The 576,716-nt window shown below is 43.0% G+C and overlaps 2 protein-coding genes, 3 long non-coding RNA genes and 1 pseudogene across 23 annotated transcripts in view; 3 read left to right on the top strand and 3 right to left on the bottom strand.

Annotated features, from left to right (window-relative positions):
- The window catches only part of LOC123600575, a 15,930-nt gene extending 5,733 nt beyond the window's left edge, over nucleotides 1-10,197 (top strand). Inside the window, exon 3 of one of the 2 annotated variants that reach the window (XR_006713656.1) lies at nucleotides 10,145-10,197. This is a non-coding gene — a long non-coding RNA (uncharacterized LOC123600575). Of the gene's footprint in view, nucleotides 1-8,014; nucleotides 9,126-10,144 lie in introns of those variants that run through there. The other variant, XR_006713657.1, reaches the window with a different exon arrangement.
- A 143,962-nt stretch (nucleotides 10,198-154,159) lies between these two features.
- Nucleotides 154,160-501,538, bottom strand: DYNC2H1 (dynein cytoplasmic 2 heavy chain 1). 15 transcript variants are annotated; one of them, XM_045486606.1, is made up of 91 exons: nucleotides 499,419-501,538; nucleotides 491,849-491,910; nucleotides 491,282-491,417; nucleotides 489,342-489,460; nucleotides 488,227-488,377; nucleotides 487,007-487,239; nucleotides 485,330-485,464; nucleotides 485,117-485,230; nucleotides 484,901-485,012; nucleotides 484,235-484,359; nucleotides 482,929-483,104; nucleotides 479,743-479,938; nucleotides 474,796-474,891; nucleotides 470,974-471,126; nucleotides 470,017-470,115; nucleotides 467,431-467,570; nucleotides 467,120-467,348; nucleotides 466,151-466,278; nucleotides 460,741-460,856; nucleotides 459,969-460,096; nucleotides 457,710-457,859; nucleotides 456,358-456,563; nucleotides 455,315-455,470; nucleotides 455,111-455,225; nucleotides 454,404-454,574; nucleotides 452,540-452,922; nucleotides 450,698-450,830; nucleotides 450,490-450,607; nucleotides 447,686-447,798; nucleotides 445,613-445,732; nucleotides 441,406-441,556; nucleotides 439,194-439,399; nucleotides 437,947-438,129; nucleotides 437,174-437,356; nucleotides 435,136-435,359; nucleotides 434,326-434,441; nucleotides 431,460-431,659; nucleotides 429,659-429,923; nucleotides 428,127-428,334; nucleotides 426,270-426,399; nucleotides 420,557-420,712; nucleotides 419,294-419,553; nucleotides 418,214-418,460; nucleotides 417,060-417,211; nucleotides 415,942-416,086; nucleotides 414,177-414,279; nucleotides 413,449-413,616; nucleotides 407,871-408,001; nucleotides 407,231-407,479; nucleotides 406,393-406,501; nucleotides 403,752-403,865; nucleotides 402,427-402,569; nucleotides 399,074-399,158; nucleotides 397,221-397,375; nucleotides 395,349-395,486; nucleotides 385,943-386,056; nucleotides 384,164-384,324; nucleotides 382,721-382,844; nucleotides 381,786-381,907; nucleotides 378,614-378,700; nucleotides 374,838-374,964; nucleotides 366,214-366,355; nucleotides 365,546-365,655; nucleotides 357,677-357,697; nucleotides 355,968-356,066; nucleotides 353,655-353,778; nucleotides 345,544-345,707; nucleotides 344,463-344,540; nucleotides 343,937-344,056; nucleotides 343,273-343,407; nucleotides 341,538-341,681; nucleotides 338,839-338,949; nucleotides 331,114-331,179; nucleotides 329,401-329,451; nucleotides 328,594-328,671; nucleotides 321,859-321,990; nucleotides 320,848-320,920; nucleotides 311,521-311,681; nucleotides 308,863-308,988; nucleotides 304,530-304,640; nucleotides 299,636-299,791; nucleotides 288,416-288,491; nucleotides 283,272-283,480; nucleotides 280,557-280,661; nucleotides 258,109-258,225; nucleotides 237,000-237,209; nucleotides 215,213-215,302; nucleotides 200,030-200,139; nucleotides 198,747-198,828; nucleotides 183,538-183,654; nucleotides 154,160-156,201 (listed from the first exon to the last, which is right to left on the bottom strand). In XM_045486606.1, exons 1-91 carry the CDS (start codon nucleotides 500,107-500,109, stop codon nucleotides 156,043-156,045), a joined length of 13,437 nt encoding a protein of 4,478 aa, XP_045342562.1. In that variant the 5' UTR covers nucleotides 500,110-501,538; the 3' UTR covers nucleotides 154,160-156,042. The 15 variants fall into 15 exon arrangements, with proteins under 15 accessions (XP_045342562.1, XP_045342564.1, XP_045342566.1 ...); XM_045486608.1 differs by having other exon boundaries at nucleotides 338,839-338,928; XM_045486610.1 differs by having other exon boundaries at nucleotides 413,449-413,595.
- LOC123602858 lies at nucleotides 253,811-253,965 on the bottom strand (annotated as a pseudogene).
- A 63-nt stretch (nucleotides 501,539-501,601) lies between the features above and the next one.
- LOC123602253 lies at nucleotides 501,602-507,940 on the top strand. The gene is made up of 2 exons (XR_006714426.1): nucleotides 501,602-501,758; nucleotides 506,952-507,940. It is a non-coding gene; the product is annotated as an uncharacterized LOC123602253 (long non-coding RNA).
- On the bottom strand, nucleotides 507,862-510,579 carry LOC123602252. Its single transcript, XR_006714425.1, has 2 exons — nucleotides 510,071-510,579; nucleotides 507,862-509,802 (listed from the first exon to the last, which is right to left on the bottom strand). It is a non-coding gene; the product is annotated as an uncharacterized LOC123602252 (long non-coding RNA).
- Nucleotides 510,580-516,643: 6,064 nt separating this feature from the next.
- Nucleotides 516,644-543,977, top strand: DCUN1D5 (defective in cullin neddylation 1 domain containing 5). 4 transcript variants are annotated; one of them, XM_045486622.1, is made up of 8 exons: nucleotides 516,644-517,035; nucleotides 518,913-519,004; nucleotides 524,483-524,553; nucleotides 524,961-525,052; nucleotides 539,533-539,641; nucleotides 539,727-539,831; nucleotides 541,418-541,520; nucleotides 543,643-543,977. In XM_045486622.1, exons 1-8 carry the CDS (start codon nucleotides 516,950-516,952, stop codon nucleotides 543,696-543,698), a joined length of 714 nt encoding a protein of 237 aa, XP_045342578.1. In that variant the 5' UTR covers nucleotides 516,644-516,949; the 3' UTR covers nucleotides 543,699-543,977. The 4 variants fall into 4 exon arrangements, with proteins under 4 accessions (XP_045342578.1, XP_045342580.1, XP_045342579.1 ...); XM_045486623.1 differs by lacking the exon at nucleotides 518,913-519,004 and having other exon boundaries at nucleotides 516,669-517,035; XM_045486624.1 differs by lacking the exons at nucleotides 518,913-519,004; nucleotides 524,483-524,553; nucleotides 524,961-525,052 and having other exon boundaries at nucleotides 516,667-517,035.
- Nucleotides 543,978-576,716: the final 32,739 nt, after the last annotated feature.

The raw sequence follows: 576,716 nt of genomic DNA, 5'->3' as shown, positions 1-576,716 counted from the left end.
AGAACACTTGAGAATGAAAACCCCACAATGTGGGAAAAGCTTAGAGAAAGACACGGTCAGCAAATAATTGTAGTGTGTTAGCCATTCTGCTGTGGCTCAGCATTCCTCCCTGCGTGCCTCAGCTACTGGGTAAAACCCATTATGTAAGGCTATTTTTATCGGCGACCTTGAACAAAATAAACTTGCCCTCAACTCCCACATAGTTGAGTTATATAACTATAACATAGTTATAGTTCCCACATATGGGTTATCGAAGGCCGTCAAGAAGGCGTTCCTGAAGACTGTGTCTTTACGAATGCTCCTTTCAGGAAAGCCAATCATTTTTATGTTAGCTTTGGGTCTATCTTTTCAGAGAGGCATAGAAATACGGAGGTCTTAGAGGGTCCCGTCCAGATCAGTCTTCATCTCAGTCCCCCAGGGGCCATCCAGAAGGCAGTTTCTTCAGAAATATCTAGGCTAAGGAGCAGGTGGGAATGTGCTATGTAGAGTAAGGTAAACAAAAGATTTAAGATTAAGGCCTCACATAGGAAGAGGCTGTTGAAGGCCCTATATCTTCTATCACTCACCAAATGGCCGAGTTTTGAAGGAGGCCCTCAGGAAATGGTGGTTTCCAGCAGCCGTGGCTGGCCTGTCCATCTGCGTGTGCGTCCATAGGTAGGTTTACCTGCTCTGGAACGCATTGAAGTGCTTTCCAATTAACCGTAGTGGTCGCCATATTTTATTTTTCTCTTCTATTTCCTGCTGCTACATATGTTTGTAACACTGGGGTGGCCCCGAAGTCACTGGATGGTTGGAAGCTTCAATGAATGAGTCTGTGAAACCCAGATGGTTTCACCAGCAAATTTCACAAACATTTAAGGAAACAATAATACCGATGTACACAAAATTTCCCATAGAATAAGAAAAGAAAGAATATTAACCACTTTGCTTTATGAATTGCCATAAACTCACAAGGGTAATGCAAGAAACAAGATCTATGGGCCAATCTCACCCATGAATACAGATGCAAAAATGCTAATTAAAATATTAGCAAATTGGTTTCAGCAACGTGTAAGTATATATTGTCATGGTCAAGTTGGATTTATTCTAGAAATGCGAACTTGTTGTCAATGTGGTAAGTCACATAAATAAGGGAAGACTATATGATCATCTCAATGGGCACCAAAAAACAGGTGTTTGATAAAATTCAACATCTCTTTATTATGAAACTTTCAGCACATTAGTAGCAGAAAGTAAATTCTTTAACCTGATAAATGTCATCTTCCCAAAACTACAACAAGCATCCTACTCACTCGTGAAATATTGACACATTTTCTTTTGGAATCAGAAAGGAAGCAGCTCTCACCACTGGTGTTCAGCCTTGTATCCGAGGCTCCAGCCTGTGAAATAAGATGAGACCAATAAATGAAAAATATAAGGATTGAAGAAAAAAAGGAAGAAAGAAGGCTTTCATTACAGCCAATTATATGGCCAGGTAGTAGAAAATCTAACATAAGCTCCAGATGATTAGAATGAATAGATTCATAAGAAACTTATAAAACTTAATACCTTTTTAAGTTTTTATTATAAAGTCGATATAAATTTAATACCTGGATCTCTCCATACCAACCATGAGCAGTTAGAAATGATATTTCAAACAAATACATCATTTAAAATAACAGCAATGTGGGGCGCCCGGGGGGCTCAGTCATTGAAGCGTCCAACGTCAGCTCAGGCCATGACCTCACAGTCTGTGAGTTCGAGCCCCACGTCGGGCTCTGTGCTGACAGCTCGGAGCCTGGAGCCTGCTTCGGATTCTGCGTCTCCCTCTCTCTCTGCCCCTCCCCTGCTCATGCTCTGTCTCTCTCTGACTCAAAAATAAATAAAAACATTAAAAAATTAAAAAATAAAATAAAATAACAGCAGTATCATCAACGAGGTAGAAGGCATATCTAACAAAGATACCTGGCAGGAAAAATGGTAATAGTGGGCTTATATATAGCAGGCTTTCCCAGAAAGGAGAATAATGGAGATCAGTCCCCTGGTAAACACACCAGTAACCCACCTCCTGGTCAGCGTGCTCCTGGTATTTCGCAGCAGAAAGATGAATGAGAGTCTTTTTCTAATAAATTGCTTGTAGTGCTATTTACCTCTTGTAAAAACAAACGAACAAACACCCTGGAACATATTGTGTCTTGAGGGCATGATAGACCGGAGAATGTCACATGAGCTACACAATTTGTTGAGTGTACGATGGGGACGATCTCTAACCAGCGTGGTCTCCTTTACATAAGCAATATTCCACAGGCATCGCCGACACACCAGGTGGTGAATCTGAGCCCCCACACACCCGAGCCCAGAGGAAGAAGAATCTCTCTGGAGCTCTGTGGATGGCTTTGGACATTTCCAAAGGAAGAACACGTTGCCCGCGTCTTGTATTCTTATCCTGCATCCTTTGAATTATGAGTAATGTTTTCTGTTGAATCCAAGCTATAATTCACATATGCCTGAGTTGACAATTCTACCCTTTGTGTTCTATTAGACCTGTACAGAACACCATCAAACATTAATGAGGTATTTTAAAGAAGGCCTTCCTATGTGGACAGGTGTATTGTGTTATGGATTGCAAAACTTGACACTGAAAAGGTATAGATTCCTTGCAGTGACATTAACATTTCTGAAATGTGTGTGTATAAGAAAACTTGAAAGGCTGACTGTAAGATTCATTTGAAAATGAAAAGGCTGAAGGCAGCCCAGACATTATTGACAACGAAGGAGAAGCAGGGCTTGCTGTACAGATATTAAGATTGCTGTAAGCCTGTACTCATTAAGATAATGTGGCATAGACTCAAAAATCAACTCATGACTGAAATGGCATAAAAACCCAAAGGACGGGGCCCCTGGGTGGCGCAGTCGGTTAAGCGTCCGACTTCAGCCAGGTCACGATCTCGCGGTCCGTGAGTTCGAGCCCCGCGTCGGGCTCTGGGCTGATGGCTCAGAGCCTGGAGCCTGTTTCCGAGATTCTGTGTCTCCCTCTCTCTCTGCCCCTCCCCCGTTCATGCTCTGTCTCTCTCTGTCCCAAAAATGAATAAACGTTGGAAAAAAAAAAAAAAAAACCCAAAGGCCAGGACTGCATATTTAGGGACATTTGGTTTACGACAAACGTGTCACCACAAAGCAGTGGGGAAAAAACAGTTATTTCAATAACTATCCCGGGGAGTATGCACTAAAATAAATATACATATAACACATAAAACCTCTTTCTCACCCATATATCCAAACGTTCCAAGTGGATTACAGTCCTAAAACGAAGGACAAAACAATAAAATCTGTGTGAAATAACATAAACGATTGTCTTCATGATTGCAAGGTAGAAAAATTTCTTCAACAGGACGTAGAAAATGTATACATTTCATCAACTACATTACAATTAAAAACTTATGTTCAGGGGCACCTGAGTTGCTTAGTCTGTTGAGCATCTGACTCTTGATTTCCACCTGGGACATGATCTCACAGTTCGTGGATTTGTGAGATCGATCCCCAAATTGGGCTCTGTGCTGACAGTGCATAGCCTGCTTGAGATTCTCTCTCTCCCTCTCCCTCTCCCTCTCCCTCTCCCTCTCCTTCTTTCTTTGCCCCTCCCCTGCTCATGCGCTCTCTCTCTCAAAGTAAATAAAGAAATCTAAAAAAAAACATTCATTAAAGACACAATCATGAAGGTGAAAAGCAAGCCACAGATAGGGAGAAAATACGTGTACTTGAATAAGCTACAAAGGGCTCATGTCAAAAATATATACAGAACTACACTACAAGAAAAAGACATCCCTGTGGAAAAGTGGATAGGGGCCCACCTGACGAGGCACATCACAAAGAGAGGATATTTCAGTGGCCGATAAACACGTGAGAAGCTACTGAACCCTCTTGGTCGTCGGAGGAACGCAGATCAAAGCCACAGTATGGTCCGTCCACCGGTCACCAGAATGGCTACGATTAAAAAGACTGACGATACCAACTAATGAAGAAAACGTGCAGTAATTGTTGCTCAAGTACAGCGTGTGGCCGCGGAAGTTTCTACCAAGCACTTCTGAAAAGAATTTGATGTTCTCTACTGATGTTGAGGACGCTTACACTCTGTGGCCCAGGGGCTGCATTCCTTTTTTTGTATATAAAATTTTTAAGGTTTATTTCTTTATTTTGAGAGAGAGAGAGTGGGAGAGAGAGCATCCCAAGTGGGCTCTGCACCGCACCGGCAGCGCAGAGCCTAATGTGGGGCTCGAACTCAAGAATCCTGAGAGCACGACCTGAGCTGAAACTGAGTCAGACAGGTGAGCAACTGAGCCACCCAGGTGCCCCCGTTTTTGTTTTTTTTTAATTGTTTTAAAGTTTATTTAACAGGAGCTGCATCCCTAAGTATGAACCCAATAGACCAGCGTGCATGTGCGCGTCAGAGCAGACCTACAAAAATGTCCGCAGCAACAAGCGCGATAGCCCCAAACTCGAAACAACCCAAACACCCGTCAACCCTACGAAGGATGCGGTGTGAGCGTACAACACACTACCACACGGCAGTGAATGGCACCTACTACTGCCACATGCAGCGGCGTAGACAGAATGCACCAAAATGACGAGGGAAGAAAGATAAGAACACACTCTTCATGTACATCAAGGTCAAAAACAGATAAAACCAAAAAAGGAAAAAAAACCCTTTATCTAGGGGTAAATAATTGCCTGGTAATTTACAAAGAAAACCTAGGATCCAAGAAAGGAGAATGCGGAGGAAGGAAGCATCTGCGCCAGATTTCAGCAGCCATAATTCAACCCGTCATTCCAATTATACTTCTCAGGGAGCCACATCAAGAACCAAAAGTATAGGGTGAAACACCAGAGTCTGCTGTGGCATTTTGTGTTGTTTTTTTTTTTATTTTTTACTGCTCTATTTTAAGTCATCACCAGTAACTGGAATCTGTATACCTCACTGAACTTTTGAAAGCAAGCTCATTTACAGCACATTCAGTGTGCAGTTTTGGGAACATGAGTAACCGGTTTTGCTAACTTTGTGTATTTTAATTGGCTGACAATTTGCAAACCCATCTGTGGGACAAACAATGATAAGCCACCCCCGGTGTTTTCAAAAAAACAAGCAGAATCACGATTGGACTGAACGTATTGCCTGTTTTTTGAGATGAAGTCAAGACCAGTCCTCCAGTCCCTGAGGATGGATTCTCTCTCAGGTTTACGCCCTCTTTCTGGCACCTTCCGCCCCAGCCTCTCCTTCCGCAAGTGCAGCTGGCTGGGGTCAGTGCAAGGATGCTGGGCCCACAGTCTGGGGTGGATGGTTCCAGGAGCCTGGGCTTCCCAAGCCTGATGCCTCCCAGTGGCCTGTTCCCTGGCTTTGCACCTGCAGGCCAGCCTGCTAGTGGTGTCTGTACAATCTTTGGGACACTTGGCCATCATGCCTCCCTATCTGAGCTGCCAGAACCCAGTTCTAGAGCGACACTCTCTCTCGGGCCGTTCAGTCCCTGAGTTCCTCCCACGCCTCCTTCTCTGATGCACGTAGTCAGGATGAAACGTGACTTATAAATGTGTGCCTCCTCGTTTCCCAGGGCACATTCGCAGCCCCTTTGTCTGTTTCTTGGATCTCAACTTCTTCCCCGATGTGTTCCGAAAGACTAATTTCACGCATCAGAATGACTGAGACTCCTAAAACATACGTGCACCGGAACGTTCTGAGCACTTGAATCTTGGTGACAACCCTGTGACGTAGATTCTCCTGTGATCGCCACTTTACAGATAAGGAAACTGAGGCACAAATGAGTTAAGTCAGTTGGCAAAGGACACAGAATCGAGACATGGTTTGAGCTCCGGATATGTAGCTGTGGGAGCAGTTTCCTAGGACCAGGATGCTGGTGGGGGGCCCCCACAATCACATGTCCAAACAGGCCTCCCCTAAACCACTGTGGCTCGCCCGGTCTGTGTCTCCATGCTGTTAGTGCTATCTCTACCTTTGTCTTGTCTGCCCGAACATCTTATGTTCCCCTGGACAGGTCAGACAGAGTCATCTGAATCTCGCTGTCCCTCTCTCAGGGCCTCACAAGGCCGAGAGCTGTTTTTGCTACTTACCAAAACCCTTTTTTAATTGCTTCGAAATATCAGCATGTTATAAACTCAGTTTATATCAACATGCCGTTGAATCTGTGAATGATTTTCCAAATGAATGTTTTTGGCCAGAATGCTCTGCTCCCTTCTCTTCCTGTGTTCAGGTCGTTTAGGATGTACCCTTGTCTTTGTCTTTTCTTTCTTTTCTCTTTTTCTTCTTCCTCCTCCTCTTTTTTTCCCTTCATTATTCCACCTTTACCCATCTCCCCAACCACGCTCTCTTCTTTGTTTCTTTTTTGTCCTGGAATATTTTCTGAATTGATTTCAAGGGCTGACCGCATCCACACCGGGACCTGAATGACTCCGTGCAGATTGCTCATAGTTGTTCTGGAAAAAACGGCAAGGAGGAGCGGGGGTCCAAAAAAAAAAAATAAATTTAAGAAATACAGCATTAAGGAAATATAAATAGATTTATATACAGAAGCCACTAGTATAGCCACTGCCAGAATAATGTATGCTATAGATCTTTTTTTTTTTTTAATTTTTGTTAATGTTTATTTATTTTTGAGACAGAGAGAGACAGAGCATGAATGGGGGAGGGGCAGAGAGAGAGGGAGACACAGAATCGGAAGCAGGCTCCAGGCTCTGAGCCATCAGCCCAGAGCCCGATGCGGGGCTTGAACTCATGGACCGCGGGATCGTGACCTGAGCCGAAGTCGGACGCTCAACCGACTGAGCCACCCAGGCGCCCCTGCTATAGATCTTTAAGAGGAGGACACAGCCTGGAGAATTCCCCACGTCTGCGTGACACCAGACTCCAGAGAACGTTTGTGAGAGTTGCTCTGTGAGGAGTAAACATAGATTCAAATGAAAGCTTTCATTTGTGGAGCCACAGGGCCTGGGGTTGAATTTACCTTCCTTCATGACATAACCGGAGGCCTTTGGGCAAGTCGCTACACTGTTTTGGGGAATAACCACACTTATTTCTTGGGATTATTACAACAGACGTGTGCTCGAATGACCTAATGAAAGATGTTTTAAGTTTTTATTTCTTTGTTTTTACTTTATTTATCTTTACTTGATTATTTCTATTGACCATGCAAGTACCCAAAACAAAAGAGCAGATGTGCCCATGACAACAAGGGCCTCGAGAAAAGCAAGGGTCACTCCATCTTTCTTGACGCATTAGCTTTCACAACGACTGACCTAGAAGAGAGCTACCGTTTTGTGGCTAGCTTGGGTCGCGTGTCTGGACTTGGGATGATTGTGAGGAGCGAAAAATAACGGAGAACGTACCTTTTAGGCCCGGCAGCCGTCAGTTCCAGACGATCCCCAAACCAGAGAGACCATTATGTTGACAAGTTTTGAGCTGGAGCCATTAAGAAGAATAAGTGAAACAGATTTATTTGCTTGGATGTGACTCAAGATTGTTCATAAGTTGCTTTTGTTTTTTTAAGTGTGCCCATTTATTTTGAGAGAAAGGGTATTAGCGGGAGAGGGGCAGAGAGAGGAGAGAGAGAATCGCAAGCGGGATCCGTGCCGTCGGCACAGAGTCTGATGCAGGACTCGATCTCACAAGGTCATGCCCTGAGCAGAGGTCAGGAGTCGGACAAACATACTGAAGACACCCAGGCGCCCCCTCAAGTTACCTTTTAAGGTAGTTTCAAGGTCACCACTGTGTGAGAAGTGGCTGTGGCTATCGCTCTGAATAGTGAAGAGCCACGGTATCGGTGTGTCCATAGCCACTTCTCTGTGAACTCACAGAGCTTGCTTGGCGGTAATTTTTCTCTCTTCCGCTTCCCAGATTCTTTTCACTCACTTATTAACTGCAGTTTCTTCTTGAGTAATCCAAGCGTGCGATCTTCTGCAAACATATTAGATATTAAGATACTGGTGAGAGAGGTGGGTAGAAACCTTACAGCATTTTCTCTTGTGGCAGGTGTCAGGCCAACCGCAGTGATGAAGAATGGTATTGCAGGTCCTGTCTGAAGATAGCAAGCCCTCACAGTGATGAAAAATCTCCGTAGACATTCTATCATTTTATTTCAAAGCAGGGGAGACGAATCTGTGTGTAGCAGAGAAACGTCGATTTTAATGTCCAGTTTCAAGAGATTGTCAATTAACAAATAGAAACGTTTGTTTTGAAAGCTGTAAGTCAGTTTTCCTCTGCACGTTGGACAAGTCCCACGCGTGTGACAACACCCTGATGCTGTGATAGTAGGTCTCAGTCCATTTATGCGGCCATAAGCAAATGCCACGGACTGGGCGGCACCTACACCACAGAAGTTCATTGCTCACAGCTCTGGAGGCTGGAAGGTCTGCTCTCAGGGCATCAGCACGGCTGGGGTCTGGCAAAGACCCTCCTCTGGGCTGCAGGCTGCAGACTCCTTGCTGTGTCCTCCCGCGGTGGAAGGGACACGGTAGCTCGCTGTGTTGCCGCAAAAGGCAGAACCTTCGTGATCTAACCACACCCCCCAGAGCCCCATCACCTTTGGGGTTAGAATTCCCACAGAAGAGTTTTGGGGAGATGCGAATATTCGGACCCTAGCAAGGTGTGAGGGTGAACAAGAGCCGGAGGGGGTGACTCGGCCCATCATTCCATAAGAGGAACCATTGCACAAGCCCTAGGTTCTCAGCCTTGAAGGCCTGCAGGGCGCCACACAGGACCTTGGTGAGAGAGAAGGTCCGTGTCATTGAGTCTGCTCCCAATGAGAAGGCTGATCCTGTGAGGTCCTAATAGCAATGAAAAAAAAAAAAATTCTAGAGGCTAATTGACTCTATGTGAGTTCGAGTTTCCTTCTACCCCAGAAGTTGGCAGACTTTTTCTCTAAAGGGTCAGATGGAAAATGTTTTAGTCTTTGTGGGTCATTTAGTACCTTTTGCGACAACTCGACTCTCCCATTAGAGCGCAAAAGCCAAAAAGTGAATGAACGTGACTCTGTTTCAACGGAACAGAGATCATACCCTAAACGTATTTTTTCTAGCCTTTCTTATGCCTGTACTTCTGGGCACTGGGATTTGAGCTGCATGGAATTTGCCTACATCAAGAAATACTGTTCTTCATGGGGCCCCTGGGTGGCGCAGTCGGTTAAGCGTCCGACTTCAGCCAGGTCACGATCTCGCGGTCCGTGAGTTCGAGCCCCGCGTCAGGCTCTGGGCTGATGGCTCAGAGCCTGGAGCCTGTTTCCGATTCTGTGTGTCTCCCTCTCTCTCTGACCCTCCCCTGTTCACGCTCTGTCTCTCTCTGTCCCAAAAATAAATAAACGTTGAAAAAAAAAATTTTTTTTTAAATAAAATAAAAAAAAAGAAATACTGTTTTTCTTGTGATTTCTTAAAATCGCTAACCACTCTTAGCTCATGAGGCATACCAAAGGTGTGTCAACCTTGGCTGAAACCGTGCTCCTCACTGTGTGGTCCACAGACCTGTGGCTTCACCCGGAGGCTCATGAGGAGTGCTGATTCTCAGGCTCTGTTGCAAACACGCTCTGTCAGAGGTAGAAGACTAAACATCAGGAAGGCAGGGACCTCGTCTGCTCTAGATGTAGACCCAACACAGTGCCTTACACACAGTAGCTTTTCAGACAAATATTTATTAAAAGAATGCCTCCAGGAGTTTGTTCAGGCTCCCCCCTTATAAACAAGTAAATCTGGGAATACGTGCTCGAAGGGTTAAAACGAACTTCTGTCATCAGTCAGAAGTTTTTGCTTGTTGAAGGGCTAGAAATACGTGCCCCCCCTTAGCCTCACGGTATATCGTTCTCCAGGAGGACTTAACCATGATGGGTTTGTGCCACATACACAACAGAAGAGTAAACTTACACGAACTAAGAGGCTGGACGTTCAGCAAAATTAATACACTGGATACAAATCAAGATGCAAATAGATTTTGTGGGTTATGTTGAAACCGTGGTAAACATGCGGCAGAAGACAGGCGAGAAAAAAATATGTGTAGAGTATGATCTCTTGAACCAAGCACGGAGAGAGAACAGATCTCCCCAAGGAAGTCTAAAAAATCTCGAAGCCTCCTCACCCAGCCTCCCGGGTACTGACTGTTCTTGTTCTGACACAGCTCTTGGGGAGAATACCCTTCCTCGGGGAAAAGAAGGCTTTTGAGGAACAACACAGAAGAGTGACGGAGTGTCAGCAAGGCTGGCTTTGTCGGCTGGGATCTGAGTCAGAAAGGAAAGGCAAGTGGGCGTGTACGAGGGACCCCCGGGTGAGGAGGCTCACATGTCACGCACACAGTGACACTAAAGATTCCAAGGAGGAAAGATGGCCAATTGTGTCTTGTTCTGCTACGAAACTGCATTTCCCTGTCAAGAATATTAGATCTCCTGCAAGTTAATAAAAATCACAATACCATTAATTTTAGAGCTGCAGTGTAATTCCAAATCATTTAGTTCATCTGCGTCGTATATTCTAAGGCCCGGAAAGGTTCAAGAATTTATTTAAGCAGCCAGCGCTACAGGTGACGGCCTCCTAGCCTCGTTCCTTGCATGGAAAGAATGCTTTCTAATCAATATTCACAGACCAACTTTCAGTATTTATGCTATTATTAATTCAGGTTATAATGAATTGCTGCAGATTTCTTAGATAAAAAGACATAATATTGGGATTCAGTTTGGAGGCAGTAGACATTAAGAGGTCAAAGGTTGTTCATAGGAGTCATCGTCGTTTTCTTTTAATTTTTTTTTTAACATTTATTTATTTTTGAGAGACAGAGAGAGACAGAGCATGAGCAGGGGAGCGGGAGAGAGAGAGAGGGAGACACAGAATCTGAAGCAGGCTCCAGGCTCTGAGCTGTTTGTTACCACAGAGCCCGATGCGGGGCTCGAACTCACGAACTGCGAGATCCTGACCTGAGCCGAAGTCGGATGCTCCACCGACTGAGCCACGCAGGCGCCCCAAGATGGTCAAACAAGTGGAATTTACCCTGGGTACTAGCCTTTCATGTCAGTAAATGTCATAAAATCTGGGTGTGTGTTGTGTTTTACATACTGAGAATACGATTATGATCGTCAACGATTTCTTTGTCGTTTCACAAAGACGCGTTCTAATGCGCTTTCCACGACCTCTTCAGACGTGTCCAGTCTCTGCGTTCCCCCGTCAGACTCTAAGGTCTGTGCAAGGAAGGGCCGTGTGGCCCCAGGCAAGCACAGCGCCTGGGACGTGGTGGGGACGCAGCGGTATTGTTAAATGAGTGACCCGTGGATGTTGCCAAAACTTACTTCTGTCCCACCTTGGTCCTTGTACTTCCCACTCTGAGGGCTGTGTGGCTGAACTTGTAATTTATGAAATCCCAAAGGAAGAAACCAGTTTAGTACTCCTCACACACCCGTTCCTTTCCAGAAAGTAACCACAGGGACACGGGCAGCAGTAGGAGATAGGAGCCGTTGTTTGCAGTTCGTGGGTTCGTGGCACCCACACACGTGTCGGTAAAGGAGGAAAAAGCCCTGAATCACCAGATCCTTCTTTTCTTAAAACACAAAGGTGAATTATGACCATTTCAGTGTCTACTCAGTGAAGTGTCTAATATTACCGTGCAATACTATGCGAGGATCGGTACCTAAATGAAAAGAAAAAAAGGGAGAGCTTAATTTCCCAGGAGCGATGTGAGAGCTGGAGAAGCAGCAAGGAGGAGGCCGGCCGCGAACACTAAGAAATGCCGAGAATCCAGCAGGGCCGTGGGCCCCTGCAGAACCATGAGTCCCCACCGGGACCCTGCTCCCGTGGGGCGATGGGCTGACAGGCTGGCAGCACGTGGCCACAGGCTCCTCCCCACACACCGTGTGGTGGCCACAGTGCCACAGGCCTCACGTATCAGGAATTGATGAACGAGACACCCCCACAAACCGGAGCCCCCAGCTCCTCAGATAAAAGAATTTTCAGGAAGCTTTTACTTGGACTTCCAATAAATTGTCTTGTTTTCTGGAAGGCCTGCGGTCTTGCTTACTTCTTGGCCAGTGTGCACGTTGCCCAGCGGGAGAAACGCAGGGGAGGGAAATGATCTCGGGCCCAGGGGGGCACAGCTTACAGGGATGGCCCCAGACCTCTCCCTTCAAGGCGTGGCACCATTTTTGTTTGGCGTCACTTCTGGGTTTGGGTGTTGGGCACTTTCTTCCTTCAAACCTCACGTACCAGTGGCTGATTTGCAAGTCTGCAGCATAAATTCAAGACACTCTCCAGTCGCTTTCCTAGTAAACCGTATTGTATGATAGCAAATATGCAAGAATCCATCCTGCTAAATGGCTTCTCATTACTATAGTAGTAGTCCGAAAGGGATTATAATAGCACCAGAGCTCAGGTCCTTAAAGTCCTGGGTAACTTCTGTCGTAAGATCGGATGAACACATCCATGTGGCTTTAACCTTATTATTTCTCATTTTAGCCAATTTTCCAAAATAACCTGATGTGAATAACAAACTCTGACACTAAGATAGTTTAAGGGATTTATGCGGCAACACGAACTGGACTCACATTCACATCGTCCGGGGAGGGTTTCGGAAGGAGAAGACAGCGAAGAGGGGGCAGAAAAGTCACTCGAAGAAATCAAAGCTAAAAATCTCCCTAACCTGGGGAAGAGAACAGACGTCTAGGACCCGGAAGCCCAGAGGGTTCCCGATAGAATGAACCTAAAGAGGTCCACGTGAGCCAATGGTAACTCAGACTGGATTAAAGGCACAAAGTCCAGTTATAACATAAGCCGTGGGACTGCAGGTCCAGTAGGGCCACTTGGCAACTGCGGTGGGAAACACTGCAGTCGCCTATTTGAAAGGTGTCAGAGCAGATCTGTTCTTCCGTATTCATTGATTTTTGAGAGACAGGGCCCGCGACGGAGTGGGGGAGGGGCAGAGAGAGAGGGAGACGCAGAATCCGAAGCAGGCTCCAGGCTCCGAGCTGCCAGCACAGAGCCCGATGCTGTTGCCCTTTGCGGAGTTAGTTTCTTTTCTGTCAAATTTAGGACTCTAGCCCATTTCGACAGGTGCCACCTTTTTGCCTTGTGAATGCCAATGACCACGTTGGAGTGTGAAGCAGCACAGCGTCCTTACAGGTGGAAACACGCGTCTCTCAATTAACACGTCAGCCCAGCGCTCAGCTGCTACCTGACTTCTTTTGATGTGTCCAGAAGGCTCTTTGGCTCTGGCCAATCAGGGCCTCACCTCTGACCAATCATCCTCGCCCACCTTCTATTTAAGGGACATCCCCAGGGCGCGGCTGTTTCTTAAACTGCAGCCTGAGAAGGCATGGGGCTGGAGTGGGTCGGGACTGGGGTCTGGGTGTTTTTAGTTTCTGCTTTTCTGTTTCTGCTTTCTTTGAGGGACAGGGAGTTTCCTGCTGCCTGGCTGGGGGAGAGGGAGGCAAGATAAGTAGGGAACTTTCCTTTCCTTTCTCAGAATCACAAATTCTCAAGAAGACACGATTTGGGCACCAACATCCCCTGTTTGTGCTCTAGAGAAAGCCCTGTTTAGTACCGAAGAACTTCCTTGGGCCAAGAAAACGCTAGAAGTGCTATGTCGGGCTCTGCTCCTTTCTTCTGGGTCTTTGCTTGTTGGTTGAGGGCTGTTGGAAAATCTGGGCCTGGGATTAACCAGCTTTGAGTGTGGGATGGAAGCATTAATCTTGCACAGGAAGGGCCCTCATTTTTCTGGCACTTTCTACGGAGGCCACCTGCAGGAGGGAGCCTCTTAGACTTGCTGGAGCTTCATTTCTAACTTTGGCGTAATCTGTTAAAAAGGAGCCGTGCTAGCTTCCATAGGAAGGGTTTCAAGCTACTCTGTGCGTCCTTATCTGCCTGGAAATCTCTACCTACTTTGTTTCAAAAGGCCCAAACACTTTTTTCAAGAGCGGGGTGACTAGTTAAAGCTAACGTTCCTGACTGTTGAGTTTTTTAGATTCTACTTCTGTGTGGTTTCAACCACCCGGGAGCCCCTTGGGTCCGTCTTGTTGGGACTGGGGACACAGGCCCGGCGTTAGGGAAGGGCTTTTCTTGGGACCTAGAACCTAGTCCTTGCTGTTGCCTTTCTCCTGTTGGGCTCTGCCTTTGGCCTTTCAAGCTCCCCTCGTCTGTTCGGCTCTGGGAAGAGTATGTGTGATCCCCTCCCCTAGTCTCTAGGTGTTCGAGTCCCTGGCGCTTTTGAGCGGTTTAAAGACCGCTCTGGGAAGGCCGAAGAGTCACTGGGCTCTCAAGTTAAACGGCAGCTCAGTTTCCCAGAAGAGCCCGTGTGAAGCCTTGCCTTCATTCGCAATCAGAAGGCCCTGGGGCTGGTTGAAGGCTGTTGTGTGCTTTCAAACCTTAATTCCTTCAGTGAAGCGTCACTTCTTTAGAGTGCAAGTGGGGGAGGGGCAGAACGGCATAGGCAGGCTCTGAGCTGCCAGCGTAAAACCCAGTGTGGGGCTCAAACTCCTGAACCAGGAGATCATGACCTGAGCTGAAACTGATCAAGCCACTGAGCCCCCGCCCCCTCCAAGCGCCCCTATAAAACCTTAATTTTTGGAAAGCGGTTCATGTGTCCACCTGACCCTAATCATGCTTTCAGGCCTAAATTTAGGCCTTTCTTTACCTGAGTTCCTGACTTTGTCCTACTTCTCCCAGATGAAAGGCCAGAAACAAGATGTTGAAAATTCCGTGTGTCCTAGGCTTTTTTTTATACCCCTGTCCTGTTTGTGTCATCAGTGATCCACTAACGAGCGATTTGGCCTACCTCCTGGGGTTACTGTGAGCCTGATCTAGACATGGGCTCCAAGCTATCCCTTCTAGAATTCAGGTGTACTTGGCTAAGCATTTTGCATCTATCCCGCCACTTAAATGTCGAAACGGAAAGGCCCGGTCACCCCTCGGTGTTGGGCTAAAAGTGCAGTTCAGAGAGGTCCGGTCATACGTGAACGTAAGAGTTCCAGCGCGAGCTAAGTGTAACTCCAAACCCAAGTCCTGAAGCGCAGTACCACGCCATGATGTGACTAAAGTAGAAGTCCTAGGGTGCATAGGATTTAATCTAAGAGGAGACCAATTCTGAGCTCCTGCGCGGATCACCGTGTGGGGAGGAGTTAAGAGATCCAGGCAGAAAGGGGTCATTAAGCAACCTAAGGATGTAGGTGGATTCCCCGAGGACAAATACGAATGAGTAGCCGTGGGGGCAGCTGAGAAAGGGGCCAAAAGTGCATCCAATTAACTGCTAATTTACTGTTGCAACGTCTGTGTGTTCAACGATCTCTAAAGTTTGCCCAGGGATCAGGGTGTATTCCTTAAACCTAAACACTGTATAGTAACCATACTAGAGTTGAAATTTCATGAAAAGTGTTGATAAACACTAAAACAGTTGTAAACAGGAATGTGGGGAGGAACTAACGTTAATTAAATGCCTACTGTATGCTAAAAAACCCTCAGGGTACTAATCACCCTTTTCCATAAGGGCACATACAAGGTGTTCTTGTCTTAAAGGGCAGGGGTGGTGGCCGGGCAAAGTTGCTGTGCCTTTTTTTAATTTAAAGAACTTAATTGTGGAGCAGTTTCAGGCTAATTCCCCACACGTAGTCAAGTTGACCCTGGACTTTTCCGTCCCCCTGGGTAGCCTCTTGGCTCACCTAGACAAGCTCTTTTGTATCCAGACTCCTGCCTCTGGGCTGAAAATGGGGGAAGTGCTGAAGAGTGGCCTTAAAAAGCTGTTAAACCTCTAAGAAGCTTCTTGGAAGACTTTAAGTGATGACCCGCCCTTCAGCTTCGGAACTACCTCGAGGGTAGGGCATGATTCTGCCCGGATGAACCGAATTGAGCAAATGGATGATGGGGGGTGAGGGGGGAGACCTGGGATCCCAATCCAGAGTTTTCTTCCCTCCTTACTGGAAAAACGTAGTATCATGACTACACTCTGTCTATTGGTCTCTTGGCAATCATCCATATTTAAGTTCTTAGACAACTCCACCTGAACTCTGTCCTTGACTGTGCTAAAGAGCCGTCTTTGAATTTCTTAAATTGTACTTGGTTCAGATTCCTCCATTCCTGACTTAATCCTGACCTGGCGTCACCAGCCTACCTTTCACCTGTGAATGGGATAAGTGGAGTTGATGTGGTTTCAGGTTCTGCCTGTTAGGAGACAGACCTGAGGGGGTAAAGGCCTTCTCCCTGAGGCTAAGCACAAGGATGCTGTCTCCTAGACTTCATGTACAGGAGGAGCATTGGAGGAAGGAGGCCGCACACCTGCCTGGCATGAACCAAGATGGACGGGCATCTTGGCTTGGCTAAACTTTACACTGGTTTCCTCCCAAGTATAAGTCCTGACCTCCAATTTTTTTTTTCCCCCCGGACCATTTACTTCAGAAAATTGGCAATCAAACCTTAAAATTTTCTTAAGGCTAAGATGTAAGTTTCCGGTGTCTTGATACTTTTACAAAGACCCAGAGCCGACTGTTTGGACCTGACCTCTTGAAGGGAGACAGGGTGTCTATCTCCTGGTCTCCATCGGAGCCTAGCTTAAGCACTAATTACAGAACCGAATCACCCTGACCAGCCTCCCCGAAACTGTCTCCAGTAACTTGCCTGTAGCTCAGCCCCATGCTTGAAAAACTCGCCCAACCTTTTCTGTAAATGGCATTGAGTGCATTGTTCAACCCTGTTGGGATAGTAGTGAGCTCTGTTACAACGATCTGTAATTCCATCTGGCCCATATGTTTTCTTAAGCAAAATTACAGTAACTCTCCCCCACCCCCCCCCACTCCCCCCCTGCTTGTACCCTGGATCTCCCCCTGTTGGAGTGATGGAGGGCTGGGTGCCTCTCTAGCCTCCAGCAGTCCAGAAGGGTGTTCTGTCTGGGCCCGGGGTTTGCTACTACGGCTGTTGAAGGTCCCCACAAGTCCTCTTATTTGTGTCTAGGTGGCTTGCTCCCCTCTAGTATCCAGCCCTGTCTTGGGCACATACCAGTCTCCCTCCTTCCTGCCCTGAAAGCCTATTTTAGGTTTAGGAATTCTGGAAAGGTTCCTCTACATTAGCTTGTTTTTGAGACATTTGGTGGCACTCATCTGTTGAGTAAGTAGATCTAGCCATGTGGCAATCCTAGCAAGCCCATGTATTTTCAGAGCTTGCAGGAAAGCAGGGGAGGGACAGAGAATCCCAGGCAGGCTCTCAGCTGTCACCGTAGAGCCCAGTGTGGGGCTCAAACTCCCAACCCATAACAGGATAACCTGAGCCAAAATGAAGAGCGGAATGGATGCTTAACCGTTTGAGCTACCCAGGTACCCCAAGCCTAGGTCTTTAAAACACGTTAGGCTCTTCAAATGAGCAGCAGGCTGGCCTATGATAACCTTAAAATCGTCTCCTATGCTGGGTTAGCACTATACATGGCACCTGAGAATGTGTTACTCAGTAGAAATGGAAACGTGTTCCAGAAATGGAGGGGGGATGGCTTGTTCTTCCCTCATGGAAGAGAGAGCATTAAATCCTGGAAGACTTTATTCCTTACAAGAAACGCAAATAGAAAGGGACAGTACGAGTAGGCATGACCTTTGCTGAATTACATTCGAATGAATTTGAAAAACTATCACTCAGGAGTAATGACATCAAAGCAGCATTGGAACCTCTGGATAAACAAGAGGGATTGAATGCAGCAGCCTGTACTATGCCCTCTCCAGCCTTGCTAAGAGGACTAGGGGGGAGAAAATGTGATCAGGCAAAGAAATCAGAAAATACAGAAACATCTTTACGTAAAATGGAAAACTTCACCAAACTTAAGAGTTCCTGGTTCGAGGTCACTCTCTTGGCCCCACTCCAATGATGAACATGACACCTCATCCGTGTTGCCATGAAATGCTCAAACAGCAGACAGGGTCCTCAAGCTATCAAAGAAGTAAAAGGAGATAGCCTACCAAAGACGAGGAATGAGGACTTGACACACTGCAGTCCCAGGTACCAGAAGGCAGCAGGAAAATGCCTTCAAAATTCTGAAGACTAATGCCCAACCTAGAATTCTTGAGCCAGCCTAATCAAAATCAAACTGGAGGGTAAGATTACTATGGAATTAGGAAGGCCAAGGCTCACGAGAATGCCTGGGTTCCCACATCTCTCAAAGTTGATAGAGAATATGCTCCGCCCCCAAGATACGCAAAAGGCAGACCTGAATCTAGGAAATTCAGCTTGGGAGAAACCTGGAATTCTCTTGGTTTATTACACAGGGAAAACATGGGATGACAGCTGAACCCCAGGCCCAGAGAGAAGTCAGGGGAGGGGACTGATGGAAGGTAATCTTGAACTGAACACATGACCTCTCTGAACATCTTGAAGGAGCAGATCTAGACCCTGGGCCAAGAATTCTGTGTTGGATGACTGAGCATTGTAAGGGGAAATTAAGGCAAAGTCATGAATCCCAGGGAAATGTGCTAGAAAATGAAATGGCAACATAAACCTGAGTTGCCCCAGGGTTGAGGGGAAAGGGGTGAGAGTTGTACAATAGTGTCTTTAAAAACCTTGGACAGCTTGATATTTGATACACATGGACAATAAAAACTAAAATCAAAAACAGATTTTCTATGTGTATCAGCAAGCCAGTGAATCTCACAGCATTTTAGAGGATTAAGTGCAGGTGGAGGGTCAAACATACAGGGGAAAGGAAAAAAAACTGGTGGAGAAGTGTGGAGCAACAGAGCCAACCCTGGTTAATGTTGAAATGGCTATAAACAAAAACTCCACTATTGTCAGGCCCCCCGGGGTTTCCGTACCAAGGCTGCCAAATGTGAACAACCATCCATGACATTTAAGAGTGAAATTCTCTTTTGCTTTAACAATTTCATCTCAAAAGAACAGACTGTTAGGTAAACGGTTCCAGAATTTGGTGGGAGAACTCAGCCGTTGGGCAGCGTCTGGGTGGTGATGTGTTTGCTCACAGGATCCTCTTGGAAGATGAATCCTCAGGGCAGTTTGAAGGTGGCTAGGTAAGGGTGGCTACTGGGAACCTGAAAAACCTACGTAGCTGTGACACAGGAGCTGGAGGTAGGAGAGGCCAGAATCCTCCCGGTGGCCTACACACCCCAAATCTGGCCCTGGTCAACGTCCTCTTGGTCCCTCCTCTGTGCCAAATCCTCCTCCAGTCCTAAGACCATCCTTGATGGGCTTGTTCTACCTGGAATACTTCTGCCCATCTCTTAACTTCAGGTCTCAGCTCCAATGTACCTCAGATGCTGTCTGTGCTTGGACAGGTGCTTAGACTCCTAGGACCAGCATCCTGCCTCTACCCCCTTAGTGTGTTTGCTTTTCTTTAACTACTGGATACATAATTGTTGGCTTATTTCTTGCCTCCCCTTCTGAAGCTTAATTGCAGGAAGGCAAGGACCTTGATGTTTCTTTTTTCTCACTACGTCTATGACCTGGATGAACCGTGCCTGGGGCAGAGGAGGTTTTCAATAAACCCTCACTGAAGGCAGGAAGAGGAAGTGAATGAATCAAAGGTCCACCACATTTGGGTTCGAAAAACTTGGAACTTCCCACATCGCAAAACGAACAGTAATTGGAACGAGGCTTTCAGGAAAGATCATGGACTTTCTCCAGTTTCCATTTAGTTGAGAGAATTAACTGAAGTCGCTGTTTGGTTACACTGACACTATAGAATGCCTCTGATAAGATGACCTTTGATCAGAAAACAATCTCAAATGAGAGTCTATAGGGGCGCTGGGGTGGCACAGTCGGTTAAGCGTCCGACTTCAGGTCACGATCTCGCGGTCCGGGAGTTCGAGCCCCGCGTCCGGCTCTGGGCTGATGGCTCGGAGCCTGGAGCCTGTTTCCGATTCTGTGTCTCCCTATCTCTCTGCCCCTCCCCCGTTCATGCTCTGTCTCTCTCTGTCCCAAAAATAAATAAACGTTGAGAGCGTATCACAGCAGAGGAAGTTTTCCGTCCCCACAGCTCTAAGGTGAGAGTGTGCTGGGGGGTCTTAGAAGAACTCAACCTGCTAATCTGTTCCCTTCATTACTTGATCTCCAATGGCTTTCATGGTTTTAAGTGGCTTGCCCAGCTAGTTAGGAACCTTAGAGAACTATATCTTGCATATTGACGTGTGATAAAATGCTGGACGGGTGTTATGTATCCTTGAGAGTATTGAGGACGATATCGGGGAATGCCAAAGATAGTTGGTCTACCTGTACTTTGTTTTGTGAGCTGACATCTGAGCCAGAACTGTAGCTGTGATTTCCAAGTTCATCTGAGAGCTGTGAACATAATATACCTCAAGTCAAGACCGGTCTTAGCAATTCTTTTAAAAAGAATGCTTTAGTTTTCTTGATCCGTGTTATTGAAAGCCTGCCATTTCTCCCCAACCTCCACCCCCCAACCCTCCCTGCAGTTCAACAGTAAAGTGTTTCTGCCTTCCTTTGTGTGCTGGGTAAGCAACTGCAGTAAATTAGAAATGAGGTAGGGAATCCTCAGGGTATGGGCTACAGTTGGAAACAGACTGGCACTTAATTAAAAGTCAACTATGAGTTCTAAGAGCATGCAAAACCAACTAATAATTGCCATCTGAAGTGGTCGAGAAAGGCATGATAATCATGTGAGATAGAGCTTTTAAGATAGGTTATTTTCCATTGGTTCTGGAGTTCTATGCGTGAGGTCAGCCCCAATTCCCTTGATAGGGTCCTGGAAAACGAACGACCTCCACACAATTTCATAAGGGATGACTTGCCCAAGTCAAGTCCCAGGCTGGGGTCTCTGAGGCTGGACTCTGGGGGTTGTAACAAGGTGTTTGTGAAGCTAAGGCTGTGCCTCTGTACACAGGACTTGTCCAGTAGGGGTGCTTGTAAAAGTTGTACCACCAGTGACCCTCCCGTTACCTCACCGAACGCCCCTGTGGCCCCTCACAGGGCATTTTGTGTCTCCTGAGGTCCTCTGTGTCCTGACACCTGTCAGCTCACCTGCTCTCAAGCCCAGTTCTGGGGGACTTGGAAGGTAACCATCAGAAATGACCACGTGCCGCTTGTTTGGGAATTTGTGCGGTCTTTATCTCCTCTCAGGCAAGATGCGTCCTTCTAAAGGTGACCTTGGAGGAAATACGTGGCACACCTGTCTCCCTTTGCATCAGGGAAAGGACTGTCGAAGCTCCGTTCGTTTCTTCCTTTGGCTGATGGGTCTGGCTGCAGACAAGGGTGAGCTTAAGCTGCTCAGCCCGTAAGGCTGTTCAAGTTCCACCCACAGGTGGGTGTCTGGTAAGCATAATGGTGTTCAGTTGTGAATCTCAACACCTTTGTGTGGGGCGCGGACCTCTCTGCTCAGCGATTAGGTTATGGGTCTATCGTTGGGGTCTTTGCTGTGGTCTCTCCTCACCTCTGTAAACTGTGTTCCAGGTGAACGGAGAAGTCCTTGTTCTCAGACGCTGTCCTGTTAGATACCTGCGTGCCCGATGCCCAATTATCCCAGACCTGGTACCATTGCCATCATGTCACTGAAGCCTGCTCGGATGCTTCTAGAGTGGGGTTCTTGGTCTGCCAGCCCCAGAATGGTTGGAGACCATCTGAGGGCATCTAGCCCGTATTAAGGTCCCGTGGCGGCTGGGGCACATGACCACAAACTGGGGGGCTTAAAACAAATACATTCTCCCAGTTTGGGAGCCTTAAGTCCAAAACCTGTATCGGGCAGAAGTGTAGGTGCCCTCGGGCCGTGCTTGTGGCAGGCCCTCCAGGGGAGGGGGTTCCATGCTGCCAGCACCCTTGGCTTGCCTCCATGTCCTGCAGTCCCTGCCTTGGGTCACATTGTCACCTGTGTCCCCTCTGCCTCAGACACAGGACATTGAGGCCCACCTGGGTGACCTGTCCATCTTCAGTCTGTGTCCTAGCTCCGTCTTAGCCACTTAATGTTCCCAGGCCCAGGGATTAGGTCACGGGTGTATCTTTAGGGGCCACGACTCCCCTATCACACCTTGCATCGTAAAGGCCAATCTGTAACTTAGTCCAAGGGTCGTGCCACTTTCTCTTGCCCCTGGTGGTAGGTAGGTGAGTCAGGGGTGTTGGTCCCAGTGCTAAACAAGAGGGTCAACCCCAGCCATGTGGCATGGATGTGCTGAGGGATTCTGGGGACCTGTGTGTGTATGTGAAAATGAGGGGTCCTTGAGGAGCCAGGCCTTCCAGGGCTGTATGAAGCACGAAGGCACCCCAAAGAATCTGGACAGTGGCCCCTGACAAGCCAGTCAGGTGTTTGTCAAAACCCCTGGGGTTGGGGGATGGTGTATATATCGGAACAGTATCTGCAAAAGGTAATTTGGGGTGGAAAGCATAAAGGAGTTCTCGTAAGTTATCGGGCAAAGAAAGTATGGTGCAATATAAAGCCCAGGGATGGCCCCTCAGTACCATGAAGGTGCTGACTACCTCACCTGCTGTGCCTTGGTGGTCCCCGGCCTCCACAGACAATCTGGCCAGGAGACTCTTCACTCTGGACCAGTGGGGCAGACGGACGCAGGATCTGGGAGAATAGCACGAGCACCATTGTTGTTTTCACGCCGGACGACAAACGAGGCTGCTGGCTCACGGGCAAGGGTGCTGCAAGTTTGAGCTGCAGAGCCGTGGACACACAAGGTCTCTGCAGGTGTGCAAGGAACAGAAAGAAAGGTCTAAGGCTACACACACACAACCCAGAGGCTTTCAGAATTCAAGCAGTGAATAAATCCAAGTCGTGTCATCTCTCAAGGGTTGAAAGAAGGATTTGCACGGTTGTCCCGAAAATGCCCTAAGAGTGAAAGCTTAATTAGGAAGGGTTGACTTTTGTGAGAGGCTACAGAGCTCCTTGTGGGTTGAGGGAGGGCTTTTCTCTCAGACACTATGTTGCAGCTCCATGTGGGACCCCTGCATCTGTTCCCATGTTCACAGGGTTGGAACCGGTGATGTCCCATAACTAGAGTGTGGTCTCTTCACTTGGTCCCTAGCCACCACCTCCTGACTTTGTCTCAATCTCCCGGCATAACCTGTGGCCCCCAGGCTCTTCTGGTTCCAGCCCCTCCCACCCATGACTGGAAAGTCTCCTGGACAGTGGTGCAGGGTGATCTGTGATGAATCTGCTCCCAGCTCTCCAGGGGCTCCTCAGAGTAGATCTCCTGGGCGTTTAAAGTCCTCTCTGCTAAACAGACTCTGTTTCTCTTCATGCTTCTTCCTGGGTCTGGAAGTCATCTGGTCAGCCAGAAGTCCTTCCAATCCTCTTTCGACCTGCAGGTGAGTTAGCCCTGCCCGCAAGAAGCCTTCCCTGGCCTTGCCTCTCCTCTCCCAGCCTCTGGTTAGGCCCTCTGTTGGCTGAGTGGCTAGAGCCTCTTGTAAGGTCAATCACTGAGTTGGCTGATTTTTCAGTCTACTAGCTCTCTTAAACGGAACTTCCTTGAACCATGATCCTATGGGGAAATACACCTGAAACCTGGGGTTCCTGCAGCCCCCCCAGACTGACCACAGCCCCACTTAGCGGTGCTGGTGCTCTGCCACAACCACGGCTCGTGCCGGGCAATCTGTTACCACTAATTGAAGATGGGCTCCAAGAAAACATCAACAGCAAGCTCCTTAAACTCCTGGGGGGCAGCATGTCTAACATGGCCACCTTCATGTGCAGTCCTCCATCTGGGTGCCTGGCACACCGTGGGCTCCCATAGTGTCACTTAAAGGAATACATGTTGTGAATGAAAGATGAATAGATCTACAAGGAGAACGGTGGGAGGGATACCAGAAAAGGCTCAAATAAAAGGGGTGGGGGCTTGAGGCTGTGGTAGGACAGGGAAGTCCCCAAAATGTCCACTGCCCCAATTGCCGTTGCGTCCCTTGCTCTTGAACGGAGGTCGTGGGGGAAATCTGAGCGCTAGAAGCATGAGCCCACTGGTTGAGGTTGACCAAAAAAAAAAAAAAAAAAAAAACCCGGATGGAATTATTTCCAAGTGCCTAGCCTGCTGTGTCTGCAGCAAGCCCTGGCCTCGAGGGTTCGGGATCCCGCAGATGCTGCAAATAGTATTTCTGGCCCCCGCTGAAGCCCTTATTCAGCTTCACACCATTCTTGCTCTGCTGGAGGTTCAGATCCAAGAGCCACAGGAAGTGTGGCAGAGACCAAAAAACCCAAACTCGGGGCCCCGGGGCAGTGGGTGGCACCCCATGTTGTCCAGCCCGATTTTTAAAGATGATCTGGAGTGACATCCAGTGGAAAGGAACGGGATGAAAGCAGGGAAGGTTAATTTGTTATCGGAGGGATCATTCAGCTGACACGTGGTTAGACTTGAAAGCAGCTTCTGATGATGTGCTTTAAGTCCAAGTGACAGCTGGTGTACCAAGTAGAACTTCCGGGTGGCAATTTGTGCGCTCCTACTGCATTTGGACACCAGGGGTCATGATACCCACACAAGATAGGGAGCTGGTACACTGTCCATTTGGCTCAGGTGAGTATACATGAGCCGTGTGCCCCTTGACCCACTGGGGAGGTCCTAGGGGCAAGTGCCAGCCCCAGAGATGATCACTGCTCATGCCCTGTAACAGGTAAGCTGCCTCAGCCTTTCTTGGGAAGAGAGCAGTGAATAAAAAATACTTTCCAGGTGCTTAAATACTATGGGTGGTGGGGGACCCCTGGCTGGTTCTGTGGATATATAGCATGTGACTCTTGATCTCGGGGTCATGAATTCAAGCCCTATGTTAGGTGCACAGTTGGCTTAAGTAACAATACAGGCAAAATGGTAACCATTCATGCTAAACGTCTGTGTGCTTATTTTGGTTTTTTATAGTAGGGAACAAATCTAGTAAACGGATTATAGAGCAGAGGATTTCAGGTATTAATACCTATCAATAAATGTGGGACATCAAGGTATGAATGGTGTTTTGAAGGTAAGAGGGCAGAATAGCCTGCAGGTTAAAATACTCAAGGGACAGTTCTGTTAAGAAGTCGATCTTGAACCCTCCTTTTGAAGTAAGGTGTGCCCAGGCACTTGGAGGCCGGAGAGCCTATAGTATGGGAGGACAAAGTGGTAAAACTTGGACAGCACGAGCATCCGGAGGTAAATCCTTAGAAGTTGATCTTGAAAACATGGAGATGTACTTGAAGGCGTGTGCACACATACAACACCACTACATGATACTTAACTAATGGCTGACCTATGAAAGATCTGAATAAATGAAGGAATAAATGGTTTGTGTTCATAATTGAAGCAAATTCAGTAGCCATCACTAGAACAGTGTCTCCGGTTAGAATGGTCACATGAACTTGCTTAAACACCTGTTCCATCCCAGAGCTTCAGAGCATACAATGGATCTGATAAAAGCTCTTTCTCTAGGGTCTGGGGGCATGGATGCAGGCTCCGAGGGACCCTGGGAATATAGGAGCTCAAGCTTGCTTGTCTTTCTTGAAGAAAACGTTTAGGTCATTGGTAACTCTTCTTGTGTACCAGAAGACACTTGAGGTCCAGCATTTCTAGAATATGTCTCTGGATGACTCCTAAGTCTCAAATCTGGGTCTCCAGTATGAACAACAAATTAAAATCCAAGAAAAGTTATTTTAAGTGGAACGAACTAAGCTTGGGAAATGCTATGCCAACTGATGGACTTTACTTTGAGCAGTGCATTGGGACAGCTTCCCAATGAGCCATACATCCTGATCTAGATGCTCTAGTGTGGTCCCCTCTCGCTGACTGTGGGCTGGCCCAGCCCTGAAGAACCAGGAGGAGATGGGAAAAGTGACAGAGAAGATGGAAAAAGACCTCAAATTTCTATTAACTCACTCTGGTGGGAGCCCCCTGACCCCACGTAAGAGGCTGTCCATGAAGAGATTGTCCAGAAGACGGTAGGCTCCCACCAGCCACATAAAGAAGCCTGCCCCACAACACCCCCCCCCCCCACAAAGCTACTGCAGCTGTCCTAGCCTGGGGCCAGACGTGCCAGGGGGGCCATCTTGACTGTCGTGCCCAGTTACAATATTTAGGTGTCTGAAACCACAGCCAGTGTGTAACTGCACCCGCTTGAGGGAACCAAGATCAGAAGCTCTTTAATAAACCTCTACCAACAGAACTAGAGTATTACAGTAAGTTCATAAACAGATAAAGCCTTGGGTTAATTGAAACAATGTGCAAAACACTAAAATTCTAAGTGATAAAAATGTAAAGCAATCTTTGAAACCAACTTACAGTCATTACTGGGTTCTCTCTAAAGTATAGAAACATTTCCTCTGTAGTAACAGTCCTTACAACCTTATGACCTATCCTTCCTGTTTTGGACTCTTTCCCCAGAATCCCTATGTTCTAATCCCCACGGTGATGGGATTTGGATGTGGGACCTTCAGGAGATGATCCTGTCACGAGGCAGAGCCTTGGTGACTGGGGCTGGTGCCCTTACAAGAAGACCCAGGGAACCGATGATCTCTCTGCAGAGACTATGGCAAGAAGGCTATTGGCAGGCCAGGAAGGGTCCTCACTAGGAACTGATCCAGCCAGCACATGGTCTTAGATGTCCCAGTCTCCAGAACCATGAGAAAAACTTTTGTGTTCCAGCCACCAAAGCTGTGGTATTTTCGTTAGAGCGGCACAAACCGAGTGCGTTTGTCGTGAGGGACAGACTGGTCCTAAACTAACCGACCAGGTGCACTCAGTAAAAAAAAGTCTTCAAGCCTTGTTTCTGACTTTAATACATATATCCTTAAGTTTGAGTGAAAACACAAGTAGGGGAGGGGTAGAGTGGGTGAGAGGGAATCCCAACCAGGCTCTGTGTCCTCGGTGAAGAGCCTTGAGGTGAGGCTCAAACTCCTGAAACTGATAGGACCTGAGCCTGGGAGTGAGACACTTACTGAGCCACCCAGGTGCCCCTCTCAAAACAGGAAGCATTTTTTCTTGTACCTCTTTAGGCCACCTAAATTCATAAACGTGCCACACAACTAAGTACTGAGGGTCCTTCGTTGTTTAATACTTACTGAACTTCATATGCTTTGGTTCTACCCAAGTGCTTGGAGTGTTGGCCGCAGTACTAAACTTTGAAGGAACCCTGTGAGGGAGATGACCTCCTGTCTTTCGATGGTCTTTTTCCTCATGGTGATGAGGTTTTGGGGTAATGGTTGGGGGTTCGTGGTGTCCAGAGCTGGCAGCCAAGTACGAATTCTTAAAGACACTTTTGTTGGAAAAAGGTGATCCTGTCAAGCGTGGGAACAGGACCCAAGGGCAGAACGAGCTGCCCTGGGGTTGTGAAGAGTGATACTAAACTTGGGAGTTGGGGAAGGTCAAGTGGCACGGAGATTCCTAAAGGGACCTCGATAGGCTAAAGACGACTCCTAAGATACCTGAGGCCTTGCTATTGTCAAGCTGAGGTGGTTTTTCCTCTTGGGAGGCATCAACGTCAGGATGGTGCGGGTTCTGGGAGAAACCTACTCTGTCCTGGTCTCAAGGACTTGTCTACGGGCTCCAGGTTAGGAGGAAACTTGACTTTACCTGCCGTTTTCTACTTGACTTGGTTCCCCCACATGACTGTGGAGAGGGGGGTTAATGTTGGGGCTCTAGGAAACTGAGTTGATGATAGGTTTCTGGAGATGAGGCTGTTGACAAGATTGCCTTATGTCTTTTAACTTAGGAAGGTTATTTTTGGATTATGGTCAACTTGGCTAAAATACAAGGTGTACGGTGGGCTCATTAGGAAGATCTCGAACTGATGAAGATTCCTGTCCTGCGTGGCTGTGATCTGTACCACTTAACGATCTGTTTACTTTGTTCTTGGGTAGCTAGGAGAGCCCGAGGTGGGTCCTCTATATCCCACTAGATGTGTGGGGGGGGGGGTGGGGCATGCTGTTAGCCTGTAGTTGACACTCAGCTGGCCCCAGGCTGCCTCATCAATAGCACAGAGGAAAGAACTAAGGTACGTTTGACCTGACACCCCCTGATAGTCCCTATGCTACCCTTCCTTTTTTTTGGAGAGGTGTCCTCATTTCAGCCATTGCAACCGTCTCCTCTTAGACTTGGTACACAGGCTGTAGCTCTGGCCTGGGAGGGTGTGTCACACAGCCTGTTCGGGGATCCTGTCACCCAGAATCCTGTGGGGTAATTCCAACCCTGCGTTCACCCCTTCAGCGAATGCAGTACACCTCATTCAGCAAATACTTGCAGATCCCAACTTGCCGAGTAGTTGACTAGCCTACGAACCTTGTAGAAACAACCCTAACATTCTGGAAAAAACCTTATCATGCTTTTCTGTCCGCTTCTAGGGGAAGCGTTAAAATGCTACAGCTTGTAGGTGCGAAGGTGTTTCTCACACAGAATTCTGTGCCACAGCCCAGGGGAGGCCACGGTCAGGAACCACTCTAGAACCACATCCTACTTGGCTAGTCCAGGATCAACCTTGTTACCACTCTGACAGCCTGTCCTCCTTGGCTACCTCCAGAGTCAGCCCAGAGACCCAATCCTAGCAAGTGGGGCCAGGGTGAGTCTGCTGGAATGTTTTGCCCCAGCGCCCCCCGAAATGCTGCTTGTACCACCAGCCTTGACGGCCGGGGCCTGCCTGTCCTTTCCCAGTTTGCATTGCTAACCTTCACTGAAGGCTTGTCCTGTCTCCTTTTTCACCATTCCAAAGCAAATGTCACTGGAAAGAAAAAAAGACTGGCCTATCGCTTGTCAAAAATGCCTTGTAACCATCTCTAGGCATTAGCGAGGGAGGAAACACGGTCATTTTCATGCAAAAAGACCTAAGTTAAAGGTGTGTTGTCAAACGTGTGAGCCCTGAAGGGGTTGAGGTAAAACCGGGAGAGAAAATCGAGGATTTTTCAGGGACCTCGGCTCATTTGCATTCTCCTATTTCACTGAAACAAAGTATTTGTTTAAAGGAAAACCTGCCAGGCTGGGTTTTTAAGGAAAAGTAGGCTTCTGAAGACAGAACTACTTAATATTACAGACGTTTAAATTCGTACGCTTAAAAGGGTAAAAGCAGGTATAAAACATCTTAATTAAACCCGTTTTTCTGCAAAGGACTGAGCGTTGGCGCTTGGCTCCTTGGAAGCCTGGCGTCCGATTCCCTGCGATTTCCTGCCTCCTGCAGCCCTGAAGGCGTCATGACCCCAGGCTGCACGGTCTGCGGGTTGGGTTGCGAATGGGAATTGTTTGTGCGGAAAGCTGAGGGAATGCAGCCGTAACTTGTCAACAGTTTCAGATCTGCAAAGAGCAGGGAACCAGGACAGATAAGAGTCCCCCGAGTCAGAGGCTGTGGCTTGGAACTCACACTGGGGCGAGGAGGGGAGAAGGGGGAGGCGGCCGTTTTCTCTTCCATTGTTTTTCCAACCAAGTGCAAGGTCTAAACAGGATTCTGAGCCAATGGGCGTGTTTATGCAGACGCAGGAAACCAGGGGAACAAAGGAAAGGAGATGGGAGTTTTATCCCCACCCAAGTACAAAGCAAGAATGGCTGATGTTAAAAAGCCTCCATAGCTTGCCTGTAAACTTAAGCAAGAGACTTAGCCTGGTAGAAAGCCGTGGGTTTGGCAAGTGCTGGCTGACCACACATCCTTCTATGCTCTGGCCCGTGGCCCTGCCAGCTGGTAGTTGATGTGTCCACATCTGCCTCCCAGGACCTATAGCGAGCGCCTCATGCCTGCTAAGGCACATGGCCAAAACCGGAGACCTCAGCAACCCTGATGGAGAATGTTCTAGCCCTGCAACCATGTAAAACAGGCAGAGGGAGGACATGGGTGCAATGGTCTATCCCAATGGTACCTGTGCTTCTGCTAGGTAATTGGCGTGGAAGTGGGAGGGTTGAGCCCAGCCGGTGGGGTTTCTGGCCTTGACCGCAGGCTTGGGGCATGCTTCATAACGGTTTTATCCTCGTCACCAGCTCAGGGCACAGGAAATCTGATGGCAAGAAGTCAGGGCTGCTTGTGCTGGGGGCACGTAAAAATAGTTCTCCAGTGCCAGCTGCGGGGTCAGGCACTCGACTCAGTGCTTTGCATACATAATCTTCAGTCCTTAATTCAACCCCTCTGAGCTGTGTTAAAAGCAACATTCCCCAAGAGGAAACCAACTTACAAAAGTTCAAAAACTTCTGTGCTGTGGCAGGGCAGATAAACAGTGGAGACAGGATTTGAGCCTGGAAGCTTCGTGGCAGCGCACAGAAGCTCTCCCAGGCCTCTGCACATCCAGGTAGAGAGAAGGGAAATTGCATCCGGAGGTGATGGTTCACCCTGCAGGTCCCAGATGGAGATGCATCCAGGCCTAGGTCCCAAAAGCCAGCTTGCAAAACCTCCTAAGTGTTTTTGATGGGTTAGCATCTTCCCTTGATGGTGCTGTTGACGGTTGGCTAATCTGGGGTAAAAGCCCAGGACTCACATGAAGATGAGTGTCTTTGAAGAGAGAAAAGTATATGGCTATTTCATAGGCTTTTGGAGACGCCGGGGAGGGGGGATTCTGCACCCCCACCAGCCCCTCTTCTTTTCTGGAATGCAAATGGTCCAGATACTGAGAGGTGAGAAGACACCCGCCTGGATGTCAAGTGCACAGGCCACACAAAAGATAGAGTCCGGCCACGATCTCGGATCCCTCAGGATGCTTAAGGAAATAAACTGGAATCTAGATGAGGGGACTGAACACCCTCCTCCCTTGCATGTGAACTCTTAAATCTTGAGAGCCCTGCCAGGTGTCATGACTAAGACAGGACTTAGTTGTCATAATCTTCCTATCCCCTGTCCTGTTGGGTCCCCAAACTATCACCCTCTACCGACATAGTTGTTAGTGGATTCTACGCTTTGTATTCTGTGCATCTTGTTAATCTCCTTATTTGGCTTTAGAGACGATGATCGAGCACTTTCCCTATCTGGTAACGTCACTAGAGGGTGAATTCCTTTGATGGGCCCACTCAGCTCTTCACTAGAGGGTGAATTCCTTTGATGGGCCCACTCAGCTCTTCGGTGGGTTAGCTTCCTATCGCATGAAAAAGCAGTTCACAACCTAACTTCTGCCTAACCTCCCTCAAACCCCACTAAATAGGGAAATTGCAAAGCTTACGGTCTTGGGGCAGCAGTGAATGTGCCAAGAGAGAGTCCTAGGCTTGTAGAGTGGTCTTCTGCCCTGCTCTCCGATAAGTGTGCCTTCTATTAGTCCTAGAGTAAGCACAGTGGGGGCATATAATGAAGTGAAAAATGATTAGACTCCAAAATAGCCTGTTTATTGGTCATTCAAAGAGTGTTTCACTACCAAGTCTCTTGAGTTGAACTCCTCTGGCTGCCCCGAAAGGCTGTTTGACAGATCTTCATAGTAAGTATGGAAAAGATAGGTTTAGTTACTGAACTTGGCTTTCTTTAGCATTTCTGGGGGGTCCCCATAGCTGAGAAGCTGTCAAGGTCTCCTCACATATAATTGAACGTGGCGCTTGTAGGTAATCCTGTACACACAGCTCAGTAGACCACGAACACCTCAAGGGCAGGAATTGTATTTCTTGTACGTTCATGGAAATGTTAACTGGTTAAATAGAGAAAAGGTTTGCATAGCAACTTCTAATCTCATGTCATTCTTTGCCCCTTCCTGTTAAGTGCAAAATGTGGATTCAAGGCAATTAATAAGTTTCTATGCACAGAAAACCTGACCCCACTTCTTGTAAAGGAGGAAGCAGGATTGCAAGTCATGAGGCTTGGACCCCATCCCACCTAATGGATGCAGCTCTGCAGTGACTGCAGACCAAACTGACCTTTCTCCGGGTCCCTATTGTGCTTGGAGATCGTATCACCCAGTGGAGCACACAATTGGGCAATAAGTTACTGTATGTGCTATGTTGCATTTTTTTTTTGATGAGGCTGTAAATGCCCAGAGCAGATAGCACTACCTGCTCGATAATGAGTAAAGGGACCAGTTCTTCCTGGTTTTCACACTGGAAGTCCCCTGTTCCAGGAAACCCTTCCGTTCTCTGAATCTGAAACCAGGACAAAGGACAGCTGGTCACTCCCATAGTGGTTTGTTCCATCGGCTACGTGGCTAATTCTGAGCTCTCATCAACTTGGAGGCTTTTAGGTAACCTGCCATTCGTGGTGGAAACACAGACAAACATGTAAGCAACGACTTTAACAATATTTTGAGTGGGCTTTTGGTTGAATATAAACCTATCTCTAGACCTGATCTGCAGATTTGGGTTGGCCCATTCCTAGGCATTCTTACTTTCAGTGGAACCCAAGAAATCATGTGACCAAAGTTGAATCAAACGGAGCCTGGCAAGATGAGGGGAATTGAACAAAATCTCAAAAGTGTAGACAGAGGATGATGATGATCGCTGGAGCCTTACTTGTCCCAGGCCTGTGCTCAGCCACCCCTACTTCCTGGACCACAGTATGGGCTTTGTGGCCACACCCAAGTATCCTACCACAACTTCCTTTTTTTATTGGGTTTTCTTTTGCAATCAAAAGAGCCACATTTTGAGGTGGAGGGAAATACAGTAACCTATATTTATGTGCCGTTAATGTGTAGTGGGTCCAACTTAACCCCAAAATGGTTCGTAGAAACTGCACCTTCTATTCTAAAAGGAAAGGAATTCTTGGCAGCTGCCATTCCCCTCCAGTGAGCAAACGTCATCCTCCCAAGAGGCCATCTCTGTATCTGAGTGTAGGGTGAGTGTATACAGCTAGGTAAGACCTGAAGAGCCCTCCTACCCATAGAGCTGCCTGTAGGCCAGGAGAAAGGAGATCTCGGTCCTAGAATTCTTCAAAGTGATGGGCGGCCTGCTTCGATGACCAGGATGCTTGTTAACCTTCCAGCACTAAGGCTGGGATCCCAAATCTGCAAGTGTAGAGTCCAGATACCTACGTTTCAGCAAGTACCCCAGTGGACCTCTCTGCACGGTGAATTTTGGAGAATCCCTGTGTGAGACTCCAGAAAATCCTAGGCAGCAGGCCAGAGATGGTAATGACGTGGCGTCTCTCCCTACCTGAATATCTATTCAATGAGATAAGAACTTGGCCTTGTTCAATAGTGTCTCCAGTGCCTAGAATAGAAGCTGGTAACAAGTCAATGAAAGAAATAACCTCCTGAATAACTGAATCCTAGAAGTCCCTAAACAGTGCCACAAATCTGAAGCACTTCCAGAAATGTCCATGTAATCACTAATGGTCTTATAATTTAACAGCAATACTATAGAATTGGGTTTTATTTTCCTGCTCTTGTGTCTTTGGGCAGTTTATTGAAGCAGGAATTGGAATTTCCAGTGGCCTTACTCTAGCCATTACTTGAGTAGACTTGATATTGTCAACACACTTTGACCTTTTTTGTCTTAGGATGGGTTTTTAAGAGAAAAACTTGCTGGAGGAATTGTTCAGGTTCTGGACTATGTATCCACCATTTCTCATATCTACAGAAACCGCTGTCCATAAGACAGACTGTTGTGAAAGCAGCGTTCAGTGACAAAGTCCCCTGGGTGGTATTTCTCAGCTTGGTGCACGGGAATCCTCCCCCCCCGGCTACCTAAATCCCAGCCCCAGAGACTCAGATTAAGTCTCTGGGATGTGATGTGGGAATCCAGATCCTTCACTGGGTGATGCTAACATGCTACCCAACTAGGGAGCCCTCCTGCTGCTGGACTTGGCATGGCTAATGGTCTGATATAGCCTGCCTTCTATCTTCATCTGTGTTTGGGCTGCTTGAACAAAACCGATTGCATGGCCTAGAAACAAGAACTCCTTTCTCAATTCTGAAGGCTGAGAAGTCAAACGTGGAGGTGCTGGCAGATGAAGGATCTGATGAGGGTCTCTTGGCTCGAAAATGGGGATTTTTGTCCCTGTGTCCTCCCATAGTTGGAAGGGTATGGGAGGAAATGCTCTTAAAAACGCAATGGTCCTGTTTCGGAGGGCTCACCCTTCTCCCCTAATCACCTCCCAAACACTCCACCTTCCAAACCATGACCTTGGATGACCTTTCGGCGTAAGGATTTAGGGCTGAAACAGACATGGAATTCATTGCTACTTAGCTCATCCCGCACGTAACTTGTGCTACATCATTTCACATCCATCTGGTTTCCAACAGCGTTGGATGTTTTCACCCTCCAAATACTCAACATCCACATACTGTTAAATTGAAATCGTGACTTTAACTTGTAAACACAGGCAGGGTGTCTACTGAGGTGTATGTGCTGGGAACATGAAGTTTAACAATCTCTCCAGCCTCGGCTCTGATGAACATTGAAGATGGGAGAAAAACATACTTAAGTCCGAGGTTCTTTCAGGAAAAACGAGTCTGTTTGCTTTGCCAGGACAGGATACCTCTCCTTGAACTTACCTGCTTCAGGCTTTGATCAGCTCACTAGAGCTACACAGTGATTTTTTTTTTTTCCTCCATCGATAAGATGTGAGCTTTTGAGCCCATCTTTGGCTAGAATCAATGCCGTTGTTCATCTCATGTAGGAGAATCTGCAAACTATTTTAACAACAGTTTCATGAAGCAGCTTTAGTAAAAATGAAAACTAACTCAAAATGATGAATTTCAGGGAGCCATTGTAGGGGGCGGCATTGGTAGAATGAAGCCTGTTGCTACACAGAATACAAATGACCCCCTGATGAGCTGCGGGATAAAGGAGACAAAGGAATTCGTTCTGGGACTGACAGCAGATCTTGACTTCTTCTTGACAATTCGCTTTGTAGTTGTCCTTATTCCCCTTCTTTCCTGACCTTGGTGAGGATCTAGCAACTGCCTTGTGACCAGGACTAAAGGCCACAAGGGTCAGTGGGCTCCCGGAAACACATCTCTGAGCTGGATCCCAGGGGGGGCAGTGAGCAACCCTCTTAGTTTGCAGAGCAAGAAGCATTGCTCATGCTGCCATCAGGAAAGCCCTCCTCTCTACTCCGGGGAAGGAAACCTTTCTTCAGTTACTTCCCAGGATTCAGCAACTCCTGGGAATCATCTGGTGAGGTCTGGAAAACCCATGCAAATCTGTAACTCTCCAAGATTTTACAGGGCCACCAATAAAATGCTTTCTGGAAGTGGGATCTAGGGAGGTAATTAGGGTTAAGTCCTGAGGGTGGGGACCTGATGTTGGAATAACCATCATAGAAGAAAAGAGGTCCAGCCTCTGCTCTGTCCCAAGAAAGGCAATATGTGTCTTCCCAGATCTCCAGAATGACCTACGGATTTGTTTTTTAAACCACCTAGTCTACAGTGTTGTGTTGGTGTGTTAATCAGCTAGGGATACAAGTCTTCAGCAAAACTGGGGTTCTCTGCCCTGAAGGCTCACATGATCAGTAACACAAGCTTCTTCATAGCTGATTCTTATCAGGCTTCACCTAGAAGCATCAAGGCTGAGTTGAGGGGCTCCAAGTACAATGCAATCCATAAATTTGTCTCCAGAGGAAACGGGAGAAAAACAAAGGATACTGCGTTGTATTGGTCCCACAACTTGCTCCTTCGCTGTGGAGTTCTGAACCAGAGCAAAACTGCTTAGCACTCCATGAAACAAGATGGAATTACATACAGTGTTCAAATTTTGACCTGGCATTGACCTTAATCTGTTGAGTTAGCTTAGTTTTGTATCCTTGGGAGGAAGAGTTATATTTCCTTCTTTGGTAGTTAAGAACTAAGCCAGAAGTAGTAGTCATGATGGACTTCCTGCAGACCGCTGATCACTTGGGTCTGTGAACATTTAAGTAGTGACCAGAACTCTGTCAAGGAATTTGTTCAGAAGTAGTGACTTAAACACTGGCTCTGAGATAATACTATGCTTAAAATTAACTTTAATAAAGTAAGCATTAAAGAGAAAGTAACATGAGTCATCAATTCAACCCTCTGGAGTTTTCAGATTAGAAAAAGTTGTGATCCCTACTTGGGGTTTTCAGCCCTAGAGCTCACACCCCAGCGTCTGAGATTCTGACTGAGACCCGGGTTGGCCCCTGACAACCAGGACGCTGTTTCTGTGTGTGGGTACGTGGGCAGTCTGAGTTGGAAAACGTTATTTCGGGGGACACCATAGGGGGGTACAGGGAAGCCTGGGAAGCTGGTTCTCCCTGGGTTTGAACATTTCTTTAGCAACAGAAGGGGGGACACAAGTGAGGAGTCTTCCTAGAGATGATAGGAGGTGATGAGTTGGCCATTCACAGGTTCTTGAAAGAGGGCCTTGATGGTCACGAAGGAACAAGAAAAAGCCCACCAGAATTCAAATCCTGAATCTCGCTGTGTGGGCTCCACCAGATTGTTATTGATCTCTGGGCTTCTTTTCCTACCTTGAAAGGGAAAGAACCACTCTATAGACCACACTATGGGATTAAAGAGAACATAAGTGAAAAGGCTGGAAAAACTTAAAATTGTATCAAGAACCTCAAGGAAACCACTGGAAAAATCACAACAAAATAGGTTTCTTACTATTGTATCTAAATCACTGAAAACCAAAAAGAAATTAACTCGGATGCCCATTCAGGATACGCTTTCTTTGTGTACACTTTAAAAATACTGGACTGATGTCATCACTGTATGCTGCTTTTGTTCATGAACATTGTCCTGGGCTAGTTCCTGTCATCAAATATTCTTTGTGTATAATATTTGATCCTATAACTGCATCATGACATAGCCAGTTGCCCTTGCTGACGTGCCTCCCTGTCTCCTCCACCCTTTAGTATAAAACCCCTGTGAATATTCTTTGGCTAGGTCTCTGGTTTCCTTAGTGATGGAAATGCCATGACAGTCCCAAAGAATTTGAGATCTTGATGTTTCCGGTCATCTTTAGGGGTAAAAAACAGGCAGAATAGGCATCTAAATTCAAATGTCTCACTTTGTACTGATTGTGGGCATTGGAGGTGAACTCAATGGTAGGTGAATCACATGAACCCGTGTAGTGAAGGCTCAGGGAGCGTGTCTTCCCTTTTTCCTCTGCCCACATAAGGCTCTAACTAGAGAGGTAACACTTTCCTGAAAGCCCAAACACTAGTCCGTTTTTCATTATCTTACCTGGATGTTTTTCTGGAGAAGGGGAACACTTTAGGCTCAATCTTAAGGTGGATGTCTTCATTTTACTACGGTTTCCGAGGGCTCAAAGCACCGGATCTCAGGGCAGCCCAAGCCCTGTAGTTCTCCTGTGGCAGTCGAATATTGAGAAAGAGCTCCCAGACTCTAAGAGCATTAGAAACTAACATGCCCACCTACCTATGTGTGAAAAAAGACCAAGGAAACCAGAACGTTCTGGTCACTTGCTGACTGTTTCCACCAGAAATTGAGGTGCCAAACGTGAGCAGATGACTTAGGAAGACTAGGGGATGGACCACTGAGTGCATAGTGGTAGTTTGTCTTCTCTGCCTGATACTGGGAGAGCTGGGACATACATCTGTGTCCCTGCAGCAAGTGGCTGAGTGCCGGGAGTAGTCATGGCTAAATTAAGCCTGTCGCCTAAAAGGTCAAAAGGAAGGGTTGAGGGGTAGAGAATAGTCTTCAGCTACTTGGAAGAAGAGTGTAAAAGGAGTTGAAATCCAAGGTCGCCTGGAATTTCTATATGCTGACGTCTTTGCCAGTCACTCAGGTTGTTTATTTTACCCTGGAGAGAGGAATGCTTGGGCGTCGAATCAGTGCCCATGCATTTGTGACCATGCCTTTCAGCAAGCCGTATTGAAACAATAACATACACTCATCTGTTAAATTTTAGAAAAATTTCCCCAACTGAAATTCTACAGGTGAATCCCAGAACAATCAGATCTTTAAAGGCTCCTCCCCTTTCACCCTGGAACAATTTGGTGGGTTTGTTACAATAGAAGGGAATCATGCTTCATGGCGTTTGAAATGTGGAGGTGAATTAGGACGGTTTAAGAAGTCTGACTTAAGTGGAACACAATTCTGAAAACAGGCTTTTAAAAACACCTGTGTTCTTTGGGGGCCCTGTCTCATGACAGGACTTACATCTGTGAGCCTGAACCAGGAAACTGTGCTTACTGGGAGATAATCCCTCACAGGGACGGCTGCCTGGCCGGGCGCAGGAGACTGGAGACGATGCAGACGACCCCTACATCCTGGGTTCGTTTTAGGTGGGGACCACCATCTCCAGGGTTAAGATCCAGGTCTGTCCAGCCAGTGGCTGGATAACTTCTGGAAGAAAAGCTGGGCCTAAATGTTCCCCAGGAAAAGGAGAGGGAAAGGCATGTGTGTAGATGTGAGCGATCACAGGTGAGCAAACCGGACTCTGCTCCCCACCTCGGTGTAGCAGGATGGGGATGCTCGCCTGTCGGGACTGATGGTCAGCTGTCCTACATTCCACCTGATTCCACAGCCCGTGCTCGGGAAGAAGCAGCAATTCTGCTTCCTTCTAGCATTATCCCTATCTGTTTGGCCTCGGTGAATTAACCTTGTGGCCGTCTAGTTTGTTCTTCAATGAAAGACCAAGGGACTGATGGCTAATGTTTCTTCTCTTCAGTTGGTCTCTGAGGAGTGTTTGTGTGTTGACGAACAATACATCTACATAAATGAAAGCTAGAGGATGAAAAAGATGGGCAAAACGAATGACCTAGATTTCACATGCACATCATAAATGGGTATCCCATGCATGTCAATAGATGAGGATTAAGAACTCGAGCCCTGATTCCAGCACTCATACGTAAGGCGGCTGTAACCAGCCGTGTCTCTTGCTTGCTTGCTTGCTTGCTTGCTTGCTTGCTTGCTTTGGGGGATTGCTGGATGGCAAAACTGGGTCCAGCCCATCTGTGCAGTGGATTTGCTTGCTGTCCTTGTGGGATGAGCAATGCTGGTCCGGACTTCTCCTCGCGAGTGTATGGAACTCAGTTTCCATTTTCCCGACTTCCGACTTTGCTATGCCCAGCCAGTGGCCTTGTCCTGGCCCTACTGGGATCACTCAAGCTTCACCTTGTGATACTTCCCTTGGAAGTCCAGTGATCTCGGACTTGTGGGAAGAGAAGTTCTCCATGCTGCCGGAAGACACACAGCCAGGATTCTTACAAGCTCCAGCTTGGGGCTGGTGACAGGAACCTTAGGAACACTTGTTCAGGTGTCCAGAGTCTAACGCTAACCTCCAGTTTTACTCAGTTTTCATAAGGGGAAAGTGAGACGACCCTGGGAAGGCAAGTAGCAGACCCAAATGCCACTTGTGGCTCTGGCTGGTATAATGGCATGTGACAAATGATCGGGAATGGTGTTTAGGAGGAAGTATGTGGGAGCCCACCTTCCCGGCATGTTTCTCTTCGACACCTGGCACTTCGGAGCCCTTGGTCTTAGATTTAGGGAGAGGGTAACTCCCCTACCTTCAGATACAAGGTAGTGACCCCTACCTTACAAAGTTGCTGTCATAATCCTGTATAATAATTTAAACGACAGTACCATAGGGAGCTCTCCCTGATGCATAAAATTATACAAGATCAAGCTAATTCTTGAGTCATGAGTACTTCAAAGGGGTTTGTTGGGGCACCTGGATGGCTCAGTTGGTTAAGCACCAACTTTGGCTCAAGTCATGAACTCCTGGTTGGTGAGTTCAAACCCCGTGTCAGGCTCTGCACTGACAGCTTAGAGCCTGGACCCTGCTTCGGATTCTGTGTCTCCTCTCTGACCCTCCCCTTCTTGGGCTGTCTCTCAGAAGTTAAAGGAAGAAACCCTTACAAACAAGTGAAAAAGTTTTTGTTTCACTTGACTACCACATGATTGCTACTTACAAGACATGCTATAAAGTCTATCATAATCTTCTATCAGACATTATACTTTACTAAAATTGTTCCTATATGTATGTATATGGAATTAAAAAAAAAGTTTCTCTGCACACAGTTGGTTTGATGTAATCATCAAAAAATAGGAAAAGGAACTGAGTGAAAAGTGTAAAGGTTGTCACAGAGCATAGTGTGCTTACAAATACCCATCAAGATGGTGGTGGTCTCCACTTTTCTGGGCGGCCTACCATTTCCATGACCATTCTGATTGCTGTCCCAGGTGTGCAGGCATCACCCAGCTCTTGTTCAGACGATGCCCGAGGCTTCGGAGTGTTAAATTTGGTGACGAATACAGTGTTTTGTAAGAGGCCATAACTTGTCTTCCCATCCTGCCTGACAGAGCTTTTTCCTGCTGTGATACGGTTTTCAGAGAAAAATAACTTTATATGCATTGTGGTTTCAGATGAGCGATCTACCTTATGTGGTGACCATATGGTAATCAATAGAGGCTGCCCTTGATGTGGCTTCAAGGACAAAGTACAGCCAACAGCAGTGATGGCACCGAGATAGGCTTCCTAACCAAGGCAGAAATTCATATATTAGGTTCCATCACATGATGTGACTTCATCCAAGTACTCTGGTCCAGATGTTTGAGCCTCGTGACACTCAAAGGTTGAAACCTAGTTATGAAAGTGAGGATAGCCAGAGAAGCAAACTTCACAGATTAGGTACTCAGGTTCTGGCTAATTGATTATGGTCACAAAGGTGGTTTTGAGCCGTGGACGGGTTGTGGACAGCTACCATGATGGCGTCTGCTGGGATGCCTCCTTGGTCATCTTCTGACAGAACTGTGTGAAACTTGGAGCCAATCCTAGCAGAGCTCTGAGCCTAGAAAAATCCCTGGAGATCTTGAAGTTTATCGTTAATACTAAAGACAATTTTTTTTTCATGTCTGAGACCAAGTATGAGCAGAGGAAAGGCAGAGAGAATCCCCAGCAGGCTCTGCAATGAAATCCTGACCTGAGCTAAAACCAAGAGTCATGTAGGCAACTGATTGAGGCTCCCAGGAGCCCCTGATAAAAATTCTGAAAAGGAAGATGTTGGAGTTAGGGGCAGGTAGGTCCTCACTGGCCATAAGGAGTGTCTTACTGTTAACATATCCCAGTGCTCATGCCCACAAGTCCCCTCCTCAGCGCCCGTCAGCCATCCACCCCCAACCCCCATCAATGCTCAGTTTGTTCTCTGTATTGAATGGTCTCTCATGGCTTGCCTCCCTCCCTCTCTTTGTAACTATTTTCCCTGCATCCCTTCCCCCACAGTCTACATATGAGTGAAAGGGCTAACTTTGTCACATTCTACATGTGAGTGAAAACACCTCTTAATCTGACTTCTTTCACGAAGCATAATACCCTTCAGTTCCATCCACGTTGTTACAAATGGCAGCATTTCATTCTTTCTCATTGCCAAGTAGTGGAATACTGGTATTTCTCGTTATGGCCCAGGTTTGAAGTGATTTCCAGTGTTTTATGTCCTGTTTCTTTGTCACGTGATGTTCATTCCTTGTACATAATCCTAATTACTATCTGCACATGCATACTTTTCAAAAGCTCTGGAGCAGCGGTAGTGTGATCACCCAAGGGTCACAGAGGCTAAGATCCTTGCCTACCAGAGCCCCCACTAGAAGATGATGGAGTTAGAGCTCTCCTCCAGGTTGGCCTTCAAGCATGCTCGATGTCCTTATCTTCCTTCGTCCCCATTCATTGTGAGCTTCCAGAGACTGGATGGAAATGTGGCTAGCCCCCTAAGGTATTCTCACTCCGTGAGTATACGGAGAAAATTACTGAGGAAAAAGAGGGCGTGTACAGTCCAGCCCTTTCAAAATGGGTCTTCTAAAACTTGGCTAGGGACTCGACCTTTACTGATGATGGAGGTTGCTTCCCTAACCAGAAATCCAAAAACCCAGGTAGTCACTGTCAACACAGCCTCCTTGGGTTGCCATCACTAAGGTGGGCTCTGCAGGGCTGCGGCTGAGCTGAATCCCACAGAGGGAGCCCTTCCTCTGCGCAGAGGCTGCTTTCTCTGCTCTGTGCAGGGACAGGGTGCTGTTTGTTGCTGAACATCAGGGTTGGATGGATGGTCCTGGACAACTTACAGCAAACGGACTCCCGTGGAAATCACGTACAGGGACATTCGGTACTCTTCTAGAAACCAAGATCCAAAAATAATGGTTTCTGTAGTAAACGGATACACGGAGAAAGCAACAGAAAGGTATATTTGAGGTGAGGTTTTCCTGAGGGGTTCAGGTTGAAAATACACCAGCAATGTGGGCTGACTTTAGTCGTCCAGCCGATGCAGAGCTAGGACGTTATCCCAAGTCTAATCTGAGTGAACTTTAGACTTTATAAAACCGGAAGTTTTTTCCTCTCTGCCTGCTGCTTTAGGATGAAGCTGTTTTGTACCCTAACTACCCCATGATAAAAGGATATATAATACAAAGTTAGAATAATTCCAGAGAGACTTTGGAAAAAAAGTTGACTCATTAACAAAAGATAGTTTCCAGTCTCTGTTCAATCACCAAACTCTCTATTTCTTGGAAAGAATTGAATATCTGCTTCTATTCCTTAATTTCATGACTCACTTTGAAAACCTTTTTTATGAAGGTCAACAAATGGTTCCAGATTTTATTTACCACCAGAAGGACTCTGGTTTCATTTCCCTTAAAAGCTGAAGTTCTGTTCTTGAAATTTCAAGCTCCACGTGTGACAGAATTCCTACCTCCTGACCCTGAGGTTGAAATTAGGACTTCTGTCCGTGACAGCAACTTGGCACATCAGGCCTAACATCTAAAAGAGGGGCCTGGAAGCATACGCGGGCTCATTAGTATCTCTTAGTTGAGAGGAGAGACGTCAGACCACATGCTATGTGTGTGTGCCCTGTATTCTTCAGTTCTCCCCAAAAGCAGATTTCTGTAAAATGAGGCAAAATCAACATTGCTTACCTAAACTGCACGTGGTAGATGGTAGGCATTGAATAAATAGTTAACGGAGTAAATGAATTTGGTCTATTATAAACCATTTGCTAAGCATTCCTGTGTATGTATCTCCACAAACCAGGGGTACAATGCGCTCCTTTACCCAATGTTGAAGAATTGAAAAGATTGAAGACCTAATATTCTAAGTGCTATTTCCAGACACTGGGGACGAGGCAGAATTAAACAGTAGTTTACAACATTACTGCCACTGATCGTGGTACAGCTTGGTAAATAGGCTGAAAGTCATGGAATTGTATGCCTGAAATGAAGTTCATGGCATTAACATCTTATCACACAGCTGCTTAAAAATGATGGCCAGTGTGAAACCCCCTCACTAGTAAAACTGCTTTCTCAATTTTTCCTTTGGGTAGTTAGCACAGGATAGGTCTAAGGTTAGAGCTCAACCAACATCAGTTAACGGCCTTACCAATTCATTGGAGAGTGAACTGCTATTCATTGGATAGTGGTAAACTGCTATGTAATGGGGCAGGCACGCCTGGTACTTGTGAGAAGCCACGTAGGCTCTGACCCTGATGTTGTCCCGATGTTGGCTCAAGTTCTGGGGCTGCCGGGTGTTACCCACGTGACTAGGATACTCTTCCATGGTAGGACCTCGTTCTCCACTCGAAACCGGGCTATGATTGAACCTGTCTCCCTGAGACTATTAAACAAGAGGATGTAGTGGGGAGAGACGGGAAAACCAATGAAGCAAAACGGACCATATTCTGCTAATCGTGGAGGCTGATTGATGGTATATAGAGGCTGGCTGTAAGACTCGGTGCTTCTATTGAGTAACCTATAGAAAGTTACACCGTCACCTCTGGTTTCTTTTACCTTAAACTGTAGCACATCCAAGGCATTGGACAGAAGGTAAGAACTGCTGGCCTTAAATGAACGTATGATAGAACCACTTGGGTTTTCCTGCTGAAAATAACACCCTGGTTACCGCTTATCGACATAAGTCTCCAAGCTTTGCAGGGATTATAAATATTTTCACAGGGCTTTCCTCTAAGATAGGTACAGAAATGGAAACCACTGGATGTTGGCATTCTCGATGCCGTTCTGATAGCTGTTAGGACAGTTGCACAGCGCATTCGGTCAAAACCAAACAGTTTTCCACACCGTTCGTGTCACCAGATCGTCTGGCACCGTGTGTCTGTGCAGATACCTTTTCCTTTCCACGTGTGATGAGGAATGAACGTAACTTCTGGGGTTATTTGATCTTCTGTATTTTCTCAAAGACGTTTAACTTTTGTTCATCCAAGCTACATGAAGAAAAGTGCCACTAACAAATTGTTCACAGAACAGGGCCTCGTTGACCCTGTCGGTCTATTTGCCCCTTCATTAGACTGAACGGGAGAGTGAACATGCAGAAGGGTTTTGTTGACTATTTGGCAGCTACCTCAGAAACAGGAAATGGGACAATGACTGTGACCCTGCAGAGGGGAGCTGGGGAAGTACCCAGGTGAAAGCTGAGGCTGGCCCAAGATGCTTGGAGAGTGGACACGGCACAAGGGTCAGAGCTGACCACAGGGCACAGGGAAAAGCAGAAGGTGGGGGAAGTATGTATCTGAGAAACCTAGAAGGATGAGCTGGATAGAGGGAGGAAGGGGAAGAAGGTGCTAGAAACCTGAATGGGTAGACTGGGGGGCAAGAGGGGGGAGATTCCAGAGGGTCCAATCTCCAGGACCAAGTTGTCCATCATCGTAGATGATCCAACAGGAAAAGCCTGTTCTTAGGAAAGCTTTCTTTCACTGAGAATTTCCACCTGGAGCCTTCAAGACAGTGTCCCCATCCTTGTGCTCTGAACTTTGGCTCTAACGGTAGCAGTTGCACCATGAGCTGGTAGCACAACCTGCTGATGATGAAATTGCCTGCATGAGAGGGGTGCGGTTGTGTGATGAGCTCTGTAGGATCTCTGGGGGTGAGAGGAACTATTTGAGGCTCTTGCTGATAAACAATACAAAGTATCCAAGAGTAGGCTTGTAAGACGGTTGTTCGGGAACCCAAATGAGTATTTACAAAGGAGTTCAAAAGTTAAGTGGGAGTGACATCGGTAAGAAAGGCAGAGGAGAGCCCTTTGAAGTCCTCCTCTCCATAAAAGCAATCAGGATTGGCAAACACAGTAAAAACCTTGTTCCTGACACTGGAAATTTAAAAAAGGCTTTCTAGAATCCGGGTGGAGTTTGCGGAGGAACTGGAATCAAATATTAGAAGAGCAAACTTTGTGACTTTTAACTTGGCATTTTGGGTCTTTCCCTGTCTAGCTCCAAGGTACGGGTCCCCTGGCCCCCAAGAGGGTGGCTGTGATAAAACCGTGCTTGTGAGGATGTAAAGAAACTGGAATCGTTGTGCCTTCAAGGTGGAAATGTCACACAGTACACCCGCCTTGGGTGACCATTTGGCTTTTCCTCAAACGTAGAACCAAGAGTTAACGTGTGGCCCAGCGAATTCCACTCGTCGGCAAATGCCCAAGGGAACTGAACACCAGCTTGCCACACAAACTGGGGTGTTAACGTTCCTAACAGTATTGGTTCACAAGGTCAGAAAGTAGAAACCACTCAAACGTCCACCAACTGCTGAATAAACCAATCACCCTACGTCCCTCCTCCACGGTGGAGAAGAGGGAGTGACTCATGCTATAACACCGGTGACCCGTGACCACATTGTGCTGAGTGAGAGAAGGGGACACATAAGCTTACATATTAGGGGGCAATGTACAGGAAATGTCAGAATGAGCAAACCCATAGCGGCGGAACGTGAGGGCGGGCCAAGGGCTGGGTGACGGCTAATGAGTGCGGTTTGTGGGGTGACAAGTGTGACGATGGTTGCACGACAATGTGAATATACTGAAAACCACTACATTGTACTCCTCAAATGGGTGGATTTTATGGTATATGAATAATACCTCAAAAAAGGAGATTCAATATTGTATCCCTCAGACGAAGGGGGACAAAAATGTTTATGTCCACTATTCAAAAGTTGACGGCCAAATGACCACCTGCATTACGGTTTTGCTAGCAAGGTAAATGGAGTCAACTTTGACAGACGTTGTCTAATTGTCCTTCAAATGTTTTGATTGCTTAAACTCCTTGGTGTAGCATTTCTGAAAAATTATAAACTAGCAAACAAAGCTAAAACTACATGCAAGAAAATTCACTGCAACATGACTTGTGATGACAAACCTGGAAACCACTGAAACCTCAGGAACGTGAGATCCGTTGAATACATCCATATAAGGGGAAACTAGACATAAAAACATGACCTAGAAACGCATAGAGTGATTCTAAAAATGGGTAAGCAGTACTTTTTCGTTTGTGCTAACACTTAAATGTTTCTGCTTGAATCTACAGCCTATTAGAGGAACAGTCAGCTTGTGCAACACAGACGTAGGGTTCGAAGTTCCATTCTACAACTGGGTGAATCTGGGCAAGTTGGTTCAGCTCTGTGGAAAATGAATCTGTTCACCCAAAAGAAAAAGGGGGAGCAGGACTTCACCATAGAGTCAGAATGAAGATAATCTGAGCTAGGTACATAAAACAAAAAAAAACTTGACAACTCTTCAGTAGTCGTATATAACATTTTAATGTGAATCGAATAGTCCTTACCCCAAATCTGAATCCAGACATCACTCTAAATGTTTGATTTTTTAAATCAATCAAAGATGGGCTTCTCAGGGTGACCAAAAGGCTTGGTGGTCAGTCCTCAACCCCCTAGGATGCCTTTTTGGAATTCCCAGCACCCAAAGATTTCGGGACCCATCTGTGAGTGGTTAGCCAAATGGTGAGCCCCTTGCCAGCTGTGGGCACTGAGCTTGGGAAGACATGTCAACAAGATGGTTCCTGCAACGTGGCAGAGGCGGCCGAGGGGTGCCGACAGGCAGCTGCGGGATGATTGACCCGCACCCCTGGCAGGGGGCTTGGGTTGCCCAGTAGTAGATGGCCTGTTGGCAGCTTTTGACCAAGCGAGTCTCTGCACGTCCTACCCCATCTAGACAATGAGGGGGAATAGGCGTGGTGTCTTGAACTTGGTTTTACGTGTTTGTTTCTGGGAAAATGCTCTAGCCTTGTGCAAAAGACAGGGAGTCGGGAGCCCAAGGGAGCAGGTTGAATTGTAGTTCCTGCACTTAAAGTCTCAGATGGGTGAAGAGGCTTTAACTGAGTTGTTAGTATGCTTTTTCTCCCTTCTCCCCTTAATTCTCCCCCTTCCTTCCCTTAGGTGCTAAAACTTAATTTTGATTTTGGTTAACGATGTCCTTTGTCCCTCACACCTAAACCCTGGCATGTAGGCTGTAGGTGTGGTTACGAAGGACGCTGGCCCAGCGTGGTGGTTGCACGTTTGTAAGGGTCCAGCTCAACGGTTCTCCAGCCAAGAGCTTGAATGCCAGGAAACATGCAAGATGCTGTAGAGAACGCCAATGCCGTAAGGTGGTACTGGGAGGTTATGGGGAAGGGACTTCGAGAGACAGTCCCCAGGTGAACAGAGACACGCCCTGGGTGGATCCGCCCTCCCACTGCCCTCCTGCCTCAAAGTGGGCCACGCCTGGGTGTCACCACGGGGATGTGTGCTCAGGGCACAATGTTGCGATGTTGGGATGCTCGCTGGGGAGGGACAAAAGTACTTTCCTGGGAGGGGGGGCATTCTACACTGGGCCTCAAAATGTACAGGAGGACAATGGGAGACTTCCTTACAGGGAAGACCTTGCAGGAATTCGGGTGCCTTAGGGCACACGTAAAACACCTGAAAAACCAGAAGGGTGGAGTTGTCTTTCCTTTGGAAAAGTGCTGTCTTTGTTTTTAACGTGGAAGTCAATTACCACCCACCTTCCCTGCAGCGATTTTGAAGGTTACCTTCCAATCAGTGTTTGTTACTAGCTTATCACTTGGCAATTTCCATCGTGTTTTGATTCTCCTTTTGGTTTTCTAAACCTCTAAACCTGTTATGTCTGAGCTGCGAATAAGGACCAGGAGAGCTCCCTGAATGAGAGAGGAAAAAAACTGGTTTCTACTCCTGATCTTGGGTAGTAACATGGTGATGGCCTCAACCCTCACCAGAGGGCCTGCCAAGAGCCTCTGAGTCAATTCCCTATGTTCTCTCCTCTCGGAGTAGGGGGTCCGTGTCATCAGAGGGGTCGCCTCTTACCCCCGGGGATTTTTCTCTACTCATTCAACTCTTCAAAGTGGGGAATGGGAAAATTCTTACGGTCTTATTTATTTTTGACCTCTGGCATAATTCTCTCTGAAATACTCTCTTCAGGAGTCAAATTACCAAACACCAAGTTGCTTGGTTCTGAATACAGGGCTCGTTTCATTTTTAAAGAGTCTGTTGGTGTTTTCAGAACCGTGAAAGCTCCCTTTCTGTGCTAACCGTTGGTGACCTGACCATCAAGCAAAGGGAATTTCTCTCAATCCAGGTCTGTAGCGATTGCTACCATCAGAGAAGGGGAAAAACTGCTTTCAAATAAAAACTACTTTGAGCCCCAAACTTGGCTGCCCCCACGGAACCGCCTCTGGAATTGTTAAGCCTACTAATGCCTCTGTCTTACTCCCCGATGTTCTGATTCGGTTCGGTTGGGGACAAACCTGGCCATCTGCTTTGTAACCATCCCCTGGTGATGTTAACTGGGCCAGGATGGAGCCCCAGGTAGGCAGGACCTGGCCATGACAGCGGAGCAGCTCTGTAGGTGCATGCCTTCGGCATTAGCTTCTTGGATTTTTTTTTGAGACCTTACTGTTCTAATGCAGGAGGCTAACCTCTTCCTCTTCGGGTTGACTTCATGTCTATGACTGAAAAGAGTTGTGGTTTTACTTTTAATAAACCTCAAATAGAGGTACCAGCTAAGTGATGGTTCTATCTTCCTCTGGGGGGTCTTGGAGAAAGTACGCTGCTTCTGTCCTATGCTCCAGCCCTGGGGGGTGATCTGTAAGCAAGTTTTTGGAGAAAATGAAGTATAGAACATGCTCTGAGCTTCTGAAAAAGTTGGGTGGCTCCAGATGTAAAAGAAAGCAAATGGGTGGAGGCTCCATAAGAAAATAAAATGTACTGCGGCGCCTGGTGGCTCAGTCCCTTAAGGGTCTGACGTCGGCTCAGGTCATGATCTCCTGGTTTGTACGCTGGAACCTCGCATCGGGCTCTGTGCTGACAGCTCCTAGCCTGAAGCTTGCTTTGGATTCGGGGTCTCCTGAATCCTGTCTCTTTGCCCCTCTCCTGCTTGCACTCACTAGCTCTCTCAAATATAAACATTAAAAAAAAGTTTCCTTAAGTTTACTAAGGCTCCTCAAGAACCAGGCAGTTCATGGACATTCCCTGCTGAAGGCCAGTTGCCGTCAAAATGAGAAGATGCAAAAGTCTAGCATAAAATCCACTAGAAGCTCCGTGGATGGTACTTTCCTTTTTTAAAAGAGCATTTGAAAGGCACACAGTGGATGATGAATCTCCTTGGTGAAAGTTATTTAACTTCTATCTTTTATTTTACCAACAAGGAGTTAGGTAGTAAACCACAGAGCTAGTCCCATGGGCCTTGAGTTCACAAAAGGGAGCTTTGTAAAGTAGTGTTGCTTCAATGTTAAAGAAGGTTTTGTCATTATAAAGACAGTTTTTTTGTGTTGGCGTTGTTTTACCTTGAGATGATGGCAAGCCTTTTGCCTCTGTGATCTTTGTGAGCTCACATTAACTTCCAGCCACCAAAGAAGCTATAAAGCTTACAGAAAGCAAACCTCAACATAGCAGACATAAGTCTTTGTATCCATAAGCACTTGAAACATAAATGGCTTAAACTCTGATAAAAATGCAGAGATTGAAAAATGGATTTGAAAATATCCAACTATATGCTGTCTTCAAGAGCTCTACTTTCAAGCCAAAGACAAAAACAGCTTGGAAGTTGGAAAAAACAGAAATGTATTTCACATGACTGGTAACCAAGAGATGGCTGAGGGGGCCACTGAAATACCAGGCAAAATACATTGGAACCGAACACTCTTAGGAGAGACCGTAGATATTCTCAAGAGTTTCAAACTATGGGGCAAATGTTGACAGAATTGAAAGGAGAAATAATTCCACAGGAATGGTTGGAGAGTTCCATACCATTTACGATAGTGGATAAAACATTTGGAAATGGAACCACTAATAAATAGAGCTGAACAACATAATCCAATTAGACCTGAGTACAGCTACTCGAAGAGAATCAACTCTATCTATAAACGCACCATGAACACTGAATAGGCAAATATCGAGGCGTTAGTTTTAGGAGAAAAACAGGGTTTGGATTATACATGAGTCCAGTAACAGCGTTTTTATTCAAAGATGAGAATTTAAACTTGTTTTGTGTATGTGTTTGTTTAAAGATACAATTACACTGTGTATTAAATACGGTAACACTTGAATTCACAGCCAACAGCACTATCCCTCCTATCGGAATAAAGGTTACCCCACATGTATTTTCTCTGTAAGACCTATGACCGCTGTCTTGCCCTCAGGAACAATGGACAGCATTTCTGCACTGTGCTTGGGAGCCATTTTAAACTTCAAAGTCACCGATAAGATGCACAAAACAAACACCCTGCACTACTGACATTACAAAGCACGCTGGCTTATGGTATGAGAGCTGTAATAGAAAGCAAGACCATATTGCTGTATGTGGGCTGGGAATATACTCTTGAGGCAACACTCGTACCAGCACGTGCATGCCTGCAGCTGACTGCGAAAGCATCAAGAGTATTGATTTCAGACTAATGAACGTTAGTAGGCCAACAGGGAAATATGAACTAGGAATAAAGATCATCCATATATGGGACACTCCACTGAACAAGAGAACACAAATGAATCACAAGTGCATGTGACGGGGTGCCTGGCTGGCTCACTTGGTAGAGCAGGTGACTCTTCATCCTGAGGTCATGAGTTCAAGCCTCACAATTGGGCTTAGAGATTACTTACAATAGGGAGAAAGCCGATAGGAGAATCGTGGCAACCCAGTAATGGTGGTCTGCTTTCAAGTGCATGTGGAATATTTACCGTATTAGACCACATGTGACATCTCAGAACAAGTCTCAGTAAATTCCAGAATGTTGAAACGATGCCAAGTACCTTCTCTGGGGCATGGGGACGAGGTTAGAAGTGACTCACAGAAGGAAAACTGGAAAACACACAATCTGTGGGCATTAAATACCATCCTTTTAACGATTGGGTCAAAGAAGAAATGAAAAAGGAAATTTTAAAAGACTTGAAAATGAAAACAAGATAAAATTGGTGAGATAGGGGAAGAAAAGTACTCAAGGATGGCTATAGATTCCTACAATAGAAGAAAGATTTCAAATTAATAATCCAAAACCTCGACAGAGAGACTGGTGAATTCTAACAAACACTTAATCTCCAGTCTTGCCAAAACTCTTCCAAAAATTAGGGAGGGTTCCCTTATTCTATAAAGCCTGCATTACCTCGATACCAAAGCCAGAAAATGTAAAAAATCTATAGACGCTTGTCAATATGGATGCAAAAATTCTCCATAAAAAACTAGCAAACTGAATCTATTGGCATGTAAACCCATACTGACCAGGACCAAGTGGGATTTATAATGAACCAAGGTGGTTCAATGTAAGAAAGTCAATGATGATACATGACACTAATAAAACCAAGGAAGGAACCTACATGATCTCCATGCAGAAAAGACCTTTGACAAAATTCACCTTTTCTTGATATCAAAACACTGAGGAATAGAAGGTAACTTCTGGAACAGAACAAAGGACCACCTATGTTTAAAAAAAAAAACAAAAAACCCACAGCTAATAGGATACTAAATGGTGAAAGGCTGGAAACTTGATTGCTAAAACCAGGAATAAGGACAGGACATAAACTGTCACTGATACTCAACGTTGTAGTGCAAGTTCTACCACAGAAATACCACACGATGAAATCAAGAAAACTATATTCACAGATGACCTGATCTTATACATACAAAAATCCAAAGCATGTACATAAAAGTTGTTATAAATGAATGCAGTACAGCTATAAAGTTGACAAACACAAATAGCCATTTCTTTCTATACCAATGAGCAGTTTGTTAAAGGTATTTAAGATTACATGTATAATATCTAAAAGAATAAAACACTTAAAAGTGTAAACTTAACCAAGGAGATTAGAGATTGATATACCAAAAACTACAAGACGTTGCTGAAAGGAGTGACAAGAGACATAAATAAATGGAAAGATCTCCCATGTTCATGGTTAGGATGATTTAATATTAAGGTATCATTGGAACCCAAAGTAATCTCCAGATTCCAAGTAACATCTACCAAAACTTCTAAGGGCCTTTTTTTTCCCCCCCACGAATGGAAAAGCTTACCTTCAAATCGACAAGGAGTTACAAAGAGCTCGGAAAAGCCCAAAAAGTCTTAAGAACAAAGTTGGAGGACAAACTTTTGACTTGAAAACGTCTTACAAAGTTACGATAAACAAGATCATGTGGTATTTACACAAGAATAGATGTGTAGACCAATGGTATGGAATTGAGAGTCCAAACAAACTTCTGACTTGAAAACTTCTTACAAAGTTATGGTAATCAGGATCATGTGGTATTTACACAAGAATAGATGTGTAGGCCAATGGTATGGAATTGAGAGTCCAAAAAGAAAGCCGTGGATCTATGACCTGTTGGTTGTTGACCAGAATATTCTCTAGAAGTGACAGTTCTAGGCCAACTGGGTTTCTGGTACAAAAGAATGCAACTTGATCCTGTGGGAGATGCAGGAGAAAAGCATCAAAGGAAAAGACTTCAAAAGGGAAGAGCTGCAGAAGGTGCCAGGCCTCAGGACATGTTTACACAGCTGAACGCGGCCGTGGCCGGTAAGGAACGCCAAGAGCCATTAACCTTGTCCGGGGCCAAATCCTCCTCCACATCTGACCCTTCCTAGTGTTAGACCCAGCAATTAACTTGAAATTCAACGTTGAAAAGCTAAATGGTTACATTAACACACTTGCTTAGGTGACTTAATGCGCTTAGTCTTTAGCAATTATCCTAATAAAAAGAAGCTTCATTCTGGAGTTGGGGTGTCATTCTGACTCGAGTATGAGGACCTCCACTTACCTGCAATTTGCTTGGGGGCCTAGCACTCGGGCTTCTAGGTATATGCCCAGAGGAACTGACAACAGGGACACAGTGATACTTATAGGCCAGTATTCACTGCAGCATTATTCAGAGCCTCTGGAAGGTGGAAACAAGCCGAGCGTCCGTCAGCGGATGAATGGAGACACCGTGTGATCTACACATACTGTGTGCTACTGGGGAGCTACAAATAGAATCGAGTTCTGGTACGTGCCCCAACACGGATGAACCTTGAAAAGTACGCTCGGCGAAAGAAGTCTGAGTCCAGAAGGACCAAGAGCATCATGTCCAGTTAGATAAAAGACCTAGAAGACACAACTACATAGAGGAGGTCTATTGGTGGCTAACCAGGAACTGAGTGAGGAGGGCTAAGACCTTGCCTGTTGGGACAGACTTTGTCTTTGGGGTGACGGAAAAGGTTGGGACGTGGACAGCGGGTGGTGGTTGGGTAACTTTGTGAACGGCACCCACGCCGTGGAGCGCCCTTATAAAAAAGGTTAGGATGGCAAATAATAGTTGAGCTGTTTCACCACAATAAAAACCAGATGTCACCCTTAAAAGACAGAAACAGCTTTTCTTTTGTAACTCTTAGTTATTCGATAACCATTCCCAAAATACTGTATGAAAAAGCAACACACTGAAATAAGGGGTATTCGAGTGCAGATGTTGGGTCCCGAGAGACATATTTTGAAAACCACCACGGTCGTCCTGAAAAAATGATCCTGTCTCCCTGCCTCCCCTGCCTATTCATGGGAATCCAATGTGGAGGGCCCAGCTGCCAGACTGACATGCCAGCCACCTTCCTAGAATGACAAGCGTTCTTTCAAGACAGGCTCCGCAGCGGGTCCCACCGCAGACCCGTTGTCAAGTGGATGCTGAGTGAGCCACTCAGCTGAATTTTCAAGTAGTAATAGGAAAGCAGACACTAAATATCAAGTTCGTAAAAAGACAAAAAGAAGAAAAACAAAAAAACAACAGCTTGTAAGTTGGGATTCCTTGACGTTTTCCTCACTTTACACCTTGGAGGGCCCCAGGACGGTCCCCAGTGATGCGGCCAAGTCCCAGGGTGATCTCTTGCATAGCACGGCTTGAAGGAGCCTCCGTGATCTGCTTGCAGAGGGCTACCTCTGTAATGGCCCAGACAGCCATTCTGAACTCCAGCCTCCTGAATATAGTCCATATTGTATGTGACCTTTTATTACACAATGTTGACTTTGTGCGAGGCACTCGCCTAAGCACTTGACGTGTATTTGTTGAATGCTCAACCATCTACTGAACCCGTTTTACAGACGAGGAAACTGAGGACAGATAAGTAAAGGAAGTATCCTGAGGTCCCACAGCTAGTAAGTGACCAAGCTGGGATCTGAACCAGGAAGTCGAGTTCTAGAATCCATGCTTTTAACCAATACACTATGCTCTGCTGGGATGAGTAATGGATATCATGTAACACGTACAACAAGCAACACTTATCCCATCTCCAAAACCCTGTTCCTCCCCAAACTTCCCCAGGTCGGTAAATGGACTCGTCGGTCTTTTAGTTGCCAAGTCCAAAAACCGTGGATGATCCTGGAGTCCTGTCTCAAGTATCCCACCTCCGGTCCATGGGCAAATCCTTGTGGAAGAATCCAACTCTTGTCACCACATCCACTGGTACTTGGGCCACACCAGTCACTTCTCCCCTGGTCTCCTATCCAGCCCACAAGCTTTCGTTCTCGCCTTTTTCCCACAGAACAGTCAGAACGACCTTTTCAAAAAAAAAAAAAAAGCTTATTTTTGAGAGCAGGAGCACAACAGAGCTGGGGAAGAGCAGAGGGGAGGAGAGGAGGGGAGGGACAGAGAATTGGAAGCAGGTTTTGCACTGACAGAAGCGAGCCCACCGTGGAGCTAGACCACGTGCACAGCTGACTGAGCCCCTCAGGTGCCCCTGGGATGACCTTGGAACACACAATTCCCTTGGACGACCCCTGAAATACAATAAAATCTTGAAGCCCGTGTACGAGCTGCAAAGCCTAAGGCAGCCTTGTGGCTGCCATCTGGGTGATGGGAAGAGCCATCTAGTCCCTTTTTGCTTGTTGGTTTCTCCTTTCTTGACTCCCTGGCCCCCATTTGATTTCGTGATGGCATAGAGTTTGTGCCTTTGTTCATCTCGTTTGGCCCTTCCTGGGGAAACCCTTACTCCTTTAGAGAATTTTTGAGCAAAGACTGAAATCAAGATAACAAGTGCTGGGACGGTGTCCACAGGAAGGAACTCTGTGCACTCGGGGTGGGAATGACCAGTGGTGCTGCCACTGTGGAAAACTGAACAGAGGTTCCTCAAATGAAAAATCAGCCGATTCTATCATCCAGCAATTCCATGCTAGGATGTGTATGGGAGGGAGGTGAAAATCACTATCTGGGAGACCTAGCCATACCCCCGTGTTCATAGCAACATTATTGGCAACAGCCAAGACCTGGAAACAAGCCAAGTGTCCATGGGTGGATGAACAGACACAAAAACTGGTGTGAGTGTGTGTATGCATGTGCACATGTACATGCACACATACATGCACACACTCCTCAAAGAGGAGGGAGCCCCCGCCATTTGCAACACGGATGGACCTTGAAGGCATTATGCCAAGGGAAAGAAGCCAGACAGAGACCTAGGGTAGGAGCTCACATGTGGCACCTAGAATATCCAAACTCATAGAAACAGGTAGTTGCTGGTGGGTGGGGTGGGGTGATGGGGGGCAAGGAGATGTTGCTCAAATGACACAGGTTTCAAGGCAAAAAAGTTCTAGAATCCAGTAGTATGCTGTGGTTAACAATAGGGTGTTATGTATTCAAAAATGGCTACGAGCAAATCTTAAGTTCTTGCCGCAAAAGTAATTATGGGAGATGATAGTTTTGCTAATTAACCTTATGGCAGTAATCATTTTGCAGTATGTGTACCTTCTATCATGTGGCCCACCTGCGCTTTACATAATAGGATAGGTCGATTATATCTCAAAGCTAGGAAAACATCCTACCAGGGAGAACTTGCTGGTCTCTTACATAGACTACCAGTGGGCCCCATCCTTGTTCCTCTCTATTCTTGTTATCCTGCATTTCCTTGTTTTCTTTAAAGTCTGTTCCCCTTACGTAGTGACTTGTTAATGATCCAAATCCTTCCCCTGAAACGTAAGCTCCTTAAAAGCAGGGACTTTGATTTATTCAGTTTCGCTACCGCCTACAAGAGTGGTCCCCATACTGGTCACTGAGATCTTGAGTTATGGAATTCTTGGGGATCCTACGCGGGTGGAGGTGTGCAAAGCCCCTTCTGTCTTTTGGGGAATTGTAAACTTTCTGACAAAGCTGTCAGATCCCTCAGGGTCCAGAGAGCCCTGGGGAAGGTGGTGAATAAACTAATACCTAGAAATAGCTATTTACCAAGCTCCTGCAATTGGACGAGCACCCAAGATTTTCCTACAGTAATCGTTAAGTATGGTTATCCATATTTTATCAAGGAGTAAATAGACCCTGATAGAGGTGCAAATAAATTACCTGAGCCCACAGAGTGACAAACGTGCGAATTTATGAATCGGCCTTAGTTATACAAATTTATGAATTAGTTTCCTCAAAGACAGACACTGGGAGACAAATAGTCTCTTAAGAAGAAATGGAGTAGGAGGAGGGACTGGGAGGGAAGAAAAGCCTCTTAAGGAAAGGCTACTTGAAACCATGGGTCCCTGCTCTGGGGACCACAGTTCCAGTCACTGGGAATGGTAGAGAAAGTGTGGAGGTCATCTGGGAACTTGACCCTTGATGCATACTTGTTCCCTAAGTAGGGGCTCGTATGAAAGGCCACACGAGGGTCTGTCTCTTCCTTCTAATTGGTGGAATTGACCTTCCTGTGAAGAGGAGGGAATCAAACAAAGGAAGAAGATCCTATGACACTTTAACTGGTCTAAAGAGACTAACCCAACACGATCAACAGGGATGACAAAGAGCCCCATGGGCCAACAATTAGATTGGGGTGACCTCGGGGAACAAAACAACTTCCGAGTGATTAAGACTTACCAGTCAAAAGTATTACATCACTTACTGATCCGAAAACTCGATCAACAGAGTAAGTTACCCTGGGGATAACCGTGCAATCTTATTCTAGAGTCCATAGCAACAGTGGGGCTTAGGACCTCCATGTTGGATTAGGACATCTCGCTGGTGCAGCAGATACCACAGTTCCTTGGTTCGATGATTGACGTCCTGTGTGGTCGGAGTCCAGACATGAGCAATCCGGATGGGTTTCTCTTGAGGAAACAATGTCTGCCAGTACGAAATGACCAGAGGAACAAGGCCCACTTCACTAAAATGCCTTGTACCCAAGAGAGATACCATCTCAATCAAAATGGTTTGGCAATTGATAGTGCCAGAGAACACGGGCTGGTTAGGAGGGCAGAGCCCAGTACTTGCAGAAAACTTAAACTTGGATAATCAGAGGTTCAAGTCCTCTCCCCAACAATATGTTCATAGTTAATAGTCTCTTGTTGATGGTCGCAATCATTCTTGCTGTGGCTTTCCCCGACACGAGTTGACCACAAAGTACTAGGTTATATAGAACGTTGGAAGCTTGTCCACTGGCATCATCCCTCACTACTTACAGGTTGTTCCTGGGGGTTCGTCTCGCCTGTGCCCCCATCCTGCTGCACATGGGGAGTGAGACAACTGGTGTCCAGGAAGCGCCCTGAAGCAGAGATGCATGGGAAGCTGCCACCATGATGGGGAAATGACTGTGGATTCTCTCCGGACAAGGCTGAGGGGGTCCTGACGGGACAGGAGCAGGTCCTCTGGAGCAGGTGCACAACTGACGGGAGCTGGGCCTGCCCCAGGGACACAGGTGTACCTGAGCACAAACCCGGCACTGTAGCACGTTCTGCCACAAGTCTAATTCGAGTCACCATGGACCTCCCGTTTATGTGGCATTCTGGGACCCACCCACACCCCATGTCCTGCAACCCAGTTCCTCTGCTCCCTGGGTTTGTTTTTATTTATTCACCTTGACTCATTTCTTGAGCAGATATTGGGGAAGCCTCTTATTTGTGTCTGGTCGAGGAACAGGAAACACAAGAGCGGGGCACAGTTTGGTCCTCCAGGATTCTGCTCACAGGTCATACTTGAGCTGACCAACAGTGCTGATCCAGTTGGGGAAGACTGTGCCCCGGAAACGGGTGGGAAAGGGAGCAACTTTAGGGATCAAAACACATGGTACGCTAAAAAAAAAAATTGTCCCATGCAAATCGACCTCTATAAAGCCAACAACAGATTTGTCACCAAAAAGTGAGAAAGGAGGTGCAGGTGAGACCTCCTCTCCCCGATCCCAAGTACACATCAAACACCCCTACGACATAGTTTTCCAGCTACGAAGTGAACCCTGCTCTAGAAAACGTCTCTACAGCTTAGGCACACGATGAAATCACGTGGAGAGCTGGCGAACACCAAGATGGCCCAGAATTTCAGATTCTCTAGGTCGGGTGGGGGTGGGCAGGACCATGCTGAAAGATTGTTCTCGACCGATGGTGGTGCCACCGTTCACGGGACCACGCTTTGAGTACAGCCGGTTAGGAAACTCATTCTAGCCTGAGAGAGGCTGTGAAATGCACCCTTTGTACAAGAATAAGTAAATGCTTGTTTTTATTGTGGAAACTAGCCTGCGATGCAGGAGGGCTCCCGGGGTGCTGGTCTGTTTCTCCCCGGGGGTGAGGTCTCTCTAGGCATGTTGACCGCCAGATATGCCAACATTTCAGTATGTGTCACAGTTGAATACAAGAAGGTACCTACAAGGAGAAAGAAGGTGTGGTTCACCCCCCCCCCAAAACAGCTGTTTTGCTCAAGGGTTTATGGACACACACCTCTATATGCTTTGTTTAGGGGCTCTGCTAACCTCGTAGAAGAATAAACCCACTTTTGTGAGTTCTGAGTAAAGATGTCCAACTTAGGGCTCCTGGGCGGCTCAGGTCATGATCTCACGGTCTGTGAGTTGGGGCCCCGGGCCGTGCCCTATGCTGACAGCTCAGAGCCAGGAGCCTGTCTCGGATTTTGTCTCTCCCTGCTTCTCCCCAGCTAGTGCAGGCTCTCACGCGCTCTCCCAAATAAAAACGTTAAAAAAAACAAAGTTGACCTGTACGTCTTACACCTCTTCTTGGATCCATGAGTAGTGATGTTCTCGATGCTTTGCGGACCAAGGAGAAACGGAAAACGAACCAAGTGTTTGCTTCAGACTCTCAGAGTCGGGGGGAGGTGGGTGTTTGCTGATGGCAAACCACAGCCCCGAAGGAGCGGCCGCTTGGACCTGGAACACGGGGAGGCAGGCGATCACAGTGATGTGCAAAGCCCCCAGGGATTTCTGGAGTATTGCACACACTTTCCTCCTGGCGCCTTCCCGTTAAGAGATGCTTTGCCACGGGGACGTGTGCAAACGCTGGGAAGCCACCACAGTCACAAATAGCGTGGGGCTCAACAACTGTTGCCGCTGGAGGAGTGGTGGGGGCGCAGATCCCGGAAGGACACGCGAGTCCGTGCGCGAGGAGGGCGGGGACGTCAGGCCCCAAGGGCACCTGTGACCGAGCCCTGCGCGGCACGGACACAGAGTGCGTGCGTCTGTCTTCAATTTCTTGCGATCAGGAGATGCCTCCAGGACAAAACACTGGGTGAACCCCAGCTCCTCTGAGGTTCTGACCCCGCCGAGCCCGGGGGCGGGGCAGCGCGGTTGCCGAGGCCCAAAGATGCACAGACTGGGCGAGGCCGGCCCCTCCTCTGCCTCGGGATCAGGGGGGCACCGGCAGGGGAGGGCGCCGCTGGGAGAGGCCGCCGTGTGACGGGCTTAGATCGCCCCCTGGCGTTGGGCCTGTGGAATAGCAGCACCATCTGACCTCGCCGGCCGGTGACGGCCAGTCGGTGAGAGCTTACAGGTGGGTTGACGCGCCCGGGTCGTTGTGCGGAAGAAATCCAAAAGCCACGTAACGAGCCTGGGAGGGATGGAAGCAGAGAGGCAGGTCGGATGGAGGCGAGCCTTCTCAGGGGCCGCCTCCGCAGTCCTCTGCTGGGACCTAAAGCATGACGCCGGTCGCGGGGCTCCTTGCTCAAGCTGCGAGGACGCCCCCTGAGTGCCCCGGGGGGACTCCACCAGTGGGGATGCTGTCCACGCTGCTTGTCGGGAGGGTCCGGTGACAGGACTGAATCCCGGGTGGAAAACAGACCATAGGACGTGTGCAGGGACTCACTGGGTCCTGCTTCTGTGTGTCACATGACAGGTGTAGGTAGATAATCCCCACCCAGGGGCACGTCTGACTTTAGCTACAGATATCCCAGGACTCAGGGTAGCTATACCCATGTGACGCCGCCAGCCAGGATTATTCCAGAATGTCATCATCAAGTTTTATCTCGACTCCAGTTCTGTTTCTAGAGCTACAAAGGTAACTGGCGTTTTCTGTGGCTGTTTGTTTGCAACTCCAGTTGCACTGAGTCCCACAGCACATGAGGTTCAAGATGTTGGCCTCCTCAACTGGGAGTCACGTGCCCTGGGAGGGCTGGGCCCCTCCTACATCCCTAGTTCACCATCCTCCGCTTCTGTCTTGACCAGCTCACCTGTCACTTGCTCATGGAGGCCCCTCAGATCCTGATGGAGGTGACTTTCTTTGGTTAGGGGCTCCCCAAAGATGGGGGGGTCACAGTGAGATTTTTTTTATTTGTGGAAGCAGAGCCATTGCCACGTAGCTGAGACAAGGAGTGGGTCTGGCTGAGGCAGCATCGCTAACAGCACGGGGCACCGTCTGGGCCCCACAGAACAAGGAGGCACAGGGCCTTCCCGGCTCCCCCGGGACTGTTCTTGGGGAAACAGGATATCACCGACAGCCTGGATTCGTGTTTTCACGTGCGTCCTCCCTCTGGAACGTCTGTTCCACGGGAGCCGAGTCCCCGTCTTTCCTGGTTATGGCACCTTCAGGGCCCACACGTGGGAGGTGGGCCCTAAACACTGGTCAGTTAGCACAGCCGGGGGCCAAGTCCCTCTGAAAGCCCTGGACGAAGCAGTGAATGGAAGGAGGGGAGCCACACCCCTCTAAGTACAGTCGGGAAAGAGACACCGGTCTGTACTCCCGCCTCCTTGTGGTTATTTCGTGGCCTAGTCGGTGGCCACCAGGCTCAAGAGCTGCCATTTCCAAACGAAACTGGGCCTTGCGTGGGGCTCCGAAGGTAGGACTTCCGGAGGCCCTCCCACAGCCTGGGGTCTGCGGGGTAGGGTTGAAACTGCTCAGGGTATAGATTTGGCCCTTCCGTCCTTCTTCAAAATCACTTGATCCCCTTAAACCCAAGTGAGCATGGTCTTCTCCCCCAAAATGAGGTCACCTGGTTCTACCACCCCCAGCCACGTACCCAAAACCATCCACAAGTAGTGGCTTGAAAAAGTCATCACACTTAAACTGGTTCCACAGATCCTGTAGGCGCATTTTGGACATATGAATATATTCCGTAGACCCACACACACACACAAACACACTGGGCCAGCTGGGATGTGAACATTGCTTCCAGAATGTGGTCAGTACTGATGAAATTTCATTTCCGAATAAGTATGTCGCCGACGAGGGGAATGAGGCACCAGGGTAGTAAGTCCAGGCTAAAGTTGGAGGCTCCGGCTTCCTTTGGGCCATCAGTGCTCTGCCCTGACGCTCCCCCCTGCAGGGAATCTGGCCTTAAGAGGAACAAGGACAAATGGCCTCGTGTGGCCTCTGTGTGTAACCCTGGAATGTAAGCATCTAAGGACGTCCCTCTAATCTGCCCAGGGCTAGAAAAGGACCTGGGACACAGGAGGTTCCAAGAAATACTAAAGGAATTAACGAAAGACCTTTGGCCTAGGATCTTCCAAATATTAGCCAATGGGGAGATGCTGTCCCAGTGAGAGGGTGGTCTGTGTCGTTGGGACAGCGTGAATTCATTACTGCCTGTACTTGCCGAAGCGTGCAAAGCAATCCCCTGAACTAGGAGCCAACAGGGTCCCCATCTTACAGACCAGGACGCTGAGGGCCACAGAGTGGCTTTCCCAGGGTTCTTCCGGTAAAACCCAGATCTGTGATGCTCCAAGGCCTAGCTTCCTAACCACTGTGCCGGCAGTAGCCTATGCATGAAGCCTATCCTAAAAACAGGGATGTCTAACTTCAGAAAAATGATCTGATTGCCGAGTCACTTTCACTAAGTTAGTTAAATGGGCATAGTTAAATGGGCATTAAAAAAAAGTAAGGCTTTTCAGACGGAGTTAAGATTTCATGATCAACAGGTTGCTTTTAGGAACTATGGTCAACCTATCGTGTGCTTCTGATGCACCTCTGTGCAGAGAGTAGAGCGTGTGCCCTGATGCTAAGGGTGCCTTCAGTAAATCCTCACTAGGCCTCCCCTCAATATCCGTTAAATATCCTCTAAGAGAAGACACCTGCATAGCCACTATTAGATTCCTGCTTAATCCTAAAAAGGAGGACAAAGGTCCTTGTCAGGCACAATGGGGCACAGAGAGCTTTCTGGGGTAACAGAGAATGAAGGGTTAATGTCCAAAGGTAGCAAATCCTCTGCCGGAAATCTGTGTGGCTTCCGTGTGTTAACCATACCTCCCGTAAAAATGGATATTTCCATTTTTCTTCTTGTTTCGCATATTTTCTGTGTAAACACAGGCTGAGGCCCATGGTCTCAATACCCTAGCACCATCATAATTTGGAAATAGAACCAATTCCTTCAAAGAAAACAATAAAACCAAGCACCGACGTCCTTTCCTTGGTATTTCCTCCTTGTTGGAAGGACACAATTGCCAATAAATTTCTGTAAAGAAACTGGCTTTTTTCAGATAACGTGTAGAGTTTGTTTCAGACAAGTCGAAAAGCAGGAGGCTGACACCGGGGCACCATATTCAGCCACAAGGCTCAGGACCTAAGTCAATGCCAATAGGCTTTCTTTTTAGGCAAATAAAGGGGAAAATGAAAGTACCCAGAAGCGTGCAGTGTAAGATTCTGTCCGACTGTTCACGTGATGGTAAAGTGCTCTCTTCAACAGAAAACCTAAATACATCCCATCGATAGTGGTTTTTCTTGAATGTCTACAGTTGTGGTAAAGAGTGTCTTTATCCCTCTCTATTCTACTGACCACTCTCTATCCTGGAGTTGTCTTTGATTTTAGATGGTTCCTAGGTTTGCACGGAGGGGGACCACGGACAAACAGATGCAGAAAGACGGGTAGGGAGGTGGAGGGCTCTGATCGTGCTGGGGGACCCTTGCCCTGAGCTCACGAATTCTCCTTCTGGAAAGTTAGTGCCAGAAGGCCTTTGGAAACCTGCTGTCTGTGGACCCCCTTCAAACTTATTAATGGCAGCAATTATCTTCCTCATACCTGTCGCCAAAAGCTCTATTCCAAGTGATTTCAAACCAATGAGGGTTCATAAAATTACTTTAATAGAATTATGACTGTCTTAGCAGGAAAACCCAGATTTCTTGTATCCTGTGGGATTCACTTAACATAAAGCACACAGATAAGCCTATGGTTGCCCCATTGGCAGAGGAGGAGGAAAATAGGGCTGTTGAGAAAAGAGGACCGCTTTAAGCCCGTCTATCCAGAATTGCAAATTGCCCCATGGAGTGACATGTATAAATACCGAATAGCTAAAAGCATTGACAGAATTCATAATGGCAAGTTTTAGAAATGGAATCCATTTCTCTTTCTGCAAAAAGCTTCCAAATTAATAAGACCGGCTATGAACTAGCAGATAATAAAATCTGCAGCACGGATAACAAAGCCTGTTGGTTGCAAATTTAACACCCGGCTATTTTATAGTCTCTCTAATGAATACATAGTTACGACTTTCTTTCAACTGTTTGCACAGAGACCAATTCAGGGATTCAAGTCACTGAGACCACAAAGCTGTTTTCTATTCATACTTGCTCAAAATTACGCCAGAGAATAATCGGTGCATTTCTTTCCTCTTGTGGTTAAACATAACCCTGCTATAAGGTAGTAAAACTGCAGATACCGTGTTCATATTCAAAAGGCAGGCTCCTACCAAATCAAAATAGGTTAATCTAACATCAAATCTGTATCACTGGGGTTGCCTACAATGAACATCTGGTCCGAAACTTTAAATTGTAATCCAGGAGCAGACCTAGAAAAAGGAAGTTCCCTTCCTGCCTAGAAGTTACATTTAACTTGGAGAAATGACCAAAGAAAGCACGAAAGAAACCCGGTGCCTTATTTTCATAAGTCTTTTGGAGATTTTATCAACCCAGTCCTAGGTTGTGGGAACTGCGGAAGCACCCAGAGCGAGTCTGGATCCAGCAGGAGGAACAGTTGAGATACGATGTGGACCAGGAGAGGATCACCACCTAAAACGTAGGAAAGCGTTCAATGGGGGAATGATCAGTGGGCCCACATAGGTCAGAGACCTGACGAAAAGGCATAATTCATGTTGGATCAGTTCGTGGGGGGCATTCAGGGAAAAGTGAAGAAAACATCTTTGAAAACTTGGGGTTAAGATGACAGACACTGTGTGCATGCCCAAGGGAATGATCCACTGGGGGAAACAAAAGCAGAAGACTGGGTAAATAGGGGAGCATTTATAATATGGTGAGGTCTCTAACTTTTGATGGAAGACGGTGAATGAAACCCATAAATTGCTCTTTTCTGTTAAAAAAAAAAAAAAAAAAGGCTCAAGTTTTATAAGTCCTCCTCCTTGCCCTGCTGTCCTACCACGGAACATCTCCACTCCATCCTGAGGGCTGGTATATCCCTAAGGTACAGCTGAGCGTTGGTGCTCTTAGACTGACCTAATTAGACACTTGGCTCCCACTCTGTTCCCCATAGCTAATTTGCCCATCCTAAATCACCTTCTCATGCTAATTTATCTGCAGAAGATGACACTGTTGTCACAGTAAGCTAGAATTTTCTGTCATTGGCACTGTACATTAACATGTTTTTATTTATATGTTCATTCCCCTTGAGCTAGATGACTGTAATATCTGTGTTGAGGGATGGATTCCCCACCCCCCACCCCCCCACCCCCCCACCCCCCACCCCCCACCAGAGCTGTAACATAATCGATTGGTTACACCTTCAAGGTCAAGGGCAGATAGTAGGACCTGGTGAAGTCCTATTTATGTCTTAAATATATACATAGGCGCGCGCACACACATATATGGATGCAATTGCTGATACCTCTAGGCAGTGTGAGATAGTTTTATCCCTGGTGAACCAGTCCGTGCCTTTCTTGACCACCTATGCTTTGCACAGTAGCCTACTTAATCCTCACATGCTTATAGAAAGTGCATGTCGTCACCTGAGACGCTATACAGATAGCACAGTGATTAAGCAATTTGCATAACAAGGCTTGTAAATGCTGTACGTTGGATTTCTACCCATGTTCTCAGACTACCGTTTCCTTTATTTGTAGACTAAATAAATCATTTAGCCCAATATTGAAGGGAATCGAATTTTCGCCCATGGAGACACTACTAAAATGAAAGTCTCTCCTGTTCTTGCAGGTTTCCTTCCCTACCAGTTTGCCCCCCAACTTTTGCTCGTCCAGAAACTCTGTGCTCGCAGGCTTTGCTTTTTCCATGCTCCCCGGTGAAAGCGGCCCCTTGGGACTCTGGTCTCACCAGCCATGTGGGGCGGGGTCTCTGATGCTCCAAACCCTGGTGCCGGTTCTTGCCCCACAGACCACAGTGTTCAAAGAAGCCGCGACAGCCTAGTTCTCAAGCTCTGAGGACTTTTCCAAAAGACATCCTCGCGGAGAATTTCTGACCGACAAGAATCTCAACACTGGGGATGGATCTTCAAAGATCCACAAGTGCTTCAAGTGGGAGAGAACCAGTTCAGAGTCAAAGCGACACGAGGCGGCGCCACTGGGTTGGGACCAGGACTTGGACGGCGAGGTCCTAGAGAGGTCACTGCCCGGCCTCATGTTGGGGTGCTCTCACACGGTCATGCGAAGACCGGGATGTGACTCCTGGCTTCCATCACTTGTGCCAGATGGGGACCCGCAGACACGTGATCTCCACTCACACTCCCAGAGTTCCCTCGTTGCTAAAATAGGACAACAGAGCCTACACACAGTGCTGGGAAGAATAACTAAGGCAATCGTGAAAGATGGTTAGCACTGGACCCAGCCCGTGGTGAGGGCTCAGTAAGTGTCCATTCCCGTTACTCAAAACAGATTCACGAGGAGAACATTCTCAAGGTTCTTCCTTTTGATGTCTTGCCTGTCACCCTGCACGCATCGCTGCAAATTCCACCTACACCAGTTACCTGACAAGGATAAGTTCCAGTCAGTTTGCACATTTAGAGAGGATGGCTGAGTGAGGAGGGTGGTGGCAGGCTGACCTTGAGACTCCAACGGAAGCTTTCGTAGCCGAGGATATAAGTGACTTAGGAAAGAAAGGAGATTCTCTCCTCTTGGAGAAGGAAGTGGGCCTAACAGCTCTGAGGGATGAGATGTGAGGTTGCTCAGGGACACAGGATGCTTACGGTCTCTGTCCCTGGACGTGACCTTTCCCCGAGGTCACTAGAGCCAGAGTGCCCTGGGGCTTCGACGAACAAATAAATACAAAAATCAGCATGTCCACCCTATCCCCCTTCTAGCCACTGTGGGGCTCCAGAAAATGGCCTGGGGACCTACCCTCCCCCACCCTTGCATGTGATGTAAAACCAAGGGTTGGCGAAGACAACAAGACCAAGTCTGGAAGGGCACTAGACGAGAAAGGAGGGAAGAAGTTCAATCTTCCTTTGTTAAGGCCAAGGAGAAGAACGTTTCCATCGGTCTGAGGTCAAGTCCTCTGGAAGACAAAGGGTTAAGGCGCTAACACTTGACCTGGGAGGTCTCTGAGCCCCACGCAGTGCCAGGGAAGACAGATAAGAAGCAAAGCCACGTCAGCACGGGAGCTACCATATTGGCTAGAGCTTTCCAGAAACTTCAGAGACCAAGCAGGCCCCTGGGCCAGGCGTGTTTTCTTACCATGCAGGATATACATGGTAGAACCACATGGTGGAATCTGCCATGGGAGACCGCGAGGAAGAGAATGTGTCCATCCAGACCTGCCTCCTCTCCTATTTCCCCTTAATCATGATGCCCTGCGTGCGGAGCAAAGCCCCGAGCTTCTGGGTTGTGCATGACCCATGCCGTGGAAACCAGAGCCTGAGTGTGGTCAGCCTACTGTGGCATTTTGTTCAGGACCAAAAGTAATGAGTGCCTGTATGCAACCTGACAATCTTTCCACGGGCTTGCAAACTAGCCACAAGTCCCTTTCCAAAATGCTTACAGAATTACTCTGCCTAACAAAAACTTACATAATCTAAACCACCTTCTTGCCCTAGCACACCCTCTCCATAGCACACTCTGTGTACACAACCCCCCCCCACACACACATTCCTGTGAAGTTGGCCCCTGACGAACTTCTCCCTCATGTGTGCTCTATAAGTAAAGACTCGAGCAGCCATTTTTACTTTCCTTGGTGACCTCAGGGTAGCCGTGACCATGAAAGTCATTCCTCTTGATCCTAAGATCTTAGGAGATTGTTACTGCCAGATTTTCCCGGCACCCTCCTATCCTAGATAAGTTACCTGACGTCCTGGGAGGCTGCCTGACTGTCTCCTTCGAGCCACACAGGTAGTTACTGGCCACACCTGGCCTTGATCCTACCCCCGATGACCAGTCCAGGGCTCCTGTTATCGGATCACACTAGGAAGAAATCTGGCTTCGTGTTGTGAGTACAGAGGACCCATGCTTCCTGGAAGCTGCACACACCGACAGCTACATTACTTTTCTAATAGCTAATGCAGTTTCTTGTGACAGCATATTCCTCTCTCTCAAAGTAAATTAAATGCCATAATCTTCCCATAAACTGGATTCAGGAACATATTCTCTATGATAAACAACATTCAAGTGGAATCACACCCTCTCTGCAATGTGAAATGGAAGTTTACTTTTGATGTGTTATCTGTTGGTGACGATTGACTCTAAATGTAGGACCATTTAGTAAGCAAATAAACCTCTCAGTGAGGAGGTAACATAATGCACGGCAATTTTTATAAATCTCTTTTCATCTTGGCTTTTCACTAGTTTGGAAGAATTAAAAGGACATTGAAAACGCGTTAGGTAAATGGTGATATTAACAGGGCCATTTAAATGGTTGCCAAAATTTGGGAAAACATGCAAAATGAACACTTACCTTGGGACTGCAAGTGAAGGTTGAAGGTGGTTTTTATAACGGGGCTCCCTGGGCGTCAAGAACCATCCCCAGGGTCAGCAGGGGAGCCTCAGCCAGCCGCCTGCCCAGCCAGACCAGCTCTATTTGTATCGTCTGCCTGTGTGTGAATGTTGTTGAAAATTTATTTTGTAGAAAGGGTGCCAAGGCAGGAAAAGGGAGGGAAAGATTGAAAGCCCATGTCTGGGCCTATTTCGGGTGGAAAAAATATTCTTTTCGTCAAACCTCTGCCCACCCCCCACCTTTATTTCACTGTAGTGGCATAACATATTTTTAACTGATCAGGAGTAAAACAGATAACTGGCAAACACTGATTGAGGGACCATGATAAGTGTGTTACGAAGGTAGGACTAGACATAAATTAATGACACAGAATATAAATCTGTAAATCAAGTCAAAAGAGGATTTCCATCATGTGAAGACAATGGAGTAAATGATGTGGGTTGGGAGCACAGTTAGATCCTTATTAATGGTTGGATTAGTCAGGTTCTCCAGGAAAAAAGCCTACGCACACATACACACACACATACACACACGCATAAAAAATAGGTTTATGTTAACATGTTGACAGGTCTCTATGAGGGAGTGGGGGGGGATGGGCTATAAAGAATGAACTGCAATCATTTAAGCTGACAAGTCTAAATAGTTGCGGTTGGCAAGCTGGAGTCTTAGGCATAACCAGTGGTGTCCTTCTAGTTTGCAGGCCAGCAACTCACACCCAAAAGAGGCAATGTTTTAGTTGGAGTCTGGACACTGAAGAAAATGGGTGTTTGAACTCAAAGCAGTCAGGCAGAAGAAATTCCCTGTTAGTGGAGGGGAGAGTCAGCATTTCTGTCCTATTCAGGCGTTCCACTGATGAGATGAGGCCCACCCACATTGGGAGGACAATATGCTTTATTCCGGCTCCAGATACAAATGTGAAACTCATCCCAAAACACCTTCACATAAACACAAAGAATAATGCTGGGTGACATAGCTGGATGTTCTGTGGCCTCGCTGACACATAAGGTTAACCATCACAATTGTCAAAACTAATTCCAAGCCGATTAAAGGTGAAAGTAAACACACAAACACATGCAAAACAATAACAAAGATGAATATTTCTCTTTTTTGGTACAGGAAAGGCCTTTGAGTTTACAGATAAATACAAAATGCCATAAAATTGTATAAGTGTTCAGTTAAAACAGTAATTTCCACGGTTTAATTTGCTTGATGAGTATTCAGACATTTTTATGTTTTTAAATGTTTGTTTTGAGAGAATACAAACGGGGGAGGAGCAGAGAAGAAAGGAGAGGGAGAGAGAGAGAGAGAGAGAGAGAGAATCCCAAGCAGGATCCGCACTGTCAGCACAGAGCCCAATGTGGGGCTCAATATCACAAGCAGTTTGTGACCTGAGCCAATATCAAGTGCTGGCCACTCAACAGACTGAGCCACCCAGGTGGCCCTCAAATTTGTTAAAACCAGGGAATCGTGGAGAATAGGGATTAGATTTCATTTTCAGTAATTACCTCCTCAACTTTTCTGTCAGGCATGACCCAACAAGCTCCAATCTCTTTTTCTGTTCTGAAAAGATGGGATGGGGAAGAACATAGCAAGCGTGTCAAAGGAATCCTCCCTGCCTTTACAGTAAGTAATCAACTTCTTAGCTAAGATAGGGGAACACAGAACAATACTCATTTTCCTAGAACTTGCCCTAACCTAACAGTATTTGGATTGTTTCATTTTTATTGCCCATTGTAACATATGGTATGCAATGGCTTTCTCTCCGGCGTGTAAATTATAAGGTCATCCTAAAGGCTACAAATTCTTTTCAGGATGTTAATCTAGGAACAGGATATTGGCTGGGATGCAAACAGAGTCATAAAACCGTCAACAGGCTAGAAGACAAACCTTCTTTGCTTACTCCTAATCCTGGAACAGACATGTATTCTCAAGTTGGGGAGCCAATTTTTAAAAAGACTTTAATGTTTACTTATTATTGAGAGACAGAAACAGAGCATGAACATGGGAGGGGCAGAAAGCGGGGGGAGACACAGAACCCGAACCAGGCTCCAAGCTCGGAGCTGTTAGCACAGAGCCAGCCATGAGGCTCTAACTCACAAACTGGGAGATCATGACCTGAGTCAAAGTCAGGCTGTTAACAGACTGAGCCACCCACGTGCCCCATGGGGGAACCATTGCTGCCAGCCAATGACTGAAATTTTGAACCCTGTCCACAGAAATACATCTTTATTGAGCATTTACTATGTACTCACATTGTACTTTGGTCAATTTAGTAGCCATGTAAATTACACGGCCATCAAGGTTTGCAACAGTGAAACCTAAACTTGAGTGACTATTCGTTTTAGATGCTATTGCCTTAAGAACAAAGAAAATGATTTCTCTTTGCCCTTCTGGTATTTGATCACATATCACTGTTGCACGTGAGACAGGTGTATGGACTGGGGCATAAGTCCGATCAGTGTGACATGAATAGCATCAGCCTAGATGGCTACCTTCGTAACCGATTGTGGCAACCTTCTTCACAGACAGTAATTTAAAATGTCGTTTGAATCCACATCCCCCTTCGGTGCCCACTTGCAAGAGGGAGGGACTCTTCGGTGGTGGCCCTATTCTCACGTGGGACCCAAATGTGTACACGTCTTCCCAGCTCCATGTTCTATAACATGTTGGCAGCAGGGAACAGGCCGTGGAAGAAATCTTTACACCGTGGAAATTTGAGAAAATGACAGATCAAGGGAGCTGCTTGTGAAAGATGTAACAGCCAACCACTAGACTCCATGCAGGAAAGGCCTAGAGAGACTTGATGCATTATTCTGGGAAATTTAAGAATCTAGACTCCTACTCTATGCCTGGAAAGATAAGGTTTGAATGTGGTTCCTAGATACCTACTTAACCGACAGATTGGTTTACCAGAACAAAGACCTGAGGGGCGCCTACGTGGCTCCATTGGGTTGAGCGTACAACCCTTGATCTTGGCCCAAGTCATGATCTTGAGGTTCGTGCGTTAGAGCCTCGTGTAAGGCTCTGTGCTGATGTTGAGGAAGCTGCTTGGATTCTCTCTCTCTCTCTCTCTCTCTCTCTCTCTCTGCTCCTTCCCCACTCATGTTCTCGCTCTCAAAAATATTGCAAAAATCTTTTTTTTAATAGGAAATTTATGTCAGATTGGTTTCCATACAACACCCAGTGCTCATCCCAACAGGTGCCCTCCTCAATGCCTATCACCCACTTTCCCCTCCCTCCCACCCCCCCATCAATCCTCAGTTTATTCCCAGCTTTTAAGAGTCTCTTACAGTTTGGCTTCCTCACTCTCCAACTTTTTTTTTTTTCCCCGCTTCCCCTCCCTGATGGTCTTCCATAAGGAAAACTACGTGGCAATGAGAAAGAATGAAATATGGCTTTTTGTAGCAACGTGGATGGAACTGGAGAGTGTTATGCTAAGTCAAAAAATCTGTAAACAGAAGACTTTAAAAATTCACATACCAGCCCTACATCACAGTAGGTGAAAATGAACACCAATTGTTGTAAGTTAGAACTCACAGGTGTATTTTGCAGGGATAACCTGTCATTATTGCTTGTTGAATGTTCGTTTTCTCTTGACTTTGAAAAATACCAATGAATGATTTGATCCATTTTGGTAAAAAAAAAAAAAAAAAAAAAAAAAAAAAACTGGCATCATTAATGTAATGACTCAATAAAATGCTTCTGTTGGATAAAACCAAATATGCAATCGTCTTTATAATCCGTGGGTGCAAGAGCAACTGAAGCTCCAGGGACTGCTCCCCTAGACCTCAAAACATCAGGAGGAGAGCAATTCACGTATATTCAATCGTTAACTTCCTGGAAATTGCACTTTCCACATTTGTATTTGGTATATTTCTCTTTGGTTTGTACACTTACGTGTCTTTAATTTTTTAATTTCAGAAAAGTTAGACATTTATTAAAAAGTTAGAAACTTAGTACAAAGATTTCTACATAACCTTTACTCAGTTTCCCCTATTGTGATTGTCCTGGGTCCCCTTGGTCCGTTTGTTACAACTAAGAAATGAACGTTGGTTCATTACTGTTAACGGTGTAGGCAGAACTCACCAGTTTTTCTTCCATATTTTTTTTCTGCTCCAGGATCTTATCCAGGGTACCATATTGCTTTGAGTCTTCATGTCTACAAAGCACTCTCTGTTTGTCAAAATTTCCTGGTCACCGATGACCTGATAATTTTTAGGAGCACTGATGGATGTTTTTCTAGAATGTCCTTGAAATTGGGTTTATCTGATATCTTTGTCACATTTATGCTGAAATCCTGGGTTTTGGGTAGGAAGACTGAAGAGCTAAACTGTCATTCTCCTCATAGGTCAGGGGAATGGCTGATTCCTAAGGTGAACATCCATCACCTGGATGAGGCAATGTCTGCTGTCTCTATTATGAGACTATGCCACTGCCCAACCATTTCCATACTCTGCTTTTTGGGAGCAAGTTCCCAAGTGCAGTTTCACCCTCCACAGGGCTGGAGTCAGGAGGGGGGAGGGTAGGGGAGGGAAGGGAAGAGGAGGGAAGTCCATCTTCTGGAGGTAGCAAGTACCTACACAATTTTTCCAGGATCTTCTGTATGGGACAGTAGTCTCTTCGATTTTTATTTTCAACCATTTAGATTTATCAGTATGGATCCGTGGGTATTCATTTTATTGATGGACTTTATTTCTACAATGATTTCACCTTTGGCCACTGTGAATACTCCTTTTGTAAATGTATGTTCCTCTAAGTAAATAGTTGCAGAGGCTGAAGAATTCCAAAGTTTCCTTTTTAGAACTGACAAAAATTGAGAAGTGTATTTCATAGGAAATTCAGGTCTCTGGAATCAGGATGAACAACTGATCACACGAGTGATTAAAAAGAAAAAATTAGGGGCGCCTGGGTGGCTCAGTCGGTTAACTGTGACTTTGGTTCAGGTCAAGATCTCACAGTTCCTGGGTTCAAGCCCCAGGTTGGGCTCTGTGCTGACAGCCCAGACCCTGGAAACTGCTTCAGATTTTCTCTCTTTCTCTCTGCGCCTCCCCCACTCATGCTCTCTCAAACATAAAACATTAAAAAAAAATCAGGGTTATCCATGTTTATTAAGAAGGAAAAATCTTTGAGGTACCTGGGTAGCTGTCAGTTAAGCATCCGAACTTGGCTCAGGTCATGATCTCAAGGTTCATGAGTTTGAGCCCCACATTAGGCTCTGTGCTAACAGCTCAGAGCCTGGAGTCTGCTTCAGATTCTGTGTCTCCCTCTCTCTCTGCTCCTCCCCCTCTGGTGTGCACTCGCTCTCTCTCTTTCTCTCTCTGTCAAAAATATTATAAAAAAAGTTTTAAGGAATAATCTTTGAATATTTTATCTCTGGTTGTTCTAATTGGAAAAAAGTATTAACACTTCTGAGGGTAGGTTACATGTTGCAAAAAAAATATTTTTCTGGAGTGATTTTTGTCAGAAGGTAGTGGATGAGACTTGTATTTTGATGTCATTAAGAGAATATAACAGAATTGGGGGAAGGGAGGATTTGGTACAATATTTGAATGCAAAAGCATCCTTTTCCCAAGTACTTGTCACTCCGGTCTGAACTTAGTGTGTAATGGGAGCCTCGACAGCCACTGGTGTGCAAGCGTGTTCACATCTTGCCATATCTGTGTCCACACGGAGATCTATGGGAAGGAATACTGGAAGCTGCTGTTGTAGTATCTGCAGGGTGGGCCACAAGCCACGCCCACACCAGTGCAAGTTGTCCTTGGAGCCAGAAAGCCCTCTGTTGGCAGACAGATCTCTTCCTCAGCAGAGGTCCATCTGTCTTCATCAAGGCCTCCAGCTTATGAGAAGGGACCTGCCACTTGGAATAGTATATGATTTGAATAGTAATCTCATCGAAAAAAATAGCTTCACAGAAACATCCAGAAAAATATTTGGCCAAATATCTGGGTACTGTGGCCCGGCCAAGTGGACACATGAAATCATGATGCGGTAAGATGAAGTGGTGTTCGTGCACATCCTTCTTTCCAAGGCCACGGATGGGGGTTGATAACAGATCTTCGTGTTACTAGCTTCAGAGTCTAGCCCAGTGCCCTTGCAGGAAGAACACCCAGTGAATATTGGTGAAACTAAATTGCTCTTAGAGACAGCAATAATGACGGCTGCTATTTTTGGGTGAATCCTGTGGGGTGACATTCTAGGTCCGTTTTTTCCTGTTCTCACAATGACCCAGCAAAAACTAGGTGTTACCATTTTATAAATCAAACTGTGACTCCAAGAAGACCAATAACTACTCGTTCTACGGTTGGTAAACTATAGAGATGCAGATTCAAGATGGCCTATCTTCAAGGCACATTTTCTTGGCTCTGTTTGCAGAATAGCAAATGAGTCCAACCCCTGTGCCTAGTCTGGCCCATTTGGCTGTGAACTGAGTGTCTGTGTGGGCTCGGCAAGGAGGGGAGCCCTGCTGTAGGAGCAGGAGGAGGGCCACGTGCCACATGTCTTGCTGCCATGTTTTACTGTGTCAACCAGGTCTAGGCAGGATAGAGCAAGCCTTGGCCCCAGGGCCAGTATGACAAGTAAGGGATTGAAAATAGACCAGTCATCAGTACTGACCATCTAAGAGTTCACTGCTGATTTCCTTCAGGGTCTCAGCCATACTTCACAGAAGGGGGTTAGCTAGGTGTGGGCAGATGAGATTGAGGACCATAACCTTGTCTGCCAAAATAGGAAGGTAGAGCAATATTTCTCTCTTCCTTAAAGCCATGGTGGTGTCTCTTGTGCAGTTTTCCTTTGTACCCCTTTAACTGGGATGCTGGGTGTGGCCTTGATGCTTGTAGACCCACTTTATGAAAAGTTGAATTCAGTAGTTGAGACGAAACTCGCCGTGCATGGGATCTAGGACCTAACCACCTTATCTCCAACGCCATTCCTTCCTGTTCGGATATTACTTTGAAGCCTGAGATTTCTTCCCTTCCTTTTGTTACAGCATGAGAATTGCTGCCTTTCATCCTGCATATCTTTTCCTAAGAAATGGCTTCAAAATGGGAGAGAACCACTGAAGGTTCCCTGGAGAAAGAGGGACCTGCAGGCACACTGTTGAATTGGGTGTATTTCTATCCTGTGCCGTGACACAGCTTGGGATTTTGTCAACACAATGGGAGGTGGACGTTCAATATGTACGTGACAGCACTGTGCATTCTCTTCAAGAACCACGGAACTTTGTGGGCACATTCCCTACCCATCCCCACTCCCCAAAATCTAAGAAGGCCAAATTACTCAAAATATTAAAATCCACGTGATGCGTTATTACTCATAAAGTGATACCCAAGCAAGGAATCTTGAATTCTCCAAGGATCCCTGAAATTTTCAAATGCAGGTCAGGTGATTGATTTGCTTGGTGCTTTTATATGGAAACAACCTAGAATTTTATTTTTCCATCAATACTTACAAAATGTGAAAGCATTGCTGAAATTGTCACTTAGGAATCTCACCTTCTAGCTTTCCATAGAATTCACTTTAAGGAATCTTGGGGAAAAAAAGATCTAGTGATGACCACAAAAGGTTAGATGCCAACTAAGCCAGGAACAGGGCTGTTCGATGGCAGGGGACAGGCCATGTCCCCAGGTACGTCTGCTTGCGCAGGTCTGGGAATCAACAATCTCCAAAGGCCAAGAAGTGATGATTCATTCTGGTCCCCCATGGCTCCAAAATGTCCCATCTCCCGCATACTCTTTTTCACAAACACGTACAAGGAAAAGGGGGTGACGATGTTGTCACCGTCACTGTGTCTGTTAATACACCAAAAACAGAAGTGGAAATGGTGTTTCTCACACAGTGAGGACATTCTGAGATGAGGCACACGAGCGATGGGGACATTCTCATGTGAGTTGCTGGAAACAAGATCGCACTGAGCCCTTGTGAAATAATGTATAATGAGACCAAACGCACAGAAGAATGTAGAGAGTGTTGTGTTTGTTCTTTTCCTTATTTGAAGTTAATACCTACTTTGAAATTCTGATGCAACCCTCTTAAATCAAGATCTGAAAATAATACTCTTGGTAAGAGGCAGCAACCCTCTAAAATTAAACCGATAAGTAAGCAAGTGACATATTGTCTCATCTGAAAAATCCACAGCTGATTTTGTGAAACAGCTGAAGGTCAGGTTACCATGGGTGGACCCATCTCTCAAAATTGAGAGAAGCTGAGTGGTTTGTTCAAGATTGCAAAGCTGGTTCTAGCAATATAGCTGGGATTAGCATCCATCTGCTAGGAAGGAGGAGTCCCGAGAAGACCACCTCTGACCTGAGTGAGTGTGCAAATACACAGGGAGCTAATGAAGGGAAGAAGTGGGACAAGGGGGTGGCAAGGGAGGGACTAGACAGGGTCTAAGCAGAGGCAGTGACACAAAGAAAGGCACATGCAGAGAAGACATCACAGTTTGGGGGGAGGATTTAACAGGTTAAATGGGCAGAGGAAAGGAATAAGGCTAAAGCAAAATGGTGCTGTTGATGACCTCCATCTGTCCTATAGGGCTTGTGCCGTTCTCTGTGTGGACTTTGCCTCCTCCGTCAGACTACACAGCTCCCAGAGCACACCTCTCCAGCCTTGGTCACCTTCCTACCACACAGAGCACAGATTCGGGCCCTCAGTAATACAAAGAATAGGCATAGGAGGGCTGTGATTTAAGAAAGTCATGAATTTCACTAAGCCGGTTTCCTCACCCATTTTATGAAGGTAATAACAGTGCCCCCTGGTTCATCAAGTACAAGGGTGAAGTAAGGAAATGCCCTTAGAGGTACCAGTACATTGCACAAAACACAGCAAGAAAGTTGTTACAGGCGCCAAGTACTAGTGTGAAAGTCCAAGGTAGGGTTCAATGTGACCCAATGAAGTCATCACTCAAAATGGAAACCTTTGTATGAAACGTGGACGGGGTTTGCTCCAATCCTCCTGCCCATCTCGGTGGCCTGGGCAGATGTACCTCCTCTCTTTGTACATCTTCGAGGAAGAGATCACACACAAGCTGTCTTCTGACCTTTGGGTGCACTGAGCCCAGGTTGGTAACAAAGAGCAGTGGTGGTTTGGTGGGAATCGTCAGCAGTGAGGGCAAATCGGGGGGATCCATTCTCTTCTGAGGAAAAAGGCAGATTACTCAGTGCTCAGTGCAGAACAGGAAAATACTTCATTAGTGGTAAAAGACTGTGTGTGTGTACTCATATTTTTTTTTGATAAATTTCAAATGGCAAATTGTTAAGAAATAAGCCTTGATGGAAAGGAAATAGATTCATTTTTGAACTTCTGCATCCCTGTGCTGGTTTCTGTGGGACATAGAAAGGTATTAATGCCTTAACCTACTGACGTTTTCCTGTATCATTTCTTTGGATTCTAGTGATGACTGTTTAAGATCGCTGGTATTAATCCAATGTACGGATAAGGAGACCTAGACTTGAGATATGACTCAAGGTTGTGAGAAGGTTGAAGGTTGGGGTGTGGGTCCAGCTCACGTTCTAAACCTCATACTTTTAATCAGAACCCGGTAGTAGAACTAGCAATGAGTGAACAAGTGAGTACACAACGAATAATTCTGACACAATCCATCTTTTTTTTCTTTTCTGATGGACACGATTCTTCTGAAAGCCTGATTATGTAAATCCTAATTGTTTTCTCCTGTTGGGAAGATAACTGCCTAAGGTTGTTTCTTCAACGGGATTGTGATGTAACCACAATAACAGCACAACCCTATGAAAATGAACCCCAATTAAACAGCTAGACAAAGGGCATTGATGTCTCGGGGCATCAAAGATTGTAAGTAGAAGGATCTTCTTGTTTTTGTAGGGAAGCAAATCATAAACAGTCCTGCCCAGAAGAGTTGTATTCTCAATACCAGACATGCTGTTATTAATCAACTCTTCTTCAACTTGAATGACCTTTGCCTGTGAATTCAGCGTTTGTATGATCTATGCCCGTGACAAACTCTACATGATAGGAGGGAGGATGGGGGGTCTTCCTAGCACTCACCTTGCATGTGAGAACGGCTGGTGCTCAGAGAAGCTACACACAGCTCAGAAGGTGTACACGTCTTCAAGATGTCCTGTGTGTAGAAAAGAAGAAAGGGTCAGGGATGGTTTCTGCCAGTAGATCTAAAACAATTGGGAGTGTGTGTGTGTGTGTGTGTGTTGGTATTAACATGAAAATCTTGAACAAATGTAAACTGTATGCTTTCTCTTCTGTATTAAGCTTACTAAACAGCTCTCAAGGTGATGGCTAATTTCTCCCTCCCACCACCTACCTCCATCTCAAATTCAGGTGGAGTCACATACCAGTAATGAGGGAAGAGTCCGATTGGGGGAAGGGCTGGGGCTTCCATGTTGGACAGCTGTCTCAGGTGCCATGTACAAGGCACTCGGTGTGGATCGTGCCCCCTGGAGGTGTGCTGGGCAACTGTGGGCCACAGCATGCCATACACCCAACTGTCTTACTCTGACAACGTTCCTCTTTGACTTGGCAATGGTGTCTCTCGCTCTCCATCCTTCTTGCCTCCCCAGCAGAGCAGTCTGTGTGGTGGGGTGGCCCCTGGCTCCACTCCTGATGAGCCCTGTGATCTCCGGCAAGACACCCAACTTGCTTTGGCTTCAGGGCCCTGCCAGGAAGAGGACAAGGAGGGCATGTACCTTGCAGGGTGGATGTGGGAACTGGCGACGGGAGGACTGTGAAGTCTGGTCTTCAGAGGGCCTGCCAGTTTTGGCTGGTTGACTCCTGTGGTCGCAACTGCCCATCACCAGCGTCCACAGCACAGAGGGGCCCTGCCACCCTTCAGAGGGGATAAATACATATGTTCCTTAGCTCGGAGGGGTCTCATGATGCAGCTCATTCCTCTGTCCTCACATGAGTAAACTGAGGAATAGAAACGACAGGATTCACCCTCCATGGTGTAGCAGGTAACATTAGCCCCGGAGATGAGAACAAACCTTGCATCAAACACTGGATGAAATTTCTGCGAGGTATTGCAGCCCTCAATCATGAACAATTTCAATCACACATATGTATCTGGATGATTACAATCAGCTGCTAGGAAACAAAGTCCTGATGGATCAACTCATTTCAATCCTCTTCTTCCTAACATGGAATGAATGACCGACAGTTGTGACTCCCAAATTTATGGCCCTGAAAGGCAAAAAAGGCCCTCATTCCTGAAGAAGGGAGTTTGGTGCTGGCGGGCTCTCCTGGGTCCCTGATGCTCAGGGCTCTCTCAGAGCTGTGCCTCCAATTGTCCTGAAGCCAGAGAAAGGGAAATAAACCTTATGGTCTGGGGACTGTCTCCTTCAGTTGTGGTAGTGGTTTTTCTTCACCTGGATGGATCCACTCACCCTTGATTGCTCACTTTAAATCCGATTTCTCCAGAAAGACCTTTTTCCCAAACTCTAGGAAGGTTAGTCTCTGCCCTTGAAGATTCCCACCACCTCCTGAGTACATGAATGGTGTGCTACCTAAACCACTGTGACCTGGGAGAATTTTTTTTGGAGAGGGTCATATTATCACATCATTCTCAGGTTCTTTCCCCTTATGACACTTCAATTGATTACACTGATTGTCTCATCACTGTCAGTACTGGGACTGGGCAAGGAGGGGGGAGTCTAAATTTTTTATTCCACTCTTTGTCTAATCCCTTAAAATAGGTTTTAGCACACTAACATTCATCCTCTGTTTCTAATAGAAATGTTTCTAACTATAAATTTGTGTCAAACCTGGGTATGATACTCTATACAGACATTGTTTTCAAGCTTACATAGGATAATTATGAAAATCGACTTTATACTAAGCACAGAGAGCTCTTTGAATTTCAAGGGATTCATTGTTTTTTTTAACTATAAAGCAATTAAGTTAGAAATCAGTAACCAGTAACTAGAACAAGCTAAATATTTCAAAATTTCTAAAAGACTCATGGGTTATTCTCTGATTGCTGAACACCGTGTCCTACAGAAAGCATGTCGTTACATCAACGTTGGTATGGAATTGACTCAGTAGTTGATATTCCAGCTCTACTCTGTTTGATCCATCAGTTATGGAGAACTGTCAAAACTTGGCACTAGTATGGCAGATGTATTATTTTCTCCTTAGACTTCTGCCAATGTGTTTTTAGATTTTAAGGCTATGTTATTACATGCTTAGGGGTTTAAATTATTTATTTGAGAATTGATTATTTATATGGAGTAACTTTCTAGTAATGATTTTTGCTTTAAAGTCTACTTTGGTGTTATAATAGCAACACCGTATTTCTAGAATTTACTTGGCATATAATTTTTTATTCTCCTTCAGCTATTCTGAGTCTTTTTAGTTGTGTCTCTCATAAACAGAGCTGGAATTTTTTGTAAAAAGCCATTAGGGCTCTTTTTACCCTCTAAATTTTAAAAATAATCTTATTTCTTAAATTAAGTGTATTTTGAGAGAGAGCATGCGAGTGAGGGGGGACAGAGAATCCCGAGCAGGGATTCTACACTGACAGTGCAGAGTCTGATGTAAGGTTCAAACCCATGAAATCAAGAGATCACAACCTGAGCCAAAACCAAGAGTCAGATGCTTAACTAACAGAACCACCCAAGCACCCAAAAAATAATTTGACATTTACAGCAAACTTGGAAATAGAGTTCTACATACCATTTACCTAGCTTGATATTAATAGTACATTGTCAACTCAATTTTCTGAAATGAGTCACATGTCACCAGTTTATGTACTAATCTTTTTTTCTCTTTCAGAGTACCACATTGCATGTAGTATTTTTTGTCTTTTAATTAGTTGAGCACTTGTCATTTTTTTGCAACTTGGGGTCATCTTAACTATATTTCTATCTCCTTCTGCTGCTTGCACTGTTTTTGCTACTTAGGTTTTTATTGAATTTTTGAGTCCTTCCCTTCTGTCCCCAGCTAGTGTTATGGAAATTATTTAAATGGTTTTCTATTTTTTAAAGTTGTTATTGCAGATATTTGAATAGAGAATGACTAATAAAGTCTAAAGATAATCAGTGTTAAATCCAATCAACTTTCTTCCAAGATATTAATTTTTCTAGGGCTGTAATTCTATCTTAAGCTGACAAGACACAATTGTTTTCATACAGTGTTAGTGCAGATGTAGCAACATATTAAACTCCTTCTGTAAACCTGTCTTTCATTTCAGACCTTCCATCTGGCATGTTTTGCTTGTACTTGAAATAATTTGGTAAGAAACCATTGATGATAAAAATGCCTGGTTTTCTTAGAAATTGCTGAATGGTACACTTGTTGGGCAAATACAGGTTTACTGGGTATAAAATTCTAAATTTGCAGTCATTTCTTGGTTCTTTTAAGGAAATACTCCCTTGGCTTCTCCCTTCCTGTTAAGCAGTATGCTCCCTGGGTGCCCATTTCTGGTCAGGAAGCCTGATTTCTCACTGTGTTTATGACCATCTCTTTCCCTTGGGTGTCCGCAGCTGTATACATGTCTTCTGATTTAACCCATTTGGGATATTTTAGGCATCCTGAATTGAAAGATGGATTAAATCATTTTAAAATGTCTTTATATTTTCAACTACCTGGCATTATTGGAAGTGATTCAAAATCTTGTGAATTGACCTCTCACCCATTCGGTTAATTTCGGAATCGAAATAAACATGTTGAAACTTCTACTCTATCCTCCACACCTGTCTCCTCTTACACATATCCCCTCCGATTGCTTTGTGCACTTTTGGGGGATAACTCTTTCATACTTTATAATTCAGTAATTTCATTTGTGTGTATCATTCGATCTTTATTCCTTGAAGTCTCAAATTTGTTATTTTTAAAGTCTTAGAATTTCTTTAAAAAAATTTATTGTTGCGAGAGCACAAGCGGAAGAGAGACAGAAAGGAGGACAGAGGATGTAGAGTGGGCTCTGTGCTGACAGCAGTGAGCCTGACATGGGGCTCAAACTCCCCAACGGTGAGATCATGACCTGAGCCGAAGTCGGAGGCTCAGTCGTCTGAGACACCCAGTGCCCCTAATCAGGCATTTTTTTGCTTATTCGTCAAAATAAGTTAAACACTCAAATGTTAGGTTCCCCAACTGGTAATTCCATTATCTAGAGTGTGTGCAGATCTCGTACTGACTGGTTTGGTGTGTGTGTGTGTTTGAGTTTGTTTTGCTCTTAGCTCATATTCCTATAAACTTGAGCAGTTCCAATTCAAGACTGGCTGGAAAGTGCATTCATCTAGACAGGATCTGCCTTTGCCTCAACCTGGAGTCACCTTAAAATTAAACCTTGTCCTGAAATTTTTGAACAGACCCAAATAACATGAGAGAACAGTCCCATAGCTTAGGAATTTCAGGGAAGATTTTTTTTCTTCCCTTCAAAACCAAGATGGTGACAGACTCAGTTTTCTTGATATTTTCTTGGAATAACTTGTATTCACACTTACACTGTCGTTGGAGTCAGAATATTACAGGGAAGTGGAGGGCAGGGAGGCTGTCTGGCTTTAGACTCATCTTGGATGGGCTCTGCATTTTCTTTGCTGTCCCCGTGCCCTGCATAGCCACCAAGTGAGGAAGTCAAGGTCCCCAAGTCTGGCAAGTATCACCAGGATAAAAGCTGGCTTCAGACCTGGCTTAATTTTCAGGAGCTCCTGTTTCACTTGACTGGAATCTAAGGACTCCTTAGCATTTTGCTGACTCGTCAGTGCGTATTTTAAACAATCTATTCATCATTTTTGTGGTCAGTGGAACCGTTTAGGGTATCCAACTGATAGACTAAAAAGAGACTTCGAGGAAACCTAAATGTTAGAAACTCCTGCTGGAAGCCATTTTCCGAGTTTCATCACACCCCAGGATCCGCATCTGGAAATGGAATAATAGTTACCGATAAAACCCCATGCATAGCTAATGAAACTACCTCACATTTTAAGCTTCATTATTAAGCTTCTCAATTTATTAAAATACATCACTGTCCTAGTTTCTTAGTCCTTCCGCAACAAATCACCACAAACCGGGTGGCTTACAACAATAGAAATTTACTTGCTCCTAGCTAAGGAGGCTAGAAGTCCAAAATCAGTGTGTGGGTGGGGCCAGTTCCTTCTAGAAGCACTGAAAGAGGCATTGGTCCCTAGCTTCTGGCGGCTCTGAGCCATCCTGGGCCTTCCCTGGTCTGTAGCTCCTTCACTCCAGTCTCTGCTTCTGTCCTCCCATGGCTGTTTCTGTCCCTCTGTCTGTTGCTTTTTCTTGGAGGTATGCCATTTATTGCACGGAGAGGCCCAAACTAATGCCATGTGACCTCCTTAACCTTCCAAATAAGGTCACAGTCTGAGGTTCCAGATGGGCATGAATTTGGGGGCACACTGTATAACCCTTCAAAATGGCCTTGAGCTTTCTCCTAAAGGTCAAGTTCCCAACTAACATAGGGAAACAAATTTACATCGCATCTATCAGAACATCCTCGCTGGCCTGACATGACTTCCCTCTGCCAACCAGTCTGTCAGTCCTGGTTGACCATCATCTTTTTCACCCGGGGAGGAGCCCAGTATGTATTGCTTAGATCATCGTCCAGAGTTCTGGAGTCCAGGGTCCATCGTGTGTTTTGTCTGACCGTCTGAATTCGGTTTTCTCGGAAACTTGTCCGGTCCAAATTCTTAAAAGGACCCATCAGGACACGACAAGCCACACAAAGTGCACGGAGACGTTTATGGGGCAGCGAGACGAGCTTGTCAGTGAAACTCCGGCAACAAATGTCATCTACCAAGGCAACTCCTGCATCTGGCTTCAGCAGGGCCTTCCAGCCCTATCCTGTGCCAAAATGAGTCACTTTCCTGCCCTCACGTTCTCTCAGGAAGCGTAGAATTACTGATGATGCTCTGGACGTGGGCTATTATGTGACACTACCGTGCCTTTGCACAGACTTGTTACTATTCTTGTATGTTTGTTTTGGTGGTGGTGGTGGTGGTTTTGCCCGGCACGACCTGACCTCTCGCACTCACCTTGTGATCTCCCTAGAAGCCTTCCCGAAGCTGAATCATTCGCTCCTCCTTAATGGCTTCTCTGATCTAACTGCTCAGATCCTGTTTTTTGCTAATACCCTTCCTGGGGCCCCAGCCACTGTCCGCCGGTATTGTGCGTCTCGCTGTATTTCATGTCCTGTGTTCATCCTCAATCTCCTGACGGGGATGTAGACGCTTTTTTTATCCTCAGCCCAACACCGAGTCTGGCACATAGTCGGCCCTCAGTCGCTATTAATGGACTCAGCAAGGTGCTTATTAGGTTAGATTCCAGGCACAGTTTATGGGAATAAAAGGACAAATGAGGCCTGGTTCTGACTTTACGGGCATTCGTATTTCATCTCTACCGACCTCCAGCTGGTCGCATAAACCTTGAAACTCGGGATTTGCCACTTGCTGGCTCTAAACCGTTCTGATTTCTGGAGATGAGGTTTAGGGCCCTGCTGTCACTTCAAACTTGCAAGCAAAACCTTGGAAGCCATCGTCTGCTGTTGATTCTAGACCAGCAAATGCTGGCTCCTCTTGGCAAAATCAGTTACCTTCTTAGTATGCGAAAGCCTCGCTTCTGTGCGGCCACACGTTCCCCTGCCACTTCGTGCTCGTGGGGTCGGACCCTTCTATTCCAACCAGGATTTCATGACACAAACCCTTAGAAAAGAGCCCTCTTCTCCATACTTAGATCAAGTGAATTAATAGGCACACTCTGGCTCTCTGAAGTTCTAACTCTTCAAAAGTGAAGAAAATGCGTCTGCTTCTCTCGCCCAACTTGCAATTTTGCAAGCCTTATCAGAGCGTTCTTCCCCATATTTTTGCCTGCACAGATCTGATCAAGGTTCCATCACATTTCTTAAAATGCCAGTTGTTCAAGTAGATGAGAATCTATGTGAAAAGCATCTCACGCTCCTGTCCACACACTTTTTCTCAAGAATCTGGTAGTTCTGTTTTTCCAAAGCTGGAAAGAGCTTCCCTCCCAGTGTAGGACAGTCTCCCCCTTTGTTCTTGCAAATGCCACCATTTTAACTGAAAAGTTACTACATTCTCTGTGGAGCTGACCACAAAAGAAAACTCTAGAATAGTTGACGGTCTCCCTGAAAGACTCTAGGATGGGAAAGTCCCTGAAGGAGAGAGAAATGGTGAGTTCCCCCAGAAAATGGAAGGTATAAATCTGTGTCTTACTCAACACAAAGGCCATTTTACCCTTGTCCCCCTTAAAGACTCATCTGTGGACAGGTGTGAATAATCTAGGCTACTGTGAATTCCATTCCATTGTGTCAGACCCTGGCATCCTAATACTTTAAATGGTTCATGGACACTAATTTGCCCTGCCGAAATTGCAACTGTAGTCAAACTTGCTGCTTTATTTCTTTCTAATTGGAGTATTGCACTCAGTCACTGAACACAGGAGTATGACCAGGTGTATCCATGGTTGTGGGTGTGGGTGGTCATTTATACGACATGTGGGTAGGATATGGATCTGGGTGGTTGCCCTCTATGACTTGGGGGTGGTCCATTAAGCTTTGCTATTTGTAAGTGAGTTAAATGATCACTACTACCTTCCAGGTTCTAACATTCTGAAAGATCCTTCATTCAGAAGTTGAGGCCTGAATTTCTGTCCACAAAGGATATTGACCCAAGGTTTTCTGGACAGTTTCAGGAATGTGTAGGAGAGTCCAGGAATGTTACCTTTCCCCTAGAAGGCCTCCATTCTGTTCCTCCGTCCATCCAACAAATCATTTTAAATATTTATTTCTTGTGGAAACCGAGCCTACCCCCACCCCCCTTCCATAGAGCTTAGGCATCACCTAGCGGGGCCCTCACTGAATCTAACTCCCTGATTAAAGCCTCTCGGCTCACTTGGCATGTGAACACCTGTGACTTTCTCCCATCCCCCCCCCTTCCCTGAGTGTCATCGGACTGAGTACATGCTACATGCTGACTTTTTCCTAAATGCTCACAAAGCTGAGGAAAGAAACTTGACTTCAGAATTACAATGCACTTTGCTGAAAGCAGAGTTTGCAGTATTATATTCTGGGTGGCCTTTCTCTCTTGCCAGATAGCTTAGTCCCTGCATAAAAGTAGCAATGCTCTAAACAAAACGTCTTCATTGACACTTTCCGAGTCAGTGCTATTTGAACACCTCCCCCCACATAAGCCAATTCTCGTAGGACCCTTTTTTGACAACTACCCAGAGGAAGAAAAATGTTTTTTTTCCTCTAAGAGGGGAGCTATGTCCCACTTGGATTTCTCCAGGAAGCAGATGGGCAAAGATGTGAGAGCAAGGGGCTTGTTTGGGAGGTGAACTCATAACACCGGTGGGGGGATGGGGTGAGAAATCACAAAGAAGTGATCCTTAGTAGACTTGACACCTGCTGGGGGACTGTAAGCCCACGCCCAGTCCTCGCTCCCAGGAGGAGCAGAGACCTGAGGTCCCTGTATGTGGACAATCCCCATCAGTTGCTGGTTGAGAATGACCCGGGCGGGGGCTATCTCTAAGCTCTATGTGACAGAGCACAGCAGGAAGAGTGGCCTCTGCCGAACTGGAGGAAATCCTCGGGCACAAAGATCCTACATGTGTGCACGAGGGAAGAATGGTGGTTCCTGAATCAGAGTAGACAAAGGTGTCAAGTTGGAATGGAGAACACTCCAAACGGGAACCATGTTGTCTGAGTCAGGACATGAGCCGCCCCAGCAGCAAAGTGGCGGATGGCATTTTAGGAACAAGGACATCCAAAGTTCGATTTATTCTTGGTCTTGTTGCCGAAGCATGAAACTTTACTCAGCCCGATGGCAAACTTTCTGTGTCGTCTGCTTCACGTAAAGCCCTGGTGAAATGGGTCTCTTAAAAAATAAAAAATAAAAAAATGAGGGGTGCTTGGTGGCTCAGTTGGTTAAGCATCCAACTTCTGCTCAGGTCACGGTCTCATGGTTCGTGAGTTCGAACCCTGCGTTGGGTTCTGTGCTGACAGCTCAGAGCCTGGAGCCTCCTTCGGATTCTGTGTCCCCTCTGTCTTTGCCCCTCCCCTGATTGTGTGCACTCTTGTGTGTGTGTGTGTGTGCTCTCTCTTGCTCAAATATAAACATTAAACATTTTAGAAAATATATATAAATAAAAATAAAAAATTGAGGAAAGTCTTGAATTTTGTATATTGGTCCAATGTGATGCCAAGAAAGCCAGGAAACACTAGACACTGGGTTGACACAGTCCCCCAATCACAGGAAGCAGAATCTCAGAGCACAGGTGACTGTGCAGTGATCCATACCTTAAGAATTCCGAGATTTTGTGTGTTGGGGGGGGCGGTGGGGGAAGAATGCTTGGAATTACCTCCTTAAATGCTGCTTTGGGGAAAACTTATCCAAATCTCAAAGGTCAGGAGGCGAGGGATCCACATAAGACACGCCTAGAATCCATCTTTTAAATTTTCCAGCTCCCATCCACCCACGGCAAGGATTCCCTAATTGACATACAATGGTTGAAGTGAATCAGCTGCCCCTTTATCAGAATGGTGACAGACATGAAAGGCCACTGGACCAGGTCCTGGACCAGACCTGTGCCTGGTCCCTGTGGGTTCACTGTGAAGCCTTAAGCACCTGTAGAACTTGTCCTTTGTTTCCGCCCTGTTGGAAGAAGACTTTGACAGATCTTTGGTCTCTCAATACTCGACTTACTCTTCCAGATTCCGGGTTTGATTGCAAGAATCATAAACACAAAGCATTACCCTGCAGGGACTGGAAAGGTCAAGGGCAAATTTTGTTTGGTATTCTGATAAGTGTTCTTTGTCCTCTTATGTGGCCTTCTACCCATGTCATCACAAGCTTTCTGAACTCCAGTCGGCGTCCATTCCCCTTGGCTGTCGTGTCCTTGCATCCTGTCCATCTGTTTACAGCTCTGTCAAGCCCTCACGACAAAGAGGGCTCTCACATGCCTGCAGACAATGCACCCCTTAAAACCCAGCACTAAACTTCTATCTCTGCAACCCCAGCACTTAACATGAAAACTGAATGTAATATGTGCTTGCTTTAAAAATCCGTGAGTAAGTGGATGTGTGCCTTCTATCCCCTTTAACTCCTCACACATTGTGGAGATAAGGCCAGTTAATTAAGTTAGTAATGGATTATTTTGTTCAAGACCTTCCAGAATCATCGAAAGACATGAGAGACGTAATCAGAGTAGGCAAGGCCCTGCTTTGGTGTGGACAAGTGAGTCTTTGCATTTCTAGATCAAGACCCTATAGAGCTCCTATATGGCTGTGCTTAGGGCTTCAATTTCATATAGTCTTTGAATTCCTAAATTACAGACAGCTCAGAGAAGATGGGTTATTCTGAAGTTCTCTCCCTGAACATAAGCTAGAGGAAAGCAGTGATGGGATTTGATTCCTGAGATTACTGCTGTTATCAAACATTTACTGAGAACCTAGTATAAGTCAGCCCTTGGCTAGGGCTTGCAGAAAAGACACAGAAAATATCCTGCCAGCAAAGGGATTTCTGTTAAAGTGAAAAAGGAGGTGGATGGGCACATCTACGATCCCCCTACCAAGGCAGTATGTGGTATGTGCCCGGGGGAAAAAATGGATCGGTAGTCAAAGATGGGTTAACAAGAGAAAAACGAACGAGTATTACTTCACAAGATAAAAGAGAATTCGTTGTTACCATTTTACTTTGAAGCACTCACTGGACAACATGACCTTCCAGTTAACATTGGAAAGTAATTGTAAGCCTGTTCGTTACTCCCATATGGGGGAGTGCTGTCGGGAAGAAGAACCCTGGGCACAGCCTGACTCTGACACTTGGATGCAGGAAAGGATACTGAAGATCCCTCAGGGTAAAAGTGGGCAGGTCCTCATGGTCAGGAACTCGACAAGGGGTGGGCCACATGTCAGGAAGGATTAGAAACTCTAAAATAGATTGATTCGGGGTCCATTTTCCAGAGTAACCCAGTAGAGATAGAAAGAGTTGGATGTTTAATTAGAGGATATTTATGCACAAATCACCTAGTTCTTTTTGTTAAATATTTTAATTATTGATCTGGGGGAAGTCATCAGAGCCCAACCTATCAGGTTCATAGATGACACACAGTTGACAGCTGTGAGCATCTTGTAAGACCAAGTCAGGATGCAAACTGACAGGTATTAGGAGCCGTAATTAGATGACATTTAAACCCAATGTCCAAAGGACCAGAAAACAACAGCAACAAAAACAACCCAAAAATGAACAAACGGGGGGGCTACGACAAACTAAAGTTTTGCACAGCAAAGGAAACCATCAACAAAACAAGGGGCAAAAAATCCAACTTAAACGTGGGCAGAGGACCTGAATAGACGTGTCTCCAGAGATGACCTACCAATGGCCAACAGACACGAGACAAGATGTTCAACATCATTCCTCGTCAGGGAAGTGTTAAAACCACAGAGAGATACCACCTCACACCCATCAGAATGGCAATCATCAAAAACCAAGGAATAGCGCATCTTGGTGAGGGTGGGGATAAAAGCGAACTGTCAGCTCTTGCGGTGGGAGCGTAAACTGGGGCAGCCCCTGTGCAAAACAGTATACAGGTTCCGCAAAAAAAAACTGAAAATAGAACTAACGTGTGGTCTAGCAATGATAATACTAGGTATGGATCTGAAGAAAATTAAAACACTGTTTTGAAAAGATAAACGCACCCCTGTGTTTCTGGCAATGTGATCTACAATAGATAAGATAGAGAAGCAACCCAAGTGTGAAAGGATAGATGATGGATAATAGAGGAAATTATATATAAAATACACAATAGAAAGCTGCTCAATCATAAGAAAAAAAAATGAAATCTTGCCATTTTCAATCACTTGATGCACCCAGGAGGTATGATGCTAAGTTAAACAAGACAAAGACCAACATCCTGTAACTTGTGTGTGGACTCTATAAACCAAAATAAATGGACAAACACAACAGAAACCGACTTGGAGTTAGAGAACTTTCCGGTGGTGGGCCCAAGGGGAGGCATCTGGAAGGATGGCTGCAATAGGGGAAGGGGATTCAAGGTCCAATCTTCTAATTATACAACAAGACCCAGAGATGTAGCATGGAGGACAGGGAATGTAGTTCATAACATTGTGACAATTTTGTATACTGACCAGTGGTAGCGACAGTTATCGTGCAGATCACTTGGTAACGTAAAGAAAGGTCGAATCACGGTGATGGACGTCTGCAGCTACTAAAATACTGTAACTTGGCTGCCCTTCAAAGAATGGACAGCAAGTGAAAAGGTATCTGCAGAATGTCCTGCACATCTCGGAGACAACACTGCTGAAGAGGCGTGTGGTTAACTCATGGATGTGGATGTTTATTATTAAAGGTTTGGGTCACTTTTCAGTTTCTTCAAAAGAAAGCATGCATCGTCTGCTCGCTGCCCTAAATCAGCCCCCCACCATCTCTCCTTCAGATGCCTGCAACAGCCTCTCTTCTTTCTCCGCAGTTGACATCTTCGCATCATACTCTTGGGCACGTCCAGAAAGTTCTTGACAAAATACATCTCTGAGGGGGCCCCTCTTGGGCGTTAACCGTTCCCATGGTGCCACGTTCCCTGCGGGATGAAATCTGACCCTCAGGATGGTGCCTGAGGCAGCAGAGTCCAGTCTGTCCTGCCATCGCTGTCCTGTGCAACATCCCCTGGTTGTCTCCCTTGTGTCCGTTCTCACCGCTCTCCTGGGACTCGTCCCACCGTGCCTGGTGCAACTGCCCCTGCCGGCCTGGGCACTCCTGGCCTCTGCAGCCCGGGGCCCTGTTTTTCTGCCCTGTTTTCTTGCCTGTTTTCCTGGGATTGAGTCTCTATTCTCCCTGTTGGCCTTGAGTGTCCCTACCTGTTGCATTTTCACCATTTCTTCGCTGGTGAATTGGCCATGATTGTGGCACCTAATTCTGAGGGCTGTAGTGTGGATTAAATGAGTCTGTATGGGTCCCGCCTCTCCCCCTGCCTCCGAATTGGTCTCATCTCTCGGCGAGGACTTCTTATGAGTGTCCTTTGCTTTTGATGGCAGCTGGGGAGGTGCTGGTGACAAGTGGCCCTTGGTGCACGTGGGGGAGTGGACAACCTAAAACAGGTAATTGAGAAGGAAGACTGATCGTAGCCTTTTCATGAATAAGAAAATTAAAAAAAATGAATGACCTTGAGCAGCCCACCTGCTAAGTGCATTCCAGGAGGAAAAGACAAGATGAACAGGCCAGAAGATGTGAATGCCTTGTTTGAGCCCAAGTGACTACATCATACGCGGGCATCCCTTCAAAGCCAGGATGCTCAGAGTATAGAGGCGAGTCTGTTATTTTGCCTCAGAGGGGAACTATAGGCTCCTGTTTATTGAGCACTTACTACGAGGAGTGTGGTTTGAAATGATGTACCAGTTGTATTCAACCTTCACAACAGCTCTGCCAACAACAACCAAAGAGCCCAAACGTCCATCAGGTGATGAAGGGATAAGGAAGATGGGGTGTGTATAATACACACACACACTTGGAATATTCCTTGGTAATGGAAAAGAATGAAATCTTGACGTTGGCAGGGACATGGTTGGAGGGAGAGTGGATAATGCCAAGTGAGTTAACTCAGAGAATGACAAATACCACAGGATTTCACTCACAGGTAGAATTTTCAAGATACAAACCAGATGAACCTAGGGGAAAGGAAGGAAAAATAAAAGACTGAAACAAACCACAAGGGACTTTTAACAAAACAAACAGGGTTGGTGGAGGGAGGTGGGTGGGGGATGGGCATTAAGGAGGGTACTTGTTGGGATGAGCACTGGGTGTTCTATGTAAGTGATGAATCACTGGGTTCTACTCCTGAAACCAACACGGCAGTGTATGTTCACTAACTAGAATTTAAATAAAATCTTGGAGGGGAAAAAAAAACCTTCACTGCAGTCGTTACAGACGAGGGAGCCACCAGAAGTTGCACTGTTTGGGGTCACACGAGGTGAAGAGGCAACACCGTCAGCTGAACCAGAGAGGACCAGCCTCTTAGCCGGGAGTTACGATTCAGGTGCGTGGGAACCTTGTCTTCGTGCAGAAATTTCAAGTGCTTCAGGGGCGCCGGGAGGCTCAGTTGGCTGAGCATTCGTCTTCGGCTCAGGTCATGATCTAACCATTTGAGGGTTTGAGCTCCGCGTCGGGCTTGCTGTTGACAGCCCAGAGTCTGGAGCCTGCTTCGGATTCTGTCTCTCTCTCTCTCTCTCTCTCTCTCTCTCTCTCTGCCCGCCCCCCTACTTCTGTTCTGCCTCTGTCTCGAAAATAAACCGAAAAAAAAAATTTCAAGGGCTTCAAAAAATGGAGAGACCGGTTCCCAAACACGCAGCCAAAAATTCTCAGGTTTTAACATTTAGCATAACCCCCCCAATCAATTGACTTCCTAAATTCTAAGGACAAATTACCTGAAATACCAGTATTCAGACATGCTCAAAATTTTCTGTTGGTCACTGTGTGTAATAGAGGAGGGGAGGGGAGTGAAGAAAGGGATTAGTGGCCACAGGGTGGAAATTGAGTGAAGGGCTGCTTCCTTAAAGCACCAGTCACTAAAATTGTTACAATTCACGGGTTCCCTTCAAACACTTTTGAGCACCGACTAGGCAAACAGGTGCCAAGAGCTGCCAACTCAGCAGGAAGGACAGCTCAGCCTCTAGAGGGAGAAGGGATCTCTACGTGGACCACAGGACCCTGGTACATGCTGTGATGGAGTGACAAGAAGAAGGGAGGGGCCTTTGAAGTGCCCTGGGCCTCTGGGAAGTCTGCCCCAAGGCTGTGATTCCTAAGCCACATCCTGAAGGATGTGTTGCTAGAAGGAGTGACGAGTGAGGGGCAGTAGTTGAGGGATTTTTTTCAGGGAAAGTGAAAGGTCTGAGCAAATGTTCAGATACTTGATACGGGCAGCGGTCCTCCAGGCTCTGAGATGCAGATGGCTCTGGTCGCTGTCCACTGGGCCCCACGTTGACCCGGCCCGACGTCCTCCAATACCAAGCCCTGCAGAAGGGGATGAGCTCTGTCTCGGGGTTCCTCTCATTTGACGTGGCTTTCTCCTAACCAAGTCCTCCTGCACTGTGTGTATAACGTGTGTCTCAACCTACCTACAGACGAAAACCAAGGCCACCTGGGGCAAACGTCTTAATTACGAAGTTGTGCGCTTTGTGTCGGTGGTGGGCGTTTATGGTTGGCCTTTCTGCCACATCTGTCCACCCCCTTCCATAAGCGCACTCAGATGTTGATTGAGTTACCTCTACGTGTACCAGGTACTTGGCACACCGTTAACCTCTTGTCCAGCTTCGGGAGTGGCCTTGATTTTTTGACCCGGGGAAAGCGACCTAATTCTCGAGGCCACCAGAATCCCAGAACATTCCACTGAAAAGAGGAATTAGTTCACCAGTGGGCATATGGCCCAATCTGTTCCAGTAGAACTTAAGGGAGGTTTCCCTGGGGCTTCTTAGACAATTCCTTGCTTTTCTAGGAGATCTAGGAGAGGAGACCCTCTCCTGATCCAGATGATGCTGATGTGAATCCTACAACTGAGCAACCACTCTGCAGTCATGAGAGCCAGCGGGAGAATGAAGCCAATAGACAGAGGCTGGCGGAGTTGGGAGAACAGAGCTGGTACCAGCCATGCCTGATGGCCACACCAAATGTGACTTTTCACTTTGATGAGCCCATATATCTTCTTTTCACAAAGTGGTTAGCCTTAAAAATAGACTGTCTTTACTTGGAACCAAAGGAACACCTTAGTCATGAGAAAAATGGCTCCACTAATTATAGCCATTAGAAAATGGCAGGTTCCATTGAACTGAACGGGAATGCTCTGGTTACAGGAGTTGATCACTGTTACTATTCCATTGAACAGTAACAACTTTCTGTGATTGAGAAAGATTTTTGTTTTACGCTTTAGAGCCAAGGAAATTAGATTCCTGATTGTTGCCAAACTAAGAGTAATAGTAAAGTGTACGTTTCCACGAATTGGCCTTTTAGCAGGAGAACTATGAGCCGAAGTATGTGTGCATAAAGACGGAGGTCTTGGGAGATGAGCACAACACCTGAGAATCTGAGCCTCCTTTCAACTATAAAAAACCCACTCCACTCCACTCCATTCTTGCATGGTTTCAGGCCAAAAGACTACGGTAATTCTTCATTCTTCTACACGTCCCCCCCCCCCCCAACACCCCACCCCCAATTCACTTAGGGCTTTTTTCTTCGGTTTTCTGCAGTTTGGATATGATGCACTTGTGTGTGGTTTTGGTTGGCTGGTTGGTTACTTTTGTGGGTGTTTTGGGTATTTATTCTGGATGGTGTTTTCAGAGGTTCCTGGACCTATATGCTGTTGCCTGGTAGGAATTTTGGAAACTCCTGGCCATGATGATTCCAGGCATCTGTCCTTCCTGTCATTGTTCTTTGAGGATTGAAATCACACGTGTGCTCCCTCTGTGACACCAGCCCACTGTCCTCCACTGTGTCGTTGTGCTTTTTCATTTCTGCTGTTTGGGTTTTCGTTGGAGGCCCTCGTGCTGGCCTACCTCCAAGTTCCCAGATTCTCTCCTCAGCAACGTTGAATCAACCACTGAGCCCATCACAGACCTTCTGTGTTTCTACTGCCGTGTTCTTGGTTCCTTTTGGTTCTTTGTTCAAGTTTCCATCTCTCTGCCATTGTCATGCGCCTGTTTTTGCAGGCTGTCTACTTTTTTTTTTGACATAGCCATCAGTTATTTGAAATGCATGATCTCCATCGTTTTATCTGTCGTATCTGATAACTCTAATATCTGCTAGATCTGATCATTAGGGTCCTACCCGAGTCTCGTTCTAGTACTTGCCTTCTCCCTTCACACTGTGTTTTTCTAGCCTTTTGGCAACGCTTGCCACTTGTTACTGCAAGCCGGACATGCTGTTTCTGGAATAAGAACAGAGGGAAACCGGCCTGGAGTTTGGGAATGTGTTTCTCTGATGAAGTGTCAAGCTGTGTTTGAAGTCGATGGGTATTAGACATTTTAAATCGCTCTGCGGTCCTTGTTTTTGCTGCCTCTCTCTGCAGTGTCCCTTCCCGCTCTACTCAGGGAGGCTGTGTCTGAGCGCTCGTGGACCTGGATTCCAGCCGTCTTCCCCTGGAACCAGTGTGGTGTGATGGCAGGCTGCAGAGGAGAGCAGGTATCCTATAATCTCAGTAAGTCCCAGCCATGCAGTGGGGATGCCTACCTGTCTGGGCTGTGGCCTCCACGAGGGTTTCTCATCTTCTCCCAGAGGACAGCTGTCCCCCCATCTATGTGTCCCCCACTTCCCCATCTGCAGACTTCTGGAACAATTCCCACTCTTTCTGTGAGGCCCTGCCTCTCTTGTCTGTGGCTCCACACCCCTCAGCCAGCCACCAGCAATGAGGTGAGAAGGCTAGAGGAGGCAGAAATGTCCCTGGGGTAAATGGGCGAGGGGGTAACGGGGGGCTTGTGACCCAGCTCCCTGACGTGACCCATCCAGCTGCCTCTTTTCCAGGCTACTGAGGTTTCTCTAGGCCATGCTCCCGGGGGAACGGGTATAGGAGAGGTGATGTCAGAGGGACAAGGACATCGGTGATGATTCTGGTTCAGGCTGTGCCCACCCCGAGAGTGTCTTTTCAGGAGATGGTGATGGTAAGCACTGGAGGTTCAGCGGCTGCTAAGGGGTGCTGTGTGCCAGACTGGAGAACACACACCTGACACGCTCTTCATGGAAGCCTCTGGGACACAGGGGAGAGGCCAGAGGATGAAAACTGGTCCTGTCTCTTAGATCCATGGAGGCAGAATCATGGATGCCTGAGGCTCTGTCAGCACTACTGGCCATTGTTTGCTGAGCACTTGGTGAAAACTTGGTGTATTTAGTTGTGTAGCGATTGCGTGTAAATCCCCAAAGTTTAAAATCTGGATTAGGACGTAGCAGGGCCGAAATAAGTCAACTGGGGAAAAATCTGTAAACTATCTTCATAAGTAGACGCAAATTTTCGGCATGTAAATGTCCTGCATGGAAAGCATATGGTTTCTGGTAAATCAGAGCTGTTTGGTCTCTAGTGATTGAATCAAGATACTCACCTGGAGTAGAACAGGTCTCTGGGGTTATGTTTTTACAAAGCATGAAGTGCTGCTCTGGCCACAAGATGACTGGGGTAGACTGGGCTTCAGACAGTTCTAGGATGAAATGAAATAATGGTTAATACAAAGGTGTTCTCAATTGACCTGCTTTTCATAGGCCTGGGATTTCTGGCACTTCCCTGTGCCTGGAGTGCCAGCACAGGCCACGGCTGTCCTCACCCCTGGCAGTGATGCAGGGTCACATACGTGACCATCAGGTCAAGACGTGGAGAGCAGATAGGGGGTCTGCACCTCGTGGGGCTACAAAACATTTTTCTTAATTTTCATGTCCTTGGATATGTCTCCCTTGTCTGAATCTGACTAAGGGGAGTGCTCTAATCTGTGTTCACCTCTGAGGTGGTGGCTTTGACCCTTAAGGTGCACTGGTCTCATGCACAGAGTCACGGTCACAGAAAATGGTTTGGAGAGCACGAATGCATGAGATAGCTAGCTGAAGGAGGGTTGGTGGTCTTTGGGCAACTTCGAGTGTATCAGAAATCCCAGCATTCCCACTACACTGGGGGAGGTAGGGTCAAGCCTGCAAATGAGGACAGTGCTGTGTTCACAGTGCAAAGGGCATAGAAGCTCCTAGAACATAGAAGCATACTATCCACACAACGTAGCATGTAGGAGTTACTATAAGCCTTGGTCAAGCCAAAGAGTGAAATCAGGGCTCCAGTTCATATCAACCTAAGAAAAAGGTCCTCCACCAAGGGTGGGCACTTCGGCAGGGCCCCACGGTGACCGAAGAAATGGGTCCCGAATCCTGGCCCTGGGCAGGACAGAGACCCCCAGGCAGGAGGTGCGGGTGGGAGAAAGCCAGGCAGGACTGTGAAAGGGGGAGAAAGAACAGGCTTCCATTTTCTCTGTTCAAAACAGCAGGCAACATGTGGTGGGCGTGGTTGGGGAGCATGAAACGCTGAGAAGGCACTTCATTACCTTCTTGGTGACAGACGAGTCAAGCTCCCTCCCTCCCTCCCTCCTCAACCCCGCCTCCTCCCTGGGCCTCACTGGCTGACCCAACCCGGCTCTTCACTTTGGCCCTCGGATATGTTTTCAGTCAGCTCTTGTCCGAGGCAATTTAAATTACTTGTGCAAATAAGGTTTCACAAGACCTTATAATATGCTTCAATAGGATCAAAACCTATTACGTTGACTGTATATCAAATTAGCTTCTGCACAGATTATAAGTTATTGTTTTAGTTATGCATTTCATTACTTTTCTTTTTAAGCCTTCAAAACCGTCTGAATTATAGCGAGTGGCTGTTGAATAATACAACATCTTGCCATGTTGCAACTCCATAGAAATTTCTCAGACACCTGCCACAGGGGTAATAGCGGACGATGTGGTTGTGCCAGAGTTCATTAAAGCCAAACTTTCAGAAGCAAGTCAGGAAGGAAAATCATGTTTTATGAAATAAGCATGTGGAGTTCTGGGCTCAAAATCCAGGAGGAAGAAAAATGAATCATCAGCTAATAACAATGTTCCAGGGATCTTGAACTCATTTTGACGTTTATGACAGCCTCATGCCTACAAAAAAAAAAAAATTGGTGTCTTACTCTGATTGAAATGCTGGGATTTTAGTATCTTAAATGAGAAGGTAGGCTACAAAGGCAGCCAGTGGCCCGCAGAGGACATGGTGATGGCCAGCGTGCCTAATTATCCTCGCTGCAGTCGATGGAAAATACGGGCCTCAAAGAGGCGGCGGCCACCTCTGTTCTGTGTGGGCATCGCCAGTGAGGGCAGCATGTGGCCCTCTGTCCGGTCTGTCTCTGATTTTGTACGGTCCTACTTCACGGTTGCTCTAACTTGGCCATCGGTGTGACCAGTGGCCTCTGGGGATGGGCGGAAGGCCTTGTTATGGAGCACTGACCTTGCACAGCTCCCTTGTAAACTGGAGGAGGCAGGTGGGTTAGGACAGGCAGTCGGAGGGAGATGTAAACACGCTTCTCGGAGTCCGTGTGTTTTACAGGGGTCTGTTAACTTGCCAAACACCAGTGATCCCTGCTTCTGGTGGCGCTCCCTAGGGCTCTGCGCTGGGTGTTCGTGGTGAACAGGATGGCGTCTGGCATCTCTTCAGCTCTTACGAGGTGCTTGATCCTCAGTTGACTGATGCGAGAGGTCTCCAAGGAACATAACAGCAGAACAAGGAGGCCTGGCCCCCAGGGAGGTTGTGTGGCGTGGAGACGAGAGGCCGCCTCCACTTTTCGTAACAAATGGTGAATTCATTTCCTAGCTGCGAGACGTCGGATGTTGTTTAAATGTGTGTGCCCCCATTTCCAATCTGTAAGATTGGGAGTAAGATTATATACATGCCTTTCCAGATGGTTGTGACATTAGGTAGATGATCAAGAAGTAATTACTACCTTTGTCTTGTATGAAGCATCACCAATACCAGGGTGCCTGGGTGGCTCCATCGGGTGAACGTCCGACTCTTGGTTTCAGCTCAGGTTATGATCTCAGGGTCTGAGCCCCACGTCAGGCTCCGCGCTGACAGTGTGGAGCCTGCTTGGGATTCTCTCCCTCTCTGCCCCTCCCCCGACTTGTGCGGTCTGTGTCTCTCTCAACATAATCAAAGACTTTAAAACATCCTTGGTACCAACTCTTCAGCTCTGGAGACCCATCTGCGGTGTGTGCCGGGACAGGTTCTGTAGCAGGATGAGTTGACTGTGTCCCAAGTGGCCTGGACATACAGCAGTGATTATTGTCTATAACAACAAAATTAGCCAGTGTTTGACCTCAGTGGGTGTTACATGTAAATGATGTCCTAAATCCCGGGCAATCTTGGCACCTGGCTTTCGGTGCCCTTCCTGGAAGTCGTACCACCTTCAGACAAGAAGATGCTGGGCAGACTCACTGAGGTCATCGTTCCCTGGGTCCTGGTCACTCAGAGCTACTTGGGGATGAGCCTTCTGTTGATGGACAGCCCCCGGAGCTCTCCAGGCGAAATCTGAAACTGACCTGATCCTCGAAGGCCAGGGAGAGGCCGAGGAGAAAGGCCCAGGGCTCCAGATTGGCAGATGGCAAGCTTAATAAGCAGGGGCGTTTTCCGACGAGGCTCCTCTTGGAGCCAGAATCTTGAGGGGTTGTGTAGAGGCCTTAATGGGGTTCAGTCATGTATACGGGCCAGATGGTCTCAATAACACATTGCTTCCTGTATGAGAACAGTGGACGGAAAGTGCATTCGAAGGACAGGGCGGGGTGGGGAGGGGTGGGGAGGAACCTCTGGGTGGGTCCGCTTCATGGTTCAACCAGGGGTCACGTCCTCTCCGTGACCTCCGCCAACACCTTCCCATCCCATGGAGCCGAGCTACAATTAGTGACGACAGTAAATGCGTCATTGCAGAATTGGTTTCTCTTCTAAGTGGAGCAGAAGGGATGGAAAATGACTACCTTTCCTTCCTATCTTCTGTGGCGTAATGTTCATACGCCTCTGTTACGAAACTCCTAGAAATAATTAGACCCCCTCGGCAATGAGCCCCGATGCCCGACACCCTTCGCTGCAGGTTCAGCCTCGGTGAGTGGTGGATCCTGGCCTCGTGCAGCTGGTATCTGCTGTGCCAGACAGCCCAGGTCTGGGCTGTAGAGTAACGTTGCCTCTGATGCAAAACCTGAAGTGAAGAAAGGCTACTGAGACTGGAGGGAAAGACAGACTGCTTCTGTCTTTGTTACATTTCTCCAGCCCTCAAGGTTTTCCCAACAAACAATGGTGATCCTTCAGGATGGTTGCTACGTTCATAAGCCGTAATATCCCAAACAGGATCACATGACTGTACTGTGTGTGAAGCTTAGCCATCAGTGCTTCAAAACCAGACTTGGTAGAATTAAGTCTCATGATACTCCATTCCCTATGAGGGTGTGTGACAACAGGAGTAACGTATGTTTAAATCACTGGGCCTCAGGGACTGAATCGGAAAGATGTGTGTTCTTTTATCCTTCCTCCCTGCCCTAGCACACTCCAACTGCCATGGTCCTTTCCTGAGCCAGAACTCACTTGATTTTTTAAAGCCAGCGCATACTACTTACCAGGTCAGGTGTATCTTTAGGACAAATGTCTCTCTGGCCTGGGCATCTTCATATTGTAGAAGAGAACACATCGGAAGACCCAGAAATAGTGATTGAGGAGATTTATTTTTGCTGCGCCTGAGGAAGTAGGCTGTTACGGGGACACCCATGAGTTGGAGCATTGGGTTGAGGGTCTTGTGTAAGCGGGTAGAGGGAAGTGAACCTGACGTGAAGAGCGTATTAGGGGTGTGCCCCGTGTAGAGGCAACACAGGACGTTGCTGAAGGCGCCAGGCCACGTAAGGGTGCATATGCTCAGAGGGACAAAGGCCTTCACTCAAATGTTTATCTGGGGACGCAGGGTCCAGGAGGGCCTGGTGGGTTTACTATATATTGCTGTTTAAGACAGGACTATCCCGTTGCGGACAAGTGATTAATGACGCTACTTGTGTTTTAAGATTTTGATTTCTTGTGCACACCTCCCAAACTTCTAGTATTTAAAAATGTGTGTACAAGAATGCATGCAGATCACTACGCTACGGTGTCTGTGTTCTTCCCCAAAAGTCCTTCTGTGTCATTCTGAGCCCAAAGCATTCTTTTCATCATGCCTTCAAAGAAAACCCACACAGCTATCCTCAACTATCCCCATTCCCTTCCCAGAACTGTGCCCCTTTTCTCTCCCCCTAAACAAGGCAACCAACGGCTGGAACCATAACCAATTTCCCAGTCAGTCCTGAGCAAAAACAAATCCTGGTGGCTCTCTCTGTAGAAACAAAGGAGCTCTGTTTCCCCATCCATTGTTACTGAGGTCTTGGCCAAAGAGAATGACCTGTGAGTCTGGAAGCATCTCTGAATACACAGCACTTGGCCGTGAAGCTCTATGGGCTGGGAAGACACATGGGGGAATGGGGAGTATCCTAAATATCTCTGGGGTACTGAGTAACTGTAGTATCCTGTATAAGGAGAGGGAGGAACAGAGGCTGCATCATAAACATGCCCAGAAAGACTCCCACCCAGAGGGGACCCAGTCCTCCCAGAACTACACAGAGGTTCGGGGAGCACTCGCCAGGCCTTAGAACAGGGGCTCTGAGGACCACGCGATATGGGGACACGGTTGGTATCTCACCTGTTCTAGGGATTACATCGGTACCTCTTCTTCTGACTCCTCCCTGAGTGCTCTGGCCTAAGATGTGGGACCTGGGACTCCGTAAGCCTCCCTGAGGCTCCACTGGTGGTCAGTGCCAGGATCTGCCGCTGGGGGCGCTGGCGGGAGCCTGCATTCCGGGCAGAGAGACACCTGCCACTGTCTGTGGGTTTCCCCGTGCACCGACCCTCCTGCTCCCGCCCCCAGAGAGTGGCTCCAGTTCCCACTAGCAGGTGAATCCCTTTTTGGTTTTTCTGACACTTAGAGGAACTGCTTCATCATGCTCCCTCTGCAACCCACCGCCCCCCACGCGCCCCCAGCCACAAGCCAGAGCAAAGAGCACCACCCGAGCTCTGCCCCTCCTTGGACATCTAGGGGGCCTTCCAGGTTTCTAGGTTTATGTTTTTCCACACTTTGACCTCAGTCCCTTCAGCCTTAGGGAGTGGTAGCTGCTTCCCACACTGGCCATGTCTGTGACACCTGGGTCCTGTACTTGGCCCTTGAGTGAGCTGTCAACAACTTTAATAAGGCATTCTTTCATACTGAATCCTCTTGCTTTCTATTCAGATAGCAGGTGTGGTTTTTGTCTCTTGGCTGATACACTTACATATGGTCATTTCAGTGAAGGAACACTGGATGTACCAAAAGCTAATGACATGTTTCTTGAGGCTGTCCATGGAGCCCTTGACTAGGTGTGTGGTGAGTCACCAGCAGTAGCAATGGCTGAAGACGCCCTGATAAAATACACTCACAGGGAAACGTCCCACAAGGGCATCCCACGTCCCACTATTTGGATTCTGTGTTTCCTTCCCCATCCTTTGGATTGCAAGCTCTGGGACGGGAGTGACTGTGTCATTCATGGCTCTATCCCCAGGGCTTGTGTTTATTGGATGGACAGATGGATGGATGGAGGAATGATAAGAATAAAAATGTGGACACTTAGTGCAATTTTACTGACAGCGAAGTCAACAATACCAAGGTTTTCCTTATAAAATGAAAATTTAAAAATCAGACTAAGGTGGAAAATAATCCCTTTAAAAATTTAAAGTTGGACACTCCATATCCCCCTTGCCCCCCACTTTTTTCTGTCTCCAAAATTTATGCCTTTTGTGTTTCCAGGTGTCACTGTAAGCTCTTGAGGGGACTGCTTCTTGTAACATTATTAATTACCTTAAAACCTCATTCAACTGTAACAGTCTTGGCAATCTTATTATCTCAGAAGGACAAGGAGCAAAGATTCGTTGTTTTATCATTTAAGTAATGAGATTTTTACACTTCTCTAAAGAGATTTATGAGAGTAATTAGTCTAAGCAGGAGTTGCCAGCATGAGTGTTATTAGGTGTAATGATTAACCCTAGTGGGGTGAGTTACTGCCAACTTAACAGTCATTGAGGATGGCATGAAATTTGAGTTGTAGGCATTTGTAAATACAGATAAATGTGTATTACTAATTGTTCCCTAAAACACTAAATCTTAAAATTCTCCGTATAAAGCATCAACAAGTTCTATGGACCTAGTCATTAGCGGGGGGCTTTTTTCTCTTTCTTAAAAGACAATTGCTCGTCAAAGAGATCAGGGACACATCGACACACGAGCAGAGTATTAGCCTTGGAGTTTGCCCCCAGCTCTGTCACTCCGGGTAAGTCACTGAAGCACGGAAACCTCGGGTCTCTTGAGCTTCAAAAGAAGGGCTAGGAGTCGACACCGAAGGCTCCTCCCAGCCCTGGTCACCAAGAAATCTAGAAGATAAAGACATTGCTTCAGTTACATGGTATTAGTGCATAGGTGACCCTGGATATGAGCTGAGTTCTTGATCCCTGAAGACAAAGTAAAGTTTAGGCTTTACTAAGTACGCACCATGTGCTGTAATTTTTCACATATGTGATGGTACTTAGATTCCCTCCAGTAGGGGTGATGCCCCTGTTCTATGGATCAGGGTACTCGGGAAATTTGAGGAACTTGTATAGCAGGTAAGAGTTGCAGCCAAACTGAGTATGTTCACACGTCAGTTCCGTTACTTAGTGTGTGCCACCTGTGAGCGAGGATAATCACGGTTTCTCCCTTAGGATGGCTGAAAAAAAGAGATCATAAAGAAAAGCTCTTAGCAAAATAGCTTAGAAAGCCAGTGTGTTAGTGTTAAGTATTAGGACTACCATTATCGTGATTATTCTCTTAATATCATAACTACAAAATTCCGGTCAGGTTTTGAACCTATGCCATTTTAATTATAAATCCCATGTAGATTTAATTATACCATCCTGATAAACTAAGAACTTGAAAAAGTTTGTTTTTATTATCGCTCTCCTCCCCCCTTTTATCAAATAGAACGTTTTGTGCTTTAATATCTTAACAGGCATTGCAATTATTAGAAAACACAAGCAAATCTCTCTACTTCATATTCCATTAAAACAGAGGGTATAGTTGATACTCTATCATTGATACAATTCCCCAGACATAATACGGTTAGCACTTGAAAAAGTATTTTTAAATCTAAATCTAGAAAGAACTAGAATTTAGTTCTGTGGTTTAACAAAGCTGTTGATGACCCCATAGAAATGACAGGCCCTAGTCAACCGGTGGGGGGTGGAATCTGTCGAGTGTCGGCATTGGCACCACTTTCAGCCAGTGTTCAAGACATTCGCATTAGTCTTTGCTATTTTAGATTTCTCATCTTAGCAACAAAAAACAGAACTTGATGGGAATGCTTATTTTCTCCACCTGCACAGAGGTGGTACTAAATCGGATTGTATTTATTTTTTCCCAGGATGGAAGGCAGAGCCCGTTCCATGAGGTTTTTTCTTACAATGTGACACTGACCTTTCTCTATGGAGAGATGGGATTGATAGATCCCCTTTAGAATCTGAGTAAGTCTGTGTCTATAGCAGAAGTGAGGCTGTGTGACTTCCAAGGCTAAGTCATACATTCTTCCACCTATTCTAACTTGCTTCCTGGTCTTCACGGAAGCTTGCCCTCGGAACCCAACGGCCGTGGGTGGAGAAGCAGCCAAGCCTTTCTGGAGAGATCTGATGCAGGTGTGTTGGTTCTGACCCAGCCAGCAACCAACATTAAGTGCCAAGACACATGAGGCCTGAGGATGATTCAGGCATCCAACCTCTGGGCCACTCCAGCTGACTGAGTGCAGCAGGGACAAGCCGTTTCCTCTGAGCACTGTCCAAATGAAGATCTGTAACTGAAATACATGTCCTTGTTTTAAGCCCTTAAGTTTTCAAGTGGTTTACCATGTAACAATGACAACCAGAATAAGTGTCGTTCAAGATGAGATTATTGCACACAATTGGTAACTTAAGGCAGTGGAGCTCGTTTTTCATTCAAAATCACTTGAGCGATCCTTTCACGATAATTCTCATTGAACACAGTATTTTCTTCAGCGATCTTACTCTTCATATATGTATCTGTATAGCTATGGATACTAAGGGTGTAAACTAATACTTGCAAAGGAAAATAAATTCTCAGATTGATTCTAAGTTCAAAAACACTTTAGAAGAACCTGGATTTGTTCTCCGATTAGAGACGTTCAGCATTTTGTTACCTCCTAACACAAAGATGGAACCATATGATACAGGCAAGCCCTTGGTAACTTAGCAAATAACCCACAAGATTTAGATGATCCCTGATGCAGACAGAGTCTAGTGAGAAAGGTGCTCTGCTTCTATTGATAGGATTGCCTTTTGTGTCACAGACTGAGTCTGAAGTGCTCTCTTGTCCAGCAAGAAAGCGGATGCAGAAATGAATACAAGAGAGGCTAATGTCTGAGAGGAGACAAGAGCCCCCAACAGGGGTTTCGACTCCATATTTACTGAGCTCACAAGATATTACCCACGTGGTGCACGTTAAGAAAACATCTTAGGGGTGCCTGGGTGGCCCAGTCGGTTGGGTGTCCGACTTCAGCTCAGGTCATGATCTCGCGGTTCGTGAGTTCGAGCCCCGCGTCGGGCTCTGGGCTGATGGCTCAGAGCCTGGAGCCTGCTTCCGATTCTGTGTCTCCCTCTCTCTCTGCCCCTCCCCCATTCATGCTCTGTGTCTCTCTGTCTCAAAAATAAATAAACGTTAAAAAAAATTAAAAAAAAAAAAAGAAAACATCTTACACGATGTGGAGAAAACAATCATACAGTAATCATTAACTTGTGTAAGAAGCAATGGGTCTAGGGGGGCAAGTGGAGTTGATCAAAGTACAATAGTATATTAGTGTAACATGGAAAGTAATTTTCTGCAGGTGCTATAACAAGTTACTAGTGATCCCATTACAATATCTTCCTAGCTAACCTCAATCACTTTCACCCCTTAGTGTTGGCTTTATGTCCTAAGCTTTTTTTCTAACCCATTTATGCAAGTAAAACGAATTCTTCAACCTGTTTCCCCACCAATTCTAACGTTATTTCCTGCGAAACCCTCACCTCCCCTAAGCATTCTCCTTAATACTGTACTCGAGCAGCTATGGACAACTGTCCTGAAAGAGGAGAGGGGGAGACCTCTTTCAACCAAAACACGAGTACTAGGACGTTAGTCCTTTCTCCTGGGATAAGGCCATTGTTAATGGGTTTTGCGTTTTTGGTCCCAAGTCTTTTCTTGCTGGTACCTGGTTTTCTAGTGCTGATGGTTTTGCCAAAGTCCCCATCACTTGTTCCCAACTGAATATTGTTCTCTCACATTTTTTTTTTTTTTTGGCAAGTGAAATGGATGTAATTTCTACCATATGTATCAGTGGACTGGGCTCTGACACGTTAATGCTAAGGAGGGAGCCAGTCACATAACAGTTAGAATTTCGTTGCTATCCTTGACTGTTAGGTTATGATACGGTAGCATAGAGTACTGCCAGAACTGGGAACAGAGGAAGAAAGTGAATTACAATATTAAAACAAAAAAGAATTTCCTAACTGACCATTTGTGAGAGCATTGGGTTGCCTCTTCCAGAGTTGGGTGAAAAAGTTTTAGAATGGCCATATACTACTGCTCCATGAAGAACAATTTCAATTTTGGAATGACCTAGTCACTGCAATAAAAATAGCAAAATACTTGATGCTTCCTTTCGCTACCCTTGCTTTCTTTGTTTTTTTTTTTTTTTTTGCCTCTCACATACTCAGGATCCTCCCGTTAGCATCTATTAGGCCTCACGACAGAGTCTGTCAAAGACCTAGGGAGGCCAGGAAAACAGAGGAAAAAGAGCTTTTTATCTCTTGTTTTAAAAAAATGATTACCACATTGTTTTCCATAAAACACCCAGTGCTAATCCAATAAGAGGATGTTTTCATGCACATTTTAAAAGTTAAGAAACGATGGTTAGAATCCTCTGATACCTTATTCAAACCCTGTATGATCATAGGGTACAGTGATGGTTAGGAGTGATGATTGGCCTGTAAGGGAAAACACACTCGCTGAACTCTGATTCTGATGGTTTCTGAGGAAAGGTTATCACTTACACATGACTGAAGGGAAAATGTTACCATGGAGTTTTTATCCCCCCCGATGACTTTATTTCTGCATGCTGTTGTTTTTAATACATTTCATTAAACATATTATAAGGACTGTTGTCAAAAATGTATGTGACAGTCCCTGTTGAGAGGGCTTGTCCTTAGTGACCTTCTGTAGACAAGTTTGCAATCTCGCTCCAGTAGACGTGAATGCTGCTGCTTTCAGTGGGGATGTTTGACACCAGCAAGAAATGCCTGGCATCCCCCATCTCTGGTCTCTGAAGTTACTCCGTGAAGGAGAAAGAAAGTACATGATGCGAACAGCATCTTCAGGATGTGATGTCTCATCACCTAGGAACGATGGGCTCTGGAATAATGGATGACTCCTGAACCTGAAAAGTCAAGTCATAATGTTGAGTTGGATGGGCCGTTCTGGAGCAAATGACAAACCTTCAGGAAGAAGCCTCCTGCACAGACACGGGCGCTGTCCGTTGGGAGGGAAGCAGTTTCATCTGCCCTAATTAATTTGGGAACAGAGGTCGATGGCACATCCCAAATGGTGACATTCTGAACAAATGCAGCAGCTGCTTTTGTTTACAGGCTGTGTACACAGTCAGATGGAAAGATTTTTAAAAGAGCAGTAAATGGCAATCCACATAGATAATGAACTGGATTAATGTAGCAATTAAAGTTTATTAAAATGAAGTATTACCCTCACACGGGACCTGACAATGATGTAAAAGCTGAGGCTCTGCTTCCAAAAGTTGTGGTTGAACAGAGGAAATGGAAATACCCAAGAGGTTACAAGGGCCTATGTGGATATGAATGGCCATGCTGAGACCACCGAGGTTTAAGGAGTAATCCTAGAAGAGGGGGGGATAATCAAGTATTTCCCACCTGGAGGAGGCGTCTCTCTTAGGGCCAAGTTTCCTGATAAGAGTCTTCAGGGGGCTAATGATTTCTTCTTCTCCTGTGAAAGAAATCTGTGAATTAGAAATGATTCTCCTGAGGGGCAAATAGGAAGGAAGAGGGGAGTGTAACAAAGAAGGGAGACGATGTGTGCATTATTTTGCAAATGTCAGTGAGGCGTGGAGACCTGAAGGGAGGTTTACAACACTGAATGAACTCCATTTTGGGGAGCTGTAGCTGTGGTTATCAGATTTTATTAAATCCCATGATACAGATGATATCAACACAAAGTGCAGTGTGGTCCCTGAGGTTTTTTCTATGATTCATTGGCTCCAAGTTGAAGGGTCAGGGGAAAGGGGGAGGGGGGACATTATTAGAGAAACAGAAAATTCCCCAGGTTAGACTATGAAAGTTTATCAGGATTTCATCATGGAATCCGTAACTGGTTTGTCCTCAGTGGTGTACAAACATGAAATAGTTTTGTTTCTCTGAATAGTGTCCCCATGAAATACTGTTTTTCGGCCCCTTTTACAGGATTGTGGAAAGTCTCACTATAGCTGCTTTAGCATCACCGGGAACCTTGTAAAACATATCAGTGCAGGGTTCCTTGTTGGTCTGTTTGGTCTTCTTGGACTAACTATCGGTAATCCTCTGGGTGGGAGGCATCCAAGTGGTGTGGCTGGGAAAGGGGTGTGTGTGGAAAGAGTCCTTCAGCTGACCTGTGCGTCATAGAAAGAAAAGTAGATTTGGCTCCAGACTGACCCCTTCCAAACCTCCTTAATCCCCTCTCCCGATACCTCTTGAGCACTTGGCTCCGAGGCAAATGCTTCTGGATGGCAAGATGGCCGTTCATCAGTTCCATCGGATGGTGTCTAAATGAGCCATAAGAAACCCAAGCATCTTAGATACGCACAAATGTTGAGTAGATAAGCAGATGGCCGCGTGGCTGTCCTTCCCCCTTACTCTGCCAGCTCGCTCCAAATGTCTTTTTCCTCTGTTCACGTAGGAACAGGGCACATACCATCGTAGCCTCTGTATAAGCACACGGACCAGTGATGACATAGCATGCTCTACTGTCTGAGTACCCCAGTGTGGTAGCGCCCCTCCCTAAGGAACGTGATGAAAACAAGGGAAGGCAACCTGGCTATGTGTGCATGCACGACATTCCTCATGACTCTATAACACAGACCATCCATTCAGACCGTCCGTTACCATATATGGGAGACAAAGGAGCAAAAATTGTACAAAAGACACCGCCCCCTCCCCCCCCCCGCCTCCACCGTGCTCATGGCTCACCCGTTTGGGTCTCAGCCTGCTGAGCCCGTGAATGCAGCTGATTCCTGGAAAGAAAAGTTTCAGTGACCCAACTCTCTGTGTGTGGCTCACAGCTACACCCATCTTGACAACTCACTTGGTCAATGACGTCTTCAGCTTGCTGGGGAGAGAGTTGGGAAGGGGTCTAGGAACAGCCAACAAAAGCCCATACAGTGGGTTCTCCCTTCCATTTCTAACTAGAGCCAGATGGGAAGGCACTTTAATGCAACTCCTAGTTGTTTCTTGGGATGCAAACGTTTTGGGCCTTGAGAACTGGTGCCTCCAACTTCCCATACCATGGTGATGCCATTGTCACTACCCTGCATTCTGTTCACTTCATTTGGCGAGTTCTATGATTTGTGGTCTGTTCCTTAGAGCATTCTGGGAAAAAAATGCGTATCCTCTGAGCTCTAACCTTTGAGTAACAGCATCTAATTAAAAGTAACTTAAATTACATGAGGCCCATTCTGTTTCTTAGACATAGTTCAAAGGTTTAACTGTCACTAATGACACTGAGAACCCCTATATCTTCCGTCTTCCTTCTCTGTCGTGCTCAGTGTCATGTCCGTCCCGCCGAGGCTGAGTACGGCTTCAGCTCGATGTATTCTTGCCCCCAAAATCTTCATGTAGAGGCAAAGGACCATTTCTACCCCCAAAGTGAAAAAGTTTCCCAAAAGAGTTACCATTTTATCCTGTTGACCACATGAACCTGTCATGTGTGTGCCTGTCAAGTGAACAGGGTAAGAGTCACTGATTTGATCAAATCAATGTTCACCTCCTTGAACTGAGGAAGGGCCCCTGATACTGAAGAATCTTGTAGTTTAGATGGTAGAGGGGGGCAGTTAGTAGGTAGGAAACCACATTCTGTAATTCCCTAAGCTCTTATTCCCAAATGTTGTTTCTCAAGGTGGAGGCTGTGGATGTACCGTCGATCTAGTACTCCGATTATCATATGCACCCCTGGGCCCCTCCCAGACATAAACTAGGGGACTCTCCAGTGGGAGGTCCAGGAACTTGCATCCTAACTGGCTCACGCGTGACACTTAGCACATGTAAGACTGAGAGTGGCTGAAGAAATCTTTGGGGGCCTCCTGGGATTCAAACTCATATCCCCAGATCACCTATACTGAGCCCTGCTCTTGGTAGATGCTTAAAGGAGTTTAATTGCTGTTGTATTTTGAAATGTAATCTCTTTCTATCTTTAATTGCCAGAAAAAGCCATGAAACTCCTTTACTACTTCATCTAGAATGAAACCTTTCTTCCCACGGATTGAAGGAAGTGATAAATGACATTTGAAAGGTTTCTGTTACTCCCTCTTCTCCTAATTTCATTCTAAGGAAAGGACGACAAGGAAATGTGATAGAGGGGGGAAGAAACAAGAGAAGGAAAAATAGAAGTGATAAATCAGTTTTTATTTTGCTTTTATGAGGAAATCATTTTCTCTGGGCTCTCTTTGATGAAAACTGAATCTGGGTGGATTGGTAGGATTTAAAGTGGGAATGAAGGAAGACAGTGACAGGAAACTCGGTAATTTTTGTAACCTTAGTCATTTGATGGCTGCATAGAACATTGTTCTCCAAGGAACGCTAGCTGACCTGCTCCTTCACTCACCACCCAGAGCGGTGCGAGCTCCTCACTTCCGGGGATGACAGATGGCATGTCGTGGGGCAGGATGACAACAAGAGTTGATAATCAATGCTAACCCCAAGCTTCTGTGAGCTGGGCACAATTCAAACAGATGCTTTCCGTGTACTGACTTGATCCTTCCATAATGCGAGGCCTGTATCCTCCTTTATGTCAAGAGCCCCATTTTACAGACAAGGGAACTGAGGCAAGAAAAATGGAGTACTCCCTCCTAAGTATCGGGTCTGACGTTTGACTGCCAAGTCTGGAGGCAGACACTGTCCTTGTAACTGGGATGCTGTCAATGCCTCTCAACCGACATCATGGACTGTTGTCCTTTGCACTCATGGCTTGTGATGAGTTCTTAAAATTGTGTGATTTGTTTGGAACCTCTTAAATTCAATGGAACACATTTTAAAATGTTCAGTTCTGCCCTTAACTGAAAACTCAAAAGATCAGTGCTGCAAATAAGAACAGTCCATGGCAACCATGAAATGTATCGTCTAGAAGCTCTTTTCTTTGTCAGTTTCTCCCACCCCTATTGCTTCCTCACATGGACGGAGAGCCTGAAATTACATGCTCTTGATCTAACAGTAGAGGAGAGAACCCAAGTTTCTGAGAAGCAAAGTAGTATAGTGGTTATGCATGTTGATTCTGGATCCAGATGGCTTGAATTTCAACTCCAAATCGGACATCTATTAGAATTAAGACCAGGAGAAGTTACTTAAACTCTGTGCCGAGTTTCTCCTCACTTGGTGGGGGGGGGGGGCATGGGGACTGAAGACGCTTCCCATGGGTGATGTCCAGTGTGCAATCAAGGCTCACAACCTGATGTAGGTAGGCTAAGTCTCAGGACATGGTGTGATCCCATCTGAATTGCTATGAGCAGGGAACCTCCTCCAACTACAAGTGTTCCCTACTGAAGAAGCATCGTTTCAATCCTGTTACGTGTCTGGGGCCTGAGGCTCAGAGTGCCCGTGACTTCACGAGATGCCGAAGGTCATAGTGCAGTTGGAGGGCAGAATCTGGACTCACTGGGAGCCACCTGCTCCCGGAGCCGGGCTTCCTACCACATGCCTCCCAATCTCGAGTCGTACCATGATCTCGACACTTAACATAGAGCAGAGTCGCTATGTGGAAACCCATGTATGGTACATGCTGTGTAAGCAACACTTGAGCTCACTCCTAAGTGAAAGAACCAGGATGCTTGGACTATTGGATTCCTGGGTCCGTTTTTTCATTGGTAATGATGGGTGAATTGGTTTGCTTCACTTCCCTCTGTTCTCAAATGCTATGCCTGTTTTCGACTTGACCCACAAATTTGAAATCTGCCTGGTGATGCCAGCTTTCATGGGAAGATGCTGAAGGTACTGATGTAGGAGATCAAAGCCCTTCCTTCTCAGTCCCGGAGTCCACACAACATGGGTAAAATGACACGTGTTTCAGTGGGTTAGACACGACCATGCCTCATTGGCATACTTCTGCTTGTTGTCTTATCACCACATGTCTTAAGTAAAACATGATCATTCTCTGTTTGTTTGATAGACCGAGTAGCTAATCCTGGGAGGAAAGTGTCAGGCTGTCTAACGTGTCCTCACAGCACATACAATGTTCAAGAAAAGTGTGTGGGCGAATGAAGGCAGAGTAAATAGCCAAGGCCCAACTTCGTGGCTTGATTTTTAAGACCCTACACAATCCAGGACCAATACCTGCCACACTAACCTCCCGTACACCTGCCAGCCCTGGGCGTGGGAATCTGCAGCACACAGTTCCTGGTGGCCTTGTCCTGTGATGCCCTCCATCCCTGTGCTAGTGACTGCCACCATTGTTAGAGCTCCTCCTTGACCACATCTCAGACCTCCCGGATGCCAGGAAAGAATTCTGGGTGTTTCCTTCCCACTCTGGGTTTGTCAGTCCCTCCATCATGCCAGCTTTGACTAATGACACTTGGAGTGCGTACCCACAATGACATGTCCCCACCGGCCGGTGAGGTCCCCGAGGGTGAAGACTGGATGGTTGGTTTCTACTTCAAACTGTTTTTATTTAATTTCCTTTTTTATGTTATAATCGACACCTACCACGCATTCTTTGTTTCAAGATAAACTGGAGGACAGATCCCTTAAAATCCTCTTACGTTGATTAACCAACTATGGATTGATTTTTTTTTTTCCATTGGCCGTTCTAGTCACGCCCCATGTTTAAGTCACTTCACAATGTCCTGGCACAGGACAGATAGTGTGCTAGTGAAAGCTCACAGATGCTGACCTTCTAGGGGCCAGATGTTCTCTGGAGCACTTTGTTTTCATGATCGCACTGGCGAGGAGGTGAGAGCTGTGTATCCTCACTAGAGCTGGACACCAGGTCGCAACATGTGCCAAGGCAAGTGTCAGGGGGTCGAACTTCAGATGCCACAGCTCTGTTTCCTCACCCCCTGCTCTCTACACCTTCTCCAAGCAGCCTCGTAATCTGCCCTTCTTACACTTGACATTGTGTCCCCAGCATCTGCCGTATCCTTGAGCTGTTGGGGAGTTTGTATTTCTATGCAAATCATTTAAAAATCCCAAGGACTCTACCCCAACAAACAAAGACATGTAACGTCTTACTCCTTTCCTCCTTCCCAGCAAGTAAGGCAATGATTTTTTACTTGAATTACTCAAACTGTTGATCAATGTCCTTAAAGGTCTCTAGGAAAAGTGCGAGATGCGAGAGGTTTTCCCAAGTAGAAATGGTTCTTGGAAGTGCAGGAAGCGTGATTAGCATGGCCTCGGTTTCCCCTTCGTGTGGCCGTGGCAGGGCATGGCACAGATGGTTGCATTTAGTTCACGTTCTTCCTCTGATTGCCTCACCTTTCTGGCTGGAGACCCTGAAATTTTAGACTGACGAAGCCAAAACACTTTGTGTGCAGTAAACTAGTATCGTGTACCAATCTGAGAAATTCTTTGAAATCCCGCATCTCTGTGACCTTGCAGAAATTGTACAAACCAGCCTCTCGCTATGTCTCACCACAATCTTTCCTCTTCCTTAATGCCATTTAAGGTGACGAGGTGACACACGGAGAGCTCCTGATTTGCTGACGGTGCATTCAGGCAGGCACATGTCACTCAAATCCAGCTTTATCGGGTTATAAGTGATTACCATGCTGCACAGCACCTGGAGTACCATTATGCAAATTTGCACATGGCTCAGCTGCACAGTTTGGACAAATATTTATCATCTTAAAGCCTGCCTTGTGGAGAGAAAGCAGGCCAAGTGGTGGTCTGTCATCACACATTCCTGACTTTTGAAACCAGAAGTGAACTAGACTCTGTTGATGGAGGACGTGAAAACTTTCCAGAAGAAATCTCCTTTTCCTAGTCTTTCAGGGAGGAAGCATATTTAAAGGAACATTTAATGAACCTTAAGACAAGTCAGGAAAAAAAACCAGGAGAGTTGTTTGAAATAAGTGAAGGGCCTTCAAGTAGAAAACAAACACGCTTTCTCTGTTCCGAAAGGCCACGTTGGAATACGTGGGTCAGAATTTGTGAAATACAGAGAGACAGCTCTCAGCTCAATCTGAGGGGGACTTAAACCCAAAGGGGATATTCTTGGGAAGGTCAGCTTTTCTCACCACTTCTGTATAAAAGATTTATGTAGATTAAATTTTGAATGTTTATTTTCTTAACCAAATAAAATCAGCCACCTGACTGTGTTCCTTTGAAAACTGTCACTCTGGAAGGTTTAAGTTACTTGGACAGATGGCCCTTGACCCGGACAGGGTGAGAACACATCTGGGCACCCTCTGCCCTTCAATCCACATAGTGATAGCAGATGGTCAGGGGTGGATTCCTGAACTGGCCAAGATACACAGACCCATCTCTCTCACACGAATGAAGCGATTCATGGAGTTGGATGCCATTTCTCATGAATAAGGATGTCCAAGTCTAAATGAAAATGGTACCTGAAATTTTGAGTTGGAGCCATTTACATTTTGCAAAGCAATTCCTGCTGAGTGGTCCCCCCAGCCCTTCTGAATGTTCCTAAGTGACTTGGGGAATAGAGGGTCTGCCATTCATCTAAACGGGAAAACGTTTCGGTATGTTCTTCTCTCATGACTCGATCCAAAAATAGAACCAAAATGGCGTCATACACACACACAACCAATAATTCCAAGGGACATAAGCACCCCAAAGTTTACAGCAGCGTTACCCACAATGGCCAAGCTATGGAAGCAGCCTGAGGGTCCACTGACTGATGAATGGGTAAAGAATATATGGTATCTGTATATGATGGAATATTACTCAGCCATAAAAAAGATTAAGATCTTGCTATTTGCAACAACATGAATGCAGCTAGACGCTATTATGCTATGTAAATAAGTCAGATGTGGAATTTAAGAAACAAAGACGCAAAGGATGACAGGTAAACCAAGAAACCCACTCAAGTATAGAGAACACACTGATGGTAACCAGAGGGAAGGTGGGCAGGGGGATGGGGGAACTAAGAGATGCAGATTAAGGAGGGCACGTGTTATAACAAGCACCAGGTGAGGCATGGACGTGTTGAATCGCTACATTGTACAAATGAAACTAATATTACACTGTATGCTTACACTAGAATCAAAAATTCAAAACCTACTTAAAAAAGAAGAAAGGAACATGGTGCCCCATGCCAGAGATGCCCTAGGAGGTCCCAGGAATAGAAAATGGTAGAATGTGACCACTCAATCTGAGTTCTAACCATGGCTCTGCTACCCCGGGCCAGACCACAGGGACACATCTTAACTTCTCCGACTCTGTTTCCTCACCTGTAAAATTACAATAATGACAAAAAATTACAAAATTACAAAGGATGGTTATTGGAGTTTAAATATGTAAGTATTTGTGACACTAAGAGGCATACCCTAACACCCCACCAGGTTGCAGCCATGCTAATGATTACCACTGTGATGTTCAACTGAGCTCGCACTTCCTCACTTCACCCGGCCTGCTTTGCTGAATTTTGAAATCAGTTTGTGTAAAATACATTTTAACCACCCTTGCAATTTTTCATCCTCCTGTAATCCGCTTTAAGGGACGATGCTTGCCTACGTTTTTATGCGCAACACGAAGGTTGGAAAACAAAGCTGTTCTTAAAACAAGTTTTATAATCCACTGGTACACAGACTACACTGAGATTTTCGATATGACAAAGAATATAAGCTAATAAAAATCTAGAGAAATCTTTTAAAGATTTGGGACAACGTTATTGGGTTAGCCATCAACACAAGACCAACAGTGCGGACCCTCATCTCTGGGACAAAACCTTCTAATTTGCTCTCAGATGATGGACTAGAGGCACCCCCTCTGTGTGCCTCCGTGTTCTCCCCTCTCAATGGGGTAGAAGTAGGACCTACCTCACAGAGGTGGAGTGAGGCCTGGAGGAGGAAAAACCTTGTACTCAAGAGTAAAAAGCACTCAGCACAGTGCTGGGCATATAGTGAGAGCTGGATGAGGGGTAGCTGTGGTTCACGTGGTAGTAAGCCCCCTGGAACAGAGCCATGGGGGTTAAAATTAGGGAAGGAAAAGATAGGAATCATCAGAATAGTGGATGACAGATGGAATTTCACAGAAAATAGCTCTGATTGTGGTATCCACATTAGTTGACTAAAGTTCTCTGTCCTTCACTGAGGACACTGCTCAGTGTAGCAGTGAGGACCTGCTACAGACGCAAAGGGCTGCCAGTGGCTGTAGGCTTCAAAGCCAAGTCCAACATGAACTACCTTTAACCTCACTTCCAACTGCATTAGGTGTTTTCCACCAATTATATTTTTGTATCTGCTACAGAGAAATGAGACGCACGAATTACCAATACAAAAAACCAATGGTGGATCTGTGGGTCAAGAAACCAGAGTCCCACCCATCAGTGCCTATAAAAGGGCAAGATGGCGGCCTGGCTGTGGGCCTCACAGCCTCACTGCACACGTGCTAGACGCACGGAGTGGAGCCGCAGGAAAGGCTGAGCAAGAAGTGATGTGAGGACACGGGCAAAACAAAATGTTTGTTCCTCTGCGTTCTCCCACTTTTTCTCCATTGTCATCTTTGTCACATAAAATTTACCATCTCAAGTGAATCAGAACGTCGTAGTAGGTTGTTAATGACCTTCATCAATCAGGTAAATTGGATATTTTTTTTCTCCTTCCCATTTTTCTTCTTCAATGATTTCATGATCAATTGATGTGGTCTCTGCTTCAAGGGAGAAAGTGGGGGCCCTGCCCTCCCTGGCAAGGAAAAGGGTGATGGAAATCAAAGACATGGCCACACTGGCAGCTGCTTCTCTCCTTCCAAGCCTCAGGGTGCTCTCTGTCCCAGTGAGAAGTGTCTGTGCAGTGGTGGGGGCTGGAGGAGGAGTTGAATATTCCCCCTGAGAGAGGAGTGTGTGTGTGTGTGGGGGGGGGGGGGGGGTCTTCTCGTGGGATACGCAAAGCTCAGCACTTGGGGATGTAGAAATGGGCAGGAAGGAAGGGCTCTTTGCCACGTTCCCGAAGGGGCCTCAGGTCCTTTGCCTCCTCAGGCCTGTGTCTGGAGCAGGCCCCTGTTGCCCCCATGACTTACTTGGTTAGAGCTTCTAGAATGCTCTCATTAGTCCTGGCTAGGGAAGCATGGTGAGCACCATCAACCATACTCCTGGGTCAGAAAACCCCGGGAAGAGCCCACCCCACAACCGCTGACACTGTTTCGCTCGTCACACGCGGATGCTGTCTCCTCCACAGTGGACCTGCTTATTCTTCCCCCTGAGGGAACTGTGCTCACTCCAACTTGTACTTGACCCACTTTAACGATGTGGTGAAGACGTGGATGTTTTTCCCGACGGCCTTCTTACCCCAAACCAGTCCCCCCAAATCCTCTGACAAGACGCACAGTGGGGAACTCACATAACCTCGGTTTCCAAGGGGTTCCAGGCACTCAAACGCCAGGTTCCTGGCGTTTGCCAGCACCTCTGCAGTAGGTACTTTTCTTTCCCCAAACCTTGAGGGGTCCACATGAGGGTCCACTGCCAAGTGCACGCGGCTTAGAGGGTGGCCCCGGGGATAACTCCCCGTCACCTCTCTCTACCTCCCCCCCCCCCGAAACCTTCATGAGCCCCCAGGGGGAAAATTAGCATACTGACTGAGGACCCTGGTCCTGTGTCTCTCCTTGATGACCTCAAGACAAGGGCAGTTGATGACTCTGTTTTATTAACGTGGGGAAAATGAGTCACGGTGCGGGGAGAGAAATCTTCCCCAAACTCAGACCTCACGCATAAGTCGCTTCTTGTTCTTTCCTGGCCTCATGGCACTGTCTGTTCTGGTCCCCACCCTCCACAAACACACAGAGTCATTGTCGGGGTGTAAGTGACACATATTGTCAGGGTGTGAGAGACCCGTGCAATTCCAAGGGACGCACAGAATGGAAGACTCCAGGTAGAGAGAGAACAACAGGTGAGCACAGTGGACTTCTCATCTTCTTTCACATGGGCTTGCAGCTCCCGAATCTTCCGTATGCCTTCATGCTGAAGACTCTGTGTCGTCCTCTCAGCCTACCTGCTCATTCCTTATTTGGACCCAACTCAAGGTTCAAGTCTGTCAGTGAAGCTTCCGTTGGCTTCCCCCTGGCTTCCGTTGCCCTCGGGTGGCTTGTCTACTGTAGCACCGTAATGGTGCGGAATGGTCGCCTGTCCCCAGCTGTGAGCACCCTGTAATGCCGAGAAAGCCAAAGTGTTGTCCTACCTATGCATAGACCACACCACTTGTCCATGGCTGCAGCAGCCCCAGGCCCTTAGAAAACTCTTCCACTCTGGAGACCCTTTCAGGTGATGGAGGAACAGGAGGCAGATTTTGCAAACCACACTATTGCAAAACCAAATTCTCCCTCGCTTGGGATTCGTAAAGGGAACGGTTGTCCGTCACTGCCCTCCTTCTCAAACGAGATGATGACAAGTACCCTGCAGCCCAGCGGTGCCGGGGGAGCAACCGTAGAAGGTATGTGATAGTAATTAGGGAAGGAGGTAGGGCACAGGGACTGGCTACCTGAAAATGACTTGGGAGGCCACTTCCCTTGTTCCAGGAAGACTTGTCCGCTGCTTCCAAAAAGCACACAATAGGTACTGTTTTCTGCCCGTGAATGCTAACGAATCCTGTCACTCTGTTACTTGGAAACCACTGCGCACGATGATTTGTGGACCCAATTTTTGTTTTCTAGCCTATGGATTGGCAGGCGTGAGTTGACAGCCTTGGAAAAGAGCAGGCTACCTTTACCAGGGTGTTGGCGTGTGTGGAATCGCCAAGTAGGCAAACGGCGTCCCAGAAAAAGAGATAAAGGTTTTATGTGCCTTCAGAGGAGCAATGCAATGTAACAGATCTAAGTTAGGATCAGACAGGATCAATGTCACCGCCAAGGAATGGCTGCTCCGAAAGACGTTGGAGGAGCCAGCAGCACGATGAGAGAGGCAGAAGGCAGGGGCACCAGGGTGAGAGATGGAGTTCTCCGCTGCGGGCATCGGGCCCTGCTGTGTTAATGCCGAGGCCATAAAACCCAGCCTCTGGCCTCGGCGGGGAGGGTGCTTTTCTGCAGCCATCACTCATACGTAGGTAATTACCTTTCCTCTCCCTTCCTCGCCCTGCGGCTGTAGAGGCTCAGGGTGAAGGCAGGTCATGGGTGGCCCGTTGTGATGCGCTATATTGTCCGCTCTCCTCTCCCTGCACCCCCAAAGGCCACCGTCCCTGTTCGAGATGAAAGATCTTCCTATAATCACGGTAACTACCGAAGCAACGGGATCACAAACCAGCACAGGACGCTGGACACACGAGCTTGGTGACATGTGTAGTCACACACACCGAGAGCTCTTTTGTTTCACGACGTGAGCCATCCTTTTGGAGCCGTGTCTTCAAAAGGCCTCTCACGTAATTTTCAGACGGCACTGCAGACAATTTGCAAAAACAAGTAGGTGGCCAGCCTCCTGTTTGGGACCACTGTGCACGCAGCCCGCTCGGGGCAAATGGAGGGTCCGCGAGCCCGGCTTAGCCCTTAGGACACCTCTGACTTCTGATGAGGTGGTTTAGGACTCAAGCCCTGGTTTGCTCGTGTGTAAAAGAGGTAATAACTACTTCCTGCTGCTGTCGGGAGGGTGGTGTACGTGGGTCTTGGCCCAAGGTCAGCACACGATAAATACTTGTTTTTAACATGACCCCTTCTATCAGGATTGTTCTCTCCCTCTTCTTTCCCCAAGTGTGCACCTACATCACATACACCATGTCCTCTTACGTGTCAGGCACGAGGACTATGTTGGTAGAAGCCGTTCTGGGAACTGTCCTAGACTTATACAAATCTGTGAAATAATGCCGGACTTCATACACCTTGGAATTTGCAATCCGCCGGCATCGTCCTGCTTTCCCTGGGACTTAGATGGTGGTAAAAAGTCAACCCACTGACTGTGAGGTGAGGGGAGAGGAAAGCAGACTCCTGAGACAGGGTTCTGCAAGACGTCAGACCTGAGACCCAGGAAAGGGGGGAAGAGCAAAATCAAAATGGGAAGAGTTCATACACTTGTCTTACTCCAAGACGTACGCAACGTTGTATTGTGTTGTAAGAGACCTCGTATCGCCCCAAAGTACCTGTGTACTCGTGTGCTGGGGGCCATTCGAGGCACTGGGAACAACAGAACCAGCTGGGAAATAGAGCAGGAATTCCTGCTCTCAGACCTTGTACCTTCTAGTTGAGGAGGAAAAACAGCAAATCAGCTCATGGATCCTTGCAGATTGTCACTACAAAGAGAGGGAAAGCGGTTCGATGGGGCAAAGCATTTCAGTTGTTGGCAGGAGGGAAGAGTGGCCCTTGTAAGATGAATGTGAAAAATATTACAAAGCCACAAAAAAGAGGGAAATCTTGCCACGTATGACCACATGGCTGGACCTTGAGGGCATTATGCCAAGTGGAGGAAGTCAGACCCGGACACATACTGGAGAGTCTCCCCGTATGATTTCACTTACACGGGGAACGTAAAACCAAGAACTCCTAGAGAAAGAAATCAGACTAGTTACCAGAAGCAGGAGGTGGGGCTGGGAAATTGGACAAAGGTGTGAAAAGGTACAAACCTCCAGAAATGAGTTAATAAGGACTAAGGATGACAGGGGCAACGTGGTGACTCTATGTAACACTATGTGTAGCGTTTATGAAGTCGAGATCCCAAGAGTTACCGTAGCAAGGGAGAAAGAAACTGTCTTTGGCTATCTGTGTGAGATAGCAGCTAAACCCCAGTGACCATTTCACATTACACGTAGGTCAAATCATTATACTGTCCCCCTTAAACTTCTAGAGTGCTGTATGTGAACTTGATCTCGATAAAAATAGGAAAAAAAATTTAAATGATCCAGGAAAGCTTAACCAAAGGTGATGTTTGAGTAGATACTTAAAGGAAATGAAGGGAAAAAAAACCACAGATATCTGGAGGAACAGGCTGTCAGGCACAGGAAATAACAAATACTTTTGGAAGTGTTTTAATGTAACCATAACATTATAGGACTTAATTTTTTAAAAAAACCTTTTTGGGGTCACCTGGCTGGCTCATTTTGTAGAGTAGGTGACTCTTGATCTTGGGGTCATGTTGGGTGTGGAGATTACTCAAAAAAATAAAATTTTAAAATACCCCTTTGGATGCTATGTTGAAGGCAGATTTTTGTCAAAGTAAGAAACCAGGAAACCAGTTAGGAAGCTGACCCAGGAGAAAGGGGACAGTGTCATGGCCCGTGGTCCTGGTGGGAAGGCAGTTAAGAAATAGAGAGTCTGGGGGCGCCTGGGTGGCTCAGTCAGTTAGGCATCCAACTTCGACTCAGGTCATGATCTCATGGTCTGTGAGTTTGAGCCCCGCATCGGGCTCTGTGCTGACAGCTCAGAGCCTGGAGCCTATTTCAGATTCTGTGTCTCCCTCTCTCTCTGACCCTCCCCTGTTCATGCTCTCTCTGTCTCAAAAATAAGTAAACATTAAAAAAAATTTAAAAAATAGAGAGTCTGGATGTATTTTGAAAGCAGAGCCCACAGGATGTTTCAGTGGGTGGGATGTGAGTGAGTCACGGATCATGCTCACATAAGCTTGAGAATCTGACAGTGTGAAGGTGCCATTTACTGGGGTGAAGAACACTGAGAAGGAAGCAGGTTTTGGAGGAAGACCGCTGCAGTGTAGACAGGTGAGTTTGAGAGGTCTTTTAGATGCCCCAGGTGGAGGTGCTGAGTGGGCAACTATGCGTTGACCTCTGCAGTCTAGAGGGAAAATCTGGGGTGTCGATACAGATTTAAGAGTCATTAGTTTATAGGGATTATTAAAAGCCATTAGAGGAGATCACCTAGGGAGGGAAGAGAGACTGGGGAGAGCAGAAATTTGAGGACTCCAGACAGGTGAGCAATGAAACCAGAAGAAAACAAAAGTGTGATATGGCTGAATCTTCTTCAACCAGATGTGGTGTAGAAGGGTTCCAGAATTCCTGCCTGCTCTGGGGCACACGTGGAACGTGGTGGTTGATGCTTGGCTGCTGACCCTGCACGAAGAGGTGGCTCCTGGGCCCTGGTGGCCCCTAGGAGAGAGCTACACCCAGCCAGGAGGAGACACTCCAGCCCAGCAAGGCCCCAGGTGTGATGCACTGTAGGCTGAGACTCCACCAGGGTCTCATGATGCCCAGAGAGAAATCCTGCTGAGTTCTTGAGCTACGGATGTGGCCGGCAGGTGCCAGGACGATGCCACAGGAACCCGGCACTATGTGGGGATAGCAGGGCCAAGAAAGTGCTAGGTGCTCAGCTCTGGGAATGCCTGGCAACCTCAACTGGAGCTTCTAAACTCAACCACGAGTTTCTTAGGACGTTAATTTCAGACATCTCAGAAGTAAAGGATTTGGGAGACTTACATACACTTCACAGGAGATTTCCAAGTTGTATATCAATTTGCCTATTCCCTACCCAAGAATTCAGAAGTGTATTAGAATAGAGCTTATTTTTCTCACATTTGCATAAGTAACAAGCCCCCCCCCCCACCACCACCGAGACTCCAGAAATAGCCACCAAAAGGTGAGGCAGCTGGCAACTTGTAAATGGAAGCTTCTAGATCTAAAAACCATTGCAAAACTTCATGAAAAGAAGCAGCCCCTTACATGAGTAAGTACTGAATTCTGGCTAATAACCAAAGCTTTTAATGGTACATACTAAATCCTTTAATCCACTGTTTAATTTTGATTTTTAACTGAAGTCCTGCTCAAGTTTTCTGAGATTCCAGTAAAAAATGAAAGCAAGGACTTTTTTTTTTTCTCTACGGAAAAATTAAAGACTTCAGAACACAAACACAATTTAACAGTGATAGACACTCACAGCCCAAAATAGACTCTTAATCTCCTATGCTAACAATGACCTTGTTGGTTTGACTTGTAAACGAGAGTCCAGGCATGAGTCTTTCGTCACTCCCTGCAGTGGATATGAACCTGTCCTTGGCCTCCGTGTGAATCTGCCACCTGAAATCACTCAACAGGGAGGGAGGCAGGGAAAACACACGATAGGTCTTGGTGCTGCCCTTGCTCATGTGAGATGCGACCCTGGATCCCACACCCTGCCCCGGCCCCAGATACCTGACCTACTCCTGCCTTCTTCATCTCGGTAAACAGCACCACTTATGGCAAGTAAGGCACCCAGTGTTCTAGTCACCTCCCTGCAACATCACCTCTTGCAACGAGCTCGGAATACGCTGCATCCCACGGGTGCCCAGACCTTGCCCTTGGCTCCACTCCTACCTCTGTGTCCTTCCCTCAAGGCCCCTAGTCCAACATCTCTTGGATTCTTGCCATTATTTCCAACCTGGGGTCCCTGTCACTAACCCACCTCAAATCTTCCCCTCCGTTGCCATTACACTGGCCCTTCTAACAGGCAGATTTGATTGGGGTGCTGGGGAGGCTCAATCAGGTAAGCCTCCCACTCTTGAGTTAACCTCAGGTCATGATCTCACGGTTCATGCGTTCGAGTCCCGCCTTGCGCTGTGCACTGACAGCACAGAGGCTGCTTCGATTGTCCTCTCGGTTGTGCTCTCTGCCCTTTCCCCGCTGGCTCATTTGTTCTCTCTCTTGAAATAAACATTAAAAAAATTTTTTTTAATGCAAATTTGATGAAACCACTTCTTCTCTTCAGTCTGTGTGGTCTCCCGATGGCTTCACGTTGGCCAGAACAAGACCCAAAGTCCTCACCCTTAAATGTCCTCGCTGATACTGAACCCCCCCTCTCTGGTCTCCTGTCTTGAAAATTCCTGTTCTGGCCCCAGTGAACTGGCAGCTTTCTGGGTACCCCATCCTTTGACTTCACTGTGTCCTTGGCGGCTGTCACTTCAGGTGGGAGGCGTAAGTGCTCTCTCCTTTATAATCTCTTCATGCAGCCTGAAACCCTTTGGTGCAAGCAGTTTCCCTGTGTGTGTGACCAAGTCCACTGGTCCCAGTGGTTTGCTTTTAAGTCCTTTCATCTTTAAGGATGGGGCCAAGTTTGGGGTTTTGATCTCTAGTGATGAAATACTGCACTGAGCAAACGTATGAATAATTTCTCCGTAAAAACTTGCAGAATTAATTGAATGAATGCAGCAAGAATACAATAAGCTAGCCTATTACTCATTGCCATCTGATACATTGCCATTTGATTCAACTGAGAATTTGGCCCAAAGGTGAAGGTGGTGTTACTATAAAGACGCCCACCACAAAGGTCTACGGATGTCTATACGCGCATCTACAAATAGAGTCTCAACTGAGAAAAAGTTTAGACTATCAACATACAACAGAAGCATATCCATTAGAAAATTTCTCTGCTAGTTTTAAGTCCTCCGGGGCCATAAGCAAGTAAGAGTGTATTCTTGGAAAAAAAAAAAAAAAAAAAAAACTTTGAAGGAACACAGTACAGGGCTAGTAGTCTGGCCGTAGCAGACCAGTAGCTCCACAGAATCTTCAGGGACCCCAGACTTTCGGGTTTCCTGCCCCACCGTACATGGCCTCCAATGTCTGCTGGACCTCAGGGAGCAAGACAGAGGTCAAGGCTCCCTCCATTACATCCACATCCTGGCAATGGAAAGAATGTTTGTTCTCTCCCCTGAAGACATCTTCCCAAATATCCTACTCAATGTTTCAACTTCTATTAACTTACCTACACCTTATGAGAGTAACTACATCTTGCTACACGGAAAGAGAAAATAGTTTGTCATGCAGGCACATTGCTCTGGTTGTCTTTTCAGTATTACTTCATATGATTCATTGTCTTACTTGTATTACCCATTTAATAGGACAGTCTTCCGAGACAGTTACATGCTTATCTCCAGTTTCATAAATGAATTTAAGCATTAAGTGCAAAAGGTAAAGGAAGTTCGCCAGGGTAACACAGCTGGAAAGTGTTAGAAATGTAGGTATGTACCTAGGAAAGGCATTTAAGAACTATTCCTTGGGTGAAAAGATCCTTCTTATTTTTTTTTTCAACGTTTTATTTATTTTTGGGACAGAGAGAGACAGAGCATGAACGGGGGAGGGGCAGAGAGAGAGGGAGACACAGAATCGGAAACAGACTCCGGGCTCTGAGCCATCAGCCCAGAGCCCGACGCGGGGCTCGAACTCACGGAGGGCGAGATCGTGACCTGGCTGAAGTCGGATGCTTAACCGACTGCGCCACCCAGGCGCCCCAAGATCCTTCTTATTTAAAGACAGTTGTTTATTTTTTACTTAAAGACTGTGTTTATTTTTTTTTAATTTATTTAATTTTGGAAGACCGCATGAGTGAAGGAGGGATGGAGAGGGAGAGGGAGAGAATCCCAAGCAGGGTACGCACTGTCAGCACAGAGCCTGACAGAGGGCTCCAACCCACAGACGGTGAGATCATGACCTGAGCGGAAACCAAGAATTGGATGCTTAACCGACTGAGCCATCCAGGAGCCCCTAAAGCCTGTGTTCATTAACTGAACAACCGTTGACCGAATACATACTATTTGCCAGATACTATGCTAGGTTCTGAGTAATGTATTAGTTAACAAGAGAAAACGAGGTCCCTGCCCACGTAGACCTTATGTTTCAAGAGCAGACAGCAAAGAATCCACAGAGAGATTACGGACTGTCAAGAGTACTTTGAGCCGTTTAAGTGACTTGCTATCAAGTGTATGAGTCACGATAGGCCAGGAGGCTGTGCTCAGGTAGCCATCAAACCCCCACTCCTGGTCGCTGGGGGTGAGCAGAGGCGCTGTGCTCACGGACCCCCCCAGGGACCAGCTGACAGAGACAGCATCTCCGCCCGCAGTGGCCTCGGCAAGACAAGGAAGGGTACAGGTTCCCCCTGGTGATGAAATACATGCTCTCAGAAGTCCTGCATCCACACCCGTCACTGCTGCCCGCCCTCTGAGTTGGCCACGTGTGGAAGGGATGGGGAGCAGGACAGGAGAACGGCTTGACCTTCGGGGGACCCCTCTGATCTTGCCAAGGGCGGTCTTCATCCGCAGGTGGGATCCACTGATGAGGGTTTTGTCTGAAACCTTCCTATAAACACGGAAGGAAGCAATCATGCCTGCGAAGTCCACTGATGGGCAATCCTTCCTTTGCCACAGGAGTTTCTGATTACACCCTGTGAATTGTCCAATCATGTCTCTCTAACATTAGCACCCCTGGTCATTTTCTCCCCTAAACGCCCCCCCCCCCCCCCCCCCCCCCCGCCCCGTGAGAACCTGGAAGAAGCAATCCATCACTGGATCAACTGCTTTTACTGAAATGGAGCACAGACAATGTCTCAGTCACCGTGACTGCAACGTTTTCTAAAGCCACACTGTTGATAAAGTTTGCTTGCATTGTGTGTTAATCTTAGGCTCATGGCTCCATTCTGGAGAACACTTCCTAATCACCATTCAGTTTCCCCCGGAAGGATGTGCCTATATCCCTACAGCTTTCTTTGGATGCGATAAGAGGGAAATGATCATCTCATTTCTCGTGAGGCATAATTGGTCTATATCAATAATTTCACTAAATGGTTTCACTACCTGGTGGATTGTTGTAATTTCTTAGGAAACTGTCATAAAATTTGTGGGGCCATTTGTCTTCTCTTGGCACCTTTCCGCTCTTTGAGTCTCTAATGGATTCCATTATTTCTTCCCTTGTGATATACTTCTCTAATTTTTCTTTATTGCTCTGTGATTACTGGTGCATTGCTGTTTCTGTAAAGAAAATTTCAAACCTGCTATACCCTACAGGGCTTCTTCTGGTTTATATTCTTCTTTTTTTTTTTTTTGAAATGTTACTAAAGCAGAATTAATTTAAAACTGGCCAATTTGCAACATTCCAAGATGCACCTTCTACCCCTGGAAATGAGCCAACTATTTTGTGTAAACAGAAAAGAACAGTAATTTCCATGTTCTGTTAATGCAATGCCAACGGATTAATTTTGCCCTAAAAGGAATTCTTTTGGCTTTCTGTACTTGAGGTAGGACCCACTGTAGCTGATGGTCCTGGCTCAATGATACAGTTCAGCCTAATAGATACCTGTTGTACCAAACATGATATCGGCCCACCTCCTAGTGACTCTGGCCGTGTTTAAATAACGCAGTGCAGTGACACTCAGGTTGGCCATGTGCCTATCTGGGAACCATAGCCCCTGCCTCCTTGGCCACTCAAACAGCCATGCCACACAATTTTGGCCAATGGAAAGCAAGTGGTGGTCACTGAACGGGGTCGTGGGAAAGCTCCTTGAAGAGCAGGCTACCTCAGAGGGCTGACACAGGAGCCCTCGATTTTGCCCTCCTTCCTTTGTAGACTACAAGTGTGACTATAAAGCAACTGCACTGTGTTCATGAAATCCTATCAGATGCCAAACTTCTTTTTTAAAAAACAGGGACGAAGCGGCTGGTTCCTTATGATCTCACGGGGCGGCCATGTCCATGATGAACTACTCGCTTCTGGAGTTACTGTTCTGGGAGATCAACAAAAGAGCTAATTTAGTTCAGCTCCTATGTCTCAAATTTATGTCACTCAGAATCTAAATACAGATCTATTTAAAAAGAACGGTCATGTTAACAATACCGAATTTTCCGATACATAAATCCATTGTAGTCAGAAATATACTTTGTGTGTTTGTAACCCTTTTGAATACCTTGGGATTTATTTTAGGGCCCAGTATGTGATCTCTCTGGAAAACGTGTATCACAAATGTATGTGCAGCTACTTGTGTTGATAAGAGTGTTCTGTGACTGTCATTCGTGTCATGGTGGCTGAAAACGTTGTTGGTTTTTCTATGTCTTTGTGTTTATCCTATTTGGATGTCACTGTGCCTTACGGATGTGGCAGTCAATGGTTTTCATCAGATTTCACAAGTTTTAAGCTACCATGTTACTGAATTATTTTAGTGACAAAATTTTTTCTTCTCTTAATCTTCTAGGATTGTTTCTATGTATGTGCTGGCGTGCTTAATGGTGGCCCATGTTTCTGTTCATTTTTCCCCGTCATTGTTCCCTGTAATTTTCAGTTATGTGATCTTGATTGATATATCTTCAAATTCACAGGTTCATTCTCCTGTCTGCTCAGATCTATAAAACCCCTGTAGTGAATTTTTGCATTTTGGTTATTTCTCTTTTGAACTCCAGAATTTGTATTTGGACCTCTTTAAAATAACATTTGCTTTTATCCATATTCCCTATTTGAGGGCTCATTGTAATAATACTTTGCTTAATTCTTAAATATATTCAAAGAACTAAAAATATTATATCTGCTTTGAAATCTTTGCCTGCTAAGTTTAACATGGGGGGAATTCAGAGATGGCTTTTATTTTCTGCTCTTTTCCTGGGCCGTTCTTATTTCTTTGTGTGTCTCATAATCTTTTGTTTAAAACTGGATCGTTGGGTGCCTGGGTGGGTCAGTTAAGCATCCAACTTTGGCTCAGGTCATGATCTCACAGTTCAGGAGTGTGAGCTCCACGTCCTGATCTGTGCTGACAGCTCAGAGCCTGGAACCTGCTTTGGATCCTCTGTCCCCCACCCTCTCTCTTGTCCTTTGCTCACTCTCTCTCAAAGATAAGTAAACATTAAAAAAAAATCTTTAAAACTGGATATTGGATAATATTGTAGCAACTCTGGAGTCTTACCACCTACTGGATAGTGGGTTATTGTTGCTGGTATTTTGTTTGGTGACCTGCCTGGACTGTCTCTAGATTCTGTGTTCCCACAGTACATGGCCACAGAGACCCCTCTCCAGTTTGTCTGTCTCTTTGTTTCTTTGTTTCTTTTTCTTTTTCTTTCTTTCTTTCTTTCTTTCTTTCTTTCTTTCTTTCTTTCTTTCTTTCTTTTCCTCTCTCTCTCTCTTCCTCTCTCTCTCTTTTTCTCTCTTTTTTCTTCTTTTCTTTCTTTCTCTCCTGGGTTTTTTTAATTGTAAAGCCTGATACCCAGTGGTCACCCTTGGCGCACCATAGTTTAGTGGCCAACAGTCAGTGTTTGTGCTTAAGCAGCCTAAGCTAGTAAATCTCCCACCCTTCACTGGTGGGTCTGTACTTGGATTGAAGAATACTCCGTAAAATTCATGTAGTTTTCGGGTCTTCTCTGGCTTAGATTTTCCTGTGCTGGAGGCATCACATGTAACCAGGGATCCGTGCAGCCGTGTGCATGATCTCCGCTTTCCAGACCACCAGTGACAGGTGGGAACTTTCAAAGCCACACTGCCTATTGACTTGTGGACAGGTCTGTCGTCTAGCTGCTTGCTCCCAGATTGTCACAGCCTCAGCCTGGCTGTAATGTTAGATGGCCCTGAATGCCACCTAACATTGGTATTATTTTTAGCAATGCCCCTGGACATGGCTTTTCTCCAAGTAAAGTTACCCCTGTCCAGCCATTCCCCATGGCCGCCGCCTCCTGGGTACAATGACCACACCGTAGGGCTGAGGCGTGGAGAGGGAGGAAGGTACAGACTCCACTGTTCTCACCAAGACGGAGTTTTTCTTGAATCAAGCCTTCTTCATTTGTTGTCATTCTCAGTGACCCACACTGAGAATTCTGAAATGGGGGTTTGTGCCGGTTCTGTTTGATCACTGCTGTTTGGTGAGAGGCTTGACAGAGCTCCCCCGTGCACCAATCACAAAGTTGACTTTTAACTTTTTCCTCAGATTTTTAAAAGTTATTTGTCTATTTGTGCTGTTTGGAGGGAGAATCCCTCGGCCTTAGTTTTGAATCTTGAACCAAGTCCATTTTTCTTCCATCTTTGGTGTCCCTTGTTTTTTATGTGTGAGTCTGGGGGTAGCGTGTGTGTGTGTGTGTGTGTGTGTGTGTGTGTGTGTGTGTGTGAAATTTCCAATATTTCTCTAGTATTTTCCTTTCTGTCACGTCCTATGCTACTTTTATATGATGAAATACCCTGTTGAAACTCTCCGGGTAGAATTTTAAATTCTATTTCCCACGCTTGGTTTCACCGGAGCTGGTCTTTTGGAAAACTCCATTTGCTGCCTCTTGATTCTTACCGAGCATGGCTGTCTTGTCCAGTGGCAATAAAGCCAGCACCAACAGACACTGCCACACTTCTCAAAAGCAAGCGCCCCGTTTTACATTCCGACAGCAACGTGTCAGGGCTGATTTCCGCACATCGTCCACAACACTGGTTCCTGTAGATTTCCCCATGGAAAGATGCACGAGTACCACTGTTCTCTACTAATATTTTTGTGGGAATTAGGCAGTGTTGAATTGGTGATTTCACTGCCAGTGCCAACATAAAACAGCAGTAACTCGTGTCCTTTCACCCATGGGGAACTACCTCATCAGAGGCTTTGCCCCATCCGAGAGGCATCCCATGGCCATAATCTGGCTCGTCGGGAGATAGGCTTTGTCCACTTGCCTTAATGGGGACACGTCTGTTGTCACCCCAGAAATGGTGCTCCCTATAGGATTTACAGCAGCCTCGGTAGTAATAGCATTGAAGATGAGCTTTTCTCTCAACCCAGTGGTCCTCTCCTTCCATCACAGATGTGTCTCTGGAGAGCACTGTCTAACAAAACCTTTGTGCACAGCTTTCTTCCATCTTGGTGTTTGTGTGCAAGAACCCAATCTAGCCCCTGTGGATCTTGGTCCTATGATCTGTGAAAATGAGGATAACAGAACATACCTGGTAAAATTCCTATGAGTGGAAATTTGCCGTTCCTCCGAATTCTTTCTAGGTTTCAGAAATTGGTACGGAATGAAAGCGGTCTCCCCGGGTAGGAGCTGAAAATGCCAGTTCTTTTCATAAACGTCTTTGCCGGGAAGGTGGAGTCACATGATGTCGGGTCCCCAGGGTGTCTCCATTTTCTCGAGAACAGGTGAGGAACAACGGTGGCTGTGGCTGAAGTGTCAAGGGGCAAAAATGCCACTGACGCGAGTGGTACAAGGACCCCCGGCTATAAAGGTGATTTTTGAGCACAGACATTGACAGCAGCACACCAAGGTCTAGGTTTTGGTCGTAGAGGCTGCGGTTTTTCTCATCAGACCAGATCACGCGGTGGTGGGTATTTGCCTAGTTAGCCCAGTCTCGAGCCTGGTTCTGCAGCTTTCCAAGTCTCTGTGGTACCTCCGAAAAGGGAGACCTCTTTTTAAGGGCATCCTTCTCTGCTGAGTCCATCCGCTGGTTGAGGACTAAACGGTGTACGGTGGATAGAGTATGTGACAAAATGTGTGACATGGGCACGTGCTAGGCACTCTATGCGCTGTAGGTGTTAGGGTTTTATCTTTCTGTTGGCGGGTGTGCTTTTCGATCCATGGCTTTGGTCAGTGTGAGGAAGAATGGAGTTAATAACGGAAAGTATCTAGAACAGTGGCTTACGCATAATAATCTCGCAGTCCGTATCAAGTACTAATATTATCGCTCCTAGATCTGAGGATAATCCCTTGATCCCGAACTGCTAACTCAGGCTGGGAATGGGATCTTGGGGCTTGGACTGAAGCAAGATGGCTTTGCTTCCACAAGGTGTCACAGTGGGATTGAACCCAGTGATTGGGAGGGGACACTGACATTGTGTAGCTGAAGCAGAAGGCTTTATAAAAAAAGAAAACCAATCTCTGTGGTTGCTCTGGAGCCACTGCTGTGATGTCACCAGATTCCGTGGAAGAGAGGCGAACGTTCACATCAGCATTTGTCAGGAATACGTGCCTTGTATGCCCTGGATTTCCAGAGAGGGCTGGGAACATTCAACATTCTTGATTTGCCACAAGAAAACTTGTTAAAAATCTATTGGGGAAAATTTTGTAGACAAAAGATTTGTAAGTCACTTCTTTGATGGTTGATTTCCTTAATTTTACTAAGCGAAACCTTTGTTTTCTCTAAGATAGGTTTACTCTTGCTTTCTTGAGACTCGAATTGACACACAAACTTGCCCAAGGTCAGGGCAACAGTCTATGGTAGGTCTTGATGAGAAGACATGATTCATCACCCTTCATTCTCAATGATATCAACAGGAAAAGAAAATCCTCAATTAAAATGGAAAAAGAGCCTCTCCAAAGGCAGTGCTTGTCTCCAGCACTCAGGTAGAGGAAATGCAGACAGAAGTGATTTTGAGTGTTTCCTCTGCTTACAAGTGGAGATTATAATAATCGACTGTGTTTTCAGAAACAGTAATAAACTGAAATATAAGCTAAATGTTTCTGTGATACTCTAAGTGTAAGATGTTGCATATGCTTTAAATAGGTCTTGTGATTTTCTCCAACCAAATTAACCCTGGAAACGATGGAGGAACGGGACCTTCCTCTCTTCCTCAAGGCACTGCTGCCCGGGGGTGCTCTGGGCCACCCCATGAACGGGGGGAGGCTGTTGTCAGAAACCCGTCCTGGTCACTCACTCAGGCACGTTCATCCTCGCTGTCCGTAGGAGACCTGGGTGGTCTCCGTTGGTCCTGCCCCCAAGTGCCCCCCAGGTGTAGCTCTTCTAAGAAAAACTCAAAAAGAAAAAAAAGGAGTAAGGAGTATGATTTCACTTTTGTCCACAAACCCCAGCAGCAAGGTCGCTGGTGATGACCCTGAACTGCGGTGGTCAGCGTGAGTCACTCCCATCCCCAGACTCGTGGGCACGTGGAAATAGGAAGTTCTGCCCTGGGAACAAAAAGCAAGTGAACTTACACACTCAGTGCTTTCTCCACCGCTGTCCAAACCCTCCACACGTCTGGTGCCACACCAACAGATTTCCACGCCCCCTACTTCTTCTGTCCGGATACTTGCCGAGCACCCTGCTTCTGGAACAAGGCCGCCAGTGGAAGTGGCCTGGTCAGGAGTCCCCTGTTTCTGTCAGCAGCCTCTCCCTCAACTTCTCTCCATCTCCAAGCCTTCAAACTTTCTTCTCTATCAACACCCTGCTCACCGGCCAAACATGTAATCTGAGGGTGTGTTATATGGTAGCTAATAACTGTCTCTCCATTTTTCTTTAAAGTCAGGCTCTGTCCACATTTTCTCACTCTACAGGCCTCCCGCCTTTCATTTCTTTTTTTAATTTTAAATATTTTTTGAATTTGTTTATTTACTTAGTACAAGCAGGGGAGGGGCAGACAGGGAGGGAGACGGAGAATCCCAAGCAGGTTCCAGGTTGTCGGCACAGAGCCTGAGGTGGGGCTTGAATTCTAGAACGGTGAGATCAAGAGTCAGATGCTTAACCGACTGAGCCCCCCAGGCGCCCCTGCAATCTTGTTCTGTTCACGGGAACCGTGTTAAACTTCCTTTGCTGCCTCCAGAGAAAGGAGGGAAGCACGTCCTACGGCCAAGGACACCCAGGGAAAGACGCCCCTGAGAGGTGAATGCTGGGAGGAAACCCCCAAAACGGGCAGAGCCCTCTCTCCCACCAGGTTGTGTCTGTAAGGAAGCGGCAACTCCCAGCAGGTGTCTGCACTCCCCCCTCCCCCACCTCCCAGGGCGACACTCCCCTGCAGGCCCCCAGCTCCCCCGCAGCCCTGATGGCTTGTTAGCCCCTGTGATGACCTCCTGTTGCCCCCCACTTGATCTATTTCACCTCCTTGGTCCGTATCTGATCTGTGTCACCGCCTTGATCCATATCTGTGCTGTCTCACTGACACTTCCTTCATCCTCACATTCACTTTCTTGTTTCAGTAAGCAATTGTGATGCACCACGCTGGACTGCAAGGTTCCCGAAGGCTGGACTCTCAAGTCTTGCTTCCGTAGCTCCCCAGGGGTCAGGCTGGGGTCAGGCTGGCAGAGATGCGGGTCCCTGGTCAGCCCCCTCCGGGAAAGGGCAAGAATGGGGGCAGGAAGCCGGTATCCGTGGGGTGTGCTGACCTCTGTGCTATACGTACCCCCACCAGAGCCAGGCTGCAGCTTCCTGTAGGGCGTCCCCGAATTCAGAAGTGGGGAAACCGGCACAAGCAGCTCTCACAAACTGGTGCAGGCTGCCTAGAGCCTGCCATGTGTCACGGATACCCCGCTCCCAGTGGCCTTCTGGGCTTACATGGTTCTGTCAGGATGGAAGGGACTCTGATTCTAGTGTTTTCCCATACTTGATTCAACAATTTTTCCCTCTGTCCTCATCTCCACCTTGTTTGTGGGTGGAGGACAAGGACGGAAGTCGAAGGGAGGGGATTAATCAATTGCAAGACAGGAGGTAATAGGATATTAAATGCACTATATATTGTTGTTGTTTTTTTTTGGTTAGGAATATACTTTTTTGGTGGGAGAGCTGGAGCTTTGGAGGATTAGAAATCCGTCCCGAAACCGCCCCACCCTCACTGTTCCCATTTCTCCTTCCTGTTGGGCTGACGGTGCTAAATAAAGGGAGCCATCAACTTGTCAATATTCCTCCCACTGAGGGGTGGAGTCTGTGCCCCTGCCCCGAACCACAGAATGACGTGGAAGTGATGCCGGGCCAGCCTCCGAGCCTTCGGAGAACGGGAGCTCCCACCTGCTGCTCTGGGAACCACTTGTTCTCAGGCCCACCTGCCTTGGTCCGGGGAAGCCCAAGCAGCCCCCTGGATGGACTGGGGAGAGAAGAACCAAGGTCTCAGCCCAACTCCCCTCTGGAGACCGACACCTCCTCGGCCCCTGCCAGTGAGTCCTCTCGTGGGCGAACCACTGCAGCCGATGCCACCTGGGGAGAAATGGGTGACCCCAACCCACCTTGACCAACGTGCACGTTCGCCAGCAAAGTCAAGGATGGCTGTCGTTGGACACTACTACACGTTGGGATGTTGTGTCACACAGCAGGGAATAATCAGAGTATTGACCGACGTCTCTCTGTCACTTCCCCACCGTTAGACATGAAGGGGTATCTGTATGGACTATGCCTTCTCCTCCCGCTCATCCTCTGCTCTGACTCCTAGTGGTCCAAGTTGGTTGCCTCTCACGTACCCTCTGCTCCTCCCCCCAGATCTCCCCCCACATCTGGGTGAAGCATACCCGTTCCCTCTTCCGTCACACGGTGTGAATCACTGCGTGGTTCACAATGGTACGTCTTTTCGGAAAAGTTTACAGCCACAGGTGTTGTGGAACTTAACGCTGTTCATATACTAGGAAGGTAATATGGTGTACAAAATACTGTATAAAATCTGCAGTGAGGCTTGCACCATTTTATAATCACATACAGTAACATTTAGCCTGTGAAATACACGACTATTGACATTAAGTGGGATAAATAAAAACTACGAATAGTAAAAATAAACAGACTTCAGGAAACACAGATGACACATTGTGGACCATGTGCTACGTTCTAGGTTGATCATCTGTCTCTTCCACCAGGCACCGAACTCTTTGTGGGCAGGACGCGCTGCCCATCATGGATACGTGATGAGTGCCTAGCTCCCTGCATCCTGCCCAAGGAAGCATGCTGAATTCATCTCACAAACACAACACCACCAGCACCACCACTGGGGTATTGCCACAGCTTCTAGTTCGGGAACCATCTTTGTTCCTGAAAAGGCTCCTAAACCAGAAAACACCTTGTCCCTCCTGCCTTGGATTTATGGACCAACGATCTGAGCTAATAGGTTTTTGGTTAGTTTACGTAAGATTTGGTGAAGGAATTGGAATTAGGAAGGGAAAGGAGATTGTCACGGAGAAGAGGCAAATCTAAACCACTAGAAAGTATAATCCTCAGTAGCTCTATAGGATAGAGTACTTCTGTTTCAGATTCTGTGCACTACATTTGGTAATCACGGCTTACTCAGTGATTTCAAATCCATAACTGTGTTCCATTTAACGGTGCATTTGTAAGTAGGCAAAAAATATCACTGGCAAGGCGTTAGATAATTCTTTCAAAGTATTTAGATGAGAAAAGAGATGATTTCATTACCCATCCCTAGCTCTTCTCACTTTAATGCACATTAGCTTATTTAATTGAAGATAATGGATTTTTTGCCACTTGACAATGAATCACTGCAACACTCAAGTCCTGGAATTTGCAAGGTCATAAAATGTTTAAATACTATTCTTACTTCCTCATCAAAGAGGATTCCATTTCCATATAATTGATATTTGAATTGTTGAGTGAAGACCATCAAACTTTTTAAATTAAATTCATTTTTTTGAATGATCTCAAGTACAAACAAGAGGTGAAAGAACACGAATAATTTATAGATCCTGAACATTTGCAAATTCCATTTATGCCTGAGTAAATTTGAAGAATTAAACGGGAGGGCGGACACTGAACACTACTGTAATTAAAACGGGCTCCATTCGAGCTGCTTCTGACATGGGGCAGATAGAGAAACTAGGGTTCTTTTTGCAATCTTTATGCAAATCGTCAAGGAAAATCACTCCTAGTGCATGCCTGGCTTGCAAAATCAGGGTAATTAATCAGCATCCCTGACACATGGTCAGATTCAGAAACTAATAAATTGAGTCTGGGTGTGGGATAGAGCTTTGGACTTCATTACAGTCTGACAAAGCTCAGGTGACTTTTTTATGATTTAGGAATAACTTTTTCATTTATACCAAATAGCTGTTGGTGAGCAGTCTGATTGTTCTGTACTGTTGAATTTTTACGTTTCTAGTTGAATGGAAAAAACCCCAATGAATCATGGAAATGGTTTCTAGAAAATCATGAGCACCAAAGCTCATGGTCTACGTCACTCTGAAGTGAGCTAACAGCTCCGAGGAAGAGAGTCTCTGATGAGTCTCAAGTGCGTCCGTTGACGCTGCTCTAGTCGCTCAACCACACGTCACACGGGATCTCTACCCCCAGGAGTCCTTGTGGTGGGTCTTCCTTTCTCTGTCCCATTTCATATTACAGATTTCTGATGGTAGGATTTCAGATAACCCTTCAGGACAGAGAATTTGGGGGACAAAAGAATCAGGGTTGGCAATTTTTCTGGAAGCTGTAATCTAAAGCCGTTGCTTCTCCTGTTGACGTTAGTCTATGACAAGGCACTGCCTCCCATTGACATTTTTCTGGAACAAGGCACTGCCTCCCATTGACATAAGTCTGGAACAAGGTACTGCCTCCTGTTGACATAAGTCTAGAACACGGCACTGCCTGTGTGGGGTAGAGGCCCACACAGCCATTTGCTAGCTAGCCCCTTGCTCACTTCCCGGTTCACAAACCCGTCTTCATTTGAGACCAGAATCAAAACACGGATGGGTCCTGTGCCCCGTGCTGCCCCAGTCACTGCCTGCTGTACTCCTGCCCTGCATCTGCCCTGATGTTGAGGGTCCCGGGTGGGTCCTCCCTCCATTTGCTGTGACCAGAAGGGACCCCACCAGGCTTGTCTGCCATTCTGCACTATATACACACATACACGGCCTCAAACACACATGTGAGCACACCACACCCTGCCTGCAGGGCTCCAGGGGCACAGACTCTTTGATTCAGGTCTTGCATTTAGTGTGACCTCACTTAGGAAGGTGTGCTAAGTTCACACATGGGTAGGAGGGACTTTCGGCTCCACTGGGCCTTTGCACGGATTAGAGAGGATGATAGGTTTAAGTACTCAGTACTGTGCATAGTACATGGTAAATGCATGATACTCGTAGCTGTTAGGACAGCCTCTCTAATCATACCGGAGCCTTGGACGAGTCTGCCTCGGGCCCCCAAACAACAGGCTGTGGTTCGATAACCACATTTCTTACTCTTCTTCGAGCATACTCTGCAATGAAGCCTAGAGCCTTTCCCTTCCTGGCGTGGGCTCTCCCTTTGTGCATATGCTTCTCAAGTTAACAGCCTGGTTGAAATGAAAAGGGTCACCTTGCCACCCTTGCTGGCCACCTGTGGCACTGGCCACCTTGCCCACAGCCTGTCACCTTCACACACAGGGTGGAGCAGTGGGTCCCAGGCTCTCCCTGACTCTCCTCTCTGTCCCCCAAGTCCTACTCTTAGAGGCGTGGTCAAAAGAAAGAAACATGGTGTTTCTGATCTGGATTTTTATGAATTAGATGATAAATTAGATAATAAATTCAATCTACAGGATTTAGGCGAGCACAGAAACCGACAGAGGAAACTCCATTTATCTGGAGAGATTTAACAATGGTACGCTCAGGAACATTATTTTTTAGACAGATGCCTTCCAAGCTAACTCCAGTTCCTAATTTTCTAAGATTTGTAATCCATAAAAAATGAAATTAAAACCTGTGAAATACAGTTGTATCGGTTGTTAATTTAAGAGGTGCTCTGTGGCCTTGAAGTCACCATTGCTTGTTACCATTCACTTCTAGATGAAATAGTTCCATGAGTCCTAATCCGTATGAATTAGCGGATATGCAGTCTCTCAGTGTGGTTTTTAGGCCACTTACCTCAGAATCAGGAGGGTCTTTCTCAGATTCGTCAGATCTGTGCTTAGTGCTTAGGTAGAGCATTAAGACGACAGTGACTTCAGTGGCCGATAAATCTCTGAGATAAAACATCGTGTCGATTGCACAATAGCCCATATCCATCAGTGTCGTATGCCGAAAGTGTCTTGATGACACATTGCCAGTGTGTGTGTGTCGGGGGAGGGCTCCCCCCACCACCAAGCAAGTCTCTGGCACCAGCGGGGTGTCCGAGAATCCGCTCCATTCTGGTACTGTACCCGGATATCACACCAGATGACACAGGGTAGGAACTCCAACCCAAAGACTTCCAGATTCAAAGATGAGAACAACTGAATTCGGCTCCCCTTCGGTGGTTCTAACAATGCACCACCCTCTGTGATGTCGTGATAAAAGCACAGAATTTCTCGACACGTCGAACTCACGTGGGTTACTTTTTGTGGCTCACAAAAAGTTGGTAGCAGTGCTCAGAGCCGTGGGTGCAGTAGCAGGGGGGAAGGGACCACAGGCTTTAGGGAGGATTTCTGACGGACATAAAGGGACTGCTGTCGTTTTCAAGATGTGGATTTGTAGACCACTTCTGAGCAAACAAGTTTCTATTTGGCAGTGTTAGTGTATTGGGCTCTCCAGAAAGACCGAGGTTTATGGTAAGGAATCAGTTCATGCAATTTTGGATGCTAATACTCTCAAAAGCTGCGGTCAAGCTGGAGACCCAGGAGACCACATAGCGTGGTTCCAGTGGGGAGGCCACAGGCTTGAGATTGGGAAAGAGTTAATGTGTGAGGACCAGTGTGAAGGCAGGAAAAACCTGATGTCCCACAGCAAGGAAGGCAGAGGGAAATTCTCTCCTGTTTGGGGGAGAGTCAGCCTCTATTCCAGTGTGCCTTCCACTGATTGGATGGGGCCCATCCCATTAGGGAGGCCACTTTTTTCTACTTACCCTATCGATTTACTTTTAGGGGCGCCTGGGTGGCTCAGTCTGTTAAGCATCCGACTCTTGATTTCAGCTCAGATCACGATCTCACAGTTGTGAAATGTAGCCTTGTGTCGAGCTCTGTGCCGACAGCATGGAAACTGCTTGGGATTCTCTCCTTCTCCCTCTGCCCCTCCCTTGCTTGTGCGTGAGTGCTCTCGCTAAAAAAAATGTTAAAACATTGATAGTGACGCTCTCTACCAAGCCTAGAGGTTACATTGACAGTGATGCTCTCTACCAAGCCTAGAGGTTACGCTGTGACTCCTTAGACTCCCTTTTTAAAGAGCAAGACCTGGAGCAACTCCTATTTTTGTTAGGAGCCATGTCCTTAAAATTGACTTAAAAACTTACTTTTTGAGAGCCAAAGAACTCTGTGTAGGTTATTCTCACGAACCTAAAACGTTACAAAAGTCTCCATAGTAACTTGCCTTTTAGAAACCATCTAAAACCCCTACTCCCATCATTTCACTTATTTCTAGATTTTAACTTTGTTCCCTTTTCTTCATAATATAGTCAGCCAGCTTAATTCATTAAGCATCTAATTGGGCCTAAAAAGTCACTGCTTCAGCTCCTCGAATGATTATCTCAATTAGGCTGAGTTTTTAAGCACTGTGCTGTTTAAGACTGGTGTTAGCACTCACGCTTCCCCCACCGTAGAGTTATTTTTATAAAATAAGGGTAAGAGGCACTGAAATACCAAGATAATGGCACAGATAACTGTTAAAAAAAAAAAAAGAAAAAAAAAAAAAAAAAAAAAGAAACCCAGCCAAGTGATAAGCAGTTTGAGCTATCCGCTAAGGGCCAATGTTTGAATTTCAACAAAAGGCAGGGTGGGGGTCACTGTGTAATGTATGAAGGACAGGTGTTCCGAAGTCCCGGGGAACCAGTCCATCATTACACCATGAATTCAGGCCAGCAGTCCCTGAGCACGGATGTCTGTGACCTGTGGGGGGTGTTGAGGGGACTCGGTATTCTGACTTCACTGTGGTTAATTCCCCCAGCCGTGACTGTTGTGAAAGACAAACACACGTGTTAAGGAAAAGATTAAAGCTGTACCTATTCAGAATACAATTTTCTAAGGAAATGGTATGTTTACTTAAATAGCAAAGAATAAAGATTTAAACTACCTCCCTACATCAATGGATAGATCATGTAAACAGAAAATAAACAAGGAAACAGGGGCTGTGAATGACACACTGGACCAGATGGACTTAACAGATACATTCAGAACATTCCATCCCGAAGCAGCAGAATCCACCTTCTTCTTGAGTGCACGTGGAGCATTCTCCAGAATCGATCACATACCAGGTCACAAATCAGCCCTCAACAAGTGCCATGAGACTGAGATCGTGTCGTGCAAATTTTCCAAACACCATACTACAAAACTAAGAGTCAACGGCAAGAAGAAACATTTGGAAAGACCACGAACACGTGAAAAAAACTTGACCTAGTTTGCGATCCGAAAAAATAACCTATAAAAAGCATACCCGTGAGGGGATGGCTTAGTTAGAAACCCACCAAGTGCATCAGTTGGGGCGTCTGCTTAAAATGAGGCCCCAAACCGTGAGAACGTGGTTGAAAGTGCATACTCTGAACTTGACTTTGCCTGGCTTTGTTTTTAGCCACAATATTGAATTGCTTTATGAACTTCAAACAACAGCAAAGGGCAAGTATCTTCTGTTTGTTAGAAGAAGTTAAGTATTAAGAAGTGCTGACAAGTCCTGCTCTTTGATCAACCAGAGACGGTTTCGGGGTGTTTTTAGGGTGCGTAAATGTTGACAGAGGCACATTGGAGGTAACGCCCAAAGGCAAGAGTCATGGGCAATCTGTCCAATAACCTGCTGCTACAACAGCCAAGCTTCAGTGAGAGATTCTACATGTACGGAATCCTGTCCAGACTCTGGCATGAAGACAGGATGTCGGGTTCAAGGATAAGGGAGAATCCCCACAAAATCCATACGCATTTTGCTAATATTTAGATGAGCACGCAGTATTTCTGTGTGCCGTACACACAGCTCCTCTCCCTGAGCATGGGAGGGGCTCCAGAGCGTCAGTGTAGAAACACTGCCCCTTGAGTCATGAACACAGATGTCCCCGTCTTCTACCCTCCCCCGACCATCTGGGGTTTTCTCCTAGAAAAACCCATAAATGGGTTGTCTCTGTCTTCCCTGAGTCTTCCCTATGTCTCTCTGTCTTCCCTCTGCCATTAACTCCCAAAGCCCGCACGGCCTGCGGCCCGGTCTCTGTCCACAGACGGATTCTGTTCCATTGCCTCCACACTTAAAGATTCCCCTGGGGACCCACAAATGGAACCCATTAGCCCCTTTTCCCTGATGTGTGTCTGCGGAGAAGTCTCCCTGCCCTCGTGGCCCCGGTGGGCCCCCCCCAACCGTTCACCTCGAGGGAGCTGGCCCACTTACCTGCACCCTGGAACAGAACAGTTCTGACCCAACCTGGTTACACACTGCCCTGGAGGCCCCACCAGTGAAAACAGATGCAGGTGGTCTGGCTGTCAGGCCCCCATGGACGGCATCTGCCTCTGTCTCCCTGGAGGTCCCCGTGAGGGCTCAGACCTTCTGTAGGGTTCTCACCGCAAGTGGGCTCTAACCCTGGGCTCCCAGAATATGGTTCCCGGTCCCAGACTGAGGCAGGTGGCAGGACATGACCCCAAGTCCTGTGAAGGGCACGGATGGCCCACGGGTGTTCAGGGGGAGGAGTAAAACAGAAAGGGGCAGCGACGGAGGCTGGCTTGGGGACAAGGACGCAGCACGGCGAGACCAGGAGACCACGTAAGAGGATCTGTCCACTCGTATGTTTGAGACCAGGAAACGTAACCTACAATTGTGGAAATGAGAGCAGGCCTCACTTGGGTGGGAGGCAGCCTCAGAACTTTGTAGAATGACGGAAATGTCCTCCATCTTGACTGTTTTGTGCTCGAATGCAGGTATGCATCTGTCAAAGTGCATGCAATTTCTGGTCTATTTCTCTGTTTGCCTCAGTGGATTGTCTGCTCCGTGGGAGCCGGACCACATCATGTGTGTTGACACCTAGGGTGGGGTCCGAACCAGAGCACATGTGATGACTGCTGAAAGGGAGGCAGGAGGGGAAAGAGGAGAAAAGCAGAAAGGAAGGAAAAGATGGGGAAGCCTTCTGTTGACCTTTGTCCCCTTTCAGGAAAGAGGGCATCGGGCTATTTGTCAGACCCCAGCCTGTTGCCGCCTCTGAGACGTCGAGGAAGCACGGAGATTTTCAGCCTGTTTAGGACAAGCACTAGTGGGTATAAAGCATGGTATTATATGACCACAACTCAAGTAATGTGTCGCCGATGAAAGCATAGACAGCATGCTTTAAATCTTCTTCAAAGAACGTGTCACCCTCGTCTATTTCATCGATGAGCGCCAGCTCATGGCCAAGTCCGCTATCAGCCCAACACGCTGACTGATAGGACCACAGTATGATTCTGTGACTGTCTATCAAGAATAGGAGACGAGAGTGGTGTGGTCTTAGAGTGTTGAAGAAAAAAGAAAACACAATGGTGCAAACACAAAATCATTTTTTTTTAAAGGCACAGAAAATCCACCTTTGTTAAAACGATAATGATTTTTTTATTTTAAAGTTTTAATTAGGAATAATTGTGCTTCATATACCTTTGCATGTTTAAAGTATGATGGTTGGTACGTTTAATACTTGTGTACAACTGTGAAGCATCGACTTCCCCCAGTGAACACGGATTACACCCAAAATTTCCTCTTAGCCCTTAAAATCTCCTGCCTCACCCGTCACCATTGAAAGGCAACCACAATGATCTGCGTCACATCACTATGGATTAGTTGGCACTTTCCATGATTTTATGTAAATAGAATCATACAGGCAAAACATCTTTTCTCTCATTTATTTTAACCGGCATAATTATCTTGAGATTCATCTCTGTGGCTGTGTTTACCAATAGTTCACTCCTATTTGTTGCTGAGCATTATTGCGCCACGTGGATTACCATAATTCCTTCATCCATGCACTTATCTGTCATTTTATTTCTGGGTTGTGCTTCTTAGAAATGAAGCTTCCATTCTCATTCGTGTGGCGGTTTCTTCGTGGACAGGTATGTCCCTTTTTCGTGGCTGAAGACCTGTCCTCCGAAGTGGGGGTACCATTTTACACCCTCACGAGCAGTTCACAAGAATCTTGGAACTTCTCACTTTCAGGAACCATTGTTGGAGACAATGGTTTGACACTGAGACATTCTAGAGGGTGTGTGGTGGTAATTCATGGTCTTCATTACAGCTTCTTAATAACCAAGATGCTGAAGATCTTTCTACGTGTTTATCTGCCAAGTGTACCTTATGTAGTGCGCTGTTCAAGGTTTTGACCTGCTTTTATATTAGGTCACTTGTTTTCTTACTGAGATAGGATTTCTTTATGTATTTTTTTAAAATCCTCTGTCAGATTTATGTCTTCCAAGTGTTTTATCATAGGTCAAGATTTATTTATTTTCATACCACTGTCTTATGAAGAACAAAAAATTAAATTTTTTATGAAGTTCACTTTAATCATTTTTTTTTCTTTTATAGTTCAAACTTTTTGCATTCTTTTAGAAAATCTTTGCCACAGTCAGGAATACTGAGAACCTCTCTGATGCTTTAAGTGGTTTTATGGTTTAGCACTTGCATTTACGCCTAGGACCATTTTCTTGGGAATTTCTTCGAGAGAGAGCCAAGGATCGATGCTCATTTTTTTTTTTTTTTTTTTTTTTTTTTTGTGCATGGCTGTCCACTGGCCCCACATCATTCACTGAAAGTAGTTTTTGTTCCTCATTGGGTTGCTTTGATGACTTGGTCAAAAATCTATTCACCGTAGAATTAGGTGTCTATTTTTGGAGGTGTAGTCTGTTCCAGTGTATCTATTTTATGTCATTACAATATTTTTATTAGAGTTTCATAATGTCTTAAAATTGAGTAATATAAGAGTTCCAACATTGGGCTTTTTTGTTCATTTTTTAAAATTTGTTGGGACTGTTCTAAGTCCTCTGATTTTCTACACAAGTTTTATGATAAGTTAAAATTTCTGCCCTCCCCCCCCCTCCCCCCCACCAAAAAAGCCTGCTGGTATTTTGCTTAGGATTGCATTGTTTCTGTAGGTCAGTTTGGGGAGAATGGACATAAAGACAATAGGGAGTCCAATTCAGAAACATGGTAGTTGCTCCTTTATTTGGATCTTCTGTTTCTCTCAAGAATATTCTATGGTAGTCCTGATTGTGTCCTGCACATAATTTGACATCCAAACTGTTAAATGAGGATCATAAAAGCCCACACCCCATAAGTTTAGGGTAAGGAAGGGTATCCATACGGGGTGCAGCACTGTCACCCAACCACCAGCACTACCTGTCAGAGGACCAGAGGCCATCTTGCAATGAAGAAGGAAAACACGGCGAAGATAGGGCATTTATTTTAAGGACTATTGAACCAAAAACGCATTGTCAGACGCTGATGTGCGTCTAAACGTGCTCGCTTAAGCACTATGCTCTCCTTTCCTCATCAGTTACAGTGATGCTCAACCTTATAATGGGCTTGTAGGCTTTGCTTGCTTGGTTGTCACTGACTTCTATTCAGCAATCAACTTCAAGATATTTTGGAATATAAGCATAGTAACTTTATTGGCTTTTCCTCTTTCCCTTCAAAACCCTGTCATCACTGACACCCTGCAGTCACTTCTATTAAGTCTGTGATCCTTTATATGCAATTACTCTTTCCTCCAAAATGATTCTTTCTAGATGGAATTGCTGGGTCACCTGGCTTGCTCAGTTGGTTAAGCTTCTGACTCTTGATTTCAGCTCAGGTCATGATCTCTTGGTTTGTGTGTTTGGGCCCCACATCGGGCTCTGCACTGACAGCTTGAAGCCTGGTTGGGATTCTCTCTCAATCTCTCTCTCTCTCTCTCTTGCTTTGTTGCTGTCTCTCTCTCAAAAATAAACATTAAAAAATTTAAAAATAAATGGAATTGCTAACATATATGACAATTTGTAGGACCTTCTTTAAGAAATGAGAATAGAATGCCTTAATTCCTTAAACGTGAAGAGTTTAAAGGAAGATCTATAGTACATTTTGGGTGATGAATTTCTAACAATACCCCAAAAGTTAGATAAATTACTTATATTATAAAATGGGGCTGAGTTAGAATAATCTATTTAACGCTCTTGCTATCATTCCCTGAAAAAGGCACATTTCATTCTCTCCTGTGGTACAAATGTCCTCTCCTTGGTGGACTCTCCAGAGTCAAGTCCAACAATGGTTTGTAGACACACTGGAAAGGTCTCAAATGCATATTGTTCCACTTGGAACTTTGTGAAAATTTTTTGTCCCTTTCATGTTATTGATCTTGAATATTTCTTATCAAACAGAAGGTGATCCATCCATTCCTGGCAGCTGATCAAGTTTTATAATATTAACATTAAACCAGTTTCTGTTCTAGCTGTTCTACAAAGAACAGCTCTCTCTTAGGATGGGAAGCCGGGCCAGTGCCCAGACAAGGGACACGTCTAGAGTCCTCTGGGCCTGTGGACGGCAAGCCCGAGAGGCAAGCTGGAGGGTGCGTGGAGACAAGAGAGATCGGCACACAGGTGCATCAGAAATTACCTTCCTCCAAGGATGCAGACCTGGGCTTTCTGACCACATGATGCGGGGTTAAGGGGCATGCGAGGTGTCTCCTATAAGTTTCCCCCGGGATTCTCACTCACACCACACAGATGCTGCCAAAGCCAAGAACGAGCTCCACCTTCTCTTGACCCTTCGTCCCACGTCTCCTGAGGTTTTCCACAACGCTGAGCTCCCCCAAACTTGACCCGACTCCATTTGCTCTCCTTCACTGCATCACTTCGCTTTGCCATGTACTAGGAATTCCGAAACCAGGCGGTCTGCGCCTCAACTCTGAATTCGGAGCCTAGAGTGTCACAATGTGACCAAACGATTCAGGCTTTGAAAGCAGACACCTGGGGGTCAGATTCTGGCTCCGTTATTCTTAGCTGTATGACCTGGGACGAGCTCCCGTCCCAGAGCCAAGGTTGAGAATCCCGCCTGAAGACACTGTTTGGCGATGGATCTCTGTATCATCCTGCACCACCAGTGTGTCTCAAGCCTCAGTTTCCCAGCGTCAGAAAATGTGTTTTGCTGGCAGTTACTCTGGGTGGGTTGGGAAGTCTCTGGGGTGGTTTGAGGAGATTCGCCTCTTTTGTAAACGAATCCATCACTGTGACAGCCATGTGGCAAGTAGCCTGATGGGAATAGAGTAGAAATGCAAGAGCCCAGGTGGGGGTCTGTTCCAACGTTCTGGGAGGAAAAGAGACATTGGAGGTGGATCATGGCTGGAGCCATGAAATTGCTGGATTCTCAGCGTATTTCCAAGGCAGAGCCAACCAACTTGATTCTAGATTGGATGTGGGATTTGAGAGGAGGAATGGAATCAGGATCGATTTCCCAGGGTTTTGGCCGAACCACTGGGTGACTGGGGGTGTATTTCGGGAAGATGGACAACAGAAGGGAGGAGAGGGGGCTGGGGAGGGCAGTCACAATCAACAGCTCACTTTCGAATGGAGAGGACTCCTAAATGTTTGAGGCAGATGTGGAGTAAACATTAAATATGCATCTGGAATTGAGAAGAAGGGTATAAATTCGATGTTCATCAGCTACAGAGGCCAATGCAGAGCTAAGCTTGGTACTTTGAGAGTCTGATAGGAGAAGGTACGTTGACAGAGAATCGAAGGGCCAGGAAGTGGGACAAAAGCCAGGAGTCTCTCGCTACCCCTGAGGCCAAGAGGATAACAAGAGACGGGAATGCTGAGTGAGTCAAATGCAGCCAGAAGACTGACCAAGGTGGAGACTGGGGCTCGATGCTTGCATTTTGCAACGCTGAGTGTCTTCTCCTCCAGCAACCACAACAAAACCTGTTAACATGCCAAAGCTGAATTTATTGCTTACTGGCTTAAGGAGAACGCCATCTGGAAAAATTAAGAATTAGACATAATTTCTGTGTCATAGACAGAAACTACCTTCTCTCTCTACCTCAACCCCCAAGGTTGTATTAATAGAAAGATTATACTATGTTTTAGTTTCATTTTTCATAATTAGATATTTAATCCAAATTTTTAAGATAGATGGAAAACCCAGAAGTTACAAAAGAAAACATTGATAGTTTATCTCCTAAAAATTGAAATTTTCCATCTGGCATAGACTCCTAAGCAAAATCAAAACCAGATTTTTTCGGGGCGCCTGGGTGGCGCAGTCGGTTGAGCGTCCGACTTCAGCCAGGTCACGATCTCGCGGTCCGTGAGTTCGAGCCCCGCGTCAGGCTCTGGGCTGATGGCTCAGAGCCTGGAGCCGGTTTCCGATTCTGTGTCTCCCTCTCTCTCTGCCCCTCCCCCCGTTCATGCTCTGTCTCTCTCTGTCCCAAAAATAAATAAACGTTGAAAAAAAAAAAAAAAAAAAAAAACCAGATTTTTTCCCCTTGATTTTTAAAAAGTTTTTATCTTAATTCCGGTTAAAATACAGTGTTATTCGTTTTTCTATTATCTAATATTTTCAAAAGCGTGGTAGGAAATAAAGTGGAAAAAGAAGAAATTTTCACTTTTTATTTGAAATTTCAACCCAAGTTGTCATAACAACAAGGGTACAGTCTACAGGTAAGCTGGTTAGGTTATTGCATTTGTTTATTTTAAATCTCCAACAATAAGCATTTATTGTGCTGAAAGATAAAGACAGAATGAGAAAAAAGAGTTGGAAAAATATGGCAGGTAAAGGATTAATAGCACAAAATCAGGAGGCTCTTCAAGTTATTAAAAAGATGCAAAGGAAAATCTAGTGAAACCTGGTAAAATGTTAGAGAGGAAATGTACACAAATAGAAAATGGAAAGGTCTAATAAACAGAAGAAAATGTGTTTAATCTCACTGTCTTTTAATGGAAATTAAAGCATAATGAGTCATTGCTGTTCCCTCCATATTTGCCACAGTTAAAAAGATTGATTCCATCCCGGGCAAGAAATGAATGGTCTCATTTACTATTGCTATAAGGGTGAATTGCTCTTTTCTTTTCATAAATTAACCCGGCAGCATCTCTTAAAATTAAATAGGTACAGGTAATTTGGTCCAACAATTTTAGGCGTTATCTAGCACGGAGAAGTACAAGCATACACCCACAATAATATTACTGAAGCAGTGTCGTTAGTAGCAGAAAAACACTCGGAAAAAACCTGCGTTCCATTCACCTAAGAATGCTACAATAAATTTCAGCAGATGCAGACTCCAGAATGTTATTTTGCACCTACAATGCACGACTTGGTCAGTAACGACCTGTGAAACGTCCGTGACGCATTTTGAACTGTTGGAGTCCTATGTAATTTGCAAACCACGAGATTCACCCACTTAAACAGTTCAATGGGTCTTCCTACAACCACAAACTGGTGCAACCATCACCACTAATGCCAACCACAACGTTTTTATCACCGGAAAACAAGCCTTATGCCAGAGGTCACTGTCCATTTTCCTGCTCTTCGGGCACCACCGATCCCCAAACCACTACTGACTTCGGAGCTCCGGTCTGAATGCCTGGGTTGCCCAGAGTCACAGGGTGACTGGCAATGCCCAGTGTCGTGATGCTAACAGGTGCAGCCTAAAGCTGGTGCTGAGGTCGTGAGGCTGGAGCCTCCCGCCCTCCCTCACCCCTGTGCCCTCATCCCAGCGCCCCTGAGAAGTAGAAGCAAAGATTGGTCTCAGGCTCTGCTTCCTGGGACCATCGAGGCTAAATCCTTCATCAGTTTCTCAGCCCTGAGCTTGGCGCTTCAAACAACAGAGATCACGGGCTCTCCGAATTCTGTGGGTCGCCCTGTTGCCCAGACCTGAGTTCACTCGTGAGGTTTCACTGTGTGGGCAGCGGGGCTGGGCTGGATTCCATCAGTTCCCCTAAGGAGCTGACACTCACTCTCCACGGGGTCTTTCTGTCTCTGACCTCTCCTGTTCTACATGAGAAAGGAAGGCAGCCAGGCCACTCACAAGACAGCAAAGACCTGGAGGAGGAGAAAAGAAAGCTGCACGTTCTCCAAAGGCTTCCTTTCAGAAGATGCATGACCTCACCTGTGGCATTCTTTCCTCAAAGCAAGTCACGAGGCCAGGGGGCTCCATGGGGGGAGCTGCGGCAAAGCCCCATTGCAGAGATGCAGGGACGCGGAGCCTGTGCCCCTCGTCCCTGTGACCTACTCATTCCATCACTGGAAGCTTGTTTCGCCCCCTCTTCCCCCCACCCCCACCTCAGCCCCATCCCTCTGGCCACCAGCAGTCTGTATTTAGGGGTCTGTGTCTTTCTGTGGCTTCTCTTACACCGGCTTCCTGAAGAGTCACCTACACCCTGGGACCTGTTGGTCCTCCTCTCTGCTCTGTCTCAGACAGAAATGGTACCCGCCACCCAGGCTAGAAACATGAGCTTCCTGCAGTCGTCAGGTGTTGTTACTTTTTCCTTAAAATACCTTCCAAGTCTGTTTATTCCCCATCCTTGTTCCTAACACCGCTGCCACACATCAGGGCTCCTTCTTCCTTCTTGGACCTTTTGTCCTTCTGGAACATGTCATTCTTTCATTCATGCATTCATTCACTCACGTGTGAGCCATCCCACAAATATATATTATACCCTACCTTGCTCCAGCCATGGGGGCAGAAGGGCACTGATGACAGCAAATACCAGTTCTCGTGGGGTTTCGAGTCGGGGGGAGAAGCCCATCGTCAGCCAACAGACACACAAATCATTAGTTACCACAGTGATGACTACAATAAATTACACACGTAGGACAAGGTACAAGGGGTCTCATGCAGACTGAGGGACTCTCAGAAAGTATCTCACAAGGGGACACGCAGCGTGACTCTCACGCCTCCCACTTCGTAGGTGCTGGAATGCCGTGTGCCCGTCCCCACTGCCCCAGCACTCCCCATCCCAACACACACCCCACTTTATCCACACAGCAGACTTCCACGGACTCAGATGGCACCTCATCATCGGTGTCCTTCATCCCTGCCGTGGACAGATGCTTCCTCTCCGTTTCCTCTTCCTTCTTGCAGTCTGCCCGGCACATCACTAACTCTGGTGTCTGACTACGTCCAGCATGGTTCTTGCTCCAGTACGGTCTGGATCCCTTTATGTTATACTGACTTTCTCCAAGTCCCTCCCGTCTCCTCGCGTAGCATCCTAGGATCCTCATCAATGCTCACTGCTTTCCAACCGAACATTAAGGAATAAGGGCTATTCTAAGTTCTATTTGCAATAAAAACATCTAGTGGTGTCATTCTGCCTAAGGTCTTACCAGACTGTCCCTGGAGGATAACCCAGGAAAGACAACGTTCCAGCCGCGACACCTGTATTAGGTACTAAGATACTAGGGATTTTAACTTGATCTTACAGACATTGTTTCCACTGCAGCTAATGCTAAGATAAATTTCTTACCATTTTTTTTTCTTCTGGACAGAAACAGTTGAAACTTTCAGAGTATTTTTTAAATTGGTGCTTCAATTGTGTAGTATTTCCAAACTTTGTATGTTATGATTGAAATGCCCTTGTTGAGTTGGACTGCTCAGGTGGTCGTGACTGAAGAAAATCATGTCAATGCTTTGGGTCTGAGACCTAGGTTTTCTAAGCATGTTTCTTTTCTTTCTTTCTTTCTTTCTTTCTTTTTTTTTTTTTTTTAAAGATTGTATGTATTTATTTCATTTTCTTTTTGGCTTTTCTTCCCCCCCCCCCCCACCCCGTATTTTGTAAAGCCCTTGTCCAAAATGTAAGGAGCTCGTTTGCAGTAAGATCTTGTGGTTCTGTCTGGAATAAACCGGATAAGGTTGTCTTAAAGTTGGAATCACACCCTCCCAGGAGCTGCGGAGCTGGTGACATAGTGGAAATCAGCCAGAGACAAAGAGGAGGTTGCGTTCCGTGGGATGGAGTCGAAGAGCTATGTTCTTACATTTTTTCTTTGGAAATAATTCTAAGCTTACAGAAAGGTTGCAGAAATAGTAAACACCACTCTATACCTGTGACCCAGAATAGCCCTGTGCACGCAGAGGGCGCTCTGTGTGGCAGAAAGGGGAGCTCAGGCTCGCAGCTGGGTTCACCAAGGAAAGTACCCCCCCCCCATAGCCTCCCCCTGAGTTTTATCTCAGAGGTGACTTTTCAATGAAAACATGTCCCGTAATGAGTATTTTGACTGACTCTGTCGATTCATTTTATCTTCTTGCCAGAAACTCTGCTGTAGCAAACATCTGTCAAGATGAGGAACTGATCGGCCCAGGTTCCCTCCTTTCAGCGCCCTCCCTCCGGGACGATACACGCAGGAGGATCCAGCTTTGCTGTTCCTTCCTCACGGAGGGGAAACTGAGGGTTTCCTCTCTGCTGCGTTAGGGTTTACTAGCTGAGTGACTCACCTGAACTGTGTCATTGTTGTTGCTAGTGGAACAGGCATCACCATGAATATAGCATCTGGCTGTCTGTCTGGAGCAGAGCCTGACATGTGGTCAGTACTAACTGAGACTTAGGTGTCACTGCTGTTATGTGGTGACCACACACAGTCTGGGTTTTGAACAAAATCCTATGAAAGACAGGCATCTGTGGTTCATCTTGTGCAAACAACGTGGGCCTTTAACACTAGATGTGTAATCACACATAAATCAGATCATGTAAAGGTGGGAGATATTACAATCGCATCACTCCCAGCTTAACTTTTCTCAACAGTGAGTTCGCGTTTTGTATAAAATTGTGATTCATGTTTTATCTTAGCGTTTTTAAATTCACATCCAGTCCCAAGAAGACAGATGGTACCTTGCATTTAAGTTCTAGTCCCTCCTGTGTTCTCACAGGACAGTTCACTGGCTATTTAAGTCAGACTTCCTGAGGTGCACAACAACCCACATGTCACAGACAAAATCTAAGCTCTGAGGCATCAGGGTTTTGGTAGAAGTGACAGGGCAAGTAAAGACTGGGAGCCTGGCCCTATAGGTTGGGATTCTAGCCACTCTGCAGTTAAACACATGGCTGGACACTGGCTTCGGTGAAAGTTCCATTGACCAACCACTTCCCTCCTGTGTAGCAATCTTAAACGTGGGTATTGCATGTCTGTTGTAGCTGTTTTTGCTTTTCTCTAAAATAACCTAATCAAGTGCAAATTACAGTCAAATCCCAACCAACTCTTAGTTGAGGTTATAAAAAGTTGAGTAAATTCTTCCGTAATAACCTATGTTACAAACAGACTACAAAGTTTGCAGATAAAGGAAATCGGAACGGAATTAGTTCAGAATGTGAAAGGCTAACTTTACACGTTGTAATTTTTAGGTTTACATTTGATCTCTAAATGGTTTTAACTTTTAAAAACTAGTGTTTTGTTTGAACTATGAGAGCACAACGTTCTCCTCTAGGGGTGCTGGATCTCTCTTGCATGAACGAAGTCCACAGCTAAATGCTCCAGGGCATCTATGCCCCCCCGGTCCCAGTTTCTTGCAGTGTCTCCGTCCTCTGTGGCTGCACACACGTGGCCCGAGGTCACAATGTCTGTGTCCGGGCCGCGGAGGAGAGGAAATGGCGTATCGGCCAGGCCCGGGGAGGAAGCTACCATATCACATCTGCATTCAGCATTTTGGCCAAAAGTGAGTCACCAGGTTCCACTCGAGTAGAAGGCAGAGGAGGGTTATAGCTTTGTTCTGAGTGTCCACCAGCCCAGGTAAACACTATGGTGTTCTGGCAACAGGGAGAGTGAAAACCGGGAGATGCACAGTAGTGTCTAACTCACAGACAGTCATGCCTTCTATGCAGGGAAGCAACCTTAGAAGTACAGACCAGTGGGACACCTGGTGGCTCTGTTGGTTGGGTGTCCGGCTTCGGCTCAGGTCATGATCTCAAGGTTCGTGAGTCTGAGCCCCATGTCAGGCTCTGTGCTGACAACTCAGAGTCTGGAGCCTGCTTCGGATTCTGTGTCTCCCTCTCTCTCTGCCCCTCTCCTGCTCATGCTCTGTCTGTCTCTCTCTCTCTCTGAAATAATCATTAAAGAGTCTATTTGTAAAAAAAATAAATAGGAACTAAAAGTACAGACCAGTTAGCAGCATTGCCCAGAATGTTACCACCATAGCAGAGTCCGCTCTTGTTCAAACAAATCCCGTTTTCATAACTATGGGTTATTTCAAGTAGAAATAAAGGCAACCTCCAAACTCACACTGGTGTCATTGGCTTTTTTAAATAAGCCAGAGAAAGATAATGGGATCAGACAACAGCCTAAATATAATATTTGATTAAGTTGGGGTCTTCATTACCTTTTGGCTTTCCTGTCAACACTTTCTTCTTTACCCCACCGTGCTAACCAGTACCTAAGTCACCTCTAAAAATGAGGAGAAAGGAAAGATCATCCACCCACGGTGCTGAATTCCTTATCTCTGCTTTTACCTTTGGACCTTCTTCTATTGACTTGATCCCTTTAGCGGTAGTTCTCAGGAACTGGAAAACAGGAGAAGACAAATCGGGCACAGAATAATCAGAATGGGTAATGGTTGCAGCCTAATACTCTGGTTGATACTCATTCTTCCATTTTGTAAACACCAAACATTGACCGGCGTGTCTCCATGTAGGGAATAGCTATGAGGCCTTGACTCTCCTCCCCACAGGCTCTCCTCCCCAACCCCCTCTGCTTGGGTTTTTCTGGTCTTTCCAGCAACCACTTAAGTATTTGAGTATGTTCATTTATCCACTGGGAAGTTTTCAGTCTTGCCATCTGGAAAGGCTCCAGATACACTAAGGCAGGGAACTGGCTGGAGCTTCTGGACCCTCGCAGGAATATGCTCTGCTCCTTATAATGTAGATTCGTGATTGTCCAGCACAAAATTCATCTCTTTCATGAAACTTTGAGAATTAATTTCCCTCCTACTGTGCAAGGGTCAGTGAAGCATTTAGGAAGGTATGACGATAAAGTAAGAATAAGATAAAAATTCAACCAGACCATCTCCAACATCCTTTTAATTTCCAAAGTTTTTTTATTTGAGGGCTACAGGGAAAGGAGTTGTGTTTTCACAGCAATCACACGGGGACAATGATGCTGCCCTAAGTGACTCAGATGTTTTGGAAGGAATCTCTGTGATGTCCTTGGGAATTCTGGAGAGTGTTCAGCTGTCTCTAGCGATGGACAACAGTCTCTGAGGATGGTTTTGATTTGGGGGCACGATCTAAAACAATCCGGAGACAGATCTGACGGTTAAGGTGTCTGGAAGCAGCTATAACCATTGACTGAATAAACGTGTTTTGAGTTCGGACGTAAGCAAGTGGCAGAAACCAGGGCATGGGCCGTGCACTTCCTGCTCCCCGATGCCGACATGACGAGGAGCCCAAGGGCTGATCTTCTGGGTTTCAGGTGCTTCGGACTGTGGCTCTGCGTCCCCAGGGCCGTGTCCCCAGGGCCTCGCGCAGCCTTCCTCCCAGGACTCGTCTGTGGGCACACTTTCCCGAGGAGGAGGATGGGAAACACAGAGCCCACACGTCATGCCGACCACACTGAATGAGGCTCATGCAGGTCAAATGGGAGAAGCCATCGGGGGTGACTGCAGGGGTCTGTCTGTTGCATTTTCTCATTTCCATCCCCACACCTGTTTCTGGAAGGACAGTAGAAAGCCTCAGAAAAATCAAACCTCTGAACGACATTTGGTTGGAAACACGTTAAGGCAGGTTCAGTTTCTGCTCTTGAAACTGATTTCTGTGTGCATGTGTTTGCAGGGCTGGTGGCAGGAGGTGCTTGCGGCCCACCGTCTTCTCGCCAAACGCACTTTCCTCCGGGTGCCTTTGCCCCTTCACCTCTGTGTTGTGCTGGCTGGGATCTCCAACGCCATGGAGGAGTGGGAAGGCTCGTCCTGCTTCTCTGTTAGAGAGGGTGCTTCTAGGGGCGCCAGGGGGGCTCGCCCAAAGGGTCCCTGCTGCAGCAGTCACAGGAAACCGGAACCCCTGGATGACACCCCCCCCACCAGGCGGGCAGACCTCCTCCAGCAGGTGGGAGCCAGGCTCTGGGAGGCCCCGCCGCTGCGTGGGCTTGGCTCTGCCCGGTGGCTCCCTGCAGCCCAGCCACAGCCGTGGCGCTTCCACCTTCACAGTCCTCGTCTCCCTTCGTCCTTTAGAGTGAGCTCACTGTTGACATCCTGGGGCTGTTCTCCTGATCTGACCATACACATGGTGATAGAATTAAAAGTAGTTAACATTTCTGAATTCAATTCAAATCACTCAGAAACTCAAAGATTACACCATAAAATATATTTATTTAAGCTTCCAGACATTGTAGAATTTTCCTGTTTCATAGAAACAGCTGGTAAACGGCCACATACGTGAGAAATTGTAACTTCTCATTGTTTAGTCCATTTATAAAATTTTCCTCCTGCCCTCTGTGCCGTCGTGCCCCATTTCTTCTGGATTACTCCGAGATGCTGTGTATTTTAACTACAATAGGATGTATTTTTAAGTGTTTAAATGAAAAACTGGTCTTCTATTTTATTAACACAAATTAGGATACAAAAAACAGCCAAAGAATTAATTACTGATTCCTTAACTACACCATTTTCAACCTCTTATGTACATAAATTTTTGAGCCCCTGGAAACCTGAACTGCTTCACAAACATATTTAATGTTATGAAGGGAATACTCCATTTAACATTAACTCCATTAAACTACTGCTTGAAAGTTGCGTGGTCTGTCATGACCCACTACACAACCCAAGGAGATCAGTAACATAAGGTACTTAGCTATGTGATAATTTTTTGAACATTTTAAATGCAGACTGGCCACATATTTATTCAAAGTTTAAAGTAGCAAATGTTTCTTTTTTTGCTAATACAGCTTTTACTGTCGTTTGACTCTACTGATTTTTTAGAAACAAAGCAGCTCCACACTGAATCCACCGGTCCGGGCTGCCCCCACACGGAACGTCAATGTTGGTCACCACACGATCCCTCTCAGCACTCGTGTAAACAGGCAAAGATATGCACTCATCAGGGGAATAGGGACCGTATGCACCCTGCAAAAAAGAATGACTTTGTTTTAAAATATGGCAATATACTGTTTTGAAGCAGAGCAGTAGAGAAGCAAAGAAAACTCTCCCAAATAATAAGATTTAATATATTAGGAAATGTTTTAACACTAGCATCATAAACCCCATGATCCAGCTGTAACAATCATTTACAAATGTGCTTTTATTTTTAAATTGGTTGACTTATTTAGAGAGCAGCATGAGCAGGGCAAGGGTAGTAAGTGAGGGAGGGGCAGAGAGAGAGCCAGAGCAGGGGAGGGGCAGAGGTGAAGGCGGGGGTGGGCTGGGGGGAGAATCCCGAGCAGGGGCCAGGTTGTTGGCACCGAGCCCGATGTAGGGCTTGAACGCATGAACTGTGATGTGAGATCATGACCTGAGATGCGACCAGGAACTGGACGTTCAATCAAATCAGCCACCCAGGGGCCCAGATTACTGCCATTTTGTTAACTGTGTGCTGGTTGTTTTTGTCATTCTCTGTTGCCCCCAGGGCTGTCCTCTTGCAGGACTGACGGCATTCTTTAGTGTTAGGCTGGAGTTCTTCCTTGGTGTGTGTTTCGTCTTTTTACTATAGATTTTGGTCTCCAGTGACTGTGAGATGGAGAACTCCCTAAACATACTGCCATCTGGGCTCTCTGGTCTCGGCCATGGAAACGAGATGATGAAGGGACGTCATCACTTGGAAAGCGTCATGGTGAGCCCCTCACACTGTGGGGCTGCTGTGGCCCTGAGGCCCACCATCTCCAGAAGTCCACCTGTGGCAAACGTGCCCTCCTGCCGGGCATGGGGGAAAGTCACCAGAGAGCCAAGGCTGAGAGGGGGACCCCCACGGGCCCAGACGAAAAAGGTACCTGAACGTGGCACCGTGGGCCGGACCTGGATTCTGTGCAGGGACAGGCGCTGAAGCTGAGAGGGGGGCTGCGGTGGCATCGCGTTCATCTTCCGGGTCTCATCGGTGAGTCACACGATCCACGTTCTGGGTTGAAACAACACATGCAGAGAGCATTCTGTATCAGCTTGATGGTCGCTCCAGTTCACGCACACTCCCAAAGGACACGCGCTGTTTCATCTATTTTGTGAGTCCCTTAACTAATTTTCTATATGTGATTGAGTTTACTAGCTCTTTGAACCTTCACACCAGCTTTGTGATTATTTGTTTAGTTCTTCTTGCAGATATGTCTTCTTTCATTTGAAATGTATTCCTCTGTCGCCTCATTTTGTCTGACTTCCTATGGGTTACATGGAAAGCTTTTAGAAGTCTTCAAAGAAAGGCCCCTGTGGGCATGGTCTGTGGGTAGACTGCGTGTACCTGGTGGCTCTGGTGGACTACGTGGAGGTGGACTGTAGCCTGGGGTCCTGGGGCATCTCTCACCAGTATCCCCCCGATGGGACGGCGGGAGCTGAAGGTAACCTGGCTGGGGGCTCCTGGCAGGGCAGGTGCTGCTGAAGCAGGGAAGGGCTGGAAGACCCCAGGGTGTCTCACACAAGGGTTGCCTGCTGAGTCATGCGGAGCCGAAGTGGGTACCTGCGTCACCTTGGCAAGACATCTGGAGCCATGATGGGTGTTGTCAGAGCATGTCCTGCTGTGTGCCATGGTAGGGCCATCTTGGGACGGCTGGGGCTGGTGGAGGCTGGGGATCTGGGACTCGCTACGGCAGCTGGCTAGCCAGGGCCCCCATAGCCTGTGCCCATCTGCGCTGTCAATGTGGAAGGGGAACGTTACAGTGGCTCCAGCCAGCTCCCCTGCCCCCAATCCACAAGGGAGGTCCACGCATCTCCTGCTATTAGGCAGACACCGCAGGCCTGGATCCTTTCAACCATAGCTGCCCTGTCAAATGACGGCTCTCGTTCCTGTGCCCCAGGGCAGACCAATCTGCTCAGCATCTCTCAGGGCCGGCCCTCCAGGTGTGGATGGCGGTTGGGACGGAGCTTGGTCCCCCCCTGCTCTTCTCTCCATGGTCCTTCTATCCTCTGTCCTGCAGAGACGTTGCTCGGTTGGCCCGGCGCATCGGTGTTGACTCCATGTGTGTCTGTGAAGGAGGGGAGTCAGGGTCTTTTCCCATGTCACCATCTCAGATCCTCTCCCAACAGTACTTCCTTAAGGTCCTCTTCTCTCCATTATCCACCTAGTTCTAAGTTTTTGTTGTTGCTGGAACCATAATTCAAATAAAGCCCACATGCTGCAGTTTGTTGATCGGTCTCTTAGTTCTCCTAAATTTATAGGTTTTTCCTCCTGTTTTCCTTGAAGTTTATTTGCTGAAGAAACCACACCCTGGTTGGTTCCATTCCCATGGCATCACATTCTTCCATTCCCTGGATTCCTGGGAACTGGATCCGGAGGTGAGTTTGGTTTCAGATTGAATTTTTGGCACAAACCCTGCAAAGGTGGCACTGTATGCTTTCACAAGTAGGCACGCAGTATTTGGGTCTCTCTTTAGATATGAGGAGCCACGAGATTCTATCACACCAGAATCACACAACAGGAATCTAATTCCACTAACCCTTCTTCACGTCTAGGCAGACAGGGATGTACAAGGAGAAACTCCCATTACCAATCTTTGGATCATCATGAGGCATCATTCACTTAGAAAAGGCCGAAGAAATGCCCCTAAGTTCCCTCTATTTATGTGCTTTCCAAGTAAATTTGTTCCCTAGTATGCTGTAAAGGTGATTAAAGGCCATAATACCTTCCTTGAAAGTATTATGGCGAATTGGTGGATTTCAGCATCCCTGGTGGGTTTCCATCGGTGCCGTTATTATCGCGTTGCTACTAAAACTGTCAATCTCTGCACAGGGGGAGTTCTTTAAATTGGCTCTTGAGTATTTATTGTTTGTTTGTTGCTATGTGTCAGGTCATCTTCAGCTTTCTTGCTTTCTGGTATGTCAGTGGGTGATAGCCCATCTTGTACATCTGCTGTCTCAGAAATTCGATGAGTCGTGATTGTGAGGATCCTTGAGATTCCTTTAATGGGAAGTGGCGGCAGGGATTGTGACATGGGAACGACTTCTCACCCCCCTCTAGGATTATTCTGTGATGGGGGCTTAGAAGCACATATCTTCTAAAGAGAAATATCATGAGTTCATGGAATTTCCAACTCCAATTTTGGATTAATGTGCTTTTTGAGTTGATATACAATTTTATTCCACTAATGATTACTTCTTAGACTTGAAATGAGGCTTAAGGGGAAAAGCTGGACTCATTCTAGAATTTGACACATGGAGAATGGGAAACCCAGGGAGGCTGCACCGTGGTAAGGAGCCGCAGACAGCCAGCCAGAGAAAGGTCTGCCACACGAACACTGGCACCAGGGCACTGTGTTGTTTCGTCGCTTTCAGAAGAGAAGACACAGGATGACGGAAAAGGAATCGGCTTTGGGCTCTGGAGTACCTGGCCTCTCTGAGCACCAGTTTCTCTATTTCTCAATGTTACTTGTCCACCTAATAGGACGTTGAAAGGACTCAACGGTACATGAAATAATTCAAATATAAAGCATTTATCCACATATCTCTAATTCTTTGGGCTACATATACAAATCATTTTTTTTTTTACTCCCTACCAATTCTCAGATGAACCAGACAAAAAAAAAAATACACAGTTAGCTTCTACTACATGTCGTGGACGGTGTTAGGAGAGAAACAAAAATACTTTTTCCTACCTGGAAAAATTTACCACACACACTCTATTTTTAAGGATAAGAGGGCATTATATGAAATTTTGATTATCTTTTCCAATATGCCCCCTCCCCCCTCTCCCGCTTACACAGATGCTGCCTCAACCTCTGCCTCTTCTGGTACTTGATCTATATCAGTTAAGTCCCTTTGAAAGCTCATTCACTCGTAACTTGCCTAAATCTTAACCTGATTTGCACAGAACAAAACCCATTCTCTATGGAGAATCATTGCCCAGATACATAAAGAGACCATTTGCCCTGCATCTCATTTTTCTCTTTTTGTATTGGTGATTCTGTCGGTTTTTATCCATTTCACTTAACAGCATTTTATATGCTAATGTCATGCTTAGAATTATAGAGCCTAAGCATTTGAGTATATAGCCAAATAAAGAGAAAAATAATCTTTGAAGCTTAAAATTCAGCTTAGGAAACACTATATTCATCAAACATACAGACTGTAACTTTTGGGAAAATGAGTATTTTGGAAAGTCAAAATAATATATTACTCTGGGATATGTTAAACTTACAAAGATTAAGGAAGAAAATGAATCCTCACTTGCACCTCAGAGAAAATACAGGATTTGGAGCTGAGAGAATTTTCTCCATTATCAGCTGGTGCCTAAGCTCTTCCCTCTTCTCCAATTCTGCTTCCATGGCAGAGCTTCAGGTTCCAGAAGTTTCTGTAATTTTCACGACTCCGTAGCCACTCCTGAATCTAGTAACCTAGTGCAGGCCTGTACTGTCACATCCCTCAGCAGAGAGCACACACACACTGTATATTCTTGGGATGAAATGATCTACATCTATGAATACCTGTTTACAGACCTCAGAAGGATCTTAAATTATCTCTCTCTGTCACCTGACACTTGCTTTGCTGGCCATCACTTTGATGGGAGACATGAAAATAGAAACGGCATACTGGAACGTCACCATGCTAGTCCTTCCTCTTAGCTGTGATGGCAAGTGATTTTGTCTTTAAATTAGGACTTAACAGTAATGCAGTTGATATTTTGCATGTTCACTATCGATTTTCTAGTTTTTGCATATATTTCCAAATCCTTCCACTCTTGCTTGGTTTTTGTTGTAACGTGGGGGTACAAATCTTGCTACCAAAACCTGCAGTGTTTTTTGTTTTGTTTTTTCTTTTTAATTGTTTGAGAGAGAAAGAGCAAGCGCGCACACACACGGGAAGGAGCAGAGAGAAGGAGAGAGAGAGAGTTCCCAGCCGCCTCGGCACTCTCAGCACAGAGCGCAACGTAGGACTCAAACTTAGGAACCATGACATCAGGACTCCCGAGGGGAACTCAAGAGTCGGACACGTAACCGACAGAGCCACCGGGCGCCCTTGTACCGTGTTTTCAAAGCAAAGCAGCACTGTTGTCTCCTAAGTTCTTTGTCGTACTTGTTTGCTGGCATTTTTTATTCAAGTGTATGTGGCACACAGCGTTCTCCTTCCCGTGCACGATAGGAGTCGACGACTGTGAGCAGCTCTCAGGGCTCATCAGGGCAAGCGTTTCCTGAGCCCCGTCACCTGTCTCACCCAGGCCCACTGTTGCTTCCTACAACTTTGCCGGTCATTTCTCAACCTCTCTTTCCTGGTAATCATTAGAACCTGTGAAGAAGTGAAATGGACTTGCTCTCAGGTCACAGGAGCACAGCTAAGTCCTTGGGCATTTCTGCTGTTAGCACAGTACCTTGTGCAGACAGAAGCCCCGTCGATATCGTTTAGCTGAGTCAAATTCTTATGACCCAAATCCCACTTTAGTATGTTTCTAGTAACAGACAAGCTTAGGTAAGAAACATTTGCACGGAACTAAAATTGTACTAAATACTATTAATAAACTCACTGAGTGCTATTAACAAACACACAAACGAATGCAAACAAGAAGACTCATTAGGAAGCCTTACAATGTTACAGGCCATGAACACAAAGCAGTTTGATATGACTAAAATTTAGTAATTAAAAACCTGTATGTTGTTCTTAAAGTGGTTAATATCCTCATATATCCTACTTTATTAAACTAGAGTCTGGTCCACTTTTTCAGTTAAATAATGAGGCTAAAATTTGGATTTCATACTCCTTTCTGAGCTCCGGAGAGTAAGTCAGAAGTGTGCATGTGTTACGAAAAGGCAAATGAATATATGAGCAAACAACTTCGCCAACAAGCCAAAGAAAACAACAAAATGAGAAAACACCAGAAAACAAAATGATCTAGGTTGATTACGTTTTAAGTATTTGGCTAATATGTTTTATTATATTTTCTTTTTTTTTGTAAATATTTTGTTTTTAAGTAATCTCCATGACCAATGTGGGGCTCAAACCCCCAACCCTGAGGTCAAGAGTTGCATCCTTTACCCACTGAGCCAGGGTTTTATAACATTTGTCATCAGTTGATGCATAAACCCAACTAACTTATTCTAAAACATACTTTTTTTTTTTTTTTTAGAAAAGAAGATACTAGAAAATCAGCGTTAATGTACATGAAAGTGGCACGATTTAGCGATCTAACTTCAGAACAATATTTCAAAACAGGAAACGGACAACTTGCCAGCAGTGAGTACCATGAAAGATGCTGTTTGGTCAAGACTAAAATGTACTTTGACAGAGAAATACTTTCTTCATATATTTCAATAATATAATGCTAATAATACAGTTTTCACAGCAAGTCCCTAACAGAGAAAAACATCACATAGAAAATATATTAATATTTATTATTTTAAACCAGGGTGCATACAAGACAGAGCTTTGAGCATACATCTACTGACACACAACGTGATAATATTTTTATATAAAACTAATACAAAGACCGTTTTTGTGAGCAGTGCACCGAATCCCGTTTTAGTCCCTAGGAAGGCTGTTTCTGAAGTTGAACTGTCTGTGGTGGTATCTGCTGATATTCTCAAATATGTAATGAATCTTCAAGGGTAAGCAGACAACACTGTGTTTATTAAATTTGCACTGAATAGGGTTTCTTGAGAACCATGGAATAACGTCGTATACAACAGTTTTGGGAAATGCTTTAGAGAAAGCAAGTATTTTTTCGGGTAAAACCCCCTCAGATAATCCCACTTTGCATGTAGATTATTTCAACCCGAACTCCTGAGCTAGAACTGCAGCAATGTTAAGAATCTGTATTGTGAATGAGTGTGTAAATGAAATTGTGCATGAGTGAGTGTGTAAATGAACAGCGTCACCTTAGTGCACACAGATCATGTGCATAGGAAAACAAGGAAAAGAGCTTCATGTGTATTTTATTTATTTATAATTCCTCTTGAGAATTCCTAATTCTATCATTAATTGGCAAAGTGCATTGCCTTTATTAACAGAAGAATGGTAGAGCCCCTCCCCCAGTAAAATCGGGAGAATCTCTTGCTCTTACCCTTCAGCTGGTACTGCATGCTGGAACATAACAAACTCTGGCAATCTAAAATGTTCTAGAGACAGCAGAGGGGCCGTGTGCTTCATAGCAGGGCTGGCCACACTCCTGCAGGAATGGAGCTACCCAGGGCCATCAGGGGGCAGATAAGGTGGAAACAACTGGGAAGGAACCTTCTTCTGGTCCAAAGAGGAAGAGTCACCAAAGATTTGAACTGCTTATCTCCTCTGAGTTTATCAGAGGACTGTAGACCTCTGCCATAAACTAGCTTCTAAAAAAATTTTTTTTAATGTTTATTTTTGAGAGACAGAGAAAGAGTGTGAGTGGAGGAGGGGCAGACAGAGAGGGAGACACAGAATCCGAAGCAGGCTCCAGGCTCCGAGTTATTAGCACAGAGCCCAATGTGGGGCTCGAACTCACGAACCGCGAAATCATGAACTGAGCTGAAGTCGGACACTTAACTGACTGAGCCACCCAGGCACCCCTGCCATAGAGTAACTTTAAGAGTAAATGAAAAAGTAAATTTTTTTACTGGCTTATGTAAATTGATGTGACCCTTCCTTTCATTTTATGCTGGCCCCTTCTCTCCTAGTAAAAATGCACTAAATGTTAATGTTCTTTCCCCCCTAAATTCTGTAAAACATTTTAAAACCATATCTATAGCTGCCCTAAATTTTTTTTTTCTTCGACAAAGTATTGCTTCTGTCAAACAGAAGTTGGAGAGTTTGAGTCCTGTGGTTTCTGATGCAGCTCCTCAAGTCTGCTCTTGTCTGAAAGCAGATGAGATCCACGTCAGCAGGCAGGGATGTCTCCCTCTAGATTTTATTCGTGGATACTGAGATCTGAACTTGATATAATTTTCTCACATCATGACTACTGTTCTCAGTTGTCGGCCATAGAACCACGGAAAAATTACGCACAGGTCCAATGGCCATGAGCTGCACAGTGGGGCCGTGCGGGCTCACGCCGCTCAGCAGTCTGGGCCTGGGCCCGAGAAGTAGACAGCGCCCCGGGTTGAACGTTAACTGCCTGATGGCCTAGCACGCTGTCCAGGTCACAATGCACAATCTTTGAAGCTTCCATTTGGCTTACAATGGAGATGAAAATCCTATCTCAGACTTTCTTGGAAGGCCTACATATTCTGTATTTCACACATACATGCCTGGCATGTAATCAGTACAAATAAATGCTAATTGTCATAGTTGACACTAGCACTCCCATTGTGGGGCTCACGAACAATCACTTAATTCACCGGATGGCCAGTTACTTCACCAGCCAACCAGGAAAACTGCTAACTGACCAGACCCGCAGGCCTGTGATGAAAGGGGTAGTGTGTTCCATGCTGTGACCACATCCATCCTCTTAGAGCCAGACTGACTTGCGTCACACCTTACCACAGTCCTGTTCTAAACCCTGCTGGCCATATGTGCTGTGAACCCCGGGTGTGGTGATATGCCTTGTCATATGTGGTCTTGGCCTTCCTTCATTTTTTAGTGAAGTGTAGCTGATAGGCCGTGTTTCATCAATGTCAGGGGTACAGCATGTGGTTGGACAAGTCTATACGTTCCAGTGGGTCACCACAGTGTGGCTGCCCCTGTCCCCATGCAAACTCCGCTGACTACATTCCCTGTGCTGTGCCTGTCATTCCCGTGATGTGATGTATTCATCCAATAACTGCAAGCCTGCACCTCCCCCTCCCTCCACCCACCCCCCCGGCCCTGCCCTCTGACAGCCCTGTTTGTTCTCTGTAGTTTTGGGTCTGTTTCTGTTTTGTATTTATGTGTGTCTTTTATTTTTTAGATTCCTCATAGATATGAAATCATATGGCCTTTGTCTTTCTCTTCTTGAAATTAGCATTATACCCTATAGGCCCATCCATGTTGTCACAAATGGCAAGATGTCACTCTTTTTTATGACTAATACTCCGTTGTATACCATACATATCTTCTCTATTTATTTGTCGGTGGATGAACACTTGGTTGCATCCATTATCTTGGCTGTTGTACATAATGCTGCAATGAACATAGGGGTGCAGGTACCTTTTTTGAATTGGTGTTTTCATACCCAGTAGATGAATTACTGGATCGTAGGGTAGTTTCATTCTTACTATTTTCAGGAAGCCCCACACTGTCTTCCACAGTGACTGCATCAACTTATATTCCTAACAGCAGTGCTTGAGACTAACAACCTCTCCACATCCTTGCCAGCACGTGTTGTTTTGTGTGTTGTTGGCTTTAGCCATCCTGACAGGTATGAGGTGATACCTCTTCATAGTGTCAATTTGCATTTCCCTGAGGGTGGGTGATGTTGAGCATCTTTTCACGTGTCTGTTGGCCATCTGGATGTCTGGAGAAATGTCTGTTCATGTCTTCTGCCCATCTTCAATGGGATTATTTGTTTCTTTTGCTCTGGAACTGAATAAATTCTTCATATATTCTTCATATACTTATTGAATGTATCATTTAGTAGACCACCTTTTCATTTGGTAGAGGTTTCTTTCACCGTGCAAAAGCTTTTTATTTCTGGCATAATTTGCTTTTGTTTCCCTAGCCTCATAAGACACATCTAGAAAAATGTTTCAACAGCTGATGGCAAAGAAATTACTGCCTGTATTTGCTGCTAGGAGTTTTACGGTTTGTCTCACATTTAGGTCTTTGATCCGTTTTGAGTTTCTTTTTGTGTGCGGTGTAAGAAGGTGGTCCAGGTTCATTCTTCTGCATGTCGCTGTCCCGTTTTCCCAGCACCATTTGTTGAAGAGATGTGTTTGCCACATTGTGCATTACTGCTTCTCTTGTTGTCTATTCTCTGACCGTTTATTTCTGGTTCTCTAATCTGTTCCATTGATCTATGTGTCTATTTTGGGGCCGGTACCATATTGTTGTGATTACTAAAGATTCATATTATACTTTGAAATCTGGGATTGTGATGCCTCCAGACTTGTTCTTTCTCGACAGAGCTTCAGCCGTTCGGAGTCTGCTGTGGTTCCACACAAATTTTAGTATTATTTATTCTAGATAGGTGAAAAATGTTGGTATTTTAATAAGGTCTGCATTGAATCCTTTCAGTAAGATGCACATTTAACAATACTTTTACACATTTCACACATTAGGAATGGAATATGTTTCAAATTGTGTCATCTTCGATTTACTTAATGTTATATAGTTTGTAGACTATAGGTCTTTCACCTCCTGTTTTAAGTTTATTCCTATGTATTTTATTATTTTTGGTGCAATTGTAAATGGGATTTTCTTTTTAAATTTATTTATTTTTATTTTAATTGCAGCATAGTTAACCTAGAGTGTTACATAAGTTTCAAATAAACAGTATAGTGATTCCACAGTTCTATATATTACTTGTTACTCAGTGCTCATCAAGATAAGTGTAATCTAACTCCCTGTGACCTGTCTCACCCATTCCTGCACTGACCTTCCTTCTATTAAGTGCCAGTTTGTTCTCTATATTTAAGAATGTTTTTTGGTTTTTCTCTTTTTTTTCTTTGTTCATTTGTTTCTTAAATTCTACATATGAATGAGGTCATATGGTTTGTCCTTCTCTGACTTGCTTATTTCACTTTAAGTACTGTATTCTCATGTTCCATCCATGTCCTTGCAAATGGCAGGATTTTGTTCATTTTTACTGGTGAGTAATATTCCAGTGTGTGTGTGTACTCCACGTCTTTATCCAGTCACCTATCGATGGACATTTGTGTTGCTTCCATATCTTGGCTACTGTAGACAACACTGGGGTGCATGTATCTTTTTGTATTAGAGTTTTCTTTTTTTTTTTTTTTTCCTTCCCTGCCCCCATGGTCTTCTGTTAAGTTTCTCAGGATCCACACAGGAGTGAAAACATATGGTATCTGTCTTTCTCTGTATGACTTATTTCACTTAGAGAGTTTTCATATTCTTTGGGTAAATACCCAGTAGTGCAATTACTAGATTCCAAAGTAGTTCTATTTTTAAATTTTTAAGGAACTTCCTTACTGTTTTCCACAGTAGCTGGATCAACTTCCATTCCTGCCAGCAGGGCATAAGACTTTTTCTCCATATCCTTAACACCACTTGCTGTTTCTTGTGGTTTTTATTTTTGCCATTCTGACAGATGTGAAGGGATATTGGATGGTGGTTTTGATGTGTATTTCCCTGATGATGAGAGATGGTGAGCATCTTTTCAAATGTCTGTTGGTCATCTGTATGTCTCCTTTGGAGAAATGTCTGTTATGTTTTCGGCCCGTTTTTTAATTGGATTTTGTGTGTGTGTGTGTGTGTGTGTGTGTGTGTGTTGAGTGGTACAAGTTCTTTATATATTTTGGATACTAACCCTTTATTGGATATGCCATTTGCAAATATCTTCTCCCATTCAGTAGGCTGTCTTTCAGTTGTGCTGGTGGTTTCCTTTGTTGTGCAGAAAGAAGCTTTTTATTTTGATGTAGTCCCAATACTTTATTTTTGCTTTTGTTTCCCTTGGCTCAAGAGACAAACCTAGTAAGTAGCTGTAGTGACCGATGTCAGGAAAATTGCTGCCTGTGTTCTCTTCCATGATTTTCATGGTTTCCCGTCTCACATTTATGTCTTTAACCCATTTTGAGTTTATTTTTGTGTATGGTGTAAGACAATGGTCCACTTTCATTCTTTTGCATCTTGCTGTCCAGTTTTCCCAACACCATTTGTTGAAGAGATTTCTTCCCGTTGCATATTCTTGGCTCCTTTGTCATAAATTAACTGACCACGTAAATGTGGTTTTACTTTGGGGCCTGCTATTCTGTGCCATTGATCAATATGTCTATCGTTGTGACAGGACCATATGGTTTTGATTACTATAGTTTTGCAACATACCATTAGGTCTGGAATTGTGATACCTCCAGTTTTGTTTTTCTTTTTCAGATTGTTTGGCTTTTTTGTTTTCTGGTTTTATACGTATTTTAGGATTGTTTATTCTAGTTCCATGAAAAATGTTGTTGATATGTTGTTAGGGATTGCATTAAATGTGTAAATTGCTTTGGACAGTACACACATTTTAACATTTGCTCTTTCCACCCATACGCATGGACTGTGTTGGTTGCTTTGTGTCGTCTTCAATTTCTTTCATCAATGTTTGATGTTTTCAGAGTGTAAGTCTTCTACCTCTTGGGTTACGTTTATTCTTAGTTATCTTATTATGGGCTGCAATTGTAAACGGGATCGGTTTCTTATTTTTGCTTTCGGCTGCTTCATTATCAGCGTACAGAAATGCAATGGAATTCTTTTTAAAATTTTAATTCCAATATAGTAAACATACAGTGTTATATTAGTTTCAGGTGTACAATGTAATGATTGAACAATTCCATACATCACTCAGTGCTCCTCACAGCAGGTGCACTCCTTAATCCCTGTTACCTGTTTCCCCATCCCCCCCCCACCAATACCCTTTCCTGACCGGCAGGAACCTTCAGTGTGCTCCTGAGAGTTAATATAGAGCCTGTTTCCTGGCTTGTCTCTTCCTCTCTTTTTTAAATACCTTCGCTTGTTTGTTTTGTTTCTTAATTCCACATGAGTGAAATCATATCCCATTTGTCTTTCTCTGGCTTATTTCACTTAGCATAATGCTCTCTAGCTCCATCCATGTTGTTGAAAATGGCAAGAATTCTTTTTTGTGGCTGAGTAATATTCAATGGCACCCCCCGCCCCACACACACACAAACACCCTGCATCTTCTTTATTCATTCATCTATCCATGGACACTTGGGCTGCTTCCATAATTTGCCTGTTATAAATAATGATGCTATAAACAGAGGGATGTATGTATCCCTTTGAATTAGTTTTTGCATTTTTTGGTAAATACTCCTGAGTGTGATTACAGGATTGTACAGTAGTTCTTTCTAACTTTTTGAGGAACCTCATACTGTTTTCCACAGTGGCTGCACCAGTTTGCATTCCCACCGACACTGAACAAAGGTTCCTTTTTCTCCACACCCTTGCAAATCTTGTTTGTGTTGTTGATTTTAGCCATTCTGACAAGGTAGGAAGTCATATCTCATTGTGGTTTTGATTTGCATTTCTCTGATGCAATGCGATGGATTTCTGTATATTGATTTGTATTCTGTGACTTTACTGAATTCATTTATCAGTTCTAAGTAGTTTTTGGGTGGACTGTTTACAGTTATCCCTATGACATCATGTCACGACCTGCAAATGATGAAAGTTTGACTTCTTCCTCACCGATTAGGATGACTTTGATTTTTGTTGTCTCACTGCTGCATCTAGGACTTCCAGTACTATGTTGTATAAAAGTGGTGAGAGTGGACAACCTTGTCTTGGGAAAAGCTCTCAGGTTTTCACCATTTAGTATGATGTTCACTGTCAGTTTTTCATACATGGCCTTTATTACAGGGAGCTAGGTTCCCTCTAAATCTACTTGGTTGAGGCCTTTTATCATGAATCGAAGTTGTCAAATGCTTTTTCTGCAACTACTGAAAGCCTGTTTTTCTTTATCATTTCTCTTACTGATGTGACATATCACGTTGACTGATTTGCAAATGATAAACCACCCATGCCTTCATTATGGAAATGTATCTGACTTCATTGTGGTGAATGATTTTTTTTAGTGTACTGCTGAATTTGGTTTGCTAGTATTTTATTAAAAATATTTGCAACCATATTCATCAGAGACATTAGCCTGTAGTTCTCTTTTCTAGGGAAGTCTTTATCTGGTTTTGCTATCAGGGTAATGCTGGCCTTGTAGAATGAATTTGGAAATTTTCCATCCTTTTCTATTTTTTTTGAATAGTTTGACCAAAATAGGTATTAACTTTTCTTTAAACGTTTGGTAGAATTGCCTTGGGAAGCCATCTGGCCCTCGACTTTTGTTTGTTGTGAGTTTGATTACTGATTCCATTTCATTGCTGGTAATTAGTCTGTTCAAATTTCCTGTTTCTTCCTGGTTCAGTTTTGTAAGTTCCTACGTTTCTAGGGATTTATCTATTTCTTCTCAGTTCCAATTTGTTGGTGTATAATTTTTCACAGTATTTTCTGGCAACTGCTTGTATTTCTTGGTCATTTGCTGAGTCGGGCTAGGGGTTTATCAATTTTGTTGAACTTTTTAAATTTTTTTAGTTTCTATATCACTTATTTCTGCTCTAATCTTTTTATTTCCTTCCTCATGCTGCTTTTGGGTTTTGTTTGTTCTTCTTTTCTAGCTCTTTTAGGTTCAAGGTTAGGTTGTTTATTTGAAATTTTTCTTGTTTCTTGACGTAGGCCTGAATACATAGGTATTTGCATCTTACACCTGCTTTTCCTGTGTTCTAAAGAATTTGGACAATTGTGTTTTATTTTTAAAAATTTTATCATTATTCTTTATTTCAATTCCAGTACAGTTAACAAACTGTGTTATACTAATTTCAGGTGTACAATATTGTGATTCAACAATTCCATACATGACTCAGTGCTCATCATGCACCTGATTTTCTGCAAGTATGACCTCTCCAGTGACGTAAGTGGGTGTTAAAGTCCCCTACTATTACTGTATTACTATCAATGTCTCTCTATTAATATTTGTTTTATGTATTTAGGTGCTCCAATGTTGGATGCATAAATACAATTGTTACATAATCTTGATGGACTGACCCCTTTACCATTACGTGATGCCCTTCTTTGTCTCTTGTTACAGTCGGGTTTTATATTTCAATGTTTTTAAATGTTTATTTTGAAAGAGAGCACGAGCAGGGGGGGCAGAGAGGGAGACACAGAATCCAAAGCGGACGCCAGGCTCTCAGCTGTCAGCACTGACCCCGAAAGTGGGGCTCGAACTTATAACCCCACCTGAGTCACCCAGGTGCCCCTCTTGTTACAGTCTGTTTTAAAGTCTATTTTGTGTAAGTATTGTTACCCTGGCTTTTTTCCCCCTCCACTCTATTTGCACGCTATATCTTTCACTTTTAGTCTGTGTCTCTAGGTCTGCAAGTGAGTCTCTTGTAGGCAGCATATAGGTGGGTCCTGTATTTTTATCCGTTAGGTCACCTTGTGTTTACTGATTGGAGCATTTGGACCATTTACACTTAAAGTAATTATTGATAGGAATTCAACTGTCATTTTGTTCACTAGTTTGTTTGTAGTTCTCTATTATCTGCTTTTCCTTTTGCCCTATTTCTTAATGATTGATGGGTTTCTTCTGTAGTATTATGCTTCACTTCTTTAAATTTGTGTGTATCTATCATAGGTTTTGGGTTTGTGGTTGCCATGAGTATTTAGCAACTCTGCATTTAGTTTATGGTCATTTAAGTTTGAACATATTTTTTTTTTTTTAATTTTTTTTTTTTCAACGTTTATTTATTTTTGGGACAGAGAGAGACAGAGTATGAACGGGGGAGGGGCAGAGAGAGAGGGAGACACAGAATCGGAAACAGGCTCCAGGCTCTGAGCCATCAGCCCAGAGCCCGACGCAGGGCTCGAACTCACGGACCGCGAGATCGTGACCTGGCTGAAGTCGGACGCTTAACCGACTGCGCCACCCAGGCGCCCCAAAGTTTGAACATATTTTTAAAGAACTTCTATTTGACTCCATCCTCCATGTCTTATTTATAAGTTATCATATTTTACATCTTTGTAGTCATAATTTTCTTATTTCTAATTCTAGCCTTTCCTCATCCACTTGAAGTCCCTTTAACATTTTTTGTAACGCCAGCTGTATAGTGATGAACTTGTTTAACTTCTGTCTGGGAAATCCTTACCCAATTTTGAATTATACACTTGCTGGGTATTCCTTGTTACAGGTTTTTCTTTTCATCACTTTGAATATATCATGCCACTGTCATCTGGCCCTCAAAGTTTTTGCTGAAAAGTCAGCTGATAACCTCAAGGAGTTTCCCTGAGATGTAACACTTTGCTTCTCTGTTGCTGTTTTTAAAATTTTCTCTTTAACACTACTTTCTGCCATTTTAATAATTGAGTATTGGTGTGGACCAACTGGTGTGGTTTCATCTTGTCTGGAACTCTCTATGCTTCTTGAACCTGGATGTCTGTTTCCTCCCCCAGGTTAGGTCAGTTTTCAGCTACAATTTCTTCAAATAAGTTTTCTGCTTCTTTCTCTCTTCTGCTTCTGGGATTCCTATAATGTTAATGTTTGTTTGTGTGTTTGACGTTGTCCAAGATACCCCTTAACCTATCCTCATTTTTTATAAATTTTTTTTTTTTCAAAGTTTTTATTTATTTTTGGGACAGAGAGAGACAGAGCATGAACGGGGGAGGGGCAGAGAGAGAGGGAGACACAGAATCGGAAACAGGCTCCAGGCTCTGAGCCATCAGCCCAGAGCCTGACGCGGGGCTCGAACTCCCGGACCGCGAGATCGTGACCTGGCTGAAGTCGGACGCTTAACCGACTGCGCCACCCAGGCGCCCCTATCCTCATTTTTTAAATGTTTATTTTTGAGAGACAGAACACAAGGGGAGGGGCAGAGAGAGAGAGGGAGACACAGAATCCGAAGCAGGCTCCAGACTCTGAGCTGTCAGCACAGAGCCCAACACCGGGCTCAAACCCACAAACTGTGAGACCATGACCTGAGCCAAAGTCAGACACTTAACCAACTGAGCTAATCAGGGATTCCCCGCTGTCCTCATTTTTAAATATTGTTTTTACTTTTTACTGTCCAGCTTGGGTGCTTTCCATGGCCCTGTCTTCCAGATCAGCAATCTATTCTTCTGCATCCTGTGTTGCTTCACTCTAGTGTATTTATCCTTCCGATATCACAGTCTTCAGTTCTGACTGCTTTTAAATACCTTTTCTAGGTTGGTTGATGTTGTCCCTGCGATCTTCCATTATGTATCAGGTGTGTTGCTTGCCTCAATGTCATTCGGCTCTCGCTGGGGTCACGTCTTGTTCTTTGGGTTGGAGCAACACTCTGCACGCTGTGCTGGACTTTGTGTGTTTCTGTAAACTGGGTGCACCAGCTACTTGAACCTCAGTGTTCTTCGGTGGTCGTCCCGTGTAGACTGTGTGCCTGCTGACTTGAGCCGTGGGCTGGGGCCCTGGGGCACTCTGAGCGTGGCTGCAGGGGCCTCCTGACGAGGCCGTGGACGGCGAAGTGGAGGGTGGGCCAGGGGGCCCCAGGGTGCTCTGGATAAGGGGCACCCCACCAGGTCAGAAAAACTGTGCTGGTAGTGAGCTGGGATGGCAGGGCGTTCTGCTCAGGGCTACTCTGACGTGGCAAGTGGATCTGAAGCTGGCACAGGCCAGGCTGTCCCAGGGGCTCCCCGCAGGGGACACCCTGACAGGTGACTGCCATCACCTGGGGTGTGGGCTGGCTGTTTTATGGTGCTTCGTACTGGGGGTGTCCTGGAGGGCAGTTGGAACCAAAAGGCAGGGGCAGGGGCACCTGGATGGGGCCTCTGGAGCTTCGGCAGACATGACCCATGAGGTCTCAGAGGGCCGTGTGGGGCAGGAGTCCCCGCGAGCCCTGGGAAGTGTTCTGGGGTACGTACTATGCACCTGTGTCACCTTGGGACAGTGGCGGGAGCTGCAGCGAGTGCTGGACGGGGCCATCTCCGGAGCCGCCACCGGGGCGTGACTCCTTAGAAAGGCGTGGGCTAGGACCCGCGGCATGCTGAAGCAGGCTGGCCACAGCGCTCGGACCCGTCCCCAAATGTGCTATGAAGGCGGACCGGCAAGGTGTGCCGTGGCGCTGCCCGGGCCTCCCGCCCCGAGCGCACGGGCAGGGATCTCAGGCTGGATCTTTGCTATCCTTGTTGCTGTCGTCCTGTGCCCCGGGACGGATGGCTGTGCCCGCAGTCCCTTGGCGCCGTCCCTCACTGCTGCGGTTCCCTGATCCCGTCTCTCTTGCTGTTCTCCACGCAGTCTGTGCGCCGTTGTCTGTGCGATCCCTGTACAACGTGGCTGTGCAGAGATGTCCAGTCGGCCCGCGGGCTCCGTCAGTAGGAACTGCTTCATAAGAGGAATACACGCGGTGGGTCTTGGAGGACATGAGTTCAGGGTCTTCCTCTGCCGCCAACTTAGACCCCATCTTGGCCGACCTTTCTAACTACATCTGCTCCCGTCTCTGATAGGACCCATGCATCCCAGACGATGCACCTGCAGTTCCCAGGAGGCCGTACCTTCCTTCAGACCCTACCGGGTCGCATTCGCGTGTGCTGCCCCTTCTATCTGAAACGCATCGCCTCCACCTTCTTGTATTTCCTGGAACTCTCGTTACTCCCACTGTGCCTATGGCCGTGAGAGAAGCTGCCTCCTCCTTTCGTGACTTTGCTTCATCTGCGTACCTGTTACACGTGTGAGGCCTCTCTCAGCTACCAGTTTGCGTAAACCTCCATAACTGTACTTAAGACTCTGGACGGGAGCTGTTTGCCCGCCAACTCGACCCAAGTTGGTTTCCGACTTGACAGAAAAACCCGGCTTGTCTGTGGAAGCCCAGTGTTCGGGATGATACACGGTACGCAGGAATGTAATTGTTATCACGCTATCGTAAAAACCTTCCAACACAGTAGCATCACGATAAATGAGACTTATGACGTGTGAGGCACAGGGCTAGGTATGCTTCAGACACACAGGAACTTATTTAGCCTTCAACATGGTGCTGTAGGAGCATCATGGTCTGCAATCTCAAATGAGAAAACTGGGGTCAGTGAGATCAGGTAAGTTGGCCCAAATGGCCCGGCTCATCAGCTGGGGAGGTGGGGCTGCCAACACTGTGCGGTGAAGCCCGCGGCAGGGTGCCTCACCTTCTACAAGACCATGGTTACGTTTATACAGAAGGAAGGAGGTCAGCATAAAGGAAGGGAAAGGGGGGTTAGCCTTCCATTGAGAAGGAAATCCCTTTCAGAAAAGTAAAAAATCCATATTATCTTTGAGCCATTTCTTTTACTGGCTAAATATCTGAATTCGTTTTACCTCTCTGTACATGGGCTATTTTTCTCATTAAATTATTTTTAGCTCTCTATTTCAATCCTGATTTTTAAAATCTGGTAAATAGAATTGGAGAGAAATATGTTCAGTACTGTAATGTCACGTTGCTTTTCATACAGCCCAACAACAGACCCTCACTGTCCCTGTCCAGCCCAGAGACAGACGGGCACTGTCCCCAACAACACTATGTTCTTGATTTGCATTCAGTTTGTGCCCAATTATGTGACTGTTGTTCGAGGTCATTTTCTTCTGCATTTACAACTACCCAGTGTTTCTCCATGCTCTGCTTGGCTGTGTGGCTGTGTGGCTGCTTGGCTATCACTATGGCTTATACATGTTCTACTTTCTCGATCTAGGTGATTAGATGGCATTTAATTTTGTCTTCCAGAGAATTCACACTTAATCTGGATCCATTTGAATTAATCTCTGTGATTATGTACAACTTTACATGTTATGGATAAAAACCCTTAGCAACTTCCAATCTTTTGTATATAACTTTCAGTTTTGTTCACATACCTTTGTAATCTGTAACTTACCACTTTTTGAAATAAATTTCTTACCAGAATTAATAGACTGAAATAAATATTAACCACTCCCTTTCTATATGATAAATCACTCAAATCCTAGGGGAAATGAAGCTGATGTGGGAGAAAAAGTAAGTATTTTACAAAAACATATGCTCTTTTAGGCCAGAGGGTGCTCTGTTAGCTCTCTCAGCAATGACTAATAATTATTACTACGGGTTCATTTCTTAAATATTCTGATGCTTTTTTTTTTTAAATAAAGAGAATTCTAATTACTGGAAACTTCAATGCACTACAACCCAACGAGAAAACACATTTTCCTGAGGTAAGCAGTATATGAAATAGTTTTTAGTCATTACATGCAGCATTAAAACTTTAAAGTGTACTTACATATACTCGTATTTTAAAATTTTATTAAGTAAAAGTTGCATGCTTCATCTACAACTATGTAGTGTTTTAAGTGCAAATATCTCCCAAGTTCCACTGTCAAAAGTTCTTTTAATAATTGAGGGTTTTAAAGTGGGGATTGCTAAGTCTTTGTCAAGACCATTTTCTTCCTTCTTTGGAAGGGTCCTGAATAAACTCCACTCCACCCTGGACCGGACCCTCAGCTGTCTGCAGAGGGGCTCATCTTGAAGAAGCAGCTGGCTGCGCAGGACAGGGACACAGAGAAAAGGGAGGGGGAACCAGGTAACAGAGGACATGTCCTCCTACATGATGAACTGCAGGGGAGGGACAGTCCTGAGAGATGGCAAACAAACGCCCCTGCACAGAAAAACCATGATTAATAGACAACTGAACTGTAAGGAAATCAGGCCTAGAACCCCGCTGATCCGGAGACAGCTGCTGGAACTCTCTGCCGGTCGAGGGGCTGGGAAATCCCATGGTTTACGTTCCCCTCCACCATGACGGCACAGCGAGGCCAAGGTCTGGTGCCATGGACGGGCGCTGCCCAGTGAGCCCCGGGCCCCTAGCCCCTCCCAGCTCATAGAAAAAAAGCTACAGTTTAAAAGAGCAACTAGAATATAAAAGATCCAGCCCTTACGACGACGTCTGCTGAATTGGGGGGGTGGGGGGAGCTTCTGGAACTCTCTCTGGGAGGGAGAGGCTGCTGATCATGACTGCTTTCGTTTCCCTCCACCCTGCTCGAGGAGACGGGAACAGGGTGCCTCAGTGAGCCCTGGGATGCCAGCCCACACCAGCCCCTGTCTGACACACACTGGGACACCCCTTGTCAGCACTCACTACAGCCCCAGCTGTGGCCCCAAGGTGACACACCCCAGGCCTGCACCACTTCAGCTCCAGATGATGTGTCAGGGCATGCACTGGTATAGACTGCCCGGTGACACTCCAGCTGTCCTGCCAGGGCGCCCTCCGTGTGAACAGTGCTGGGACGGGCCCAGCCTTTGGCCACATTAGCTGTGGCCGTTCCACGAGGGAAGCCCCAGCCCCAGTGACACAGAGTCTACCCAGGGGATGAGCACACACAGACCGTTCACACGGAGTAGAAATAGCTGTCTGCCTAATTGCTGGAACACACGAAGTCAAGTAAAATGAGGAAACAGAAGAATATGCTCTGAATGAAAAAACAAGAGAAAACCTCAGAGAAGGACTACATGGAGTGAAGGTAAGCACGGTGACCAATAGAGGTGAAAGCAATGGTCAAAGAGAGAGGAAATGGACTCCAGGAGAACTTCAACAAAGAGAAAATATGAAAAAGAACCAGTCAGAAAGGGAGAACACAATAACTGAAATGAAACTACAGAGGGAATCAAAAGATTAGAGGATGTAGAATAATGGATCAGCTGTTTGGAAGACAGGGTGATGGAAACACCCAAGCTGCACAGCAAAATGAGGATGAAGTAAGGGATCTCTTGGACAACACATGTATTACAGGAGTCCCAGAGGAGAAGAGAGGGAAAGGAACAGACATCCATGTTCAGGAAGCCCAGAAAGTTCCAAACAAGATGAACCCATGGAGGTCCACATCATGAAACACAACAATTAAAATATTGACTATTAGATATAGAGAGAGAATTTTTAAAGGAGCACAAGAGCAGCAACTCGTTACAGACAGGGAAACCCCATAAGGCTATCAGCTGGCTTTTCAACAGAAATCCGCAGGCCACATGGGAGGTGCACGATACAGTCTAAGTGACAAAAGGTAAAAACACTAGAGGAATACCTCCCCTTCAAGTTTACCATTCAGATTGAAGGAGAGATAAAGAGTTTACCAGAAAAACCTAAAAGGAGTTGATCACTACTGAACAGGCCTTAAATGTTAAAATGAACTTCTTTAAGGGGAAAACGAAGGGCCATAATCAGACAAAAATGATGAATGGAAAAAGTTTTTATCCGTACCAGCAAACATACAGTAATGGTAGGAGAGCAAGCACTTAAAAAGCCAGTATAAAGGTTAAAAATAGGAAAATCAATTATTTTAAAGATTAGTGTTAAGGGACTTACAAAATCAAAGAGATAGTAAAAATGAAGTTCTTTAAGAAAGTATTCAAACTTTGTGACCAGCAACACACAACAGACTGCTATATTCTTAGCATCCTATATGTAAACCTCATGATAACTACAAAACAAAAATGTACAACAGATACATTAAAAATAAAGGGAAAGGCAAGTGGAACACTATGGACAGTCATCTATCACTAGGAAATAGGGCAAGAGATGATGAAAGAAACAAGGAAGAACTACAAAAACAACCAGAAAATGATGAACAAAATGCCAATAATTCTCATCAACAATTACTTTATATGGAAATAGTCTAAATGCTCCATCAACAGACATGGGGTGAATGAATGCATAACAAAACAAGACCCATCCATCTGCTGCCTGTGGGGGACTCACTTTAGACCCTAAGACATACAGAGACTGAAAATGAAGACATGGAAAAAAGATAATTCATGAGAATGGAATAAAAAAAAAACCTTGAGGTAGCAATATGTATGTTAGACAAAACGAATTAAAACAAAGATTGTAACCAGGCAAGGAAGGGCACTGTAGAATGATAACAGGATCAATCTAACAAAAGCATATAACAAGTGTGAATATCTAGGCACTCAACATTTGTACATCTAAATACAAAGCAAATATTAACAGATATAATACAATAATAGTAGGGAAATTTAACACACTGTCTTCCTCAACAAAGAAATCATCCAGGCAAAAAACAAATAAGAAAACCATTTCCTTGTATTACACATTAGACCAGATATATTCAGAACATTCCACACAAAAACCACAGAATGCACATTCTTGTCAAGTGGACATGGAGTTTTCCCTATAAGAGATCACCTGTTAGTCAACCAAACAAGTCTAAATAGAGTAAAGAAGAGTGAAATCATATCAAGCTTCTTTTCTGACCACAAAGATATGAAACTAGAAATTGTAAGAAAAAATTTGAAAAAAATATGGAAAAAAAAAAAACGGAAGCTAAACCACATGCTACTAACCAACCAACAGGTCAATGCAGAAATCTGACAGGAATGGGGGTGCCTGGGAGCTCAGTTGGTTAAATGTCCAACTTTAGCTCATGAGTTCATGGTTCATGGGTTCGAGCCCCACGTCTGGCTCTGTGCTGACAACTCAGAGCCTAAAGCCTGCTTCGGATTCTGTGTGCTTCCCCCCACCCCTCCCGCTGCTCATGCTCTCAAAAATACATAAATAAATAAATAAATAAATAAATAAATAAATAAATAAATAAAATATAAAAGGAATATTACACATATGTAATATATAATATACATGCAATATAATATATAATGATTATATATATATATAAAATCTAAAAGGAATAAAAAACTCATGGTGACAAAGGAAAATGAAAAAACAATAGTCCAAAAACACTGGCACACAACCAAAGCAGCTGTAAAAGAGGGAAATGTATATTGATGCAAGCCTGCCTCAAGAAACCAGAAAAACCTCAAATAATCTAACCTTACATCTGAAGAACTGTTAAAAACAACACAACAAAACCCTAAATTAGTAGAAGGAAAAAAAGATGAGAGCAGAAATATATGAAATAAATAGTAAAAAACATGGAAAAGAGCAGTGAAAGCAAGAGTTGGTTCTTTGAAAACATAAACAAGACTGCCATGCCCTTCACCAAATTCACCCAGAGAAGACAGAGAAGACCCAAATACACAAAGTCCAAAGTGAGACCCAAGTAACACGTGGCACCTCAGAAACACACAGGATGATATGGCACTACTATGAAAGATTTCATGCCACCAAACTGGACAATCTAGAAGAAATGGAGACACTCCTAGAAACATAAAATCTTCCAAGAATGAATCGACAAAAAAGGGAAAATCTGAACAGACTGAATACTAATAATCAAATTTAATCAGTAATCCCAAACTCCCAACAAACAAAAGTGTAGGGTCAGATGGCTTCACAAATAAATTCAACCAAGCATTTAAATTTTTTTTATGCTTACTTTTAAGAGAGAGAGCGCACAAGCAGGGGAGGTTCAAAGAGAGGGAGACACAGAATCCGAAGCAGGCTCCAGGCTCTGAGCTGTCAGCCCAGAGCTCGACCTCATGGACTGTGAGATCATGACCTGAGCTGAAGTCGGACGCTCAACCGACTGAGCCACCCAGGCGCCCCATCTACCCAACATTTAGGTAAGACTTAATATCTACACTCCCTAAACTATCCCAAACAATCAAAGAGGAAGGAAAACTTCCAAATTCATTGTACAAAACCCTTATTCTGACATCAAAATCAGACAAAAACACTACCAAAAAAAAAAGGAAATACAGACCAATAAGCCCTAAGAATATAGAGCAACAATCCTCAATAAAATATCAGCAAAGGACATTCAATAATAAATTATGAGGATCATTCACCATAATCGAGTGGAATTTATTCTAGGGACATAAGGATGGTTCGATGACCTGCAGATCATTCAGTGTCATAGACCACATTAACACAGTTAAGGATAAAAATCACATTATCATCTCAATTGTGCCGAAAAAGCAAAAAAATTTCAAATCCACTCATGATAAAAACTCTTGGCAAAAAGGGTTTAGAGGGAACATATCTCAACATAATAAAGGCCGTGAAGGACAAGCGCAGAGCTAACCATACTCGGTAGTGAAAAACAGGACTTTTCCTTGACCATCGAGGACCAGACAAGAAGTCCACTCCCACCACAAGTATTCAAAGTCACACTGGAAGTCCGAGACATAACAGACAACAGAAAGAAAGAAATGGCATCCAAAGGGGTAAAGAACTAAAACTGTCAGTGTTGGCAGATGACATGATGCTGCATGTAGAAAACCCTAAAGACTCCACCGAATACCATTAAAATAAATGAATTCAGTGAAGCTGCAAGATACAAAATCAATATACACAAGCCTGTTGCGTTTCTATGCACTCTTAACAAAAGAGCAGAGAAACTAAGGAAACCATTCCATTTATAGTTGCACCAACACGAAAAAAGCACCAAGAAACCACTTAACCCAGGAGGTGAAATACCAGTAACCTAAAAGTACAGAACTCTGATGAAATAAATGCAAGACAACACAAACCAGTGTTAACATATCCAGATCGAGAAGTGGAAAAATTAATGTTGCTAAAATGTCCACACCATTTAAAGCAATCTGTAGATTCAATGCAATCCCTATCAAAGTACCCACAGCATTTCTCAGAGAACTAGAACAAAGAATCCTTAAATCTGTATGGACCCATACAAGACCCTAAATAGCCCAAGCCATCTTGAGAAAGAAGAACCAAGTTGGGGGTGTCACATTCCCAGATTCCAAGATAACCTACGAAGCTGTGGTGATCAGAACAGTATGGAACTTGCATAAAAGGAGACACACAGATAATAGAAAAGAAAGCCCGGAAACAAACCCAAGCTCATATGGTCAACCCATTAAAAAGAATACACAATTGGGGCGCCTGGGTGGCGCAGTCGGCTAAGCGTCCGACTTCAGCCAGGTCACGATCTCGCGGTCCGTGAGTTCGAGCCCCGCGTCAGGCTCTGGGCTGATGGCTCAGAGCCTGGAGCCTGCTTCCGATTCTGTGTCTCCCTGTCTCTCTGCCCCTCCCCCGTTCATGCTCTGTCTCTCTCTGTCCCAAAAATAGATAAACGTTGAAAAAAAAAAAAAAGAATACACAATTAAAAAACAATAATTGAGGCAATAAAGGGTGCTCGGAAAACTGACCATTACCTGCAGAAGAATGAAACTGGACCGCTTCCTTACACCACACACAAAAATAAACTTAAAATGGATCAATGACTTAAATGTGAAACCTGATACCGTATAACTCCTAGAAGCAAACACAGGTAGTAAGCTCGGTGTTATGGGCCATAACCTTTTTCTAGGTATGTCTCCTCAGGCGAGGGAACCAAAAGCAAAAATGAAGTATTGGAACTGCACCAAAATTAAATGCTTTAATACGGCAAGGAAACCATCAACAAAACGAAAAGGCAACCTACTGAACGAAAGAAGGTATTTGCAGTTACACATCTGATAAAGGATTAATACCCAAAATATGTAAAGAACTTACACAAGTCAACTCCCCTGCCAAAAACAAATGCTCTGATGACAAACTAGGCCGAGGACTTGAGTAGACATTTTTCCAAGGAAACATACAGATGAAACGATGCTCAACATCACTGACATCAAGGAAGCACAGGGACCTACCAGCTTACACCTGCCCTGATGGCTAGTGTCAAAAGACCAGGGACAGCAAGGGTTGCTGCGAATGTGCACAGAAAGGATCCTTTGTGCTCAGCTGGTGGGAATTCAGATGGCAGCCACCGCGGAGAATGTATGGAGGTTACTTAAAAACCTCAAAGTACAAATACCATACCTATTCAGTAATTCCACTACTGCATGTTTACCCAAGAAAAACAAAAATACTCATTTGAAAAGATAAATATACCCCTCTATTTATTGTGGCATAATTTACAATAGCCAAGATGAGGATACAACCTCGGTGTCTCCTGAGAGATGAAACGAGTGGACGCAGCAGAGTGTATGAATGGAGAGTGTGTATGTGCAGACACACACGGAGCACAGACAACTCAGTCCTGAAAAAGAATGAGATCTGGCTATTTGTGACAGTATGGATAAACCGAGAGCGTGTTACTCTAAGTGAAGTAAGTCAGAGAAAGACAAATACCATAGGACTCCATCTCTATGTGGAATCTAAGAAACAAATCAAACACACCAATAAACAACACGGAAGCAGACCGGTAAACACAGAAGACAATCCAGTGGTGGCCAGAGGGTATGGGGGACGGACAGAATGGGTGGAGCCTTGTGGGAGGTACAGGCTTCCAGCTCTGGGATGAATCAGTCATGGGGACAAAGGGTACAACACAGGGAGTACCGTCGATGGTGTTCTATGCCGTGTGGGGACAGATGGCAGCTACACTCGTGGGGGACACAGCACAGACCTGTTGAACCCCTGTGCTGCACCCCTGACACTAATGTGACATGGTGTGTCAACTGTACTTCAGTTTACAAAAAAGGACTGCTTTCTTCACGTGCCTACGCCCAGCATGGTGACCCCGTGTGACTGAAACCAGATGTGTACGAACCTGCCGACACTGTTAGCCACCGCATGGCTAACTCTGACCACACACGAACAACACGTGGCAATCCACATGATCACTAAAGGCTTTTTCTTACCAGGATATATGTAATTTAGAAATTAAAAACTATATTGCCATTCTTTCTATAACAAAATAAAGATTTTAAAATGTCCTGTACATTGTAAAAATGATAAATGGCACAATATCTTGACTAGAAATCCGTTGCAGTGCAGGTGAGGTCAGAAAGTAAAGAGACAATATACAGACAAGACTACGCCATCACGAAGGCAGAGGCGCCTTACCTGGGGGATCCAGCCCACACAGCAAGGGAGGACGGGCGACACGCTGGGAGAGTCGTGCTGGTTCTCAGCGAGCCGGCTCCCGTCAAAGCTGCAGCCTTCCAGCAGCAAGCCGCCCATCTGCGGGGAAACAACAAGCTGTGAGATCACAGCCGGAAACGTCAGGTCACCGCATTCTAACGACCACGGATGCCAAGTATTATGCAAACAGAGATGAGGGTATCAAATCTGAAAACAAAAAGGGGAAGACCCAGACCGGCGTTCACAGTGATCTCGCTGTAGACTGAATTCTCGATTTTAGTGGATACTTTATTATTTATTTATTGAGCAGATCGTTTAGAAAAAAATACAAATGTCATTAGTTACAACTGCAGGTATGTGGGCATTAGATTAATAGAAATATAACGGAAAATGCCAAAAAGTTACTCTTTCTCCAAGAGGGTGAAATAAAAGCATAATTAAAGGAGATTATGTGCTCCCTGCTTGGAATTCTGATGTCATTTAAAAAAAATTTTTTTTAACGTTTTATTTATTTTTGAGACAGAGACAGAGCATGAACGGGGGAGGGGCAGAGGGAGACACAGAATCGGAAGCAGGCTCCAGGCTCTGAGCCATCAGCCCAGAGCCCAACGCGGGGCTCGAACTCACGGACCGCGAGATCGTGACCTGAGCCGAAGTCGGACATTTAACCGACTGAGCCACCCAGGCGCCCCTCTGACGTCATTTTTAAAAGAACAGAACGAAAGTCAGAAAGTTGAATGAAAAACACTTTAGACATGCCATGCAGAGCTGAGAGAATAAAAAAGAGTTAGGGACACCTGGGTGGCTCAGCCAGTTAATAAGCATCTGACTCTCGATTTTGGCTCCAGTCATGATCTCCCAGTTCGTGGGACCAAGCCCTGTGTCAGGATCTGTGCTGATGGTGTGGAGCCTGCTTAGGATTCTCTGCTTATCCCCAACTTGTGTGCAAGCACTCTCTCTCTCTCTCTCTCTCTCTCTGTTTCTCTCTCAAAGTAAGTAAACTTAAAAAAAAGGTAATCTTTTTCTCTAAATTAACCTTTGTGTACATTTAGGAAATTATGAAACTAGAAATATACTTATTTTGGTAATCTTCATTCCATATTTCTTCCTCAAAAGTATTCATTCTTTTAGTTTCTGCACTGTGAATCTACCCTGAGTTTTTTAAAGGCATCAAATCTAAAGTCAGTATTTTGTATTCAGAGCCACACCTACAGTCTCAGAAAATACAAAACAATCTTACGAGTGTGACAGAGTTTCAACATGTTAAATGAGTGCTCAACCTGCCCTAATGGCTAGTGTCAAATACCATTAAACATGTTTCAACATGTTAAATGAAAGTGCTCTAGAATTTAGACTCATGACAACACTTTGCGCTGGTGGAGTGTGTATTTTAGGGAGTGGTGGAGGTGTGGGGAGACACTAGCAGACGCCTTGACCAACAGTTTTGAACAGCTAATTTTACAGCACGGTTGCCATTCCACAGAAAGATGAACGACGTGTTTGCTTGCGCGAGAGCTGGAGTAACGACAGAATTACGGAACGCCTAACTTTAATATTCTCCAACAGCATTGACGTGATGATGTACAGGCTACTTTAAGAGCTGGTAAAGCATGTTGGCCTTGAAAAAATGTTAATTAAAATTGAGAGTACCCGCTAATTTCAGTGCTAGAACCTCTCCAGGTAAGACCTCCACCTAGGTAAGAGGTAAGGCCTCTTCTAAAAATTCCATCAAGTTTCAAGCTCCATTAGTCTGCCTAGAAATTTGTCAACACACTTCCCACTGACGGTGCCACAAGCTGGCTACGTAAGATGAGTATACGGGGATAGAAACTCTTGCTGTTTCTCTCCTCACCAGGAAGGGCTGCTGAGAAACAGGCCTCTCCGGAGCCTACCCCTCCCTAGCCTGCGGCTCCTCATGGGCCTCCGACAGACGTCCTTAACTCCCCCAACCCTCCAACATGCCATCAAACTGCCCACGCCCGCCACTTGCAATCAGCACCTTCGAAATCTTTCCTTTTCTCTCCACACCTGCTCAGATTACCCTGTCCATCTGTGAAATTCAAAGACCTCCCCATTCCCTAGAATGAAATAATGTAAACATATTAGGGATTGGAATGATATCAACAAATGCTACCCTTGCTCCAAATGCAGTTATTCTTTAAAGAAAGGAGTGAAAGAAGACAGGCCCCAAATATTTCCCTTATTACTGAAAAAGACAGCAAGGAGGATCTAATAAGTCTCTGGGCAAGTGGATTCCTAATATTAAAATCAAGAATTCATCAAGCTTAACAAGAACAGACACAGAGGCCAGTGGAACAGAATAGAGAATCCAGAAATGGACCCACAACTATATGTCAACTAATCTTCAACAAAGCAGGAAAGAATATCCAATGGAAAAAAGACAGTCTCTCCAGCAAATGGGGTTGAGAAAACTGGACAGCAACATGTAGAATATTGAACCTGGACCACTTTCTTACACCACACACAAAAATAAACTCAAAATGGATGAAAGACCTCAATGTGAGAGAGTAAACGATCAAAACCCTATAGGAGAACACAGGCAGCAAACTCTTTGACCTCAGCCACAGCAACTTCTTACTCTACACGTCTCAGAGGCAAGGCAAATAAAAGCAAAAATGAACTACTGGAACCTCATCAAAATAAAAGACTTCTGCCTTGCCAAGGAAACAATCAGCAAAACTAAAAGGCAACCGACAGAATGGGAGAAGATATTTGCAAATGACATACTGGATACAGGTTAGTATCGAAAATCTATAAAGAACTTATCAAAATCAACACCTGAAAAACAATCCAGTGAAGAAATGGGCATGAGACATGAATAGACACTTCTCCAAAGGAGACATCCAGACGGCCAACAAACACATGAAAAGATGCTCAATGTCACTCATCATCAGGGAAATACAAATGAAACCCACAATGAGATACCACCTCACATCCGTCAGAGTGGTTAACATTAACAACTCAGGAAGCAACAGATGTTGGCAAGGATATGGAGAAAGAGGATCTCTTCTGCATTGCTGAAGAGATAGGGATTTACTTGCCAGAATGCTCCTCTTTTAAAAATAAAAGTATTCAGGGTGTCTGGGTGGCCCAGTCAGTTACGTGGCCGACTCTTGATTTTGGCTCAGGTCATGATCTCAACGTTTGTGAGTCTGAGCCCCACATCAGGCTCTGTGCTCACAGCATGGAGTCTGCTTGGGATTCTCTCTCTCTCTCTCTCTCTCTCTCTCTCTCTCTCTCTCCTTTTCTCAAAAATAAACGTTAAAAAAATCTTTAATAAAATATTTCAAACACACAGAAAAACATTTTTAAATGTGCATGTTCCTATGACTCGGTGTTACTGGACATTAACATACTGCCATGGTTGTCCCATATTTCTAAGCACGTAAACTGTAATAGACATGGTTGAAATCCTGTCTACATACTTTGCCTTTCCTGTTCTTCTTTGCCCTTACATGACCTCATCATTATCTGGAATTTAGCTCTACATCATTGTTAAATATACATGTAGCCATAAGAAATCAATGGTAGTTCCTCAGGTTTGCAACCTGTATGTTATATAGAATTTGCAACCTGCTCTTTTTGTTCATCCCTGGTCTAGGTGCATTCATTTTGTTCTTTCACTTTTAACAGCTGCAGAATATCTGCTGTGTCAACATTCAACAAATGATTCATTCCTTTGCTGATGAACATCTAAGTCGCTGCTAATTGTTTACTAGTAAACACTCCAATAAACATGATGGTACATATCTCCTTAACCACATCTGCATAAATCTGACCGCACGCAATAAAGTTGCTAAGGTGAAGTGTATGGTCATTCTCAATTTTTCGTAATATTGTCAAACTGTTTCCCCAAAATCATGCTAATCACCTATGGTTAACTTATCCTGCTTAAGATTTATACTGTGCCACACCCTTGCCAATACTTGGTCTGTTGACATTTATGAATTTTGCCAATATATCAGATTTAATTTCATCTCCTGATTACCAGTGGAAACGAGTACTTTACGTTTATTTGCCACATCTTCTTGATCTTCATGTAAGCTGCCTACTGAAATCCTTTGCCTACTTTCTCTCTTCCCCACCAAGAGTTGTATTTTTTTTTTTTTTAACTCATTTGGGGAGAGAAGTCACCTCTCTCCCATGGAGACACCAAAGCCATAACTACATAAAACACTACTCTGAAAGTAGAGACCAGCAGACGTGCTCGTCCGAGGCTCAAGATACATAGAAAAAGCCACGTGGAGAAGAGCAGGAAGCAAACCCTGGTGTTGTGGCCACAGGCAGGTGGGAGGCCGTGGGCATAGAGCTCCTCTTGGACAGCAAGGGGATCAAGCCCGTATCAGGCACCACCCCCCAGGTGTCTATACTGGAAAGATGAGACCCCAAAACGTCTGGCTTTGAAAATCAGTGGGGCTTAATTCTGGGAGAGCCAGAGGTGGTGGGAAAGAAAGACTCCATTCTTAAAGGGCCAGCATACACTGTGAGCCGAGACCCAGCGCAGAAGTGGAGGCTGGAGAAGTGTGTGGCGTGTATGTCCAGGAGATTTACTGAGTAGTTGTAGGGCATGTGTTGGAGGGTCATGAATCAGTGGGAACTTTCTCCGGGAATGGAAGCACTCACGGGGGCCATTTTACCTGCTCCCCATCAGCCAGGCTGGCCCAATGCTAGCAGAAAGCAGCTGGGACACTTCCGTATACCTTGGTGGCTCTGCTTGCCTCAGCCCGGCTCTCCCCGACAGACCAGCCCTCGCAGGGACGCCTCTCAAGTTGCTGCCACCTGCTAGACCCAGGTGGGTGGTCTCAGCATCCCCCCAAGACCCTGCTGCCCTGCCACACCTGGTGCCAACCCGGGCCAGGACCAGAGCCCTCTGAAGGTGACTTCCTCCAGACGTGGCGGGGAGAGGGACCCAGCCCCACCCAACATCGCTCCTCCCGCAGTGCATATGGACCCCTCAACAGCTATGCTAGAGGTGACCCTGCCACCAGGGTGCCTGGAGTAGTCAGAGCCACACACTGCGGCCAGAGGGCGGGAGGCCGGCCCTCCTCTTTGGCACAACTGCCAAGTCCTAGCAGGTGGGCACATGCAACCCACACGACAGATACTCCCAGAGTATCCGATCTGGTGACAAAGGGATGGTGCTTCCGAGCCACACAGGATGCTTCTACGTAAGGCCACTACCATCGAGACTGGGACACATAAGTGACCGACATAATACAAAGAAACAAAAACAGAGAGACAAAATGAGGAGACAAAGAAATATGTTCCAAAAGAAAGAGTGACAAAACCACAGAAGAAGAACAAAATGAAACAGAGATGAGAAATCCACCTGATGAAGAGTTCAAAGTAAGGGTGATAAAGATACCTACTGTACTTGAGAGAAGAGTGGAGGAATTCAGTGAAAACTTCAAAGAGATAGAAAATATAAAAAAAGAACCAGTGAGAACTAAAGAATACAATCATGAAATAAAAAATACACTAATGTAAATCAACAGCAGAACAGAGGATGTAGAATGGGTGAACAACCTGGAAGACAGGTTGGTGGAAGTCAAGCTGAACAGAAACAAGAAACAAAGTACCAAAAATATGGAGAATAGGTTAGGACCTCTGAGACAACATCAAGCATACTAACATTCACAATATAGTGTTCCAGAAGAAGAGAGAGAGAGGAGACAGAAAATTTCTTTGAAGAAATAATAGTTGAAAAGTTCCCTAACCTGGGGAAAAAGACATCCAGGCTCACAGAGCTCAGGAGGCCCAAATCAGACGAACCCAAGAAGGTCCACGCCAAGACATGCTAGAATTCACACGTCAAAAATTAAACGTGAGACAACCTGAAAAGCAGGAGAGAAAGGCAACTAGTTCCATACCAGGGAAACCCCATAAGGCTATCAGCGGATTTTTCAGCAGAAACTTTGTAGGCCAGTAAGCAGTAACATGATATATTCAAAATGCTGGGAAAAAGAAAAAGAAAATCTACAACCAAGAATGAATAAGAATAAATGGCAAAGGAATCATTCAGAATGGAAGGATACATAAAGAGTTTTGCAGACAAAGTTAAAAGAGTTTGTCACCACTAAACAGCCGTATAAGAATTGTTAAAGGGACTTCTTTCAAAGAAGAAGGCCAAAAACTAGAAGAAAATGATAGAAGGAGAATTCCACTGGCAAATTCAAACATATAGTAAAGGAAGTAGATCACTCACTTATAAAGCTAGTGTGAAGGTTAAAAAACAAAAGTAGTAAAATAAATCATATCTACAAAAATTAGTGCCAGGACACACAAAATAAGAAGATAAGACATTATATCATTATATCATTATATATATATCATTATCATTATATCATATATATATAAGGGGAGGAGTAAACATGTAGTGCTTTGAGAATGTGTTTGAACTTAACTGATAATCAACTTAATATAGACTACCATAAACATAGAATGTTATAGAAGAACCTCACATGGCAACCACAAATGAAGCACTTTTAATAGATACACAAGAAAAGAAAGAAAGAGAAGCATAACACTACAGGAAAGTCATCAACCAAAAGAAAGCAAGAAGGAACTAACTAATCAGAAAACAACAAAATGATAATAGTATGTACCTATAAATAATTCCATGTAAGTGGACTAAATGGTCCAATCAAAAGACACTGGAGGGATAAACCCCTTACTCCCGAACCCAGAGCCATCTATAATCTGTATGGTACCTACAAGAAACTAACTTCAGATCTAAAGACATATACAGACTAAAAGTCAAGGTATGGGAAAAGATATTCCATGCAAATGAAATGAAAAAAAAAAAAAAAACCTAGCAAAATTTATGTCAGACAAAATAGGCTTTATGTAAGAAGAGAAAAAGAGGGGCACTAAATAATGAAGAAAGGATCAATCCAACATAACAATTGTAAATATCTATGCACCCATCACAGTAGCACATATATATAAAACAAATATTAACAGACAAAAAGAGAAACTGACAGTAATAATAGTAGGGAATTTTAGCAGCCATCCCATTTACATCCATGGGTAGATCATTAAGACAGAAAATCAGTAAGAAAACAGTGGCTTCAAACCACACATTGGATCAAACGGATTTAACACATATATAGGAACATTACGTCCCAAAACAGAATACACATTCTTTCCAAGTGCCCATGGATCATTCTCCAGGACAAATCACATGTTAGACCATAAAACGAGCCACAGTGAATATAATAAGATTGAATCATATCAAGTATCTTCTGTAACCAAAATAGTTTGAAACTAGAAATCAACCACAAGAATAAAACTAAAAAAAAAAAAAAAGAAAAGAAACACACACACACAAAACCAAAATACAACAACAACAACAACAACAAAACAACCCACATACACATGGAGGCTACAAAGAACAAATTAAAAAACGATGTACAGACAAATGAAAATGGGAACACAATGCTTCAAAATCTTTGGGATTAGCAAAAATAGTTCTAAGAGTTAAATTTATAGTAATACAGGTGTATATCAAGAAATGAGAAAATGCACATAAATTATTTAAACCTACGATTAAAAAAATTAAAAAGAACGGGGCATCTGGGTGGCTCAGTCAGTTAAGTGTCTGACTCTTGAATGCAGCTCAGGTTATAATCTCATGGTTTAAGATTTGACACCCTAATCAGGCTCCATGCTCACAGTGCAGAGCCTGCTTGTGAATCTCTCTCTTTCCCCCTTTCACTGCCTCTCCCCCAATAGTGCTGTCTCTCTCTCTCTCTCTCTCTCTCTCTCTGTCTCTCTTTCTCCAAATAAATAAAATAAACTTTAAAAAAGCTTAAAAAGGAACAAAGCCCAGAGTTAGAAGTAATGACATAATGAATAAAGGTGAGAGAGAAAACTGAAATAGAAAGCAAACAAACAAACAAAAAACCCACAAAAACAAAACAAAACCCAAAAAACCAAACCACAATAGAAAAGACTAAACTAAGAGCTGGTTCTTTGAAAAAGATCAACAAAACCCATTAACCTATAGCCGGACTCCTTAAGAAAAAAAGAGAAGGCCCAAGCAAAATTAGAAATTAAAGAAAAATTGGGGTGGCTCAGTAGGTTTAGCATCCAACTTCAATTCTAATAATGGTCTCACAGTTCATGAGTTCTAGCCTTGCGTCGGGCTCTGTACTGACAGGTCAGAGCCTGGAGCCTGCTTCAGATTCTGTGTCTCCCTTTCTTTCTGTTCCTCCTACACTCATGCTCTGTGTCTCTCTTTCTCTCAAAAATGAATAAATGTTAAGAAGAAAAAAAAATTAAACAGAAATAAAAAGAAAAAAGAAATTAAGGAAAAATTAAAACAAAAATGAGGGAAATACAAAGAATTATGATTTTACTATGAAAAATTATACACCAATAAACTGAAAAATCTAGAAAAAAATGGTAATTATTACAAACGTAAAATCTTCCAAGACAGAAAAAAGAGGAAATCTGAGCAGATGAATTGCTAGTAACAAAACCGAATTGGTAACCAAAAAATCTCCCAATTAACAGAAGTCCAGGACCAGACGTCTTCACAGGTGAATTCTACCAAATATATAAAGAAGAGTTAATATCTATCCTCTCAAATTACTCCAAAAGATAGGAAAGGGAGGAAAACTAAATTCATTCTATGAGGCTAGTATTACTATGATACCAAAACCAGATACAGACATTACAAAGACACAAGAAAAAGAATAAAGAATATTACAGACCAACATTCCTGATGAACACAGACGCACAACTCCTCAACAAAATATTAGCAAACTGAATTGAAAAGACCATTCACCATGATCAAGTGGTATTCAAATCAGGGACCATGAAACCATAGAACCATGAAATCATCTCAACAGACGCAGAAAAAACATTTGACGAAGTAAAACATCCATTCCTGATAAAAACCCTCAACAAAGGGTTTAGGGGGAATATATCTCAACGTAATACAGTCCAAATATGACAAAACCACATCATACTAACATCATACTCAATCATGGAAAATGGAGAGCTTTTCCTCTAAGATCAGGAATAAGACAACAAAGTCCGCTCTTGCTACTTTTATTCAACATAGCATTGTAAGTGCTTGCCACAGCAATCAGCCAAGAAAAACAAACAAAAGGCATCCAAATTGGTTTAAAAAAAAAAAAGTTAAACTGTCACTATTTGGAAACAACATGACACTATACACAGAAAGCCCTAAAGTCGGCACTAAAAAAAAAATTAATAAAAGTTTACAATAAATAAATGAATTTGGGGAGCTTGTAGAATATAAAATTATTCAGAAATTTGTTGCACTTCTACCCAATAATAATGAACTACCAGGAAAAAGAAAATAAGAAAACAATCCCATTTACAACTGTATCAAGAATAAAATTCCTAGGAAAAAAATGTAGCCAAGAGGGTGAAAGACTTGTATTCTGAAAATTATGATGATAATGAAAAAAACCGAATATGCCACAAACAACTGGAAAGATATTCCATGTTCATGGATTCCAGGAATATTTTAAAATGTCCATATTACCTAAAAAAAATCTACAGAATGCACATGATCCCTATCAAATTACCAATCGTATTTTTCACAAAATTAGAACAAAGAATCTTAAAATCTGTATGGATCCACAAAAGACACTAAATGGGTTGAGAAAGAAGAACGAAGTTGGAGGCATCACAATCCCAGATTCCAAGATACACTACAAAGCTGTAGTTATCAGAACAGTATGGTACTGGCCCAAAAACAGACACACAAAACAATGGAACAGAATACAGAGTCCGGAAGGAAGCTCATTCTCTGGTAGTCAATTAATCCGTGACAAAGGAGGTAATAATATACAAAGGGGGGTGGGGAGAGAGTCCCTTTAGTAATGGTGGTAGGAAAACTAGACAGCTACATGCAAAAGAATAAAACCGGACCACTTTCTTATAAGCCATACAGAAAAATAAACTCAGAATGAATTAAAGACCTAAAAGTAAGACCTGAAACCATAAATCTCCTGAAAGAAAACATAGGCAGCAAATTTTTGGACATTGCCCTTAGCAACATTTTTCTGGATCTGTCTACTCAAACTAGGGAAACAAAAGCAAAAGTATACTATTGAGACATCAAGCTAAAATACTTTTCCACAGTGAAGGAAACTATCAACAAAATGAAAAGGCAATGTACTAAATGGGAAAAAATATTTGCAAATGATATTTCCAATAAGGGGATAATATTCAGAGTACATAAAGAACTTATAGAACTCAACACCAACACACACACACATACACACACACACACACACAAACACACACACACATACACACACCAAAGAATCTGCCTAAAAAATGCCTAGAGGACCTGAAGAGACATTTCTTTAAAGAAGACATACAGATGGCCAATAAACAAATGAAGGAGGCTCTACATCACCAATTATCAAGAAAATGCCAGTCAAAACCACAATGAGATATCACCTCATCCAAATCAGAATGGATAATGATAATAAAAAGTCATGAAATCATACATGTCAGTGAGCATGTGGAGGAAAGGGATCCCTTGTACACTGTTGGTGGGAATGCAAATGTTCCATCCACGATCAAAAACAGTATCAAGATTCCTCAAAATATGAGAACTAGAAATACCATACAATCCAATTACTCCTCTACTGTGTATTTACTCCCCCAAAACAAAAATGCTAATCCAAAAAGGTATAGGCACCTCTACATGTATTGCAGCATTATTTCCATGAGACAAGATATGGAAGCAACATAAATGTCCATCGATAGAAGAATGGAGAAAGATGTGGTGTATACACACACTGGAGTATTACTGAGCCATTAAATGTAACGAAATCTTGCCATTTGCGACAACATGGGTGGACCTAGAGAGTATTATGTATGTTAAGTGAGATAAGGCAGACAGAGAAAGGGAAATACCGTATGAGTATACTTACAGGTGGACCCTAAAACACAAAACACACGAACAAACAAACAATAACAGAAACAGACACATAAATACAGATTACAAACTGGTGGTTGTCAGAGGGTAGGGGTGGGAGGATGGGTGAAACAGGTGAAGGGACTAAGAGTACAAACTTCCAGTTATAAAATAAGTCATGGGGATGAAAAGGACAGCAGAGAGTATATAGTCAGTGAAGACTGCACTTAGTGTGGTGACAGATGGCAACGAGACTTACTGTGGCAAGCATTTAGTGTTGTATATAATTGTCAAAACACTATGACATATACCAGCAACTAATATACTGTATGTCAACTATCTTCAAATGAAAAAAAAAATTTAAAAAGGAAAGTCCTAAATCTTAAAAACTTTCAATAATCAGATTAATTGTACTATTCTCCTTCTTTGTTTGATTTATTTCATTTGTTTGAAATGTTTACTAAAAGAAAATATTAAAAATAATTAGGAAAACATTGAAGACCAGAAGGATTTTTAAATTTTCTCTAGGAAATTACCTTCCCTGTCTAGAGCTAATATCCAATTGTTAGCCACACCACATGGGGCTACTGAGCACTTGAAACGTACCTAGTCTGAAATGAGAGGTGCTATAAAAATACAGAATATTTACTGGATTTCAAGGACTTTGTACAAAGAAAGGACCAACTGCTCAAAAGGGTAATTTGCACCATTCACAATTTAAATATATTTATTATATGTTAAGGAAACAATATCACATACCTACATTAGGTTTAATAAAATGTATTAAAATTAATTTCATCTTGTTTTAATATAACTATTAGAAAATATAAAGTTAAAAAAAGGAAAGAGAAAATCGTACACACACACACACACACACACACACACACACACATACATACATGGCTGGGGGGATATAGCTGAGGGAAGGAAAACACAGCTGTAGTGCAGAAAGAAGCAAGAACAGGTTCCTTACAAGGTTGAAAGCTGGGGTTGGATAGACCAGGAGATGGAACTTAGTGCAGAATATCCCAGCACACAGATTTTGTCGGCATGGTATCAGTTAAAGCTCTCAAGTTTCATAGAACAGAGCCTTACGAACAGGGTATTTGGGCCAGTCCTAACCCACTATATTCAGCCAGCATGAGAAAACAGCATTAAGTTGGCAAAGCAAGTTAAGCAGTACAGTCAACTAAGAATGACAAATCCTTTAAACTGGTGGAAATATTTAAGACATTCAAAGCCATTAATACTATGAGAATATCAAACCGATTTAAAACTTCTGGCTGCTTCCATCACTTAAGGAAAACCATTTTTGTGGAGCTAGCTTCATTTATTTATTTATTTTTAATGTTTATTTCTGAAAGAGAGAGACAAAGCACGAGCAGGGAAGGGCAAAGAGACAGGGAGACACAGAATCTGAAGCAGGCCCCAGGCTCGGAACTGTAGCACAGAGCCCGATGTGGGGCTCAAACTCACAAACTGCAAGATCATGACCTGAGCCAAAGTTGGGACACCCAACTGGCTGAGCCCCTCAGACGCCCCTGTGGAGCTGGTTTAGACGACCTTATTAGTTTGCACACACAAAATCGTGCAGACACCCACACTCAGCACTGTGTTACCTTACACTCCCCTGTGTTTGGAAGAACAGTGTCCACTTGATAATAAGATGACCATCTAGGCATGGTTACATTAAGTGCTATTTGAAAAATGAAAACTATCTTAAATACATGTTTTAATCTGAATAGTTTAAGCGCTCTTTTGGTTGTTTTTGTTTTTGTTTTTGTGGTAGATTTTCCACTGCTGGGCCAATCGAGTACAACCGCCGCTCACACTCACTTGGGGAGGATGTGTCTAAGCTCCTAACCCCAATTCTGGCGAACAGGTCTCCTCGGGACACCTTAGCACCCAAACGTCTCATTCCTTCCTTCTTTTCACTTCTATTTCTCCATAAGCTCCACGAAGGAGGGGATCGGTACCTGGGCGGCCCCCGCCCAGCAGGAAGCAGCTGAAGTCAAGTGGCAGCCCTGCGTGGCTCCCTGCCTCCACCGGGTCCCAAAGCAACAGGAGCTCTCAAACACAATTCAGATCCAAAGTTCTCCAAGTGAACTAATCCCCTTAAAAATACGATTTAAAAACGCTCTTGTTTTCAGAGGTCCTCACAATAAATGTTTCAAGGAAGTTATTATTTAAATCCATCGATAAACGAGACAACAAGGACTCAGATTACTCCATTAAAATTACTTAAAGGCACACGACTCTTTTTGGAAAACTAAGATTACAATCTTGTTTCACTAACTATCAGCCTTTTCCCCCCAACCTACAAGGCATAATGTAGAAGCCTGGTGCTTTCTGGTTATAGAACATTTTATTCCCATTTTGTAAGAACAGAGGCAACACAGTTATGGAAATATTAACATGCTCTGACTCAGAATATAACTCATTTCCTTGCTTTTATACCGCTGTATATCTGAACAGTGATGTCACATACTGTATGTGTGGCTCACAGCTGCCAGAGACCACGCAACCTGGTCAAGTGAGTGGCTCCTGGATTCTACGTGTTCCCCCCCCTCCCCCCCCCCGCCCCACACACCACTTTCCTTAACAGCCGGGCAAAGGTGTATGACCACCAGCAACACAGGCTAGGGGCGAAGGTTCAAATAAAATGCAATGGTAGGAAAGAAAACCCTTCTAATTTCCTCAGCTTAAAGGGAGAATTTTATAGCAATCTGTGGAGAGTCAGAGGAGAAGGGTCTAGCTTATTGTGAGCGATCAGAGTTCTGGCACGGGTACAACAGCCTTTCAGCTGTGGCTACACCTCCCGCAGCCCAGCCACTCGCCCCTGCGCCCCCAACCACCGGTTCCATGGGGCTTAACTGTGGACCCTTTAGGCCACGGCAACAGCTTCATGTATTTGGGCTACAACAAAACCAGAAAACATCACTACTCTCGTGGGACTATGGTCCAGTGGAGTCAGACAGACAGCAGATAACAAACAGAACAAATAAATTCTATAGTATGTTATCAAGTAGTAGTGAGATGAAAAGAAAACTGCTAAATTGGAACCACAACAGTGAAAACAGGACCTACAAAAAGTCAGTGGCCTAAGGTTGACTAAGTCCAAGAACTATAGTCTTGGGTTTAATTTATTTAAAAACTCAATCGGGGGCACCTGGGTGGTGCAGTTGGTTAAGCGTCTGACTCCTGGTTTCAGCTCAGGTCATGATCTCATGGTTTGTGAGTACAAGCCCTGCATCGGGCTCTGTGATGACAGCATGGAGCCTGCCTGGGACTGACTGACTCTCTCTCTCTGCCTTTCACTGCACTCTCTCTCTCAAAATAAATAAATAAACTTTTTAAAAATGAAGAGGAAAAAAAAGAAAAACTGAATTACACATGCTGCACTAGGACAGATCCTGGGGACTTACAGTGGGAAGCGCTGGTGTGTCCTAAGGCGGGACCAGGGGGGATGCACATCCTAAGGGTGGATGGAGCGGGGGAAACACGTGTCCTAAGGTGGGACCGGGGGTGGGGGTGGGGAACACGTGTCCTAAGACAGGACCAGGGGGCACATGTGGAGAGCAATCAGAGGCCACACGTGACCGTCAGCAGCAGCAGCGTGTAGACGGGGTGCAGGGCTGGGCTGGGAGAGGTCGGCTAGGACACATGGCTGGTGTGGAGGGAGGTGGGCGGAGCTTGGAGAGGGCCCCCTGCAGACTTTTAACCAGTTTTGTTATGAACATTCAAATGATTGCCTACTGTTGCACCCTCATTATAATAAAAGTAATGGAGTTTTCACAGGAGAGCTACCAGGGAACATTTATGCTGCAAAAGACGGCTTAACTTTCCTTTAACACGGACGGCCTGGACTGACACTGCACTAACTATCAGACTGTAAAGTCCCCGAGGATAGGACTCAGTCTGTTTGTTATTACAATATTTTACATGTGCTTTATTGTAGAGTTAATCCTTACTGGATTGAATTCTAGAGCGGGAAGCCCAACAGGAGTTGAAGACTTTTATCATTCTGTACCAAAAGTTACATTTGCAAATACGTTGTGTCCCTAAGATTCCTATTTTTGCACTAGAAAAGACTGTTTTGTACAAGGTGTTTCATCCTGAATCTTAACTTGGATTTTTCACACAGGAAATACAATCTACTTCTGCTGACCTTGTACTAAAGAGAGCAATGAGTTTGAGACTGGAGTCACACTCGGTAACATTAGTTTTAGACTCAGATAAACATCAAAAATTAATAAAATACCTTAATCTGCAGCTTTGCTTCTTGCAGTCGGCCTTTCCACGAAGCTACAAATTTCAGGCTATCTACAGAACAGCCCATCGCCCTGGAAAAGTAAAGCGTCAAATGTCAGCAAAAATAATCCTCAACAATTAAACTACCAAGAGTAACGGAAAACAGATAATTCCCTATTTATCTGTAATTGAAATATTCACAATGTGCAAGTAATCAGAGCTCTTAAACGATGCACAGTATCTTAGGCTTCCTACTAAGTTTGTCAAGTTAACCGGTAACGTCAGTCTCCTCTTCAAGGCAGCACAAGTCCCTTAAGCATTCGGCCTTTCGTTTTTATTTTACCGTCTCCGTTTGACCGTGACCCTGAAATGCAGGCCCGTGGTAAGTGTCTCATAAATGCTTATCAGTTGAGCTGAAATGTTGGTATTTATACCACGATCCTAAGGCACTACAAATTGAAATCCCCCAAGTCTGTAAACAACAACTAAATTTGGTTCAGTTTATTTTTCCACCGTGCAGCTCTTTTATTACATTCTAATTTATTGAAAAAAAAAATCAGTGTATACAGGACACAATCATCCAAGTGTGTTTTAAAAAAGAGCTCGATCTTAACTACCAAATCCTGCCCCCCACCAAGAAGCCTGGTCAGCAACGTCCAACAGAATTTTCTGCAGAAATAAAAACATCTTCATGCAGCGCAAAGTGGTAGCCACTGCGCAACCGGATGTGGCTGGTGTGAGTGAGAAATTACATTTTTACTTTTACTTCGTGTTGACCCCTTTAACTATCCACGGCTCCATAGCACCTTCACCGGTCCTATCAGACAAGGCATGTCCGGATCAATCAGCAACATTTAAAAACCAAATTTCACCTGTTTCAATTCTAATAAAAAACATCGTCGGGGCGCCTGGGTGGCGCAGTCGGTTAAGCGTCCGACTTCAGCCAGGTCACGATCTCGCGGTCCGTGGGTTCGAGCCCCGCGTCAGGCTCTGGGCTGATGGCTCAGAGCCTGGAGCCTGTTTCCGATTCTGTGTCTCCCTCTCTCTCTGCCCCTCCCCCGTTCATGCTCTGTCTCTCTGTGTCCCAAAAATAAATAAATGTTGAAAAAAATTAAAAAAAAAAAAAAAAAATTAAAAAAAAAAAAAAACATCGTCATTAAAAGCACTGCTTTTTAAACTCAAAGTTAACTGTGTTAAGAAATGTCAAGTATTAGGAAATAACACGACTCCCTTAATTCAATAGTCGGTTTACTTCTTGACAAGGAAGGACAGTAAGCAGAGACCTTCACTTACCGTGCAGTTTCCTGGCGAAGAGCGTTGAGAAACGTGTCTGGGTGGAACAGTTCTGACAGGTCAAGTGTATCAGAGAGAAGAGCCTGTTTCTCGGCTCTCTCTACCCAGCTCTAGAGGGGAAAAAAGAAGACAGAAACCCATTTAAAAACTCTGTAAACTTGAAAGACAAACTATTAAAGAACTCTTATGCAAAAGTAACATTTAATAAGACAATTACGCTGTTTCAAATTGCTTTGAAATAGAGTCTGGAAAAAAAAGAGATTTCTACTTTACACTGTGAAGTCTATTGTACTCTTTTTGACATATTTGTCCATCATAAAAAAAGCTTCCTTGCACAACCTTCTGCTGGTAAAAATCCACTCAAAATAAAATGTCTAAAAGATGAAAAATAACGTAACACACAGCGTGTGAGCGTGGGCTGGCGCCTCGCCTGGTTGGTCCTGGGCGGTCACCCCCAGTACGCTCAGCTGACCAACGGAGCACTGGGTGTGCGGCTGGAATCCTCAGGGCCTCCAAGTCCTGGAAATGCGACTTAGCTGGGGTCCAGTTCCAGATCTCAGTGTAAATTTGCCCCCTCACTGAATCAAGCGTTAGAGAGGAGGGTAACGTCCAAGAAGAAATGATTCTGTTAAAAGGTGTTTTTGAACAGACTTTTCTTCTTATCTGGCATTAACAGATAACAAAAACAACAAAGTCCTGTGCAACACTTACTATGTGCTTTCCTTGTATTAACCCATTTTATGCTCACGACAGCACTGGAAGTTAGTGTGGTACTCGTTTTATAGTCAAGTGAGGAAACGGAGGCAGAGGAAATAAATTCGGGAGCCTTAAGTGATCGGTTTCTCTGCAATACCCCTGGCAGGTGCTCAGGTGACTTTAGAGGAGGATACCTTCCTGGTAACGTCTCCGTCGGTCTGTCACCTCAGCTTGTGCACAGAAATGGTACCAGGGTAACGTTGTGGGTACAAACTCGCAGAAACGTCATTTACTCAGTAATCCATTTTGTATGATGTATAAACAGTCTAGGGAAAATTGTATTTATTTAATTTATAACTGTACAGAAAAGCTGTGTTTCATGCACTGTAATACCCTGCGTTTACACCTGTCAGCCAGGTGTAGAACAGGAGAAACTAAACTCTCCAAACCTACTGTTTGCATTAACATCTTAACGCACTTGACTAGTCCTTCTACCCCACAGCAAAAATGTTCCTATGTCCCTACTGTCAGTTGAAAATATGCTTATTTAAAAAGCAGAAACAACTTAAGAGAGAGCCCTTTAACAGACTACAATGATTTCCTCTTGGATATTATCCTTTAAAACAGTAACACTTCATATAGTACCTATTTTCAATCAAGTACATTTAAATTATTCATTGTTTATTTTGTTTACTCCATATGAAATGTTTTTATTATCTCTGCCTTCTATTTTCATTAGCTGAACACAGCTAACAAATTATGCTTGTGTGATCTTTTGTTATAAGTAATATTTAAAGCATACATATTTCAAATTAATACTATCATTCAATTAATTTCTTAAAATTAAATTTTAATTCAAAAATTTCAGAAGAGTTCTTGCCAGTAACAGATGCACATATGTTCAAATTAATTAAAAATTAAAGTGTGGCTGATAATCAGATTTTTACTTCAAGTCTGAATTAATAAAATAGCAAAAACAGGAAAAGCCTCTCTAGTACAAATGTTTTTATTCGCCCGCACGTGGCAGTGGGGGATCTTTTTGGTCTGTTAATCTTAAAGGTAGACTAAAGGAAAGGCATATTTGGGAAGATAAAGTTTAAATAACAAAGATTCTTTTAATATGTATACTGTCTTTGAATAACAAACTTCACAGTAAAGGACACAGTGAAAGACATTTGAAAGATTACACTTAAACCTGCACACGGTTGTTTACAGCAGCTTTATTCCTAACTGTCCACACTGGGAAGCATCCAAGGTGTAATCAGCAGGCGGATGGAGGAATAAAGCGTGGAGCCGTAGACAACAGAATATGACTCAGCACTAAACAGCAAGGAGCTATCAAGCCATGGAAAGACATGGGGAATCTTAAATGCAAAGGACTCAGTTAAAGAAGCCAGTCAGAAAAGGTGACATTAGTATATGATTCCAACAACATGACCACCTTCTGGAAAAAGTCAAACTATGGAGACAATAAAAAGGGCAGTGGTTAGCCGGGGTAGGGGAGGAGAGGATGAACAGGCGAGGATGGGGAATTTGCAGGACAGTGAAAACAGTCTGCAAGGTGCAGTAATGAGGAGTATGTATCATTATGTATCTGTCCAATCCCATAGACTGAAAATACCAACAGCAAATCTGAAAGGAAACTGTGGACACTGGGTGATTATAATGCGTTGATGTAGGTTCATCCTCTGTTAAAAAAAAAAAACAACCCCAAAAGTTCCCCTCTGGTGAGTGATGTTGATAATGGGAGGCTATTCATGTGTGGTAGCATGGGGTATATGGGAAATGTCTGCACCGTTCCCTCAATTTTCTCATAAACCTAAAACATCTAAAACAGTAAAGGCTGCTTTATGTATTTATGTATGCATGTAATTTTGAGAGAGAGTGTACATGCTCACCTACCTGAGTGGGGGAGGAGCAAAGGGAGAGGGAGAGAGAGAATCCCAAGCAGGCTCCATGCCCAGTGTGGAGCCCAACGTGGGGCTCATTCTCACCACCATGAGCTCATGACCTGAGCCAAAATCAAGAGTCAGACACTTAACCACTTGAGCCTCCCAGGTGCCCCAGTAAAGGCTATTTTAAAAACATTTAAACTCGGGGTGCCTAGGTGGCTCAGTCGGTTGAGCATCTGACTTTAGCTCAGGTCATGATCTCAGAGCTCTGAGTTCGAGCCCTGCGTCGGGCTCTGTGCCGACAGCTCGGAGCCTGGAGCCTGCTTCGGATTCTGTGTCTCCCTGTCTCTCTGCCCCTAAGCCACTCGCATTCTATCTCTGTCTCTCTCAAAAAAAAACAAACATTAAAAAAAATTGAAAGAAAGCATTTAAACTCATTTTTAAGAATAGAAATAAAGACACAAGTATAATCATCTTTAATGAGCAGCAATATGCACATATGGATTGGGCTTTCAACAAAGTTGTAGGTGTATTAGTTGAAAAATATTTCTCAGTAAGTGTTTTTCTTTCCCCTTGGCTATTAGCCACTTTCTTTTTAAAGGATTAAATCTGAGAATGAACGAAACATCTGGGTCTCTATGATTATGAAACTGTTTACCTCTAATTCTTCAAATGATGTGTAATAAATGTAATTACGGAGATACGCAAATAAAGGGTTGGGTGAGTTTTTGAACACTGTGTGTGTACACACACACACACACACACACACACACACACACACACTTAGAATTACAGGCAGTATAACTTCGAAACTGGAATGATCCACAGAGATCATCTAGTACAGTTCCCTTATTAGCACACAAATATAATGATGTTTTCCTAAGCAATACAGGACAGTTTTAAAATAATGCAATATTTGGGATGCCTGCGTGGCTCAGTGAGTTGAGTGGCTGACTGCAGCTCAGGTCATGATCTTATGGTTCATGGGTTCAAGCCCCGCATCGGGCTCTGTGTTGACAGCTCAGAGCCTAGAGCCTGCTTCACATTCTGTGTCTCCTTCTCTCTCCACCCCTCGCCCTCTTGCACCCTGTGTCTGTCTCTCAAAAGTAAAATAAATAAACGTTAAAATAAAATAAATAAAATAAAATAAAATACTGCAATATTTTATCAAAAAATATGCTAGTGATGGAAGCAGAACTTATGAATTCAAATGACATTCACTCATTCAGAAGCATTTACTGAAAGCAAGGAGCCTATTATCTTGTTAGAGGAGATAAAACATGCACAAATGACTGATAAAAAGTATTAAGTGGAGACAGTCCAAGAAGATGCTGAATTTACCTCCTCCCACAGACTCATAAAATCTGCATGCACCTATAGAGTAATTCCTCCTGGAGAAGAGCTGAGGACCAAATGAAAAGCTTCTGTACAATAAACAAAAAAGAGACTTATAAAGAAGGGCAGAAGACATGCGAAACAAGATAATGATGGAACCTCATTCCCAATGTGAAGACTGGCAGTGTGGGGAGATATCACTGAGGGGCCTGCCCTCACAAGTGCCAACCCTGGGACAGAGCAACAAAACAGCGGTTTAAAGGGCACATAGACTAATACGGAAAGAAGACATCCTCAACATAATAAAGGCCATAGATGGCAGACCCACAGCTCACATCATACTCAATGGTGAAAAGCTGAAAGCAGGGGCGCCTGGGTGGCGCAGTCGGTTAAGCGTCCGACTTCAGCCAGGTCACGATCTCGCGGTCCGGGAGTTCGAGCCCCGCGTCGGGCTCTGGGCTGATGGCTCGGAGCCTGGAGCCTGTTTCCGATTCTGTGTCTCCCTCTCTCTCTGCCCCTCCCCCGTTCATGCTCTGTCTCTCTCTGTCCCAAAAATAAACATTGAAAAAAAAAAAAAAAAAGCTGAAAGCATGTCCTCTAAGATCACAAATAAAACAAGATTGTCCACTCTCCCCACGTTAATGTGACACAGTACTAGAAGTCCCAGTCACAGCAATTAGGCAAGAAAATGAAATAAAAGGTATCTGAATTGGAATGGAAGACTTAAAACTGTCACTATTTGCAGATGACATGATGCTATATATAAAAAACCCTAAAGATGCCACCAAAAAACTATCAGAACTATAAATGAATTAAGAAAAGTCACAGGATGCAAAACTAAGAAACTCAGAAATTTGTTGCATTTTTATCCTTAATAATTAATTCCAAGAGAAGTTAAGAAAATAATCCCATTTATATCTAAAAGAAAGAAATACCTAAGAATAAATTTAACCAAGGAGGTAATACACCTGTACTCTGAAAATTGAGATATTTGATGACAGAAACTACTGAAAACACAAATAAATGGAAAGATATGCCATGTTCATGGATTAGAAGAATACTGTTAAAAATGTCTGTGCCACCCAGGGGCGCCTGGGCGGCTCAGTCAGTTAAGCGTCCGACTTCGGCTCAGGTCATGATCTCACAGCTTGTGAGTTCGAGACTCACATCTGACTCTGTGTTGACAGCACAAAGCCTGGAGTTTGCTTCAGATTCTGTGTCTGTCTGTCTGTCTCTCTCTCTCTCTCTGCCCCTCCCCCACTTGTGCTCTCTTTCTCTCTCTCTCTCAAAAATAAAAACATTAAAAAATTTTTTTAATTAAAAATAACGTCTGTGCTACCCAAAGCTGTCTACAGATTCAATCCCTATCAAATACCAATAGTATTTTTCACAGAACTATAACAAAGAATCCTAAAATTTGTATAGAACCATCAAAGACACCAAACAGCTAAAGCAATCTTGAGAAACAAGAAAAAAGCTGGAGTTATCACAATCCCACAATTCAAGATATACTCCAGAGCTGTACTAATCAAAGCAGTATGGTACTGGTACAAAAATAAACACACGGATCAATGGAACAGAATAGAGAGCCCAGTAATAAACACATGTTCCTATAGTCAATTAATGGACAAGGAGGCAAGAATATACAATGTGGCAAAGACAGTCTCCTCAAGAAATGGTGCTGGGGAAACTGGACGGGTACATCCAAAGAATAAAACTGCACCACTTTCTTATACCATATATGAAAATAAATTAGTAATGGATTAAAGATTTCAATTTAAGACCTGAAACCATAAAACTCCTAGAAGAAAACAGGTAGAAAGCTCTTAGCAATGTTTTTTTTGCAACAGTCACCTCAGGCAAAGTCAACAAAAGCTAAAATAAAGAAGTAAAATTCCATCAAATTAAAAAGTCTTAGCAGAGTGAAGGAAACCATGAACAAAACAAAACATCAACCTACCTAATGGGAGATTTATACAAATCACACATTTCATAAAGGGTTAATCTTCAAAATACATAAAAAATTACATAAATTAATACAAAAAACAAGCAGAGGACTTAGACATTTTTTTTTTTCTAAAGAAGACATACAAACGGCCAATAGACATGTGAAAAGACGCTCAGCATCCCTTATCATCAGGGAAAAACACCATAAGCTATCACCTCATACCAGTCAGACTGACTAATATCAAAAGGACAAAAAGTAACAAGTCCTGGCAAGAATGTGGAGAAAATGAAACACTCACGCACCATTTCTGGGAACGTAAACTGCTACCATCATTATGGAAAACAGTATGGAGGTTCTTCAAAAAATTAAAAATAGAAATACCATACAATGCAGCAATTCCATCTCTAGACATATGCTCCAAGAAACTGAAAACACCAATTTGAAGAGATATATTCACCACTGCTGCCCTATTTGTAACAGCCAAGATGTTGAAGCAGTCTGAGTGTCCTTCAACAGATAAGTGGATCAAGAAGACTGGATATATATACAACGGCCTATGACTCAGCCAATAAAAAAGAATGAAATCTCACCACGTGCAAAAACAATGGTGGACCTAGAAGGTATGGTAAACAAATCAGACAGAGAAAGAGAAAGACAAATACAGTACAATCTCACTTATATGTGGAATCTAAAAAACAAAACAAACGAGAAAACAGGAACAGACTTACAGATATAGGAAAGAAACCTCTGGTTGCGATAGCAGGAAGGTTATGGTGGACCAGGCAAAATAGAGAAAGACATTTAAGAGGTACATGCTTAAAGTCACGAAATAAACAACTCATGGGTATGTATTGTACAGCACAGGGAATACAGTCAATAATATTGTAATAACTTTGTAATATGACACATTGTTAACTACACTTATGGGGATCATTATTAAATGAATAGTCATGTTTGAATATTTTGTGTAATGTCTAAAATGTACATAGTCATGTAATGTTCTGTACATCTCTGTGACGTACATCACTATGACATACATGTAGAACCAGCAGGATGTTCTATGTCAATTATAAGTCAATTAAATAAAAAGGGTATTATGTGGAAAGCCACAAAAGAAACGAATAATGTCTCATGAGAGTTCTACTCCTCTATGAACCAATATATATAGAATTTTGAAGGAAAAATTTTTTCCCTTAAAAATTTTGTATCTAGGGGTGCCTGGGTGGCTCAGTCGGTTAAGCGGCCGACTTTGGCTCAGGTCATGATCTCACGGTCCGTGAGTTCGAGCCCCGCGTCAGGCTCTGTGCTGACAGCTCAGAGCCTGGAGCCTGTTTCCGATTCTGTGTCTCCCTCTCTCTGACCCTCCCCCGTCCATGCTCTGTCTCTCTCTGTCTCAAAAATAAATGTTAAAAAAAAACATTAAAAAAAAATTTTGTATCTAGTTAACTTACATTTCATTTGTTAATACAACTAAGTATCACAACTAAGCCTATATATATACAGGCTAGAGTTCAGAAAATAAATACACCACAATTGTATCTGTTCTTTTAAACATTACTCAAAAATATTCTTTAATTGTTTTAAATATTTAGTCAAAACTAAGATTTTTAAGGATGTATAAATCAGAGGCTAAAGCTATTGGTTATCAGTAATGAAATCAGTTACATATAGAATTAAATCTATATGATTTCTATAACAAATTAAATCCCCATAATATAAACCTTTTGAGATGACTTCAAAGGGCGAAAGAAAAACCCCAAAAAACATCAGTTACATAAACCAAAAAAACAAAAATACCACTTCAAGTGTTCATACACACTTATGAAATATATCATGTATCCATACAAAAAAAATTGAACTTCCATCTCTGATCAAAATGAGATGAAAATGTATGAATTTAGTATTTTATAAGGGTAGCATCAGAGATCATTGGGGAATGGAAAAAATATTCAATTGATATTGTTGGCGAGAAATGGTTTAGTGCTTGAGAAAAGTTAAGTCTTTAATTCATTTTCTAACCTAAAATTACACCCCTTAGCATTCAGAGTAGAATATTATTCCACAGATTAATGGGAAAAAAAAGAAAACCAACTTAAGATGAGGAAGTAAAGATGATGTATCTATTATGGGGGACTTTTTTTTTTTCTTTTTAAAAAGAGAGGTGCCTGGTGGCTCAGTTGGTTAAGGGTCTGACTTCAGCTCAGGTCACGATCTCACAGTTGGTGAATTTGAGTCCTGCATCAGGCTCTGTGCTGACAGCTCAGAGCCTGGACCCTGCTTCAGATTCTGTGTCTCCCTCACTCTCTCTCTCTCTTTGCCCCTCCCTCAGTCATGTTCTGTCTCTTTCTCTCTCAAAAATAAATAAAAACATTTAAAAAATTAAAAAATATAAATAAGAAAAAACTTAAGTTACAGTACATACTATTTTGAATATATAAAAATATCATAAAGTAAAAAGCACTGAAAGTAAATTTGGAAATATGTTTTCACATATATGAAAATAAATTAATAACAATCATAGACTGTTTACACTTATTGAAACATGAAAGGTAAGATTATCTTTAATCTTACATAAATTCTAAAACTAAGATAATATTTTAGTCCAAAAGAATAGCAGAATAAGAAATGATAATGCTCAAAGTTTGGTAGTATGAAATGTGGACAGAATTTTAGTAGGAGTGTATACTGATACAGTATTTCTATAAAGAAACGATGAAATGTGCCAGACCTTCAAAAATATGCAAGGTGGTTTACTTGGTGATTCCTTTTCTCAGAATGCTAATTAAAGAAACAATGAAGAGGGGCACCTGCGTGGCTAGTCAGTTAAGCATCTGACTCTTGATTTCAGCTCAGGTCATGATCACATGGTCAGTGGGTTCAAACCGTGTGTCGGGCTCTGTGCTGGCAGCGTGGAGCCAGTGTGGGATTCTCTCTCGCTCTCTGTCACTCACCCACTTTCTCTCTCTCTTTCTCAAAGTAAATAAATAAACTTAAAAAAAAAAACCAAAGAAGAGACTATTATACATAGCTTGCTAATTTAAAATTATTTGTAATATTAAGAAATTATAAGGGTAATAAATGTAATAAAAATTAAAATTTCAAATGTGGTAAATCAATACCATAAAAATTACAATACAACAAAGAATTAGAAATTCAAATGTGGTAAATCAATACAATAAAAATTACACAGCAATAAAAACTGGTATTTGAAAAATATTTAATGACACTACAAATATTCATGACCTAATGTATTCATCAGAATGTAAAAACAGACACATAGTATGAACCTAATTATGTGAAAACATTTAAATATGTAAAAAATACTGAAAAAAGTATATGAAAATATATCATTTTAGCTAGGCCTGGCCAATAGCCTATTAACAAATATATTTTTTTATAAATAAAAGCAATTAGTATAAAAAGAAATGCATTAATAAACTGATGTCACTTTATTTTGTTTTAAGGTACCATTTTCTTGGAAAAAGTGTTTAAGGTAAATAAATATTTTAGGCAATCACAAGAATGCACAATGGGGAAAGACACCTATTCAATATAAGGCACTGGGAAACCGGACAGCTACATGTAAAAGAATGAAACTGGACCACTTTCTTATACCAAACACAAAAATAAACTAAAAATGGATTAAAGCCCTATATGTGACACAGAAAACCACCAAATATCCTATAGAGAGCATAGACAGTCATTTCTCTGACATTGCCATAGCAACTTTTTTTCTAGGTATGTCTCATAAGGCAAGGAAAACAAAAGCAAAAACAAACTACTGGAACTACATCAAACTAAAAAGCTTCTGCAGAGAAAAGGAAACCATCAACAAAAGAAAAAGGCAACCTACTGAATGGGAAACAATTATTTGCAAATGATATATCTGATAAGAGGTTGATATCCAGCATACATAAAGAAATAAATAAACAATCCAATTAAAAAATGCTCAGAGGATCTCAACAGACATTTCTTCAAAGACGACATGCAGATGGCCAACAGACACATGAAAAAATGCTCAACATCAGTCATCATCAGGGAAATACAAATCAAAACCACATTGAGATACCACCTCACACCTGTCTGAATGGCTAAAATCAAAATGAAAATAACAAGTGTTGGTGAGGATGTGGAGAAAAATGAACCCTCATGCCCTGTTGCTGGAAATGTAAACTGGTGCAGCCACTCTGGATAACACTGTGGAATTTCCTCAAAAAATTAAAAATAGAGACACACTGTTAGGTATTTACCAAAAGAAAATGAAAATACTAATTCAGAGGGATACATTGACCCCTATGTTTATTGCAGCATCATCTACAATAGCCAAGACATGGTTGTAACCTAAGTGTCCATCAATAGGTAAATGGATAAAGAAGATGTATGCGTGTGCATGCATGAACATGCACACACACACACACACAGAGGGGAATATTACTCAGCCATAAAAAGGATGAGATTTTGCCATTTGCAACAACATGGATGGACCTAGAGGGTATCATGCTAAGTGAAATAAGTCAGACCGAAAAACACAAATACCATATGATTCTGCCTTTAAGTTAAACATAAAGAAAACAAACACATGAATAAACCAACAAAAGCAGAATCAGACCTACAAATACGTAGAACTGACAGCTTCCAGGGATGTTAGGGATGGGCAAGTTGGGAGAGGGGGACAGGGAGGTACAGGATTCCACTTATGGAATGAGTAAGTCACAGGAGTAAAGGCAAAGCCTAGAGAATACGGTTCAGGATACTGTAACAAGAACGTAGGACAGATGGCAGCCACACTGTGCATAATGTATAAATTTGTCAAATCACCAGGTGAGCAGAAAGCGTATCTGTGTGGCTTAAATCCATTTAGATTACTGGACACTTGATCTATGATCTACCTTTTTAAATGTTCTGCATTAGAAAAGACTGTATATTCTGTTGATGTTGGATGTAATGTTCCATTTTTATTAAGTTAATTAAATGCTGTTCAACTCTTAGACAACTTTACTGATTTTCTGCCTCTTATTCAATTACTGAGAGCAATGTTCTGCCATCTCCAACTTTAATGATGGATTTACCTATTTCTCCTTGCATTTCTATCAGTTCTTGCTGCATGTATTTTGAAACTATTAGAAATGGAATGTTTAGCATTGTTATTTTCATAATTTGATGACCTTATCATTATAAAATAATCTTCATTATCTCCTGTTATGTTCCTTTCTGTGAAACCTGTTTTGCCTGATATTAAGACAGCTAAATGTTTTTGTTGCTGTTTTGGGGATTTTGACTAATGTGACCATGGCATAGTTTTTCTATCATTTTACTTTTAATCTATTTGTGTCTTTATATTTAAAGGGCAATGCCTTGATGCCTTATAGCAGTCATATTTCAATTTTATTTTCTCCAATCTGATAATTTTTGTCTTTTAGTTGGTGGCTTTGAATATATGTATGTTTATAAAAATGACACTCGATAGCTTATTTTCTTATTTAGGAAAAAACTGAGCTTATAAATTGCCATGTCTTATATATAAGAAAATCTTAGAGTTCAAGACAAAAATAGAATTCAGTGAGTAAAATTATGGCTTCAATTTGTTTTTAGATGAAACTTAAAAATACTGTTTTTAAATGAAAGTTCAAAAATCAGAAAATTTATTTTTTTACCATAATCATGCCTGTTAAGATTATTTTTAATTACAAATATTCTAGTCATATGTGATAACGACTATAATTTCTAATCATAATTTATGTATGTGAGGAGTATTTGATAAACATAAAATTCAGTGTGACTTGGTTTATCAATAGTGCTCGACTCACGGATTATGTGGTTGAAATTAAGGCAATTGTATTCTTCAAATGGATTACTTTAGGGAAAAACTGGATAAAACAGTTCTCTTTTGATAACTAAGTGGCGTCTGGGGGACTCCATGAACAACGAAAACAAGCACGTCTGATGCATGCACTACAAATAACGAAACTTAAAGAAGATATGTCGAAGACCGTGTGCAGCTGCTGGCGGAACCCAGCAGCCCTCCGTGCAGGCGCCCCTCAGGCCTACTCTCAACACCTCATTGACACGCTCCAGCCACGTGGACTGGGCCTTTTATTCCTTAGGTAAGCAAAGCCCATTACTGTCCCAGATTCTGCACGTGCTGGCTCGTCCGCCTAGACTTTTCTCTCTGGCACACCCACGGTTTGCCTTCTCACTCAGCTCAAGCCTCTGTTCACACGTCCCCTCCTAAGAAAGGCCTCACCTGAGCACACTGGCTCCACCCTCTCCGACCCACTCACCTTCCAGCTCCCTTAACTGACACCAATCGTCTTCAGAGCATCCTAATATTAATTGGAAATACGGATCAGTTCCACTTTAATATTTGGCTAAGATCTATTACTTGCCTTCACTCTCTGGTAATCCGAGTAAGTAGATGCCGACTGTAAACAATTCCTGACATCCCAGAAATGAACACTCGTGTTTGTAAAGCACAGATGTTACTAATCTAGTAAGTGTGATGTTATTAATGCCAACCAGCCATGACATTTAGATCTACTTTACTTTATTTACCATTGTATATGGATCAGGCATTTTATATGACACTTGGAGTGAAAATAACCTCTTATCTGCTCTCTAGGTTGAAATTCTTGGTCTCAAGTATAAATATGTACTTGTTGCAAGAATAAAATTTTAAAAATAACGACTGTGAAACTGTTCATGTTATGGGAAGAGATTAAGAACTCTGTATTTCAGTAAGGGGAGAAACAGGATGATAATAGAAATCTTAAGAGAGAATGCAACAGCTAGATAAGCATAGGAATAATGTTGGAAGCATTTTAGGAAAAAATATTAATAAAAATGTAATAACAAAGTATGGTATACCTGTTTGGCTATGGTGAAATCCAAATCTTTGTAAAATTGTTTGACATATTTGCACCTGCAACATTAAATAAAACACTCAAGAAAAAAAGTGAATTCTAGGTGAGCGAGTTGTCTTTAAGCACGAGTCCTTCGAGAGGAGGTCCTAGCTGGGGCTATTTCCCTTCTGAGAGGAGACAGAACAATGGCCCTCAGCTGTGCTGCCTTAAAGTTTCCCGAGGAGGAAAACGTCTCCTATTGTTTACCAGAATATCTAACAGAAGTCATCTTTAATTGAAACACAAAAACAAAAAAGAAAAAGAAGAAATGAGACCCACCAAATATTTTCTCACTTAGTAAGATTTCACAGAACGGACATTAAAAGAATACTTATCTAGGAAAATTTTCTACTGAGGTTTTAAAAATCCAGGAAGGTTAAAAAAAAAAAGCTTCACACATCATTCCAGTAGCGTTTCCAGGACAGGAGTACAAAAGGAGTTTGCAGATTTACTTAAGGAGTGGATGTTACGTCCAGGTTCTTCCTAGACACTGTGTTACTGAGAACGCTTTCCTGAACTGTGTGCACTGTGCACACAGGAGTAGTGTTAGTGGTAGTACCGCTGCACAGTCCACGCCCCCAGTGTCCAACCACAATTAGATGGGCGTGTGGCGTGTGCAACAATTAAGTGGGAGTGCGTCATGTGCCACCCCAATATGACAGGCTCACGTGCGAAACCACATCAGGGGTGTGTGTGTCATGCACAATCCCACTCAGGCGGGCGCTTGTCATGGGCAGCCCCAATCTGGTAGGCGGGTGTCGTGTGCAACCCCGACCTGGCGGGCGGGTGTCGTGTGCAACCCCGACCTGGTGGGCGGGTGTCGTGTGCAACCCCAATCTGGTGGGCGTGCACAACCCAGCGTCCTTCAAGGGGGGGCAGGTGCACTCACACCAGCGCGGATGCCCACTTCCCTCGCCTGCCCCGGAGTCTGCAGCTGTGAAGAACTGAGCACAGCAGAGCACAGTGACCCAGGCAAGAGGCACAGCCAGGATCCTGTCGTCGGGCCACCACCACTGACAAATACAGGGACAGCTGTCATGGGGTCAGGAGCCAACGTCTGGAGTTTTGCTCCCAGCCCCCTGGGGTGTTGTCCTGCATTGTCAGATGGGACAGCCTCCAACTGCAGCAGCACCCCCCCCCACCCCCCCGGGCACCTGCCAGCCATGCCCCCTCTGGCCGCACAGCCCCGGCTGACCCAGAAGACTGGGCCACAAGGACAGACGGCAGTGTGAGCAGGGCACTCAAGGAAACCCACCTGCAGGTGGCTCCATCATTTGCATTGTGGCGTCCCGCCCCCTTCCACGGGGGCCCTCCCGGGAAGATAGCCAACTGGAGCATGTGCACAAAGTCGGGAGGGGTTGTGACAATGACCAGGTGGGAGGGAAGAAACCACCAAGACCCCAACACGTCGGGTCAGCATACCGCCATTCCATGGCAGGTCACAGAGCTACAGGACGCGGACCACACTCTGGAGTTGTCTTGCTATGCAACTAATAACCTGGGCTCTGGCAGATATGACCCAAGACTTGAGACGCCCAGAGAAGTCCTGACTGGTACGGGTGCCCAGGTTGCTGACCTTACCAGCACTCACTGGGTACTTGCAGGGGGACAGTTTGCCACGACCACGCTTGCCGTTTAAACATCCTCTGCCTGTTTGCTGCTGTCAACATCTGCTCATTATGCCAGTCCAGCGAGCTGCTGAGATTGGTATGCATGTGGTAAGAGCGAGATGCAGACAAAAATTCAGGGAAGACTTTGTTGTCCTGAAAGCCAATTAGGCTGCTGTATTGTCACATTTCTAGAACCAAGGCTTATCTTGTGCACAAATAGCACAGTGGATAGGACTGCTTCCCTAAAACTGCAGATCATCACAGACCACAGACTGCCACTTACTACTCCAGATGCGCAAGCCAGCTGAGCGCAGGCAGAAGTTATGAGCTGAAAGTGTTGAGACACTACTGTCCCTGTACAAAATTTAACTCCTAAAATCCCGTGATGCTATCGCTATAGTAATAGCTCTATTTTACTGGGTAGTATTTCAGTTATGTACCCTACGTTCATTCTAGGATCATGACAACAGTTTAAGGTTTAGCTGTATATTCATCTTAAATCTCAGGGTTTGGGCCAAGATTTTTTTTTTCATGAATTCTAATAGTAATCTATTTATTTATTTTTTTTTTAATCTATCTCCTTCCCCCCAAATTAGAGATCGCTGTTGATAAGAACTCATGGTTCCCTCATTACTCGTTACTTTTAAAGAATGCTACATAAACCCTGACGATGGAGTGAGAAACGAATGTGCGGTGCTTCGCGTACAAAATCATTCTCACCAGCTGCCGCACACATGTGATCTCCATACCCATGTCTGTAACACCGCGTCAGACACCGGGGTCACTGACCAACGGACCCTTACCTGTATCGCAAGGGCACGAGCCACGAGGCCTCTCAGGTACTGTAAGGGGTCTTCTGGGCCTTCCCACCTGCTCTGCCATGCCACAGGACACTGCAACAGAAAAAGGCTCCAGTGTTACATATAAAAGACCTTTCAACAGCGGTGTGATGGGGAAAATGTTTTGGCATAATCCACATTATGTGTGTCATGAATTTATTTTCTTGCAATATGTCTTTTTTTCTCTTATCACAGTAAAAATGAATGACACAGAATGGATTCATTTGTTTCTCTCAAAAGAGATTCTTTAAAGTAAAAACTCTTGAAAGAATAAAAGCATCAATAGGCAGATACAGAGCAGCAAGCCAGTTGTCCCACGACAATACTTAGTCAGAAAGAAGTCACATCAAATCTGACAAGTTCATTTTATCAGTGGTCAAGAATGTTTAACAAGTCTTGGCTCCTACAGACATTCCTTAAGCTATAAGCAGAACAAAATATAATAGAACTTCCATCCCAAAACCACACTCAGAAGAGAAGACATTTAAAAAGTGCTCTAAATTAAAGTTAAATAAGTAAATAAAACCATTCTACATCAGTTTGCCGTTTAAATCTGACCTCATTCTCCACTGTGTACACTTCTTTCCTGCACAATATTCGTTAGTTCATGTTCGTCCTATCACACCTCTTCTGTGAGGGTTTGCTGGACTTTGCAAACATGATAAAAACATCACTCAAACTTCTGAACTTGAGCGATAAGGAGAGAACATCGATGTCACACCCCAGAACACTGATTGTGTAGCTGAGAAAAAACACTGTAGAATGTATCAACAATGCATGGAACGCAAACATGACGATGGGAATTCAGGGTGCAGGACGACCTTCGGAAACATGTGGTTCCGTTACCTTCCATGTGTAAAGTGAGCCTTCTCAGGAATGTGCCAGAGAAGTGCCGGAACTGTGCTTTGAAGGTGTGGGGAGTTTAACATGACTCCAAATCCTTCGACACGTCTCCCACTGAGGCCTGACCTGGGCGCTCCTCTCCTCAAACGGGGGTCCTGTGACCACAGCAGCAGTTTCATGTACAGTTTCGGGACCAGGCCTCAAGAATTCGATTGCTTGTATTTTCTGTCTTTTCAGACTTTTCAGCTTGGAAGCCATCCACCATTGGTGAAGCCCAAGTTTTGGAGAGGCCCATGTGGCGACAGGCTGAGGTTTCCTGCTTCCAGCCGGCACAGACTTGCCAGACCTGTGACGGAGCTGTGTGGAACAGACAAGCTTTCTTCACCAAGCCCCACCCAAATTTCAGGTTTTTAAGCTGAAAATAAATGAATTTTTAAAATAATGTTTAACCCAGTAGATTTTGGTGGAATTTGTCATATGGCAAGACAACTGATGCAGATTTCGGTACCTTCCCGTCGACAGTGAGGTCAGTGTCCCCCAACGTGAGGACGAGCTCAGCGGCAAGCTGGCAGGCAGGACGAGGCACAAGTGATGCTGTGTCGTGGTTTCCAGGTCCAGGCCTCACGATGAGCACCTTTCATCGTCTGTGTCGTGGGGCATACCATCTCAGAACCAAGATACGACGCTGTAAGGGAGTGAAGCGGCCCGAACGGAGAGGCCCACGGAGACATGCCCCCACGAGGAGTAACCAGTGTCTCCAGCCATCGTCCTGCGGAGTTCCCAGCCACTCATCAGCAACGACATGCCAGCCTGTGAATGGACATCTTGCAAGAAGATCCTCTGGGTCCAGGCTGAGCAGACGCAGCTGGTGTCACACGGACCAGAGATAAGCCTGCCCCACCAGATCCTGCCAAAACTCTACATTCATGAGCTAAATACGTCGATTCTTCTTGTTTTCAGCCATTAAGTTTTGGGGTCATTTACTAGGTAGCAATAAGTAACTGATACACCAGGCTTTCACACTCTTCAGTATTCTGATTTCTTACTGTAGAAAGATAGCCTCTTTTCCTGGCTTATTACATAAATGGTATGTTCCTGCAGACACCCCCAACGATCCCCGCCAGCTGGCACTCATGCCTTGGTGAAACCCCCTCAGCGGGAGGATGAACGGGTTCCAGTGACTGGATTCTGATGGAAGAATACAGCGAAAGAGATGGGATGCCACTTTTGAGATTACATTACAACATACTGTAGCTTCTGTGCTCTCTCTCTCTCTCTCCCGTGCTCGCTCTAGGTGAAAAAGTTGCTAGGCTGTGAGCCTGCTTATGGAGACATCCATGGACATATGATCAGTCCCCCATCAGTAGGGCCCAGAGGCCCGCCAACAGCCAGGCTGCTGATGCCCTTGGCAGCTGTGAGGACCACGGCCCTAGACAGCACCTGGTTGTGGAGGTGCAGGAGACCCGAGTACTCACTAAGTCACACAAAGACTCCTGAGCTGCAGAGACTGAGACGCTATACATTCTGGTCATTTATACCACTCAGTTTTATGGCAATTTGCTATGTAGCAACACGTAACAGAGAGAGTTAGCAATATTAGTGTCAGGGTAGTTAGCTACCCTGTGTGTCAGTCAGGTTACTACACTCCACTGATGTGGAAGTCTTGATTGTTCAACTCAGCACTTCCGTAAGGAGTGTGGACAGTGCTAATCTGTGAACATGTGCAGGACGGGCAGGAGTGTTCAGGAAACTTTTCCAAGAATGAAAGATCTGGTGGGCACCCCTTCTCTCCTCCGCATGCACACAGACGCTCCCACCAGTGGGGATGAGTGAGGACACCCCCACCTAGCTGGCTAACGGCGTACCTCCTGTGCCGAGCTCTCTGGCGGCCGTGCTCCAGCCAACCGGCCCTCAGCCTGAGTCCGTCTGCCGCACCGTCACAAGCAGGACACCGCAACGGCAGAGCTGACAAGGGCCAGCGACACTTCCAAGTGACTGCTGCCCTGGGGAGAAGAAAAGATAACCGAACACACCTTCAGCTTCGACTGCAGCCCTGGCAGTGGGCTGGGGGCAGACACCTGGGCTGACTGCAGGCCCACCTCCGATGAAACCTGGGGGGACAAGGCTGGCCCAGTGCCCTGTACTTCGGCACTACTGCAGCTCTGGGAAACAACCGGTCCGACCAAACTCTAGCCAAAGGTGCCCCAGACTGGCTCACTAACAACACAGGGACCACACCCGGCCCACAACAGGCAAAGACAGCCCCTGCAGACGACTGGCCTGAAGGCAAAGGGATCTTGGCCACAAAAGGACACACACAACACACGTGGGAGACACCTTGGAAGGACACGCCAGGGCCTCTTCCTCATAAGGACACTAGTTTCAAGAGCGGGAGACATAGCCAACTTTCCTAATACACAGAGACAGACACAGAGAGTTAGACAAAATGAGGACATAGAGGAATCCATCCCAAATGAAAGAACAGGATGAAATCATAGAAAGACACCTAAAGGAAAGGGAGGTAATATGCTTGATAGAGAACTTAAAGTAATGTCATACATGAATTGACACTTCTCCAAAGAAGACATCCAGATGGCCAACCAACATGAAAAAATGCCCAACGTCACTCATCATCAGGGAAAGACAAATGAAAATCACACTGAGATACAACCTTCCACCTGTCAGAATGGCTCACATTAACAACTCAGGCAACAACAGATGTTGGCGAGGATGCGGAGAGATAGGATCTCTTTGGCACTGCTGGTGGGAATGCAAACTGGTGCAACCACTCTGGAAAACAGTATGGAGGTTTTAAAATAGAAAATTAAAAATAATTAAAAATAGAACTACCTACGACCCAGCAATTGCACTACTAGGTATTTATCCAAGAGATACAGGTATGCTGTTTTGAAGGGACACAGGCACCCCCATGTTTATAGCAGCACTATCGACAATAGCCAAAGTACGGAAAGAGCCCAAATGTCCATCGATGGATGAATGGATAAAGAAGATGTGGTAGAGTATTACTCGGCAATCAAAAAGAATGAAATCTTGCCATTTGCAACTACGTGGATGGAACCAGAGGGTGTTATGCTAAGCAAAATTAGTTAGAGAAAGACAAATATCATACGATTTCACTCATATGAGCACTTTAAGACACAAAACAGATGAACACAAGGGAAGGAAAGCAAAAATAATATAAAAACAGTGAGGGGGACAAAACAGAAGAGACTCTTAGAGAACAAATAGAGGGTTGCTGGAGGTGTAGTGGGAGGGGGGATGGGCTAAATGGGTAAGGAGCATTAAGGAATCTACTCCTGAAATCACTATATGCTAACTAACTTGGATGTATTAAAAAAAATAAATAATAAAAAAGAACATACCTATGAATAATTAATTTATTGTGAATGGAATCACACTCTAATAAAAAGACAAAGGGTGACAGAAGGGATGAAAAACCAAGACCCATCTATATGTAGCCAGAGGAGATTCCTTTTAGACCCCAAAACACATGCAGATTAGAAGTGTGGGGATGGAAAAACATTTCTCATACAAATGGAAGAGAAAAGAAAGCTGGGGTAGCAACAGTTAAATTGGACAAAATACACTTTAAAACAAAGACTGTAGGGGCCACTGGGTGGCTCAGTTGGTTAAGTGTCTGACTTGATTTCGGCTCAGGTCATGACCCCGTGGTTTGTGGGTTCGAGCCCTATGTCAGGCACTGCAACGACAGTGTGGAACCTGCTTGGGATTCTCTCTCTCCCTCTTTGTCTGCCCCTACCCCACTCGTGCTTGATCGTGTTCTCTTTCTCTCTCTCTCAAAATAAACTTAAAAAAAATGACACTATCCAACAAGAAGACACAAGAATTGCAAATATTTATGCACCCAAAATGAAAGAACCCAAATACATAAAGCAACTATAAACAAACATAAACAAAATAATCAATACTAACACAATCCAAATTCATTCTATGAGGCCAGCGTAAAACACACAAAGACATTACAAAAGAAAAGAAAAAGGCCAGTATCACTGATGAATACAGATGCAAAAATTATCAATAAAATATTAGCAAACCAAATTCAGCAATACATTAAAATAATCACTCACCAAGATCCAAGTGGAATTACTACCAGAATGCAAGAATGGTTCAACATCCACAAATCAATCGACTTACCTACTTTCTAATTCTAGAACACGTTCATTACACTCTAAAAATAATCTGTATCTATGTAGTCACTTCTCCATTTCCCTATTAACAGAGGATGATTTTTAATTGATTTTAGCCTTCTGTAATTGCTTTCAATGATATTTTGCAGTTTTTATTGTACAAGTCTTGCTCTTTTTTCTTAATTTATTTCCCTGTATCTACTCTTCAATACTATCATAAGTGGAATGGCTTTCCTAATTTCCTTTTGGATACTCTAAATACTAAAATCTAGCATTCACTGCTACTGTATAGAAATGCAACTGACTTCAGTATATTTATATTCTTATTGTAACTTTCATATTCATTTTCCTAATGATTAATGATACTAAGAATTTTTCACGTTTCCTTGTCATCTGTGTACTTTTTTATTTTTTAATTAAGTGTAGTTCACACAGTTTTATCTTAGTTTCATGTGTACAATATGATTCAACAATTCTATACATTACTCAGTTCTCATCTAGATTAGGTGTACTCTTAATTCCCTTTATCCATTTCACTCATACTCCCATCACCTCTCTGCTGGCAACCACCATTTTGTTCTCTGTATTTAGAGACTTTCTGATTGTCTCATTTTTCCATTGCTGATTTTGTTTCTTGAATTGCACACATGAGTGAAATCATACAGTATTTCTCTCTCTTATTTCACTTAGCACTGTACCCTAGGGATTCATCCGTGTTGCTGCAAAAGGCAGGATTTCATCCTTTTTTACTACTGAACAATATGCCATCGTATACATACACACACATGCACACACCATATCTTCTGTATCTACTGATCTGGATGTGTGTGGATGAACCATCCACATCCTTACACCATACACATAAATAAACTGAATAATGATTAAATACGTAAATGTACCTGAAACCATAACAATCCTAGAAGAAAACAAATAGCAATTTCTTTAACATCATAGAAAACACTTTTCTAGATATGATGCTCCTCAGGCAAGGGAAACAGAAGCAAAATTAAAGTATTTGGACTACACCAAAATAAAAAGCTTTTGCACAGAAAGGAAATAATCAACAAAAGGAAAAGACAACACACTGAATGGGAGAAGCTATTTGTAAATAATCTATCTGATAAGGGGTAAATATCTAAAATATATAAAGAACTTGTACAACTCTACACACACACACACACACACACACACACACAAAAACCAAATAATCTAATTTAAAAATGGGCAGAGAACCTGGATAGACATTTTTCCAAAGAAGGCATACAGATGGCCAAAAGATACTTAGAAAGATGCTCAACATCACTCATCATCAGGAAAATGCAAATCAAAACCACAATGAGATTCCACCTCACATCTGTCAGAATGGCAACAATCAAAAACACAAGAAACAACAAGAAATAAAAATCAAGTGTCACCATGGATGTAGAGAAAAAGGAATCCTTGTGCACTGTTGGTGGAAATGTAAATTGGTGCAGCCACTGTGGAAAACAGTATGGAGATTACTCAAACAATGAAAAACAGAATTAACATATGATCCAGTAATCCCACTATTGGGTATTTACTCAACAAAAATGAACACAAGAATTTGAAAAGATACATGCAGACATGCAGACACCCCTATGTTTACTGCAGCATTATTTACAAAAGCCAACATAGGGAAGCAACCCAAGTGTCCTCCCATACATAAATGGATAAATAAAATGTGGTATATGTATACCTTCTTGTTAAAGTGTCTAATCAAGTATTTTTTAAAAATTTGGAATGCTTGTCTTCTCATTATTAGTTATACTTCAAAAAATTTCTACATACATGTTCCTTTGTTGAGTATGTCTAGTTAATCTTTCTCCTGTCTGTGGCTTACAATTTATATTCAAAACAGTATAATCAATTTGGGGGTAATTTTTATATGTTTGGAGATACAGGTGTAGGTTTTTAATTAATTTTTTTTGGCTTTGGCTCTTCAATTGCTCTATACTATTAAGGAGATTTTCCTTTCTCCCTTTTAACTGACATAGTATATTTGGTGAAAATCAATTGATCATACATCTGTGGGTCTTTTCCTGGACTTTATTACATTCCATTGAGCTATATATCTATTTTTATACCAATACCATAGTGCTTCGATTGTATCTTCCTAACAGTTCCTGAAATCATGCTGAGTAAGATCTTTCATTTCATTCTTTTCCAATACTATTTAGCATACGCTAGGTCTTTTGTATTTTTGCAAAAAAAAAAAAATTAGAAGCAAATGTTAGTCACTACAAAAGATTATGTAGTGGTTCCGATTGGGGTTGTTTTGAACTTCTCAATTAATTTGGGAAGAATTAACATCTTAACAATACTGGGTCTCTGGATACATGAACACAGTACACCTTTCAGCGCATCTTTCCATTTATTTGACTCTTGTTTACTGTCACTCTTCAAAGCTTTGTGGTTTTCAATGTGTACAAAAGTGTTACACATTTTTGGTCAATTTCATCCTGAAATTGCAAGTAGTACTTTTAATTTCAACTTTCAATAGTTTGTTTCCAGAATATGTATCATTTTGACATACTTACTCTGTATCCCACAACCTTGCTAAATTTAAATGTTCTTACTAGTTCTGGAACTTTTTTGTACATTCTGTAAGACGTTGAAAATAGATAACCATAAGTTCTGCAAATAAATACAGATTTCCCTCTTCTTTTCCAGCCTTATCTTTTTTTTTTTTTTTTTTTTTTTTAACTTGTCATGCTAGCTAGACCCTTCAGCCCAATGCTGAATAGAAGCAGTGAGAAAGGACCTTGATGCCTTATTCCTGGTCTTAAGAGGAAAGCATTCAGTCCTTTACTATTATGTTAGCACAGCTTTTTCATGGATGCCCTTTATCTGGTTGAGAAGGTCCATTAATCCTGATTTGCTGAAAATTTTAATCATGACTGGTCGCTGACTTTTGTCTAATGCCTTTTCTGTGTCTATTGAGATAAACATGTAATTTCTTATTAGTCTACTAAAATGATAATTAACATTGTTTGTTTTTAATTCAACCTAACTTGTGTTCTTAGAGTAAATCCCACTTAGAATCCATTTTTACATTTTGTTGAATTTTGTATTTTTGCAAAAACAATTAGAAACAAATGTTCAATTTGCTAATATCTTGTTGAGTCTATGTTCAGGAAGGAAGTTAATCTACAGATTTCTTCCATTACAATACCTGTTAGCTTTTGCAATCAGGCCATGCTGGTCTCAGAAAGTGTAGTGAAATATTCCTGCCTCTTTTATTTTCTGAAAGTGTTTACACAGAGGTGGTATTATTTCTTAAGTATTTATTACATTTCAGCAGTAAACTCTAAGAGTTATGGGAACTTTAATAAAATTCAACTTCTTTAATAGGGAGTAGAGGCTATCTGTCTCTCCTTGAGTGAGATTTGGTAGTGTGTATCTTTCAAGAAATTCATAAAATTCATCTCAGTTGTTGAATTTATCAGCATAAAGTTGTTTAAGATATTCTATTATCCTTTGAATGTCTGTAGAAACGTAGTGATGTCCCTATCTTATTCCTGATACTGGTAACTTCTGACTTCCTTATTTCCTCGTCTTTCTTTTGGACTAATTAAGTAAAGCATATGTTTCCATCTTATGTCCTATATAGACTCATCACGCATACCTCTGTGATATTTGTATTTGTTGCATTGGGATTTATAGTATACATCTTTTTTTTTTTTTAATTTGCATCCAAGTTAGTTAGCATATAATGCAATAATGATTTTGGGAGTAGAATCCAGTGATTCATCCCCTACGTATAACACCCAGTGCTCATCCCAACAAGTGTCCTCCTTAATGCCCCTTGCCCATTTAGCCCATCCCCCCCCCACCGTCAACACCTCCAGCAACCCTCAGTTTGTTCTCTATATTTAGTAGTCTCTTATGTTTTGTCCCCCTCCTTGTTTTTATATTATTTTTGCTTCCCTTCCCTTATGTTCATCTGTTTTGTTTTTTACATTCCACATATGAGTGAAGTCCTTTGATACTTGTCTTTCTCTGACTAATTGCACTTAGAATACCCTCTAGTTCCATCCACATTGTTGCACATGGCAAGATTTAATTCTTTTTGATTGCCGAGTAATACTCCATTGTATATATATACCACATCTTCTTTATCCATTCATCTGTTGATGGACATTTGGGCTCTTTCCATATTTTGGCTATTGTCAATAGTGCTGCTATAAACGCTGGGGTGCATGTGTCCCTTTGAAACAACATACCTGTATTCCTTGGATAAATACCTAGTAGTACAATTGCTGGGTCATAGGGTAGTTCTATTTTCAATTTTTTAAGGAACTTCCATACTGTTCTCCAGAGTGGTTGCACCAGTTTGCATTCACGCCAGCAGGGCAAAAGGGTTCCTCTTTCTCCACATCTTCACCAACATCTGTCATTGCCTAAGTTGTTAATGTTAGCCATCGTGACAGGTATGAGGGGGCTATCTCATTGTGATTTTAATTTGTATTTCCCTGATGATGAGTGATGTTGAGCATTTTTTTCATACGTCTATGGGAGACCGGACCACGGTGCCAGGCTGAGACCGGGTCGAGCAACGGCTCCCTGTTGACTCAGCCAACCTGGTGGTTCCCCCTCCCATTCCCCCACTTGCAAGGGCATACGAAAGCCTTGTCAAGGCTGAGAAAGTTAATTCCTGAAGCCTGTGGTCTGTGGGTGTTGGCAGTAATGTTCCCCTCCCTTTTCTACCCCGGGTCAAATAGAAACAAACATGGGAACTGTGTTTTGCTAGCAATCTATCAACAAGGTCTTGCTGTGACCCGTTTAGAAAGTTCACAAGGTACACAGAACTAAATGTTTTGGCTGGCAGTGATCATGTGAAACCTGTTTATTCTTAGAATGACCTGATCCATAAGAGTCTTATAAAAGATTGTGTACAGCAACAATAAAGCCGTCACTTGGGCCATCAGCCCAGGGGACCCTCCTGTTCCCAAACTGGCTTCTCTTCTCTTTTTCTTACATTCCCCTACCCTAAGGACCCTGATCTTGGTGTTTGTTGCACCGGTCGCAACATATGTCGGTTGGCCATCTGGATGTCTTCTTTGGAGAAGTGTCTTCATGCCTTTTGCCCATTGCTTTTGGGGAGTGTCGAGTTTGATAAGTTCTTTATAGATTTTGGATACTAACCCTTTATCTGATAAGTCATTTGCAAATATCTTCTCCCATTCCGTAGGTTGCTTTTAGTTTTGCTGATTGTTTTCTTTGCCGTGCAGAAATTTTTATCTTTATGAAGTCCCAGTAGTTCATTTTTGCTTTCGTTTCCCTTGCCTCCAGAGATGTGTTGAGTAAGAAGGTGCTGCATCCAGTGTCAAAGAGGTTTTTGCCTGCTTTCTCCACTAGGATTTTGATGGCTTCCTTACATTTAGGTCATTCACCCATTTTGAGTTTATTTTTGTGTATGGTGTAAGAAAGTGGTCCAGGTTCAATATTCTGCATGTTGCTGTCCAGTTTTCTCAACCCCATTTGCTGGAGAGATTGTCTTTTTTCCATTGGATACTCCTTCCTGCTTTGTCAAAGATAAGTTAGCCATATGTTTGTGGGTGCACTTCTGGGTTGTGTATTCTGTTCCATTGATCTAAGTGTCTGTTTTTGTGCCAGTACCATACTGTCTTGATGATTACAGCTTTGTAATACAGCTTGAAGTCCTGGATTGTGATGCCTCCTGCTTTGGTGTTCTTTTTCAGGATTGCTTTGGCTATTTGGGGTCTTTTCTGGTTCCAGAAAAATTTTAGCATTGTTTGTTCTAGCTGTGTGAAGAATGCTGGTGTCATTTTGATAGGGGTTGCATTGAATATGTATATTGCTTTGGGTAGTATCAACATTTTAACAGTAATTTGTTCTACCAATTCATGACCTTGGAATGTCTTCCAATTTTTTGCGTGTCTTCTTCAATTTCTTTCATAAGCTTTCTACAGTTTTCAGTGTATAGATTTTTAACCTCTTTGGTTAGGTTTATTCCTAGGTATTTTATGGGTTTTGGTGCCATTGTAAATGGGATCGATTCCTTGATTTCTCTTTCTGCTGCTTCACTGTTGGTGTATAGAAATACAACCGATTTCTGTGCACTGATTTCACAACCTGCAATTGTGCTGAATTCATGGATCAGTTCTAGCAGTGTTTTGGTAGAATCTTTTGGGTTTTCCACATAGAGTTATCATGTCATCTGCAAAGGATGAAAGTTTGACTTCCTCCTTGACCATTTGGATGCCTTTTATTTCTTTGTGTTGTCTGACTGTTGAGGCTAGGACTTCCAATACTATGTTGAATAACAGTGGCAAGTGTAACATCCCTGTTGTGTTCCTGACCTTAAGGGAAAAGCTCTTAGTTCTTCCCCACCGAGGATGATATTAGCTGTGGGTCTTTTGTATATGACTTTTATAATCTTGAGGTGTGATCCTCTATCCCCACTTTCTTAAGGGTTTTTAATCAAGAAGGGATGCTATATTTTGTCATGTGCTTTCTCTGTATCTACTGAGAGGATCTCTTTTCTTTTACTGATGTGATGAATCACATTGATTTGTGAATATTGAACCAGCCCTTCATTGCAGGTATAAGTCCCACTTGATCGTGGTGAATAATTCTTTTAATGTATTGTTGGATCTGGTTGGCTAGTGTCTTGTTGAGAATTTTTGTGTCCATGTTCTTCAGGGAAATTGGTCTATAGTTCTCGTTTTTAGTGGGGTCTATGTCTGGTTTTGGAATCAATGTAATACTGGCCTCATAGAATGTCTTTGGCAGTTTCCCTTCCATTTCTAGGTTTTGGAACAGCTTCAAAAAGTAGGTGTTAACACTTCTTTAAATGTTTGGTAGAATTCCCCCTGGAAAGCTGTCAGGCCCTGGACTCTTGTTTTTTGAGAGAATTTTGACTACTAATTCAATTTCTTTACTGGTTATGGCTCTATTCAAATTTTCTATTTCTTCTTGTTTCACTTTTGGTGATTTATGTTTCTATTAATTTGTCCACTTCTTCCAGGTTGCCTAATTTATTGGCATATAATTGGTCATAATATCTCTTATTATTGTTTGTATTTCTGAAGTTTGGTTGTGATCTCTCCTCTTTCATTCCTGATTTTATTTCTTTTCCTTTTTCTTTTTATCAAACTGGCTAGAAGTTTATCAATTTTGTTAATTCTTTCAAAGAACCAGCTCTGGGTTACATTGATCTGTTCTGTTTTATATTTTATTTTATTTTATTTTATTTTATTTTATTTTGGGGGCAGCAGTATTGATTTCTGTTCTAATCTTTATTATTTCCTATTTCTTCTGCCAGTTTGGGGTTTTATTTGCTGCTCTTTTCTAGCTGTAGGGGTAAGGTTAGGTTGTGTATCTGGGACCTTTCTTCCTTCTTTAGGAAGGCCTGAATTGCTATATACTTTCCTCTTCTGATCACCTTTGCTGCACATCAGAGGTTTTGGGCTGTGGTGTTATCATTTTCATTGGCTTCCATGTACTTGTTAATTTTCTCTTTAACTTCTTGGTTAACTCATTCATTCTTTAATACAATGTTCCTTAATCTTCAAGTATTTGTTGTTTTTCCATTTTTTTTCTTGTAGTTGATTTCAAGTTTCACGGTGTTGTGGTCTGAAAATATGCACGGTATGATCTCAATTTGTACTTTTGTACTTGTTGGCGGCTGATTTGTATCCCAGTATGCAATCTCCTCTGGAGAATGTTCCACATGCACTTGAGAAGAATGTATTCCACTGCTTCAGGATGAAATGTTCTGAATATATCTTTTAAGTCCATCTGGTTCAATGCGTCATTCAAAGACACTGTTTCATTGTTGATTTTCTGCTTAGATGATCTGTCCACTGCTGTAAGTGGGGAGTCGAAGTCCCCTACTATTATTGTCAGTGAGTTTATGTTTGTAATTGTTTTATATATTTGGGTACTTCCACGTTGGGGGCATAAATGTTTACAATGGTTAGACTCTCTTGGTGTATAGACACCTTAATTATGATATAATGCCCTTCTTCATCTCTTGTTACAGTCTTTATTTTAAAAAGATTGTCTGATAGGAGTATGGCAACTCCAGCTTTCCTTTGGCAACCATTAATATGATAGATGGTTCTCCATCCCTTTATTTTCAATCTTAAGGTGTCTTTAGGTCTAAAGTGGGTCTCTTGTAAACAGCATATAGATGGATCTTTTTTTCTTATCCATCTATCACCCTATGTCTTTTGATTGGAGCGTTTAGTCCATTGACATTTAGAGTGAATACTGAAAGATACGAATTTATTGCCATTGTGTTGCCTGTAGAGTTGGAGTTTCTGGTGGTGTTCTCTGGTGCTTTCTAGTCTTTGTTGCTTTTGGTCTTTTTTGTTTTGTTACATCTTTTCCCCCTCAGAGACTCCCCTTTGAAATTTCTTGCAGGGCTGGTTGAGTGGTCACAAACTCCTTTAGTTTTTTTTGTCTGGGAAACTCTTTATCTCTCCTTCTATTTTGAAGACAGCCTTGCTGAATAAAGAATTCTTGGCCACATATTTTTTCCAATTCAGCATGTTGAATATATCCTGCCACTCTTTCTGGTCTGCCATGTTTCTGTGGATAGGTCTGCCGTGAATCTGATCTGTCTTCCCTTACAGGTTAAGGACTTTTTTTCTTTGCTGCTTTCATGATTCTTTGTCTGTATATTTTGTAAATGTGACTACGATATGCCTTGTTGATGGCCCGTTTTTGTTGAATCTAATGGAAGTCTGTGCTTCCTGGATTTTGATGTCTGTGTCTTTCCCCAGGTTAGGAAAGCTTTCCACTATGAGTTGCTCACATAACCCTTCTACCCCCTTTTCTCTCTCTTCATCTTCTGGGACTCCTATGACTCAGATGTTATTCCTTTTTAATTAGTCACTTTGTTCTCTGATTCTTCTATCATGCTCCTTTGCCTTAGTTTCCCTCTTTTTTCCTGCTTCATTATTCTCCGTCCTCTACACTGCTGATTCGCTACTCTGCTTCATCCATACTTGCCACTGTGGCATACATTTGAGATTGCACCTCAGTTACAACATTTTTTATTTCGCCCTGACTAGACTACTTATTTTATCTCCACAGAAAGGGATTCTATGCTTTTTTCAACCCCAGTTAGTATTCTAGTATTTTTATGATTCTAAATGCGGGTTCAGACATCTTGTTGATATCTGTGTTAAGTCCCTGGCTATTTCTTCCTGTTCTTTCTTTTGTGGTGAATTCCTTCTTTTTGTCATTTTGGAGGAAAAAAAAGAATTAATAAAAAATAAAATTAAAAAAATTCAAAACAATTCAAAAAAAACAAATAAAGGAAGCTAGATCTTACATGTATTTTTGTCTGGTTGTTGAAATAAGCTTGAAAGAATAGAGAAAAAAGGGATAGAAAATAAAAAAGACAAACCATTAAAAATTAATAGAAAGGTATACAATAAAATAGAATAAAATGAAATAAAGTAAAATAGAATAAACAATTCACAAAAAAATAAAAATATGGAGTATATAGTAAAAGAAATTTTAAAACTTTTTCATAAAAACAGAAAATGTAAATAATTTTTTTCTCTTTTTGCACCCAAGAAAAAGAAAAAAAAAGGACTCGATGGACCAGCGCATAGAATGAAATTACATTCAGTTTCCCCTAGAAATCTAACTATGAAGCACTTTATAGTCTGTGCACTAAGCAGGCAGAGGGACTTGTAGTGGTCTTGTAGAGCATGTTCTTGGAGGGCACAGTTGGGTAAGTGCTTGGTGTGATAGCTCCATTCTCCACTAAGTGGTACTGCTTAGGTTACTGGGGTGGATCAGTGTGGTGCGCATGTGCGTGTGCAGGAGAGGTGAAAATGGCATCACCCAGCTTCCCAGTCTCTAACACCAGAATTCTGTGCTCTCACCAAGCAGTCATCAGTCATGCCTCCTTTGTCTCTGGTTTCCATCCACTCCCCGCTTCTACACTGTCCATGTCCATGCTGTCAGCCTGCCAGGCAGTACCTCTCTCCCAAATTTTATGTCAGATGGGGCTGTGCTTCCAAACCCCTCACTTCTGAGAGCCCTGCAGTTTGGACCTGCTCTAACCTTCTGGGGGAGGGTCTCCCCGAGCAATGGCTGGCTGCAGGCTGCCTCCAGGAATGCTCATGCAACCGTGCCACTGCAGAGGTCCAGAGACTGCCACCAGGTGCCAGCCTGCCCTAGAAAAAGTACGCACAACTGTGTAGCAGTAGTGGTTCAGGGACTATGACAAATCACAACACACAAATGGCACCAGGCTTCACTGTACCCTAATGTCCTTGTTCCAACACCACCAAATGTGGCTATTCTCCAGGGTCCTTTGGGACCTATGCCCATGGAGAGACCACATAGCCTCTACCAAATGCCCTTCAAGCAGGTGAACCGTTTGTCCCTATGTGCCCTGAGGACCTTGGTGCCTGTTAATGGGGATTCACCTTTCCTCGCCACCAAAGCTCCACCAGCTATCGAGCTTTGGAGTTTCCAACTCTGTGCTCCCCCGTTTCTAGAGTCCTAATAGTGCCGAAACCCTCTCCTTTCTCCCTTTCTTTTTCAATTCCTTGTGGATGTTTCCACTCTTTCTCTTTCTCTCCAGCTGCTCTTAGGGGACATGCTTTTCCTGCACTCCCCCCATCTCTGTCCTTTCTCTGCAATAGCTCCCTACCCTCCATGGCTTCTCTCTCCCCCAGTTCACCTCTTCGGGCCTCATATCTGCTGAGTTCTGTGGCTCAAGTTATGCAGATTGTTCTGTTAATCCTCAGATCAATTTTCTAGGTGTGCAGGATGGTTTGGTGCTCATCTAGCTGCATTTCAAGGAGAGAAGCAGAGAACTTCCATCTGCTCCACCATCTTGGCCCCTCCCTAGTACACACTTTTAACTTACTATGGTCTATCTTCAAATAACAATAAATATTAAGGGATGCTAATAAAACTTCAAATAATATTAATGAAACTTCACATATAGCATGAAAGTCTTATAACACTGTACTTCCATTTCCACTGCTAAATTAAGAAAAAACGACAAAGAGAAGAATAAACTCTAAAGTTAAAATCTCTTCTAAAAAGAAAAAGTATATGTTCTCTTATCATGCACAAAAATGGTATTAAGTTAGGTATACTGAAAGAGAATTCCAAGATACTGGAGATTCTGGGTCTTCACAGGCCCCTGTGCTCTTATGTACATCAGTAGGAACTGATTTCCATTTGTACGTGTATTTAACAGAATTCTAGTTATAAGTGAAGCGAGAGATGAGGAGATGGGGCAATTCCATGCCAGCATTTGATAAGCCTTTGGAGAGGAGTACGTGGAGTTCAATGCTCACAAAGCAGGTGAGTGTCTCTTAGAACAAAGACCACCGTGTAGCTGTGTGATATAAGTAATGAGTAAGTGGCGGACAGGGTGGGAAGAACACAGATGTAGGAAACAGCATGGGGATTGCAGTGTGGGCTCTGACACTTTATAGGATAGCATCCCCTTTCTGCTTTAGTTTTCTAAGTAGAAGGGGGATGATGAGAGCAGAAGATGAGCAAAGGGCTACAAAAGTGCTCTGAACTGGTAAAGTTTATGTAAAACGTGTGCTACTACTTTAATAGAAAAATGCCAATCATTCACTATTAATGATTATCATTCGGTTAAACATTTGATGACTTTTTAAAGCACTATTTGCATGAAGGTAGGTAAACTTTAGAAGAGGGAGCAATGATGGGGGTGGTCATCGACACTGGTGGGTGGGGCAGGGAAGCCTGAAGGTGACCATGGCTCCCACCTGTCTTCACAGAGTTCTGACCACAGACGGCGTGGGCATGCAGCAGAACCACGTCAATGTCTGACAACACGCAGAGTCAGGGTAACACAGAGTGTGATCACCACAGTCAAGGTTGGGGCCCAGGTGCTGTGGGTGCACCTGGTCTGGAGGACCCACTGTGAGACCCCTGCTGTCAAGGAGACCAGGGCAGGGACAGGAGTAAAGGACACACTGTCCAGCAGAGGAAATCTTAACTCTTAGACGCCCTGAGCCTCGGCAGTGCAGCTCCGTATGTAGAGATGCCCATCTGAACAGAGTGCACTGTTCAGCCAGAAGGACGAAATGATTTTGTATTGTATCTTTTCAATTCTTAGCTTTTAAATTGTAATTTAAAGCCTATGTCCTAATATGAAAAGAAGAGTAACAATATTTTACAGTATTGTTGTCTTTAACAAACATTCTAAGTATTGTGACTTTTTACAAAAGAAGTTTTAGTAGATTATCAGAATCTATCAAACAAATAAAAGTCATAATTCTCTTAAGTCTTACTCCAATCATGTCAGACACAGTAAAGAAAATGTCAAGTACTAAACTATTTCCTAAATTACATTAAATCATATCACTTAATACAGAACTTGTCACATTCAAATGTAATAAAACATTTAATTTTTATCTTGAAAGAAATGGGATAGTAGTGGACCCACAATTTTTGGTAAAACTCATTGGGAAGTAAATGTCAGAAACTATTTTACGGATCTTGTCTTGGTGAAGGTCAGCCTGGTCTCAGCGGAGTCTCATCAGACACCCAGACACATCTGAGACACTCTCTGGGGTATAATATAAATGTGCTTTGCAAAACATACTTTCAACTCAGAAAGAAGTTTAATCACTTTGTTTTCAATATCACTGTTTTTGAAATACTTTTTGGCAAATTACAAAAAGTATTTCAAAAACAGTGATATTTTAGAGGCTGTATATCTCAATTCCAAGTGTAACACACAAACTTTCATTTAATACATTAATGAAGAATGTCTACACCCTAAACTCACCGTAATGAAGAAGTCATCCGGCCCTGGTGCTGTGCCAAGCGTGCAAACACTGAGTAGAGTTCAGTGAGCCAAAGAAGAGAAAGACTTGCTATCAAGAATGAAAAATCCATGACCTCGCAAAAAACACCATCCCTTGGTCCTACTCATGGGAAATGTTCACATAATAAAGCCCACTGAATTTTTTATCTTTCAATATGGTCTTAGTGTAAGCCACATTATTATACAATTATAAAAAATATTTCTTCATTTTTTCAAGTGTTTATGCCCAAATTCACCCAGATGGTTTACAGGCCAGGTATGCCGATTAACACCACATACGACCTGCTCGATTACCCCACTCCAGGCCCTAACCACCTCTTGGTAGGGTGACTACACAATAATGTATGTGGCATCCCTACTTCTGTTAACTCGTTTTGCAGTGTTACCAGTCAGCTACTCCAAAAGCAGCTTTTTACATTAAAAAGTTCTCTTAAAGTAACAGTAACAAAAACAACTAAAATTTAGAGGGTGCTTGCTCTAAGGTGGCAAGCACTTTACCTATGAGTCAATTTAATTTCCATACCAATCCCTTAGAGTAGGTACCATTATTATCCTTATTTGACAAGTAAGAAAACTAAATTTAGGGGCACCTGGGAGGCTCAGTGGGTTAAGCACCCGACTCTTGATTTCGGCTCAGGTCATGGTCTCATGGTTTGAGGGATGGAGCCCCCCATGATGCGGAGCCTGCTTGGGATTCTGTCTCCTTCTCTCTCTGCTTCTGCCCTGCTGGCATGCGCGCACACGCCGTCTCTCCCTCTCTCTCAAAAGAATGAAATCATGCCATTTACAACAACGTGGATGGAACTGGAAAGTATTATGCTAAGTGAAAGAAGTCAGTCAGAGAAAGACAGATAACATGTTTTCACTCATATGTGGAATTTGAGAAACTTAACAGAAGACAACGGGGGAAGGGAAGGGGAAAAAATGGTGTCAAATAGAGGGCGAGGCAAACCATAAGAGACTTTTAAAGACAGAGAACAAACAGGGTTGCAGCGGGGTGGGGTGGGTTGGGGGATGGGCTAGATGGGGGATGGGCACTGAGGAGGGGACTTGTTGGGATGAGCACTGGGTGTTGTATGTAAGTGATGAACCATGGGAAATCTACTCTCAAAACAAAGAGCTCACTATGAACTCTGTAGGTTAGCTAACTAGACAATAAATTATATTAGAAAATCATAATAAACTTAAAAAAAAAAGTTTAGAGAGGTTTACGTGACTTGCCCACAGTCACACAGCTCCTAAGTGGCAGACAGACCTATTCCACAGGCCACATTCTTAGCCATTCTGTGTCATTATTTCTACATAAAAATACTCTTATTGCCTACAGATTTTAATCCCAACGCATTTTCTCCGGCTTTTTAAAAGCCTGAAGATCTGACCTAAGCTTAATTTTCTACACTCCATTGTACACGAGTCCCCCTGAACTCTGTTCTCTACTGTACAAGCGGTGTTCTGCCGTCAGTGTTACTCTCCTCCTACACCTAATTCCACTGTAATTAAATGTAATACCATACATCTTGCCCTTAGGCAGCATGTAGTTGGATTTTAAAGAAATACACTCTCATGAAGATTAAAGTGTTGATAAATTTACATCTTTTACATTTATATGGAAGGGAGACCTGCCTGGGTTCATCTTGACTGTACAACAACTGGTATAATAGTTAAGCCATTTAATACCTCTGTGTCTCTGGTTAGGTCACTTAACACATTCTGCCTCAGGATCCTCACACTACAATAATGTTAACAGTAGCACCACCTTGTATTGTTAATGTGGTGATTAATGACCTAATTAACGGAAAGTTCTTCAAAGCTCTTAGAATCCTGTGTTTCCTTGAAATGGTAAGAAGCTTTCATGATAGGTGATGTATCTACTTTAAATTAAAAATCAATTAGATACAACTTCTAGTATAACATACTACAGTATTTTGATTATGATTGATTCAAGTAGTTGTAGCAACGCCATCTTCTATGTTCAAATAGACCAGACTTTAAGTTGAGCATCAGGGTTTTCCCTATGTTAAGGGTAAACAGTGTCAGGGCGTGGGGGGAGAATCAGACTCTTTTCTAAGTTCCTATAGAACCCAGGGACATCTTCTCCAGATGCCAAGTTCTGCAGGGTTTATGTTCTCCAAGTCACTAAAATAAACCTATGGCAGATACTCCAATCATTTTGTTTCTCCCCATGGATCTGTAATACATGGATTTTACTGACATGTGTACATGTCTGTACGTACACACATACATACATGTCACACACATGCTAATTATTCAGCAAGAGACATGATTTCCCTTTCTTCTGCTAAAAGTACCTTGATTTTTCCACCAGATAACCATCCCTCCCTTACTTGCAGTATACACATTAACAGATGAAGCTGAATCTATCTCCAGCTGCTGGGACGGGCATTCAGGCGAAGCCCTAGCCAATGAGAGCTTTGCAAATCCTGCCCAGAGAACAACCAAGGGACTACACAAGCCAATCATTTTGGATTACAGCTAATCCCAAGATTTTTGCTTGAGTTACCGGGAAAAAGGTTTCTTTTCTGTTGGACTTGGAGCTCAGAGGATAATAAGGCTCAGACTGCCAGGATACCACCATGTACAGAGAACCTGACCCAAAGTGAAATCAACACACATACATACATATATATACATACACACACACACACATACATAGACACACGCATACATATATACACATCCACTCATACGTACACACATACATATATACACACATACATATAAATGTACACATGCATACATACATACATATATACACATCTATCCATACACACATACATATATACACATATACATACACATGCATACACACATACATATATACACACACATACATACACATGTATACATAATACACACATGCATACACATATACACACATACATATATACACATATACATACACACGCATGCATACACACATATATACACATCCATCCATACATGCACACACACGTATACATACACGTGCATACATGCACACATACATATGTACGCATGCATACATATACACACATCATATATACACACACATACATATATACACATCCATCTATATGTACACACATACATATATGCATACACATACATACATATATACACATCCACCCATATGTAGACACGTACATATATACATACACATACATATATACACACATACACACCCATCCATACTTACACACATACATATATACACACACATGCACACATACATATATACACATGCATATATACACATCCATCCATACGTATACACATACATATATACACACATATGCATACACACCTACATGTATACACACATATGCATACATACACATACGTATATACACACACATATACGTATATACACACATACATACACATCTATCCATATGTACACGCACATGTACATATATACACACCCACCCATCCATACACACATACATATATATATACACACACATACATATAAACATACACACATATATACACATACATACATATATATACACACATACACATTCATATATACACATCCATACACACACACACATATACAAACATACACACCTATATGCATATATACACATACATACATATATACACAAACACATGCACACATATACATGTGTGTATGTCTATGCACTCACATACAACGTGCCTAGATAGGTAGATAAACAACACAAGCTAAGATCCTAGTGACAATTTGAAGCCCCTGCCTCAAGGTGACTTCATGTTGGCCCCCCTGGGATCCTCCACTTATATCAGCCAATGAATTCCTACCTGGCTTAAGCTAGTTTGACTTGGATTTTCTATTACTATTAACTGTAAGACTTGACAAATGTATACATAATGGAACACTTTTTATAAGGAAATAAAAACACGTGTCCTTAATTGGGCTTACCTTTTGGTTTAGTAAAGCGCTGGCCAGTTTCTGTACTTCTGAACTCAGTAAGGTGGTCCCTCTGATGACTTTGCTGAGAGCAGCAAGAGACTGGTGGACGGTCTGCACTAAGCGAATGGCATTGAACTGTTCCAGGACGATGAAGGACAGTACTGGAGACGCTTGTCGATCGTTAGGAGGACACACCTTCTGATGAATCAGGTTGGAGTTCTAAAAGAACAGTATGCTATGTCATCCTTCTGGAAACGTGGCATAAACTACTGACACCACAACACTTCACAAGGTACTAAGATCCTCTGTGGTCCCACTCGGTTTTGAAACCCTGGTGTCTTAAGGTGGCCGCATGTGTTACATGTGGAACCACAGAGGAAAGGGGTAGGCAGGGGTCTGGGGGAGCCACACTGAGCAGCACTGGTCCGCACAGGAGCAAGAATGGGGATCGATGGCCCCTCTGAGCCAATGCAGAGAGCACAGTACAGCTACACTATGAATACACAGAGAAGACATCACGCTTTCAAACAAATGTGAATGGATATTTAATTCAAATACGTATGAGCTAAAATCACCATGAATAAATTACAACATCCAAACAGCATAATTTGTGGTGAAACTACTGAGGGATTACAGTTGTATCTTTAGTCAGCTGATTATTTTAGGGAAAGCCTTTTTCTAATGACTAAATACATTTGAGTAAATTGTGTTCCTTTGAAGAATGGCTTTGACATTTTAAAGTTCATCTTGTCATTAAAAACCTAAGTGTATTCAGAGAAAATCATTATGTGATTATGGAGCTGCTGGGGGAAATGGTTATGGATACTTTAAATCTTAACTATGAAGCAAGGATTATCTTTTAGACAAGGAAACCTACCCTAACTGGGCACAAAGTAGGTTCAAATCCAGGATTTTGTATTTTAACTGAAATAATTTTCTAACTAGGATACTATATTAGACTTAAGAAAAATGACACACAAAGTAGTATTTTGTTTTTAACGGAGATTTTAGAAGATGGTTCTCTGAATATTTTTGTCACCCATGGAAATTCTAGCATTGACTAGGCCAAAGGTTAGCAATTTTTCCCACAAAGGTCCAGAGAGCAAACACACCAGGCTTTGTGGGTCCTAAGTTCTCTGTCATAATTACTCAACTATGCTGTTGTGGTGTTGAAGTGGCCACAGACAGCACAGAAATGAAAAGACAAGGCAGGGTTTCAATAAAACTATTTCCAGAAAATGAGGGCAGGTGTGTCCCTTGGGCGGTACTTTGCCAGGCTCTAGGGGACATTATCACTGACTCATGCATTGGTCTATGTGACATCAAGGTCCTGTGAGATATGTGACTCGATGAGACTGGTAAGACTGCGGTCTCTTGTACGTTTACCCGCGGTGTATACAACAATGACCAACAAGTGCACAGAGGCGGTGGTTTTTCCTGGTCACATGGCCATGTTTTTGTCTAACATACTTTTTCTAGGATAAGGAAGATATTAAAAGACTCAACATACAATCATTTTAAAGAGCCAAAAAACAAACTAGAAACAGACACAACAGATAGGTAGTTCTACAAAGGTTACAGAAAAGGGGGTAATATCTTCATTTCCATGCAGTAGTAAGTTCAGTTTCACCCTCTGGTAATTCTTCATTCTTCTCCAGATAATTATTTCCTAAAATCTTTCTGGGGCAGAAACCACCTTTCGTGAGTCTTAGTCCCTATGATTAAGCCCAAACCAAGAGTTTACTCAACTCCAAGACAGAAATGAGTGTGTGACTTAGGGTTTCAGTTAACGGAGCGCTTCATTCTCGCGATCACGGAGAGGCTCGGGGAGAGCACACGGCTAACGAGAGACACTCCAGGGCCACGCAGATCCCACTGGGCCTCCGGATAAAACACAATGGTTTCTTTCCAGCAGCCGGAAACTAAGAGACCCCAAGGTAGAGAACAGGTGCAGTGGTTCTGGGACAAGAGGGGGACGGCTCTTTCTGTCTCTCTCTCTCTCACACACGCGCACACACGCGCGTAACACATATATAAACGCGTTCCTAATCAGACACACGTAGGTAACACGTACATGTAATCTATATACAAACCCATTCCTAATCAGACACACGTATGTACTGCATACATGTAATGCATATAAGTATAAATGCATTCTTAATGAGAAAGGTCAAAAGTTTGAAATTCCTGGAAGAAACTATGTCTCTCCAGAAGTGGATTTCTGACAAGATTGTGGAAGGGAAAGGGGAGGAAGGGAACAAAAAAGGAAATAAAACAGGACTAAGTTCTAAGAGGAAGTTCAAGGGCAGAAAGATCCAACAGCCCATTACCAGGTCAGATGGCTGCTCTGTCATTTCATTTCACTGGTCAAACACAGCTTTACTAAACGTGGTAACGACTGACTATTCCTAGGATCTATGCCAAGGTCCTGAATGAACCAAAGTAATCCAAACCAGCCACGTTTATTTATTTAGTGAGTTAGTTTTAATTTTTTTTTAAAGTTTATTTATTTCTGAAAGAGAGAGACAGACCATGAATGGGGGAGGGGCAGAGAGAGAGACACAGAATCCAAAGCAGGCTCCAGGCTCTGAGATGTCAGCACAGAGACCGACGCGAGGCTCGAACTCACAGACCATGAGATCACGACCTGAGCTAAAGTCGGACGCTCAACTGAATGAACCACCCCCAGGCGACCCAAACCAGCCACGGTCTTTTTTTTTCAATATAAGAAATTTTTTGTCAAATTTGTTTCCATACAACACCCAGTACTCATCCCAAAAAGTGCCCTCCTCAATACCCATCACCTACCCTCTCCTCCCTCCCACCCCCCATCAACCCTCAGTATGTTCTCAGGTTTTAAGAGTCTCTTATGATTTGGCTCTGTCCCACTCTAACCTCTTTTTTCTTTTTCCTTCCCCTCCCCCATAGGTTTCTGTTAAGTTTCTCAGGATCCACATAAGAGTGAAAATATATGGTATCTGTCTTTCTCTGTATGGCTTGTTTCACTTAGCATCACACTCTCCAGTTCCATCCACATTGCTACAAAGGGCCCTATTTCGCTCTTTCTCATTGCCACGTAGTACTCCATTGTGTATATAAACCACAATTTCTTTATCCATTCATCAGTTGATGGACATTTAGGCTCTTTCCATAATTTGGCTATTGTCGAGAGTGCTGCTATAAACATTGGGATACAAGTGCCCCTATGCATCAGGACTCCTGTATCCCTTGGGTAAATTCCTAGCAGTGCTACTGCTGGGTCATAGGGTAGGTCTATTTTTAATTTTCTGAGGAACCTCCACACTGTTTTCCAGAGTGGCTGCACCAATTTGCATTCCCAGCAACAGTGCAAGAGGGTTCCCGTTTCTCCACATCCTCTCCAGCATCTATAGTCTCCTGGTTTGTTCATTTTGGCCACTCTGACTGGCGTGAGGTGATATCTGAGTGTGGTTTTGATTTGTATTTCCCTGATGAGGAGCAACGTTGAGCATCTTTTCATGTGCCTGTTGGCCATCCGGATGTCTTCTTTAGAGAAGTGTCTATTCATGTTTTCTGCCCATTTCTTCACTGGGTTATTTGTTTTTTGGGTGTGGAGTTTGGTGAGCTCTTTATAGGTTTTGGATACTAGCCCTTTGTCTGATATGTCATTTGCAAATATCTTTTCCCATTCCGTTGGTTGCCTTTTAGTTTTGTTGGTTGTTTCCTTTGCTGTGCAGAAGCTTTTTATCTTCATAAGGTCCCAGTAGTTCATTTTTGCTTTTAATTCCCTTGCCTTTGGGGATGTGTCAAGTAAGAGATTGCTACGGCTGAGGTCAGAGAGGTCTTTTCGTGCTTTCTCCTCTAGGGTTTGGATGGTTTCCTGTCTCACATTCAGGTCCTTTATCCATTTTGAGTTTATTTTTGTGAATGGTGTGAGAAAGTGGTCTAGTTTCAATCTTCTGCATGTTGCTGTCCAGTTCTCCCAACACCATTTGTTAAAGAAACTGTTTTTTCCCCATTGGATGTTCTTTCCTGCTTTGTCAAAGATAAGTTGGCCATATGTTTGTGGGTCTAGTTCTGGGGTTTCTATTCTATTCCATTGGTCTATGTGTCTGTTTTTGTGCCAATACCATGCTGTCTTGATGATGACAGCTTTGTAGTAGAGGCTAAAGTCTGGGATTGTGATGCCTCCTGCTTTGGTCTTCTTCTTCAAAATTACTTTGGATATTCGGGGCCTTTTGTGGTTCCATATGAATTTTAGGACTGCTTGTTCTAGTTTGGAGAACAATGCTGGTGCAATTTTGATTGGGATTGCATTGAATGTGTAGATAGCTTTGGTTAGTATTGACATTTTAACAATATTTATTCTTCCAATCCATGAGCAGGGAATGTCTTTCCATTTCTTTATATCTTCCTCAATTACCTTCATAAGCTTTCTATAGTTTTCAGCATACAGATCTTTTACATCTTTGGTTAGATTTATTCCTAGGTATTTTATGCTTCTTGGTGCAACTGTGAATGGGATCAGTTTCTTTGTCTTTCTGTTGCTTCATTATTAGTGTATAAGAATGCAACTGATTTCTGTACATTGATTTTGTATCCTGCAACTTTGCTGAATTCATGTATCAGTTCTAGCAGACTTTTGGTGGAGTCTGTCGGATTTCCCATGTATAGTATCATGTCATCTGCCAAAAGTGAAAGCTTGACTTCATCTTTGCCAATTGTGATGCCTGTGATTTCCTTTTGTTGTCTGATTGCTGATGCTAGAACTTCCAACACTATGTTAAACGACAGCAGTAAGAGTGGACATCCCTGTCGTGTTCCTGATCTCAGGGAAAAATCTCTCAGTTTTTCCCCATTGAGGATGATGTTAGCTGTGGGCTTTTCATAAATGGCTTTTATGATCTTTAAGTATGTTCCTTCTATCCCGACTTTCTCCAGGGTTTTTATTAAGAAAGCGTGCTGAATTTTGTCAAATGCCTTTTCTGCATCGATTGACAGGATCATATGGTTCTTATCTTTTCTTTTATTAATGTGATGTATCAGGTTGATTGATTTGCGAATGTGGAACCAGCCCTGCATCCCAGGAATGAATCCCACTTGATCATGGTGAATAATTCTTTTTATATGCTGTTGAATTCGATTTGCTAGTATCTTATTGAGAATTTTTTCATCCATATTCATCAGGGATATTGGCCTGTAGTTCTTTTTTACTAGGTCTCTGTCTGGTTTAGGAATCAAAGTAATACTGGCTTCACAGAATGAGTCTGGAAGTTTTCTATTTCTATTTCCCTTTCTATTTCTTGGAATAGCTTGAGAAAGATAGGTATTATCTCTGCTTTAAACGTCTGGTAGAACTCCCCTGGGAAGCCATCTGGTCCTGGACTCTTATTTGTTGGGAGATTTTTGATAACCGATTCCATTTCTTCACTGGTTATGCGTCTGTTCAAGCTTTCTATTTCCTCCAGATTGAGTTTTGGAAGAGTGTGGGTGTTTAGGAATTTGTCCATTTCTTCCAGGTTGTCCAATTTGTTGGCATATAATTTTTCATAGTATTCCCTGATAATTGTTTGCATCTCTGAGGGATTGGTTGTAATCATTCCATTTTCATTCATGATTTTATCTATTTGGGTCATCTCCCTTTTCTTTTTGAGAAGCCTGGCTAGAGGTTTGTCAATTTTGTTTATTTTTTCAAAAAACCAACTCTTGGTTTCGTTGATCTGCTCTCCACTTTTTTTAGATTCTATATTGTTTATTTCTGCTCTGATCTTTATTATTTCTCTTCTTCTGCTGGGTTTAGGCTGCCTTTGCTGTTCTGCTTCTATTTCCTTTAGGTGTGCTGTTAGATTTTGTATTGGGGATTTTTCTTGTTTCTTGAGATAGGCCTGGATTGCAATGTATTTTCCTCTGAGGACTGCCTTCGCTGCATCCCAAAGCGTTTGGATTGTTGTATTTTCATTTTCATTTGTTTCCATATATTTTTTAATTTCTTCTCTAATTGCCTGGTTGACCCACTCATTCTTTAGTAGGGTGTTCTTTAACCTCCATGCTTTTGGAGGTTTTCCAGACTTTTTCCTGTGGTTGATTTCAAGCTTCATAGCATTGTGGTCTGAAAGTATGCATGGTATGATTTCAATTCTTGTATACTTATGAAGGGCTGTTTTGTGACCCAGTATGTGATCCATCTTGGAGAATGTTCCATGTGAACTCAAGAAGAAAGTATATTCTGTTGCTTTGGGATGCAGGTTCTAAATATATCTGTCAAGTCCATCTGGTCCAATGTATCATTCAGGGCCCTTGTTTCTTTATTGACCGTGCGTCTAGATGATCTATCCATTGCTGTAAGTGGAGTGTTAAAGTCCCCTGCAATTTCCACATTCTTATCAATAAGGTTGCTTATGTTTATGAGTAATTGTTTTATATATTTTGGGGCTCCCGTATTCGGTGCATAGACATTTATAATTGTTAGCTCTTCCTGATGGTTAGACCCTGTAATTATTATATAACGCCCTTCTTCATCTCTTGTTACAGCCTTTAATTTAATGTCTAGTTTGTCTGATATAAGTATGGCTACTCCAGCTTTCTTTTGGCTTCCAGTAGCATCATAAATAGTTCTCCATCCCCTCACTCTCAATGTAAAGATGTCCTCAGGTCTAAAATGAGTCTCTTGTAGACAGCAAATAGATGGGTCTTGTTTTCTTATCCATTCTGATACCCTGTGTCTTTTGGTTGGCGCATTTAATCCATTTACATTCAGTGTGATTATAGAAAGATACGGGTTTAGAGTCATTGTGATGTCTGTATGTTTTATGCTTGTAGCGATGTCTCTGGTACTTTGTCTCACAGGATCCCCCTTAGGATCTCTTGTAGGGCTGGTTTAGTGGTGATGAATTCCTTCAGTTTTTGTTTGGGAAGACCTTTATCTCTCCTTCTATTCTAAATGACAGACTTGCTAAAGTATTCTCGGCTGCATATTTTTTCTGTTCAACACATTGAAGATCTCCTGCCAATCCTTTCTGGCCTGCCAAGTTTCAAAAGAGAGATCAGTCACGAGTCTTATAGGTCTCCCTTTATATGTGAGGACACGTTTATCCCTTGCTGCTTTCAGAATTTTCTCTTTATCCTTGTATTTTGCCAGTTTCACTATGATATGTCGTGCAGAAGATCGATTCAAGTTACGTCTGAAGGAAGTTCTCTGTGCCTCTTGGATTTCAATGCCTTTTTCCTTCCCCAGTTCAGGGAAGTTCTCAGCTATTATTTCTTCAAGTACACCTTCAGCACCTTTCCCTCTCTTTTCCTCCTCTGGGATACCAATTATGCATATATTATTTCTTTTTAGTGTATCACTTAGTTCTGTAATTTTCCCCTCATACTCCTGGATTTTTTTATCTTTTTCTCAGCTTCCTTTTTTTCCATAATTTTATCTTCTAGTTCACCTATTCTCTCCTCTGCCTCTTCAATCCGAGCCGTGGTTGTTTCCATTTTATTTTGCATCTCGTTTAAAGCGTTTTTCGGCTCCTCCCTTGATGTCTGTAGCAATAGATTCTCTGCTGTCCTCTATACTGTTTTCAAGCCCAGCGATTAATTTTATGACCATTATTCTAAATTCACTTTCTGTTATATTATTCAAATCCTTTTTGATCAGTTCATTAGCTGTTGTTATTTCCTGGAGATTCTTTTGAGGGGAATTCTTCCGTTTGGTCATTTTGGATAGTCCCTGGAGTGGTGCGGGACTGTGGGGCACTTCCCCTGTGCTGTGGTGTATAACTGGAGTTGGTGGGCGGGGCCGCAGTCCGACCTGATGTCTGCCCCCAGCCCACCGCTGGGGCCACAGTCAGACTGGTGTGTGCCTTCTCTTCCCCTCTCCTAGGGGCGGGATTCACTGTGGGGTGGCGTGGCCCGTCTGGGCTACTTGCACACTGCCAGGCTTGTGGTGCTGGGGATCTGGCGTATTAGCTGGGGTGGATAGGCAAGGTGCACGGGGGCGGGAGGGGAAGGCTTAGCTCGATTCTCCTTAGGTGATCCACTTCAGGAGGGGCCCTGTGGCAGCGGGAGGGAGTCAGACCCGCTGCCGGAAGGGTGGCTCTGCAGAAGCACAGCGTTGGGTGTTTTCGTGGAGCAAGCAAGTTGCCTGGCAGGAACTGGTTCCCTTTGGGATTTTGGCTGGGGGATGGGCGAGGGAGATGGCGCTGGCGAGCACCTTTGTTCCTGGCCAAACTGAGCTCTGTCGTCCCGGGGCTCAGCAACTCTCCCTCCCTTTGTCCTCCAGCCTTCCCACTCTCTGAGCAGAGCTGTTAACTTATAACCTCCCACATGTTAAGTCCCGCTTGCTGTCAGAACACACTCCATCGGGCCCCTCCACTTTTGCCAGCCAGACTCGGGGGCTCTGCTTCAGCCACGTCTTAATGCTCATTTTATTTAGTTTAGATCCATTTAGTTTCATTTAGTTCAGTTACGATTAGTTACAATTATTATTAATGGAGCAAGCAGAGCTCAACCAGGACAGGTGGGTGTCATCACCCAATAAACTGCTGAAGAACTAAAGTACAGAGGCAGCCCCGCTAGTGACAGTGACAGCAAGCAAGGCGAAGGCTGAACAACAAGGGAGGGGAGCAGCTGTTACATCTTCTGAGAAGAAAACAACAGGAAGCTAGGGAGAGCTAACATAAAAAAAAAAAAAAAAAGAAAGGAGTTTTTGTTTCAGGTATAAATTATTTGCTAATTTCCTAATGCCTTGAAAATGTCATAGTTTTTTTTTTTTTTTTTTTTTTAACGTTTATCTATTTTTGAGACAGAGAGAGACAGAGCATGAATGGGGGAGGGTCAGAGAGAGGGAGACACAGAATCTGAAACAGGCTCCAGGCTCTAAGCTGCCAGCACAGAGCCCGACGCGGGGCCTGAACTCACGAACCGCGAGATCATGACCTGAGCCGAAGTCGGACGCTTAACCGACTCAGCCACCCAGGCGCCTCGAAAATGTCATAGCTTTTATGTACCAACCAAAGATGTCCACAAAAGCAAACCCAGCAGCGGTCCCTGGGAGGAAGGCACAGCACTGGCGGATGTCGCTGTGAATGGCCCTTTCCCCGCTGTCCTTACCCCTAGGTTCCCTGACAGCCATTTTCACATCAAACGTGGGTATGCACAATAACATGGTACGTGTTTTTTGAAAAACCATTTGTCCCTTGTACAAAACAGAACATTAACAAGACCGTATTGACTCCTAGGTAAGAATCCTTCACAGGCGATCTGCCCCGTGACTGTGCCAGGGGAACGCAGCAGAGAAGGCAAGGATGACAGAGCCACAAGTCGCACACTGAGAGACTGAACGCAGACCACGGTATCGAAGGACAGGAATGACTAACATTCTACCATGTGCCAGGCGCACCATGACTTTCCATGTGAAGTTATCTTGTTACATGCTAACAGTTTCAGCAATTCAAAAAGCAGAGAGAGGAGAGTGGATTCCGAACGAGGAAAAAACGTCACTGGATCTGAAAATCTCGAACTGGCTGAGCAGTCTTTTCTTCCACGCCCTCCTCAAAATGAGGTATTTCTTCACGACAATAAAACGCTTTGGTTTGCTGATGTGTACGACAGACTCTCAGAAACACAAGACAGCACAAGATGCTGGTGTGAGTGCGCGTGGCTTCCAAGTCTGAGAAAAGCCAACATCCTAACGCAGCAAGCGAACTGGTTCATGACTTTCAGAGTAAATGGAGCACTCAGGTTTCAACGGTCAGGGCACAGAGCCAGTGAGAAACCATTCCAACGCCGAATGCATTACTTAACAGAGAAGGACAGTCCACAAAGTGCAGTCACTTACAGGACACATACACATGGTTTTTGCAACCGCTCAAAGTAAGAAATAGAGAATTTCAGCTTCTATTTTCTGCCGTAAACAACTATGTTGAATAAAATATTAAAGCATGTTCTTCCACACACCCAAAAGCAACCTTGAGAGAAGGAAGAATTATTCAAACAACGAAGTGCTGAGTATTCAATTTTCATCTTTATTAATTTCATCCCGAATGCAAACACAAGGTATTCTGGATTAGAGATATCACTTACTAATTACCTCACAATAAGAAATAAGTGTGCTGTTACTGTCCTTGTGCCTTGACCAAGGCCTCCTTCCTTTCGGGGTGGCCAGGTGAGCCAGACGCCCCTGGGTGAGGTACACAGGGGACGGGAGACCGGTCATGCTCTGCTTCTACAGACTTCCTCTTCCCCTCCAAAGACGGAGTTCTAGGAGATGCAATGGGCTTGAATTCTAACCAGCACTGTGGTGTGCAAATAAAATCTCTCCAGGAGCCAAGTGATCTAAGAGATGACTCAGTTTTGGGCTTTATCCCTTTTGACCTTTAGAAACCCAGAGAGATAATGCTCTGGTCTCTCCAGCATCTTGGGGCTTAGGAACTGAGTCAAGGTCTAACCTGTGGTCCTCTCAGAGAAATAAGAGAGGTTTTATTATCCCTTCTGTTCAGAGCAATTTTGTAGACAAATGTCTACAAAGCTAATTCTCACGGTACGTGAAATAAGAATCGGGCTCTTTTTGGGGTGACACGGAGAAATCTAGAAAGGGTTTTTTATGTGCCAGCACCGCAAGTGAGACAATGACAAGCACGGCCCTGAGGTCACTGGGGCTGGTGACCCTGAGCTTTCACATTCATAATCACGGGTTGTGAGACCAGACATGAGGTCCACTATCTGGTCAATGGAGAGGATAAAAGACGCCCCCTCCCCCCCCCCCAATTAAAATTCTGAATGCGGGGCGCCTGGGTGGCGCAGTCGGTTAAGCGTCCGACTTCAGCCAGGTCACGATCTCGCGGTCCGTGAGTTCGAGCCCCGCGTCGGGCTCTGGGCTGATGGCTCAGAGCCTGGAGCCTGTTTCCGATTCTGTGTCTCCCTCTCTCTCTGCCCCTCCCCCGTTCATGCTCTGTCTCTCTCTGTCCCAAAAATAAATAAACGCTGAAAAAAAAAAATTAAAAAAAAAAAAAAATTCTGAATGATTACACTTTCAGCAGAAGAGTCAAAGAGAAATAAACTGCCTTCACCTGTGCCCCAAGGACTATGAGGGAAAGTGCGTATCAAAATTTGGTAGTAACTGTGGAGTGGTGAGTGTATATGTAGGACTCTCTCCTCAAAAAATAATTGTCACAGTTGGAACTTTAACATTAGTTTGTATGCACGACTTTGGAGGTTCTAATGAACTTCAAGAGGATAATTGAATTTGTATAGTTCCAGACTAGAGGTATCTCAAAGTATTTGAAGGGTGCATGATGCTGACCCAACCTAAACCAAACCCTATGCCTACATTCTAAACTGAATGGTTCAATACGTTTTAATTCCAGGCTACAAATAGCTCCTTTGTAAGTCATGTTACCAAAATAATTACATGTCACGGCTTAACAAAAACCCAAATACTATATAAGTAAATAAGGCACTGCCAACAAATTATCATATACAATGTAGAGAAGAATCAAATCCACAAAGACTTCAGATATAGGAATAATCACAACAAACCATAAAGCGATTATGGTAAATGTTTCCAGAACTGACAGAGATTCTTAAAATAAACAAGAACATCTGGAAAAGAAACAAACTTTTAAAAATTAAAAATTATTGGGGTGCCTGGGTGGCTCAGTCAGTTAAGCCTCCAACTTCAGCTCAGGTCATGATCTCATGGTTCATGGGTTCGAGCCCTGCATCAGGCTCTGTTTTGAGAGCCTGGAGCCTGCTTCAGATTCTGTGTCTCCTTCTCTCTCTGTCCCTCCCCTGCTCATGCTCTGTCTCTTTCTCAATAATAAATAAGCATTAAAAAATGTTATTAAATAAAAATAGTAAGGGTTAAAATGTAAAACTTCCACACTAGATTACATCTGGCTGAGTAGAGGGGGAGTGGACCGGAAGACACATGTGTAGAGTTTATTAAGAATGTGTCACAAGGACATCAGGAAGTGGGAAGCAAGAGAACTAAGACACACGGTGAGTAAAGAGAAGAGGGTGGGCCGACTCCTGACTCAGGTTCCAGAAGAGGAGGAGTAGAGCAGAGTGAAGAGTCCAAATGACCTTGTCCATAGATGAACAGGAGCAATCTAAATTCAAAAGCCCATTAAATCTTAAGCAAGATTTCAAAATGAATGAATTAAAGAGAGAAAGAAAACAAATCCATGCTGAGTCTCAGTAAAACTGCAGAAAACCAAGGCAAAGAGATCTTAAAAGCAGTATGAAAATAAACATAAATCAAAGGAGCAAAAATGGGCTTCTTAGCAGCAAAAGCAGAGAGCAGAAAAGAGCAGAATCATCTCACTGTACCTTCAATATAATGAGACAGTAACTGTTAATATGGAAAAATAAACATTTGAAAACAGAGGACGGGGCGCCTGGTGGCTCAGTTGGTTGAATGTCCAACTTCGGCTCAGGTCACGATCTCGCAGTTCGTGAGTTCGAGCCCCGCGTCGGGCTCTGTGCTGACAGCTCGGAGCCCGGAGCCTGCTTCGGATTCTGTGTCTCCCTCTCTCTGCCCCTCCCCTGCTCATGCTCGGTCTCTCTCTCAGAAGTAAACAAACATTTAAAAAATATATAAAAACAGAGGATACATTAAAGGCATTTTCAGAGAAATAAGGATGCAAAGAGTTTCCCACCAAAGGACTCCTGTGACTTCAGGAAGAAGGGGAGGACACTCACCCGAAATGTCCTGGAGGCAGGAAGGAGTACAGGACAGTGAAGGCATGGGACCCGGTCAGAACAAGCATGAAGTGGAAACAACAGCCAAGACTGAAACACGTAACAGTAGCTCCATATGAGGCTGGGGTTGTGTATAATGTCCTCAGCTTCTTCAATTCTCTTCCATATAAGTAAATATATTTACATTAACTTTGATAAGCTAACTTGGTACGATAAACTATCTAGGATGCCACTAAAAAGGTAGAAAGCATGTACAATTTGTAAACTGTGAGAGAAAGATATCAGAGAAAACAATCAGTCCAAAGGAAGATTAACAAAGGAATGAAAAGAAGAAAAATACGAGACATAATAATACAAAGTAATCCAAAGTAATATTAAATAGATGAAATGACCCACTTAAAGATCACAAAAAGACCACCTATGGGCTCTTTGTAAGATGCACACATATAAAAAGGTCCAAAAGCTGAGAATAGAAGCATGAAATAAGATAGAGCTAACCAAGAATAATTAAAAGAAGGTTCAGGCAGATTTACTAATATCAGAAGAAAAACACTTTAAGAGTTACAGAAAATTACTTTACAATGATTAAGTTTAACCTATCAAGAGATAGTGTTCTGATTTTACATAACTCAAAAAGTGACAGTAAAAAAACATTTTATAAATGTATGAGTCGTGAACAAAACACTTAAACTTAATTTTGGGGTGCCTGGGTGGCTCAGTCGGTTAAGCGATTAACTTCGGTGCGGTCAGTTCGAGCCCCATATGGGGTTTTGTGCTGATGGCTCAGAGCCTGGAGCCTGCTTCAGATTCTGTGACTCCCTCTCTCTCTGCCCCTTCCCTGCTCATGCTCTTTCTCTCTCAAAAATAAACATTAAAAAAAAAAGTTAAAAAACTTAACATAATTTCAACATGGCAGTCAACCACAGCAGAACACGTATTCTTTTCAAAGATAACACAAAAAAAATGTTTCATAATGATATAATGGGCCATAAAGCAAGTCTCAACAAGTTTCAAAGATGCGTGTCATAGGACAGCATTCTCTGATCACAGAGTAGAAATCTGCGACCAAAAGTATCCAGGAGAGCCACTTATGAATCAAAACGCATGAAAGAAGTAGAAGTCATAAGACAACTTAGAAACTGTTTAAAAGTGAGTAGCAATGAAAACATAAAAGTAAAAATTTGAGGGGTACAGTTGCAAGAGTGTTTAAATTAGGAACAGGAGGAGGGGGATCACTGAAGCAAACACCCAGTCAAGAAGCAAACACAACAGAAGGAAGAACGAACGAAGAGCACGCCTGGCTTGTGGAAGGGAGGTTGTTTCTCAGCTCCCATCCGCCCACTTTGCTTTTCTTCCTGTAGCTCTGTGATGCCCAGGCTGAGACTCCCACAAATTGAGGGTTTCTTGCCAGCTGAGGCCCCATGAGGTTCAGCCACGTGGAATTTGCAGAGGAGAAGGGAAAACCCAGGGGCTTCTCCTGGGGGTGCTCCCGGCACCAGTCCTACAGCACCCCCAGCAACAGAGGTTCCAGCACTTCTGAGGGGGCAGCGCCCTCCTGCACCTGAGTCCCCGCCGCTCCATGGGCCCCTCCATGGGGCTCTGTCTGCCATTCACCCCAGACTCCTCCCTGCCATCCCCCAGCCCAAACAAAAGGTGGTTGCTTCTTGCAAACATGTGCTTCCAACTCTTCCTTTTTGTCTTTTCTGGCCATGCAACGTATGTATAACCAATTCCCTTGTATTAAATCATCTGTTGAAATACCTAGTGTGTTTTCTACTGTGCTGTCTGCAATGGGACAGAGAGAATCTAAGTTAATGTAAGCTACACATTCCTTGTTGTCAAAAGGAGTGAAACCTGTCAGGGTCTGGGGGAAGGAGAGTGGGAGTGGTGGTGGGTAAAGCTTTACTAAGAATTAAATTCCAAAGGACATCTTTCACCTGGAGAATCAATGAGACAGGAGATCATACTTGCTGAATTTTAGATGTTTTAGGAAGAAAAAAAAAAGCCACAAAACAAAATAGCTCTAAGTACAACTGAGAAATGTTTTTATCCAACAAAGGTATATATTATAGATATATTCCCTACCTTAAATTTTCTAAAACTAGGACATAGTCATCATATTTTATAGGATTTCACCTTAATTAAAAGGGAAGAAAGTCGAAAAGCAGTCTGAGAAGAAATAATATATTTAAAAGATAATTTTAGTTTAAGAATATAAGAAAGTACTAGTCTTATTGTTTATTCTAGAATTCTCTATTTTACTTTAATTGCAACGCACTATTTTAAAATTAAGCTAGTGGGCCTAAAAGATTAATTTGACAAACATACAATCTACCATCTGAAAAAAGAAATAGTAAAATAGTTACCAGATCAACAGGTTCAATTATTGTTCAGAAAAAATTCCATCACCTATTTTTTTCCCAACAATTCTCCCAGCCTAAAAGAGGCAGTTTTCTGTGTACCTCTTATCATGTGGGTAATCTCAGTGAGAGGTCGTGGGAGTTCTCAAGCCATGTAAAGGAGATGTAAATTGGTCAGAATGTCAGTAATTCTCATCAGTTGTCACCATCAACCAGGTATTAAAAATTGATGAGAGGTAGCTCACGCATAAAATTTCAAAGCATGAACTGATCTTTCAAATACAAACATGCATAACATTGAATGAAACTGGCTTCTCTATCTGTTATACTTTTCAGTATTTTGCTCATTAAATTGTTTTTCAAGTTACTATTTTTAGCAGAAATCCTAAGAAAAATGTCACAAAATAAGAGATGTTACTAAATTATGCATCTGAACTATTTAAAAAATGATGTGACATAAATTAATGATTAACAAACTGCTGCTGAAAGTTACAGTTACATATTTATATGCATTTTCTCCTGAAATAGATATAATCACTAATACAGTCACTAAAAATCTAGAGATTCCACCTCAAGCATGAAAGACTAAATTAAGAAAAGATCTTGAATACGGCCATGGTATCAGGACCATTAGGGCTTGTTATACTAAGTTTTACAAAGCTACAAATCTTTAAAGAACTGAGAACAAAAAAGTTTAATGTCTGAAGAGTTCATGCTTTCCAAACTGTTCACATCCATTTTTTATTAGATCGGCACCAGAGTTCTACAGGGATGGGTTCTACTTGGGAGATGTCTTGGACGCGTTTCTCTTGCTCCGCGCTCGCGTTGCCACAGCACTGGCGAATGACGTGTACCCACTGCAACCCGGTCCTGCAGAAGAGACCTGACTGTCCATCCAGTCACTCTGCTCCAAGCATTCCTGTCCCTCACGGGTCAGACTAACAGACATGGCACACTCTTCCATCTCTCTGCGACACCACACCTTGTCTTTAACCGAGAGGATTTCTCGCTCATTGTGTAACATTCCCTGGCTTCCTTTCAGCAGAATTAAGCATTCCTTCACCTGGGCTCCCCCAAGACATTGTAATACCTCTATTTTTGAATATTATTATCAAATCTTAATAAACCATAGCACATAGCATCTAAGAGAAGCATCAACAGATACTTGATGAATGAAAAATGAGTTAATGCATGAATGCAGAGAAGAGGTTGACGTCCCTTTTTAAGAAAAAGCTAACATAGAGTCCAGAAGTGATTCAATTAATGTCTCCTAGCTATTTAATGGGAAAAGATTAGGACCTGGGTGACTCCCTTATAATCACTTTTCAAGAAATTATTATTATTGCTTAGATATAGTTAACCTTTAAGTTTAGCTAGTAATTAGCCATAACCTCATAGAAATAATGATGAAAAACTAAAAAAGGAATGTAGTACTAAGTTGTTGCATTTAAAACATTTATATGCATAAATTTCAAAACTCTTACAAAACAGAATTCCTATTCCTAAGGGCGACATCTTAATTTGCCTGGTTGAAAATACGACCTTCATGAGAATTGTTGTGCGAGTTATAAATTAGTATTGGGAAACATGGAGAGGGAAAGGAGTAAAATGCAGGGATCTTATCTGGCCGTCACTGGTGGCTGGCATGGCGAGCCTATTCACGGACATGGAAACAGCCCTCGGAAACTCCTCATACACAAATCTGAGGTGGTTTGTGCACACAGCACTCAGGTCTGCTAGACTGTGAAAGAAGCTTAGAAGTAAGCTTGGATATGGAGCCATGTGGTGAAAAATTCTTTTTCCCTTGTAAAATTAATGTGATAATAATAAGAAATATGATTTGAGAAAGTATCTATTAGAAGGAGAGTCAAATCTGGAGTTTTCTGTTATCCATATGAGAGAACAGAAGTCTACACTTGATCTTAGCCAAAAGGCCGAGAAGCGATGAGAGAACAGAAGTCTAAATTATGACAATAAATTCAGGAAAGAAACGGAAGAGATAAAAAACAAATTGTAGCAGAATGAAGTGTAAGATACTTGCTACATTAATATGGCCAGTATGAGTTTAACATAATGGTAATTTTGAAATAATCTATATTTATCTTACAAACAAAAATTAGAATGACATTTTAAAAGTTACGCTTGTTTTCAGACAGGAGAGCAAACTATGTCCCACCTGCGAATCCTGTCTTGGACACGACAAGAGAACACTACACCAGAAGATGGGACCCTGAGAATGGGAACATCTGGGAGACACTTGTAAACAGTAGGGTACGGTGACCCACCGCCGAAGAGGGCTGGGCCCCAGGCTGGGGCGAGGCAAGCGACAATTCAGGGTTGCTGACTTTACCACCGCCCTGAATGGATCACTGTCCAACACGTCACCACTTCAGGGCTAAAAACAGCAATATGAAGCCACAGTCATGGGTAGCAAGGTAGTTGATATGACACAGCATGTAGTCCAGCTGGTGTTGGAAACGGAGCTAAACAGGTTCCAGTACAAAGGCTGGCACTTGGAATTACAAGGGCTCAGATTATTAAACAAACAGATACAAACAAATCCACACCTGTTTATACTATGGTAAAACGTAAGGATATAAGAGACAGAACATTCTTAGAGGAAAAATATTAATCAGTTACAAAGAAATAAGAATTGGATTAACAGTGAACTTCCTCAATAAAAAGACCTAATAACCTTATACGTAAAGGAGCTAGAAAAAGAGGAACAAACAATCCCAAAATCAATAGAGGGAAGAAAATATAAGATGAGAACAGACATAAATGATATAGAAACTAACAAAACAATAGATCAATGAAACCAGGAGGTGGTTCTTTGAAAACTCTTAGCCAGACTCATCAAAAAAGAGAGAGAGAGAGACGCACACAAAGGACTCAAAACCAGAAATGAAACAGGAGTAGTAACAACTGACAGCACAGAAATACAAAGGATTATAAAAGAATATTATGAAAAATTGTATGCCAACAAATTGGACAACTTAGAAGAAATGGATAAAGTTCTAGAAACACATAACCTCCTAAAATTGAAGCAGGAAGAAATAGAAAATTTGAACAGACCGATTACCAGCAGTGAAACTGAATCAGTAATCAAAAAACTCCCAACAAACAAAAGTCCAGGACGAGATGGCTTCACACATCAATTCTACCAAACATTTAAAGAAGAGTTAATACCTCTTCTTCTCCAACTACTGCAAAAAATAGAAAAGGAAGAAAAATTTCCATATTCATTCTATGAGCCCAGCATGACCCTGATACCAAATCCAGATAAAGACAAGAAAAATAAGAACTATAGGCCCATAACTCTGATGAGCATCAATATAAAAATCCTCAACAAAGTATTAGCAAACTGAATCCAATTCCACATTAAAAAAATCATTCACCACAACCAAGGAGGATTTATTCCTGGGATGCAAGACTGGTTCAGTATTTACAAACCAATCAACATGATACACCACATCAACAAGACAAAGGGTAAAAACCACATGATCCTTTCAATAGATGCAGAAAAAGCATCTGACAAAGTACAACATCCGTCCATGATAAAAACCCTCAAGGAAGCAGGTTTAGAGGGAAAATACCTCCACATGATAAAGGCCTTACATAAGAACATGCACAGGTAACACCGTACTCAAGGGTGAACAACTGAGAGCTTTTAGCCTACGTTCAGGAAGAAGACAAGGATGCCCACTCTCACCACTTCTATTCAATACACTACTGGAAGTCAGTCACAGCATTCAGACAAGAAAAATAAATAAAAGGCATCTGACTTCATAAGGAAGAAATAAACTTCCGCTATGTGCAGATGATACGATACCATATGTAGAAAACCCAAAAGATGCCACCAAAAAAACTACTCAATAAATGAATTCAATAAGGTTGCAGGATAAGAAATCATAGAGAAATCAGGTGCAATTCTCTACGCTAACAATGAAGTAACAGAAAGAGAAATGAAGAAAACAGTGCCATTTACAAGCGTACCAAAAATAACCAAATACCTAGGAATAAACTTAGCCAAGAAGGTCAATGACCTGTACTGTGAAAACCGGAAAGCAATGATGAAAGACACTGAGGATGGCACGGGAAGGAAAAAGGAAAAACATCCCGCGCTCATGGATTCGAAGAACAAATACTGTTAACGTGTGCAAACTACCCAAGGCAACAGACTGTGAGGTCTGTTTCTAGCCTTGGTAGCATGCTTGTGCTCTCTCTCGCTTGCTCTCTCTCTTTCTGTGGCGCACACACACACACCCCTAAGAACTTGAAATTGCCATCCAGCATGGCTGAGATACCCCACTGATCCTGTCTTCGTAATGGAAAGTGGTCCTTATGCTCGATCCAGACAGACCTTGAGCAATGTCGAACATGCCTGTCTCTTCCACACCCACCCATGTGATGCCACCTGAAAGGACGCTGACTCTCCCGCAGCTCCCAGTGCCAGGACTACATTTCACACAAAAGAAAGTTCACACACGCTTAGTGCCTATGCACTTATAGATGTGAGTGCTGGCCAACCATTCTCAGTGATGTCTCACATTCAAGTTCACTTCACAAAGCAGAAGTCATTTGTTCTTCCCTGCTTCTGTTGCAGTTTAGGATAAAACCAGTTCATGATTCATAAAGGCTGCAAATTAACCCAAGATGCATGGTCATTTTCTACTTCCTTCTTTCTTTAGTTTCAAACAATGTAAACACCACTCAGAAAGCTAAATCCAAACATAATACAAACATAATCCCAAAATTATAAAATACAATTTCTTTGTAAAATCAAGCCTCCTGAGGGAAAAAGGCAGTCAAATTTCCCTGTATAATAAAGGACTGTGGCACTAAATGCATTTAACTTCGCACACTTCCCCTCCCGGTTATTATTATTTTTTATTTATTTATTTTTTTTTCAACGTTTATTTATTTTTGGGACAGAGAGAGACAGAGCATGAACGGGGGAGGGGCAGAGAGAGAGGGAGACACAGAACCAGAAACAGGCTCCAGGCTCTGAGCCATCAGCCCAGAGCCTGACGCGGGGCTCGAACTCACAGACCGCGAGATCGTGACCTGGCTGAAGTCGGACGCTTAACCGACTGCGCCACCCAGGCGCCCCTCCCGGTTATTAATTTAAAGGAAAGCAAAGGCTGGTTTAAGAATAGTAACTCTCCTGTGAACCAGTACAAAGAACGGATCAGGACCATGACTCCGTATCAGGAATACGAGCAAGGTGATTCCTTGTACGGCCAGGGCAGAGGGGAGCACGGCGCAGGACACCAGGGCATGAAGCGCTGTCCCTGCTAGACGCCCCTCACACTGACTGTGTCAAGCTTTACCAGTGGGGCGATCCGAATGGAAGCAGTGATCCCGGTGAGCTGGGGTCAGTGCTTCCTGGGATTCCTGAGGATCCCCATGTGTTGAGAATGTCATAACAACTCAAAATCACAATACTGTAAAATTTGAGGATTTTGAATTTTTAGAAGCTTTTAACCTTTTTCATAGGTTCTGAAATTAGCTCTATTTGACATCCCTCATTTTAAAAGGTTAGACCTGAGATAGAGGCATTTTTACACTAACGCTAAACTGATGGACTGTATAGTTTTGTTTTTGAATTCGAAAGAATAAATCCCTATTCAATAAGAACAGGAACCACAATATGCTAACGACTGCCTCGTGAGCAACTACTCTATCATCTACCGTAACTACCCTACAATACAAAACTAAGTGGGTTCCAGCCGATGAACTGTTTCTCCTCAGCACTGTCAGTCCTGTGAAACATACCACCTTCACCAGCAGGCGCTGACTTTACAGAAAGAGGAAAGACAAGGCAAGCAGCGAATACAGTGACGTACAGCAGGTACAGGGGATGACCTGGCACGTCACCAGGATATGACAATCACACGGGTCACCCCACTTCTTGGGCTGATCTGCTTCTGTTACTACTATGTCCCGACCTCCTTCCAGGACACTGGTGTACATAAGAAGCAGATCAACACAGAATTTTACCATCAGGGAAAATTTGGGGATAAAACTGGAAAAAAAGGACAGGGAGAAAAAAGGGGGCCCGATCCAAATACTGTTCCAGTACTAACCTGGTTTAGTTTCTTCCAGAGATTGAGGACAGGGGACAGTTCGTTAGACCAGAGTTCTCTATCAAATTTGCAACCAGCTGTTACCGATCTGCCCAAGATCCTCAACTGTGAAATAACCTAAAATAAAAACATAATAAGCAGAAAAAACTGAAAAGAGAGAAATAGTATGGGTCCAAAAATAGCTATATTTGTTTTATAAAAATAGAGACTAAATATAAACAAGTTTTAATCCCATTATCTCTATTCAATTGCCTTAACATGTAACTGATTTACTTAAGCAGTTAAAAAATAAAGAAAAATATATTTCAGTTTGATTGACTCAACTTTATAATTTCAACACGCTGATTGATTAAAGATCGTTTTTCTGAAAAGAGGCAATGGTAGGAAAGATAGTAAATAGCATACCACACTACATCAAAGAATGAAACAATTTTAAGTAATTATTTGTTGGTACAAATCATTACAAACCCAAGTTTTCGTGCTCTGTATTAACGTTAAGTTGCCACGTAAACGTTTCCTCTGCACGAAGACTCTAATGAAAGATGCACAGATGGGGGCAGGGTGCAAACCAGGCGAGGTACACAGTGCTTCCCACTGGGGGCGCCCCTTCCGCGACTTTCTGCTGAGCCCCATCGAAATCCACTCACACACATTTCCTAACACCGTGCTCTGTGGCGTGGGCTTCGGCAACGATAACTGACTTGCTACTTCTCCAGCAACGAGGCAGAGGTAATGAGGGTACTGATACGGGGATGGAGGTATCGGGGTGGGTACAAAATCAGCGCGGTATCTGCGGGCTGCTCTTTACAAGCACTTCAACTCAATGTCAAAATTGTGCTCTCAGTGCTTCTCTGACATAAAATAAACCCAAAACGAGAGGCATGTGTTTTCCAAAGCTACTATTTTTAACACCAACCTTTGCAGCATGCTGACTACATTTCTGTTTTATTTTTTGAAAAATAAAAGATGTAGACTGCAAGATTTGAAAGATGTAGATTGTTTTTCCTTTTTTAACAGATTGGGCTATATTTCATATTTGTTGGATGCTTGTATTAGTAAAGTTCTTAACAAAATAAGGGCCATAAATCTTTCAAAATCAACACACTACTCAATTGTTAAACATCCACCATCATGCTGTAAAACTCAAGTTACTTCTAGAGCTTTGGATTGATTCTCCAATCTTGAAAAAATCATGGTGATTCAGGGTTTCATTTTCTTTGTTTTTCTGATAAATTATTTTCATTTGCTCTAGCTGAACCCTACAACGGCAGCTAATTCATCAACTTTGCCACACCACAAAACACCGCTAGCTGGTAGTCAGAAGTGCTATTTTAACTCTGGTAACATTCGCTATCACTTATTTGTATTTTAAATTTGTCAAACAAGCCAGAAAACAAATAAGGATGCAAAGGGATGTCTAAAGGAAAAGAGATGCAAACTTTTTTACAAGATGCTAAAAACTATTTTAAGAATAAAATACTTGCCAGCTCAAAAGGCCATGCTTTCTGTCCTAGAAAAACAATATGTGAGGTTTGCTTTTCCTAATAACACTATGATAATATACTATAATCTTTAACAAACAGATTAATAAAAAGAGAGTTCAAATACATAATGATATATTTTTACCATGAGAATAGACCTATAACTTAGAATTGTGGACCATCTTTTGTTTTTATAAAATCTCACATATTTGTCTTTTTAAAAAGCACAGGTAATAAAATCTTCCCATTATTTACATTTTAAACCAATTAAAATCTACTTTAGGGATGCCTGGGTGGCTCAGTTGGTTGAGTGTCGGACTTTGCCTCAGGTGATGACCTCACGGTTTGTGAGTTCAAACCCTGCGTCAGGCTCTGTGCTGACAGCTCGGAGCCTGGAGCCTGCTTCAGATTCTGTGTCTCCCTCTCTCTCTGCCCCTCCCCTGCTTGCACTCTGTCCCTCTGTCTCCCAAAAATAAATAAATATTTTTAAAAAAGTACTTTATTTGCTAACACTCCATTAAAATGGTGTCAAACAGGGTGGGATTCTCCACAAACAACACATTTACTTTGTTGTTCGTTTTGCCTTCTCTTGGCATAAAATGCTTCCCTGGCTTTCCTTTCCTTCCTTTGTCTTCTCTGTGGCTGACTTTGTCCAGTACTAATGTTACACTGACAGACTGCTTACATTTTCTAAGTCGCCTCTGGTGTCATCCTTCTTGGAATGAGAGGGAATACAATATTTGAAAACAAACACTCTCAATTTACAGATGAGAAAACGGACTTTCAGAGAAACTGAACAGATTACATATTTGTTTCCAGGGATGCGTCAGACGAAATACCTGGAGAAATCCTGTAACACAGCGTGTGTAAAACCACAATTACACAACAGAATCAACAAAAAACCTTTTAAGATTTATGACTGAAGTACCTGGAACATTAAGGGAAGCCTGTATTTTTACCATTAAGTATTTTATTTTAATCCAGTGTGGCTAGTGCAGCGTTCTCACAGTCTCATGCATACAATACTGTGATTCCACGCCCCCGAGTGAACCATGGTGGTGCAGCTCATCTAGACCTATGCATCCAGAAGGCAGCATCTGCCCCGTGACATCGGCCCTCCGAAAGGGCCTGGAGCTTGCGTTGCTGATTTACTTGCTATTATGCGTGACTTTCAGATTGACAGAAAAGTTGCACAAATAGTACAGAGAACTCCCTTCAGAGACTTCACCGTGCCCCACTACGTCAGCATCTTACAATCAGCGCACAATGATCAAAACCAGGAATCTAACAAAGGCACAGTACTACCAACTAAGCTATTACAAGCCCTATTTCAACCTCACCAATTTTTCCACGAATGTCCTTTTTCTGTTTGAGGAGAATCTGGGATCGTATTGAGTTGTAATTTATCCGTAGTCCCACCCAAAACAATGACAGTCAAGGAAAGGCTTTCATACCCTTGACACTTGTAAGCCATACTGGTCAATCACTCTGTAAAATGTCCCCTACGTGAGTCCAGTTCCTAAGGGTCAGAGTTCCAAAGTTAAGACCCAGAAACCCAGATTGGAAAGACTGGGACACACGGTTTGCTCCACCATGGCTTTGGGCTGACAGTGTGGGCTGCTGGAAACACCATCATCACGAACATTCCACACATCAACACCATCAAACTTCAGTGAATGAGACGCTGGAAGAAAATTACAGCAGCAAAGGCTTATGTTTAAAAAGACACAAAGTTTAAAACTGAGCCAAACTTAAATAACAAAGTTGAAAATGGAGATGGAAGTAAAAGGAGAAAAAAATATTTAATGAAAAGACAACTGATAGAAAAGAGAGCAGATAAAAAACCAAAAGTCACGGGCACCTGGATGTCTCAGTCAGTTACGTGTCTGACTCTTGATTTCGGCTCAGGTCATGATCTCATAGTTTTGAGTTCTAGCTCTGTATCGCGCTCTGCACTGACAGCAGGGAACCTGTTTGGGATTCCCCCTCTCTCTCTCCCTGCCCCTCCCCTGCTCATGCTCTCTCTCTTGAAAAAAAAAAAAAAAAAAGTCAGTTTACTGAAAGGACTAATAAAATCATGAGATTTCTGAGTATACTGGGTGATATAAGATAAAGATAAAATGAGTTAAAAGTTTATTTTAAAAATACAATTTAAAAAAAAAATTAATGTTTATTTTTTGAGAGAGAGAGAGAGAGAGAGAGCAAGTGAGTGGGGGAGGGGCAGAGAGAGAGGGAGACACAGAATCTGAAACAGACTCCAGGCTCTGAGCTGTCAGCTCAGAGCCTGATGTGGGACTTGAACTCATTGACCATGAGATCATGACCTGAGCCGAAGTTGGACGCTTAACTGACTGAGCCACCCAGGTGCCCCTTAAAATCCAATTTTAAAAGGAATATAATTACAGATACAGGAGTGACTAAAAGACATTAATGAGATTATTTTGAATAGTTTTATGCCATAAAAAGTTACAAATTTGGCCAAGAGAAATTCCTAGGAATATATAAACTAATAAAAGAGCCTCAAGAAATAACAGCAAAACTAAATCAGGGGCATAGTTTAAAAAATTAAATGAAAAGTTAAAAACCACCGTCTTAACCGCAGACACCAGCAGTTCACTTGAGGGATCTGACGTCACAGGAGCTCAGATCCCACACGAACCCCTCAGGGACTAGAAACGAGGCAGCGATCCTCGAGTCAAGTAACAGAGACTAGGAAAAACACTACCAGAAATAAAAGATGTTCAAAGATCAATTTTTTTTTTTTAATTTTTTTTTTCAACATTTATTTATTTTTGGGACAGAGAGAGACAGAGCATGAACGGGGGAGGGGCAGAGAGAGAGGGAGACACAGAATCGGAAACAGGCTCCAGGCTCTGAGCCATCAGCCCAGAGCCTGACGCAGGGCTCGAACTCACGGACCGCGAGATCGTGACCTGGCTGAAGTCGGACGCTCAACCGACTGCGCCACCCAGGCGCCCCCCAAAGATCAATTTTAATCCTGAACACAGACACAAATAAATATCAATCAACCTCTAAAAAAGACACACATGACAATTTTGAACGGATGGTTTAATCACAGGAAATATAATTCACCACATAAACGGAGGAGAGGAAAAACTGGAATCCGCAATGGAAATCCTCTGCTCTGCCTGCTCCTAGAGGGTCTGCCCCACCACCTGTAAGCCGGCTCATCTGCCGACACGCTTTGCCTGACAGACCGCAGCAGAAGCGACACGTGACTTCCAAAGCCTTCACTTGAAGAAAACTAGCAGTTCCCGCTCCAGCCTTGGGGCCCCGAAACAGCACACCAGCCTCTGGGAGAGGAAACCAAATGTCCCCAGCCGGAAGCCAGGATCATCTGCACACATGACTAGGCTGCCTCGGGCCTCCCAGCCCCATCAGCCCCGCAGAGGCGGGCAGCCTCATGTGCAATGCCAAAGATGGACGCGGAGAAATTACACAGGCTCCCCGCAGAATCCTAAAAAAAGTCACGCAATAAATATGACTGTTTCAAGTCACAAAGTTTTTGGATGGCTGACTGTGCAGCAAAGACTAACGGAATCATCAAGAAAAGCAGAAAACTCCTTGAACCCACGTTGTGGGTTGAGTGTCTGCACTCCCAGCGAAATTCAGAGTTAAGTTCGCGTCCCCAGCATTTGGAGATGGGCCTCTGAGGAAGCAGTTAAGGCTAAATGAAGTCCTATGCGTGGGGTTCTGAGCTGACAGTGCCAGTCTCCGCAGAAGAAGGGACAGCAGAGAGCTCTCAATCGACCTCGGTCTGTCTGCAAACATGCAAAGAGGAAAAGCCATGCGAGGCCACAGTGAGAAGACTGCCATCTACAAGCACCAGAAACTGAACATACCGGCCCCTTCATCTCAGACTCCCAGCCTCCAGGACTGTGAAAAAATACATTCTGTAGTTTCAGCTGCCCTGTCTGTGGTAGATGGCCGCAGCTTGGGACAGCTCCACTGAACACTTTCAACCTGACGATGATGCCAACGTGATACATCCTACCTCGGTAGGAACCACGTATCGAATTCTGATCTTCTCCTGGGCTCTGGACAGGCGCCACGATGCTCTCTCACAAGGCTGGCGGCAGTGTGGTAAACAAGGGTATCACAAGAGTGAACAACAGACACACTCACAACCGTTGTGTTCTTCAGTGTCAGAACGGGACTCAGTGATTACACGGCACATTCAACACCTTATTCTACAATAGGTTTCGCATTAGAAGACTGCCTGACGGTAGGCTCATGTAAGTGTTCTGAGCACGCTTAACGGAGGCGAGGGAAGCTATGATGTTACTAGATCAGGTGTATCAAACGCATCCCACTTACAATACTGTCAGCTCATGAGGGGTTGACCAAGATGTTACATCATACCGTAAGCCAAGAAAGATCTGTGTTTTGTTAAAATAGCCCAAGCAGATTAATGCAGCCTTAAAAATGGTATCCACAAAACACAGCAAATATTAAAATCTATAATCAAATGTTAGAAACCCTTTAAAATGAGAGCAAGACAGGAATGTTGGCTATCATGACTTTTATTCAATAATGCACACAGGGATCTAGCTACCCCAAGAAACAAGAAAAGGCAGTTAAATGTGGAGAGACTGGAAAAGAAAAAAAAGCTTGAATCATTTTCCCAGACAATACAATTTAGCAAAAAATGAAGTAACTTATAATGTTTTCACATATATTATATTCATGCTATATACACTATATATTTTTCTATTTGTAGTTGAAATAAATAGAAATTTATTACATAACAATACTTTTTAACTTCAGCTCAAGTATTATGTCTTTTATCAACAGTAACTGGGGAACCCTTAAAATGTTCCTCAGTCAGTACTCTCACCCCCGCCCCTAAGATCTTCACACTCCCGCGGGGTGCGTCCCCAGTGCAACAAGGTGTAACAAGCCTTGCTCAACTCCCACATGCCGCAGAAAGGAAGCAGTCACTCACACGTGAGAATGGGCTCTGGAAGAATATCGGAAGTTTCTCTTTATGTTAATAAGAAGGAAAAAACCGTCCTCTACGTCTCTCACGTCTTTCAATAAAAATATTTATGCTGCTCACACACAAGACCAAACTGTGATTTGTGAGATGAGATTTCACTCAAGATCAAAAAGGAAATGTACATTCACTCCACCATGTTAAGAACTCATATCACCATTTTTTCAAGGCAATATATTGAAAGCCTGAAATTAAAATTTCAGAAGATCTCCTAGCTTATACAATCTAATTAACCAAATTAGATATGAACTTCCCTTTCAACGAAGATGTTTCAATTTTACTGGGACTAGAAAAATATACCAGTTTTTTTTTTTTTTTTTTTTCAAATTTTTTTTTCAACGTTTATTTATTTTTGGGACAGAGTGAGACAGAGCATGAACGGGGGAGGGGCAGAGAGAGAGGGAGACACAGAATCGGAAACAGGCTCCAGGCTCTGAGCCATCAGCCCAGAGCCCGACGCGGGGCTCGAACTCACGGACCGCGAGATCGTGACCTGGCTGAAGTCGGACGCTTAACCGACTGCGCCACCCAGGCGCCCCAAAAAATATACCAGTTTTAAATACCAAGGTAGGAGGCTGAACACTCAGTTATGAATAATACATAATAATGTTTTATATACAACTTCGGACAAACATATTATGTTATATATACACATCCAAACACACAAATAAAAAAAATGTATTTGCAGCCTCTCAAATGAGTGGCAGCATCACTTTAGTAAAGCCTCAAGCTGAACATAGGAACGTCCTTCAGGGAGCAAACGAATAAGCAAACTGTGGTACATCCATTCAGCAAGAAAATGGAACAGACTCCTGATACACACAACCAACATAATTACGCTGAACAACAAGCCAGACAGAGGGGCGTACTTAATTGTATAATACTTTTAAGTAAAACTCTAGAAAATGCACATGAATCTGCAAATGACAAAAGAGCAATCAGTAGTGGAAGGGGACAGGGGAGGGGGGACAGGAGGAAGAGACTCCAGCGTTACAGAAAACTTCAGAAGATGGGAATATTCATTATCTTGATGTTGTGAGGTTCTAACAGGTATATATATACATGTATGTGTGTATATATATATATATATATATATATATATATATATATATGTATATGTATGTACGTAAAGCCTCATCAAATCATACCCTCTAAATGTGTTGATACTAAATATCAACTAACTTCAATAAAGCTGTAAAAACTGAAAAAAGGTAATTATTAAAACAACGTTAGCAGGACGTATTTCAAGATGGCAGGGTAGGAAAATCCTGAACTCAACTTGTCTCACAGACACAACAAATCTATGGCTACATATGGAATCATGTCCTTGGAAAAAGTTCTGAAAACTTGATGAACGGTGCCTCCTCAAACACAGGTTACAAGAGCTGCCTCAAGATGGGTAGAAGAGGTAGACAGCCCTTGCTAAAAACCCCACAATCAGGAGGGACCTCCCCAGAGAAGTACTTCCTCCCCATGAGGCACCCCAAACCTTGGGCCCTATACCAAAGACACAGCCCTGCAAATGTTGGGCTTTGGAAAGCAATGAATAGTTAAGGAGGAGACACAGAAACATCTGGAAAGAAGACAGCTCCTGAAGAAGACACCCACCCCAGACCAAGTGCAAAAGCAGCAGTCTGAACAGCACCTAGATCACTGGTGAAGGAGACCTACTTGCTAATCTTAAATTGGCAGCTGGAAAGACAGGGACAAGTTGGGACTCTTACTGGGGACAAAGCACCGTGGGCATCATTTCTGCAATCTCATTCCACCTTGCTAGTGCCGACACTAGCAGGTGCAATTCTGGCAATCATTCTCTATCCTTCTAGCACTGCCAAGTATGGTCCCAGCCGACTGTGCTACAGCTGCATAACAGTGACAGGGTAAGTGTCTTGCCCCCGGTAACACAGCCACATATCTAACAGCCAGGCAAGCACCTCACCCCCTCTCAATGTGGCCCTATCACAGCCATCTGGGGGCACGTGATTCCCCTCTCATTCTCCCCCATAGCCGTGGCCGATCGATAGCTCGGTGGGGGTCCCACCCACCTAACACTGCAGCCAGGGTTCTACCACAGACTCCTCACCCCCAGAGTACGGGCCTTGGTGCCCATGGCAGAATGTGCACCTGGGATCCACGAATGATCTACATATGACCACTCCTTCAAGGATGGGACTTGAAGCTGTTTCACCTAGTACAGAGAAATACACACAGGCAAAATGAGGACACAGAGGAATACATTCCAAATGAAAAAGACAGAATTCCATAAAAAGAACTTAATGAAACAAAGCCAAATATATACCTGATACAGAAGTCAAATGGTCATAAGGATGATAAAGAACTCAAAGAACGGATGAAGACATGAGACTTTCAACAAAGAGATAAAAAATCGAGGCTCCTGGGTGGCTCAGTCGGTTAAGCGTCCGACTTCAGCTCAGGTCACGATCTCGCGGTCCGTGAGTTCGAGCCCCGCGTCGGGCTCTGGGCTAATGGCTCAGAGCCTGGAGCCTGTTTCGGATTCTGTGTCTCCCTCTCTCTGCCCCTCCCCCGTTCATGCTCTCTCTGTGTCTCAAAAATAAATAAACGTTAAAAAAAAATTAAAAAGAAAAGAGATAAAAAATATAAGAACGCACCAAACACAAGTCACAGAGCTAAAGAATACAATAATTGCACTAGAAATACACTAGAGATGTTTAATGGCAGACTAGATAAAGCAAAAGAACACATCAGTGAACTGGAAGACAAAGCAATGGAATTCTCCCAGATAGAGCAACAAAGAGAAAAAGGAATTAAAAGAAGTGAACACATCTTAAAAGTTGTGGAGGCCAACATCAAGCAGAATAATATCCACATTATAGGGATCTTAGAAGAAGAGAGTGATAAAGGGACAAAAAAACTTATCAGAAAAAATAAGGGGTGAAAACTTCCTAATCTGGGCAAGGGAATGGACAGAAAAGCCAGCAAAGTTCCAAATAAGACGAAACCAAAGAGATCTAGACCAAGACATATTATAATTAAAATGGTAAAAGTTAAGGATAAAGAGAGAGCCCTAAAGGAGCAAGGAAAAAAAAAAACTTGTCACATACAAGAGAAACCCCATGAGGCTACCATCAATTTCTTCACATTAGCAGATGAGAGGGGCATGACACATTCAACGGTGCTAAAAGGAAAAAAACTTCCAACCAAGAATGCTCCACCTGGCAAGGTTATCATTGAGAATTGAATGAAAGAAAAAGAATTTTCTAGATAAGCAAAAGCTAAGAACTTCACTGCTAAACTGGATGTACAATAAACATTAAAGAAATTTCTTTAAACTGAAAAGATGGCAGTAATTAGTAACAAAAAATATGAGAGTAATAATCTCAATGGAAAAATATATAGGTAGTGGATTAATCCACCCAACATTCAAACAAGATTTAATAACTATCCTTTTCAAACTCTTCCAAAACACTGAAGGGGAGTGAAAGTTTTTAAACACCCTTTGCAAGGCCAGTGTCAGCCTGGTAAGAAAGGCAGACAAGAACGCTACAAAAAAATTACAGGTCATGGCCATATAGCTCAGTGGTGGAGCGATGGACTACAAAAAAATTACAGGCTAATATCACTAATAAACATAGATGCAAAAACCCTCAATAAAATATTAACAAACAAAAAAAAGTTAACCAAACACAATAATACATTAAAAGGATGATAACTCATGATAAAGTGTGATTTATTCCAGGAATGTAACGATGATTCAACGCCTGCAAATCCATGTGGTACATCACTTAACTAAAAGTTAAAAATCCTATTATCATCTCAATAGACGGAGAAAAAGCATTTAACAAAATTCAACATCTATATCTGGTTTAAAGAACTCTCAAGAGAGTGGGTAAAAAGGAAACATATGTCAATATAATAAAGCCCATATAGCACACTCCTACAGCTAACAACACACTCGATGAAAAAAAGATCAAAGCTTCTCCCCTAAGAACAGCAACAAGACAAGGACGCCCCCTATTGCCACTTTTATTTAACACAGCATTGGAAGACCTAGCCACAGCAATTAGGCAAGGAAAAAAAAAAGTATTTAAATTGTAAAGTAGTAAAAGTGTCACTATTTGAACATAACAATACTATATACAGGAAGCTAAATAATTAATGGAAAAACTGTTAGATCTGATACATGAATTCAATAAAGTTGCAGGATACAAAACCAACATCCATAAATCTGTTGTGTTTCTAATACACAAATTACATAACATCAGCAAGAGACATTATAATTTGATCAAAAAGAATAAAGTACCTAGGAATAAATATAATCAAGGAGCTGAAAATACACCATACACTGACAATGGGACAGATGAAAGAAACAGAAGACACAAATAAATGGAAAGACCTTCCATGCTCATGGATGGGAAGAACAAATGTTAAAAGGTCCACACCACCCAAAGCAATCTAAGGAATCAATACATCTCTATATAAATTCCAATGGCATTTTTCACATAACCAGAACAAACAGTCCTAAAACTTGTATGGAACCACAAATGACCCTGAACAGCCAAAGCAGTCTTGAAAAGAAGAATAACGCTGTAGGCAACATGCTCCCTTGTGGGGAATAACCTTAGAAATTCCCTGGGCTTGCACCAATGGGTTAACAAGGCATAAAGAATTACAAAGCCATGGGGTGCCCTCATCCAAGCCTGGGTAAACAAAATAAGATGCCCAGAATAAAGGAGGGACAAGCCAGGGACCCCAGAATAGAGAGGGAGGGGCAAAGGCCCCAGAATAGACAGGGGAGCAAAGGCACCCAATACAAAGGTATATGAGGTAAGCAAGATTAGGAATCAGGATGAAAATGCCCCCCAATTTAGTACTAGAGCAGAAAGGAGGAAAGGACCAAGTTAGATAAACAGGTAAATAGGGCTATAGACCACTGCGCTACGGGTGAAGCAGCCCAGAGCAGAGATGGTTAACAAAAGAAAAGGCGGCCTGTCAACCCTGAGGTTATCCCCCCTATCTGTCTCATCCCCTGGGCCAGCTAAGATACACAGACATGGCACCTCCTGCCTGCCGTTAATAACCATCTGCCCATCTGCCAGGTGCCAGGATTTTAGATTGACCAAAACCCTAAACACCGTGTATCTTCAAAACCCTCCTTTTCTCTTGCATCCCCAAGTTAATGTTCCCAGTTTGTCTCTTTGTAACCCTTTGTTTGTAAGCCTTCGTTTGTAAGCCTTCTGATCTTAATAAATACGGGACAAGGACCTTTATTAGGGGCTCTTGTTTTTTCCTGGATATTAGCCGTCTCTTTTAATCCTGTGTCCTGCTCTCTTGCTGGACAAGAGAGTACTTGAGACTTAAAGTCTATGACACTCCCTGATTTGAAACTATACCACCAAGTTGTAGTGATCAAAACAGTTTGGTACTGGCAAAAGTAGACTTACAGATCCATGGAAGAGAATGGAGAGACAAGAAGAGACCCACATGTATGTGGTTAATTAATTTACAACAAAGGAGGCAAGAATACCAAACGGAGAAAGGACAGTCTCTTCAGTAAATGGTGTTGGAAAATTAGACATCAAAATGGAAAATAATGAAATGACTTCTCTTATCCTCCACCCAACAAGTAACTAAAAATGGATTACAGACTTGAATTTAAAACGTGAAACCATCAAAGTCCTACAAGAAAACATAGTTGGTAGGTTCCTCAACATTGGTCTTAGTGGTATTTTTTGAATCTGACAACCACAAAAGCAAACAAAAGCAAAAATAAACAGACGGGACCACATCAAACTAAAAAGCTTTTTTTTCACAGTGAAGGAACCCATCAACAAACTGAAAAGGAAGATACTGAATGGGAAGATATCTGCAAACCATATTATCTGATAAGGGGTCAGTATCCAAAATTTAGAAAGAACTCATAAAACTCAACACCGAAAACCAATGTGATTTAAAATTGGGCAGATGACCTGAATAGACCTTTTCCAAAGATGAACTACAGATGGCCAACAGACACATGAAAAGATGTTCAACATCACTCATCAGCAGGGAAATGCAAATCAAAACCACAATGAGATAGCACCTCACACCTACAAGACTTGCTATTACCAAAAAAAAAAAAAAAAAAAAAAAAAATACATTGGTGAGGATGTGGAAAGAAGGGAATCCTCATGCACTACTGGGGGAATGTACACGGGGGTGACCACTTGGGAAAACAGTATGGAGCTTCCTCAAAAAATGAGAAATAGAAGTACCATACGATCCAGTAATGCCATGTCTGGGTATCTCCTCAAAGAAACTAAAAACAGTGATTTGAAAATGCACCTTTTCAAATGCACCTCTACATTCACTGCAGCATTATTTACAACAGCCAAGATACAGTAACAATGTGAGTGTCCACTGATAGATGGATGGCTAAATAAAGATATGGTGAATAAGTGTGTGCCTACTTTATATATGTATATATCATGATACATATGGAACATAGTACATACATATAATGCAATACAAAGCCATGAAGAACGAGAGCTTGCCATGGAGACAACATGGATGCACCTTGAGGGTACTGTGCTAAAAGAAAGACAAATACTGTAGGATTTCATATGTATGTAGAATCTGAAAAAGAGAACAAAACCCAGACTCCTAGATGCAGAGAACAGAATGGTGGTTTCCAGAGAAGGTGAGGGTGGACAAAACTGGGTGACAGCGATGAAGAGGCACAAACCTCCAGTGACAGTTACGTGCTAGGGGTATAATATACAGCGTGGGATCTAAAGTCGGTAATAGTGTATTCATTTTGTGTGGCAGCAGATGGTAGCTAGACTTACAGTGATCAGCTCGCAATTACACAAAAGTCAAATCATTACACTGTACAAATGAAACAGGATATTGTATGCAAGTACAATTTTTAAAAAATGTTAAGAAGTTCAGAGAATAACCAGGAAGGTGGAAAAGTGGTGTTTAGGGTCAGTACAAACAAACATTTGTTAAAAAAATTCCCTTGGGTCCCGTAACACCTAGTCCATACTGAATTTCCCTGATGGCCTCAACATTTGTTTCAGATTGCTTGAATCAGTATCCACAAAAGGTCATGCAGTTTTATGTATTTAAGTCCCTTTAACATAGACCAGTTTCTCTGAACTTGCTTTTTTTTTTTTTTTTTTTTTTTTTGAATGTCATTAACAGGTTGATAAAACCGAGTCAGTTGTCCTGCAGAATGTCTCACATTCTGGATCCAGTGTTTTTAGTTTGTTCCCTTAACCCCTGGTGTTTCCTGATAACCAAAAATTAGTTCTAAAATCTCGATCAGATTCAAGTTCACTTTTTTAGAAGACATTTTCGGGAAGCGTACTTCATCCTGTGACACATCAGGAGGCACAGGGAGCATCTTCGACTGCTGTTGGCATGCAGGCCAGTCCCTGAGTTCAAGTAGCACCAAATAATCTCTCTTATAAATTTCCCCATCAATCTTCCAAGTAGTGGTTTCAAACTGGGAATCGTGATTTTATGAATCAGTGATTTTATTAAGATTTGTAAAAATGATTTTTCAAATTCTGCCATTCCTTCCCTATTATTGAGAATTATTCAATAAAGAAAAACATTCTTTCTCAACTTTTCTCTCATGATCGTGAAATACCATTCACAAAGCAAAGATAAAGGTTTGTTTCCTTTCTAAGAACTATTTTTCAAATGAAGAAGCATTTTTACTTCTTACTAAACGATAACACATGTAAGCAAAACATCAAATTTATAATATTGGTGAACTTAGCGTTTCTTTATAAACTTTCAAAAATAACAAATATGACATCATTGTGCAAGTCACAAAACTAAAGAGACTGAGAATGTCTTTTGATCCTTTTGTTTTTGTCTCGAGTGGTCTCAGAACTTGAAAAGTAGCAGGTACTCTAACAAGGACCAGCCTACACTTAACAGTCAGAAGTCGATACATGGTGCAGGAAAGTACACACCACCTCTCTTTGCTGATGGCGCTGTTGGCGAAGCTGTGACTTACAAACAATCTCCTGAAATATGAGTAAATACATTCAACAGAGAAGAGCATCTGGGCTCCCTGATTCCAAAAAATAAATTTACCAGGAACTTGAGACTTCCCTAATAACTGATGAAAAAAGTTTTGAGTCAGGATAAGTGCAGCTGCCGAGTTCATAAAAGCCATTCAATCCAACATTGCTAAAATTATTATACTAGTGATTAATCCGCAATCTGAAGCAACAGAAAAACCATCATTAAGAATGAACATAATCTGTATTTCCCTGATGAGGAGTGATGCTGAGCATCTTTTCATGTGCCTGTTAGCCATCTGGATGTCTTCTTTAGAGAAGTGTCTATTCATGACTTCTGCCCATTTCTTCACTGGATTGTTTATTTTTCGGGTGTGGAGTTTGGTGAGTTCTTTATAGATTTTAGATACTAGCCCTTTATCCGATATGTCATTTGCAAATATCTTTTCCCATTCTGTCAGTTGCCTTTTAGTGTTGTTGACTCTTTCCTTTGAAGTGCAGAAACTTTTTATCTTCATGAGGTCCCAATAGTTCATTTTTTGCTTTTAATTCCCTTCCCTTTGGAGATGTGCCAAGTAAGAAATTGCTGTGACTGAGGTCAGAGAGGTTTTTTTCCTGGTTTCTCCTCTAGGGTTTTGATGGTTTCCTCACATTCAGGTCCTTCATCCATTTTGAGTTTATTCTGATGAATGGTGTAAGAAAGTGGTCTAGTTTCATTCTTCTGCATGTTGCTGTCCAGTTCTCCCAGTACCATTTGATAAAGAGACTGTCTTTTTTCCACTGGATATTCTTTCCTGCTTTGTCAAAGATTAGTTGGCCATCCATTTGTGGGTCCAATTCTGGAGTCTCTATTCTATTCCATTGGTCTATGTGTCTGTTTTTGTGCCAATACCATGTTGTCTTGATGATGACAGCTTTGTAGAAGAGGCTAAAGTCTGGGATTGTGATGCCTCCCGCTTTGGCCTTCTTCTTCAATATTACTTTGGCTATTCAGGGTCTTTTGTGGTTCTATACAAATTTTAGGATTGCTTGTTCTAGCTTTGAGGAGAATGCTGGTGCAATTTTGATTGGGATTGCATTGAACGTGTAGATAGCTTTGGGTAGTGTTGACATTTTAACAATTTATTCTTCCAACCCATGAGCACGGAATGTTTTTCCATTTCTTTGTATCTTCTTCAATTTCCTTCATAAGCTTTCTATAGTTTTCAGCATACAGATCTTTTACGTCTTTGGTTACGTTCATTCCTAGGTATTTTATGATTCTTGGTGCAACTGTGAATGGAATCAGTTTCTTTGTCTTTCTGCTGCTCCATCATTAGTGTATAAGAATGCAACTGATTTCTGTACATTTTGTATCCTGCGACTTTGCTGAATTCATGTACCAGTTCTAGCACACTTTTGGTGGAGTCTATCGGGTTTTCCATGTATAATATCATGTCATCTGCAAAAAGTGAAAGCTTGACTTCATCTTTGCCAATTTTGAAGCCTTTGATTTCCTTTTGTTGTCTGATTGCTGATGCGAGAACTTCCAACACTATGTTAAACAACAGCGGTGAGAGTGGACATCCCTGTCGTGCTCCTGATCTCAGGGGGAAAGCTCTCAGTTTTTCCCCCTTGAGGATGATATTAGCTGTGGGCTTTTCATAAATGGCTTTTATGATGTTTAAGTATGTTCCTTCTATCTCGACTTTCTCGAGGGTCGTGCTAATTAACAAATCAGGAGACTATAGATGCTGGAGAGGATGTGGAGAAACAGGAACCCTCTTGCACTGTTGGTGGGAATGCAAACTTGTGCAGACGCTCTGGAAAACAGTGTGGAGGTTCCTCAAAAAACAAAAATAGATCTACCCTATGGCCCAGAAATACCACTGCTAGGAATTTACCCAAGGGATACAGGAGCGCTGATGCATAAGGGCACTTGTACCCCAATATTTATAGCAGCAGTTTCAACAATAGCCAAATTATGGAAAGAGCCTAAATGTTCATCAACTGATGAATGGATAAAGAAATTGTGGTTTATATAGACAATGGAATGCTACTTGGCAATGAGAAAGAATGAAATATGGCCTTTTGTAGCATGTGGATGGAACTGGGGAGTGTTACGCTAAGTGAAATAAGTCATACAGAGAAAGACAAATACCATATGTTTTCACTCTTATGTGGATCCTGAGAAACTTAACAGAAGACCAAGGGGAAGGAAAAAAAAAAGGTTAGAGATGGAGGGAGCCAAACCGCAAGAAACTCTTAAAAACTGAAAATAAACTGAGGGCTGATGGGGGTTGGGAGGGAAGGGAAGGTGGGTGATGGGCACTGAGGAGGGCACCTGTTGGGATGAGCACTGGGTGTTGTATGGAAATCAATTTGACAATAAAATTTCATAATAAAAAAAAGAAAAAAAAGAATGAACACAAATCCTTTTAAGAACTTTGCTATGAAGCTGCTATTGAGTCTTAAAGAATCATAAAGTTCTGGAACTTCACACCATGTTAGGGGGGAAAAAAAACTGAATACGTAGCTCGCACTTAAAAATATATAGCTCTTGTAGGAAAATAAGTAAGCTACCTTAATTGAACTTCTTTTTCTAAACGAATTATAGCTAGTAAGGGATTTCATCAGTAAAAGCTGCCTCCCCAAACTTGCTGGCAGTTTCGAGCAGCAGCACAGGCGTCCCTCCCACACCAGCTCTCTGGCAGGTCTTATCCCCCAAGGTCAGCGCCACACAGCAGGCCAGTTCCTAAGGTGGCTCAGTCACGAGGCTCATCATTGTGTGGCCCCCCGCTGCCCCTGCTGCCTCCTGGCCTCACATCCCACCATGTTGCTCCCTCCAAATGGGCTGCAGACACATCTGTCTCACTGCTGTCCCTGCACTTAAAAATCAGGGATGGCCCATAAATACACAGAAGGATATTCAATCTCAAAAATAAGAAATACAAGCTAAGACCACACCGAGATAGCAGTGTAACCCATCAGTTTAACAAATATGAAGGCATCCAAAAATACCACCTGGTGGGAATTAAAGAGTGTGGACACAAGACCTGCTGGGGACAGTGTACAGTAGCACAGACCTGAAACCACGCTCACACGGTCCATTTGGGGATGCACATCGTGAGAAACTCCTGCACTCGACAGACCATGAGACGTACACACAGGTACACAGCAACATCGTGTGTAGCAGTGCGTCATTTACATAATTATATGTACATTATGTAATATACATGATGTTATGTATGATTACACTGCAGTAATAATGAATGAAACTACAGCTAAGCCAGTGACCTACACACCTTAGAAAAATAATGTAAAATGAGATATGCTAGTCCTAGAACACCACATGAAAGACACTGTTTTATAATTTAAAAATTAGCGGGGCACCTGGGTGGCTCAGTCGCTTAAGCATTCAACTTCGGCTCAGGTCATGATCTTATGGTTCATGAGTTCGAGCCCCGCGTCGGGCTCTGTGCTGACAGCTCAGAGCCTAGAGCCTGCTTCACATTCTGTGTCTCCCTCTCTCCACCCCCGGCTTCCCCTGCTGATCTCTCTCTCTCTCTCTCTCTCTCTCTCTCTCTCTCTCAAAAATAAACCAATTTGTTTATTTTTGAGAGAGAGAGACAGAGACAGGGACAGAGCATGAACGGGGGGAGGGTCAGAGAGAGAGGGAGACACAGAATCTAAAGCAGGCTCCAGGCTCCAAGCTGTCAGCAAGGAGCCCGACACGGGGCTCCAACTCACAGACTGTGAGATCATGACCTGAGCTGAAGTCGGAAGCTCAACTGACTGAGCCACCCAGGTGCCTCTAAAAAAAATTTTTTTAATTATCTAAAGGAAGCAATATACTTGTAAGAACAAGTGTGTGTGTGTAAATGCATGCATGTAATACAAGTGTTTAAGAAGTACAAAGGTATTAAAGAAGTTTAAAACAAAAGTGAATGGTAGCTCCTTTAGCAGAAAGGGAGATGAACAGAAGAATCACGTAAGTTGATTTAAGCTATTGGTAATATCCTTGTTCTTGCTTGTTGGTTCATGAGTCTCATTACATCATCATGCTTTTTAATATGAATTACATATATATATATATAAATGTTACATATGTAATCTTTTATATAGATCAAAGACAGTGTTTTGAAAAGATAGTAAAAATTTCAGAACTAAAGAAACACACACAGGTCCTGCAGAAACATGCATCTTAAGAGAAAAATGAAGCCCATTCAAAGGAGAAGTAATACCAAGGTTTGCGGGAAGTTGCTATTTAAAGTAAGTCTGAAAGGCCTTTGTGATGATGTCACCTAAAGGGAATAAAAGAGCAAGCCATGCAGATATCCAGGGATGAACGAATATGAGGATTTTGTGCGACTCAGAATAGCAACGTGAGAAATTCTGTTTCTCACAACTGTAGTACAGATGCTTTCAAAGTTGAGGGTGCCTACGAATTCATGCCAAAACAGATTCCAAAGCCCCACTCAACAGTCCAATTTTACACATCTTAGATGCTGCTTAGCAATCCACCTATTGAAGATAAACTTGCCAAATAATTCTCATGTAAGTGGCCAGCACCACCACCCTCAGACATTTTCCAGGCTTTGACTTAGAAAAACAATTATGTCAGTTTGAGGATTAATCTACATCCGCAATCGTGGGTGAACAGTTAAATATAAAAAGAGGGAAAGAAAAGAAAAAAGAAACGGTAAAGACATGGGTCTGTTGCTTTTACAGTGACAAGGAGACAAATCTGGGAAAAAGAAAGAGAAAACAACAGATTTGGATCTCTGAGATCTTACAGACCTATGGCCCGTTGTTGTGAAGGGAACAGTAATGTAAAGAGGTGGAGTCACAGACCAGGGCTGGGTGTTACTGGAGCAGACAAGTGTGCGTGGTTACGGAACACAGCTCCCACAAGAACCAAGTAGATACCCTTGTTACTTCTCCGAGTACTTCATTCTGGCTTTGAGGTTTCACCAATATGGTTAAAGCCTCACATTCCTTATCGATTTTACATACCTTAATATCCAATTTCTGGTGGGAATTTTTAATCCCCAAGCCTTAGAAATACTATGAGGTTCCTTCATCCATCACGTGGTCTTATTCACTTGTTTGTAGCTGTAATTTTTTATGCCGCTACTTTCTCAATTCTTTGCAAAGTGAATGAACATTTGTAGCGAATACCTGATCTCCACCAGCCTCAGTGCCAGATGCTGTCCCACTGCACACACTACGTGGGCAGGAGTCACGATGGCCCCTCTTCTATACAGCCTCATCCTCTACGAGTTTAAGGTATCACCATGAGTTTAAGATACGCAGGTACCATGGTATTTAGATCAACAATGGACACAAATTCTACTTAGTCTTGTAATGAATATTCACTATAAAATCACGATGGCACTTTTGAATCACAATGAGGAAGTGGTACATCTTTCATGAAGCAGTGAATTAGGGAATTATTTCTGTAAAAATTGTTGCTTGCGCTAAAGACTCTTAAGTCTAGCTATAAAGCAATTTCTAAGCTCTGAAGGATTCCTGAGAATACAGATGCCAGATAATACTCCACAGGCAGTTAATTTAAACTGCATTACATTTTAATGTCAAGATACTTGAGATTTTCTTAACTTTCCAAATATTTCATTAATTTATTCACTTATCTTCCAGACTTCCCATTCATAAAGTTTATTAAAACACATGTTTGTGATTAAGATATGACCTGAGTTCCTAGGTCAACAGGTGACAAAATGCAAAAAAGACTATTTTACCAAAGACGTTTACCTAGCAAAAGGGTTTTTCTCCTCCAAAAAAGGAGGCGGTGCGAAACAGGAAACCTCTATGGAGAGAAGTATGGACTCTCATGATGGAAGAGGGCTGGAACCGCCGTGGGGGCAGGCTGGGCCGTGTACACGTGAACTCATGCTCACTGACCCGGTTTGTTCACCTACTAAGAGTGTGATCTTGGGAAAAATAATCTCCTGTGGCCTCGATCTTCTCAACTGTAAAGTGAGTTCAATAATGACCCTCATATCACAGTATTGTTTTCAGAGTTAAATGAGGTAATGCATGTAAAGTGCTTAGCAAAGCCAAATTCGGAAGGCAGGTAAGTACGAAACTATCACCACCACTACCATCGTCATGATAAACGTGTATTAACAAGGACCTAAAAGACACTACGTGGGAGAATACAAAAATCACGATTTAAAAAAGACCTAAGAGGGGCGCCTGGGTGGCGCAGTCGGTTGAGCGTCCGACTTCAGCCAGGTCACGATCTCGTGGTCTGTGAGCTCGAGCCCCGCGTCAGGCTCTGTGCTGACGGCTCAGAGCCTGGAGCCTGCTTCCGATTCTGTGTCTCCCTCTCTCTCTGCCCCTCCCCTGTTCATGCTCTGTCTCTCTCTGTCCCAAAAATAAATAAACGTTGAAAAAAAAAATTAAAAAAAAAAAAAAAAAGAAAAGAAAAAAGACCTAAGTAAAGCTATTGACTGACACTGCTTAGTAATATGATGTCAGGAGTGCACACAGTACAGAACATCATTTTAGGAAAACTAACTGCCCTGAGACAAAAGGGATTCTACAAGCCAGTTTTCCAATCTATTTTTCTCCTTGCTCCTAATGTCTTATGACCAGAACTAGCCTTCATTTCCTCAAAACATCCTAATTTTCTCCTTTATTCCTAGATCATGATTCTTATACAATGCCTACGTGATTCATGCTTCCACTATTAAATCTGGGAGGAGCCTCTGACTGAAACACCCCGTGTAAAGCACACTAGGCGATCCTGTGATGCACGGCCTCAAGCAATCACACCTGGCTAGCATTGAGAAGACCAGGAAAACATGTCATTAGCATCCTGTTAACTTGCAAGCTGCTTATTCATTCCATTTCCTCATTTTTTCTTTCTTAAAAAGGAAACGCCAACACTGACCTAAACAAAAAAATCGTAAAATGCCAAAAGATGGCTTAAAAATGCAATGTTGGATGTTAAATGAAAGGCATGCCAGGTAAAATAACAGACACTGAAAAATACTCTTTAGTCATTTTCCAAAGAAATTATTTCAATCTTTTGAATTCTTGACACACACAGTAAGGATGGCCAATACATTTTCTAATAATTAAGGAAGTTTTGACTCTTCTGCAGTATCCTGTTCTGTTTAAAAAGGTTTATCTTACATAGAAAGGTGCAAAGAAGATGTTTACAGCAGCACTATCGACAACAGCCAAAATACGGAGAGAGCCCAACTGTTCCTCGACTGATGAATGGATAAAGGAGATGTGGTGTGTACACACACACACACACACACACACACACACACACACACACAGAGGAATATTACTCAGCCATCAAAAAGAATGAAATCTTGCCATTTGCAACGACGTGGATGGAACCAGAGTGTGTTACGCTAAGTGAAATAAGTCAGTCAGAGAAAGACAAATCTTTCTCACTCATGTGTGGAATCTAATAAATAAAACAAGTGAACAAAAGGAAAAGAGAGAGGGCAACAAGAAGCAGACTCCTCACTCTAGAGATCACACTGCTGGTCACCAGCGGGGAAGTGGGTGGGGGATGGGGGTGAAGGAGGGCACTTGTGGTGACGCACACCAGGTGATGTGTGCAAGTGTTCAGTCACAACATTGTACATCTGAAACTAATACTACACTGTATGGTTAAAAATAAGGGAATTGACATTTAAAAACTTCAAAAAAAGTAGCCTGAAAATAATCACAAGAGGTAAAATACATGTATTTTGGATGAGGCAATAGTGTTCAGTGTGTTATTTTACTGATTTTAACAAATCTCTTAATAGAGAGCCATTTGGCTCCTTTAAAACTTATTTAGGGTGGGACTGGAATGTACTGTGCTAAATAAAATAAAAATTTTCAGTATGAGCTTGTGGGGTCTGTAGATTAAAGCAAGTCTCATGCTGTGGCTCTCAGGCTCCCGAGCGACATTTCCTTCCAGCACCCCTTGTCCTAGGTTACCTGAGAACTGATCATGCGCTGGGCCGAGCGAGCAATGTTGGCAGGAAGACCGAAGAAACTAGGCTTGTCGTCCTCCGGAAGCTTTTCGATGAGAGCACGGTAGTCCTAAATGTGAACAAGTGGAAACCAGCTTTTCGGTAAGCACTGAACTTAAAAACCACTGAAATCAGATACTGGCAAATACTGAAGTATCGGTTATTCACATGATTACGCTTTCCAGGTCAATCTCCCTTTCAGTCTGGGTAACACTCACTTAGTCATCTTCAGAAAATATGCTCATTACCACTTGTTCATCCCTAGCTTATGTGATACTGGATTTTTTACATCCAACTCCGCACATTCAAAGGGACCCTGCACTTATTAAACCGAACTACCTGAGTGGCTGTGGCTACTGTGTCAGATGTCACATAACATGTTTCCAGGAAAGCCCCGTGATTACTTACCATGCATCCGACCCACGATCGATGTGCAGGGCGCAGCTCCGCTTACCCTAAGATAAATATTCCTGACACCCCAGAAACCTCCATACACTTACTCTGGAAAGCAAAAAGCTCTCTGTAAACACTTTCCATAAAGCCATTACACAGTCAGTCCTCAGTCCGCTGGTGAAGTGTAATGAAATACACTGATAATCCTCTCATTTCACCCCAAATTACTGTCAGCATTGCAAAGGCTCAATTTACCAAGCACAGTTAGAGTCAAAACTCTAGATGAGAAACCTAAGTGTGGACCAAGAGGGAGAATTTATTTGGTTTGGCTCAAGGGTAAGACCTGTTTTGTTTGCTTGCTGTCAGGAAGAACGAATTATTTTCAAGGGGACACTGCGTGTGCGTCTACACCATTCTTGCTGAACTAGGAGGAACAGCTGTTAAAGAGACTCCAGCATTCTTTCCCATCCTTGGCGGCTGTCTGACAACTATTTCCAGGGCAACAGTTGAACTCCAGGAAGCCCAGGGCCTGCAAACCTGTCAAATTTTGGAAAGGCATGCTTTTTTTTTTTTTTTGGAAATCTTTCCTATCCTATCTGTAAGCGAACACTGGTTAACTTCGTCAAACCGTCGAATCCCAATACATAGAGGGGTGTAAGCACGTGTGTACAGTAGCACCCAGGGCAGGCTTGTATATGCGTGTGCAGTGTAGGGCACACGCAGGTGTCGTCACCCGCCCGGGAAGCTCTGGCTTCCTCCTTCTGTAGGACTCTACTAGACAGAAAGCCAAACACTGATTCTCACAAATCATCCTATAAATACAGAGCAACTTTTGTCTATCACTTCCCTTTGTTCATTTCAAAACGGCTGTCAACCTCTCTCATCTCTACTGGCTACGTCTGCTCTCCCCGACAACTGTACACCGACACGTTTCTTCCGTAACACGCAGCTGCACGTCCACACGGATTTCTCCGCACTTCGAGGCAAAAGGATATACACCCCATGAGAGCATTTACGCAAAGCTCAAAAACAGGTGAAACTAACGTTGGTATTAGAAGGGCCTCATCTGTGAGGGGGACACGGCAATGACAGGGGGCAGGAGGAGGACATGTGGGGAGCTGGTCACGTTCTGTTTCCGGATCCCAGTACTCGTTACACTCACACGCTCAGCGTATAAAATTCACTGCCGAGGACATTAATGATGTGCACTTTCTGTGGGGCTTTTACTTTTCAGTTTAAACCTCAAATAGAGAGGGGAGACCAGTCGGTGCACTGTGTGAAATGAGCGCGCCATGAATAGCCATGTGACGCCTCTATTTGCTGGGTGAGGCCCTCTCGCTAGGAGGTCAGCCCCACAGACGCCCCCGGTGCCCACACGGTCTGGAACAGGGCCACCAGCAGGCGCACGGATATTTGGGGGCGCTTAGTCATGTACTGAATACATGACTAAATGAGTGAAAGATACGGAAAAACAAAACAGACAGGATACTTAACAGGTAAGACATTTGGTAATATATTCAATATTGGTTTCGAAACTTTTACTTTTGACAATTATGTCACTGAAACAAAAGAATCTTCTTGAAAAATACTTAGATGACAAAAAAAATGCATAATTCCGAGAGAAGTATACAACTGAATATGTATCCCTGTAATTCATGAAGAGATAAATGATTTTAATGTTCTAGGACATTATTTGGACTTTAAGCCAAGATAAGTTTGAGGCCACATAAATGAGACTTGACATCTTCGGGCCACATTTTGCGCTACTTTGTGGAAAAGAGGACTTCATCCTACTGGCTTTTGTGGGGTGACTCAAGGTGGAAAGCTCCAGCTGGCTAAAGTAAATACCCCTCAACGACAACGTTACTACCAGAGCCACCAAGAGTGTAACCCTCATATGGTTAGAGCTGATTTAAATTTATAAGCCAGCAAATGAAGACAGATTTGTTAAAGAGTGTTGGACTTCTTTCAGTTTCCCTGTGCCCACTGGGAACTCGTGGACCCTCTCCTTGTGGATCTTCACAGTGCTCCTACATTTGTAACATTTCCCTTGGCCACTCCCTCCAAGATTTCCCTACACACTGCATCCGGTTATCATCAATCAATCTCCTGTAAGTATTCACAAGTGTGTAAGACACCAGAAATAGGCCGCACAGTGCATAACAATAATCCATACTTGTGAAAGGGAATTACTTGTCCATTTGAAAATAAACATGTATGTATTCAACAATTTAAGAAAAGGATTCAGGTATTTGGGAATAGATTACACACGATGAATTTTACCTACCAGAATGCTGCAGGATTTGGGGAGAGATATGGAATATGGAAAAACACTTTTCTTGTTCCTTTGGTTTGAAACATCAATTATTGAAGAATTAAAAAACTGTTTCAGGTATGACTGAAGAACTCTAAGGTCAAAATAGTTATCTATGCGTCCGCCATAAATAGCATTTTCAAGTAAACCGTGTAAAAATTCCCACTGAACATCTTTGGTACCTAGAATTTTAAAGCAAACTTTTATTAGCTTTATTTCTAACATATTAGAAATATTCTAAAAATATTCTAAATTATTCTGAGATATTAACTAAATTATTGGCTCCAGTTATATTTATAGGATATGACAATATACATTTAACCAAGTTAAATCATTCCTTATAATCTCACTAATATGAATGTAAAGCTCATTAATAAATTCTTAATAATAATTAATATTAATATAATCATAGAACGGCTAGTATGTATTGAGATTATTTAATCAAGTAAAATTCCCCAAATGTCACTTAAGCCTCATAACATAGAAATATTAAAAAGATCTAATTATACTGATGAATAAATTGAGGAATAGAGGCTGAGTGACCAAAATCAGAAAGTCACGCAGTCCCAAAGATCTGGACCCAAAGCTGTACTCTTATCGACCACACAGCACTGCCTCCTCAGATGGGAAAGTCCTATTTAGAATATATCCAAAGCCTATTTTTATATAACGATGAAAATCTCAGTTCATAAAAAAAAATCTGAATAAGGAAACTTGAAAAAACCACTTCACATATTGTAATCTTCTAAATGTCGTGATTTTAACAGTCAACTGTCCATTTCCTATTCTAGTAAAGAAATGTAGTATAAAACAACACGAGACTCTCAAGTCATTATTTCATTTTGCGACAAAGCATTCTCTTAACCACAGTTCAGTGGTAATTTTAAAATGTAAGAATTAAACCTCGCGTCCGCAGTAACTATAGGAAACCATTACATTTATAGTAGCTGGTTCCCCTCACTACTAGCAGGGCTGGTCTAGTTGCATTTGATTACTATAAAGTCCGAGATCGCACAAAGGTGGATGTCTGTGCTATTTCAGGCCACAGCGCACAGGTGATCGAGGTGGCCTCCTGCAGGACAGGGCATCTGCAGCATGGAAGACTGATTAAAGTTGCTTCCTGCCTACATCTTATGATCAACAGTGGCCAAACAGCTATAACAAGGGACTTCACCAGGACTCCATTTTCTAGTGCTACCTTGCTGTTTACTAAGTAATAGATTAGTAATGGAAAAGCCATTCATGCATAGGTAGGCCACCAGGGCACAGAGAAACATTAATGGACCTTCAATCTATAAAATACAACTAGCTATTATGTAAAATATATTTTATATAACTTTTAAGATCTTATGTGTCTTACACCCACTGTTCTCAAGGTGAGTTTTGTTTAAGATTAAAAAACCAGAACTGAAATTATAGCAATAGCAAAAACAGTCAATTACTGCTAACTTACTCAATATAGTCAATGTACTAAATATCAAATGCTTCATGGGGCTTTTCTCATTCAACCTTCTCAAAAATTCAATCAATGGAAATGCGTCTGCTATCACCCTATTTTACAGATCAGGAAACTCAGGCATCAAGACTATACATGTGGCCCGGGTCTTATGAGCTACATAATTTCTCACCCATATAATTAGAGCTTTTTCTCTTTTTTGTACTTAATTGTGTACATGCGAAGAAATTCTAGAATCCTAAGATTATACAGTTAGATTTTTACCATGAGATGCACTATCACTTTAAAGCACGTGCCTCTTATTCACAACAACTCAATGGTGTGATATGTGTAAAAAATGTGAGGCTATTAATTAATTCCATCACAAGTGTCAAACATAATGACAAATCATTCAAACTCTTTGCTTTGGTATCCTCATCCTCAAAGGGCACTAATAATGATGATCTCATAGTCATACTATAAAAATAAAGTTTAAAGCATTTTGAAAAATTATGGAAATAGCCCAAGTGTCCACTGACTAATGAATGGATAGAGAAGATGTGGTGTATGTATACAATGGAATATTCCTCAGCCATCAAAAAGAATGAAATTTTGCCATTTGCAAGGACATGGATGGAACTAGAATGTATTATGCTAAACACAATTAGAGAAAGACAAATATCATGTGATTTCATTCATATGTGGAATTTAAGAAACAAAACAGATGAACTTATGGGAAGTGTGGGAATAAAAAGAGGAGGGGAAAAAACCACAAGAGACTCTTAACGACAGAGAACAAACTGAGGGTCGATGGAGGAAAGAGGGTGGGGGTGAGCTAGATTAGTGATGGGGACTAAGGAGAGCACCTGTGATGAGCACTGGGCATTGTGTGTAAGTGATGAATCACTAAATTAAGTTCCTGAAACCAACACTACAGTGCATATTAACTGGAATTTATTTATTTTTAAAGTTTATTTATTTATTTTAGAGAGAGAGACAGAGTGCGAGCGAGCAAGCGAAGGAGTGAGAATGAGTAAACACAAGCCGGGGGGAGCAGAGAGAAAGGGAGAATCCCAAGAAGGCTCCATGCTGTCACCACAGAGCCTGGCATAGGACTTTATCTCATGAATCATGAGATCATAACCTGAGCTGAAACCAAGTCAGAGGCTTAACCGACTGAGCCACCCAGGTGCCCTAACTAAAAGGAATTTAGAGAAACATTTGAGGGGCACCTGGGTGGCTCAGTCAGTTAAGCGTCCGACTTCAGCTCAGGTCATGATCTCACAGTTTGTGGGTTCAAACCCCATGTCGGGTTTGATGCTGACAGCTGGGAGCCTGGAGCCTGGTTCAGATTTTGTGTCTCCCTCTCTCTGTCCCTACTCCGTTCACACTCTGTCTCTTTCACTCTCAAAAATAAATAAACATTAAAAATTTTAAAGAAAAACTTGAAAATACAAAGAAAAAGAAAAATGACCAAGTTTCAATGCAAGCTAAAGCCTTAGTACATACTGTATTAATACTGAAAACAATCACTCGAAGAGTCAGAAAAGTGGCTACCCTTGGAATGCACTAGGGCACTGTGGGGTCATGTGTATCAAGGAGCAGGGGAGGCGCTTCTGGAAGGTTGATAACACTCTGTTGAACTGGGGTTAATTACAAAGATTCAATATATGCCCATTTACTAAATTTTAAGTTCATATACACTTTTACCACGTGTAATTGAGAAATCTGTACCATGCAGAAAAACTCACTTAGAATATTATTTGGCATTCACTAATGGTGAACAAACGAATGTCCCACCTACCCCTACATACAGACTCAACACAAACATATCCAAATTGTTACTGAAGGTAGCAGCGAGATCACCACCACCCCACAGGACCCACATGTCCACCGACAGAAGTCACATGATCAAAGAATGACACACTATATTGCACTGATAATAAATGACTTGTACCTGCATGTAACCATACAGACGAATCTCTCAAGACAACGTGAACTGAAAGAACCTAAGGACTAAGCAGTACGTGACGTACGATCCCAGCTGTAGGAACACAGGCAAAATTGCTGTATATAGTTAAGAGATGCCTGGTGTTTACCACAGGAGCGGAGGGACAGGGCAGTGGGGGTGGCGGTGGGGGTTGGGGATGGTCATAACCGGAAGGCAGCATGAGATAGAGTGGAATCAGAATTACTGGTGATGTTATTTCTTGATTAAGGTGCTGGCTACATGAGTCTGCTCATTTTCTGGAAATTTCACTGAGATATGATCTTATAAGTACTTTTTGTACATATATCATTTAAAACTTTAATGTCATAAACATATAAATTAAACTGGGACTTGGCTACATACTAGATGTCCATCCCTATCATTCTGCCAAAGATATGCTACAGAATAATGTCTGGTGTCTGATATTAATTCAACTAACAATAACTGAGTGTCTACCCTGGGTCCTGCTACAGGCATTAAGGACACACAGCCAAAAACTTTGCTTTAAGGTAGATGGCGCTCTAGTGGGGACAGATGAACAAGGTCGCACTGACATGCTCCAACAACACAACAGAACAAGTGGGTAGAGAAGAGCTTTTACAATGACTTAGATTTGGTGGTAACGCAAAGCTTTTCTGAAGAAGAGCCCCGACGCGGAGATGTGAACGAAGGGATCACGTAGAGGTCTGGGACAGAGGCACCTCAGAAGAGCACGCACCGAGAACTTCAGGGAGAACAGGCCTGGCCTGTCAGAGGAAAAGAAAGGACTAAGGTGGCTGCAGGTTTTAAACAGGGACGACGTACCTCATTTTACTTTTCTCAACGCTTGGTTTACGCGTGGCGAATGTTTCAGAGAGTGCTGATCACAAAGAAGCCTGCGTAAGCAGCTCTTCTTGGACCAGCAAGCACTGAGGAGGCTGAGTCAGTGAGCAGAATCGGGATCCGGTTTGGACATGGAAGGGACAGAAATTGCCCAGACACTGGACATTTAAGGATGAGAAAAAGAACCCAGGTGGTTCACAGGTTCTGACCCTGAACAAATACACGACTGGTGGTGGTGTTTACTGAAACGGGGGATTCAGGGAAGGGCTTGGTGGGGCTGCAGGGGCATTTTTAAGTTTGAGATCCCTATGAATATATTCTCTCCTCCAATCCATCCCTGCTCTAAACCCTCGCGTCCCCTGCCGTGCCCCTGCACCCCTGCACAATACACATCAGAGGGCAGAGGGCAGGATGGCCTCAACCGATCACATCACGTGGTCTTGTCTATTACAGTCTATTATTTGCACCTTGATCCTTAACTCCTACTTAACCATAAGTTTAGATTCTACAGATGTGTAGTACTGACGTTCGTCTAGCATAGTCCCCGATTTCACAGTTCCGGAGAGCTGAACAATTCTTCCTAAGCCTGAAACCTAGGAAGGCCACAAAGTGAAGACAACGTCTCTCCAGGTTTTGGCTTCCTGAGAGCTACAGAAAGATCAGAAAACTATGGCATGTAAAACTAATGACCATCACAGATAGAGAACTAGCCACTAACATAAGCACAGCAGCCAGGACATAAAACACAAAATGAAAAGCAAAAACAAGTTTCATGATAGGAAGTCAATTTTGAAAAAACCACACTGCTAGTAAGACCTCAAAAAAATTTTCCCATTAATATCAGAGAGGACAGTTATCATTAGAACTTACCATCAAAGAGCCTGTCAATAATGCTGTATCCAGCCCGAAGATCTGATAAAGAAAACTCATAAAACTTGGTCCAACCCTATCAAAACAAATTTACAAATATTAAAGACCTATCAACAGTGTTCAAAGATACACATGTAGGCATCATCGACTTTATAATCTTAAGAATGTTCAAAATATGCTAATAACATAAAAAGAAAACTCCCAAAACTTTTTAATAAAAACAATAACTCTAAAGTAACAGTAATTTTTTTTTTTTTTTTAATTTTTTTTTCAATGTTTATTTATTTTTGGGACAGAGAGAGACAGAGCATGAACGGGGGAGGGGCAGAGAGAGAGGGAGACACAGAATCGGAAACAGGCTCCAGGCTCCGAGCCATCAGCCCAGAGCCCGACGCGGGGCTCGAACTCACGGACCGCGAGATCGTGACCTGGCTGAAGTCGGACGCTCAACCGACTGCGCCACCCAGGCGCCCCTACAGTAATTTTTTAAAAGAAATTTACTGACATCACAGCATGCCAAGGACTTTTAATACTAGAATAGTTTTTATCATTTAAGTATTGTGGCAATTCAGTCACAGAGGGAACAAATTGGTATAGTAAATTTTGGAGTCTAAGTACAGTGTATTCAGTGAGATATTTTCTATAATTTTATCTTTCAGACTTGTGGGTTTTGTCAATAAACATGAGAAAAGAAATGTTACAAAAATTTTTTAAAGGCCCCAAAATAAAGCATTATTTCCTGTACATTTCACCCATGAAGCATTCATGTTGGAACTAAATTATAAACTTGCAGCTAAAAGCTACAATGCTTATATAAAAAGAACATTCATAGAGCTCTAGGTTTTATAAAAATATGAAAAAAGTAAAAAAAATTCTGATGGTACTTCCAATCACACTAATTTAGTTTAATGTAATGCATTGAAACTAAAATCTATTTAGACTTTAATAGTATTTAGGAATATCAAAACAAATTTCATCCATTAATCATTCAAAACAATATGTACAAAATGCATGTTATATGTAAAGCACTAGGAATGAAAGAATGAACCAAAACATAATCTCTGCCCTCAGGTGGCTGTCAGTAAAATGTGGGCAGAGGGGGAAAAGTGGGTGGGCACAATCCACCACTCAAACACACCTCCAACTACAGGCTACAACTACAACGTGCTTGATGCAAAGAGTCGTACTTGGTCTGCACAAGAGAGAGGTCTGAGCTCATCCAGGAGCTAAGGCACCGCCGCCCTGGTGGGGAGCGGGGAGTAGAACACACAGGAAGGAGTTAAGTACATGGACACTTAGGACAATAAAGTTAGAGAATTTGTGTACAAGGAGAGAGGAGAAGCTACTGGAAGCTACTGAGGGCCTGCTGCACACCAGGCACTGTCTGGTCGGTGAGAATCTACCACTGAAGCAAAGAGAAAAAACCTATGCTCTGGAGAAGTCTGTGCTCTAAGGCTCACACCCAGAACACAGGGGTTTTCAGTCATTTCTGAAACAAACTGGCACATATAAAGAGTTGGACACAAAAACCTAGGGCTTAGAGAACAGGTCTGAGCTAGATACATAAATTTGGGGGTCACTAGCATTTGGATACTTTTTTAAAATTATAGATATTGTAAACACACACACACACACACACACACACACACACACACACACACACACACGAGATTTAAACCTCACTCGCTAAGATTCAGTACAGGTAAGAATCAGAGATCTGTAAGGGTTACATGCCTGTCAACAATAACAGACTTCAGTGACAATATATTTTCTTTCAACTTTTTATTTAAATTCTAATTAGTTAACATACAGTGCAATATTGGCTTCAGAAGAATTCAGTGATTCAGCACTTACACACAACACCAAGTGCTCCTCCCAAGTGTCCTCCTTAATGCCCATCACTCATCAAGTCCATTGCCCACCTCCCTCCCTCCATCAATGCTCAGCTTGTTCTTTGTAGTTAAGAGTCTCTTTTGAAAATAAGAGTCTCTTTTGAAAATTAAAAAAAGAATCTCTTCTGGTTTGTTGCCTTTCCTTTTTCCCCTCATATATGTTCATCTGATTTGTTTCTTAAATTCCACATGAGTGAAATTATATGGTATTTGTCTTTCTCTGATTGACTTATTTCATTTAGCAACATACACTCTAGCTCCATCCATGTCATTGCAGATGACAAGATTTTGTTCATTTTGATGGCTGAATAATACTTCATTGTATACATATGCCACATCTTCTTTATCCATTCATCAGTTGGTAGACACTTAGACTCATTCTATAATTTGGCTATTAATGATAGTGCTGCTATAAACATTGGTATGCATCTATCCCTTGGAATTAGTGTATCTGTATCCTTTGTGTAAATACCTATAAATACCTAGAAGTGCAACTGTTGGATTCTAGGGTGGTTCTATTTTTAACTTTTTGAGGAACCTCCATACTGTTCAGAGTGGCTGCACCAGTTTGCATTCCTACCAACAGTGCATCCTTGCCAACACCTGTTGTTTCTTGTGTTGTTAATTTTAGCCAACCTGACAGGTGTGAGGTGGTATCTCATCATGGTTTTGATTTATACTTTCCTGATGATGAGTGATGTTGAGCATCTTTTCATGTGTCTGTTAGCCATCTGGATGTCTTCTTTGGAAAACTGTCTATTCATGTATTCTGCCCATTTCTTAACTGGGTTATTATTATTTTTTTTTTTTTTTTGTATTTTGTATGTTGAGTTTGCTAAGTTCTTTATAGCTTTTAGATAACTATCATATATGTCATTTGGAAATATCTTCTCCAATTCTGTAGGTTGCCTTTTAGTTTTGTTGATTGTTTCCTTTCCTGTGCAGAAGCTTTTTATTCTGATGAAGTATCAGTAGTTCCTGTTTGCTTTTGTCTCCCTTGTCTCCAACAACATTTCTAGTAAGAAGTTGCTCTGACCAAGGTCAAGAGGTGGCTTCCTATGTTCTCGAAGATTTTGATGGTTTCCTGTCTCACATTTAGGTCTTTCATCCATTTTGAATTTATTCTTTGTACGTGGTAGAAGGAAGTGGTCCAGTTTTCCCAACATCACTTCTTGAAAAGACTGTCTTTCCTCCAGTGGCTATTCTTTTCTTCTTCATCAAAAATCAGCTGACCATATAATTGTGGGTCCATTCTGGGTTTTCTTTTCTGTTCCATCAATCTATGTGTCTGTTTTCATGCCAGTACCATACGGTCTGACTACAGCTTCATAATATACTTTGAAACCCAGAATTGTGATGCCTCCAGTTCTGTTTTTCTTTTTCAGGACTGCTTTGGCTATTTGGGGTCTTTTGTGTTCCATACAAATTTTAGGTTTGTCCTAGCTCTGTGAACAATGCTGGTGGCATTTTGACGGGGAATGCATTAAATGTGTGAATTGTTTTAAGTAGTATAGACATTTTAACAATGTTTGTGCTTCCAATCCATGAGCATGGAATGTTTTTCCATTTCTTTGTGTCCTCTTCAATTTCTTTCATAAGCCTTCTATATTTTTCAGAGTACAGATCTTTACCTTTTTGTTTAGCTTTATTCCTATGTACCTAATTGCAGTTGCAAATGGAATTGATTCCTTCATTTCTTTTTGTTGCTTTGTTATTGGCGTATAGAATTGCAACAGATTTCTGTAGGTTGATTTTATATCCTGCAACTTTGCTGAATTCACGTACTAGTCCTAGTAATTTTTTGGTGGAATCTTTCAGGTTTTCCACATAGAGTATCATGCCATTGGTAAATAGTGGAAGTTTGACTTCTTCCTTCCTGACTTGGCTATCTTTTATTTCTTTTTGCTGTCTGATTGCTAAGTCTAAGACTTCCAGTGATGTGTTAAAAAGTAATCGTGAGAGGGGACATCCTTGTCTTGTTCCTGACCATAGGGGAAAGGCTCTCAGTTTTTCCCCATTGAGGATGGTATTAACTGTGGGTCTTTCGTATATGGTTAGGTCCCATCTATCCCTACTTTGTTGAGGGTTTTTTTTTTTTTTTAATCAAGAATGGATGCTGTAATTTGTCAAATGTTTTTCTGCATCTATTGACAGGAACATATGGTTTGCACACTTTCTTTTATTAATGTGGTGTATCATATTCATCTATTTGTGAATACTGAACTAGCCCTGTAGCCCAGGGATAAATCCCACTTGATCATGGTAAATAATTCTTTTAATGTACTGTTGAATTTGACTTGCTAGTATTTTGTTGGGAATTTCTGCATCCATGTTAATCAGGGATATTGGCCTATAACTCTTTTTTAGTGGGGTTTTTGTCTGTTTTTGGAATCAAGGTAATGCTGGCCTCACAGAATGAGTTTGGAAGTTTCCATTCCATTTCTATTTTTTTTTTTTAAAGTTTGAGAGGGGGGCGCCTGGGTGGCGCAGTCGGTTAAGTGTCCGACTTCAGCCAGGTCACGATCTCACGGTCCGTGAGTTTGAGCCCCGCGTTGGGCTCTGGGCTGATGGCTCAGAGCCTGGAGCCTGTTTCCGATTCTGTGTCTCCCTCTCTCTCTGCCCCTCCCCCGTTCATGCTCTGTCTCTCTCTGTCCCAAAAATAAATAAACGTTGAAAAAAAAAATTAAAAAAAAAATAAAGTTTGAGAGGAATAGTTATGAATTCTTCTTTAAATGTCTGGTAGAATTCCCTTGGGAAGCCATCTTGCTGCCCTACACTCCTGTTTGTTGGAAGACTTTTGATTACTGTTTCAATTTCTTTGCTGGTTATGGGTCTGTTCAAATTTTCTATTTCTTCCTGTTTTGGTACTTTTAATGTTTCTAGAAATTTATCCATTTTTTCCAGATTCTCCAGTTTGTTGGCATATTTTTCATAATATTCTCTTATAACTTTATATTTCTTTGGTGTTAGTTGTGATCTCTCCCCTTTCATTCATGATTTTATTTATTTAGGTCCTTTCTCTTCTCTTTTCATTAAGTCTGGCTAGGAGTTTATCAATTTTATTAATTCTTTTGAAGAACCACCTCTTAGTTTCATTGATTTGTTCTACTGGTTTTTTTGTTCCTGTATCATTCATTTCTGCTCTAGTCTTTATTATTTCTCTTCTTCTGCTGGCTTTAGGCTTCAACTGCTGCTCCTTTTCTAATCCCTTTAAGTGTTAGAGTTAGGTATAAGACCTGTATTGCAATATTATTTCTCTCTTAGGAATGCCTCTGCTGCATCCTAAAGGTTTTGAATGGTCATCTTTTCATTTTCATTTGCTTCTATGTATTTTTTTTTTAATTTCTTCTTTAATTTCCTGGTTAACCCATTCATTCTTTAGTGGAATGTTCTTTAACCTCTATGTATTTAAAGGCTTTCCAAACTTTTTCTTGGGGTTGATTTCAAGTTTTATAGTGTTGTGATCTGAAAATATGCATGGTATGATCTCAACCTTTTGTACCTGTTGAGGGCTGATTTGTGACCACGTATGTGATCTATTCTGGCAAATGTCCCAGGAATACTTAAGAAGAATGTGTATTCTGTTTTATTGTGAAATGTTCTGAATATATCTTTTAGGTCCATCTGGTCCAGCGTGTCCTTCAAAGCTACTGTTTCCTTGTTGATTTTCTGCTTAGATGATCTGTCCTTTGATCTAAGTGGTATGTTAAAGTTCCCTACGATTATTGTATTACTGTCAATGAGTTTATGTTTGCTATTAATTGATTTATATATTTGGGCATACCAAGTTAGGGGCATAAATCTTTACAATTGTTAGATCTTCTTGATGGATAGACCCCTTAATTATGATATAATGCCCTTCCTCAGCTCTTGTTACAGTCTTTCGTTTAAAATCTAGTTTGTCTGATATAAGTATGGCTACTCAGGCTTTCTTTTGGCATCCATTAGCATGATAGATGGTTCTACATTCCCTCACTTTCAATCTGTTGATGTCTTCAGATCTAAAATGAATCTCCTGTAGGCAGCATATAGATGGGTATTATTTTTTTTATTCATTCTGATACCCAATGTCTTTTGATTGGAGCATATAGTCCATTTGCATTCAGGGTGATTGCTGAAGGATAGGAGTTTGGTGCCAGTGTGTTACCTGTAGAGTTGGTGTTTCTGGTGATGTTACAAAGAGCCCCTTTTATAATTTCTTGCAAGGGTGGTTTAGTGGTCACCAACTCCTTAAGATTTTGTCTAGAAAAGTCTTTAACCCTCCTTCTATTCTGAAAGACAGCCTTGCCTGATAAAGAATTCTTGGCTGCTGCAAACCTGATCTGTCTTCCATTGTAGGTTAAGGACTTTTTTTTTCCTTGCTGCTTTCATAATTCTTTCCTTGTATTTTTTGAATTTGACTATGATATGTCTTGGCAATGGCTGGCTTTTGACTGTGATATGACTTGGCAATGGCTGGCAATGGCTGAATTTAATGGAGGTTCTCTGTGCTTCTAGGATTTTATGTCTGCATTCTTCCCCAGAATGGGGAAGTTTTCCGCTGTAATTTGCTCACATAAACTTTATCCCCCCTTTTCTCTATCTTCTGGGACTCCCATGATATGAATATTATTCCGTTTAATAAGATGCTGAGTTTCCTGAGTCTACCTTTATGATCCATTACCTTTCTTTCCCTCTTCTTTTCACCTTAATTTTTTCCCATAATTTTATCTTCTTTATTATTGAATCGCTACTCTGCTTCAGCCATCCTCACTGTCATGGCATCCATCCGGTTTGCATCTCAGTTATAGCATTTTTAATTTCGGCCAGACTAGATTTTGGCTCTTTTATATTGGCAGGAAGGGATTCTCTAGGGTTTTCTAGTTTTTTACAAGCCCAGCTAATATTCTTATAATCACTGTTTTCAATCTCAGTTCAGACATCTTACTTATATATGTACTGATTAAATCCCTGGCCATCATTTCTTCCTGTTCTTTCTTTTGGGGTGAATCCCTCTATCCTGTCATTTTGGAGAAAGAAAAAAATTAAAAAAGTAAAAAAATAACAAATAAAAAATTTTTAATTTTTAAAAAATTCAAGTAAAGGAAGCTAGATTCTAGGTGTGTTTTGGTCTGCTTATAAAAAGCTTGAAAGAAAAAAGACAAAAGAGGGAAAAAATTAAAAATTTAAAAATAAATAATAAAATTTAAAAATAATTTTGCTCTTTCTGTATCCAAGGTGGAGGGAAAAAAAAAATCATAAGCAACAAAAAAACCCAAATGAAGCTAGATCCCATTTCTCCTAGAACTGGAGCTTTGCAGTAGTCTATGGTCAGTAGGCTAAGCCAGGGTTTGCTGCCCTCATCAGGAGTCTTTGTTCCTATGCTGGTGAGCGTGGGGCTTGATGGTGCCCCCTGGGTCTTTTGCCCATGAGACGCCAAATCACCTCCACCAAATGCTCTCGCAAGCAGGGGAACCGCTTCTCCCGGTGTGACCCCTGGGACCCTCAGACCCTGTGGCTGCTCTGGGGACTCCGCCCTCCTTCATCACTGGACACCGCCAGGTGCTGACCTCTGAAACGTCACACTCGGCACCCCACCATTTATAAAAACCTGGTGGTACCGAAACCTCTCCTTTCCCTCATCGGTGGTTCTGGGGGACATTTTCTTGTCTAGTCCCCAGAGAGTGTTTTCACTCTTTCTATCTACTTTTGGGGCAAGTGCTTTCTTGCAAAAACCCGAGGCACTGCTCTCTCTCTCTCTCTCTCTCTCTCTCTCTCCTCTCGGCAAAAACGACTGCCTCCCCCCTGAGGCACCCTGGCTCTTCTCGCTCGCCAGTTCACCTCTCAGCACCATGCACCTGCTGCGTTCTCTCCCTCAAACTATGCAGATCATTGTGTGAATCCTGAGATTGATTTCCTATGTGTTCAAAATGGTTTCATGTTGATCTAGCTGAGTTCAAGGGACATGTCCAGGGTGTCCTTACTACTCCACCATCTTAACTTCTGCTTGCTTCCTGTAATATGTTAAATACATTTCCTACCTACTCAAAATAAAGTATTGATAATATTTCTTATATCACTATTAAACCTTATTTATTAAGTGTTTACTTAAAATTTTTTTAATACTTCAGAGATTAATATTTATAACACTCTCAAGTTAGAAGGCCTCAACTCTCAGTATTACCTGACACAGCAATTTCCTATTGAGGTTCTAATTCTAAAATGGTAAGAACTGTATTCTGAGTAGCATAGTTACCGACACAGTGGCATATGATTAAGGATTTGTAAAATATGGTACAAAAAATTCAAAAGGTAATTTTTGTTTTTCGTATCATATTTTCTAATAGAAATAATGTAAATTGTGGGAAGGCTCTCTAGACAGCCCATCAAATCTTACTTAGCCCACCTGGAAACCCAGGCAGGGTGTTAAGTGGTCTTGTAAACATGAATGAGAAGAACCCTGTTACCAAGGTACCCACCGTGTAGTAAGAATAATAAGGTATCAAAGAGTAACAAGCATCAATCAAAAAGACCTTACATTAAGTGTAGTATTAGAAGTACAGCACACATGTGTAAAATAGAGGAAGTTAATTCTGCAACCCAATACAGCACTGCAATGAAAAATAGCAAAACACCTTTCATTAACACAAGGAATGAAAACCAAGTTGAATTGGTGGTGGATCTTTACTTCTAGAAGTTGGTGATTAAAGCAAAAGGAGGAAAAATAGTAAAACAGTTTGTGGAGTGCATATCTGTATGACATTATCTCTAACAATTTTAATGGTATTTTATGTTTTGACTGGGTTTTCCTCCCAATTTCTTCATTTTAAAGAAAGCAAACTTAATGTGTTAAAAAAAGTGACACTTTCAAATATTTGTGTGTGAAAGTAAATTGCTCTAAAAAAGGACATTCTGGTACTATGTACAAATTCTCTCTGGGCTTCCTGGGTGGTTCAGGCAGTTGAGCGTCCAACTCTTGATTCTGGCTCAGGTCATGATCCCAGGGTTGGGGGATCGAGCCCCACGTTGGGCTCTGCACTGAGTGAGGAGCCAGCTTGGGATTCTCTCCCTCCATGTGCCCCTTCCCCACTCTCGTGTGTGCTCAGTCTCTCAGTAAACTGAACTAAACTGAAATAAAAGTATATGTTGACCCAAACTCTCCAAATTTAGAAATTGCCACCCTGAATAAACATTAAATGAGGCAAATATAAGGATATCCACTGCAATGTTTTTTGTAACAGCAAAGACTGAAAAGAACATGTATGCCCATCTAACAAAACTGCTTATAAGTAAGTACATAGATACGGTGAATACAAATAATATTTTAAAATTAGGCATTAAATGGTTACTAATCTTTAATTGTTTTTTTTTTTTTAATTTGAGAGCGAGGGAGAGACAATCCTAAGCAGGCTCCATGCTCAGTGCCAAGCCCAATGGGGCTCAATCCACAACCCTGGGATCACGACCTGAGCCGAAACAAGAATCAGATGCTCAACTGACTGAGCCACACAGGTGTGCCTACTGGTCAGTAATCTTTAAAAATCTCTGTAATGTTTTGGTCATACAAAACTGTATTTGTAACATGCTATTTGAGTTAAAAAGACTGTATGCATGTCGGAGTGTAAATACATAAAATGTTGATTTATACAATCTTTCTTGAAGGACACCCAAGAAGGGGTGAACAGCAGCTGTCCTGAGAAGAGAAACTGGAGACAGGGAGAGAGAAAGGGAACAGACTAAATTTTAGGTGCGAATCATCTTGTAGCTTTTTAATTTATATCAGGTACATGTATCACATAATAAAAAAATGTAACTTCATTTAAAAAACAATTCCGTGTTTTCAGTACAGTTCTTTCACTACCACTGTTGTTCATGAACCCGTCAGCACGAGCTGCTGTTACGGGCGGAGGCTCTAGAAGAGGTGGGCCCGGCCACTGCCAAGCTCTGCAGGCTGAGGTAAGAGTCCTCCGGCAAGTTAACTGCCATCAGGACCCACGGGCCTTCTTTGTAAGGTGACAAGAACAAGCACACGCTCCTTTAAGGGCAGTGTGCAGACTATGTGGAAACAACACGTCACCGTTTTACTTACTACTGCATCAGCGAGACACATCTTTATTGGCAGGTCACGTGCAAGGCACTTGTACACATACACTGCTCCATCTCATCCTCGCAAGAAAGGTAAGCGTGGTGAGTAATCCCCATTACACAGCTGAGGAAACTGTGGCTTACTAGAGTTCAGTAACTTTCCCCAGGTCACCTGCTAGGAAATTCGAGAGGCAGGACTCAAACCGAAGTCTGTGACTTGGGAACCCACGACCCTATTCTGACATGTAACTGAAACAGAGAGAGAGGCTAAAACAGGGACAGGCTGAGGAACAAACAGAAGTGGACAAAGCTAAAAAAAAGATGGGAAAAATTAAATCTGGAAGGGATGCAATTTACGGCTGAGATAGGCATTTGGCAAGAAGAACAGAACATGTTCCAGCAAAGATGGCCACGGCAGTGGGAAAGGGTGGCCTATTGGTCGTGAGAACGATACCAGGCAACACCTATGGCGGCAAAGAGCTGGATGAATTCGAGGACCAGGAAGAAGTCCACTGTGGCTGAGTTGCAGAGACCAAGTGGGAAGAGGGTTCTGGGACGATGCTGAAGACAAAGGACCAGAAATGTGCCTATTTCTTCACAAGTACACTAGAAAGTCATTTGATGGGTTGTAAGCAGAGTAGTGAAATAATCAAACTGCCATATTAGGAAAATGATTCTGGCTGCTAAATGGAAAATTCAAAAAGAACAGGAAATGATCTCAGAAAGTAGTACAGGTAAGCGGTAAGGTACTCAGAGAAAATAGTGGAAAGAAATGCACAGATTTGAACTGTATGTTGTAAGTAAAATCCACATGACTTGGGAATGAACTGGGTAGGCAGGCTAAGAAAGAAAAACATGCCAAGAACAACTCCTAGGTTTCTAGCATGAGCAAATAAATGGATAATAAATAAATGGATAAAAGGATCAATGCCTTTTACTGAGAGGGAAACATGAAAGGAAAACAATATGCGGAATTCAGTTCTGAACTTTGAGATGTCTGTGATGGATCAACCACAAAAATGACACCGAACAATCACTGAGGGTTTAGTATGGTTCATGCCTTGTGGCGAACAATGTAATTCAGAGATATGAGCTACGTATACAGTCCTGAAGATGAACAACAAAGACAGAATTAGAGATAGAAAGTCGTAAACCATGAACCAAATTATTAAGTAATCCCAGCCGCTGAAACTAAATTGGTAGGAAAGCTCTGATACAAAAATATGCACAACTTACAAGAGGTCCAACACATGTTCTCACTCACCTGTGGAATGTAATTTCGTCTTTCCTGACATGCAGCATGAAACCACGCAAAACTAAAGAGAGCGTGAGCTCGATGGATGCTGTCTTTTTTGCTGATTTGCTCAGCAGTCCAAGATTCGTAAGTGCGCATTAAATTCTTCTTCAAACCTGGAGGTGACTGAAGACAAAAGATTGACCCCTTATTGTCTCAAATCTTCCAAATTAATATTTAACATGTTTGAGAACATACTTTAATAAAGAAAAGTTTTCACCACTAACCACCAATTTGACTTATTTTATATTACTTCAAAAAGTATGTATCTAAAACTAGTTTTAAACTCCTTGTAAAAAGGAGTTTAAATTTATATCCGGTACAAATTCAATAATTTTCAAATTTAAAAAAAACTATAAAAGCAACAATATTTAGAACAACCCAATACATTTTACATGATTGCCGGAGCACCTGGGTGGCTCAGTCGGTTAAGTCCGATTCAGTCGGTGGCTCAGTCCGACTTAGGCTCAGGTCATGATCTCACAGTCTGTGAGTTCAAGTCTCACATCGGGTTCTGTGCTGACAGCTCAGAGCCTGGAGCCTGCTTTGGATTCTGTGTGTGTCTCTCTCTCTGCCCCGCCCCCGCTTGAGCTCTGTCTGTCTCTCTCTCCCAAATAAACAAACATTAAATTTAAATTTTATATGATCGTTGAGGTATTTTACTGAAACTAAATCATACACAAGGAATGTGACACTGACTGTTAGGGGCACATGGTTTTTCCTCTGCTATGAACAGGCCCCCTTCTGCAGGTGCTATCTGAGCTTCTGGGCCCTCCCTGCACTGTTGACATACAATGCCAACTAACACTCCCAGCACATTAGACCACTGGAGTTCAAGTGGGGATTAGCAGATACCACTAGGCTCATAAACACAAATTCAAATCCACAAAGTGTATATTGAACTAGTACTCAGTCAGAAAGCACTTATCCACATGTCCAGGATCGGTTTATATTGTTGAATTATCCAAATGAGAAAGATGAATTTCGAATTCTTTTTGGAAAAGTGTAAACTAAACCCACTTCTTGTGTGTGTGTTAAAAAAAAAAAATCCTTTTTTTTAATCAAACACATTTGTCTATTAATCATCGGTTTCCTGGAGAATTCTTCTAATGTTAAAAAAATGTGCATTTATCTGAATTTATTTTAATTAGCTTTTTTAAAAAGTAAAACTTTTCCTTTAAAGAATGCCTGCTACAAGGAACAGTCAGTCCCTCTGCGATCCTTTCCATGCTGTGTTTTTCTCAAATAAAAAGACTTCTTCAACATTAGAAGAAAGTACCATTGATTTACTAAGTACATATCCATATACTTTTAAAAATAAAAATGTTTCGTGTTTATGAAACAGTAACAAAAATTATGACAAAATAGGCCAAATTTTCTGAGCACTACTTGATAAAACGTGAAAATAACAGAAAACTGAATATCCACTTAGTTTTTAAAGCACTAAAGATTACAGAAAATGAACAAATCATAAAGAATTAGAGAAAATCAGACACAAGTATTTTTGAAAAATAACAAAATGAAGACACTAACATGTCCAATTATGGGATAAGGCCTAGCATGTAGTCAACCGCAAATTCACAGATATAAAATAATTTCAATATTACCTCAAATAAATATATATTAGTTAAGCATTCAACACAAGAAATCAGGAATACCAAAGGCAAACAGAAATCTAAGGGAAACTTAAAAAAGAAGAATAAAGCAGGAAATTCAGTGAAAAGTATTAGTAGAAAAAAAGCAAATTATTAAGTATGACATCAGGTATTTGGAGTGAATTTTTAAAAGTCTGTCAACTAATCAAAAGAAGAAATAAACAATAAGATAGAGATGTAACAACCTTTAAAGATAATATATACGTGTGTACATACATATACAGTAATAATTTTGAATATAATTAACTGGACTACTTTCTAAAATAGTTAATTATCTACGTGGAATTAAGAATTAGAAAAAAATACCCATTCAAATAAAATTTCCATTGAAAGTAATCAAATCACCTCCTGAAAGAAAATCCTGGCAAAGGCTGTACATGAAAATATTCAAGAACAGTTCTCCTGATAAATTAATTCTTCGTGTACTGTACGTGCCAGGTAGTATGCAGTAACTACAATGCTCAAGAGAAAAAACAGCCCCTATCCTTTTGGCTACAACAATTCACCGCTAGAATATACAGTCAGAGTGTACTAGGAGAGCAGCTGAGACGATTTTGGAAAAGTTCATTTTACTAGACATCGTAAAGACTTTCGATTGACATGTTTCCAAATAGTAAATGAACTTTACATTCTGTGGATTAACCATTATCCTTTTTCTTCCTTAAATGAGACTAACATCTTCAGATAAAAAACAAGAAATACTGATCTAAAGAAACACATGACTATAATCAATATGAAGACATTTTTCTTCATAACAAAGATCACACAAAACAAATTTCTACAAACAGAAAAAAACCAAGCAGAACCTCTTCCACCAGTTTTAAAAAGTTTTAATTGCATTTACCATTTTATTTATGACTTGGCCCAGTTACACGGTAACATGGCAAACACACATAGTTTTGGATATGTCAGAAGAATGATGGGCTCAAACAGGAAACCCACACTGGAACTCTTGCTCAGCTGCTGTCAGAAGACCAGTAAGAACACCAGATACTCATGTGCAAAAGAAGAAGTTGAATCGTCCCTTTATACCGCATATAAAAATTAATCCACTCTGCACTAAAGACCTAAACGTAAGGCTATAAAACAATAAAACCAGAAGGAAACATAGAAGGAGGCTCCATGACATTGGCTCTGGCGATGACTCTTTGGATATGACAGGGGCACAGGCAACAGAAGCCAACACCAGGCAAACAGGACACGTCAAACTTTAAAGACGTCTAGGCTACAAAGGAAACAGCACAGTGGCGAGGAGGCACCATGAAAGGGAAGAAAATATTTGTCAACTATACATCTGACAAGGAACTCCTCCGATTCAATCAAAAACCCAGTTAAAAATGGGCAGAGGACTTAAGACCTTTCTCTAAGCCAATATGCAAACAGGCAAGAAGTCCACAAAAAGATGTTCAACGTCACTACTTACGAAGGAAATGTGGTGAGGCACCGCTCACACCGTTAGGATGGCTGCTGCGCACACGCGCACACACACACACACACACACAAATGACAGGCAGCACTGCAGGGATCAGCAGAAGGCAGCATCCTTCAACAATTAAACACAGAATGACTTCTGACCTGGCAGTTCCACAGAAGCCCTGAGAACCAGCTCGTGGAGAACCAGTTGTGCTGTCTTCATCCCTGCAGCATGACGCACAGCTGTCCCCCCCCCCCCCGTGTCCCGCACTGCTGGATCCAGATGACGCCACATGCGCACACATGGAATCGCGGACCCTCACAGGGAAGGAAGCCCCCTCGCGTGCGTCGATGGGGAGAAACCCTGAGGACGTTCCCACAGACAGTGTGACAGGCCAGGCCTCAAGGACAAGTCTTCCAGGCGCCCCTAGGCAGGCAAACTCCTGGAGACACGGAGTGGAGGAGGGACAGCCAGGCCCCTCCCCCTCCAGAGACGGGAGGAGAAGGGACCGGGGAGTCGGTCCGCAGCGGACAGTCTCCGCTGGGCAAGATGAACAAGTTCTAGGGCTCTGCTGCACAAGAGAGCACACATGTCACTACCGAACTGTGCCATCAAAAATGGTGAAGATGGCAAATTTTATGTTATGTGTCTTTTACCGATACAAATACCGAAAAATGAAATAAAATTTAGAAGGAAGATTTAAATTTATTTAGATAAACATCATCTGATGCTATTATTTATGGTTCTTTTACCTGACCTACACAAAATGTGTTTTGTTTTGTTTGAGTACAGCTGCCACACGACCTGACAATAATTTCAGGTGTGCAGCACGTGACTGGACCAGGGTGGCATCACGCTGTGCTCGCCACAAGCGCAGCTGCCGCCTGTTGGCACACAACGCTGTCATACCACCCCCCCCCACCACTGTGTCCCGCTCACTGTGCCCTTCCTCCGCGAGACTCACACTACCACTGGCAGTCTATACCTCCCGCCGCCGTCCCCCCTGCACCGTCAGTCCGTCCTCTATTTATACACCTGATTCTGCTTTTTGTCGTCTGTAGACTCAGTCACCACATTCCACTTATGACCGGACTCACGTGTTCGTCTTTTTCAGTCTGACTTATTTCACTTGGTTAATACCCTGTGGTCCATCCACGGTGTCACAAAGAGCAAGATCTCACCCCGTCACGGCCAAGTAATCAGCCACTGCAGACACCACGCCTTCCCTGTCCGCCAATCTACGACGGACACTTGCGGCTTCCATAGTTTGGCTACGATAAATAATCCCACAATAAGCACAGGGGTGCATGTTTCTTTTTGAAATAGTGTGTTGTTTTCTGTGGGTAAATACCCGGCAGTGGAACTGCTGGGTCGTAGAGTAGTTTGATTTTTAACTTTCTGAGGAACCTCCACACTCCAGAGCACCTCCAGAGCAGCTGCACCAGTTTGCAATCCCACCAGCAGTGTAAACGGTTCCCGTTTCTCCGCATCACGGCCAACACCTGTGGTCTTCTGGGTTGTTAATGTTAGCCACTCTGACAGGTGCGAGGTGGTTTTGATTCGTACTTCCCTGATGATGAGTGATGCTAAGCATCTTTTCACGTGTCTGCTGGCCACCTGCTTGTCTTCTTTGGAAAAATATCTATCCAGGTCCTCTGCCCACTTATTAATCGAATTGTTTGTTGAACAAGACAGTTTTACGTGTTCTGGAGGACAGTCCTTTACAGAGCTGTAGGAGGCATGTGGAGGTTAGTGCACTTAGACAACTAGTGATTCAAGGTTTAAATCTTCTTACCTCGTATGTGATCTTTAAACTTGACTGTAATAAAATAGGAGTAAAGTGGGGATGAACTTCTGCAGTCAGCCACAGACGAAAGGTATCTTTAGGTTGAAGAGTATTTAATTCCTGGTTTATAAAAACAGCAACAATGAAAATCTACTTCAATATACACACTAATTGCCATTTTAGAAATGTATTAGTAGTAACTTTTTCCTACTGAAATCCTTCTATGACATTCTGATATATTTCATTCTGCTGCTTATTTGCTCTGTGACCTTGGGTTCTAGGATTTACACCAATGCTGAGCAAGGATAATATGAGTGCGCATCTTGTGAACCGTGTACAACACTCGTAGCCGCACGTGATGCACATCAAGTACAAGACAAGTGTTAGCGGTAACCACTGCACCTCAACTGGTCACCACCTTCTGGACCTTAGGTTCTCACCGCTTTGATTAGGGCTTCCAGAGAGTTCTAGCATGAGAGCGCTTCCTTTATTGGCAATGTTTGTTGTATCCTACTTATTGCCTATCATATAAAGTCAAAACTTCACCCCACAAATTCCTCGGCCTGTGCTATCTGCTGCAGTCACTTATTCAAATTTCATGTCTGTGTCCTCTTGAATATTTTTCCTTTCTACCTGTTATGCTCTTTGGAACCTGAAAATTCTTACTCATCTGTCAAGTTAAGTCCAAGTCTTAGGGGGATATTTTCTCCAACTCTTCAGTACCAGTCCCAGGCACATTAATCCCTCAAGACACTTTGTGAACTGTCTTCTATAGTATTCACTATGCTACAATACAGTTACTAATGTGGGCTGTCTCTTCTACACCAACTTCCTTCCTACGAGCAGGTACAAATTTTGTATGCATTGAGCACTTACGGCAACCGCTGGCTTTTTTCCTGTACTAAGCAAGTGTTTGTAGAATAAACGAATGAATGACAAAAGACTTGTTAAGAGTTCTAAAAGAGTGAAAACTAAAATTTATGTTAAAAAACATAATCTATGTCTGATTCTAATATTTACTATTTTAATGCAAAATACAGAAGGTGACCACAAAAAAAAAGGCAAAAGAATTGGCCATAAAAACACTGTGCTTACTTAACATTGTATATTGTAAAATGTATCTACACTTACTAACAATTTAAGAAGGTAAAATTTACATGAAATTTTGGTTTAGGTTAGCACATTTTTTTTTTTTTTTCAACGTTTATTTATTTTTGGGACAGAGAGAGACAGAGCATGAATGGGGGAGGGGCAGAGAGAGAGGGAGACACAGAATCGGAAACAGGCTCCAGGCTCTGAGCCATCAGCCCAGAGCCCGACGCGGGGCTCGAACTCACGGACCGCGAGATGGTGACCTGGCTGAAGTCGGACGCTTAACCGACTGCGCCACCCAGGCGCCCCTAGGTTAGCACATTTTTAAAGAAAGGTAAAAAACACACATTCATGATAGAGTTGGTTTGAAAATAAATTTGCAAATTTATACCCAAACAATTTATCCTAACTCCCCAAAAGAAAATTTTAAAAAATATTTTAAAGTTTAAACTTTTTTATTATCATCTACCTTATATGCTTCAAAAAGTTCTAATTAAGATTTGCTTCCAGGGACGCATGGGGGGCTCAGTCGGTTAAGTGTCCTACTTCGGCTCAGGTCGTGATCTCTGGTTCCTGAGTTCAAGCCTCACGTCGGGCTCTGTGCTGACAGCTCAGAGCCTGGAGCCTGCTTTGGATTCTGTGTCTCCCTTTCTCTCTGCCCCTCCCCTGCTCATTCTCGGTCTCTCCCTCTCTCTCTCTCTCTCAAAACATGGATAACCTTTAAAAAAATTTTTTTAAAAAAGATTTGCTTCTGGGGCACCTGGTGGCTCAGTCAGTTAAGCAGCCGACTTCAGCTCAGGTCATGATCTTGCGGTCCGTGGGTTCAAGCCCTGCATCAGGCTCTCTGCTGACAGCTCAGAGCCTGGAGCCTGTTTTGGATTCTGTGTCTCCCTCTCTCTCTGACCCTCCCCCATTCAGGCTCTGTCTCTCTCTGTCTCAAAAATAAATAAACGTTTAAAAAAATATATATACATGTTAAAAAAAAAAGATTTGCTTCTGAGAAATAATTGTAATTGTGTGTTACACAAATAAATAGCTATCGATCTATTATTTGGAAGAAAAAGCAGAATTTAAGCATTTACAGGTCTTCTTTACATGTTTTAAAACATACATGATTTATCAGACATGAATTATATATTTTTACACATTAATGATTTTCTCAGAAAACTGTCCTAATAATAGAATTCCTCAAATATTTACATATACCTCAGTTTCCAAATCTGTGTCTTGTTTTGATTTTATGAACCACCACCGTCCATCAATTAACTCACTGAGTCATGAACTCATTCAAAGATGTGATCGCCTATATGTTGTGAAAGGTGCTACAGGTGCCATGTACTAGGACCACACAATTTTTCAACACATTACAATTAGGTAAGGGCCTCTGTCAATCTATTCTATTCTCAATTATACGTCTGTCAGATCAATTAAACTAATTAACTCACCCTCCTGCTTAAGACCTCCTTTGACTTCATCCTAAGAAAAAAATTTCCAAATTCTTCTGCATGGTTCTCAGGGTATTCCACAACCCAGGACCACTCTGCCACACCCAGCCCTCCCAGCACATTCAAGGTCATCTTTATTCTTTGTACTAGGCCTGTTCGTCTCCCCCACTAGGTCTCTATTTGTGCTGCTGGAATTAACCAGGCTATCCTCACCTGCCTGCCTGCCTTCCCTCCCCCCTTCCTTCCTCCCTTCCTTCCCTTCCTTCCTCCCCTCCCTCCCTCCTTCCTCCCTTCTTTCCCTCCCTCCTTCCTCCCTTCCTTCCCTCCCTTTCCTCCCTCCTTCCTCCCTTCCTTCCCTCCCTTTCTTCCCTCCCTTTCCTCCTCCTTCCTCCCCTCCCTCCTCCCTTCCTTCCCTTCCTCCTCCCTTCCTTCCCTCCCTCCTTCCTTCCTCCTTTCCCTCCCTTCCTCCTCCCTTCCTTCCCTCCCTTTCCTCCCCCGTTCCTCCCTCCTTCCTCCCTTCCTTCCTTCCCTCCTCCCTTCCTTCCCTTCCTCCTCCCTTCCTTCCCTCCCTTTCCTCCCTCCTTCCTCCCATCCTTCCCTCCATCCTTCCTCCCTTCCTTCCCTTCCTCCTCCCTTCCTTCCGTCCTCCCTTCCCTCCCTCCTTCCTCCCTTCCCCCTTCCCTCCCTCCTTCCTCCCTTCCTCCCTTCCCCCCTTCCTTCCTTCCTTTCCTCCCTCCTTCCTTCCCCCTTCCCTCCTTCCTTCCTTCCTTCTTCCTTCCTCCTTCCTTCCTCCCCTCCCCCCTTTCTTCCTCCCCTCCCTCTCTCCTTCCTTTCTTCCCTCCCTCCTTCCTTCTTTCCTCTCCTTTTTTTTCTTCCTTCCTTTTTTTTTTCTTCTTTCTTTCTTTCTTTCTTTCTGCCCCTACACTTAGCTAAATCACGTGCAACTTTCAAGCAACATCTTGTCTTAGGAGTCATCTCTAACTATCCGAGGCCACAATCATCTTTTTTAAGGAACAGACTTAAGTTAGGGTTTGCATTTAAAACCTGGCCAGCGGGGCGCCTGGGTGGCGCAGTCGGTTAAGCGTCCGACTTCAGCCAGGTCACGATCTCGCGGTCCGTGGGTTCGAGCCCTGCGTCGGGCTCTGGGCTGATGGCTCAGAGCCTGGAGCCTGTTTCCGATTCTGTGTCTCCCTCTCTCTCTGCACCTCCCCCGTTCATGCTCTGTCTCTCTCTGTCCCAAAAATAAATAAACGTTGAAAATAAAAATTTAAAAAAAAAATAAATAAAAAATAAAAAAATAAAACCTGGCCAGCAATTTGCTCTGTCTAGAGGCTAGCTTTGCTCTGGGTCTGTGTGAATTCAGTCAAGTGACTGCTTCGGTTTCCATCCTAGCCTCCCAGGGAAGTCCTGTTATCCCCCCGACTCCTCTCCATCCTCTCTCCCCACACAGACACTGCAGACCAAGAGCATCAGGAGAAAGCAATGGTTTGAAAAGGCCTCCTGTAACCCTTTAAAACAGCTACCTACTTTAGTTCTGGGAAAAGCTCCCTAAGCCTCCCTTCGATCCTGATGAATAATTTCTTGGTTCCCCTTAAACGCTTTCAAAATAGAGACTTTTGTACACATCCTAATAAAAAGGCCCCACCTTCATTTGTACAAATGTACATATTAAATGCTTAACAGGTTTTAAACGATTTCTCGTTAAACGCTAACTTAAAAAAACATTACATAACGCATGACACTCTTTGGAGACCACCCAATTGACTACATTCCGTACTATTTACACCACACTCATCTGAATCTACCTTTTCCAGAACTGGCAGCCAAGACACCACAAGATGTAGGTTCTTCAAACACAGCCAGTCCCCACTGCGGGCACATTCCTTCAGCATCTGAATCGCTAAATCGGCTTGACCCTGACCCATAGCAACCTGCAAGACAAAACACAAGACTTGTTGTAGTAAACACCCACTCCAGTGCCTAGCACATGGGGACTGCGCTGACGGACCACTAATTACTGTTATTCTAGGCCGATGAGGACTGAGGGCGGGCCCCGCCTGAGACTAGCTGCACACGCAGTCCAGTCGTGACCTTGACCTGTGAGGGAGTCAAGCTTTCACTGCCCCGTCCATCCTCCTGCCACGAAGCCCAAAGGCCTTGCTCTGCTAGCAGACCCGGAGAACGGGAGGCCTGCGGCCCAGTGGCCATCCTGCTTGAGAGGAACTAGGAATGCCTTGCTTAGGTTCCTTATCTGGGTTCTCAGGATAAATAAGTAAGTAAGTAAATAAGAAAGAAAGAAAGAAAATTAAAAATATAATACAAAAAACAGATCTGATAACACAGAACACAAGAGATTCAAATTATCCTGCTTTACATACTGAACCAAATGAGTTATTTTGATGAGGGTTCTAAATTTTTAATGTTTGTTTATTTTGAAAGAGAGAGAACGAGCAGAGACAGAGAGAGAGAATCTCAGGCAGGCTCTGCACTGTCAGCGCAGATCCCAACATGGGGCTCGATCCCATGAACCGTGAGATCATGACCTAAGCAGAAACCAAGAGTCAGATGCTTAACTGACTGAGTCACCCAGGTGCCCCGAGGGTTCTAAATTTTTAATAAGAAATACCACTGTGTTGCCATTTCTAACAGCTGTCTTATTTTTGTCCTTCCTTAACAGAAAATTTCTAATACTTTTCTATTTATTAAAAACAAACAGTGCTTGAACTGTTTTGATGCACCTATTAATCTTCCATTGTTAAAATGCAAAAAAAAAAAAAAAACCCACAAAAGACAAATAACAGAAAAAAAACAATTTGCTGAACAGAAATTATAGATAATAACAGACAACTCAAGGGCGCCAGGGTGGCTCACTCAGTTGAGCATCAGACTTCGCCTCAGGTCATGATCTCATGATTCCTGGGTTTGAACCCCATGTCAGGCTTTGTGCTGACAGCTCAGAGCCTGGAACTTGCTTTGGATTCTGTGTCTCCCTCTCTCTCTGCCCCTCCCTCTGCTCATACTTGCTCACTCACTCTCTCTCTCTCTCTCTCAAAAATAAACATAAAAAAATAAAAATAGACAACTTAGGATTCTCCAGGAAGCCTCAATCATGTGAAAAAAATCTTAAAGAGTCATAAAACCTCAGAAAAAAACATTTACTACAAAAATTTTAAAATATTTTGTAAAAACCACATCAGGAATGTTTTGAGAAGACGGTTAGCCACTCATCCCCTCAAAAATCTACACCACTGCTTCTTAAATTAAAAATTAACTTAGCATATATAGTCAACAAAGCAACAAAACTTTAAAATAACAGAATTATATCCGTATTTAAAGGCTTTCCTACATTCCAACAACTGTGGAGGACGTTTCAACAGTCAAAACTACTGCGGCTGCAAACAGCTTTGTGCTTCTGCTAAAAGCATTGCTGACAGTAGAATCCATGGCCAGGCCGTCTGCCCGACAGACAGGGCAGGGACTGAGGAGGGATGTGTCCTTATCACAGGAGGAGCAGGGTGCCCAGGAGCTGGAGAGGCACCTGCCCATGGGCCCAGGCCCTACCCTCTGGCTGCCTTGTGTCTGGGTCCCCACAATATTCCTACTTCTCCAGTTTTGGTCGTTCTCAAGTGTCTGCTTTGTAATCATTATAATTTTCCCAATAAAAGCAGTTTATTTATTCAGTTGTCAAAAACTGACAGTAAATGAATACATTTTCAGACCTGCATGCAGACTGAATCTGAACAAACTAAGCCCCTAGATTTACCTCGAGAAAATGTGCTATATTACACAAGTTTTACTCAACAATTTATATAGTTCAGCTTCTGCAGGTAACTATTTCTGTGATTTACTGTAAAAGCATCCAAGTAAAATTATTCTCAAAAGGTTAGCAATTATTTTAGCTTCCTATTACCGTTACAACAAATTATCACCACTTAGTACGGTAAAACCAGGAACATGCCTGATCAGATTTTTGATCTAACACTAGGGATCTGGCTTTAATATAAAGGTAGTGCCACAAGGCTGCGCTCTTCCCGGAGGCTCTGGGAGAGAACACCTCGGGCGCTTTCCCAGCTTCTGAAAGCCTGCCACACCTCCTCCTTGAGGCCACCCCTCCATCACTGGCCCCCCTACCCCCACCTCCACTCCACCTCCCGGGCTGCCCCCCACGGCTCCATCACCAGCCCCCCCCATCACCAGCGCCCACCCCCCCCCCGGACTCCGCCTCCTGGGCTGACCCCCACCGCTCCATCACTGCCCCTTCCCCCTGCCCCTGCCTCCACTCTGCCTCCCCAGCTGCCCCCTAGCAGGGCATGCAGACACTGAAGGGCACGGCAGAACTCCCTCTGGGGGGAGCCTGGGGACCAGGACGTGGGCACTGTTGGGGGGCCAACGGGACGGACCAACAGGATGGACCATGGCAGGGAGACCAAAGCTGGGCAGAAGCAGCAGGTCTCTGTGCTCACCTGGTGGTAGCACTCTCCTCCGCGCTCAGCATTAGCCAGCTCCTGTAGCTCCTGGGAAGGATCTGCACCCGGGGAGATGATTATCAAGACGGGCTCAATCTCCAGTGTCTCTTTGTAGAGGCGTTTGAGGTTTAGAGGGAGCGGGGACAGCTCTTTCAGTCCTGGAAGATACAGATTAGAGACGTGAAAACTTTGTAGCAAGCTGATTCAGACAAAAGTCCGTTAAATCTAATTGCAGGATGTAATACAGAGAAGAACCGGCTGACTTAATCCCGTACAGTTTTCTCACTGCGAGATCCCTCACTCACCAGCAATAACTCACATCTGTCGGATGCTGGAGGTGCCAGACATTTTTCTGAACGCTCTACACTTGGGATATCAGCGACTCACTGCACCACCACCACCAGGCAGGCACCCTGACTGCCTCATCCAGCACAGGAAGAAACACACCATCAGGGTTGTGGCCTCAATAGGTAACTTTCTGCCTACAAGAGAAGACTGAACCCAACCACCCGTCTCTACCACTATTCACTCATTTCTATGATAACCGGGTGCCTGCTCTGTGCTGTGCACTGGGAATCAGATTTCTGCATGACCTAGCGAACGATTTCACCGTCATGATACACGAGGGCTATGTCTTATGCCCACGCGTTATGAGAAAAAAAAAAAGTGGTACAGAATGAAAAGAACATAAGTTTGGAGACAGAATACGTAAGCTCTCAGTTTAGCCAATGACCCTGTACAAATCACTAAAATACTCTGTGCCCAGTGTCCTTGGTTGTAAAAAAAAAAAAAAAAAAAAGCATAAAACAATCCATAGGCCATTTGGGAGCAAAACAGGATATGATAATAAAAAAGATTCCACATATTCATCACCTACTCTATGCTAGGCACTATGCCAGATATTTATTTTACATACAAGAAAATAATCAAAGAAACTGAATTTGCCAAAGGCCACCCAGCTGCTGCTGACTGTATTCAACACAATTCACCTGTGCGTCCTCTGACTCTGAAGCTTTTCACAAACTCAAGTCCTACACAGACAAGAAACTGTAATTTTGCTATTATGTTTAAACCTCCTTAACTAAAATTTAAATGTTTCCATGATTAATGTATTGAATAAAAGCCAAGCTAAAGAAGACCCACTTCAATTAATACTTGTTCATACTTGTATGAACTGAGCTAAACAAAACAAAAAACAAAACAAAACAAAACGGACTAGACACAAGAGTTGAAACCAGGATCAGCAGAACCTAACAGAATGCCTACAGAGGCAGCAGGGGCTTTCCTGTGTCTTCAACACTGCATCCTAGAAATACTGCACCCTAAAAATTCTAAAATCACTGGAAAAGGACACTCTTAAAGCTTTCTGTAGCAAGCACTTTGAAATACAAATTCAGGGGCGCCTGAGCAGCTTGGTCACTTAAGCGTCCCACTTTGGCTCGGGTCATGATCTCACAGCTCCTGAGTTCAAGCCCCGTGTTGGGCTCTGTGTTTTAGTATGGAGCCTGCTTCGGATCCTCTGTCCCTCTCTGTGCCCCTCTCATACTCGCACTGTCTCTCTCAAGAATGAACATTAAAAAGGCCCTTCTAGATAACCACGCTGAAAAGACACATTTCACATGTGGCCCACGCCCTCCACTCCTCACAAGAGGAAAGAATGATAAGAAATGTCAAGAGCAGAAATATCCCTAATCTCCAGGATTTGCCCCAATAGCCTCTGAAAGCTGAACTGCGTCTGTAGCATACTGTATGAATTTTAATTTTAACTAAGTTGACATGGCTAACAAACACCCTGTTTTAAGACCTAATCAAAAGGAATTCTTACGGACTTGGGACAGTGTAACTAGAAATGTTTTCATTTACTCAACACATTTATTCCTAAATTCAATAAACATTCTAGGCCAAATAAATGCACTACCTGATATTGTGAAATATATCATAAGTCTTAGAAATGGGCCTGGCCTTTGACTCAGGAATTTAAATTACAATAATTTAAGAAATAATCCAGGATGTGAGTGCAGAAGCAGACACAGAGGATTTCATCCAGGCTGTTGATATTAGTGGCAAGAGGGCAACACACTGAGGAGTCTGAGAGCCATACAGGAGGGCTGAAGTTACAGAAACGGTGCATTTAGAGGTACTTTCCTGAAAAGCAGATTACTCAACAGACAACAAAGTCCACACTGTAATATACATGCTTACGTGCTCAAACAGAATAGAAAGAACTGCATTAACAATGACTAGTAACAAGCGTTTCCTGTTTTCTATTCTTCCCCATCTCCTCACGGAGCTCTATTTACATGTATCATGTGATAAAAATGTCAGGATACATGTATTTCCCTACAAAATAACTACTGACTGAAACGTGTTCTTTTGGAAATTATATGCCAATATAAAACTCTCAAAATTTAAAATACAGGGGGCGCCTGGATGACTCAGGTGGTTAAACGTACAACTTCAGCTCAGGTCATGATCTTACAATTTGTGAATTTGAGCCCCGCGTGGGGCTTGACGCTCTCCATGCAGAGCCTGGAGCCAGCATTGGATCCTCTGTCCCCGTCTCTCTGCCCCTCCCCGGCTCACGCACTCTCTCTCAAAAATAAATTTAAAAATTAAAAAAATTTAAATGCAGATTGCCACATCATGTCTTAACAGACCATATACTCGATGAGGACAGGGGTCATGTCTTGTGCTCACCATTTTACATGCACACTCTAACATAAATTCAAATATTCCTTCTAAAGTTAAAACCCCACAGAAAAATATATGTTCATTAGCTCATTTTACACAATATTTCAAACTATTGGAACATTTTGGATTAGAGAAAAAATCCTGAAAAATATACCATTTATGACACAAGTCATGTTCATGCTACTTTGAATTTCATATTAGCTATTCTGCCCACAAAACTCCAATATAACAACCCTACTGCATTTTAAATGAACTCATCTTCATATATTATCATTGGTTTTATTAACCCAAGTAACTTCAATTCATTCTATCATTAAGACTGTTAGTGTGAATCATCCAGAACTATTCCATGAAACCGAAGAGTCAAAGATGTTCACTGCATTGTGGATTATCACAGTACAGAACTACTTACATATCACTGGGATCGTGGGCCTGGCTGGTTTAGTCAGTTAAGTGTGTGATTCTTGCTCTTGCCGCTCAGGTTATGATGCTGGGGTCATGGGATTGAGCCCTGGGTGAGGCTCTGTGCTGACAAGCATAGATCTGCTGACGATTCTCTCTCCCTCTGCCACTCCCCTGTTCCCTCTCTCTCTCTCTAATAAAATAATATTTTTTTAAAAAAATCACTGGAATTTAAAATTTTGACCATTCATCTTTAAACTGTGTCATTTCTTTTAGAAGTAAAAAAAGAACAAAAATGAGTCAAAGAAATAAACCTTTATTGCATTCTATTTTACTCAGATAAAATACTGAAATAATAAAAGAGAAATAATTTGCAGTTTAAAAAGGAAAGAATATCAATTCTGTACTTTTTAAGTACCTGAGTAAAAAAAGCAGCAAATTAACATCGAACTATTATAGGAGGTAAGGGTAACAGACTCATTCTTGCTCCCTCACCTCGTCCTCCCCAACAAAGAGACCGACAAGCTTCTAGTGTACAAAATCCCACTTCCTCATTAGAGATAAAACATATCACAAACGTCAGTAAAAAGAAAGAAAACCGACAACCACTATCTAACGTAAGATGCTCTTTAGAAACGGACTAATCCTCGAACCTAGAAACAAAAAGCCACACGTTTTGTGGAGGCCGAATCCCAACCCTAACTGTTTCAAGATTCCTGTCCTTGGTTGTGCAAACACTCAGCTAGGCACTGCTGGGAAGGCACTCTGCAGGTGGAATTTTGGTTAGCGATATTACAAGAGCATTAACCTCAATTATCCCAGCGGGCCAATGAATCACTAGGACCCTTAAAAGCCTGCAAAGTCAAGGAGACTCCACAGAGAGAGGCAGGGAGGATGAGGCGGAGGAGAGAGCAGATGGACATAGGGGGAGCCTGAGGACGCATCAGTCGCCAACTGCTGGCTGTGATGTGGAGGAAGGGCCTCTAACCTAGAGGCGGGCTCCAGGGACAGAGAGGACATGCCGACCTCAATCCTGCAAGGGCACGCGGCTGAATCGTGCAATTCCGTGAGCCTCCCCGTAAGAGCAGAGCGGCCCACACCTGCACTTAGCCCTGTGGGATCTGCCGCCGGGCTACTGACCTCCCCTCTAGAGCCGGGAGATACTACATGGACGTTGTTCTAAGCTGCTAATTGGTGGCAATGTGTTACAGAGGCAACAGAAGATGAATACGCATGTCCTTCTGTCCTTCCCCTTGCTCTCCCACACAGCTTCACGAGACAGATGGAGCCGTGGAAGCAAGGTCCCCCCGGATGGGACGCAGGCACGACTAAGGGAAGGGGCTGGGGAGCGGAGGGCTGCGAGGCTTGGAGACTGTCCCCTAGAGAGTCTTCCTGCAGCCACGACGCCCTCCGCGAACGCGCCTCCTACCAGCCTCACCATGCAGCACAAACCCTGCTCAGAGCAACTACTCAAAGCCGAACATGACCAGCATAACTCAAGTCGGAGTATGTGCGTGTGGTGACTGCTATCATGAAAAAGTAACAGATGTGGCTGGTATATGCGAGCTTGGAGGACTCTAGTGACGCGCCTAAGCTTCCGGGACGGCTCTACTACACTGAAATGGACACCACTTAAAACACAACTGTTTAAGTTACTGCTTTAAAGTTTATACATTATAAAAAGGATTGCTAAAACTTAATAAAAATCTTTCCGTATGAATGATGCTTGAAAAATTACATTTGAAATCAAATCTTTAGAATTTCATTAGAAAGATAAGTGCTTGGGGGCGCCTGGGTGGCGCAGTCGGTTAAGCGTCCGACTTCAGCCAGGTCACGATCTCGCGGTCCGTGAGTTCGAGCCCCGCATCAGGCTCTGGGCTGATGGCTCAGAGCCTGGAGCCTGTTTCCGATTCTGTGTCTCCCTCTCTCTCTGCCCCTCCCCTGTTCATGCTCTGTCTCTCTCTGTCCCAAAAATAAATAAAAAAACGTTGAAAAAAAAAAATTAAAAAAAAAAAGATAAGTGCTTGTCATTCTCTAGCAATTTGAATTTTTAAAACTTATTCATACAATAAAAACTCCAATTTTATATGAAAACTCTATCAATAAAACCATTTGACCAAACACAAAGTCATCTACCCATATACCAGTTTATATAACTTTTGCTTAAAAATAGGCAGAATGTGGTTTTAGAAGTATATTAAACTTACAAAGCATTCGAATATGTGAACACCAGGAGGTTTTTAGTTAATGCTGTTAAGCCCTAAATACCATTTAATCTGGAGGTGAAATAGCACCGCCACGAAGTGTTCCCAAGAGTGGGCACGAGGTCACACTACAAGGTCAGCAGGAAAGATCTGCTGCGACGCGGTACAAGGACTGGGGGACGGAGGAAAGAACGGACTCTTACCAACTGCTCCGAAAAGTGCCTCGTTTTACTTAAACTCACATCAAGTTATAGAAACATACAATAAACGTATAGATAAGCCAGAAATATATTAGATAGTGTTGAGCCCCACAAAGAGAATTAAAACAGGCTGATGTGTTGGTACTGATCAGATGGCCCAGAGACCTCTCTGGAAAGGCAATATTGTAAGTTAACATCTGAATGACACAAAGGAGCCATGCATTTAAAAAAAAAAAAAAAAAAAAAAAAAAAAAAAAAAAAAAAAGGTGCATCCATCCGATACCTGGAGCTCATCACAAGAAGTGATATATGAAAGTGCTGAATCACCAAATTGTACCCCTGGAACACTGTATGTAAACCGTAACAGAATTTTTAAAAAATAACATTTTTTCTTAAAAGGTATTCAAGAGAATAGTAATCTTTACTACTGGAGAACTCGGAACTATTATTCAGGACATTGGAAGGTATGCCTGTATTAAATAAAGTCTCCAAGAAAGGATTAAGAATAAAAAAAAAAAAAAAGGAGAAAATGCCGCAAACAGACGGTGCAAAGGTCCTGAGGCTATTCTGCCCACTTAGGCAAAGGGGGAAGCATGAACAATGTAAGATGAGGTCAGAGAAGCAGAGTCTTATAAGCTTATGTAAGGAAGCTGGATTTTATTCTAAGTGTTTTGAGAAGATTTTGGAGATTTTATGCAAAAAGAGAGATAATTTGGTTTGAACTTTTTAAAGGTTACACAGCTTTATGAAAAGAATGGACTGGAAAGGAAGCAAGAGCTAAAGAAGGGAGACTTGAGTAAGAAGAGAGCCAGTGATGGAACATACATTTATAGCCTCTGTGCTCAGAAGCTGTTTAAGGCAGAGGAATACAACCATAAAATAAATCTGTGCCCTCACATGGCTTCTACTTTAATTGTTGGAGAACAATTAATAAACACATTAATAACAGAATGTCAGAGAGTACTAATAGTTACAGAGCCCTGAGGGAAATCTTTGCTGGAAAAATGCCATTTGAGGGGCGCCTGGGTGGCGCAGTCGGTTAAGCGTCCGACTTCAGCTCAGGTCACGATCTCGCGGTCCGTGAGTTCGAGCCCCGCGTCGGGCTCTGGGCTGATGGCTCGGAGCCTGGAGCCTGTTTCCGATTCTGTGTCTCCCTCTCTCTCTGCCCCTCCCCCGTTCATGCTCTGTCTCTCTCTGTCCCAAAAATAAATAAACGTTGAAAAAAAAAAAAAGAAAAAAAAAAAAAAAAAAGAAAAATGCCATTTGAGCAGAGAAGTGGGGAAGACACCGGGGGAGGGGGAGAGCTCCCTTGGAAGAAGGAACAGCAAATGCAAAGGCCCCGAGACTGCAGAAACGCACTGGGGGCTGCAGAAGCACAGGAAAACGGACGGCAGTCACGGCTGGAAGGGGCTGAACGAGGGTGGGAGTGGCAGGAGAACATTGTGAGGACTCAGGAAAGGAGCGACTCATCAGGGGACGATGGACTGAGGACCCATGTCATCTAGGCACTCTTGCTGCCATGCTGAGAATAAACTGGGCATGGGCAGAAAAGCAGCCTCAAAAACAGCAGCCCTGCTCACGGGACAGTGGCTTAAAGCGGGTAGACGGCAGCAGAGGGGTGAGCAGCGACCGCGCTCTGTGTATGTTCTGACGGCACAGCCGCAGCGACGACGGGAGCTGAGGGGACAGGTGTTGAGACTCTGCACTCGGTTGGTAGCAATGACACCAAGGAGGTTGATTCACAGCAAACCTGAGAGATGGAGCCCAGAAAACTTGCTGGTTTCTCAAACCCGCCGCCGCGAGGCTGGTCCGCCCACTGGCACCTGCCGTGAGGCCGTTCCCTCCGCAGCGTCTGCCACGGGCCACGGCTAACGGCCTCAGTTACAACAGGAAGTGAGCGGGTACTTCGCACCGGGATGCTCACACCTTTGTTCCAACACGTCGTTTTCCAGAGTCAACGTCACGCGTCTGTAACCGGTGCAGGAGTCACTGTCAAGCTGTCCTGTTCACATCCGTGTGTCAGCGAGCAAAGTCCCCAGCTAGGAGCATCGGCTACAGCACCTGACGGGCGCCTACTGCCCGCTGGACACCCCCTCCCCCTCGCCCCCCCCCCCGCCTCCGCCAGGACTTCTTTCGGGGAGGCATCCCCGGGACTCTGAGGGGGGCACGGCGGGACATTTCAGATGGAGGCCGGGAGGCCCGGCCCCGTGCACGGAACACACAGGCAGGGACGGACGGGGCTCCACAAGCTGCGCGGGGCACAGGGACGGACAGATACAGGAGGAGACAGACAGAAGCGGAGAAGGGAGAGTCCTGCCCTTCCCCCGCCGCGGGTCCCCCTTCCTCACTGCCATGGGCCTGGGACGGGCGTGTGTCGCTCACAACCAGAAGTCACGGGGCCGAGCATCCTGCCAGAGCGTAGAGACCACAGCGCAGGAGGCGAGCGCTCCACGCGCAGTCTGCGCTGAAGGGACGCGAGGCCCAGCACGCGCCCTAGCAACTCCGTGTTCCCCGCCCGCAGCCTGCCACGTGACCCGTCCGCGGGGGGGGGGGGGGGGGGCCCTCACGCCGTGTGCGCAAGCTCACGTACACGTACACGAGCTGGCGGAGGGGGCGGGGCAGGGGACATAGACAGCCTGTGCCGGCACATCCCCCAAGAAGAGGCTCGAGGCTGTCCTCGCAGGTCCTCGATCATGAGTGGAGGCGGGTCACCGCAGGGGCGGGGCTCCTGCGGCACGCGGGTGTCCCCGCAAGAAGTAAATACGGGAAGCACCGCCCACCCGGGACACACGGCCACACCTCCCCGTGCACACCCGACTCCCCCGCACCCCTGTCCTTGGAGACGGAGTCCGCCCGCAGTGCTGACGACTCGGTCACCTCCCGGCATGTGACCGTGTCTGCTCTCTGTCACACAGCGGCTCTCGGTGTCGCCAGTGACCGCTGCCCGAGTGCGCAAGCCCCGCGTCAGTCCTCAGGGACAAGACGACGGTCGCCGGCACGGGTACTTGCCAGTGACAAGCGTGCAAAACCCGGTGTATTACCCCCAGCTCCCGAAGACGACGTCGCTAAGTCATGTTAGGCTCGCGGGACTGGAACACACACAGCTGGAACACACAGTGTCATACACGAGTAAGATGTTGGGGGCCGATGGAGAACTTCTGGCGACAACGCCAGGGCACTTGGTTACCTAGGCCCGATCTTCTACTTTCCACCTGCTTCGGGATGAAGACCGCTATTCTCGGAAGGGGCTCCTTTCGCTAAAATAAGGGGCCTTAACACGGCTTCTCCACGTTTTCCTGAGCAAATCAAAATACAGTCTATAGAACTTACTTACAAATGAACCCTACCTTTTAATCCTCTAAGACTACATTAAAGATGTAAATAATGGGCTGCATAGTTTGTAATCTGAAAGACGCACACACTCTTCGTTTTTTTACAGCAAAAATAACTCATTTTGAAGACTTCCCCCCGACCCCAGACTACGGTCATTTACTTGTTTTATTTTGTCTAAATCAAACATTTGATTCCCTGCTTTAAAGTCCTAATCAAGAACAAATGTATAAATGTCTAAAGGGCGTTCACAAGAAAAGTTTTTAAATTTCAAACACCTTAACTAAATGCAGGCTGTCAACTATGCATCAAAGTGAATACAGTAAGTACAGTTACATCCAACACCCATTTTTCTTTAATCCAGTAGAGGTGGTAAGATAAGCAGAATGAAGGGTAAGACCCTCTAATATTCTAAACTAAGGTCAACATAAAATAAAATGTAAATTAACAAAATAATTCAAGTCAGTGCTCAAGTTCCAAAAGAGTCCCGCACTTACCCAGAGCTTTGCAGGCAAACATGCCCATGGCACTTTGCAGTCTGTCTGGTCTGAGCGCCTGCACCACGAGAACCTTCAAAGAAAGTGCAGGGTAGTTTTAAACAATACAGTTCACACAACAGGTTTAAACAATAATGTTAGTTAATGAAACACGTATTTACTAACATGTCAGCACTGATCAATGTGGCACAATATTTACTTACACAGTCACAGTAAGTATATACAAAGACATATTTTTAATAAGGAAAATATTAACTAAAAGTCCATTTATTTCTTCAAATTTATCATCAGAAGTCAACACGAGCATGTCATTGTCACAGGGTCAGCTATGTCTTCAGTATCCAGGGAGTGGCCACGTGGCAGCTGCCAACGAGGGTATAAAGGTGAGACACTTTTGATGATCGTAGAGCAGAGGCCCAGAAATCTTGTCTAAAATTTTCAAATCACTGTTTTCATGCTCAAACATGTATATACCCAGGTGTTTAAGTTTTCAAGAAACGTGCTTCCTAGCTTCCTTTCCTTTCATCTCAAGCCACACTTGGTACAGGAGCACCGACCAAGGAGATACAAGAAGACACCAGAACCAGCAGCCTGGTGACCGGGGACACCCCTTCCCAGAGAGCCCGCCAGCTCTAAGCCCTGGCCTACCCCAAAGACCAGAACCCTCCAGTAAGTTCAGTGCTCTGTTTGATACAAAACGGGAGAGGAGGGCCTGGGCCTCACGAGGTAGTGTTTCCCACGGACAGAACCCGGGAAATGAGAGAAGAAGCCGCACACTCTAACTTTAATGTCTTCCTGTGAGACTCTCTCTCTCCTGAAAAATCACCCTTTGGGCTACAGCACACGGAGACACCCAGGCACGCCTGCCAGTGACCACACTGTCTGGGCCCACGGCAAAAGCAGAAAGCCCTTCCCCACGTTAACATCACATGACATCCAAAGGCAGAACTTTCATTTAAGTGGCTTCTGGACGACAAGTATCAGATATTTTTATGCATTTAGAGAACTTACCTGCTGAAATAAGGAAACTTTCTTTGCAAGAATAGACGGAAACTCTTGCTCACACATTGAAGTGTGATAGTAAGTACGCCACAGCGCTTCATCGTCAAAGCAGAGGGTCTGATAAAGACTAGGGAGAGCAATCTACAACACAAAAATAACCCTACACGGTGAGCTACAAGCAAATGTGAGTCTGTGTGTATATATATGTATTACTAAAAAGGTAAATGGAAACTAATTATTGATAGATGCTTATCAGTTGTTTTCCCCTTTATATTGGCTTATCTAATTATTTCTAGATCAGAAATAGTATGATAGGGTCGCCAGGGTAGCTCAGTCGGTGAGGCGTCTGACTTCAGCTCAGGTCATGATCTCACAGTTCGTGCGTTCGAGCCCCACAATGGGCTCTGTGCTGACAGCTCGGAGCCTGGAGCCTGCTCCAGATGCTGCGTCTCCCTTTCTCTCTGCCCCTCCCTCGCTCATGCTCTTTCTCTCTCTCTCTCAAAACTAAATAAACATTAAAAAAAATAGTATGGTTAGACTTATCCAATCCAGAATTAGATAAAATTCGACATTTCCAAAGTAGTATCAGCTCAATATTTGCAAGTTAACAAATCTTTTCTTGACATAAAAACATCTGTACTTATCTCCACCTTGTGGAGAAAGGAATCCTTTGTTAAAAACCAGTACATTTTTTACTGAGTCCTGACGGACATGTCCACGGGCACGTTAAGCACCACAACAGAGTTCTACAAGAGATTATAAAAATATGCTGAATTTCACATCAACATCAAATCCTGAATAGAACATGGCTTTTCTAAACCACATTCATTTATGCTGCACTCATGAGCACATTGCTTCCTCTGCCTCTAGATGTTCTAAATTTCTACTTATTAATGTCTACACAAGAGTCCTCATAAATTTCTACTGAGCGTTCAATATTCTCCTTAAACAATTATCATCTCTCAGGGATGTTCTTCAACATATTCATTTCCTTCTACCTCAAATAGTATTCTCTCTTCCAAACTTTGTTTTTAATCTTTTTCAGCCTTCTTTGTGGTATAATTGACGAAACAGTACCTATTTGAGTGCTCTGATAAGCATTTATTTACACTGCAATAATTACCACAATGAAACAAATTCACATTAACTCAAAAGTTACCATTTTTTGTAATAAGAACACTCAAAATCCAGTCTTAGTAAATTTAAAGTATACAATACGGTACTGTTACATAGAGCCGCCATGTTACATTAGATTCTCTAGAACTTACTCACCTTATAGTCAAACATTTGTACCCAGTGTCCAACTTCTCTCCCCATTTCACACAACCCCCAGCTCCATTCTGTGGAATGGCAGCCTCCATTGTCCTCTCAGCTTTACTTAGTTCACGTTTTTATGGATGAATAATATTCTATTACAGAGGGATAGATCGCATTCTCTTTATCCGTTCATCCACTGATAGACATGCAGGTTGTTACAACACAGTAAAACCTTGGTGTGCGAGGAACTTGTTCTGCCAGTGTTCTACAAGATGAGGAAACTTTTCTAATAAATTTTAACTTGATAAATGAGCGATGTCTTGCAATACGAGTAGTATGTGATGCCCAGTGTCACAACTGAGCCAGTGGTCCGTGAAGTTCGCTTGGATATACAAGCGCTTTGGATTACAAGCAAGTTTCCAGAACAAATTATGCTAACAAACCAAGATTTTACTGTATATCTTGGTTGTTCTAAATAATGCTGCAATAAACATGGGAGTACAGATATCTCAGACACCTATTTCCTTTCCTTTGGATTTACACCCAGAAGTAGCAGTGCTGGATCACATGGTAGTTCTATTTTTAATTTTTTTGAGGAATCTCCACACTGTGTTTCATAATGGCGGCACCATTTTCTGTTCTCACCAACAGTGCACGGTTTCCCTTTCCTCCACAACCTGGCCATTGCTGGTTATCTCTTGTCTTTCCAATTATAGCCATCCTAACAGTCATGAATTAATAATACCTCATTGTGGTTTTTATTTGCATTTCCCTAATGACTAATGACATTGAACACCTTTTTATATACCAGTCGGCCATTTGTGTGTCTTCTTTAGAAAAATGTCTATTCAGGTCCTTTGTCCATTAAAAAAAAAAAATTTTTTTTTTTTTAGTACAGTTGACACACAATGTCACGTTACTTTCAGATAGACAACACAGTGATTCAGCATGTGTAAACTATGCCACGTTCACAAATATGACAACCGTCTGTCACCATACAGCGCTATTATGATACCACTGACCACATTCCCTCTGCTGTGCCTTCTATTCCCGTGACGTATTCATTCCACAACTGGAAGCCTGTACCTCCTTCTCCCCTTCACCCACTTTGCCCATCCTCACCCCTGGCAAGCTCTCTTCCAATTATCAACAGTGGGCTACAAGAACAGAAATGTAAATCTGTAGAGATGGAAGATTTTTATGGAAAATAATGGCAAATTGGGAAGATCTGTATCTGCAGGGCTAGAATGTCACATAAAATAAACATAAACCAAGTACTTAAGGATGTTTCATCCAAAGAGTCGTATTCATATGTAATTAACCCACGATAGTGCCCAAATTTCATCACGTAAGTTAACTAAAATTAAATTTATACAGCATAAAATTAAACATTTCAATTTAATTATTTTTAATAAGTGATCTAAACCTATTAGGACAACACTTGATGGCGGTCCATTAAATTTAGTTGCAATTAGTGTATAAGGGCCTACCGCTACCAATTTAGGCTACACATTCTATAATCGTTATGGATTTGGCCAGGAATTAGAGCCGGCTACACTGCAGTTAGGAAGCCCTCTGGCTTCACATCACCTGGGTCGGAGCTCTGGTTCAGTGCCACCACAGCACAAGTATTTGTCCTACTCTCCACGGTGTAGGTTCACCGAGTGCCGTCTCTATGTGTTACGCAACATGTATTTGTCACTCCACTGGCACTATGCTCACCAGTACGGACGCTAAATAAATGATTAATGAAACAATTAGTGATAATAAAGCAGAATCCATTTACTTTATTCAACAAATATTTATGAAGGAAAGGCAAGAAAGAATGGCGGTGAAAAGCCCAGACTCTGCATCAAGGAGCCCAACTTCAAATCCTGACTCTACTTTCTAAGTGGCCGTAAGCAAGTGATTGCATTGCTCTGTGTCTACTTTGCTCATCTGTTAAACGAGGACAGGATTGTGAGGATGTTGAAAATATCTACCGAGGGGATCTGTTTTCAAATTCTTCATAATGCTTTCAACAGCGAGTCCCCAATAAATGCAAACTGTTCTAACTGTTGGCACCATGTGCCACTGAGACCTTACAAGGGTTGCGAAGAGCAGGGAAGGAAAGAAGGAAGAGCAACGCACGCATATACTTTGAGAGCAGTCCTTCTTTCGTTCCCCACAAAATACCACTGAGGCTGCGTAAACAACATAGGGACTGTCGGGAGGTGGGCTTCCGAGCTGCTGTTTCTTCCGCTCGCCCGCATACTTGGCCCCCACTTCCCACTCCAGAATAGAGAAGCGGGAGGGATGGAGGACGAAGGATGGGAAGTGGGGGGAGACAGAGACAAAGAAACACTGCAGTTGGAAAATTCAGGCATCGACTACGGTGTCAGGTGAATGCCTTGATGGAAATCATAGTGCAAACTTCCCACCTGTCTGTCTGCCTGTCTGTCTTGGGTAAACCGTTAGCCTCTCCACACCTCGCTTTCCTCTCGTCTAGGCTGCTGTGATGATAACATGAGATAATGTGTGTACAGTATTTAATATGATGTCTGGCACGTAACACGCCCTCCAACAGATGTGTGAGATTAAAAAGAAACCTTAGGTTCCTTCACTAAACTCGCTACTAGTGGTTCTCATTTCTCATCTGTAAAAAGAATTTAATAATACCCGTCTCTCAGGGTTGGTATGATAATCGCATAATTCATGTTGACTCACATGATAAGTCATACTCATAAGATACTCATAAGATAACTCGTAAGATAATTCATGTACACCTGAAAACAAGATTATGCTCTATGTTAACTAACTGGAATTTAAATAAACACTTAAAAAAAATAAATGAGATAATCCACTTAAAACGTTTTGTAAATGCGGTGCCTGGGTGGCTCAGTCAGTTTAGCGTCCGACTTCAGCTCAATTAAAGCGCCTGACTTCAACTAAAACGCATGATCTTACAGTTCATGGGTGCGAGCCCTGCATCAGGCTCTGTGCTGACAGCTCAGAGCCTGAAGCCTGCTTCAGATTCTATGTGTGTGTGTCTCTCTCTCTGCCCCTTCCCTGCTTATACTCTCTGTCTCAAAAATAAATAAACATTAAAATTTTTTAAGTGTTTTGTAAACTAAAATGATAATAAAACATTAATGTGTACTATAACCTTCTCTGAATATGAAAGTTACTTTCCTAAAAGTTTTGGATTCCTTTATTTAAACAGAAATGAGTGGGTTAAAAAAAGAAAAGCAAGAAACAACATTACAATTTTTAGTTTAAAAATGTACGATTTTTTTCCCCCAAATGTGATAATATTATCTGTACCATGCTGATTATTATTTTCCGTTAGGAGTTCATGTGATAGTTCAGAAATCCTGCTCAATAATCTATAATTCCCTTTAAATTGTCTCTATTTTTCACCATTTGCAGCAACGTGGATGGAAGCGGAAGGTTTTATGGTGAGTGAAATAAGTCAGTCAGAGAAGAACAGATATCATGTTTTCACTCATGTGGATCTTGAGAAGCTCAACAGATGAACATGGGGGAGGAGAAGGGAAAAAAATAGTTACAAACAGAGAGGGAGGGAGGTAAACCATAAGAGACTCTTAAATACAGAGAAGAGACTGAGGGTTGATTGGGGGGGGGGGTGGAGAAGAAAATGGGTGATGGACACTGAGGAGGGCACCTGTTGGGATGAGTACTGGGTGTCGTATGAAAGCCAATTTGACAATAAATTGTATTCATAAAAAGAATAAAAACATTGTCACTATTTTTCTTTTTTTGCATTCTATTATAATTGTGTCGTAAGTGTTTCCTATACTAGGTGACAAAGTCCCGGGAAGAAGGAACCAAGACTTCTATTTATTTTATATTTAATTATTTTGAGAGCATGAGCAGAGACAGAGACTCCCAAGCAGGCTCCATGCTATCTGTGCAGAGCCTGACACAGGGCTCAAACTTAAGAAACCTCAAGATCATGACCTGAGTCAAAATCAAGAGTCAGACACAGAAGCAACTGAGCCGCCCCAGCACCCCATCCGAGGCCTTTAGACATCCATGCCCTTCGTTCTCAGTCCGTAGTTCATGCACACTTAATAAACATCTAACCCAGGGAACTACATGAACAATGCAAAATTTACCTCACCTCTTTTGTCATCAGTTTGTCTACTCATAACCTCACTTTGTTCAACCAAAGAAAGTGTATAACAGAAACTACGCATTTGGCACATAGTGGGTGCAAGCTGAATAATCAAAGGAAGGCAGGAGTCAGGTTTGGCCTGAATGCTGGGGACAGAAAGTGTAATAAGGCCTGGATCCTAATCTCCATGGACGTACAACCTAGGAGAAGAGGCAGACACACCAAATCGTCTGAATCAGTATGACAGGTGCTATGATACCGCAACGTTCAAGATACAGGCTATGAGAAAAGACAGAAGGAAGAAATGAGGCATAAAGTCACATAGAAAGAGGGGCGCCTGGGTGGCGCAGTCGGTTGGGCGTCCGACTTCAGCCAGGTCACGATCTCGCGGTCCGTGAGTTCGAGCCCCGCGTCGGGCTCTGGGCTGATGGCTCAGAGCCTGGAGCCTGTTTCCGATTCTGTGTCTCCCTCTCTCTCTGCCCCTCCCCCGTTCATGCTCTGTCTCTCTCTGTCCCAAAAATAAATAAACGTTGAAAAAAAATTAAAAAAAAAAAAAAAAAAAGAAAGTAGTGCTTTAGGTACGTCCTAAAATGTTAAATAGATGTTTTACGGGTAAAAAAGGTCAGAGGGCATTCCAGGTAGAGGGAGTAACAGGACCAGTAAGTGCAGGAAACAGTGAGAGGATGGACTGGAAATAAAACTGAGGAGGTGGGCAGGGAGCAGATCATGGAGCATCTTATCCTTTATGCAAATGACTGTGGACTCTGCCCTGTGGGTGACAAGCAACCGTTAAGAGGTGTGAAACACCGCGTGCACTGTATCGTAACTACACTTTAAAACCGAAAGGTATAATAAAATAGAGAGGCATGAGAGCAGAAGGGGGGGCTCCACAGAGAAGCCCAGGTGAGTGGTGGGAGTCACAACTACGAGTGATGGCAAGAATGGAGAAGAGCTGAGGATGACAGAGATTTCAAAGATGCATAAAAGCAAGAGAAACAGTTTGTATTCGAAACTCGTTTAGGCATCATACTGCATCTCATGACCAATCCCTAATTACTTTACAAATAAGACCTCCATGTACCATATTAGGGGGTCTTCAGTTTACTCCTCTTCATGCTCCCTGTGGGTATGCAGCACAGGACCCTGTACAATGGACACGCCAAACGTGTGAGTGCTGAGTGGATGATTTAACTAAGGATTAAAGGACTAATCAGAACAGGATAATTCTCTGATATCCTCTGGCCCAGGGATTTTACGGCAGATTCACAGAAATATCGACACTGAGTATGGATAGAGAGCACGTAAAAATATAAACAGAAATAACTCAGCAGGGAAAGAGTTCTCGAACCCCCAGCATACACGTGACATACCTTTAGTGTTGCTACGGCCCAGCTCCTCTCCTGGTCTATCCACGACGGGAGCTGCTCGCGGATTCGCTGCTGAGAGTCCTTCAGTAAGAGCAGTTGTTTTTGTTGGTATATGTGGTAACATTCAGACTTAGAAAAATTAACAATTGACTAGCTAATTTTATGAATGCTATTTTGAAAAACTTGTTCTATACGTTATTGTATCTTATTTTACAAGTCACCATTATAAAATTCCATATAACAAGGTACAGATAACCACTTACATAAATTTTGTACACATTCTCATGGTACATAATCTTTTAGAAAACTTAAGGGCATTTAATAAAAACTGCCATAAATTTACATTATTTTTAACAGTGTCTTGCATTTCAGACATAATCTAGATTTTGCATTACACTTCGGGTATGTTAATTTGGAGACAAATATTCTCCCCTGACATGTTCAAATACAAAATTAGTAGAGAAGAAGCTAAACTTGCATGAAGTGATCAAGAATTTAAAAACAAATTTTTTTACACTTCCAATTGTATGAGAATTTTCCTTGTTTTAATACAAAATTCTATTTTCTTAGGATTATAAAAGTGTTCTTGGAATAAAACATAAACATAAAAAATAATTAGTATTATTCTCATAAGAATATATGTCTTTATATAGACTACCCTTTATAGTAAGGTAGTAGAGGCAAGGGCACATTCCTCTAATTAAAATATAATTTCAACAGTATTTTAAAATTCTTCTGGAGCAAACAGTATTTCATGGAGGCAAAGCTAGAACTATTTTCCCTAAGAGTGACATAAGTTTTTTTACTTACAGCTTTTCGCAACATGTCTCCAACAACCACACCTGTAAACGTATCCCATTCCTAACGAATAAAAACAGAAATAATACAAAAAAATAGACAAATACTAACCAGGTCACAGAATTTTCTTAATTTCCCTATAAGACGGCTTACAATGCAGCTCTCTAAGGACATGGAAAAAAATAAAACTCATTTCACATCTCCTACTCCTGGTACAACATTACCATCTAGAATCTGTTTGTGTACCAACAACATAAAACATTTGTACAAAAACTGCTACAAACAATTGTACTGAAGGAAGAAGTACACCTACATTGTGTGTGTGTGCGTAGGTATATGGGTCTCAACATCTGAAAGTGTACATGTCACGTTCAATTATCATTTGTCACTACCCATTAATCTGTCCTATTACGTGTGCATTTTCACTAATAGAAAAGCGTAAGTTGCACCAAAAATTTAAAAATTGTCTATGCTGGGGAAAAATAGAGGAAAGTACATCCATTAACTCATCTTTTCCAACGGATTGGGAGAAGGCTGCCATCATTCATTTTTTTTTTAAATTAATCCACAGAATCACAACCGACCCAGTGTGACGTCATCTAGCCCTCCAAGAAAATCTCCGTCTTCACCCTGAGCCCTTCTCAATCAGATAGTAATAGGCACTAGCATATTATTGTTACACACTGGTCAGCAAATAAGGAAAAAACATATTAAGATTTGAGAGCAAAAAGAAAAAAACAAAATTATTTCCTGCCTCCACACTCCGTGACCACTCAATTCTTTCACTGAAAGTATAGTCAATAGGATAGGGATGATTACTATTCCTCTACGTGAGAGAAAAATGTTCTCCTCTCCCAATTCCTATTTATACTCCAAGAGGGAAAACTAGGACAGTAAGTCTTCTTACACAGTGTGGAACATATGATGCCGGTGAAACACGTTATACAGGAGGAAGGAACGGCATCAAATAAAAGGATTCCAACAAATTCAGGAGAAATAACACAAGTCCCCAGAGCATGGGGAACAGTCTGCAGGAAGTAGCCAAATAAGGGGAATCCGGGACATAAACCAAGTCTGACCGAGTGGAGTGAAAGGTTCCGAGGTCACAGGTGCGCTGTCCACACACTGTCCCCGCTCTTCCCCACCCCCGGCCACTGTGCTCTCGCGGACAATAATGGCAGAGTAACAAAAAAATCACCTACGTATAATTTCCTTAAACACGAGCTCACTGGCGATGGATTAGTTATCTCTAACCTGAAGGAGGCTCAAGTTGGAGTGAGTCCCATGGCAGACGAGAAAGAAAGTTACAAAGAAGATAAATTATACATAAAATGATGAACAGAAAGCTTCAGGCTACGAGAAGCTACTGCAAAGTGCCCACCCTCTTGCTTCACCTGCTGACTCAGAGCAAGTCGGGGAGGGTAATAAATAATGTAGCCGTCTATCCACACTGTGTCACATTCCTATGTGCCTGCATGAGGACAAGAAGCGGACGTGGCTCAGAAAGGTGAGTGACTCGAGTTTCTTCCTCTGCCTCCCGTCACTTCAGAACACTGGGCTCATCCAGAGGGGAGGATAAGCAGGAACCAGCGTTTTTAAATGTCTAACTTAGTTAAAACTTCATAGGTTGATACACAATTTCCAGACTAAAGTTATTTCTAATCTAACCATGAACCTTACAAACTCTACGTAACTCTTATATTTTCCTCCTTTATTTCCACTTACATTTTCTTGAAAAAGTTCCGGATGCATGCCCCGAACGAAGTGCAGCGCGAACATCAACTGGTCAGCCTGAAAAGAATAAGAAATGTTACCGCGCTGTTTCTACATTTGTGTGTTTGGAAAAGCACAGTCCTGACATTTCAGTTCAGTGTTCTATTTTTAAATTGCCCACTTTTATCAATAGAAGAAATGACTACTGAGATGGTACCTACACAGGGCACTTCTGAGTCAGGGGTGGGAAGGACACAGGAAGTACCCAACATTCTAGACAAAATGCTACAGATGAAGCGTCACATACATCTCATCAAAAAAGGTTTATTTAACTAGCTGAAACCCAATTGTGAGGTCTGAATTGCTCACTACTAATAAGATCAACCTCCTGCATTAATAATCTTCAATGTGTCCTGTGCATGTTTACATGATCCAGAACATTCTATATGCCCATGAATCAAAACGTTTCATTTCTAGAAATTTATGCAAAGGGATGATAAATGTATTCATAGGATATTTGCTGCAAGATTTTTTATTACAGAGGAAAAACTCCAACAACCTAAATGTTCCAAGGTGATCATAAATAATATTCAAATCAAAATATACAGCATAGCCCATATTGTGGAAGGAGGGGCAATATGTTTGTATAATCATATATGGACACATGTCTGCAAAAAGAATTGGAAAAATGACATCACCTTTTATCACTAATTTATTTTTACAACTACATGTCATTTTTGGTTCCTTCTTTTTTCTGACGTGTATATTATAAATTTTCTAAAGTAAGCTTAGCTCACTTCTGTTAAAAAAAAATCTACCCAAGCATTTTTCCCACCAGTTTATAATGTAAGCATTTAAAAACAATTTTTTTTAATATTTATTTTTGAGAGAGAGAGAGAGAGCGAGAGAGCAAGCAGGGGAGGGGCAGAGAGAGGGAGACACAGAATCCGAAGCAGGCTCCAGGCTCTGAGCTGTCAGCACAGAGCCCGACGCAGGGCTCGAACCCATGAACCGTGAGATTGTGACCTGAGCCGAAGGTGGGCACTCAACCGACTGAGCAACCCAAGCGCCCCTGTAATGTAAGCATTTTATAAACAGGGTCTCCTGCAGTATAATAATACTTTATATCTAATATGTGTATATGACTGTAAGTCTACAAGTAAGAGATAACTATAAAGACATGAAGATGCGGGGGCGCCTGGTGGCTCTGTCGGTTGTCAGCTGTGCTGGCAGCTCCGAGCCTGGAGCCTGCTTCAGATTCTGTGCCTCCCTCTCTCCCTGCCCCTCACCTGCTCATGCTCTGTCTCTGTCTCAAAAATAAATATTACCAAAAAAATTTAAAGACATGATGGCCTAATAATATGCAGAAGATACATTTGTCACAAAAAGATGCTCTTATAAATCCTACCAGCAAGTGACATCCTCACCTGCAAGAGAATCACCCCTCTATTGGAAAGATTCAGTGCCTCGAATCATACAATATAAAAGCACAGTTTATTTCATAAAAGTACATGCTGTGTATGTATATGCAGCAAGTAGTCAGTAAATACCTATTAAGTGAATAAATAAAAAGCATGTGTTCACAACCATAACATAGCTAATGACTTAAAAAAATTTCTCCAAATAGAAAAACTTTGGGCAGATGGCCATCACTCAGATGATGGGAAAAGAGTTACAACCAACTAGCATGTGTAGGAAACAACTACATGTGACTTTAAAAATATAAAAAGCAAGACCTGTCATTTGGGGAGATGTGGGGTGTTCTTAGGTATGAGAAAGTCAGAATTCAGGTGTCGGGTTGGCTGACTGGGGACTGGCTGGATAAGCCACTAAGATGCTTATTTTATAAATTAATGCATGTTTAAAATGATTATCACAGCATCCCTCAATGAAGGTAGGTAACGATTAAGATAAAAAAAAGACAATACATGTACTACTTTGAAGGCTTTATTACTTAAAAACACACTTAATTCTCTACTCCAGAGATATACACACACAAATTCACACCCAGTACTACTACCCTTACCCCGCCACTGCTTCCTCTGACCTGAGGAAGAAGAATGCGGTCTCTGTCTCTAGGGTTAGTACAAAGACGGCAGGGCCCTGGCACTCTAGGGTTCTCAGATTAGGCGCTGGGTTCAGCGAGCTGACTGTTAATTCCATCACTGAGGCCAAACTCCAAAACACTGGCAAAGAATAGCCACATAACACAGAGTCAACAAACGGGTAGTGGCGGTTCCCCTTCTCCCTGTGTTCTGGAGACAGAAGACTTCCCAGCCTGAGGGATGAGCACACAATCGTAGCTGAGCCTCTCCCATCGCATCCCCCACAGATAACGGCACGGGAACTACACCAGACTAACCCGGACCTTCATCGCCTTCCCAAACTGGAGGCGGCAGAAGCCGTTTCTGGCAGCTGGTTGACAGCTATACCAAGGAATCCTTTCAGCCCCAGGGATTTAAGAACAACGTTATAATAAAAAACAATTATGACTCGAGAATACACCTAAAAATACAATTTACTGAGAGACAAGAGGACACATTACTTCCAAATAAACCGGGGTCAAATTAAGAATGTACAAATCAAGCTTACGGATTTTCTGAATATTTGCTTCAAACAATAACCAAAACAACAACAACAAAACCCTGTCATCATCCAGAGTTGAGAAATTACTTTGTACCTCTGACATCCTTGATCTACACTGCTTTTCAGACCAAAAAATTTCAGTCTTTTATTTACTTATTTCCTGATTTCGAGAAAGAGCGAGCAAGTGAGCAGGTGAGCTGTGGAGAGGAGACAAAGGAGAGAGAGAGAGAGAGAGAGAGAGAAAGAGAGAGAGAATCTTAAGCAGGCTCCGCATTCAGCATGAAGCCCAACACGGGGTCAGTCCCACAACCCTGGGATCCTGACCTGAGCTGAAATCAAGAGTCAGAAACCAAGGGACTGCACCACCCAGGCGCCCCAATTTAGGTGTTTTAATTCAATGTCAACTCATCTCATTAGGCTTGGTTCTGTTAACAAAATTCTTTAATATCATGGGGATATAAGCAAAATATCAACTGATCATCGACACGAAGAAAAATCAGTAAGAGAAGGCAGAGGACTAGCGAGTATAAATCAGCCACATGGCATCCCATAAATTCCACCCTGGCATCACACACACCCCAGTGAATATGCGGGAAGGGCGAAGCTGTTAGCACACGAGTAACATGGTAGAAGGGAGTCTTAAAGCCCACTTTAGGATGAGGTCAAGTGTTTCCAGACAGGATGATTTTGCTTGAACTGCACCCTGTTAGCCTTGAGTCTTCAGGCATCAAGCAGAATGGGCTTAAATCCCAGTTCCAACACCCTCCACACAGGAATAACCTACAGCACGGGTGCTAGCTCTGCATCTTGGTCTCCTCCTCTAGAGAATAGGATTGTCGTAGGAAGTGAGTAACAACGTATGTGAGGTGCCTCCCCGGTGCCTGGAACACGTAAGGTGACACACAGTTGCTACCTGCTTTACAGTCACCTGACGCACTACATACTACTGTACCGGAAAGAAAATTTATCTGAAAAATCTTCTATAAACCTCCTGATTCTCAGAGACTGAGAAGCAGTAGCAAGAGTAAGAAATCTATTCCTTTTATTTGTACTCGACACTATTCATCGCTTTCAAACAACTTCAAGGTAATGTGTAAAGTACCTGCTACCATATGAAGTCTTGCTTTAATCTAGCAAATACGTAGACAGCATAGAACCAAGCACAGGCAGGGGCACCTGGGGACTCAGTGGGTTCAGCACCCAACTCTTGATCTTGGCTCAGGTCACGATCTCAGGGTTTGTAAGACTGGGCCCTGTGTTGGCTCTGCACAGCGTGGAGCCTGCCTGGGATTCTGTCTCTGTCTCTGTCTCTCCCTCTCCCTCTCCCTCCCTCTCTCTCTCTCTCTCTCTCTCTCTCTCTCTGTCTCTCTCTCCCTCTCCCTGTCTCTCCCTGTCTCTCTCTCTCTCTGTCTCTCTCTTTCCCTCTCCCTGTCTCTCTCTGTCTCGCTCTCCCTCTCCCTGTCTCTCTCTTCTCAAAATAAATAAACTTAAAAAAAAAAAAAAAAGAACCCAAGTACTCACAGTTGTGCTTGAGGTGGTAGGTCACACATTTTAGTTAACAATTCTATGCACATTCAACTCTACTTCCAGAAAATCTAAAGGGTTAGATATAATACTAAAAGTTTCAAAATCTTCTAAGCAGAAGAAAATGATTCAAATTATCAGGGTCATTTTAATAAAATGAAAGGCTATAAAATTTGTAAATATCCAATCAGAGAACTTCCACTTTTCTATTAAAAGACAACACATTTTGATAGAAAAAAAAGTACCAGAATCCAAACTAAATGATCTGTAGGATAAATACAGTCAGGAGATGCCATTAATTTCCTTTTAAAATGTAATATCCATTTGCATTTGAATCAGCTGGCAAATCCACTGGAGAGGAAGGCAAAGTGACCCGTCTTCCCTCACCGGCACCCTCCCTGCATGCCAGTGCTCCGGTACGCCATGCTTCCACGAGGACAGGGACACGGCAAGAGCACATGCTCTCCAAACCTCCTCTGTGCTCTCATCGAGTACATGAGAAAATCACTTCACAGCCCAACAGCAACTTCCCTTACTTTGTATCTGTTCCAAATGACACAGTGGGAGGAAGAAAGGATACGTAAAGGCACCAGCTTGTGCACAGTCCGGCAGAACCGCAAGTGTTGGGGAACTGAATATGCTACTTACCCGATAATTGTCCAAAATACTTGGGTTACTGAAATAAATGCTCTGATCTCTTGGACAAAAAGAATGACAGAGCCAATAGTCTGAACTGAAATTGCTAGACAGCCTTCTCCATTTGTTTTAGTTTATTACAGGCCTAAATTTTCTGCTACAAAACAAGTCAATCATTTTTTTGTTCCAGGTCAACTTGCTTTCACGTGGGTGTGATGTGAATACTAATAATCCCAGGCTCTGTTTCAAGGGTCTGGTGTTGCCACACCACTGTCGGCAACACAACAGCAACATCAGCATGAGGAAAAGGCAGTTTAATGTGAAGGCGGTTGCTAAAAATCCAAAAAGCTTTCACTAAATACGAAATCAGTTCCATCCTAAGTAAGATTATAATGCTAAATCTTCAAAAATGGACCTCATTGGTTTACAATTAATATGCTTTCTAATTGTTATTCACCACTGAAACTCCATGGAATGCTGAATTCATGTCGAATACATTTAATATTGCTGACACAGAAATATGAACATTATAAAACATATTCCATCACCAATTAAAAACATATGTTAAGAATTATAGACGTTAGCTTTTAAAAAATGTGTTCAAGTGTTCACAATAGAAAAGTATGTCTCAAGATAGGCAATAAAAAATTCCAGCTGGGCACTAAAATGTTAAGGATGTGAAGCCTTACAAGCTCTCCCCTAGTACAATAAAACGTTGGCTTTAGCCTAACTTACACGTATTTTTAAGACAATGTGACTTAAAAGAAGTAACCCTAGCTAAACTTCACTTATACGTTACATCACTTTGGTACTCAACATTTACTGTATCTTCCCCTCCCTAATTACATTACAGAATATAGGACATAAAGATTTAAATCTCATCAGTAGATATAATGTATTACTAAAAATAAATTAGAATATATAAACTGAGGTGCAGATATATAGGTCAACAGTAAGAAATTCCCAATAAGCTACTATTTTTTGGAATGAGTAAGAAATTTTATATTATCTTTTGACTTAAACATTTTTCAGGAATAATATTTTATAGCCCATGTACTTCCATAAGGATTTTGGTGACACCTTGAAGTAGGTGTAGGTCCATAATACTTTCACAAAGTATTCACAATCACAAATCACATTTAGTGTAGAGGTTTTAAAAGAAAAGTGAAAAAGCACTAAATATATTACTAGAAGAAGAATCGAAATGAAACTCTGCAACCTTAATATATTCACTAGAAAATAAATATTAAAACTACATTAAAAAACTAATCATGAAAATTCACTAACACAGAAATCAAAAAATAAATCCAATGATTAAAAAATAAAATATAAAACAATTACCATCAAGTAGATTTGTTCTGTAAAGCAAAGCCTATTCTTTAAAATACCAAGAAAACAAACAGATGGGGCAAATAAGGGAGGACGGTAAAAACAGACATTTAATAAAAATTCAGAGGAGGCAGGAAATATTTAAAAACCATAACTTGACAAAAAATAGAAAGACTGATAACATCCAGGGTTGAAAAGGATGCAAGGAAGGAGAGACCTCAATCCACCAAGACAGTAGCAGTTAACTAGGATGAGCCACATTACAGAATACACACGCTCACTAAGAATAATGAGGTTAACATATTTATACTCATGGCAAGATCCTGAGGACCCGTCGCATGAGGAGAGAGGCAACAGAAGAAAACACCTACCAAGGAAAACTGAAAACATCAGCTAGGTGTACATGTGCACGTGAAGAGAAAGGACAGGGACCGTACGGAGCCGATCGAGCGTGGGACAGGCCAAGTCTAACGCAGCGACCGCAGGCAGGAGCGACCGAGCGTTTTCTCTATAGGTCCACCAAGTTGGAAACTCTTCAAGAAAATACGTTTCAGTTCGTGTACTAACAATTTTTAAGTAGCATGTGAGCTAATATATCGTACACGTTAGAGATGTGAGATCAAGGATCGATGAAACTCTACTGCTGTGTCATCCACAGACCTAGAACCCTAACATTTTAGTGACCAAACGGACTTTGACGTCATCTGCTTATAATTTGTCGTGTGTACAAGTTAAAACTCAGGGCCAAACAGGTGATTCTTTGAACGGCACCTAGAATACACATACACTGTACAGACACCTGAAGAGAAATCTCCATGGTTCTCATTAAGGAAAAACTCTGCAGAAATGCCCAGCTATAACTCTCACCTTCCGGTAACAGCCCTTGGCATTTGAAAGATTTATTCAGTCTCCAGTAAAGATCATCAACATTATCACTCTAATCATAAAAATTACCATCCCTTTCTACAGAATGTAGTAACTAGATCTTTTTCAAGATTTTCTGAGAATGCTGTATAACTGTGCCATAACAACTCTATTTCTCTCACTTAATTGTCTTTACAAAGCCCTTCCTCAACATATCTCAACCAATACCCAAAAACTGACACTTGGAAAAAAAAATCTTAAAGTAAAAAGCCTCTGTGTTTTCTACAACATTCATAATTTTCTAAAATATGTTTCATTTTCTATTCCTTGGGGCCCTTTTAATATAAAGACGTCTATGACATTCATGTCTCAGGATCAGGCATTAGTTCCAGGAAGAGAAACCAAGTTTGCCCCCAAGCAATTTCAAGAGAGATTTCTGATTGCAACAGCTGTGTAGACACAGTGCCACACAACAGTGCCATGACAAACGTGGTCCAAAACGTCAGCAGTGCTGAGGCGGAGAGACCCGAGCTAGGAGATGACTCATCACAAGGTCCTGTGGAAGCTACGGGCTCGTTCAGAAGGAAGGGAGATAACCCTCCGCACTCGTCATTCTCCTACCACATCCCAGAAAGCCAGAAGACGCCCCACTTAGCAATGAATGTTACTCTGGGAAAATATCAGAAAGGCCGATTTCAATATGTTTCCAGTTGGGAAAGGATTCCACAATTTCACTTAAGACTGTATTAAATGCAAGTTCAGGTAGTATTTTATACACGAAAAAATAATATTTCTTACCTTAAACAGACAACGGCATATATATTCATAGACCATATGTTTTAATGAGCTGATAAGAGACTGGATTCTCCGTTCTGTACTTTCGGAATCCTGTAGATTACAATTTGAAAACTGAAAAACCATTAAAAAATTTATAAACAGTTAAATGATACCCCATAGTTTAATCACACTTATAAAATGTTCCTCCAGACTCAAAGCTGATTCTAGAATAATTACCTTTGTCAATCAACTTAAGGGACTAAATAATACAGGGACTAAATAATTATTTCCAATAATACAGTATGAATTGAATTTGACCATACCACTCTAATACCTAATGGCATTAAAAGTACTGCTTTCGTAGGGGTTAAACCCATTTCATTACTCACATTATAATTATCAATCAAGTCCTGAAACAGTGTGACCACAATTTTCTCAACCTCAATATAAGAACCGAAACGATCTTAAACCATGGTCTTTGTGTTAACTAACGATGAACACGAACACTGATGTTGATGCTGTTTAGAAATCATACCACCCGTAGTTTTTTTGTTTTTTTTTTTTATCTGTTTCTGTACTTCCACTGTACAGGATTGCCATGATTTGAAAAATACCACTAATGGTGATTTCCTTTGACTACTGAAGGAGAGAAGAAGGATGTCAAGGCTGGTCTTTCTCTAAGTGTCATGTGATTTTTCATGTCACCTCAGGGAGCATTTGCAGCCTACATGCCTTGAAAACTTCAATTTTGGTATAATACTTAGGCTTAACTTCCTCCCTTCCTTGTGATTTTAATGGACAAGGAAAAAGCCTAGTAAAGTAATTTTAACAGTTTAGAGAAAGACATCCAGGATAAGCCGTGCAATGTGTGAAATTGGTACAAAACTAATGAACCAGCGCTCAGATCCGTCAGACCTCGGTTTTGGGCCTTGTTAGCAGCATGTTCTGAGGCAGCTCATTGTTTCTGGTTCACGTGGCAGACATCGTCTTCGTTTCACTATTAACAAAGGTCACATGTGAAATGGACCCCTGGATCCACTGAGAGACCCCACTACAAGATTTAATGCATTTCCAAGACACTGGAAATCAAGTTTTTTACTCTACATCTTCAAGATTCTATTGCTTTTTAAAGTAAATTCAAACACGCACGCACACACACGCGCGCGCGCGCACACACACACACACACACACACACAGGTCAGTGGTATTCGATAACCATGCTACGGAAGAAGTGCGGTTACCGAGGAGATGCTGGGCTACACACTTTTGTAAGGAGCACAGAATAACCAATGATCTCCTTGGGTTTAGTCAGAACTGCTAACCTAGTTACCAGTTCTCATACTAGTGAACTCACTTTTAATGTGAATATTTTTAGACTAAAGGATAAAGAAACATTTAAAACAAACCTATACTTGCATACTTTCTAAGTAATTTATGAGAAACTTTTAATGAAAAATTATTCAAAGATCTATATAATCCATTGTTGGTTAAGAGACTGAAAAGGACACTGTTGCTGCCTCAGTCTACTGCACCAATGGCACGTGCTTCCACAGGTAGGGAGATGGCAACTGCGTAACGGCTCACAAACGTGCACTTTGGTGCCAGTCGTCCGTGTCTAGGAATTTACCCAGGGGAAAAACGAGAGAAGGAAAACAATGGAAAAGAGAAAAACCACAAGTTTCTATAGCTGTCTTAAAACATGGCCAGATTCTTTGTCACTCCTCCTGACCACAGGCAGGTTTGTGACAGCTTCCACCACACACAACACAGCACGAGGGACAACCCACCCGGGGCCGGGTCGTGAAGGTTCTGCCTTACCGAGCAGAAGACACACGTTGGTCCCCCAGATGTCCCACCAGGAACGCACTGCTCCGCGCGGTGAGGAAGCCCAGCAGGGATGGTACGTCAGTCAGCAGCCCTTCCACCAGCCCCAGGCACCAGACTTGCCAGTAAAGACTCCCTGTCTCCCCCTCCAGTCCCACCTGAGGCCCCCAACATGGTGAAACAGAGATAAGCCATCTCTGCTCCGCCCTGACCAAATCCCCACAGGATCCACGAGCAGAAGAAAAACACCACCAAGACTGGGGTAATATGCTATTCAGCACAGATAAGCAGTGTCCATACAGCACCTGGTTACACGAAGTACTGTGCAGCCTCACCATTTCTCAAAAAGACCGCAGGTTCCTATATATGACGCAAAAGTTGTCTGTGATATACTGACACTTACTTTCAAGACCATGTGATACCTGTGGGTTAAAACAACCTATATCCATTCACGTTCCCTTGCTTCTACGAGCACATACACCTGTTACGTAGCATACACTTCTGCAGCCCCGGTAACTAGAACAATCCCTGGAATGTAGCAAAGCCTCAAACGACAAACGTGTATGAAACGTGTATGAAATGTTCTTTTCCCCAAGTGAGGAGATTATGTAGACAATTTCTCTTTCTACCATTTTTAATGATACTCTATTACATGTTAATTTGTACTCAGAATTTAAAACATTTCCATTCAAAGGAGTGTCACACTGGGGTAGTTTGTAAGAACATAAAATACACTAAGGAGCCCATTTCTTTAAATATGGCTTAAAATTGTTACGTGGGGTCTTCTACAACGTAATTCTAAACAGGTTTTCTCAGGAAATTACTGTTACAAATTAAGTACCTAGTAAAGTGATCTCTCCTATTCAGTATCAGCTACGGGGCAAGCAAGAGTGTACCTGTTTGTTGTGCAGAGCCCGCTGGAATAGTCGGAGAAATGCAGCCAAACTGAAACGGTACATGTTGTTAATTTTGGCCAAGTCGGAGATGATGAAGAACATCTTGCTGGCGCTCTCAGCCAGGGGAAGGTACGCATCCCGCTCCTGCGGACCACAGGCGGGGCAGGAAAACACCTCAGCAGTAGCGCCTTACTGCCACCCACAGACCGCCGCACCCATGTGAGCCCCCCCCGGACAACCAAGGAAGAGGACCAATTTTATAGCTAACAGGAACAACAGGGCCCAGTTTTTCTTATTTTTATAGAACAGAGGGCAATGTATTTAGATAATTATCTGCCTCTCCGATTAAAGTCGCCGACAGAGGCAGAAGTGGCTCACGGTGGATCGGAATGAGGACCACCAGCACCTACATTAGGGAAAGGGTACAAAGACAGGCCACACAGTTGTGATCAGAAATTAAGTGACAAGAGTGTACATTCCAAAAGAGAACCAGCATAGTAATAAAAAGGGCACCGTGCTACAATCCCTGCAGGAGAGGAAAGTTACAGCTGTGAATCACATGTGTGTGCAGACGGACGGACCAGACAGTCTACAGGTTTCCACACCAAATACCAAAAAGCACCTAGCACTGTTGGACACAAGCACAGAACAAGCCAGTGTCCACGGGGCCCTTCGCTCTGACAGAAAGTAAAGGGTGATTAAATGGCCTCTAGGCTCTGAATGGGACTCTGAGGAGGTTCTCCATGGCACTGTCATTCTGATCCGAGCACCAGGATTACAAATACGGTATTAGTAAAATCATGTATGTGACTCAGCAGTGCCTGTTCAGAAAGAGAAGGTCAGAAAGTCCAAAACCCAGGTGTGGTAAGATCAGAAATGACAGGTGTAACATCTGCCGAGCTTAGCCCTGGGACAGAAAACAAGGTGGCTGGATGAGAATCGGGCTGTAAATCTGTTCGTGCTTTGGTTTCCAAAGAGCCCTTCCTGTAAGAAAAGACTTAAAAAGTAATGATACGTAAGGGTACAATTTGAGCAAGGGCTGAAAAGTACTCCAAGGAAACGTGAAAAGGTCACTGAGATGACTGGCAAAGAATTAAAGGATGTCCCTGAGAGCTGTGGTCAGGCTGGAGCCTGGAGATTCACAGTCACATACATCTGTTTGGGGGTGTTTTCCCTCAAGCAAAGTTCAATCACTAGAAGGTAGGAGAAGACAGGATATATTTATGTTATGGATTTCGGTTAGAATTTGGCAAAAGGAACTATCAAAAGAATAAGCCAAAAAGCATTTTGAGCATTTACAAGAAAATAGTTCAGATCAGCACAATCATGGGGTCCAAGATGAGTAGGGAAGAAAAATGTTGTTAGTGGAAAAAACACCTGAAAACTCTCAATTAATACACTAAACATGCTTTAATTTTAAAAAGCTCCAGGAATGGCAAAGTTGGATTTTGTGAACATTAATTTTCAACTTCAGTACAGACTGGAGCTGCAGAACGTGAGCCAGTGTTGACGCCAGAAATCAGCAGAAGGCAGCGGCGTGTATTATTGATGCCGTGGGCACCACACCAGCCCCTCTGGGGCAGCAAGGAGCACCCCCAAGGCTCCGGGGCTTTGAAGTGCTTCCTATGTTGTAATCGTCATTCCCCTCAGGTCCTCATTCGACACTTTTTAATCAGATTAACATAAAAGGTAAAGAAAACATGATAAAAGACCACAAAAGAAAGGAAATAATTACTTGGTCAAGAGAAATCTGGAGTCTGTAAGATTCTTTAAGTGACTCTTGAGTAAGTGCACTGCTTGCTTTCGTCTGATTCAGAGATTCAATTAAATCTTTATTTTCCAAAATATTGCCTTGAGATGTGGCAAGTGTCTGTAGCAAAAATTAACAAAGTAACATGAATAGTGTTATACGTATTAAAATAAAAGAAGCCCATATTAGCTATCATTAATTTGATGGTTTTTATGAAAACTTACATTATTTTAAAAGAAATTCAACATTTTATAGTTTATAAGAATGGTACAGTAAATCATGATATACTACACGCATATGTATTAATTTTAGCAATCTAATAAAAACTACTTAAAGGTACAAAATAAATCATAATTTCATGCTGCATTTTAATGTCATTCGAAATTCGGAGCATGCAATAAATATTAGTGAAATAATGCAATAAAAAGACAGTAATACATAAAAATCACTTGTCTTACACATTACTATTACTCCTTAAGATCTTGTATCCCAAGATACCTACTGTTTTCTCTTTGAAGTCTGATTTTAAGATATATATTCACATCCCTGACACAACCAAAAACATGCTGAAGGCACTATTAAAAAATACTGCTAATTATATTCATTAAAAATGTAATATAAGAAAGTTTCCTGAATAACTATATTTTACCTCTAAAAGAGATTCCTCAAGCTTGGCTAACTGTATTTTCTTATCTTCTTCCTGTTGTAACAGTTTTGTTTTCTGTTCCTCTAGGTCAGGTTTCTCATGCTGAATAGTTAAAGCCAAAAGCTTAAAAAAAAAAAAATTTTGTTTTAAGTCAAAATTATTCTAGTGACGAAGTTCAAACAAAACAAACTTCCCACACATAGGTCTTATGTTTGACCAAATATCACAATAATTATTATATTATGTACCTCATTTGATTCTTTCGAGTTAAACATGAGACACTTCACAATTATTTCTGACCAGAAAAAGAGGCAAAATAGTTACACTGATCAATAAAGTATTAAATATTACAGGACACCTGTAAGTAATTGTATTACTTATCAATATGTAATTCTTAGTTCTAAACTTATAAAATTAGATTAAATATATAAAAAACATGGAAACTAGTTTTTTAATGGTAAGCATTCCTATAAAGAAATTAAAAATAACTTCCTTAAAAGACTGTGTCATCAAAATTGCAATGAGATACCATTTCAGGTCCACTAGGATGGCTACAATTAATAAGACAGATGTTGGCCAGATGGGGAGAAAGGAGAATCGTCACACACTGTTGGTGGAAAAGTAAAAGAGTGCAGTCACTTTGGAAAAGTTTGTCCTTCAAAATATTAGACACAGAGTTACCATAAATCCTCAAGTCCGCTAAAAAAATAAAAACTTTTTAAAAAAATAAGTAAAAAACACTGAATTGTACACTTTACATCGATGAATTGTATGATATGTGAATTGAACCTTAATAAAGTTATTTTTACAAAGCAATGTTGGGGCGCCTGAGTGGCTCAGTCGGTTCAGCGTCCGACTTCGGCTCAGGTCATGATCTCATGGTTCATGGATTTGAGCCCTGAGATGGGCTCTGTGCTGTCAATGTGGAATCAGTGTGGAACCTGCTTGGGATTCTCTCTCTCTCTGCCCCTACTCTACTCTCTCCCCCTCTCTCTGCCCCTACTCCGCTGATGCCCTCTGTCTAAAAATAAACAAATAAACTTTAAAAAAGATTAACAAGTCAACAGGCACAATGTCTTTACAAAGAGAGTGAGGAAGGAACTGTGTAAATAAAAGTCTAGATACAAAAACTCACTCTGAGATTCATAAAATATTCTGAAGTGCAGTAAGTCTTACACAGATGCAGGGAATTCAAAGAGGCCTATATTCTAGCGGGGAAAAAACGTCACATGAGGAATCAGACACCCTTGCTCCCCTAGCCAAATAAGTCAATGAAATGCAATTTTCACAGTGAAACCTCAGTTTTCACCATTAAAAAAGAAAAAGTAGCTGATCTTAGTCTATGATCCTTCTTTCTCTTCAATTCCACTACACACGACGGAAACAGGCCATAAAACCAAAGGCAGCAGCCTGATGTTAACGACAAGTGTCTCACGCCAAGGATAAAGGAAACCTGAATGCTTTACTACTCTAACTCACAAGTACATTTTCAAGGCGTTTCCCGAAGTTTACATGCTCATCAGCTTCTCGAGACAGACTCCAACAAGGAATCATGTATTCACAGAGCTACAGAAGATGTCCCAGGCAGCGCACCGCCCACCCACACGCACCTGGCCTCGCAATCCACTTCTCGTGGTGGTGAAGTTAACCTCCGTAACGATGGCGGCTGCGTCCGGCGGGATGAAGGGGTTGGGGTTTCTTGTTGACAAGAAAAGGCGGAATTCTTCATTGTAGTCGATAATTTTGTCACCTATTTGTACCACGTAACGTGGCCCTATGTTTTAAAAATGAAATTATCAGTTGGCTTCAGTTTTCTGTCTTTTGCTACATGACATTAAAAAGTATAATGTATATTTTCTGGTATTTCTAAATAGTTGGTAGTTTATAGGCTTTTCAGTAGAGTATGAAACAGCAACAGTTAGGCTACCCAAGAGACTATTAACCAGAATGCCCTATAAATCAGCTCTTATACAAATAGGGATAAACAATGATATCCATTATATATCATGTACAGTAGAATGAATCAACAATTATACCATAACTTACAATTTTAATTTTACAACTAATTTATTTTTAAGAACAAAATACATGTTTTCAAAGATTTTCAAAGGTTAAGAAAAATACTGGACAGAATTTTTGAGAACCTCAGAATAGATTTAAATTTTTTACTTAAAAACTTCAAGTTAATATGAAAATAATTCAATGAGCACTTTATGGAGAATGATCTACCTCTGTCCAAAAATCTATCAAAACAATGTTGAACCGGAGTCATTATCAGAGAAACCCAAATTTAAAAGATCAATGAAATACTTCTACATTCACTGGAATGGTTCAAGGTAATTTAAGCAGGATAAATGAAAAGAAAACCAGTCTGAAGGACATCATAATCAAACCACTGAAAACCAATGACCAAGAAAAATTCTAAAGCATCTAGAGAAAAATGGCACTTCACTTACAAAAGAGCAAGAATAAACTCAGCAGATGACCTCTCAACAGGAATGACATAAACTAGAAGACAAAGGAATAAAAACCCAAAAGTGCTAAAGAAAATAAAAACCAACCCCAAGTTCCATGTCAGGCAGAAAAAAAAATATCCTTCAAAAATAAAAGAAGTTTGTTTCCAGTGGACCTTCACTCAATGAAGCACAAAAGGAAACAGTTCAGACAGAAGCCACATAACTGAGATGGGCACTAAGAGCACTCCCACCACCAGGAGCACCGGCTGACAGCCAACGGGCAGAGTGCGGAGTCAGGACATCGCAGTCTGACGCTAACACAACACTGGATGTTAACTACACTGGAAGTAAAATGTAGAAAAAGAAAAACAACCTCGCTGGAAACAAGATAATGAAATGCTGGCAGAATTTCAGAGAAGTAGAAAGGATAAATGTGTGGACGTACGGACTTGAAGAACAATAATTATCACGTGGGCCATAGAGATAATGCAAAGACAGGCAGGGGATACGTGGCGTTAAAGTGCACAGGAGAGAAGTGGCAAAGTATTTATTTGTATTAAAATGGTAAGTCCAAGATATATATTGTTATATGCAGGATGACCATTAAAAATATACAGAAAATGTTTTAACAACAAAAAAAAATCACGTCAATTAGAAAACTGTATCAGGTATACTATGACAAGGTCAGCTGCATTGACTTACATGACAAATATTAGGGCAGCGTGGTGACTGAAAATGCAAAACCAAACGACAAACTGCTAATGAGAGGCACCCTTTAGAAACAAGACCAACAGAAAATGGAAAGTAAAAGAATAAATAAAAGAAGTGAAAGTAGTACAAAAACTAGCCTCCCAAAGTATTGTAACCATTCTAATATCAGACTCTAAAACCTGATACACTTCTGAAGAAAAGGAAGGACGTTTCATAATGGTAAAGAAAAGAATCCAAACAGGAAAATATCACATTTTCAAATATGTATGCATCCTGAAACACAGCTTCAAAATACTTAAAGCAAAAACTGAAGAAACTATATAAAAATGAAACAAATTCAAAATCATAGAGCCTTTAAGAAATCTCTCAACAAATCATAGAAAAAAACAAAATATAGCAGATAACACTACTACTAATAAACTTAACTGACTTTAGAAAAAAATTAAAACGAAGAGCAAATTTCACATAATTTTCATTTGTACATGGAACATAAATGAAAATTAACCAATGTCCAATCACAGAGAAAGTTTCAACAGGATGTAAAAAAGTGAGTACTTCAGAGCAAGCTCCTTGGCCATGAAAGTGTTATGCTGAAAATCAACAACAAAAAAGGAATCTAAAAAAACTCCAACTACCTGGAAATTATATAACAACAAGAGAGCCAAGTAATCTGACGAATCAAAGAAGAAGTCAAAACTTACGGTACGAAGCTGGCAAAGGGCTGAGGGGAAATTTATAGACATAAATGCATATATTAAAAAACAGATTGAATATCAATATTTTGAATTTCATCTCAAGAATCTAGCAAAAAAACCACCAAAGGAAATCTAAGGCAGTAACAGGAATGAAATAATGAAGAGCAAAGACCCAGTTTAAAAATACAATGAAAAAAACTGACATTAAAAGTTGGTATTTCGGGGGCGCCTGGGTGGCGCAGTCGGTTAAGCATCCGACTTCAGCCAGGTCACGATCTCGCGGTCCGTGAGTTCGAGCCCCGCGTCAGGCTCTGGGCTGATGGCTCAGAGCCTGGAGCCTGTTTCCGATTCTGTGTCTCCCTCTCTCTCTGCCCCTCCCCCATTCATGCTCTGTCTCTCTCTGTCCCAAAAATAAATAAATGTTGAGAAAAAAAAAAAAATTAAAAAAAAAAAAAAGTTGGTATTTCGAAAAGATTAGTAAAACTGATAAACCCTTATCAAAGACTAATGGAGGAAAAAAAAAAGAAAAAAATTATTAATGTCAAGAAACAAGGAGACATCATTACAAAGCCAACTGAAATTACAAAGTTATGAGAACATTATGTAAAAAATACACCAAAACATTTGACAATTTGGATGAAATGAACAAATGTTTGAAAATACACAGAACTTTAGCAAGCCTGACATACACACAAATTATAGGACACAAACATACAAAATAAATCCAGTGCTTAAAGGTCCTCAGCTCACATTTGCTGCCAATCTGCAACCAAAGGCAGATCATCCTAAGAAAACGTGCTGTCTTGGCAAGAGGGTATTGGCCACCTGTTACAGGACGGGGGCTTATGTTAGGCGACTGAAAGACGGTTCAAGGGAAGTGTGGTTTGCTGGGGAACGGATGCTATCAGAAACAGCAGCCAATTCTGTGACTGGTATCTTAATAATGTTTATCTAGGAGGTGAGAGAAATGGAGGGGGACTACGTTATAAATGGTTAAAAAAAAAAAAATCAGAAGTCACCAAATTAGCTGGGAGACGAAGATGTCTGGTTATTTTTCTGGTACGGGGAGTACTCTTGATTCTGCGCCTAGACGTGAGGACAGTCACAGGAGGAGCCATGGGATGTTGGTGCTGCGGAACGAGGCACGTTCACCAGGACAACAGCACAGCCAGGCCACAAGAGCCAGGCCAGTGCGATGGGACTCAGGGCCTCGCTCCTTCTTTCCCGTTGACGCAGCGTGAGAATGCAAGCAAAATTATCCATCCTGCTGTGCGTCAGGCCCGTGGTCATCCTCACTGAGGAGGGCGGCCAAATAGGGGGCTTGTGGGGTGCAGACACAGGTCTACGTCTTAATCTGAACGCTTACACAGGTGTATTGTTTGGAAAAATGCATAAACTGTACACATGCATGTGTATATTTTAATAAAATGTTAAAAGTGAAAAATAACTGGTATTCTCTGGCAAGTAGGACTAGTCATGAGGAGGGGAGGAACGGAACTCAGCTGCCATTCTGCACTATTTGATTTTGTAAACTAGGCATGTATTATTTTGGTACAGAATTTTAACAAAACGCCCAAAGGAAATGGTTCATTGTCCCAAAAGGACCCTTATGTATAAGCCCTATATTATAATGCCCAACACAGTCTCAACTGCATCAAGTCTTGACTTACACTGGAGTTAGCCTATGGAGTAGAGAATAAAGTTAATTTTTTTTCTTCTGGACACAAAATCTTTACTGTACTTTAGAGAACTACGGAGACAGAATGACTGGGAATAAGCACAAAATTTGGTTGCCTGCTCTCTTTCCAGGGAAAGTCCCAATTTATTTGTTCAGTATCTCAGTTCCAATCCTGATCCACGTTCGAGAATACTGTTTGGTTTGGTTTCATCAACATTTATAACAGATACGGACACTGTATACAGTATACCCCCACAGGTCCAAACTCTCCAGAAATTTATCATCATCTGAGCTAGATAAATCCAAAGTACCATGTCAACTGTCCTATGGGCCCAAACATCCTATTATATGGATAACCTTTTGGTAATGGTCTCCACCAACAGAACTGCCCACATTGTATTCAATACCATCCAAGCCCGAATGACTAAAGATGAATAGGACTTAAGTGAGGACAAATACAAAACCCTGCCAATCAAATAACCAAAGGGACACTGCCCAAGCAAGTTAAGAATAAACTGCTGTCTCTATAGCTACCGTATACAAAGAGAGAGAATAACGATTGCTTTCTTGGCCTACTAGGAACAGCATCTTTCATTCCTGGAATTTTTACAAAAGCCTATGTATCTGGTCAACAAACGTGTGGCTGGTTTTGAAAGGCTGCTCCTGCAAAACTGCAAAAGGCAACTTTGGAAGAAATCTGAGCAAGTGTAAAACATTGCTGCCTTTGACACCGTGTCCTTCAGATGCACAGCATTACAGACGTCTGCAAATAATCTCACATAAGAAAATCCAAAGGCATGCTACAGCCCATACACTATCCATAGACAAAATTTCTGGGAATCCAGAGCAGTGAGGATCCTGTCCAATGAGCTGACTTCAGGGAACATTCGGGTTTTTTTGTTTTTTTTTTTTAATTTTATTTTTTATTTTTTTTGAAATTTACAACCAAATTAGTTAGCATATAGTGCAACAATGATTTCAGGAGTAGATTCCTTAGTGCCCCTTACCCATTCAGCCCATCCCTCCTCCCACAACCCCTCCAGTAACCCTCAGCTCGTTCTCCATATTTATGAGTCTCTTCTGTTCTGTCCCCCTCCCTGTTTTTATATTATTTTTGTTTCCCTTCCCTTATGATCATCTGTTTTGTCTCTGAAAGTCCTCATATGAGTGAAGTCATATGATTTTTGTCTTTCTCTGACTAATTTCACTTAGCATAATATCAGGGAGTGTTCTTGGCAATAAGGCCACGGTAACAGTTACTAAAATACAACAGTGCAGTTGATTTATGAGTCAGAACGAGTGAGCTAACTTAGCATTATTCAACTTCCACACTCCTGGCAATTTGTGCTGGAAAACCATTTCTTGGAAGGAGAGGTCCTGAGCATTTTAAGAGGTCTCTGCCATAGACCACCCAAACTGTTGCAACCAAAAATGTCCCCAGGCCTTGCCAAATGCCCTCTGGGGGACAACATCACTCCTGTTTGAGAAGCAGTGGTCTGGCTGTGTTCAGGTCCTGGGTCCAGTTGGGCCACCAGGGAGACATACCCATATGGAGAACCAGCCACGAGAAACAGATACAACGACTGATCACAAACTTCTCATGTACAAATCTCTGTTGCACATGCAAATGCCCGTATGCTTCTAAAAGGAAGCATCCAGACTAAAAAGCCAACCAGAATGTTCAGCTTTCATCTCTACAATAATTCCCGATCCAGACCCAACCCCAACATGGAAATGAAATAACCACTGGACTGAAACAATCAATGAAAAATGCTTTTGACGTCTGTTATTAGCAAAACTTACACTATCTGCCCACCACACCAGCCTCTCCCTCAACAACTTCTAAGAGGCTGGCTGGTCCACAGTCTTTAGTTGCTTACCAACTGCAAACTGGCACACGGACCTTCTGCTTGGGTGGAGTCACGAGGCACGCGTGACTCCGGAAGTAAAAACAACGAGAATCTGAAGAGGAGCTGTCCCTTGCCCTTCTTTTCCATCAGTACACATGTGAAGGGATTTACGTGAAGGGATTTCTGAACAGCATAAATGTGAGGAGGAAAAGTACATTCCAATCCTATTATCTGTGCTGACTGACCTCACTATGTAGACAGGCAGTTCATACTGCTTAGATTAGGGACAGGGGATGTAACTAAAATTGGACACAGACTGTTTAATGTGGTTCTAGGACAGCCATCCTCTGTCCCCAAAGGAAACATATGATGACAAAATGGCAATTCACGGGCAACTCAACATGCTGGAAGACAACAATCTGAAATATATGCAAAGAGGATAAAAGATTCCAACTACTGTGAAACGCAACCCTGGGAGAAAGGCAGAAAAAATAAGGTAAGGGCAGAGACGAACTCTCTTTCCCTAATACTGAAATAAACAGACTAACCCAAACAGCTCTGCACAGCCAGGGGGAAGAGGGGTTCATAATGTCAACCGCTCAGGATGTGAAATATGTAACTCTGCAGCAGATCCAACTTCAAGGGACCTTATCGACACCCATTCTCAGATGATGCTACGGACACTGCCAACACCCAACACCAGTCACAGCTGACAGAGGCTCAGAATCAGGGAGCCCTCAAGGGCCAAACAGGCTGAAGGGACAAATCCAGACGGCCCTAAAGCTTCATTCCCACCTCCCCTTTAAGACAGAATAGCAGGAGCTGGTCAACAGACCTGAGGAAGGACCAGTAAAGAAGAGACGAACTGAGACCGGAGACTGATGTCGAAGGTAACTCCAGGTCACAAGGGCCCCAACCAAAGCTCGCTTCACAACACACAGCCACTGCCAGCCCAAGCACACTGATGTGCAAAACAGCAAGTGATCTATGAGTGCATTTTTCGCTCTGTCCCTGGTTTGCCCAATGACTCCAGTTTCTATTTAAACCTTGCGGCGTGAACGTAAACGCTGTAGTGGCAGTGATGTGTGTGGTATCAATCAGAACAACACGGTCTTGAGTTAAATGCATTCCTTTCTACTCGTCAAAGGCTGGCTCAGGTACCTACAAAGCAGTCCTGAGACTGGACCACCCCCACACCATCCTGCTTACGAGATGGGCCCCAAGAGGATTCTGGGAATTTGGATTTGGGGAGGGTTCTTACCTTACCCAGAACATGGTGGAAGAGTGGCTCACTGCGTTTTCACTGTTTGTACAAATAATGTGGTTTGTGCTGAACACTTGCATTTTTGTTTGGGGAACCTGGAAATCTGCTACATGCCAGGCCGAACGAGCTTACATAATTAGACCCCAGTGGGGCATCTGGGTGGCTCAATCGGTTAAGCTACCAACTTCAGCTTTGCGGTTTGTGGGTTCAAGCCCTGCACAGGGCTCTGTGCTGACCGCTCCAAGCCTGGAGCCTGCTTCAGATTCTGTCTCCCTCTCTCTGCCGCTCCCCCACTCATGCTCTGTCTCTGTCTCTCAAAAATAAACAAATATTAAAAAAAAAAAATTACCCCCAGTAAAAACTAGGGTCTGAGTTTGTACACAGTAAGCTTCCTTGGTATATGACATTTCACATGAGTCATTTCACAACCTGGTCCTGGAAGAGTTAGCACTTCCTGTGTGACTCCAATGGCAGAGGACTTAGAGGCCTGCACCTTGTTTCTGGACTCCTGACCTCACTTATGGTGCGTTTTCTCTTTGCTGATTTGCTTTCTATCTTTTCCCTGCAAACAATCTCAGCCCTGAGTGTGACTGTTCCGACCAACTGTGCTCCAGAAGACCCCGACACGGCGCCCCCTCCTCAGCCTTCCCCCCCACCTCCCTGCCACGTCACTCCAGCCAGGGGCAGCCCAGAGACCCCGACACAGCTCCCCCCAGAGTCACTCCAACTGGGAGCGGCCCGGACACCCCAACACAGCGCCCCCCTCGCCCCCCCACCCGTGTCACTCCAGTCGGGAACGGCCAAGACACCCCGACACAGCGCCCCCCCCTCGCATCACTCCAGCCGGAAGCACCCCGGAAACCCCGACACAGCACCCCCCTCCGCAAAGGCACTTCAAGAATTCATTTACTTGCCACAGACTAGGAGGACAAGCTCATATTCCCCCTGAAAAGTTTCCATTTGGTTAGATTCGGTAGCAAGACAGAGAAAGGTCAAAGTTAGTTATGAAGCTAATTACTTACGAAATTTTAAAAATAGCCATTTTGTGGAAACTGTCAAATATTTACCTTGAGCGACCAGATCTCGTCTCAATAACGGATAGAGAACAGCTTCTACACCGTCCATCTCCTGTATAATAAGGGTTTTCCCAAACCGCACTGCCAGCTCGAGAGCTGTGATAAAGTTACTATCCTGAGGGAATAAAAAGAATACGTATTAATTCCTTTAGTACCTTAATATTTACAAATGTCCTCAAAGATAATGAAGGAAGATGTTAATAAGAATAATATGAATATTTTAAAATTTAGTATGCATGTTAATAATTCAAATTATTCATGATTGTGTTTCTAGTTTTAAGTACTTGGTGATGAATCATTAGAGTCGAATAAATTATCAAATAGATTTCATAATTTAAACACACATAAAAAATAAAGATTTTTACAGTAACAATAAAAAAGCTTGATTTTTCAATCTGTTACTAGAATTTAAAATTTCAACTTGATGCACAATTATTTTTTTATTTTTTATTTTTTTTTGCTTATGTTCAAAATCAAACACTGAATGGAAGAGGAAAGGCGAATAATGACTTCTAGTGAACTTTTCTTGTGAAAACAACCTCTGGACAAAAATCTATAATCACGCAAGAATTTTAAGGCTTTCTAGCTAGCAAAAGAGTTTTAAACCTCCAACTATGGTTACAAAAATTAAATATTTGGAATCATAATTATTAAAGTCTCCTCCTGTAAACCCAAGTGGCATTAAAGTATTTTTTAAATGTTTACTTGTTTATTTTGAGAAAGAGAGAGACAGTGTGGGTGGGGAGGGGCAGGGAGAAAAGGAGAGAGATACCCAGAACAGGTTCCATGTTGTCAAAGCAGAGCCCAATGTGGGGCTTGATCCCACAAACTGTGAGACCATGAGCTGAGCTGAAATCAAGGATTGGATGTTTAAACCAACTGAGCCTCCCAGCTGTCCATAAAGTATTTTATATATTGCATTATATATATACATATATATATATATATATATATATATATATATATATATACTGTATATAGATAGTATTATATATAGATACACACACACACACACACACACACACACACACACACACACACACATATATATATACACACACATACTTAATACACACAAATCAGGTAAAAACCTCCATTTTAAAAATGAAATACGGGGGCGCCTGGGTGGCGCAGTCGGTTAAGCGTCCGACTTCAGCCAGGTCACGATCTCGCGCTCCGTGAGTTCGAGCCCCGCGTCAGGCTCTGGGCTGATGGCTCAGAGCCTGGAGCCTGTTTCCGATTCTGTGTCTCCCTCTCTCTCTGCCCCTCCCCCGTTCATGCTCTGTCTCTCTCTGTCCCAAAAATAAATAAACGTTGGAAAAAAAAAAAAAAATTAAAAAAAAAAATAAATAAAATAAAATAAAATAAAAATGAAATACGTTTTAAAGAGAGAATTGGTCAAGCACCTGAAGAAGATCTATGAAAATCATGGGGCACCTGGGTGGCTCAGTTGGTTAAGCATCTGACTCTTGATTTCAGCTCAGGTCATGCTCTCACAGTTCATGAGTTTGAGCCCCACTTCAGGCTCTATGTTGATAGCATGGAGCCTGCCTAGGATTCTCTGTCTCTGTTTCTGTCTCTCTCTCTCTCTCTCTCCCCCTCCTCCACTTGCTATCTCTCAAAAATTAACATCTTTTTTAAAATCTTTAAAAATTTTTTAAAGAAAATTAATCATACACTAGGCCTTCTTCAAACAAAACAAAAGAAAACAAAACAAAATAAAATCTGACCCCAGATAATTTCCTCAGCAAGATAAATATGACAGTGAGAAGTCACTCCCCCCAAAAGACTATGATTACATTTCACTGAGCAGCATGTCAAATCTTGGACACAGTGGAGATGCTTGTTGGTGAGGGTGAGGAGCAGGAGACAGTAAGAGGCATTGAGAGAAACCACATGAATGCTAGAAGTCCAGGAGACTTTCTCCAAGTGGAGTTAGGGACTTTCATTTCTGTGGGATCCTATACTGATATCTTTAGTTGTAATTTAGTGTGAATTCTTATTTAATAGTCTCTCCAGCTACCAGACTGGTATCTCCTTGAGGGCAGGGATGGTGAATGTGTCACTCACCAGTAAATTCCCAGGTCTTAGATTAATGCTCAGCACACGTGAGGAATCAAGTAAATATTCTCCTCCCGTTTTTACAAATGAGAAAACCAAAGCTAAAATCATTATCTTTGTTTCCCCAGGTCCCAAGCCAGGTAAGTTACAGCAGTAAGCCTATGTTTTGTGAATACGGACCCAGAATTCTGTTACCGTAAGATGCTATCCCTAGTCAGCATCTCAATGATAAGTACTACACACCTGCTGGTTAATAACTTCCAATCTTGAGTCTTTCAAATGTGTCTTCAACCACTCTGTAGCTCGAGAAGAAGGGTCTATAAGGAATGGGCATACTCGACTCTAGTTTCAAAAAAAGAAAAAAATTATAAGCTTTCATTAAGTGGAAAAAACTGCCTAAAAATTATGCATCAATTACTGAGGTGGTTTTTCTTTCAGGCTTTGGAGAACATAAATATACAACCATAAGGAGGAAATAAAGATGCCAGTTTTAGCTGCACACAGAGGCTACATTAATAAATTTATAGCTATCGGGGCACCTGGGTTGCTCAGTCGGTTAAGCGGCCGACTTCTGCTCAGGTCACGATCTCACACTCCATGAGTTCGAGCCCCGCGTCGGGCTCTGTGCTGACTGCTCAGAGCCTGGAGCCTGTTTCGGATTCTGTGTCTCCCTATCTCTCTGACCCTCCCCCGTTCATGCTCTGTCTCTCTCTGTCTCAAAAATAAACAAACATTAAAAAAAAAAATTTAAAAATAAATAAATAAATAAAATAAATTTATAGCTATCAGGAATATTAGAAAATTAAATGCAACCACAGTAAATGGAGAAGAGTCCTGTTTACTACACAGTAATGAAGTGTGTGTTAACGACACAGCAAGCAAGACCTCTAGTCCCCACCTGATGCCGTCTGCACCTCTCTTTGTGGCTTTTAAAATACACAAATTATTCGCAAACTTTATATAATATTCTTTGGTCAAATAAACCATAAAGACCTTAAAAGAGAAGTATGAACTAATCATAAAAGTACTGCTGAAATAATTAGCAATATAATTGGTTATGTTTCAGACATTAATTCTTATAAAGCAGTATATAGTTAATACTATATAGACAGAGCATCCTAGAAGAAAAAATTATGTATCTTATAGATTAAGATCTAATGAACTAGAAACTAAATTCATTACAGAATACCCTGAACCAAACAGAAAGCTGGAAACTAGGGAAAATACACTGAACACACAATACCACTAGGCAGGTGAGAGGAAGACAATTATATAGATAGGATTAATTTAAATGTAAATACGTAAATTAATAGCTTTGGTAAATTTAAGAGGTAATAATCATTGTTACCTAGTGAATCAGATTTGAATAACAACTGGCCTAATTTATCTTAAATGTTCACATATATTTGAAAAAGGTAGTGCAGTTGTGGGCTGTCGGGATAAGAAAACAAACAGAAATCCAAGTGAAATGAAAACTTCAAACTGAGGTATGTCCCTTAAGAAGTCACAGGTTCTTTTGGGGACTTATCAAGAAGTCAGAGGGTGGGGACTATCTGTCCTAGGCGAACAGCATTCATTACCAAACTTTTTCAAAAGTGCCAGGAAATGGTGATAATAAAGAGCTGACTGCCTTTAAAACAGCTTTGCTATTGTTTTAAAAGTCCCTCTAAACCACACAGCCTGGTTCTGCCTGCACTGAGAATGAACTACTCTCACCGCATCTCGATCTCCCAAGGTGGCCCACTGCTGTGTGATCGGCACCCATCTCCATCTTATAAATGTGCTATTCCTGGCAAATGAGGTGGTTAGAAAACAGCCCCATGAGCATCTCTTACATACTACGCTTGGTTTTAGATCTGATTTTATGTATTCCATAGCCAACGTGTCACAAGTCTATGAGATCTTGCCCAACCACAAAAACAATTATTTTAAATTAAAAAAAAAGTTCTTACCCATGATTTCAAACCAATGATCTGATGCAGTTAAAAAAAAAAAGATAACATTTCAAAAAATCATGTCTTTAGACCAAAAATAAGCTTCAGAACTTCAAAGAGTACTTACAGGTTTGAATTAATCTTATTTATATTTCTCCAGAGAGATTTAGACAAAATCTCTAAGGTATATTTTACATCTGTGATCCATAAGTAAATGTAAATTCTATACATAAGAAAGTGACATAGATCCCAAAATGTTGAGCTGTCATTCACTCATCCATTCCTTCATCTACCACGTGGGGAGTAACTACTATGTTAAGACGATACGAGGGATGCAGAAATTAGTAAGATATAAATATACCCTTACCCTTCATGACTTCACATCCCAGAAAGAAACAAAACCTAAAAATTCTATAATAAAGAGCACACAAGATTCTATGGTGGAGCAGGTGAAGTCAGGGCAAGCTGCTAGAAAGCAGTTCAGGTCAAACTCGAAGGTCTTAGAACATCTTACATGATCTTCTAACTATGCGATCTTATATCACATGAGAAGATTTCAAAGGCACGTGCTATCCACTCACAGCCTTAAATGCAAGAGCTTATTCTAAATCTAGAATACTTTACAACTGACACAGAAAGTTGACTGTAGTAGCCCATCCCAACAAAATAACTAACTGCCCTAGCAAATTTTTCCAAATGGTTTTGTTTTTTCATATAATTGTATCTATCTACAAGAAACATGGCAATGTTAAATACAAAGTAAACCTAAGCTTATTATTAGAATTAATTTCACAATTTTCCCTAGATTCATCATAAAAGATAATTCAGAATCCAAAAGTAAGTATTTTCAATTACTATCATCAGGAAAAAACAATTACTGTGACAAATACTTTTTTTCTAAACGCTCATCCCTTACTTCTCATGGAATAAAAAAAGAATAATACTTAAACTGTGTGTTTTTTAAATCTGCAAAAGACTGTCTTCTTGGATTGCTGACAAAGGAAGAGGTCATTAGAAAACTTTGGAGAAGGAACAACAAATAGAATAAAAAGCACACACTTGTTACACAATGTAATGAATTTATTTACCTACACATTTACAGTACCACATTTGTAAATATAACGAGAGAAATGTTTTAAAAATAGAGAACAAGCCAAATCAAATTCTGAGAAAGTCACAACCATTTAATCTGTGGTCAGCACCCTCTCCCCTGGGAAGGCGGCCACGTAATGAGCCAAAATAAGTCAGCTGATTAATAGGTCTAACCAAACAAAATAATCCAGGAATACGGGGCCCACGAAACAAATCTTATAATACTACAGTATGTTACCTAAAAAGGAGCATTTCATGTTCATGCTACCTTTGGAGCTATGGACTTACAGAATATGGAAACAGTGTGTGGGCAGAGAACAGGGCAGAGAGGAAAGAGAAAACTGGTGTTAGAGAGGATAAGCTATTGCAATAGAAACAACAGACAAAAACCTATCACTGAGGGAAAAAAGTATCTTCTGATCATCTGTTACCTAATACAAAGGTAAACCAAGTTAGTGGCAAACTTCATACTTCATTTGAAGAAACTATCAGTTTGTATACATTAGTTGGAATGTGATTTTCACATTCACTGCTAATAAGGTTGTAATACTTTAATGTTTAAGCAATGACTATTGAGAAATATACATTGAGACAAGGGAAGATGGTGGCGTAGAAGGACGCTGGGCTCACCACGTCCTGCTGACCACTTAGATTCCACCTACACCTGCCTAAATAACCGAGAAAACCGCCAGAAGACTAGCAGAACGGAGTCTCCGGAGCCCAGCGCAGACGAGAGGCCCACGGAAGAGGGTAGGAAGGGCGGAGAGGCGGTGCGCGCTACACGGACTGGCGGGAGGGAGCCAGGGCGGAGGGGTGGCCCGCCGGCCAAGCAGAGCCCCCGAGTCTGGCTTGCAAAAGCGGAGGGGCTGGACGGAGTGTTCCGACAGCAAGCGGGACTTGACATCTGGAAGGTTATAAGCTAACAGCTCTGCTCAGAGAACGGGAGGGCTGGAGGACAACGGGAGGGAGAGTTGTTGAGCCCCGGACAACAGAGCTCAGTTTGGTGGGGAACAAAGGCGCTCGCCCATCTCCCTCGCCCATCCCCCAGCCAAAATCCCAAAGGGAACCAGTTCCTGCCAGGGAACTTGCTTGCACCCCGCAAACACCCAACGCTGTGCTTCTGCGGATCCATCCCTCCGGCAGGTCTGACTCTCTCCCAGTGCCGCAGGGCCCCTCCCAAAGCGGATCTCCGAAGGAGAATCCAGCTAAGCCTGCCCCTCCCACCCCCGTGCACCTTGCCTATCCACCCCAGCTAATACACCAGATCCCCAGCACCACAAGTCTGGCAGTGTGCAAGTAGCCCAGACGGGCCACGCCACCCCACAGTGAATCCCGCCCCTAGGAGAGGGGAAAAGAAGGCACACACCAGTCTGACTGTGGCCCCAGCAGTGGGCAGGGGACAGACATCAGGTCTGACTGCGGCCCCGCCCACCAACACAAGTTACTCAAGACAGCACAGGGGAAGTGCCCTGCAGGTCCGCACCACTCCAGGGACTATCCAAAATGACCAAACGGAAGAATTCCCCTCAAAAGAATCTCTAGGAAATAAAACAGCTAACGAACTGATCAAAAAGGATTTAAACAATATAACAGAAAGTGAATTTAGAATAATAGTCATATAATTAATCGCTGGGCTTGAAAACATTATAGAGGACAGCAGAGAATCTATTGCTACAGAGATCAAGGGACTAAGGAATACTCAGGAGGAGCTAAAAAACGCTATAAACGAGCTGCAAAATAAAATGGGAACGACCACGGCTCGGATTGAAGAGGCACAGGAAAGAATAGGTGAACTAGAAGATAAAATTATGGAAAAAGAGGAAGCTGAGAAAAAGAGAGATAAAAAAATCAGGGGTATGAGGGGAAAATTAGAGAACTAAGTGATGCACTAAAGAGAAATAATACATGCATAATTGGTATTCCAGAAGAGGAAGAGAGAGGGAAAGGTGCTGAAGGTGTACTTGAAGAAATAATAGCTGAGAACTTCCTGGATCTGGGGAAGGAAAAAGGCATTGAAATCCAAGAGGCACAGAGAACTCCCTTCAGACGTAACTTGAATCGATCTGCACGACATACCATAGTGAAACTGGCAAAATACAAGGATAAAGAGAAAATTCTGAAAGCAGCGAGGAATAGACGTGCCCTAACATATAAAGAGAGACCTTTAAGACTCGTGACTGATCTCTCTTCTGAAACTTGGCAGGCCAGAAAGGAATGGCAGGAGATCTTCAATGTGATGAACAGAAAAAATATGCAGCCGAGAATCCTTTATCCAGTAAGTCTGTCATTTAGAATAGAAGGAGAGATAAAGGTCTTCCCAAACAAACAAAAACTGAAGGAATTCGTCACGACTAAACCAGCCCTACAAGAGATCCTAAGGGGGCTCCTGTGAGATAAAGTACCAGAGACATCGCTACAAGCATAAAACATACACACATCACAATGACTCTAAACCCATATCTTTCTATAATAACACTGAATATAAATAGACTAAATGCGCCAACCAAAAGACACAGGGTATCAGAATGGATAAAAAAACAAGACCCATCTATTTGCTGTCTACAAGAGACTCATTTTAGACCTGAGGACACCTTCAGATTGAGAGTGTGGGGATGGAGAACTATTTGTCATGCTACTGGAAGCCAAAAGAAAGCTGGAGTAGCCATACTTATATCAGACAAACCAGACTTTAAATTAAAGGCCGTAACAAGAGATGAAGAAGGGCATTATATAATAATTACAGGATCTATCCATCAGGAAGAGCTAACAATTATAAATGTCTATGTGCCGAATACCGGAGCCCCCAAATATATAAAACAATTATTCATAAACATAAGCAACTTTATTGATAAGAATGTGGTAATTGCAGGGGACTTTAACACCCCACTTACAGCAATGGATAGATCATCTAGACACGCGGTCAATAAAGAAACAAGGGCCCTGAATGATACATTGGACCAGATGGACTTGACAGGTATATTTAGAACTCTGCATCCCAAAGCAACAGAATATACTTTCTTCTCGAGTGCACATGGAACATTCTCCCAGATGGATCACATACTGGGTCACAAAACAGCCCTTCATAAGTATACAAGAATTGAAATCATACCATGCATACTTTCAGACCACAATGCTATGAAGCTTGAAATCAACCACAGGAAAAAGTCTGGAAAACCTCCAAAAGCATGGAGGTTAAAGAACACCCTACTAAAGCATGAGTGGGTCAACCAGGCAATTAGAGAAGAAATTAAAAAATATATGGAAACAAATGAAAATGAAAATAGAACAATCCAAACGCTTTGGGATGCAGCAAAGGCAGTCCTGAGAGGAAAATACATTGCAATCCAGGCCTATCTCAAGAAACAAGAAAAATCCCAAATACAAAATCTAACAGCACACCTAAAAGAAATAGAAGCAGAGCAGCAAAGACAGCCTAAACCCAGCAGAAGAAGAGAAATAATAAAGATCAGAGCAGAAATAAACAATATAGAATCTAAAAAAACTGGAGAGCACATCAATGAAACCAAGAGTTGGTTTTTTGAAAAAATAAACAAAATTGATAAAACTCTAGCCAGGCTTCTCAAAAAGAAAAGGGAGATGACCCAAATAGATAAAATCATGAATGAAAATGGAATTATTACAACCAATCCCTCAGAGACACAAGCAATTATCAGGGAATACTATGAAAAATTATATGCCAACATACTGGACAACCTGGAAGAAATGGACAAATTCCTAAACATCCACATGCTTCCAAAACTCAATCAGGAGGAAATAGAAAGCTTGAACAGACCCACAACCAGCAAAGAAATGGAATCAGTTATCAAAAATCTCCCAACAACTAAGAGATTTGAGACCCAGTAAAAAAAGAGAACTACAGGCCAATATCCCTGATGAATATGGATGAAAAAATTCTCAATAAGATACTAGCAAATCGAATTCAACAGCATATAAAAACAATTATTCACCATGATCAAGTGGGATTCATTCCTGGGATGCAGGGCTGGTTCCACATTCGCAAATCAATCAACGTGATACGTCACATTAATAAAAGAAAAGATAAGAACCATATGATCCTGTCAATCGATGCAGAAAAGGCATTTGACAAAATTCAGCACGCTTTCTTAATAAAAACCCTTCAGAAAGTCGGGATAGAAGGAACATACTTAAACATCATAAAAACCATTTATGAAAAGCCCACAGCTAATATCATCCTCAATGGGGAAAAACTGAGAGCTTTTTCCCTGAGATCAGGAACACGACAGGGATGTCCACTCTCACCGCTGTTGTTTAACATTGTGTTGGAAGTGATTGTGATTGTCAGCAATCAGACAACAAAAGGAAATCAAAGGCATCAAAATTGGCAAAGATGAAGTCAAGTTTTCACTTTTTGCAGACGACATGATATTATACATGGGAAATGCGACAGACTCCACCAAAAGTCTGCTAGAACTGATACATGAATTCAGCAAAGTTGCAGGATACAAAATCAATGTACAGAAATCAGTTGCATTCTTATACACTAACAATGAAGCAACAGAAAGACAAATAAAGAAACTGATCCCATTCACAATTGCACCAAAAAGCATAAAATACCTAGGGATAAATCTAACCAAAGATGTAAAAAATCTGTATGCTGAAAACTATAGAAAGCTTATGAAGGAAATTGAAGAAGATATAAAGAAATGGAAAGACATTCCCTGCTCATGGATTGGAAGAATAAAGAGTGTCAAAATGTCAATACTACCCAAAGCTATCTACACATTCAATGCAATCCCAATCAAAACTGCACCAGCATTCTTCTCGAAACTAGAACAAGCAATCCTAAAATTCATATGGAACCACAAAAGGCCCCGAATAGCCAAAGGAATTTTGAAGAAGAAGACCAGAGCAAGAGGCATCACAATCCCCGACTTTAGCCTCTACTGCAAAGCTGTCATCATCAAGACAGCATGGTATTGGCACAAAAACAGACACATAGACCAATGGAATAGAATAAAAACCCCAGAACTGGACCCACAAACGTATGGCCAACTAATCTTTGACAAAGCAGGAAAGAACATCCAATGGAAAAAAGACAGTCTCTTTAACAAATGGTGCTGGGAGAACTGGACAGCAACATGCAGAAGATTGAAACTAGACCACTTTCTCACACCATTCACAAAAATAAACTCAAAATGGATAAAGGACCTGAATGTGAGACAGGAAACCATCAAAACCCTAGAGAAGAAAGCAGGAAAAGACCTCTCTGACCTCAGCCGTGGCAATCTCTTACTCGACACATCCCCAAAGGCAAGGGAATTAAAAGCAAAAATGAACTACTGGGACCTTATGAAGATAAAAAGCTTCTGCACAGCAAAGGAAACAACCAAGAAAACTAAAAGGCAACCAACGGAATGGGAAAAGATATTTGCAAATAACATATCGGACAAAGGGCTAGTATCCAAAATCTATAAAGAGCTCACCAAACTCCACACCCAAAAAACAAATAACCAGTGAAGAAACGGGCAGAAAACATGAATAGACACTTCTCTAAAGAAGACATCCGGATGGCCAACAGGCACATGAAAAGATGCTCAACGTCGCTCCTCATCAGGGAAATACAAATCAAAACCACACTCAGATATCACCTCACGCCAGTCAGAGTGGCCAGAATGAACAAACCAGGAGACTATAGATGCTGGAGAGGATGTGGAGAAACGGGAACCCTCTTGCACTGTTGGTGGGAATGCAAACTGGGGCAGCCACTCTGGAAAACAGTGTGGAGGTTCCTCAGAAAATTAAAAATAGACCTACCCTATGACCCAGCAGTAGCACTGCTAGGAATTTACCCAAGGGATCCAGGAGTGCTGATGCATACGGGCACTTGTACCCCAATGTTTATAGCAGCACTCTCAACAATAGCCAAATTATGGAAAGAGCCCAAACGTCCATCAACTGATGAATGGATAAAGAAATTGTGGTTTATATACACAATGGAGTACTATAGGGCCATGAGAAAGAATGAAATATGGCCCTTTGTAGCAACGTGGATGGAACTGGAGAGTGTGATGCTAAGTGAAATAAGCCATACAGAGAAAGACAGATACCATATGTGTTCACTCTTATGTGGATCCTGAGAAACTTAACAGAAACCCATGGGGGAGGGGAAGGAAAAAAAAAAAAAGAGGTTAGAGTGGGAGAGAGCCAAAGCATGAGACTCTTAAAAACTGAGAACAAAGTGAGGGTTGATGGAGGGTGGGAGGGAGGAGAGGGTGGGTGATGGGTATTGAGGAGGGCACCTTTTAGGATGAGCACTGGGTGTTGTACGGAAACCAATTTGACAATAAATTTCATATATTGAAGAAAAAAAAAAGAAATATACATTATCTGAAAGAATGATTTTCAAAAAATGCATATCACCATCTCTTATAACCCAAAACTTATCTTCACTTTGTATAACTTTGTTTTGCAAAACAAAATAAAAATGTAAAATCATATACTGTAGATGAGGAAACTATATAACCAGGTGAACTGGGTACCCCTAAATTATTTCTATTACAATAGGGAGTTCAATTTAGAACTTCTTGTCATCAAGATAATACCGCTTTATACTTTTCTATTAAGGTAAAAAGTAAATTATACCGAAAATTATAGATTCACCAACTGAATCCTAAGAGGATTTTCATTACCAAAATACCTTCACTTTAAGGTTACGAAAAAAAAAACTGAAAGCCTAAGAACTTGAACAAGGCACTTCCTGGGGCGAGCTTCCGAAGGAATAATTCTAATGAGAAATTAAAATTGATTACTTACCTGTAAGATAACAAGAGCGTTTTCTATGGAAAGGTCATCTGATGGTAGGCCTTCACTTTTCCAAATTAACTGCTCACTTTCAGTACAAAGAAATCTCCTTAGATCAAATTCTGAAAAGGTATTAATATCTCACTACAGTGATCATGGACTTGACAAAGGAAAGGGAAGAAAACTATTTAAAATACACTAAAACAAAAGTCGCAGAATTATCCTTAATCCACTCCTCCCCCTTTAGCACCAAAAGCTAAGGGTGGCAGGGGAGGAGTTTAAAACAAAAAGTACAAAGGAATGAAAGTCAGTTAAATTATATTTCTTGTATATTTAATAAACGTTTCACAACTATAATAATTTGTGAAAACCACAAAAGTCACAAGGAATGTTGGAATTCCTACATCCCATTTTATGGTAAGCAATTATTGTGAAAATCAATGTATTAAAATATTTAAATGCATTCATACATTACCAAAAATACCCCACGCTCTCAGTTTCAGAGAGTCATTTCAGGAACTTAAGATCATTGTAACAAAACAATTCAGAGAACAATTGTAGAATTGAGCAAATCTGAAGTAGATTTGGTTTCTTTTAGCTTATAGAACATTTTCCTCATTTATCAAAAAATACAGTTTTAGTATATTGAAATTTCAAAACATGAATGACTAAGTACAAACTTTCAAGACAAGCTGACTTGGTCCATTCTTCCAAGCAGGTTTTTCTCAGACCCTCAGGAGCAGCAGAAAGATAGGTAATGAAGGCGGCAGCCAGCTGAGCCCTCTTAGGAAGAGTAGCTAATTCCTCTGTTATCTCTGCAACCTGCACAAGAAAAGAGAGAGCAGGGGCGGGGATGGGGGGATGGATATGTTCTAAAACGTGAAAAGCATGACAGCTTCATAAATTAGAGTTTTGACTGTAGAAAAAAAAATCATTTGCCGGTTTAAAGTAATAACCCCTGTTGTGCATACAATTGTGAAAATGTAAAAATAGCCACAAGATCTCAGACCCTGCTGAAATTTTTAAAATGTATGAAATACCAACATTATTTGTAGAGATGAACATATTTTGTCATTGAAAGTTCATAATGGTTCCTATGAAGCAGAAATTTTATCCCAATTACAGTTAAAAACTGTGAATTAGCATCACTTTGGAAACTACAACTAAGTACACAGAGTAAGAGCAAAGGTACAAAACAAAATTTTAAAAATGCATGGAGATGCCTTAGTTAAAAGCACAGTGTGACTGCAGCAAAGATGTGAGCAGGCAAAGTAGCAACGCAGAAAAGGTGGAAAGAGAGAGGCAGAGCGGACTTGCCATGCACACAACGGAGCTTCTGCTATAACCCGGGGCGGTAAGGAACTACTGCAAGTGTTCAAACAGGGCAGACAGGGATAGAATGAGACTGGGTTTACAAAGATTATTCAGCTGACAAATGAGGAACCAACCAATTTAAGGGTCAGATAGGAGGGGGACAAGTTAGAGGAGAATTTAGGTAAATAAATAAACAAACAAACAAACAAACAAACTGGCACTAAAGACAGAAGACAAATTTGAAGGATACTTGCAAGTGGACATGACAAGCAAACAAGGAAATCTAACAGAGAGATTACTCGTAGTTAAACACAATCATTAATCAAAAAACTCCTAACAAGGGCACCTGAGTGGCTCAGTAGGTTAAGCAACAGACTTTGGCTCAGGTCATGATCTCGTGTCTCTGTGTGAGTTCAAGCTCCACATCAGGCTCTCTCTGGTCATCGCAGAGGCTGGAGCCTGCTTTGGATCCTCTGTCCCTCTCTCTCTCTGCATCTCCCCTGCTCATGCTCTTGCTCTCTCTCAAAAATAAACCGACATTAAAAAAAAAAAATTCTCAACAAACAAAAGTCCAGGACTTCATGGCTTCACAGGTAAATTCTACCGAACATCTAAGAGTTAACACCTATTTTTCTCATATTATGCTAAGTGAAATAAGTCAGTAGGAGAAACAGAAATACTGTATGATTTCACTTATATGTGGCACCTAAAAAACAAATGAATAGACGAAAAGCAGATTCAGCCCCATAAACAAAGAGAACAAACTGATGATTTAGGGGATGGACAGAATGGGTGAATGGGGGCAGGAGATACAGGATTCCAGTTAGGGAAGGAATAATTCATGAGAATAAATGGCACAACAACACAGGAAATCATAGTCAATGATATTGTGATTGCACTGCATGGTGACAAATGTAGCTGCACATGTGCTGAGCACAGCGTAATGTGTAGAGCTGTTGAATCACTATGCTGTATACCTGAAACCAACTTAACATTGTAGGTCAACTATACTCAAATAAAAAATTATAAAAAAACAAACAAAAATAGACTGCTCATCTCAAAGTATTTCAAAAAAATAGACAGGAAGGAAAGCATCCAAATTCATTCTAGGAGGCCAGCATTACCCTGACACCAAAACCAGACAAAAATGTAACAAACAATAAATAAAAAAATAAATAAAACTACAGGCCACTATCTCTGATGAAAAAGATGCAAAAATTCTCAAAATAATAGCAAAACAAATTCGACATTACAACTTAAAAAAAATCCCTTACCATGTTCAAATGGGATTTATTCCAGTAATGCAAGAGTGCTTCAATATTTGAAAATCAATGTGACACATATTAACAAGAAGGGTAAAAGCTACAGGATGATCGCAATAGACACAGAAAAATCATTTGACAAAATACAACACCCATTCATGACAAAAACGTTAACAAAGTGGGTTTAGAGAGAACATACCTCAAGATAAATAAAGCCGTTAATGAAAACACACAGCCAACATCATACACAAGGGTGAAAAACGGAAAGCTTTTCCTCTAAGACCAGGAAGAAGACAAGGATGCCCACTCTCAACACTTAGATTCAACATAGTATTAGAAGTTCTAGCCACAGCAATCAGACAAGAAAAAAATACATAAAAGCCATCCAAAATAAGCCATCCAAAAAAAGCCTTACCAAGCCTTCCTTGGTAAGGAAGAAGTAAAATTTGCACTATTTGCAGATGACATACTATACATAGAAAACCCTAAAGACTCCACCAAAAAATTATTAAATCTGATAAATGACTTCAATAATGTTGCAGGATACAAAATTAATGTACAGAAACCTGTTGTATTTCTGTGTACTAATAATGAGGTAGCAAAAAGAGAAATCAGGAAAACAATCCCATTTACAATTAACATTTTACAATGTTAATGTACAATTAACATTTTACAAAAAAAAAAAATGCCTAGAAATAAATTTAACCAAGGAAGTAAAAGCCCTACACTGTAAGACACTGATGAAAGAAATTGAAGATGACACCAATGAGAAGATACACCATACTCACTAACTGGAAAAATTATTATCATTGAAATGTCTATACTACCCAAAGCAATCTACAGATTCAGTACAATCCCTATCAAAATACTAATAGCATCTTTCACAGAACTAGAACAAATAATCCTAAAATTGCTAAGGACCCACAAATAACCTTCAATCACCAAAGCAATCTTGAGAAAAACAAAGCTGGAGATCTCACCATCCTAGATTTCATTGTATAACATTAACCTATAGTAATCAAACAGTACGATATTGGCAAAATAATATGCACACAAATCAATGGAAGAGAACACAGAGATCAGAAATAAACCCACACGTATATCACGTATATCACCAATTAATTTGTGACAAAGGAGGCAAGAATATACAATGAGTAAACGATGCTGGGGAAGCTGAAGAGCTAAATGCAAAAGAATAAAACTGGACCACTTTCTAACATCATACCCCAAAATAAAGTGCATTAAAGACCTAAACGGGAGACATGAAACCATAAAACTTCTAGAAGAAAACAGGCAGTAATCTCTTGGATGTCAACCATAGCAACATTTTGCTAGATATGTTTCCTCGGGTGAGGGAAACAAAAGCAAAAATAAACTAATGGCACTACATGAAACTAAACTGCTTTTACACAGCAAAGAAACCACCAACAATAGACAAAGGCTGAATGGGAGAAGATATCTGCAAATGACATAGCCAATAAGGTGTTAGCATCCAAAATACCTAAAGAATTAATACAACTCAATACCAAAAAATCCTAATAATCCAATTTAAAAATGGGCAGAAGACCTAAAGAGACATTTTCCCAAAAAAAGGCATCCAGATGGCCAACAAACACATGAAAAGATGCTCAACATCACTCATCATCAGGGAAATGCAAATCAAAAGCACAGGAGGTCTAACCTCACACCTGTTAGAATGGTTAGTAACAAAAGGCAAGTAATAACAAGTGTTGGCAATGTAAAGAGAAAGGAATCCTCTTGCATTCTTGGGTGGGAATATATATGGTGCAGCCACTGTGGAGAACAGTATGGAAATTCCTCATAAAATTAAAAAGAGAAATACCATATGGTCCAATAATCCCACTTCTGGTATTTACCCAAAGAAAACAAAAACACTACTTTAAAAGATAAATGAATCCCTAGGTTCATTGCAGCATTATATACAGTAGCCAAGATATGGAAGCAACCTAAGTGTCTGTCAATAGATGGATAAAGAAGATGAATGGACATGGGCACCTGGGTGGCTCAGTCAGTTGAGCATCCGACCACGGCTCAGGTCATGATCTCAGAGTTCATGGGTTCAAGCCCCACAATGGGCTCTGTGTTGACAGCTCAGAGTTTGAGGCCTGCTTCAGATTGTCTCTCCCTCTCTCTCTGGCCCTCCCCTGCTCGTGCTCTGTCTCTCCCTCTCTCAAAAATAAATAAACTTTAAAAAAAAAAAAGAAGATGAATGGATAAAGAAGTGATCAAAGATGGCAGTGGAGTAGGAGGAACCCAGGCTCATCTTGTGCCTCAAACACAACTAGATAACTATCAAATCATCTTAAATACTCAAAAATCGACCTGAAGACTAACAGAACAACCCAACAACCAAAAGCAGAGAAGAAGCCACAACGAAGAAAGTATAAAGTGTGGAGACGTGGTTTGGGGGAGAAACGGACTGCAGGTGCTGTGGACAGGAAGGAGCCATGGTCACAGAGAAGGGCAACAGAGAGAGAGAGAGGCACACACAGGGGAATGCACAAGGAGAACGATTCCACAAAGCCAGTGGCTTGGAAAACAAGAGGGGCAGATTCTCATGAGTTCTTGCCACCATCAGGGTTTAAAGCCTGTAGTTTCAAAGGTCAGAGGGCCTGGCTGGGATGAAGCCCGTAAGAGTTACCTGGGGAGAAGGCAGGCAAACAACCTGGAGGCGGACAGCATGGAAACAGGATCTGAAAAATGCCTGGGGCACACAGGGCTTCCCTGTGAGGCAGCATTGTTGGAGACACCTCTCCCTCCCAGGGGACAAAGGAGCTAGCTGGTGGCCTTCCCTCCCCTGCTTCTCAGCATCGACAGAGAGCCACCTGCGGTAAACAGCACAGCGCCCACACCAGTTTGCCTCAATCTCAATGTGGGGGGCCCCTTCCTCAGAGACAAACAGAAACCCCCACCCACACCATGTCTCCAAACCAGAGTGTTCTACAGGGCTTCAGTTCTGGTGGAGGTGGTGACAGGTCTCATTTCATAAGCAGAACAGAGCAAGCATAGTTAAAACGCTCCACGTTCAGGCCACGGACCAAACGCTGACCACAGCAGGCTAGGAGAGCATCTGCAGATGACTGGCCTGAAGGACAAAGCAGCCAAAACACAACAGCAGAGCACACGCAGCACATACTGAAGACAATTTCTTAAGTGCCAGACCCTGGGAACTACATGACCTTTCTTCATAAGGCCATTGCCTTCAAGAGCAGGATATATACTTTTCTGACACACAGAATAAGGCAAAGACTTAGACATAATACCAAGATGGAGGAATTTATCCCACATGAAAGAACAAGATAAGGCCATAGCCAGCTATCTGACAGAAACAGATAGAAGTAACATGCCAGATGGAGAATTTAAAGCAACAATCCTAAGGATAGTCACTGGACTTGAGAGGAGAATAGAAGAAATTAGGGAGACACTTACCACGGAGGTAAGAGAATTAAAAAAGAAGTAGAGATGCAGAATGCAATAAATGAGGCTAGAAATAGACTTCATGCAATGAACACAGGCTGGAAGAAGCAGAGGAATGAATTAATGACCTATAAGATGAAATAATGTAAAATAATGAAGCTGAACAAAAGAAAGAAGAATTACGGAATAGTAAAATAGACTTAGGGAACTCAGTGACTCCATCAAATATAATGGCACTCATATTATAGGAGTCCCAGAAGAGAGAGAGAGGGGACAGAAAATTTATTTCGAGAAATAATAGCAGAAAATGTCCCTAATATGGAGAAGAAAACAGACACCCACATCCAGGAGGCAGTAAAAACTCCCATAAAAATCAACAAAAGCAGGCCAACACCAAAACATATTCTAATTAAATTTGCAAACTATAGTGGTAAAGAGAAAAAATCTTAAAAGCAGCAAGACAAAAGAAGCCCTTAAGTTAAAAGGGAAGACCCATAAGGCTAGCTGGAGACTTCTCAACAGAAACTGGGGAAGACAGAAGGGAGTGGCATGATATATTCGAAGTGCATAATGGGGAAAATCCACAGCCAAGAATGCTCTATACAGCAAAGCTATCTTTCAGAATAGAAGGAGAGATAAAGAGTTTCCCAGACAAACAAAAACTAAAGGAGGTCATGACCTATACCAGCCCTATAAGAAATACTAGAGGGGACTCTTTGAGTGGGAAGGAAAAACCAAAAGTGACAGAGACAACAAAGGAACACAGAAAATCTCCAGAGACAATGACAAGACAAGTAACAAAATGGTAATAAACATGTATCTATCAATAATTACTCTGGATGTAAATGGACTAAACACTCCAATCAAAGACACAGGGTGTCAGAATGGATTAAAAAAAAAAAAAAAGACCTATCTATATGTTGCCTACAAGAGACTCACTTTAGACCTAGACACCTGCAGATGGAAAGTAAGGATGTGGAGAAATATTTATCACACAAATGGATGTCAAAACAAAGTCAGACTGGCAATACTTATGTCATACAAATTCGACTTTGATATTGTATTGTTTTTATCCTGCACTGGCCTCATGAAATGACTGAATGTATTCCCTCTATTCCATTATTTGTAATATTTTGATAAAGATTGTCATTAATTTTTTTTCAAATGTTTGGTACAATTCACCAATGAAACCATGTGGTCTTGGACATTTCTATGCTGGGAGATTTCTGATTCCTAATTAAAGTTTCATTCTGTTTTTAATTTTTATTTTTTGGAAAAATTGGTCATTGCTTTCAATGTTATATGTTATTGTCTATTCAGGTCACTATTATATTTATTTCTGATTTTTCTGTGTTACTTCCTTCCTCCAGTAAATTTCAGTTAATTTTCTTCTTTTTCTAGTTCCTTGTGGTATAAGGTTGTTTACTTGAACTTTTTCTTAATACAAGCAGTTATAGTGTAAATTTCACTTTAACATCTGCTTTTGTGGCATCTCATAGGTTTTGGAATATTGGTTTTTTTGCTTTGACACATATTTTGATTTGCCGCTTGATTTATTTGGCCCACTGCCTGTGCAACAGTGTTATCATTTAATACTTACATCGTAAATATTTAATATTTACGCTGTAGACTTTCCAGCTTTGTTTTGTTATTGATCTTCAGTTTTGTCCAATTGTGGTTGGAAAATATACTTGGTAGGATTTCAGTCTTCTTAAGTTTGTAATATTTCTCATGTCTCTTTTTATGTGATTCAACCAGGGGGATTCCTCTGTATGTACTCAAAGAAAATGTGTATTCTATTTTTCATGGATGGAATGTTTTATATGCATCTTTTAGAACCATATATTCTGAAGTGTACTCCAAGTAAAACATGTTCTTGTTGAAAAAAACCAGTAACTTTAACTGAGGGAACTCATTTAAAACAAAGCATATGAGAAAGGAGGTAGACAGGGCCATGGGGGAAATAGGTGAAGGGGACTGGGAGTACACTCCTCATGACAAGCACTGAATGATGATGTACAGAACTGCTGAATTACTGTACTCCATTCCTGAAACTAATATAACATTGTATGTTAACCACACTGAAATTAAAATTAAAAACTTACTATAAAAAAAGAGAATGAATAAAGAAGTTACACACACATGCACACACAAGAGAGTATTATGCAGCCATAAAAAAAGAATGGAAAAAATCTTAAAAAAAGAATGAACTCTGCCCATTTGTGACAACATGGGTGGGGCCTAAGAGTATTATGCTAAGTGAAATAACTCAAAGAAAACAAATTCCATGGGATTTCACTTACATGTGGAATCTAAAAAACAAACAAACAAACATACAAAGAAAAAAACAGAAACAGACTCGTGAATACACAGAACTGGTGGTTGCCAGACATGAAGGAGATTAAGAGGTACAAACTCGCAGCTAGAAAATAAGTAAGTCATGGGGATGTGATATACGACATAGGGAATGTAGTCCGTAAGACTGTAATAATTGTGTGGTGACAGATGGTAGCTAGACATTTTGTAATGTACATAAATGTTGAATCGCTATGTTGAACACCTGAAACTAATATAATATTGTAAGTCAACTGCAATTCAGTAAGAAAATAACTAAAAATAAAATGAAAATGAAGGCTGGACCAAAACAAAAAAACAAAAAACAAACCCCTAACAACTCAGCAGTCTGGAAATATAGCTTTGGTCACCACCATGGCATGGAGGACATTACTGAGACTAGATGAGACAAGCCCAGAACAGGTGCAGGGACAGGGGCTGAGGAAGGGAATGCTGAGGCACTCAAACACTCCAGGGTGAGCACAGGAGGGAATCCCGTCGGGAGGGGTCTAACTGGTTTAAGAAAAACGAACCTATCAACCAAAAAAAATGAGACAACACGGTAACAAAGTCAAAATAACAGATTATTTGTAGAAGAAATCAGTGGCCAGCACTGTCAAATCCTGAGCTTGCTGTCCTGGAAGGTGAAGTTCAGGGTAATCTCTGGAGAGAACTACGACGTTTCCCCTCAAGTCATCGTCACCCCTGCCTTTCCCTCCGTAACATATGCAACCGGAAGAGGAACAGGCCACAATGTCCAAAACCCACTCACATAAAAACATTCTGCTTAAAAATCAACTCACACAATGGCCATTAAAATCTAGGCCATTTATCCTAACCTAGTGGAAAGTTGAGGGATATTTCGCCCCTTTTTTTCTTTTTCTAACAAATACATTACAGATTTTTCTGTGTTTTAAAGGAAGCCTCTTTCTGACCTCTGTCTCTCTCAGACAAACCTGTGCGTTCCATCTTTTGTGCTCTCGGTCAAGCTGATTAATTAGCACTTCTGCGGCTTTAATTGTTTCCTGCGCTCTGCTCACTTCAGCTTCCAGCTTGGCGGCTTCTGAAGTCCTGCTCTGAAATCTAGGAAAACATTAAAATTTAATTAAAGGCCAAGGGGTTTAAGAGAGATTTGACTACATTATCCTTAGATACTAAAGTGAGCTTTTATATAAGAATTTAATTAACGATAATACTGCCAATATTTGTGTTTGAAGTATCATTAGCACGAACCAGGAGAACTGAAGCCCGGCTCTTACAGGGCCGCGACGTCCTGCTGCTTGCGGGCCAATTTCTCCATGTGACATTCAGAGCCCTGTCGGAAGACTGACCCGATCTGTCTCTTCAGTTGTACATCATTTGAGGCCAGTCCACCGCATGTCAATCTCTAGAAATTCTATTCTTCGGAAACACCCTGTCCTCTTTCTGCTTCTTCAGGGTGCCCCGTGTGCCTGGAATACATTCCAGCCCCTCTTATCCCTACCCCACCCCTCACTCTAACTCCTTGAAATCTCTATTTAACAAAAATATAAATAAAATTTTAAAACTCATTTCAAAAATCCAATTCTCTACCTACGTGCCTGTTTGTCCAAGTTTAAAACTGTGCTTTTAAATTATTTTCCTTAAGAAATACTTGTACGAATTTATTATTTTATCAAATAGAACAGTACTATTCCAGATTATTACCCAGTCAGTCCTTCAACAAATATGTAAGTACTTACAAAATGCCCCAGATTGTGACAAATATAAACAAAACAAAACAAAACAAGGGGCATCTGGGTGGCTCACACTGTGAAGCATCCAACTCTTGATTTTGGCTCAGGTCAGGATCTCATGGTTTGTGAGATCGAGTCCCATGTAGGGCTCTGCATTGAGATCACGGACCCTGCTTGGGATTCTCTCTCCCCCTGTCTCTCTGCTGCTCCCCCGCTAGCACCCATGCACTCTCTCTCTCAAAATAAGTATTTTAAAAGACAAAACAATAAACAGCAACAAAAAAAGCATGTCATGTCTCATGTAATCCTCAGAACCACAGTTCAAAATGAATATTATGATTCTCATCTTACAAAAATGAAGACTTAGACCCCAACAGATTATTTCACATTTCACCAATCATCAGTAGAAGATCTACAATTCATACACGGGTGTGTCTAAGCTCCATGTGGCCAACAGTGCATTTTATCACCTCTCTAAGTGCTCTACATACCTTGTTCTCCTGCACGTAGGACTAGACAGAACTGAGGTTTCCAGTATGGTGGCCACTAGCCACATGGGGCTTTTCAAATTTAAATTACTAAAAGCAAACAAAACTTCAATTCCTCGGTCGAATTACACACACTGCAGTGCTGGTGGCTACCAGACTGGATAATGCAGGTTACAGAACATCTCCACCATCTCGTCCGGTTCCATGGTGCAGCCTCACTCTAGCCCTGGGAACACGTACTACGTACTCACTCACCTCAACAATTCATTCTGTGGACACAGTTTTACCATAAATGTGGGCTGAATTAAGCCAACTTGCACATTTCTGTAGAAGTTGCATTAAAATGGCAAACGTCTCCATTTTGTCAGATTAGAATGTAAAATTGAAAGACCATACTCATTTTTCAACTACTCTTTTCTTTGGAAGTATCCCAGAAAAGACTGTCACTCACAACCCAGAGTCAGTTAAATCTTAGGGTTCAAGTAAATGATTATTAACCAGCATGAATTCATTCTTGATAATAACTCTAAAAATGGAAAATTCCTTTCTGTTTCACTTAAAATTAAAAGCTAATTCTCAAGGCTTTGAAAACAAGCCTTCCAAAATATTGATAGTATGACGTAGTGATTAAGAACAGGTACTTTACAGAGTTAGAAAAAACAACAATCTAAGGCTAGCTTTGTCATTTAGACTGTTCCACACAGACAAACCTTCCTAATCTGCACAATGAAAGAATACCCACCTCTGAGTCCTAAAAATAGTAAGTACGTAAAGTGCCTAGGGCAACATCTGACCCCTGTACAAGTGACTAACAAATGGAATCAAAACATCGCTACCACATGCTAACTACTCAATAAATATTTGACAATCGGTTGAATATGAAGCACTAAGGCTGAACATATGAAACTGAAAGGAATAATCATTTTCCCTACAGTTCTCAGTATCTGGAAAAAAGTGAAGTTTCTTTCATATAACTCTAACACAAAAAAATTCAGAAATATTGAAAACACTGGATTTATAGGTTTGAGGCTTCTTTTTGTTTTTTTTCTCTGTAAATTAATATATATAAACATAAATAGAGATCATTGTTTCCTGTATAGAGAAAAAATAGTTTTCAACCTGATGAATTTCTTTCTTGGTACAATAATTTGTATTTCTTCCACAAAAAGAGAAGCAAAATGTAACACACCACTTAAAAAAAAAGCATGCAATGGGGTGCCTGGGTGGCTCAGTTGGTCGAGTGTCCAACTCTTGATTTCGGCTCAGGTCGTGATCTCATGGTTTGTGAGTTTGAGTCCCCATGCCGGGCTCTGTGCTGACAGTTTGAAGCCTGCTTGGGATTCTGTCTCTCCCTCTCTGTCTCTCTCCCTCCCCTGCTCTTTCTCTCTCTCAAAAAAAATATAAAAATAAACTTTAAAAATTACAAAAAAAAAAGCATGCATTTAGAAAAGTTTTAGTCTTGGGGTGCCTGGGGGGCTCAGTTGGTTAAGCATCTGACTTCAGCTCAGGTCATGATCTTGGGGTGCTATGTCTGTCTGTCTCTCTCCCAAAAATAAACATTAAAATTTTTTTTTTAAAAACATAAGTTTTAGTCTTCTAAAGCTGTAAGCAAATGACAATATACATAATACTTAATCACATATCCTCCAGGTTTTTAAAAAATTTTTTAATGTTTATTTATATTTGGGAAACAGAGAGAGAGGTGGGGGGGGTGGTGCAGAGAGAGGACACACAGAATCCGAAGCAGGCTCCAGGCTGTGACCTGTCGGCACAGTGCCCAACACAGGGTTCGAACTCATGAATCCTGAGATCGTGGCCTGAGCCAAAGTCGGATGCTTAACCAACTGAGCTACCCAGGCGCCCCCGATATCCTCCAGTGTTTCAATCTTCACAATTTTTATAGGAAAACTGTCCTACAGTTGTTAGGATACCCACACCAGTATCTTCTATCCTACAGTCAAGAGCAATCACATGAGGCCAGAGGTACAGAAGAGGTTTTACAATCAATAATAGTCATAAATGGTCCTGAAACTTAAGTACAATACTGCATAAAGGAATATTTTTCTCAACACTAAAAGGCACAAAGTTAAGAGAAGACAAGTTTTTAAATGTGATCGCGCAGCCCCAGGAAGATCACCAAATAGGTTGGACTACAGCATCATTCAAAATAAAGGAGCCTGAAGCCCTAAGTCTGGAGACTACAGGTACACAGATACCAATGGAAACCCAGAGCATGAACTTGCTATGTTCTGTCCCTCTCGCTGGATTCCCCCAGGCTCAGCAATGTCTACAGGGACCGCTCCACAAATGGAGACCCCAAATATGTTTCCTCTTACCAAAAACATTTTTTTTAAGAAGAATACCTTCTACATTATTTCATATGCTTCCCCATTTTAGAGTAAAAATCACAAAAAGAAATGAAAATAATGATTATAACTAAGCTTTTCAAAACTGAAAAATCAGTTGAGGTATGTTCTCGAATACGCACAATGCAATTTTTTTTCAAAATACATTTTAAACTCAACTTACTTCTCTTTGAGCTCTGATACTTTCTGGCCGACAGAATTTAGAAGTTCCTCTAGCTTCCTTTTTCGGTCTTCAGTTTTCTTCAAATTTCTAAAACAATTCAATTTTATAAAACTTACTCTATTTTATATATCAACACCAGCAGAAGTAACACCTTCATATCCCTTCTAAAACCCTACCAAAATGGAACCAAGGGAATAAAAAGAAGATATACATGCACACAGATAAAGAGAACAGAAGAGCAAAGTACTGCAGTGGAATAATTTCAATAATTTTGAAAGGTGGTAACTGACATAATGGAATGCAAAAAGCTAAAAGTTGAGTAGCCGCAGGAAGAAAAGTCAAAAAGGAGAATTCCAAATGTTCAGGAATTGTGGACAATAGGTACTTAGAAGACAATAGAGCTAAATATAGAGAATTTTCTACTAGTCGATACAATAAATACATCAACCTCAGATTCCCTTGCCCACCGAGAAGGGACTATCCTCTTAATACATCCCAGAAAGGCAAACTTATAATCCCCACTCACTCCCTTCCACTCCCATCTAGGCAGAAAGTGTGAAGACTCTTCTAGAGACATGACTTACCTTCTCCCCTCAAAAATTCCCACAGTAGAGAGAGTCAAAGCATAAGTGACTCTTAAAAACTGAGAACAAACTGAGGGTTGATGGGGGGTGGGAGGGTGGGGAGGGTGGGTGATGGGTATCGAGGAGGGCACCTTTTGGGATGAGCACTGGGTGTTGTATGGAAACCAATTTGACAATAAATTTCATATACTGAAAAAAAAAATTCCCACAGTATCTGAGAGGTTGTCCTGTTATGACCAGTGCACACCGCTACGCTCTGCTGGGCATCCGTGCTTCGCACAAATCAAACACAGACCGTAAGGTGTCACACCCCAGCACCCCCAGCGTATCTGATTCAGTAAAGTCTGGATGGAGCTCAAAAATGTGCACTTTTAACAAGTGTCCAGGTGACACGGACACTGCTAGCTCAGGGATCACACTTTGAGAACTACTACAATAGAATAAGGCCTTCAAAATTGTGAGACTAAACCATTTCTTGCCCAGTACTATAAACCCAGTCCAATTACTGACCAGACAGAACAGCGTAACACAGATAATTTTAGACATGCAGGATCTCAAAACAGTTTTCATCCAATACACCCTTTCTAAAGTGCAGGATGTATCCTAGAAAAATGAAGGACGGAACTAAGAAAGACAAGGACCCCTAATAAGACAACACATCAGAAAAGAGATTCAGAGAAACAGCCAGAATCACAGTGAAGAGAGGTCCCCACAGATGGGAGCAGCAGCCTGGGGGAAGAACTGGTCCATGTTGGGACAGGGGGACAAAGGCTCTGGAAGGGATAATACTAAGAAAAAATACATACAACACATAGATCCCAAATATGCTTTAGCGTCTGATAAAAAGATTGTGGATAAATATGTGATATTAAACAAAAAAAAACCCCAATCAATTGAAAAAATGAGGAAATTATTAAGAATAATAAAAGATGTACAAGAAAGGAAATATACACATAAAATATATGTCTCAGCTGTGAAAAATATTCATATACACAAAATAACAAATATTTAACATCATTTATTAAACAAAAATCTGTGACAAACTAACACAAAAATGTAATTATAATTATACTGAGAAAACTAAGATGTTGAAACTGCTAAAATTCTCTTTGCCCAGAATAAGAATAGATGATGTCAAAAACTCATCAGTCAAGAACATAACATGGGAATACAAGCTGGTGCAGCCGCTCTGGAAAACAGTATGGAGGTTCCTCAAGAAACGAAAAATAGAACTACCCTACGACCCAGCAATTGCACTAGTAGGCATTTATCCACGGGATACAGGTGTGCTATTTTGAAGGGGCACATGCACCCCCATGTTTATAGCAGCACTATTGACAATAACCAAAGTATGGAAAGAGCCCAAACGTCCATCTGTGGATGAATGGATAAAGAAGATGTGGTATATGTACGTGTGTATGTATGTGTGTGTGTGTGTGTGTGTGTGTGTCTGTGTGTATATATATAGTGTATATATATATATATACATATATATATACACACACACATGGTGTATATATATATATATATCTATATATGGTGTATATATACATTACATATATACACACATGGTGTGTATATATATATCTATATATGGTGTATATATACATTACGTATATACACACATGGTGTGTATATATATATATATATATGGTGTATATATATATGGTGTGTACAAATATATATATATATATGTATATATATATACACATACACACACACACATATATACATACAATGGAGTATTACTCAGCAATCAAAAAGAATGAAATCTTGCCATTTGCAACTACATGGATGGAACTGGAGGGTATTAATGCAAGCAAAATTAGAGAAAGACAAATATCGTAGGACTTCATTCATATGAGGACTTTAAGACACAGAACAGATGAACACAAGGGAGGGGAAGCAAAAATAACATAAAAACAGGGAGGGGGACAAAACATAAGAGACTCTTAAATATGAAGAACAAACTGACGGTTACTGGAGGGGCTGTGGGAGGGGGGATGGGCTAAATGGGTAAGGGGCATTAAGGAATCTACACCTGAAATCATTGTTGTACTATATTTTAACTAACTTGGATATAAATTAAAAAAATAAATTTAAATCAACAAACAAAACGCTGACTTAGGAGCAATAGCCAATTAAAATTTTAAGCCCCAAAGTAAATAGTTAAATTGCCCCCCTACTCAGACAGACTATGCTTTGAAAAATACATATGACACGTTTCTTAGAACTTAAAAGAAGAAAAGAAATTCAAAAGTCCTAAATCTCCAAAACCTACTTCCTGTATGTTAATATTACTCCTTCCCCAAACTCAAGCTCTCTGTGGAAGAACCTCTCCCAACAATACACAATGGACAAGGGAAAAAGACAGTGGGTCCTACCCTCCATCTGCTTCTAATTGTTTTCTTCTGCCCTGTTTAGTATTTAATTTTATATAATTGACCCATGTTATATGTTTTAATGTTGTCAGCTGCCTTTTTAGATGTAAACAAGAAATGAAACATAAATATATCTGAATAATTAACTCAGCCATTAAAATGATGAAAATAAAGGTCAGACTTATTTCTATTTTATATGTCACTTACGATTCTAATGCTGCCTGTTCAGTTTCCAAAGGCTGGATCCGTTCCAAGACGTGGGAATACTGGATGTTCGCTTTAACCCACGCGGCCAAAGGAGCCGCCGCAGTACTGGCTCGCTTCGCGTTCTGAAAAACCCATCACGAGTTATCCAGCACCCAGACTTAATTTCAAATAAAAGCAAAGCTAATTCTAGTCTGTCTTATGTAGGCCTTTATTTAATAATTTATCTCCCAAAATAAAGTGTTTGGCTTATAGCTAAAATAACAATAAAGTGTTAATTTCATTAAGGTAATCTAGAATTTTTGCTTCAGTTAGTGATTTTGAACTACATAAATCTTTAATATAATGATATTTTAGTGACCAAAGTGTTCCATTAGCCACATTCCTTATTATAAATTATTATAAATTATTATGTCTGTCCACAATGATGTTCAAGCATCAATTCTTCCTCCTCTGTACATGGGACACAACTTTATTAGAAAAAGCAATTCGGAACCATTGCTATTAGTGCCAGAGACAATGCACATGACATTTTGAATAAGAGATCTCAAAAAAATACCAGAATCATGTAACTGAACCTATTCACTGAAAAGAGACACAAGAATCCTAACAGAGATATCTGGTCTTATCTAACAAACACACAGGAAGAAGGAAAAGCAGACCAGGCAAGTTGGAGGTTAAGAAATGACAGACTGAGAATTTACAGCACAAAGATTCAAAAACCACTTATGACAATAAATGTGCACCCCAGAGCCAACCTGGATTCCGGTCCACCCATTGGTAAATGCTTCTGACACGTAACATCTGCAGCTTATTTTTTTTTAACTTTTGGTTTCCAGGCAATATAAATAATCGATAACTTAAAGTTATCACATTTTAACAAGCAGAATATTATACAGTGTGGAAAAGGAATTGGCGGCATAACTGTTAACAATTACCTTTGAATCAAAAGATCCTTTATTTTTATAAAGAAGTTCTTCAACACTGTGTCTTATCTCCTTTGGAATATTTCGTGCGTCAAAGGTTGCTATGTCGTCTCTCACACCTCTTTTCGCAAGGAAACTAAAATTACAGCATATTACTTAAAGTGAGGCTAAGTAACATTTGCTATTTCTGATGAACATACCAATGTCACAAAATGGTACATACAATACGTTCAATCTGTTAGTTATCAAACAACAGGGTACTAATGTATCCCAGCTTCTAATGCAGTATCTGTCGTTTCTATAGACGACGAGGAAGAGCTCCAGGAAGATCCACCGCAGCCTTTCCTGGGTTCTGTGAACAACTTGGAGCAGTGAAATGAAGGGGTCACAGTCCTTTCATTTTACCCACATCCCTTTCTGAGAACCACCAGGTACGTGCACGTTCTAGGAGATGTCAGACAAGTTCCTGACTCTTTTCTAAGAAAGGTATTTTCAGCTGTGCCCTCGACCACATCCCCTTCCCATCTCTAGACAGGAAAGGACTCTACTGTTAACCTCCATGCTACCGCGGACCACGCATCGGAACGAAGCCCATCATGCTGCTGCAACGTAAGCTCCGGAGCTATCTGGCTGCGTATTTAGTTATCACACAGCCTCTTCTCTTCCAGCTCACATCTGTACTGTTCCGGGGCTCCCGCCTCCTGTTTCTGTCCTCTGACCCTAACAATAGTGGCTATATTTTCTTCGTCAGTGAATCACAGTAAACGCAATGCTCTGTAATGTGTGAGGACCAAAGAAGTGTATTTACTGAGATGTTCTTCAAGATTTCCAGGCATTCCTTTCTCCTCTTTGGACACTTAAAATAATCCCTTATTATGGGTAAAAACATAGATGTTGTATGGTTTTATAAAGTATCTTGAAATATGATGGCAAAGGGTATACTAGGTAATTAAGGAAACAGTGTGAAAAGCAACAAAAGAAATATTTAAAAATAGGAAGGATGGGGCGCCTGGGTGGTTCAGTCGGTTAAGCGTCCAACTTTGGCTCAGATCATGGTCTCACGGTTTGTGAGTTCAAGCCCCGTGTTGGGCTCTGTGCTGACAGCTCGGAGCCTGGAACCTCCTTCGGATTCTGTGTCTCCCTCTCTCTCTGCCCCTCACATTCTCATGCTCTCTCTCAATAATAAATAAACATTAAAAAAAATACAAAAATAAAAATACGAAGGATGGGTGCCTGGCTGGCTCAGTCAGTAGCCAGGCAGGCACTGTAGTCAGTAGTCACAGTCAGCGTGTGACTCTGGATCGTGGGGTTGTGGGTTCAAGCCCTACACTGGGTGTAGAGATTCCTTACAAATAAAATCTTTAAAACTAAATGAATAATACATACATACATAAAAATGTGAATGTGTACTTCATAGGGGAAATAATAACATTCTTCACAAATTCAAAAACTTACCTTTTCATGCTCACCCAAGATGTATCAAAGATCCCCATCAGCCTTAAAACACCCTCAAGAATGTCTCTGATGATGTCAGGTGGCATGCGCAGTGAGCGAATTTCTGAAAGAGATTCTGGCTTGATGTTTCCAACTGCTAGTTTAGCTTCATTGACTAGAGGCTAAAAAGACAAAGGGCTTTATTACTTTCAAAAATATGTATATAAAAATCATTACCTCTTTACAAATTATTGAATATTTGTCATTTTATTAAAAATAACTGTAGGGGGCGCCTGGGTGGCTCAGCCGGTTACGCATCTGACTTGGGCTGAGGTCATGATCTCAGGGTTCCTGAGTTTGAGCTTAGCATCCAGCTCTGTGCTGACAGTTCAGAGCTTAGAGCCTGCTTCGGATTCTGGGTCTCCCTCTCTCTCTGCCACCCCTCCCCCACTTGCACTCTGTCTCTCTCTCTCAAAAATAAATGTTAAAATTTTTTTTAATAACTCTAGTTACTAATATCCTTTTTCTTCAAATATCAAAATGCTTTAAAACACGCAAAATACAAAATCTTTAAGTTCTTACCACCATAACTGCAATAGTCTAATTTAGAAAATTCAATTTGTTTTGAGACAATTTGCTATTTTTTCCTTCAAAATTTTATTTAAATTTTAGTTAACATGCAGTACACTATTGGTTTAAGAAGTAGAATTCAGTGATTCATCACTTACACACGATACTCAGTGCCCATCATCAGGTGTCCTCCTTAGTGCCCATCTCCCACCCACTCCATCAACCCTGTTTGTTCTCCATCATTAAGAGCCTCCTGGGGTTTGTTACCCTGTCTGTCCCCCTCCCCTCCCATACTTTTTTTTTTTTTTTTGACAGAGAGAGAGAGAGAGAGAGAGAGAGAGAGAGAGACGGAGCATGAGCGGGGGAGGGGCAGAGAGAGAGGGAGACACAGAATCTGAAACAGGCTCCAGGCTCTGAGTTTGTCAGCATAGAGCCCGATGCGGGGCTCGAACTCACAGACCACGAGATCATGACCTGAGCCGAAGTCGGATGCTCAACCGAATGAGCCACCCAGGCGCCCCATCCCCTCCCATACTTTGATCTGTTTTGTTCCTTACATTCCTCATACTGGGAAGTCATATGGTATTTGTCTTTCTCTTATTTCACTTAGCATAATCCACTCTAGCTCCAACCACGTTACTGCAAATGGACAATTTGCCATTTTCAAGAGGCTCCTTATATTCTAAGACAAGCTGGCTAACCTAGTGAGGAACCAAAAAAAAAAAAAAAAAAAAAAAAAGAGCCTAAGACTTTGACTTGATTTCCCTACAATGCATTTTTCTTCTCAGACAACACGGCTTGTGAAAAACAAAGATGGTTTTTGATGACTATTGGTTCATTCACTGACTTTACCTGGTGGACCCTCCATCCTGCTTCTCTTCTATAAATAATACCCTGATTGAAAGCCACACTTGGTAATATTGTTAGAAAATAAGTCAACAAGTAATGTTTGAACTCCTAGACACCACTGGTAGTCAAAAATGGCTCTTACCATTTTTCGGGGGTTTTTTTTTTTCATGTTTATTTTTATTTTTGACAGAGAGAGCACGAGCAAGAGCAGGGAAGGAGGAGGGTCAGAGAGTAAGAATCCCAAGCAGGCTCTGCACTGACAGCACAGAGTCGGACATGGGGCTCGAACCCACAAACCGTGAGATCATGACCTGAGCCAAAATCAGACACTCAACTGACGGAGCCACCCAGGTGCCCCACGAAATTTCCTTTGTAGCTTACCTGTACTTCTTTTAACTCATCGTCAATTTTGTTTTTTCTTTCTTCAATTTTAACAACTTCTTCTGCTATCTTGTGCTTCAGTCTTTCAAGTTCTGTCTTTTGCTCACTAGCATCCTATAGAAGTATTTATAAGGCATTCCAATTAATTTTAATGCACTCAATATTTAAAAGCATAGTATCAAAATAAGTTACTTTAAAATAACATCTTCTATTAAATATTTTTGTCATGTTAATTGACATAAGAGTTTCTAAAATGCCTGGGAAACCAAACATATAATTTACTGTATATGTACCATCAGGAGGTTTCTCTGCTTTATTTTAGTTTTTTCTGAATAGCAAAGCAATAAATGCTATTTATATAAAAATCAACTCAGAAATGCATAATGTATAAAATTATCATAATACACATTTAACACTTGCAATAAATAACCCAGAGAAGTGAGTACTATCATGTTCATTTCATAAACTAAAAATAAATTCTTCTATAATTCTAACAGTAAAGACTAACTCTTAGGGACTAATTACATTATATTGCAAGTTTGTGTTTCTACACTTTTAGACAAAAATTAATTGAAATCATGACAATAATATGATGGTGAATAATCAACAAAAATTACTACAGATTCAAAAAACACTAAGTCATGAACTCTTTGTTCCTGAAAGCAAATATCAAGGGTCCCACCTACATGAAAATGCTATGAATCGTTGTGAATGTCCATATTTGGTTTATCTGTACTAACTGAAAATCCAAAGAGGAAATCCGTCAAGAAACCTTTCACAAGTGCTCACCTCAGTGGTTCTCAACTCGATTACAATCACAAGGAACGTCCTGTGTTCTATTGCCAAATATATTGAAATAGTCTGGATGCAACTGAGGCACAGAACTGTTTAAAGACTTGTCAGGTGGCTCCAATCCGTGGCCCAAAAGGAGACTCGCTGAGGAGTGGACCCTTGCTTCCCCTTGCCCTTCCCGGGAGGCACCTTCCACACCAGCTCAGGTGGAACTGTCCCCGGGCCATAAGCCTTCCCACCTGCACATCTCCCCCTCGCTGCTCAGGAGGAAGTCGTTTTCTCCACCTCCACATAAGAGCCGCCAAAGGCCCGGCTCATGTGTTTCTTGTTTTATTAGCCTACTCTACCAACTGGAGGTTCTCCCTATTCTGAGATTTTATAGCATTTATTTCTTGTTTTTCTTATGTCACAAACCTAGAGCTGCAAGCTTTGGAAATTACACAGTTGGATACTTAAGCTCTCTGTCCACGCTATACCTTTTTATAACAGAAAATGTCAGCTATTCATAATTAAGAACAATTACCAACTTACGAGATGCACAGTGATTCTTCCTAGTCTCTGCTAGGCAATACAATTAGCCACAGTCTTAGGAAAACCTCTTCTAGGAAGGGCCCAGACAGAGAAAGGTCATGGCGGCCAGCGTGCCCGACTCCAGCCCACTAGTGTGAGACCACACAGGCACACAGGGCTGACTATGCCCCTCTAGTAAACACACAGTTACCAACACTATTATCCTCTACAGAGCTTTCACTTTTTTCATATTCCAAATTACTCTTTAAAGGTAAGTATTTGACAGATTTTTTTAAACAATAAATATAGCTGGCTGCTTTACAAAAAATATCCGTATTAATTTGGTTCCAAAATACCCTGAGGAAAAAAACATGCTAAAGTTTTATAATATGAAAATTACATTTGATTTTCCTATTACATTACTCACCAGGTCAGGTACTCAATAACATTATCTTGGAAACACTGAATGTGTACCTAATCGTCAGGTTTCTGGAAATGTTACTGCCTTTGACCACATGCATCAAAGATGGTCTTAACTGGGCCACTCGGGACCTTCCAGACAACCCTCCCATGAAACTCACACCCCCACAGTCCATCCAACCCTCAGATCGCCAGTGAGGACGAGCACACTTAAGAAGAAATCTTCTTTATCATGCTACTGGAAGTCAAAAGAAAGCTGGAGTAGCCATACTTCTATCAGACAAACGACTTTAAATTAAAGGCTGGAACAAGAGATGAAGAAGGGCATTATATAATAATTACAGGGTCCAACCATCAGGAAGAGCTAACAATTATAAATGTCTATGCGCCAAATATGGGAGCCCCCAAAATATATAAAACAATTAATCACAAACATAAGCAACCTTATTGATAAGAATGTGGTAATTGCAGGGGACTTTAATACTCCACTGACAACGATAGATCATCTAGACACAGGACCAATAAAGAAGCAAGGGCCCTGAATGATACATTGGATCAGATGGACTTGACAGATATATTCAGAACTCTGCACACCAAAGCAACAGAATATACTTTCTTCTCGAGTGCACATGGAACATTCTCCAAGATAGATCACATACTGGGTCACAAAACAGCCCTTCATAAGTATAAGAGAATTGAGATCATACCATGCACACTTTCAGACCACAATGCCATGAAACTTGAAATCAACCACATGGAAAAGTCTGGAAAACCTCCAAAAGCATGGAGGTTAAAGAACACCCTACTAAAGAATGAATGGGTCAACCAGGCAGTTAGAGAAGAAATTAAAAAATATATGGAAACAAATGAAAATGAAAACACAACAATCCAAACGCTTTGGGATGCAGCGTAGGCAGTTCTGAGAGGAGAATACATTGCAATCCAGGCCTATCTCAACAAGAAAAATCCCAAACACAAAATCTAACAGCACACCTAAAGGAAATAGAAGCAGAACAGCAAAGACACCCCAAACCCAGCAGAAGAAGAGAAATAATAAAGATCAGAGCAGAAATAAACAATATAGAATCTAAAAAAAGTGGAGAGCAGATCTATGAAACAAAGAGTTGGTTTTTTGAAAAAATAAACAAAATTGACAAACCTCTAGCCAGGCTTCTCAAAAAGAAAAGGGAGATGACCCAAATAGATAAAATCATGAATGAAAATGGAATTATTACAACCAACCCCTCAGAGATACAAGCAATTATCAGGGAATACTATGAAAAATTATATGCCAACAAACTGAACAGCCTGGAAGAAATGGACAAATTCCTAAGCACCCACACACTTCCAAAACTCAAACAGGAAGAAATAGAAAACTTGAATAGACCCATAACCAGCAAAGAAATGGAATCAGTTATCAAAAATCTCCCAATAAATAAGAGTCCAGGACCAGATGGCTTCCCTGGGGAATTCTACCAGACATTTAAAGCAGAGATAATACCTACCCTTCTCAAGCTGTTCCAAAACCTAGAAAGGGAAGGGAAACTCCCAGACTCATTCTATGAAGCCAGCATTACTTTGATTCCCAAACCAGACAGAGACCCAGCAAAAAAAGAGAACTATAGGCCAATGACCCTGATGAATATGGATGAAAAAATTCTCAATAAGATACTAGCAAATCGTATTCAACAGCATATAAAAACAATTATTCACCATGATCAAGTGGGATTCATTCCTGGCCTGCAGGGCTGGTTCAATATTCGCAAATCAATCAATGTGATACATCACATTAATAAAACAAAAGATAAGAACCATATGATCCTGTCAATCGATGCAGAAAAAGCATTTGACAAAATTCAGCATCCTTTCTTTTTTTTTTTTTTTTTAAATTTGTTTTTTTCAACGTTTATTTATTTTTGGGACAGAGAGAGACAGAGCATGAACGGGGGAGGGGCAGAGAGAGAGGGAGACACAGAATCAGAAACAGGCTCCAGGCTCTGAGCCATCAGCCCAGAGCCTGACGCGGGGCTCGAACTCACGGACCGCGAGATCGTGACCTGGCTGAAGTCGGACGCTTAACCGACTGCGCCACCCAGGCGCCCCAGCATCCTTTCTTAATAAAAACCCCCAAGAAAGTTCAGGATAGAAGGAACACACTTAAACATCATAAAAGCCATTTATGAAAAGCCCACAACTAGTATCACGCTCAATGGGGAAAAACTGAGAGCTTCCCCCTGAGATCAAGAACATGACAGGGATGTCCACTCTCACTGCTGTTGTTTAACATAGTGTTGGAAGTTCTAGCATCAGCACTCAGACAACAAAAGGAAATCAAAGGCTTCAAAATTGGCAAAGATGAAGTCAAGCTTTCAGTTTTTGCAGATGACATGATATTATACATGGAAAACCCGACAGAATCCACCAAAAGTCTGCTAGAACTGATACATGAATTCAGCAAAGTCGCAGGATACAAAATCAATGTACAGAAATCAGTTGCACTCTTATGCACTAATAATGAAGCAACAGAAAGACAAAGAAAAGGATCTCATTCAGAATTGCACCAAGAATCATAAAATACCTAGGAATAAACCTAACCACAGATGTAAAAGATCTGTATGCTGAAAACTATAGAAAGCTTATGAAGGAAATTGAAGAAGATACAAAGAAATGGAAAAACATTCCACGCTCATGGATTGGAAGAATAAATATTGTTAAAATGTCAATACTACGCAAAGCAATCTACACATTCAATGCAATCACAATCAAAATTGCACCAGCATTCTTCTCAAAGCTAGAACAAGCAATCTTAAAATTTGTATGGAACCACAAAAGACCCCAAATAGCCAAAGTTATTTTGAAGAAGACAACCAAAGCGGGAGGCATCACAATCCCAGACTCCAGCCTCTACTACAAAGCTGTCATCATCAAGACAGCATGGTATTGGCACAAAAACAGACACATAGACCAATGGAATAGAATAGAGACTCCATAATTGGACCCACAAATGGATGGCCAACTAATCTTTGACAAAGCAGGAAAGAATATACAATGGAAAAAAGACAGTCTCTTTAACAAATGGTGCTGGGAGAAATGGAAAGCAACATGCAGAAGAATGAAACTAGACCACTTTCTCACACCATTCACCAAAATAAACTCAAAATGGATGAAGGACCTGAATGTGAGACAGGAAACCATCAAAACCCTAGAGGAGAAAGCAGGAAAAAAAACCTCTCTGACCCCAGCCACAGCAATATCTTACTTGAAACATCCCCAAAGGCAAGGGAATTAAAAGCAGAAACAAACTATTGGACCTCATGAAGATAAAAAGCTTCTGCACTACAAAGGAAACAATCAACTAAAAGGCAACCAACGGAATGGGAAAAGATATTTGCAAATGACATATTGGACAAAGGGCTAGTATCCAAAATCTATAAAGAACTCACCAAACTCCACACCCGAAAAACAAATAACCCAGTGAAGAAATGGGCAAAAGACATGAATAGACATTTCTCTAAAGAAGACATCCAGATGGCCAACAGGCACATGAAAAGATGCTCAAAGTCACTCCTCATCAGCGAAATACAAATCAAAACCACACTGAGATACCACCTCACGCCAGTCAGAGTGGCCTAAGATGAACAAATTAGGAGACTACAGACGCTGGAGAGGATGTGGAGAAACAGGAACCATCTTTCACTGTTGGTGGGAATGCAAACTGGGGCAGCCACTCTGGAAAACAGTGTGGAGGTTCCTCAAAAAATTAAAAATAGACCTACCCTATGACTCAGCAGTAGCACTGCTAGGAATTTACCCAAGGGATCCAGGAGTGCTGACACATAGGGGCACTTGTACCCCAATATTTACAGCAGCACTTTCAACAACAGCCAAATTACGGAAAGAGCCTAAATGTCCATCAACTGGATAAAGAATGGATAAAGCAGTTGTGGTTTATATATACAATGGAATACTACGTGGCAAGGAGAAAGAATGAAACGTGGCCTTTTGTAGCAACGTGGATGGAACTGGAGAGTGTGATGCTAAGTGAAATAAGTCACACAGAGAAAGACAGATACCATATGTTTTTACTCTTATGTAAATCCTGAGAAACTTAACAGAAGGCCATCAGGGAGGGGAAGGAAAAAAAAGTTACAGAGAGGGAAGGAGGCAAACCATAAGAGACTCGTAAAAACTGAGAATAAACTGAGGATTAATGGGGGTGGGAGGGAGGGGAAAGTGGGTCATGGGCATTGAGGAGGGCACCTGTTGGGATGAGCACTGTGTGCTATATGGAAATCAATTTGACAATAAATTTCATATTAAAAAAAAAGAAGAAGAAATCTTTTGGGGTGCCTGCATGGCTCAGTCATTTACGTGTCTGGTTCTTGATTTCACCTCAGGTCATGATCCCAGGGTCATGGGCTGGAGTCCTGCATAGGATCCACACTATCAGAGTGGAACCTGCTTGGGATTCTCTCTCCCTCTCTCTCCCAAAATAAATAAACAGTAAAAAAAAACAAAAAAAAAACAAAAACAAAAAAAAAAAAGAGAGAGAGAGAGAGAAGAAGAAAGCTTTTTTTTTGAGTAAGTATAAAAGAGTCAAGTAGGAGAAAAGCAGTAAGAAAAGGTATTTGGGAAACATAAGGTCACATCAAGCATCCTATGAGAGCTAAGTGGAGGCAACTCAACAATGACACAAACCAACAAGAAAGGACACTGACACAAGCAGACATTCAGAGGCTGAAAAAAAAATCTAATATTGTCACAGAAATGAAAAACTAATAGGAAAATTAGAAAATGAAGAATTTTAAAGGAAGTGAGCAAAAAGAGAAGAAAAAAGGTGAGAAAAGAAGAAAATTAGCGAACAAGGCAGGAAGTCCAAAGTGCAAGTAATGGGGATTCTAGAAAGTGAAGACAGAGACAGGCAGGTACAGAAGCACCATCAGAATAATTTAAGGACACTTCTCAGAACTGGAGGACAGAAGCGTTCTGGTGCAAAGAATCCACATTGTGTCCAACACAGTGAACGAAAATAAACCTAAATCAAGGCAGATCATGTCACTTTCAGAACAATGAAAACACAAATCTAAAAAACCTCAAGAGAGGAAAAAAGAAAAAGATCACTGCAAAAGGATCAGAACTTAACCTAACTTTGAGAACTTCAGTCACAAGAGAAGTTGGAAGGAAATGGAGTAACACTTTTCAATGTCTAAAAACAAAGGGATTACATTTTCTTCCTGACCAATGATGTTGAGCATCCCTTCATGCGTTTACTGGCCCTTCTTCTTTCACACAGGGAACCTTCAAATATTTTGGCCATCTGTAAATTAGATGTTTTGTTTTATTATTATTGTGTACATCATGGTTTCTGTCTATTTTGGATACAAGTGATTTATCAGATTTACGTTTTGTAAATAATTTCTCCCAGTCTGTGATTTGCCTCTTAATTTTCTTCAGAGCTTTTTTCACAGAGCCTAAGTTTTTAATTTTGATAAGTCCAATTTATCAATTTTTTTCTTGTTCTATATTAGTATCACATCTAAAAAATCTTTGCCTCACCCAATATCTTCCACATTTTCTCCTGTTTTCTTCAAAAGTTTTATAATTTCTGGTATACATTTAAATCTACGATCCATACTGAGTTAATTTTTATACAAGTTTAAGGTAAAGACCTGTTTTTTGTTCTCTACCTGGATATCCAAATATCATTTAAAAAAACCAATCTTTTCACCATTTAACTGGTATTTTGTATAAAATCGATCAACTATGTACACATTCATCTACTTCTGATCTCCATAATGCTCGAGTGACTCTGTAGGGGTCATTACGCCCATGTCATGCTTCCTTGACCACCACAGCTCAGTAGTAAGTCTTTAAATCATAAGTCCTCCAACTTTATTATTTTGTGAGTTTTTGTGCCATTTACTTTTATTGAAATTTATACATTAGTCTAGTGACTATTGAAGTTAATTTAATTAAAAGAGACATTAGACTTGCAGTACGGTTAATAGTCACCAACATGAAGATGGACAAACATACATGAGACCTAATCAAGGAGGTAAACGAACAATTCAGTGATTCATTAAAGGTAAGGATTGAGGGGCACCTGGGTGGCTTAGATGGTTAAGTGTCTGATTTCAGCTCAGGTCATGATCTCACAGTTTGTGAGTTGGACCCCCATGTCGGGCTCTGTGCTGACAGCTCAGAGCCTGGAGCCTGTTTTGGATTCTGTGTCTCCCTCTCTCTCTCTGCCCCTCCTCCATATGCACTGTGTGTGTGTGTGTGTGTGTGTGTGTGTGTGTGTGTCTCTCAAAAATAAATAAATATTAAAAAAAAAAAAGGTAGGAATTGAGAGAACAGAAGTCCAATATAATTTTTCAGTTCTGTCTTGAATAATTAGCTATAATGTCAATAACACAAAAAATTACAGAGGTTGGCAAGGATGCAGAGAAAGGGGAACCCTCTTGCACTGCTGGTAGGAATGCAAACTGGTGTGGCCACTCTGGAAAACAGTATGGAGTTGCCTCAAAAAATTAAAAATAGAACTACCTACGTCCCAGCAATTGCGCTAGTAGGTTTTTACCCAAAGAACACAAAAATACCAACTCAAAGGGACACGTGCACCCCAATGTTTCTAGCAGCACTATCGACAATAACCAAAGTATGGAGAGAGCCTAAGTGTCCATCAACTGACAAATGGATAAAAAAGATGTGGTTTATATATACAATGGAATACTACTCAGCCATAATACTCTTGAGACTTCTAAGAAGACATGTTTACTAGAATACTGCATATTTTAGTCTAAGGCCAGGATGAAGGAGTAGGGCTGAAGGATAAAAACGATGAATTTTGTGGTAGTCAGTACAGAGTCGGCAGGAAACAGGCCAAGACAAGAACACCCTGAGAGGGCGTGCAGACACAACCCACAACCTGGGCAAAGAAGACTTTCAAAGAAATCTCCTCTGAAAGGTTCAACCATCCACAAAGGTTCATTGAAGACAATGGCAGAAGGGTGACACCATCAAAACATAATCATGAAAGTATAAATGAAATGAATAAAGACTTATTTCTTAAATCCTGAAAATATTAAAGGCAGGAGGAAAAAACCCCTGAAGCCTGAGGAGATAATTTTAAGAAAAATAAAGACATACAACAGAGGGTAAACAAAATTGTTTACAGACACATCTACGCCAACCTAAAATGTTTATATTTGCATATTTATAGGGTTTAGATAAATTAGTATATGGTGAATTGAGAAAAATATAGTTATGATTTTAAATTTTTTTTTTTAACATTTATTTATTTTTGAGACAGAGAGAGACAGAGCATGAACGGGGGAGGGTCAGAGAGAGGGAGACACAGAATCCGAAATAGGCTCCAGGCTCTGAGCTGTCAGCACAGAGCCTGACGCGGGGCTCGAACTCACGGACCGTGAGATCATGACCTGAGCCGAAGTCGGCTGCTTAACCGACGGAGCCACCCAGGCACCCCTAGTTATGATTTTAAAATAACATGGGAAACTTCCACACTCTTTCCAAAAAGCTCAGTGTTTAATACCATCAGTGTGACTCAGCAGACAAGAAGTATTTTTTATATCCACATAAGTAGAAATGTAATTTCTCCCAGGACTGATCAAGTGGAAATGGTCTCCCTACCGCCCGCATCTCTGCTCCCCAGAAACATCACCTGCATCGACACCGTGATCTCCTGAAGGGCGGCGTCTGCTTCGTCTTGCTTCGTCTTTAATAACACACTTTGCTCGCCAGCTTTTCTGTTCAGCTCATCCACAAGAGCTTTAGCTTCATTCAGTTTAGACACACCAGCCTGCATCAGTAAGATATGGACTGGCAGATGATCAATAAAGTACAGACTGGCAGACGATTGATAAAATATGGACTGATAGACGATTGATAAACTATGGACTGGTAGACAATCAAAATATGGACTGGTAGACGATCGATAAAATATGGACTGGTAGACGATCGATAAAATATGGACTGATAGATGATCGATAAAATATGGACTGGTAGATCATTGATAAAATATGGACTGACAGACGATCGGTAAAATATGTACTGGTACACGATCGATAAAATATGGACTGGTAGCATTAAAAACAGGTATTACACACACACACACAGTAAATAAAACCTGTAAGAAACCATCAAGAAAAAATGTGTGTACACATCAAACACTTGCAAGTGAACTTGGGTTTTTCCTTACTGCCAGTTATGACTTATTCAACCATACACCCAGTAAGATGTAGTAAAAGACTCCACAGAGGCATTAAAACACACACACACACACACACACACACACACACACACACACACACACATTTTATAGTATCATAGTAAACGTGAACAGATCGACACATATTTGGCAGCTTGAAGACCAGGATTTTTACCCACTGCGTTCTGAGAGAGGAAACAGAGCAAGGAAAAAGTCCATGAACCTTCTCCATTGTTCAGTCTCACTGAGTAAAAGGACTCAAGGACTAGTCTTCTTATCCTGGACATCATTTGGTTCTGTCTGTCCAGTAGCTACCTTTTTAGAAGAGGCTGCCTTACATAGGGTTCTGGTGGGCTCTGAATCAAAATACCTTACCTATTCCTTGGGGAGGACATTTGACCCTGGGCTAGCCATTATGTCACCCCATCCCACTGCCCATGAATAATGAAGGAATGGACATGAAAAAAATGCCTGCTCTCCTATAATATGAGTTAGGTTTTTGTCACCTAACAAATGAGAAGATTTGGGGAGATAGTAACAGCAAAAAGGAAAAATCAACAATATTTATTGAGCACCCAACACAGAGGACAGCATCAGGCTGGCTCTCTGCATATATATTTTATTGAATACGCTCACATACAACTGACCCAATTAAGTTGCAGGTCAATGAGTTTAAGTAATTTACCCACAGCACCAAAGAGAACTAAATCAGTACAACCACCTTTATAGTTAGTGGCCTGCTACAAATGAAAGTTTATCATTACAGAGCCAGACAAAGATAACTTTTTGTCAATTGGGAGGGATCCTAGTTCATTACACTAACAGAGACTCTATGACTCTGGAAAGGAAATGCTCTCAGACAACTTCCAAGCCTGGCATTTTAATGTCACATTTAAGTTGAAGCTCTGTAATTACAGAACGAAAACTGTTCATAATATACTAAGTGACAGAGATAAAAAGTATTATTTTAGGAGGTATAATTTTAATTTTAAAGGTTATTATAAAGCTTACTCTCCATGTTTTAAGACACATTGCTGAATTTCTACAAATGCTTTCACATTAAAGAAATTTTTAAAGATCACCAGAAACTATCAAAAGCACATAAATGCCACCCAGTGAAGAAAAGGAATAATTACTGAATCAAAAAGATTACAAAACCCTTCCTATACCTAGTGAAAACCACAGGTAGATGAGACTGTTTTAAGGCCTGTAATACCTGTAATATAGTGTGGTAGTTATTTATACTAAATATATGCCACAACCAAGGACTGTGATATAATCCTTATACCCTGTGTCTAGACGAAATGATTGATTAAAATATTGTACCTGCAAATGACTTTGTCTTTTTAATAATTCCTTTTGCTTGCTGCTACTAATGGCAGAATACACACGTAAGAAGGTCATGTATCGGCTTGGTGTAGCACCATATGCTTTACAAGATTCATGGATTAATAAAAATGATTTTAGAAAATCGGGATCAACTGGAAAGAAAAAACAAACATGACTTAATATACATACGATCCATGACGAATTAGCGAGAACAACGTGAACTGTACTTATCACACACACATATCTCCACCTCCGCCACTGTAAGTGGCAGACATCGTCTGTCTTCAAGGTACACACATATTCCTACGTATCTATTCACTATTCAAGCTCCCACTCTCCTTACAGATTTGAATTACTTAGGATCAGTGGTCTCTGCCCTTCCACTGTTATATATTTCCTCTGAACACTTTTATTGCTGCAAGAAAGATAAATCTGCTGTCATAACATAAATTAGTTAGAACTACATGACATGTAATCCAGAAGAAAGCACAATAAAAGCTGCTTCAACGGAAAAGAAGGATCAAACCAAGTAACATGTATCCACTGTCATCTGACGCAGGGACCAGCAGGATTTCAGCAGCCAGAAAACGGAGAATAAGGCCCCACTAGATGCAGCATGCCGTTCACTCAACACGCCATCTTCCTGTCACCGTCTCCATCCACTTCCTTCCGTGTTCTGTGCGTCAGTCCAGAAAGTCCACTTCGAAGCAACGTTGAAGCCAGAACCCCTGCCTGGCACACCACAGCCATGGTGGAAACAACCCCCTCCCCCCCCCACCCGCCCCAGGGCATGGCCTGGCGCCCCAGGCCCGCTCCTTCCTCTCAGGTGACCTCAGCGGTCCCTCCACAGGTCGTCCCCACACCGACCTATTTTCCAGTAACTGAAGAAAGGCATGGACCCAGAAACTTCTGTTTCCGAAACAAGACTCTGGTTACGTCTCCGCTAAAATCTCTCCATCAGCCCGCATCACCCACAAGTTGGAAGCAAAATTTCTCAGCCCCTCCTCCTCTTCCAGCTAATACCCACATGTCCATGCTCCAGCCGGTGGGCGGCGTGCAGATCCGGCCAAGTGCCTGTTCTATGCCTGCACGCAACTCACTCTTACCAGACCCCACCGTCCCAAGTGCCTGTGTGCCAGGGCCCGTCTGCTGTAACGTCTGCCAGTAAGAGGCCTCACCCTCAAGGGCACTTCCCATAAACTCCTACCATCATTTGTCTCGCTACGGCAGAGTTTATTTTTATAACAGAACATAATTCTTGCTACTTTTCACTCCACCATAAGCTCCTAAGTCATCTCTAGTATCCAGCCCAGTACCTAATGTGAACTGAGTTCAGTAACTATTTGGTGACTAGACGATTAGAGAAATAAATTAGCGAATGTGCTATGATATATAAAAAAAAGACCACATTCAAAATTATTTTGGAACTGGAAAAACAATGAGAGTACAATTAAGAAAACATTATGTCAATGCCCAAAGACACCACAGAACTTTCTCATGTACGAGCTGAGGACAGGACATATCGAATGGAGAGTGCAAATTGGCCCACCAGCCAAAGACCCTGTAACAGTGGAAGCAGAACATCCTATGGTTTGGGTCAAACATCTAATTGTTTCACTGCTTGGCTGCGAACAACAGATACTGTGCTAGGTCCTATATAAAACGACATAAACACGAATTCAAAAATATAGAAAGCTTCAAAGTACGGTTTTCCTTAAAAGAAACCTAACTTTGTTACCTTAACATTTTTCAAATTTATAATCATTGTGAATCTTTAACGAAGTTGTAATATTAGAGAATGGCAATTATTTCGCAAATAAAACCCAGAGTCGATTTCATCAAAAGAGTACCTGAGTGTTTTTTCTTTTCCTCTTTCCTTTTTTTGTCACTATATTTTTCTTCACCATCTGTTTCACTGAATAACATTTCAGGTATCTAAAACAGGAAGAACATTTCTTCAAACCTCAACTCAGTATGGAAAAGTTTACATAAATCCAATGTCAGAGGTTAAAAAAAACAAACAAAAACAACCCTTTTCTCCCAGGTTTCACACCACACTCAGCGAAATAAGATAGCCATGGTCAGAAGACATGGTTTCCTAGACATGTGACACATGTCAGCCATTGATTGCAAATTAATGGCAACACCTCACCTGAAAAATTAGACTGTAAGAAATGAGGGACATCACAACTTGGATTAAATTACAAAATAATCACAAATACCAATTAAGATCATAAAGTAATAATAACAAAACGCTTTTTCGGGCATCAAGGCATAAAGCAATAGTAAGGATTCTGAGGTCTCTTGACTAACAACTAAAAGCAAATGAAAATCATTCGGGAATTAACAATGTCACGCTTGATAATCCGAAAAGCTACTGCTGTGTTACTGCACTATCACAAATAAGAAAATCACGTTTCATCAACAGATCATTATTATAGAACATACGATAATCTAGTAAGAGTACTCATTTGAGATTTAAAGAAAAAAAAAAAAAAAAAGCAAAGAAGTCTTTGAAGTTTCCTGAGGAAAAAACTAAAGCAGAGCTCTGACATTTTTGCAACGGGAAAGCACGGGTGTGCAGGTCAAAACATCCTCTTCTGAATCTCGCAGACCGACCACGATGTCACACAAAAGATCCCTCAAGGGTGAAGAACCTGAAGGCAGCAGGGGGCCCGACCCGAGAGCACGGCGCTATCGTCAAACGTGTTCACCGCTTTCCGCCGAAACGTCGGAGCCTCTGTGAGAACGTTTTAAGTATGTCCCTCTAAATCCACTCAAGTGTGTTTCTTAGAAACGGTCTGTCCCTTACGTCCGTTAGCCTGTCTGTCGTGACCGTCTCACGACGCGCACACGTATCAAAACGTGCCGTCGCGCACATTCAACAGGCACAACGCTTGTCCAACGTACCTCGGCCGAGCTGGCTCGAAGAGTCTGTCCCCAGACCATGCGCCACCTGAGCCAAGTTCTCCTACCTGGACTGGCCCGCAGTTCCCCGTGCCTCCATTCCCCCCCCCCCCCCCCCCCCCCCCCCACCCCCCCCCCCCCCCCCCCCCCCCCCCCCCCCCCCCCCCCCCCGAGATAAAAACGGCACTCTCTAAAGGCACTGAAAGGGCGTGTAACTCTCTGGATTCCTGTTAACACGTCAGCCTCTCGGTTCCTCGAGCTCCTCTCCTGTTCCTTTCCCCACCTTCCCCCCCCCCCCAGCCCATCGCCCCCACTTCCAAGGGTCACATCCTGCGACCGACCTCGTCGTGCACGGTGCCAGAAATCCCGTCTTCACATTCAAAACCTAAACGGGCATGGTTTCTACCCCCTCCCCTCCGCTCCCGATCCGTCTCTCTCCCCCTCACGAGAGGTGACGGGACTCGCTCTCTCCAGCCCTCCTCCTCCTCTTCTCTCTGGGACACATTCCAAGACGGCCTTTTCCAGCTCCACCGCCACCTGACGCTGCCTGACGGCGGTCACCGACGGCCCCCTCCGCACCCCGGCACGGGCACCGGGGCCTGGCTGCCAGACGCCGCGCCGCTTCCCACTTCCCAGAGCGCCCCCTCCGCGGCCGCGGCGGCGCCCCCTCTGCACGCCCACTTGGGAACGGCCAAGAGCCGCGTCGGGGCCCTGAACGTCTCCCCCCGGGTGCGGGTGTCCGTCAACACCCGTCCCCCCAGGCGGCATCGTCCCCTCCCGCAGCTCCAGCCACCACCTCTAGCGTGACAATCCCCAGGGTTGTATCCCCGACGTCCGGCCTCCCCCTCGTCTCCAGGCCCCTCCAGCCAAACGCCTGCTCCGCCCTGCAACGTCCACGTCCGGTGTCTCCTACGAAGCACGAAGCACGTCGGAGACGGGAAGCCTCACACTCTCCTCCCGACGTGCTCTTCTCAGTCACTTCGCAGGTGACTGGTCCCTCCGGGGACTCGAGCCGACGTACCTGGAAGTATCCCGGAGTGCTCGCTCCCCTGCACACCTGTCAGCAAATCCTGCTGTTTCTACTGCAAAACAGTCCCGAATCCGACCACCGCTCCCCCGACGTCCCCGAGGCACATCGTCCTTTCCTCTCGCCTGCGCCTGCGGCAGCTGTGAAACCAGCCCGACCCTCGCCCTCTACGGTCCGTTCTCACCCCGGAAGCCAACGTAAGCGCGTTCAAACATTATTAAAATGGTCCTGCTGAAAAGCCTCCAAAGGCTCCCTGGCTCGTTCCAGGGAAAGGAAAACCCGAGGCGGAGCTTCCAAAGCCCCATCCTAATGGCGGTCCTCTTACCATAATGACCCCCTCTCCAACGGCGCTCCCTCTGAATCACTCGTGACGTCTCACTCGGCTGCCCTGCCGGCTGACCCTCACAATCACCAGGCACGCTCTCATCTCGGGGTCTTCACAAAGCAAGCGGCCCTCGAGACCCTCCCCCCCCCCGCCCCCCCACACTGTGACTCCCACCAGGGCGGGGACCGGTGTCTGCTTTTTCTCTGCTGTGACCCAACGTGCAGAACGGCGGCACCTGTAACAGACCCAGTAATTACTACTTCTTGAGGCCCCTCGTTCGCGGGACCTCCTCAGACTGGAATGACTTTCCTGTCCCTTACTTGCTGAAACCTAATTAAAATGTTATCTCTTCCGGAAAACCCCATCCATTGTCCCAAATCACATTCCTCCCTCTGACTCATGGTCTGACTCAACAGTCTGTACCTCGATCACCCAAAAATGAAGACATGAATGGTCAAGAATATACGTACTATTCAGAGACATTTATGTCAGAGACTATTATGGATCAAGCAACGTAAGGTTTCCAGGCAAAGATGGTGGTACGCATTCATACTTTAAACACACTCCCCTCCAGACACTGAGCACGGCAACGGGAGATATTAAGAGATTTAAAATTCGTATTTAAAAAACTGCTAAAATTATTGCTGCAATGTTCTATTATAAGCTGGCTTATGATAGGCTAGTTAATGAAAGGAATACAATTGTTAAGGTACAGTAGCTTTCTACGCAGTCCTCAACTGAGAACATAATCTTCAACGTGAACTTCTGTACTCAACTAAAGTTGAGTACAGGGCATAAAGAGAAGGGAGAGGCTTTCAAACGTGTTATGGTCAGTGGCACAATTAAGACAACATTATAACAAACACCAGAGGGAGTTGTGAAAATCAGTAACTTCAGAAAGAATATGCTTATTTTTCATTTCCATACTTCAGGATTGAACTTACTTTCCTCATACTGCTGTCTGACCAGCCCTCCATCCACAACACCTGGCATTTTTTATGCAAGGCTGGGTTACTCTCACAGTTTATTATGAAGTTTAAATTCGTACAATCCATTATCAAGACAATATGCAAGTTTTGCTGAATTCCTTAAAAAAAATAAGAAAATCATTAATCATGCATATTATGACAATAGTAATTGGAGAAATCCTTATGTGGTCTACTTTTATGAGTTTAACAATTTCTGAAATGACATGGTAGCTGTTACAAAAAACAAGCTATATAAAACAGTATTATACTTATGATCTTTTCTTTTGTTAAAAAATACTTGTGTGTGTGTGCATGCGCGTGCACACACCCATGTGAAGAGAAGAGATCCAGAAGGCATTCAGGAAGAAGTGTATACTTGTGTGTGTATGTGCGCGCATGTGTATGTGTGTGTGCGCACGCATGCATGTTCACGTTAAGAGAAAGATCCAGAAGGAATTCAAGAAGAAGTGTATACACCATATTGCTGTTTTGTATGTTACTTTTCAACTATGATACTGGATTCTACTTTACAATTTTTCTTTCAAGGATTTTAGTTTCAATATTCACAAGCAAATTGATCTCTGTCTTTTAGGAGACATATTTTCCCTGTTTCAATATAAATAAGTCATAAAAAGGAATTTGGAAACTTTTCCTTCATTTTCTATGTTCTGAAATTGTTTCAAATAGCACTGGGATGATCTGTTTCTTAGCGATGTGGTAGAATTACCTTGTAAACGTGACAGACAAGGAAGGGAGGGTAGCTCTCTAACAACTTCTCTATGTCAATAATAAATGGTCTTTTCGGGAAAAAAAGGAAATAAATGTAGTAGTGATGTCTGGGTGATGATATCATTGCCTATACTTACTTATTCAATTTTAGATATCTACAGTGCACATAAAACTGCTTCTGTGATAATAAAAAGTTGTTTCATTAAAAAAAAAAAAAGCATAGAGTCTGGCAAAATCTAAACAGTTTCAGAATTTTCTAAGATAGGAGGTCCTAAGCACCACTTTTACCATACAGAAAGAAAAGCAGCAAAGTAAATATTCCAAAGAACATTAGAACACTTTCTGCCTTCTCTTCTGCTAAAGTTGTGCTAACATGCTTTTACTATAGGTAAGCCTTCAGGCTACTTACGTGTTTTCTAAAAGCACCGTGAAAAAGAAAAAAGTACCAAAATACCAAACAGACCCAAGATTTAAGATACCTTTGCAACCTAATTAGCAAATACAGCAAATTAAATGGTATTTATTTCACATGAACCAGAGTTTGAATTGATTAGCTGAATATAGTCACTTACTGTATGTGAAGTAATTGAAGACTGGTCCAAAAAAACCATCCTGTGAAGCCTGATCTTTCAGAGGCAACAGCAAAGGCTCTAATTCTTCAAGGGTATAAAGTCCAGGAACTTCACCTATGGAATATTGCATTTCTTTTGAATTTTAGCTGCATACCCTAATCCAAACACATTTTACATCTACAATACCTTCTCTGTGTTTGTATTAGTCTGCTCTTATTCAAGCTGTTTCCAAAAGTGCACGATCCTATCGCCTCTATGCTAACAAACCTACCTGTTGCCTTCATTTGATAAAACTCAGATTCCTAAGCAAGCCATTCAAGACAGTGGATAATCTAGCCATCTAGCCATCTTTCCAGGTTCTCCTGCTGCTTCTCTGCCCCTCGCATTCAAGACCTTGTATTCCAGCATCTGAACTTCTGTGTGTTCCATAAATACAGTGAATCTATACCCACAATCTTCCTCTGCTCATTCCCCCCCGTATTTCCTGTTGCCCTATGAGACACTCCTGTACCGACCCCCATGCCCATGAGCCTTCCCTGACTCCTGTGCACTGGGGAAGGATCTTTTTTTTCCACGTATCTAAACATATCACAGTTCAGCATTTATCACATCATGTAATCATGAAGTATTTCAATCAGCTTCTGAATTCCCAGAGGACAAATATTTGATCATGTTCAACATTTATCTTAGAACATACTTAGCAAAGTACCTGAAACATGAACGTTTATTAGATGAATGAATGAATGGATGGATGGATAGATGAATAGATGGATGGATGGGTGAACTTGTATTATGAATCAGGAGAACTAACCCATAGCCCTGCTATAAGGCAACAGAGTGATGAAAGGCAAATCAAACTGGATTAAGACTATGAGTATTTAATAGAGGGCTGAATTATATCTTATTCACCTCTATAAACCCAGTATTTAGAACCAGATCTGGCACATAACAGGTGTCTAATAAATCTCTGTTAAGCCAGTATATTTAAAGTTTGCAAGAAACTCTAAGATGACCCTTGGGCCACATGTCCAAAGCAGGGCATTCATGCAGGTCCCACCACAGGCAGACCCTACTTTTCTTCAGGGTCAACTCAGAGGTGTGGGAATGCTGCCCATCCCCCAAGCTGATACGTATTCAAACACACGCACACACAAATCTACTCTACGTCTTGCCATAAATTTCAGCCATGCCTAGACACTTTTGACTCCTTCAAATTAACAAGAAAAGTTAGCTCTACTTACATGCGTAAACCCCCTCTATAGAAAATAAGAGTTTAAAACACAAAAAAAGAGACAAAGGTCTATTTTCTCTGAAAGTATTTTTCAAATACTTTTTTGCTAAAAATGTCGATAAAATTTAGCTTATGATTTTTGCAGGTATAACTTGATGACAACGCCCAACTTATCTTAAGATAAAAACAATAATTCCCACATCAGCGCTCATCTGCATGTTTGCTTTCACAAACAAAACAAAATGAAAAACCCCAAACAAAAAGCTGTGTATCTGGTAGACCAGTCTATCTCATCCCTAATGAAAGGCCTCCATCTAGTGACAAGGGAAGTGGTGTGCAGGAAACACAGCAGCAAGATCTCAGGAGGCTATGCCGTAGGAAGGTCCTGACACCCAAGCTTGCCCAGGACCTCTCGCTCCTACCACAGCAGCCGCAGAACTTGTGCCAGAGACTGGCCGGCCACCTGTCCTCTAGAGTCCCGGTCTGCTCTCAGTGGAACACCCAAGTGTAGAGACACTTTGGCCTAGAAATTAAATGTTTTCGTCAACCAAAGCTGCTAAGTTCTGGAAAAAAAAGACCACTCATCTCAGAGCTTACCAGGGCCAACGCGAGCATCACGTAGGTCTGTCTGCAAGTCTCCACAATGGATTAACTCATGCAGCTGAAACTCGCTTTTAACAAGGTTTATTTTGTACATAAATAACAAAACAATCTCGGTCCAAGTCTAAAACTAAGCCACCTCATACCAACTCTAACCATGATTACTCATGAAGAGATTCTAATAAACTTCATAAATTCTTCGGAAAAGGGAGACACGTGGGAAACTGCAAGTGTCTTCTCCAGAAAGCCACAGAAAAGGTCAGGTGGCTCAACAGACAACAGGAGCGGACCACAATTTGGGAAACAGGAGGCCTCAAGGCTGAAAATGTACCCACATTCACACACCCGTACGAAGGCCATTATTCAGCAACTGCACTAATGCTGGACAGTGAGGGCCAATCAGATTGTTTTCTTAGAAGTTGGACCATGTGTTTCCCTGCACACTAACTCGATTATTTCCACAGATAATAAAAGTGCTGTATTAAAGGGCACAGCACATTTTTTTAAACAAGCACTGGCTGGGAGCTTTCCCAAAAGGTAACAGCCAGCAGTCCCATCAGAAGCAGGTGAGGTGGCAGCTCTTCGGAACATTCACCGACATTAATAATCCTGTTTATGTAATCCTTCCGTCTCTTGGTTTTATAAAAATGAGGCTTCTAAACTCTCCAGCTGTGGGAGCGTTTCACCCCATGTCAACTTAGTAAAACCCAAGCCAAATGTTCTCTGAGACATACTTTTACACAAGGTAATTTATTTGAATAATTTTTACATCACTATTTTTACTTTTCGGAATAGAAATCATGCACTTGCCTGAAGACAAGAGGCTGTTGATCATCTCCAGAAAGGTGGGATGGACTAACTGGTAGTCCTCAAGAAGTAAAACCACCTGCTGAGCTTCCACACCGGCAAGATACAGCACCTGCACCATCACAAAATCTCATTTCGCACCAATCACACGGCAGCACGGGCACAGACTTCTGTCCTTTATGTAAGGAAACTCCTCCCCTTCCTTCTTCCCCTCCTTCCTCCTTTCCTCCTCCCTTCCTCCTCCCTCCATCCTTCCTTCCTTCTTCCCTCCCTCCTTCCTCCTCCCTTCCCTCCTCCCCCCTTCCTCCTCCCTCCGTCCCTCCTTCCTTCTCCCTCCCTTCCTTCCCTCCCTCCTTCCTCCTCTTCTTCCTTCCTCCTTCCTTCCCTCATCCCTCCTTCCTCCCCTCCCACTTTCCTCCTTCCCCCCCCCCTTCCTTTTCTTCTTTGTTACCAAAACGAAAAATTAAACTCTAGCCATAGAGTTTGGAAAATAAATCCAGTCCACGAACAAACAGTTGAGGGAAATCTTAATTAATTTACAATTAAGACAGATGATCATTTTTAAAACATATCCACATATGTCCTACAGAAATTCTATCCTTTTATCTTCCATGCCCACCTAATGTCTCATAATCTGGGGTACCTGAAAGCTAGAAATCCTACGAAGAATCTTTTTCCTATGTGTACATAAAAATAGAATTTTCTAATAGCCACGGGGAAAATAATCATCAAAATTAAAGATTATGTTGCATCTCAGAGACGTGAAGTTCTCTCTGAAGGCTTCTAGAATAACTAATTGTGATGTAAAACCAAATAAAGCAAAAGACTTTGAGTAACTCACATGTTTGATATCATTTTTGAACTGCTTCAGTTCATACCCTCTGGAGATCTTCGGAGAAAACAGCATGGCCCCGTGCATGTGGCTCACTAAGGACGTGACGGTGCGGCGGCCTACCCCGCTGCGTCCCGCCAGCAGCAGGGAGCCCCCGGGGCAGCTCAGCACTCTGTCTGTCCTGGACACATACTCCAGGACTTCTTGGAAAAGTAACATATCTAACATCTGGTTATCTCGTCCATAATGAATAAGGCCCTTTTAAAAAAAAAATCACAAAGAATATTTTATAATTAATATATACTCAATTATAGAATAAAAAGGTTAATTATCTAGAGTAAGATGTGTAGTTTTGATACACTCTGGGAAAGGCTTCAGTGTGACTGTATGTCATCTGACACCCCACAGCCTAACCAGGATTCCAGGTCTATGGCACTTCCTCCAGAAAGACTTCTATGAGGCCAAGCAAGTTCAAGGCCTCACAAGAGTCACATACTTGCGGACACGATCAATATAACTAGTAAGACATAGTGAGAAGTATCAGTTTAATTACCAAAATGTCAATTTACAATCTTTGCAAGTCTCAAAAAGCTTACAAGATGCTTTTTAAACGCCTGCAATCGTAACAAATTCCTGATTGAGATTATACCTTCGTAATAACATCCTTGAGATCTGCAGAGCTCAGTTTCCCAAGCGGTTTTCCGTGTGGAGGCAGGGGCTGCCCAGGGGCTGGCCTTGCTCCTGAACTGTGTCGGGCTCCCCACGTAACATAGAAACTGTCTGTAGAAATAAAAGGTATTCTTCTGTTTTCTGTGTGTTATTTGTAATGGCAGCATCAGGAACTGCATTGCTCCTTTTTAACTTTTATTTTTTATTTTGAGAGAGAGAAAGACAGCGTAAGAGTGTGGGACAGGGGCAGAGGGAGAGAGAATCTCATGCAGGCTCCACACCCAGCATGGAACCAACGCAGGGCTCGATTCCATGCCCTGGGATCAAGACCCGGGCCGAAACCAAGAGGTGGATGCTCAACTGCCTGCACCACCCGTGCACCCCACTCACTAAACTTGAAAAGTTCATCAGCCCAAGTAAGGCGATCCCCAGAAACACAAAGGTAAACTCCTATACAGCACAGTTCGTAAGATCAATCAACTCAGTTACAGCACCCACACCTCGCTGCACTATCAAACTCCTACTGAAAAGGAACTGATGGTGTTCCTGTTCTATCTCCGACCCCTCTTCTTCCCCAAATGAAACATCTTCCTCCTAATGCTCCCCTAGGGTTCTCACTTCCACCATTTCTCCCTTTTCCCTTCTCCTTCTCCAGAATGTCCATATAAATTGTAGATTAAAACATATAAAATTGGCATATAAAACAAACTCAAAACTCTCCGTGTGCAAGAACATAAATTTATTACTACCATCAAGAGCCCTAATTCTCAAATTAAAGAAAAATTCGCTGAATTTTAAGTAGCAAACAAAACCCCCAGAAACTCCCCCTGAAAGCCCTTACAGGGGCGCCCCCATGAGCACACAGGAAAGTCTGCACACCTCTCCCCTCCCGACGCGTGTGGGCACAGACCCTCGCCGGCGCAGGCTGGGCCCCGAGGCCGTAAGATCCGGGACCCCAGCTTCTTTGAGCTTCTCTCCTTTCTCTTGCCTCATCTGCCAGCTGTGGACGCACTGCACCGAACGACAGCCCCTCCTTGGGAAACCCCGCCAGGACCGCCAGACCACACCTCCATCGTGGTCAAGGCGCCCTCATCACCCGCTGGGCTCCTGGAGCGTGTCCCTTGCCCCTGGACGCCCGCGCTCATCAGGCCCCGGCCACGTGTCATCAGTCTCCTGCCTATCCCTATTACTTTCACCTCCCCTGGGATCCAAACTCAGCCTGCTCTTCTTTAATCCTAACCACCCCCCTTGAATTACTCCATGTTGCTCTGTGCCTTGAACCAGCGACGGCCTCTAGGCCCAAACCTACTCACCACCTCTCTCCGGGCAAGTGTCCCAAGCTCTCGTCTGCTCCCAAACTTCCAGGTGTTCCACAGACATGCCTGACAGGCTTGCCTACAGCACACCTGAGTTTCAACCCTGCACTTCCCGCTGGAGAGAAGGAGGCAGAAAGACACGGCCGCTACCCTACCCTCCCAGACCTGACAAACCTTACGAGGATGCCCCCAACGACACTCAAGACACCTGCAAACCTGAAACACAGAAAACTGAACTCATCGTCTCCATGTGTCATCGTGCCTCACCCGGCTCAGATCCCTGCCTCGAGCCTCTGTCCCTCTGGCTACACCCTCGCCACTCCCAGAGAAGCACACGACAGGCGGCAGGCAGGCTGTGCCCCAGCACTCCACCGGCACAGAGCTCCCCACCGCCTGAGGACAAACAGCCCAACTCCTCATCTGCATCTAACCTGCCTCCACTGGCCACCTGCACCTCCAGTCTGCATCCGCACGCATCCCACTGCACACTCCAGTTCCCTTAGCCGGTGATTGTACGCATATGCTTGTCCCGTGTCTGGAATGCCCTTCCCTCCACTTCACTCAGTAGAATCATCCTCACACACTGTCACCGTCTGCAGTGCTCAAAAACTGTACAACCGTAGGTGTTAATCTAACAAGGTACATACGACACTTACATGGTGAAAACTAGACGACACTGAGGAAAGAAAACACAGAACATCCAAATAAACAGACAGATAAATCATGTTCACGGAAAGGAAGATTCAACATAATGAAGGTGTCAATCCTCCCCAAACCAATACACAGAGTTAATGCAATTCCTATCAAAAGCTTAGCAACCATATTTATAGGTAAGGTTACCGTAAAATAGGTCTAGAAAGTCAAAGGAACTTAAATAGCTACAACAACTCCAAAAAAGAACAAGAAAGTAGAAGTGAGTCTTCCCAATTTCAAGATTTATTATATGACAGGAATCAAGACAGCCGGGTCCTGGTGGAAGGACAGACATAAAATCGATGGAAAAAAAGAGAGAACCTAGAAATATAGTCACACAAACCCGTTTTGGACAAAGGGGCAAAACCAAGTCAAGGGAGCAAAGTTCCCTTTTCAAACAATGGCCCTGGAGCAGGTGGGCATCCATCAGCCAGTCAAGTGACCCCGTCTCACTCTTTATACAGAAATTAACTCAGAGTGGACCACTGACTTAAAACAAAACCGTAAAACTTTTAGGAAAAAAACGTAGGAGAAAGTCTTCAGGATATAGGACCAGTTGGAATTCTTAAACTTGACACCAAAAGATCCATAGAAAAAATTAATAAGACAGGGTGCCTGGGTGACTCAGTGGGTTAAGTGTCCGACTCTTGGTTTTGGCTCAGATTACAATCTCACAGTTCCCTGAGTTTGAGCCCCGCACTGGGCTCTGTGCTGACAGCTCGGAGCCTGCTTGGGATTCTCTGTCTCCATCTCTCTCTCTGCTCCTCCCTTGCTCACACTGTCTCCCTCTCGAAATAAATAACCATTAAAAAAAATAGTAAGTTGTACTTCGTAAAATTAAAATACTTAGCTGTGGGAGACCCTATTAAAAGGATGAAAAGACAAGTGACAGTGGGGGAGAGTGTGTTCGCAAACCATGTATTTAACGAAAAGCTAGTGTCTGTAATATACAAAGAACGCTCAAAACTCAACAATAAAGATAAACCATCCCAAGAGGAAATGAGTAAGAGGCACACAGAGATATGTCACTTGAAAGGATACAGAGGCGGCAAAGGAGCCCGAGAAGACGTCCAGCTGCAGTGGCGGCCGGCAGAGCACAGACTGCGATGACACACCCAGACACGCTACCAGACGGCTGACTGGAGGACAGTGGAGACAACCCCAAATGCTGGCGAGGATGTGCAGCACCTGGCTTACGTCCATACTGCTGATGGGAATGGGAAGTGGCACAGCCATTGTAGGAACGAGTCGGCGGTGGCTTTCAAACATCGAGCACAGAAGCACCGGACGCTCCCACGAGTGCACGGATGACCATTTATCCCAGACAAACAATGTATTTTCACATAAAAATCCCTACATGAGTTGTTCTAGCGCCTTTCTCCTAACGGTCTAACACACACCGAACATAACCCAGATGGCCTTCAACAAGTAAAGCGTTTGGGAAACGAAGTGTACCTGAACACCTACTCAGCACTAAGAAGGAACAAACCACTGAAACCCCAAGCCACCCGCACAGGTCTGCAGAGAATTATTCTGATCGAAAGTAAGAAACGGCAAAATTAAACAGAGAACAGAAGGGTGGTTTGCAGAGCAGCAGATGTGGCCACAAAAGGGCGACACGACAGATCTCTGTGGTGATATTCTGTATAAAACTAGAGCGATGCCAACACCCTGTCCGAGACGTTCTACTGTAATTCTGCCAGCTGTTACCGTGGAGAGACCACGTAGAAGGCACGTGTGCTCAGTCTGTGTAAATTCTTACAACTGTAGGTTAATCTATGATGATCACAAGATAAAAAATTCTTTTCTTTTTAAGTTTGTTTTGTTTGAGAGAGACAGGGATAAAGAGAGCACACCAGCAGGGCAGGAGTAGAGAGAGACGGAGAGAGAATCCCAAGCAGGCTCCGCACTGTCAGTGCAGAGCCCAACTCCAGGCTCGAACCCATGAATCATGAGATTGTGACCTGAGCCAAGATCAAGAGTCAGACACCCAACAGGCTGAGCCTCCCAGACGTCCCAAAAAAAATCCATTTTAAAAAGCTTGAAAGTAGCTCCCTCAAAAAAGAATTAGTCTCTACCTCTTCTACATATCTACCATCTAGCATTTATCCCAAATATATTCAGAAAAGTTAGATTAATCGTACAACACTTCATTCTCTAATTAACAGTTTAACTACTTGCACAAATTTTCATGGCGTCTAAACACACTATCAATAGCTACCATTGCAAACAAAGACTTTCACATCTGCATCTACCACTAGATTACACGTTTCTTGAGCACAGGAATGTATCTCATTTATTTTTAACTCTCCAAGATTAAATTTTTCTTAATACTCCACTATGTGAAAATCTTATTTGCCTACACAGAACATATATCAAGGCTATATTTTTTTTAAAAATGCAATCTTTCCTTGAAAGTAAAATGGTAAGGGAAATAAAGCATATATTATTTACTGAGTCCTACAAAGGAGGCTCTGAAAGATAACAAACGCTAGAGAATTCAGATACCCAATAAGACACTGACACTATCTAAGGCCCAAAGGACATGTTCCTTTCTCTGCAAGAAGAGACACTACACACCCAATTCTCAGACTGAGAAAGACCGCACCGGTTAGAAAACAAAGCTCTCCACGCCACACAATGAGAACTCCAGGAAGCCCTGACAAACCCACACTCAAAATCAAGCCAACTTCCAACTACCACCAGGCATGCCAACCTGCCTTGCTTCTCCAACTCACTTCCTGATTCTGAAACTCTAGCAGCTCCAAGAAAATTCCCTCTGTCAGGCTCAACATCTTCCTAACAGTCCAGATCCCCTTTGGCTGTATGCAACCATGACCAGTCAAATCTGGTAACGTAGATGTAGAACGTACTACATGAGACAGTCTAACGGGATAGAAACTCATTTTGCAGCTTGAAAGGGGTTTGTTGGGAAATACTTCCATGTTACGGTCTCCACGTTACGGTACCAAAAGCCCTTTCGCTGTGATGGCTTTCCAATCACACAAACCACCCCCTGAGCAGTCTTCAGAGCGCAGCCTGGTGATTAAGTGGTAACAGATGCCAAAGCAACTGGGCTGCTGGCGGGGAGTGGCGTTACACGCAGCCTGTCCTACCAGGGGCGAAGCCAGTAACCAGAGCCTGAGAGAAGCTCTATGCTGACGATGTCGTGAGCAGTGACAGCCAGGAGAATGCAAAGCTTAACTATAATCAAAATACAGATTTTCCCAATGGTCTCAAAGTTTCCTACACATATGGCTTGAGAAAAACATTTGCCAGTAAAAATCCTTCAGGAAATAGAATTCTGAATTAAAAATATAAAACACTATGGCTAAATCCAAGAAAACAATTATTATCATTATATTTTATTGAGCATATGATTATTGAAATCTAGCAAAAAGGAAAAGAGCATTTGCTTATAATAAAAAAAACATTAAAATTATCCAAACTTTTCACTTGTATAGTATATGAAATCATGCTATTAGTAAGAAAAATAAGGGTACGGTTCTCAAAACATTTATATATTCACATAAACTCCACAAAGATTACCTGCCATATTATCTAATATATCTGAGCCCCAATCTCCTTGAAACACTGATGTTAAAATGCTGTCAAATAAATGAAGTTCCTTTGCACCAACAATTTTGTCACGAAATAAGCGCCGTGCTTCATACGCTACGATTTCTAACACATAATCTAGTGGATGGTTTGAGGACCCTAAAAAAGAGAACATTTTCTTTAGTTCTAAGAAAGTTCAAATGACTTGCAAATAGTCTGTTTCAACACAGTATTAGAAAGAAATAAAGAATGAGAATCTGCATACCGTCACGTTGGCGTCAGATACAAAGAAGAAAAGGGGAAAAAATTAAAATTCAATGTGTTAATAAGTTGGTAAAGTTATTTTGATCATTTATAAAATACAGTAAGCATCATTATCCCTAGTTCAATAAAAATACTAATTCTAAAAACCATATCAAACACAAATAATGATTTTATTTTTCCCAAATCAAATTTTAACAGTGACGATCATAAAGTTTAGAAGAAAAGTCACAATGTTATATTTCAATATTAAGGTTTAAATTGAATGTTAATGTTTAAATTTAATATTAACATAATGTTAATTGTAATTTTTAGAATACTGTCATCAATTAAATACTCATTTAACATACCTATTACAAACACAGTACATAACATAAACACACACGTGCGCACACACAGATACGCTGTGGCATTCCAGAGAAAGGTAAGTGATTTAAAATAATGAAAGCAAACCTTACCTCCTTCTAAATCGTATCTGAATAAGCCAAGAACCCACTGGGTAAGGATGCACGGAGTAAACAAATAGTGACTATAATCATCAACTGTAAATCTGGCCCGTACCTGGAAAAGACAGTGCAGTAAACCATCTGTCTGCTGTCTAAATATGTAATATGTAAGTATTTGTAATATATTTCCAAATATGTAATAATGCTATAAGCTTTTCAGTCACCGTAGACTCACAGAATGCCCAATTTGTACTAGTCAGTAGAAACTGTATTTCAATAGAGCTGATTTCCGTAGTTATCTTAATATTTTATGCATTTAAAAACATCCAACAGGGGCTGTTCAAAGGCTTCAGCAAACTGCAAAGGCTGACCACAGAAAAAATAACATGAGAGGTAAAGAGCCATGCCAAGGAAAGGGGCCTGAGGAAGGCAAACCAAAGCTTTCTGCACAGGGGCCGCGATGCCACAGCCCCGAAGGTCCCGGAAAACACAGCTCCCGGCATTGGGAACTCCAGAGCTGCCTTCTGCTCACAGAGTCACTGAACTTCTAAGGGGCCACAGTGTCACCGCCTGATGCACAACCCGCCGGGACCGGTGCCTTCCCTCCCCCACCCACAGGGCCACTGCTCTCATTGTGGCTTTGGTCACATAACATCTCCATTCACTCAAAATCGAAACGAAGGAACCCTTGCTCGCTGACCCTACCTCCCCACTTCTACTCCAAACTACACGGGGCACCTTCCACACATACCACCCTCACTTTCACACGCCGGTCCCTTTTCCTAGGAAGATCCTTCCTCTCCAGCCACGTTGAATCTCTGTTCACTTTTCAAAACTCACATCACACTTCCGCTCTCCTTAACAACTACCACGCACAACAAAGTTACTCACTTCTTCTACACTGTCTCTGCAACTTGCGCACGTTGTCACTGTTACATTCATCACACTGTATTAACAGTTCACGTACGTGACTGGGCCCCTCACTGGTCTGTGAACTTCCAGAGAACAGAGACTCCGTCATCTCTGCCCCCTTAGGACCAGTGCTAGAAAAGGAGGTACTCAACAGACATCTTCTGCATCCGCAACGCCTGTTTTTAGCACTGTCCCCACTTTGCCGAGGAAACACACTTGAGACATTTCCTCACAGGCAACAAGAAAGAAAGAAACCTCAAAGACTACTCCGGGTTTGAAGCCTAGAGGACAGAAACTGATGGAAGTCAGGAGAAAGATGTAGTTTGGTAAAGAAGAAGAACATTCTGAACATGCTAAATTTTAGCAGGTAACAGAATAACCAACCATCTACCAGTGATCCATTCATTCAATACTGACTGTCTATTAGAAACCGTGCCAGGGGGGCGCCTGGGTGGCGCAGTCGGTTAAGCGTCCGACTTCAGCCAGGTCACGATCTCGCGGTCCATGAGTTCGAGCCCCGCGTCAGGCTCTGGGCTGATGGCTCAGAGCCTGGAGCCTGTTTCCGATTCTGTGTCTCCCTCTCTCTCTGCCCCTCCCCCGTTCATGCTCTGTCTCTCTCTGTCCCAAAAATAAATAAACGTTGAAAAAAATAAATAAATAAATAAATAAAAACAGAAAAAAAAGAAACCGTGCCAGGGGAGTCAGTAGTGAAGAAAGCACACGGAGCCCACTCCCCAAGTAGAAAAGTCTAGTAAAGAAGAGGGAAAGAAAGCTCAAGTGTCGACATAAGCCAGCACTAAAGGCAGTCCTTTGGGACGGGAACCAATAGACATGGTAAGAACAACATAAATGAATATATATATACCTGTTCATACACTTGTACCATAGACCCTGCTAAGAGATAGATTTTTGATGAAGAACCCCAAATAGGATGATTCTTCAGATTTTTATATAGAACTGGTTCCAAATATGCTCCATAGATTGTCTGTAATTGCTCTCTTTCTGGGTAACTGAAAAAGGACAGATCAGAAAATTATTTTAGAAGAATCAACGTTCTAAATTATTTTAATGTTCACTTACAGCAGTGGTTTTCCCAATGTGCTGCCCTGAGATTTAGACACCAGAGGTTTCCCTGGGGACTAAGGACAGACTCATGGTCCCTACTCTGACTTCAACCACATTAGACCTCTCTACGTATCTGCTGTGAAACAGAGGGTCCTACCAGAAGATCCCAGTGAAATTACTTAGAAACACAATTATTTGAAAACCATGATCTTTAGAAAAGACAAAAAGGTATATTTTTCTCAAGAAAAAAAGTATTTTGAGTCGAGTAGAGCCTACCCATAGAGCACTAATCCATCTCAGAACCATAAAAGTAGAACTATTCACACAAATGAAATCAACTTGTTTCTCTCAAACCAAAATCTATTTCATTACAGCTTAACTGATGGATTTAACACTTTTGAAAGTAGAATGTTATAGATGGTTATAGTTTCAATTAGCATGAAAATAAGACTGTGTAGGCCCAATGGAACACAGGACAAGTGCTGTAACCATACAGCCCGCAAGTCCCCAGGACAACGATGGGCCGTGGCACTGGATGCACGCGTCAGGGTTAATGCCGCCACGGCGAACGTGACCGACTCCACCTCGTGCACTCTGCATAAAATGGGTACTGCTTTTGTTTTATGAAACCCGTAAAATATGTAATTCTAAAATCGACCATTCAAATCCCTAACACTGATATGATATTTTAGAACAGAAATGATACAAAACAGTTGTGTTTTATTTCTAATATTTATGAAGAGCTGATTAACACCTTCAGTTTAGGAAGGACAGGGAAAAAAATATCAGAACTTAAGTTCTGAGTATTTTTATATTCTTCATTTTGAGGAAATATCATTAATGGATACCTTCAATAAAATTCAAATATATAAGACAGCTCCCCAAAGGAAAAACAATGAAAAACACAGAGATACATACTCCACAGCACAGAGACGGACAATAGAAGTAAATCGGGTGGTAAGCTTATGTCTTCCCAGTCTTCCTCCAGCTGACATGGAAGCCACAATGTGAATATTTTCTAAACCAACCCATTCCAAATTTTCATCATAAAATCCTTGATATGTCAATACCTATTTGAAAATAAATGTATTTTAAATGTTTTATGCTTAGGATTTTTCTAATTCTGATAGAAAATATTTTTGCACGAAATTCAAGTGTTTCCAAATGCAGCCATCATCCTCTATCCAACTCAAGAATTTAAGCTTGAAGAATAATACTCTTGAAGACTCTGTATTCAATTAATGTTAGCTGAATGAGCCTCATTTTAAAAATGTTTTTTCTAATAAACATTAAAAACCAGATGACACTATAAATCTACCAGCAATCATCGGGAAAAAAGTAAAAGAAATCAGGAAAAACATAAGGAAAATATTTTGGTTTTCTTCTATAAATTTTGTATCATATTCTACGGTTACATAGTAAAGCTAAATTTGAACCCACAGAAACAGAATAAACTCTAATGTAGACCTTAGGGCTTCTAATGTGATGGAAACCACACTGACAGAACGTATGGTCTCCAACCTTTGCCATTCCACAGGTAAAGACGGAGAGCCATGAGCTGAAGAAGCCAGAGAGGGGCACGAGTCTACCTGTTCTCTGAAGAAGGAATTACAAGAAAAATGAAGCCACAACTTGCCCTAAATCCCACATCCACCCCAGCTTCTGCTTCCCTGCTATTTAGGAATAAAGGACAGGTAATAAGCATAGGGCAAGGCTGTTTTCACTCTTCCTGTCATGTATCACCTCCACGTAATACTAACTTTTACAAGGAAGAAGGTCGAAGAAAGTAGCTTTCTAGGGACGCCTGGCTACCTCAGTTGGTGCAGCACGAGACTCTTGATCTCAGGTCGTGAGTTCAAGCTCTGTGTTGGGTGGAGATATTACTTAAAAATAAAAACTTTAAAAAGAAAAAAGACAGCCCTGGAACAAGATCGCTACATGCGTCAGGGGTTGAGTTTCCATTAACATACTGGACAAAACCGGCCCTGAGGAGGAAAGCAGGTTTTCTAAGGAAAGGTAATGAAATTAAGTTGTTTCCAGTTATATCCTAACATTCAAGCAATAAGACCCACCTGTTGTAGGAAAGCAACCAAAGTACTGGTCCCCCACTTATCCAGCTTGGGCAGGTTGAGATCTTTCAAGTACAAAACAAGTCTTTCGCAGTCTTTCGGTCTGTACACTCGACCAGTGTTGGTACTGATCACCAGGCAAGTCTGGCTCAGCTTCTGCAGGAGGTGTCGAGGCGTGGTCTGCGCGCTACAGTGAACCGTGCTGATCTGAGTGGACCGGAGCTGGGAAAAGGCATGTCTCAGCAGCATCCTGGGAGAGGAAGGACATTTGCCTTTGTGTGTTGAACGTGCTCAAATATAACATGCCGCTTATATTCCACATAAAATTCCTCTTTTTATAAATATTGCAGTTTCTAAATTACATATGATGATGTTTACAGGGAAAGTGGTAAACACGGATGTGGCTTAACAAACAGGCAACTTTCTAATTTTTACAATATAAAAAAATACATTTGTGTGTTAAAGCACCCTTGAAACTCCTTCAGCAAAAACAAAGTTTACAGAAATAATTTAATTTGATAAAGTACATACAAAAGATACCAACTGGTTCCCTATAGTTGAAGAGTTAAAAAAAAAAAAAGTACAATGATTTTATAGAATTTTTAAATTCCTACTAAAAATGTGAACCTAATAAGCCATGTCTCTTTTCCTTTCAGAAACTACACTCAGTAGACACGAAAAACAGCTGAATTACACTGATATAAAAGCTATTTTTAAGTAGAAAGCTAACTTCAAGATTCATTTTTTTATAACTAAAGCAAATAATAATGTGTAAATATATCGAAGGGGTTCAGTTTTTGTGGTGATTGTACACTCATTTTCTTTTGAAGACTATCTTCCCAGATCGTTCTCTTTCCCCTAGAAAACACATAACCTGGCAGGAAAAAAAAAAGATATATTCTTCTCTAATCTAATCTAAAGTCGTATTATTTCTACAAGTAGTGACAATGGAAAGAGTCCTCCCTGAAAATGTAAATGCTACTTTAACCAAAAGAAAGGTAACAGGGCTGTGAAACGATTTCACGTGAGGAGAGGAGTACAAAACCACAATATGCACTTCAGTCAACATTTTTCTGCTCTTACCCTTTGCCACATCCTTCTGGTCCTACAAGAATAAATGGCTGTTTAGTATCAGAACTTAACCAGGGTTTGAAATAATCCAGGCCTCGCTGCATGTCAGGAATCTGAATGACGGGGAGAGTTTGGCTGTTGCTGAAATCATCGGCGGTCAAGTTTTCCGGCTTCTTCAGCACATAAGACGCTAGTCGCCCCCGACCTGAGTCATAGTAGGTATCCATTGGTTTGTGAGGGTCTGGAGGAGACTCTCGTGCCCAAGTAAAAACCTTAAAAGGAAAAAGTTGTGATAGATACTCCAACTCCACGAGTATGTGAAATTTTAGTTCTTCAAAGTAAATGTCCCAAAGTCAGTCATCTTAGTTTAACAACAAAAATTTGCTACCAGATATCTTTGATAATTAAGATAACATTTTATGTCAATTATTCTTCTCTAAATCATCACTGAGGCAAAAAATATAAGTCATCTAGTCTGCACATACACCAAGATACAAATACATTCAACTTTTAAATGACATGGGGTTTTTTTATGTTTATTTTTGAGAAATAGAGAGTGTGAGTGGTGAAGGGGCAGAGGGAGAGGAGGACAGTGGCTCTGAAATATACCTTTAAATTTATTAAGGAAAATATGCTGAATCCATCCTGGCATTTTTAACCGCCAAAACTGTTCTGGTTAAGCACATGATTAAAAATATGTATTATTCTACAATTAAAAATGATTTAAATAATTATATTTAGTCATATGGCTAAGTAGCCTCAAACATGTCTAACAATAAAGATATGGTCCAACCTATAGCCTGTTAAAACATTACTTTATAGGGGCGCCTGGGTGGCGCAGTCGGTTAAGCGTCCGACTTCAGCCAGGTCACGATCTCGCGCTCCGTGAGTTCGAGCCCCGCGTCGGGCTCTGGGCTGATGGCTCGGAGCCTGGAGCCTGTTTCCGATTCTGTGTCTCCCTCTCTCTCTGCCCCTCCCCCGTTCATGCTCTGTCTCTCTCTGTCCCAAAAATAAATAAACGTTGAAAAAAAAAAAAAAAAAAAATTACTTTATAAAATTTTAATAAAATCATAAAATATCATAAACTAGTTCAAAGGAGAAAGTAAGTATATATGTTTATATGTACATATCGATAAATGCATTATTATTCTATTGAATGCTTCATTTCAAAAGTAATAGGCTTAGTACAGCTACAAATCACTATATTTTGACAAGTAGGAGTCAATGAAAATTAAAGAAAACACTGAGTGAACACATGTGTTAAATATGCATCACCTCTTTGGTGAACTCCAGGCGGGATTTCATGTTCAGGTTTCCACCAAGCCCCCGTATGAGACTAATAACAAACTGCTCATGATTTTTGCATCCACGAAGATGTGACAAACCATTCATCACAGTCCCAACCAAACTGGTTTCAACCACATAGTCATTCTGTTGATTAAAATCCATGGACAGACAAAAAACAAATATTATCATGGAAACCCACAGATTTACATTCACACATCTTTTCAATTATGATCTTTAAATATATCCCTCCATTCAAGGCGTAGAAAGTTTACATTTGATTCAGTTTATACATATAAATTTTGAAATTAAGATGTAATCATAAAAATGCAATTGTCTATTTCTAGCTTCAAGTGCTAGAGTCCTTAACTAGATATATACTTTACTTCCTAAGTCTGAAGAATATAAAAGTACATCACTGGTCTGAAAATAATAGTCCCTCATAATCTCTTCCTGATAAAGAGGAAGCTAGAGGTAAGGGCCCTGGACATTAAAGGCTCATAAAAGTGAACTTAACACAAAAAAACATCTGAAGTTAGCTCTTTACACAGACTTTTAAAATGAAACTTTGGGGTGCAGTGTGTACATGACTTTGATCTGTGGGCCCCTGGGACCCCTGTGTAACTGCCAGAGGTTAAAAGGGGTAAAGGTTCTCACTCATTCAATCTCTAAGTATTTACTGAGACCCAATTATGCATTAGGATGTCCATGTGGTGCTAGGTGTTTTCTTTAAAAAAACAAAACAAAAAAAAAAAAAAAAAAAAAAAAAAACAGGTGAATTTCACAGAGAACTTATGTTCCTGTCACTCAAGTCCAGTAGAGAACATGGTCAACAACTAATGGTAAAAGCTACAGAGGAGCAAGGCGCCTGGGTGGCTCAGTTGGTTGAGTGTCTGACTTCAGCTCAGGTCATGATCTCATGGTGCATGGGTTCGAGCCCCGCGTTGGGCTCTGTGCTGATAGTTCAGAGCCTGGAGCCTGCTTTGGATTCTGTGTTTCCTTCTCTCTCTTAACCGCCCCCCCCCCCCCCCGCTTGCGCGCGCGTATCCACGTGCTCTCTTGCGCTCTCTCTTTCCCCCTCTCTCTCTCCCTCACTCTCAAAAATAAACGCTAAAAAAAATTATCGGTAAAAAAAAAAAGGCTACAGAGGAGAAGAGAGTAACTCAGAGAGCTTAAGCCTCTTTGTAAAAGGGGACAGTGAAACTGACACCTGAAGGATGAGATCCGCAGGGCATGCAGAGAGGGTAGCATATGCAAATGAAGCCACCAGTGTGGGTAAGAAATTAAAAGCAGCTTATGCCTGAGTAAGCAAAGGAGAGTAAGCTGAAGTCAAAGGGATGGGCAAGGGCCAGAATATACACAACTGCACAGGCCATGGAAAGGGTGCAAATTTTATTTTCACTACTTATAAGGTGTTTTAAATAAGACAGTAAAAAGATCCAATTTGCATTTTTTTCAAGATCACTCTGCCTGCAAAAGAAATGTTTCTACAAGATTGTATAAATGGGAGGAAGACCAGGAAAAAGCAAAAGATGAGAAATCCAGCTGCCTCAGCCATACTAAGAGTTCTACACTTTAAAGGCAATATATTTATTTCTGCATTGTCTAATTTGCTGAATCAATAGAAGAAAGAAAAACTCTAGTTAAGATCAAATCAGCATTTGGTTGGAGTATTCATGACAGTCTAGCTCTCAGAACGTGAACACAGTGAACAAAGTACAAAATAAGAAGGAGGTCTCAACACATAAAAAAAATTTCAAACTGTAACAGGGACCTGACCTCAAAACAATCAGTTTATTTTCTAACTGAATCTTTGGTATATCCACTCTATGGCTTGACCATCTTATCTGGTCACTGTGTCTACAGCCACAAAACCCCTACATACCAATCTGTCCCATCCAGTGTTCTATTTCTGTTTCTAACATCAACAGCATACAAGTGGATGACCTCAAAGTATTTGTCCTAGAGAGCCTTATTAGGCTCTGTATATTTTATATGAATGAAATAACATATCTGCTGAAAAGTTGCTACAAGGGAGGCAGCAGGTATTTAAGGCAGTACATAAACTCTCATTCATTCATTACTCCATGATGGTACTTGGTTCTGGGGATACAATTAAATGTGGTCCTGCCCTCCAAGGGGCTTGGAGTTGAATGCACGCAGTTATACTAGCAAGGAGGAGACCGATCTGTCAGACTGAGGACTGGAAGGAATGGTTCTCTCCCCGAGGCCTACAGGAACCCATTCATGTGCGTCTTCTCCTCACAAATCCCTATCCCTCCATCTCATCCTTACAGACAGGAAAGAGACACCTTGAGAAAACTCAAGCGAGATCTCCACTTCTCTGTCATTCTACAATCTTCTACAATGACTACTAAGTCAACTTCAGGTTAACAATCAGATACTTTCAAAAAGTACTTTCAATGCTACCTATTTCCTCTACTTTTTTATATGTTTACATTTTTCATAGAAACAATGACATACAAGAAAAAAAAACTGAAAAAATCGTATAGAATATCGGAAAGCCCTACATTGTCTTCTGTGCACGTCAAACTTCTATTCATGCTTCAAATTCAGAAATAAGTGTTACCAACTTTTTGAACTCTTCTGGAGGATGGTAACACTCTTTTCATCCTGTTTATTTTTCTACATCTCATTTTTCTCCATTAGGCAAATCCCTCCCCAAGGAAACAGACTGTCCGATTAATGTCCACCTCTTAAAGTCTTATCTAGTCCTATGCTTGATACGTATGCTAGATACTCATTAATTTTTTGAATAAATAGATGTTTTTAATAACATTGTAAATAACTCATCACCCTTTTTCTACTGTAGTATTAACTTGACATAGTTTTTAGCATGAAATATATGCTGGTACTTATTGACAGTGAAATGTAACAGCAAGGTGGTTTTACTAGAAACATGAGAGATTCCACTATTCAAGATTTTTAGGTAAGCAGTTCAAGATAGTGTAGGTCAGAGAATTAAAGTGTCTTAAGACTACCATAACAAATTCTCAACAAGATACTAGCAAATCGAATCCAACAGATTAAATACATTATTCACCATGGTCAAGTGCGATCTATTCCTGGGCTGCTGGGGTGGTTCAGTATTTGCAAATCAATCAACGTGATATACCACAATAAAGGATTGATAAAAACCATATGATCCTGTCAATAGATGCAAAAAAAGCATTTGACAAAATATAGCATCTTTTTTGGATAAAAACCCTCAACAACGTAGTGATAGATGGGACATATATCAACATCATAAAGGCCGTATGTGAAAGACCCACAGCTTGTATCATCTTCAATGGGGAAAAAGTGAGAGCCATTGTCATGAACAAGACAAGGATGTCCACTCCCACAGTTACAATCTACCATACTATTGGAAGTCCTAGCCTCAGCAATTAGACAACAACTACAACAAGGCATCCAAATTGCCAAAGAAGTCAAACTTTCACTATTTGTAGATGACATGATACTCTACATAGAAAACCCAAAAGACTCCACAAAAAAAAAATTGCTAGAATACATGAACTCAACAAAATTTCAGGATATAAAATCAACGTACAGAAACCAGTTGCATTTTTATACACTAATAATGAAGCAGCAAAAAAAAATAAATCAATAAAATAACCAAGGAATTGATCCCATTTGCAACTGCACCAAAAACCATAAGATATCTAGGAACAAACCTATCCAAAGAGGTAGAAGATCTGTACTCTGAAAACTACAGAACACTTATGAGAGAAGTTGAAGAGGACACAAAGAAATGGGAAAACATTCCATGCTCATGGATAGGAAGTACAAATATTGTTAAAATGTCTACACTATCCAAAGCAATCTACACATTCAATGCAATCCCTAACAAAATAGCACCTGCATTCTTCACAGAGCTAGAACAAACAATCCTAAAATCTATATGGAATCAGAAAAGACCCCGAATACCCAAAGCGATCTTGAAAAAGAAAACCAAAGCAGGAGGTATCACAATCCCAGACTTCAAGCTATGCTACAAAGCTGTAATCATCAAGAAAGTATAGTACTGGCACAAGAACAGACCGTGAGATCAATGGAACAGAATAGAGAACCCGAAATGGACCCACAACAGTATGTCCAACTAATCTTTGACAAAGCAGGAAAGAATATCCAACAGAATAAAGACAGTCTCTTCAGCAAGTGGTGCTCGGAAAACTGGACAGCGACATGCAGAAGAATGAACCTGGACCACTTTCTTACACCATACACAAAAATAAACTCAAAATGGATGAAGGACCTAAATATGAGACAGGAATCCAGCAGGCAAAAACCTCTCTGACGTTGGCCTCAGCAAGTTCTTACTTAACATGACTCTGGAGGCAAGGCAAACAAAAGCAAACATGAACTATTGGGACGTCATCAAGATAAAAAGCTTCTATACAGTGAAGAAAACAGTCAGCAAAACTATAAGGCAGCCTACAGAATGGGAGAAGATAGCGTATCTGATAAACGACATATCTGATAAACGGTTAGTATCCAAAATCTATACAGAACTTATCAAACTCAACACCCAAAAAACAAATAATCCAGTGAAGAAATGGGCAAAAGACACGAATAGACACTTCTCCAAAGAAGACATCCAGATCACCAACTGACACATGAAAAAATGCTCAACATCACTCATCATACAGGAAACACAAATCAAAACCACAATGAGATACCACCTCACACCTGTCAGAACGGCTAACATTAACAACTCAGGCAACAATAGATGTTGGCGAACATGCAGAGAAAGAGGATCTCTCTTGCACTCCTGGTGGGAATGCAAACTGGTGCAGCCACTCTGGAAAGCAGTATGGAAGTTCCTCAAAAAATTAAAAATAGAACTACCCTATGACCCAGCAATTGCACTACTGGGTATTTACACAAAGGATACAAAAATACTGATTCAGTGGGGTACACGTACCCCAATGTTTATAGCAGCACTATCAACAGTAGCCAAGTTATGTAAAGAGCCCATTTCTCCATGGACAGATGAATGGATAAAGAAGATGTGGTGTGTATATACACACACACACACACATACACAGAGACACAATGGAGTATTACTCAGCCATCAAAACGAATGAAATCTTGCCATTTGAAATGATGTGGATGGAGCTAGTGTATTCTGCTAACAAAATAAGACAGAGAAAGACAAATATCATATGATTTCACTCATATGTGGAATTTAGTAAACAAAACAGATGAATATGTGGGAAGTGGGGAGAGAAGAGGAGGAAACAAACCATAAGAGACTCTGTTTTTTTTATTCTTTAAGGTATTTATTTATTTATTTATTATTTATTTATTTATTTGAGGGAGAGAGACCGTAAGAGACTCTTAACAAGAGAGAATAAATTGAGGGCTGATGGAGGGAGGTGGGTGAGGGATGGGGACTAAGGAGGGCGCTCGCTGTGATGAGCCCTAGGTGATGTTAAGTGATGAATCATGAATTCTACTCCTGAAACCAATATCGCACTGTATGTTAACTGACTAGAAGTTAAATAAAAATTTGAAGGGAAAAAAAGATTACTATAGTAAAAAGTTAAAAGCCAAGACAAAGAGCAGGAGAGCAATGAGGACACCTAGCTGTCCCTGTACCCCACATCCTGGCTGAGCATCACTCTTCATCGTTATTCTTCTTGCCTAAATGGTTAATTATGAAATATTACGGCTAACTTACCTGCTTCAGAACCCACTGTAAAGCCTTTTCAAAGTAATCTCCAATCCAGCTCTCAAGATTATTCCTATAACTAGGAGGCTGATTCTTCAACCAAGATTTTATCAGAGAATTAACGTCTGTCTCTTCATCGCTGAAATAGATTAACAAACATGTAAGAAATTATTTAGGAAGACAATGTCAGTGTACTTTCAAAATAAACTTCTACTCCAATAAACATTATTCTACAGGTATTGTATCTGCTTATATGTGAGACTTGATTTTAATTATTTCTATATGTATATGTGTGTATATTAGTGATATATGTACACACACACATATGTATACGTATATACATGTCATTTTCTGTAAAATAAAGCAAATAAATTTCATCAATATTATAAACACAAATTAAAGAGGAATTACATACACGCAGGTTAGCCAAAACCTGATCTAAATCCTTAGGAACAAAGAAACAGAGAATCCCAAGTCCCATCCCAGACTTAGTGGAACAAAATCTCCACTCTAACAAAATTTCTGGGTGATTCAAACACACAACAGAGTTCAAGGACACCTGTACCTTAATGCAGATCTTTAAAAATATTTTTTCTTCTTCTCTATCCCAAAAAAGGCCAACTACCTAAATTCTCATGCCACTAATTAAAACTCAAAGATCTTCCCAAAGTAAAATAGGATTCTTTTAGCAAAGCACCTAATTATATGTCACATCCAATGAATTAAATTAAGCACTAACATCTTATTCAAAACTATAGCTTAAATAACTATAAAAAACGATGGCAAACACAACTGCTAGATCAATAATTTTAGAATTGACAAGGGCTCAATATTTTGCCATTCCCTGCAATGTTGATGTTCTCATATGCGACTACTGTACATGATTTCTAAAATCAGCTTATTCTTCATATTTGTTCTTCAAGCCTCTTCCAAACATGCTGAGGAAGAAAAAAACATTAAGTGAAGAGGTTTCCAGTGGTGAAACAAAAGGCTGCACCACAGGGCCTATTCATCCTAGGTTAGCCCTAAAATTCTATCAATCTAAGATCTATGATAAAAATATTGCTACTTAGTTTTAGATTATTAGCCTCTAGCTCATATCTAGTATGTTCACTTCTTTGCACTTAGTTCTAACATTTAAACAAAGGAATAGTGGGGCAAATGGGGGGCTCACTCAGTTGGGCATCCAACTCTTGGTTTCAGGTCAGATCATGACTTCACAGTCATGAGTTCGAGCCCCAAGTCGGCCTCTACAGTGACAGGACAGAGCCTGCTGGGGATTCTCTCCCTGTCTTTTTCTCTCTGGCCCTCCCCTACATGTACTCTCTCTCAAAATAAATAAACTTTAAAAAAAAAGAGGGACAATACTTTTAAAAAACGAGAGGGAAGGTGCCTGGGTGGCTCAGTCGGTTGAGCATGTGACTTGGTTTCAGCTCAGGTCATTATCTCGTAGTTTCATGAGTTCGAGCTCCACGTTGGTAGTTCAGAGCCCGCTGATAGTTCAGAGCCCACTTGGGACTCTCTCTCTCCCTCTCTCTCTGCCCACCCCCCATTCATGCTGTCTCTGTCTCTTTAAGAAATAAACTTTAAAAAAAAAAGAGAAAACAAAACCAATTAAATACTTTTTCACTTAAGCAAACAAAAATATTTAATAACTGTACTATGCCTGAACTGCTCAATTTAACTGCAATAAAACAGAAACTCTCTGAATGAATTAAAACCCAGTAAGAAAAGAAGCTAATCAAAAATGAGGAAAATGCATATTTATATACTATTCATACAACACTTACTTCACTTAGCTATGAAACCAAACTAATAACTGAAGAATATCCTAATATAATACTCGCAAATGCCCTTATGGTTTACCTAAGAAAGATCATGCCCATTCTAGATATTGTGGCTGGCGAGGCACAACTTAAATCATGAGTTTCGAAGACAAAGTTAACATTTGGGCCGAACTGAATCCTTTCTCCACTGGGCATAGTGAGTAGTCGATTGTCATCCAGAACAGAATTCAGAGATTCTATCCATTCAGGGTCAATATCGCCGTCACATATTATCCATGAGCTGACATCTGTTTTCCAAACAAAAAAGAGGTAAAACACAAATACATGCAGTGATGACAATTAAAAATAAGCAATAAAATAATTATCTTCTTCTTTAGAAGTAATGTCCAGGAAGTATGATTTTATATTACTGCACCAGAACACCAGGAGCACAAGTTGAACAAGCTGACATTTTCCATGTGAACCTGCACTACAAACGTCCTGGAGGCTGGACACCCACAGGAAGTCCTGGCTCAGGTGGCCAGAGACCTGGTTACATACCGTGTGGTAACGTTCTACTCACCCACCAACACACAGAACTGGAATCTCGCTAAACACAAGATGGTGTGCAAGACTTGGGGATTACCCGCCCCATGACCTTGGCACATATTGTCCACACCCTTGTCTTCCACCACGTCCTAAGAATGTATGAGCGCTTGCTACGTCACATCTCTTGTAGAAAATACAGGAAGTCCATTTTTAGCATCCTACCTGAGAAATACAAAACTCACCTGATTTCTTTGGTGTATAAAAAGGTGACCTCAAAGGGGAGAAGCAGCGCTGTGTACAGAGGTCCTTTCAGAGACAAACCTTTTTTTTTATCCATCCTTCCCAAACTGAGAGCGGTTTCAACTTGAACTTGGACATTTGAAACCGTCAAAGAAGAAACTATCACCAATGAAAGTGTGAAAAGTAAATACAGGCAATGTCTGGAGTTGCCCCAGTGTGATATTATTAACTACAGTGAAAATGAAAAACCTCACTGAAATCTCTTCTAGTGTCACAGAGTTCTAAACGTTTCACTCATGGGCTTAGAAAAACAACTGTTAATTACAATCTAACAAAAACTGGAGAGTCTTCTCAGACCCTGGCCAAAAATTCTTTTAAAGATCAAGCTAGACATTTGAGACCAGGAAGTCTACAGTTTTACGACTTAAATTTTCAAAATTATTCAAAGCACTGTATTGAAATTAATGAGTGACAAGTGTTCACATACACACACACACAACCAATTTTAACCCCAAATAAAAATTTGTCATCTTGCTTATTTATGAGGCACTAAGTAATGCATCAACCCAGCAAAGATTTTATATTTTTTTCAGTATATTAATGTAGTTGTGAATCACACGTCACCCAGACTACTCTGAGTTTCTATTCTAACGGAAGCTCCTATAGTGTGGAGGTCAACGTGACAGCACACGTTGGGTCCCTCTGAAATAAAATACCAAACAACATCGTTTACAAGGCAGTTTATGGTCACATGTAAGACTTGAGAGGGACAGCAGTAAAGACAATTCTATCATCCTCTAAAAATCATGAAGTAGAACAAGGAGTCACGGGACACGGACCAACCTTGAGGTTCCCGAACGACTTGGCGAGCGCTGTTTGTCAAAACGCCGTCCGACCATTCCCGTGTGTCCATGTCAATGTGGCCTAACAGCTGATGTCTAGGCATGGCTTTGGGGTTCATGGTGTACTGTTTCACCACTCTGCCAATTCTACAAAGTGCTGCCCTTAACATCCTCCAGAGGGTTGACTTTCCAGCACCACTTGGACCAACAATGACCACTCCCATCCTCTGGCGTAACTGCTCATACAATTCTAAAGCCTTCTTGATCTAGTAGAAAGGAGACATGTTTGAATATGGCTAATAGAACATAATCATGCACAGTCCTGTTCTCACTCTCTAACAACTGTCCTATTCCAAACACATAAAATTAAGTCTTTGATTTCTTCAGTGTAAGATACAGCCTTAAATAAGAGTACACCTAAAGAAATCTGAACACATTTGCAGTGTCATCTTTAAATCCAGTATTTCTTTAAAAGAAACAAGTATGCTTCCCAAGTCATTGGACAATACAATATGTTCATTATTTTCTTCACTCATTCATTCAAATATATTATTTTATTCACTTGCTGATGCATTCATTTATGTCCTGTATCTCTCAAAAAAACAAAAAAAAGGGGAGATAAAACCTGAGGGAAAAATGTTCATTTTGAACACACACTTGCGCTACACACAAAAGCTACAAAAAAGAATTTCTCCTAAGAAATCATCAAAGTAAAACATCAGAAGTAATGTAATCAATTATCAAAAAATATGCATGATGGTCTGTTATATGCCAGGCTGGGGCACCTGGTGGGTGAGTCAGTTAAGCGTCCAACTGCAGCTGACGTCATAATCTCAGTTTGTGGGTTCGAGTCCCACGTCGGGCTCTGCGCTGACAGTTCGGAGCCTGGAGCCTGCTTCAGATTCTGTGTGTCCCACTCTCACTCGCTCTCTCTGCCCCTCTCCTGCTCATGCTCTGTCTGTCTGTCTCTCTCTCTCTCTCTCTCGAAACTGAATAAACATTAAAAAAAAAAAAAAAAATGTAGGGGTACCCGGGTGGCTCAGTCAGTTAAATGCCCAACTTCAGCTCAGGTCATGATCTCGCCGTCCGTGAGCTGGAGCCCCGCGTCGGGCTCTGTGCTGACGGCTCAGAGCCCGGAGCCTGCTTCGGATTCTGTGTCTCCCTCTCTCTCTGCCCCTCCCCCACTCGCACTCAGTCTCTGTCTCTCAAAAATAAACAAACGTTACAATAATTACTTATTATGTGCCAGGCTCTGTAACGGGCACTAGGAGCAAAATACTGAGGGAAAAGAGAGATGGATTCCACCTTCCATGAACACTAATATCTGGTGGGGAAAATCAGTATTAGTCAAACATACACTTAAGCAGTAATAAGTACACATAAAGAAGTAATGAAAATACTCAGCAAGGAAACCTAATGTGGACTCAAAGATCAGGGAAGGCTTCCCCGAGTTAGCAAGATTAAAATGGACAGATAAGGGGCGCCTGGGTGGCTCAGTCAGTTGAGCATCCGACTTCAGCTCAGGTCACAATCTCATGGTCTGTGAGTTCAAGCCCCGCGTGAGGCTCTGTGCTGACAGCCTGGAGCCTGGAGCCCCGAGCCTGCTTTGGATTCTGTGTCTCCCTCTCTCTCTGACCCTCCCCTGTTCATGCTCTGTCTGTCTCTGTCTCAAAAATAAAGAAACATTAAAAAAAAATTTAAAAAACAATAAAACAAAATGGACAGATAAAAGATAAAGATTATTAATAAGGAAGTAGCCAAAAGAAAGGATCGGCATATTATAAAATATTCTTGACAGGTACCTGATTTGGTATGATTTCATAATTGGCTTCCTCGAAGACATGCTGTAACGCAGACCTGAGCTCATCATATTCTACTTCTTTAAAGTCGATCCCAGGAAATACATCTTTAATCAGTGCATCAAACCGTGCGCAATCGGCAAATGTAAACTTTGACATTGTATTAAGCCTCAATGCTTGTACCACAATATGACTTTCATCAACTAGAGAAAAAGTTTCATTTTAAAATGGTTACTGACTTCAGAAAGTTTCAGTGACTGCAAAACAGTCGTTGAGAACCGTGATACGCATTATTAGTTATGACATAGATGTGCAAGAACCTAGAAACAGTTAAAGCCACATGCTACCACGGGAACTGGCATGCTCACCTTACTTACTGTCTTGTCTGCTGAGAAATAAAGATCCCTCGGTACAGCTCGGGACTCTCTTCCACAGAACTTGAGTCCCAGCATTGCCAGACTTTAATGATTTTATTATTGAATAAAAATCACGATCACTTATATTTGTATAAAACTTTACCATTTGTATGTGACCCTTATAATAACTGCATCAAGTAAGGGGGTATTGCCATTTTTACTCTGATTTTATATATGAGAATAACGGATCTCTAAGGGATCAAGCGATATACCTGCGAAGGCACAGCAGTATTAGAGCTGGGATTCACACCCAGACCAATGCATTCCAGACTCAAGTGCCTCCAAATATACCAGAACTGCCCCCCCTCCAGAGATATTAAGTCCCGAGACTAACAACTAACAAACTGAGCAATAATTTTTAATCAGCCTGACTCAGAACTGTTCACAAATCCATCCCTTAAACAAATAGAAATGCTAATATCATTTTAGATTCTTATTTTTTCAAGGATAATAGTTAGCTGCAGATTGATAACACATATCTATGAAGGCAAGAAACTATCTTTTAAAGTCCGATATTTCTCCAAAACTGCTTAATATTCCCATCTTTAACTGTAGGCAAAGAGGCATGGCCATACTGGAGTTTAAGCACTGAACTCGTTAACAAGCCATTTTGATTACTACAGGTATGGTCTCAACATTTCTCATCAGCAGAGACAGACAACAGAAAAACAGTAATTTAAGCAACTCACCAAATGACTATCTTCCCTGGCAAACGCCAACCCAATAATAAAGCTAACTTCCTTTTCTAATATGTAGACTCTGATCATTTTAAGTCCAAATAGATAATTTCACATGGTCCCTTTTTCTATGTTGTCTTATTTTCAGTGTTTTAACTTAGTTTTACTGGCATCTGAAGAGCTGAATATTCAGCCTTTCATGAAAGCACACATCCATGGGTGAGAGGGAATAATTTATTTTATGTAAATGGGAAAAAAAGGTGGTAAAGTACAATAAAATATCATGAGTTCAAACTGATGCGAATAGATGATTTAATAAATACATAAATAGGGAAGAGACAAATCTTACAGAAGAGTTTCAAATAATATTTTCAAATACTCCTTGTGCTAAAGGATCAAGTTTAGTCCTTGCCACCCCACTTAGAAGGTGAGCCACACTCAGTAACCAGCTTCTAAAGAGAACGGGAGGGAAAGTGGGAAACAGTAACTGTACAGTTACTATCACACTGGAGAAACCTGGCAAATACCACCACAATACTCAATGAAGGTGAACATCACCAATGACGTCATGTGGTCATTGTGTACCCACGGACAGGATGTGATGTGATGTGACAGGCCCTTCACTCTCTGCTCTTCCTTCCAAATGTGGACAACCAGGTCTAATCATGAGAAAAACATCACAAAAAAACCCAGACTGAGGAAGAGTCTACATGACATGTGACCAGTACTCTTAAAGAATGCAAGGGTCGTGGAAACAAAACACAAGGGGAAACGGTCACAGGGCCGAGGAGACTAAGGAGACATGATGACTAAATGCACCCTAGATCCGATCCTCAAACACAAAGAGGACATTAATGATTAAACGGGTGAAATCCACATCAAGTCTGGACGTTAGTTAATATTAATACACGAGCCTCAGTTTCCAAGTATGGACAAATGTACCATAGTAAATAAGACGAAACAATGGGATGCTACCTTTGCAACTTCACTGTAAAATTATTTTAAGGCTAAAAGGGTTTTTTTTTTCGGTAATCTTAAGATTTTTTAAAGGGCAATTTTGTTTGAAAGAGAAAATCATCCCAGAGCCCCTGGTTGGCTCAGTTGGTTGAGCGTCCAACTCTTGGTTTCAGCTCAAGTTATGATCTCACATTTTGTGAGTTCGAGCCCCGTGTCAGGCTCTGTGCTGACAGCATGGAGCCTGCTTAGGATTCTCTCTCTCTCCCTCTCTCTCTGCCTCTTCCCTGCTCACACACACTCTCACTCTCAAATAATAAACTCGAAAAAAGAAAAAAAAGAAAAAAAGAAAATCCCTATGTGTTTCCATGGTTTCTGTTCTCATTTTCAGACCAGTGAAATTCTCAGGCTCTGCTCCAAACCTACAGAATCAGGAAGCTGGGAGTAAGGGTCCAACACCAGTGTTTTAACAAGCTTCTAGGTGATTCTACCACACATCAAAGGCCGAGAAGTGGACTAGATGATTCTTCTATATATCACAACTATTTAGTATCTAATGCACATTTAAAAGTTAAGGACACTGGGTAAGAACTAGAGAAACGTGAATGAAGTATGGACTTTGCTGAAAAAATAACCTATCAATATCGGTCCACGAGTTGCAATAAATGTAGCACACTAACCTAAGATGTTAACAACAGGAGAAACGGGGCCAGGTTTTCAAAACCATCTTTACCGTATTTATAGCTTTTCCGTAAATCTAAAACTATTCCAAATTAAAGTTTATTTTAAAAACTAAGATCGCATCTGAATCGCAGACCTTACCTTTGTGTTTCCCGCCAGCTCTCTGCAGCTGTCTAAGAAGGCCTCCGCTTCCTCGAAGAACCGTCTTCAAGGCTCTCAGACCCCAGTCGTAATGCTGCTGAGGCGTCAAAAGTTCCCTTAAAGAGACATGGAAATCACAAAGCACTGACAGCCAGAAATTACTTTTTCATCTTATTTGAAGAGGTAACCACTGACACATAGAAATGGGTACTGATACTCCATTAATCTATATAAAGGAGCCATCACAGAAAACGATCACTCCAGAAAAGTGTTGAAGACGGATGACTCCCAAGGATCAGGACAACCGTGTCATGACCTGGCCAATCACCTTCATGAAGACACTAAATGACAAGTGCCTATCACCTTTACTCCTAAACTCTCTACTCCAGCCCTGTGGCCCTCGGTTTCTGGCACTCCAGTTATCTCGTAAGTAACGTGAACAGAATGTTAGGATGCCCAGAGAAGCCAGAAGCCAGCCGCTATTACTAGAAATACGACACGAGAAAAACTGGAGGACTCCCTCCAAAGGACAGGTTTTAAGGAGTCTGCGGATTTGTTCAATTAGCATCATTTAGTTGGAGCTCCCCAGTGAAGCTATTTTTGCAGAAAGGAAGTCAGATCAAATTGATGGCATTGAAGGAACAAGTAGTTTTCAGTGAGATGTGTCCTTATTCACACTAAAATCTTCCCTATCGACACCTTAAGTGCAATACAATCGCCAATATGAAAATCACTGACAAACGTGAAAAATGGTCATAATCGATCCTCGGAACCAAAAATTATACAAATATTTAACACAGGAAAACTCACCTGGATAGGTTGAAGATAGCTACCAGTTTTCTGCCCAGGACTTTGGCCTCTTTGAAGCCCTCCGAATAGAGAATGACCTCAGCGATAAGCTCGTTGTCTGGGCAGGACATGGCAACCGGCCTGAAAAGCTGTTTAAGATTATCAGGCAGCTTCTGTCTTCCTCCGTAACCTTTTCCAGCAGGATTCATGGTGATAAAAATCCCAGAATTTGAATTGATTTCCACCTGAAATATTAATTTACAATATGGGCACCAAGTATCTGTAACTATAAATATAAAAATACACTGCCAACAGATTTTTATTGTGCATACTTCGACACACAGATCTTAACACTCGGCAAAAGGTAAACGCTAATGAGCTAAGGATCTCCCTGCTCGACATACAATAACCGCCTTAGGAACAGCGGCATTTACGGAGGCCCTTTATAATCAGTTCTGTGAGGCCGGAACTTCGGAGGTGGTGACTCGCGTGCCCGTCTGCTCCTGTCTGTGTTTACCACAAGCCTCCTTGTATCGGGAGACGACACAACTCTGACCTAAAGTAAGTAACGGTTTCTGTCCTCCTGCAGCTTACGGTCTACGAGTCTACGACCACGGTATGATCGAGGCTGTGGCCGGGCAGGGCAGGGCAGGGCAGCGTATCATGAGAGCACCTCGCAGGAGCGTTTTCCACGGCACACTTAAAGCGAAATCAGAGTGCAGACAGTGAATGGGCAATGAGGTAGAAACACCTGGAGGAAGAAAATCTGGCCATAAAGGAGACAAAAGAGCAAGAGCAATGAATGGACAGGTAAGTGAGGGGAAGGTCTGCTTGTGTGTTCATCACATCAAATATTACAGTATTATTACACGACATACGTTATTAAAGAGGACAAGATGCAGTGCTGTTAAAGGCCAGCGACGAGCGGGCAGAGGAGGGAGGGCTAAGTCCTCAATACAGAGGACACAGGGACGCGGCCCCGGCAAGTGGGCAGGTTAGTGTGGACCGGGAACAAGGACAACCCTTTCTTTGTAAGAGGAGGAGAGGAGAAAACAGACTCAGCGCGGAAGAAAGTCAGCTGTCACAGCACAAAGGTAGAAACGTAATAGTTTCTCGTTTCCTCATGAAGAGTTTAAGCAACACGTGAGTAAGCTGTTACTAAATGAGAACCGCTCTTCCTTCCTTGCCCTGCCCTGAGAAACCTGTGCTGTGAAGACACTATGTGGCTCAGCGGGTAACTTCACAGCTAACTTGCAGTGTTGTCAGCGCTACACTTCCATACACAGATGCTCACGCTCTCCTGACAGGAGCGTGGATCTCCTCTGGGGAAAAGGGAGGAACAGAAAAACAGCTAAGTGCTTACTGTTCAAAGATGCATACAGAATAGTAATTAAAGGGGCACCTGGGTGGCTCAGTCGGTTAAGCGTCCGACTTTGGCTCAAGTCATGATCTGATGGTTCATGGGTTCGAGCCTGCATCCGCCTCTGTGCTGACAGCTCAGAACCTGGAACCTGCTTCAGATTCTGTGTCTCCCTCTCTCACTCTCTGCCCCTCTCCCACTCATGCTCGCTCTATCAAAAATAAACGAACATTTAAAAAAATCTTAAAAAAAAAGACTAGTGATTAAAAACATACGCTTCCAAATTAGACCCGAGTTCAATTCGCAGCCCCACGGCTTACTCCCGACTCACCAAGCTCTGCTTCCCCATCCATAAAGAAGAAAAGCACAACAGTACCCATGTGGAAGGGTTACCAGCATGAAGTGAGAGCATACACAGGAGCACTAGGGTGCCAGCCCGGGGTGCCAGCCCAGGGTAAATGCCCAGTAAACGCTAGCAGCATTCCCACAAACACGCAGCACTCGAAGTCTGAAGGTGAATGGTGAGGTGCGACCAAAATAGGGTGAGAAACCTCGGATGATTCATGGGCAAAAGGGTTTAACAAACAAGTCAGAAGCAGGGATGCCAGGAGAGATAAAGACAGAGCGTTTGCCTGAGTGTGAGTAATGCGCAGTCTCAAAGAATACTTCAACTCTTTCAATTCCCAACACGTGCCATACCTCCTTGCCAAGCAGCTCGCACACGGTTCTGTGGTTCTTCAGGGCATCCTGGATGGTCTGGATTTGCATGGACACTGCCGACAGCACAGACTCCTCCAGTCTATTGAACTCATCAAAACAACCCCAGGCCCCACACTTCACCAAACCAACAAAAATCCGTCCCATTGACTTCACATCGATGCCCTAAAAAATTACAACAAAAATTACATCCGTTAAAAACTAATGAAGATCTCTAAAAATAACTGAATACTTGGTCACTTAGTGAGCAGGTCATCGTTTCACCCATCTCTCTCTCTTCTTCGCACAGGTTCAGTAGCTACACTTTCCAGGGGGGTTTCAAAGAATAAACAAAGGAACTCATGTACAAGTGTTCTGCGAAGGACACAGAACTAAATAGATACAGGATTCTTAGCTATTCTTTATGTTAAAATAGAAATCCTACACAAAATGTTCTAAAAACAGTAATTTCAAAATTAGTTTACTTTTTTCTCTTTTCTGTTCACTCTTTTCCTTCCTATAATAAGCATTTCTGCACCCTCAAATCTTCATTCTGTATTTAAAATTATTTGCAATAGTTCTCTCTAGAAAAGTTCGGAGTCTATATTATCTGCAGCCTTTCTCCATGTTGCTTTTCAAACAAAACAAATTCTGTTTTCAAGCTACCCAAAAGCAAAGTGATCTCAAGATAGAGTATTTCATATGTAAGGACATGAAAACTAACCCAGACTCATAACTAACACACTACTATATAGTTTACGAATGATTTCCTCTACCTCATCACAATTAAAAACTAAAACTTGTCTCCCGAGAAGTCCGCCCAGGGCCTTCACCGACTCGGTCTTCCCCGTGCCTGCCGGCCCGTACGGGTTCCCGCCCAGGCCCATCTTCATGGCCTGCGTCAGCGTCAGGTAGCACTTGTCCGTCAGCGGCGTGTAGACCAGCTTGGGAGCATTGCCCTACACGAGGGAGAGGGAAAGGGTGAATGCTCACGCTGTACTCAACGTCCCACACGTGTCCTTGTGGCACTAGCTAAAAAGCTGTTAACAGAGAAAAATACCCGAAATACTTTTTTAGGGAAAGAAACTTTTTAAAAGCGCACAGCGGTAAAAACTAAACTTAATTAATCTCAGGCATGTGGTTTATGCCTTCCTCAATTAATATACAGTTAGGTTTTCCAAACATTCTCTCCGGTTCTTGATAATGGTACAGACATACTGCTAAGGCGAAAAAATCCAAAACTATATGATACGATAATCATCCTATTTTGTATTTTAAAATTCGTGTAAATTATTTCCCTGAATCTTATGATCTTTTTAAGTCCGAACAACTTTGGAACTCCAACGTTATTATTTTGAAAAATGCCTGTGAAATTACTAATTTTATCTCATCAAAGAGGTCTCAAGATTTCTCCTAAGTCTTCGGGAAAATAGAACCAATCCCAGTTGCTGTTTATAGGGCTTTTCTTCAACGGAGGTAGACACAGACATGGTCTCCAAATACATTCCCTTCTTGAAGGAGCCAGCTGGCAACTCTCCTGATGTGCACTTATTAACCCAACCGTCAGATATATTCCGAAGACTGACTCGTGATGGGACATGCAGACAGGATGCAGCGGGGTGTTTTGAGAACAGATTCCATGAGCTAGGTTGTCTGTCTGTTTGGAAATTCTTCTATGGCACAGACTGAAAACGCTCGGCATGTGAGACGGCGCTAACCACGGCCTCGCGTGGGGCCCGGCCGGGCTCCTTTCGTGGGATGGGTCTTCCACCCTTCCCAGATTGAAGGGAGAGCCCAGCTTCTGTCGCAATGCAGTACAACCCTGCCACTATTTTAGATTTTCTACCAATATTTCTCCAACATAACGTCTTCTTAGTTATGATGAAACAGAAAAAAACAGTCACAGACAAATATATCCTTCAAAGTTAGGACTCAAATAAAATTCTTCCATACAACAGCAAATTTCCGTTAAGATAAATAATTTTTAATTGAAAAAATGAAACACTTCTGCCACGAGTCATACCTGGTACTCATAAGTGTACTGAAGTTCACAATCCACCATTTGAATATAACAAGTATGATCACTTTTCATATAAAATCTGACTTGTTTTTTCCAGGCCCAGTCTTCAGTTGTATGAACCTGAACTTGGTTTAAATGCTTTACCACATCAATGTTATGAATGATATCAAGAATCAGTGCTTTAAGTTTAAGCTCCAGAAGGCCAGACTCTGTATGCAAAGTAAAATGTTTGGAGAAAATGTTAGCCTGAGATTTCTGTATTCAGTACGTACATACACAGAGCTTCAAAATGACTCTAAATGTTAATTTCATGATACAAATGAATGACACAATAATGTAACAAATTAAACCGATGTCAAATCCACCAGTCAGAAATAAGAATTCCCCTGCCAAGAATAGGACATCAAATTCAGTGAGAGTGGGCTGCGGTCCCTTACACCAGAAGCAAGCACACCCCATCCGGCTTTTCCCTGTGAACACAAGTGTAAGACACGGCCAATGGGCACTCAGCTGCTACTTGAGAGTCTGAAAAGCAAAGAGTATCAGGCCAACTGGGGAAGATCAGAATTAGACATGTCACCAAACCAGTGGCGGATTTACCCTTTTCTTTTGATCTCTCTGGTCTCCCCAGGCCTGCGCCAACGCAGCCAGAAACCTGGACTGGCACAGTCAGGCAGACTCCCGGGGAGGGCCCGGGGCTCAGGCGTGAGGAACAGACAAGGAATCTGTTGGGGGCTACAGCATTGGCCCCGGAGACTGAGGGGGCTAAAACCCTGAGGGAAGGGAACCTGCCTCTGAAATCAGAGAACCTGGGATCCCTGGAGACTAGGACAAAGCCCACGTGCTCTCCTCCTCTCTCTTCTCCCACCAACTGCCCCAGGACACAGACACAGTCACAGAAAGTGAGCAGGTCAGGGCATAGGAACCCCAGCTTTCTGGCCAGGAGAACAGAAAAGGAGCCCAAGAAAACCACCAAGCACAATGAAGAGCATGGAGATGGAGGGATGGGAAAACGACCCTGGAAACTTGTTTAGGATTGCTGGGCTCACCCCCAAACAAAGCAGATGGCACCCTAACCATCAAAGCAGGCACTCTGAGAACTGGCCGCTAGATGGCGAACACGTGAAGCCCATCTCAACAGTGCTGCAAAGACTTCATTTTTGAAGTACAGTTGATTTATGGTGTTGTGACCGACTCAGGAGCACAGCATAGTGATCTGACATCTTACACATGACTCAGAGACTCTGGAAAGAGAACTGGCATCAGAACCACAAACCACAGAAGGCTGGCTGGCACGTGGGGCCCGAACCCAACATCTACTGCTAACAGAAAATATCAACACTGTCTCAAGGACTGACAAGACCCAGACGCTCATAACACCATGTTGAAAACGTCCAGGGTATCATCCCACATCATTCAACATGCAAAGAATAGGGGCGCCTGGGGGGCTCACTCGGTTGTCTCCAACTTTGGTTCAGGTCATGATCTCATGGTTCATGGGCTCGAGCCCCGCGTTGGGCTCTGTGCTGACAGCTCAGAGCCTGGAGCCTGCTTTGGAATCTGTGTCTCCCTCTCTTTCTGTCCCTTCCCTACTCAATCTCTGTCTCTCTCTGTCTCAAAAATAAACATAAAAAAAGTTAAAAAAAAAAAAAAAAAAACATGCAAAGAACCAAAACAATCCTAATTCACTTACGACAGCAGAGATGAAATAAAAACATTCTCCAATGAAGGAAAATCTGTAGGAAAGAAATCACAGCCCGCAATCCTGCTCTAAAAGAAATGCTGAAGGATGTCCTTCAAAGAGAAGGAAAACGGTACCCGAAGGAAGCTTGGAGCATCAGGACGGAGGCAGAGCGACAGAAGCGGTGAGCACCCAGTTAAGCACAACAGACTGTGCTTCCCGGTCCTTAAAGATACACTCCATGTTCACAGGCAACAATGTAACTCCGAGGTTTCAGAGTATGCAGATGTAATAAATGAAACAATTACCACACAACTAGAAGAGGACAAGGAAATTAGTACGGGGTAAGGTTTCTACACCCGTTTTAATGAATCACCAATTCTAAGTACAATATTAAAGAATGTACATTGTAATTCCTAAACTAACCTCTGAAACAGATGACTGATAGTCAGAAACACGACAGATAAGATAAACTAACAAAAAAAGTTCCAGTAACCCAAAAGGAGGCAAAAAAAAATGGAACATTGTTCATACCAGTGCCCCCTGGATCCTCCGAACTCGTATCGATGCTAGTATAGTGCTCTAACTTAGTCACCAGCTGGGTTTCGATCTGATGAAGACTATGGTCTTGGATAGCATTTTCCACATCTTCAGTGAACTTAATCTGCTCTGCCAAACACAGTATCTAATGGATCAAGAGAAAAAATATTTTACAGGGTAAATTTACCTAGAAACATTTTATAAATGTAAGGGAAGACACTTTTCTGGATTTGCACTCACCTGCGAGGTCTATGGGCATGTGTCACTGGCACCTCAAACCGCACGGGACCGCATGGCCGCAGGGAAGCACCGTGTGCTGCCACCAAGCCCACCACCGACCCGCCTCCCACGACCCTCCCACACACCTGGGTTCCGTCCTAAGACCCACCAAGCTCATGCAACCCAAGACGTCTGCCCTTTCTTCTCTGCACTCTCCCCTTTATAAATGGCTTCTTTTCAAGGACGCAAGGATACCAGCGTATGATGCGTTCCATCTAGTAAAATGGTAATATTCTAGCGTTCCAAAATAATCTCAGTATACTACTGAAGTGTCGAATTTCCAAATTCTAACTTTTTAAATTAATTTATTAATTAATTTATTTATTTTGAGAGAGAGAAAGAAAGCAAGAGAGAATCCCAAGCAGGCTCTAGACTGTCAGCACAGAGCCTGATGCAGGGCTTGAACTCACGATCTACGAGATTATGACCCGAGCCTAAATCGAGAGTTGGACGTTTGACCGACTGAGCCACCCAGGAGTCCCTCAAAATTTTATCTTAAATTAAGTTGCCGTAATGTTTCATTCTAATACCCATAAATAGAAACTAGGTATGGATTAAGACAGAACCTTTATATTTACAAAAAACATGAAATGGTAACACTAGTTGAAAGGCTTTCTGGAACGGTACCAATCTACCATGGCTACTGATAAAGCAATTATACATTTAAACGCTAACCTTTGACAACTTAGAGTCAAATTCTTTGATACAGTTTTTTTTTTTTTTAATTTTTTTAATGTTTATTTTTGAGAGAGACAGAGTGCAAACAGGGGAGGGGAAGAGAGAGAGCGACACACAGAATCCAAAGCAGACTCCAGGCTCTGAGCTGCTCTGAGCTGTCAGCACAGAGCCCAGCACAGGGCCGAACCCACAAACCACGAGATCGTGACCTGAGCTGAAGTCGGACGCCCAGCTGACTGAGCTACCCAGGCGCCCCTTGATACAGTTCCTAAATGAACACAGAAACTAAAGACATGAAACATCATCACATAAAAACACTAGACCTGCTGACCAACTACTATGGAAGAGTGTTTTTCTGGTACGTACTTTTCAGTACCCAGATGAATATCATATGTCATCAAATTTAGTCACCTCAGTATACATTTTATGACTTACCAGAGCAGGCTAAGCTGTGTGTTACTGTATTCACATATCATCAAACACTGTATAAATATCATTGTATATGCAGCATTAAATATCATTCTTTAAAGGAAGAGTAATTCTGTCTGGGGCAAAATCAACCCTCCCAGATTTGTAGGACAAACTCATTAGCGTCTTTTATCAGGTGTAAGGAGAAACATTTAAGAAGATCCAAATCTACTTCTGGAGAGAAGACTTTGCTTTGAATTTCCGTATGAAAATGTTCACTTGCCACCCCCAAACTAGTACTCATACACAGGAACCTCCTTTCAGACACCACCACTGAATTTCTGTGTTATAAACGCACGTCAATAATCTCAACTTTTAGCAGCCTGCTATACGATTTCCACAGGACGCTACAAAAGGGAGTCAAGATACGGTCCAGGCTAATCCTGCAGTCATGCTACCATCAGGATATGTGCACAGGTACTCACGCTATTAATTGCCCAAAATGTAACCATCACTGACAGTATTTTGCCAACATTGTACAATTTAACCTGCAAAACAAGTTGGCAATGTTCCTTTCATTATACCCTCTTAACGCGGGCCTAGAAGAATCAGAGTATGCTGACAAAAGCAGTTTTTGAACCAAGGTCTGTGAGATTCTTTCCACTCTGCATGCTGTCTCCTTCCCAGAGCAGAAAGTTCCTTGTCTACATTACCTGAGGTCCTTACAAAAATGCCTTTACAGAAGTGAATGAAGAGTATGTAACATGGGAATGCAAAATGGTGCAGCCACTCTGGAAAACAGTGTGGAGGTTCCTCAAAAAACTAAGAATAGAACTACCCTATGACCCAGCGATTGCGCTACTAGGCATTGATCTACAGGATACAGGTGTGCTCTTTCGAAGGGACACGTGCACCCCCATGTTTACAGCAGCACTATTGACAATAGCCAAAGTATGGAAAGAGCCCAAATGCCCATCGATGGATGAATGGATAAAAATGTGGTATATACACAATGGAGTATTACTCGGCAACCAAAAAAAATGAAATCTTGCCGTTTGCAACTACGTGGATGGAACTGGAGGGTATCACGCTAAGCAAAATCAGTCAGTCAGAGAAAGACAAATATCATAGGACTTCACTCATATGAGGACTTTGAGAGACAAAACAGATGAACATAAGGGAAGGGAAGCAAAATAATATAAAAACAGGGAGGGGGACAAAACATGAGAGACTCTTAAATATGGAGAACAAACTGAGGGTTACTGGAGGGGTTGTGGGAGGGGTGGGGGTGGGCTAAATAAGTAAGAAGCATTAAGGAATCTACCCCTGAAATCATTGTTGCACTATATGCTAACTAACTTGGATGTAAATTAAAACAATAAATTAAATTAAAAAAAAAAAAAAAGAAGAGCTCAAAGACAATAAAAGAGTACCTAACAGCCTGCATCAGGTACATGAACTCGGGTGCACCATTCAATCGCCTACATAAATGCTCTTGAGACAAATTTTTTTAAGCATTAACTGCTAAGACACTAGAATACTTGGTTTGGGTTGAAAATGAACCATTCCTACTGGTACTTGTCCATGTTTGCACGGAGATAATGAACTATTCACAGCGTCCACCGTCCACACTGTCACCTGGCCGCTCGAGAGCCCTGAGGTCAGCTGAGGGCTCTGATCGTGCAGCCCGGTTTCCTCTGCCCGTCTCTCCCGTGCATCTCTTCACACGAGGGTCATTCTCCCAGTCCATCGCTATGCAATCCTTACTTCTGTGGAGTCGTTCACCTTTTGTCTTTTAGCCTAAGTTCACTTAAATCCTACCTGGAAGTCGACAGGAACAGGGAGCATTTTCAGCAGTAACACAGCAGCTTACCTTTGACTTTGCAACGGCATTATTATTTGTTGCTGATTACTCTTAAGTTTCTCTAAGAGCTTAACGAGAATTTTTAAAACATATTTTAGTTTGACTCAAAAGGCTAGAAAGCACCGAAGAATGAAAGATAAAATGGCTAAGAATCTACAATGTTCCAAGATTCCTATCTAAGGTCTCATGCTTCAAAAGAACCAACATGAAACTTCTGCCAAAGCTACCACATGCTTTAGCGTGGAAAGAAACCAACGCTGAGCAGGGCAGATTTTCCTGTGAGAGATCAGAGAACACCTCAAGGCCCGCCCTTCACAGGCCCCAAGAACTAAGTCCCGGGTGCCCTTCGCTGGGAGGCTGAGCCCCAGCCAGCCAGGAAGCAAGCCCTGAACGACGCAGGGCACTGAGCGCGGGTCTTAGCACTACGCTCGGGTGAGACCTGGAACACGTTTCACACGATGCAGATCCACGGCTGGTGTTTCAGGTGGGCGTTCCTGTGACCAGCGAGCGCGTGCACCCTGGCTCCCAGCGGCCGGCCGGCACTCTGGCTCAGGGCCCAGGCCGGATCTCTGACTTGCACCGCCACCCCGCCAACCTCCTGCCAGCCCCGTCTCCGGGATGATCCCGCGAGAGCAGCAGGGACAGTGTTGCGGATTCCGGGCCTCTCCATCAACGACGGGCTAATCTTCGGGAACCAGAGCACTCCCACGTGACAGACCCCCTTCCCGCTTCATGCCCCACCGGCCCGTGCTGCTGGGCTCTCGGCATGCCTTCGGCGTGAAGGCATCTGAGTGACAGCAAGCTGACGGGGTGGAAGAGAACGTGGCCGCCAAGCAGCTCGTCCGGCACACCTCACAGCTGACGGAGTGAACACGCAGAAGCGAGGCAGCTGGTCGGTGCGAACCGCCGGATGAAGAGCCGCCTGCCGTGTGACGCCCTGGCCTCCCTCCGCCCCAGACAGAGGCCGCTTACCTGTGAGGGGAACAAGGACGGGTCCACGGCACCTGGAGGACTGCGTGCAGCAGTGACACATTCCGCCAACAACTGTTTCAAGGTCTGCTTCATTTCCATGGCTAAACCATTTAACCAGGTCTGGAAACAGAATTACCAATGACAAACGCAGTCGTAAAACAAACACCTACCCTGTTGAGTGACCCTGTTCATTTATCTCAGGAAGCAGGATTACAATTTCTTACTGCCCCTCATACTCCCAAAGTCGTCTTACAGGACATACTTATTTTATTAATGAAAGATTTAAATAAGGAAGAAATCAATTTTTTCACTCCTGGGGATCATGGTTAAGCGTGAAAACCCATACAAGTGTAGTCAGCCACTATCATCAACTCTACAAATGACGGTACTACAAGCAACGTAACCCCATGGTTTCATCATTCTAAGAAATCAAGCTAGATAGGCCAGTAAATCAGGGCCACAGTGACTGGCTAAGTGTCGGGGCTCAGGCTCTCCCGGTGAGCCCATGTTCAGAAGGCTGTGATGTAAACAGGAAATGCATCATTAGGGTGATGTCTATTACTCAGGGAGCTACGCTGCTCCTTTACACAAAACTAATTTTGTTTCTGAGTCAAAATAACACATTTTTTTCACTTGACTGTGGGTAAAATAATAAAAGGTAATGGAAGGTAACATAAAAAGACCGATAAAAATAGCAGTGAATGTTTATTGATCACTTTAAGAAACTGTATGTGCAATAAAAGTACAAAATCTACAATGCTAAATAGCTCTAAGTTCTAGTCTTAAAGTTCTAGACTTTTTTATCTTTAGAGCACTCTCCAGGGTACCAACAGCTCTGCTCATCACAGTCAGGGCTTCCAGACCCCACCATTCCTCTGCTGGCAAACCTGCTCTGGCCAGCGGCTCCCGCTGAAGCTCTTCGTCTCTCCGTGCAGCTGGTCCCAACAGAACAACAACAGGGGCGCCTGGGTGGCTCAGTCACTCAAGCATCCAACTCTTAATTTTAACTCAGGTCTTGATCTCGCAGCTCATGGGCTCGATCCCCATGTCAGGCTTTGTGCTGATGGCACAGAGCCCACTTGGGGTTCTCTTTCCCTCTCTCTGTCCCTTCCCTGCTTGTGCTCTTTCTGTCACTCTCTTGAAATAAACACAAAGGAAGGAAGGAAGGAAGGAAGGAAGGAAGGAAGGAAGGAAGGAAGGAAGGAAGGAAAGAAGGAAAGGCAAACAACAGAAACACACCTCTTTACCAAGCACAAACATGGGAGCTACCTAACAAGCATGTGCTTTCAATCACCTCATTTGTGTAATCGACATCCGATAAAATGCTGAGCCTTAACCAGGAACGGGCATGTCGCTGAACTATACGGCTAAGCGTGGGATAAGCCACGGGCCCCAACTGCAAGTTTGAAGATAATTGTGGAATGTGAAGATTACAGTTCAATATGATGCAATCCACCACTGTCTGGCACTCGCTGCACACCAGTCAGATGTCCCAGACAGTTTGCGTCCGGTGCTCCAGGGCCAAGTAATCAACAGTCGTTCCATAAATGCATTAGTTTCAGGCTTACCTAAATCATCTTATAAAACAATCATCTCATACAACACATTTTGGGAGTGTGAGAGTCAAGAAGAAATTTTAATTCCACCTCTTGAAAAAACTCATCTTACACAAGTACCTGTTGAATACTAATGTTCCAAACACTATATGGTATAAAGCCATATTTTTAATAAACAGGCTTTGCAACATATAGTAAGATGAGTATCTGATAGACAGGAAAGTTGTGATTCTAAGTCACACAGCTAGTAAATTGAGGAGCTCAGATTAATAGCCAGTCTTGTCAGCACACAGCCCGGCATGATTCGATCTCATGAACCGTGAGATAATGGCCTGAGCCAAGTCAAGAGTCGGGCACTTAACCAACTAAGCCACTCAGGTGCCCTGTTATTTTTTAAGACACAAGAGGAGTTTCCTAAATGGCCAAAGTTTACCCTACAAACCGACTAATTTATTTTTGATACAAAGTTCATACAGTTAATTCTTTTTATTTTCATAGTTGAAAAAGAATTACTTACCTCTACATTATCTGAAATTAAAACTTTATTTTTAAAAGGTACAACTTCTCCCTCTAAAGATTTCATTGCAGTTATATGTTTTGATTCTTCATCAAAGCACACGCTGTTAATACCTATAATATAAAAGAACAGTTGAAATGCACAAAGATTAAAGATATCATTATTAAACAAGACACATCATTACCACAGAATGCATAATATACACCTGATAATATGCATTACGTATGACAATTATATTAATTCCCCTATACAACAGAACGGCTTCTCCTAACCAAAAACTGACAACAACCCAAATGCCCCCAAATGCCCGCCAGCCAGTGAACGAACAGCTGACACACTCCAACACTGGAAAACTACTCCACGATGAAAAGGAACAAAACGTACCTGCAGGGACCTCCCAACCATTCTAATGAGCACAACAGGCCAGACACAAACAGGTGCATAAGAACACACACTGACTGGGCACATGTGGGCTCAGTCAGTTAAGTATCTGACTCTTGGTTTTGGCCGAGGCCATGATCTCACGGTTTGTGAGTTCGAGCCCCACATAGGGCCCCACACTGACAGTGCAGAGCCTGCTTGGGATTCTCTCTCCCTCTCTGTCTGCCCCTCCCCGACTCACATGCATGTGTGCTCTCTCAAAATAAATAAATGAACATTAAAAAAAGAAAAGAACAGGGGCGCCTGGGTGGCGCAGTCGGTTAAGCGTCCGACTTCAGCCAGGTCACGATCTCGCGGTCCGTGAGTTCGAGCCCCGCGTCGGGCTCTGGGCTGATGGCTCAGAGCCTGGAGCCTGTTTCCGATTCTGTATCTCCCTGTCTCTCTGCCCCTCCCCCGTTCATGCTCTGTCTCTCTCTGTCCCAAAAATAAATAGACGTTGAAAAAAAAAATTAAAAAAAAAAAAAGAAAAGAACAGGGGCGCCTGGGTGGCGCAGTCGGTTAAGCGTCCGACTTCAGCCAGGTCACGATCTCGCGCTCCGCGAGTTCGAGCCCCGCGTCAGGCTCTGGGCTGATGGCTCGGAGCCTGTTTCCGATTCTGTGTCTCCCTCTCTCTCTGCCCCTCCCCCGTTCATGCTCTGTCTCTCTCTGTCCCAAAAATAAATAAACGTTGAAAAAAAAAAATTAAAAAAAAAAAAAAAAAAAAAAAAAGAAAAGAACATATACTGCTAACTGCACTAACATGATACAAGAGACAAAAGAAAGAGGGAGGGCAAATGGGACTTCCCTCCCCCAGATTTGTACACTTTATCTAATAGTATACAACAAAAGCTTAAATACATTACCCAATTTTGATCTTAGGAAAAACCCTCTAAGTTATTCTTTCCAATTTAAAATAGGAAACAAGGGGCACCTTGGGGGCTCAGTCGGTTGAGCGTCCGACTTCAGCTCAGGTCATGATCTCACGGTTCGTGGGTTTGAGCCCCACGTTGGGCTCTGTGCTGGCAGCTCAGAGCCTGGAGCCTGCTTCAGATTCTGTGTCTCCCTCTCTTTCTGCCCCTCCTCCGCTCACGCTCTGTCTCTCTCTCTCTCAAAAATTAATAAACATTTTAGAAAAATGACAGTAAGAGATGACACTGAGAGAGCGGAGGCAGAGTTTGGATGCAAGCCTGCTGATGCCAAGAGCTCTCTCCAAGCCTCCCACAGCCCAAATCACAGCTGAGATAAAGGACCTGAAAGCTTCACACATACACTGGTGAGTAAATGCTTCTGTGAAGCACCAGAAACTCAATACATTAGGTTTCCACAGCTCTGCCCTCCCTGGGGCAACTGCTCTGCTCTGCGCTTGCAGCGCGAAAGTGGCTCTGGACCACGACGGGCATGGCCGTGTTCCAACGAAACTCTACTTTCAACTACCCGGCGGTGAGGGTGTCTGGGCGGCTCAGTCGGTTGGGCGTCCGACTTCGGCTCAGGTGATGATCTCATGGTGCATGGGTTCGAGCCTCGCGTCAGGCTCTCTGCGGTCAGCGTAGAGCTTGAAGCCTGCTTCAGATCCTCTGCCCCCCACTCGAAAAGTAAGTAAACGTTACAAATAATAGAATAAAATAATAAAATAAAATAAAATAAACCAGGCTGTGAGCCGGATTTGGCTTGTGGGCCTGTAGTTCACTGATACCTAATCAGAAGCGAAGATCACGATGAAAGTTTTTTCTTGTTATTTTGAAAAACACAGCTCTCTTCCCACAAATGGAATGCTTTGAGAAAATAATCATTATTTCTTTGGCAGACCTTCAGTATTCAATAACCCGCCTACAGTGACAACACTGCTGGAGCCCAGGGTCCCATCACCGTGTGCCTGTCACCAGGTAACCTCACCGAGTCCCACAGCTTAACCACTGCCAGTGCACAGTGGACCCCCGACTGTCCACCCCCGTCCCAGACCTCTCTGCTCTCAGGAACCGCCTTCTGGGTGCCTCCACCTGGACGTCAGGCAGGAAACCTTCAGCTGGACAATGAAGAGGCACGTTCCCCATCACTCCCAGGCCTCCGCACGGCCAATTCCTTCTGCCCTCACACCTTTCTTCCAGCTAAGACCGACGCCTTCTTCAGATCCACCCTTAGATGTCAGCGTTGAGATGCCGCAGACGTGAGCGACGGGTCCCACAGACGAGCCATGACAGCACATACCTGTCGGCCGCAGCCACGGCCATCGATCGGCCAACTCGTGAGGCTGCCTGTCCCACCAAGATATAAATCCCTCCCGAGGGCAGGACAGGCATTTTATTCAGTAGTCTACGTCAGAGCCTAACATTATGCCTGGAAGGTACGTGAAACGCAGGACCTGTTGAAGGAGTGTTGGCTCTTACCGGCGAACAGCTTTCTGAGGTGAGACTGAATCACTGACGGGCTAGTAGACTGGCCCAGGATCTCCAACAGGTCATCGTCACCGATGAAATAAAACCTTGGAAACGTTGAGCGTTTTTCCTGATAACAACAAAAAGAATAGCCTTATCTTTTCAAATAACTAATAAAGTACTTTACAACTTGTTACATAAATATTTTTAAAGAACATGCCTCTAAAAATTCATTCAATGATTTCTGACATCTTTGAAGTTGATCGAGTATGGTTAGCAGCGAATTTCTGATTCCTGCGTGAGTCGTTAATGTTGTGACTCTATTGTCTTTCTTGATGTCACTCATTATCGATCTACAGAAGAAAAAAGAGTTATTTTTACCTCCATTTTAACAGTTTTTGACTGAAAGAGAAATATTGAGACATTTATTTTTTATCTACTTAAAATAAAATAGAGGTATCGCTACTATAAAAGCAAAACACCACTGTGTTTCTTCTAAGGAATAATGGCAAAAATTAGTAATGTCCCGTTACCATTTTTTAATTATTTTTTCTCCTGTAAGGAAGCTCTACGTCCAACATGGGGCTCGAACTCGTGACCCGGAGACCAAGAGTTGCATGCTCCACTGAATGAGCCCACCAGGTGCCCTCCATTACCATTCTTAACCTCCCATGTTGCAAATTCGCTTATTTCGCTCATTCTCTGAACAAATATTTAGCCCCATCTCATAAAGATAATGGTCCAGCGAGAAAGATATTAAATATTTTCTCAAATTATTTAAATAAAATATTGATATATACTAATGAGGAAAAGTACAAGGTATTTTAAAGCAGCTAACGGGGCAATCCCTAATCCACAGCTTCTGTGAGAAAGTGATTGAGGCTGAGTCTGCATGGTGAATAGAAAGAAGACATCAGTGAGCAAGAGGGGAGCACCTTCTGGCAAAGATCCTGGGAAGGGCTCGGAATGTCCGAGCAAGTCAAGGCTGGCGTCCCCAAAGCGAACAGAGAACGCACAAGAGAAGGCTGCGGAAATGGACAAAGAGAGGCTATGCTCTATCCTCAGAACAACAGGAAACCTCTCCACACGTTTACTAAAGAATTCAAGGAAACGGGCCACAACAAGTCACCAGCACAAGACCACTCTGGCGGTCACACACGAGGCTCACTGCTGAGGATGAGCACAAACCCAAGTGAGGCCACGGACCCAGGGAGTGACGACAAAAGTAGCTCAGAATAAAGGCAAACCAGGAGAGACATAAAGACATGAAGGAGGTCAGAATCAACAAATGCAGTGACCTACTGGATTTGGAGGTACAGGGGGAGGTCAAATACCCCTATGATTCCACTCTGAGCAGTCAGTTATCGAGAAAGACACAGGGAAGAGGACCTGAGCTAAAGGGATAAGCTTGTGAACCTGCTTTTGGCACAGTGAGGGTGTCCACACCACTGGGGCTCAGGAGAGAAGGAGGGCTCGACGGGTGGACAAGGACGGAGGAGGGGATGAGACCGCCCATGGAGCGTGACACAGTGACAGGAGACCCGGCACCGAAAACCCGCCAGAGTGTCCACAGCTGGATGTTCAGAGAGGCCTGAGGACTAGGAACTAGAAGGGGACCCGGACGGACGGCCAGAAAACCACCTGCAGTACGCCAAAAGCCAAGGGAAAAAACTCTCCAACAAGAAATGCTCGATGCTTTTAAATACTTGTCAGGGATGAAGTAAAATGAGGCGTGAAAAATGCCCATCAAATTTACAACAGGAGAATAATGTGTTACTTTTGGCAACAGTAGCTACATATTAGTACTATTATGATTCCTCTCCTACTGTAGTAACATTACTGTTAGTATCAGGTCACGAGGTAAAGACAGAGGTCAGATCAACACGGTTCAAGAAGCAAATGGCTGAATGAGAGAAAACAGCCCTTACAAGGATCCAAAAGAGAAAGAGGTTGAAGACCCAGGTGACACTCATAACATAAAAGTAATCGGCTCGTGTTAAGCACCTCCCAACACGAATAAAAAGCTGCTGCATGTGTCTCTGCCCCACGTAGCCGTGCTCACCGAAAATCTTCATCAACCCTGCTGAAGCGTGTCTGCTCTTTCGGCAATGCTCCACGGCCAAATATGGGCTCCAAATACACCCACTTCCTCTGAATATGGTTTAAATTCTGCAGGTATTCATCTAATTCTGCAAGTTTTCTTTCCCAAATGGACACTTTATCTTCAAATCCCTTATAATAAGGAGAATCCTTTAAGGACTGAAGAAGACATCTATTATCTCCAACTTGATTTACGATGTCTTTCCAGTCTTTAATCAGCTTGATAGTTCGACTCTGGCTGTCTTCATAATCAATCAATGTAAATACCGCTCCAACTCCCCAAAGATCAAGTTCACGTAAAGCTTCTCTGATCGTAACTTCACCTTGTGCCCGACTGTTTAAATCCTATTTAACATAAAATATTCATATTTATTATTTGCACATTAATTTTATAAATAAACCATACAATATTTATTTTATAACACAATATGTTTTTATTTGGCTTTTCACAATAAAGGAAAAAATAAGTGAATATATTTTACATGTTATCCATGAGAATTAATCACTAGCTAATGTATCAGGAGATATCAGATACAAAGTATCCAATCTCACATAGTCAAAGTATGATATTAAAGATCTGCCATAAGCTTTTTACTTCTAAAAAAAGAAAAATCAAGAATCCATTGCAAAACACAAAAACAGGCTTCTTTAAAATTCTGCAGCCCTCAACAATGATACTGTAACTTAAATTTAACTTCTGAGGCAGCTGAAGTGGTTAGTAACCATCTTCTACAGCAACTGTACTTTATGATCTCACAATTACCTAACAGGCTCCAGGGTTCTGAACAAACACAAAGGTGAACATATTGAATAGGAAAAAAACAATGTGACATCAAGAGTCCTTTTATTTTTACATCAAACGGGCAGATCACAACACACAGAGTCTGCCACTTAAGACGGCCGAAGGCGGTACCATTTCTCCTTGTACCACAGACCTTTCCTAAACCTGATTTGCAAACTGGTTCTTGGTTTAGCTCTCTGGATTTTGCTATCTCTTAGCTTGTATTTATAATATACCCCATGATTTTAAATGTATTTTATATAAAATGATTTGTATGGGCGCCTGGGTGGCGCAGTCGGTTAAGCGTCCGACTTCAGCCAGGTCACGATCTCGCGCTCCGTGAGTTCGAGCCCCGCGTCGGGCTCTGGGCTGATGGCTCAGAGCCTGGAGCCTGTTTCCGATTCTGTGTCTCCCTCTCTCTCTGCCCCTCTCCCGTTCATGCTCTGTCTCTCTCTGTCCCAAAAATAAACAAACATTGAAAAAAAAAATTTTTTTTAATAAATAAATAAATAAAAATGATTTGTATTTGTTTGCTTTTCGATTAAAGCTGACTCCCTTCTTTTTTTCAAAAAACAAATTTTTTTTCATGTTTATTTTTGAGACAGACATGGCATGAGTGGGGGAGGGGCAGAGAGAGGGAGACACAGAATCTGAAGCAGCCTCAGGCTCTGAGCTATCAGCACAGAGCCCGATGTGGAGCTCAAATCCACGAACTGTGAGATCATGACCTGAGCCAAAGTCGGACGCTCACCCGACTGAGCCACCCAGGCGCCCCAAAGCTGACTCCCTTCTTAAACCAAGATTACTTTTTTTTATTTCGTATTGTCTTCTTTCTCTCAAGGAAGGGGTTTACGCTGCTTCTATACTCCTATACAGACTCAGATGTATTACTAAAGAAAGAATAATGGACTAGCACAACATTGTCATTATATTAAGAGAAAAAAAAATTTTTTGCTGTTTTTTTTTTTTTTTACATAAAACACAAAGCAAAACCATCTGTTAACAAAGGTCATATTCATGAGATATTTATACAAGTGATTCTTACTTTAAGCTCTGAAGCTTTGGCAACAATTGTATCAGCTACTCTGAGCAGGTCACCAAACATTAATTTCTCCAGGCTAGTCCCCCGAGGAAGGCCAAGCAGACGAAAAAGGTCAAGCCAGTGATCTGGAGAAAGACACTCCCCTCTCACGTATTTCAAGATAGGAATTACGGTCTGTTAAAAGAGAAAAAGACACACGTACACACAAGAATATATGTCAAAATGCAAACTGTTATTTCCTTTAATGATTAGTTATAAAATTTTAATTATTCTATTATCTTATTTAACAAACTCGAAATCAAATTCTCAAACAGAATTGTGTATGATTTTTTATTAAACACTACTGTGGATACATTCAAACTTCCTGTTGTAGCTTGACAGATTTGAAGACATGACCTAAAATGTTTCTATCTTTATTATTTTAGGAAATAACCTATATCCTAAATATGCTAAATGACTCAGATCCTAAACTGCTCTAAGAGGTATAAACACTCCAATTTTTAACTTTAACCATAAATTTCTTAGTTCTAACTTTTCAAAAGAGTAGCAGAAAGATCAATAATTTCTATGGTTTACTCCATACCTCCTATTTTGTTCATGTAACGGAGTCACTGAAAATCAGAAACTAAAAGTACAGCTCACTCAGCTGCATAAAAGACACGTGAAAGGTGCAAACCTCATTCTAAAATAGTAAAGTAAAACTATCTTACTTTGTATTTGTCAACTTCTGATTGTAATTTCACCGTCATAACCGAATGTTCTTCAACTTTTCTTAATCTGTCATGCCAATTCATCAAAAATTCTTCAAACAGATATGTCTTAGTCCTGTAAGAGACCAGGAATATACCTCAAAATGTACCTCCCAAAAAACACTACCAAATTATAAGAATCTAAATAGTGTTTATGAATCAAACCGAAAAGTAATCCAATCTTCATTGGCCATTTCCTCAAGCCTCTGCTGAAACTCTTCATAAAGGGCCCAAATTTGTGCACAGCTCTCAATGTCCTTGGAGATGCTATCTGCTAAAGACAAGCTGGGCTCTTCTAGGCCAAAATGATGGCAATCATCACTATGGAAACAAAGAGTGAAATATCATTAGATTTTAAAAAACTGTCAAATATCACTAAGTTTATTTAACTGCATTCCCTGTGTGTGTGTGTGTGTGTGTGTGTGTGTGCATATTTGATAGTGAAGGTAGACAGTGGGGGACTGCATAAGGATTTTACTTTAACTACTTAAGTATAACCTCTTTTAAATTCATAAATATGTATTTCTCCAAAGAAGTCAAAGTGGAATTGATAACATCTGTATTTTGTCCGTCATACGTCATAAATGATAATAATGTAAAGATTCAAAATGACATGTATCATGGACTGATAAAAGATCACATTAATATTAATACCCAAGGGTTAGATTCTAGAATATAAGACACCCTTCATCTAATTGGTACTAAACCCTTCACTCACCCATGAAGACCACTATCTCATGGAAGCATTTACCTAAGAGACAACACCTGAAACACTGCTTACTTAACCTTAATACTTGTAACATAAAGCAACAGGTTTTTTCCTTGGAAACCTCATATTATTGTTGTAGGTTCATTTTTCTTCTCAGGGTCTCTGAAAGCAATTTTCCATTAATTTTATAGGCCTCATTTTTAAATACAATGAAATCACAGAAACCAAGTATTCCAACTCCCAATGTAACTTCTAAGTAAACTTAATTTTCTGTTCTGTTTCTAAGCCTAACCAGAAATTTGCTTCCTTTAACGTCCTTATAGACTCCACCCACAACTCCTAAGAAAGTAGTAGCATGAGCACTTAGAATTATCATTTTTAAAACTTCAGAAGTTTATATAGAAAAACATTAAGACAAACAGATACAAGAAAGCCTCTGGCCTAATACAGAGAAATATAAATCAAAATGTCTACTATCCATTTTAAAGAAAAAACATACACCAGCTTTTTCCTTATGACTTCAAGATCATCAAATTCAATCTTTTTCTCTTTTATTGACTTGGCGCTTTTATCAAGAGTACTTTGTGGGCCAGTTTCAATAATATCGTCACCAGGCTTTAGTTGGTCCCAACGAGCTTTAAATTTTTCCAATTCTTGGTAATAGATCTGAAGACGCGACTGAACGTTCCCTTTCATCACTTCGATCTATGAGCCAAAAGAGTTTATGTAATTCAGTTTATAGTAAAATCTCACTTTATTTTCACATTTCTAGGTAGAGGTGAAAAACCACCAAAACAAATTTTTCAAAAAATTGTTTTCAATTACTGACTTCAAGTACAATAAAATTTTGATGTCAAAAACATGGAATCAGACTATAAATATTCAGTAACAAGAGATATACTGCCTGCATCATCATTAAAAACTCATTTGTGTCAGGGGCACCTGGGTGGCTCAGTTGGTTGAGCGTCCAAGTTCGACTCAGGTCATGATCCCACAATCCGTGAGTTCGAGCCCCCCATCGGGCTCTGTGCTGATAGCTTGGAGCCTGGAGCCTGCTTCAGATTTGGTCTCCTTCTCTCTCTGCCCCTTCCCATGCTCTCTCTCGCTCACTCTCTCTCACTCTCTCCCTCAAAAAACAAATAAAACATTAAAAAAAAAAAAACTCATTCATGTCATCAGCAGCATCCACCACAATTATCAGCAAAGTTGATGTGATAAGACACGTTTGGCCAATGACCACCAGCTGTGCCACACCAGCAGGGAGCTGCATAACCGAGGAGGCGTGTCCCAGTGTCCATGCAGAAGAGTACAACAGGTGTGTTTAACTATCAGGTGTCCCCTCAAAAGTCACCATACATAGCAGGCAAACATATTCACTCATAAGGAAGACCGAAAATACAATTACCTGAATTCTCCATATGGTAGGAAATAAAGACAAAGTACGGGAAATGATCGTTTAAATAAAGTGTTTCGGGGCGCCTGGGTGGCGCAGTCGGTTAAGCGTCCGACTTCAGCCAGGTCACGATCTCGCGCTCCGTGAGTTCGAGCCCCGCGTCAGGCTCTGGGCTGATGGCTCAGAGCCTGGAGCCTGTTTCCGATTCTGTGTCTCCCTCTCTCTCTGCCCCTCCCCTGTTCATGCTCTGTCTCTCTCTGTCCCAAAAATAAATAAACGTTGAAAAAAAAAAAAATTAAATAAAGTGTTTCACGGTATGGAAATACTGAGGGAGGCAATTTCATCCACAATATAAAATTCCTACCTCCCTGAGCTCCAATGGAATAAAGATAAGCCAGAATCTTCAGTGAGAAAAAAATCAAGTTTCCATGTTAACACAATGACTAAAAGGTTCTTACCTGATCTTTAATCATAAGTTGGTGACTTTCCATCATCAACTCAAATTTATCCCACTTAGCCTTCAGATTGCTAATTGTTTCCAAACCTCCACCTGCCACAGTTCGTAAAAGTCTGTTTTTATCTTCAGCTTCTTGGAATAAGGGCAAAATCTAAAGGTTGAAGAAATAACAACATAAAAAACAACCTATTTAATCAAATTTCTTGAAAGATTCCATTTATTTTAGGGGTGTCTGGGTGGCTCAGTCGGTTAAGCGTCCGACTCTTGATTTCAGCTCAGGTCATGGACTCACAGTTCATTGGTTGGAGCCCATGCATCAGGCTCTATGCTGACAGCAAGAATCTGCTTGGGATTCTCTCTCTTCTTTTCTCCCTCCCTCTCTCTCTCAAAATAAATAAATAAACTTAAAAAAAAAAAAAAAGTAAGTGGCGCCTGGGTGGCTCAGTTGGTTAAGCATCTGACTGCGGCTCAGGTCATGATCTCATGGATTGTGAGTTCCAGCCCTGCCTCAGGTGAGCATGGCCCCCCATCGGGTGAGCCCCACTTTTCTCTCTCCCTTGCTCTCTGCCCCTCGCTAACCTGTACACTCTCTCTCTCCAAAAAATTAAAATAAAAAATAAGTAAAATTTTTAAAAAAGATTCTATTCTAACCTGTTCTTGCTTTTTTAAAGATCAAGGTTTCTGTTCTAAACAATTTGTTAAATTCCTGGATGTGAAGTTCCTAATACTTACTTATTACTGTATACAAACTCAACTATGGCACTCTACCAAAGAGGTTAAAAGGATCCTAAAGATGGTCACAAGGACTGAAGGAACCTGTGAGTCTGTAAAGACAATGCTCTAACTATTCCAGGTGAAGTTCTTATTAGAAATCTTCCACTCACAGGGAACTGTTAGAAGGAGGCTTCTCAAAGAATGAAGATTAGGGATTAGGTAAGAACAGAAATTAACTATTCCAGGAACAGAAGGAACAGTCACAAAGAAAGTATTTAAGAAAAGGACAACGGAGAAAGTGAAACTGAGTCATGATGTACTAGGAAGGCCAGAGAAGGCAGAAACGAAGAGTCAGGTTGTGGTTTCCACACGTGGACAGAACCCAGATTAGCCTGAGAAGTCAGTACAACAGAGTCCCGGGCGGGGCCCTCCTGTCCTCCCCAGACATCACGGCCCGATTCCGTATGGCCCCTGCTGCTTCAAACCCAGCAGCGTGACTGCCCCGCACCCACGGGTTGGCCCCAGCCCCTGACTGTGGCTCGAGTGACAGGGACTCTTCCTACCACCGCTGCCACTTCCCGCCTCGCGGGCGGAACAGCACAGCGTCTCTGTTTCTCCTCCTAGTTTCTACGAGGGTACCTTTTCTGTCTCTCCTCTCGCTTCACTCACAGGGTCCTCTGCCAACTCCTCTGACATCCCCACAGTAAATGCTGGGATGTCCTACCCTGCTCTGCACCCTCCATGGTCCGCCATCAACCACATGGTCTCATCCAATCCCCTGGCTTCACAGTTCATGCATGGAGAGATGACTTTTAAATTTATATCCAATTAATGAACATAGTCTCCACTCTGAAGTCCCTACTCCTCACTCAATTTCCGTCTGACGTCCCAACCCCCCACCACTTCCAGTCTCCAGACACCTTCCCCCTCCAGCCACCCACATTCCCAGGAAATGCTACCATCGGCTTTCCAGGGGCCCAAGCCCAGCAGCTCGGACACACATTTACTACTCTCTCTCTAACCCTCGCTGTGGAATGCGCCACAAAAGCATACGATTTCACCTCTCAGCGAGCTTTATCATATGAAGTCTATGACGCAGGAAGGACACATCAAAGTTTCTCTTGTGATTTGAGTTATGTCTCTTGCTGCTTCTAAACTTAGTTAAAACCATCCATAATATAATAACTCCATATGCAAGTGTGTGTGTACGTGTGTGAACGTGTGTATTCCTAATTCAGCTCAAACCGCACCCTTCAGGTTACAACCCCGGAGGGAACAGCATGAATTACTAAGTTTAGTGTGACTCAGATGTGCCACATCCTAGCAGACTGTACCTACTCCTGAATATTAACTCTCACTCAGACTGTTTCACTGCACCAACACAGCACCAGAGTCCAACCATGAGCTCAGCGATTGGGCCAGATTATGTGGACTTCCTTACAGTACTGAAATTATATGATCTTTCTCAACGGTCACATGAAATTACCTGATTGAAACATTCCAGTCCAATAAAAATCAATCGATAACTTTACTTGGCGATGCTCACCTCTGGTTTCCGCTGTTGGAGCCTACTATATTGCAAATTTGCATCGCCAATCTCTTCCACAGACTGGGGCATAACTGTTAAGACGTCCATAGCCTCGGTTACAAATGCATCAATTTCATGTAAGTGAGCTGAACAGGTAACAGTGACATGGAATGTTATTATCACTAAAAATATTTCGCTGCATCATTTTAAAATCAAAGAGCATTGGAAGTACTCACCATATGGCATACGTTAAATCTTAAATTATTATTTGCTCACACGACAGAATTTTAAAATACAGAATAAGCAAAGAAATGCGCCATACAAGTTTAGTTGTTTTATGTTATACCTCAAAATTTTGACAAAGTTAAAATGTACTCATTCTTAGTATATTTTACTCAAAATTGGTAACCTTTCCCATCCTTTAGCTAATATGCTAAAGCATCCCAGTTTCATGGAAAAAGACACAGTGCAGAATTTTGGAAAATCTTAGTAACTGAAAAGATGAGAAGAAATACATGATGGCAGAACCGCCTACCTTCCTCAGTACTACAGGCACCAAACTGATACTGGCGCATATTGTAAACAGCAAAACCGCCTCCACTTTTAGACTCTTAAGAGTTGGGCATGGGCTTCCCCACGTTATGAAAATTGCCATTTGAAGCACATTTCATTTCATGATACTTTCCAGCTTGGTCGATTTTAATCACTGGGATTCACATTTCATAAGTATCAAAGTACATGCCTTTGTATAAAACATTAAGTTAAAATGAAAATTAAAACGCGTCTTTACCCTGGATGCACTTCTTCAAGGAAAGAACAAGCGTATCAAATAACTTCTGGATGAGATCATCAATCACAGTCTTCACGGGGTTACAATTAATATTTAAACAATCTACCTTGACCGCACTGAAAAATGCCAAATGACAGAGTTTGACATGAGAAAGACTTATTAGAGGGAAAGAACCTCATTATAATGATTTTATATAATACATTTCAAAATAGCTCAAAAAGTATTATTGAAATCTCTAAGCACATTCAGATTTCATTTAGTAAAATGTTTTCCACGTACTATCAAGAAGTTTTCATGAAACAATGATTGTGTTACAATACTAAAGTTTTTTATCACCCAGTGTATTATTTTTTTTAAAAGGACAGCACATTAAAAACTCCTAGAGTGTCAACATGAATATACGTAAACATTTACACACCCTGTATCTGTCACAGCATTTAATGTACTTATTTAAATATTTATTACAGAAATTCGCTATTCTGCTAAGTACAAACAACAGTGAGAAGGGACAGAAAAGACAGAAGGCAAATAGAGACTGTTAAGGCACTAAGACAACAACACGCCATCATTTTCTACCTATCAAATTAACAAAAATGTAATGAATTGCTAATTCATGTCTTCAGTTGTGTGGGCAAAGAGAACTCTCAGAAATTCGGATCAGAGCAGAAGACCATGCGGCTTTCACGGGGAGCAAGTGAGCCATGAACACCAGGCCACTTGTCTTAACTAACTTCACCTTGAGAATTTATCCCAAGGAAATTTTCAGAGCAGATGCCAATATTTTATATACAAGTATCTTCTTCAAAGCATTAATTATAATAGTGAAAAATTAGGAAAAATTTGAATACAAAAATGGCTAATTATATATCCACACAATTAAAAAATCACATTTTTGAGGGCTAATAACAGGACAAAATACTAAAGATTAGTGTTAAATAAAAATACCAGGATATAGTAGGATCCAAATTTTTCAGTATATGTACTAATATGTCCATAACATGAAACATTAAGAAGAGTTTCCACACTCTAAAAAATTTATGAAACATTGTTTTAACTCAGAAAAAAAGGCATATACTGTTAAGAATATTAATTCTTTGCACAATATCCTTAATGCAAATTGTCATATTCTAAACAGACGTTGCACCAGACTTGCTCATCAGAAAAAATCTCATATTTATCTTAAATTCACAAAATTTTTAAAAAGCCTGGAAATTAAAAACCTACTAATCCTTTTGGAAACACAGAGCCAGGTGACATTTTACAAAGTAAATTCCAGAGTTAAATACTCACTTTTATTATAAAAATCTTATTCTCTTAAAGATTTATTTATTCTCAATCACCCACTGACTACAGTGGTTTTAACTCCAGTTCTTAACCAGTACGACAGACCAATTTACTTAAACATGAAATTTTATACAATTTTTGAAATTCTGACATATAAAATGTCGAGATTTCTAATATTTGATAAAGATACATTCTTTTAAGGGCACCTGGAAGGCTCAGTCAGTCAGTCACTCAAGTGACTCAGTGGGATTGAGCCCTGCATCAGGCTCTGCGCTGACAGAGCCTGCTTGGGATTCCCTCTCTTTCCCTTTCTCTCTGCCCCTCCCCTGCTCATGCTCATGCTCTCTCAAAAAAAACCAAAAAACAAAAAATTAAAAAAATTTTAAAACAGATGATTTTAATAAACACTAAAATTAATTATGCCATATTTTGCTAATGAATTAGCATCAACACATGGTCTGATTACAGCAGTTTTACTCACCGACTATAGAATCCTGGGGACAGACCAACATTCCCCTTTCATTTGAAAATACTGGTAGCATGAAAATGAGGCTCCCTGGCACAAAAACAGACACATAGACCAATGGAATAGAATAGAAACCCCAGAACTAGACCCACAAACGTATGGCCAACTCATCTTTGACAAAGCAGGAAAGAATATCCAATGGAAAAAAAGACAGTCTCTTTAACAAATGGCGCTGGGAGAACTGGACAGCAACATGCAGAAGGTTGAAACTAGACCACTTTCTCACACCATTCACAAAAATAAACTCAAAATGGATAAAGGACCTGAATGTGAGACAGGAAACCATCAAAACCCTAGAGGAGAAAGCAGGAAAAGACCTCTCTGACCTCAGCCGCAGCAATTTCTTACTTGACACATCCCCAAAGGCAAGGGAATGAAAAGCAAAAATGAACTACTGGGACCTCATGAAGATAAAAAGCTTCTGCACAGCAAAGGAAACAACCAACAAAACTAAAAGGCAACCAACGGAATGGGAAAAGATATTTGCAAATGACATATCAGACAAAGGGCTAGTATCCAAAATCTATAAAGAGCTCACCAAACTCCACACCCGAAAAACAAATAACCCAGTGAAGAAATGGGCAGAAAACATGAATAGACACTTCTCTAAAGAAGACATCCGGATGGCCAACAGGCACATGAAAAGATGCTCAACGTCGCTCCTCATCAGGGAAATACAAATCAAAACCACACTCAGATACCACCTCACGCCAGTCAGAGTGGCCAAAATGAACAAACCAGGAGACTATAGATGTTGGAGAGGATGTGGAGAAACAGGAACCATCTTTCACTGTTGGTGGGAATGCAAACTGGGGCAGCCACTCTGGAAAACAGTGTGGAGGTTCCTCAAAAAATTAAAAATAGACCTACCCTATGACCCAGCAGTAGCACTGCTAGGAATTTACCCAAGGGATCCAGGAGTGCTGACACATAGGGGCACTTGTACCCCAGTGTTTATAGCAGCACTCTCAACAATAGCCAAATTATGGAAAGAGCCTAAATGTCCATCAACTGATGAATGGATAAAGAAATTGTGGTTTATATACACAATGGAGTGCTATAGGGCAATGAGAAAGAACGAAATATGGCCCTTTGTAGCAACGTGGACGGAACTGGAAGAGTGTGATGCTAAGTGAAATAAGCCATACAGAGAAAGACAGATACCATATGTGTTCACTCTTATGTGGATCCTGAGAAACTTAACAGAAACCCATGGGGGAGGGGAAGGAAAAAAAAAAAAAAAGAGGTTAGAGTGGGAGACAGCCAAAGCATAAGAGACTCTTAGAAACTGAGAACAAACTGAGGGTTGATGGGGGGGTAGGAGGGAGGTGAGGGTGGGTGATGGGTATTGAGGAGGGCACCTTTTGGGATGAGCACTGGGTGTTGTATGGAAACCAATTTGACAATAAATTTCATATACTGAAAAAAAATATTTAGAATAAAGCCTATCTAAAATATAAAAAAAAAAGAAAAGAAAAGAAAATAAGGCTCCCTTCGGCCACAAATAAAATGGGATAGCCCTAGATAGGCTACCCCCAAATTATGGAGCCTCCACGTGGAGGCTGCTTGGGATTCTGTCCCTCCCTCTGCCCCTCTCCCCTACTGGCACTCTCATTCTCTCAACAACAACAACAAAATTAAAAAAACAAAAAACCAAAGACCGTATCCAATGGAGAAGAGAAACCTTGTACCCAAACATTACAAAAGCACTCTCTTCCCTACTTCCAACCAACATTAATGGTATATCATCATCTAACTCCTCTGACCTCAAACCCACAGGACATTTGTCTCTTTTCTGTTCCTCATCCCTCATCTTCCTCCAAAATTAAGACCTCTTAATACCTCATACTGTTTCATATTTCATAATATTTCCTCTTCCCCATTTGGAGTACCAACAACTTAATTCAATTAATTACTGCTGGTTTTCTGGGTGATGACAAAGCTCCCTTCCTCCATGGTCTCTTTCTCACACCATACAACTCTCTCGTTCCAGACTAACACCCCTAATGTGCGGGTACTGATACCTTTTGGACGAGAAATCAAGAGCTAACCACTCTAATATGAATAAAATCCAAATTGCCCAATGGGAACGTAAAACTCTCCCAAATCTGTACCTTCATTACCCCTCTCCAGGAACAGGCCCTCTAGCCCCTAATAAAACGCTAATTCATCAAATTCTCAATTAACCAACTTATTTTCAGCATACAAACCCCTCTCCTGAGACGCCCTGGTGCAACCTCCAGTTCTTGCTTTTCCTGTCAAAATTCCAGTTCGAGGATTTCTATCTGAATGAAACTTTCCCCAGTTTTGCCCAGAAAGGATGGGATGTCACCGCCATGCTGTATACACTTCCCCAGCCCTTAGTTCAATCTCTAAAATGAGACACACTATTCTATCCGGTGTTAATGACAATTAACAGTAAGTAACATACACTGCGAATGTCACCCGTACCAGTACTTTGTGTTCAAATTACTCATTTAATCCTCAAAACACCATGTCATCAATTTTACAGTTGTCGTAACTATTTTTTTTTATTTTGAGAGAGAGTGAGCGGGCACAAGCAGGGGAGGGCAGAGAGGGAGAGACAGAATCCCAAGCAGGCTCCACACTGTCAGCGCAGAGCCCAACATGGGGCTCAATCCCATGAACCGGGAGATCGTGACCCGAGCCGAAACCAAGACTCGGACGCTCAGCCGACTGAGCCACCCAGGCACCTCTGTATTAACTATTTGAAAGCTGAGGAAATCGAGGCTCACGGGGTGTAAATGGCAGTCGCGGTCACGCAGCTGGGACAAGCCATCTGCCCCCAGAGCCCACTCCCTTAACCCCTGGGAGTACTGAGTCATGTGTCACTGCACCGGCAGACAGGAAGCAACGTGAGGTCCTCTCTCCCTCATCTTTATCCTCCCACGGGACAAGCTCTGCATATTATCCACGCTCACCCAATATTTGTTGAGAGAATGAGCAAGTAGGTTAACAGAAGTGCTCTTATCCTTTAGAGGAAATACATGCACAGTTAAACGGGCCTGTCGTAGAGCTTCCTACCAAGAGCGGTTCCAGTGGTAAGAATTTCAGGTAGGAGGGGGACTCCGTTCTCAAGTAGCTGGGTTATGACACGCCCCTCAGAGGGTCTCCACCACGTCTCGGGCCCTATGTGGATGCAGCACGAGGCTGTGTGACTGCCTCGGTATCCCGAAAGGAGGCAGAGCAGTACAAAGCCAGAGTCCAATGGCATTGGCTTGATATCCCGGAGCACATTCTCACGGGCGAGTCTTAGCGCTCGTCGCCCGCACCTGTGTGTGTCAAACGTCACACCCTCAGGCCCCGATCGACTCCCCCCAGTTAGGTCCCAGCCGGCAGAACCTCCAGAAGAAAAATGCCTTCGTCTCGGCACCCAATGCAGACGATACCCGAGAGCCAAGGCCAAGCTTTACGGGAGGCAGAAGGTGACTGACACGAGGCCACTGCTGACGAGCACCCTCACCATGTCATGACAACACTGGAACGTGACAGAAGCTCTAACTTCTCAGGCCCCGGAGGCCGCCCTACTTCTTTCCCTTTTACTGAATGGCACCGAAACTTGACTCTGACTTCTCCTACCTCGGAAGGCGTTCTACTTCTTTCCCTTTTATTTTCAGGGCTTTGAAATTTTTCTCCCAATCGTGGACCGTAGAGAGATGTTTTTCCACTAGAGCTTCCATGTCAACTTGTCCAATTGCGATCCATTCCTATTAAAGAATGGAAACCATATTAAAGAAACAGAATTTATCAACATATAAAAAATTAGGGTCCAACTAATTAACACTGATAAAAAGGTACAGATGTAAGGTATTCAGGTAAATTTCAATTTAAGGACGCAAATATAACCATTACTGTAGAGCTTAAAAAAACTATTTAATATATGAAAGTAAGTGATCATCAAACTTCTTTTAAAAGACCACAAAACCCTTTTCTCAGATTCTCTTCTCAAATTTGATGCATCCAAATACAGAATCATTTGGCAAAGCCAAGGCTACAAATTTGAACGTATGCACATCCAATCAGTCCTAGAAACCCGACAGTCAGAAGCAGCACCCGGTGGCAACCAGGAGACCGGCTGACGTCTCAGTCATGCGTCTTGGGAGCGAAAGGAAGGACAAGGGACACAGGTGGGGTCTCTCCCCATTGAGCAGCCAAGGTTCACTTCAACACGAGGAGGAAGTGAAATCCTCTCCACCTCACTACATCTGAGACCTCACTCCAAGGGCCGCTCGATTCAAAGAATGAACAAAAGGAGATAGTTTCCCAAGAGGAGTTAAAATTGACACAACAGAATCTTGTCACATCCCAAGCTGATGCAACTAGTTTCTCAATCTTCAAAAAGTCAAAGACAAAAAAATCTTAGTAGAACTTGGTTCTCATCTGTGGTGTAAATCTGGGTTGTACAGGAATCCTCACACTGGCTCCCCACCTTGCCGTACTTTTACGTTATGCCACACGAGATAAACCGTAGATCAGTACACTTAATACTCATTCAGCCAATCAGATGAAACGTTATAACAGAATAACAGACAATTACAAGTTCCATACCTTATGTTGGTGTAAAACAGCTGATAATCTCCTAAACAGATCTTCTGCTTTGCTGAAAATAGTCAAAAATCCACTTGCATTTCTATCAATCATAACAGAAAAAATAGACTCATCTCCGGCCTCACCCACTCCCCTAAACAGATTAGGAATGCCGATGAACCTCTTCATTTCTCTGTAATATTTAGCCCGGATTTCTTCAAGAGGAGGCCTGAATTGTAACCGTCCCTGTCTGAAAACAAAGAAATAGCTTTAACATATGAATTACTGGAAAAACATGGTCTGAAAATGAAAGGGGCTGTAAGAAAGCTTACTTGTACACTAGGTCTATGCTTATTTCTGGCAGGTTCTCATTAAGTGCCTCCAGGCCCATCTGATACTGGTGTTCGAGGGCTTTGTACAGCTGGTGATTCCAGTGCTGCTTCCATGCACGCATGTCACCGGCCTGGAACCCCTGATAGGATAGAGTCAGGTTTTTTATTTAAAAACCAGGTGACAGAATGGATGTGGGGAATAAGCTTCGGAACTCCTTGGGCCTGCACCCATGGGTTAACAAGGCACAGAGAATTACAAGGCCATGGGATGCTCCCATCCAAGTGTACATCAACAAGATCGGGCGAATAAGGACAGAGAAGGGGGGGCCAAGTCCCCCAGAATAGAGAGGGGGGGCAAAGGCCCACAGAATAGAGAGAGGGGACAAAGGCCCCCAATACAAAGGTATATGAGGTAAACAAGATTAGGCGTTCAGGGCAAAAACACCCCCCCCCCCCCTACCCATTTAGTACTAGAGCAGAAAGCTGCTTTCACAGGAGGGAAGGGTGAAGTTAGGTAAACAGGTAAATTGGGCTATAGACCCTGTGGGGCAGTGAAGCTGCCCAGAGCGGAGATGATTAACAAAAGAAAGGTGCATTTGCAGTGATCGGTATTGAGGAGGGCACCTGTTGGGACGAGCACTGGGTGTTGTATGGAAACCAATTTGATAATACATTTCATATTAAAAAAACAACAACAAAAGAAAGGTGCCTTGGCAACCCTGAGGTCACGTGTCCTACCTGCCTCGTCCCCTAGGCTAAGATAAACAAAGGTGCTGCCTCCTGCCCTCTGTAAACAACCTTCCGCCAGGCTGCCCGGTGCCCCGACGTTGTTGTGTATTAACCCAAACCCCTAACCCCGAATGTCTTCAAGACCCCCTTTCCCTCATGTCCACAAGTTAATGTTCACAGATTCATTGTCCCTTTGTGCACGTCCATTGCCATGTTTGTAAGCCTTCTGATGCTAATAAAAGCAGGGCAAGGGCCCTTATTTGGGGCTCTTGTCTTTTCTGGACATTAGTCATCTCTCGCTTTAATCCTGCGTCCCACTCTCTTGCTCCACAAGAGAGAACTTTAGACTTAGATTCTACGACAAATGGGGTCTTCATTTAAAGCATTTATATCGTATATAGTGAAATTATAAGCAAAAAACAACAAAAAAAACAACAACCCATTTTTAACATCTTAAAACATGCAACTCCTTCACTGCTACCTGTAGTAGGACAGTTTATATAAAGTCAAATATAAAAATTTCCAAGCTTCATGCTTTTAAATAGTCCACAAAAAGACCGGCAAAATTTAAAATATCAAATTAACGTGAAGTGGATGTTATATATGGGCTTTATACTATGGCGCTAAAAAAAAGTCAGTGGTTTATTTGATCAACTTCTTAGACCTCTTTCTAAAACCCCCATCAAGTGCAGCTCTTCTCTTCCTTCTTCACCCCCTAAATAATCCACCGCACATTTTTAAAAAATAATCAACTGAAAAATATGAAGGTGCTCAAGACAGTTTACACTCTTTGTGCTTCCATATAACCATAAATACATTAATGCTAACACTTGTTTTTTCTTCAAGATCTAAGAATTGGGAGCTCCCAGGTGGTTCAGTCGGCTAAGTGTCTGACTCTTGCTTTCAGCTCAGCTCGTGATCTTGGGGTTCACGACTTTAAGGCCTGGATCAGGCTCTGTGCTGGCGGCACAGAGCCTGCTTGGGATTCCCCCTCTCCGGCTGTCTCTGCCTGCCACCCTCCACCCCTGTGTGTGCACGCACATGCTCCCTCTTTCTCAAAAGAAAAAAAGAAATAAACTTAAAAAGAATTGAAAAAAAAATCTCAGGGCACTAGGTGGCTCAGTCGGTTAAGCATCCGACTTCAGCTCAGGTCATGATCTCATGGTTTGTGAGTTCGACCCCACATCAGGCTTTGTGCTGACAGCTCAGAGCCTGGAGACTGCTTCGGATTCTGTGTCTCCCTCTCTCTCTGCCCCTCCCAAACTCACACTCTGTCTCTCTCTCTCTCAAAAATAAATAAACATTAAAAAAATTTTTTTTTTAATTTAAGAACTGAAAACTACATGTAAACAGATAAGACACGTAATTCATCCTCAGCTAAGACCCCCTACCACAGACCGGGCAGGAGGCTCTGTGCATTACACTTACATAAATACCATAATTTATCAAAATGTGTATAGAAATGGAATTTTACCCAAAAAAAAGGAAAACACTCTGAAACGGTTATTTCAATTACTGGGCTTCTGTCCAACTTCGCTTCATGTTCTACACATGTCTCCACCAGCTAATAGAAAACTAAACAATGGTAACGTTTAAGCACCAAGTCAAAGAAACTACTAAGTCTGAACTGAGAAACTGGACGTTCCGAAAGATAAATGAAAACTTATTTTTATATTTTTAAATGTAAATGCATTGCTAATTTGTGGTCTTTATATACAATTCAGTAGAACTCTACATTTCTTAGAAATTTCTTAGTAAAGATTTACAGATAACCTTTATGAACTCTTCCTCAACTCCTATATTTACCTTCTGAAAAGATCACACTTGAAGAGTAAACACCAAGGAAAACATAATTACCTGGGCCTCTACGCTTGCTAAGCCAGTTCTCAGTTCTTGTAATCCATCTTTCCAACGCTGCTGCTGCCGAAGCAGATCAATGTTCATGAGAAAGACGACCTGTTAAAAATTAAAGCACAGCAGTCACAAAGTAACCCTGGAAAAGCAGTAACTTTTCGGTAGGAAAACCTGACAGACACCAACCACCTCTACTGAGTGATCAAGATTAATTCAACCGATAGTAAGACATAGAAATAACTGATTGATACCCTGACAAAGGCAAACATCGCTGCTGCGGTATTTCTGTCAGAACCGCATCACCCTGATCTATGAATGAGAGAGCTTCATACAAACCACATTGAGACACTTTCTACAAAAAAATAACCGATTCTGTAACTAGTATCAAGGTGATGGCAAGCAAGGAAAGTCTCAGAAGGAGGAGGAGACTACAGAGACTCAACGACCAAATGCAAAAAGACATCAGTGGAAAAGCTGTAAAATTCAAAACCCACCAATTGCCTAGTTATCATAAATGTAGTATGGTTATTCAAGTTGTTAACAACAGAGGAAGTCAATAAGTGTGAACTCTGTACTATTTTGGCAACCGTACGTCTGTTAAATAATTAGACTTCCAAATAAGTAAAAACGATTTCAAATTATAACACACGGTGCCTGGGGGGTTCAGTCAACTAAGCATCCAACTCTTGATTTCAGTCCATGTCATGATCTCACAGTTTGTGAGTTCGAGTCCCACCCACGTTGGGCTCTGTGCTGACAGTGCAGAGCCTGCTTGGGATTCTCTCTCTCTCTCTCTCTCTCTCTCTCTTACTCTCTCTCTCTGCCCCTGCCCTGCTCTGTCCCTCTCTCAAAAATAAATAAACTTAATTTTTTTTTAATTTAAAAAGAATAAATTTACATCCCAATTACCATTTTAATAATACTCTTCATAGATTATCTAATTGCACAAATAAAACCTACCTTTTCACAAAATGTAGTGTGCCATTTTCTCAGTTTTCTATTTTCAGTGGCAAGTCGTTGGGCAGCATTTTGGAGCTTTTGGATGTAGGCTTCTAATTCTTTAGGATTATCCCAAGTAATCTGTGACTTTCCCCCACTTCCTGCTTTTGAATTCTAAGGTACAACAAATGCCATTTAGCGATACAATGCATTTCTTTTTTCCACAAGATCTTACACTGTCCATCTTCAGTCCAGTTATCCCTAACACTATCTGCAATGAGGACGCATAGAGTAATGCTTCCATTTTATAAACAATAAGGCAATGTGGCAAAATGAAGAGCTCCCTCCCTCCCAAGTTTCCTCTCTTAGAGTGAAACAGCCCTAGATGAGCTAGATTGACCTCTCTCTCTCTCTCTCTCCCTCTCTCACACACACACACACACACACACACACGCACAGGAATGACAGGTGGAAGGCAGCAGACGACCTTGAGGCCTGGAAAGCTGAGAAGAGACACATGCACGCTTCCTCACTGTCTCCATATGTGCAGGACAGGGCGATGGACACGCCTCCCACCAGTAGCCACCTCCAGGAACGTACCACAAGCTCCTGAAGAAGCCGGCTCCCTCTGGCCAAAGGACTGGGAACACTGTGGTCCAAGGGAACCTTTAGCGATACCCACCCTACTCTGGCCAAACACCAACAGAAATGCCACAGCTCTGCAGCCTGAGCAGGACCAAACAGGGGGCTGACCCTCCATCCACCAATCAAAGGCCAGGAGTGTTCAAGTCCTCGCCAAGGGAAGGCTGGCTGAGCAACAAGCTGCCCACCCCCGGGCAGGCAGGTCAGTCCAGTGCTCCCTACCAGCCACGTGAACGGGGCTCGAGAAGGGGCCAGGCTCATACCCTGCTTAGGGGCAGCACAGGCCGGGCCCACCCTCAAGGGAAGGTGTCAGTGCCCTGAAAGGGGCACTCAACTCCCACTCCCTCACGGGAAGCCGCGCAAGTCCAGGATGGTTCCTGTGGGGCCCAGTGGACTGTGGAGCACACACACTCACTCGGGGATCGCTACGCTTCATTCCGTCACAGAGAAACGCTACTCAGAAAGGACCGCAAACTCAAAAGCTAAGACCATGACAGCCAGGAGGAAGTAGAAGATTCTGAAAGTGCTAACAGATCTGTCAAGTGTGACTTTCATTTCTGGTAACAATATCCTTCGGTAAAGGGGGGAATACAAACATTGCGGGACAAAAGAAAAGACAAGAGAATCCATTGCAAAGTTGCTCGTAAGACATGGCTAAAGCCAATTCTCTCAGTAAGGACTTCAAAAGCAAAGGAAAACTCTGGGATTAGGGAAATGTCAATATAAAACAAACTGTCCTTCTTGTGAATTTCTTAAATCCTACCTGATGACTGAAGCAAAAATCAAAACCCCATGTGCCTGGTGCTGTGTGCACACAGACAGTACTCCACACTCAGGACAAATATGTAAGGATGGAGGGGAGAAAGTGCCCAACAGCAGCCAGGTTTCTACACGTCCTTGACGTGCTGCCTGGCAAGGCAGGGGATCACTCACGTCCAGAATACAGCAGACCCTCCATACGCAGCCACTGAATGGATGAAACGCAATCGTACTCAATCTGACAGAGCACTCCGTGCAACAGCCTAGAAAGCATGAATGAGCAACCACCACACATGACCCACTGTCACACTGCTAGAGGTCATGAAGGTAAATAAGTCCGAGTCCCTGCCCTCGGAGAGAGTGAGTGGCCAGAGGATTAGAAAGAACCTCGGCGTTCTTGCTCCTTCCATCTTGGTTTCTTCTCTACTATTCGGTCTCATTTAACATATGCTAATATAATGATGTACTTCTCACAACCCAATTTCTCATAGAAATATCAACAGATGTTTCTTTGAGTATATTTATTAGAGAAGAAAAAGTCCTAAAGGTGTGCAATTAAACATTATCTATTTGGTAAAAAGGGGTAAAAAAATAATAAAATATTTCCCATTTTCAAAAGTACACTTGTAAACAGGCACACACACAAAAAAATTTAAAGGATATACTCCAGACCGCTAACAATGGCCATCTCTTGGTGATACAGTTTTAAAACACGTTTTTTCCTGTTGTTTGCCTGTGTTTTTTAAACTTTGCATTATAAAGTTTGGAGCTTTCACAATAAAAAATTTTTCATTAAAAAAATTTTAAAAATTTAAAAATCTGTAATATGAATTATAGGACTTGTTGTAAATTGTAGGCCTGAGAACTAGTGAGCAGAACAAAGTTAATGTAGTAGATCTGACTGCCATCCCTTAAAGGCCTATTTAACATCCTGACCCTGACCCTGACCCTGACCCTGATGCGGCCCTGGCACCTGCACACGTGGATCTTGGAGGCCCCCCACCACCCTAACTTGTAAGACAGCTCATGGTAGCTCAACCACACAGTTTATACTCAACACTTGATCTCCTTCTGGGCATCTGGAAGTTTGGTACATTATCAGGCAGAAGATACCTCCAGGACGAGTCCCCCAAAAGTGCCCAGGTACAGAGTCTCTAATGGTCTTCCCGGTGAGAAAACATCACATGTATTACAACTTGTGATGGGGAGCAGGGCGGGGGTGCAGGGGCAGGTGGAGGACGCCCTGTGTGGGTCCACAGGGAGGGGTTCCTGACAGCCAGTGCCCCGTTTGCCCAGCCTTCGTTCCGGGCCCTTCCCTGTATGGACTCTGCTCTGCACCTCCTGCTGTAGAAGACCATAAGGAGATTGGCCGTGAGTACAACTACACCATGACCTAGCAGTCCTCCTACAAAAGCACAGAAACTGGGCGCAGTCTTGAGGAAAATCACAACCACTGATCCACTTGCAAATAAAACACTAAGAAAAGGGTATATTCCTCTTCTACTTAATCTTTAAATATTTTATGTCTGTTAAGACTAAAATTATAGATTTCAAAAAGCTACAAGTCACATAGTAATAGGATAGTTTGAAAACTAGTGTAGGTTTTCCTAATGCCATATGCATGGATATTTAAACAAGCACAGATAAAAAAAAAGCCAAATAAATCTCAAAGTATAAAATCAGGAGACGACAGAAAAGCCTTAAAGACTGGTATATAAGGACCTCACAATTCAGGGGCGCCTGGGTGGCTCAGTCAGTTAAGCATCTGACTCTTGATCTCAGCTCAGGTCATTATCTCACGGTCGCATGGGTTCCAGCCCCGCGTAAGGCTCTGTGCTGACATCTCAGAGCTGGGAGCCTGCTTGGGATTCTGTGTCTCCCTTTCTCTCTCTGCCCCTCCCCCACTCACACTTTGTCTCTGTCTCTCTCAAAAATAAAATTCTTTTTAATGTTATTTATTTTTGAGAGAGAGAGACAAGAGTACAAACGGGGGAAGGACAGAAAGCAAGGGAGATACAGAATCCCAAGCAGACTCCAGGCTCTGAGCTGTCAGCATGGAGCCAGATATGGGGCTCCAACTCACAAACCACGTGATCATGACCTCAGCTGAAGTCAACGCTTAACCGACTGAGCCACCCAGGTGCCCATGAAAAATAAACTTTAAAAAAAAAAAAAAAAAAGACCTCACAATTCAGTAAATAAGTAAATATAATAGCACACAAGTTGTATACTACATGTATTAATTCACTGGATCAAACTCAGCACCTGAATATGTGAAACACTACAACCACTTAAATCTACAAGTGTTACTTGTTAAGAGTGAAGGAAGTCACTGGGGAACAAAACCTTAGATCAATATTAAGCTGAAGGGTACACTAAAAAACTAAGAAACAAGAAACACCTCACAAGTAAAATCTATTATAACACAGAAAGTCCATTTACCTTAATTATCTGTTCAAATGCTAATGCGGATTGTAACATCATTGGCCTCTGACTTTGAATCATTTGTTGATCGATGGAATTGTAAAAATGTGCCACCTACAAAGTAAAAGTACAATTAGCAACAATCATTAATAACTAAGACACTTAATTTTTCACCTGTTTTCATTTTTACTTGTTTGAACGGAAACATCAATGCTTCTCATCATAAGATTTAACAAGAAGCAGCTTTTCATCTCTAATACAGCACTGATGCCCATGTTAACATACGCAGTCACTCCTTGCTGAGTTCCCACAATGTGCCAAGTCCCGTCCCAGGGGCTGATTAAACAAAGACTAGAAAACCCAGTCCCTGTGACCAAGAAGTTCACAGTCTCAGGGGAAATATGGAAGAAACCAGTAAAGCATATCAAATGCTAAAAACTGAACTCTTCACTCCTGCAACTCTGCAAACGTGTTCCTTTGTCAGCATTTAACAATTAATCCACTTCTCAGACCAAGAGATCCTTGAGTTGTCCTTTACTTTTCTTTTACATCCCACATCAATGAAGTCTACTGACTATACTTTTTGTTTGGTTTTTATTTATTTTTTATTCAAATTCTAGTTAGTAACATACTGAGCAGTATTGGTTTTGAGAGCAGAATTCAGTGATTCAGCTCTCACCTACAACCCCTGGGGCTCATCACCAGGTAACTCATCCTCCCACCCTCCCCCCCTCCAGCAGCCCTCAGGGTACTGTCTGTACTTAGGACTCTCTTGTAGACAGGATGCCTGGTCTCTCAGTCTGTTGAGAGTCTGACTTCAGCTCAGTTATTATCTCAACTCACAGGTTGTGGGACAGAGTCCTGTATTGGACTCTATGCTGACAGCAAGACTTGCTTGGGATTCTGTCTGTCTGTCTGTCTCTCTCTCAGTCCCTCCCCCACACACCAACACACTCCCTTTCTCTCTTTTGAAATAAACTTAAAAAAAAAAGTCTCTTGTGGTTTGTTTTCTTCTCTTTTTCCCTCCCTTCCCATATGTTCGTCAGTTTTGTTTCTTAAATTACACGAGTGAAATCATGAATTTGTCTACTGCCTACACTTTTAGAACATACGTTACAGGCAACCATGTCACCCACGTCCACCAACCCCAAGGAGGGTGAGCACCCCCATCGCTCGACAAGACCAGTGTGGCCGTCTCCAAACTGGTCTGTCTCCAGCGGTGGCTTCCTAGTGTCTGTTCAAAGCATTCAAAGAAGCCAGAGTGGTCCTTCCTAAAGATAAATCACACTATTCTATTTGCTACACCAAAACTCCCGATGACTCCCCACTGCATGTGAGAATAAGATCCCAAATCCCAACACTCACCTAAAACCTTCCACTGGCTTCCCAATATGCTGTCGAATAAAACCCAAATCCCCAAGCCATGCCGCTCCCCCAGAACATATGTTTCACATAAGCTGCCCCACCACAGAGCCTCACTGCAGGGCGGCCACGCTGGGCTCCTTGCTGCTCCTGTGACCTCCATGGGAGTCTCCCTCAGGAGCCACGTGTGAACGTCCTACACCCAACAGCCTTCCTCCAGACACCTGCAAGGTTCTGTGTCACTTGAAGTCGTATCTCTTCCCAAATGTCACCTTTCAAGGCCTACCCTGACCACTCTGTATAACATGGCAGTCTCTGCTCCAAACGTTTTTTCTTTTGCTTCACAGTCCTTAGCACTACACTAGCTCCCAAATTACAACACCTGCTTCAAGAACAGCATCTGGCAAACTGTAGGCACTTGGTAATTATTTCTTCAATCGAGGAATCAAAAACCAGAGATACCTACAAGGCACACTGATGAACGAAAGAGCAACTGTCAGCTCTGTTGGGGGAAAAGGAGAGGTTCAGGAAAGCAGATCAAGTGGACACCATGGAGTAAGTCGAAGGAATTGAAAACGGTGGTCTTTTCATGTCTGTATCCCCGGCACCTCACAATACACTTGGCCCAGAGTACATTCTTAAAAATTATTTCCTAATTTTATAGATGGCCTGCTTCCTGCCACTAGTACATATAAAATAGGCTGTATTTGGTGGAGGATATCCAGGGTATTTATTCTACACCACAGTCGCAGTCCAAGAAAAAGCCTATTCCAGAACACTAGAAGCAAAAGAATACACAGAATTACAGCAATCTGGCTGAGCTACTCTCTAACCAACTCCCACTTCCCACTCCCTGCTCCGGCTGAATTCTTGCTCAGAAGTGAAGGTACGCGTAAACAGATCTCCCCAGGGGAAATACCGATGCTACATGACCACACTCATCCTTGGAGCTCCTGTGTCGTGCACTAAATACACAGTATACGAGAGTGAGCAAGCCTCTCTGCTTTCGAAGACGCAGCCCCTCTGCGTAACACTCACCCACCCCACCCTTGTGCTCCTGAGAGAACCCACATACCCCTCCAGGCTCACACCAAACAGCATTCCTCCGTAAGGATTTATCTGATACTGCCTCTACCCCTACCCAGGAAATAACTGAAAATTGCCACCTCTATGCTTTCCTGGGACTTTACAAAATCTTTAATAGAGTACTCGTAATATATTACCTATTTTTTTAATGTTTATTTGCTTTTGAGAGAGAGAGACAGAGAGAGAGAGAGAGAGAGAGAGACAGAGCATGACTGGGGGAGGAGCAGAGAGAGCGATACCCCAGAATCTGAAGCAGGATCCAGCCTCCACAGTCAGCACAGAGCCCAACACAGGGCTCGAACCCACGAACCACAAGATCATGACCTGAGTCGAAGTTGGATGCTCAACTGACTGAGCCTCCCAGGTACCCCAATACCTGTTTTATCAAGTTTTCACTTATCTGTCATCAGTACATAAACTTAATGGAATAAATATGGGCTTTGGAGCCACCTTTGGTATCAAATCCCAGCTTCATAACTTACTAGCTACGTGGCATCAGAAAAACTATGTTATGAATCAGATCCCCAATTAGTTATGTGAAAAACGGGGAGTTAACTGAAATAACATAAATAAGGTATCTACCAGAAGGGCTGATACTTATGAGGATTCATTGTTTGTTTCGCTCTCTCCCTCCAGACCAGTGGTTCGCAACCATGGTTGATTTGCACCCAAGGGGACACTTGGCAACGTCAGGAGACACCTTTGAATGTCAGTACTAGGCAGGTGCTACCGGCCAGAGAGGCTACCAAACACCCTAAAATGCACAGGACGCCCCCACAGAAAAGAAGTTAACAAATGCAAAATGTTAACAGTGCTGAGGCCGAGAAACCATGTGCCAGAATACAGCAGCCGCGTATTCATCTCACACCCTCGCTACACTGTGCACAGCAGTACAGGTGCCCAGTGGATCCTCGCTCAAAGAACAGATGGAGAGCGAGACATGCAGGATACTGCTCTTCCTCTAATATATTGTTCCTGACCACTAACATACTATTCCTGACCACTAAGATACCACTCCTGCCTCTAAGATACCACTCCTGCCTCTAAGATACCGTTCCTGCCTCTAAGATACCACTCCTGCCTCTAAGATACCACTCCTGCCTCTAAGATACCACTCCTGCCTCTAAGATACCACTCCTGCCTCTAAGATACCACTCCTGCCTCTAAGATACCACTCCTGCCTCTAAGATACCACTCCTGCCTCTAAGATACCACTCCTGCCTCTAAGATACCACTCCTGCCTCTAAGATACCGTTCCTGCCCTCTAAGATACCGTTCCTGCCCTCTAAGATACCGTTCCTGCCTCTAAGATACCACTCCTGCCTCTAAGATACCACTCCTGCCTCTAAGATACCACTCCTGCCTCTAAGATACCGTTCCTGCCTCTAAGATACCGTTCCTGACCTCTAAGATCTGTTAATTACATGAGCGAAAAGACAAAACACATCCAATACTACAGAAAAGCGTTCAAGACTGATGTGCATACTGCATACGGAATAAGGACGGATCACCCAAAGGAAGACAAAACAAAGAAAGAGATTTCTGAGTGGGGAATTAGGGATGACTCTGAGTTTTCTACTAAGAAGGAACAGGTATCCATGCATGGAGACACGTTCAGAGGAGAACCGGGTCTCATGTGATTGAAGCATAGGGCACAACCTGAAGGGAAGAGTCCAGGCGGTGAAGGCCACAGCCAGTCAGGTCAGTTAGAGCATGATTAACAAGGGCCTGAGGACTGTGCTAAAGAGACACACAACGAGGGGTAATAGTTGGCTTTAAACAGGGAAATGTGGGGCACCTGGGTGGCTCTATGGGTGAAGCATCTGACTCTTGATTTCGGCTCAGGTCATGACCTCATAGTTCATGAGTTTGAGCCCGCACTGGGCTCTGCTCTGACAGTGCAGAGCCTACTTGGCTTTCTCTCTCTCTCTCTCTCTCTCTCTCTCTCTCTCTCTCTCTCTCTCTCTCTCTCTCCCCCTCCCTCCCTCCCTCCCTCTGCCTGCTTCTGCCACTAACAAACATGTGCCCGCTCTCTTTCTCAAAATAAATAAGCAAACTTTAAAAAAACATTAAAAAAATAAACAGGTAAATGATATGATGGCAATGTGCTGAACAGATAGACCCAGGAAATGACCAGAAATAGAGACTAGTCCATCAGCCTTGTAAATCTCTAAGAACCTGCCTACTGAAGGTGAGCGGAGGACAGAGGACGCTTTGGTTAGAAAGTCCTTTAATATCCATGCATGTAACATGAAAGAAAAAGGAAAAAAAAAAAAATTACACTCTAATTTTCCAAATGTTTTTAGAATGAATATCAATACTTCAAATTAATGAATTCCTCTATAGGCTTAAAAAGCAAATTTTGTAAAGTAGTCATTTAGCAAACCATAATTTCACAAGACTCACTGGTGCTATTCTATTAGCCTAAAAAATAACAAAAGTAGAAATTGAAGCCCTTAAAATAGTCTAATGCAATGAACTCAGCACAGTCATATATTCCAAAGTGTAATGCCATACTTGTTTAAGAATAATTGCTTGCTTGCAGAATTTCTGTGCAATGTTTGCAACTTGCTGTATTTTGGCAGGAATAACAAAGCCAAGAGCAGAAAGTTGACGAACTTCTCTCAGGAGAATCACCAACCGATCTGAATAATGCACCTTTAATGATCCATCATTAGGATCCAATTCCATAATTCGACTATTAGCCTCGATGCTACAAAATAAAATAACTTCTTAAGTTTCACATTCTCACTCTTGACATAAAAAACACAATAGTTTTTATAACTTTTCTATAAATATAAAATTAACTCAAAGTAAAAAAAAAATTTTAATCATAGTTTCCAAGTAATCTTTTTTTCTACATAGTATCTCACAATTCAGATCTTGGTAATAAACTGCAATACCCAAACTACACCATCACATTAATATTTCACTCAAGCAGTTTTTTGAAGTCAGAAAAATCAGTTGCTTAGCCTTCAGCTAAGACTCAAAACTCACATCATATTCACCATAAACAGAAAAGGTTTGGGGGAACCTGGGGGGTTCAGTTAGTTAAGCAACCGACTTCGGCTCAGGTCATGATCTCACCATTCATGAGTTTGAGTCCCGTATCGGGCTCTGTTCTGAGAGTTCAGAGCATGGAGCCTACTTCAGATTCTGTGGCTCCCTCTTCTCTCTGCCCCTCCCCTGCTTGTGCTCTCTCTTTCTCTTTCAAAAATAAACATTAAAAAAATGTAAAAATTTAAAAAAAGAGAAAAGGTGGTGATTCATCTTCTAAAGGGTACCTTAGATTTTTTTCTTTTTTTAAGTCAGCCTACTTGGCCCTTTAATACTTTCATTAAAGGATCAATGATAGGGGCGCCTGGGTGGCTCAGTCGGTTGAGAGTCGAGCTTCGGCTCAGGTCATGATCTTGTGGTCTGTGAGTTCGAGCACCACATGGGGCTCTGTGCTGACAGGTCAGAGCCTGGAGCCTGCTTCAGATTCTGTGTCCCTCTCTCTCTGCCCCTCCCCCACTGATGCTCTGTCTCTGTCTCAGAAATAAATAAACATTAAAAAAATTTAAAAAAAAAGGATCAGTGACCAAGAACATAAAAATGGTAGGAGTAGAGATACTCAAATGTTTCATTCCTCAGATCTTTGTTTCTCTACCTAAGGACTGGCCTTTGTGTTTCTTTCAAGGCTACAGCAGCTACTTTTAAATCAGGTCATTCAACTCAGCGTGGACTGTGACAACACTGAGCTAAAGTGATCAACAAGTATTTTATTCTCATGACCTCTCTTTCAGGATCAGGTTTATATAATGCTTATTCCTTCAAATCACTTTTATCATTTAGAAAACACGTAGGTCTTAAAACGCAAGCTACTGAAAAGCAAAGAACAAATCTATCCCACCCACATAACAACACATATAATAAAGCATAATAAAAGGGAGACACTTTGGGGGCACCTGTGTGGCTCAGTTGATTAAGCAGCTGACTCTTGGTTTTGGCTCAGGTCATGATCTCATGGTTCGTGGGATCGAGTCCCATGACAGGCTCTGTGCTAACAGCGTGGAGCCTGCTTGTGATTCTCTCTTTCCCTCTCCCTCTCCCTCTCTCTGTTCCCCCTCAGTTTGCGCATGGGCACACTCTCTCTCAAAATAAATAAACTTAAAAAAAAAAAGTTAAAAAAGGTAGATACTTTAAAATGGCTTAGAATAATGATTTAGCCCCAACTTTCCTATAACGTAAAGCCTGTCAGAAAATTTTAATGGTCAGTTTCTCTGCCTTTCTTTATTTGCAACTAACCTTCAAAATTACTTTCTATATACCAACATATCCTGAAATATATTCTAAAACACACTGATTTTATGGAACAGTGATGGGTTTTGCCCAGAAAAAAAAGCAGAAGTCAGAGTATTTCATCGGCAAATGGAAAACACCAGGATAAACAAAGTTGAACTGACTTCTTTCCAGAAAGTCTCAATCCTCTGGCATGCTATTATACACAGAGGATCTCCACTAGAATTACAAGGATAAAAGTGTGAAAATTTCCCAAATGTACTTGACTACAGAACTTTTTTCCCCAGCATCTCTCCTATTTCAGGTTTCAGTAGGAAGGGAAAGAGTTACATGGCACACAGTTATAACCATTATGGCCTGGTACTTTCTGGTTCTTCGAAGAGAAGAACACAATCAAAATGAAAGATAAGGGGAAAAAAATTATTCATTCAGTCTAAGAAGCTACCATTTTTGGACCTAAATATTCTTTGTAGCAGCATAGGGAAAATACACAGAATTTCATATTATGAACAAAATTAACTTTTGAAAAGTAACAAGTTTCTAAAAACTAAAACATGACTAGTTTCTAAAAATATAATAATACACTAAGAAAAGTTTACCTGAACAAAGAAACAATGGTTTTTCCAGACCATACTTTTTTTTTTTTAAACAGGACATTTTTTCTTTTTATTTTATTTTAATGTTTTTATTTATTTTTGAGACAAAGAGAGACAAAGCATGAGCAGGGGAGGGGCAGAGAGAGAGGGAGACACAGAATCTGAAGCAGGCTCCAGGCTGAGCTGTCAGCATAGAGCCCAACACGGGACTCGAACCCACAGACTATGAGATCATGACCTGAGCTGAAGTCGGATGCTTTATAAACTGAGCCACCCAGGCGCCCCTAGACCATCCATTTTAAACAGCCATTAGAATAATTAGGTTAACCAACTAAATTAGGTTCAATCTAGCTCAATAAATGTTGACCAAACCCTTACCCTATGGTAGGCGCCATAAGAGTATTTCATAAAGAAATACTCTCTACCTCAAACAGTTTGAAATTATGAAATTTTACAATTGATAATGGTGTGTTTGTGTGTGTCCATGTAAATAATCTTCACGTAAAAAAGGTAGAAAAACATATATGAATATCGATAGCAAAGAACCATGGGAAAGGACAGCCTCATTCCAAAATCAGAATCTGTAGGTCTGAGAAACAGACCCAAGAAGCAAGGCAGGTGGCCAACTAACTCAATCTCCCAAGTCCCCAACTGTCAGGACTTAAAAGCTGAAAATCAAAAACTAACACAAATTTTTTTAAGGAGCAGCAGCAAGTTTGGGGAAAGGAGAGAAGAGAGATCATTAATTCCATCCTGTCACTTAGATTACTCACATAAGAAACAAGATCCTTGTGTAGATTTCACTGTTTAGTGTAGTTACACTTACCACAAGCCGGATCTGGAATCAGACAAACCGGACTGAATGTCCCTGGACCAATCATCAAATTGTTCTTGTTCATACAGTTTAAACTGGTCTAACAGATCTTCGGCAGCTCGATGGAAAGATCGAAATCCTGACAAGTCAGATAAAAGAGCCTCTGCAATCTTGAGAGTATCATCCACCTTAAAAAGCCAAATTACATGAATATTACAAGAATGTATTAATACTTATCATAAGATTAGCACAAAAGGAACCACATTCTCCAATCTGTGATTCAGAAATTATTTTCCCATTCAACTATACACAGTAAAATAGAAAGCTTGCCAAGGAATGTAAGAAAATCAACCCCTACTCTGCTCCGCTTTAGACAACCTCAGAATAACAAAACACAGATGATAATGCCAAGTGGGTATAACCTGAAGGGTAAGGTAAGGGAAATTCAAGGCAAACTCCCAAGAATTCAGCAATGTCCCTAAACAAAGGAAGCAATAATGCGCTAAGTGCTCTCGCAAACAGCTCAAACAATAACTGCCAGTCGGAATAGCAATCAAAAGAAAGAAATGCCTTTCTTCCACAACTGTACAAAGAACCTTATAGCAATTTGGAAAGCTGACTGACAAAATTGGGCAGAATATTCCAGAAAATAAAACATCAAAAATACAAACTTCAATAGGCAGAACTCTCAAATATACTAGCCTTTATAATATTCTATGTCTTCTGGCTCTTAGTCACAGACTATAACCAGGTAATGTTCATTATATGAGTCAAGTGCCATACCATGTACATTAAATAGTGAGTACGTGAGAATCTGAGATCAATTTTAGTAATACTAAAACATTAACATAATAGCCGTTAAACCCAGAAACTGCTGACACTACGTCACGCAAAGTCATAATTACCTTCACATTTCCTTTAACTCCCTCCAACCAAGAATGATTTACTCACAGAAATACACTTTCAGAGAGACCTCACAACGACCAACATTCTACTATGATAATCTCAAAGGATTAAAACAATCCTTTGAAAATAAGTAAAAGATGGTTTCCTCTTGAATATTTCTAAGAAGGCACTTTACCTGTAACAACGGCCCCTGGGTAATAAGTGACTTGATAATTATCCCTACATAAAAATGAGTAGACCATTACAGCCACGTCTGTACCCTTTTTCGGAAATCTGCACAAGAAAATTAGATGGATACGCCAAAGAAAACAGAGAATGTTTTTAATGTTTTCACTCCAGTTCTAGAGTGCCTTCTACTTTACTTTGGCACATTTTACAACTAGTATCCTTCAACATCTATCAAAACTAATACCTTCAGTTCCAACTGGCGAACCCAAACTATATTATTAACAACTTCCGACAGGTTTCTGCCAGCAAGTGGTCCAGACGCCTCACCAGGAACTCCTCGGCATCGATTCTCAAAGTCTAATCGAAAATCTGTAACATTTAAGTCAAATAAATGATTACACACATTCGGCAAGTATTTCCTAAATGCTTTCCATGCACCAAGTAGTACATTAAAGGTGGTGAACAGAAAAATAGTAAGACTTGGTCCTTTGCCCTCAGGAACCTTACCATGCATCCAATGAGACAGAGAAAGAAAATAACTAATTTTTAAAATCTGTAATTTGGGGCACCTGGATGGCTCAGGTGGTTGAGTGTCCGAATTCGGCCCAGGTCATGCTTTCGTGGTTCATGAGTTCAAGCTCCACATGGGGCTGACAGCTGTGCTGACAACTCAGAGCCTGCCTCAGACCCTCTGTCTCCCTCTCTCTCTGCTCCTCCCCAACTCGCACTCTCTCAAAAATAAACATTTAAAAGAATAAATAAAAATCTGTAATTTGTAACAAAAATAGTAAATTAATCTTCCACCTATATTGTTATAAGATACAGTCTTAATCCTAAATAGTATACAAGAAAAAGTAACCTACAAAAATATTTTCTCAGGTAAACGCTATAATCTCTGATAAACTTTTACCTTTTATTGAGTCCACAAGTCTTGCCAGTAAAGTTTCTCTTTCTAACATCAATTCTTTACTTATAGTTGGACGCTTCACCAGCTCTTTGTATTTCAGAAACGCTTGAAGAAGCTAACGTAAAATAAAAACAGTATATATTCATCCTAAGTTGATCAACTTAGTAAATATATAAATATCTCCTAAAACAGCTTAAGGGAAATATTTCAGCATTTTACCTGCTGTGGGCTGTCCTGAATTTCTGAAATATAAATTTTCAATTTTCCTGCTATTTTCTGTTCCGCAGGTGCAATAATTTTTTCATACTGAGACACTGCAGCTTTCCATAAAGGCTAAACAAATTAACAACATCATTAGACTTTTAGTATATAAATGTCTGCCTTGAGAAGGACGACACAAACAGGAAATTGACAGACAAAACAGGATTCAACCTCAGTATATGGATTATAATGCACAGGATTCAGGCCGGTAAAGGGTTCAAATACTCGAGTCAGGCATATCATTTTCTCTTCACTGGCAGGTAAAAAATAAAGAAGCTTCTCATGAACTGTTCTAACTGCCAAGACCTAAAACATAAAATATCAAAACAACAAATTTATTTAAATCAATCTAAAGTCTAAATATACTGAGCCAGAATTTATTTAAACTAGGTTCACTGAAATGAGCGATAAGACTAATCTTGAGAATTACGACTCATCAGTAATCAAAGTGGCGCTCGAAGATCTATCGTTACACTACTGTCCATGTGCTCAAACCTCATGAAAACATCAAATCTAAATGTTTTTAAACATGTTTAAAGTTCATTTAAGCAACGTTTTAGAATCCTCAACACATGTAAAAACTTCTAATTTTCATTATTCTGCATTAAGTTCCATTCTACTAATGAAATAATATGTTAACAACCCTGTTATGTGTAGTTTACAATAGTAGAAAACAAATTGTTGTATTTTGTATCTAAAACTTCCCCCATCAGGGGCGCCCGGCTGGCTCAGTTGGCAGCGCACACAACCAACTGTTGATCTCAGGGTTGTTGAGATCAAGCCCCAGGCTGGCCATGAAGCCTACTTTAAAAAATAAAATTGTCTATAGTTTAAATGAATAAAAGGTGTGGTATTTTAATTTAAAAAATAACGAACAAATAAAATGTCCGGCACCAATTAAAAAATTAAGTAAAAACATTACAACCTTTCATCGAAGTTCAAAATATGACTACAAACTACTGATTCAGTTTCCTCTTGCTAAGAACAAAAATACCAATATAACAGCCATCTACTGGGAAGGCCTGAAAGCACCAGCCGTTCCCCAACCAGACAACTGTTGCTAGATACCATTTTTCAGTAAAAAGCAGCGGGAGAAATGACTAATTCCAGAAACAAGGCACAAGACTGTCCAAGATGGGCGGGCATACTTGGGGGCCGAAAGTAAGGGAGTCGTCAAGGAGACAACTGGGTTCCTGTCAAAATGACCTAAGAGCCAACGTAAGTGGGCACTCACTGCACAAAGCTCAGGCAATCTGAGGACAATAACAGCTCTAATAGACTGAAACCCAAACTGTAAGAACGTGCAGCTTCCTAACAACACTAGCATTTCATTAGTCGTGTATGGAACTTATCATGATACTGGCTTATTATTCATTGTTCTACACAGTGACAGGGGCTTCTGGGTGGCTCAGCTGGCTCAGCAGCTGACTCTGGATTCTGGCTCAGGTCACCATCCCAGGGCATGGGATGGAGCCCCACGTGAGGCTCTGCAGTGAGAGCACAGAGCCTGCTTGGGTCTCTCTCTCTCTCTCTCTCTCTCTCTCTCTCTTCCCCCCTCTCTGTCCCTCCCCTGCTCACATTGTCTCTCAAAAGAATAAAAAAGAAAAAAGAAAAAGAAGGAAGAAAGAAAGCAGATGGAAAGCAGCACTTAGGTGGTCCCACTGGGCACCGGGCACTGGATCACATGACCGCCACAAATTATCTCACACGAGCTTTAATTCTTATTCTCTCCCAAAAGAATAAATGATTTCTCTCAGATGTGTAATGCTTATTAATGATAAATACATGCCCAAACAAGTGAGGACTACCTGACACTTAACATCAGAGGTCTAGAGAAACAAACGATACCTCTTCCAGGCGCTTGCCCAGTCTGTCGAGTGTTTCAGGGAAGTATTTCTCACTTTTCCACGGATGAGGAACATAGCGCTGCCACACCTGACCCGTGAGGTGGTTACAGGTGATCACCCACTGTTCACAAATGGACACACCCGCTCTGAGGTGGTCTTTCACAAGATAGTAAGGATCTTCCCACAGATTCAAAGTTCCCAACTTCTTCTGAACAAATCTTCCAAATGAACCACCTAATAAAAGAGAAAGCAAATTTTTTAAATGTTTTAATTTATTTTTGAGAGAGACAGAGAAAAAGCGGGGGAGGGGCAGAGAGAGAGGGAGACACAAAATCAGAAGCAGGCTCCAGGCTCTGAGCTGTCAGCACAGAGCCCTACACAGGCCTCAGACTCACAAGCTGTGAGATCATGACCTGAGCCAAAGTCGGACGTTTAACCGACTGAGCCACTCAAGTGCCCCAAGAAAGAAAATTTTTAATGGAAATGTCTTTTTAACAAATAATTATAGAACACATGCTTATGACAAAGTTTAAAATAATACAAATTAGCAAACTAAGGATCTATGAAATACCACATCCACATCCTTAGATTATCAAAAACAAATACCTTTCAAGCCATGCAGGCACACACACGTTTGTTTTTATTTTCGCATCTTTCAATATACCATGTGCACCTTTTCAAGCGCAGAAATACATATTATTTTCTCAAAAGGTTGCAGGGCCTACTGTGTGGATGTAGCATTATACGACCAATTCTCGAATGCTATTTGTTTCTACTCCTACAATGTTTCTGTACGCCTACAAATGATGCCACAGTACATGTCCCTGCCCATATACCTCGATGTGCTTGTGTAATATTTCCTGAGGATAAGAATGCCAATGATATTCTCTAGGTCAAAAAGCATATGCACTTTGAATACTGACAAACCAATACCCTTTAAGACTTTGGAGATCATTACAAAATAAAGCTTAAATTAATACACGTGTAGGGACTACAAATCTATGTAAATTTACTTGTATTCATGGTCAAAGAATTTGACACATATTATTTAAATTAACCAACTATATACAAATTTCCATTTAAATAATCCTATATGATTTGCTCTAAAAGTTACCCTAAGCAACAATTATTACATTAAGGAGCACTTTCAGTAAGAACTTGAAAGAAAAACTAGAAGATAATAAGGCAGGCTTCCAAAGTTCCACAAGTTTACTTCTTTACCAGTACCTATGACATCTAAGAGATGTAACATCCGTGACTCAGGAAAGTGATCATGCTCTGTTTGTCTCCACACATCATCTACAACATCCCGGGTGGTCTCCACCAAGTCAACCACTTCCAGTAAGGATAGACTGTCCAAGTTATAGAACTCCTAAAACCAAAAGGCATTCATTTTTAAATGTAATGGTAACTGTACCTTAGGCAATACAGTCAACATGTTCCCAGATTTTTCAACTGCTACAATTCTAAGACCTGTCACATCACTTTTGCCTCCTTTTCCTACCAGGTCGACAGGTTACTTCTTGATGGAAATACCCTACGAGTTCCCTCGCAAACATAAATGTCATGACAGCCAGGAGAAAAAATGAGAATGACAAAAAGTCGATTCATTTACTTTTGCTCTTGCCCTAATTTTAAGTTTGGATTCATTTCTCCTAGTTATTCAAAGGAAGTGGCCTTAATGACTTACGGACATGACCCGCTGTAGTTCACACGTGTCGTCATTCGGTCACTGTGCTGCACGTTACCAGTAATACAATTAGAGTTCAAGATTTCTTATTTTATATTCCATCATTATCACAAAAAGAGCTTAAAACCATTTCAAACACCTCACTAAAATGCTATTATTGAAACAATCTTGGGAATAAAGAGAAAATTACTAGGCATTTATTTTGAAAAGAATCTTCACTTATTCAACCTCTGAATATTTCAAAGAATAATCAATCGAGTATAAAACTAAGACTTTCCATACTTCAAATTCCTTCAAAACGCTAATTTGAATAAAGCGAACATTCTTTCAAAAGGACCACTGCCTCCACGTAGATTAACGTCTGCTAGTGTTTCAGGCTTTGCTTTTCCTATCTACCTGCAGAAAAGTAATGACGTTTTTGAGAAAAATATGTACTAGAGATTAGAATCTACCTTTCGTACAAGTTTTCGTTTCTAAGTTGTACCCACGTTACATGCACACCTTCAGAAAACCCTGCTACACATGAAGGATGTACTTCGTTCATAACCATCAAGTAACAGCTGTAAAACAGAGGGAACTCTGATGCAGCTGGGCCCTAAGCACCTCCATCTGAAGCCTGGCATGTGACCGTGTAGGAACCACGTACTCTTGCGATGGTTTCAAACAGCTCCTTAAAATAGCCGGCTCTCTCTCTGCTAATCTGCTTACTTCCACGATGAGCTTCTTCCACCCAGAACTGGAACTCATCACTTGGTGTAAGAATACCTGAAAAGGTATAAAGGGAAAAAAAGAAATACCCATTGAGAATGAAAAGCCAGAAAATTATCTGGTTCATTTGCTGATTACGCGTCTGTCCTGTACTCTGGAAGATGTACATAAAGTTTTACGATTTCTATCAACAGACAGTTCTTACCTAAATGCACTAACAACAATTAACAGCATCAAATTTATGCTTTGCAGGTTTGGTGCTCAGTATGTTTCCCGTATGTGTTTGTCAACCATCCACATGCAGGCTGTCGGTCTGCATCTAATACTAGCAAACTTGCTTCTGCAGCACACAGCTTTCCGAAGCCTTTGTAGCAACTGCTACAATTCTAAAACCTGTCATATCACTTTCGCCTCCTTTTCCTACCAGGTCGACGGGTTACTTCTTGATGCAAATACCCTACAAGTTCCCTCGCAAACATAAATGTCATGACAGCCAGGAGAAAAAAATGAGAATGACAAAAAGTCGATTCATTTACTTTTGCTCTTGCCCTAATTTTAAGTTTGGATTCATTTCTTCTAGTTACTCAAAGGAAGTGGCCTTAGTGACTTACAGACACGACCCACTGTAGTTCACACGTGTCGTCATTCGGTCACTGTGCATACCGTGCATCTCAGTGAACACCATCCAAATTAGAAATGATTACAATTTAATCAATAAATACTTGTAATTTAATGTCAAAATATAAATAAATAAAAATAATCTTACTTTTCAATTTGCTTTTATATTTCCCAAAGAACTGGACAATTTCTAGTTGCTTAATCACACACTGCAAATATGTGCACCATTCTAGGTCTATAGGATTCAAAAAGTATCGGATTTACTGCTCAAGCAGAGTGTAAAACCGTATCCAGTACTGTAAAATAGGATTTGTGTATGTCATGCATTTCATGTGAACTGTTCATATAAATAATATCATCTACAAGTACAATAAAATTATAACTAGCTTCAGATAAGATACATTTTTAAAATTAAAATCAAGTGTCTTTGCCAAGTAGGCCATTAGGGGTCAATCCCATGTATTCACGGATGCCAGATTTATGAACTCATCCATTTCCTAACATTTACTTGTAATCTGAAATCAATGCCTGTGGTGTTTTCGTGACCGCTCACAGACATGTGCAGAGCAACAAACAATTCAAGTCACCCCACGCATACGTTCCCAGCTGAGGCTCTACAAAGCCACGCTGCCTGTTTCAGATCTCCTGCTGTAAACAATTCGCCTTTTTGCAACCTATCCAGCTGCATGTTTTTCTCATTTGGGGGGCTTTTCATGGGTGAGTGCTCTGTTTAAGATGGCCCCCGAGCACAGGACCGAAGTACAGCCTAGTGTTACCAAGGCCAAGAACACTGCGATGTGACTTCCTGAGAAAATACTTGTGTTAGAGAAGCTTCACTCAGGCACGAGCTACAGGGCTGTTGGCAGTGAGCTCTAGGGTAATCACCAATCTATATTAATAACAGTGTCTTTAAGCAGAAACACACGTAAACTATGGTTCTATGTTGAGTAGAAAATGTTATGACCAGAGGCTCACAGGAACCTAATCTTGTTTTCGCCCGAGGAGCTCTATTCAGTCGTTACCGATGCAGTGTTCACAGTGACTTTACAGAACGTAACTACCGCAAATTGTGAGAAGCAACTGCATTTTCTCTTGCCATGACTTGCACATTGTTAAAGATTATACTTTTCTCTTCTCAAAATCCTTGTAAATCTACTCATTTAAAGGAAGCTCAGGCTCAGAAAAGTCTGTGAAAAAATACATTAATTTACTAGCATACTAGTAGGAAAGCTATTTTGACTTTAAGTTATGGTTCTCTACCTCGTGTGTCATCTTCCTTAAATTTCAATTTTGATAAGTTAGTGTCTGATCTTCGTAGAACTACGCCCAACCCAGCTTCTAGTTCACTCAAAAGATTCTGAAGTTTGGGATCAAGGTCTCTGCTCCATTCCTGATCCTAAATAAAAACAGACAAGAGCAAACACTGACCACAAGTTCCCCCAATCAAACTGGCCCCCTTAAAATACTGTTGAGAGAAATAAGTCCAAATACACCATGCCACTCAAAGCCCGACTACCTCCATCACATAAGGGAGAAAAAAAAGTCCTTTCAACAGTCAGAACTTTGTAATTTCCTGTATAGCGACATAAGAGCTGTGTGGACTGCATTTATACCTTTCTCCCATTCTTCTATTCGTCAACAAAGCTGACTTTAAAATTTTTTTCAATTTTTATGAGACGTTTTCAAAAACAAAAATACTAATGATATTAATAAATAAAATAATATTTTTCTCTGTTTATAGAGACATTAATGCAAACCCCTGTGTTAAAAAAAAAAAAAAAAAAAAAAAAAAAAAAAATGACCGTACAGCTACTTTATTTTACTTACCTTTAACAACATTGGTGCAAATACTTGCCGCACGGCTTGATAGAGAGAATTTATAGGTGATTCTAACATAGATGAAACAAGAATGTTACTATGTAGATTCTGATCAGTAATTACTTCAGGTCGCAGCTTGAAAAACACCAGCACTTTATCTTTTGTGTCAGCAAAATCAATCTAGGTGATAAACAAATGATTCTTAAAGTTACCTTCATGAAAGTTAATATTTGAAACAAACTTTTCCCTAAAACGTTACCCCTTGGGGGAAAAATAATTAAAATATTACAGCATATTACAACCCATCTACCCCTGCTCCTTAAGAGTATCTGGGTTTTAAAATGTATCCCCACTTCCATGTGACTGTATCATAAAGCTACAGTGACAAGTGGTTCATAAACAGAAATCACTATACAAATATTGTGGACATACACTGCCAGCTACTCCACTCCAACCAGACTCGGTACTAACAAAGTTGCATGCTCCAGCTACAAACTGATGAGTAGTAATCTCCACTCTATTCCAAAAAGTCTATACAAACGATGTTAATTATACCCTTACCTGAAACTAGCATTTTAAAAGGTGTTTTTTAACTCAATTCAAAGCTACCAAAAGGAACTTAAGTTGTCTATCTCCTAGATTATCTTCATCTGAATCAAAATTTTTCCTTAAAGTACTTGAGCATCTAACTTTTTATTAATGTTGTATAACTAGTTTAAAGTTGGAACTCGATGAGCTAAATTGGAATTCACGAAAGCAACCATGTTTAAAGTTGGTCAGTTCATAGTAATTAGTTCATTAGCTGCAGTCTATCACCCAAAAGAAGTTTTTGTATTACATACATATTTCACATCTTTTCTCACTTCTTTTTCCAGGAAGAGAAGTATATGCATTTAAAAGCTTTCAAACAAGTTCATTGCTGTGCATGAAAACGCCTTCTAGATGAGATTTCATGAAGCTTTTATCCTGGTCTTTCTATTTTTATGCACTAAGAGGAAACCAGCATTTATTTGGTGTCGCTGCATTTCTCAAACTCCCATCTGCACACATTAAAATTCTATTGCCAGGGGCGCCTGGGTGGCTCAGTCGGCTGAGCATCCAACTTTGGCTCGGGTAGTGATCTCACAGTTCATGAGCCTGAGCCCCACGATGGGCTCTGTGCTGACAGCTCAGGGCCTGGAGCCTGCTTCAGATTCTGTGTCTCCCTCTCTCTGCTCCTCCCCTGCTCGCTCACTCTCTCTCTCAAAAATAAACAAACATTAAATTAAAAAAAAAAAAATTCTATTGCTAGCATGATCATTCCAATAACAAGTGGGTGAGAATAACAAGCTGCAGATACGTAGATTTGAAAACTTCACTCCTTAGACATTAAGTGTTCCATTCCCTTGTACTTTCTCCCCCCACTTATCTGAAGAAAGAAAACGCAGAAAATACACGCTGTATCATCATACTTTGAAAACAGTAACCATAGTCACTGGCCAAGGCTCCCAGGCATCAGCCAGGATGAGGAGTTTCGTCCTAAACAAAGTCAGAGCTAAAGCAAAGGATCAGTTGACCACAGCTGCTCGTCATTCCCTGAAAACAGGGAAACAAAATCACTACTCCTAGCTGCCTCTCCCGCTAGTTTCCCTATCAGTGGCAACTACTATTCCCCCTTAACTGACTAAATTTTGATAGCTATTAAATCAAATTACAAAGCTGTTCTTCTTTGAGCTTGCAAAATACCTTCTCACCTACTGGGACCCATCAGGCATCGGCCTGCCACAACCCACTGCCTGTTTTTGCACAGCCCACAAGGTAAAACAGGTTTAAAAAAAAAAAATCAAAAAAATAACGCCATCTCATGACCCTTAAAAATTATATGAAATTCACTTATCAGTGTCTGTAAATAAACAGTTTACTAGAACAGTTTTATTTTACTGTGAACACAGTTTTATTGGAACACGGTCTTACTGCTTCATGTACGCATTGTCTGCTTTGACACAACGGCAGAGCTGTAGTCTCAACAGAGACACTACGGCCTGCAGAGCCTACGTTAGGGATTGTCTGGCACATCACAGAAAATGTGTGCCAACCTCTAGCCTACAGGATAAAGCACATCACATTGGTGTCTGCTTTAAGACAACCAGTGGAACTCGAGCTCAGTCTAAATGGTGTCCAAGGTTCAGGGGGTCACCCCATGCCAGCAGCTGCCACACTCCCCAACCATGACACTGCTGCAGTCACTTAATTCTTTTGCCGGGTCCTTGAAACCAAGGAGAGACGCAGCTCAGGGCCTCAGCACTCTTCATTTCTTCTGCTTAGAACACTCTTCCTTTAAACCTTATGTCTGCCCACAACTCATTCAAGTAACTCACTTCTAAGTTTACCAATTCACACAGGTAGTCCCTCCGCCCCTATTTTAATGCCTTTCCAGGCTCCACCCCCATCACTAGAACGTTATTCTATTTTTATCCAAACAGCACTTATCACGGGGTGCTTAGGGGCTCAGTCAGTTAAACATCTGACTTCGCCTCAGGTCATGATCCCACGGTGTATGGGTTAGAGGCCCACATCGGGCTCTGTGCTGACAGCTCTCGAAGGCCTGCTTCGAAATCTGTGTCTCCCACTCTTGCTTGCTTGCTTGCTCTCTCTCTCTCAAAAATAAATAAAACATTTAAAAATTAAAAAAACAAACAAACAAACAGCACTTGGGCGTGTGGGTCATGATCAGGTCATGATCTCACTGTTCCTGACTTCGAGCCCCGCATCCGGCTCTGTACCAACAGCTTGGAGCCTGGAGGGGCTGCTTTGGAATCTGTGTCTCCCTCTCTCTCTGTCCTCCCCCACTTACGCTCTTTCTCTCTCAAAAATAAACAAACATTAAAAGAAAAAAAATTTTTTAAAACCAGCACGTATCAATGCCCAAGATTATGTTACACATCTGCATGCATGTCTGTAGCCTATTTTGTCCACTCGAATGTTACTCTGTGCAAATTCTGATGTGTTCATGGCTTTACTGCAAGCACCCAGGACAATGCCAAACCCGAGTAAGTACTCAGTAAACATCTGGGAACTTCTTAAGTCACGCTGACTCTCAGACATCTAGGGTACAACTTAAGACATAACAAAACAGTGGGTGCCTGGGTGGCTCAGTCGGTCGAGCATCCAACTTTGGCTCAGGTCATGATCTCGCCGTGCCCGGGCCCCACATGGGATGTTCTCTCCCTCTGCCCTTTGCTCACTCACACCGTCTCTCTGAAATAAATAAATAAATAAATAACATAACATAACGAAACATTTTCCAAGGTGACTAACGGTCTGTCGTGCGGTACAGGACTCCACATAAAATATGTTGTTGGGCTCTAACGGCAACGGCATTAACTTTACCGAGTTGCAGCTTCAATGTTCGATACCCAACCCAAGATCCATCTGTGCCCATTTGCGCCCATCCACGCCCTCCCCGTTTTCCCAGGCCTGTATTTACGCTTTCAGTGGCATTTACCACAGTGTGCCCTGACTCATTGTTTGTAGAGGAGTGTGTGTCCTCTCAGGCCACCGGAGGGTGGAAGCAGAGAATCCTCTTCTGAAATCCACTGCCAGTTAGAGAAGCGGGGTAGCTCACACCCGGGAGTCATATTTCCCATAAAATAGAAATAAAAATAATCCCTGTCTCACAGTGTTGCTGAGAATATCATACGAGCCCCTGGGCACAAGCGCTTCCACCAGTGCCCGATCCGGTGTCAAGAGAAAAGGAGCGGCAATCTATGAGCAGGCATCCTTCTCGCGTCTTCATACCACACACGCGCGGAGCCAAGAGCTTGCCTGTATTCAGTTCGAAATAAAACTCTACTCAAGAGAATCAGTCTAAGCCCAGGACTAAAGAATCCCAGCGAAGGGAGTGGAGGACTCAATCACCCAAACAACTGCACTCCACGCTTACATCTGTTCAACCTAGTGATTCGGGCCAACAGGACAGGAAGAGGTCATAAAACAGGCGCTGCGGGGTGGATGGGGAGGGGCACTAAGGAGGGACCTGCTGGGGTGAGCACTGGGAGTCCTGAATTCGACACCTGAAACCAATATTGTTCTGTATATTAACTCAAATGTTTTTTAAATTTTTTTTTTTTTTTTTTTCAACGTTTATTTATTTTTGGGACAGAGAGAGACAGAGCATGAACGGGGGAGGGGCAGAGAGAGAGGGAGACACAGAATCGGAAACAGGCTCCAGGCTCTGAGCCATCAGCCCAGAGCCTGATGCGGGGCTCGAACTCACGGACCGTGAGATCGTGACCTGGCTGAAGTCGGACGCTTAACCGACTGCGCCACCCAGGCGCCCCTTAACTCAAATGTTTTTTAAAAAACACAGAATTTGGGGCGCCTGGGTGGCGCAGTCGGTTAAGCGTCCGACTTCAGCCAGGTCACGATCTCGCGGTCCCTGAGTTCGAGCCCCGCGTCGGGCTCTGGGCTGATGGCTCAGAGCCTGGAGCCTGTTTCCGATTCTGTGTCTCCCTCTCTCTCTGCCCCTCCCCCATTCATGCTCTGTCTCTCTCTGTCCCAAAAATAAATAAACGTTGAAAAAAAAATATTAAAAAACAAAAAAAAACAAAAACACAGAATTCAGCAACGAAAAAAATAAAAATCAAATCAAACAGGCCTTTCGTCCATCTACTGAGACCCTGTAATGTGGGAGGCCTTTCTTTCCTGCCCGTGAGGCTACAGTTTACTTACTTAGGTCCTGATTGCCGAAGGAACCATTTCTTAAGCAATCCTGCCAGTGAAGGCAGTGCAGGAAGTCCATCAAAATATCTCAAACCAGGATTCAAAAATAATAATAATGATTTAAACTTTGTATTATACCTTTTCCTAAAAGATTCAAATTCCTAACCAAACTTTCCCTCTGATATAGGCTCAGTGCATACCCCAAAAAAAGATACCCTAGAATTTGCCTCAAAGAACTTCAAGAGGCAGAAAAAAAAGTTTTTTTGATAAACAAGGTTGATGTTTTTGGTTGTAACATACCTACAGTCTTTAAAAGAATCCGGAAAAGCACAAAGGTGCTCTGCTCAGTGCACAGGCGTGGGCAGGGGTAGGGCTGGGGGGTGGGGGGGGGGGGGGGAGGACAGCCTGGCTCCCTAAGAGGGTGGAGGGACTGAGGGGGAGGCAGAGGGGGTCCTGAAGGTCAACACCAGGTAGGGGTGGGGAAGGAGGAACAACCAGGCTCTGAGGATGGAGGGGAACAGCCCAGGCTGCAGAGGGGCAGAGGAGGAGGGGGAAGGGCTGGGGAGAATGAGGAGTTGGGGATGAGGGAGACAGCAGGGTTGGGGTGGGTGAGGGAGACAGCAGGGCTGAGTGGGGATGAGGGAGGCAGCAGGGCTGGGGGGATGAGGGGGCCAGCAGGGCTGGGGGGATGAGGGGGCCAGCAGGGCTGGGGGGATGAGGGGGACAGCAGGGCTGGGGGGGTGAGGGAGACAGCAGGGCTGGGGGGGATGAGGAAGGCAGCAGGGCTGGGGGGGATGAGGAACGCAGCAGGGCTGGGGGGATGAGGGGGACAGCAGGGCTGGGGGGATGAGGGGGACAGCAGGGCTGGGGGGATGAGGAAGACAGCAGGGCTGGGGGGGTGAGGGAGACAGCAGGGCTGAGTGGGGATGAGGGAGGCAGCAGGGCTGGGGGGATGAGGGGGACAGCAGGGCTGGGGGAATGAGGGAGGCGGCTGGTGGGGGGGGAAGAGGGGGACAGCAGGGCTGGGGGGTGAGGGAGACAGCAGGGCTGGGGGGGATGAGGGAGACAGCAGGGTTGAGGGGGTGGTGAGAGAGACAGCAGGGCTGAGGGGATGAGGGGGACAGCAGGGCTGGGGGGATGAGGGAGACAGCAGGGCTGGGGGGGGTGAGGGAGACAGCAGGGCTGGGGGGGATGAGGGGGCCAGCAGGGCTGGGGGGATGAGGGGGACAGCAGGGCTGGGGGGGATGAGGGACACAGCAGGGCTGGGGGGATGAGGGAGACAGCAGGGCTGGGGGGGGGATGAGGAAGGCAGCAGGGCTGGGGGGATGAGGGGAACAGCAGGGCTGGGGGGATGAGGGAGACAGCAGGGCTGGGGGGATGAGGGAGACAGCAGGGCTGGGGGGTGAGGGAGACAGCAGGGCTGGGGGGGATGAGGAAGGCAGCAGGGCTGGGGGGAATGAGGGACACAGCAGGGCTGGGGGGATGAGGGAGACAGCAGGGCTGGGGGGGGATGAGGAAGGCAGCAGGGCTGGGGGGATGAGGGGGACAGCAGGGCTGGGGGGATGAGGGAGACAGCAGGGCTGGGGGGATGAGGGGGACAGCAGGGCTGGGGGGATGAGGGAGACAGCAGGGCTGGGGGGATGAGGGAGACAGCAGGGCTGGGGGGTGAGGGAGACAGCAGGGCTGGGGGGGATGAGGAAGGCAGCAGGGCTGGGGGGATGAGGGGGACAGCAGGGCTGGGGGGATGAGGGGGACAGCAGGGCTGGGGGGATGAGGAAGACAGCAGGGCTGGGGGGGTGAGGGAGACAGCAGGGCTGAGTGGGGATGAGGGAGGCAGCAGGGCTGGGGGGATGAGGGGGACAGCAGGGCTGGGGGGAATGAGGGAGGCGGCTGGTGGGGGGGGAAGAGGGGGACAGCAGGGCTGGGGGGATGAGGGAGACAGCAGGGCTGGGGGGGTGAGGGAGACAGCAGGGCTGGGGGGGATGAGGGAGACAGCAGGGTTGAGGGGGTGGTGAGGGAGACAGCAGGGCTGAGGGGATGAGGGGGACAGCAGGGCTGGGGGGATGAGGGAGACAGCAGGGCTGGGGGGGGTGAGGGAGACAGCAGGGCTGGGGGGGATGAGGGGGCCAGCAGGGCTGGGGGGATGAGGGGGACAGCAGGGCTGGGGGGGATGAGGGACACAGCAGGGCTGGGGGGATGAGGGAGACAGCAGGGCTGGGGGGGGGGGATGAGGAAGGCAGCAGGGCTGGGGGGATGAGGGGAACAGCAGGGCTGGGGGGATGAGGGAGACAGCAGGGCTGGGGGGATGAGGGAGACAGCAGGGCTGGGGGGTGAGGGAGACAGCAGGGCTGGGGGGGATGAGGAAGGCAGCAGGGCTGGGGGGAATGAGGGAGACAGCAGGGCTGGGGGGATGAGGGAGACAGCAGGGCTGGGGGGGGATGAGGAAGGCAGCAGGGCTGGGGGGATGAGGGGGACAGCAGGGCTGGGGGGATGAGGGAGACAGCAGGGCTGGGGGGATGAGGGAGACAGCAGGGCTGGGGGGATGAGGGAGACAGCAGGGCTGGGGGGGGTGAGGGAGACAGCAGGGCTGGGGGGGATGAGGAAGGCAGCAGGGCTGGGGGGATGAGGGGGACAGCAGGGCTGGGGGGGTGGAGGGAGCGGGGACAGCGAGGCTCTGGGGAGAGGCGGGGAGGGGCGGGTAGAGACAGTCGGGGTCTCTGGGGAAGCGGGGAGGCATGGGGACGGGGGGCGGGTAGAGACTCCCGGGCTCTCAGGGAGGCGGGGAGGGGGACGACCCGCGGACGCAGGCGGATGAGGCCCACGACCTCGGCCGGGCCTGCGGGGCGGAGGCGCGGCGGCGGAGGCGCGGGGCCCGTACCGAGTTGGAGAAGGTGACGCCGGCGTCCGAGCGCTGCACCCTGAGGAGCATCTGGTTGCCGTCGTCCAGAAAGTTGTTGACCTCTGGGCAGCCGTCCGCCCGCGGCTGGTCGCAGGGCTCCGGCAGGAGGCCGAAGTAGTTCTGCGTGGTGGTGAGGAGGAAGGCCTTCCGAACGTCCCGGGCCCCTCCCGCCATGGCGGCGGTCAAGACGCGGGGACACGCGGGGTCCGGGGGCCGCCACCCGACCGGCGCAGCTCGGCTCACACCGCCCGCCGCCGGCCCGCTCGGCTTCGCGGTTGCCAGGGCCAGTCGCTATGGCGACGGGACCCGACGTCGGCGCGGGCCGCGCGCGCGCCGTGGACGTTAACGCGCGGGTGCGCGCACGCGCCGCGCTGGGAGGCCGCCGTCGCTTCCGCGCCTTGCGGCTGCTCGTCGGGAAAGGTAGGTAAAGCTTTCCGGTCGCAAAAGCCGGAAGCCGTTGGAAGCGATTCACGCGGTCCTCAGTGAAGTCGCGCGCCCCGGATTTCGGAGGGCTGGGCCGCGGGGCCTCCGCTGCACCTGCAGCCGCCGGCCGCCGCGCTTGGAGGGACGCTCCCTTAAAAGTCGCTTTCCGAGGAGGCCGAGAACGAGTGGTGGAGTGCAGCGGTAACTCGCTTGTTGCATCTACCCCTCCCCTCTCTGTGTTGCCCATTTCCCACCCCTCTTTATTAACGAACTTCAGGAAAACGTAGAGGTTTTCGGCGCGGTCGGGACCTGAGCTTGCGGCCACCTGTGACACCAGCTGGCTAATCTTAAAACAAGCACAGCCGAATCCTGGAGAAATACAGGACGTGGGGCGTTATCGTTTTCTACGCCGTGGCGTCATTGTGAACTCCGATACTGCTGCTCGCTGATCCCGGTTTTGTGAATCCAGAAATTATCTTCCAAGAACACTGGGCCCCGGAGACATGGGCCCTGCCCGGAAAGCATTTTGCTGGCTTTATCCTCGGGAACTTAAATAGGTTACGGATTTTTTTTTTTTTTTTTTTTGCATTCAGGAGTCACAACTTCCTGCTAAAACTATATTATTTTATCATTGCAAAGAAGGTCTTCTGATCTGCTGAGCATCTTGTTTAAGATTAGGAAGTGCGAACTAAAGACAGCTGAACTGCTGTGCCAGATGGTGGGAGAGAGGCGTCCATGAATTGGGATTCTGGTCACCGAATGGGGAAAAAATCCAGACAAGAACCCAAGGTGACTGACTAGCCAAAAAAGGATTTTGAAAGCGAAAATGGCTGGTATGGATACAGAGATACCCGCTCTGCAGCGGGCGTTATGACCCTTCACAGGGTCTTCAGGAAAGTCACCACTACTCACAAGTGCTTGGTCTGGAGGAGTTGTTTTGCTGGAAACAGAAACGGTTGGATTTAGCATCCATGACGACGTGGTAAATGTAAAGGCAGCAGGTGTAGCGACAGGAGTCAGGAAAGCAGTTGAGATCCTACCATTGCTACCCTTCCAGAAACTTGTGGGACTCTTGGGTGGGCTTTGGACTTCCACCAGATAGGAAATTGGAGTATTTGAGTGTAGTTTAACCCGGATGTCCAGAAACATAGAAACTCCAGCTGACGCGTAAACCCTGTGAGGATAGGAATTTTGTGTGTCTTGCTCACTGCTCTGTACCTAGAATTAGGCATAGAGTGGAAAGGTCCCTGTACTCCTGAAGCTTCAAAAAGGAGGAAGGAATCTCAGAGATAAGTAACTTATACAAAGCCACAGAAATGATTAGCTGTAGAACCAAGATTCATATCGAGCTCCAACTCCAAACCCATCTCTAGGCACGACGCCACAGTGGTACGCAGCCAGCTATCCACCAGTATCCATTGTCTCCAGCCACAGCTAAGTAGCTACTACCAGGGCACCCCACTCTCAGTTGGGCGTCCCACTCTTGGTTTGACTCTGATCATGATCTCACAGTTCAGTGAGTTCCAGCCTGCGTTGGGCTCTGTGCTGCTAATGCAGAGAATGTTTGGTTCTCTCTCTCTCTTTCTGCCCCTCCCCTGCCCCTTGCTCATGCTGTGCTCATGCTGTCTCTGTCTCTCTCAAAAATAAATAAACTTCAAAAAAAAAAAAAAAAAAAAAAAAAGAACTAGCCAGGTGTGGCCGTAATGTAACTCTCATCAGCAGAATGCGGCCAGAAGCAATGTGTGCCATTGACAAGGGGAGTTTCAAAGAAGGGAGTGCACCTTCATCTTTGGCCAGCTGGATACAGACAACAAAGCCATAAGAGATGACCGAACCACAAACCAGTAGGGCCTCAGGGCTCCTGGCTCCGTGTGGAGTAAAGCTAGCAGCTGTTAAGTAAGCAAGAAATAACCTTCACTGTGTTTGAGCCATTTCACATTATATTTATGTGGGTCTGTTTTTTTAGAGTAACGTAAGCCACTCTAATCAATAGAGTAACTGATCTCAGCAGTAGGGTGCTATTTGTTTGTTTGGGGTTTTGTTTTCTTTTGTTTTTATGTTTATTATGAGAGCATGAGGGAGAGAGAAGCTCAAGCAGGCTCCGAACCCGCAGCATGGAGCCCAACGTGGAGCTTGATCCCAAGCCAAGAGTTGGGCACCCAACTAACTGAGCTACCTATGCACCCCCATTTTTTTTAATTTTATGTAGGACATTGGTTTAGTAGTTGGCTAGCAGGTAGCATGAAATGTGAAGTGGAGGACAAGGGACAGGACCTTTCTGAGCTAAAATTTCCTGATTTTGTTCTATATTTGTATTTTTCAAACATCAGTTCTTCTTTGTACTATAAAAAAATTACTGAAGGGGCGCCTGGGTGGCTCAGTCAGTTGAGCATCCGACTTCGGCTCAGGTCTGTGAGTTCGAGCCCCACATCGGGCTCTGTGCTGACAGCTCAGGGCCTGGAGCCTGCTTTGGATTCTGTGTCTCCCTCTCTCTCTGCCCCTCCCCCGCTCATACTCTGTCTCTCTCTGTCAAAAATAAATAAACATTAAAAAAAAAATTACTGAAGATTCCAAAAATGTTTTTTTTTCATTATTTCTATCAGTATTTAGTTGTGAAATTAATAGTCATGAAAACTGAGACTTTTTAAACATAGGTATTCACCTGTTTAAAAATGAAAAGCCCATGACTTGTTAAAATAAATGACAGGTTTTTATGAAAATAATTATAATTCTCCACACAAAGAAGCAGGGGCAGAGAGAGAGGGAGACAGAATCGGAAGCAGGCTCCAGGCTCTGAATAAGTGTTCAACACAGAGCCCAACGCGGGGCTTGAACCCACCAAATATGAGATCATGACCTGAGCCACCCAGGTGCCCCTGCATTTTTTTAAATCTCTTTCATGTATTTCTCAGTAGGCGACCACCAGACCCTCTCTGCCTGTGTTTTCCATCTCCTGCAGTACCTTGTCCCACTGACGGGCATGGAGAAAACCGGCCTTACATTCACATGTAGTCAGAAAATGGGAAAGAACTTGAACAGCCTTTTCGGGTGTTTGTGAATATTACCCGTTGTTACTAAACTTCCAGAAGTGGTGTGTCTTAAAGGCTGTTGCCGTTTGGAATCTGGAACCATAGCAATGATTCAACATTTCGTACTCAGCTACGTTCAAAGCCGTTGGTTATCTTGTACTCTGAATGGATTTTTTACCTAGGCACGGTTTCATAGCATCACACATCGGTCATTTGGAAAATACTGGTTCACTGAGCTATGAGGATCTTTCAAATGTTGATACGTTTCATAACACAATATTAAAACAATCACATGCATTAGTATACCACTTAGCTCACAAGTCTCTATGTCTGAAGAGGTTGTTAGGTTTACAACAGAGAATGTAACTTTTCCAAAATTCTAATTTTTTTAATTTCTTTTTTTTAATATGAAATTTATTGTCAAATTGGTTTCCATGCAACACCCAGTGCTCCTCCCAACAGGTGCCCTCCTCCATGCCCATCACCCACCCTCCCCTCCCTCCCACCCCCCATCAACCCTCAGTTCTCAGCTTTTAAGAGTCTCTTATGTTTTGGCTCCCTCCCTCTCTAACCTCTTTTTTTTTTTCCTTCCCCTCCCCCATGGACTTCTGTTAAGTTTCTCAGGATCCACATAAGGGTGAAAACATGGTATCTACCTTCTCTATGTGACTTATTTCACTTAGCATAACACTCTCCAGTTCCATCCACGTTGCTACAAAGGGCCATATCTCATTCTTTCTCATTGCAACGTGGTATTCCATTGTGTATATAAACCACAATGTCTTTATCCATTCATCGGTTGATGGACATTTAGGCTCTTTCCATAATTTGGCTATTATTGAAAGTGCTACTGTAAACGTTGGGGTACAAGTTTCTAATTTTTGCATGCGAACTTGAATTTTATCATCGGCAATGAAAACTGGCAGTTGTTTTCCTTGTAATAATAGCCTTAAACCGTAAGAGACTCTTACCACTGGAGAACAAACAGGGTTGATTGAGGGAAGAGGGTGGGGGGTGGGCTAGATGGATGATGGGGGACTAAGAAGGGCCCTTGTTGGGATGAACACTGGGTGTTGTAAGTGATGAATCATTGAAGTCTACTCCTGAAACCATTACTACGCTATATGTTAACTAACTAGAATTTAAATAAATTTTAAGGAGATAGCCTTATTAGAGAATGCATTTTTGAGAAAAATGTCTGCTAAAGGCTCAGTCTCGATAACCAGAGCTTTTCTGCCATAAATGGCCTTATGTGAATACAGCTGCTGGTTCTGATCAGGACTCCAGGCCCAGCCTCCTTCCTGCAGGCAGATCGCGGGTCACTGAGCCGCCCGCGTGCCTTGTGTGTGCTTCATCTCATCACCCAGGACGTGAAATGACTTGTCCTCAAGCTTTGGGACTCGGTCAAGATGGTAATCTTTACCCCTTTATTAAGGAACTCTTCCGGGAAACGGGGATCCCTTCCTGTGCGTGCATGGAGGTGGAGACCGGATGGCCTCTGGAACAGTTGTGTGCCCCAGTCTCCATCTGGGCCAAGGTGCTGGCAGTTTTAGCAGCCGCATTAGTTTTCCAGTGTTTCATCACCAAGAACTGCAAAGCTAGCAGCTTAAAATAACACCTCTTTTAGCGTGAAGTCCCGCTTGTCAGTAATGGGGAAACTGCATACATGGATGTCCACTAAGGATCTCCTGTAGCTTAAATCAAGACATGGGCCGGGCTGAGCTCTCCCCTGCAGCTTGGGGGTCCTCTCCCAAGTTCAGACCATTGAGGCAGAATTAAGTTCCTTGCAGTTGTGAGACTCATTCCCCATTTCTTTGCTGGCTGTCGACGGAGGTTCCTTTCAGCAGTTGCAGGCCGCCACATTCCTCACGTCTGGCTTCAGAGCCAGCCAGAGAACTTTCCCACCCATCAGTTCTCCCATCACACCTCTTGTAACAGAAAAGAGGCTCATTCCTTTTAAGGGTTCACCTGATTAGACCAGGCCCAGTGGATGACCTTTATGAACTTTCAGTCAACAGATTAGTAAATTAAGCGTGGGAATGACAGCCCATGCTGTCTGCAGGCGTGGCGCCCCATCTCAAGGTCAGAGGGCTGCACAGGGTGTACCCACCAGGGAGCAGAAACCTTGGGGCCCCTTCCGAGTTGAGCCTGCCTCAGCTACCCTTGCTTTTGCACCACCGGTGAAAATGTCAAGCAGCTAAAGAGGCATAGAATGTCCCACCTTGTGAAAATTGCTTGATCTCCCAAACCCCTGGAGATGTCTTAAGTTCCCCCAGGGGTCCAGATGATCTCTAACGGATCTACGTCTTTTCTACGGTGGTGACTGCAGGAAAACAGGCTTTTTCTGTTTTATCCATTATCTTTGACAAATATTGGGTAAATTATTTATCATGTTTGTTATAAAAATTGTTCCCTTAGGGCGCCTGGGTGGCTCAGTCGGTCGGGTGGCCGGCTTCAGCTCAGGTCATGATCTCGTGGTCCGTGAGTTCAATCCCCGCGTCGGGCTCTGTGCTGACAGCTCAGAGCCTGGAGCCTGCTTCTGTTTCTGTCTCCCTCTCTCTCTGCCCCTCCCCCATTCGCACTCTGTCTCTGCCTTTCAAAAATGAATAAATGTTAAAAATTTTTTTTAATTGCTCCCTTTATTAAATATATTCTTTATACTTACCCAATGGAAAGAAAGAATACCATGGGATTGTCAGACAATTTTTTGTAGTAAGGCAGTAATCATCTCGTTTGTGTTTTTAGACCGTGCTGGGGGGGACCTACTGGAGAGATGTCATTTCAGAACCTTGCCTTCACACTTACAAAGGCTGAAACTCACTCTTGGGCATAGCCCTCACACATTTCAATCACCAGCAGAGAGAAATGTACACTCTAATAGGACACTCAATGATCAACTCACATACTGAAATCTACTCACCTCTCTGCATGTGTATGTGTCCCTATGGAAGACAAGGAACTCTGTTTTTTCTGAATGTTTCTGAAGTCCCTGAGAAATTGCTAGCCGCTACTTCTGGGACAAATAGGGAGCCAGATGCTCCTGCAGTCAGGTGTACTGGAGACACGTGGAGGGAGGGGGAGATACATAAGCAGGGGGCTCATAGCTGGACAGTCCTTTCGTCTGCACGCCTCCTGCCCCCAGCGAATCCTGGGCAGAGTTGAGGAGGTAGGAGAATGAGCCGGAAACGTGATAATGTGGGTAAGATTTTCCCCAGTCTCCACTGAGAGAACCAGAAACAGACATTAGAGGAGGATGAAAGGTGTGGAGTTCCTTGCGGATAATACTTGTGTGTGTGTTTCATTATAAAAAAGTACAGACATGACTGAATAATTGAAATATTTGACTCTTCTATCAAATTTTAAATCCTATTTATCAATGTTGGTGCTTTATTATGTTTTAAAAATTAAATATCAAAGTTAATTTTCAACATAATATTAATGGTAAGAATTATGGGAGGTATGGCAGAAACTAAATCTATTCTCTTTTTTAAAATTTGTTTAATGTTTATTTTTGGGAGAGAGAGACAGTGTGAGTGAGGGTGCGGCAGAGAGGGAGACACAGAATCTGAAGCAGGCTCCAGGCTCTGAGCTGTCAGCACAGAGCCTGACGCGGGGCTCGAACTCAGGAGCCGTGAGATCATGACCTGAGCTGAAGCTGGACACTTAACCAACTAAGCCACCCAGGAGCCCCAAGAGAATTTTTTTTTTTTTAATTTTTTTTTTTCAACGTTTATTTATTTTTGGGACAGAGAGAGACAGAGCATGAACGGGGGAGGGGCAGAGAGAGAGGGAGACACAGAATCGGAAACAGGCTCCAGGCTCTGAGCCATCAGTCCAGAGCCTGACGCGGGACTCGAACTCACGGACCGCGAGATCGTGACCTGGCTGAAGTCGGACGCTTAACCGACTGCGCCACCCAGGCGCCCCGAGAGAATTTTTTTTAAGTATAGTTTTGTGATGTTTTTATACTTCTTGGTAAAAATTGTTTCTACTTCTTGATGTTTGGTTTGTATTTACTTTCCGTAAGAGTTTAATTGACAAGTATCTTCTTGGTATTGAGGGACAAGAAACCATATGGCAAAGCGCTTACTGGCTCTGACCGTCTCTGCACATCCGTTCCATTCACATTTTCTAGGCCAAGCAAGTCACATGGTCACATCTAGCCGCAAGTGCACAGGTAAGTGCAAATGTGGCTTGTGGGGACGAGAGCTGTAGAATGTTTGAGAGCCTTCCCAGTGACTGCACACCTTCTCAACACCTTTCAAAGTAAGGAAAACAATACCGCTTGGACCGCACAAAATAACCTGCCCTCATTCTTTCTTCTGCCACAGCAAGGAATAAAGTTGTAGATGGCGGCTGCTCTAATGACAAAGAACAGAGTCTCCTGCTGACCCTTGACCACCGCCTAGTGTGAGCAAGCAAACAAACATCATGTCTTAAACGGTGGAGCTGTTGGCGTCTTTGTTGCTGTGGCTCAACTCACCCATCTGAGGGCTGCAGTTAGGGCTTGTCCCACACCCGGCCCACACCCCCGGGCCAGTTCGCTAATTGACTTGACTGTGTGAATTCGCAAGGCTGCTTTACACGACACTGTCTTCCTGAAATCTGCACCTGTACCAAGTTAGGTGCCCGTCATCTGTCTGACAAACAAAGCTAGTGCTTTCAATGTTGCCTTTCAGTGTGATTAAGTATGCTAGTGAACCTACTGTTTTAAGGTTCTTGATAAAAAAATGTCAAAACAAGTAATAGGTAATATTCTCTAATGATGCTAATTATTCTTTTAAATGCTTTGATGCTGCTTTCTCTCCTGTGTGCCTGACCTAGCTTATCTAATCTTGCTTAGGCTTGTAACTGAATGTCCTGTAATACTATTTGAAAAACACACACATACATAACCACTGATACAAACGAATCAGTGCTAAAATGAAAGCTTTTTCATACCATGGCAACTATTCATAAAAAGGTTCACATAAGCTATTAGAGTCTTTTATTTCCTGTTTCCATTTTTATCGATGTGAAATGATTGTTGCATAAAGCGCAAGGAAGCCAGGACTGTCTCCTTCTTTTTTTGGATAACTTCTGTGATAAAATAGCCCTCTGACGTCACCGCCGGTTGCTATGAGAATAGAACATCACAAAATTAGCAGCATCCTTTTACTCAGCAGGGTAGCTCCAGACACATTTAAAGGATAAGAGAGCAAGTTGCAAGTCCCATTTTGCAAGTATTACCTTGGCACCCATAGTCCCTAAAGACATCTAAAAAATACGGAATTTGCGATTTTACACCAGTAAGAAACTTGCTCCCTGAAACGAGGGAAAGTCACTCTTGTTGTGTGTTGAATGATCTTGCCTGGAATGGGGCTAAGAGTCAATGGAAACACATCTGGGGCAGGCCCTGACTAGAGAGAAGGATCTAAGATTTCCATGCGATATACGGTCTTTTGTATCCGGTTGAAACATGGCTCCTTATGGCCCAGCGGCAACCTGTAAACCAGAAAGATAAGTTATCTGGGCTTCCTGCAGGGACACTCGGAGGGATTGCTTGTTTTAAGGATCAAAGTCTTCTTTTTATCCATGCCCATGGTTTCCTTAACAATAACAATTACCTTTAAAAGGTGACCTTTTTGCTATATGTGCTTCTGGTTCCCGTATTGTAAATTCCGCACTCGAGTTCCTTCCTGTATAAAACTCTCAAGGATGATGTATCTTTTTGCCTCCTCACGTGTGTGCCCCTCTCTCTCGACTAAGGACTATCTGACTGCTCTCTGAAACACTAAGCTTAGAACCCTTAATCTCATCTTTGCGGAAAAATTGTGTCATTTTTTAAATCAGAGATCTTTTAGAAACTTTGTCACTTAACACTTTACAGTCTTGTTACTGAGGGTCTAGGGACAGTCCGCTTTTCTAACCCTAAAAGGACCTGGATCAGAATTCCTTAATACCTTTCTTTGTCTTCTAGAAAACCAAGCAGTTCTCCTCTGAGCTGTCACTTACGGTATCTTGCTAAGGGCAGATAACAGTATCTAACACGCGTCACTGCCTCCATCTACTTCCCATTGAGTTAGAGTCTCACTGGGCTCCTGGTCTACCTTCTACGTCCCACTGGGGACGGATTTACTAAATATGTTACCAGGGTACAGAAGGGCTGTCCCGCTGACCAGCCTGCTGCCCAATGACTTGTTCTGTACGACGTATTTTAAGTGTCTGTATGGCAGTGCCCTTCTTCCAGGCACCAACGTCAATTCACACGGTAGTCCTCGCTCTCATTCGCCAATGTGTCTGGATTTTCCCTTTTGTGGCACAAAGTAGGATTGCGGTTCTTTGCTCTTTTTAAAGATAAGCATGGCCATTTCTTTGAAACGTAAGCAGAAGTGACGTGTCACGTATGCACACAAACCTTCAAAGCTGATGTATCATTTACCACGTTCTTTCCCAGTCCCGTGGTGATCTCGGAAACAGAAGTCAGGAGGGAGTTTTATCAGCCTCGCTCCCTGATAGCTGTTCACTGAGTATAGTGTTCTTGATGGTGTATCGAAAGCAAGAAATGCGGTTTTGTTATAAGATAATGAGATTTTGGTGTTGTATGTAACTGTAACATAGCCTTGTCCTGACATGTACAGTCTAGGTATGGCAGCGTTTACCAATAAAAACCCCACAATTTCAGTGGCTTCACATACTAGAAATTTTACTTATCCTGGAGTTCACTGTGGTATTTGGCAGGCAGCCTTCCACATGATGACTCAGGCATCAAGTCCTCCATTTTGTGGCTCCACTGCCCCCCAGGTGACAGAATTCTCTCCAGAGGACTTCGAATGTGGCGGATTGGCAGGTAGGGTGAAGTCTGACACAGGAGACCGTGATGGCAGTTCCCGACGGCCTGAGCCAGTGGGGAACGTAATCTCGCGGTGTCTCTGAAGTAAGAGAAGGAGTTTTAGTGAGCACAGTCCTCAGTGACACAAACCCTGAGCTCCGTTCAATGTACCTGTCGGCCCTGACTGGCTTCTAAGGTGTGTGCAGCGCTGGCCTCCCGGCATGCAGGCTGCAGTCGCACAGAGCCTCATGCTCAGAAGGGTTTCATGCTCTCCAGAGCACTCACTACTTTCTGGACAAGGGATTTTGCAGTTTCATTTTGTTCTGGGCCCCAGGGATTATGTAGCTGGGCCTACAGGTAGGTTATACCCAGAAGACGTGCAGATAGAGCCCTTGGGCTATGGAACGGGGAAGAATTCACTGAAGGTTGTCTGAGAACTCTCTGGGTTTTTTAGCCTGTAGAGAGAAAAAAATTTGTGTGTGCTTTTCTCGTCTGCACATGCTTGCTCCTGGCCGTTATAGTCAGGGTCATTCTCATTGTCTCGAGAATTATGCCTGTAAAAGCAGAAATGCCAAGAAAACCAGTCGATTTTGGCTTTTTACTTGACAAATCTGCTATGCTGTAGCAGCAGGAGGTCATCTGGGCTAGGAAAGGGGTCAAGAGCTGGGGAAGACTCAGCTTCGGAGGGGGTCCCTGTGAGGCTGGAGGCAAGGGAGTAGCTCTGTGAACAACAGGTGGAGAGCAGAAACGGCAGCACAGAGCAGCGCGCCTGCCCAGTGAGTGTCTGAGATTGCATGCGGGCCACTTCCTGTCTTCCGGGAATCATGGCCTCTGCTGCAGAGTCACATGAACTGGTCTTCCCTGACCTCCAGGAACTGTCCCCCCCCCCCCGCCCCCGCCCCAGTCACCTATGGATCATCCAAAGACACGATGCGTACCCATGGCCCAAGAATTCGCTCAGTTCCATTCAAACGGCCCTGTGTCCACAACCCGATTTTCAATGGCTGAGAACATGGCTAAGATCCCTGGAACCAAAGACAGGGCTGTTGACATTCAGAAAGGGTGGTAGTGGTACGAGAGGGAAAGCCCCCTTACCAGAATTTGGGTGGGAATATCGAAAAAAGGGGCAAACCACCCCTTTAACATGCATCCTTTTCCTTCTGGCTTTGGTTCTGTGGACGACCTGAAATCGAGCCCCTTTCTAGCTGAGTGGAACTTGACTTCTGTTGAGTGTTCCCCAAGGAGTCCAACTGATACATGATTGTGCACCCCCCTTGGCACTTCTGTTAGCACCTTTATGTTTATTTTCCCACTTTCTCCAGAGTCCAATGCTGTGACGTCTTGATTCGGCAGACATGGTTACTTTATCATACAGACGAGTCACAGCATGATTTGATGGTTTATCCACGGTTGCAGAATTTTAAAAGGCAAGCCCATCAGTCTGTTGGTGGTTCTCTTTTCTTTTCTTTTCCTTTTCCTTTAACATTTATTTATTTTTGAGAGACATAGAGCGTGAGGAGGGGAGAAGAGAGACACACACACACACACACAGAATCTGAAGCAGGCTCCAGGCTCTGAGCTGTCAGCAGAGAGCCCGACGCGGGGCTCGAACTCACAAACCGTGAGATCATGACCTGAGCTGAAGTTGGACACTTAACCTACAAGCCACCCAGGCACCCCATTGGTGGCTCTCCTTTTAAGACACCGTTTCCACTATGCCATCTTTCCCACGTTAGGTTTGGGGGAGTATAAAGTGTAACAAAACACAACAGTCATCCATGCTTAAGACTGTAGAAATGCTTTTAAGAACACACATAAGTCCTAGCTGCTTGCACCCACTCTGGCCTACTATACTACGCGTCCAAGAAGGCAGCTCTTTTCTGCAGCAAGCCACGAAACCCATGCACTCTTTGCCGGTAGTTTTAATTCTGGGAACTCTTGGTGTTCATCCGGGACACACATTCATCTACCAGAAGGCAACTCAGGGGCCAGTTGAATATGATTTCCCTTCTGAGCACTTCCATTTTCATTTTTAAGTAATCTCTACACCCAACGTGGGGCCCAGATTCACAACCCCAAGATCAAGTACGGCATGCTCTATGGACTAGGCCAGCCAAGGGCCCCTGAACACTCTTAGTCTTCCTGGTTAGATGTCAAGCTCAGAGCCCTCCTGGGTTGCCTACCTGATGTACAAGACAATGCTTTTTACCTACGACCCCACATACAGATTTTTATGAATTCCAACCTTCCTAAGGGGTTCCGGCCTAGATGGCTCTCGAGTTACTACTTTTTCCTGCACTCTGCTAGTTTTAAATGCTGATCTACTTATTTCTGTTCACTTCGACCCTTTTAAAAATACACTTTTTTCATTTGAGCAGTTTCAGATTTAAAGGGAGTGGCAGCAATACAGAAAGTTCCCATATATTGCAGTTTCTACTGTTGTTGTTTTTTTTTAATTTTTTTTTTTAATGTTTATTTATTTTTGAGACTGAGAGAGACAGAGCATGAATGGGGGAGGGGCAGAGAGAGAGGGAGACACAGAATTGGAAGCAGGCTCCAGGCTCTGAGCCATCAGCCCAGAGCCTGACGCGGGGCTCGAACTCACGCACCGTGAGATCGTGACCTGAGCTGAAGTCGGACGCTCAACCGACTGAGCCACCCAGGCGCCCCTCTACTGTTGTTAACATCTAACGTTAGTATGGTTTATTTCTCACAATTAATGAACCAATTATGATTTGTTATTAAGTAGGCTCCATTCTTTTTTTCTATTATCTATTTATTTTGAGAGAGAGCATCAGAGCAGGACAAGGACAGAGAGAGGGAGACAGAGAATCTGAAGCAGGCTGCAGACTCTGAGCTGTCAGCACAGAGCCCGACGGAGGGCGCGAACCCACGAACCGTGAGATCATGACCTAACCCAAAACCAAGAAGAGTGTAACACCTAACTGACTGAGCCACCCAGCCACCCCTGGCAAGGTTGTTTTAAAAATCAATGTTACAAGGGGCAGTTGGGTGGCTCACTGGGTTAAGTATCCAACTTTGGCTTAGGTCATGATCTCATGGTTCGTGGGTTCCAGCCCTGTGTCGGGCTCTGTGCTGACAACTCAGGGCCTGAAGGCTGCTTCAGATTCTCTGTCTCCCTCTCTCAAAAATAAATGGCCATTAAAAAAAATAAAAAATAAAAATAAATCGACATTAATGTATAGCAAGGACAGGATGTAGACTTGGGACCATGTACGTGGCATCCTATCGATCACTTAATTTTTGTGTTGCTTCTTTTTCTGGCAACTGTAAATGCCCTATTTTAAAGAAGTGCTAAGAAAAAATAAACTGTGTATGGAATAACTTAACAGCTTTCAGTGGACCATTTTGGCTGCCTTTATTCAAATACAACTATTTTAAAATATCTTTTTCATCACTTGATTCTATAACCTTCAAAAGCTAAGGGATGCAGGTATAATCAAGACGCTGACTAGACACCAGTAGAGCTATGGCTCAGTCCCAGTCCTTCCCTCACCGCCCTATTTGGCATAAATACACACCCACTGTTGTTATAGATGGATATTCAGCTGTTTTTTGTATAGCTTTCTACCTAACGGTTGGATGAAATGAAGAATAAAGGAAATTCTGTATCTTACCTGAAGTCACCCGTGAGTTTCTGCTTGACGTAAAGCTTCATGCTTCCCTTTCTTTCTCATTATTCTCATTTAAAAAATTCTACACAGAGAGAACCGCACTGCTGTGTCATATCACCCCTCCATTATTGTGAATAGTTGTGAATTCATGTGCCGCCCATGGGTTAGTGAGCAATGGGAAAGATTAAAACCACGTAACCATACGCGGGGGTACTATTCATGAGCAGTGATGCAATCAGTCTGCCCCTTCTGTGAGTAATGGGGGATGACAGAATACTCCATTCTGCCAACGGAGGTAGATGGTAGTGACAGTAGGTACTGACCAGAGAAGGCTGGAACCCTGGACATTGTCATCCCTTTCACACCACTGACAAGCACAGGTTACTGGACGTATTCCTTGCTCCTAAAGTTCTCTTAAATGCAAATGCTTCCCATATATTTTCCCCTCTGGACTGTAAGTTTCATGAATGCAGGAGTCATGCCTACCTTTATCCCTAACCCAGCACAGTTCCTGGTTTAAGTGATCATTAGATATTATGTGAGTCATAAACTGAATGAATACCATGCAGACTCAGCCTTTCAATTATTTTTATTCCAGAGAATTCCACAGATGCAAGATCCTATCCAGTCAATTCTCCAGGTGGCTGGGGTGGGGATTTTCTTCCCTATGTCTAGAAGTAGCATTGGTAATTGTTGTCTATAAAGGAGTTCTCTTGGGGCTCCTGGGTGGCTCAGTCGGTTAAGTGTCCGACTTCGGCTCAGGTCATGATCTCGCAGTTCATGAGTTCAAGCCCCGCGTTGGGCTCTGTGCTGACAGCTTGGAGCCTGCTTTGGATTCTGTGTCTCCCTCTCTCTCTGCCCCTCCCCCACTCTCTCTCTCTCTCTCTCTCTCTCAAGAAATGAATACACATTTTAAAAAAAATTTTTTTTAAAGGGGTTCTCTCTTGTTTAAAGACTATTCAGTGGAGAAAAGACAGTCTTTTCAAAAAATGGTGCTGGGATACCTGTATATCCGCATGTAAAGAAATAAAACTGGACCCTGATCTGACAGTACTCACAAAAGCTAACTCAAAATGGATTAAAGACTTAAATGTAAGAGCAGAAATGATGAAACTCTTAGAAGAATGCATAGTAATAAAGCTCCTTGATGTGGTCTTGGTGATGATTTTTGGCTGTCGCATCTAAAGCACAAGCAATAAAGTCAAAAATCAACAAGTGGCCTACATCACACTTCTGCACAGCAAAAAAAACAACAATAAAGTGAAAGAACCAAGGGGAGAATCGCAAACCACATGCCTGATAAGGGGTTAGTATCCAAAACATATAAAGAACTCCTACAACTCGACAAGGAAACAACTCAATATGTGAAAGGCCAACAGGTACAGGAAGGGAGTTTTCCATCACCAGTCATCGGGGAAGTGCATCGCAAATCCACAAGGAGGTATCACCTCGCGTATGGTAGCATGGCCATGGTAGCAAGGCCGTCGTCAAAGAGAGGGAACAAACACTGTCAGGGGTGGAGGATGGACCCTCGTGCCCTGCTGGTGGGACTGCAGACTGGAAAAGCACACAGCGAATCCTCAAAGACTTAAACTACCATATGATGCCTCACTTCCACTTGTGGGAATACAGCTGACCCGTGAACAACGTGGGGGTACAAGCACCAGCACCCCCATGCTCAGGTGAAAATCTGTTTGTAACTTTGGGCTCCCCGAAAACTTTACTGTTAAGAGCCTGCTACTGACCAGAGCCTTACAGGTGACACCAACAGTCGGTTACCATGTACCTTGTATGTTACATGTATCACTGTGCTCTCACAACAAAGTCAGCCAGAGAAAAGAAGGAAGACACATTTGCAGTACCCAGGTGTATTTACAGAAAACACCTGCAGGGAAGTGACTGGCACAATTCAAGGGTCAGGTGTGTACTCACAAAGGTAACAAAACCACTAACTTATAAAGATGTCCTCACCCCATGCTCACAGCAGCATTATCTACAAGAGCCCAGACACGGAAATAACCTAAGTGTCCACCAAGAGATGGATAAAGTTCTGTGCGTGTGTGTATCACATCAGAGTGTTATTTATTCACCCTAACGACGGGGGGAAATCCCATGTGGATGGATCTTGAAGACATTAGACTGAGAGAGTGAACAAACACTGAAGTACGTGTGGCTGGAGTCTAGAAAAAGGACAACTCTCGAAAAGCGACCAGACCTCCCTGGTTGGCACTGCCTGTCCGGGCTTGGGTCACGTGTGCATTCTGATGGCACTAAGGAAACCAGATCTCCTGGGTGGCCAAAGGACAGTGCCTAGGTGGAGGTGCCTCACCGCACCACTGGTCCTCTGCACACAGCCACACCCTGGGTCACACGTGTGCTGACTGCCAAGACCCTCCCCCACAGTCTGCACACAGTCGTGGCCTGTGGCCTCTTTAGGAGCAGTGGTGGTGGAGGGCAGGGGAGAGTATGGTAGGGGAGGGAGGGAGGGGAATGCCAGGGAAGGGAGCACCTCGGCAATGGTGGAGGCCATGGGGGGAGAAGGGAGGAGAAAAAGCACCAGGAAGGAAGGAGGGGAAACCAGACCAGAGCTATAGTTAGGGGGACCGGGCATGGGGGAGAGAGCACTGGGGTGTGTGTGCTGGGAACACCAGGCCTGGGAAGGAAGCAGCACACTGAGGGGAGGGAGCATCTGGGAGATGGAAGGAACACCAGGGCGGTGGGGGGAGCATCAGGGCAGTGGAGGGAAGAGCCGGAGGGGGGGGGGGAGCATCGGGGCGGTGGGGCCTGAGCACCAGAGCGGTGTGTGTGGGCGGGGGGGGAGTACCAGGGCGGTGGGGGGAGCATCGCGGCGGTGGGGGCGGGGGGAGCACCGGGGGCTGTGGGCCGGAGCACCAGAACGGAGAAGGAAGGCGCCGGGGCGGGGGGAGGCCCCCCTCGCCGGGCGGCCAGCACTCACCGCCCCCAACCAGGGCAAGGGCCCGGCAGTCCGGGAGTGGGAGGCCGCGGCCGGCCCAGGGGAAACGTGCCCCGGACGCGGGGGCAGCGGCAGGGCGCGGCCCTCAGGAGTACGCGCGCGAGTGCACCTCGGCGTGCTCTACCAGCCACTTGGAGCCGCAGGCTTCCAGGGGTGTCCTCAGACATCTCGCGGGGTGACTCCCCGCTTACCGAGACGCGCCGGGAGCCCTCCTCCGCCGACGGAAGCCCGGCCCGCGCGCTCTGCTGCAGCAGCACCGCGGCCACGCCCCCTCCCAGCGGCCAGCGCCGCGCTCGCGTCACTTCCGGCTCTGGGCGGTTCGCGTCCGGGTCAGAGCGAGCCTCCTGCCCTCCGAGTGTGTGAGTGGTGGCGGGTGCCGCGCTGTCCGGGTTCTGTCGTCCCGGAGGGAGCGAGCCGCGGTGCCCCCCGGCCAGGAGCGCCCCCGGCCCCGCGCGGAGGACCAGGAGGGGACCTGGGGGCGGGCTGCGGCCGCGCTGGGCCGCGCTGGGGCGGGCTGGCGGCCCCGCTCCTGCGCCTGCTGCTGTCCCTGGGACCCGGGTGCCGGCACTGAGGCGTCCCCGGCGGACAGCGACCCCCTTCCCCGGCTCCCCTGGCCACCCCGCCGGGGAGGGCGGAAGATGCCGGTGAAGAAGAAGAGAAAATCCCCTGGGGTGGCAGCGGCAGTGGCGGAAGACGGAGGCCTCAAGAAGTGTAAAATCTCCAGGTATCACGTTCCCCCCCACCCCGCCCTCAGCCTCCCGCGTTCCCCCGTGAGCGGCTGTCCGGGGCCCGGGGGTGAGCCCCCGCCGACACCGCGGGCTGCGCCTCGGGCTCGGGCTCCGTGTGGGCGCTCCGGCGCCCGGGGCCGTGTCCCTGCCCCGCGCCCTTCCAGACCTGGACGGGAGCGCAGACCGGCGGAAGGGTCGCCTCTGGAATTTCTTTGAAGGGGAGGGGGTGAGGAGGGGAGCGGCCTGGCCCTGCCCGCCGCCCGGGCTGGGAGGGGGAGCTGCACGCCGAGTCTTCGCAGCGGCCGGTGCCGGAAGGTCCCAGCAGGAAGCCGGCTTTCTGGAAGTCTGGTGGCTCCACCTGCGCCAAGTCCGTGTGCGCGGCGTCGGGAAGGCCCTGCTCGCGGTTCTGTTTCCGGGCATTGAGGACGCTGTTCGCGGTCGACGTGATCGTTAACAATCTGGTCCTTATTTTACCCGGTACCCCCTCCCTCCCCCCCCCCCCGAGAAAGAAGGAGAAGGGAGAGCTGAGCTGTAATCACGGCTCTTTGATCCCGCTGCGGCGTGTCCTTGAGGCGGCCCAGCGGCGAGGTGTGCTGCTCGGTCTGCAGGCTAGGTGTGACAGGGGAGTGGTCCCGCATCTGCTCCTCGGGTGTCCGGCTGTGTCGCCGGCGGGCCCGCGAGGGAACGACTTCACTTGCCATTGAGAGGAGACGGTAGTCAGCCTTGTAGACATGATGGCAGAGCTGTCTCCTTGCAGAGGCGTCTGCTTACGGCGGGAGGTACGTAACCTAGGCTCCTCTTCCTTTTTGTCGTTGACGGAAGTTTTCCCGTCTCACTGCGGTTAGCAGAAGAGCCGGTGCACGGTGACACGGCCCCCCGACCCTCCCGGGCCTCCCGGTACCTCGCCCCAGAACTGGCCGGGGCTGCGCCGCCAGCCCGTCTGTATGAAGCAGACACGTTAGCTTTTACTGCTCCCACGTGTGGCCGTCCTCCGTGCGTAACGTGGCACAGTTATTTACACCGAGCACGCTCAGAGCCGAGCAGTGGTGTTACAGCCCAGGGGCCGCTTCGCTCTATCAACCTACAGGTTTCCATGCGGGCCTCCATTGTTAGATGACTCAGCCGCCGAAGGCGCGGCGTGTCTAGGTCCTCGTGCAGGTGTCACTGTTTGAGCTTCTCCGGGAAAGGTCCTCTGAAGTTCATCAAACCCTAAAGGCCGGTTTTGAGCTTCCCAAGTTTTAATGATTTTATGGAACGTACGGACTTTGGCGTTAAATACCTTTGGCTCAATTATTTGTACAATTATTATCTTTTTATTTGTACAATTTGGTTTTTAATGTGTGGAATTTAATTATACTCTTGGGTCCTAACTCGTCTTTTATCTTCAATCATCCATTTAAGTTTCGCAGATGATCAACAACTGTTAATATGTAATTTTTAAAAAATATTGATTCATTAAGTATCAAAATCTACTTTGTAAGATTTTGTTTTCGAATGTTTGTCTATTTTACAGAAATAGAATTTTCACCGCTCTGAAGATTTATACTTTCCCAGCTTAGTCCTGTATCGAGAACATTAGGTTGAACTTCCACATGCTCACTTCAAATCTGGGGAGATGATTTTAGTTGATGTTATTGGACTTTGATAGTGAGCAAAGTAGCATTTCCGGCTTTGTTAGCAAGAAAATCTTACATACAGACTACTGTTTCCAATTTCCAATTGCAAATACAACTCCCATTTTTTCCTATAATACCAGCTGTAAACAAAACAAAACACTTTGTTTAGTTTGAATTGAAGTAGTTCATGTTGCACTTAGCTTTTCACTGAAAGTTGAGACTTGATAAAATTCTTAGGTATTTGTGTGTTTTCTAAGCTATTGCAGATCCCAACCCCCTGCTAGACTAATAAGTGGAGAGGAACATTTTTCAAGCAAGAAGTGCCTGGCTTGGTTTTATGAGTATGCAGGTAATGAAATTAATATAAGAAGATATCAGTCACGTGCTTTAAAAAGTGTTTTGGTTTATTCATTTAACAATTATTTATTGCAGGCCTGCTTTGTGTTAGTGCTGTGACCTGGGATCAAGGTCAAGACTGAGAATTATGTGTAGGCTAAGAATTTGGTGCTATGTCAGGATGCTTTTTCTTTAAATATGTAATTTAGTATGTGCTAGTGGGAGGGGTGAGATTCACTATTCATTCCATTTGTGAACAGGTGCATTTATTGGTTTAAGTCCATTAGCTAAAGGAGAGTTGATATTCTGAAAAACTACGTAATAAAACATTATACACTTTATGTAGTTCTTATTGTCCTTTTGCATATTCTGTTGACAATTTTCTGAACCCAAACTGATATTTTTCTGAAACTTTTTGGAAATGTAGTAAAAGATTTGAAATGCAGATATGTCATGGCACAGCACATTTGCCCTTTGATAATTGCTGTTTAGCCCATCGTTTCTGCCAGCAGTGCCGTAATCCCTACGAACGGAAACACTGATGTGATAAATGCTGTGTTGGGAAGATGCACTGCGATAGTTCAGAGGACGATAGAACCCATAGAACCCAGCCTCATGGTGTCAGGAACAGCTTCTGCAGGAGCTGTGACTTAAACTAAACCCTGCAGGTAGTGGGCTTAAAGCTCTGGGCCCATGGTAGGGCTGGAGCTTAAGGGTGAAAGCCAAAGCCAGGGAGGAGACTTTAGTGTTCAGCAAATGTGTGAACAAGAACACTTCCCATTTATTACTAACTTTTTTATAAGTATGTATAAAGATACTTTTTTCCCTTAGAATCTAGGTTTTGGTCTTCTAGAACTCATGCTTTTATAGCTTCCCCCTCCTCCTTTTTTAACTCTGATTCTCAGTGTCCAACATAGAATAGTGTAGATGGAGTCACTCTTACGTTTCGTGCTAATCCGTTAAGGTCTAAAGTATACTCCGAACTTGAAGTGTAACCCTAGGCTAACAGTATGGAAGGTAAGACCATTGATGTAACTTGAATCAGCTGGATCCCCAAAGTATAATTTAAAAATTGTTTAGTAACAGAACAGATTCTTTCTAGACCAGAAAAACTGCTATTACTGGCATCCCAAGACAATGTCTAACCCAAATTAAATGAAAGGAATTCATTTCTTACTGACCTCCATTTAAAATGGTGACCCATTATTCCAAGTGCCGGTTTTACTGGAATTTATGATATAGAATCAAAAAGCCCCTCATCTTATTTCACTTGTAAAAAGACACCTTAAGATACCATAAAATTAATGCATTTTTTTTATTTCTGCTCATTTGTATTACCTCTCCTTGGGACTTTGGTGGGTAGCATGAGATTCTAATTAGCTAAACATTTATTTGCTATGCTAGCATTTTTGTAGTAGCCAGCATAATAATTGCTCTATGTATTTCAAAAATCATAATTATATAATGTATCCTTACAATCATTTTGTCAGGTAGGCAGTGTTACCTCTTTTTAGAGATGAGAAAACCGAGGTTGAGATTAAGTAATTGGCCCAGGATCATACGGTGACAAGAGCGAGGATTCAGATTTAGGTCATTCTCTTTCAGAGCTTATGCTTTTAATGACTACTGTCTTGTCATTTCTGTTTTCAATATGTACATGGCAACTCATTTTCCTTCTACAAAGAAATATTAGTAAATGCACTTGAAGGCAATTTATCTTATGTATGGAACGATTCATTCAGTAAATGTTTCCTGAGCATTTACTGTGTGTCAGGCACTGATCAGTGCTGGGGACACAGTAGGGAACAAGTTAGACAAGATCCCTACCCTTGGGGGACTTGACTTCTAGTGGGGAAGACAGTAAATAGGTAAGTAAGCAAGATAAGTAGAGATTGGGGAGGGTTATAAATGTTAAAATACGGTGTGGTGTAGGGACACAAAGTTAGAAAGTTTGGATGACTTTCAAATAAGGTGATAGGGAAGGCCTCTCTAGACATTACTCTGGGTGGAGACCTAACTGACCAGGAGGAACCAGTTATTTGCCAAATCAACAGTAGGTGTTCTGTCTTAAAATGGGGGTGTCCCTTATTAAAATGGAGACTGGGAATAATGCACGTAAAGCACTTAGCACAGTACCTGGAATGAGTCAGAACTCATACGTGTAAACCGTTGTTGAAGGAGTAATAGCATTACAGCATTAGGTGGACTGGCTGTGTTTTAACAGTACTGTTCCAGAATTAACAGCATAGCTCCTGTATAGCTCATGGGGAAGGTGTGTTTCATTGAGCACAATTTTTATTCCTGAGCGTCTGCTATGACTGGCATGGTTTTGTACTCTGCACATCTCTAGGAACATTTTATGGTTATAAAAAAAAAATTGATTTTTTTGTTTTAGTTTAAAAGCTATTTTACCACTAATCTGGTTAATATAATATCATAGGTGACGTGTGGTAAGCCTGATAGTTTTGCTCTTGCACAAGACCTCTCCTCTTGAGTGATACTTACATTCGCAAGGATTTGTTAATACGTGGGGCCTGTTACTGAACAAAAGCGTGGAAAGTAAAAGGGCACTTTTTAAATCTTACAGAGAACCCAAAGGAGGATAGAATTGCTTAGTTCTAATAAAGTTATAAATCTAATGAGTTCTTCTTTTTTTTTTTTTTTTTTTTTATAATGTGTGTTTTTTTTTTTGAGAAAGAGAGAGAGAGTGCGAGCTGGGGAGGGGCAGAGAGAGAGGGAGACACAGAATCCGAAGGAGGCTCTAGGCTCTGAGCTGTCGGCACAGAGCCCGACGTGGGGCTCGAACTCATGAGCCATGAGATCATGACCTGAGCCGAAGTTGGACACTTAACCGACTGAGCCACTCAGGCACCCCTAAATAATTCTGATAGATTCTAAATAATTTCCAAAGCTTCTTTTTTTTTTTTTTTTTTTTTTTAATTTTTTTTTTTTCAACGTTTATTTATTTTTGGGACAGAGAGAGACAGAGCATGAACGGGGGAGGGGCAGAGAGAGAGGGAGACACAGAATCGGAAGCAGGCTCCAGGCTCTGAGCCATCAGCCCAGAGCCCGATGCGGGGCTCAAACTCACGGACCGCGAGATAGTGACCTGGCTGAAGTCGGACGCTTAACCGACTGCGCCACCCAGGCGCCCCATCCAAAGCTTCTTAAGTTGAATGGAAACCTATTTTTTTGCCTGAGAGTTGAATTCAGCCCCGGAGTAGATTTATTGGAAGAGTATATTTGAGAAAGTAAAACTAACATTATGTGGTCTGGGAAAAGAATATTAGTATTGACCTTGCTTTAGATTCAAATTTGTTATTATTTGCATTGCTTTGGGAAAGACACTGAACATTTACAGAAAAGTCTTGTGTATGTTGTATATATCTCCTTATGACATAATTTAATTTGAATCTCATCAAATTTTAACCACTGGTCAATTCCCCAGTTTCTAGGGAGACTGTTTCATGATAGTGACTGATATTTCTTGATAACAGCTCTTCAGCTTTGTCTTTTGATTTCTGATGATGGCTGCTCTGAGGTCAAGTCAGTTTTCTTTTTCATAAGAAAAATTGATAATGCATTTTTGTTTTGGCTTTAAAAAACCTTTGTTTTCTTCCACTGAATTTTTTACCTGACTTACTTTCAACCAAACCACATGTAGGGGAACATACTCAGTTATATTTTTTAACAGCTTTATTGTATATGTATGCTTCTAAAATTACAATAATTAACACATTCTCATTAAAAAACTTCTCCAAATATATATTGGGAAGTGAAAGTCCTATAATTACCACCCTTTCACCTTTTAACACCTCACTGCATAAATAAGTGCAGTACTTATTTAAACCAAAAAATTAAGCATTTTGGTTTCAGACCATGTTTTAACGTCCTCTTAGCAGCCTGGATCTCGTCTGAAGCTGCAGGACTATATTGGCACACAGACTGGACGGCTGCATTCTGTTAAGACAAACTGTGGAGCGTGGGTTTCATGTTGTACTTGTGAACGAATGATGGTGGGTGTAAAGTACCCCCCCCCCCGCCCCCCCAGTAGCTGTGGTCTGGCTTGTGATTTATAAAGCTGGAGTATTTTTATAAGTTCTTAAGAAAGGAAAACAAGGGTTTTTTGGGTCACTTTAACAATAATATTTCAAGACTGTTTTCAAAAATCAGAAGTAATAGCATATTTCTGTCGTATTTCGTAATTGCTTTAAATGGTTCGATCTTTTTATAACAAAGGACAGTTTCAGATGTACAGTGTAACAATTTGATATATGTATATACTGCAGAATGATCACAACAAGTCTAGTTGACATCTCTACCCACACAGGGTTATACATTTTCTCTCATGATGAGCACTTTAAGACCTACTCTCGTAGGAGCTTTCCAATATACAGTATAGTAGTAGTGATTGCAGTCATCAGACTGGCTGTACGTCACATCCCCAGGATTTACGTGCTTTATAACTAGACATTTGTTCCTTTTGATCACCTTCTTCCATTTGCCCCCCCCCCCCCCCCCCCCCCGCAATCCCTGCCTCTCACCTCTGTATCTACAGTTTGGGGCCCTTGTTTTTGCTTGTTTGTAGATTTCACAAGTAAGTGACATCATATGTTATTTGTCTTTGACTTCCTTCAATTACAGCATAATGCTCTCAAGGTCCATCCATGCTGTCACAAATTTGTTGTAATCTTACAACAAATTTTGTTGTTTGTAATCTCTCACTTACAAAAGAGACCCAGCAGTGATGTAAATCAGTATCTTTTGGGAATCTGATAACATAAAAAAGTGGGAGAATTGGTGTATTGATTTATATTTAGTGTTATAGAGGGAGAAAAATAAACAAGCTAAGTATCATTAAGTTTTGGACAAATGGTAGACATAAGCTAAGTGAGGAATTAAACTTTTGTTTCAATGTTAAGGTGGTGGAACTAATGCTTTGCTATTTTAGAACCAAGATGATCAGGAAAATAGTAGTTTCTTTAAGTCGTTATCTTCATAATATGTATATCTTTTTAAAGTATTAAATTTTATTCGGTTGTATTTCAAAAGGGTAATAAATGACCTTCTGTTTTAGTAAGAAAACAGGTGTTCTTTGCTTACTGTCTTGAGTAATGGGTTGGGCCTACATGTTGTAGTAGAATTTCTTATACTTCTTTGTATTTATGCATTACCAAATATTTTGTTCAGATAGGCTCTCATGAGTGATTTTTTAATTGATAGGTTCAAGTCACTATACAGACAAGTGATTGATATTTTTTCTTTACTTAATTTCGTTTTGTAATGTGGTGTTTCAAGAATATTTCAGAAGTTTTACATTTTAAATTGTATAGCCGATATTTAACGCTTTATCAAAGATATATCAAAATTCAAATTTAGTTATTTATAAAAGTTATGGTGTATTCATAGATGCCTTTAGTACAATGGCTTATGTTTTATGTTGGTATTAAATTATAACAATAAAATATATAAATTATTTTTGTCTTTGAAGGTCCTGATGAAGTTGTAGGGCCAGAAGGAATGGAAAAATTTTGTGAAGACATTGGTGTTGAACCTGAAAATGTATGTTTTATTTCTAAGTAGAATGGAATACAAGTGGGATATAGCATATTTATAAATGTCTAAAAATTGGGACACTTTAATCTTATATCAAGATTTTGTTTCTTCATGTTTTATACTGTAGATTTTCATTTAAGGTATTTTTAATCAATTTAAGTTGGGCACTGTTCTCTTTCTTAATACAAATGTCATTTGTGATAGAGTGAGAGAGATTCCACCTTCAGAAACTGTTAGAACTTCTTACTTTTAAGAAATTGGCCCACTTCTCAGAGTTAATAATTCCAGAGGTTATACTCTTTAATAGTTGAAGGATGGAAATAGTTGTATAAAAATGCTCTCCATGATAAAATATAGACATGATTATCTCTGTGCTGACTTTTCCCCTATCCTTTATGTTCTGTTCTTTCCAGATTATTATGTTAGTTTTAGCGTGGAAATTGGAGGCTGAAAGCATGGGATTTTTTACCAAGGAAGAATGGTTAAAGGGGATGACTTCATTACAGTAAGACATTTTTTTAAAAAACAAATTTGATGGCCTATTTGAAGATCTTAATTGATATTATATGCTTCATAATTTTTAGAAGTAAGGTTTCACCTTAAAATATTCACATTGGTTTGATCTGTGACAATCAGTTAGGGTTTGATAAAATTTATATTATGGTCTTGGCAAAATGAACAGTTACCCCATCTTTCCTATTCTCTGAGAACCTTAGTACAGTCTTATTAAAATTATTGACTCTTCGTGGGTGAATTAGAGGTCTGCGATCAAAGTTACTTACTCACAGATTGAGCAATGAGCAGTTTCCTTCTCTGAATACAGAGTTCTGCCATGGAAGGAGTTTGTTCTTTGAGCTGCCCCAAGTTCTGGGGCCTCTGCAGTTTTATGCTTTATTTTGAAAAGAAATCCGAAGGTAGAGTTACATGGCACTTTTGTTGTTTCTTTTTTGCCAAATTAATCTTATAAAGAACAAAAGTAGAAAGCTTATATGGCTCACCTGCAGCCTTCAGCCAAGTTCTGGTTACTTACCTACTGAGGCTGCCTTTGAATTCTTCTGTAAGTTACAGAATTGCTTCTTGATAATAATTTGATCTTGACTTTCCAGAGTAAAGTGTGCTTAGTTGCAGAATCAGTTAGTAATTATGTGTTATTTTTAAATTATGTCATGTTCCTAATGTTCATGCAGGATGTTACTAATGATCAACATTCTAAAATAGAGGAAGCATTAATTGATGATATTTTTGAGCCAAAAACTGGAGGTTAATTAGCCGTGTGGTTTCCTATTGTGGTTATGCTTTTATTAACACATTTAACTATTTTTTATTACTTGTTTGCCTGTCCTTACATTTCAGAATACCTTGGTTATTTTTTTCAAGTGTTCATATGGAACTTAAATTTTTATATTTGAATTTTCAGCATCGAATGTTTTGTAATTCTCCTTTTTAACCAGCCTTAACATATAGCTATCTTATGTATATTTTAGGGAAAACCTTTGCTTATATGAACCAAATTATAATTTCTAAGGTAGAATATAAAATCAAACCTGTCATTTCAATTACTTATAGGAGAGATGAGGAATCAGACTCCAAGGTAAAGAAAATGTTTGCCTAGGTTTATGTAGCTACTTACTGGCAGAGCTAGGACCTGGAATTTAAATTCCCTCTAGCATACTGTCTAGCATACTGTGCTTTGTTTGCGTCACATTTCTGTATGTATGTTAGCGTTCTTTATAAAATGCAAGACTGTTAACTAACTTTGAATCATGGTGTTTACAACCAAGTGTGAACTCTGTCATTCATCTAGGTGTCATAACCTACCAATTAAAATGATGTTGATTCTGAAATTCTTGGAAATATCCAACCTGCAATTAGCTTTTTAGAGAAAGATAAAATATAAAATATTTTTATGAATATAAAATACAGAGGAGTATGCAAAGAATATAAACTGGTTTTCATGTAGCTTAGTCTGTTCTATTGAAATTTTCCTCAGTTATAGCATGGCTTATTCATTGCAAGACATTTTAGTTTGCACTATAACTGCTTTTTGTACTACTCCTACTGTATTTTTTGTATATTGCTTGTTTTGAATAATCAGTTTGTGTATTTTAAAACCAAAAATTTTCTCATCATGTGTCCGCATAACTTGATATAACATGAAGAGACTTTGTATAACAGAAACTTTTAAATACAAAGCATTTCTAATAATTATTCTTGAATAACTAGCATCTGGCTTTGGGTACAAGAACAGACATGGACTTAACCCTTGCACTTCAGTTTTATTAGCACGTCTTCTCTCTAGGAAGTTCACAAGCTGCACAAAATGGAAGCAATGATTTAACACTTAAAGTTGACCTAGAGGTTTCCGTTTCGCTCCTTTATGCTCTCTTGCCTGTCCGCCTAGAGCCCTGTCTGTGTTGTAGGGCCTTGGAGCTGCTCAAGTCAGGCAAGCCCTCTTGACTGGGAGGGAAAAGAGTTGTGTTTTTCCCCCTCATCTAGATTGCTATGTGAAATACCAAGTATCTTTTATCAATTAGCTAAGTCTTTATTACTCCCTGAATTTCCTTATACAAAACTTGCTGAGGAATACAGTAGTTTAAAATTTAAACTGAGAGACCAAAGAACATATGTAAGTCTTAATTTTTTATTTTATAGTTGCCTTAGTATGTTTGGTTTTATGTTGACTTACAATCATAAAATGTAAACCTTCACAGACTCGATTCCCTTTCTAGATTTTTTAGTATTTTTATGATTTGATTTAATCTGGGCATAGTTATTTCGTGGTCCCTTATATCATCTTAATATAGTTATCAATTGTTTCAAGTTAGTTAATTTTAACCCTTAGAGCTCTGCTAAGGAGTAGAGACAGTGTGGTAGTTAAAACATACACCGTGGTCAAAGGTAGTAGACGGTAATAGCCATGAGTAGTTAAAATCTGTAATTACATAGTGTTGATCAGCGTTCACAATACTTGCACGTTCATTTATGTTAAAGCTATTGATGCCTACTTTTCGTAACTGGATCGCCTTTTTTGTGTGAGAGAATCTGTGGGTATGAGTTGGTACATAAATAGACTGGCACGGCCATTTTGTAGTTTTCGGGCGCCATTGCCATCTCTGTGTCGTTGTGTAGTAACAGCCAAATTTCTCCTCAGATTGGATTGGACTTGATAGTTATTCATGGTCAACACTTAGGTTGTGTAAGCTACCGTGCCTCTTAAGTGCTGATCACAGGGAAGCTGGAGACGTGGCCCCTGCCCTTGTGTGACATGCCGAGAGGGCCGGGGCGGCCCGGAAATACTGTGGCGGAAGCCAGGTGGGAGGGGACAGGCGCTAGCGTGAAAGTACAACGTCCTGTGGAAGCGCAGCTGGGGGTGAGATGAGGGTCGGCCGAGTAGACGCCGAGTAGACGGGAGAGTCTTCGTATGGGGTCCGTGAACTGGACCTTGAAGAATGATCGGGTTGACGACGGTTCAGGATCTAGGAACGTGTTCTTTCTGAAGAGGAGATTGTGAGCGGAGCCGGCGAAAGCAGAGCACGTGCGAAGGAAAGAACATTGACGGAACGGGGCCGCGTCCCGGGGGGTGGGGTAACGGCTCCACGACGGAGGGCCTGAGCCGGCCGGCGGAGAGAGCTTCGCCCCGTGTTCCAGGTCCCCGTGGCGGAGGTTGGCAGGGAGCCGTCGCTCAGCAGTTGTTTTACGCTCCGGGATCACATCCTCTTGTGACCACAGCAGGCCCCTCCCCCGCCCCGGGAAGGCGCAGGGTGTGGCGCGCGGACGTCCCTCTTCCTTGTGTCTGTGGGGGCCGCAGTGCGCGGGTACTTGGCGTTTTTGCCGGCCGCAGCGGAGAGCCCTCCTCACACCTGCCCGCTGGGAGTGGGGTTGGGGCGAGGGCGAAAACCATGCTGGGGGAGAACACCGTCCTTGGTCGCGATCGTGAGAAAACCGTCAGGAGGATAGCGTCTGACGGGAATGGAAGTACGCAGCTCCTGTCGGTAGCTTACGAGCTGTGCGCCTCCTGGTCTCCGTTCTCGGCCCTGGACTTGAGGATTGAAGGCGGTGGTCTGGCCTGACCTTATTTAGGGGGAGAGTTGGGGAGCGTCTGTCCGATTTTCCCGCGGGGACGGGGTGCTCTGGGGCGTGTGGTGTGTGACTGCCGCTCACTTAGCATTTGGGGCCGACTACTAGTTGCCATTAGCATTCTTCCCCTCTGCTCTCCCCGACATTCATCTTGACGATTTTTAATTCCCCGTCCACATTTCCAGACATCCCCGGGGTGTGCTGTTTTGTTCTGGTCAATAGACCTCATTCACAGAGAGTTCTGAATACGGAACTTTGTGGATAAAACTCTCCCTGTTACAGATCGGGGTGCCACAGCACCTTACTAATTACGGAAGAGGACCTCACTTAGAGCTAATACATGGATGGTGATTTCTTCTCATTTTAGAGGGCTTTAATGAAGCAGAAATGTAAAAGCCTTCCTTGTTAATCAGATGTTTACAATACTCAAGAAATTAATGTCCAAGTCCTAATGTTGAAATTTAAACCCGTCTCCACTCGTTCTCACCTCCGTGGCCTGGAGAATGGTGTCCTGTTGTGCCAGCGTTTTTTTTAGTTGTTCTTCAAAAAACTATCCCTTGCTTTCCGTGATATACTAGTTAAGTATGCGTTTCTTTTTACTTCAGGGGAAATGCTCTTTCTAAACCTCGCAAGTTATGAGGTGTGGACGTTATTAATTGCTGAGTCTATTTGGGGCCAGGTTAAATGTAAGAATTGTGATGTGTTCACTGGTTTTGCGAGGTCTGTTCAGTCGCTCTGAGACCAGTGATGTGCAAGGTGGCGGTGGTTGTAGTTTTACTCTTTCTTCTCCAAGAAAACGTTACTTGTTCTTTGTTCGGTTAGATCCTTTCTCTGCTCCAGATTTACGTAGACGATGAGCAATGGTGTGGGATAGTTGGGACAGAGACAACAGTGTGATTTTTTTGAGGTGATTTTTAAGCCATTTGCTTCAAAAGGAGCATCTCACACTGAGAACTGTTGTAAACATCGAACTTGTGTGTTCTCGATCTCATGGTTGTCTATTGTTGTCATTTTAAAAATGAGGAAACCGAGGCTGAAGGATTAAGTAGCTTCCTGAAACCACGTGTGTGGAAACGGAGAAGGTGCACTGTTTCGGGGTGTCTCTCCGTGTGACTTGGAACTTTGTTCTTCACCTCGTGTCCGTCTTAAGCTTACTGAGAGCCCACCCTAAATAACGTTGTGCTCTTTGTCCCTGGGGAGTGTTATTTGCAAAAGGTTGTCATTTTATTTGGATTCTTTTCTCCTTGGTAACTTGTAAGTCACTGCTCACAGACTTGATAATCTTGTTTGAACTCCAATTTCCTGCTAACCTTTCCCAGGGAGGGATTTTGAAACGTTTTGTAATTAAATAAATATATACTTTGTGGCTTATTTTTGGTATTCCTACTTCTGTTTAACAAATAATTTTGGGGCGCTTGTGCACGCCAGGCCCTGAAGAAAGATTTTAAACCCTGGTGGTCGTGAGAGGAAGGCCTGAATGCTGGGAAGTGTCTTTATCGTATGTCTTCCTGAATCTCAGGTGTATTAAGGTTCTAAGGGAGCGTCTGTGTGAAAATGTGAATCACATCATTAAAAAATAATGTGAAAAACGCTTCTTCAGGAAGCCACAAAGATTTAGAAGGTGAGGCCTCTCAGGATGGATCATCACGAGGAAGATCGTACATGTCACTGGCTGCTTAAAATGCAGTGCCCTCTGAACTTACCACCTCATGACGCTGGAGGGCCTGAAGACACCCAGATTTCCACACAGCATCACAGGCACATGTAATCTGAGAATTTGTCCTTTTGCATATCCTTCTGGTAGTAGTTAACTGCGTTTTCAATGCCATTAAACCTTTATTTTTCACATAATGAAGAATGTTTGAGCTGATAAATCCACTTAATGAAATAGTAAATAATACATTTTTAATAAATAGTAAGAATCTTGTTTCTGCATGAACTATATTGTGCCCTCATTCATACATAGGAACTAGGCCCCAGACAAATTGGATGGTTAACCTATCCAAATTTTGATTTCCTTTTCTGGCCATATGGCAGATAAAATGTGCAAAGAAGCCATTTGTCATGTAAAATGCTTAAATGCAGGATAAAATTGGGGCGCCTGGGTGGCACAGTCGGTTAAGCGTCCGACTTCAGCCAGGTCACGATCTTGCGGTCCGTGAGTTTGAGCCCCGCGTCGGGCTCTGGGCTGATGGCTCATAGCCTGGAGCCTGTTTCCGATTCTGTGTCTCCCTCTCTCTCTGCCCCTCCCCTGTTCATGCTCTGTTTCTCTCTGTCCCAAAAATAAATAAACGTTGAAAAAATAAATAAATAAATAAATAAATAAATAAATAAATAAATAAATAAATGCAGGATAAAATATAAAAATATATATATTTTAAAAAGCATGCCCGGACTTCACTGTAAATTAAGGAAAATAATCAGAGGCCAGAAATGAGGAGAGATGGTGATACCATAGGGACATGTAGATCTGACACTTAACCTTAAGGTTACTACCTGTTTCTAGTCACCTAGCGTCTGGCCATTAACTTGTGCATATTCTGAATAGGAGACAAAATGGCAATGCCTGAGTAGGGTGAGAATCAGATCAAAAACTCATATTAAGTCACACATAGCTTATCCACACATAGCTATGTCACACATAGCTAGTAGATGGAGATGTGATTGCTTGGGCTTGGTTCTGCATACGGTGAAGGGCTTATTTCCAAGAGAGTTCTTACCAGAAATTCTTCATCATGCAGATTCAAAGCTGGAATGCATTATTTGTATGACACAAGCCAAAAATGTATTTTACAAATGTCCCAGGTAAGTAGGGTTTTCATGTATATGGTGGAAGTGATTCTTCTGTACAGGAATGCGTTTTAAACAGAAGCCTCAATTTCTGCAGAAAAAGGTTCAGTTTTTAACAATCATAAATTACTAAGCATATTGGGGAACATCTTAAATTTCAGAATTAGACTCTTTAAGACTAGTATTTTGAATTATCTGAATCTCAGCATAAAATGACTACTATGTTTAAAGAATAAAGAATGGCCTCAGATGATCAGATTTCCCATGCATAATTAAATCTCTGAAAGTGAAAAACATTAAAGATTTAAAAATCAGTGGATGAGTTACGAAGGAGGTGGGTATAGAATCAGTGACCTACAATAGCTGAGGAAAATAGGCAAGAAGATAAGGGACATAGTGGATACTTTTTTAAACTGTTGAGTTTCCTGAATTTTTTAGATATAAGCCCTTCATCAAGTATGTGGACTGCAGGTATTTTCTCCCACTCTGTAGCTTGTGTTTTTGCTTCTTATAACTTGGGCAGAGCAAAACTTTTAATTTTGACGGAGTTCACTTGATGAGTTTTTCCTTCTATGAATTGTGCTTTTGATGTCAAATCCAAGAATTCTTTCCCTAGATCCGGAGAATTTTACCTTTCGGTTTTTTTTTCTGGAAGGGTTTATGTTTTTATATTTTACGTTTAAATCAGTGATCCATTTTGAGTTAATTTCCTTAAAGGTGAGAGACAGGTTTTGGTTTCTTCCTTGCCTACAGCTGTCCACTTGCTCCATAGTTGATGTTTTGAAAAAGGTCTTTTCCTCCCTTGAATTGCTTTTGCGCCTTGTCCGGTATCGGTTGGACACGCCTGTGCGTAGGTCTGCCTCTGGGCTCCCTGTTCTGTCGATCTGTGCCTTAAGCCTCTGCCAGTACCACGCGGTGCTGCTGTATACAGAATCTTGAAACCACAAAGACTGATCTCTTCAAAATTGTTTTAGCTTTTCCAGAAATTTTAGGATGATCTTTTTATCTGCAAAACATCTTACTGAGATTTTGGTTAAACTACATAGTGAATTTGGGGAGGATTGACCACTGTTTTGAGGGTCTGAATACATGCAAGGTAGCTGTGTCTCTCTTTTTGGTGTTTGATTTCTTTCATTGTGTATAGTTTTCAGCATACAGATTCTGTACATGTTGTGTTAGAATTACATGTGAATATTTTGTTTTTATTTTGAGCCATTTATTTTTAATTCTAATATCAATGTATTAGTTACTAATATGTAGCAATACAGTTGATTTTTGTGTGGTTGTCTTGTATCCTGTGACCTTGCTGAACTCACTTATTCTGAGTGTACGTGTATGTGTGTCTTCCTTGGGTTGTCTACATAGACAGTCATGTCCTATGATTATAACAAAATAGGGAAATAGGGACCATCTTATTTCTTTTCCGCTCTTGCATGTCTTTTATTTCCTTTTCTTGACGTATTGCATCAGCTGGAACGTCTACCATTGTGCTGAATAAGCCTGGTGAAAGTGGACACCCATTCCTTTGCTCCCTAGCTGTGGGTTGTTTGTAGATGCACTTTATCAAGTTGAGGGAGTTGCCCTCTGTTTGTGTTTTTCTGTGAGTTTACACGAGTTGATGTTAAATATTTTAAGTGCTTTTTCTGTATTAAATCATCTAATCATGTAGTTTTTCTTTTAGAGTGTTAACACTGTGGTTCCATTGATTGGTTTTGAATACTGAATCAGTTTGCATACCTGGAATATATCCCACTTGGTGTATAATTATTTTTATATGGTGCTGAATTCTTTTTGTTAATATTTGTTAAGGATTCATGAGGGATATTGGTCTGTTTTTGTTTTTGTTTTCTTATTTATCTGAGGATATAATAGACATAACATTGTTCGTTTTGGGTGTACAACGTAACGATTCAATATGTATGTTGGGAAATGATTACCACAATAAGTCTAATTAACATCCATCATCATAGTAAAATTTTTTTTCTTGTGAAAAAAAAATTTTTTTGATACTGCCTTTAATCGGTTTTGGTGTCAAGGTAAATCTGGCTTTATAAAAGGAATTAGGAAATTTTTCCTTAGAATTTATCTTTTGCAAGGTAGAACATAGAATTGGTCTTCAGAGATTGGTGGAATTCTCCTGTGAAACCATCTGAACCTACAGGTTTCTTTTTCAGAATTTTTGGGATTTTTGAATTCGATTTTTTAATAGTTACAGGGCTACTCAAATTACTATTTATTTCAGATCGTTGTATCAAATTATGTGTTTCATACTGTGTGTGTTACAGTAGTTTTTGTTTTTCAAAGAATGGGTCTTTTTTGTCTAAGTGGCCATATTTATATCCTTTTCATGTCTACAGGTCTGTAATGGTATCTTTTGTTTCATTCCTGATATTGATAATTTTTGTCTTCAGTTTTTCTCTTTGTCATTCTTGCTAGGGACTTGTCAGTTTTACTGACTTTCTTTTTCCAAAGAATCAGCGCTTTGTTTCATTGATTTTCCTGTCTCATTTTTCTGTTTTCAATTTTACTGATTTCTGCTCTTACTTTCTCCTGCTTGCTTTAGGCTTATTTTGCTCTTGTTTTTCTAGATTCTGAAGATAGGAGGTTAGATTATTGATTGAGATTTTTTTCTCTCATAATATTTGCATTTAGTTCTGTGAATTTCCCCCTCAGCACTGCTTTGGGTCTCACAAAATTTGAGTTGCGTTTTTATTTTCATTGAGTTCAGTATTTTTTTGTTTGTTTGTTTGTTTCCATTGAGACTTGTTCTCACCCATGGATTGCTTAGGAGTTTGTTTAGTTTCTAAGTGTTTGGAGATTTTGCTTTTATCTTCCTGTTACTTCTAGTTTGGTTTCATTGTAGTCAGAGAACATATCCTGCGTGATTTCAGTTCTATTATATTTGTCAGCATTTTCTCAATGGCTCAGGCTGTGGTCTCTCTTGGGTTCTGTTGTACAGACACTCGAAAAGAATACGTGTTTTGTTGTCACTGAGTGGCATGTTCTGTTAGTGCCAGGTGGATCTTGTTGGTTGGTGGTGTTGAATTCTTTCCTGATGTAGTGTCTAGTTGTTCTGTCGGTTCCTGAGGAAGTGTTTCAACAGAGGAGTGTTGAAATCTCTAACAATAATTGCATATTTGTTTATTTCTCCTTTTACTTCTCTTAAGTTTTTGCTTCCCTTTGCAGTTCTGTTGCTTGGTGCAAACACTTTTAGAATTGTTGCATCTTGTGGGGCGCCTGTCCGACTCTTGGTTTCAGCTCACGTCATGATCTCACGGTTGTGGGATGGAGCCCCGTGTCAGGCTCCACACTGTCAGCTAGATTCTCTCTGTCTCTCTCTTCCTCTGCCCTTCTCCCTGGTCGCACGCACGTGCTCACGCACTCTCTCTCCCTCTCTGAAACAAACAAACAAAACTAATCGTTACATATTTTCGGTGGATTGACCTGTTATCATTAAATAATATTCTTCTATGTTGTGATCATTTTCTTCACTTGGAAGTCTACATTAGCTCATATTGATGAAGCTGCTTCTCCTTTATTTTGGTTACTGTTTCCAGAATATGTTCATTTTTGTCTTTTACTTTCAGTCTGCCTATGTTGTGTTTGAAGTCCATTTCTTCTAGATAGCATATGGTTGGGTCACTTTGGTTTCATGGGTTTTTTTGACCTGCTCTGTTAATCTCTGTTCTAATTGGTACAGGCTAGTTACATTTAGTATAATTATTAGTACATTAAGGTTTAAGTCTGCTCTGTATTTTACAATTCAGACTTTTCCACTTGGTTCTTTTTTGTTAGATTTCTTTTCCTAGACTCACTGTTTCTTTGCTGAGACTTGCTACATTTTCAAGGGTTGTTTTATTGGGTCCATAATTGCTCATTGAACCATTTTCATCATAGCTGCTTTAAAATCTGCATCAGATAATTTTAAACACATCTTGTGATTTCAATATTTGCACGTATTGGCCCTCTTTTTACATTCTGCTTGCCATCTTGGTTGTTGGTATGAGAAGTGCTTTTTTATCAGAACTTGGAAATACTGAGTATTATGTTATGAAACTCTGGATCTTACTTAAACCTTCATTTTCGCTAGCTTTCTGTCACCACCTCATCAGGAGGAGGGGATTCTTCATCGTTGTAAGCAGACAGGAGAGGTCCCGCCCCCAGGAGGTCTCCACAAAGAATTTCTGGGTGACACGGGTGACACTGCTGGGTGAGCGTGATGGTGTAGCCCCGCCTCCTCCCAGGCATCCTTTGATGGCCCAGGGCGCTACTCCTTACCCCTTGCTGGGAGCGGAGCTGAAGTCCTTATTGTATGTGGTTCCCACTGACGGTGCAGGAGGTGGAAGGGGGCCGTCTACGTCCATCCTGGGGTGGGTGGGCCATGCGGTCCTCCTTCAGTCTGCTGGCAGCTGTGGGCACTGAGCGGGCTTCTTCTGTGCTGTTTGAATGGAGAAGAGTATCTTTTCTGAGCTTGCTTTCGTGCTAGGCTGCTCAACTTCTGCTGGAGGGAGAGCGAGTTTTTGGTTTCTGTCTACCCCATTGGCATTTCTGGTTGGCTGACTCCTTCATCTCCAGATCTGGTGGAGAAAAGGCAAAAGAAAACCCAGGACGCGCCCCACTGTATTGTTCCTGAGAATCTCAGAGTTCTTTCAGTCTTGTGTTTGTTTTATGTATGTCGTCTCTGGCTTTTAGTGGAATGAGCAGGAGACATGGATGAAAAGTACATTGACTTCATCATCCTGGAAGCAGAAGGTATTTGTCTACTAAAAAAAACAAACGAACCTTCTTTCCCCTTCCCACACTATATAATGTCGATTTCCTCTGCTCCCTTTTGGAACCAGATTCTTTGAAAGCATTTGGCTGTACACTTGACCTTTGAACAACGTGGTAATTTTTATTGAAACCTGGAAATTTTGAGTATTATGTTATAAAACTCTGGATCTTATTTTTTCTTTGTTTATTTTCAGAGTGGGGAGAGAGGCAGAGAGAGAGAGGGAGAGAATCTCAGGCAGGCTCTGTGTTGTCAGTGCAGAGCCTGATGTGGGGCTTGATCCCATGAACTGTGAAATCAAACCAAGAGTTGGACGCCCAACCGACTGAGCTACCCAGGCGCCCCGACTCTGGACCTTATTTAAACCTTCTGTTTTAGCTGGCTGCCACCAACACCACCTCGGCAGGAGAGGGCAGGAAGCCCTCCTCACTGCTGGCAGGCATGGGACTTCCTTCACAGTCAGACATCTGCGTGTAACTCTTGACTTCCCCAAAACTTACTAGTCTACTGTTGATTGGAAGCCTTTCCCATGACATAAACAGTCAAATAGTGTATTTTGTACGTTAAATGTATTATGTACTCTGTTCTTACAGTACGGTAAGCTAGAGGAAAGAAATGTTCTTAAGAAAACTATCAAGAAAATATATTTACAGCACTATATGTATCGAAAAAAAAATATATCCCCATATAAGTCGACCCACACAGTGCAAACCCTTGTTGTTCAAGGGTCACCTTTATTTTCTCTGATTGCTCTCTTCTTAGTGTCTGTTAAACCTGTTCTACTAAGACTTTTATCTCTACCAGTCCTCTGAAACCATCTTGTCAAGGCATCATTTACAAGTGAATAATCAAAGCAATAATATTTATCAGAACTGGGCTGAAGCTTTAATTGTACTTAGAGGAAAATCTGTAGCTTTGAATGTTACATTAGAAGAGAAATGGGGGCGCCTGGGTGTCTCAGTTGGTTGAGTGTCCGGCATCAGCTCAGGTCATGATCTCACGGCTCGTGGGTTCAAGCCCCATGTCAGGGTCTGTCATGCTGACAGCTCGGAGCCTGGAGCCTGCTTCACATTCTGTGTCTCCGCCTCTCTTTGCCGCTCCCCAGCTTGTGTCTTCACTGGCGCGCGCGCTCTCTCAAAAAATAAGTAAAGATTTGGGGCGCCTGGGTGGCGCAGTCGGTTAAGCATCCGACTTCAGCCAGGTCACGATCTCGCGGTCCGTGAGTTCGAGCCCCGCGTCGGGCTCTGGGCTGATGGCTCAGAGCCTGGAGCCTGTTTCCGATTCTGTGTCTCTCTCTCTCTCTGCCCCTCCCCGTTCATGCTGTGTCTCTCTCTGTCCCAAAAATAAATAAACGTTGAAAAAAAAAAAGTTTTAAAAAAAAAAAATAAGTAAAGATTAAAAAAAATTAAAAAAAAAAAGATGTTTAGAGTAAAAGGGAAAGCAAACCTGCAGTTGAAATAATTAAGAAATTCTGCCAAGATGATTAAAAAAACAGAAAGCGGGGCGCCTGGATGGCTCAGTCGGTTGAGCGTCCGACTTTGGCTCAGGTCCTGATCTCACAGCTCATGAGTGTGAGCCCTGCGTCAGGCTCTGTGCTGACAGCTCAGAGCCTGGAGTCTGCTTCTGCTTCTGTGTCTCCCTCTCTCTCTGCCCCTAACCCACTCGCATTCTGTCTCTGTCTCGCTCAAAAATAAATAAACATTAAAAAAAAAAAAAGTGAAAAAAATTAAAAAAAGAAAAACAGAAAGCAAAAATAAATAATAATACAGAATAGAAAATACCTCACCTCAGTGAAAAGACCCAGATGGCTTTTCAGCTGATTTTGGCCAAATGCTAATTCCAGTGTTTAGTAAACTTTTTCAGAAAAGAGAAAAAAAAGTAATAATTATGATTTCATTTTTCTTTTTTTTTTTTTTCAACGTTTATTCATTTTTGGGACAGAGAGACAGAGCATGAACGGGGGAGGGGCAGAGAGAGAGGGAGACACAGAATCGGAAACAGGCTCCAGGCTCCGAGCCATCAGCCCAGAGCCTGATGCGGGGCTCGAACTCACGGACCGCGAGATCGTGACCTGGCTGAAGTCGGACGCTTAACCGACTGCGCCACCCAGACGCCCCATGATTTCATTTCTCTAAGGCCTATGCCATGAGCTTGTTATCAAAATTAGTGAAGAGAGTGTGAAGGAATGAGATTTACCAGCAAGTCTCACTTACGAAAATAGCCAGAAAATCTAGGAGTGTACGAAACCAGTAACAAACATTACTCAGTTTGGCTTATTCTAGGAACGCAAGGTTTAATCAACATTAGAAAATTATCCAAAACATTTACACCTTAATAAAGTTAGGAGTCACCTGTCACATTGTGGGTTTAGAATAGTCAAGGTCTTAGTTAAATTTGGGTGCTAGATATCTCTGGTACATGATGAGAACTAAGTCCGTTCTGGGAGGAATACTGTGGGTCACGGTAGATGGCACAGCCCATGTGATGAAAGGGAGTCAGGTGTATGCTCAGAGATGGCAACCTGGCAGTTAGGTTTTGGTGAGTGAGGTTTCGTCGGCCTGTTGGAGGGAGCACCACGTCGAGTAGAGGCAGTGATCTGTGCTGACACATAGCTGTGGTCAGTGTGCGTGGTGAGTGCGGCTTGACCGGAGCTCACGGTGTGGTGACCTGGTTCTTGCTGAGCAGTGGAACTTGTGTCAGCCCGTGGGAGAGCGCCTCTTGGAGCCTTTAACTGCTTTCCTTCCTTGGCATCTGTACCTTATTTGAAGTCAGGTGCTGCCACTGATTGCCCTGGTGCTTAGTCACTGAAAACGTAGGGATCTGAGTTTATGACAGAAGCACTAATACAATGTGTTAATTTTCTCTGTGTTATAGCCTGAACTTTCAAAACCACTCATGGCTAATCCCTGTCACCAAGCTGTGCCTGAGAATTTCCAGTGAAATCTGTGACCGAGGCCTGGTTCATGTCCTCTGTTCTGCCATCTTCTTAACTTTACATGTAGTAAAAGCACATCTTCTGAATCTCTTCTTGAGACATACTCATGATTGTACTGGAGCTTTCGATTGAGCTTTTTTTTTTTTTTTTTTTTTAAAGGTCATTGGACTGAAGTTCATTGGTTGCCAGGTTTTCTCTTTTTTTCCTATTTTCCTTTTTTCCTTTTTATCCCATTGGTCAGTACAAGGCAATATGTTTGTTAGTAACTCTAAATTTGTGAAGCAGAATTTTAAACCTAGATTGATTTCATAGATGCACTCACTTTCTTCTCAATACATTTCTTCTGACCCCCTAATGATGCTTTTATTTAATTTTATGGATTGTATAATGTATTTGGCTTTTTTAATTTAAGGTGTGACTGCACAGAAAAGTTACAGAACAAATTTGACTTTTTGCGCTCACAGTTGAATGATATTTCTTCGTTTAAGAATATCTACAGATATGCCTTTGATTTTGCAAGGGTAGGTAGAATTTCCATGTTTTGTAATTTTAACATTTTTTTCTTCTCGGAACCGCACTTAGGGAAATTTTTTACTTCCATTGTAGGATAAAGATCAGAGAAGCCTTGATATTGACACCGCTAAGTCTATGCTCGCCCTGCTGCTTGGAAGGACATGGCCGCTGTTTTCAGTGTTTTACCAGTACCTGGAGGTATGTGCACTGTTCTCGTCTGGAAGCATTAAATATTAATTGTAAAACTTACTCTGAAAATGTAACTTTAAATGAGGAAACATAAATGGATTTTTAGATAGTGTGTTTTTAAAAAAAACTTAAGTAAAAAGTTTCTGATAAATTGTGTACATATATGTCGTCATTTGTAGACACAAGTTCATGTTCATTAATATATTCTGTACATGAGATACTTTCATTCCAGCCTTGCAGCCCCCCTCCCCCCCCATGAAAAAAATGAACCCTCAAATAAATTTCAGCAAAGGCGTTTTTCACACAAAATTAGTTTCTTGGGTTTTTGACAGAAAACTGATGCTTGTGTACAAATGTTATGCTTCTAACTCGGGTTTCAGGTTTCTTCGTAAATTACCAGCTCTTAGGCTGATAGCCACATAAGGGAACCCGTTGTGTGTAGTGATAACACTTTCCTTTTCACTTGGGTTCAGTCTAAATAGTTAGAATTAAAATTTTATGCCCACAAATATGAGAATGACTACTTAAATGTACTAATAACTTTAAAATGTCTGCTGAATTTATGAAGGAAGTGCTCATTTAGCAGGTTTAGCGTAGCACCTACTACCGGCAGTGGTTTTAAGATACTGTTCTTTTTTTCCACTGCTTTCTTTGGTTTTCTGTTTTTGTGCCTTTTCAATTTCAGGTTTTTTGGTATAGATCTCACCGTTTCTTGAATACAGATGCTTTTGCTTTTTGCTTTGAAAATGATTTCTCATAAAGCTGATTATCATAGCGAATTCCCCGGAGTAATTTTGTTGAAAGCTTCTGCTGAGAGGCAGTCATGACCAGGACTTGAGTGAGTGGGTTTCAGGTACACTTAGATCTTTAAGCCTGATAGAGTAGGCTTAGGAAAGGCTGGTAAAGTAGACATTTTTGATGAATGTTATCCGACTTCCTCCTGTTAGTAGTTCGGGGCAAAAACAAAGAGGACTGAATCTAAAAATAGTCACCTCTACAGGGAGCTGAGAGGACAAAGTATTTTCAACGCTGGTTATGGGGAGGGTGTTTGACACTGTTTCAAATTAGGTTTTATCCCTGTTCAGTGAATGAAGAAATGGGCTCTGTTGTTAAGTAATGTTCCCAAGGCCACTCAGTTCAGTGACAGAAGTGGGGTTTGAACCCAAGCCAGTACTCTTCCCACTGCCTACAAAAGCACCAACTTCAAGATGTGGCGGAACATTAAATGTCACGCATAGCAGTCTCCTGGGAAGCCGCGTGAGGGAACTTAGCGTACGTAGGATACGCTGTATGACTTGATTTCAGTGACGGTTATAGAAGTGCCTACACGGAAGACACTCAGGCGTTTTATCAGATCAGTACCTTTGTTGCTCCTGTTACTTCTCAAAAATGAAGGAAAGAGAAAGAAAAAGTAGCTTGGATGATGTTAACATGTAAACGGCCCTGAGGATTCTCTTAGAAGCCCAAGTGACTGAAGAGGACTAAGTGCTTTCAGAAAGACCAAATCACAAAAAGATGGCATAACTAGATTTATTTAAGTCAGAGCCTTAGATAACGCTGTTCTGTATTCCAAATATTTATATCCTCTTCTACAGCAATCGAAGTATCGTGTTATGAACAAAGATCAGTGGTACAATGTGTTAGAATTCAGCAGAACCGTCCATGCCGATCTTAGTAACTACGATGAAGATGGTGCTTGTAAGTATAATAACCGTGTTTGCCTAGGAAGATGAAGTTCTTTAAACTGTTAAGTGGGAACATGTGTTTGTGTAGCCTCACCATAAAGAATTTCAAGTTGCTGACAGTAACTTTTCTTATGGAATCATGTTGAAGGTGTGAGGGAGGGCTTACGTTAGAAAGTCTATGCTGACAGGTGGAATGTTGCCAATTTCTCAGACATGCAATGGAGCAGTATAGCTAAGGTTAAATGATAATTTCTGCATGTAAAAGCTAAAATTCTGCTTTCCTGCCTTCCCTGGCATTTTCCTATAGAAGAAGAGAACAGTCAGGATTTAAATAGAGGAAAGCAAAACATCAGGTACAAGAAAAAAACCTTCAGGGCTAATCCTAGTGCCCACTGACGGCATAGCAGATTATGCCACGGTAAGTTCCCTCAGAAATGCCTGAGTAAACACTTGATGAAATACCATTTTTCAATCGTTCAAGTTAAAATATCTGTCCATACTCTTCAGTGGAAAGGGCAGAATACCATAAAACAGATCCTTGAAGTACGCTGTAGGATACATTCCTATAAAAGTAAATTGAAATGTGGACTTCTGCGACCCTGAAGATCATACAAAATGCTGAAGAAGGGATAACTTTATTCTGCCTGTAGTTTACATTGTGACCTCTCCCCCCGGAATGTCCTAAAATTCAGTAATATTTTTGGAAACAGCCCTTTGGTAGCAGCAGTAAGCTTGCAGGCAGGCCTACACATGTGTATATTCATGCGTGTTTTGAGTCAACATATAAAACAATTTTTGTATAAAAATAAAGCTTCCAGATTTGTTTGAAAAGGCAGAACATCTGACTCAAGTATGTGAGGAATTAGTGACAGAAGCCAAGTAATAGCTTGTGTCCAACTTGCGTCTCACTTCGCTGGCTTGTAGCTACGCCACCAGCTAGGGTGCTTTTTGGTTGCCGTTTATGATTGTCCCTGTCTGCCGATTTTCTTAGAGTAGGGAGGTACCTCAATAAAAAATGAGAGAAAGACCATCGAGGGGTATGTGTTTTAAGAAAAATAGGGCCGGGGCGCCTGGGTGGCGCAGTCGGTTAAGCGTCCGACTTCAGCCAGGTCACGATCTCGCGGTCCGTGAGTTCGAGCCCCGCATCAGGCTCTGGGCTGATGGCTCGGAGCCTGGAGCCTGTTTCCGATTCTGTGTCTCCCTCTCTCTCTGCCCCTCCCCCGTTCATGCTCTGTCTCTCTCTGTCCCAAAAATAAATAAACGTTGGAAAAAAAAAAAAAAAAAGAAAAATAGGGCCAACGTACTCTTTTCTGGCCATGAGTTTTCCCCTGTTTTTCAACGAACAAAAACAGTCAGCTCATGTAAGGAATGGCTTCTGTAAGGAAATGAGTGTGGACCCCCTGCTTTATGCGAATGTCTTTTTATTTATTGTTTTTTTATTTTTAATTCTTTTAAGGCTTATTTTTGAGAGAGCGAGCGAGCAAGCATGAGCAGGGGAAGGGCAGAGAGAGAGGGAGACACCGAATCCGAAGTAGGCTCCAGGCTCTGAGCTGTCAGCACAGAGCCCAACGCAGGTCTCGAACTCATGAACTGTGAGATCATGACCTGAGCTGAAGTCAGCCACTTCACTGACTGAGCCCCCTAGGCGCCCCTCACATGTTTTTTCAGTATAGTTTTTAGGTCAGGTGTTCATTAGGCACTTGCTTTGTGTTTAGATTTATACTCGGTCCTGTTACCTGAACAAAATAATTCTCTTATATGGCCACTCCTTCAACAAGCTTACATGCTCTTGGTGACGTAATGTAGAAACATGTTGAACACTCTCCATATTCCTTAATAGAAATAACAGTGCTGTGAGCATTTAGACAAAGGGAGCAGTCAATCTTGACTTAGTTATTGGAGAGTTCTGAAGCCATTGCAACCTTGCGAAGGAAGCTGCAGCAAATACCCCTTGTGGAAAGTCTCTTCTATCAGGAAAGAGCAGGCCGAGAAAGAAAAGCGCTAAGTAGCCAGCAGGACAGGAAACACACCTTAGATGCGGGGGTCCGTCCTCATCACCACCAGAACTCGGGGAGAGTGTTTGTAGTGGGAGGTCTGAGGTCACTGAATTCTAACAAATGCCTCTCTCTTTCTAGGGCCTGTTCTTCTCGATGAATTTGTTGAGTGGCAGAAAATCCGTCAGACATCATAGCAAGAGCTCTTGCGGAGAAAATGCAAACCTTCTGATGCCCACGTGTGTACAGGCTGATGAGAGGAGAAATCCAAAGGCTGCATTTTCCTTCATGTGAAAGACTTCTCCTAGTACTTTGTTTTCCTTTTTTTTAAAAGGAAGTTTTCTTGTTACATGTGATGGGCATTGAGCCACACCTCTTCTGAGACTGAGTATCCAAGTTTTTGTTTCGGGTTATGTTTATAACATTTATTTCAGAACAATAAAGATTCAGATTTGTGACAAAGGCCTTAAAGTGAAGATGTCCCTTGAGTGTCAGAGTGGTATTTATTTTTGTAAATTTTAATTCTTGAATTTTAGAGGATCTTTCTTGCCATGGATTTGGAATTTTAAAGATTCTGAACAACCTTAATATTTGGGAGTGTGGCCTGCTGATAGTACGGCTCATATATTCATCTGTGCACTGTTAGGAAGAATGTTGCCTTCACTTCTGGGATGATGATTTTCTGATTCAGCAAATAAATACATTTCTGGATATTGGGCCTTCTCCAGCTTTCAGCTCTGGTTTTCTGTGAAAGTACCATGGTCTTATGCACATACTTTATCTGAGAAGTTTAGAATTGGATATGTTATGTCCAGCCGTTTTGTTTCCTAACCATTAAATAGTTTTATCAATTAGTGTAAATCAGCATTGTATGTATATTCTTAATGTGACTTAAGTTTTAAAAGTTTAAAAGTTCCATCTCTATTTGAAAGGGCAAGGTTCATGTATTAATGGTCTCCAAATGAGCCTTTTGAGAGAATCAAGACCAATATTGAAGTTGTATGATCATCTTGTGATATGGAGAGTGGTGCACAACTCAAGGGCACCATGTTACATTGGTACAATCACTGTGTTGCTAATTATCACGAGTTTCTAAATGTTAGCGATAAAGTCTCTTGAGGAAAGGACAGCCTTTCTGATTCACATCAAAGGCGTCTTTTGGGCCAGGAGCAGGGCTGTTTGGACGCTGCTCTTCAGACCACCCGACGTCCCAGTAACACGAGAAGTGTCCACATTCACGGTCCGGCCATATCCCCAACAGCATTCCTAATTTCATTGTGTGAACGGAGGAAGTAAATAGATTATTTTTGCATAAGGACATTTCTACTGGCATGAGTGACTTTCAGTATTGACTCCTTAAGGGAGAATCAGATATAAAGATTCTTATGGTTTGTTTGCTTTTTGGTTAATGAGCTGGGAGAAAGTGAATACTGTCTTGACTTTTAATGAAATTGCTTGTACGACTCTGTAAAACCCTGATCTAATAACAAAGAACATTTTTTTTTTCCTAAATGTCTTAAAAATCGGGATAATTTTCCTGAAATGCTCCTCCGAAGTACTAGAATCAGTGAATTATTAGAACAGAGCATATACCAACAGTGTTACGATTTAACATCATGAGTGACGTTTTAATATCAAGTTTATTTATGAGTAAAGTGTTCAGATTTTCAGACATTTGAATCTTTATAATTTAACCGACTCTTTCCTCCGTGGCACAACTTCTAAACTTGAAGGATGTTGACCACTTGTGTTTAAGTTCAAAAAACAGGATTTGAGTGAAATCCTCCAAGTTGTCAATTTATAGCCTTTGAAGTAATAGTAACGTCTTTGTCATCTTCGTTAATAAGGAACACTCAGAACATACGGATGACTTGAAAAATACACATACGAAACTATTTACTTTGTACTTAACCCGAAGTACGTTTAGACTTTGGAATTTGAAAATTAAAATGAAACTTTTTTTCCCTAAAGTCAACAGCCCGACCCTGTCTAGGCCAGGCTTGCTTTGCACTCTTCCTCTTTCTAGATCTTGTGCCTCCGTAGAGTCCCAGCAGTCGCCTGCTTTGGAGGCTCATTTACTAATTCATCAGTCAGGGTGTGGTCTCGTTCCTGGGTTTTCATTTCTTAAGTTAGGTTTGAACAACTTAACTTATTGGAAGATCTACGAGAAGACGTTTAGTGGCTAAGCAAAGGACAGTAGTAAGGAGCCTACGGTATATAAATGTCTCCTGACTGCCCTGCTGTCCTTTTTATTAGTTAGCTTCAAGTGCTTTCCCAGGAATCCTGCTGTACCGTTTTCAGAATTACTTTCTTCGTATAGGATGAAATCCTCACTGGTGCTACATGGTTGGAAAGGACTTGCTTCTAGAAGAGCATACCGATGTCATACAACTGGAAGGAAGCAGAGCGGGTGTGGATTCTCAGCTGTTGTCCGGTTACCTCTTGGAGCCAGTAATTCTTGACGCAGCCTGGTGTCTTTAGGAGATTGCCGGGGATTCAAGTCACACAGTGTTGTCTCTAAACAGCTACCATAATTTTACCTGAGTGGGAGATTTAAAAAACCAGTATATGCTTATGTGCTGATCTGAGTCTACGTTACAGTGTCTTTTATGGTCTAATGATTTCTTCTTTTTTAAATGCTGCCCATACAGTTCTTGACAAAACATGTTTGATAGTGATAGTATTTTCATGTGTAATGTGTGGGTTTTGCTGATTTGGATTTTAGTCTGTTTGAAGTACCCTCGATGAGTGTTTCCTAACCTGGAGCACGAGGGCCTTCTGTGCGATGTTAGCTTGACCCTGAGGAGTATTTTTCTTAAATGCCTTTTCACCTAGTAAACCAAAAATTTACCTTTAACAGTATTGAATGCCTTCACTTTGTGCAAGGAGGGGAGGAAGGGAGCGGAGATTTAAGAGAACTAGAGTTTCTAAGGCTACATATTCTGTAGAGTAGCTTAGATTCAGGACACACAAGCCTATTCACGCTGAAACATTTCTCTTGGAACTCCAGTGTTTCCGTAACAAAACGTGTCCTTTCTGCCTAGTTGCTAGTGTGAAATTATGAAAGGACTTACTGAAATATATTTTGTGGTCCTCTTGACAAGCAGATCATCAGAATGCGGACTTTGCTTTCTTGAAGAAGCACACTGAAAACTGGGCTAATTCATAGTCTGATAATGTTTTGTTTGGGCTTTGAGGGCTCCTGTCACCTTAGGTTTTGTGGCACATCTCATACGTTTATCACGTAACTACATTATCACATAAGTTAGGGATGTTTCAGTACATAATGTGAATACATTTCTTTGATAAACTGAGAGAGAAGGCCCAGTAATCTCTTAACCTTATCATAAAGAATTCTTACCCCTAAAGAATTCGTGAGGAAGCATTACTTCTGAAGTCACACTGGAAAACGTTACAAGGAAACATTTCAACGAAGAGTACATTTCCTCTTCGGGAGAAAAAAGCCTCATTGATTTCCTCAGTAGGAAAGGCTAGTCTGAATCATTAACTATTCTGCATCGTAGGATTTTTAAATGAATGTAGTTTTATTAGTTTCACAAATGCTTGGTAATAACCAGAAAAACAGATTGCTTACGACTTGGTCTTTTCTGTTGATGGTCGCAGTTAACCTGTGAGCAGTACTTGCAAAGCCAAAAAGCAGTCTGCTTTTATGGTAAATTTTTGTAGATCATAGATTGTGGAAAGATGGATTTTAGCCCCACAGCACAGGTGAACTGTCACTAATTTACCATTGTAGAGATTTTTCTCGTGAACTTTTATTTCATTGGAGTGAATCTTTATAGAGTTTTTAAGGCACCATTTATTTACCTTTTCCCAAAGACCTGTCTTACTAAAACATCTTAAAATTGTTATATCCACTTTACAGTCCTTTGAATCCTTAACCAACTGAGCCACCCAGGCACCCCTTACAGTCCTTTGAATCCTATAGCGTTTCCTTGTTCCTTTCCTGGGTCAGTTGTTATTATTTCGACCATTTTCTCTCTATTTTGTGTGCTTTGTCTGTAATTTATTAAAGCCTTTAATGATATGGCTCATTTTTGCATGAGTTCTAGTTTACCATGTGTTCGATACTCTAAAATCTGTGACAAGGTCAGACTTGAATGAATATGAGTATAGAATCTTGCCTTAACAGTGCCAGTTTTATCGGAGCTTTGTTGTATTTTGTGGAACTATGGTGCATAAATGGAAGACTTACAGTAAAAGTTTTATTAAAAATTCCTTAGTTCCCTCCAAACTTACATCACTTTGAGGAAGTTTTATCATTCTGTGTTTTGGCTTTCTCAGCTTTAAAGCATTAATGAAGATGGTTTCATGCACTGTTTCAAGTATTCACTTAGAATGCGGATATCCTGAAATGATCAAATAGCACACTTACAATTAATTTTAAAAGCTAACAAGAGTAAGTAAAATGTACAAAGCCAGATTTGCCCAAAACTCCATGGGTGCGTGTGTGTGTACATTCAGTACTAGTGATTGTGTAAAATTTACCCATCATTTATTTTTCCTTGTAAAAGACAGATTGCGCATAGAAGCTCTTTACGTATTTTGAAGGTGGAAGGAGAATTTTGTTTTCGTATGATTGCTACCAGTTGTGTGTGAACCACGTAAGATGGAAGACTTTAATACTTTATTGGAACGGTTTGTCATTTGAGACTTAGTATTATTTATCAAGCTTAGCAAAACTGATTTGTGTGGGTATTCAGTTAGTTGACCTTGAGTATTTTAGCTGTTTTATTCTATCATGCAATTGAAATGGCTTGTAGCAAATTAACAGACACTTTTATCCACAAATGTGGAAACCTTACCTGTTTTGGATTTATGTCATTCCTTAAAAGACTTTGAATGTTGAGAAAGAGTATAGAAGTATCAGAGAACCCTGGTTGGCTTTCTCTTTGCCACATTTTGCCGCGTCACTTTGAGACAAGTCATTTCACATCTGTTATCCTGTTTCACCTTCTGTAAAATAGCATGAATACCTACCAGAACTGTTAGAAAGTCCAAACAGGCCTTGTGCATAGCAGTTAGTCAGTGTTAAATGAATACAGGTATTTGAACAAAAAACGATTAGTTATAATGGTTTTGTTAAACAAGTTTTCTATCTTGTGTAAACACGTCCAAGGGGTTTCTTCTATTCTACCATTTGTTTTTATAATCAGGCTTGTTCACATTCCCCTTGGACTAGATATTTCAGTAACTCCCAAGCATCTGGTATATACCAGCAGGTCTTCTAGGACTGTGTGTGTGAGTGTGTGTGTAGTGTATCCAATGATGACAAAGTAAGGGAAGTAAGTCGAGGAAGGGGTCTGGGGATTGTGTGAGCACAGAGTACACATACGCCGACAAAGTGACACTGGACAGAGATCTGAAGAAGTGAGCAGTGCAGCCATTTGCATATCTGGGGAAGAGCTTACCAGGCAGAAGGAATATTCCACGTTAAGGCCCTGAGCTGCGCATGTGTTTCGTGTTTTCCGGAAACGGCAAGGAGATCGTTGTAACTGCAGTGAGCAAGAGGAGAGGCGTAGCCAAGACTAGAAGGTGAGGTTAGACGGGGGGTAGTGATGGTACCTGATAGTAGGTAATCACATAGGGCCTTGTTCACCTTTCTGAAGACAGACTTCAGATGAGTGAGGTGGGAAGCGCTTAGGGTTCTGATCAAAGCAAGGATGGAAGCCGACAGTGTTACGTGGGAGGGTGTTCCAATCCCGATGAAACATGGTGTAGTTTAAGTGAGGCCAAGTGCAGTGGAAATAACCGTCAGATACGGCATGTATTTTGATAGTAGAGCAGATAGTCTATGTGGATGGATTGGATGAGGGTGGGAGAAAAGAATCAGGGAAGACTACGATTTTGGGCTTGAAACACTTGAAGAATGAAGCAGCCGCTTGGTAACCTAGGGAGGACTGTGCGGAGCAAGTTAGGGAGCAGGGAGCCCACCTGTTAGATGTCCCAAGGGGTGCGTGGAGCTGGCGGTTGGGTACTGGAGTCTGGAGTTGAAGGGAGAGGTCTGAACTGGGCACACACTTACACAGTCGACCGCTGAGCAGCACAGGTTCATATGTACTTTTTTTTGTTGACAAATACTCTCCAGTGTAGCATTTTCCTTACGATTTAAAAACGTTTTCCTCTACCTGACTTCCTTGTAAGAATACAGTCGACAAGACGTACAGTGTTACAAAATATGGATTAATCGGCCGTGCTGTCGTCCAGGCTTTCAGGTATCCGTAGGCTCTTAGCAGTTAAGGTTTGGGGGAGTCAGAAGTCACAGGCCGGGTGGCGCCTCTCACCCCTGCGCTGTCAGGGGAAGTCATCCCTGTACAGCCCTCCTGTGAGTCAGGACACGGATCCCTGATTACGAATAAGTGTAGTCAAAATAAAACCAAAGTGAAAATACATGATTAGTGAAGGTGAGGGCTGACTTTGGTGATTTAGAAGTAGAAATGTGATACTAGTATTTTCTGTCCACCGCAGTCACTGCTTTCTGTAGCGTTCTGGAAACAGTTGAGATTGAACAGTCGAGATTGATAATAAATACATGCGTGTGGCACTTAAATTTAAAGGGTGAATTCCGTATTATTCCTGGAATGAAGCTTTTGTTTTGAGACGGTGCGGTTTTACCTCTAGGAACCTGTGGATGCTAGCCTCCGGTGGCTGGGAGCCGCTGTCCTGAGTCAGTGGCGCAGTGTCGGCTCTAGGGGGCGGGCTTGCTCCCAGTTCGTGCAGTGCTGGCTGCAGCCGGGTTAATTGGCCACGCAGTCCCCGCGTTCAGCCCCCGCCCGGCAAGGCACTGTCTCTCAGGCGACAAGCCCACCGCGTGCTCTGTATTTTCTGTTGCTGGGAGGGCACGAAACAAGGCTGCGGGTCGCTGTCCGGACGTCTAGGACCGGGAGCGGGCATTCGCGCATCAGGCACGAGGAGACTGGGGTGGAGCTCGCGGCCCGTGAGGTCTGATCCAGGGCCCCACCCACACGTGTGCACAGTCGGGCAGAAGAGGTTCTGCACGTGGTTTGTTCAGGACGTGTGTGCAGCTGTTAACTCTGTGCTGTCAGGTGTGGGAAGCGTGGGGGCTGCACGGACCAGTACACTACCCTGCCTGTCTCAGTGAGCTTTGCCGGAGCGTCTCCCAGCGCTTGACATCGAGAGCTCTACTCACGTGTCCTTTTTCCTCCAGCGTTAGAAACCCTGCGGGGAGCCCGGTGGCTCAGTAGGTCAAGCGCCCCACGTCGGCTCAGGTCGTGATCTCGCTGTTCGTGGGTTCGAGCCCTCCGTCGGGCTCCGCGTGGACAGCTCGGAGCCTGGAGCCTGCTTCCGATTCAGCGTCTCCCTCTCTCTCTGCCCCTCCCCTGCTCACGCTCTGTCTCTCAAAAATGAATAAACGTTAAAAAACTTAAAAAAAAAAAAGAAAGAAAGAAAGGAAACCCTGACTCCTTTATCTCTGGCCCCTTCACATGCCCGTGACAGTGCTCCAGACTTGGGCTAGTTCGTGGTGTGTGCAGAGATAGAAAAGAAAAAACAGTGAGGGAATTTGTTCCTCGTGAAAAATCCCCCTGCAGGAAGGCTCTCCTGTTAACACATGTCTGAGAGTGGCTGTGGAGGGGATTCCAGCTCTCCGTCTTTGCCTCCGCCCACCCCCTCTCCCCTACCAGGAGCGTTCCTCGAGCCCCGTGGTCAAGAGCACTAAGAAACAACCTGCTGGTATCCATAGACGATGCAGGCCCAGCCTTCTCGTGGTTACTGGGGTGAAAGATGGACCGCTCTGTCTGGCTTGTACAGTCCAAGAAGTTTGAGGTGAAAGGGACCTTTCTGGAATAAGGTACCCTTCTCTTTTTCCCACTTTTCGCCCAGAAAGTTTGTCCACACGCGATCCTTCTCCCTCACTTCCTTGAGGGTCCCTACTTGTCCATGCTATTTGCTCACTCAGTTTACCTGTAAAACCAGGGTCTTCTAGAGGATGAAATGAAATAGCGCATGTAGTAAGTGTTAGCACGTTCCGTCTGGAGAAAACAGACCGTTGGACTTTGTAGGTTGGATTTGTATTCATTGAGTGCGTTGTTATTATCTAGTAGCATCAAATGGCAACAAAAGTTGACCCAGTAAATCAGATCCATTCAAAAATGCATATCTCTTAGGAAATTAGTTTTTAATGTCAGTGACATAAACTAATTTGTTCTGTTAATGTAGGGCTGTGTGAAATAGTTTTCAAAGGGATATTAAATACGACTAAATGACATGATGAGTCTGGAGTGCACTTGACAGCAAGTATTAAGTGCTGGGTAACGTTAGCTGCTCTAGCAGTCTTTAAAAGGGGATCAGTGTGACCTCATAGGAAGGGCTTTTTTTTATGATGAAAATTATAAAGTCAAAATACTATGATGCCTTATTACAGTGATTCTTTTTTAAAATGATTTTTTTAAGATTTATCTTTCAGAGCGAGAGAGAAGGCATGAATGGGGAAGGGACAGACAGAGAGGGGGAGACACAGGACCTGAAGCAGGCTACAGGCTCTGAGCTGTGTGCACAGAGCCCGACGCGGGGCTCGAACTCACGAGCTGTGAGATCATGACCTGAGCTGAAGTCGGACGCTTAACCAACTGAGCCACCCACACACCCCTGTTTGATTCTCTTAAACCAGTTGTTCAAAAAAAATCTTTTTAAGTAGCAGGACTGCTTTCCAAAAGAACTTTTACTTAGAAGCCCAGTGTTTCCAGCAGGATGCGCTCCGGTTGAAGTGGGACATCCGGGTCCTCCCCGCTCGCACCCCCACCACCACTGTCACCCCCACCGCCACTGTCACCTCGGAGAAGCCTCGGAGAGACTCTGAGCTTTCTGACGGACACTTTTTGCTTCCCCATTTGCAGCTTGCTCTGTCAAACGCGAACAAAGCATGTGGATCCATTTAGAAATTTCTATCTCATTCTCTGTGTAAAAGCCAAAAATCGGCTGGCATTGTTTTAGGGTGGAACAGGATGGGAGCTGTTTACAGCGTCACTGGAAATGTTGACACTAGAACGATAAAAGTTAGGATCATTCTGTCTCCACTTCACTTTCGAGGTTGGTCTAAAAGGGAGAGAGATGTGAGAACTGCCGAGAGAGGTTTGGGATGAATGAGTGAGTGAGTGAGTGAGTGAGTGAGTGAGTGAATGCACGAAGGAACGAATGAGTGTCTATACTCTGAGCCTTCACCGTGGCCCCACCTCATGCAGGACAAACAAGAGTGTAGTTCCTAGTCTCGGCCTTTGAGGACCATAGTCCTCCGGTGGCGAAACAGGTCTCCATGCAGAGCTCATGTGAGTCCCGTGTGGTCCCCCACACTGTTCACCGAACAGTAAGGGCTTAATGGAGGCTTATCGAATGAACAAAAACACGTGTCTGTCTTCTCTCCCCAAACTGCACACCCCTGGAAAGACAGGGACCAGGGGCAGCACGTGGCCAGTAAAATGAAAGCGTTTACGTACAGAATTAATCATTAAATGAATGACTGAGCATGAGTAGTGGCAGGGAAGGCTTGCACAGCCCAGCACGGGGGTTTCCAGATGGACACTGAAGTTACCTCACAAAGCATTTTTGGAGTTCGTGCCCGTCGAAGAACATGAGCAACAAGCTATAGGAGCTCAGAGGAGGGATTGTTTGACGGACCAAGATGGTCAGGATGGGTTCCCAGAGCCCAGGAGACTCGGGAGGGTGTGTGTCTTGACAGGGGGGCTACTCCGGTGTCACAGAATGGGAACTAGTCAGCTGCGGAAGACGAGGCGGGGACCGGGCCCCCGGATGGAGGGCACTGAGTGGACAGCCCTGGGCCCCGAGTGCTGGGATCCGAGCACCGTCCTGGCTTCGCTGATTCCAGGCTTCGCGACCTTGAGGTGCTCCCACTTCCTCCTCCGGGAAGTAGAGGAAGACCGGTGTGCCTGTGATACCCTGCTTCCTGGTGTCGGGACCCGCTCAGGAACACCTGATGCGTGGTTCCCAATGCATGGCTTCCAGATGCCATGCATTTGTCGAATGACAGGGAACGTGTGTCGTTTGTCGAATGACAGGGAACAGATGATCCTGTCTAATGAGAAGAATGGAGCCTGGGATGCCGGTAAACCTGTCGACACTTAGGGGAAGAAAAGTAAATAAGGAAAGCCACCAAATTTCATGGTCCGAAGAAAGGCTTTGGGGATCGTTTGGAAACTCCTTTGAGACTCTAAAGTTATGTCAGGAGTGAATAAGTCATGGGCTTTTCAGGCTGACACTATTTCTAAGGATGCTGCCTTGTTGAAAGAGGCAAACCACAAAGTAAACCATCCAGAAAAGCTTCCAAAAAAAAAAAAAAAAAAAAAAAAAAAGCTTCCCAAGGGAGGGACGCTTCCTTTGCTTTAACTGCTCGCCTCTTTCCTTACTAATGAATCATCTTGATTCCCTCACTGGTAATTTGTTTTAAATTTGGTCATAAGATGGTTACATTGACTGGGCTAATGTTACACAATAACTGAAAAAAAAATAATTGAAAATAATAGGTGGCAGGCCACCAGCTGAAAAAGGGAAAATATGATTCTTTTTTAACTTGGTTGTATGAATTGGTAATGGCTTGATCTTTATGATGTAAGATGGGATTTATTGTAACCTCTCCCTTCTCACTGACGGTTCCCCCCTTATCCTGGTTCTCTTTCCTGAAACCCGTCCTTCCTGCCCATCTTCCAGCCACTATCAGTTCTGTAGAGACTTTTATTAGAGTGTCGGTAGCACTGTATTGTGTAACTTACACATTTGTTTTCTTGACTAGACTGTGATCTCCTTGAGAGCGGGGATGGTCTATCTGCCTTGTCTCTGCAGGGTTCACACCTTCCCACAGTATAGGGGAAGCTCTCAACGAACAGAACAATTGCAGGTGAACAAAAAATGGTTTTGCTTGTGTCAGATGTGTAATCACCTTTTGTGCATTTTTTCCCGCTGTGTGGTAGACATTCCAGTACAGCCTCATTTTTAACGTTGACCTCTTAAAGTTAGAAGCAAATGGAAATCCAAATGAAAAATGTGTATTACAGCAATTATGATGTTTTTCCCTCCCGAATTGGCACAGATTTTTAAAATGAATCATACTCATTGCTGATAAAGGGACAGGGAAACAAGGGTTTTATGTGTTGCTGAAGGGAATATATATTGGCTGAACCTTTTCTGGAAGGCGTTTAGGGAGCTATATTCAAAGGCCTTGATAGTGCTTATCTCTCTCACCTACCAATTCCATGCCTAGGAATTTATCCTAAAGAATGAATTACAGATTTGTCAAAGATATTGTATGAATTATAATATATTCATACTTTAGGGTACTCTGCCTTGGAAAATCCACGCTGTGTTACGATGGGGGAGAAACAGGTTTTACAGCAGCACGTGTGACGGCTTAGTCCAGTGTGTGTGTCCGTGTGTTGGGAAAGACTGAAGGGCTGTGTACCACAACAGGAAAAACGGTGGCTTCTCGGTGATGGAGTTACCAGGAGGTGTAATTTTTACGGCATTTTCTCGATTTTCTATACTAACAACGAGTATGTATTACTTCTGTAATTTCAAGGAGTGAATAAAAGTCATATAAAGGCGCATACTTTGCCCTTTGCTGATTATACACACCCTCCCAGTGAAGGAAGACGGACCAGCCTTAAGCTAGAAATGTTCACGTGGACCCAGGGCAGCAGGCCATTTTCCCCACCTGCCTACCCCAGTTAGCCATGGTGTCCTAGGATACGCTGGAGGCCTACACGAGAGGAACGCTCATTCATTCATGCATTTACTCTCTCTCACTCATTCACTCACTCAGGAAACATTTGTGGAGGTCCTCACAGCTTGGGAGCTAAGGAGAAGTGTCAGATTGTTGAAGGCTAATTGTAGTTTGGGTTTCTGTTGGTTTTTGTTGAGGTCTAATTGGCATACAAAATCTTCATACTTTCTGGTGGACATCACAGTGATTGGGTGTTTTTCGACTTCATGAAATGATCATGGTGAGTCTCGTGACCATCCGTCTCAAACTTACCGCAGTGGTCCCCCATATTGTGCGTCACCGACCCATGGCTTGCTTGTTTTATAACTGGGAGTGTGGACCTCTTAATCCCCTCCACCTACTTCTACATTTATCTTTTAAACCGAGAATTTAATAGAGTATCCGGCCCAACCCTCTCTCTTTGGAGACAGAAAAAATAGATCCCAAAGAGATTTGCCCAAGAGTGAATGGATGGTGAATCGCGCATCTAGACTGCGGTCTAGAAATTCTCTTTCTAGGCCAGAGGCACTTGGGCTTCCTGTCTTGTAAAACACTCATCTGCCCGATAGTCCTCCAAGTGAACAAAAAAGTCTCGTACTTGATGCTTGCATTTCTTCTCTAGTATTTTTAGGTGCCTTAACTGGCTTCACTTTGTCTCACAGAATTTGTAGTTAACTAAAGCTTTCCTATCTGTGAAACTCCTACATTAGTCATTATTAAGCTGTTTCTCCCTCATATTTTTGCGTTATTTTGGCCTCATAAATACAGTTGGACAAAGCCAATTAAAACCTTTCACACCCTCCCCCCCCCACCCCACCCCCGGCTGTGTGTTGTATCAACTTCCTGCTTTTGACTCTTGGGGAGGGGCCCTTCAGCCAGTCAGTACCCGTCTCTCTAGCATATTTATATTATGCAAAAAGATTACAGATTTTGTCAACAGTATCACTGCGGAATAGCACTGGGCCCCCTCCATTGTACCAGGTACATCATTCTCTACATGCTGCCTTCTCCACCTCAAAAGGCATCCTTCCCCCGCCCTCCTCCCCCGCCTTCAAAACTCTCCCCCATCCTTCAAAACCCCTAATTCCTGTGAAGACACTGCTGCTTCTGGAAAGGCTTTCCTCAGCCACACCCACTCCCCCACACTGTCTCTTCCCTCCTCTCGAGTTTGCATTTTGCTGCTCTGAGCTCCTCAGTAACAGACTTGGGATCTTTCATTTTCCCCGCGTGCTTAGTTCAGCACGAGACCGTCACAGGTCTTCAGACCAATCTCTCCTCGTTGATACAAGGAAGGAACGAAGGATGGAATAAACAGATACATTTTCCTACTAGGTTAAAAAGTAGAGAAGGGTCAATTTGGAACGGATTGTTCTCTTGTGTTGGTTTCTCGTGATGTCTTTACTGCTGTTCGTGAGGCTGGTGTAGGCTGGCGATGTCTTTACTGCTGTTCGTGAGGCTGGGTTCAGATAAAGATCTCACGGGGCTGCATTTTGGAGAAGCCACCTTCTTTTTTTTTTTTTTTTGAGAAATCGTGCAAAATGCACGGCCATCTCCAGCTGTCTACGCACCCCCTCACAATACAGACTGCTTCGCTTACACACCTGTGTACACACCCAGGCTCTGGGTCCAGAGACACGCACTCCCTTCCGTGCAGCGCGATCCGCACACGGCGTGGAGGAGCTGGCTTTGGTCCAGATGGGACCCCGGATTTGCTGGGGGGACTTACACTGGCCGTTATCTCCCCCAGGCTTCAGTGTCTTATCTAGAGCGTGAAAGGTGGGGGTTCAATGATCGAGATGCTTCTCCGGTCCACGAGCCTCTCACATGCTGGCCTGGAGTACTGTGCCCTGACCTTTTGTGGTCTAAGAACCTGAAGACTTGCACTTGACATTGGAGCGCAGCATTCACGCCAGCTCACAAGCCGTCCCTGCAGCCCTCAGACCTGTCCAGGCCGCCCGGTGTTCTCGGGAGTTGGCCCTCACTTCCACACAAGGCGTCCCCTCACTTCTGCGGCGCCTCTCGCTGCGGGTTTTTTGACCCTGACCCTGGGCCTATTTCTCTGTGCTCCGTGGGTTGATTCTGATTTGTCCTCCGTAGTGGAGTTCCTTTTTCCACAGGACACACATCCAGGTATTTGAAAATAGCAGTAACGCCCCAGCCCCGAGTCTCTTCTCCGGGTTAGAAAATTCCAGTCTCTTTGCCTGTTTCCCTTGCGACCAGATGGTTCTTTCTCCCTGATGCAGCCTGTTTGCGTCTGGCACCGCCACACCTCTGCACGAGCATTCTTCGCCCGCAGCGCTGTTACCTCTGGCACTTGATCCTTGTCCCTCAGGACCCAGTCCCAGGCCCTCCTTCTCCCAGCCAGACCTTGTTCTCTGGCCTCTGCCTTGCAGGTGCTCCACTGTGCTGTACCCGCCCTTTTCTACAGTGACTTCTGTACCGTGTTCTCAGTTTTTCACGCATCTGGGTGCTCTGCAACAGTGGGGACCTAACTGGCTCGTTCGCAGTGCCCGGCACGTGGTGGGCATGCGCGAGCGAATGAGTGAGGGAGGGAGTCTACCTTCCAGCACAGAACATGGTTCTGGTGAGTAGTGGCTGCTCAAGAAGTGTTTGTTGAAGAACAGGTGAATTCACAGACGAACCAGTGAATACACTGTTGCTTCAATGTACTTCGTGATTCTTTGAATCCTCTTAAAACATTTATGTATTTTGAGAGAGAGAGAAAGAGTATGAGTGAAGGAGGAGCAGAGAGAGAGGAGGGAGGGGGAGAATCCCAAGCAGGCTCCGCCCCCAGTGCGGAGCCTGACTCGGCGCTCGAGCTCACGACCCTGGGATCATGACCTCAGCCGAAATCAAGAGCCAGGTGTTTAACCAACTGAGCCACCCAGGTGCCCTGAATCCTCTTAAAATATTGAACCTAGAAACAAACATAAGACTCCAGAAGCGATACAGCCAGTATGAGGAATAGCAGACTGGTTACCTCATTCTCAAAAATATTTTTTTTTATTCTAAAAATGTTTGTTTATTTATTTTGAGGGGGAGGGGGGTGGAGGGACAGCGAGAGAGGGAGACAGACAATCGCAGGCAGGATCTGTGCGGTCAGTGCGGCGCCTGACATGGGGCTTGAACTCCCGACGCTGCGATCAGGACCTGAGCTGAAATCCAGAGTCGGGCACTTAACTGACTGAGCCACCCAGGTGCCCTGAAAATATCTTCTTTATTTTATTGCGTTTTAATTTACTTTAATTCCAGTTAGTTAGCATACAGTGTTATAGTAGTTTCAGGTGCGCGATGTAGTGATTCAACACTTAAGTACATCACCCCGTGATCGTTAGGCTAGGTGCCCTCCTTTATCCCCATCACCTGTCTCCCCCATCCCCCCACCTACCTCCCAGTGACCGTCAGTATGTTCTCTGTGGTTAAGGGTCTATTTCTTGGTTTGTCTCGCTCCTTTACCCATTGGCTGACTTGTTTTGTTTCTTAAATTTCACATGTGAGTGAAATCAAATGCTATTTGTCTTTCTCTGACTAATGTCGCTTAGCATAATATTCTCTAGCTCCATCCATGTCATTGGCATGGCAAGATTCCATTCTTCTTCATCACTGAGTAATATTCCATCGTATATACATACCACATCTTCTTTATCCATTCATCCATCGATGGACACTTTGGCTCCCTCCATATTGGGGTTATTGTCGCTGCTATAAGTATCGGGGTGCATCTGCCCTTTCGAATTACCGTTTTCATGATTTGGGGGTAAATGCCCGTTAGTGCAATTGCTGGGTTGTAGCATAGTTCCATTTTTAACTTAATTTCAGATTCACACTCGCAGAGAGGGGCCCCCTCAGCCAGGACCTACGTGGCTCCCCATCCTTGCTGTGGCTGCTGTGGCCGCCGTGTCTCCCGCGGCTTCTCTGCTGTCCCACCCTGAGGGGGACCGAAGTGGTTCCCACCTTCCGCCTTGTTCGCAGAGCTTTCGCCTTCCGGCACTACTCTTAGCCCTTGACACGTTCTTGGTTTCATTTTCACTTCCGTGCTTTCTCCTTTTAGTACAGTTAGCTGTGCTCATAGTTTAGTGACTTCATTTTCAAGACCCTGTTACAGTCATGAAATGCTTTTCCTTAACATAGAAAATTATCTGTAAGACTTTTTTAAAAAAGTGACTATTGGGATGCTTGGGTGGCTCGGTCGGTTAAGCGTCCGACTTCGGCTCAGGTCATGATCTCACAGTTTGTGGGCTCGAGCCCCACCTCGGGCTCTGTGCTGACAGCTCGGAGCCTGGAGCCTGCTTCGGATTCTGTTCGGATTCTGCTTCGGACTTGCGATCTGTCTCTAAGATAAATAGTTTTGTTTTTTTTTGTTTTTTGTTTTTTAATTTTTTTTCAACGTTTATTTATTTTTGGGACAGAGAGAGACAGAGCATGAACGGGGGAGGGGCAGAGAGAGAGGGAGACACAGAATCGGAAACAGGCTCCAGGCTCTGAGCCATCAGCCCATAGCCTGACGCGGGGCTCGAACTCATGGACCGCGAGATCGTGACCTGGCTGAAGTCGGATGCTTAACCGACTGCGCCACCCAGGCGCCCCCTCTAAGATAAATAGTTTTAAAAAAATTAAAACATAACAAAGGATAATAATCACTTAAAAAAATTTTTTTAACGTTTATCTACATCTGAGGGAGAGACAGAGACAGAGTGTGAGTGCGGGAAGAGGCAGAGAGAGAGGGAGACACAGAATCTGAAGCAGGCTCCAGGCTCCGAGTTGTCAGCCAAGAGCCCGACGTGGGGCTCTAATCCACGAACTGTGAGATGATGGCCTGAGCCGAAGTCGGATGCTTAACCGACTGAGCCACCCATGCACCCCAACCTTTGTTATGTTTTCAAGTGATACAAGCTTTCTTAGAAATAAAAGCTGTGATTTGATGCGGTTCCCAGTATAGATTCATGTGCAGCCTTCCCAGAACTACATAAGTTACTTCCAATTATTGAAATACAAATGCAGCAAATGCCTATAGTACAGGTGGTGGTCCCTGAATGGATCAAAATACAGGAGAAACAGAAATACAGAGTAGATTGTGTGCAGTAGGGATGAAAAGGCAAAGCAAAGTGACAGCAACTATTGCTGGGAGTGACATGAACTGTCTGTCCTGTTCCTTTGATTGGAAAAAGGCATGAAAAGAAGTCAGCGGGGCTAATGGAAGACCAGTAAATTGTTTGGACTTCTGATACATGTTTGTAACCGGAATGGGAAAGACAAAACAGGAAGTACTTCAGAAGCATTAACAGATCCTTATTGTTTTACTTGATGGGACAATCATATGTTGCTCACAAGCCCATTTCCAGAGGGTGATTAAATGGAAAGAATGACACGTAGGAAAAGAAAACCACATGAGCCAGATTCTGGCCGTGCCACAGCCTCCCCCTGTTTAACATGTGAATTTAGAAAATTTATCAAGTACTTAAAAAATAGAAATGGTTGCGGGGTGCCTGGGTGGCTCAGTCGGTCAAGCATCTGACTTCAGCTCGGGTCATGATCTCTCAGTTCTTGAGTTCGAGCCCCCAGTCGGGCTCAGTGCTGACAGTGGGATTTTCTCTCTCCCTCTGTCTGTCCCTCCCCCGCTTGCTGTGTCTCTCAAAATAAATAAATAGATTTAAAAAAATAGAAATGGTTGAGAAAAAGCCCAACGATGTCTAAAAGTGAATGAGAGATCCGCAGAAATTGGTTATTCCAATCAGCAACTACTTCTCTTAAATATAAAACTCTGTGCTTCCGGGAGAATGGCCTGTCCATGTTTTTGTGGTGAACGAGATAAATATGTCAAGGGAATTTGCACATCCATTTTGTGAGGTTGGTCTGAGCCTTCCAAAAGTTAGGCCGAAGAAAACTAGTTCCCTGGAAACTAGAAAATCTGACCATTAATAGCTGGGAGTTCACTCTTTGTTTGATTTTCGTAACCCTTATTTATTAGCGGTAGACAGAGCTGTGGAATAGAAGCCAGATGATTTGCCTGGATCATTCCCAGCGTTTGTCATAATGTTCTAATAAGATAAGACAAGACACTGTATAGGATCTCAAATGCTGTGCAGCAATTTGAGATGTCGCGAATGACAGCAGTATGCCGTGATGAGCCGTGACAAGTGCATGGAGCTGTGCGGTCACACAATTCCTAAGTGATGGATGGCTCGACGTGATTAGAAGCTCGTCCGATAAATTTGTCACCATGAAGTTCTCTACAACTGTAATTGACACATCACTGACCATTGCACTGACTTGTGAAGCCACTTAGTGGTTTGAACCTCTTCAGACACTGGAGGGACGAGTTGCTTGGTGTCTGTGGGGAAACCGAGGTGGCAGGAAGGCGTGCTTGCTTAGTGTCAGAGGGGAACGTGCCATTACTAAGCAAGGCGGAATCTGCATTTAAGTCATTCAGTTTTGCTCAGTGAATTGGGGAGTAGATCAGAAGAGATGTTTGGAATTGTGAATACTATCTAGAAGACTCTCCCCTAAAACACAACTGCATAAAAAAAAAAAAAACTTGATTTTTTTTCTGAAGTGCTGGGAAGTTTAAGTAGTAGAAGCTGTAATTCTTAAACCTGCTTGACTTGTTACTGACAGGACTGGTCTGTTCCCATAAATGCAGGGTTGCAGCAGCTACCCCCCACCCAGCCATGAGGTCATGGCTGTGCTCTGTCTGGCTTGCTTGGCTGTCTTCTGATGCTGCCCGCTGTTTTGTCTGTTCCACCCTGACTGCCCTTCTCTTAGACACCAGTTTGTATACTTTGTCGCTCATTAATACGACATATTTAAAAAGTGTATACATAAGGCAAATACAGGTGAAGTTTGTGTTAAACGTTCAATAGGGATTTCCTGACCGTAACTTGTTTTTTTTTTTTCATTTTTTAATTTTTAACGTTTATTTTTGCGAGAGACAGAGACAGAATGCGAGTGAGTTAGGGGCAGAGGGAGAGGGAGACACAGAAGCAGAAGCAGGCTCCAGGCTCCGAGCTGTCAGCCCGGAGCCCAACGCGGGTCTCAAACTCACGAGCCATGAGATCATGACCCGAACCGAAGTTGGACCCTCAACCGACTGAGCCACCCAGGCGCCCCATCAAGGGCCATAACTTGTAACACTCACGTTCCAACTGCTTGAAGGCACTGTTTGTGGAGAATAAAGGGTATTTTCCTAACGCAAACTTCTCTGATGCATAAAAATGACCAAATCTCTGCTTTAAGCTCGTTGATTTAGAGGGTCCTGGGCTGTTAGGAACCCTGACGATACTGTGGGAAGAGTTTCCATTTGACCGTTCACCAGGGGATTAAATAACGCAAGTGCTGGGAATGGTGTTTGGTGCAGGATCAGTGTTCGGGAAACCTTGGCCGTTTTCTTCCAGTCGTTCCTTTAAACCGACCCAGGAGCATTCAGTGAGGAAGTGTGTTGTCTGCCTAAGTGCAGAAATGACTCTTTCTGCGTCGGAATTCGTTTCCCCCCTTATTTGTGTCGGCCTCATCTCCTTGCTCATGCCACCTCGTGTTACTGGTTTTTATCGTTGAAAAACTAAAGGTGTGGTTTGGGGAGCTCACGATGCCTGCACGATTCCACCTTGGCACAGTTTCACAGCCTGGCAGGCGAAATAGGGTGCTGGGGTTGCCCGGCATCCCTCCTGCCTGGCACAGCCTGGATTCCATCTATGAGTCAGGCTCCACGGCCAGCATCCCTCCTGCCTGGCACAGCCTGGATTCCATCTACGGGTCAGGCTCCATCCAGGTCAGGCTCCAGCCCTCCATTTCTCCCCAGAGCCATGCAGAGCACATGACCCCTCACTGAGCCGGTCCAAGGCTGGCAGTCCACACCACACATTTAGTGTATTGTATGTGTGTGTTTCATGTGCTTTTGTAGTTTCTTTCTAGCAATATTTTAGGTTCCTCGATGGCTTCATGGCATGTAGTCATAACCTAATTATACCAGAGAAGAAAGGTTCTCTCCTCTTCTTTAATAATTCGTTCTAATCATCCAAGCTTTAGTCTCTTAGATTTCTTCTTAGAGATGATTCTACTTCACAGCCTTTGCAGTGGATATTAGCATCTGGATGAAATCAAGAGGGAAATGTGGCAGCGATCAGGGTTAATTATTTGGATTTTTAAGAACAGTTCTTTCTTTCCTAGAATTCTTTTCTTAACGAATTGATGTTTGTTTTTGTTTTTGTTCAAGGCATTTTAAGTCTTTGGAATCTGTGACTTGAAAAAGCTGTATCCCATTTTTCCTGAATTTTCCCCCCTTAGTAGAATAATTCACAACGAGATCTGCACAGCATGTACATCAGAATCACCCGGTGTTTTTAAACCACAAAGCCCAGGGCCCATCCCAGACCTACTGAAGCAAAGGTCTTGGTCGGAAGCCCAGTCTGCATGTAGCATGCTCCCAGGTGATCCTTAGATAGTTAGGAGTTGAGAATTGTTGTTTTGACCCATAATGTGCTAGAAACTGAATTCCTGTTTTGCATTCCTTGTTAAGCTTTGCATTATGTAGTTTTCAAGCTGTTCAGATAGGGCAATGCTTTGCCGGAAACTTCCCTCTCTCTGTGTGTGTATACAGACACATGATCTTGTCTTGTCATAGCCTGTTGATAGTCCCACAGTCCTACACTCTAATGAAACCCACCTCACCCTGTCCTGTTACTACAGGTTTGTCCGTATCCCACAGCCTCCACCGTCACCAGACGGCAGGTTTCTCAAGGACAGGTGTGCGTGACACATAATAGGTTAGGTACCAAGTACATATTTGTTCTAAACATCAGTACATGTTATATTGTAGCCCATTGGCTTCATGTGTGTTAAGTATGGATTCTCAACGTGGGAACACACCCAGGCATGGATTCACTTAGACGCCTTCAGTATCTTTTACCCTCTGTGTACATGGTGGTCATGAACGTGGGCAAACCACTTGTGTATTTGGCAAGAATTCATAGTTTTTGTTAACAGCTTAAAGTGAGAGCTGAGCAAATATTTAACTTCTATGTTAAAAACAGGAAAATAATAAATAAATCAAGTCTTTGCCCAGATTTATTTCTGGAAGAATAGCTCAGCAGGGCTGAGCAAGGTTTTGTTTGCAAGTCTGGTTTCCCTAGTTGGGTGAGCGTAGGCACCAACTGAGCCATTGTCCCCAAGGTTTTCTTATTTCTGGCCAGAAGACGAAGTTCGAAATTCGCAAAACTACCCCAAACATGACCTGCTAAGCCAGTCACTCAGATACAGCCCAGAAGCTCTACTGTTGGAACCGAGATGTGTGACTGCTGAGTCTACCCAGTGGAAATTTCCTTGTTTTTAGACAGATGCCTTCTTTTTTTTTTTTTTTTCTGAGTAAAAGGCAAAAGTGAGTTTGGATGGATACTGCGTTAGGTGCACAGATCACCCCGTGCGTTTCATCTGCACAAGCCACCGCCAGGCTAATAACCTCCTTTTCTGCAGTTCTGTCTGAGAATAAAACAATTCACTCCGCCACGGACAAAGATCGGTGAAATCTCAGATGGAGAATTTGGTCAAACCAGGTTTCAGAGCACGTTAAACCCTAGGCTGGTGAACTGACTTACAGAGTTAAGCCTGAGACCAGCCCCCTGATCTGGTTCCTCCTCTTTCTGGACGGAAAGCCAGGCCCTGAGTTACTGTCGTATTCGATTCAAACTACCTCCCAGGAACAGCCTGGCCCCTCTCATAATTAAAGAGGAGAAGTGAATGAATACTGACTGAGCTCCTACTTTGTACTTAGTCCTTTGAAAATGTTATCTCATCCAATCCTTGTCATCCTCAGGATGGGTTTTATAACACAGTGAACATATGGAAAGTTTTCTTCTCAAAGAGGTATACACTTGATAACTAAGTCCGTGGGTACTTAATGCCAAGATTTCTATTTTCAAGTCTGGTATTGTCATCACTATTCCAGGATTAAGTACCCCATAGTTAGTCGGTGAACTTTGCTGAAGGAACAAATGAATTCTGTGGATGACTCATGAATATCACCTTTGTATCTCTCAAAATTCTCACTCGCTTGCTTTCCCCTCTTATCGTCGTAAACACTTATTCACGTGGATTTGGGGATCACCCGACCCAACTTTCTCTACAAGTAGAAGTCCCCTCCTACATGCCCCTGTTTGCCTTTTTCAGGGCAAAAGTTAATCCGTGAGGCAGCCTGTTCATTGTCGTGTGGTCCTTATCGTTACAAAGGCTTTCCTTATACTGAGATAAAATCTGTTTCTGCATCAAAGGACGGCATGGAATTGTGGGCAAAGCCCGGGCCTGGGGATTGGCACCCGATGTTTTCACTTAAGGCAAGCCCCAACCGTTCCCAGCCTGTTTCCCTACCTGTAAAATTTCGGTAACTGGTACTAGGTATGAAAAGACCCGCCTTGCCTAACTCACAGGGTCGTTATGAGAGCCTGTCCTATGACGCACGGGACAGTCCTTTGCAAAGGGTAAATCCCAACAGAAAAGTTAGTTCCTATTTCACCGCCTGGGACTTCATAGAATGATTTTACTCGTTGTGAAAGAAAACGATGACACGCCTCATTACATCTTCTTTCCTTTGGACTAAAGAGCTCTGTTTCCTTACATATTTTTAAAAATATAAAAGGGTTGGGTTTCAGGTAAACACTCCTCCTGGCTGCCTCCTGCCGGATCCTGTCTGAAATGTCAGGTGTTTGGGTGAAGTGTGTCCCAGGAGGGCCCCACGCTGCTGAGCCTCCCTGTCACCCCCCCCCCCCCCCCCCCCACAGCACAGGCTGGGAAGCACCACCACTCGGTGATGAACCAGCGTTTCCATCCGTGACACTCACAGCTGAGCCGTGTCAAGAATGTGTGCTGTGAAGAGTCAGGTCCACACGGCTGTCGAGCTAGGTCTTTGGGGCCCACGTGCGCACAGTTGTGGTTTCTCACCTAAATGTAGACAATTCATCCGCTGTGGTTTTAGCCCGACATTCCAAGTCATTGCACTTCCGTTGCCCTCTTGGTCTCAGCTGCCAAGGTGGAGCTACCTGTGTGGGTTTTCTGACATCTGCCAGGATGAGAAGTCTTTCTGTCATTAGCTACCTTCCTGGTAAAAATATGGAACAAGATAAGACGCGGGAGGACCCGCGAGTGTCTCCTCCTCTCATGAAAGATCTCCTTCTAATCTCAATTACTCTCGTAGTTACCAAAACATTTACTACAGTTATGGGTGGTAGAACGGTGTCCCTCTCACACATGGTGAGACCACAGATCGTGAGCTTGGACTCGCATCCCTGAGGCTTAACGTGGTGCCTGGCAGATAGTAGCTGCTTGATGGAAGCTTATAATTGGAGAGGGAGCGGACGGATGAATGGCGAGATACTAAGTTACCTGCTTTGGGGATGGTTGTCCAGCTAGACATCTACCCCTCTACCTGGGCCAACATCCAAATTACATTTCCCTCTTTATATCGGTAAAAGTACTAAGAGAGAGAGTTTGTCAGGCGTACCCTACATCGATGGAAGTGTCCCCTTTATCTAGAGATGGCACAGCCCTGTTATCGAAAGAAAGTTGATCTGCTAATATGATTTGATTTCAGTGAACGCATCCATCCTTGTTCATAGGTAACATCTACTTGTTTTCTAAGTGTTCACACACCTTCTGCTCAGTTACTGTCTCCTGACTTCTGCGTCATTATGTCCCGTACCCCCACATCCGTCACCTTCGTCTCCCTTCCTGTGCCCCTGTTTCTGCTCCTTACTCCAGTCTTTTCAAGTTGAACAGTTGTCCTTAAACGCATTCTCGAAAATAGGCTTCTCTTTATCCTTAGTTCTCCTGTTCTTAGCCGTCTCTTTTCCTACCTGGATTCTTCCCTTCTTTGGACCAAAGTTGACCAAAAGTTTATTTATAAGTGTGTTGAATAAAATTTTGGGTCCCCACATCTCATTAAAAAAAAAAAAAGAGCTGATTCTTTCTACCTAAACAAAAGTAAGATCTCTGCAACCAATACAACTCACGTTTTGTTTGAATTGTGTTGACAGCTGAGTGGATCAGTGGTCCTTAAATGAAAGGCAAGTCTTTTCCTTCTGGAGGATTTATTGCAATTTGGGTGATCGACAAAGACCCAAACAGGAATTTCCTGAGTAATTCTGATTTCTGATCTTTTATAAGGCTAGATCTGTTTCCCTCAGAAGACTAAGAATATTCTATTAAATCATCTGTCTTATTTACCACCAGCTTTAGCTCTTGAGTCACAGAGGCGGCTTTGTCGTATGTGAAGGCAATTTGGGTTTGGGCAAGTTTTCTGGGAATGGAGTGAACTGGGGCCACTGATCAGCGTGTATGTTTAGCTTAAGGAAATATCCTCTTGTTTGCTGAAATCCTGTACACAATCCCCTGCTATTTCCTGTACTTTGATAATTAGTAATATTTTCCAGGGTGGAAAATATGTGTCATTCTCTTAAAGTCTTATGCGATCTTAATCTGAAAGTAATTAGTATAGTGCATGTTTTTATATATCTTGGTACATTTTACCATTAGCCAGGCAAATCCACGGTACCATTAATATTATGTTACATTTTGAGCCACACGCAAGCTTTTCCAAACGTTTAGCCCCGATGGCAATATGTTCTATGTTTGGGTTATTCTGAGTGATGCTTTTTATTTTTCGCTTCAGTAATACATGAATTTGCACTTAGAATATTGGTTTACCCCATCTGGGAGCTGTCATATGACAGGATGTGATGTGAGTCTTCATTTAGTAGAAAAGATACACAAGCCAAAAGTCCAAGAAGTGATGTAAAGCAAGTCTTAAAATTCAGTCCTGTCAGTTCTGCCTCAATCAGGAGCTGAATTATCATGTGATGATACAGGCGTTGCATCCGCTACCGGGCCGACTTAGGGTCTCAACCAACGTCTGACGAACCTCAGACGTGAGGTTACGACACCTCCTCTGGCCACTGCTGAAGTTTTATTAGTTTCCCTCTTTTTCTCATTTTTTAAAATCGTGATAAGTGTCCTCTTTAATTCCAGTCTCCTATTTCCCTCATCCCCTCACCCACTCCCTTCTGGTAGCCATCCATTTGTTCTCTGTAGTTAAAAGTCTGTTTCGTGGTTTCTCTTTCTCTGTCTTTTCCTTTGTTCGTCTGCTTTCCTTCTTAAATTCCACATTTGACTGAAATCATATGGTATTTGTCTTTCTCTGACTGACTTATTTTGCTTAGCAATTACACCGTCTAGCACCATCCATGTCCTTGCAAATGGCAAGATTTCACTCTTTTTATGGCTGAGTAATATTCCACTGTATACACACACCACATCCTCTTTATCCATTCATTATTCAGTGGACACATGGGCTGTTTCCATAATTTGGCTATTGTAGATAATGCTGTTATAAACATTGGGGTGCATGTATACCTTTGAATTAGTGTTTTTGTATTTGGGGGGTTTCCTGGATCGTAGGGTAGTTCTATTTTAATTTTTTGAAGAACTATACTGTTTTCCACAGTTTCCATTCCCACCAACAGTGCAAGAGGGTTCCTTTTTCTCCACAATTTTGCTGACACTTGTTGTTTCTTGTGTTTTTTGTTTTTTGGTTGTGTGTGTGTGTTTGTTTGGGGTTTTTTTAGTGTTTATTCATTTTTGAGAGACAGAACATAAGCGAGGGAGGGGCAGAGAGAGAGGGAGACACAGAATCGGAAGCAGGTTCCAGGCTCCGAGCTATCAGCACAGAGCCCGACGTGGGGCTCTAACCCACGAACCGTGAGATCATAACCTGAGCCGAAGTCGGACACTTAACTGCCTGAGCCACCCAGGCGCCCCTGGTGTCTTTGAGTTTAGCCATTCTGACTGCTGTGAAGTGGTATCTCAGAGTTTTGAGTTGTATTTCCCTGATGGTAAATAATGTTGAGCATCTTTTCATGTGTCTCTTGGCCATCTGGATGTCTTCTTTGGCGAAATGTCTGTTTAAGTCTTCTGCCCATTTTTAATTGGATTATTTGTTTCTTGGATATTGAGTTGTATCAGTTCTTTATATGTTCTGGATACTAACCCTTCTTCAGAAGTGTGATTTGCAAATATCTTCTCCAATTCAGTGGTTGTCTTTTAGTTTTGTTGATTGTTTCATTCTCTGTGCAGAAGCTTCTTATCTCGATGAGCTCCCAATAGTTCATTTTTGCTTTTGTTTCCCTTGCCTCCGGAGACTTATTTAGAAAAATGTTGCTATGGCCGATGTCGGAGAGATTACTGCCTGTATTCTCTTCCAGGATTTTTTATGCTTTCAGGTCTCACATTTAGGTCTTAGATTTTGAGTTTATTTTTGTGTGTGGTGTGAGAAAGTGGTCCACTTTCATTCTTTTGCATGTTGCTGTCCAGTTTTCCCAGCACAATTTGTTGAAGAGATTGTCTTTTTCTCATTGCATATTCTTGCCTCCTTTATCATAGGTTAATTGACCATATACTTGTGGGTTTATTTCAGTGTTTCTGTTCTATCCCATTGATCTGTGTGTCTGTTTTTACATCAGTACCATACTGTTTTAATTACTACCACTTTGTAATAGAACTTGAAATCTGCAGTTGTGATGCCTCCAGTTTTGTTTTCCTTTTCCAAGATCGCTTTTGCTATTTGGGGTCTTTGCTTCCATAAAATGTTAGCATTGTTCTAGCTCTGTGAAAAATGCTGTTGGTGGGGCGCCCGGTTGGCTTAGTCAGTTACGTGTCTGACTCTTGGTTTCAGCTCAGGTCATGATGTTACAGTTTTGTGAGTTCAAGCCCCGCATTGGGCTCTTTACTGTCATTGCAGAGCCTGCTTGGGGTTCTCTCTCCCTCTCCCTCTCCCTCTCCCCCTCCCTCTCCCTCTCCCTCTCTCTGTCTCTCTCTCTTTCTCTGTCTCTCTCTCTGTCCCTCTCTCTCCCGCTCTCAAGATAAATAAATAAACTTAAAAACATAAAATAAAAATGCTGTTGGTATTTTGATAGGGATTGAATTGAACCTGTAAATTGCTTTGGGTAGTGTGGGCATTGTAACAGTACTAGTTCTTCCAACCCATGAGCATGGAATGTCTTCCCACCTCTTTGCATTGTCTTGAGTTTCTTTCCCAGTGTTATATAGTTTTCAGAGTACTTTCACCTCTTTGGTTAAGTTCCTTCCTAGATATTTTATAGTTTTTGATGCAGTTGTTAATGGGATTGTTTTCTTTATGTCACTTTGTGCTGTTTCAGTATTGGCGTATAGAAATGCAACAGATTTCTGTACATTGATTTTGTATCCTGTGACTTTACTGAATTTGTTTACCAGTTCTAGCAGTTTTTTTGGTGGAGCCTTTAGTGTTTTCTGTATGTGGTATCATGTCATCTACAAATAGTGAAAGTTTGACTTCTTCTTTACCAATTCTGGTGCCTTCTATTTCTTTATGTTTTCTGATTGCTGTGACTAGGACTTCCAGTACTATTTGGATAAAAGTGGTGAGAGTGGCCATCGTTGTCTTGTTCATGACCTTAGGGGGAAAGCTCTCAGCTTTTCACCATTGAGGATGATGTTGGCTGTGGGTTTTTCATACATGGCCTTTATAATATTGAAGTGTGTTCTCTCTAACCCTACTTTGCTGAGGGTTTTTATCAGGAATATCAGATACCTTTTCTGCATCTGTTGAAACGATCATATGGTTTTTCTCCTTTCTGTTATTGATGTGATGTATAATGTTGATAGATTGGTGAATTTTGAACCACTCTTGCATCCTGGGAATAAGTCCCACTTGATTCCGGTGAAGGGTTTTTTTTTTTTTTTTTCATGTGTTGTTGGAGTTGGTTTGCTAATATTTTGTGGAGGATTTGTGCATCTACGTTCGTGAGAGATGTTAGCCTGTAGTTCCCTTTTTTGTGGTGTCTTTATCTGGTTTTGTTATCAGGGTGATACTGACCTCATAGGATGAATTTAGAAGTTTTCCTTCTTCTTGTAGTTTTAGAAATAGTTTGAGAGGGGTAGGTATTAGCTCTTCTTTAAATGGTAGAATTGGCCTTTGAAGCTGTCTGGTCCTGGACTTTTTCTTTGGTGGGGGGGGTGGTTCTGGTTACTGATTCAGTTTAATTGCTGGTAATTGGTCTGTTCAAGGTTTCTATTTCTTCCTGTTTCAGTTTTGGTAGTTTATATGTTCCTAGGAATTTATCTGTTTCTTCTGGGCTTTTCAGTCTGTTGGCATATAGGTTTTCATAATATTCTGTTACATTTGTTTGTATTTCTGTGGTGTTGGTTGTTATTCCTCCTCTTTTATTAGTAATTTTGGTTCTCTTTTATATATATATGTATATATGTATACTTTATATATATATATGTATACACACACATATATGTATGTATGTGTGTGTGTGTGTGTGTATATATATATATATATATATATATATATATATATATATATATGTCTTGCTAGAGGTTTATCAATTTTGTTGATTTTTTTCTTTTTCTTTTTTTTTTTTCAACGTTTATTTATTTTTGGGACAGAGAGAGACAGAGCATGAACGGGGGAGGGGCAGAGAGAGAGGGAGACACAGAATCGGAAACAGGCTCCAGGCTCTGAGCCATCAGCCCAGAGCCTGACGTGGGGCTCGAACTCACGGGCCGCGAGATCGTGACCTGGCTGAAGTCGGAGGCTTAACCGACTGCGCCACCCAGGCGCCCCTGTTGATTTTTTTCAAAGAACCAACTCCTGGTTTCATTGATCTGTTCTATTGGTTTTTTGTTTTTGTTGTTTTTTTTTTAGTTTAGTTTCTATATCATTTATTTCAGCTCTGGTTTTATTATTTCCTTCCTTTTTCTGGGTTTGGCTTTGTTTATCCTTCTCTTTCTAGCTCCTTTAGGTGTAAGGTTAGGATGTTTATTTGAGATTTTTCTTACTTCTTGGGGTAGACTTGTATTGCTATAAACTTTTGCTCTTAGAACTGCTTTTGCTGCATCCCAGAGATTTTGGACTCTTGTGTTTTCATTTTCATTTGTTTTCATATAAGTTTTTATATCTTCTTATATTTTCTGGTTGACCCATTCATTATATAGTAGCATGTTATTTAACCTCCATGTATTTGTGGTCTTTCCAGATTTTTTCTTGTGGTTGACTTCTAGTTTCAGAGCAGTGTTGTCAGAAAAGATGCATAGAGACTTCAGTTTTTCGAATTTGTGGAGACTTGTTTTGTGACTTGTTTTGTGACCTATTCTGGGGAATGCCCAAAGTGCACTTGAAAAGAATGCGTACTCTGCTGTTTTAGGATGGAATGTTCTGAATATATCTGTTAGATCCCTCTGGTCCAGTGTGTCCTTCAAAGCCACTGTTTCCTTGTTGATTTTCTTGTTTTGATGATCTGTCCATTGATGTATGTGGAGTATTAAAGTCCCCTGCTATTATTATATTACTGTCAATTATGTTTGTTTTTAACTCTTTTATGTATTTGGGTGCTCCTATTTTGGGTGTGTGAATATTTACTATTGTTATATCCTCTTGTTAGATTGTCCCCTTTATTAGTATATAGTGTCCTTCTTTGTCTTTTCTCTTACAGTCTTGGTTTTAAAGACTATTTTGTCTGATATCAATATTGCTACCCCAGCTTTCTGTTGGCATCCAGTTCCATGATAAATGTTTCTCCATGCCTTTACTTGCAATCTTTAGGTATCTTTCAGTCTGAAATTAGTCTCTTGTAGGCAGCATATCGATGGGTCTTATTTTTTGGTTCACTCTGTCACCCTATGTCTTTTGATTGAACCATTTAGTCCATTTACACTCAAAATAATTATTGATAGATATGTATTTATTGCCATTTTATTACATGTTTTGTTGTTGTTTCTATGGATTTTCTCAGATCCTTTCTTCTCTTGCTCTCTTTCATAGTTTGCTGGAATTCTTTAGCTATACACTTGGATTCCTTTCTCTTTACTGTTTGCATATCTGTTGCTGGTTTTTGATTTGTGGTTACCACTAGGTTTGTATATAACCTCTTCTGTATAAAGCAGTATCTATTAAGTTGATGATCCCTTAAGTTTTTTTTTTAATTTTCTTTTATTCTTTATTTTTGAGAGAGAGAGACAGAGAGACAGAGTGCGATCAGGGGACGAACAGAGAGAGGGAGACACAGAATCCAAAGCAGGATCCAGACTCAGAGCTTTCAGCACAGAGCCCAACGTGGGGCTCAAACTCACAAACTGCAAGTTGATGACCTGAGCCAAAGTCGTACGCTCACTGATGGTCACTTAAGTTTAAATCCATTCTTTACTCCTCTCCCTGCCACATTTTAGGTATAGGGTGTCATTTTTACATCCTTTTATTTTAAAGATCCCTTAACAAATTTTTATAGAAATATTTGTTTTTACTGCTTTTGTGTTTTTTACTTTTAAAAAATATTTATATATTTTGAGATAGAGAGCACACAAGCAGGGGAGGGGCAGAGAAAGAGGGAGAGAGGGAATCCTAAGCAGGCTCCATGCTGTGAGCACAGAGCCAGATGTGGGGATCGAACCCAGGAATCATGGGATCATGACCTGAGCTGAAATCAAGAGGTCAGACGCTTAACCAACTGAGCCACCCAGGCGTCCCTGTGTTTTTCACTTTTTATAATCTCACTTATGGTCTTTCTTTTCCACTCAGAGTCCTCTTTAGTATCTCTTTCAGGGCTGGCCTAGTGGTCATGAACTCCTTTAGTTTTTGTTTATCTGAGAAACACTTTATCTCCCGCTATTCTGAATAATAGCCTTGCTACATAGAGTGTTTTTGGCTACAGATCTTTCCCTTTCAGCACTTTAAATATATCCTGCCACTCCCTTCTGGCTTGGCAAGTTTCTGCTGAAAAATCTACTCATACCCTTATGGGAATGGGGAGGGGGTGCGGTCTCCCTTGTATGTAACTGGCTTCTTTTCTCTTGCTACTTTCAAATTTTTTTCTTTAGGTCTGCTTTTGCCATCTTAATTACTATGTAACTTGGTGTGGACCTCCTTGGGTTGAGTTTTTTTGTTGGGTGGGGGGGAATCTCTGTACCTACTGGATCTAGATACCTGTTTCCTTCCCCAGATTAGGGAATTTTCTAGCTAGTATTTCTTTCTTTCTTTCTTTTTTATAGTTTACTTATTTATTTTTGAGAGAGAGAGAGAGAGAGAGAGAGAGAGAGAATGAGATAGCATGAGTGGGGGAGGGGCAGGGAGAGAGGGAGACAGAGAATCCCAAGCAGATTCTGCACTGTCAGTGCAGGCCCTGAGACAGGGCTCAAACTGAGGAACCATGAGATCATGACCTGAGCCGAGATCAAGAGTCAGACACTTAACCGACAGAGCCACCCAGGTGGCCCTCCAGCTAGTAGTATTTCTTCAAATACACTTTCTGCTCCCTGATCTCTCTCTTCTTCTGAGATCCCTGTAATGCAGATGTTATTACATTTGATGGAGTCACTGAGTTCCCTAAGTCTATTCTCAATTTGCCTAATTTTCTTGCCTCTCCTTTGGTAAGCTTGGCTACTTGCCATTACTCTGTCTACCAGGCCATTACTTCATTCCTCTGCTTCATCTAGCCTGCTATTTATTCTGTCAGTGAATTTTTAATTTCATTTATTGTATGCTTGATCTCTCTGATTGGTTCTTTTTTATCTCTGTGTTCGGGGTCTTACTGATGTCCTGCACTCTTTTCTCTGGTCCAGGGAGTTTCTCTATGATCATTACTTCAAATTCTCTGTCAGGCATATTACTTATATCTGTTTCACTTTGGTTTCATCCTGCTCTTTTGTTAGGGAGGTGTTTCTCTGTCTCCTCATTGTATCTGGCTCCCTGTGTCTGCTTCTGGGTGTTGGGAAAGTTAGCTATGTCTCTTGCTCTTAACAACAATAGCCTTATGAATAAGGGGACCTGCCGTGTCCTGCAGTGCAGTGTCCCCTGTTCCCCAGAACCTGGCGCTTTGGGTGGTGTCTCCCATGCGTGCGTGTGCTCTGTTGTTGAGTCCTGGCCTCTCTTTCCTTCAGTCCAGTTGTCTGCAGAGGCTCTCTTTGCCTGTTGTAGGCAGTGTCCGGTCCCCAGCACGGGAAAAGCGCATTCTAACAAGGTATACAGTGGTCTGCTTGCGAAATGAGACTTCTGCGCCGTCGCCAGAACTGAAGTCTGGCAGGATGCATGCCCAGGTCAGGAGAGGTGCTTTTGGCAGGGTTCGGGCTGGTCTTCCGGGAGAGAGGCCTCAGCACTAGGACTGAGGCCAGTGTGGCTGGGAAGGCAGATGCACCGAAGTGCGGGAAAGGGGGTGGCAAGGCTTTGGTGCAAGCAAGGTAGGTAGCAGGTGTGTGTGTGGTGCTTGTTCCCACAGGTGACCATTGTTTATGCTGGGAGGGGGAGAGGAAGTGGCACCTGCCAGCTCCTTAGTTCCTGAAGTGCTTCCCCTAACCCCCGCCCTGCGGTCCCTATCTCTCTAACCATGCTCCCGGATGAGCAAATCACTCTCCCTCCCGTCTGCCCCAGGTGTTTTTCGAACTGCTGCTTCTAAGCTGTATCTGTAAGGACTCTTTATTGTGCGGTCTTTTTGAGGGCAGGGACTCAGCCCCTAACACCCTCCAGCCTTTCCCAGAGCCTAGCCTACTGACTTTTGAAATTCCAGGCTTGAAGTCTTGCTGATTGAAAAAATTCATGTAATTCGGCCCCTCTCACTCTCAAAGGCAAATATGACAGAGATTTGTTCTCCTATTTCACGGGCTCCCTGGTGCGAAAGTCTGTTTTTCACCCTTCTAAGCACCACCAGCTCCCTCCCCACCAGAATGGCCACAGTCCGTTTTGCCCCCAGACCACACCCTTCCTACCTTCTTCTGTGTGGCCTCCTCTCTGCCTTTAGTCATAGAGTTTGTTCTGCCGGTCTTTAGGTCATTTTCTGGGTTATTTAAACTGTTGTGAATGTTATCTAGTTGTGTCCGTGGGACACGCTGAGCCGAGGGGTCCTCCTACCCCACCGTCTTCCCAGCTGACCCCTATCAATTCACTTTTCAATCTGTTTTCCTATTAGACTGTGTGTCCTTCGAGTTCAGGGTCTGTGAAAAGTATTTATAAGAGAATCACAGTACCTAAGGGTCTGGTTTAAAGAATGCCTCTAACAAACTGTAACCTTGAGAAATTACTCTTTTGACATCAGTGTATGAAACTATAGAGGAAGAATAAACTGTCTTTTTTGTTGTTACTGTAGTTATCATAAATATAAAATGAAATAATATAGATAAAATAATTAAAATAATTTGAGATACAAAGAATCTATGCAAAAGGAGGAACCACGCATGAAAGACTTAAATATTTGGCTGTAAGCAAAATTAAAAAGCAAAGTCAAAAATGTTGGTAATATCTAGGACAGATGAATGTATAAAATTCAGTTATGAAATACACAAATTGTAATAAATATATAAATGAAACTGCCATAAATATGGGAAACATTTAAAATATCATTTAACAATAGCACCAACAAATTTGAAACGCCTACACAAATATAGTTGAAAACTATAA

Source organism: Leopardus geoffroyi, chromosome D1, assembly GCF_018350155.1.
Source record: "Leopardus geoffroyi isolate Oge1 chromosome D1, O.geoffroyi_Oge1_pat1.0, whole genome shotgun sequence".
NCBI lineage: Eukaryota > Metazoa > Chordata > Mammalia > Carnivora > Felidae > Leopardus > Leopardus geoffroyi.
The sequence above is the reverse complement of the archived record's forward strand: the minus strand, read 5'-3'. Positions and strand labels throughout refer to the sequence as shown.

Bases quoted from the DNA above. Each gene is read 5' to 3' on its own strand.
- DCUN1D5 (XM_045486622.1), top strand. From the start codon at position 516,950: ATGCCGGTGAAGAAGAAGAGAAAATCCCCTGGGGTGGCAGCGGCAGTG. The intron at 517,036-518,912 runs GTATCACGTTCC...GTGTTTTCTAAG, and splicing joins AAGAAGTGTAAAATCTCCAG to CTATTGCAGATCCCAACCCC. The intron at 539,832-541,417 runs GTATGTGCACTG...CCTCTTCTACAG, and splicing joins TGTTTTACCAGTACCTGGAG to CAATCGAAGTATCGTGTTAT.
- DYNC2H1 (XM_045486606.1), bottom strand. From the start codon at position 500,109: ATGGGCAACACAGAGAGGGGAGGGGTAGATGCAACAAGCGAGTTACCG. The intron at 407,480-407,870 runs GTATAATCTCAA...TTTTTTTAAAAG, and splicing joins TCAAGGATGTTATTACGAAG to GGCCTTATTCATTATGGACG. The intron at 258,226-280,556 runs GTAACCTAGGAC...TTTTTATTTTAG, and splicing joins AGCGCATGATCAGTTCTCAG to GTTATTTCACAGTTGAGGAT.